The sequence below is a fragment of the Neocloeon triangulifer genome, unplaced genomic scaffold (assembly GCF_031216515.1).
Source record: "Neocloeon triangulifer isolate White Clay Creek 2 clone unplaced genomic scaffold, ASM3121651v1 ptg000003l, whole genome shotgun sequence".
NCBI lineage: Eukaryota > Metazoa > Arthropoda > Insecta > Ephemeroptera > Baetidae > Neocloeon > Neocloeon triangulifer.
In genome coordinates, this window is record NW_026775546.1 from 11,090,737 (window position 1) to 11,651,147 (window position 560,411).

The 560,411-nt window shown below is 36.0% G+C and overlaps 56 protein-coding genes, 1 long non-coding RNA gene and 2 other non-coding genes across 86 annotated transcripts in view; 29 read left to right on the top strand and 30 right to left on the bottom strand.

The window, feature by feature from the left end:
• Positions 1–6,118: 6,118 nt before the first annotated feature.
• Positions 6,119–18,380, top strand: LOC132192684 (protein-L-histidine N-pros-methyltransferase). The gene is made up of 5 exons (XM_059612765.1): positions 6,119–6,487; positions 14,441–14,634; positions 16,975–17,175; positions 17,388–17,569; positions 17,620–18,380. The coding sequence occupies exons 1-5, from the start codon at positions 6,281–6,283 to the stop codon at positions 17,820–17,822; spliced, it is 987 nt and encodes a 328-aa protein (XP_059468748.1). The 5' UTR covers positions 6,119–6,280; the 3' UTR covers positions 17,823–18,380.
• LOC132192683 (uncharacterized) lies at positions 18,138–21,709 on the bottom strand. 4 transcript variants are annotated; one of them, XM_059612763.1, is made up of 9 exons: positions 21,511–21,709; positions 20,813–21,093; positions 20,562–20,724; positions 20,247–20,499; positions 20,018–20,187; positions 19,891–19,966; positions 19,706–19,825; positions 19,549–19,648; positions 18,138–19,427 (listed from the first exon to the last, which is right to left on the bottom strand). In XM_059612763.1, the coding sequence occupies exons 2-9, from the start codon at positions 21,058–21,060 to the stop codon at positions 19,280–19,282; spliced, it is 1,278 nt and encodes a 425-aa protein (XP_059468746.1). In that variant the 5' UTR covers positions 21,061–21,093; positions 21,511–21,709; the 3' UTR covers positions 18,138–19,279. The 4 variants fall into 4 exon arrangements, with proteins under 4 accessions (XP_059468746.1, XP_059468747.1, XP_059468744.1 ...); XM_059612764.1 differs by having other exon boundaries at positions 18,138–19,409; positions 19,706–19,840; XM_059612761.1 differs by having other exon boundaries at positions 19,706–19,840.
• A 513-nt stretch (positions 21,710–22,222) lies between these two features.
• On the top strand, positions 22,223–24,663 carry LOC132192607 (V-type proton ATPase subunit S1-like). The gene is made up of 5 exons (XM_059612644.1): positions 22,223–22,477; positions 22,661–23,014; positions 23,067–23,351; positions 23,404–23,604; positions 23,694–24,663. Exons 1-5 carry the CDS (start codon positions 22,241–22,243, stop codon positions 23,898–23,900), a joined length of 1,284 nt encoding a protein of 427 aa, XP_059468627.1. The 5' UTR covers positions 22,223–22,240; the 3' UTR covers positions 23,901–24,663.
• Positions 24,641–27,812, bottom strand: LOC132192606 (heparanase-like). Its single transcript, XM_059612643.1, has 10 exons — positions 27,653–27,812; positions 27,319–27,529; positions 27,024–27,264; positions 26,768–26,973; positions 26,542–26,712; positions 26,256–26,484; positions 26,062–26,195; positions 25,797–25,999; positions 25,483–25,742; positions 24,641–25,429 (listed from the first exon to the last, which is right to left on the bottom strand). The coding sequence occupies exons 2-10, from the start codon at positions 27,521–27,523 to the stop codon at positions 25,261–25,263; spliced, it is 1,818 nt and encodes a 605-aa protein (XP_059468626.1). The 5' UTR covers positions 27,524–27,529; positions 27,653–27,812; the 3' UTR covers positions 24,641–25,260.
• Positions 27,813–28,746: 934 nt separating this feature from the next.
• Positions 28,747–194,934, top strand: LOC132205602 (protein O-linked-mannose beta-1,2-N-acetylglucosaminyltransferase 1-like). Of its 7 annotated transcripts, none has more exons than XM_059634751.1 (19): positions 28,747–28,888; positions 51,755–51,804; positions 78,968–79,007; positions 102,840–102,883; positions 129,453–129,499; positions 166,761–166,805; positions 174,410–174,467; positions 187,447–187,498; positions 189,523–189,728; positions 190,175–190,314; positions 190,756–190,935; positions 191,485–191,844; positions 192,413–192,729; positions 192,788–192,989; positions 193,197–193,387; positions 193,444–193,552; positions 193,602–193,673; positions 193,821–193,930; positions 193,985–194,934. In XM_059634751.1, the coding sequence occupies exons 9-19, from the start codon at positions 189,527–189,529 to the stop codon at positions 194,058–194,060; spliced, it is 1,959 nt and encodes a 652-aa protein (XP_059490734.1). In that variant the 5' UTR covers positions 28,747–28,888; positions 51,755–51,804; positions 78,968–79,007; positions 102,840–102,883; positions 129,453–129,499; positions 166,761–166,805; positions 174,410–174,467; positions 187,447–187,498; positions 189,523–189,526; the 3' UTR covers positions 194,061–194,934. The 7 variants fall into 7 exon arrangements, with proteins under 7 accessions (XP_059490734.1, XP_059490740.1, XP_059490737.1 ...); XM_059634752.1 differs by lacking the exon at positions 28,747–28,888 and adding an exon at positions 49,043–49,172; XM_059634757.1 differs by lacking the exon at positions 174,410–174,467.
• On the top strand, positions 90,592–93,740 carry LOC132192653 (zinc finger protein 11-like). The gene is made up of 3 exons (XM_059612710.1): positions 90,592–90,788; positions 90,904–91,034; positions 91,440–93,740. Exons 1-3 carry the CDS (start codon positions 90,613–90,615, stop codon positions 93,392–93,394), a joined length of 2,262 nt encoding a protein of 753 aa, XP_059468693.1. The 5' UTR covers positions 90,592–90,612; the 3' UTR covers positions 93,395–93,740.
• LOC132205921 (serine protease gd-like) lies at positions 114,368–115,960 on the bottom strand. Its single transcript, XM_059635309.1, has 7 exons — positions 115,826–115,960; positions 115,686–115,769; positions 115,438–115,635; positions 115,275–115,387; positions 115,042–115,218; positions 114,749–114,896; positions 114,368–114,696 (listed from the first exon to the last, which is right to left on the bottom strand). Exons 2-7 carry the CDS (start codon positions 115,762–115,764, stop codon positions 114,473–114,475), a joined length of 939 nt encoding a protein of 312 aa, XP_059491292.1. The 5' UTR covers positions 115,765–115,769; positions 115,826–115,960; the 3' UTR covers positions 114,368–114,472.
• On the top strand, positions 119,836–120,028 carry LOC132193284 (U2 spliceosomal RNA). The gene has a single exon (XR_009441433.1). It is a non-coding gene; the product is annotated as a U2 spliceosomal RNA (small nuclear RNA).
• Positions 194,935–195,004: 70 nt separating the features above from the next.
• On the bottom strand, positions 195,005–196,724 carry LOC132205606 (epimerase family protein SDR39U1). Its single transcript, XM_059634761.1, has 6 exons — positions 196,501–196,724; positions 196,305–196,411; positions 195,965–196,172; positions 195,756–195,897; positions 195,506–195,701; positions 195,005–195,453 (listed from the first exon to the last, which is right to left on the bottom strand). Exons 1-6 carry the CDS (start codon positions 196,520–196,522, stop codon positions 195,211–195,213), a joined length of 918 nt encoding a protein of 305 aa, XP_059490744.1. The 5' UTR covers positions 196,523–196,724; the 3' UTR covers positions 195,005–195,210.
• An 867-nt stretch (positions 196,725–197,591) lies between these two features.
• On the top strand, positions 197,592–199,427 carry LOC132192595 (uncharacterized). The gene is made up of 7 exons (XM_059612629.1): positions 197,592–197,810; positions 197,869–197,994; positions 198,048–198,433; positions 198,519–198,697; positions 198,752–198,929; positions 198,984–199,107; positions 199,166–199,427. Exons 4-7 carry the CDS (start codon positions 198,533–198,535, stop codon positions 199,371–199,373), a joined length of 675 nt encoding a protein of 224 aa, XP_059468612.1. The 5' UTR covers positions 197,592–197,810; positions 197,869–197,994; positions 198,048–198,433; positions 198,519–198,532; the 3' UTR covers positions 199,374–199,427.
• A 967-nt stretch (positions 199,428–200,394) lies between these two features.
• Positions 200,395–203,143, top strand: LOC132205603 (asparagine synthetase [glutamine-hydrolyzing]). The gene is made up of 9 exons (XM_059634758.1): positions 200,395–200,678; positions 201,014–201,139; positions 201,199–201,436; positions 201,498–201,668; positions 201,723–201,898; positions 201,955–202,135; positions 202,297–202,504; positions 202,561–202,875; positions 202,928–203,143. The coding sequence occupies exons 1-9, from the start codon at positions 200,550–200,552 to the stop codon at positions 203,046–203,048; spliced, it is 1,665 nt and encodes a 554-aa protein (XP_059490741.1). The 5' UTR covers positions 200,395–200,549; the 3' UTR covers positions 203,049–203,143.
• On the bottom strand, positions 203,101–205,969 carry LOC132205604 (inositol polyphosphate 1-phosphatase). 2 transcript variants are annotated; one of them, XM_059634759.1, is made up of 7 exons: positions 205,591–205,969; positions 205,097–205,319; positions 204,696–204,818; positions 204,495–204,642; positions 204,081–204,249; positions 203,785–204,021; positions 203,101–203,580 (listed from the first exon to the last, which is right to left on the bottom strand). In XM_059634759.1, exons 2-7 carry the CDS (start codon positions 205,310–205,312, stop codon positions 203,352–203,354), a joined length of 1,122 nt encoding a protein of 373 aa, XP_059490742.1. In that variant the 5' UTR covers positions 205,313–205,319; positions 205,591–205,969; the 3' UTR covers positions 203,101–203,351. The 2 variants fall into 2 exon arrangements, with proteins under 2 accessions (XP_059490742.1, XP_059490743.1); XM_059634760.1 differs by having other exon boundaries at positions 205,543–205,969.
• Positions 205,970–209,587: 3,618 nt separating this feature from the next.
• LOC132205806 (E3 ubiquitin-protein ligase Zswim2-like) lies at positions 209,588–239,465 on the top strand. The gene is made up of 8 exons (XM_059635113.1): positions 209,588–209,869; positions 209,931–210,165; positions 210,220–210,352; positions 210,687–210,804; positions 223,962–224,131; positions 234,176–234,284; positions 238,743–238,904; positions 238,963–239,465. Exons 1-8 carry the CDS (start codon positions 209,588–209,590, stop codon positions 239,407–239,409), a joined length of 1,656 nt encoding a protein of 551 aa, XP_059491096.1. The 3' UTR covers positions 239,410–239,465.
• A 22,938-nt stretch (positions 239,466–262,403) lies between these two features.
• LOC132192956 (uncharacterized) lies at positions 262,404–269,266 on the bottom strand. Its single transcript, XM_059613208.1, has 2 exons — positions 268,824–269,266; positions 262,404–266,786 (listed from the first exon to the last, which is right to left on the bottom strand). The coding sequence occupies exons 1-2, from the start codon at positions 269,107–269,109 to the stop codon at positions 264,406–264,408; spliced, it is 2,667 nt and encodes an 888-aa protein (XP_059469191.1). The 5' UTR covers positions 269,110–269,266; the 3' UTR covers positions 262,404–264,405.
• Positions 269,267–271,609: 2,343 nt separating this feature from the next.
• On the bottom strand, positions 271,610–273,727 carry LOC132192727 (brachyurin-like). Its single transcript, XM_059612817.1, has 8 exons — positions 273,622–273,727; positions 273,449–273,575; positions 273,239–273,395; positions 273,029–273,186; positions 272,857–272,961; positions 272,508–272,650; positions 271,789–272,454; positions 271,610–271,734 (listed from the first exon to the last, which is right to left on the bottom strand). The coding sequence occupies exons 1-7, from the start codon at positions 273,697–273,699 to the stop codon at positions 272,287–272,289; spliced, it is 936 nt and encodes a 311-aa protein (XP_059468800.1). The 5' UTR covers positions 273,700–273,727; the 3' UTR covers positions 271,610–271,734; positions 271,789–272,286.
• Positions 273,728–292,383: 18,656 nt separating this feature from the next.
• On the top strand, positions 292,384–298,323 carry LOC132205570 (uncharacterized). Its single transcript, XM_059634679.1, has 2 exons — positions 292,384–292,892; positions 293,313–298,323. The coding sequence occupies exon 2, from the start codon at positions 293,339–293,341 to the stop codon at positions 297,617–297,619; it is 4,281 nt and encodes a 1,426-aa protein (XP_059490662.1). The 5' UTR covers positions 292,384–292,892; positions 293,313–293,338; the 3' UTR covers positions 297,620–298,323.
• Positions 297,751–298,603, bottom strand: LOC132205574 (uncharacterized). The gene is made up of 3 exons (XM_059634685.1): positions 298,410–298,603; positions 297,989–298,305; positions 297,751–297,933 (listed from the first exon to the last, which is right to left on the bottom strand). The coding sequence occupies exons 1-3, from the start codon at positions 298,480–298,482 to the stop codon at positions 297,757–297,759; spliced, it is 567 nt and encodes a 188-aa protein (XP_059490668.1). The 5' UTR covers positions 298,483–298,603; the 3' UTR covers positions 297,751–297,756.
• A 163-nt stretch (positions 298,604–298,766) lies between these two features.
• Positions 298,767–300,935, top strand: LOC132205572 (la-related protein 7-like). The gene is made up of 8 exons (XM_059634683.1): positions 298,767–299,128; positions 299,189–299,370; positions 299,483–299,647; positions 299,710–299,888; positions 299,943–300,117; positions 300,171–300,315; positions 300,373–300,652; positions 300,709–300,935. Exons 1-8 carry the CDS (start codon positions 298,957–298,959, stop codon positions 300,881–300,883), a joined length of 1,473 nt encoding a protein of 490 aa, XP_059490666.1. The 5' UTR covers positions 298,767–298,956; the 3' UTR covers positions 300,884–300,935.
• An 84-nt stretch (positions 300,936–301,019) lies between these two features.
• LOC132205573 (THUMP domain-containing protein 2-like) lies at positions 301,020–302,847 on the bottom strand. Its single transcript, XM_059634684.1, has 3 exons — positions 302,661–302,847; positions 302,155–302,425; positions 301,020–302,089 (listed from the first exon to the last, which is right to left on the bottom strand). Exons 1-3 carry the CDS (start codon positions 302,711–302,713, stop codon positions 301,256–301,258), a joined length of 1,158 nt encoding a protein of 385 aa, XP_059490667.1. The 5' UTR covers positions 302,714–302,847; the 3' UTR covers positions 301,020–301,255.
• A 168-nt stretch (positions 302,848–303,015) lies between these two features.
• LOC132205571 (NFX1-type zinc finger-containing protein 1-like) lies at positions 303,016–308,803 on the top strand. Of its 2 annotated transcripts, none has more exons than XM_059634681.1 (9): positions 303,016–303,036; positions 304,665–304,737; positions 304,882–305,442; positions 305,506–306,106; positions 306,632–306,715; positions 306,785–307,221; positions 307,285–307,583; positions 307,657–308,492; positions 308,556–308,803. In XM_059634681.1, exons 2-8 carry the CDS (start codon positions 304,735–304,737, stop codon positions 308,456–308,458), a joined length of 2,787 nt encoding a protein of 928 aa, XP_059490664.1. In that variant the 5' UTR covers positions 303,016–303,036; positions 304,665–304,734; the 3' UTR covers positions 308,459–308,492; positions 308,556–308,803. The 2 variants fall into 2 exon arrangements, with proteins under 2 accessions (XP_059490664.1, XP_059490663.1); XM_059634680.1 differs by having other exon boundaries at positions 303,035–303,172.
• A 1,098-nt stretch (positions 308,804–309,901) lies between these two features.
• LOC132205671 (NFX1-type zinc finger-containing protein 1-like) lies at positions 309,902–317,208 on the top strand. 3 transcript variants are annotated; one of them, XM_059634911.1, is made up of 10 exons: positions 309,902–310,047; positions 310,303–310,450; positions 312,234–312,314; positions 312,450–313,031; positions 313,091–313,694; positions 313,877–313,960; positions 314,018–314,457; positions 314,513–314,814; positions 314,874–315,729; positions 315,798–317,208. In XM_059634911.1, the coding sequence occupies exons 3-10, from the start codon at positions 312,312–312,314 to the stop codon at positions 315,906–315,908; spliced, it is 2,982 nt and encodes a 993-aa protein (XP_059490894.1). In that variant the 5' UTR covers positions 309,902–310,047; positions 310,303–310,450; positions 312,234–312,311; the 3' UTR covers positions 315,909–317,208. The 3 variants fall into 3 exon arrangements, with proteins under 3 accessions (XP_059490894.1, XP_059490896.1, XP_059490895.1); XM_059634913.1 differs by having other exon boundaries at positions 310,303–310,446; XM_059634912.1 differs by lacking the exon at positions 309,902–310,047 and adding an exon at positions 310,142–310,240.
• Positions 317,209–325,542: 8,334 nt separating this feature from the next.
• On the bottom strand, positions 325,543–329,552 carry LOC132192602 (uncharacterized). The gene is made up of 20 exons (XM_059612636.1): positions 329,446–329,552; positions 329,193–329,247; positions 328,940–329,124; positions 328,768–328,891; positions 328,119–328,714; positions 328,014–328,067; positions 327,926–327,959; positions 327,781–327,872; positions 327,621–327,723; positions 327,314–327,573; positions 327,220–327,264; positions 327,131–327,164; positions 327,011–327,075; positions 326,613–326,957; positions 326,493–326,558; positions 326,401–326,431; positions 326,281–326,345; positions 325,759–326,143; positions 325,636–325,705; positions 325,543–325,572 (listed from the first exon to the last, which is right to left on the bottom strand). Exons 1-18 carry the CDS (start codon positions 329,494–329,496, stop codon positions 325,781–325,783), a joined length of 2,568 nt encoding a protein of 855 aa, XP_059468619.1. The 5' UTR covers positions 329,497–329,552; the 3' UTR covers positions 325,543–325,572; positions 325,636–325,705; positions 325,759–325,780.
• A 929-nt stretch (positions 329,553–330,481) lies between these two features.
• On the top strand, positions 330,482–333,440 carry LOC132192458 (uncharacterized). Of its 3 annotated transcripts, none has more exons than XM_059612430.1 (5): positions 330,482–330,588; positions 331,031–331,099; positions 331,334–331,494; positions 331,558–331,945; positions 332,251–333,440. In XM_059612430.1, the coding sequence occupies exons 2-5, from the start codon at positions 331,062–331,064 to the stop codon at positions 333,248–333,250; spliced, it is 1,587 nt and encodes a 528-aa protein (XP_059468413.1). In that variant the 5' UTR covers positions 330,482–330,588; positions 331,031–331,061; the 3' UTR covers positions 333,251–333,440. The 3 variants fall into 3 exon arrangements, with proteins under 3 accessions (XP_059468413.1, XP_059468415.1, XP_059468414.1); XM_059612432.1 differs by having other exon boundaries at positions 331,337–331,494; XM_059612431.1 differs by lacking the exon at positions 330,482–330,588 and adding an exon at positions 330,717–330,780.
• A 1,546-nt stretch (positions 333,441–334,986) lies between these two features.
• Positions 334,987–336,443, bottom strand: LOC132205783 (uncharacterized). Its single transcript, XM_059635057.1, has 4 exons — positions 336,367–336,443; positions 336,017–336,101; positions 335,469–335,785; positions 334,987–335,413 (listed from the first exon to the last, which is right to left on the bottom strand). Exons 2-4 carry the CDS (start codon positions 336,096–336,098, stop codon positions 335,249–335,251), a joined length of 564 nt encoding a protein of 187 aa, XP_059491040.1. The 5' UTR covers positions 336,099–336,101; positions 336,367–336,443; the 3' UTR covers positions 334,987–335,248.
• Positions 336,444–337,589: 1,146 nt separating this feature from the next.
• Positions 337,590–340,483, top strand: LOC132205782 (uncharacterized). The gene is made up of 4 exons (XM_059635054.1): positions 337,590–337,741; positions 338,960–339,397; positions 339,481–339,667; positions 340,020–340,483. The coding sequence occupies exons 1-4, from the start codon at positions 337,595–337,597 to the stop codon at positions 340,358–340,360; spliced, it is 1,113 nt and encodes a 370-aa protein (XP_059491037.1). The 5' UTR covers positions 337,590–337,594; the 3' UTR covers positions 340,361–340,483.
• Positions 340,484–343,729: 3,246 nt separating this feature from the next.
• LOC132192988 (trithorax group protein osa-like) lies at positions 343,730–348,685 on the top strand. The gene is made up of 4 exons (XM_059613248.1): positions 343,730–343,905; positions 345,525–347,637; positions 347,789–347,963; positions 348,063–348,685. Exons 1-4 carry the CDS (start codon positions 343,894–343,896, stop codon positions 348,466–348,468), a joined length of 2,706 nt encoding a protein of 901 aa, XP_059469231.1. The 5' UTR covers positions 343,730–343,893; the 3' UTR covers positions 348,469–348,685.
• Positions 348,686–348,862: 177 nt separating this feature from the next.
• On the top strand, positions 348,863–350,141 carry LOC132192485 (uncharacterized). Its single transcript, XM_059612468.1, has 3 exons — positions 348,863–349,018; positions 349,087–349,323; positions 349,786–350,141. The coding sequence occupies exons 1-3, from the start codon at positions 348,961–348,963 to the stop codon at positions 349,995–349,997; spliced, it is 507 nt and encodes a 168-aa protein (XP_059468451.1). The 5' UTR covers positions 348,863–348,960; the 3' UTR covers positions 349,998–350,141.
• An 85-nt stretch (positions 350,142–350,226) lies between these two features.
• LOC132192484 (glutathione S-transferase-like) lies at positions 350,227–351,460 on the bottom strand. Its single transcript, XM_059612467.1, has 4 exons — positions 351,267–351,460; positions 350,879–351,046; positions 350,662–350,810; positions 350,227–350,612 (listed from the first exon to the last, which is right to left on the bottom strand). Exons 1-4 carry the CDS (start codon positions 351,397–351,399, stop codon positions 350,445–350,447), a joined length of 618 nt encoding a protein of 205 aa, XP_059468450.1. The 5' UTR covers positions 351,400–351,460; the 3' UTR covers positions 350,227–350,444.
• Positions 351,461–352,568: 1,108 nt separating this feature from the next.
• Positions 352,569–353,687, bottom strand: LOC132192838 (glutathione S-transferase-like). The gene is made up of 4 exons (XM_059613011.1): positions 353,549–353,687; positions 353,094–353,261; positions 352,874–353,031; positions 352,569–352,819 (listed from the first exon to the last, which is right to left on the bottom strand). The coding sequence occupies exons 1-4, from the start codon at positions 353,676–353,678 to the stop codon at positions 352,652–352,654; spliced, it is 624 nt and encodes a 207-aa protein (XP_059468994.1). The 5' UTR covers positions 353,679–353,687; the 3' UTR covers positions 352,569–352,651.
• A 1,023-nt stretch (positions 353,688–354,710) lies between these two features.
• On the bottom strand, positions 354,711–355,987 carry LOC132192650 (glutathione S-transferase-like). The gene is made up of 4 exons (XM_059612705.1): positions 355,839–355,987; positions 355,480–355,647; positions 355,244–355,401; positions 354,711–355,188 (listed from the first exon to the last, which is right to left on the bottom strand). The coding sequence occupies exons 1-4, from the start codon at positions 355,969–355,971 to the stop codon at positions 355,021–355,023; spliced, it is 627 nt and encodes a 208-aa protein (XP_059468688.1). The 5' UTR covers positions 355,972–355,987; the 3' UTR covers positions 354,711–355,020.
• Positions 355,988–356,619: 632 nt separating this feature from the next.
• On the bottom strand, positions 356,620–359,437 carry LOC132205807 (glutathione S-transferase-like). Its single transcript, XM_059635114.1, has 8 exons — positions 359,223–359,437; positions 358,995–359,162; positions 358,799–358,938; positions 358,575–358,737; positions 357,684–357,848; positions 357,084–357,251; positions 356,883–357,022; positions 356,620–356,822 (listed from the first exon to the last, which is right to left on the bottom strand). The coding sequence occupies exons 1-8, from the start codon at positions 359,353–359,355 to the stop codon at positions 356,655–356,657; spliced, it is 1,245 nt and encodes a 414-aa protein (XP_059491097.1). The 5' UTR covers positions 359,356–359,437; the 3' UTR covers positions 356,620–356,654.
• A 613-nt stretch (positions 359,438–360,050) lies between these two features.
• LOC132192749 (twist-related protein 1) lies at positions 360,051–361,861 on the bottom strand. 3 transcript variants are annotated; one of them, XM_059612848.1, is made up of 4 exons: positions 361,543–361,861; positions 360,918–361,128; positions 360,406–360,614; positions 360,051–360,282 (listed from the first exon to the last, which is right to left on the bottom strand). In XM_059612848.1, the coding sequence occupies exons 1-4, from the start codon at positions 361,847–361,849 to the stop codon at positions 360,173–360,175; spliced, it is 837 nt and encodes a 278-aa protein (XP_059468831.1). In that variant the 5' UTR covers positions 361,850–361,861; the 3' UTR covers positions 360,051–360,172. The 3 variants fall into 3 exon arrangements, with proteins under 3 accessions (XP_059468831.1, XP_059468830.1, XP_059468829.1); XM_059612847.1 differs by having other exon boundaries at positions 360,879–361,128; XM_059612846.1 differs by having other exon boundaries at positions 360,406–360,617; positions 360,879–361,128.
• A 13,226-nt stretch (positions 361,862–375,087) lies between these two features.
• On the bottom strand, positions 375,088–378,238 carry LOC132192681 (urea transporter 2-like). Of its 3 annotated transcripts, none has more exons than XM_059612754.1 (9): positions 378,200–378,238; positions 377,378–377,506; positions 377,070–377,308; positions 376,897–377,016; positions 376,685–376,845; positions 376,251–376,485; positions 376,057–376,204; positions 375,818–376,002; positions 375,088–375,399 (listed from the first exon to the last, which is right to left on the bottom strand). In XM_059612754.1, exons 2-9 carry the CDS (start codon positions 377,409–377,411, stop codon positions 375,160–375,162), a joined length of 1,362 nt encoding a protein of 453 aa, XP_059468737.1. In that variant the 5' UTR covers positions 377,412–377,506; positions 378,200–378,238; the 3' UTR covers positions 375,088–375,159. The 3 variants fall into 3 exon arrangements, with proteins under 3 accessions (XP_059468737.1, XP_059468736.1, XP_059468735.1); XM_059612753.1 differs by lacking the exon at positions 378,200–378,238 and adding an exon at positions 378,121–378,183; XM_059612752.1 differs by lacking the exon at positions 378,200–378,238 and adding an exon at positions 378,121–378,180 and having other exon boundaries at positions 377,378–377,537.
• A 221-nt stretch (positions 378,239–378,459) lies between these two features.
• On the bottom strand, positions 378,460–384,259 carry LOC132192496 (urea transporter 1-like). Of its 2 annotated transcripts, none has more exons than XM_059612480.1 (8): positions 383,756–384,259; positions 382,018–382,244; positions 381,518–381,637; positions 381,304–381,458; positions 380,373–380,544; positions 379,671–379,818; positions 379,379–379,563; positions 378,460–379,090 (listed from the first exon to the last, which is right to left on the bottom strand). In XM_059612480.1, exons 1-8 carry the CDS (start codon positions 383,835–383,837, stop codon positions 378,902–378,904), a joined length of 1,278 nt encoding a protein of 425 aa, XP_059468463.1. In that variant the 5' UTR covers positions 383,838–384,259; the 3' UTR covers positions 378,460–378,901. The 2 variants fall into 2 exon arrangements, with proteins under 2 accessions (XP_059468463.1, XP_059468464.1); XM_059612481.1 differs by lacking the exon at positions 383,756–384,259 and adding an exon at positions 382,922–383,045.
• Positions 384,260–384,520: 261 nt separating this feature from the next.
• Positions 384,521–386,945, bottom strand: LOC132205942 (protein TFG-like). The gene is made up of 6 exons (XM_059635343.1): positions 386,743–386,945; positions 386,506–386,647; positions 385,913–386,260; positions 385,691–385,852; positions 385,460–385,619; positions 384,521–385,269 (listed from the first exon to the last, which is right to left on the bottom strand). The coding sequence occupies exons 1-6, from the start codon at positions 386,770–386,772 to the stop codon at positions 385,002–385,004; spliced, it is 1,110 nt and encodes a 369-aa protein (XP_059491326.1). The 5' UTR covers positions 386,773–386,945; the 3' UTR covers positions 384,521–385,001.
• A 289-nt stretch (positions 386,946–387,234) lies between these two features.
• On the top strand, positions 387,235–390,180 carry LOC132205805 (uncharacterized). Its single transcript, XM_059635112.1, has 5 exons — positions 387,235–387,372; positions 387,584–387,828; positions 387,884–388,094; positions 388,148–388,300; positions 388,904–390,180. The coding sequence occupies exons 1-5, from the start codon at positions 387,309–387,311 to the stop codon at positions 389,212–389,214; spliced, it is 984 nt and encodes a 327-aa protein (XP_059491095.1). The 5' UTR covers positions 387,235–387,308; the 3' UTR covers positions 389,215–390,180.
• A 242-nt stretch (positions 390,181–390,422) lies between these two features.
• On the top strand, positions 390,423–392,972 carry LOC132205598 (ubiquitin-conjugating enzyme E2-17 kDa-like). The gene is made up of 6 exons (XM_059634745.1): positions 390,423–390,582; positions 390,798–390,861; positions 390,959–390,990; positions 391,288–391,365; positions 391,420–391,525; positions 392,276–392,972. Exons 1-6 carry the CDS (start codon positions 390,559–390,561, stop codon positions 392,413–392,415), a joined length of 444 nt encoding a protein of 147 aa, XP_059490728.1. The 5' UTR covers positions 390,423–390,558; the 3' UTR covers positions 392,416–392,972.
• A 1,819-nt stretch (positions 392,973–394,791) lies between these two features.
• On the top strand, positions 394,792–396,320 carry LOC132205599 (uncharacterized). The gene is made up of 2 exons (XM_059634746.1): positions 394,792–395,102; positions 395,526–396,320. The coding sequence occupies exons 1-2, from the start codon at positions 395,100–395,102 to the stop codon at positions 395,847–395,849; spliced, it is 327 nt and encodes a 108-aa protein (XP_059490729.1). The 5' UTR covers positions 394,792–395,099; the 3' UTR covers positions 395,850–396,320.
• A 155-nt stretch (positions 396,321–396,475) lies between these two features.
• Positions 396,476–412,365, bottom strand: LOC132205597 (plastin-3). The gene is made up of 10 exons (XM_059634744.1): positions 412,143–412,365; positions 400,820–400,987; positions 400,293–400,555; positions 399,084–399,291; positions 398,505–398,979; positions 398,313–398,451; positions 398,098–398,237; positions 397,892–398,043; positions 397,739–397,840; positions 396,476–397,673 (listed from the first exon to the last, which is right to left on the bottom strand). Exons 1-10 carry the CDS (start codon positions 412,206–412,208, stop codon positions 397,500–397,502), a joined length of 1,887 nt encoding a protein of 628 aa, XP_059490727.1. The 5' UTR covers positions 412,209–412,365; the 3' UTR covers positions 396,476–397,499.
• LOC132193283 (U2 spliceosomal RNA) lies at positions 399,661–399,853 on the bottom strand. Its single transcript, XR_009441432.1, has one exon. It is a non-coding gene; the product is annotated as a U2 spliceosomal RNA (small nuclear RNA).
• A 185-nt stretch (positions 412,366–412,550) lies between the features above and the next one.
• On the top strand, positions 412,551–417,347 carry LOC132192629 (uncharacterized). Of its 4 annotated transcripts, none has more exons than XM_059612671.1 (25): positions 412,551–412,570; positions 413,404–413,488; positions 413,552–413,697; positions 413,820–413,959; positions 414,014–414,242; positions 414,300–414,338; positions 414,393–414,426; positions 414,486–414,550; positions 414,622–414,718; positions 414,832–415,073; positions 415,121–415,186; positions 415,243–415,288; positions 415,340–415,416; positions 415,469–415,565; positions 415,625–415,857; positions 415,919–415,997; positions 416,056–416,108; positions 416,161–416,196; positions 416,250–416,370; positions 416,421–416,530; positions 416,591–416,650; positions 416,715–416,748; positions 416,815–416,885; positions 416,966–417,062; positions 417,127–417,347. In XM_059612671.1, the coding sequence occupies exons 1-25, from the start codon at positions 412,568–412,570 to the stop codon at positions 417,345–417,347; spliced, it is 2,481 nt and encodes an 826-aa protein (XP_059468654.1). In that variant the 5' UTR covers positions 412,551–412,567. The 4 variants fall into 4 exon arrangements, with proteins under 4 accessions (XP_059468654.1, XP_059468653.1, XP_059468651.1 ...); XM_059612670.1 differs by having other exon boundaries at positions 412,567–412,570; positions 413,546–413,697; XM_059612668.1 differs by lacking the exon at positions 412,551–412,570 and adding an exon at positions 413,232–413,347 and having other exon boundaries at positions 413,546–413,697.
• Positions 417,348–419,975: 2,628 nt separating this feature from the next.
• On the bottom strand, positions 419,976–420,795 carry LOC132205817 (uncharacterized). Its single transcript, XM_059635127.1, has 7 exons — positions 420,770–420,795; positions 420,594–420,714; positions 420,440–420,546; positions 420,320–420,382; positions 420,234–420,267; positions 420,059–420,170; positions 419,976–419,982 (listed from the first exon to the last, which is right to left on the bottom strand). The coding sequence occupies exons 2-7, from the start codon at positions 420,634–420,636 to the stop codon at positions 419,976–419,978; spliced, it is 366 nt and encodes a 121-aa protein (XP_059491110.1). The 5' UTR covers positions 420,637–420,714; positions 420,770–420,795.
• A 1,045-nt stretch (positions 420,796–421,840) lies between these two features.
• LOC132205819 (uncharacterized) lies at positions 421,841–426,610 on the bottom strand. The gene is made up of 16 exons (XM_059635130.1): positions 426,475–426,610; positions 426,356–426,421; positions 426,256–426,304; positions 426,129–426,205; positions 425,973–426,072; positions 425,810–425,912; positions 425,639–425,762; positions 425,516–425,582; positions 425,371–425,456; positions 425,196–425,316; positions 425,034–425,140; positions 424,918–424,980; positions 424,833–424,866; positions 424,575–424,772; positions 424,299–424,520; positions 421,841–422,109 (listed from the first exon to the last, which is right to left on the bottom strand). The coding sequence occupies exons 1-16, from the start codon at positions 426,550–426,552 to the stop codon at positions 421,841–421,843; spliced, it is 1,764 nt and encodes a 587-aa protein (XP_059491113.1). The 5' UTR covers positions 426,553–426,610.
• A 2,462-nt stretch (positions 426,611–429,072) lies between these two features.
• Positions 429,073–432,786, bottom strand: LOC132192756 (uncharacterized). Its single transcript, XM_059612855.1, has 10 exons — positions 432,562–432,786; positions 432,150–432,357; positions 431,907–432,094; positions 431,731–431,847; positions 431,216–431,668; positions 431,064–431,159; positions 430,860–431,009; positions 430,435–430,799; positions 429,783–430,287; positions 429,073–429,677 (listed from the first exon to the last, which is right to left on the bottom strand). Exons 1-10 carry the CDS (start codon positions 432,688–432,690, stop codon positions 429,567–429,569), a joined length of 2,322 nt encoding a protein of 773 aa, XP_059468838.1. The 5' UTR covers positions 432,691–432,786; the 3' UTR covers positions 429,073–429,566.
• Positions 432,542–434,249, top strand: LOC132192757 (R3H domain-containing protein 4-like). Its single transcript, XM_059612856.1, has 7 exons — positions 432,542–432,663; positions 432,874–433,040; positions 433,099–433,243; positions 433,302–433,418; positions 433,476–433,667; positions 433,730–433,871; positions 433,935–434,249. The coding sequence occupies exons 2-7, from the start codon at positions 432,949–432,951 to the stop codon at positions 434,054–434,056; spliced, it is 810 nt and encodes a 269-aa protein (XP_059468839.1). The 5' UTR covers positions 432,542–432,663; positions 432,874–432,948; the 3' UTR covers positions 434,057–434,249.
• Positions 434,250–434,502: 253 nt separating this feature from the next.
• LOC132192577 (uncharacterized protein CG1161) lies at positions 434,503–435,492 on the bottom strand. The gene is made up of 3 exons (XM_059612601.1): positions 435,332–435,492; positions 434,976–435,203; positions 434,503–434,919 (listed from the first exon to the last, which is right to left on the bottom strand). The coding sequence occupies exons 1-3, from the start codon at positions 435,386–435,388 to the stop codon at positions 434,659–434,661; spliced, it is 546 nt and encodes a 181-aa protein (XP_059468584.1). The 5' UTR covers positions 435,389–435,492; the 3' UTR covers positions 434,503–434,658.
• A 9,850-nt stretch (positions 435,493–445,342) lies between these two features.
• Positions 445,343–447,465, top strand: LOC132192423 (PRA1 family protein 3). Its single transcript, XM_059612385.1, has 3 exons — positions 445,343–445,616; positions 445,720–446,017; positions 446,633–447,465. The coding sequence occupies exons 1-3, from the start codon at positions 445,524–445,526 to the stop codon at positions 446,755–446,757; spliced, it is 516 nt and encodes a 171-aa protein (XP_059468368.1). The 5' UTR covers positions 445,343–445,523; the 3' UTR covers positions 446,758–447,465.
• A 1,784-nt stretch (positions 447,466–449,249) lies between these two features.
• On the bottom strand, positions 449,250–451,442 carry LOC132192644 (V-type proton ATPase subunit e 2). The gene is made up of 4 exons (XM_059612698.1): positions 451,268–451,442; positions 450,268–450,315; positions 449,732–449,819; positions 449,250–449,614 (listed from the first exon to the last, which is right to left on the bottom strand). The coding sequence occupies exons 1-4, from the start codon at positions 451,363–451,365 to the stop codon at positions 449,591–449,593; spliced, it is 258 nt and encodes an 85-aa protein (XP_059468681.1). The 5' UTR covers positions 451,366–451,442; the 3' UTR covers positions 449,250–449,590.
• A 1,622-nt stretch (positions 451,443–453,064) lies between these two features.
• Positions 453,065–511,815, top strand: LOC132192875 (rhodopsin-like). 2 transcript variants are annotated; one of them, XM_059613062.1, is made up of 9 exons: positions 453,065–453,310; positions 472,278–472,487; positions 477,269–477,399; positions 479,949–480,094; positions 497,975–498,345; positions 500,227–500,584; positions 506,982–507,204; positions 507,626–507,814; positions 510,079–511,815. In XM_059613062.1, exons 2-9 carry the CDS (start codon positions 472,279–472,281, stop codon positions 510,129–510,131), a joined length of 1,680 nt encoding a protein of 559 aa, XP_059469045.1. In that variant the 5' UTR covers positions 453,065–453,310; position 472,278; the 3' UTR covers positions 510,132–511,815. The 2 variants fall into 2 exon arrangements, with proteins under 2 accessions (XP_059469045.1, XP_059469046.1); XM_059613063.1 differs by lacking the exon at positions 453,065–453,310 and adding an exon at positions 472,196–472,218.
• LOC132192873 (heparan-alpha-glucosaminide N-acetyltransferase-like) lies at positions 511,570–516,568 on the bottom strand. The gene is made up of 12 exons (XM_059613060.1): positions 516,392–516,568; positions 515,209–515,387; positions 515,036–515,151; positions 514,875–514,978; positions 514,657–514,784; positions 514,487–514,593; positions 514,056–514,342; positions 513,791–513,995; positions 512,951–513,114; positions 512,772–512,896; positions 512,529–512,712; positions 511,570–512,478 (listed from the first exon to the last, which is right to left on the bottom strand). The coding sequence occupies exons 2-12, from the start codon at positions 515,377–515,379 to the stop codon at positions 512,300–512,302; spliced, it is 1,770 nt and encodes a 589-aa protein (XP_059469043.1). The 5' UTR covers positions 515,380–515,387; positions 516,392–516,568; the 3' UTR covers positions 511,570–512,299.
• Positions 516,569–516,876: 308 nt separating this feature from the next.
• Positions 516,877–521,086, top strand: LOC132205803 (ileal sodium/bile acid cotransporter-like). Its single transcript, XM_059635109.1, has 7 exons — positions 516,877–517,060; positions 518,457–518,672; positions 519,099–519,444; positions 519,499–519,673; positions 519,730–519,992; positions 520,120–520,306; positions 520,363–521,086. The coding sequence occupies exons 2-7, from the start codon at positions 518,464–518,466 to the stop codon at positions 520,542–520,544; spliced, it is 1,362 nt and encodes a 453-aa protein (XP_059491092.1). The 5' UTR covers positions 516,877–517,060; positions 518,457–518,463; the 3' UTR covers positions 520,545–521,086.
• Positions 521,087–521,331: 245 nt separating this feature from the next.
• On the top strand, positions 521,332–531,367 carry LOC132192576 (glycoprotein 3-alpha-L-fucosyltransferase A). 3 transcript variants are annotated; one of them, XM_059612597.1, is made up of 8 exons: positions 521,332–521,587; positions 525,888–526,055; positions 526,334–526,411; positions 526,576–526,774; positions 527,377–527,636; positions 527,898–528,104; positions 528,846–529,081; positions 529,346–531,367. In XM_059612597.1, exons 2-8 carry the CDS (start codon positions 525,927–525,929, stop codon positions 529,722–529,724), a joined length of 1,488 nt encoding a protein of 495 aa, XP_059468580.1. In that variant the 5' UTR covers positions 521,332–521,587; positions 525,888–525,926; the 3' UTR covers positions 529,725–531,367. The 3 variants fall into 3 exon arrangements, with proteins under 3 accessions (XP_059468580.1, XP_059468582.1, XP_059468583.1); XM_059612599.1 differs by lacking the exon at positions 521,332–521,587 and adding an exon at positions 523,744–523,998; XM_059612600.1 differs by lacking the exon at positions 521,332–521,587 and adding an exon at positions 525,055–525,458.
• A 299-nt stretch (positions 531,368–531,666) lies between these two features.
• LOC132192575 (ecdysone 20-monooxygenase-like) lies at positions 531,667–539,537 on the bottom strand. The gene is made up of 11 exons (XM_059612596.1): positions 539,480–539,537; positions 535,262–535,378; positions 534,758–534,946; positions 534,383–534,581; positions 534,135–534,328; positions 533,057–533,252; positions 532,838–533,000; positions 532,616–532,782; positions 532,483–532,561; positions 532,123–532,341; positions 531,667–532,065 (listed from the first exon to the last, which is right to left on the bottom strand). Exons 2-11 carry the CDS (start codon positions 535,365–535,367, stop codon positions 531,958–531,960), a joined length of 1,620 nt encoding a protein of 539 aa, XP_059468579.1. The 5' UTR covers positions 535,368–535,378; positions 539,480–539,537; the 3' UTR covers positions 531,667–531,957.
• Positions 539,538–544,067: 4,530 nt separating this feature from the next.
• LOC132192853 (SWI/SNF-related matrix-associated actin-dependent regulator of chromatin subfamily A containing DEAD/H box 1 homolog) lies at positions 544,068–547,850 on the top strand. Its single transcript, XM_059613029.1, has 4 exons — positions 544,068–544,234; positions 544,375–545,735; positions 545,890–546,398; positions 546,484–547,850. The coding sequence occupies exons 2-4, from the start codon at positions 544,380–544,382 to the stop codon at positions 547,589–547,591; spliced, it is 2,973 nt and encodes a 990-aa protein (XP_059469012.1). The 5' UTR covers positions 544,068–544,234; positions 544,375–544,379; the 3' UTR covers positions 547,592–547,850.
• Positions 547,851–548,293: 443 nt separating this feature from the next.
• LOC132205676 (uncharacterized) lies at positions 548,294–552,588 on the top strand. The gene is made up of 8 exons (XM_059634919.1): positions 548,294–548,389; positions 548,454–548,708; positions 548,789–549,096; positions 549,151–549,370; positions 549,473–550,298; positions 550,352–550,713; positions 550,770–551,275; positions 551,724–552,588. Exons 2-8 carry the CDS (start codon positions 548,613–548,615, stop codon positions 552,472–552,474), a joined length of 3,069 nt encoding a protein of 1,022 aa, XP_059490902.1. The 5' UTR covers positions 548,294–548,389; positions 548,454–548,612; the 3' UTR covers positions 552,475–552,588.
• Positions 552,589–553,105: 517 nt separating this feature from the next.
• Positions 553,106–557,239, top strand: LOC132192563 (STAM-binding protein). The gene is made up of 14 exons (XM_059612573.1): positions 553,106–553,232; positions 553,425–553,553; positions 553,616–553,714; positions 553,778–553,937; positions 553,994–554,322; positions 554,381–554,567; positions 554,640–554,777; positions 554,831–554,943; positions 554,995–555,097; positions 555,157–555,939; positions 556,339–556,627; positions 556,686–556,892; positions 556,954–557,026; positions 557,116–557,239. The coding sequence occupies exons 2-10, from the start codon at positions 553,435–553,437 to the stop codon at positions 555,217–555,219; spliced, it is 1,311 nt and encodes a 436-aa protein (XP_059468556.1). The 5' UTR covers positions 553,106–553,232; positions 553,425–553,434; the 3' UTR covers positions 555,220–555,939; positions 556,339–556,627; positions 556,686–556,892; positions 556,954–557,026; positions 557,116–557,239.
• LOC132192565 (uncharacterized) lies at positions 554,296–555,530 on the bottom strand. The gene is made up of 3 exons (XR_009441344.1): positions 555,349–555,530; positions 554,837–555,274; positions 554,296–554,760 (listed from the first exon to the last, which is right to left on the bottom strand). It is a non-coding gene; the product is annotated as an uncharacterized LOC132192565 (long non-coding RNA).
• On the bottom strand, positions 557,027–558,383 carry LOC132192564 (CDGSH iron-sulfur domain-containing protein 2 homolog). The gene is made up of 4 exons (XM_059612574.1): positions 558,275–558,383; positions 558,018–558,112; positions 557,839–557,949; positions 557,027–557,598 (listed from the first exon to the last, which is right to left on the bottom strand). The coding sequence occupies exons 1-4, from the start codon at positions 558,369–558,371 to the stop codon at positions 557,515–557,517; spliced, it is 387 nt and encodes a 128-aa protein (XP_059468557.1). The 5' UTR covers positions 558,372–558,383; the 3' UTR covers positions 557,027–557,514.
• A 219-nt stretch (positions 558,384–558,602) lies between these two features.
• The window catches only part of LOC132192531 (PH and SEC7 domain-containing protein), a 14,678-nt gene continuing 12,869 nt past the window's right edge, over positions 558,603–560,411 (top strand). For both annotated transcript variants that reach the window (XM_059612530.1, XM_059612531.1), the window contains exon 1: positions 558,603–558,942. In XM_059612530.1, the coding sequence (XP_059468513.1) occupies positions 558,799–558,942 (144 nt within the window). In that variant the 5' untranslated portion in view covers positions 558,603–558,798. The remainder of the gene's footprint in view (positions 558,943–560,411) is intronic.

Consider the following 560,411-nt stretch of genomic DNA (forward strand, 5'->3'; position numbering starts at 1 on the left):
AAAGTAATTTAAAGCATAGAAAATTAAATTTACAATTTAACAAATTTTTTAAATCTTCAAAAATTAAACAATTCTTATTTTAAAACTAATTATTTATTAAATAATAATGATTTTTATAATTTTTAAAAGCAAAAAGTTTGAAATTTTTATGTTTAATTTTGAATTCATTGGTTATTGCTTTAGTTGAAATTACTAAAACCGGGATCTTTTTATGATTCATTATGCATTTTCAAAATTTGTGCTTAAAAAATCAGATTGCAATAAATTGATTTGCTATACAGTTTTGTTATTTTAAGAACATTGGGGGATCTGTTTGTAGAAGTTGACACTCGAGGAGATGATCATGGAAATGAATGAATCAGGCTTTTTCCTAGTTGCAGAATTGGTTTTTTTTTTAAACAAACTGGCTCTACCAGTTTAATTAAAAATGTGGTGTTAAAAAATATTGCTGATTTTTTGTATTTTTCTTGCTCATGAAATAGGGTTGCACACCGTGACATTAAAAGATAAAGCCAATCTATTAACATGATCAATGTTTGAAGCATCCCTCAAAGGTTTTCATTTGACTTAAACTTTAGAAAAGAGCCTGAATTTTTTTAAAATTGCGAAAATTTACTTTGAAAAAAATAATTTTGCGCAAATTGCATAATATAATTTTTATTTTGATACAAAAATACGAGTTTGCAATTCGTTTTTATTTTTTGGAAACCAATAATTCACCTCTCTTTTTGCTCATTAATTTTCTCACCGATTTCCAAAGTCATGCGCGCGTTAGATTACAATAATAAAAATCGCATCTGCGGCGAGATTAGCACCACTCCGAAATTCCGAGCCACGAAAGAAGAGAGCTGCCCTGGGTTTTTTCCGTTCGGCCACATATGCTTGCTTCGAGTAATGACGATAATACATAAGACGCGGTGCTGCAATATAAGAATATAATTGCTGTGTGCGGAGGAGGATGCGCGAAATAAAAAAGAAAAGACTCTCATTTTCAATAACGTCAACGGCGATCGGCAGCTCTCGGCTGGGAGCTTGTTTTCGTTTATCCCATTTGGTGTGTTATGACATTGCAAATAAATAATGATGAGTCTGCGTTCCCATAGGCTACCAACACAGGTATATGCAGAAGAAAAGAACACGTTCGAGGCTGTGCGGAGATACGAAGTGGAGAAAAAAAATCGAGATCTTGCGCTGCTAAATAATGAAATATTACCGTGGGTGTACAATGACCGTCATTTCCAAATGAGAATTGATTTTGTTGTCTTTTTGTGCCCGGCGCGTTGATTATCTTAGCGAGATAATTCCAGGTAAAAATTCTGGCCGTGGTGCGCGCGCGGATGTTGCTTTTGGATGAATTATTGCTGCGTCATTAGCCACGGCTTGGATTCTTTCTTGCCACTTCTCATTACTGCTAAATCAAGTAGCTCCGAGACGCGGGGCCTGTCTTTCTCGCGATCATCACTTGAATCACCTCTGGCTGCAGCGCGGCTCTCAGGAGCCCATTCAAAAAAGCGCCACAAATGCCCCGAGGCTCCCGTTCTGCAGCTCTGTGTGAGGCAAATGAGATTTGAGAATTCGAAAAACGGAGTGATGTCTTTTTTCCCAGGGATTCAGAATTGAGAAGAAGAAGAAGAAGAAAAATCCTTTTATTTTCTCTGATTCTCTAATACATAAATTGTACAGGTTCAAAAGGTAAAAAGATTTCTTTTAGTTTAAAAATTTCGCCCAAATTATCCAAAAGAAATCATGACAATTATATTACGTCGAGTCAATAAACTCTATTTGCAGCTAAAAAAATATGGATAAAAATCCTTCCCTATGAAAAAATGAAAAATCAGTTTAAATCATAAAATTAAACTAGGCTTGAAAGTCTTTTTTTTTAACTTTCCTGGATGGAACTTTAAAATTATTTTGTAGTTTTAGTTAAAAAACTTAACAGCCAGTACCAGGAATAAAATTGATTTGACTGGTTATTAAAGATTTTTTTTCAATGGTGAAATCCTGATCTTGATAAAAGTTTGATTTTTGAAATGCTATTAACAAATTTTGCCAAATTTATTGTACTTAGTTCCATTTAAATTTTCAAACAAATAAAAACATCTCTATTAAAAAGTATTTGCTGGAATTAAAGTCATTTTATGTGTTGTTTCTATCCTACACTATACGCTCCTCTAACAAATAGATTTAAAATTCCATCTAATAAAATAAAAAATTAAATAAATTGATTAAACATATATTATGAACATCAAATTATTATCTTCTTTCTGGCTCATAAAACGCGTTAATTATAATTAATTGAATTCATTTTTAAAATTATTATTCAACCTTCATTTATTCTTCTATCAAGTTATTTAATTTTATTTTATGCACAACGTATCAAGTTGTTATTTGATGCTGTTGTGGCAAGAAAATTACTGCTTAAAGCAACTGCGTAGATAATCGATTTTAAAACTTAATTTGTATCAACTTGTTTTAAAAGCACCGCACGATTAATTACTGCTGGAGAGTGACCTGATTCGATTTGAAGGTTTGAAAATCAGCAGCCCCGTTCCGCGATTATTATCCAAGCAATTACAAAGGCGACAGCATAACGGCGTTTTTCTTCTGCAAAATCACTCGAGCTGCCGGAGAGGAAGGCGTAAAATTAGCCGCTAATTTAAATTAATAATCGCCAACGGAGACGAGGAGCAAATGAGAGACGCTTCTCATTTTCCTCTCTTCATCTGCCGCCGCCGCCGCCGAAGTAATAATTTGAACTTTCATCAGCTACCGTGCTGCTCTCAATTTGACGAAGCCTCGCATCCGCACCTGATTAATAATTGTGTAAATTTTTTACTCGCCTCGCTGCGATAATAAGCATTAAATTATTTTTATTCTCCGCGCCGAAAAGCGGACGGCGGATTTTAATTAAAGGTGGAATTTTAAGTACAAAACGCGTACGGTGTGTTTATTTTTTTTCGCACCTGCCTTCGGCGGGTGTGCTAGGATATTGAGTATTGTTTCCCATAATCAACACCAGGAGCTATATACGCGCGTGATATTATTAATTTCGAAATTAATACACACACGCTTGAGCGGAGCACACACTTGTATAAAAAAAGTCATTAAGGAAAAGTAATTATCAGCAGGCAGCGAGCAAGGTTGAACTAATTGTGTGTTCTCCTGCCGCCTTCTCTCTTATTTTTTGTATCATTGTATGTGCTGCTTGAAGAAAAAAAAACACAGCTCCGGCGTTTTATATTATAGATGAGGCCGCGAGTTTCTCACTCAAAACGACCGATTCATCTAGTTGGGTGCGACCAGGACCTTTTATATCTCCAGAAAATAGAGCTGACCGCTTCATTCATAACTTTTCTCAAGCGGAACACAAAATCACAAACGCCCATCGAACAGAATCATTTGAAAATGATGGCATCTAAAAAAATTGTTGTATGCTTTATTTACATAAATTTAACATATTTAAATTTTAAAAGTTAAGATAAAATTATTTTGTTTTTATATGATTTTAATTATATAAATTAATAATTATTTTATTTATTTTAAAATATAATTTTATATAAAAAATATTTTAATAAATTTTTATTTTTTAAATGAAATATAAATAATTATAAATAATGTTAAATTTAAAATTAATTTAATCTATTATAAATAAATTTTGCTTTTGACATTAATTAAGGCATTATTTTGTTATCAATTAACAATATTTTGCTCCATCTGCAGTTTAACTTAATTAAAAACTAATCAGCAGTACGATACAGCACAATATGTCAGTGTCATTTTGATTGGAAATAAAAACTAAAATGAAAGAAAGTCTGGTTATTATGACAAGAAAAATTGCAATTTCATTTGATTATGTCGCTACATTTTTATTGCTTCTTTTTAAATAAATATCTTTTTAAAATGTCCCATCATAATTTATCCTCTGGTGAAATTGTGTCTTACTGTTCAAGAACAGTGCAGGGTGAACACCAAATATTCAGTCAAAATCAAGATTATCCTTTTTTTTAAATGCAAAATAATTATATGTTTAGTTTTGATTTTTTTAAATATTTTTCTTTTTTGGGTCAGGCCAAGGCAAAGTCTTTTCGGCCTGTGCCCTTTTTTAGTGGCGCAGAAGGCGTCACTCAATTTATTGTCTTTTTTATGAGATTAAGTTGCAAACAGTTAACATTATTTCATAAAATTGATTTATCATTGTAATTAAGTAATCAACGAAATCAATAAAAAATGAAATGCGTATTATGAGTATAAATAATGTGGCATTTATAAGCATGAGCAAATTTTGCTTTTAACATATCATACAGTTTCCGGGTTCTGCTGATGATGTCGGCGTTTTGGCAAACAACGCATGCTAATCAAATTCAAATTATCCCACAGGTGTTAATGCGGCGATTTCATGAATAATTTGTCAGCAATCAACAGCGAATTATAAAAGCGCATCCTCGGCCCGACGGTAGCGCAGCAGTCAATTCAAAAAATAACCAGAGAAGACAAACGTCACAACAAACTTCAAAAGAACTCGATTATCACCTCGGGCCATATGTTGCGCTGCAGCCGGCGGCGCTTTATCATTTATTATTTACTAATATTTGTTTTATTTATTATGCACGCAGGTAAATAGGCAAGTCAGAGAGTCGGGACGAGTCACTCAGACGCGAATTAAATTTACATGCCCCGGCGGAAAGAAAGGATGGCGTTAAAATAGAGAAAAATGCTTACCGCGCGCCGCGGCTCTAAAATAATAATGCGAAATTATGCCGAGTCAGCGTCATTAACGCTCTTGACTTTGTAGTCGCGCACTGTGTTTTAATATAACGCTTGTGTATGTACAAACTGCTGCCGCCGTGTTGGTTGGCTGAATTTATATACCTGTGCGCTGGGAAATCAACATCTGTTGCCGTCGCCTGCGTATTAATGTTCATTGTGTTTATGGCTGCATCGACTGGTGTTTGGAAATAAATTACTCATTTAAACGAAAGCTTCACCTGCGCACGACAAAAGCAAATTAAACGTAAATTCAATTAATGAAATTGAAAAAAATTTCAGCATAAACCATAATAGGAAATTTTTAATCCAAGAACACATTCTTAATTCAAAAGAAAAATAATTCCCAAAGAACTACTTTGAACCTTCAATAGTTGTGATCTGACGTGCTGAATTGCAATTTAACCCCTGAAGGTGCGAAGTAGTTCTTTGGTAATTAATTTTATTTTTGAATTAGAAACTTTTTAATTTAAATATTATTAAATTAATTTAAAATTGAATAAAAACTAGAATTTTCTTAACTTGTATTTTTGAACAGATAATTGAGAAATTTTTATCCTGATGAAAGGTAAGAAACAGAAATATATTTTATTTTATGAATTAGTTTATATTAAAATCATACTTACGTTGTTTTGCATTTTATTTGATTTTATTTTTAAGTTTTAGGGAAAAATACAGTTAGTGGTTCCAATGCCATAGAGTATGGTGGACACTTCACTCAAATTAAGGCCGTAATAATGCTGAGTGACATCAAGACAACAACTCGTGCCTCTTTATTTCTTCAAATGCTTTTGTGTACATAATTTGACATTATCTTGCATAAACATCAATGCCATTCAAACATTGCAATTATATTGTATGGAGTTATGGACAGAGTATTTTTTATCTGTTTTCCCTTTCAAGCGCAATTTTAATTTAATCAAATTAATGAATCAAGATATTAAACTCCGATTGTCTCTAATTTGAATTATAAAAACCAAAGGAACATTTTGAATTTAATAATATTGTTGTCCTTCGTTCAAAACGGTTCTCACCACTCTTGTTCTCAGATAAATTTATAAAGTTTCGTAGAAAAAAAATATTATATAAGTTTATATAAATTTCAAAAAGAGTTTGCTGCACAACCAGTGCGAGTCGAGCAGTTTTAATGCATACCGCTTTCGCGCCATTTTTCAAACCCTGTTTAATTTTATCGTGATTTACGCTGATTTTGTAAACATTTGAGGCTTTTTCAAAATTATTCTATGTTTGAAATTTGCTCCAAATACAAAACTGAAAATTTGAAAGGAATTCGCACATTAAATAAAAATTGACCATAATCATCGATCATCGAACATTACAAGGAAGGCGAGACCAGAAATCAAAACAAACACTTCGGAGACACTCGAAAAGTCGGCACACGAACGTTTCTCTAGCATTAGTTTTCGTTTCTTTATCTCTCTTGATTTGCAAGTACGTGCGAATCGGTGCCGGTCGCGACCTTTGACCTGGCGATTTGCACGATGCGTCGAATGGAATGCGGGCCGAAGCGTTTTCAGCCGCGGTCTCGGTCGGCTCGGCGCTGATTTTGATCGTCGTCTCTCTACTCGGTGCCAAAAACGACCTGCGAAAAATGGAGCCAGGGCCCGTAACTTCCTACCTGAGGCCCAGGGGTGCCCTGGCAAGAACCATGTACGACCGGATTGCCAACGACAAGGTTGTCGAAGAATTTGACAAGAGAAAGGTATGTTAAAATAACAAATTTAAAAAAACCCCTTATGTATACTTTCATACTAGGTCAACAATGCAATATGTACAATTGTTCTGGCCCTTCTTAATTAACAATCGTTAGCAAAAAGGTCTGATCCTTGTAAATTACTCTTATGTTTCTTAAAAAAAGTAGTCCGAGTTTAAAAAAAGCCTAAACTTTATAGTACAAAAAATAATCAAAAGTAATCTGGTTTAACTTGATGATACATATATTTAATTTTTTTTCAATTTTTTTATTTTTTATTATTAATTGTGGCTCAAAGCTGAAAATATAATGATCGCTTACATTAGCCATGTCTTGATTTAAATTTCTATTTTTTAAATAACTAGAATAATTTAAAAATGGTCAAAAATGGTAATATACAATTACTTTTTAATTAAATTGCTTTCTCATTATTCTTAATTGTTGTTATCATTTTCATTTAACATTAATTGAAAAAATTGAACCAACTATTTGATGAAAGTTTAAATTATTTAAAAGTGCCCATACATATAACAATATGTGAAAAACTATAGATTTTTATATAATTTTGGTTCCCAATATTATTAATGAGATTTATGATAAGTTAAATTACTTTTTCAGTGGTAAAGAGTTAGTTTAATATTTATTTAAATCAGAAAATTTAAATTAATACTGAGGGCATTATTAAATTATTTGTTTTAAATCAAATTTGGTGTTTAATATTTCCAATATCAAAAATTAATTCCAACAATATTTTAAACATAAATATTTTAAGCCAAATTAAAATTTACACGTTTTTCAGCTCAGAATAATTAAAATTGCGTTTAAAAAGTTTCATTTCCATTATAATTAATAATTCTTGCCTTTTTCCAAACTTATGCAGTTCTTTACATTTAATTTAAATATAATTGAGCTTAATAAATATAAATTATTTTTTAAATTTATACAAAAAAAAAATATTAAATTCAGCAATCCAATTTCGCAAACTTTAAACCCTTTTTCTTTATCTTGTAACCACTTTGAAAGAACCTTAAATGAATAAATTTCATTTAAAAAAATTAACGATTAGAAATTTTAATTCTTTCTGATTACTTTGGAACTTAAAAGTTCAAGATGAGTCGTATATAATTATTCGAAATGAGAAAATGAGCGTGGGAGGTGAAAAATTTCATTGGGCTCGGGGGCGAGCGAGAGCCAATTAAAACAATAGTCACACCCACGAGTGGCCGAGGCTCGTAAATAAAAGGGCGTAATTAATATTACAAGGCAGAGAGACTCTGGGTTTCGTGCATAAATTATAATTATCACACGTATGAGTGCGTTGGTTATTTATTTATTTATATTATTGTGGCGGGTCGCCCGAGGTGCGAATAATAATGCTTTTCTAATTTATTTGTCCGCGCGCGCGGCAAATGAGCCTTGCCAGGATTTATGGAAATTGATTGCGCGCGCCTCTCAACGAGCAAATAACACCGTGGGGATTTTTCTAATTAGCGATCGGCTAACGAGCAGCCTAATTAAAGTTAGGTGGGTCTCGCCACAAGCCACGCAGCACCTCAACAAAAAGTTATTTTCCGGCGCGCGCGTCATCGCATTTTTCCACCACGTAATTTACCGCGACTCTTTACACGCCTCTTGCCATGGCTTGATTACTTTTTTACACGATTGTTAATTTTTTTATTGTTTCACTAAGATGAGGAGCCAATTTTTTGAAATATTAATATAATTATCAATCAATTGATGATTTGTTTTTAGAGTAAACTAAATTGAAACTAATGCAAATATGTATAATTTAGATATTAATAGTAATCGATTGTTTGAAGTTCGTTTAAAACTTGTTTTATTTTCTTTTAAATTATATATAAAACCCCTTTGAAAAAGTTGTCTACACTAAAAAGTAATTTTTTAAATAACTTAAAAGCGATGAAAAGGTTAATTTTTTTTAATAAATTTCAACTTACAATTAGTATCAAAATGTTTTGAATTATAAAAAAATGGTTAGGCTCGACAATTTTTTTATCGTCTTATTAATCAAAGTAGGACTGAATTTGAAATTGAAATAATATTTTTTCAGTTTACGTAATAAAAAGGTTGAATAATTTTATTAATTATTTTTTTTAAAGAAATATAGATCGTGGAGATCTGTTAAAATAATTATAATTCGAAATAAGCTTTAAATAAACCTGCCTAAAGTGTGTTGTAAATTTTTTCTCTAATATATTTTGCAGTTTTTAGTGGAGTCATCGAATCATAATAATAATCTCAAGATGAAACTTTATCATTCAGAGAATACTTTTTTATGAATTGCGCTTATTTTTATTTTCAATTCAACAAATTACTTTTCTTCTAATTTCTTCAAAAGTTCTCAGATTGCTTCAATTGGTTACAAATTTCAATTTATAGGGGAAAAAAACGTTATCCCATTAAATACAAACCGTAAAAAAATCTGATGTCTTGCAATTGTCTCAAAATCATGATAATTGTTTTGTCATGAATAATTTTTACAATTTTTCCAACATATCTCAGCAGTTAAATTATAATTTTGTTTACAAAAAATTCCATAAGTCTTCTCTTTCTAATTAAATTTTCCAAAGCTTCAGAGAACAGATATGAAAGCGATGTTATTCAAATTGAGATTTGGCCGTCGAGTGTGGGAAGAGTGCAAATGCTTCAGTGCCACATTCTCGTTTCTATGAATTATTATTATGATCGAATTCGTGCATTTCGGAAACAGATTTGCGTCCGATCGAGCAGAAAAGTCTTGCCGCGGCACAATTTATCGTGCGCTGGCATGAGTCTATCATTACGAGGCGCCACTCAAACGATAATTAGCTCGTCCCGAGTGGTAATTATCATCTCGGCGAGAGCAAATAATGTGCTTAATAATAATGCAGCGTGCGCCCGCTCAAATTAGGACCCCTGGCCGACCGGCGACGACCTTTTTCTCCGACGCCGCCGCCTCAACTCTGCTGCAATAATTATTTCCCGATTCCGTGAAGCTCTTCCTCGCTCGATGATCAAGTTTCCGGATAATCCATTAGCGGATTAATCGGCGCGGATTTGGAAACGCCGCTTCGCCGAAATCGTTTGCGGAATTAAAACGCACACATGAAGTTTCGGATTCACCGAATGGAAGAAGGCAGGCGCCTTCTGTGAAACGTTTTTGCACCTACGCCATATTTTTCCTTCTCTAATCGGCCCTCGCGGCTCAAATTAAGACCGTTTGTGAAGAGATGTGGGCTTTTTTTATCAATTTCACTTACAATTAGTATTTCTTTTATTTACGTAAAATGAGAAATATGATTTACGTTAAAACCGTGAAATAAGAGTTAAATAGAGAAAAGGAAAGATAAAAACATCTTTAAACAAAAGAACTGCAAAATAATTTTAAAAGAATCCAGAAAGGTATAATTTAACTTACTACCGCGGACACTTGCTTTTTACTACCCTTGTGGGGAGAGGCGCTCGCGATAAGGGTGGTGTATCGTTCAAATATCGAATCTTTGGCGACGGTACAACCCCAAAGCTGCCCCAAGGAAAGAAATTGATTAGCAAATGTCACATTTGCCACGTGATTAATTTATGGATAATATTAAATTCAAATTAAATTATTCATTCCTTGCCAAGACAATAAAAGCAAATCATTAATTTTATGAAGTTGGAATCTTTAAAAAAATTCAATAAGTATTTTATTGAGACTTCGTTGACAGAATGAAGCAAATGACGATTTTGCTATTTTATTTAACAAACTTTGTCCAATTAATTTTCCAAAAATTATTTAGAGTAAATATAAATATTTCCAGCCTTAAACATTTGAATCGATTAATCCCAGACAATCTCATGTTTTTTTGACAACTTCCGCGGGTCGAGCTCCGAATCTCGGTCTGGTGAATAATTCAAACAGTTTTTCACCCTGATATTCCACATTAAAATAAATCACAGCGAAATAATAATTCCCATAAATTACCGGAAACGTAAAGCACGGCCATTAATTTTAATCAGAAAGCCGTAAAAGCCGCGGGGAAAAGCGAAGAAAAGTCAATAAAATAATCTGTCCTCATAGTCGTCGTAATTTTCGGCCGTGCATGTTGACAGACGCTGAGGGTATGTGGAGAGAGAATTAAAAATAAACAGGCCAACAATAAATGCATTATCACGTCCAATTCGTGCGGCGCTGTTTGTTTGTGCGCCGCGGATAATAATTTCTCTTATTTTTTCCTGCCCCGCTCGAATCGGAAACTAACGCCACCATAAAAAGTTCTCTCTCTTTCACACACACACATGGCAGTCGAATTCGGTGTAAGAAGAAGAAGAAGGCGCGCATACATTCTTTATTGATTTAGGGAGGTGGCTGGCTGGTTGTATTTTTTTGTCTGATATAGCGCCCCGTTCGCTTTCTCGCTCGCTCATCATCTCCTGGGATCTCGCACTTTTAAGTTTTTAAAAGCAAACTCAGCTCCAATTCCGATGTCGCGCCTCCACCGTCGTCGCTCGTTGCTGGGGGGCGACGCGCTGATTGAAAGAGACGCGCCTTTTATCACCCTACCAGCATCCCGAGCAACCCTCAATCAACCTGGCTCTACCACTGAATTTAAAATATATATAAAAAAAAATAGTCAAATAACGCAATTCAAGTTGAAGAAGTGTACTTGGGAGCAAACCTTGTCTAGAAACACAAAGAGGCATGGGATAATCTGGGGACAATTTTATTACAATTAACTTCAGGTGGTAGAAAAAGTTTCAACGCATTGAAATATTTTCAAGGTTTTGTTCTCAAATATTGATTTTCGATTATTTTATTCATCGACAGACAAATGCAATAAAATTTGTATATTTTGTTTACATAAAAATATTAATAAAAGATGAGTTTGAAATGGTTCAGATGTAGAGACGAATGTCTTAACCAGAGATTTTTAAAATAAATGAAATCTTTGAGTTTTTGTCAGCAAAAATAAATGATGCTTAAAATTTGCAAATTGTCTTAATGAAACCTGTTTGATTGTTCAATAGACTAACGCTTTTATACTTGAAATTTTCAATTACATCCATGATACCAATTTTGAGGTTGTTTACCTTTTCAATGCATAAAAATTAAATAAATTTTATGGAGAATTGAATTTGAAATACCTCTGAGAATTCACAAATGATTTACAATTATGAATTAAAAAAGCTGCAAATTATCATAGTAAATTGACAAATTTTTAATAAAATAAAAATTATTCAAAATCATTAAATTTAAAATGATTCTAAAAAATTTGGTGGATTTTTTTGGCTGGGAAAATACAAATTAAGTATCTAAAACATTGAAATTTAATCTTCCTAAAAAATTTTGTTATATAAATAAATAATTTTTGAGTATGTATAAAATTTTCAAAATAATAACGTTCCAATTGGTGTGTATTTTTGCAACGAATGTTTTTTTTTTAATTATTCCTTTTATTCATAACCAAATCTTATAAAAAATACAATGAAAATGAAAAATACATTTAAAATGAAAGGACCTTCATTAATTGCCTCCTTTCCCTTTCAAGGGGGAAAAGTTGACGATTCAGCACCAAAAGTGCGACTCCAATTGGTTCCCACAGTCGGACTAGGCAAAGAGAAACGCTGCCGCTTGCTTCTGACTCTCGGCGCGTCTGTTTTTACTCAGTTTAATTATCCACGAGGGCAGAACAATGGCCGATGGTGACGGTGCGCATTTTAAATATACCCGGTATTGGGGCTAAAAAATAACACACACACACTGTATCATTATTGTAGCAAGAAATAGTAATTAACTCACGTTTAGGCCAGAAAAAATAAACACACCTCGGCGCTCGGCGCAGAGAGCACCTTTGTGCTTAAAAATAACACGCTGCTGAATTTCCAGCTCCTCGGCTCGAATGCGCTTTTTTCGCCCCGGCTCTGATTATTATTGTTTGGGACCCTTTGATGCATCGGGCTAAGTGCTGATGTTCCTCGAATCGTGCAATTTCAGCTTAAGAATGTACATAGTGCAAAAAAAGTGTAAAACAATGTAAGCGAATTGTAAAAGTCAATTTTAAAGACCAAGCTAAAATCTATATTGAAACTGGAATTCTTGGAAGTGAAACACACAAAAGCAGATAATCTTTTTAATTCACCATTTGCGAAATCAAATAACATTGGTTCTTATGACAGCTTCATCTTAAAATGATTGAATCTTTTCAATCCTAAGAGTACAAAATGAAAAATAAAAAATATTGGCGTTGGAAAAATCAAAATTGGTTCAGCGTGGGGCTGTAGTCAGGCGATCAAAGATTTGTAAAGTAGGCAACCGAAGCCAATTTTTTGAGTTTTTACAAATCTTTGATCGCCTGACTACAGCCCCACGCTGAACCAATTTTGATTTTTCCAACGCCAATATTTTTTATTTTTCATTTTGTACAACATGTCTTAGGATTGAAAAGATTCAATCATTCTAAGATAAGGCTGCCATAAGAACCAATGGTATTCGATTTCGCAAATGGTGAATTTATTTTGGTATGCTTTTTTTAAAAAAAAATCTTAATTGCTCTGCGTTTATTTGGAAATTATTTCTATGGACAAAATTTTATATTATCTTATTTTATTTAGTCCACAAAATTAAAATAAATTTCATACTTTTATTAAATATTTTAACTTCAAGAATTTTGGAGAGAGAAAACACAAATCTCAATTTTGAGATGTTTTCAAATTAATTGATTCCCTTTGAAAAAAAATGAAAATTGTGAACAATATTTTCAATGGCCATCGTTTTGAAAACCTTGATAATGAGAGCCATAAAAATGTTAATCCATGCTTGTTTGAAAAAATAATTTATGGTAAATCTCCATATAGACCTCGCAAGAAAACATCTGTTTATACAAAATCGGCGCTGTTGATTGCTGCTGGCCGCACCCGCCCTGTGTGTATGAATTAATTCAAATGTAAAGTGGGCAATGCCGAGTAAAAATAATTGTTGAGATCGAAATCTCTGTGTCGATCCCCCGAAAAATCAAACATCCCGATCGAGAGAGGCGGCGAACGGCGGCCTCCTGTAATTAGATCGACCTTCAAGTGAGCCGAGACTGTCTGTGTCCACATTGTGATGCTGATGTGTAATTACTCATTAATATGTAATACACTATTAAATATTCGGGCCCCGCCGCTAATTATGCCTCAACGAGAGAGACGCGGAATTATCGATAATTGGGCCCAATTATAATTTTATGTATCTCATCTGGCTGCTGCTGCTGCGCCGTTTTAATATTAAATAATGCGCGAGGCGCGATTATTAAATTATAATTTTCCCCCGACTTTGCTCGAAAATAATATAATCCGGGCAGGGAATGCCCTTTGGGGCTCAGCCGTGGAGTATTGTGCCTTTTTTGTGCCACTTCCCTCCACCTTTGATCGCTTTTATCGGTTTTTATCCTCGTGCTGGAAATTCCTCGAACTTTGTAAAAATTTTCTCCATAAATGATTCATTTTCTTTTCCAAGGTATTTAAATCAAAGCCTTTATATTTATTGAGAAATGATTTTCCTAGGAATGCTAAGAATTATAATAGTTGTGTTAAAATAAAGATTGGAAATTTAACTGTCCTCCAAAATTTCTTTTCTTTACAATTTTCTATAATATTAATCAATTTTCTCACGAGCAAGTTGACCACCACTTGAAACCTTGGCGTTCGCACACTTTACCGGTCTTTTTTCTCTCCATCTCCTGTAATTCTTGATTATCATCTCTGTGTAATAACAACAAAACGCTGCTTCATTGGATTTAATTAATGGGAAAGGCAACATTTGTACGTGCATGTGTTGATTCTCCGCGCGTTTAGCAGCTTCGGAATCGATCATAATAAAAATTACCACGCATTCAGTCTTGGGGGCCCTTGTGTCAGGTGTGCGCGGCCTCTCCACAAGTACTCGACAATGATTTTAAGAGTGCAATCAATTTGATATATAAAATAATTTTCTTCTTTCAGTGGTACATTTGCAACCTGGAGATGATACAAGACGAAAAACTGAGACAGGCGTTTGTGCAGCTCGAGATGGACAAGGAGACGGAATTGTTTTTGGAGAGCAGTTCGGACAAGTCGGAACGAATCCTATTGCAAATGTGGCACACCTTGGTCAGCTCTCTTCTCAAATGGTTCCTTACCAGAACTTCCATTAATGGGTACGTTTAAAATTTATAACTTTCAATTAATTAAGTATCAATTGAATGTTATTAAATTATTGTACAATTTAAAAGGTGAAAAAGGAATTTTTGGAGCCAAATTCTAATTTCGGATAATCATTAAATTGAAATTTGATTTTACAAGTATGATTTTCTGTGAATTGAAGATAACCGCCATAATTATATAATAAAATTGTTAAAATTTATAAAATGCGTTAATTTTCAAGCAATAGCAAAAATTTTAAGATATTTTATGATTTTATATATTTATTAAGAAGGATGAAATGACAAAAGCTAAGTGGATTTATTTAAAAAAAAAAAGGTCAATCAGGAAATAATTTGTGCATCCTGGGAGCAAGTTTTGGTGAGAAAGTGAGGAAGAATCGCGTCGGCTCTCCTGAGAGTCCGAGCGCGCGCGCGGCCGTATCATTAATCACAGGTGTTTTTATGTAAATTGCATTCCGCTGGCCGAATTTGATTAACAAGCTGTTGTGTCATGACGAGCATAGAGAATCATTAATAATTTGGAATAATCACGCATCACGGCGTTCGAGTGCATTGTTGTTGCACAGCGAATAACGAGCAGCAGTGACTCTTCCAAAACTCTCTTCTTATCTCTCACTAGCTGCGCGACCAGAGCGAGAGGTTTCCAATCAATTATACACACAGAAATAAATATAATCGAACAACACAAACGGTCTGGAATGAGCAACCGCGTACTTTGTTAATTAACGCGAGAACTTCTTTTAATTAAAGAATGTGATGAATTCGCGGTCAGCTTTACTCAAACCACTAAAAATGCAACAGTAAAGAGTTTCCTTACAAATTAGACACCGTATTTATTCTTAGTTTTCGTAAATTACTCCTTAATTTATCAATTTTAATCTTTAAAATAATTTAAAATTCATTCAGAAAAGAAATAGATGTTAAAAAATAATATAAAGCAATTCGATATTATTTAAAACTCCATTCTTGCTTCTTTTCATTTGTTTTGTTTTCTTCTCGTATATTATCAATCATTTAATTATTATTTGTAGTTTTTCCAAATTTTGATGTAAATAAATATGTGAAAAACTAAAATTGATGAGAATGAAATGAGTTTTTTGATTTTTTGTCAATATTAACATAAGAAATTTTAAATTTTTATAAATGTTATGAATTTGGATATTTTTTTCTTATAATTTTTATTCGAGTATCTTTTTCTCGGCCAATCGATTCAAAAACATTAGAACTCGAAGGCAGTGCGATGCGGGAAGAGTCGCTGTTTTGATCCGTGATTTATTTTCCCACACCATTCGCGCTGCCCGTCACCGCGTGCATTGTGCTCCCCATTGTGCCAGCGGAATTTGCAAAAGAACAAAAAACGCGAGGTGCTGGCCGCGCGAAGCAAGAAAAGAAACCCATACTCTCGCACTCGCACACCGAATTTTTGGTGTAATGAATCGAGAATCCGAAGCACCACAAAAGAAAGAAGAGATTCGAAATTATGGCCGAAAGAAGAGAGACTGTTACTCGGCTGATTCGTTTCTTCTCGCCAGGTATTGTGCGCAAAGTTCATTTTCTCAGGTCGTGATTTGCCAAAGTTTTTAAATTGAGATTGGTGCTAACGGGGACCTTATTCAAACTAATCATCCACGTATTGAATGCTCCCGGAGTGATTTATTGACGGAATTGCGCACATTTTTACCTCGTTATACTTTTTTCGCAGTTTTTTCCATCTTCCCAGCCTCTCCGGTTCAGTTATTTGCGGCTTATCCGCTTTATCTGTGGCGCGTTTGGTGACAAACAGAGAAGGTCCTTTGTGGAGAGGCGCGAAAAGCGGCCGGTAAATTTTATTCCAACGTATAATGAATGACTCCCCCTTGTTGTTTAGCCCAAGATAATAAAAAAGCCCCTCGAAATAAAATTAAGGAGTGCCGCTAATAAGCGCAGATAAAAATTGATGTGAAAATTAAACAATCACCCGCAGCATTTGGGATGAAGCATGGATTTCGGCCGAAAGAAAAATGAGACTGAGGAAACCCTTGTTTGCCGAGCTTTTGTACAATGTATAAATACAATTATGAGTCATTCTCCTTCCTGCGCCCACGATTCTTTTTGAGTAAATAAAATGTCTAATGGAAGGTTGTTATTGGTTATAAATCTTTTCATAGTTACTGTCACTTTTCACTATGATTTTAAAATCGAAGAATTATTTATTTGTAAACTTGAGCTGAATTAATTTAAATAATAAAAATATTTAAATAGACACCGCTAAAATTTATATTTAAAAAAAATGTACTTAACTAATATGTATTGCAAATTTCAAATTTATCTAATTAATTAATTCATTTTTTCCAGATTGCTCTCTCGTGGCTCGATGTTTGTTTTTTCCGAGAGCCACTTTCGTCGGCTGCTTCCCCGCGTGCCGGGCGGCTGTCTGCTCGACCTGGGCGCAGGAGACGGTCTGATCACCAACGTGATGGCCCCAACCTTCAGCCAGGTGTTCGCCACCGAGGTGTCGCCCACCATGCGCTACACTCTTGCACAAAGAGGCTACAAGTAATCTAAACCTTATATTGTTTGAAACACACCTGTGCTTTTCAAAAACCTATGAATTAATTTATTCTCAACATTCCAACTAAATAAATTCATGAATTTCACTTATTCCTTATTTTTTTTTACTGAAATTATTAATTTTATTTACCCCAATTTCCTCTTCTGTAAAAATTAAGAACCTTAAAATCATTACTCATTTATTACTTACTTTGAAGGGTGCTCGAAATTGAAAACTGGTCATCTAGAGGACCTTTTGACGTGATCAGCTGCCTGAACTTACTTGATCGATGCAGCAAACCCTGGTCACTGCTGACTGAAATTCGCAACAGCCTTGTGCCTGATACGGGAAGACTGATTGTTGCACTAGTCCTTCCATTCCAACCATATGTAGAGGCAGGCAAGTATTTTTTTTTTTTAATTTTCTTCATTCAAATTATTCTTTTGCAGATTCTTGGGATCACTCTCCAGAGGAAAACCTGAACATTAAGGGAGAAACCTTTGAGGACCAAATAAACTCGACCGCCCAAGTACTGCAGTCCGCAGGATTCGAAATCGAGCGCTGGACCCGACTGCCGTACCTGTGCGAAGGAGACTTGGGTCAGTCCTACTATTGGCTGGACGATGTTGTCTTTGTCCTGAAACCAGTCTGACCCCCGCAGTGCTGCTACTTTGACGTATGAATACGTGATAACACAATATATTGTAAGCTCTACTAATTCCAGTCAAACGGATTTATATCATATCTTCCAGTTAAATTTAAAAATTAAATTTTTCTGCCTTTGGAATTTTCCAAAATATCGTGTTTCTCAAAGCTTTTGCTGAAATGTTGGAGTAGAGATAGTTATTGAAACTGCCATTGTTACTTGACCAATACTGACTCTCTATCACAAATTTTCTTCGTTCGTTGTTGTGATATACATATAATATTATTACGAGTGATGGGTGTCAATGTTAAAACTCCACACTTGTAGCATTTTGAACTCACAAAAGGTTTATTCAAACAATTGGTTGTGTACATACAAGATAACTTTAACAGTCTTGAAAATAATTCCGAATATCCTTAACCAAAATCTATAAAGTTTTGATTAAAACCATTTGTTATTGCGAGCTTTTCAAATAAAAATGGAAAAAAGGGAAATTAAGACTTGTACATTTTAGCTCCATTATACTGTTTTTTCATTTCTTGTACTGCAGCTGTTGAACTTTGTTATGTGTAGTGTGTAGTTGAAAACAAAAAAATGAATTTTCACAAAATAGGAAGTGTTAAATAAGCTGCCTGCAGCAGTTTAACAAGGGCATAATAATTCTAGAGGTAAGAGTTTAGTTTTAATTAGATGCCTTACTCTAGCTAAAATTTTTTGCTTTGAAGACTTTTAAATACCTGATTTAATTATGCCTGCTAAGTCAGAGTTCTAATGTGATAGTAAAATCGTCATCATTATGCCAATATCCTTTTCCATTTGTAGAAAACAGTCCATCTTCAAAGCATGCTTGATATCGCAGTCAAACTTTTCCTTTTGGCTTCTTGTCTACTTTCTTTTCATAATGCTAAATCTCTTTTCATATTGAACTCTAATCAACAAGAGAGAATAAAAAATTTCAATTATAAACATCAACACACTAGAAATTGATCACACTGAATTTGAATCACGAGAAAATTGGGGTTGGAGAAAACAAGTTGTTTTAAATGGTGGCAGTTCCTCTCTTTTTGTAAATTGAGCAAATTTTATCACCAAAATGCCATTTTTGGGTTAAATAAAAATTATAAAAGGGAATTTTCAAGTCAATACTGCTTAGAATGGAGCAGCTTTTTGATCGTTTTTTTTTTGTGCCTGTAGAGAGCTCGGTGACGTTTCCCCCAACCCTGACAAGAAAAATGACAAGAATCAGATTCTCGGCTGTAAATGCTAAATTTGAAGCCATCGATAATTATGATCCTTCTCACATTGAATTCACAGCAAAAATTACCAAAACCTTAGTAGCTAGTAATGCGTTAATTATTATTATGAATTGTTTTCATTCCTGTTAGCCAGCGGTAGTTTCTTTTCCTTTCCTCTTCTTCATGAGCAGAACTAGACTGGTAGTATCACAGCTCTCTCTCTCTCTCTTACTCGTACTTGCCCTTTGGTCGCACCAGGTGTTGCAGGTTTTCGGCCATCATGGGTGGGACCTGCATTGGGGTCATTCCTGGGTCAGAAGGGCCCCCTGTGGAGTTCTGTTTGCTCAGCACTCTCAAGCTACTTTTGGAGCCGGGCCTGCAATTTAGAATCTTTTAATTGTCAATTAAAATAGAAAAAATAGTGTTCAAATTTTTCATTTAAGGAAATTGAAATAAGATTTGATTTTTTTAAAGTGGTCTAAAGGAATTCAGTTCACCTATGCTTGTGCTCCTCCTCTTTCCAACTTGTTACTGTGATGTGCGGCGGGGGTAAGAACGACCTCAAGCTTTGGACTAGCTGGATTGTGTCAACCAGAGCTAAATTCAGTAAGTTAAATATTTTCTATTGAATTTATTTATTGCATAGAAATTTACTTTTTTGCAGAGACTCGGATTGTTTCCCGTACGGCTTGCACATGGACGGTCGAACACAAGTCTTCATCCTAGCCATGTTTTTCATTAGCTCGGAAAACGTTCTCACTATCTTTTCCTGCCCTGGCATTTCAAATTCTGTCAAAGTTAAAAGCGTCCAATTACTCAGATTTTCTTATATTTACTACCTTCAATCGGCATCGAAGTCCTCTTTTCGTTTCCATCCAGCAGCGGCCAGAGTCCATTGTGCAAAGATAAAAAGTCCTGCAGTTAAAAATTTCAAAAAATGTCCAATTTTAAATTCGAATTAATTACTTTAGCTTCAGTTAAGCCCTCTATGCTGTCCAAATTTGCCCTCAAGAGATCGGTCAGTCGCTCGGACTGCTCTGCCATTTGATTGTTCACAGATTGTTGATTGTTGTTCTGGTTCAGGTCTGCTACCACCTGCGTTGGGTACTGCACCTCTGCGTTGTAATCATGAGTGGCTGCGGTTAAAAAAAAAATGTATAATATTTTTTCAATTTAAAAATAATTATTACAAAACCTTTTGCTTTAGTGACTAGAAACTGCTTGTTGGGCTGCTGGAAGTGCTGCTTGTTGATTTCCATCTGCATCTTTTGGGCGTACTGCTCCATCGGCTGCTGACCCGCCGTCTTCATCTGCTCCAACTGCTTCCGATTCATATTGTCCATTTTGTAAAAGCGACAGGCAGGGTTGGGACAGTTTTGCACCACGTCGATTATGAACTCTTTGTCCATGCCAAAGTGTTCTCTGCCTACAGTGTAAGACTCCATGACCTGCAAAGGTATTTTTTATAATACAATTTTTTCATATTTTAAAATTTAAAAAATCTTTATACTGCTCGGATTGTGGCATCAATGCCAAGGTGCATGCCTTGAGGACCATTCATGTGCTTCAGCATGACTGCATTGGCATAATGTTCGAAGGGCAGAATTATTTTAAAATTGTCTCGCAACACAAGTCGAGCTTGACTGTCTAGGGTTATCCGACTGGTTAGCATTCTAAAAATAAATAAGTAGTATTTTTAGCAAAAATATTGCAATTAAAAAAAAAATGAATATTTTATATTCTTAAAAAATAAATTCTCACTGTAAATACGCAGCGCTGGGAACCAAAGAAGCGTCCTTGAGGTCGCTGAGGCACTGCAGAAGGTCGACGGCAGGGTTCCATGATTTGTTGTTCTGCAGGTAGAGTTGCAGAAGGCAGTACAGTTTTTCAGAGATGTATCCGGCCCCGTGGAATTGCTGCATATTCTGCAGCTCCTGCAGCATGCTCTTCACCATCACGCCCAGGTTTTTCATGCTCTTGTTGGAATCGCATTCGGCTGAGTTGTCCATTTTTATAGTGGCGTCAAAACCTTCGTCTTCAAACTATCTTGAAGAAAAAGTAATTATGTAAGAAAATGAGAGAAATGCAACCTGCATGATGCAGATGTTGAGCAAGTTGCCTACTTGCTTTTTTATTTTAAATTTTTACTAATTTTTTTTTTTTTAGATTTGAGATGTATTTTAAAAGTTCCAATTGAATTTAACTCAATAAAGGAGATTTATTGAAAATCTTAATGATAATTATTTTAAACCAAATTTTAAATATATTCACAAAGGAAAGAATAAAATGTTTTTTGTTCATAAAAGAAAATACTGTAGTCGGGCTGGAACCTGGAACGAATATGGAATTGTTGAACCAAGCTGAATTTGTACCAAAAATCAATTCCGGGCAAACGCCGGCAAATTTTGCAACTCAGCTCCTGCTCTTCTCTCGCCTCCGCATCGTTCCAAATTGAATACCTTTGCGCTCCTCTCTCGTGTGACTAATCCGCCATCAGGACCAGCATGGCAGGTTTATGTGTAGCTCAGGCCCTGCGGTCCCCACTCCCTGGGCCCGACGAACAAGGGCGGCTGCCAAATGTCAATAAATTTGGCTGGAGGACGAGAGATGCTGGCTGATTTTGACTTTCAGATGTTTTCTGTCTCGCACCGGCCCACTCGGTGCTCTGACGAGGGCGCACGCGCTCCATTTTGCACAAAACTGGCTGGTGCTCGCATGTGCCATATTCTTGGTGCCCATGAAACACGCCCTTTTGAAAACGGATACGGCTGCCTGGATAATTAAATAAATAAAATCAAAATTGTATTTCTTTTTAAAAATTGATTACATCTAGAAAAAAATTTTACTTTATAATTTTACATTTTTAATAGCATAATCAATTATCAATTTATTTTAATTTATTAAATTTTCTGTTGTAAAAGACAAGTTGATTAATTATATTGAATATTTATGGAATATGTGGAATTTGTTTTCCATATTTTCATTTTTAATCCCGACAACCCCGTATTAGGGATTAGGGCCACGTGCCAAACGCGATCAATAGGTTCCTCGTTCTCAGCAATTTTCGCGCCGTTTGCAGTCAAAAATCTCCGGTGTACGCTCGTGATTGGTCAGAATTGCATCGCAGAGTCACTTGATTGGTGACGTCACGTCACATGCTCCGACCCTGCCCACTTGCAGAAACCAACAATGGCCGCCCACGGGCAGATTTTCACCTCTTTACTCGTCATATTTTTGGGCACTTCTTTGATTCAGGCTGAAATCAGCCCGAATTTTGATGTGTCAAACGTCGAGGAGAGTGTTCCGGTGCTGCTGTGGCAGTCGCCGTCTCTCAAGGGCCAGGAAACGACTGTAAAAGAGTCCCCGAAAAAAGCGGCGGCCGGGCTCGAGAAGGTGGACGACGAGCTTTTTTCCACCTTGCTGAAGGTAAAAAATAATTTTACTGGACGTAAATAAAATTCTTCTTAAATTCAGCAAAAACTAAACATTCGTTAAATTTACAATCTTTCCTCGAATTCTTACTGATTTCTTAATTATTTTGTAATAAATATAAAAATAATTATCCAAACATCTGTTTGAAATTTAATTAATATTGTGTCAAATTTGCAGGAAATAATCACTGCCAAAGCCGGAAAGCCTCTGATTCTGCTGTTCCTCGAAGAGAATCTCAGCTCTGAAGACTTCCTCACAGACGAAGAGAAAGTTTTCCCTCATTTGCAGAAAATAATCAACAAGTCGAAGGACACCGTATATCTGCCATCTGTTGTCTCTCCAACCACAGCTTTGAAGGAACTGGACCAGAATGGATACACCTGGTTGCCTTACAACTCGGATGAACTGCCAGAGAGCGAGTCCATCATCCTGGTCATCAACCTGGACGACGCCCAGGAAGGCGAAAGCAGGCCTGAAATGCTCTCGAGACACGACCAGAAGATCAACACCATTTACAATAGTGCCCTGAAGGTGCTTTCCACGTCATTTAATTATGAAATTATAATAACTAAATTAATTTTAGGTGTTCAACAACGTTCTTGGAATTTACACTTCCCGCTATTCATCTTGGAATTCAGCCGAGGTTGCTCTTCATCGTGTTCGTCGACAGGCCGTGGTTCCCATTAAAGTCGGCAACGGCACAATTTTTACGGACAAAGACAAGAAGGTTGTTTTGCACATGAACAGCGCCCCAATCTTAATTATGAACAACAACAAGCCTATGCCACTCTCCGACGCCACCACAATTACGGTTGATGAAAAGGAAGACTTGCAAACTCTCAGCATTGTTTTCTCCACTCCGAGCAAAGTAATTGATTAAATTATTTTTTGATGAAAGAATTAATAAAATCAAATTCCAGGTAACTCTACGGTTACGCTTTCCAGAACTTTACAGAGGCTACTGGAATTTGGGTGAGGTGGAAGTAGAAAATGGAGCCACCCCCGTTGTCCTCTCACTGAAAAATAACATCACGGTTCCTAGGAATTTCTCTTACCACTGCAGCGCTTTCAATACGACATTCCGAGATGCAAATAATTCACTTATTTTCACTGATTTTCAGGTTAGCTTTAAATTTCTACACTTAATCAAAGCTAATATTTTTTCCAAATTAGAAAATATCAAAATTAATAATGAATTTTTAATCAACAGGTGGAGCCGTACAATTACCGAGTTGGCTTCAGTGACCCCTACGACTGCAGCTACTTCTTCACAATCCCCATTTTGTCTGGCCTGTTCTGCACAGGCTTCTTAGCGATTATCATGGCCTGGGGCCTGTCCATGATTCTGGACATAAAGACCAACGACAGGTATGATGATCCCAAGGGCAAGACCATCACCGTCACGGCCACCGATTAAATTCTAAAGTCGAGCTTCCAGATTAAATTTCAGCAGTCAATTGTATATACTTATCACCACAGATGTTGTTAAAGATCATGTAAATGAATGTGTAATCATGTACTGGAGTTGGTAATCCTCACTAACAATCTGTTACGAGATGTTGCTTTATAGACAGGAATCGTGAAAAACTGAAACGCACAAAATGTTCATGTTATGAAGAGCGGATTCTTGTCTTGAAAGGAGTATTATTAGAGAAATTGGGCAACTAGGAATCAGAATCTCCAATATGGGTCTTGAGCGAATTTGTATAATTGTCGATACTTCCCGTTGTAACATATCAAAGGATCTAAACCACAACTTCGATAATAATCATGTAAAGTGTTGAAATTTTTTAGTATTATTATAATGTTGAACGTGCTTATTCATAGGAGGTGAATGTATACTGTGGCGTTTTATTCCATTTATTTTGTGATATTTATGTGCATTCTGCCGAAATCTCATTTTTGAACAACAAAGTAATGGTGCATCAATCTAACAGATGATCTGTGTATAGGAAATTCCATATTATTTTTTTGATTGTAATTCAATATAATAATTGCTGTCAATTACTGATATTAATCATGAAGATCAATGGTAGCTCAATGTACTAGCCATGGAAAAATACGAACTAATATTTATGATTGAAACATGGGTGTACGTTCTTGTGTAACCAATCATTGTGTATAGAAGATGATTAATGTTGGAAAAAGTAACAAATAAAGCACAAATTGTTAGAACAGGACTTGACAAATTTTTATTTGGCAATAACTTTAAATCACATTTTATCAAAAATAATATAAAAAATCAAATAGGGATGCAGAAATTGTCAACAAGGTATTAAAATCAAGTTCATTAAAACAATGATACCAAATTAATATAAAACAAGAGGGAGCAATTATCATTTAATGACATTAGGGTGCGTCGAATGCTCTTGAATGCGGGTGACACTAAAATCTAATATGGGGGATAAAATGCATATAGCAATAAAATACAGCTCATTATTTTGCTTCGTTTCCTGCACCTTTTTGTAATCTCAATTGTCTTGTCTGAACTAATAATAAGGATAAAATAAATTCGACGTGGAGAATAGATCATCAGTCAATATCAAAACGCTAAAGAATCATTCAAAATCGCTTAAAAGTTCCTCCATTTCTTTTTGTCATAATGCGATCAGCTAAAATATTTAAGTCAGTCACTTGAAGCACATTTAGTTATAAAAGAAGTGCCTATCGAGTGACTTGTTATGTTTCTAAGTAATCAAGGAGCAAAAGATTCTGTGTGTTTATGCAGATTACAATAGGATAAGAATAGGATGTGAGTGCACAAGGAAAGGTATTCTCTACTGAGTATTTTGACAAGCAGGCACTTGAGCCCCATGCAGAACCCAAAATCCTATCGAGTGCTCCGGCATCGAGATCGGAGAGTTTAGGTCCATTGGCTGGGCGGTCAGCGGAGGAATGCGGTAGTTCGGCCCAATATCCAGCTTCTCACCATTTAACAAAACATATCTAAACAATGAAAACAAAATTATGAAGAAATTGAAAGTTGCTATAAATATTACTGAGATTGAAGGCCGCTTTCTCCTTGCAAGATATATCTGTCCACGCTGCTGACGTTGTGGGTGCCCTGGAGGGACAATTCGATGGCATCTGGGAGCAAATTGACTCCAAAGATGGTGACTGCGCCTAAGCCAGGGTGAAGGGCGGATGGCTCTGTGCAGTGACAGTAAATCCTCACTGGGCCTTTGAAGTCGTTGAGTAGGGTGACGCCAACAACTCCTGTTCCAACCAATTTTTTATGCAAAATGGAGACCCAGAAGTCCTGATACGAAATTAATTAAAAATAATGCCATATATCACAAAGTTGATTACTTACTGGATTTGGGATCAGAGCACCTTTGTGATCACCTTTGTGTTCGGTTCGAAGAAGTCCGTAATGTCCTCCATACAGACTCTGCCGAACAACCACATGTATGCCCTCACTGGCGGCCACTCCGAGTTTGTCCAGCCACAGGAAACTAGCCACGAACCTGTCAGATAACTCGGGTGCACCTCCACCAAAAGCTGAACCGGTTTCACCTTAAATTTTTACATAAAAGTTAGCCATTTAAATTTTCAATGACCAAAAAAAGCCTTCTTACCTAACCAAATTGGTGTGCCAAGTGCCATGCTCCGCACGGCATTGTTTACCAGGATGATTTGCTCGTAAAGTGTGTTGTACGTTTCTACATTAAGGAAATCCTGTAGGGTAGCTTCTCTCCCATTTAAGTTATACCTTGATTAGAAAAAGAAATTAGGTCAAAAGATCATTATTTTTTTAATTGATTTGTCTTACTGGTGCCAAGTGACAGCGTTAAGTCTCGGACCGGCAGTTCGAAGGAATTCCCTCAGGTAATCCAAGTCGGCCAATTTTGGTGGTCTCGGTCTCGTGATATCCGGGCCAACCAAAAGTGACTTTGCATATTTAGGGTAAGAGTTCAGCAAGTTCCGAAGATTTACATAATCATCTCCTAGCTGGGTCGCTTCAACCACTTCATCAAACTGGTGACGATAGGCATTGGGCTCTGCAAAAACTCTGGTTTAACATTCCAATTCAAAATATATTTGGTTTTCATTCAAACCATTGCCCAGCTGCCAGTTGAGTTTGAGATTCAGACCGTTTGCATATGCGAGCAACTCTTTTGCATTTGTGTCGTCCCAGACCTTTCCGTTTCTCAGAAGAGCGTTCAGATCAAAGATCATGTCCATGCCGGTTGTTTTGGCAAAGGTGTTAATCTCAAGAAATGCTTCACCTTTTGAATTAACCATATTAAAATCAAGTTGGATTGAATTATTGGATAAAAATACCAGACATGTTAAAGTAAGCATGGTTTTTGGTGCAAAGCTCGGCCTCGTAAGCGCACGGACCCCCGTCGATAGGTAGGGCTGGAGCATCGTCATTTTGCCCATTTTTCGGATGGTTTTCAACAAAGATCAGTCTGTCGGCAGCAGTGCCTCCAACGCGCAGATAACATGGTGACAGGGATGAGCCCAGCATTCGAGCCGCTTTTGATCTGAGAATTCTTATGTAAAATATTGATTTTTACAAAAATACTGCAAATACTTCATGTCAAATTTTTTAAAGTTTTTCCGAATCAGTGACGAGTCAAGAGCTACGCTGAGAAATCTCTCGTTGACCACGTTCACTAATCGATCTGTTTGGATGATGACGATTCGTTTGTGGTCATCCTTCGAGTATTGGGACAAAGCTGGCCAGAGACCTCCGAACACCAGCATCACCACATTCAAGCAGCAAAACGTTACTATGCAGTAACGGGCCCCCGTTTTCCAACAGGTTGACGGTTCTGAAAATTTGAAATTTTAGTAAACTGCTAATTTTTTTCAAAAAATCAATTAACCCTTGGGCACTGTGGTGACGTTGGTTTGGCGCATTTCGACGGGCGTGGTGCCCTCGACCAGCATACTCGCGTCTTCGGAATGTCCATCTTCGTTGTTCATTTGCGAACCGAGAATTAACGTTGATGAAGTCACTTCAATGTCAATGTCCACGTTGGACAGCACTTCTTCACTCGGAGCCTCTTCTAAAACCGCCGTCGACGACATTTTCGCCTGAAAAACAACCTGTCAAATATGTATTTTGCGACATTGAATCTGAAGTCGAAGAAGAAAGTTTCTTGGACGCTCCTTTTGCTTGATTTGTGTTTTGATTTATTAAATTTAAGATTTACTTACGCATTTGAAAATTGCTTAGCACGGATACTCTCTGAATTGTCGCTTTTTCGGGCGAAATTACTACATTTTGGCAAAATCTATAACCTCCGCCTGCTGCAGGTGCAGATGTTTTGCTTTAGCAGTTTAGCTTAGCTAAATCCTAAATCAGTTGTACCAACGACGCTGCCCCTTCCTAAAAAAATAGCATTGTCGGCAACTGAAGAAACAACTCTGATAATAACAATCAGAGAATTTGTATTATTAAGGACTCCTTATTGACGTAGTCAAATCAAGTCTTTACAACAATGATTGTTAAATTTTCCAATTATTGATAAAATATTTCCTATTGTTGAAAATACTTGATTTGACTATGTCAATAAGGAGGCCTTAAAGTTTTTAAAAAATTGGGTTTCTCATTTTTTTCTGATTATTTTATACATATTTTTTTTTTTATAAAATTTATAAACAAAATTTGAAGAAATTATTTAAAATTTTCAGTTTTAATAAATCTTCTTTTTAATTCACCATTTGCAAAATCGAATACCATTGGTTCTTATGGCAGCCTTATCTTAGAATGATTGATACTTTTCAATCCTAAGACATGTTGTACAAAATGAAAAATAAAAAATATTGGCGTTGGAAAAATCAAAATTGGTTCAGCGTGGGGCTGTAGTCAGGCGATCAAAGATTTGTAAAAACTCAAAAAATTGGCTTCGGTTGCCTACTTTACAAATCTTTGATCGCCTGACTACAGCCCCACGCTGAACCAATTTTGATTTTTCCAACGCCAATATTTTTTATTTTGCATTTTGTACAACATGTCTTAGGATTGAAAAGATTCAATCATTCTAAGATGAAGCTGTCATAAGAACCAATGTTATTTGATTTCGCAAATGGTGAATTTTGTATTATTTTAGTTAGAACAAGTTAAATTTTATAACACTATGCGTACAATCACAAAACTTCTTTGTCTCAACGTTACAACAACCATCTTCAGGTTTTCACCTTACATCACCTTCCTTTCGTTCTTTCCTTTCCTGCTGCCTGCCGGTACCATGCGGCAGTTCGGCAAACTAAAAAAAGGCTCGCCCTTGGAGTGGGGAGTGCATTCGGGAGTCGCATTGTGTTTGCCGGCAAAAGCAGTCTTACTCGAATTACGCGAGTGCTACGGCGTGTTTTCTTCTGTGTCTCTGTTTCTGCAGGTCGCAGGCCGCTTCCTAGAAGGTGATTCTCGTACCTGAGCGGCTCGTTCGAAGGGTGAGTATCTTATCCAGTCGTTGTTAAATTTTCCCAAGTGAAAAACGGCCCTTATAAGGGTAATTTTGGATTATCTGCTGGTGGAGGCGGGGATTCACCGGCGAGGCAGGTGGTTTTTATTATGACAACAAGAATGATGGGGGTGGGTTTATGACTAAGGGTGGATTTTCCACTTTTCACCGAGATTAGAACGGCAGATTTATTTAAAAAAAAAACTTATTTACTTTTCTTGGATATTATTCAGTTTCCAACGTTTCGTGAAAATTATAAAAAAAAAGATTTGATAGAGTTTTTATGGCTGTTATAATTTTATAAAATCCATATTTAAATATGCCATTAAATTTATGCATTGCAAAATATAAAAATTGTGTGATTTATCATTTTTGTACTATAAATTAAATAAATCAATTATTTTTTAAATTCAATATATGAATAAATATTATTGCACTAAAAATTGCATTCTGAAACAACCTACAGACAACCTTCTAAGGAAGTCACCCTTATCCAGTGCTGCCAACTGCTGGGCAATTCACAAATACACCCTTGATTTTAAGTTCTTCTGCCTCTTTTTAATCTATTATACTGATTCTTCTGCTGAATTTAAGAACTATAGCAATAATAAATCTATTATTTCATCATTTCCATAAAAAATAATAAATAATCATTAGTGATTGTTTTGCATGAAAAGCACACGTTTTAAATTAAAATGAAAGCATGACTTGTTTTCTGCATGCTGCTGTGTTTACATCATTACCTAAGCGGATTGTATATTGACCCGGCCCATTATTCAAATGAGATAATTCTGTATTTTCAATCGAGCGAATTCAAAATCGTGCGCTTTGTTTTCCGATTCGTTAAAATAAATAAATAAAACACCATCCTATAATGTGCGCGGCGTTGCGCAAACACGCAATGAAACAAAATTAATTGAAAATTCAAAGCTCTTTGAAACTGTTGTTTTTCTTTTATTCAAACGCAATACTCTTTTTAAATTAAATATTTTTTTTTTAACTCTAAATAAATCACTTCTGGATATTTTACACTAATTGTAAATACAAAATTTTTGAGTGAAAATTGGTGTAGAGAGAAAATTAAAAAGTGTAAGAGAAATCCGTGAAAATATCTCTCGGCCGCTTGACTCGCTCAGTCAATTTCTCACAAGACCCGATCCGGACAATAAAGCAATCAGCTGGATGTTTACTCTCCGTGCTCACACTTGAATAAGAGTTTGCCCTACATTTTTAAGTGCTAAATTCATTCACACGCGTTTGCTTCAAGGCGAAGGTTTAAGGTCGACAATTTATGATTTCCTGGAGCTTTGACTTGTCTGAATTTTGCCAAATTTATTCATAATTGCAGAAATACGAGAGACATAGAATGTAAATTTATTTAAAATTTGTTTTCTGAACCTATATGAAAGAAACAAGATAATAAAAATATTACACAATAAAATGTTGCAAAAGCTTTGTGCATTTAATTTTTTTTTAATTTAATTTTTTTCTCCAGCTAATAATTATCTTAAAAATTAAAATAAATTTTCTCCTTCCAAGTTTCGTTTAATTTCGAATAAATTGAGATAAACTAAATTTGCTCTATTCACATCACAAATTTATCATCTTTTGTTTCTTTACAATTGTACAGTACAAATTCAGGGTGGCATTTCAAATTAGCGTTGCTGCTTCTGGTATGAAAGATGAGGTCGGATTATATGCTGGCTTCTCTGTTTGAGGATAACAAATTCATCCCTTATTGCGCACGAGACGGCTTGTATTTCGTTTCCATCTGCAACGTCTTTTCTCTCAGGAGACAAATGGGATGCGCACCGGCGTCTTGTAAATTAATGATGTGGGACATGCACGAACAGCGGCGAAATGGGATAACACGAAGACGTATACATTCCTTTGAATTTCATTGCCATGAATTTCTTAAGAAAAGCTGCTCGTCATAATATTGTACAGCAATAAAATTACTAATTCGTATAAATATATTACAATTACATTAAATAATTATACAATTTTACTACAATTTAAAACTGAAAATATAGTTAATTAATTATTGATTGTATATGATTGTCTAATGAAATAATTACAAAAATATTCCATACCTATTAAAGGTTTTTTTCATAATTTTAATAAATTATTTCATTGTTTCTTAAACAGTTGTTCATTTCAGCAAAATCAGATTTTCAGTGAGTAGAATTTGATTACAAATATAAAATTTTTCATGTTTATAAATCGAAGCATAATTTTTCTGCTTATTTATTTAATCAAAACGTTCAATGAAAATTCAGCATTTTTTTCTGAATTCAGGATGTACCAAAGATGTAGAATTTATAACTGATCTCTGTTTTTGAATAATATTGTTAGTGGAAAACAATTGCGTACGCTTTACTGCACGACGCGCCGTTAAGCTGCATTCATAATTAATTTGGGTGGATCCGCTGACCGATCACGCTCGTTGCATCTGACGTCGCTGCTTTTTGTGCGGCCGCCGGCCGTGGTTGAGAGAACACGCTCAACGGCCATGCGAGGGTCAGACCACTGAAAATGAAATTTTACGCCCGCTCCAACTTGCTGACTCGGAAAGTTTGTGAACTTGCCGCGATTTTGTGCAAACAAGAGTCGAGAGCTAAGCGAGGATTGTAAGAAGAGAACTTTTTGCTCATCTTGATGTTTGCAGAGCATTAATAAATTTGACACTCATGAATTTTGCATCAGTCGAATGCGAGATGAGCCAGGAATGCGCACGTGCTCTTTGCGAGATTACCTCGGCGCACAGGGAACCCGATTTTTTCTCTCTGCTTGGAAAATATACACACCCAGTTATTTATAAAAATATGTATTTTATGCGCGCAATGTTTTGAGACGTGCCTCACGAAAAGTAAGCAGCCGAGGATGAATTACCACGGCTGTAGTTATATTTTCAAAGTTTGAGAGAGAGAGAGAGAGACGAGACAGACTCACAAACGTAAGGAGGCTCCTAGAAATTTAGGCAGTAAAGTGGATGAAACTTTTGTTATTCCAAAGTCGTAAAAAGTTTTAATTAAACCTTGGTTGTGACTTTCAAAATATTGAGAATGACTTGAAATCCATATGAACGTTATCATACAAACGTTTTTGGTTTAATTTTAAGCTTAAAAATTTTTCCTATATTTTGTAATTTCATTTTTATTATTTTTAACACAAGTCTGTTGATAAAGAGGTTTAAATAAACTCTAAATAACTGATTTTTACTTTAGTTTTAATGATTCGATTTTATTTTGCTGCTTAAATTGTACATTGAAAAGTTGTACACATTTTGTGTTTAATAAATTTCTATTTATTTAAAGTATTTAAATCTTTTTAAAAGATCAGTAAATTTTAATACATAAGTTGATTAAAATGTTAAATTTTTGAACTTTTTCACCACCTCATTTCAAACACTAAAAAATTATTTCTAATTCTAAACCTACGATTTTATTCTATATTTTTGAAACGGGAAATAAATGCGAGAGTTCAAATCCAATTTGCTCTGTGCACTCTTTCTCTTTTTCCTTTTGTATGCTCTTTTAAAAAAAGAGCAGGAAAGAAACGGGAGCAGCAGCGATTTGCGGCGCGAGCAGGCGATGAACAATTTTTCGCGCCCGCTGGGGCATGATGAATGCTCTTCTTTCCATCCAAATAATCGGGTGGGACGGACGGGTCACGCAGACACAACGGCGTGTTTTAATGAACATGTCAAATCGGCCAGTGCGAAATAAAGCGCCAGTGCAGCTCCACTGGCCTCATTAATCTCATCACGACCAAACATGGCCTTTTAATAACACAAATTAAATTAACTGTTATGAAATTAAAAATTGTTTTCAGAGACTTGTCTGCTTCTAAATAAACGAGATAATAATTATAAAGTTGCTGGGGATATCTTAAATATATTTTTTGGAATATCTAAAAAAAATTTAAACAATTTGAAAAGAAATTCTCTTTCAAAATAGCCAGTAAATCTGAAGTCAATTCATGATTTTACAAAAAAAAAGTCATGCAAATTCATTTAAAATATGAACGATATAAACTAAAAGTCACTTAAAGGTTATCTCAATCAATTCTCGCAAACCTCATTGTTATCAGAAACATTGAAAAAAATTGATTTTTTCACTATTGAATTTTCTCCGTTGCTGCGACAAAATGCTGTGACCAAGGCGACAGTCCAATTTAAATGCAAATTCCGCTCGGAATGGCAGAGCTGCCGCATTGCCCGAGATTAGTTATGACAGCAAATCACAGCGCACTCGGTAAACAATCGACGCAAACAGTCTTAAAAGGTATCCATTCGTCTGTCCGCTTGGCATGGCCCCGAGATGTTGATAGCCAAGGGAGAAAAGATTCGACGGCAAAATGCATTGACAGAGCAAATATTTGCGTTGCTCCTCCACACCGACGACCGAGCAAAAGAAAAGTTCCATCGCATATTCTTGCAGCTTTTTCCACTCTGCTATTTTTCTCCAAATTTTCTTACCTACTTTTCAATAACATTAAAATGTAATCGTGTGTTGTGTTCGTTCAGCTAATTAATAATTAGAAAATTATTGTTGTAATTTCTTTTTAGTGTTGTTTCTTCATCTGGTGCGGACTCGTTTCAAGAACTGGAATTGGCTTTTTTTTCAAATTTAATTTGTAAATGTAAAACAATAACCAGTTATTTTACCTGAATTTTTGTTTGAAATTTTCTTTGAACATAAATTTCACTTTGTCCTCGGTGCATTTGTTACTAACACACAAAAAATCGAGATAAAAATTTTTGCTGGTTCACCGCACCAAAGAATAATTGAATAATTATTAGAAATGAAAATAATTTCAAATGAAAGGAAGTAAATTGCATGAAAATTTATTTGATGCATTAACTGTATTATATATACATAGTGCCTTTTTTAAATTCAGTCAATGAAAAATCCGGAAAAATCAAAGACGCGGGATAACAATAAGCTATTCAAAAGTTTTAAATTCAATCCACCCCAACCGATTTTTTTTTTAAATTTTAACTTATTTGGACATACACAAATACTCAGTGCCTTCATCGCACGGAACCTCTGTAAATATAGTAGTCAATTTTTTGTTGTTGTCTGCCCGCAAAAGTTTGGCGCATCTGTATGTTTGAGGGTCAAAGTTCCACCGGTTTGTCCACTGAAATCTTTCAACAGGCTTGTTTGATGGGCACCATACGTACGACGGCTGACAGCCAATGTTGGTTGCGGATATGGCAAAGGCAGGTCCATACTTAGAAATACCTAGAGCTGCGGTAGATTTCTAACGTTAAAATACACACAATTTCAGATTAATATTATTATTTACCAGCGTCTGCTTTAACTAAACATTGGAGATCTTCAAATGTATCAAAATAAGCGAGGGTCATGTTCACTTCACAGCATTTTCGAATTGTATCTGGAACTATTGGATGCTAAGGAAACATTTCATTAAAACTCGTTTAATCAAGCAGATGCGAATCTACATAGAAACGAGAGAAAGCAAATCGTCGGCCACAGGCATTTAGCACGTATTGGAATTCATCAGGGGCTGCAAAAAATATTTAGTTGAATTAAAATGAAATTGCACATTACCGTTTCCAAGAGCGATTTGTGCCGCTGCAGATTTCTTGAATGTTATAATACATTTAGATTTTAAATTGCAGCATTTATTAATCCAAATAAATTATTTTACATCAACAGTGCAAACGTTGGTGCTAGTGAGAGTGCTGCAATTAGCTAGAAGGCACGACACCGGATTATTTTGCTTTAAAAATTTTTAATTGTAATATTTAGTTTTCTGTTGTTTTAAAATTTTAAAATTACTGTGGAATCTGAAGCGACGCTTTTGACAATTTTCGCCACCGTTTTCGGACTTTTTTGTGCTGAGCATTTAAAAAAGTTTGCCATTTGCTCGCAGCCTGTAAGTTTTGATGCAACCGTATTTTGTTTGCACGTGTCATAAGTATCAAAATTGCTAGTCAGTTCGTCGGCAGAGTCGATCGCACTCTCGATTAATTTGTAAAATTCATCGTCCATGAAGACTCCGTTTAAACTTATCTGCCAAAAAATATTTTCAATACTAATAAGAGAAACAAAATTTATAAAGAGAACAGACCAGTTTCAAACTTTCCCCCATACATTTGAAGTAGCACTTAAAGGTGAATTAGTTAAAATCTACATATAAAAAATATGATGATTCTGAATATCATACCTTCATGTTCTTAGTGTAATTCAAGTATAATATTACTCTGTCTATATCATCTGAAGAAAAGGTATCATGAAATTAAAGAAGTAAAACAAAATGACAATTACCATCCGAAACATTAAACAATTGTTTGCATTTTTCACTTTTCAACAGAGCTAAACTTTTGCCCCGTGTATCTTCAGCCTAGAAAAGTATTTCTTTAAATATATTCCACGTTTAAAATCGTTATTTAACCTCGCAAATAAAGGAAATTGATGAGCTGCAAGGGATGGCCTCAAAGTTGGGTGCCCTTGAAGAACTAAAAACAATGCTAATGCACGTGTCCACTTTTTTTGAAGGAGGATGTCCTTTTTTCCAGTTAATTTTTGAAGTTTCAACTGTTTCGTCAATTGCGCACCAAGAGTAATCCATTTTATATGGACAATCCAAGAAAACTCCAGATGTCCAATGGGGTCGGTACGAGCGTGGTTGATTCCTCAAAAATCCACTCAGACATTGCACATCCGAGGCAGATTTGATGGAAAGTAATTTAAATCCGATGACTTCGCACTGCTTTTTAGCTTCCCCCCATGTCAGAGTTTGCTATAATCGATTTTCATCCGCCACTAATAAATCAACCAGTATTTTAAATCATACAGTGAAGTTTTGAAGAGTGTGGCTGAAAACGTAAAATTTGCTGCAGTTCTGATGCCACCGCCCATAATTATAAGCGTCTGAAAAAATATTCAAAAATATAATAAAAAAAATACATTCATAATTTAAAATTTTACATTTCAAGGTGCCATTTTTGTCTTCGAATAAAGATTCCTAATGAAAAATGAAATTAATAATAATTTTTTTCTATCTTAAATTAGTTTGCATCTTTTGGTGATTCCACCGCACAATACTGAGTGAAACATGGTTTTGGAGTCAATGGGGCCTAAATTATTTCTCTTGATAAATTTGCTCTTGATAAAATCAGAAAATACTTTGCACGCCATTCTTTGTTTCATGCTGCAATTTTTCATGATCCATCGTTCAGAGAATGTTGTCTTTATGATTGCTTGATTTTGAGAAACTTGGAAGCCGACACAGTCCGCGATTCCATACAAAGAGACATTGTTCAACCCTTCAATTGTCAATGTAGTGAGGGGTTCATTTTGCTGAGAACACCACACAGGTCCAGGGTCGGCAAAATCAATTCTAGAACCGCCGGTCCAGTAAAAGTAAAAATATTTCCAATCTATGCCAGAGTTTTTGTTTTTAAAAGTAACAATGATTTGGAATGCTGCAATTTACTCATTAGAAGATTTTTCAGAGTGGCAAAGTCGTCTTTAGTGCTCAATGAAAGCGAATCCATACCTAGTTTTGCACACTCGATTAGATTCTCCCAAAAGGAAACCTGTTTTCTTTAAATAATGAGAAAAAGTGTATACAATTTTTTTATCTTTTCAAAAGAATTTTAACGTGGATTCAGAAACTGAGGTCGAGGTACACGTTGGAAAAGGCTAGCTGATGAGCTTTCAATAAGCGAAATCATGATCCTAGTCATGTTCAGGGTGTTGCCGCGTGTCTTAATTTTTGAGTTTTAATTGGAAATATTAATTATTTTAAAACAGAAATTGTAATCTGTTTTAAAAATTTTCAATTAAAAGTTGAAATTTGGACATTTTAATTCGTTTTCCGAGCATTAGTTTTCTCGCTCAGTTTCTGAATCCACATTAAAATTCTTTTGAAAATTTAATACAGAAACTGAAATACACTTAACAACGCAAACACGATACAACTCTACACTAAAATTTACAAAAAAACACACACTCATACTAACAAATTAACAATTTTTTATCAATTGCTTTTACCAGTTTCTTTCCAAAAAGAAAAGTCGAAACTGGCGAGTTTACCCACGAACCATATGTTTCTGGACCTAAAGATTTCTTTGACAATCATACACATGTATTTATTTCTTGAATTTACTCTGTAGATGACCTTTGCGATCAAATAAACTCGGCTAACAGACAAAATTTATTTATTTAATCATGATAATAATATTTTATTTCAAATTAAATACGTTTCGTTTTGTAATATTATTGGATGGGCATGTTGGCTCTTTGGTCTGCATTAAAATGAGTAAAAATAAATACTTATTTCTGAAAACTTATTATTTAACCTCGCAAATGAAGTTGAGAGTTGCGTCGCACTTGGTATAAATTAGCCCATTGCTGTTGACGCCGCCCAAGTTCATTTGAAAAGCGACACAATACCCAGTAGAGCCGACGTTTTGTGTTTTTAGCCAAGTTATGTCAGTAGAAAAGGACGATTTGCCGTTAAAACACCAAAAACTGCATTTCGAATCAATAAAACCGCTCGTCCAATAAGGTTCTCCGGATTGTCGCAAAGCGTCTGAAATAATGAATTTTTTATGGATGGAGAAGTAATTTTAAATAATCCTTGTAATGGTTTTTTAAGCAATTTTTCACTCCATGTTTTTTTCAATTAAGATAATTCAAACATTACAAACAATAAATAAAAATTAATGCTTTTAACTGTTAATTAAAAATAAATGCTATTTACTGTTAATTGTAGCGACGCATTTGTGCTCAAAGGCAGATCCAATGCTGAGCAATCGCATATTATGGGCACAACACATTTTCCGAGCTTCCAGTAGAGAAAGCTAGAAATATTTTTAAATGTTTTTATTTCAATTATTATATCTTGAGATTGAAAACTACTTTTTGATTGCTAATAAAATACTTTCTTCCGCATGTACTGTAAAAGGTTCCGTCGATGTAATCTGCAAATGATTCATAATTTATAATTGTTTATTTATACTTCCATGTCAAAACGAAACTCTGTCCATCTTGCATCTTCTTGAACTTATCATTCTGAAGAAAAGAATATTAGTGAAATGCCTTTTTGATTTTTTTTGCACACTCACGACCACCAAACATTCAAAAGTTTTGCATATTTCGCTGCACACAGGCTAATTAAAAATAATTTTAATTTTGAAGGTCAACGGAAAAAAACAACTCTACTTTGGTTGTGGTAGTGGGAGCGGTAGTAGTTGTAAGTTTAGTTGTTATTTTTGTTGTTGTGTGCGTGGTTGTTGAGGGTGCTGATGTTGAAATTATTTTAGGGGTTGCTGGCTTTGACGTTCCCTTTTGAGAGATTGTAGATGTAAGAACAATTCACCATTTGAGAAATCGAAAAACATTGGTTCTTATGGTAGCCTCATCTTAGAATGATTGAATCTTTTCAATCCTAAGATATGTTGTACTAGATGCAAAATAAAAAATATTGGCGTTGGAAAAATCAAAATTGGTTCAGCGTGGGGCTGTAGTAGGCGATCAAAGATTTGTATAAAAGCTCAAAAATTGGCTTCGGTTGCCTACTTTACAAATCTTTGATCGCCTGACTACAGCTCCACGCTGAACCATTTTCCAACACCAATATTTTTTATTTTGCATCTACTTCTAGTACAACATGTCTTAAGATTGAAAAGATTCAATCATTCTAAGATGAGGCTGCCATAAGATCCAATCCAGTTGACACTGAAGTTGCGGTCCCTGTATAATTACCACCGCTTGTGACACAGGCTAATTAAAAATAATTTTAATTTTGAAGGTCACAGGAAAACAATTATCTTACTTTGGTTGTGGTAGTGGGAGCGGTAGTAGTTGTAAGTTTGGTTGTTAATTTTGTTGTTGTGTGCGTGGTTGTTGAGGGTGCTGATGTTGAAATTATTTTAGGGGTTGCTGGCTTTGACGTTCCCTTTTGAGAGATTGTAGATGTAAGAACAATTGAAATTGGAGAATTTATTTTTCCAGTCGAAACTAAAGTTGAGGTCCCTGAAATTTGCACCGTTTTTGCCATAGGCTAATTAAAAATAATTTTAATTTTTAAGGTCATTTGAAAAGAAAAACATTATCTACTTTGGTTGTGGTAGTAGGAGCGGTAGTAGTTGTAAGTTTAGTTGTTAATTTTGTTGTTGTGTGCGAGGTAGTTGAGGTTGTTGAGGGTGCTGATGTTGAAATTATTTTAGGGGTTGATGGATTTGACGTTCCCTTTTGAGAGATTGTAGGTGTAAGAGCAATTGAAATTGGAGAATTTGTTTTTCCAGTTGAAACTGAAGTTGAGGTCCCTGAAATTAGCACCGTTTTTGACACAGGCTAATTAAAAATAATTTTAATTTTGAAGGTCACAGGAAAAAAATTATCTTACTTTGGTTGTGGTAGTGGGAGCGGTAGAAGTTGTAAGTTTAGTTGTTATTTTTGTTGTTGTTTGTGTGGTTGTTGAGGGTGCTGACGTTGAAATTATTTTAGGGGTTGCTGGATTTGACGTTCCCTTTTGAGAGATTGTAGATGTAAGAACAATTGAAATTGAAGGATTTGTTTTTCCAGTTGACACTGAAGATGAGGTCTCTGAAATTTGCACCGTTTTTGCCACAGTCTAATTAAAAAAAATTTTTTAATTTTGAAGGTCACTTGAAAAGAAAAACATATCTACTTTGGTTGTGGTAGTGGAAGCGGTATTAGTTGTAAGTTTAGTTGTTATTTTTGTTGTTGTTTGTGTGGTTGTTGAGGGTGCTGACGTTGAAATTATTTTAGGTGTTGCTGGATTTGACGTTTCCTTTTGAGAGATTGTAGATGTAAGAACAATTGAAATTGGAGAATTTGTTTTTCCAGTTGAAACTGAAGTTGAGGTCCCTGAAATTTGCACCGTTTTTGCCACAGGCTAATTAAAATTTTTTTTTTTATTTTGAAGGTCACTTTAAAAGAAAAACATATCTACTTTGGTTGTGGTAGTAGGAGCGGTAGTAGTTGTAAGTATAGTTGTTAATTTTGTTGTTGTGTGCGAGGTTGTTGAGGGTGCTGATGTTGAAATTATTTTCGAAGTTACTAGCTGTGGCGTTTCCTTTTGTGAGATTGTAGATGTAAGCACAGTTGAAATCATAGAATCCGTTTTTCCAGTCGACACTGAAGTTGCGGTCTCTGAAATTTCCATCGTTTTTGGTGTGGTTGTTGAATCCGCTAGAATAAATCCTTATGAATCAAAAAAAAAATTTGTTAACGCGAGGGTACTATTAATTGACACCGGCAAACTTTGGAAAACTTCTAGAGTGGTGTCTTGAGAAGTGACTGATACGCTAGCTTGATTTTGGGAGTTTAATTCTGTGTCCAGCTAAAAGAATATATTCGTTTTACTGAATTTATTTTGATTTCTTTGCTTACTGTGCTTTTTGAAACTTCAGTATTAGAGGAGTCTGGTGCTAAAATATAATTATATTTTATTGATTGGTATCAGATCACACAACTCACTAGGGGTGATTGAAATTATTGTTGGAATATCTTGCCCACTTGCTGGGACTGTAATTTGATTTATAGAGTTGTCCGGCTAAAAGTTTTTTTTTTAATATTTATAGCGATTTATAGTTTGTTGATTTTTTTATACTGTGCTTTCTATGCCTGAAACTTCAGTATATGAAGATTGTGGCGCTAAAATATTTAAATTTTTTATTGAATTTGTCTTAATATTCCAACGCACTAGGGATGTTTGGAAGTATTGTTGCAGAATTTCCTTGCAGCGCCGATTCTTTATCTGCCGGACTTGTTTGAGCAACGCCTATATAATCAAGTTTTCATTCTACATAAAAAAAATCTATTTTCAAATCTGCAATACAATTATACCATTTGTTTGCCATCGTTTTTTGGTAGAACTCTGCTTTGAGGAGCATAAATTTGTATCTTTAATACTTTATAATAATCTACTTGACCAATTTTTCGGCTCAACAAAGTGTCGTTCGAGTTAAAAAGCTTTGAGCCCTCAGTGCATTTATAATTGCCGCAACACCGAATGATAATTTTTCTGCTTGCAAGTTGTTCTGTGATGCCAATATTTAATTAATTACTTTCCAACGAGAATACAATGGGAAAATTCAATACTTAATTTTCGCTGGTCACGTGCGTTGACCAATGCATGCTAAAAAAATGAAGGGACAATATAAATGAATTCAATAATAGTAAATACAGGAAAATTAAACTACCTGCAAATTATACAGAAAAAAATGAAGTGCGACCAGAACAAAGAGCTTCATGGTGTTGTTTGCACGCTACAAAACTTTTTCCAAAAATCCCAGGCATTGTTTTGCCGGAACTGGAGATTTTGCTGACGTCATGAGTAAAAAACAGGACGTGATGGTTTTCGGCCGCCATACTAATTGCCAAATTTTATTTTTTATTTAACCCGAAATATTTAAAATTTTGATCTTTTAAAAATTGAGAAGAATGTAATATGATTCAATGCAAAAGCATAATATCTCTTTTGTAAGCGTTGCATTTGTGCTAAAGTTTAAGATCAAACTTATGTTTTTTTTTATCTATACCTCTAGGGAATGGTATCAGTGGTAGCAGTCAGGCCTGCAGCGAAAACTCAGGGGCCGATAACACGGAACGCAGATCTAAATATAAAAAATAAATTAATGAAGTGTTTGAACTATTTTTTCAATTTACTTTTACACCTTTCATACATAAAATTCATTGTTAAACGAATTAATTTTACCTGTTTGACAGGAATTGAATTGATTTTCTCAATAATTTTTAGTGGAAAGGAATTATTTGTAATATCTCAATGTAACATACAAATCACAATTTTTCATCAACATTCACAAAGTTTCTAAACAAAAAATTCGTGATGAAATTGATCAAAAATAAAAATATTTCTAGAGGAGTGAAGAGAAGAGCCCGCATTGATCTGCCAGTCTGCTGACCTTGCCCTTGCGAGGCATTTCTTTTCATTAGATCAATTATTGCTCTCGCCGGGAGCTCAGCTGGCCCACATTGAGCAACAACACTTAAAATATGAAAAGGGTTAAGGCAAGGAGATTTTATTACAATGAAATAGACCGCACCTTTCACGGAATTGCAACTCGCGCGACCTAATGGTACATTTTTACGCAAATTTCCGCCACATAAAGCACATTCGCTGGGGCCGGGGAAAGCGCGACTCGTTTTAACGAGTTTCAATATCGTGATTTACGGCTTCGATTTTATGGTTTCGGAATTACTTTTGCCGCCGCTGATCTCCGGCCTAGCAGATGAGACGACCAGATATTATTACTCCGGCGCTCAATAAAAGCCCTCGAGGCGCGCAAATTATTTCGCCCTTTATCTCTACGCCACATGGGAAAGCCACTTCAGGAGAGAAATGGCAAAGGTAAAAGTCTCTTTCTCTGATTCCTCTGAATTTAAAATTATAATCATTTTGCATTTTGGCTTTTTTAAATGTTTATTGATTAAAATATAAAAAATTGCGTGGTTTTAAAAGCATATATATAATATTTTTTAATATTTTCTTATTTTGTTTTTAAATTTTCTGTTGATCTCTTTTAAAATTTAGTGTTTATTTTTTAAGAACAGCTGTAGGTCAAATACATGATTTCCACATCAAAACCAATAATTTTTCACAGTTTTGTAAATTTGGTAATTACAAAATTATTTTTAAAAAGAAAATCTTAGAATTACAGCTTTAAAATTTGGTTGCTTTGTGGAAACCCCTTATTGTGCATTCTATAACTCGGGGGCAAACTCGTACAATAAAGTTATTCTCGTGTGCTCCTATTTGCGAGGCAGCACCTTTCTTTCTTTCCTTCTTTCGATCTTCCAATTATTCGGCATCCTGCTCTTTTCGCTCGCTTCATGCCCGTGCGCCAGTTTCGCCCGCTTTTTTACACCTTTCGCTGACGAGACGCGAAACAAACGCGAGATAAAACGAAAATCGCTCCCGGCTGTCTCTTCTCCTTCTCGCTTTTACTGCACTCGCCTTTAAATTATGTATAATGGTCGTTAAAGGGCGCGTCTTATTTATTTTTCAGCCAGCAGCTCTCAACGGATATTTATTTGTAAACCCTCTTTAGCCACAAGTCTCGCTGCCTGCGCTTTCCCAGCAAAATTCAATTCGCAAAAAGAAGAACCATTTATACTGCAAAGTGGAGTTCAGATCGAGCAACTTTTCCAGTCGAACTTATACTTTTTTAAGCACCAAAGCCACTAACACTTCTCTTTACAAGTGTTTTGCTGAAGAGAAAAGTTTTATTCAAACTTTTTCCACACTCTTTCTCCTATTTTTTCCAATGAAAAGTGAAAAAAAAATTAATTTAATCAAACACACTACAAAAAATGTGAAATATTAAATTAGTTTTTTGTTTGTTTGTTTCAAAAATAAGAAATTTAAAAACTCCCAATTGAATGGTGATATTTGATTGACTCATTTTATATTCAATCCTATTTTTAAATCCAGAGAATAAAAAGAGAAGCTTTTGACCAATTCCATATAATTTATTTGATCTCTGCCGGCTGCAAATAAGGGTCAGCAGTGTGTTCTTTTCCCGATTCATTGGACGCAGCAACAACTGCCGCGTATATCGTTCGCTTTTTTTATTTGTCGCTGAAACTGCGTCAATTTTCGCACATGCCGCCGCGTTTTTAATCTCGCGCGCTCGTCGTTTATATTAAATTCCTTGCACACAAGCGACTTTTTATTAAATTTATTCTCCACACTGGCGGTTGTGTGTGATACACTTTTGCAGTCGCGCAAAAACTGCAATTTTGAAAGCAACTCTCTGTGCACACGCCAAAGTCGTAATTTGTAAATTTCTTCCTGCCCTCCAAAGATGGTAATTTGGCATTTTTGCTCTCAGGTCTCGGGTGAACGAAAGAAAGTTCTACCGGTGACATACCGCTCGAATCATAAACTCCTTAACGACACGGAAGACCTGAAATTTATTTGCGAATGAGAAAAACTCACCTCCCAGATGAGCAAACAAAAATGATATTACATAGAACTTTTCTTTCGGCGTCGGTAGTAAAAACGTTCAACAAAACTTCTCCTTGTTGTGGCTTCAAAAGATGAAAAAAAAATGTGACAATACTGCTGCTGACACCAGGTGCAGCAGCTACCTTATTAACGTCAATCTAACGCTTCCACCAACTATTCAATATCTCTCTGGAGTGCAAACTTTGCAACTGGGGCACCTAGAATAACAAAGGAATATAATAATAAATAAAAAGGAATATCTTATGGTCTCCTTACCTCTACTAACAATAAGAAGGGATTATAAAAGATAATAATTATAAATTTGTAAATCATTTAATACATGTTTAAACGCGGGGGATAATTTCTCATTAGTATTTGAAGACGAGTTTAAGCAAATAATATTTTCCACAATCCTCTTTATTTATTTTTTTTTTTAATTTTACAGTATTTCAAAGAAAATTTTTAGATCATGGGACATTTTATGTACCGGAGATTTTTTGAGCATTTTTATAAAATTAAAAATTTGAATATAAAAAATAAGCGTTGGCAAAAATTGATTTAAAATTCAATATTTCAATAAGATTCAGTATCTTTAATTTAATTTTTCAATAATATTTTACATTGCAAAAGCCAAACGAGTTGCTCTCAATTTTAAAGCTGCAGGTCGACCCAGTTCATAAAACTCCGCAACCCCTGAGTGCAAAAGTAACATTATTATATGCGAGAGTCGATTGAAGCCGCGACCGCATTGTCGGGCACTGTGCAATCTGCAAAACAGGTATTTCAGCTCGCGTATGTAATTGATGATGTCTGTTCCTGGAAGACTTCTGCTTTTTGGGGCGTCCGTTCACGCGTGCTTTTAAAAATAAAGAAAGAGAGAGGTGGGTCTGTCAGGTGACATTAGCAAAGCAGAACCGATTGATGCCGCAGAGAGTGAATAATTAGGCCATATTAAGATATAAACAAGTTGGGTTAATCAAATGATAATTGATACGGTTTATCAGCTAATTGGAAAATGATAACTATTTATTCTGAATTGATTAAAAAATTGAAAAAAAAAACAAATATTAAAGTTGAATTTTTCTATGAAATTGAACTTTTTGTAGTTTTGTAGTAAAAATTATTTGAATTATTTAATACCATTTGATATGTACAATCAAAATTAAAAATTGGAAAATATTTGCACTGATTTTCACACAAAAACATTAACTTATTGTACAAAATTAAATAAAAAACACTTGATTGATTCTCTTGGATAATTGCGCATCAAATTCTCTTTCTCCATCGAGTGAAACAAGAAAGTAACCCAGGCATGTCATCGACTGGAAAAACTGGCAGCATTTTTTTTTTGTATTTATTTATACACTCAAGTGGAAAGAATCACTTTTGCGTTTATTGACGCGTGGCGTGACGAGTGCGTACCCACAGCAAACATCGCTTTGCGCCGCTGGCTGTTTCTTTGCAAGACACGAAAGACGCGTTTGCGTGTCATGTTTCAGCGACGCCTTCAATTAATTACAAGACCGAGCGCTCTTAATTATTTTTACTGCCTTTAGTTTTTTTATTTTATAATTTTACGTAACAAATTTCTCTAATAAAAATAGAGAATATAAGAACATAATTTTTCAACAGTTTGAAAAATTACTCTTTAGAACAAAAGAAGCGGATTTCGTGTATGAGAAGCAACTCAGTTTCTCTTTGAAATCTGAATCGTGGATCATTATTGCAGCTTTTTGGCATACGAGTCAGTTGAACATTTTGATAAATCCGGCTCACTGGCATCACATGACACGATGGATGTTTAATATACAATATAATCGCTTTCATAACATGATACAGGGCGTTGTGGGATCAGAAGCTGGGAACAAACTGATAAAGCTGGATCTGTTTATTTTCCTCGTTTTTGCTGCCATCGAAAGCATGATTTAGAAGGCAAAAAGCAAAAACTTCCAGCAAAGGATTGATATCTTAAGTTTTCCAATAATTCCTCTAAAATTATAAGTACTTATACTGATTATATTAAATTATTATTTTTTTTTTTACATTTTCTATTAAATTTATTGAAAATTTTTAGCTGTTATTTGTTCAAAGAAACTTCTGATTTTTTATCATGAGCTTTGTTACTGATTTTGTGGGAATTCGGTCTTGTTACTTTTGCTATCACGTGCACATACTCGGTGACCGCACGTCATAAATTTGCATATATACGGTTGGCGGCGAATTAAATCACAAACCCATCGTTCCGACTCGAAGCACCGCACAAAGAAACCGCAGGCGACGCGCAGCGAATACGTTTATAGGCGGTGCGCGGTGAGTACGTAATGCGCAAAGCAGACCCTCTCTTTGCACTTAATTATTACACCACAAGTCTCTGTGACGGTCAGCCCGCCCAGCACGCCCCGCTTTTGTGCCGCGCCAAAGCAGCACTCTGCGCGAAACGACCCTCTTTGCCGCCACCGAAGAGGCTCGCAAATTGAATCTTTGCAATATTCTATATACATGTTTGCGTGGACAGTTTGCAAATCTCTCATCGGCACAGTCGACGCACGCTAACTTGTAATTTGTATAGAAACTAAAGTTGTATTATTTTGTCAAATTGAATACAAACTATACCGATCAAATCAGAAACATCAAAAGGTATTAGAAAAAAATACAGTTGCTAAAAGAAAACCCAAATTAACAGCTGATTTTTTATTATTGCCCATACATTAAAGAAGCTAAAAAAAAAAAAATCAAATTTGAGCTCCGTTAAAAATTAATATTAAATGGAAAAAATAAAATAGCAGGGATACCAATAAATAAATAAATATGGGACTTACAACATAAACATGTCGAACTTGCGCAAATGAAAAACTCATTTTTGACCGCATCCTTTTTATTAAAACAGGAAAAATGCAAATAAAATAGTTTTTAAAATAAAAATTCACTGTTTAAATTCATCATTTATATTTCAGATGCCCAAATATAGTGGAAATGTTCTTTCTTGCAGGTACATGATTATTTTTAATTGCTTTCCGTGACCGTAAATAGACGCACGCACCTTTGGTATCTTTTCCAATCTTGCAAATGGAGATCTGCTTTTTTAATCTTTTGAGGCTTCATTTTTTTATTCAATCTATTTTTAACATTTGTCGCCATTCAAGCTCGCCTTTCCTCAATCCCTGTTCAAAATGCCTCTTGAAATTGAGTTTCTGCGGCGCGCACCAACTTTCCTCCTCATTCCGCCATTCGATTCGAGCAAATTGCATACTCGCGCCTTTCTATATAGGTAAGAAAAACGGGGCGCATGCATAATGTACCGCATTTGTATGGGCACACGAGCGCGCGCTTTGCTTTTAGTGCGCTGCAATCCAATTGAGACGCCGGCTGAAATATCCATCACCGAGCGAGAGTGGCGCTGGCACCGGTCCTCTCCGTATTATGAAAATAAAAATACAATTCCCGCCGTCCCGACAGAGTCCCGGCCGCTTTTATATGCACGTATTGGCTCTCAACTGCCTCTAGCTTTTGCACCAGACAGACTCTTTCTATCAACGCCCTCCAGTCAATATATAAATATCAAACCAAGTGTGTTGGAACTCACGCTGAAAAATCTGACTCGCAGTTTAAAAGTATTCAGATATTGAGAAATAAATTACAAAAGTAATTATAAATCTATAGTAAATTTTTTTTTAAATTGTAATTTTGAAAGAAAAATTCAAAAGTTATTTAGCGTTATTTTAATTTTGGAAGTGAGAATATCCCCATAATATTCCATTTTTCTTTGGCGAGAGGGTGCGTCATGCATCAAATCTAAATTTTGTACCCGCAGTAAAAGCTCCAGAAGTATCACCCATTCTTTACTTTTATTGTTTCAAAAGTGCGAGCGGTCCTCTGCCGTGTGTTGCAATCGAAAGACGCGCCCGGCATATTTATTCGCGCAAAAAGGTTTTTTCCTGTCCATTTGCAAAACGTGGCGGATGTCGGACTAAAGTGATGCCGCTTTTATGCGTCCTGCCGGTGCGAGCAAACAAAACAAAAACTTTTTGAGCCGCGTGCGTTTGGGCATTTTTGCGAATGTGGGCACATAAAAGTAGTGTGCATTTGTGTCCCTTTGGCTGGTACACTTTCCATTCAGCGCCCTTTATCCTCTTCAGCCATTAAAACAGATGGAAAGTGCTTTTAATGGAGCGTGTGCCGGCCGAATGGTCGCTACGTCGCTAATGCTGCTTTGAACTGCCGACTGAAAATTCGATGCTTTTCAATCATTCGCAAAAAGAGAATTAACATCCAGGAAAATGAACCGCAGGATTAATTTGATTGGAATTCTTGTATGTTGGAAATTGAAAAAAAGGTGTTCCTAGTATTTGTAACAACGTTTTTGAAATGCTAATTTGTGCCAAGTGAGTAAAATTGTTTGAGACAAAAAATATGGTGAGTATTTGAATGTGATCAGGAAAAAACTAAAGTTTATAAACAAATTTGAGCAGAAAACCTTTCAAATGCGTTTGTGGATGATGCAGTTTGTTCTTATTTTGGATTTTAATTTATAAATTAATAAAATGTATAATTTGAATAAATTTATTTCTCTCAAGGATTAAAAATTAATAAAATTTTGTAATTTAAATCATGTTTCAAAACTCTTCTCTCGGGAACAGGATATTTGATTAGTTTGAATTTCTTATGGGAAAATTACCCCTTAGAATTTTTTAAAATTTCAACATACCAAACCGTTGCCTATTATTAAAATTTTACTTCACCCAGTAAGATTCAAAGAAAATAATTTTAAGAGTTTAAATGTAAATTGTGCAATTTCCGTTTGGAATCCCTAAAAATATGTTGAATTCTAAATAATAAATTTTCCTCAATACAGTAAACTTTCGTCGCTCAAACAAGCTTAATTTTCGGTTCATACGATCCTTTTGTAAATTCAACTTTTCGTAACGAATTTGCAAAAAGTTGTGCAATTAGCAGAAAAAGTGTAAGACGAAAATAACGAGCAAGCGCGCAGATGGTTTGGCGAAAAATAAATTCCGAGCCAGCCTGTTGAAAAGTTTCAATGATCTTCCTTCCTCCACTTCCCTTATTCCAACGCACTTCACTCTCCGCTAGACTGACTGACTCGTCGAAAGGGAAGCGCGCAGACAGTATTTCGCCGAGATGGCACACAGAGCGATTCCACTCGAGCGTTCGTTCATTTTTTGTCAGTCAGCACTCGGCGCTCGCAAAAAGCAGCATTTTCATCGACGCGTCCGCACTGCTTCCTTCGATCCGATTTGTTTCTCTTCACCGGAATAAATCAAACCGGTAAACGGGTGAGGATAAATAATAATTTTTATTGTTGTGAGAGATGCGGATAGAAAAAAAATAGGCGAGAGAGTTTTCCACGTTCTCTAATCGACCTTGCATGACTAACGAGTTTTAGTAATTTATCTTCTCTCTCTCTCTCGGCTGCTTTTTGTTTCTCCCATTCCGAGAAGCTGAGCTCCTCTCGAGAGGGAATATAAATTTTTGAGCCGACCCACCATAAACAGATGTCTTTGAATAATCCTCTTTGTAGACGGAATGATATATATTCGAATTTTTATATATACATTTTTATAAACCTCCCTACAGCTATTCTTTTGAAAGGCTTTGCACGGAACCACTCATTTTTTTTATTTTCAAATGTAATTTCAAATAAATTTGTTTAGTTGAAACGCCAGCGGTGCCAAAGGTTAACTTTGATCAAGCCAAATATTTGTGGTTCAAATAGATAGACTGCTTTGGCCAGATTAATTAATGCGACATGACCGCAACCACGATGTGGACGCAATTAATTTGGTCACGCAGTTACGAAACGGCCGCAGAATTAATCTGGCTGATTGTGAGCAATGGGCAATAAAAGTTTTGATACAAAAGGAGGAGCTCTTGCCTGATTTCTTGATGTGCATGAGACAAATTCGGTGCTCGTTGCGAAATGTCGACCGAATCACGCGAAACTACCATCAAAAGTCACTGCTTTTTGTTTGCGTTTAGTTAGGTGGATCGTAATATGATTATTGGAAAAGAGAAATTGTTTATGATTATAGCCCCTTTAATGTGAATTCCCAAAATTGATTCTAGAAGCTCGAAATAATGAATTATAATGACCACGAAATTTTATGAATTTTGTTTATTAACAAAGGCATAATGGATTTTTTTAGTTAATCTGAACAAGCAAACTTAAAAAAAGTGTTTGTATCTAAAATCTAAAATGAAAAAAAAAATTCACATTTTTATAAGAATAAAAAATCCTCCTATTTGAGTTAAGTTTAAAATTTCTCATCCAAAATTAATAATTATCAATTTTGTGAATTTACCACAAGAATAAGGCTAGAATTTAATTTTAATGACTTTTGGCTTAAAATTTACAATTAATTGAATCAAAAAATCTTCAAAAAATTTCAGTGCAAAGCTAATTTCTTAATTATGCAACTCAGTTCCAATTTTAAAATGATAAATCTGGATAAATCAAATTATAAATAATTATATATATGCTTTTAGATATTGAGAGTTCAAGAAAGTTGACTAGTATTTTATTTTATTTTTTCGGATTTTTCGTATTGAAATTCGTGAAAAATAATTTAAAACAATCAAAGTTATGTTTCATTGTTGTGATGCACGAACCTTGTTTGGCCTGTCACTGTTGATAAGCCGATTTTTTTCAGCACATTCCTTGGAGCAGCGGCCAGCCCAGTGGGTGGAGGCGCGCACAGTAGGACTCTTGGGTCTGTACGGTAGACAGACCTGCGATACCCTACCCAGCCGGGTTCAAAACCCAACTGGGCTGGCCTTTTTCACATCTTTTCTTAGGTTCAATTGCATTCCAAATCACGTTTACTTGTTAAAAAACTTGCGTATTCAACTAAAAAAAATTAAATTGAATAAAATTACAAGAAATAAAATTATATTTTACGGGCACGCATTTTTCAGTACACGACCTTCAAGGGCTCGATATTGTTTGCATATTTTTTAATTATTATTGTTTTAATTTAACTGTATTTTCTTTACACAACCTGCAAATAATATGTAAAGTGATATGCCAGAATTTTATAATTTAAATAGGCGCCGAAAAGAATTTCTGAATTCGCCAACAAGGAACACAACAACTAGAGCAAATTGTGATTGTTGCTCTAAGTTATGTTTCATTGTTGTGATGCGCGAACCTTGTTTGGCCTGTCACTGTACATAAGCCGATTTTTTCAGCACATTCTTTGGTGCACCGGCCAGCCCAGTGGGTAATGAGCTTGCACGGTGGGACTCTCAGGCTGTAAGGTACCTACAGACCTGCGGGGCCACCAAGACGGGTTCAAATCCCCACTGGGCTGGTCTTTTTCACATCTTTTCTTAGCTTCAATTGCATTCCAAATCACGTTTACTTGTTAAAAAACTTGCGTATTTAATTTAAAAAAATTAAATTGAATAAAATTACAAGAAAAAAAATTAAATTTTTCGGGCACGCTTTTTCAGTACACGACCTTCAAGGGTTTGATATTGTTTGCATATTTTTTAATAATTATTGTTTAAATTAAACTGTGTTTTCTGTACACAACCTGCAAATTATATGTAAAGTGATTTGCCGGAATTTTATAATTTAAATAGGCGCCGAAAAGAATTTCTAATTTCGCTAACAAGGATCTCAAAGAATGAAGCAAAATTGTGATTGTTGCTCAAAAAACATTAAAATAATACAGAGTTTAAACTGTAACTGCTGCGCTAATTTTCACATCATTTCATGAATCACTTGCGCAGAATATTGGCGAACTTTGAACTTTGCACTTTCCCGGTTCGTACGTTATTTTCCGCTTATTTTTTCCTCGCTCGTAATCTCCTTCTCCACGTTCATTTTTTAAAATCCGCTTTTCTTTTGTTCCAGACGACGGTCGTCTCCACAGACGTTTCGATCCCTTTGACTACTTGTGAGCGGTAAGTACTTTGATGCTGCGAGTCTGGCAAGAGCAGTCGAAAGGACTCTCTGCAATTTGAAGAGACGTTCTTATTTGAATTGCGCCATAATTTGTGCTCGTCAACTATGACCGAAAGCATCTGCCGGACGGTGCGATTTGCACACACACACTGCCATTCGTCAACTCTAATTTGAATATGACCGACCGCAACACATGTGTGCAGAGCTGTGAATTAATCTCGATTTATTCTCGCCTACACAGAGCGGGCTGGCGGTTGCTTGTTTGCGAATTAATCAATCAGCTGCAGGACGTTTGCTGCACTGATTGCGGCCGCTTAATTTTCACGCGTCCTATTTGAAAAACGGATTTAGCACTTGGAACGAAGTTGAACAAGTAAATTGAAATTATCGTAATTGTTTATCAAAACAAGAGAACACAAACACTAAACTGTTTGACAATGTATAAATTTAAAGTGAAATTTAATTTTAAAAAATATCAGAAGAGCTCATGAGCTTTAAAATGATAGAACAGTGGAGAATTAAAAAAATAAAAATATTTATATGAAGACGTGGATAAAATATTGAATAAATTAACAGAAGAAACAAATTTTTTTAATTTTTTATATTCTAAGGCAAAAGATAAAATAAAAAGCAGAGTTAAAAAATTTAAAAGATTTTACTTGTTAAAATTTGATTTTTAGAACAAAAAAATAAAATTTAAAAGTGATAAAAGTTTGAAAAATTTAGTTTACTTTTGAAAGATTATTTTTTATATTTAAAAAAAAAAAAATTATTTCAAAACGAGTAATTAAAATGATAACGGTTCATATCAATTCACTGACAGTGAGCAATATCCGTACAAAACCGCAATCCATATCCCTTTCGTATATCTAAACAGACCGCTCTGTCACTTGATGTGTAACAATCGGTGGCGTGCGTACACAACCTGACTGACTGGGTTTTAATTGAAGTTTGCTTATCTCGGTGTTCGCCGTCATGCGTATCGCCTGGCAAGACTTTTTGTTACATTTTTTTTGTGCCTCCCATTTTGCACGCAGCGCACATTTCCATGTAAATTGATTCCGAGCACACTTTATACATATCTCGCGGCAATCTATTTCACTTCAGTCGGATTCAAAACGGCTCGCATGATGAATTCTTTCTCTTTCTCCTTCCGTCGGCTTTCAGGGCGGTAATGGTGCAGGTGCATGATAGCCTATCAATCACGGCGCTTTTCCTCGACGTACTTTGCCGCGGTTATGGATCCATTATCCGTGCCATTCTGCAAAAGAAGAGAATATATATTTTAAATGCGCAAAAAACGTTTCCATTCCAATATTAATGATTTGCCGCAGAACAAAAATTCACAGGGAATGTATTTTTAGCAGCTATTTTTTTAAACACGGAAACGTTTCAGGAAAAATTTATGTTTTAAAACTGAAACATATTTTTAGTAAATTTATTCTGAATATTAATGATCATTAAAGGTCAGCGTCTAATGAGCCTTTCGGGGATAATCCAACGGAGCTTTTTCTCAGGGCGTGTCGCACGTAATGGACAGGCCCGCTAAAAAGGCTTAGCAGGGCGCATTTCGCCTCATTTCCAGCAGGTAGGGATGTTCCTCCCTCCCGGAGCGAAATTTCGTGTGCGGCGAACAAAAGGGGCCAATTGAGGTGGGCTAATGAGCCGACCGCGCAGACCAAAGGGTTAATCACTGCCGGGGGTGAAACCGAGCGAGCAACTGAACGCCGCCGCCGCCACTTGTCTCTCGAGGACGCCGCGGCCGCCGAGTATGAATGAGCGAGATTCTGTTTTACTTGCGCTCTAATTGGCTTTCAACATTCAAGGGATGCTAAAAATTTAGCTAAAAAGGTGGGGAAATCGTGATACGTCTAATTTTTCTTCAGAGTACGGCGAATGTGTCAGATTTGTAAATATTTTGTAAATAAATACTTTGGCTTTGTTTGGGCATAAATTAAGAGCTTTTCAAGCCAAATCTTGCATAAAAGTTACTATTGTCACACTGATAACTATAAAAAAAAATACAGAAATAAGGTAAAATTTTTGTTTAATAATTGGAGTTTGCCAAAAAACAAATATAATATTATTTTTTCAGAAGAAGAAAAATATAAATTGTGGTTCACTATACAAAAATTTTGAATTTAAATCTTAAATTTGATGTTGTAAAACGTGATTTCATCCGATTTATAATTTATGTTGAATAATATTAAATAAAAATATATTAAATTTATAGAAACAAAATTCAGCGTTATGGTAAATTTTGTGGTTGAGTGACGAAATTTAATAGAAATTTTATATTTATTCAATATCCATTTTTAACTGTACACTTCTATTTTAATGAAATTAAAATAAATATTTAAAAATTTCTTGAAGGTCGTCGTTAAAGATAAAAAGCAACAAGGTATGTCAGTTATGAAAAGAAGCAAGAACCAAAATTCAATTAATTCCGTCGAGTGATTTAACCATCGTGAATAAGAAATTATCTTGTTTTATGTTGAACCAATACAAGTGAATTCTATCGAAAATGAGATACACCCGCTATATCTTGAGATTTAGCTTTGGAATTTTCTGATTTTTCATTACGTTTGGGCAAGTCTTTCTATTTCTTTTTCGTATCTGCTGTTAAGATCTGTTTAATGCGCAACAGTCTAAAAGTCTTGCTCTTCCAATTGTGAGATGGAAATGAAAAAGAAAATTGCGCAGCGAATCAGAGCGAAATGATCTTGGTGGCCCCGCGGCACAAAAGAACGAAGAAGGAAAAGCGGCAGAACATGTCACCGGCGGCGGAAGCGGAGAGAAAAACGTGCTGAAAGAGACGTCTTCGGACACCAATTCGCTGGTGGAAAAGTTCTCTTCTTGCCCATTCATTTCGTGCAAATTTACGAGGGTTTCGCTGCGAAAGCCAGCCGGCTCATCGGTCACTCGCCGCCGCATTTCTCTCTCTCTTTTTGCTTCACGTGTAATTGAATAAAAGTTGAATCCAGCAGGGTCCATCAGCGCAGCGCTGCCCGCAGGCTCTCTCTCTCCAAACCGCACAGCTGTCACAGCAGAACGCCGGCAATTTTTTGGGGTTTTGCCAGCCAAGCCGGCAGGCAGTTCTTTTCCGGGGAACACGTATTTATATAGGAGGAGCAGAGCGAGCCGCCTGTTGGTCCCAAGATGCGCCTCGGGCGTCGGAAAAAGGGTTGGCTGATTTTTGGCTGAAAACGTTGTCACGACCTTTCAGCTGGATTTGAGCGGTGGAAAAGTGAAGAGCGAATTTGATTAAGAGCAAAAAATCACGGTTATATTTCCCGAGGGAGGGAAAAAGGCCGGTATAGAATTTCCGATTGCTTTGAAATTTTAGAATTTTTTCCTGGTTATTTATAATAAGAAGGAAGAAAAGCGCAGGGAAAAAGAGCGCAGGAAAATCAGTAATAAAGGAAAATTTGTTAATGAAAATTAATGGCAAATTCCAAAATATTAAATAGTTTAATTCACATTTTGACTGGTTTCTAGCGTGTCATGTTTCAATTACCTCCAATTATATAAAAAATGTTCCGTGACAATTACTTTCAATCAGTATATTTTAAAAATTTCACGGTTCTTGTAACTCTTTGCATTTTAAATATTTAATACATACTGAAATTAAAGATGCATTATTAATTAATACTTTCCTGAATTAAGTTAATTTTTTAACAGGTCTAGTTTCTCGGTTTTTTAAATAAATTGAATAATTGAATTATATTTTTAGGTCATTTTTTATATTTTTTGTGTGTTTTAAAATATTTAAAATTAAAAAAAAATATATAATTTAACAAAACCAGTTTTATCCAGTGTGATGCGAACCATAACAAGTTCATTTCATATTAATGGCCAGACTAATTTGCAGCAGAGATTTGATTATCGAAATGAGACTGCAAAAATTGCTCTTGCTGAGTTTTATTTATTTTCTTTTTCTTGATGTGGCAGCTGAAAGAGACAAATTAAGGGAATTAGCGACGCTCTCCGCAAACGGAATTAATCAATTCCGAAATCCTTTAAGAGCAACACACAGATAATTACCAAATTAATTGACCAACAGCAGGGAGCCCCTCCCAAAGCTGTCTTTTCCCACGCAGGATCCGTCCGTGTCGCTCAACAAAGGAGGAAAATAAATCAGTCTTTCTCTGCTGCTGCTGATGGAGCATTCCACACGAAAACCGCAGCTTTCGGACCCTCACTTCGCATCAACTGCCGGGATCTCATTTGAATCATCAAACGCGCATTCGGCTAAAGCCGGGGGAATAATCCACTGGCGCGGGTGCTAAATCACAAAAGCACTCGGAAATAAAAATTGCGCAGTTTTACAACACGGGGCTCGTTCGGTTTTCATGCATAATAAACCAGCATCAGTGAATCTTTTTTATTTCTCCCCGGTGAGCCGGTTTAGAATAACTTGTGGATACTTTCACAATATTAAAACGTGAATTATTAAGAGGCAGCACACGTGGAAAATTCCGCGAATTTTATCGCTCCGTTTTTCAGTTCTGGGTTATTTTGATGCAAAAAATTGATTGATAAAAAAAAAAATGGGACGCGATCGGTTGCTCCTTATTGAAGAGCTGGGAAATATGTCTGACAGTCCCAGTCATGCACGTGGTTGGCAAACCGCACAATTCGAGGACCCTTGTGCGGTGCTCTGCTCATGCCGGGCGAACCAGCCGGCTTTTTCCATTTGGTTTAATTGTGTTTCAGGCCGGCCAGTCGCGATGGTCTGGCATTTTCCGAGAGCGCTTTTTCTGAAAGATAAATTTGGGAATTGTGGGCTGTAAAGCAAACAAGCAGTAGCAGAATTTGTACTAATTTAAGAGCTATGCTAAAACAGAGAAAGCAAAACCAAGAAATATTTTATTTTGTTTCCTTATTTTAATTCTTGTTATTTTTTTAATCAAAATACAGAATACAATTATTGTTATTCAATGGAAAATTTTACGAACGAAATTTATTTTCAATTAAATTTAATTTTCTAACAAACCATGTTTTTTTTGTAGAATTGTAATCTGATGCAAATTATATTGATTTTAATATTTATGAAATTAATTAAACAGTCCATTTTTAAATTAAAGTTAATTGACCTTAAATATATAATTATGTAAAAAAAAAGTTTCCAAACCATTCATACTATAATTTGGCGTTAATTTTTCCAATTTAATTTTTGTGATAAAAAATATAAAGAAACTCCAACAATGACGATTTATCAACAATTGAAATATCCCTTGTTGTTAACTGAGTGGAAAATGACAAATGGATGCAAGTGGTTGTGCAGGGCGTTAGCTGCAATTTGTGTGGAGCAGATGATGATGATGATTACATACATCTGCCTCGAAAAATTTCCTCCGCCCTCTGCTCCGAGTTAGCTGCTCCAAGCCAGCTCCAAATAAGTAAACTTGAATTGACCTTGCCTGGGTGGACACTTCTTCTTCTCGTACCTCGCCGGCTGTGCAGAGTACATTATTATGTATTTTTTTTATACATAATATGCGCAAGTTACGTGAATTTATACACCAACCTACGCGCCAAGCGTGGATTTATTTATTATTCGCGGCAGACGCAACACTCTCGATCTCTTTGCCGAGGTTGTTGCTCTCCTTGCCGGAGCTCCTCGCCAGCCCTATCGGCGGCAACGACGGCGAGAGTGTTCTTCAAGTTCGCATTTGCAAAAGAGCAAGATCGGAGAAGAGAGGCGCAAAAAATTAATTTTGAATATCAAACCTCTTAAATTGTTTTTTTAATTTAAATATGTGATAAAAATCTTATAAATAATATTATATAAATAAGCCGTAATTCATGAGCTGTGTAATCATTTTGACAAGTATTAGAACAAAAATCAATAATAAAATTATTTTTTCTACAGATACAAAATTTTTCATAAAAAAATATTTTAAGTTTCTTTTTTACTCAAAACAATTTTGTAATATTAATTTAATTTTATTTTTCTAGAAAATAATAATATTAAAATAATTTTTTAAATAGAGTCCTAATTAAATTCTAATATTGTGAGATTAATTTAATTTTAAAAATTATATTAGACCGAATTTTAATTTCTGCGAAATCTTCAAAATCTAAAGCATTATTGGACGTATAGAATATTATGTTTGAAAAAATTTTACCAAATAAACAAAAATAAAAATATAACCCAGTTTTTGAGCCTTTCTAAACATTCCAGTTTGTATTCCGCTCCACCATCTGCAGAAACACACGAACAGAATCACTGGTTGCGCAACTCCGCTGAATAATAACTTTGATAATTCTTGCTTTGCGCACTCTCAGGAATGAATATGAGGAAAATACAAGCAGTGCATTTATTGTTCGCCGAAGCAATCGTGACGGAATGCCGGGCTGAATAAGTGGCATCGGCAATATCAGACAGACTGTTGCCAATTTTTCGTGCTCTCAAGCAAAAAATGGTGACAATCATTGTTGGAAATCGGTGTGGGACGAATCGTTTCAAAAATTAGGTATGAAGGTATAAATTTGACAAATACAGAATACTATTTTTAGTGACTTTCAGAAACACAGTTTCATTATACGAAAATAAACTTGTAAATTTAAATAATAAATTTTTATTTGAAAGTTCATTGTCAACCTGAATTACAACGTTTTCCACAGAGAAGAAGACGATATTTTTTTAATTTTCAAATTGGGTACAACCGCGTGTCGACCTCATTCCACCAAGGGTGCACCGCACTAGGGTCACCCCAAACGGCACCGAACATTATACCGAGTTTGGCCAGTTTCAATTTGCATCTGCAATAGGCGTGGCCGCAACCCTCGTTCTCTACATGCACATCTACAGTTTGCGGGCAAATTAAAGAGCAGGACCTCTCTGGCCGACAATTGTGAGTGTCTGCATTTCATACGCAAAACGGCACACGCATATACCTCTGCTGGTAATTAACTAACGCGACGCTTTGTTCTTTGTTTGCCCTGCGCGACCCTCGGTTCAAGTGACATTTGCATAATTTATCAGAAAGTTTAACCTCTCTGGCTCTGCCAAGTTTTCAAGTTGGCTTGCAACAGCTTTTTTAAGAGAACGTATTTTTCTTTTAATTAAACCTTTTAAGATAAATTAACCCATCATAACTTCAACTAGGCATTCATCAAAGAACGGTTTATTATTTTTAATTGAAAAAATATCTTAATATAATATTAAATCTTAAATCCTTGCATTTAAACTTGTGTTTATTTATATCATTTGTTTAAAATTAATATAATGTTTTTTTTTAAATAAATGCAAATGAATGAGAAAATCAAATGAGATTATATAAAATAGTCAGCATTTAAAACTAAATCATTCAAATTATTCCATCATATTTTTTTGAATGATTTTATCTGAAATTTTGAATTTTTATAAACCGCTGCGGTAAAATTTGTAGATTTTTTATTACAAAAATCTAATTTAGTATTTATGAATGGGACGAAAAACCAAGAGAGATTTAACTACAATGGGAAAAAATAATTATTTGGTTATGTGTAATCAAATTATTATAAATTTTTTTTTTCATTGTAGTTAAATCTCTTTATTGGAATAATTAGTAAAGTATTCAAATTTGAATTAATAATATGCAATTAATTTATAAGAAATACAAAAAATGTAATAATTTTATAATTTTTTTTTATGAAAAGGAACGAAAACTAGATGAACTTTCCGGTGGAATGAGCTCGCGATTTAATGCATGTTTTCATTGTACATTTGAACACTCCATTGTGTGTTTGAAGTGAACTGTACTTTTGTACGTATTCACCGCATCACTTTTCGCTCTCATCGTTTGAATTTATTCACTAACCTACAAATTGTGATGCAGTGGTTGCGGTGCAAACGTTTGACCTGCTGGGAACAAACGATGATGGAAAATCATACACAGATGCTGGAGCGAGTTTTCCCATGGCGGGTCGCTTCCAACTGACGGACCATTCAGCGGCCCCAACAACAAACAGACTCTGTATTTTACCATAATTCCCATTGTTTTTCGTCGCTCTCTCGCCTTATTTGCATGTTGTTGTTGCGAGGGAATCGCGAACATGCAGCGCCCATAAATAATGCATCAATTTGTAAGCACGTGGTGTTTACACGCGCAGCAGACTATGATGTAATGATAATTATTATTCACCCAGTCTCGCTGCTCTTTCTTGTTATCAACGACCAGACAATTATGTTGCGCGCCGTCTGTCTGCGTTTGATGCCAAGTTGGGCCGCGGCGCACTTGCCATTCCCAACAGGCGCCCCTCGTCAAAAAGGGTTACTGATTTGGCGCAGGTGTTCAAAAGGAATTAAATAAGTGGGATAAAAGGAGTTTCGCCATTTTTATGGAACAAATATTGTCATTTTTGATGTAAGTTTTAAATGCAGAAATATTCAATTGTTATAATGTGTTAGCTAAGCTTTCAGAATCCGTCAAGAAAGATTTTTTAAATTTTCAATATTGTTAAAATTCTAAGTGTTCAATTATAAATTAATATGAAATGAAAATCATGGAATTTCAGTGCTTAACGTGATTATTTTATTGCGCGGGTCTAAATACAGCCCATAGATATTCGTGCACGATTACTGCCTTTGCAATATCACAGTCCACCTCTCGAAAAGCGTATCCTGAGGTGGACTTGGTAGTAGCATTGTATTGGAAAATTAGGTTCACGCAAATGTTCTTGCCCGTCAAGTTAGTGGTCGGTGGTGACCACGGCAGGAGGGTTTTGTTGAAGGGTTTTGAGAATTTTTGCGAGCAGAAGGAGAGTTCGTATGTCATGTTAGGTGCATTTCTGCACGTTGGTTTATAGCCAGAGATCCAAACACCGCTCTTTGCCATTAATTGCTTTGCTGGAAATTTTTAATTTAATGATACGTTGAAGCCTGCAGAAGTTATTAATACTTGTCAGTCCTTCCTCAAGGACGCACTTGATTTCGTCAATGCCTTTTGGCTCCCACATGCGAATATCAGGTTTGAAAATTACAAGAGATGGATAGAAGTAAAAATCTGAATCGTCCTTTAATTTAACATTAATTTTGTATTAAATGTTCTAAATTTTAAATTTTTACTCCGTCCGTCAAACCAATGTTGTATCTTTTTCCACATATTGATACGATTTTTGGCATCGCTGTATACGAAAAATTAAATTTAAATATATTTATATAATGCTTTACAACAAAATGAGGTGCCGAAAAATATTTTCCTTGTGGACCTTTTATCATGTATGATAGTTAATTTGTACTTACAATTAGTAGTGAATGTTCTTACGAATTGCAACTAACAAAAAATTAAGAATCAGTTTAAAAAATTCAAAACAAATTTGATCGCTATAACCTTCGCAGTTTCAACTGCTGGAAATCGAGGACACTTGGAGCAGTTTTTGGCCTTTTCATGGAATTTCAAAAGCGTTACACATACAAAAATTTTCCTTTACTGACTTATTAATTATGCATTGAATAATAAAAAACGCACCACAACTTGGCCGTCGGTGGGGTTGAACTGGCACTTTATTGGCTTGATTTCGTCCAACAAGCCCAGGCAATCAGAAATGCAAGAAGCTGTGTAAGTATGCAGCGGTGATTGGCGAGCATTGCACTCAGTTTTAACCATCATAATTGGAACTGCTCTCAACTGCTCAGGATATCCCTTTAAACGAAATTAAAGAAATTTCAAATTTTCACTTACAGCCATGCTTAAGGTAAAAGGCAAGACGAGCGTTGTGCTGATTTTGAGATTCATTATTGTGTAAATATCATCCAGTGGGGACCAAAATGCTGAAAGTTTGTTAGAGGGACTGTATTTTTTTTTTGGAAATATGCCATTTTATGGTCATTTAGAGCGGATGCTGCGAGCTGCTGCACTTGACGCAGATCATTTTCCACGTACCAAAAATTTACAAAATAAAAACCATAAATGTCTATCAAACTTTATAATCCCCATTTTTAAAGAATATCCTTATTTCTTGCCAATACATAATGACAATGATTAATGTTAATTAGTATCATTCCTCTTCTTACTAATAATGATGCGCGTCGTCTGTCTGCGTTCGACGCAAAGTTGGGCCACGCACACTTATTGTTCCCAAATCTCTTCCAAAGGTTCCAGGTTTTACTGATTTGGCGCAGGTGTTGCGAAAGGAGTGAAATAGTTTTAATATAATAAGTAGTATTATTTTTGTTCAAAAAATATTGTCATGATTTTGATGGTACTTAATTAACATTTTTTATTCTTAATTATAATTTTATAGAAAAGCAAGCATTACCACTGTTTTTTATGATTTATGACATATTTTAGTGCCATAGATTAATTTTAAGACAATGATTTTAGTTGCATTGGAAAGTTTATTGGGTTCAACCATGGGCAACTTTGCCCCATACACAACTCATCCAGACATAAGTGAAAACAAAATAATTACTGTTTCAGTGTAGATTTAAGCTGAAATTCTCTTTCAGACAAAAATTAGCTGTTTAATTATTCCATAATCTATAGAAAACAATTTTCTGGATCCTCAAAACTAACAAATGGAGTGATTAGTTTCATTCGGTGAGCTCTAGTACGACTCAGCATTTTAAAATCATAGTGCATTGTTTTCACTAACTCAAATATTCTAAACTATTTTTATACAAAATTATGTGCGTTTGCAGTAAGATTTTTAAATTTCTTTTGTACGTAATTTTTGAAATTTTACATTTTCTACAAAACGAGGAAAGATTCCGTCCAATTTTTAATAGTTTAAATATATATTATTAAGTGATTCTGTAGAACTTCAAATTTACAAATTAGAATTAATGACAAATTTTATAAAACAATATCACAATAATCAAAATCGGGCTAAATTGAACTTTTTATTACTTTACATCTCCAAATTTTTTGATAATTTTAAGTACATCTTAAACTTGAATGACAATTTTATTATAATTAGAATTTTATGTTTAAAAGCAAACTCTTGAGGTGGATTTCATGAAAATTGAAACTGGGCTCCTGGTTTTGTACTCTAGCAGGTCGTCTATTGGGGTCAGTTAAAATTATATCCTTTTGTCTTTTTATTATTCTCTTAGCAAAGATTTGATTTTTAAAATTTGATGCTTTTTATTAAAATAAATGATCGACGAAAAATCATTAAATCTCTTATTTCTTAATTAATATGAAATTTTATTGCATGGGCTTGCCAAGGATTGGCCTTAGCTGTTCGACCACGATGACTGCCTTTGCAATATCACAGTCCACCTCTCGAAAAGCGTATTCTGAGGTAGACTTGGTTGAAGCATTGAATTGGAAAATTAGGTTCACGCAAATATTCTTGCCTATCAAGTTAGTGGTCGGTGGTGACCACGGCAGGAGGGTTTTGTTGAAGGGTTTTGAGAATTTTTGCGAGCAGAAGGAGAGTTCGTACGTCATGTTAGGTGCATTTCTGCAAGCTGGTTTGTAGCCAGAGATCCAAACACCGCTCTTTGCCATTAATTGCTTTGCTGCGGAGTTTAAATTAGTGATACGTGGAAGCATGTGGAAGTTTTTAGTACTTGTCAGTCCTTCCTCAAGGACGCACTTGATTTCTTCAGTGCTCTTTGGTTCCCACATGCGTATATCAGGCTTGTAAATTACAAGAGATGGATAGAAGAAAAAAATCATTTCGTCCTTTTATTTTCTATATTAATTTTAAATTAAATGCTGAAAACTGAACTTTTTACTCCGTCTGACAACCCAAAGTTGAATAATTTTCCACAGATTGGAAGTACTTTTGGCACCGCTGTATACAAAATTAAATCTCAACATTTTGCTATAAAATAACAATGATGTGTCATAAGCTTATTCTCCTTTAAAAATCCGTCTTTTGAATAATTAATCTCTTAATAATGAATGATAGTTTATCTGTATACTTACTGCTAGTAGAAAACGACCTTATGAACTGCATCTATATTCAAAGTATATTATTCTATGGAAACAAAATTCAAATCCAAATTTAATCTACTACCTTTGGAGTGGCAACTGTTGGAAATCGAGGACACTTGGAACAGTTTTTGGCCTTTTCATAGAATTTTCAAAAGATTTAAATAACATTTTTCTTTTAACAATTTAATCTGAATTGAAAAACGAACAACAATTTGGCCGTCGATGGGATCAAACTGGCATTTAATTGGGCTGATTTCGTCCAACAAGCCCAGGCAATCAGAAATACAAGCAGATGTGTAAGAATGCAGCGGTGATTGGCGAGCACTGCACTCTGTTTTAACCATCATAATTGGAACTGCTCTCAACTGCTGATAATAAATATACCGTTAAATGAAATTCAAACAATATTAATTTATGCTGACGATAAGAGGCAAGATGAGCGTTGTGCTGAGTTTCATTGTGTAGATAAAATAATCTTGTATTATTTTTTGCTCTCAATGGTAGCGCCAAACAGAATTTTCCTAGTGGTGACCGAATTTCCGACAGTGCGTCAGAGGACCACTATTTCAGTTTTTAAATAATTGTATGTTGTGGTCAAGTATAACGGATACTGCGAGCTGCGCGTGACGCAGATCCTGTCTCGTTTCCAAATAATTTGAAAATACACATTTTTTAAGAGCACCAAAAATTCTCATTATTTGTAATAAATTTTAGTGAAAATTTACCAGTCTATAGTTTCTAAGTGGTAGGCGTCATGCTCGTGATCAGGAGGACATCAGGGTTGATTCTCCTCAGAAACCAATTGGCTCTATGCTTGAGTCCATCTAAAAAAAATAATATATTGTCTTCCTCCGGCACCTCTCTCGGGTTTGTGCCTTTTCCTGCAAGGTTAAAGCCGAATGGCAGTAGAATTAAATTTATTAACTTTAGCATCTGGAAAAATTGCAAAATAATAAGCACATGACTGAAAGTTTACCCCCCCCCCCCCCCCCCCACATCTCTGGTTTATAGAAAAAAATAAGGTTCCTCTACTTTCAAAAATTATAACAGGAAAAAATCCCCGAGAAATTTAACCAATTGCCCAATTAAAAAATCAAAACGGAAGGTTAAATTAAATCATATATTTTTCATGATGTTTACGATCTCACCAGACAATAAAACTTGTCTACTGAAATAGTTGAAGAAGCCTCACTCAACTCGCCCCAAATCACCACTATTGTTCCTGCGATGGAACAAACGTCAGCATTAAGGCCATCTGTTGTTATTACTGCTCTCTGTACGTTATGTAGTGCAGAATAATTTGAGCCTTCATTGTGCATTCCCAGAAGCGAGTCATTGCTCGTCTCCTCTGAATATCGTGCAATTTGTGCGCGACCATGATTAAGTAAGTACGTCTCTCGCGCTCCGGGCGTTTGTTTGCTCAGCTCTAATCTGACCAACTTTGCAATGCAGAAATCGTGTTTGTTATCGGACAGCTCGGGAAATTGCACTCTGACTGCACGAACGACAAATGGCAATGCAAGCAGCAAAGCAATTGTGAATTTGCAATGCTCATCCGCAACCGACGGGTTTCAAACAATTGCAATTCCACAGTTAACTTTGCGAGTTTGCATGATCGAAATATAATGAAGTTTAATTATTTAAATTTTAGAAATTATCAGAATACGCTATTCTTATTTACAAGTAAAAATTTAAAAAAGTTTATTATAAAAATTTATTATGCTGAAAAACCACGTACATAATTAAAAACAAATCAAAAACTAAAATTACAAAATAAAATTTAATATTTTTCGGTACACCACCTTCAAGGGCTCGATATTGTTTGCATATTTTTTTTAACTATTATTGTTTTAATTTAACTGTATTTTCTTTACACAACCTGCAAATAATATGTAAAGTGATTTCCCTGAATTTTATAATTTAAATAGGCGCCGAAAAGAATTTCTGAATTCGCCAACAAGGAACACAACAACTAGAGCAAATTGTGATTGTTGCTCTAAGTTATGTTTCATTGTTGTGATGCGCGAACCTTGTTTGGCCTGTCACCGTAGATAAGCCGATTTTTTGGGCACATTCTTTGGTGCACCGGCCAGCCCAGTGGGTAATGAGCTTGCACGGTGGGACTCTCAGGCTGTAAGGTACCTACAGACCTGCGGGGCCACCAAGACGGGTTCAAATCCCCACTGGGCTGGTCTTTTTCACATCTTTTCTTAGCTTCAATTGCATTCCAAATCACGTTTACTTGTTAAAAAACTTGCGTATTTAATTATAAAAAATTAAATTGAATAAAATTACAAGAAACAAAATTATATTTTTCGGGCACGCTTTTTCAGTACACGACCTTCAAGGGTTCGATATTGTTTGCATATTTTTTAATAATTATTGTTTTAATTAATCTGTGTTTTCTGTACACAACCTGCGAATAATATGGAAAGCGATTTGCCGGAATTATTATTTAAATAGCCACCGAAAAGAATTTATAAATTCGCCAACAAGGATCTCAAAGTGGAGCAAAATTGTGATTGTTGCTCAAACAACAATCAAAGTAATGTTTCATTGTTGTGATGCGCGAACCTTGTTTGGCCTGTCAATGTTGATAAGCCGATTTTTTTCAGCACATTCTTTGGAGCAGCGGCCAGCCCAGTGGGTGGAGGCGCGCACAGTAGGACTCTTGGGTCTGTACGGTAGACAGACCTGCGATACCCTACCCAGCCGGGTTCAAAACCCAACTGGGCTGGCCTTTTTCACATCTTTTCTTAGGTTCAATTGCATTCCAAATCACGTTTACTTGTTAAAAAAAACGCGTATTTAATTAAAAAAAATTAAATTGAATAAAATTACAAGAAATAAAATTATATTTTACGGGCACGCTTTTTCAGTACACGACCTTCAAGGGCTCGATATTGTTTGCATATTTTTTAATTATTATTGTTTTAATTTAACTGTATTTTCTTTACACAACCTGCAAATAATATGTAAAGTGATATGCCAGAATTTTATAATTTAAATAGGCGCCGAAAAGAATTTCTGAATTCGCCAACAAGGAACACAACAACTAGAGCAAATTGTGATTGTTGCTCTAAGTTATGTTTCATTGTTGTGATGCGCGAACCTTGTTTGGCCTGTCACCGTAGATAAGCCGATTTTTTGGGCACATTCTTTGGTGCACCGGCCAGCCCAGTGGGTAATGAGCTTGCACGGTGGGACTCTCAGGCTGTAAGGTACCTACAGACCTGCGGGGCCACCAAGACGGGTTCAAATCCCCACTGGGCTGGTCTTTTTCACATCTTTTTTAGTTTCAATTGCATTCTAAATTTCAATTTGGAAAACCCTTTTGCATACGCATTTTTTTAAATTTATTTTGTTGATAAAATAGGCGAGAGTTCAAAGAGAAACTCTTTGCTCTGAATGGAGTCAAAGTAAAGTTGAAAGGTTGCAGTGGGCAAATATAAATGGAAACAAGGAAAACAAGACCTTTCCAAACACAAGCGGATTATTAATGTCGACACAATATTTGCCGAAATATACGTGCTACGGCGGACGATCTCTCGCTCTGCACGCTTGTTTATTTCGCGAGTTATTTGCTCTCCGGCCATGCGGGCGGAATTTCGCAGCAGCTCTCTGGCCGGGTATGTGTTGTGTTGTACAAAGAGTTGGAAATGCCGCCGCGGCTTTGCTCCCTCCTTACGCTAGATCTGTGTGCGTTTATTTGATATCTCAGTCAGTCGCCATTACTGTTATTGCTGTTGTTGTGGGTCGCATTCTTTGTCTCTCTTTATTATTACACGCCGACGAACAATGAGGACCATTTGTCAGCCTCGACTTGCCTTGCATGACAAGGGTCGTTTCGACAAGATGCGAATTTTCGTCTCTCTTCCGCTGTATGAGCACTGAGAAGACGACGAAATGGGCGGCGACTTGGCACTCTTCCGTTGAGTAAGGTCGACAATTATTGTTGCTTGTGTTTGTTTGTAAACACAATCAGCGACTATGCCAGTGTAATTAATAATGTACAATTTACATATCCTCCAGCAGTTATTATTTTGGATAAAATATGCTTTTAGCTTATTTTAAATGGCAGTTTTGGATAATTTTAATCATTCAAGTACTTTAAAATGTTTTATTTAATCAAAATTGCTTGGATTTATAAATCATTTTTCCTGCAAAACCAATCATTTCAAATATCAATCAATTAAAAGTAAATATAAATTTCAAAGTAAACAACTAACTGATTGTGAAACTGATATATCCATTTGGAATATTACAAATACAACAGTTTTCGCAATTTTCCTATTCAAACAGCAACCCATTGAAGCATTACTTTTTTTTTAAATACCGCTCGAAATTGAAATTAGAATTGTGCCATTAAATCTATAATTATTTAAAACTACTTTCATTGTCCGTTAAATAATTAATCGCATTTTATATCAGACGCAGTTTCTCTATGTGCGCAGCAGCAGATATGCAAAACAAACTTTATCTTGCAAGTCTAAGAATCTAAAACTTTTGATGAGTTTAATTTTTTTCACAACGTTACAAGCCATCCAAGCCATCTACGGCGGAAGAAAATTTAAATTTTTTACACGATGGAAAAACTGATTTTGAAAAATATCTTCTTTGATTTTTTTACTGGTGTGTGTAAATTTAAATTTATTTAAAGTATTGTTGTATTATTATTGTATTATTATTGTTTATTTCTCTAATTGTTAAAGAATTTCCATAAAAGCATTTTAAATAATACTTTTGTTTGATTGCTGGATAAAATGGCACCAACACTGTAAATTTTAATTTTGCTAAAACTAATGAGATCAAAATAATGGGAGGGTGAAAAGGAATAGCCAGAATTGCAATCTGAGAAATTTGACCTCCCGAAATTCCGTTACTGATTTCAAATCAAACCAAAACAACACCGGAATCCAATCAGCAACGATGCAATTTTAATTACCGGTGCTCGTCGGCCATGTTTATTTGCTCCGAACGGAATTAACACAGTCGTTAGGATCGTGAGGGATGCAAATTGGGGTATAAATTAATTAAAATAACACACTCTGGAGCATCACGTTGTGAAAATGGACGCTGCATGTGTAATAAATAATCAGCGCAATGCCATATCCAAAGAGCGGCGCTAATTGATTATGCTCGGATGCGCACTCTCTCGGTACAGCTACATTTTGATAATTTGCTTAATTGCTGTTCCCTAATTGGCACCGGACTTGTCTCCGGGTCCAATTACACGTGACGGAATCAATCAAAACGGAGCTAGCCAAAATGAAGCTGGATTAAAACCGGCGTTTATATGAATTTCAATTATAACAATTATACGGAAGGCAATTAAGTTTAATTGCAGCCGCATATTTCAATTATAGCTTGTTTCAGAATGGATGGCGCGTGTGAGTTTTCCATGCGTCCCTTGGGAGGTCGCATCAATTGGAAATAATATAACGATGTTAATTTATTCCCAGCCATTCTTCGAGTAGAAAAGAAAAGAAGAGCCGCGGTAACTTTTTAACCCAATTATTATTCGTGTATGTAAAGGAGGAGCGCAACGGAATTTACTTTGAATATTAATCAGGTCGAGAGAAACGGACAAACTTTTCGGGACACTCGATGTATATAGAATGGAAAATTTCTTTTGCCCGTCCACAAGAAGTGAGAGAGAGTTACATCATGCCTACTTACTTACGCTCTCTTTGAAGGCGACCGCGCTTAATTTGATGAGAAAAGTGAAAAAAGGAGGAGCGGATGGACGGACGGCATTCCCGGGCTGCTGATCATTACTTATTCATCAGCCTGCTGGTCTTTAATCTCATCTCAAGTGCACATCATTCTTAGTTAGTTGAGTTTGGAAGGCGTAACCTGACGCTTTTAACTAATGGCTCCGCTAGATGTGACCGTTAATCGCTTTTTAATTGAGATAAAAATAGTTACAAAATTCATTTTTGTTTTTTGTAATTTGTTCAATAAACTTTAAACGAATTAAATTTTGAACATATTAGATAGATTGTATTTATGATAAATACCTAAAGAGTATTGATAAATTAAAATTTCAATAATGAAAACACCAAAAGTGTTAATTCACAGTAGATTTTCCAAGGTTACTCTAATTTAAAGAAGTTTCAAATGGTTTAAATTGCAAAAGTAAATAACCACATACCACAACTTTTGTCACTAATCCAATTATTTTAATTAACTATTATTAAACAATTAATTTAAAGATTTTATTTACTAAATTTGAAATTTATCAAGAACAAGTTAATTACCTCTAAAATAATTATTGTTAAAAAATATAAATAAATTATATATAAAAATAAGTTCAATAAGATTTTTTTTTATATAAGAAGAATTCAAAACGGAGATAATTGTAAGATTTTTGTTATTGTTAGCTTTAAATAAATCAATAAATATCTGTCTTATAGGTTGGAAACATTTGAAATTTTATACAAAAAATAAATATCTGGCATGCATAATGGGGCACAAAAAGCTCACTTTATACAAAAAGCTGCTGCAAAAAGTGTGCTTCCATTCAGCAATTTAAGCGAAGCACAATAATTGCCGGCTAATTGGCGCCGCGCAATTCGCCTAATGGAACAAACGCACCGGAATAATAGCTCGGCCGCATGCATCGCCGACATCAAGTTTTCGTGTTTTGCATGTGCAGCCCATAAAGTTTTATTGCACGTCCGTTTTACATATTGAGATACATTCATGGGCGCCCATAGAAAAGCTCATTACTACGCGATGAAATTGCAATATAATTTTGAGAGAGAGGATGTGCTCAACGATACGCATCATCCCTCTCGCGCTGTTTATGCACCCGTAAACCTCGGGTTAAGCGTCTCTCGTGGGCATTAATTGCGTGTTTGCTCCCAAACCGCGCCGCCGATTAATCATCCACCAGCGCGAATTGGGCTTCGGCGATTCATCACTGGTTTGATGTCTGGAATTCCTCTGCACATAGAAGGGGCTGTTGTGCGTGGGTGCGTGGGTGAGGAAAGAGCTTTGGAAAAAAAACTGCATTTGGGATTAATGGCCTACAAAAAAGTTCCCATGCAAGAGAGCTTTGCTATGTAAAAAAAAATCATATATATAGTTAAATGGCCTTAATTTGTAAACACTCATATTTAGCTAAATTTTACATGGTTAATTAAGCAAACAGTTTTTTGATAACCACCTGTTAATTAATTTCTAGTTTTTGCATTTATCCCAATTTTGAGTAAATTTAGTTAGGAATTTCTCGTGTTAAGAAAATTTAACATGCATATGCCTAATTTAATTTCAATGGTGCACGTTAATTTAAATTAAAAAATATTTTGAGATATAAAAAAAAAACAGAAGTAAAAGGATCTACTTAATATTGCATTATTTTTAAATTCATGTTAGTCAATTGCAATCAGTTTAAAATTAAAACTTTCTTATATTTATGCAAAAAATATTTATGCAAATTTAAAAACGCTAAAGTTTAAATCTATTAATCTGGTCAAAAAAATTAAATAGGTAGAAATTTCTTAATTTTTACAATTACCATTAACGTCATAACAGTAAGAAATTTTATACCGTCTTAGCCCAATAACCCTAACTGAGTAAGAGACCTGAATAACTCTAGTGAATCCAGTGAATCTGAAGTTGAATAATTACGGACAGTTATCTGTATTTGGGCTTCCTTCTGGTTTTTTTTTTATTTTGCATACATTTTGCATTATATAGTTGTAGAAATGTACATTTGGCAAATATATGAATAATGCAAATTAAATTTCAGAAGCTGTTAAATGCGAAATAATTTTTTTCTTCTGATTTCTTTTTTTCATGTTAGCTTCAATTCCACTGCTCTGTTGTAAACTTTTTCAACTAAATGAAAACTCTTATTTGAATAACCAATTCATACCATTGTTCGATTAGCTTTCGAGTTCAAATTTCAGCAGTTTTTGCTCTAGTACTACAAAAATTGCTCTGCTGGCAATTTCCAATCAAAGGCAGCTCAAACAACGCGACCTGCCATAATGGGCAAAGCACTCTAAAACACACCAAGTGCTCGTTTGCTTTTGCATGAATGTGTTACACACAATACGAATTCAACCGACTACCGTGCACGGTGCAGGGTGTGATTAAATTTAACTGCATCTATCTACCCAGTGTGTTTGCAGTGCAATCAATTATTAACTGATCGCCGCACGAAATGGCCGGCTGATGGAAACTGACGGTGTGCGATCGCAAATTGAAACTTTTATGTGTTCCCTTTTGCAAATGCCTCACTTGTTCTGCTCAGGGCTATTGGGCGTGCAAATGAACAAATTCTATCAGTCACATTACATTATGTCTCACTGAACTTTGATCCAACTGCAACTTTTTATTCAAATTAATTAGTGACACTGGAAATAAATCATTTATTCTGCAGGTATATTAAATAAAAACGTGCCTTAATTTGAGTTTTCTATTTATAGTGTTACAACAGATTAGCAAAACTTTGAATCAATTTTTGAGGGAATAATTAAAGACAAGTGATTTTATGTTAATGGAAGTATGAGAGAAATAACTAATTTAATATCATTCAAAATATAAAAATTCTCCAAACAAATCATGCTAATTAAATTTTTATGAAATTTTAGGGTTTAAATTTCCAGTTTTGAGCTCATTGTAAGGATGATAAAGTTTATGGGATTAAAATTCTTTCAATGAATACTCTTAAATAAATTTCTTTTAAGGAGTATATCGTGGAAGCAGATTGGTTAATTGAAATATCTGTGGAATTGTCTCTGTCCTCGTGCAGATATTTTTTTCCTTTTAGAATCAATCAAACTCGGTATTTGCGTATTGAAGAGCTTTCAAACGTGATTCGCTCCAACATCCCGAGAGGGCCGATCGCGTATGTAAATAAATGTATATCCGCGTGCAAACACGGTCTGGCACATACCGAGATTGGGTATTTGCAGAAATGTGACATTCGCTGCGCCCGCCCGCCCGCCGGCTTGCATAATTCAACTCATTGCGATGCATGCACAGTGACGGCATCAGCATGCAAACTGCCTCTCTCCGCTGTTAATGTTGCACATCTCATCTAAACCTAATTTGATGCACATGTGCACATTTCACAGTTCTCCTGCGCGATGTGTGATGTATGTGATCAAAACTTGGAGATCGCCGAGTCAGCCGGGGTGTGCACGCGAATGAATAAGTAGCTGCAAAGTGGATATTTATGGGCTGATGGGAAAAAGAAACGAACTAAGTTTGCAACAACTTTGAAACATTTCCATCTCAGTTGGTTCGAATTGCCTTGAATCGTATCTCATTTAGAAAAAAAAAATGGTAAAGGCATGAGTGGAATGGAAAGTTTTTGAATAATATTTATTTTTCATTATCAACCTGAACGATAAGAAAACTACAATGGAAAAGTATTGAATTCTAAGCAATTAGAATCTTTCAAAGCATGCAATTTAGATTTTTTAAATAAAAATTAAGAGAAAATAATAAAGATAAAAAATTTACTAATTACCGTTTTTATTTTAAATACAAATTTAACGTTATTATTAATATTTTTTAATGTCGCCTGATTTAGAAAAATAATTCTTTTATTTTCTTTTAGTTTTGAATATTACATTTGGGATTTTTCTCTCCTTTTGCGCTTTTTTAAAACTCAATTAATTTCATTGTATCTTTTTTTAGTTTTCTTCTTTCAAAATAACAATTATAATCTGTTATAATTCTCAATGTACTAGAACTTAAAATATATTATACAATTTTGAGCATTCTTCAAGCATTGCAAAATAATTTTGAAAGGTTCATTTCTCGCGCCAAATGCCAAATTGCACATAATTATTTGAAACGGCATTACCACACGTCGTCGTCCTTAGTCTTTAGTCAGACCACAAATTGCCGAAAAGCCGTCGATAATGGAGTAGGAAACGATGCTCAAATTACGCCAAATTCACATTCGGACGTGCTGACACTGCGAAAAAGGTTGTGACCGATTCCGCCGGACACACATCTGCTGCATTGAGTACGGATAGAGCACGCGTTTCGTTTTTTGCCTCGGGGAGTCTATTTTTGCGGTAATGCGTCTGTAATTCTAGCAGTATTGGTCGGTCAGGTACAAACGTAATGGGCTCGTAGACCCAGTGACTCTCTGCTCATGATCAGAATCACAAAATACAAAATACTTTTGCTATAGCTATCCGCTGGCCATGCCACGTTTGTCCAAAAAGTTCAGCCGTGCTTGAACCGAATTTTGTATTAGGTCTGAAATTGTGTGAGAAAGTAAAACAGTCATGTCTATAGAATGCGACGAAACCTAGAAATGAAAAAGAAAATATGCATTTTTAATGATTTGACTGCTTATGCTGGACAACTATTTATAAATTTGGCCTTATGAATAAATCTTCCAGAAATTGTTGAATGTCGTTATTTATTTTGATAAAAATTTAAATTATTGATATACATTGATATAGTTAGCAAATTTAATTTTCTTCATCATCAAGAAATTATTGCCTAAATAGTTTATACATTCAGAAATGAAGTGATAAAATTTTAAAATAATCCAGCAGAGAAATTTATTGATGATATAGCTCAATATTTCTTAAAACTTAAAAAACTTAATTTATCCCAAAATCGAGAGTCATATCAATTTTATTGTATTAAAGAGCCTTACATATTTTCACAGAATGAAAAAAAAAATTGATTTAAATTTTACCAGTTGGAGCCTTGATCTTTGAGCAAATTTATTTTTTACCAAAATCTTTATTTGGACGTGGCTTTTATTTTTCGAAATATTCTAAAAAAAAACGAACAGTTTTGAAATTTTAAAATTAAAATTTAAGGAATCGGAAGGGTCAAAGAGCAAATTTTAGTGGGATATATTTTTATTTTTATACAAGTTGCCAATTTTAATTAAATTTTCCGCTCTATTAAAACCGTCCTCCTCTCTTAATCTTCTCTTCTGATCAGAGGCGTCCAACCATTAGACTCTATTCATATATAAAATAGGTCTGCACTTGACTCTGTCGGTCGTGAGCATCATCAAGAATTGTGCTCTAGGGTGGTCTTTCTCTCTCTCTCTCTTCTTCGGAGTACTAGAGCGATTGAGGGTCATGCAATGCAGTCGTCGGCGGGTCAGATTGCATCACCAGCGGAGTTCCTAGATAGACTCGCGCGGTCCGTGTTGTTTGTGTGTCTGCGGCGCCGGCCAGAAAATAATACAGAGGAGGGATAGCGGAGCGGGAGAGCATCACAGGTGCAAGGCAGGGGCGTTTCTTCTTCGCCCCAGCCCGCCACCAACAGTCACCGTCAATCAGTCATTGTGCGGCGGCCGCGGTTGCTACACCGTCATTATACCCTGGCGCAATTCAGGTGCTTCGAAAGAAAGGTTCCGGGCGTGTGATCGGCAACACACCAAAGGTACTGTTCGTTGATTTTTTTTTTTAATTTTAATTTAAAGCTCTGAAAGTTTTACAGCTTAGGAAAGTTTGGTGAAATAAAATTTGGAATTTTAATTTGGTTTCATTTTTTGCAATTCATATTCGCGGAGATTTTAAAGCCATAATTAATAATATCATGAATAAATTTCTCTGCTAGATTATTTTAAAATTTTATCCCTAAATTTCTTAATGTATAAATTATTTAGGCAGTAATTTCCTGAAGATGAAGAAAATTTGCTTACTCCATCACAAATTACAATTTTTATCAAAACGAATAATGACATGCAACAATTTCTGGAAGATTTATTTTCTATTATTTTTTAAAATTTACTTTAAAAATTATTTTGCTTCTAATTTTAACAAATTTCAGCAAATAAATAACGAAATTTGTTGTTTTATAATTTTTATTTAAAAATTGAGTCAATTTTGCTATCAATTCCGTTTTCAATTGAATTTTGTTTTCATTTCATTTTGATACCTTTTTGCAACTTCAATAAATATTCCCTTTGATTCAGATCAAAGCTAAAACAAATATTATTACTCTGACATTTGATTTTCTTTGTTTTTCAATTAGATTTTTCATCAGCGTCCGCAGCATTTTTTTGCGATTTTTTTCTTATTTCAATGCTCTCGTCTGGAAACTAATTGAAAATAAATGAAACACCGCAGGCGTATTATAGATGAAAACGTGTGTTGCCTAGGAAAAAAGTGCACCACTAGCAAATACATAAAGCACCAATTGCAAGAAGTGTCGCCTTTGACACGGACAATATTAAATCGCAATGCAGACTGCATGGTCGGCGCAGCTGTCGCCGCAAGAGTGTTGGCCTAACTTGCTGGCGCTGCAGAATTTTAGCTTTTAGCATCAAATAATATGCAGATTTGAGAGCCTCCTATGTACACACATGGGTATAAAAATGCTGATGAATGAAGTTGCCTTTTCCCTTAATACTGAAATCAAAAAGTGGAAAAGTGCTGTGGTTTTTGTTTTGACAAATTGCGACTTTTTATACTTGAATAAACACACGAAAGAAGTCCAATCACGAGAAACACGCTCTTTTGACAAGCAGAAGTAATTTTTCATGAGAGAACGGGACAAATTTCGAGCACGCAATGAAACAAACTCACGAAATTGGCAGAGAAAAATAATGTCATTCGGTGTATGGAGACTTTATTCTTCGATCCCAAGAGTAATTTCATATCAAGCAAATTTCATTTTGCCTCGCAACTCTCTAAATCTTCTATAATTGGATCGGCCAAAATGTTTGGCAATATCGTCTGACTTGTTTGTTCTCCATTTTGATTGATTGAGACAATTGAGAGTGATTTGAAAATACATGAATAATTCTCATTCATATTCTTGAAGGGTAAAGGTTGAGTTATGTTTGATTACTTCAAATTTTACAATTTCACAATTTTAAATTAAGAATGTCAGGGGAGTGTTTCCTTTTTGGGATTAAAATTTTAATTTGTTATTTTCTTATTCCTCTTGTTATTTATTTTTCCTTGTTTACAATTGCAATTTACTATTAATAATAATAATATGAAATATTATTTCACAAAATTTTTTAACCTGTAGGATTTATTTAATTTAATATTTCATAAATTACTACCGTGATTTAAATTGTTTTTCAAGATAACACTTTCCTACACATACAATTTTGAATTTCTCCTGCTTGCGAGCTTCATTCAATTTTGATGAAGCAGCAGCAGGTCGAGTTTCACAATTACTGTCGCGTTGACATTGAAGATTCATGAGCAGGCTCACGAAAGTATTCAGGTGAAGACGAAAAGAAGAAGTGGATGCTTGTGTGTGCTGTTGAGGCCATAAACGCGGCAGTTGCATGTTTCTTTACGATTATTGCTTTCCTTTTCTCTCTTTCTCTGGCTCGCCACACATGGGTCTACCGCGAGAGAGCCGGTTCTTCTCTCTCTTTGTTAGACCCCGCGTCTGCCCACCAAGTGGGCGTTAATTTATATTTTTTTTCTCTCTCGCATACTCGTTTTGTTTTTCGAGATTGTGTGTATAATGTGCGTGGTGCGGTATCATACTTCAGCAGCCGACCTTGACTCTCTCGCACACAAACCGCCTCAATCACATCACCATGTGCTCCGTGGACCGAAAGGCAAAAAGACGGTGTGCGAGCGACAGACGACGAGTTTTTTTGCGCCGCTCTTGCCTACTTGTTGGCAAGGCGATGATTCACCCAAAAAGGAATGTTTATATCGACTTGCTCTTTTTTGCGAATATTTTTATGCGCAAATATTGACTCTGTCTGCGAATACCTGATGTTTGCTCAAGCAGCTTTGCGTTGGATGCTTTGATGGTGAAAAATATCCAGCAAAACATTTAAATTATTGCGAGAAAATTTACTATTTTTTATTTAATCTTTAATCAAAATACAGCAGAGATATTCACAAAACTTGGTTCCAAATGTTCAAGAATGTTTCAAACGATTGATTAAAATAAACCTGAACTCTTTGTTAGTTTGGAAATTATAAATAAGTGATTTTTTTTTTAAATCTATACAAAAACAAGGTCTATTGGATTTTATAAGGATTTTAATGAAGCTTAGAGATGAAAATGTTTAAATTTTTGAAAAAAAATCCAATGACTACTAAAATCTGTACAGAAAGTTTAAATTATTTACTTTTTTTACGATTTCACGATTGAGGGTTGATTCATGGTGATATGAATTTAAAGCCGACTTCAAATTCAAATCACCATTTAATTTTTTCATAATTGATGAAATTAAGATATTTTTATACCAAGAACTGCCAAAAATTTAATTCTAACTTTTTGATTAATTTTTCATCAAATTTTAATTAAAATGAGCTGGAGTTCTGTGGAAGTTATTATTTGCTCTTGATTCTTCCAGATTGAAAAGAGATTTTTGAAAACAAACAGCTGTCTGTTTCCGTTGTACTGTTCATGTCGTTCGTGCCGTGCACTGCCTATGTGTCCGTCCAGGAAGCCGTTAATTAAAGGAAAGCAACTCCGTTGGGATGAGGCCAACGTCTCCTATCGAAGCACCAACTTCATGCTTTTCGCACTCTTCTTGCAGCTTTTTGCCGAGCTCATAAAACGCCCGGCCGCGCAGCAGGTGCGATCATTAGTTTATAAATTGCGGCAGTGCATTAAATTTGGGCGTATGTTACACAAACATATCAAACGGAAGGCTGGGCAAACACGCGAAAATTGCGGGACATCGCCAACTGACGCGATTTTATACGAACGAAGGAAAGTAAGAAAGTGGCGTGAAAAGAATTAGAAATTGAGCTTTCAAATTGATCTGCAAAGCTAGAGAGTGAAATAATAATTTGACAGGCTGGGAAAATTGCACATATTTTTAATTAAATTTTATTTATTCTCTCAAGTGTTAAAATGAATATAGAATGCAATTCATTTGTTTCTCGTCGTTAATTATCCTCACTTAGCGCGTGCTCGAGCATTCCGCGAATCGCCTCTTCTCTTTTATAACGAGCAAAAAGGCGCGTGAAAAATTCCTTTCCCACGCGAGATGAAATTTTTTATATTTTCATCCCGGTCGCTCGCGGCTCGTTCAAAAATGAAGATTGCCCTATCTGCATTATCTTAATTAGGCGCAGTGATGCGAAGTTCGTCGGCTTTGTCTCGAGAGCTTGTCCTCGTCTATTATATCACGGGACGGATGAAATGTGTGCGATCGCCGATCCACCCGAGCATGCAGCAAAGGTCACACTCGTAAATCTTCTACGCCAAATTGCTTGAATTTAAAGGTCAATTATAATTCTCGCGGGGCGCCTGCGATGAACGGCGAATTTGTCCAGGCACGCCACTAATTAGCGATGATGTGAAAATTTCCAACTCGGAAATTAATTTTGCTTGGTGTTTGTTTCAGGAAAGCGATCTGAGGAAATTTTGACTACTTGTTCTAGCTGGTGAGTGTTTATTTTATTAAATTTAGTAAATAAGGTTTACAAAGCTGATCGGAAATTAAAATTATTTTCAAATTCAGCCAATAGTTGATGAGAGACTGAAATTAAAAACAAAAGAGTCTCGAAACCCAGACTTAATTTGCCCTATCAGGTTGCATATAATTATTGCAATCAGAGCTCAATTTTCTAACAATATATTTAGAGGACGCAAGTTTTTATCTATATTGGGAAACCATAACCAATGGTGTTCGTTTTCTATTCTTCAAGAATTTTTTGTAATTAATTTTTCTTCTATTTAAATCGTGAAAATCCATTTGAAAAAATTGAAGACTATAAAATTTGTTTAAAGGAAGTTGACTGACTAAAAATAATATGTAAAAATATCAAGTATTTGTCTTATTTTAACCGATTAAATTTTCTAAATTATACAGCACGAGGCACCAAATAATAGGCTTTTACATATTAATTACTAAATTGTCGGCGGCATTGATTTTAAAAAATCCAAGAAAGAAAGATAATTTAAAAATAAAAGACCAAAAATAAAATCAAATCAAAACAAACCTAAAACACACAAAAAAGACTCTTTTAGTCTCAAATGAATCAAAATGACTCAAAATGTCCTAATCCACTTAATTATATATTTTCAGAACATTTTTGAGCATAATAAAATCACTTATTTTAAAGTTTAGGAACGACGGTAAAAAATGGTCAAATTTTCAAAATATGTATTGTATAATATTTTAGGAAACCACCCTTATAACCAGAGTATAAAATTATGTAGCTCTGGGTCGACGTCAATTTTCAATGTTATGAAATTCGACCCACCGGTTTGATCTTTCCGAGGGTCTTGTATGTATTTTCGCCACTTATTTATCGGCGGTCCAGAACATACACAATGCACCGCCCTCCGCACCCAGCAGCCTTCTTTGTGCATCAAAGCAAGTGCTTCGTCCTCTCCATACATGCCGGATTCAAAACCCAACCCTTTCTTATCGTTTTTTCTTCCCGGGAAAAGAATAAAGGAGGAAAAGCTGGATCGCATGCACCGCCGGGGACGACAAAGTTGTAGCGCACTTCCTTCGAGTGCTGTTTGCTCTCGACTGCCTTTACAACTCTGACACGTGCATTTACGTCTCGTCTCGTGTATTTTGGCTTGTTCGGTGCCGTCAAATTGAATTTACATGTATACTTACTTACCTGTACTCGCAGCACGACAAAATTACTTGGGGAAAACGTGACGTACCTGCATTTATATTCAAGAGACTTTTAACGGCTGTTTGAACCTGTCTAAAAATATTCGGGCTTGGAAAATGTCAGCCTCCCACGCAATAAAAAAAAACACTTAAAATTTGCATATTAAGTAACTGTTCTTCTAATTACCTCGCAAATTTAGCACAAATGGCATAATGTGCATTTATTAGGTTTAAAATTAATAAAAACTACGCAATTCTTGTTTGGAGAAAATGAACACTAATAAGAATAATTATTATTGTTTTTTTATTTGTCTAAATTGATACATCACATTGTTTACATCAATTGTTGAAACAATTTATTTGGAACGAAAGGAATTGTTGGATAAAACGGTACCACCACTAGCAAGAATTTTGCTTAAACTAATTATTAAAAATGTTGATATACTTGTTTAATATTAAAGAGGATTTATATTGGTTTTAGCTAAATTGTTTCAAATTTTTATTGAAACCATAAATATGCAAAGGCAAACGAAAATAACCATTGAGCGAAATATTTTTCCAGCACAAATTTTCGTTATTTGCACGTTCACGCGTGAGATTGTTCAAGTGTTGCGGTTTGCAGCTCACTCGGCTGTTTGTCGACCGAATTTGGCAACATTTCGCGTATTTTCAACGCTGTGTATACATAAATGGAAATATTTATTCCACTCGAATTTTGCTGCGCGCACCAGACGCATGCTCTCGCTATTTTATTATGCAAATAAAATTATATTCCGCGGACGTGTCTTTGCTGCCAACCATATCCACACACACACTCGACAACCATCCGTCCGTTCTGCAGGGGTGCCTTCCAGCACACAAATGCAAAACATTCTACACGCTCCAAACAGACATGCCCGCGTTTCATTCTGCCACCGACTTTAGCACGCTCGTCCGAAACAAACGCGCACTTTGTTGGGTTTTTGCGCCCGGATGCTTTTTTACGGAGGAAACTATTCATCACAATAATAAAATTTAGTTTATATAATAAGCTGTTGTTTGGTGGCTTACAGATGTGAGGAGGTTTTTGCTACTAAAGGGAAGAGGACAAAGAAGTATTATTTAGCGATATAAAGCAGGATATTGTTTTGTATTTGAAACAATATCGACTCAAAAACCCGTTGAGGGAAAACCGAGTTTAAGTTCAAACGCGAAGTATTATTGCTAAAAAAAAATCAAAAAGTCCTGTCAATAACCATATTTTTTTCATCTGTTTTGAATTAAATATTTTTTTTTAAATAATTAGACGGAAAATATATTTGTTTAGGTCATGAAAGAAGCTTCAAACAATCTGAAATCAGTTCCTTGTTTTGAAGAATTAACTAATTTCGTGAAATTTTTTATTATTTACATTTGAAATTTCCAGCTATGGTCTGTGGATAAGTAAAAGCTGATTTTAATAATTATTTTTGAAAGTTTAAACTTCAATAATAACAAATTTTGTGAATCTATTCCGTCTGATTGTGAGTATTCAATTATGAATAATTATTTCTAATTGTAATAAATTTTACAGACATCATTATTATTATTAGATCACAAAAAAGAGCTTTGAATCGCTTAAATTTATATAAAATAATAATATATTCAAAGAAAATTCCAGCGGACCACAAATGAATTTTAAATTTAATAATAAATAAAAGAGGACTAATAATCAGATCAACTTTGTGGAATTTTTTTGACAATTTCCATAAGCCTGTTCTTTCAAAGTGGCATCGGCATTATTTTTGTATCTCCCCGCATTGGGGGGAAATTTGTATCAAACTTGTTATGCTCATGAGGGAGCATCAAAACGGCGTTCCGCCAAAACGCATTCAATATAAAACGTCGATTTCATGCGAGGAAACACTCAAAAAGACATTTTCCATTTTGCGACGGATTTATCAATCTGACATTATATGCACGAGGAACTTGCGCCGCCGGGCAAAAAACGAGAACGCTTTTAATTTCCCGCAAAATTTAATATCGCATCGCAAGCAGAAGAGGCGGAGAACGCAAAAGCTGATTTCGGTTGGAGATTATCGTTGATCGCGTTTCGATCAGCCGAGCCAGGAAAGGATCACATCTTTGCGGTGCGGGTAATTTCGGTAATATGACATTTGGAAATTAGGTTTGTGGAGAGAGTGAGTCGTGGCTGCGTCGGGCGTGAGTAACACGGAAGTGATCGATATTATTGAAAAAATACTCTAGAATTTATGAAAATTTGATGCAGCTTGAAAATTTATTTCCAACCTTTGAGGTGATTTAAAAAATCAAATGAATTTAAAACAAAATTTTATTTAAAAGCAACCTTATGATGGATTTTTTTCTTTTGCTTTTAAATTATTGAAGCTATAATTTTAGCCTGAATTATTAATATCTACCATAAAATTGGTTTAAATCATAATTATCTGCTTTAGAATTATTAATTTTCCATAAATTCAATCACCTCTAATGCAAACTCTCCCCATCAGCAAACAAACCGTGTCGGAAATTTACCGCAGCCAAAATTGCACAAGGCGGTGATTCAATTGTCCGTATATTAAACTGCGACCGAATCACCACAGCTCGCCGTAAAGCGTCGGTGTTTGCAAACAAGAAGCAGGCCGCGTTCAATATTTCGCCCGAATTTATCTGCGCAGCCCTTAATGGAGCGGCACAAAAGCAGGCGTCGGTCGCACACGGGGGCTGTTTGGTTTTGCCTATCGCACGTTTTGTGCCGCGTAAGTTCGGCACAAAAGCAGAGAGTCTCGACTATATTTTGAGCGCATTTTATCGCGCTAGAGCTAGAGCGAGGTAGGTAGGTGCAGCACCAGACCATGGTTTACTATTGTCGTCATTATCGGAGGATCAGTTGCTGCTGCATGTAGGGTTGCTGCAGATTCAGCATCCCCTTTGTGCGCAGTGGCGCAATATTCTCAGTGTCTTATCGAGTTGATTTACGTTAATGACCTGGCTGGCTCAAAGGTCTCGCCATAAATAGAAATATATCTGTTGACCAAAAGCTTTTTTCAGCAAAGAGAAATTTTTATAAGCGGCAACAAACTTTCAGATCGCGTTGCTAGGAAAGATTTCATGTAAAATCTCATATAAATAATTTTTTAATTGGTTCCAATTGTATTGAACCTCAAATTATTGAAATGGATTGGCATTTAATTGTAAATTCACTTATCAAATATTTTTTTCTAAAAAAAATATTTGTTCGTAACGATGATCAGCGTCAATATCAAAAACATATTATTACATATTAGCTGTTGAAAAAGGTTATATCATTTCCAAAAGTGCTTTTCGAGAAAAATTCTTTGCTTTCATCTTCAATTAAGTCGTCTGTCGAGCGGATAATTAGAATGTGCGCGCGCTGAACCTGGAAAGAGGACCTTCTTTATGCTTTCTGTGCTGCTCGAAACCGCACTCGGAGATCATTATTCCGGCTGTTCGAGAGGCACAAAGTGCTGGAACGGCCACCGGTGGGCCGTGAAAGATCAATTCAGCTTTGAACAGAGAGAGAAGAGCATCCGCCGAGCGCTCTTGAATTTCATTTCGCGCTCTATAAAACCCAAATCACTTCTGTAATTGATGGCCGCCCACACTCCAGTATTATTTCCCTCTTCGAATTAAAATCCGTAAAATCCAACGGATAAGTTCAAACAAAAACAGGCAGCCCACACAGGATTTCAATGAGATAATGGAAATCGTTGCCAATCGTTTTGTTTCATGAAAAAGTAGTTGAATTAATGTTAAAAAAAAAAAAATAAAAAATAAATAAAAAACTGAATAAGGACTGATCTGGAATAATAAAAGCTGAATTGCGAGGCTCAAATCAAAGACGAAAAAGCCTGTTTACTAAACATAATTTGAGCTGCAGTTTTTTGCCAGGAGTAAGAGCAAAAAAAGAACAAAGAAAGCGGCATTTGGAAGTATCAGGCAGTCATTTAAATGCAAGCTTTCAGCATCCAGAAAAAGAAAAGAAAAATGTCCAAAGAACTTGACTACTGTTATTTTTCTTGTGTTTATATTTTGTAATTGAAAATTTTGTTTGTGAAATTTCGCATGTAAAACTTTGTTTGTAAAACTCTCATCTTTTCTCTCAATTGTATTGAATTTGTATAATTTTGAATGTATGAATGATGTATCCCGTTATGGGCAGCAATTGCCTTTGTGATATATCAATAAACACAATTTGCAACTAAAATAAATTAAATTCAGTATTAACAAAAATTACATGAACGAAATTTATTTCTATACTTATATGGAGAAGCAAGGTACAAACATAAGATGATGAGCTCTTTTTAAAGATGGGTAAATCAAATTTGTTTTATTATCCATAGGATTTTTATCTGTTTTAAACTTCACTTACTTAGTCAAGGAGAAAGAAAATTGTAAATTTTAATTAAAAAAAATTTAGGGGAAATTTCCAGTTTTTCCTCTGGGTTCAATAATGGGGTTCGCTGATATTTTGGTGTCGTTCAACGTAAAAAGACCGGTTCAGTAAAGATTTTGAGTTTGATTTTTTTCTTCACTCTGTTTGTTCTTCAATATCTTGCAAAAACTTTGCTTATATGTCAAGAAAGAAATTGGCTTTACAAAGAAAGCTTTACTTCTTTGATATTTGATAGGATCAAAGCTTTACGAAAGCAGGAAAACTGTTTGCCTCAAATTCCCTGCACATGATGAGAATTGGGATGGATGAAAAATTTATCAATATATTTTTTACTTCTCCAAAAAAACATTTTCATTCTGCACAATCAGTTGAAAGTCAACAAAAAGTATTAAATTTGTTCTTGATGCTGGAAAAATTCAATGAATTTAATTTGAAATTGATGAATATTTTAAATTGACAAAATTATTCAAAGGAATATAGTTAAAAAATTTTATTTTGTCAATTAATTTGGGTGAGTTTATGTTGGGGCAAAGTTGCCCTTTGTCGAACCCAATAAACGTCTTTTGAAACTAATAAAATTTGTCATCATTAAGTTTTCTTCATTTTTTTTATTTTTTATTTTTTATAATTTACTCTTTAGGGTCAAAAGTACCCTGCCTCACAGTTGCATCATCCATCATGGTTTACTGTTATAATCCGCGAGAATTTGTAAATTTGCCTTGCGTATTAATGTAGCAGTTGAGGGCGAAAGCGCCAATAAGCCGCAACACCCGCTCGTAAATCAAGCAATCGCTGCTGTACACACACAAGTGCTCGAGGCCGCAAATTACACGTGCACCCAAGCTCTAGTCAGCTGCGGCCTGAAAAAATATCCGTAATTAATCGCATACGAGCCACATCATTAATTAATTTGCATGCGTGCCGTGCTGGAAAAAAGCAACAGCGAACGCGTGCGGGAGACAGTTTGTCCGTCAGTGCGCGCGAGATGATGAACACAAAACTGACACTGACTTATGGGCCTTTTAGCGCCTTTTTGTCCGGATTGAAATTTAGTGTGAGAAATCCCGGTTTAAATTTATGCGCACGAGAGGTTTGTGCGGCGCCTCCGATAGATTGATTGATTGGTTGCACGCTGGGTGACATGAAATATTGCCCTTTTCCATCACTTACATCTGAGTGAGGAAAGAAAAAAAATGTGAACAAAACGGGAACAAAATGTTGCTTTTTGAATGGTAAAATGAATAATTTTTTTTATATATATTTGATATTTTATCACTCATTATCAATGTTTTAATGATAATTAGAATAATATGAACGATATAAACAGAAAAAAAAAACACAAAAAATGCACCTTAATCGAGGAATTATGTAGGAAATTTTTAGAAATTCCTCATAAATATTACCAATGTTGTTCAAATTTTATTTATTTTCCCCTAAAAATGAATTTCAATCATTTATATAATTATTAACGATTTTTTTAAATATAAAACATTGGTATCTTTTATTAAATTTTAATTGTTTGAAAATATATAATTAACTCAAATTTATGTGTAATGTGGAGAGCTTGACAGAATGGGAAACTGAAAATTGTGAAATAAACTCAAAATTAAGCTGTTCAGAAGCGAATATGCATGATTGTGTCACTTTCGCTTCCCTAAACGAATTATTATCAAATAATCCAGTCACCGACGTGAACAAATTCGCTCGTCTGCTTCCATACCCAAACAAATTTGTTAAGTGACGGGAAGAGACACGAGCTAGCATCAGGTGTTGTCCCAGGCCACACGACCGGAATGGGAGCAACACAACCAGCAAAACAAACACGCCTGATGGATGGAGGGCTGGTTGACAGGTGAATTAGAATCGCATCAAAATCAGACTGCCGTGTTGCGGAGCGCTTCCGGCTGATTCAGTTGATCCGACCTTCCTTCCATGTGTACAACATAAACAAATGCTCAAAGCGCCTTTAACATTTAAAAAAAAAAAAATAGAAAATTTGAGCAATTATTTCAAATAGAGTAAAAAAATTTATTTATGAATCATAATGATTTGGTAATAAATATTTTACGGTGCAATTAAGCGTTTTGTTTTTTCTGGTTCTTCAGTACGGAAAATTTTATTTCATTTCATCGAGTGTCCACTTCTTCTCCAGATGAAGTATTTAATGGATTTCTTTCAGTTTTTCCCGTTGTTGAAAATTTCCATCAGATACTTTCATACTCGATTATATTTTGAAAGAGAGAAGATGAATGATTTAATTGGGTTTTAGAAACCTGACATTGCTTTCCTCGTAAAATGACTAATTGTATGGAAAAAAGCAGCATTTAAAAAAAAAATAGTCCACTCTAATTGTCCACTCCAACTAATTCCACTCCATGATAATTGATAAATTTGAGTCTCAACAAAAGTTCATTACTTTCCAAGCAAGAGCAATACTCGTTTTTTCTTCTTCTTGCCACTGCTAGTTTATTGGAAAACGCTTTTCCCAGCAGGAACAGAAAATTGACCGTTTCTTTTTCGGAGAGGGCTGCGAAATTGCCACTTTGCCGTTCACTTCTCGTCTAATCAGCTTTATCGCTGCCTCTTTATATTACATTGTGTGCTGATGGCCATCTATCGCAGAATGCCCTGAGGTGACTCTCAAGCCAGCTTCTCTCTGTATTACCTCAACGCACACATCTGTGCACTGGAAAATAACTCCTTTGTGTCTCCGGACAAGAGTAATTTCTCAAGCTCTGATCTGATTTGGAACGGGAGGATTTTCTTGAGAGGAGGTCGTCCATGTAAGTAAATCTATATTAACTTTAAACCTACGTGGGATTAAAGTTGTGCTACTTGTGTGGTAAGAGATTGAATTGAAGATGAAATTTCTTTGTACTATTAAAAGGAATGAAATTTAATAGAAAAAAATTTAAAACAATTTAATCAGATTTTACTTCTATTTGAAAAAATTCTGATTGTTAAAAATTATACTTCTTAAAATTGAATACTTAACAAATAAACTTGGAGAAAAGAATATTAAAAGCAAATTAAAAAATGATCAGAAATTTAATTGTAATACGAGAGACTGATTCTAATGAAAAAATGAATCAAATATATTTATATATTTATATTTATATATTTATATTTCAATTTGAATAAATTCTTTAGAAAATTAAATGAAATAGGAAATAGGAAAAACTATGGTATCTGAAAAGTTTCCCGTTTGGAAAAGTTAAGTTTTTTATTTTTTTTTTCTAAATTACATTACATTTTTTCTTGATTTTTTTATCTCTTTATTTCAAATTTTTTTGAACAACTTTTAAAAAGAAAAAAAAATCAATTTTGGCAAGCCGGGAAGTATTTATGAAAACTCCCCTTTCCAGAAAACAGTGCGTGTTGCCATTTCCGAGCGCAAACACGGACGCCTCATTACCCAAACTAATCTCCCGGTCGAGCAGTCCGGCGAAAAATGCACGCCCAAGTTTGTCCATATTTCACGCGGCTGCACCCCGACGCGTCAAAATCACGTGCGAAACGGGGCGGCGGCGCGAAAGGGCGGCGAACAAACAACCCCTTTCCTGCCCGCCAGCGTTTGGCGCTAATGATTGATGAGCAGCGGCCGAATTAACAAAACTATTCGGTCAGCCAGAAATGAAAGAGAAAAAAGACTGATGGATGGTCTCGTTATTATTGTTGCGACCTTTCCTCGTGGAAAAATGTAGAAGAACAACACTTTTCTTTCTTCCTGTGTGCGGTTTTTTTTATTGCCTCTAATGAATAAAAAACGCTTCGGACGAGATCGTTTGAAAATGAGGAAGAAAGAAAGCTTTTACGAGCCGAGTTCTTTTGTGTGTTTTATTCGTCGTCTCTTCGTCGCTGTTGCGGCTATAAATCACAAAGCAATAAATTCAGTACAGGCCGGCGGCGGGCGAGCCGAATGAGATAAATCACTTTGGAGTGGAATAAAAACAGAGAAAAGGCTGAGCACCGCCGGCTGACATAATTGCAGCAAGAAATGCAAAATATTGCGCGCGTGACACTTGGGAACGACGAGCTGCAACTGACGGGCAGACCGATTGTTATTTATTTCACTTCTTACTCCCCTCCGTTGCCAAAGAGAGGCACAAATTTAATCTGCAAATATATCAATTGATTATTATTATTATTAATTTTTTTTTCAAGTTAATGTAATGCTAGAAATAGTGTAGCATTGATTTTTAAAGTGATAATAAACCATGTTTTTTTTAAACAATTTCTTATAAATATGAAAAAATTTAAAGGTTCGTTTCAGATATAAATTTCCTAGCATTTATGACTGATTTTTTTAATATTTTTTTTTGTCAATGAAATAAACAATCATTCAAATTATTAATTCACAAAGAGTTTCCTTTTTTATATTAAATTAATATAGTTTTGATATAATTTCAATCATCCATATAAAATGGAAAAGTGAATATTAAAAATTTATTGCTACAAACAAAATTAATTTTTTTCTGAATATTAAACATTCACTTTTTTGTTTTATTTACTCTTTTTACTCTTTTAACGCGTTGCTCTTCATGAATTATTTGCTATTGCAAATGTAAAAATCTGTTCTGCAGACTTGGACCGATCTTTGGATTAGCCGCATGACAAGTTTTGAGGTCTGCAAACTTTGTCCTTTAAAACTAGTTCCAAACTCTTCCAGGCTTTGCACATTTCACCAACGGATTATATAAAATATGTAAAAAGCTTGTTTAAGTTTCGCAAAATACTTTTTATCCGTGTTTTACTTTCTGATCGAAATGTATACCACTTGCGAATTTTCCACTCCCACACAACATTGCGGGCATTGCTTCTTGATGCTCGCAATAAACAAGGGTTCGGAAACCGCTGAAGTTGGCGTGCGTGCCATTTGACGGGCAGTTTGCTTTTACAGCGCAAAAAGGTAAAAAAAAGCCGGGACGATTTGCAGCGACTTTACACGTCTTCGACTAATAAAACGCAGAGCTTTCATTCAACCTCAATGTCGATCTGTCTGATTGAAGCTCGGTAGGAATTCCAGTAGATTGGCACACCACGTATTTCTTCCGCTAACATTGACGTAAGATTATTTTACAACTGGAGATTTCGATTCCTTGCGGTTTGCTACCAAAAGGAAGAAAGTTAAAGAACGCTATGAATTTATACTTATTGTTAGTGTTTTTATTTTAGATTTTTCACGGCAAATTAGTTTAAATTGTTTAAAGAAAATAAGAAAAATGCATAATTTATTTTTTAGTAAAATTTAAAATTCTAGATAACATTTCAATAAACTTTAAATGGTATACAAAGAAAATAAAAAGTTACTTTTGTCTTGATTAATTCATTTTAAATTTAAATTTTTAACATCCAAATTATGGTGGGTTTTTTTATAAATATTAATTAAAAAAATTTCATGTTCATGCCACGAAAGAAAAAATACAACCTAATTTTAAAATTTCCCTCACACTCGAGGGGTTTTATGACACATTTTGCAAATTTCTGCGGTTGAATGTGAAAGTTGTTCTCCCCTTCCTTGTTGCGGATGCTGCCGCGTTTTGGTGTAATTTTCGCCCCCTCGCCCAAAGTACCGCCGCATATGCGCCCGTCGCATTAGAATATAAGCTGGCGAGGGACGCAAAACATCGAGGGGCACAGAAACAACCACTGTGCTTGGTGCATATTATAATATGATTATCTGTTGTTGTTTGGCGTGTTAAATGACAGGAACCAGTGCCCCATTACCAGCCAGGCACCATCAGCCGCTCCCACGCACTTTCAAAAACCCCCAAACAGCTGTGCACATTTTTTGTCCGTAATTTTTTCTCAGCATTTTTCTTTCCTCTTAATAATATGCATCGCCTATTATCCGTTTTGAATGGATCGGAATTCAGCGTGTGTTATCTCTTTGCTTCGTCGCCCCCTCTTCCAACAGATTTCGCCGGATGGGCCACATCTACAGATGTTCCCACATCCTCACAAGTCACTCTGAAAAGAGACGCCAACTCAGTTCAAATCAACAAGGACGCGTTGAAAGATGTGGCCCGAGTTGTGCCGACTTTGCGAGCGGCCAGCGGCCAACGGTGGATACCGAGGGGCCGAAGTGGACAAAAACAAGTTTGCAGAGTGGTGCCTGAATTTTTTGGGCACAACTTTGGCCGATGAAATTGAAGACGACGACATTTTCTGCTACTTTTGCGTTTGGGACGCTAGGTAATTACATATCCATGGCTATTATTTTTATGTTTTTTAAAATTTCTTACTAAAATTTATGAGGAATAGATTTTTGGCGCTTAATTGTATTTAAAGCATTTTCCACGCATTGCAGATTTTATCTTGGAGAGTTACAGAGCGAAATGTGCGTGGAAAACCGTACAAGAAGCTGCAATTTAAACTTGCGCTGGTGGCCAGATAAGGTTGCTGAAAAAAGTGTTCAAGTCCTGTTTGAAAGCTACACAGGTGAGGGACATTTCTTGCATGCCAAATTCCTGAATTGAATAGCAGTGGCTCATCTGGGTGGTTCGTCATATTTCAATTTCAGAATTAAATTTGTTGAAAAACTTCAACACTTAGGGATTGAATAAAAATCGGCACTTTAACTATATATTTTCATATTTTACATTGAAATATTGAGTCAAAACTAAAAAAGGAAATGGAAGTAAAATATTATATTAAACAGTTTTTCAAGGTGTTTACAAATTAATTTTCTGAAGCATGTAGGATAGGACATTATTTTCCTATAGATACAATGAACTACTTTCTTAACATGTATTTTAAATTCAATAAATCAAATATTCAGAGTTTTCTTTTAAGATTTCCATTTTATAGGATTAGGAAAGTAAAATTTTGTGTTATTTTTTACAGCTGGAAAAGTGCAGCAGTGTTGGGTTCCTTTGACAAAAGCGCTCCACAAACAGAAAACGGTTTTCTCTTCTGATGAAAAATCTCAACTAGAAGGCCCCACATTTCAATGTTGTTATTGCCTGAAAACTTTTAAATCAAAACCATGTTGGCGTTGGCACATAAAAAAGCAACATGCCGATATTGCAATTAGGTGTAATTATCATACGCTGTGCTGTTCTTATTTTAAAAGTGTAGAGGATAGGGACGCTCATTTAAGAATGGTACATTTAAAGCCAAAATTGTTGAAATTATTTGAATGCATATATTGCCCTATGAAGGACCTAAGATCAAAGAGAAATTTGCACAATCACGTTAGATCGAAACATTCTGATGTTTCTATCACGTGTCAAATGTGTCAAATGAATAATTGCTTATCTTATTTTAAAAGCCAGGCAGATTTGAAGTCGCATTTCGAGAAAATCCATCAACCACTTGAACGCAGAAAAAAGTTTAAATGTTCACTATGCAATTTTAAATGCTTAACGAAGTATGAACTTTCTCACCACAAGGCCAAAAAGCATAAAAAAGTAAACATAACTTCACATTGCCCAAAATGTCCAGCGAGCTTCTCAAGTGGAATCAACTTGAAGTACCATATATCTTCTGTACACAATTTTAGGACCTGTCCTGCTTGCGCTTCGCATATTTCGACCAGTCGATTTGTTGACCATTTGAAAATACGCGTGTGCAAGTATTGTAAAAGTGAATTTGACTGCCAAGGGTTGCACAGAAATCATAAACAGAAATGCAAACATTCAAAGAAATGCAGTACTTGTTTTAAAGCTTTTTATTCCTATTCTACTTTGAAGCGACATGTTCTCAATCATCATGTAGTTGAAAATAGAATTGTCAAAAACGAAAAACGGAGACCCAAGTGTAAATTTTGCTTCAAGTATTTTTTAAGCATTGGCTGTTTGAACAATCACCTTAGAACTATGCATGCTGTCGAAGGAATTTACAAATTTCAGTGTGCTCATTGCAGCAAAAAATTCGTATCAAAACAAAGCATGAAGATGCACTTCATAGTTGTGCACAGCCTGCTAGAAAAAAAACATGACTGTAACCATTGTGAAAGAAAATTTCATCTTCTCTACCAATTGAAAAAACATGCAAAGTCGCACTTAAGAATGGAATGTGAGATTTGTAAAATGGAAGTAAAACCAGGTAGCTTAATAGATCACATTAGGACTTGGCATGATAAAATATTGCACGAACTTGAGTGTGCGCATTGCAGCAAGAAATTTACTTGTAAAGGAGGTGTCGAGAGACACTTGGCAGTCGTGCACAACCTGATAGGAAAAAAACATGCCTGTAAGCAATGCAAAAAAAAATTTTATTTTCTCAACGAATTGAAAAGGCATGAGAGCTCGCACTCAATTGAAAGAGTGAAATGTAAAATTTGCGAAATTGAATTAAAAGAAAATTCTTTAAAATGGCACATTAGGTCCTTACATAACGTCAAAAAATTACACGTATTTGAGTGTGCGCATTGCAGCAAGAAATTTACTTGTAAAGGAAGTGTCGAGAGACACTTGGCAGCCGTGCACAACCTGATAGGAAAAAAACATTCCTGTAAGCAATGCAAAAAAAAATTTTATTTTCTCAACGAATTGAAAAGGCATGAGAGCTCGCACTCAATTGAAAGAGTGAAATGTAAAATTTGCGAAATTGAATTAAAAGAAATTTCTTTAAAATGGCACATTAGGTCCTTACATAACGTAAAAAAATTACACGTATTTGAGTGTGCGCATTGCAGCAAGAAATTTACTTATAAAGTAAGTGTCGAGAGACACTTAGCAGTCGTGCACAACCTGATGGAAAAAAATCATGCCTGTAGCCAATGCCAAAGAAAATTTTATTTTTGCTACGAATTGAAAAAACACACAACATCAAAACACTCAAATAAGAGTACGTAATGTGAAATATGTAAAAGGAAATGAAAGCAAAATCTTCAAAGAGGCACACATGCAGATACATGAATTAAATTCACTGAGTGAAGAAGCCGCAGAGAAACTTGAGAGCCAAAAATGATTCTCGAAGCATAATTTTGAAGGACATAAATTTACATATTTATCATTTTATATTCTAAAACTAAATAATACCTATTTCAGTATGCACAATTATTGTAAATATCTATGAAAAAATATTTTTCTATCTGCAGTCAACTTGTAAATAAATGTTTATAATTTCCGACTTCTGTAAAAGGTGCTGACTTTTTCTACCATGCCAACACAAAAATCCAACAATTCCACAAAATAGAACCATTTTAATATAATGCTTTTCATATAAAAAAAAAAAAAAAAAATATCTTGGAAATAAAAAAATTTTTTGTCGATTTCTGATGGAGAATTAATGTATTTTTTTGAGAATGAGTTTCAATAAAACAAATGTAAATATACGGTTTAAATTATTTGTTTCGATTTCCTTTAGACAAATTGAACCTATTAATGAAACTATTATTTTAGTATAATGTATAATTTTTTGATTGATAATGAACGTCAAACGTAGTGTCTTACTGTATTGTATACACACAGAATTGCAATATTTAATTTAAATTTAAATAAAGGTAAATATAAATAATAATTCCTAAATTAGGTCGGCGGGCTTAACTCTGAAGTTTTGGTGAAATGCGAGAGCTTTACGTTTAATTTGCAGCAGTCCAAAATTAATTTAGCGCAGCGCGTTCGTAAGTTGTATCCGCGCTCTCGGTTGGCATTTTATCGCAAAGTCGTAAACAAAGGTGAGGTTTTATGCGATGTTAAATATGGCCCGAGCCGCGCGCCGGCGCCCAAACTTTTAATTATAAACATCAACTACATCGCCGCTGCTTTGCATTTAACACGCGGCGCCGTGTTCATGCAGTCGCAGACATGCCCACATGCTCAGCGTATGAATTTGCTCTCGCGGATGAGGTACCAGCGGCGGCCTCGTCGGGATAATTCACCGCCGGTAGCCGAAATTTACATGCAAATGACTGTGTTCGAGCAAATTAAGGGCTGGTACTTTTACTGCGTTTTAATGAGAAGCTTTTGAGAGAGCAAGTTGTGTGCATCTTGTTTCAAAAATACAAATGAACAACGTAATTAAGAGTTTCTGTGTCCCTATAAAAGCTTCACAATTGAAACAAATCTTTTTTTAGAATGTTTATAAAATCAAATATTTCTTCCTCAATTTTTATTTGAAAATTCAAGCATTTTCACTTATAAAAGATTGAAACCGGGCGAACCTCGTTGCAAAGAAAAAAATGAAAAAATAAAGGACAACTGACCCCAAAGGCGACCTGCGGTCTGCTGGTACTTTAAAACCTAGGATTTCTTGTGTCCGACTAAAACTAAGTGGGAGGAATTAATAAAAAATTAAATTTGAAACGCAGAAAATTCTAGAGCAAGTGAGTCAGCCAATCAGCGCGCCAGGAGGCGGTGCGAGCGGCCTCGCTCGGGTATAAAACCCCGCAGCAGCCACCGTTCAGCATCAGTCTCTCGGACTTCTCCGAAAGGAGAGGACCGGCACTCAGGTTAGCTGATGAGGCCTGGATTGGCCGAAACAGCTGTCCTAACCAGTAGTGTGGCAGATTACTGTGTTTTTGCCAGAAAAGTCTTTGGGTTCATTGCCCTGGAAATTTCTGCCAAAATCACAGTATGAAGCTGTTGACTGACTCTTTTGCTTAATTAATTTCTGCAATTTTTGTTTATTAAAATTAAAATCTCCCATTTTATTTTTAATTTTTTATTAATTCCTCCCACTTAGTTTTAGTCGGACACAAGAAATCCTAGGTTTTAAAGTACCAGCAGACCGCAGGTCGCCTTTGGGGTCAGTTGTCCTTTATTTTTTCATTTTTTTCTTTGCAACGAGGTTCGCCCGGTTTCAATCTTTTATGAAATCCACCTCGAGTGTTACCATTCAATTTTCACTTATATTTTTGAATATTTTTTCTAATAGTTTGGTTTGATTCATCTCAATATGAGCAGAGACTGCTCAGTGATTGTGTTACGTCAATGAACTTAATTTATAACTTAAGTGATCTTAATATAAGTTAATGGACTAGCATAATTATCTTGTTTATAATTTATTGTTTAAAATTTGAGGATTGGAGTGGTTCGTTCCAGCCCCAGTCTGGTTCGTTCATTCTCACAGATATTGTAAGAGAAATTGTAAAAATTCCTTTCTGCACTGTATAATAAAACAAATTTTATCGGAAAAATGTGATCATTTATTTTATTTTTTTATATATTAGGAAAGTTAATTTTGAAAATTAATCCATTGGAAATTATTTCGTTCAAAATGTATTAAACTCTGTACACTAAATATTTTTATGACTTGATTTTCATTCTGAATATTATTTCTACTTGGGGTTTTTCTTTTTCTTTTTTCAAATTTTTTGCAGAAATATTTTAATCAAATTAAAAAACATGGTTATTTTTAAATTTCTTTGAGAAAAAATCCCTTTAAATAACCTGTTTCCTTTGAAAAAAAGTGTTCTTAATAATTTCTAGAAATTTTAAATTTGTAAAATAGCATTTTACATTAGTGTATTTATTTTATAATTCATATTTTTGCTTATTCCTCAAAATGAACTTCATTTAGGACTTTTATAACTTAAATTTGAGCCGAAATTTTCCGTTTAAGAAAAATACAGTCTGTAAGGTTTTGTGAAAAATATATTTTGAGGAAAATTTGCTAAATAAATATGCTTGAAAAATCATCATGAAAACTGTCTTTTTAAGTAATATAAAGAATAATTCTATGTACACTTAAAATAAAGCTTCTCAATTTAAAAAATGTTGGAAATCTGTATTTGAAGGAGTATTTTAATTATAAATTAGTTTTGTTATTGAAAATTTATTTAATAAAACGCATCTCATTCCCAAGTCAAAGAACTTTCTGTACATAGGTGGCTTGTAAACTGCAACCCTAATTAAATTTCACTCAACGCCAAAGTTCCGACTTGACGAACTATATAAGTCGGATCTTCGCCGATGCCACGTCTTGCCCCGGCAGATTGCCCTTTGACCCATCAAGCAATATATCAAGACGCGTCTCCTCGTGCCGTGATGCAACCCTTGATAGAATTTGCTTTGCACACCCCATTAGCCTATTAGTCGCAAGTTTGCCAAGGTGCTTGTTTGCCTCTGTTTTGCTCTCTACTTCAAAAGCTGCTCCTCTCTGTCCGTGTCCCATTCTAATACATAACTCGACCGGGAAATTAGCCCCGGGCAGAAATCAACTCAGCGGAAGCCACCTTTCGTTGTGTAATTACGGCCCCTGGGTATATTCGCAAAAGCGGTGCTCATCAAATTGCATTAGCACCGGATTTGTGCAGTGCTAAATTTCCTGCAAACTTGGCTAAATTGAAATGGATGGATGGTGGAATAATTATCACCAATTATTATGTCCAAGATTTCAATGAAAATATCAAAAGTATCTAAATTTAAATTGTTAATTCAAAATTAATTTATAAATCTCTCACCTGATTTTGCAAAAGTCTCTAGAGGATATTTTTATCATTCAAATGTAGAAACAGTTTTAAGTTCTAATTTATGACTGTAAAAAATTAAAAAAGAAATTAATATAATTTTTAATAATTTAATTTAATCATTTTTTTTCTTTTCCATCTTTGTGAATTCACACAGAGTTAAGTGCGAGCAATTTAACATGTTCAGCCGCAATTGTGTTGGAGCAGCCCGGATTTATTTCTCGAGCGCCGAGTTTGCATACAAAAGTAGCAGATTCCTCGCCATTCATACGCAAATAGAGCGGCAGGCTGTTTTATTTCGCACGTGACGTGCCTGCACAAATCCCGCTCCATTCAATTAAAAGCGCTGTAGCTATGCATTCTCCTTGCCGATCGCGTCTCGCTGCTGCAAAAAAGAAAAATATTGGGCAAACAATAAGCAAATCCTGCTCAAGGTAATCCATCGGAAGTCCCCACCTGTGTTCATAATACATTTTTTCCAGAACGGCAGAAAACAATTCCAGTTTTGAAGGTAAAAATTTCTGCAATTAATAGAATTTCAGTCTTTTGGTTTATTAAATGATTTCTTGTAAGAAGCAAGGCTGCGAGGATCACTGTCTTAAGTATTTTGGAAGTTTTGATCTTTTCTCCAGTGGGAATGTCTTTGTTTTTTCTTTAGCAATCTGACAACTTTTTCCCTCGTTGTTGACAATTTTTGTAACAATTTGGACTAATAAACAATAATAATGAATCCAAAATATTCAATTTTTCATTGAAATTCTGTATTGTTGTTCCTATGTTGATTTTTAGGATTGTCTCAAGTAATGCTTGCCTTTTTTAAAATTTTTTATCAACACTGACAACAGGTTTTTAGTATTAGCCGTTTAGCCACTAGTAAAATATAATCAAATACATCAATAATATTGTTCTTAAAATAAAAAAATTAAAGAATCCAAAATTATAATTCACAAAAAAGTGTTGCTTTTGAAATCAGTACTTCTTATTTCTTTTGCCAACTTATAATGTAATTCTTTAGAAAGTAAATTAAAATTTTCAAAAAAAATTGTATTTTTTATATATTTATTTTCAATTTTATTTTAAATGTTTACCTTGTCGCTCTTGTCTCAACTTCGTAAGTATATCACACACAATAAAACACAAAGTTAATCTGCAGGAAAGTGCGTCAAAATTCCTAACCAAGTTACAATTTCACACACATGCGTTCAAACCGAATTATGTTCTCTCTGGAAAGAAAATGAAATTACGCGGCAGCTTCGTCAGCAGCGACGCTGGCGGGCGGATTAATTTCGGAGCAGAAAATCGAGTGTGCAGCTCTTGGTTTTGCATAATAGAAGAAAATTTTAACATACACCCTGCTTCTCTGAACGGAGGCACTCGTTCGACTAATGCTCCTTTTATATTATGCACAATATTACGATTTTAAATGTATTCCGCCTGCGTGCAATTAGCAGCGTCTGGCTGCCGAATTAATGCGCGCCGCGTGTTTGCTTTTGCTCCTCTCGTTTTCCGCGCGATGTTGTGTATGGGAATGACAGGCGCCCATTAATACCAGTAATGCCGCTGACATAATATTTAGGCAGACGAGCGAGCAGAGAGGCAGGCAAATTTCATTAGCAAAAACACAACCGCGCCCTCTCGCACACTTGCTCGCTGCAGAATTTATAATTCTCAAAGAGGCTTCAAAGCAGGCGTGCACATCAAGGCCCGTCTGCGTTCGCCGCTTTCTGGCTCAGGTGCTGCTGCTGCAAAACACACACGCATGCATGCCGGAGAGTGAAAGACGAACCCTCAAGAAAGGCGCGTGTTTGTGTCGCGGCGGCCATGAATTTGTAATTAATGCGTGCCCTTTTTGTAGGGGAGCAGAACAGCGTTAAATTATTGTGCCAAGAGTTGCAGAGTTTTGAATTAAAAAACGTAACTTGACATCAAAGTAAACGATTTTGAGCCAAATCGAATAATTTTGTCAAAAACATTTATCTTATCGAATGACTCTTTTGGCCATAGCAAGAAAATAAGTTAAAAAAATCAACAAGATTCACCTCAATTGTGAAATTGTAGGTTACTGAAATGTTTGTAAAAATTTAATTTCCTCGATTTGCAGTTTATTAGACCTCGAATTGGGTTCAATTCAATTCAATTGGGTTGCAGATGGATAATAAAGTTTTTATTGTGCGTTTTAATTTTTAAACTTGTATGTCAATTTTTCGCCTTAAATAAATCATCCAGCTAGAGAAACAGTTTCAAATTAATATTATATCTCAAATTTAATACTTTTTATTTAACAATTTATATTTTGTTTTGATATGTTTAACTTTATACCAAAATACGAAACGCAGAAACACTGTCATCAATTATGAAACAATGCAACAGCGTTTCCAATTACGCTAAAATGCCATAATTTGATATTGCTAGAGCAATTTGAAATTTTTAAACGGGCAGAAGCAGAACTAATTTTGAATTTCTGGCTAAAATGAAACAAAAGAGAACGTTATGAGGCTCCAAATGAAACGTTTTGTTCGGTAAAATAAAATTATTCGTTTGTTGGTATAATGCTTACCCCAGGCAAGATCTGAAAATTGTGTGCGAGTACCATTAATTAATTATGGTTAATTTATTATTTCACGTTGTAGAGAGTGATTTTGGAATAACAAAAAACCAAGTAAATTTTTATCAGAAAAATTAAGTGAAGGAAAGAAAAAGTTTTTAGATCGTCATTGAATTTATTAATTTTACATCGCACTTTATCGTTCATGAAATTATTTTAACGTTTCCGTATTTCGCTTTTGTGGTAGGCAAATTGTTAAGCAGCGTCTGGCGGCGCAGCATAAATTTCAGGCTGATGTCTAATTGATATAAATTTTTCTTTAAAATTAATCACTTGTCCTGTATGATTTTTTTTTTAATTTTTGTAATTTTTCAAATTTATAATCGATAATCCTTTACCGTTGCCAGAATAGCAAATATCCTTAAGAAAATATCAAATTATCAATTTCCATAGATTAAAATCAATTCATCTCTTTGCTTCAAAAAGTAACCATTTTTTAGCTAAAAAAAATTGCAGCCTAGGAAAAAATTAATAATTATTTATTTGTTTTTAGAGCAAAACTTTTCCACGAGGTAAAATTTTAAACCATGAGATTTTACAGCAACAAAAGAGCTTTTGGAAGGAATTCCCATGCTGCCGGCCTAATAACTGCGCTCAAGCTTGACTCAAGTGAGGGCGGCTCTAGAATAGTTATTAACTGACACATTAGACTGCGAAGATGAGGGTATGAAAGTGCACGCACACATGAGCTAGTTGACTTTGTCTCGCAAAAGGCATGTCAAATGTCACACAGCTTAGTCTGCGTCGCGATGAAAGCCGAGAGAGCTGCTCCCTGTGCAAAACTTACGCCAGCTGTATGTATTTGCGCGCTTCTACTTTGTGAATGTGCGCTGAACTGTGCAAGTCACGATTTTTTTTTATAAGACATCAAAAGTGAATTTATAATCTCTAACATGCTATAACTTTAGTAGAAAAATAAAAGCATAATTAGTTACGATTTATAAGGGAAGATAGAAATGAAATTTGCAAGATTATTTTATAAATTTTTGAATTTAATTCAAAGAAATGAAATATTTTTTCATATTAAATTTATCTTAAAATCATTTTATTTTTGTTCGTTTAAATTATGATTAAACTCCTAAAAATATTTACGTTTTATTGAAAAGTAGCTCTGCTTCATCCACGCAACGGACAGTAAACGTTGCCATGTTTGTTTGTGATTGAAGCGCGAATGCAAAATTACGCCTGCTCTATGATGTGAGCCGTTTTGAATTCTAAGGGCTGTCTAGAGATGAATGTGTTCATATACGCCGCACAAGTAATTAGGAGCCCAGAGCCTTGAGGTAAAGGTTCAGAGCATCCTTTTGACATCGCAACTGACAAAGGCTATTTTGCTTGATTAAACTCCACACGTGGAATTTGATGTTGCAAGAATTCTGTTCAGGTTTCGACGAAGACGCGGAGGCGAATTATCAACGAGGGTGAAACATTAAATATCCGGTTCTATACTTTGAGAATAATCTGGATTACTTAATTTTAGCGAGGACTCATTTTTGGGATCGTTAGTTGCGTCAATTTCCTAATGAAATTTTTTATAAACCGTATTGAAAATTTAAAAATTGTAATAAAAACCTCCTATTAATACAAATATAATAATAAAAAAGTCTAAAACATTTTAATCAATCAAGTTTTTTTATTATCTCAACTAATTTAAATGTAGAAGTAATTAAAACGGTCAAAAAGACTACTTTTCCAGTTCAAGAACTTGCATCATGACAAAATAATTACAATCCCAACTCTGAATGATTTGGAGCGTATGATATTAAAGCTCGAGAACATTTTGTAGAACTGCTTTGTTTGCTGCTTTCGTTGTTCAACAAATGCATAATACTCGCAGCTCGTTCTTGCTTGGTGCATTCATCACGCAGAAAACGCACCGCAGTGCAGATTTCTAAAGAGCTTGCTTTTATAATTATTCCAGAGGAAACAAAAAACAGCCGCTCGCACCGCACGTTACATCTCTTTGGCGTGCATTCATTCGCTCGCATGAAATATGGACGTTGTGCAAAAAGGATGACGCTTGCAAAATGCTTCACTACTTAATCCGCCAACATGCTTTAATATCAGTTTATTACTTTTTTCTGCGAACTCGGCTGAAAACACTCGAGTTTTTTTTTACAGAAACACGAGAAATTTCGCTCTTCGGCCATTATTGAAATTGCTGCCCTGTGGATAATTTTGCCATGGAAACTTGTGTGGGTATATAACGCGCTGCGCTCTTCCGGCCAGAAGACTTCTGCTGATTGCTGTTGTTGGATATTGGATATCGGCCTTGCGCTTTTATCGCAGCTCCATTATACGGCTCAATTCCATCATCACTCCATTCATCATATTGGATGGGCCGTTCCAAGGCGTACAGTGGCGTGACCTGCCATACTATTTTTTCAAACGAATTAAGTGCTGAAGTGTTAACTATTCTGAAAATTAAATAATATTTTATTTAAATACATGAATATTTGAGCCCGGAATTTGGTTTCATGTTTCAAAGTGATTTTTATTAAATTTTAAAAAGTTTTAAATATTTTCATTTTTTTAATTTTTAAATAAATGATTTCCTCATTTATAACCATATATTAATTTAAATTGATAATGATAATCATAATTTCCTAATTTTATAATAAGTGTTAAATTTTTTTATCATTTATTTAATTTAATTTGATGTGTCTGTCCCCAGTTTACGAAAATGAAATTATCAACTTGAATTGAAAGGCTGGATTGAATATCTAATAATGAAAATAACAATTGATCACTTTTCTTTCTACATGCACAAAAAATTTCAAAGATTCATAAAACAAAAAATAAATTGTGGGATTTTACTTAAAAAAAGAATTATCTAGAAATCAGAGTTTAATATTCTTTTCTTTATAGAATAAAATTATAAGATTCAATTCAAATTTATCCGGTTATTTCAATAATGAGCTTATTTTCAATGTATAATCCTCATTCTGCCACTGTTTGTGGTTTAAGCATACAACCTATGTATATTCCTACTTACCCCCATATAAGACCATTACGCACACAACAAAGGCAGAATGAGGTCGGTAGAGCGATTCCTTCAGGAAAATACAGACACGACTTTGTTTCCGCGGGTAAACGCGTCTGCTGAGCGATTCGCTAATGCCGATCCCATTTCAAAAGAATGGGAAAAACGTTTTTCCGCACATCCTTCCAATAATTGACGTCAGATCACTGGATAGATTGCTTCTTCTGCAGGGCAAATATCGAGTGAAGAAAAAAGCCACTTCTGCAAATTAACCCAATGGGAATTTCCTTTGTGTTCCAGAATCGAGGCTGTCGAGGCAGAAAAAGGTCATTTGCAGCGGCAAGGTGAGTTTCGAGTTTTGCAATTTGCATGTTGAACTTTGGGCCGTTTGCATGGGTAAACGGCTTGGAAATAGTTGATATGCCATAGCGTATGTGCGACAATTTCAATAACAGCCCGGTTTAATGTAGCATATCGCTCACGGTGCGCGGATTTTGTTTCATTTCCCGCTCGCAAAATGAAATGATTTTCGCTTCCTCTTCGCGTCCAACGCGTCCCTTTTGTGAAATATTGTAACTCATGCCGACGTGACTAACGCCGGTTTATTACACGCGCTTTTCATAAACGTGTTTATTACGAAATTCTGCTTTGAATCGTATTTTATTAAACCCTCTCGGTTGCCTATTTTGTTCGTGATTTCAGGCTGTCTGGGTTTATTAAAATTAAAGGAAAATGTCTGAATATTAAATCTCATTGGATGATAAATTTAAAATTTTTAATTTTATTTTGTAATTGACATTTCAAATAAAATAATTTTGAAATTATTAGAGGCTGCTAAAAAATACTCCCTATCGATTTAAAAATTAATTTGTGCGACTAAAACCTTAAAAAATGAAATTAATTAAAGATTTTTTAAAAATTATTTTATAACAATATAATTGTAGTGCATTGATATTTTTGCGTGTTAAAAAAAATCCTCAGAAACTCCCATTTTAAACTTTAAAAGAAGAAAAAACCTTAAAAATTAATAAAGCTTAAAAACCAAGAAGAAATCTTTTATATCTTTTATCATTGATTTGTTTCTCTCTTAAATTTAAAATGAGTTAATTATTTCCCACTTAAGAAGGGCTTATAAAGCTTTAAATTAATTAATTCTCTGCGTAATCGGCTTTAAAAATCTCTTTTTCTTAATTCTTTTTTGTATCTAATTTTTGGTTGGGAATTGCAGTGTTGCGCACGGAAGCGCCACCCGTCTTCATTTCCCGGCGCAAATCCCATTTTCTCTTGTCGCGGATTACAAGGAGCGGCGGCTTTGTTTGCCTCGAGATGTGACACTCGGCACTTTTATATCCACTTTATTAGCTGCCAACGCCTGGCCCGAGCGTTGCGACAAGGCGCTAATAACCTAGCCGTGAGCGTGCCCAAATCTTGTTACTTGCCATCTTCCGGCTCAATTTGCCTTTGCAATTTTCCCTGAAAGAGCTTCTGGGCAATTTTTCCGCTCAACTTTTGAATCTTCCTCCGCGTTATTTATTTTTGAAGTTTTTTTTTTAGGAAAATGACGATTTTATTTTTTAAATATTTAATTTGGTCTGTGGGTGGCAATAATGGCGAGCTCTTTCCAACAAAACTCGGGCTTCTAGTGCGGTCTCTGGAGAAATTTATATTGCCTGGAAAGATCTATTCTTGCTCTGGCTTGTTTACCAACTGGGCTTTTCTTCGTGTACGGTATAGGAACCGAAATTGAGCGCGCGTTCCCAATAGAGACATTGCAGAGTCAATAAATTACGCGTTAAATTGCGTTTTCCGTGCTCAATTGGACGGTTTTATTTTGTTGAAAGTGCGCAGTGACGGGGTAAATTAGAGGGAAACGAATTAGTTTTAAATGCGGAAAGGGCAGCACCAACAATTTCTACCAAAAGTAAACTTTATTAAAAAAAATTTCAAAAGATTTGAAAATTTTAATGTTACAGAAAAGATCTATTAAGAATGTAGAGTAAGCAGAGTAGAAAACTCATTCATGGATTTATGTTACGTACTGGCAAAAATTAAAAATATCAAATAAAAAAAAAATTAAATTTAAAATATTATCAATTTTAATATCCAAGATATTTTTTATCTTCCAAGCCTTGGACACTTTGAAAGCTAATGATTTCGTCAATTTAATTTCAAACCTAATGTTTAACAATTTTCAAGATTCATATTTTTTATTTACATATTTAGTTAAATTTTATTTACTTAAAATTTCATCTTAGTTTATAATTAGTATAAAAATATCTTCCTGAAAGCAATTGCCAACAATTTAACAAAAGGAAGCAAAACCCTAAAAATAAATCGAGGAAAAACTTTTTTGGGCAGGTGTTTCCGATCGTAAAGTAACAAACACTCTAATTAATTAAGTGCGATCACAGTCGGCAGCCAATAAATCAGAGGAAGTAATGAAGAAGTAAATAAAACGCGAGAGCGGACGATTTATTGCTTGGGCCACAAATCACCGTTTTCGGCTGATTGAGCCGTCTCAATCACACCGCGTACATATGATGCTAATGCTGTGTCACCCGTGCGGCGCCGACGATGATTTATTGTGTGCCCCCGCTGCCGCCGCCACTGCTTTTAAATTTATTACTCCATATTTGCGGTGGATGGAAAAGAAAACTCTGACGCATCTTCCGTGCACTTTATCTTGCGCGTTTTAATCTTTGCCAGCAGTTTTTGGGGCTCGTGTCGCGCACCTGTGCCAAACTTCTCCCCTTGAATACACAATTTTTGTCTGCAAAACACCCGCATGATGTGCATTTGTTATTTTAATTATAAAAAAGATGTCTATCATTAAAAATGTGTTGAAATTTTTTTAATGAAAATGACTAAAGAAAATTAATTTGTAAAATGATATATTTTTTGGCATTGTTTTAGCTTTAAAATTAACTAACTCTACTAAAATTTAACTTTTTTTGCATTTTCTTGTGACATATTAATAAAAAATAAATTGTAATGTAATCTGTGAAATTAAAGTATTAAAATGTGAGCAAAAAAGTTAAGTTACCTCTTTTTTGTTAAATAAAATACAAAACTATGCCGCAGTTTTAAGGTTTCCTCCTATTTTCACTGGACCAATTCACTGCGACCACCCTGTTTCATTGCATGGACAAAAAAAATTGCGGTTTGTCCTAAGAGCGACAACATCTTTGCTCTCTCCAAATCGGTCTGGTGCTCATCGCATTTTTATGCTTCTCGAAAATGTCTGCCTCTTTTTTATTCTCAAACTTCCTCTGGAGGAAAATTGTCAAAAAATTTCCGAAATCACCAACCATCAGAATCCTCTTTTTGTGCGAACTCGCTGGAGCAAAATCTCTTTCAATTTAGCGCTGGAGGCGGCTGCTGTGCCGGTGCAAAACGAGCGCACAATGAGGCTCGGAACCCCTGTTTCTCGCGCAGTTCGCACTTTTAATTTGCAGACGGAATCATCGAGCCGCGGCCAGACGGCGCACATGCCAGTCGGAATAATGAGAGGCGCAGACGTTTTGCATTTTTCATGGCTTGAAAACATGCTCGGCGTTTTTTGCCGGGAAAAGTTCAACGCGCAATTAGGTTCTTCACACAAAGACAAAAACTGAAATTATTCTAGTGAAGTTTATGCGTAAATGTCAAAAGTTTTTTTCCTTTTTTTTCCAACTCGTAAACTCCACCGAACTTTTGTGGCAATTAAATTACAATTTTCCCGCACCAGGGAATTTTTACGTACGTGGTCAGCAACATTATCGCGTTTTCACCATTATGATTCGGACTCAAGTGCAGCATTAGGGTGAGAGGACGTGGTTTTTTACTGTTGGAAAACATGCGAATGACGCATTAGATCAGCGAGTTTATTCTCGAACCACAGCTTTCGTGCTAATTGATTTGGTTATTTACGATATTTTCGGAGCGATCGTGGCGTCGAAACAAAAGATATCAACCACTAAAATATTTTAGAAAATTACCTAAAAATTACTGAATAGGTCATAAACTAACTTAGTAATTGGAGCCTTGAAAGCTAAACTGATCCAGCTTTTCTTTCGTCTGATAATAAAGTATTAATATAATTATATAAAAATTTCATTTAATATTTTAAAAATATGACAAAACTAATAAATTTAAAAATAAAACTTTCTTAGTAACTTGCAAAGTTAGCTGCTTTGTATGATAAAGATAAGGTTTCGTATTTTTGTTATTATTTTAAAATAAATCATTTTTATAATTTTTTTATGTGTACATATATATATAGAAAATATCTCCAAGCTTTTGTTTGTATTGAAAATCTTGAGGCATCTCGTAAAATTTTACTGCGTGGTGTTCAAGTTTATCTTTATGTCTGTCTGCGTTTATGCGGAAAAAGAGGCGCAAATTAAACCATATCTGCGTCGTCTATCCGGAGCGAAAATGACGCCGGGGTTTTCGGTGTAGGGCCGAGATTCAGTCAAAGGAAAGCAGCCACGCGGTATAAATCTCGACGCAAGTGTGTGTATAATGGCGAATAAAAAAAGAACGGGCGGCGGCGGTGGGAGAGCGAAATCTGTCATAAACAGGCCTGCTTGAAGGATGAGCATAAAAGAGCTGGGCGACTGTAAATAAGGCCCTTTGGTGTATTACAATGCATGGAATACATTTGCCTGTGCATATCGATTGTCTTTTATGGGCCGCGTAATGTACCCGCCGCGGAGAACACACAAGAAGAGCATTTTCGCTTTTTGTCTTTTGTTCCTTTGATGCTCCTTTTTGCCAGTGCAAAAAAACTATCGTCATAAATTTCACCAAATTTGTACCAAATTGAATAGTCAGTCGGAGAATGTCTTGCTTGGTTTAAATTCGCTCCGAATTTCTTCTGTCTACATGGATCTTATTTAGCAAATTGTTATTTTCCAAAAATATAAAACTTAATTTTAGTTTCTAGAATTTTAATATTTTCATTTATATTTTGTTTAAAATAGAAAGTAAATTCTAAACTTGATGCAAATAATTATAAAAGTCTTGTTTTGAAGTGCCTTGTCTTCTTTGAAAATCAGTTTCATAGTAAATTTTAGAACAAATTAAGCAAAAATTTTATATAATATTCATATTATGTAATTTTATATAACTTTTATAGCGTTTTATAGGATGTGAATTGATTTGAATTTTGATTGGATTAACGTTTTTAGAGATTTTACGATTCACAAAGGTTTTTCTTAGGAATTTTTGTATGTGGTTCTGAATGTCAATAAATAGCTTTGTTAGCTTACGCGATTAATCAATATTAAAGCGGGATTTCAAAATGAAAACAATTGTCAGCCATATTGGCCACATTTTGCATGCAAATCTCGCGCTTTTGTCGCGGATTTTAGTAGCAAATTCATACCACAAACATTATTCCCTAACAAATTTAAATGCATGAATTTTGCTGGCTTTCCAATCCGAATGGCAAAGTGCACTCTGTGGCTATGTACGGAGGCGAATTTGCAAGCGGAAAGCGTCCTCCAATGTTTATCAGGCCGGATTTGCATGACTTGGGAACTTCTTGAGCTCATCCGCCTTACATGCACCGTTTGAGATGAACAGGAAAAGAAGCGTGCCGAGCATTCCTCGAACACGGAGAGGGAAAAGTCCATAAGTCACGGCACTTGAAACAACTTCTCTGTGGGCGGAAGCTTGCAGGAGAAATTTTCAAAATGATCCACTATCAGAGGGAAAAGTCAACGCTATATTCTGTCTTGTTGCTTTTTATATCAAAATACATCAAAATTTCTTTGACTGAAGTTAAATCTAAATAATTTAACAAAGTTAAAATTTCATAAGATCTTGAGCTCTGGAACTTTGATTATGTATTTATAAAATTAGGAATTCTATAACCACTTTATTTTTTATATTTTTCTTTAAAAAAAGTTAAATTATTAGTTTAAATAATTTAATATTTCAGAATCAATTAAAACAATCTATCTGTAGGGGCAATAAAAATTAATTCAAGTAATTGAATTATTATAAAATAGTAACTACATATTTTCTATTTACAGAATTACTTCATTAATGAGCTAATTAAACAATGAAAATTTTCTCTCATAAGGGCTCAAAAGACTAAACAACAGTCTCAATAAATGAACTTTTTCAGAATTTCTGGTTCGATTACAATTAAAAAAAAATAATAATAATAATTAGAAACAAAATAAAAATTTAAATAAATTTTCGTGTGCAATTCAAACTTGGAATGCAATTCATATAATTTATTATATAAAATTTAATTCATCGTTGTGCATTTGAGTTAGAGGCTTGTGTTTTCAAACAACCTGCAGAGCAGTTTATCCTGAGCCCGGAGGTTTTGCTCCACACGATTTTATAGCGGCCTGGGAAGCGGCGTCGGATGCTGGATGTGCCACGCCGCTTGACTTTTATGTCTGCAGCCGAGAAGGGTTAATTTCCATTGTGTGTTTCGGTGTGCGCTATTATTGTTTGTGCAGCAAGCGCCGGCCGCAGCCAGAGCAGACACACTATAAGTAAGGGTCCATTTGCACCCTTCGTGTTTTGTAATGGAAACATCCCGACGACCGTTCATTGCTCTTCTTTTTGGCCCCAACCGACGTTGGCGGAATTAATTCATACCCGATTGACCCTCGGCCAAAGTTCAGTATGCAAATGGACCAAAAGTCAGATACGCAAACAGTCCATTTGAAATAAAGTTGATTTATTTTGAAGATAATTAAGCGAAAATGGTGGTTTTACAATCAGAAAGTTCTCTCTCTCGCGGGGTCGGGAAATTTTGGGAAGTAATTTAATGTTGACTAATTCCAAAAGTTTGCTACTCCCAGACTTTCTCTGCTGCCGAAAATGCGCGCATACATATTATTTAATAAGAGGGATTATCTCTCGGCAGCTGCAAACTTCGCGAGTGAGTTTCCCTCGCATCCGTCGCTAGTTTTCCGCAAAACATTCGAATTAATAAGAAACACGCCCAGCGGCTGCTCAAAAGCAGATTAGGAGTAAATTAAGCTCTGGTGTGGCAGCGGGTGAGAAGAAGCCTTGGCGGAGCCACAATCCAAATTAATATTCTGCAACTACTGTTTGTCACTTGGGAAAGAAATTTTACAGAAAGACGATTTTTCACAGAAAACTTTGATTAAAAATTTCTCCACTTTTAGAAGTTTATGCAATCCTGCGGAGTTAAAGGGTTGCAAGGATTTGTGAGAATAACAAGCTTCGAAAGTTTCTCAAGCCCATTATTATTAACTTTTGAAGAAATTTTACCCTGGAAATATCTAAAGCTAAATTTACACTTCATTCCTTATTGTTAGTAGCAAATCTGGAAAAAAATCGAGATATTTAACTGAGTTTTCTGATCAAATTTAAGTTTGCTTTTATTAATTTAATAACATTTGATTTTAATTTAAAAGAAACCCTGTATGCATATTTGTAAACTTTTTTTTTTAATTAAATGCAATTTTTTCAACTTTCACCGCAACACCGAGTTAAAGCTTTTTCGCGTGAATGTTGACAAAAAAAATGCACATCTAGAACTTTTCGGAAGGAAGAATTCGCGCAATTTAATATCCTAAAATTAAAGTCTGCTGTTTTGTGTTTTGTCTGTCAGAAACATCAGTGCGCCAGTTTCCTGCTCGGCGCTCATCTCATCATCAAAAACAAGAGCTCGAAATATTTACATGCGCATCCAAGGGCGAGCTCGGCGAGCTCGCATAACGCAACATCGAGCCTGGAATTCGCCCTATACAAAGACCGCGCTCGCTCCCTCATTTTTCTCTGTTGATTGTGTGATAGAAGCGCCTCGTATCTGCAGGAATTCTAGCTGGAGCAGCCGCCTCACCTAAGAGGACACGCTTCTTATCTGCAGTGCATTTCCTTAAGGGAAGTTGGAAGGAACTGCATCTTGAGATGAGAGATAACAAGATGCATCCAAACCCTTTTTGTTTCATGCTGAGAAATAAGTTGAAGCCATCAAAACTTTTTCAATTAGGATTTCGTTGAAGAAAATGTTAGTCAGAAAATTTTTTTTCTTCATTTTCTGGTTAAGAAACATGGCCGAATAGGAATATGAAAATGGGAAATGTAATTTATCCAGAAAAAAATAAACACAGTAAAATGTTTTTTGTTTATCACAATATTATGAGCTTATTATTATTATCTATGATCTAAAAGTAATGTATATTTTTAAAAAAATTGATTTGTATATCTTTTATTATTCATTAATTTTTAATGTAGATAAATTTATTTGAATTTCAATAATTTAATTAAATATTATATTTTATATTATTTTATATGAAAGCATAAGTTAATATTTTTGGATAAAGAATATTATTTTATGTCTTAGAAATTTTGAACCAAAAATAAAAATTTACTTTTGAATTTTCATTAATTTTGAGCCCTTGTTTAATATGATTGATAATTTCAATTTTACAACTGAATCTTTTCCGTGATTGATTGAGAGGTTGATGATTATTCCTTAATATTGATACAAAATTTTTATATTGATCCTACCAAGATAGGAAATCATTTGGTCAAATTTGATTTAATGTCCTCTTCCTACTTTAATATCTCGGAGCAGATTTTTTTCTAGGGATTTGCTCCTTTTTTTAAAGAGTTTCCAGTCAGCAAAAATCACAATGCAGAGCAGCTTATCCCTCTCTCGTGAGGCAAATTCATATGGGCAAGCGGCCTTTTCTTTTGCCCTTCGCCGCCACTGCTGCTGGCTGGGTCGTCATTTTTTACGATTATCATTACGGCGTAACAAGAATTTAGTGCGTGTATTCTTATTACGACCCTTATTTGGCCATCAGCAGCACGATGCGCTGAGAATAAGCAGAAAATCCGCAAACTTTTCGGCTCTGCTTAATACCCAGTTTTTAAAAAAAATGCAAAAGAGCAAGAAACTGTGTATAATATTGTACACTAACTTTTGTTAGGGATTTCCTCGTAAAGCGTCTGCAACTTTTCCGTATGACTGATGAGCCAAAGTTCGAACCGCCCTAAAAAAATATTAAGCCGACAAGATTTTTGTATTCACTCCTGGCGGGAGTCCAGAAATAATAACTCTCTCCAAAGAAGAAGTGCTGATCATCCGAGGCAATGATCTCTAACCTATGATTTGAATAATAATCAATATTTGCTCTGCTCGTTGTTATATTGTATTATTTTTGAGCAGGCGCCGCCTGTCGCGGCAAATAAAGGCCTCGACAATTTGACGCCCATATTTCACTCTCTGGGACGGGAACACCTTTCAGAGAGTTATTTTATGTAAGTGAACAATGGGAGAGAGAGAGAGAAAAATTATATTCATCGTGATAGGTCCGGAAAGAAAGAAAATTGAGCGCAGAGACCCAAGCTAGAGAAAGAAACCATCAATCCCTTTTGGTTCTCTTGTGATTTTTATCTGGCTGGCGTTTGTTCAAGATTGGTTCAGATGGAGACGCATTGTGCCCAAAGTGAATAAAAGACCAGACAGACGATATATTTCTTGAGTTTTATCATCACGATTTTAATCAAAAAATGAATTATAATTTCGTATCTATGAATTGAAGTAAAAGTTAAATTCTTCTGTCGAAAACAAAATTTTTGGAAATTAAGAAAAAGAGAGAACTTACAATAAAATTAAAATCAATCATATAATTTTGCCATAACAAAATTTAAATCACAAATCTTTCCTCCTAAAACCCGCATTTTTTTCTATTTGGGCTAAAAGTCATAAAAATTTAATCAGACGAAATGATTCATCTGTAAATTCAGCTGGAATTTATGCTAACAAATCGTTAGCACTTCTGTTAAATTAAATTGTCGATTGAGAGCTTAACATGTGTATTACATTGTACTAATAGAGTAACGTCTGCTTCTCTCTGACAATGAAGACCACAGGGAAAACGCAATCTCCTGCCACTGCTCCGTGTAAATTGTAATGAGCGAGCAGCTAGGCTAATTTACTGCTGCACTACTTCCGTCTCGAAGCGTCGCGATAAGGCAGCTTTACAAATTCGCAGCCGCGCATTATTTCACCCCTTTCCCCGGGCAGGTGGTGCCGGACGACGAATCGCTGCAGCGCCACCGCTTTTTGTTGCCACCGGCGTCCTTTCCTAGCTCGAGCTTTCGGAAAGAATAATGGAAGACGAAATTATGAATGGGGCGCCACACAAAACATTTGTGTAGATTTGAGAGAACCGGGCGGGGTCTGCATTGCGGATGTTTCTCGCCTCCGACCTTTTAGCGCAATTGAATGAAATTTTCTCTTAAATTTTTTCCATACTTACAATTAGAGATAAGGTTTGATCTTAAATGATATTACAACAAATTTTTAGGAACAGTAATTGGGAATTAAAAGTCTTTATTTGAATTAAAATGCAAATCATAATTTTTACCTAACAATAATTTATTATTTTGAAAATCTGGAAACAAAAACATTGCGCCTCACAATTTCTACTACAGAAAATTTCGTAAAAGTTGTTATTCTTGAATAATGTCCTACTTGATAAATATGTAAAAATATGGGATTTTTTGTTAGGCGCCAAAAATTATTTAAAATAGAGATTTTTTTATTTAATTGGCATGAGGCGGTCATAGAAAAATTTCAAATCATTGATGTTTAAATGTGGCAATGGACATAAATAATATCAACAGAGTTAAATAATTTATCAGTTCATTTGTGGCTAATTATTCAATATGTGATTAAATTATTTTTGCCCGTTAAAACTTCATTAATAATTTGACAACCACATTAAAGTGGCTGTCATTAAATTTTGCGGGAACAATCACAGAATTTATAGACTAACCCGTACATGACAAAACTGTAATACAATATAATCCACAAATGAAGCAAGTTTTGATCAGATTGTGTAATGCGGTCGCCGCAGGGATTGCTATTAATATAAATTATATTCGTTGCTAAAATCATCTCTGCAGTGGGAATATTCAGGAATATTGTGATGTATGCAACTTCTGCGCGTGTGTTTGTTGTGGGAAGCTGAGCTCGCACGCAAAATGTATGACGGATTAAACATGCACGCGTTGTCACATTTTGTACATCACGCCGGTGCTGACAGCTGCGTTTTTTTGCCTGCTCTGTAATTCGCGCCTCTGCCAGAAGGCTCTCTTTTCCATTTTCAGCGCCGTGCATACATAATGCATGGAAATGCAAACGTGGAATCAGCCCTGGGAGGCGAACCTGGCGAGCGGCGTGTCATCGTCTGTCTGTTTTTGCTAACTCAATTACGAAGCGGCGGCGGCGGCGAGAACGAGGCGTTTTGTGCGTCGCCGGCTGACACAAAGCCCCACCGGATTAGCCAGGCCAGCGGAGAGTGCAAATCTTGTTGCTTTTTGAATACGAAAATAAACACTGAAAATTAGATACACAGGCCATCTGCCTCGACTGACAAGTGAGCTAGGAATGGGCTATTTTCAGTCATTTACAATCATAGAATATTTCTAAATTTTGATTTTTTTTGCAGTTTCTTTTTAAACAGACATTATTGGATCCGTTGAAAATAATTTTGCTTTTTTTTCAGCGGTATTATTTATATTGTTTATTCTTCAAAAATCAAGAAAGAAAGGAAAAGGAAATGCAAAACGTGAAGAAATTAAATCTCAAAAATAATTATCGAATTAAAAAAAATCAATCTGATAAAAATCAAAAATTTTATAATAAAATTCGCAATAAAAAATGCTCACTTCTTCACATGATGCAAATATTCAAACTAGGAGTTCATTGGAGTTTTGAATATTTTTACCGAGAATGTCGACCATGAACTTTGCCTTATTTCAGAATTATTAAGAAAATTAAGTAATAAAACCTTCTGTGAAGTAGAGATAGGTCGTGAAAGAAAAAATTCTGATTGGATTGGTTTCAGGGTTAAATTAACCTGAAAATTATTCAATTTTTCAATTCTTTTTTATACTTTTAAACATCATAATTTCCAAATTTCCCCTAAACAAAAAAATTATGACCGAGAAATATCAGGGACATTTTCAATGATCCAATCAATGTAGTGATCTAAATCGGTCACCAATGGGCGTCTGGTTTGGACACAAACGTTCTCCTTCTTGGCGTCAAACCTTTTGTCATTTTCCAAAAGTCCGTTAATTAAAACTCCCCTAAGATATTTCCGTCCGTTCTTATTGATGACAAATCCGGCACCATCATCATAGGCACAGCCTTCGGGGTCTGTACAACAAAATTTTATAGCAATCTAACTTGTTTGAAGTGGAAAGTGAACCTTTTGTATGGGCGATGCAGAAATTTTCAGTCGGTTGGAATTTGTTTTTAAAGTATTCTTCGCAATCAGCCGAGGAAGTAACTCGCAGGTGGTTTTGCTTCAATTCGTCAATTTGAGTTCCGTTTGCATCAGTGCTCCAACCAACCACCTGAAATGTAAAAAAGAAATTGACATTTATGATGTTTATTAGTTAAAAATTATTATTTTGCCAATTTTGCATAAAAATTTAATTTTTTCAATAATATGAAAATAAAATTAATTGTTTTAATGTTTTAAATAAAAACCAAGTTCACCTCTCCAGTGACGTTGAGTATTTTTTCTGTGTCAAAATCGTCACTCCACAAACATGCAGGTTTCACATCTTCTGTGATTTGGATGGCAGATTCGTTGAAAATGAGCAAGGCAAGATTGTCACCAAACACTAGAAGAGACGAATGATTGTATGACGGGTGGACCACTGTTGAAATTGGCTGTTTAATTATTTAAAAATTAGTCTTATAAAATTTAATTGAAATGGCAGAGAAACCTTGATTGTCTGTCTTGCAACCTCCAGAGGTTTGTTGACATTGTAGGCGCCAAGGGTCACTTGGAACTGGTCCGGGGTCAGTCGCCTATTCCCAGCATACAAGCAGTGTCCGGCTTGAAAATTAAATTAATTTTTAAATAATTAGTTTTTAAACCACTCTTACAAGTCAGAATGGCCCTTTTCGAAATCAAAGTTCCTCCACAAGGAGCCTTTTTCAGATACTTGGACCGGAAGTTTGTGAAAACTATATTTGCATGGTAAGGGTTGTGGCCTGGGGTGGCATCGGTATTTTTAATTGAATTTCGGCGGCTCGGAGCGGTCACTTGTCCGCAGCTAGGAAAACTAAATCCACCTGGAAAGTCTGTAATTTTTTATTAAATATTTTGTAATTATATTAGAAGCTTTTTTCACCAAAATTCTTTCTCGGCTCGCCAAAAGCACACAAAATCTGAGTGATGCAAATTATTCCAACAAATTTTAGTGCCAACATTTTGCCTGAAAAAACTGAAATTGAAAATACAAGAAAAAAATTAAAAATTTTCATTCCTCACTCTTTAGTTTGAAGATCCCTCTTTGTTGAGTCGCAGTTGTTGACTGACGAAGAGTTTGATTCAAGTCCAAATGATAACTATTTACTTTCAACGTTTTCCTCAAACCTTGACCTCCACGATAACCCTTGCAAATTTTATGTCATCTGTTAACTCTTTTTACTCATTTCTGAAAAAAACAGGAATTATCTTAAATTTAGTAAAAGAAAAAATAAGCAAATTTTTACGCAATTAATTCAATAATATTGGCGTGACATTTTTCTCAATGATTGACAATCAATTTAAATTTGCAAAGATGATTTTTTACTTGAGAAAATACGCCCTTTCTAACGCAGAGAAAAACTGCTTGATTAATCGACCAAGTCTTCTTCTCGAATCTTCAAGAGAGAAAATAACAAATTGAGCCGAGGCGGACGTTTAAGTAACAGGGCTAAATGCAAAAGTTGGCCGCTCCAATTTCTGTGATTTATGCCGTCGAAGTCAAGCGAGTTCATTACCCATTCTTGTGCGACCGAATTCGCCCGTCTGACCTGTCGTGAACCATGAATGCGGAATAATTTATTACTGATATCAAAGGGCGACTTTTTTCATTCGCCTCCGCGTCGGGGACTTTTGTGCCGCCATATCTATCGGGTATCAATAAACGTCAATCGCCGGCTGGGCAATAATATGCATTGTCCCCTTGCAATAAATTGCAGCGTTATTGCATCTTTGATGTGGAATTTTATTATTTTGCTCAGACCGTTATTTGCAGGAAGTGAGCAGTTTTTTTGTTTGTTTTGTTTTGCGTGACAAATGAAATTCAGCAAGTTTAAATTAAACGAGATTAAAAGCAAATAATGTTTCATTCAATTTGCGCGCCGAGCGAGATAAATCAGTTTTTCCGGACTGCACTCAGCAGATTAAAGCTCCGCCGCGACGCCGGTTTAATCCAATTCGCCGCTGGAAACCGAGAGAGAGAGAGAACTCGCCGAAAAATGCGTGTGTGCGCCGTTGTGTTTTGCACAAAAGCGCCAGAAATTTGATATACCAACCAACAGAGTCGCGCTGGCTGTGTTGATTTGATGAGATTGCAGGCGCTTTGGATTCGAGCAACTTTTCGTCGCCGGCGCGATGAGTTGGCACAAAAGAAGAATCGCGCACCTACTTCCAAAATCCAAATCAGCGCGGAGGAAATTTGATGCTGACTCTGGAGCTCAAAAACTCTTCGTTATAAATTTCTTTTCACTTTGGGCGAAAAAGAAGCTTTTCTTGCTGCATAAAATCAAATATTATTTCCCTGATTTAAAAAAAAATTTCATTTAATAGAATGAAATTTTTTAATTTGACAAACTGCTATTATTGGTAATTAGAAAAAATTAAATAATGAAAAGTGACATAATTATGCATTTATAAAATTTAAAAATTGCACATTGTTTTCAAATCTTCTTCAATGTAAGATGCTATTTTACTTTTAATTTAAACGCCAGAAAAAAAAGATTTTTGCTTATAAAATATTTTTCAATTTTAAAATAAATTATTTCAAAGGAAGTTTTAACCTTTTTCAATTGACTCATTTTTATTTTTTTCTCTTTTACTTGCTCTCATATCGAACTACGACGCAGCAAGAAATTGTCGACCTTATATAATACTTTTTGTAATGGCTAGGGTCGGCTTGAGAATGAGGGGTTGATTGCAAGTATTGGCGCTCTTGATGGCCGCCCTTACGGAAGTGGCCGCATCTGTTGGTTTCTGATTGCCCGCAGACCACAATCACACCCCCGCCCGTTCGCCCTCCGCATTTGTATGTATATTGCATGTCCAAAATCGCATTGTGAGCCGATCGCCGTGTTTCTTAGTTTGTGCCGGCCCGGAAGGAACAGCCCGGGGAGAAAAAGTCTTTGTGGCTGCCGAGGCGAAACACCGAGTTGGCGAGGCGGAGCACGCCGAGTTACATTCCGCCAAAGGATTCCTCCGCGAGCCATCGAGAAACCCTAATTTCTGCTCGCCGACTTTTCGTTGCGTGCTCGGGGAATCGATGAGAGCAGAGAACTTTTGTGATGCACCACGTTTTTAAAGGGTGCTCGCCAAAGTTCAGAATTTATATCCTCTTTTCACTCCTTTTGCACCGTTCGGAACTACTTTTATCGACTTTCATTATCTTGTTTCTACTTTTAAACTGAACTGAAATTTATTTACCTACTTCGAGTGAAACTTTGAATTGTATTATTAAAATTTTTTATTAATTTATTTATACCACTGTTTTGCTTTTTTAAATAAAAATTCGATATTAATTTTTCAAGTTTTTTGCAGCTTCACTTTTGATTTTCATCACATCATTATACGCTAATTCCATTAATTATTGTAGTATTCCGACATGAGTACTTCTTTGTATACTTTCTTCACTTTTTGTAGTTTTGAATTGTTGATACAACACATCCAAGAACGTTTTGGAATCAAAATTATACTGAGCAACAAGATAAATTAAAATGAAATTCAATCCTTATAATGAATTGTATGCGTAGCTTTCATTTCATATCAACTTTTATCAGTTCTTATTTATCAGTATTAAATTTAAAAGCTTGCTAATATGATTTCAAGAACCAAATTTTAATTACTATAAATCTGCTAAATTTATTTAAAACATATATTAAACAAATTGATATAATATTAATTAAAAATTATTTCTCAAAAATATATGCGTAGGTTTATTTTAATAATCATGAAAACATTTTAAATCCATCAATTAAAAAGAGTGCTATTCTGTGGCTCCATTCCATTGTCGCATTAAAAATGAAAAGCGAATTTTGCTCGGCGTGTTAATCCATTTGGCCCGTTTATGTTTTATTCAACCCTCTGTTCTCTCTTTTTCTTTTTTCCCTGCCTGGGACTAATTTTCTGGCACTTTAAATTAACTTCGTTTTGCAGTAAACTTGATCGTTCCTTTTTTCAAAAATTGGAGCACAAATTAGTAAAAATTACATGAGAGACTGTTTGTGTTTGATGAGAAAATCCTGGCTGCATCATCAATTGGACTAATTGAGGGCAAAATGAAAGACCTACTTAGACACCGCTTGAATATTCAATATTTTGCCAACTGCGCTCTTTTTCCGCTGCTAACGAGTTATCACAACTCTTGTTCAACTCGAGCAATTAAACGGCCTTTCATGAAAGTTGCCTGATGATGGCGAGATTGCGCTCTGTTCTTCCCTGCATTTTCTCTTGGAAGAAAAGTCGACGGTAATGGTATTGCTCGTACATGCGCGGGCATAAAAAAAAATAACGTGTGTCGTTCCTTGATGGTTTTCTGCATATAGGCCTGGTCTAACGCAGGCAAATCTCGTGGGTGCGCATATACGGAGCACACTCGTTTCAGTTTTTCACGACCGATGAAAAATTCATGATTCACAAGCTCGAAAATTTCCCCAACCAGCGAATTGCTGCGAAATTTTTAAAATGTTGAAAGGTTCGAGCTGACATCTTATCTAATTTATTAAAGTTCAAGTAATTTTAAATTATTGAAGAACAAAATATTAGCAAGACAATAATAATAATTTTGAAGACCACAATAATTAAATTAAATTAAAAATTTGTCTAGGTTACACAAACAAGGTAATTTTTGAATCAATCAACTTAATAACAAATTTATAATTTAGTTTTCTTTCATTTATTGATGCAAGGATGAAAATAATAAATGAATTTCGAGCTGAATGCGGCAAGAAAGTTACTAAAATACAATTCCAATGCAGAGCGAACGTGTGCGCTCGGACAGAGCTTCCCGCCTCTCCGATAGATGGCTTTCCGAAAGGGCAAATTTTCTTGAATGATAATCTGTAAAGTTAACTAGTTCAATCATAATTGTTTAAAACAAATTAGAATTCAATAAAATGAAAGAATAAAAATCTTTAAATTAAGGCGTTAATCACTGAGCTGCGTCAATTAGGGCGTTTACTATGATTGAAATGAAAGCGGTGCCTCGATGCTTCACACTCATGGCCATTCAGGCCGGGCTCGCGCGTCTCTCAACATTGAGTATCGCTTCTCGGCCTTTTGGCTAAGATCAAAGTGTAGTATCTGTTCTTATCAGCTTAATATCTGATACGACCGGCATTGCCGGTCCAGAATATTAAACTGATTTTTGGAAATTGTCGGGATGCTAGGAGCTTGCTCCACTCCTGATACGGGTTGGCCTGGTATTGCAGTACCGCCAGGATCGGCCCACAGAATCTAATTAATAACAGCCCTGGTCCCCCTCTCTCAATCAATATCAACAATTTAAATCCTTATTTGCAATTATCTGACATAATTATCTTGAAACATTTGAAGTAAATTTGAGTGTTGAAACTGGAAAGTTAATTTTTGTTTATAAAATGAAAATCTAGAAAATTAATTCTAAAAATTGCCATTCTGCTCTATTGTTTCTATGAAATGTTTCTATGAAATGTTTTGTATGCAAACGTTTTCCATATTATTCAAAAATATGTTTTAAAAATAAATTAAATGAGCATAAAGTTGTTATTAAAGATATTTACCTTAAAATTGAAATTTTTTTGCAGTTATTTTTACAATAAATTATAAAATTCATTCACCACCAAAATTTACGAAAATTAATGTATTCAGTTTTCAGTTTTGCATAATATGTAAAAGAGATGCACCATTTAGCACTTGTGTCTCTGAATGAGGAAGCAAAGAAATAACACAGCACTCAAGCAGTGAGAGTCACATCTTTCTCACTTGATATGCATTTTGCGCGAGAGGGAAGCTGCGGAGGAAAAGAAATTCGGCGGTCATCATTCCTCCCGAAAATAAGGCGCGACACGTGGCGGCGCTCGCTTCCCTTGTGAAAAATTGCCGTTCGGCGGCGCCAAATTGAGTCGAGGGGGAGCGACGTGGGCGCCGGAGGTAAACAGGCGCCCTGAGAGATAGATAAATAGTCTTTTAAAGGACGTCTGCGAGTAAATGGCCCTATGACCCATTACCCTCGCATGCCATTTATCTCGCGAACGACGCGAACCGCACACTTTCTTTTTCCCGAAGAGAGATGCAAACAAATTTCGTTCCGAATCGAAAGAGGCGGGCGGACACGGCGGTTTGCTTCGATATTGCCTTCCCGAAAATTGGCCGCGCCGAGCTTCCATGCTGTGAAAGTTATTTATGGTAAGTTTATGCTCGCGATTGAGAATAGAGGGAGGTTGCACAAATGGGCCTATTGAGAAAATCTCAAACAGTGCATTTCTAAGCTTCAGGATTTGGGCTCAAAATTGAAATAATTTTTTATTGAAAAATTATTAACAAAAAGAAAGAAAAAATACATTGAAAACATCCCACTTTTAGCCATAAGTGATGGAAGGTTAATTTTTTACAAAGCATGTTTATTTCAAACACTTTGATTTTGTTATCAATTTATTATTTTTATAATTCATAAAATTTTAGATGAGTAATATGGTAATTTTTTATAATTCAGTGTAATTTGAAACTAAAATTAAATTAAACTATAGATTATTAATATTTTAACCTTCATAAACGTTGTAAATGCCGATTTCTTCTCTCAGATAATTTTTAACCCAGAAAACGTTATTCACCAATTCATATATCGACAATTTAACTATGGGTGGAGAGATAATTTTACAAATTTATTTGCAAGAAAAAATAAATTGTTTAATTTAATCGACCAACCAAATGTATTGATTACTGATACTATTTTAAATTTCAAAAAACATCTGAGCAACTGAATTAACATTCCTGTTAGAACTTAATTGTATAAATTTTTAAATTGAAATTTCATTAGAAGGGTGTAAGCTTTCTCGAATTGTCCCTCTTTCAATAAATCGCATATAAAGAATTTCAATATTTTTTCATTCTCCCAAAAAGTTTACTAAACCGTATAAAATTTTTTCAATGATCATTACTGTGCTTTAATTATCACTATTTGAACTGTTTGGAGAAAGAAATAAAATGGATTGAATCAAAATATAGTCAACTGAGTCCTAAAACCCTAAAACATTCCATCGCCAATTAAATTGTTTTGGCCCATTTCACTCGAGACGGTTCGAACTAAATAATTCCGTGCGCCAAAACTTTGCCAGTTTGCATTCAAAGCAATTCTATTAGCCCCAGGGTTAATTAGTGCAGGTAGGCGTTCGGCTGGCAGAGTGTGTATGTGTGTGCGCTCCATTAGCGCGTAGTGTTTTGTCTAATATGGGGCTCTACACTGTACTCGGAACGCACACTGCATGTTCCCTATTGTTCTGCTTTCTTATTGGATTACCCGGCCGACGCACCGTGTAGGACGTTCGCGAACACGAGCCGAGCGGGTTAATTACAATTCCTGCCGAGCCAGACGCTGAAATGGAAAATATCCTCGTGGAAAAAAAAAATGGTCGAAGTTGCGGTAGTAAAGCCAATGGCATTTCGTTTCACGCACGATTGGCTTCACGTCAGTTTGCAGCTTTGTTTGCCTGGAAATTCAAACCTTGCTCGGAGTTTGCGGTGCCATGCCCAGAAGTTCTAATTAGAGTAAGGATAGAAATACACCATTAATTAACGCGCCGTCTATCAGCCACGAGAAGAACCTTCTCCATTACTTCAAGTATTTCTGTAACAAAACATTTAGAAAGAGCATCCAAATAAACTTTTCCGAATATTGCTTTAAGAAGCTGCTAAAGAAAATGCAAAATATACACATTTTTTTCCAATAAGTTAATTAGTTTTTATAATAAAGTGAGGGCATGAAACAGAAAAAAATAGAAAGTTTTAAAAGAATTCCAAATAATAGTAATAACGTAAATTTGTTCTATTTCCATATCACTTTTGTTTAAGTAAATTTACAATTATGGTGCGAATTGTGAACTGTGTTAAAATTATGAAGAAGGTTGTGATTGTTGTGAAATATAATAATTAAAGTTTTAAGACATTTTCACTTGTGAATTAGGCACTGGAGCATGTAATTTTTAAAAAAGCAGTTAGTTTTCTAAACAAAAAAATTGCATTTCAATAAAGATGAAGCCATTTTCATTGTTTAAAATTTTTAACTACAATATCTTTGATAACTGTGATAATTTTTGAAAATTCTCCGCCAGTTTTACCACTAATTAGAGAAAGGATGGAAATACATCATTAATTAGCGTGCCCTCTATCAGTCTTAATGATGTTCTCCATTGTTACGTCAAGTATTTCGAACAAAAAAATAATGACAAGAAAAATCTCCAACATAATTATGCCCTCTGCTCAATTAAAAATTGCACAAATCCGCTCGCAAAAAAGTTTTTAGTTTCTGGAGGACCTGAAATTCTCCGTCAATTTTCCCGTTTCAGAAAATTGGTGAATTTTCACATGAATTTCCGTCAAAGTGGGTGAAAAAACTGACAAATAATCCTACCCTCTACATAGACTACCGCATGTGTAATGTAGCCAATCATCCGAGAAGGGTCCTGAACATAAAAAAGGCGCGCCGGGCTAATCTGCGTCAGTGGGTGCTGATGCTACGGGATTCGCCCGGTCCTATAGCTGCTGACCACGCGGGCCTAGTGGAAAAAATGACGTGTTCAGCATTAGCACACATGCGGGAAAAATTTCATCAAGGGTCCCTCACGAGCATTTCAATCTGCCGCTACATCTTCGGCTCGGCTCCGTTTTTCCAATTAAATGAGGATTTGCCTTCTGAGAGCGAAAAATCTGCTCGTCTCTCTGTCTGTGCAAAATTAAAACGGCAGATTTTTTCGCGATAGTGAAGAAGCAGATCGAGTCTGTAAGGGAGAGGAAGAAAGAAAAGTGGAGAGGAAGTAATAAATTCTTATTGTTCGCTATTTCGCACTCCACCAGAACCCAATCAGATTGACTTGGCTGATGGCAAATAAAGCGGGATTCGCTTTTGCGGCACCAGGGTCTTTTTTATCATTCGCTCTCCAAATTACGAGAGGAACGAGAGAGGCGAAGAGACATAAAACTCTAGATGAAAGATATATATTCTCACTAACTTTGTCCGATTCAAAATCACTCCAGCGGGAAAGGATCTTCCATTTCTGCAATGCTAGAATTTTTTCTTGACCTAGATTCTTATAATATTTATTGAATCAATATAATATAAATGAAATTATAAGTTGAGTTTGTTTTAAAAAATTTTTAATTTATACTAAAATTAAAATCAATCTTACAAAAATGTGTGCTTCATTAGAACCTTTATTTTGCATTATATTTAAATGACTCTATATTAATTAATACTTTGTTTGTTAATTTAATATAATAAAATTTAATTTAAACGACTTTTTATTAATTTTGTGTATTATTTTATTCTTCTAATATTTGAACAGTATTTTTAAGCGGAAATTGTAGATTTAATTTTTAAAACAGATTTCAAAATTCAACTACTTTAAAAAATAAAATATTATTAGTTTCCAATCAACAGTAGTTATGTCCCTAAATAAACTGAAATGCTACTTGACTTTTGTGCAATTTTATGAATATACATTAAATATTGATTAAATATTAAAAGTTTAATTCCAAAATATCTAATTGCTAGAATTTTAATGGAATTACAAAATTAATGGGGGCAAAATATAAATTAAACATTACAGAAGTACCTAAAAATTATAATTAAATAACTAATTGAAAGATTTTTGGTCTTCTCATAATTATAATTAATAATATCCCGTTTACATTGAACCGTATTTTTCTCAAATCATCCTCATTAACAGCAGGAAGCTGTCGTCATAAGTGAGTCAAGCACACCATTTATCACAATACTTATTCTCATTTTTGATTATGCTTTTATTTACAAATATATCAAGCAAAAGCGGTTCCGTTTAAATTCAGCACAATCTTGGAAAAATCTCGATGATAAATGAAGTCGTGCCGACGTTTTCGAGAGAAACAGCTCGAGGGTGATGAATGGCTCTTGCTTAGCGCGCTGCTCACCCGCCGGTGCGAAAAAGTAGCACTTGCCGAAATTAAAGCCAACAGCAGCGTAATGACATTCGCGCGTGGAATCTGCGCTTGGAAAAACGCCATCCATCACACTGCACTGCAGAGCGGAGAGGGATTTCATTACCCTGCGCTTCTTCTTCTTTTGTCGCGCGTAAAAATTTAAACACGCGGCGTTAAAGTGAAAATTACACGCGCCATTTACCCTTTCTCTCTCCTGCGTCATTCCCTCTTTCTCTTGCGCACCCCGATGAAAAATTCAACTGCTCTTATCATATGAACAAGAGAAGTATAGTGTGTGTGGAGCCGGTTGCATATGAGCAGGCGCGATTTGCCCACGGCCAGGCTTATCACTTGACACTCGGCACACATCATTCACGCTCGGTGCGAAAAGGCCCTTCAACAGCTTATTGCCAGCACTTTGGCGCGCCGGAATCCTTTTTACTCTTGGTTATTCTTGCTCGCGCGCGCAGATAAGGAACAAAAAGCGGCTAGACGCGTCAAGTCAATCTCGCTGCAGACACCGGAGAACTCGGCGACAAGGAACTTTGGCTTATTTGATTTGCTTCGGTTTTTTCTTGCTCGCTCCTATTGAGAGTGAAAGTGGTTGCCGACCTTTGATGCTCCTGACAAAGAGAGTTTTATTGTAAAAGAATACAGAAAATGGAAAAATGAAAAATATTCTATTTTGAAATCTAACCAGAAAAATTGAACTTGATTACAAGTTACTTTCTTTTAATATTTTCTTGCAAAAATACTTTTACGTTGTTCTGTAGAAAAGAAGTTAATCATTTGAGGAAAAATTAATGAAAAGCAAAGATTTTCTCTTTTTATAATAAAAAAACGACACCAACTTTGAGCAAGAACAGAAAAAGTAGTACAAATTTAAGATGCTTCATTGAATTTTCTGTTCAAATAGAGCCTTTAAATTTAACCATTCTCGTTTCTTTTATTTGAAATTTTTAATTTTATCAAATAAATAAACAAATCTTTTCTGAATATTTTTTAAATTTTTTATTTTTCAATGAGGACCGACATTAATTAAATAGAACCTTTGAATTCTTAAAGAAAAAATAAATAAATAAAAAATGATTACAAATACCCAACGATGACAAGGCCAGTTCTTCACTTTGACTACTTTTATCCTTCTGATTTTCAAGCAATATCTGGAGTAGAATTGTTATTGATTCCAAAAATTTTGTTTCTATTTAGTCATTTTAACTAAATTTGAAATTTTCATGAATAGAATTCCACTTTGAATTCGAATATTCATTTTTGTACCTATAGCTTTTTTATAGCTCCTCTGCTTTCATTCTTCTGCTTCCACTCTAAATTGATCATTATTAAAATGTTTGTTTTTGAGCTCGGCTTTAATAAAAGTTTCTGCCTTTTTGTTGCCGAAAGAGAGATACACCATCTGCTTTTTCGGCGCGCACATTAATTAATTAGAGAACGAGGTGTGTGTAACGAAAAGCAAACAAGCTCGCGGGAGAAAAGAGTCTCGGCAGCGAATAATTAGTCTGCGGTGCGAAAGTATCTGGTGCTCGGTCGCGCCATAATCCTTCCAGTTGAAATCCCAATCTGTCTGCTCACTTCCAAATTGGATATCCCGCGCGCACACCTCGAGGGCGAGGGTTTTGCCGCGTCAACGCGAAACAAAGACGCTGACGGAAAAACCAATTACGCGCATATTAATTAATTTCATACCTTGGCTCCCGCCGCGCTTCATTTATTCGCCCTCATAAAAAAGGAGCTAGAAATTCTGATTCCGCGTTTGTTTAAGTTCGAGGGGCAATTTTCTTTGAGCGATGCCTTTCGAGGCGAAATTGCCGAAATAAAAGGGCGGCGGCGAAAGCGAGAAATTATCACCTCGTTACTTCGGCCTGCTGCGGCCGTATCGTGAAACGTTATGGCCGCTGTAGAAAGCTGGACATTAACGCGGTGGGCGTATCAAACACACACCCTCCAGCACGGTAGCGCAAAAGTGGTGAATTTTATCTTCTGACTATGCTGGATGGGGCCGCAGGGGTTGGCCAAGAGAGAGCGCGCTGAAGGATAACTGGACAGCAAGAAATGGAAAAAAGTAGCTGCTGAGCTCTCTATCTCTTTGTTGAAACAATAATAAAAATAAAATATGCAAATACTAACGAGCCCTTGAAGGTCGTGTACCGAAAAAGCGTGCCCGAAAAACATAATTTTATTTCTTGTAATTTTATTCAAATTAATTTTTTATAATTAAATACGCAAGTTTTTTAACAAGTAAACGTGATTTGGAATGCAATTGAACCTAAGAAAAGATGTGAAAAAGGCCAGCCCAGTTGGGTTTTGAACCCGGCTGGGTAGGGTATCGCAGGTCTGTCTACCGTACAGACCCAAGAGTCCTACTGTGCGCGCCTCCACCCACTGGGCTGGCCGCTGCTCCAAAGAATGTGCTGAAAAAAATCGGCTTATCAACAGTGACAGGCCAAACAAGGTTCGCGCATCACAACAATGAAACATTACTTTGATTGTTGTTTGAGCAACTTTTGCTTCATTTGTTGAGATCCTTGTTGGCGAATTTAGAAATTCTTTTTGGTGGCTATTTAAATAATAATTCCGGCAAATCGCTTTACATGTAATTTGCAGGTTGTGTAAAGAAAATACGCTTAAATTAAAACAATAATAATTCAAAAATATGCAAAAAAATATCGAGCCCTTGAAAGTCGTGTACTGAAAAAGCGTGCCCGAAAAATATAATTTTGTTTCTTGTAATTTTATTCAATTTAATTTTTTTTAATTAAATACGCAAGTTTTTTAACAAGTAAACGTGATTTGGAATGCAATTGAACCTAAGAAAAGATGTGAAAAAGGCCAGCCCAGTTGGGTTTTGAACCCGGCTGGGTAGGGTATCGCAGGTCTGTCTACCGTACAGACCCAAGAGTCCTACTGTGCGCGCCTCCACCCACTGGGCTGGCCGCTGCTCCAAAGAATGTGCTGAAAAAAATCGGCTTATCAACATTGACAGGCCAAACAAGGTTCGCGCATCACAACAATGAAACATTACTTTGATTGTTGTTTGAGCAACAATCACAATTTTGCTCCACTTTGAGATCCTTGTTGGCGAATTTATAAATTCTTTTCGGTGGCTATTTAAATAATAATTCCGGCAAATCACTTTACATATAATTTGCAGGTTGTGTAAAGAAAACACAGTTTAATTAAAATAATAATTATTAAAAAAATATGCAAACAATATCGAGCCCTTGAAGGTCGTGTACCGAAAAAGCGTGCCCGTAAAATATAATTTTATTTCTTGTAATTTTATTCAATTTAATTTTTTTAGTTGAATACGCAAGTTTTTTAACAAGTAAACGTGATTTGGAATGCAATTGAACCTAAGAAAAGATGTGAAAAAGGCCAGCCCAGTTGGGTTTTGAACCCGGCTGGGTAGGGTATCGCAGGTCTGTCTACCGTACAGACCCAAGAGTCCTACTGTGCGCGCCTCCACCCACTGGGCTGGCCGCTGCTCCAAAGAATGTGCCCAAAAAATCGGCTTATCAACAGTGACAGGCCAAACAAGGTTCGCGCATCACAACAATGAAACATTACTTCGATTGTTGTTTGAGCAACAATAACAATTTTGCTCCATTTTGAGATCCTTGTTGGCGAATTTAGAAATTCTTTTCGTCGGCTATTTAAATTATAATTCCGGCAAATCGATTTACAGTAGCTGCTGAGAGCAAAAATTTAAAATTTATATGTACCTCAGCTTTACAACTTTTCCGATGAGAAGAGTCAAATTATTAAGTGACTTGTTAAAAAGTAAGGAGCTCAAAATCTGAATTTAAAAATTTCGTGATTGGAGTTTTATAATTTGAATTATACACATTTTTTGTGTATCTTTTAACAATTATTAAATTCAAAGGGATTAATTAATTTGTGTGAATATCTAATGATATCACTTTTTTTCAAATTTTTGTAACTGATTTTCTCTTGGTTAACTCTTATTTATTTATTTTTTAACCTACATTTCGAAATCAATTTGATCAACGGAATGAAAGAATTAGGCAATATTTCACTTAAAGAGAAAAATGAGTTAATGGGCCTGTTTAAACCTTCCATCAGGTTAATCAAACACATTTGAAAGGCAGACGTGTATATATTGCTGTTTCTTTATGTGATCATTAATTGGGGAAAATTATGAATAAAGAAAAAAAAATCATTTCTGGTACCCTCTTAACCAACTGATCGAAAGCATAAACAGCAGCCGTTTCTTCGTTCAACCCCATTCCGAACAGTCTCAATTCACACATTTCCGTTTTTGCTTTAACGGAGCCAACATAAATTAATAACAGAGGCGCCTTGGCGACGACAAGAAAAGGGCTTATAGGTAATTGCAAACACACGTCTCCAGACGGCAACACGAGAAACGTATTTTCCGGCGCAGTCACTTTTTGCAGCCTCTTGTCATCGTTCGTTTGCTCGTCGCTTAATATTAAACGCCAGCCAGCGCGCCTTGCTGACGTATCAGCAGCTTCTTGCGTCCAAATTAAATTAATGCGCGGATCACGACCCGCCCGTTGACAATGTCTCTCCTCGTTTGATCGCTCTTGGCAATCGAAAGCACGTCCTTGAGTGCCTCCGAAGAGAGGATCAAAGATAATATGCGCCATAAGACCGCCCGTTTTCGTTTGCAATTCAAAGCCTAACTGCGCTCAAATTGTATTTTCACCGAAATATGATTTTGTTCCAGGTCGAATTCCTCAAAAAACGGAAGGAGGAGGAGGACAGTCTACAAAAGTGAGTACCAAGAATTTGCTTTCAGAATTATTAATTTATTATGAATTTGATTGTGAGCAAAAATTTTCCCCTTTACGAACTTTTGTATTCTTTGCTGGAAATCATATTTGGGCAGATCTTTGTAACAAAAGATTTGTCTGGCAAGAAGAAGGAATTAATTCGGTGGTTTCGGTTTCGCCCACTTTGAAAAATAAGTTTTTCTCAAACTTTCATAGAATCCTGTCTTTTAGCAATTTATAATGCATATAATTTAGTTACAAAAATTAATTTTTTAGTTTTTTCTCATTCGCTTCAAAATTCATTGATGGATCTTGCATTTTTTTTCAGTCGCATTCAGAACATGAGAGACTAAAATGCTGAATATAACTGTTTTTTGTTTCATTCACAATTTGTTCCAACTTTATTTTTTCACATTTTTTAAATTTCTTGCAAATTTCAAATTATTCATTTGATTTTCTACTTATGTCAAAATAGTTCCTAGGGAAAAAAATTAAAGCAATAGAATTAAGCGCTATTTATTTTTCTAGAAAGATATTTTAAATTTCAAACTAAATTAATTTTGAAATCCGTGCTGTCATAAATATTTAAAAACTATTATAAAAATCCTCATAATTGATTTAAAATTTAAAATCACAAAAAAAACTAGCTTCCTTTAGCAAAAATTTCACGTTGGGACATTTTCAACTAAAATTTTGATCTGAAGAAATTCCTTTTTTCTGAGAAAATTGAATGTTTGTCTATAAATATTCAATATCAGATGCTTCCGTCGTAATTTTTGAATTTCCTAAAATAATTGACGATTTTTTATTTCAAAACATCAATTGAGGGCAAGTATATGTTTGTACAATTTTGGCAGAGAACATTGTCCATCTAGGAAAATGACACACTCGACCCGTTTTGCGGTGCTAAAGTCTGTACACGCGTTAAATCATCCCGCGCCTGATTTATAGTTTCCATTCTGCTCCATTTTATGGGTTCATTTGTGCGCGCACCACAACAAGTCTATCTCTCTGACGTTCTCGGCCGCTTGTTCACACAAGGAAATAAAAAATATAATAAAAATTACACCTCCCCTGTAAAAAGAAAAACTCTTTTTGCCGTAAAGAGGAAAATTTCCTTTTCAGTAAAAAAAACCACTCTTTTTTCCGTCACGTTCCAAACATCCTCTTTTTTCACAAATTCTTGCTTCTGCCATCAGTCAGCGTGTCGAATTTTGAGCCTTTAATTTCCCACAGCAGCAAATCCTCCCAACACCTTGCGCTCTTCTCACTACGCGCGGTGATGGAAAAGCAATATAAATTCTTGCTTGCTCGTCGACGCCCGCCCGCCCGCAATGACAGCACAATAGCAACACTCACTCTTTTCCACTTCTTCTTCTCTGCGGAGAGCGAATTTTCAGCCCGAGTGCGTGGCTGCCCGAGCGATCCGCCGATCGTCGAGAGGCAGATTAATCATCTTCCGACTCTCTTTTCCCCGTTTTCGGTGCCGCCTCTCTGAATACTGAATGAAATGAGGTGCATCCTCGGCGTGTTTTTCCTTCGGCAGACAGACACTCTCTTTCTCCCGAGGGTGGAATTGAAGTGAATCGTCCTTGGAATTTCCATTTATGGGTCTAATCAATCACCCTCTCAAATCCTCTGAATGGAGATGGTTGCAGTTGAAAAAATGTATTGTGTACTTTTTGATTCATAATCTACGTTGATATTAGTAGCATCAAATATTATGATAAAAAAAAGTCAAATCGATGCATTTTTATTGAATTTACTGCTTTTTATAATAAATAAAAATTAAATAGTTCTGGTTTATTAACTATAAAAATGGCTTAGAAATAATTAATTCTATTTAGTTCATGTTAAAAAATAAATCAAATCAATTTGAAAAATAGCTTAATTTGTAATTAATTGAATAAAGTGAGGGTTTTAAAAATATTATTTTGCATTCCTGGCTGTTTTCTTAATTAAAACAACATTTTAAAGAAAGCACAAGTTGTTAATTTGAATTAACTTTATTATTATTTTATTATAAACTCTTTTCTCAATATATCAGATTGCAAAGAGGCTGGAGGAACTTTTATTTTAATATTTAACAAAAGCTTTTAATCTTTTAATCCATGTGAAGTTTTAATTGAACTTTAGCGAAATGTGATTTTACACCCTGAAATTTTCATGAACTTTGAGAGGTTGAGAAGTAAAAATCAACGCTTTCTGCGTTCTCTTAGATTTTTTTACATTATTAAACAATGTAATTTTATTACTTTTTAAAACTAAAACGTGATAGTTGTAAAAAAATCTATCTTGGGCATCTAAACAATATTTTTATGGCATTGTGCGGAATATTGAAAATATCCGCACGGCATCCGCATTTCCGGGATCCATCTTTGTCAAAATGCAAATGCTGGTCGGGAACGGGATTTGCGGCAGCAGAAGGTCCCGCATGCATAATAGAGTGCGCGTAATGCAACACGATAGCCCACGCAATCGATAGAAATACGACCTGGCGAAGCAAAGAGGCTCGCTCGTGTGAAAAACGGCGCTCGCCCGAAAATTTTCCCACCACTCGGTGCGAATTTATGATTTTCCATCGCGACGGTCGGGAATAAAAATTTGTCTCTGCGGTCGTTGTTGGTGTGGTGAAGGGGCCGCTGCCGGACAAATAAATCAGGCGACTCCTCGCCCGAGCGCAAATTGATCGCTCCAACCGATCTTTCGGCGCCCGGAAATAAATTTGCCTGTAAACTGCGCGTTCTGAATAAATATTTGCACCGATATATCTTTTATTTGTGAGCTCTTCCCACGCCTCTAAAAGCACGCTCTTGAAATAAATAAGTCAGATTTAACCAATTTAATGAGGGTATTCTTGATCAATTGAAAATTAGTGAATATTACCAAGCTCATTTATAACCACTCTAAAAGGATTAAAACTGACGGAGGTGAAGTCTTGATTTAAACTTGGTGTTTCAATAAACCCGTAAGTAAATATTAATGAAGGCAAGCAGGAAAGCTATGCTGTAATTTCCGAAAATTCTGGTTCTTTGAGAGGCTGGGAAAATAGCTTCTCAATAAACTCTCAAATAATAATCAGATTATTTGAGAGGAAAAACAAGCTTTTAATGCGATTTTATTTCCAAAGACATAAATAAATATAATGGAGATTTTTAATTTCAGATGATGAGTTTCCAGCTCCCTAGAACTAAAAAAAACCTTTTTTTCGTGTAAGTTGTCGCGAGCATTACACTTACAATAAACAATTTGAACGTAGAAACTCTACCTTTCAAGCAAAGCGCCTGCGAAACTCTTGATATGCAACCTGCTGTGCAGCCGAGACGAAACTGTTGCATACTCTGTCACCTCAAGTCGTGAAAAAAATGAACTAAAAATTACTTGCGAACAAAAAGTAAAACGTTCAATTTCTTTGAACATTGAATGCAAAGTTCTTGTTTCCCACAATAGTTTCTTTTGAATCGAATTAAAATTTTCATGTTATGGAAATGTTTTATTATAAGATTAAAATTCAGGTAATTTTACGTGGTTGATTTAATAAAATAAAGAAATAGTTGTTATTTAAAAATCGCCTTGCTTGTAGTGGACATTATCTGGAAATCGATTTTGCGACCACTCTTGCCGCAATTAAGACCCTCCAACCCTTAAGAGCTCCTGTAGAATACATGTGCGTCGCAAACAGCGAACTGATTAGCAATTCCCAACTAGCCGAAACTTTCAAACTTGAATCTTCATTGCAAGTCATGCCTGGAATTACATTTGCCGGACATTCTGTTCCCATTAAAAATACATCAGCGATGAATGGGGCCAAAATCCTCCTTCAACAAGGATAAAAACTACAAAATTTAATCAATCGGATTTAATACTTTTTTATTATACTTGCAAATCTAGATAAGTTTTGTTTATAAAACTGCCAGTATTCAATATTTACTTTCCTTTCTTTAAGTGGTAAAATAAATTTGCTATAAAAATTAAAAAATATGCAGCAACAAAACATATTTTCTATTCAGGCCATGAAAAGTGTGATAAAATTTCAATTAATTAAATATCTCTTTGTTGAAACAATAATAAAATAAAATATGCAAATAATAACAAGCCCATGAAGATCATGTACTGAAAAAGCGTGCCCGAAAAATATAATTTTATTTCTTGTAATTTTATTCAATTTAATTTTTTTTAATTCAATAAGCAAGTTTTTTAACAAGTAAACGTGATTTGGAATGCAATTGAACCTAAGAAAAGATGTGAAAAAGGCCAGCCCAGTTGGGTTTTGAACCCGGCTGGGTAGGGTATCGCAGGTCTGTCTACCGTACAGACCCAAGAGTCCTACTGTGCGCGCCTCAACCCACTGGGCTGGCCGCTGCTCCAAAGAATGTGCCCAAAAAATCGGCTTATCAACAGTGACAGGCCAAACAAGGTTTGCGCATCACAACAATGAAACATTACTTTGATTGTTGCTTGAACAACAATCACAATTTTTCTTGATTCGTTGAGATCCCTGTTGACGAATTTATAAATTCTTTTTGGTGGCTATTTAAATAATAATTCCGGCAAATCGCTTTACATATAATTTGCAGGTTGTGTAAAGAAAACACAGTTTAATTAAAACAATAATTATTAAAAAAATATGCAAACAATATCGAGCCCTTGAAGGTCGTGTACTGAAAAAGCGTGCCCGAAAAATATTATTTTATTTCTTGTAATTTCATTCAATTTAATTTTTTATAATTAAATACATAAGTTTTTTAACAAGTAAACGTGATTTGGAATGCAATTGAAGCTAAGAAAAGATGTGAAAAAGACCAGCCCAGTGGGGATTTGAACCCGTCTTGGTGGCCCCGCAGGTCTGTAGGTACCTTACAGCCTGAGAGTCCCACCGTGCAAGCTCATTACCCACTGGGCTGGCCGGTGCACCAAAGAATGTGCTGAAAAAATCGGCTTATCTACAGTGACAGGCCAAACAAGGTTCGCGCATCACAACAATGAAACATAACTTTGATTGTTGTTTGAACAACAACCACAATTTGCTCTGATTGTTGGGTCAAATTTAGATATTTAATTTAAATTTTTTTCGGCGGTGATTTAAAATTTAATTCCAGCAAATCGCTTTAGTTATATTAATTGCTGGTTGTGCGCAGAAAACACTGTTAAATTAATCAATAATAATAATGATAAAATATGCAAATAATAATGAATCCTTGAAGATGTCTGAAAAAGCGTGCCCGGAAAATATTATTTTATTTTGCAATTTTATTAAATTTTATTTTTTTTTTAATTCAATACACAAGTTTTTTAACAAGTAAATGTGATTTGGAATTCAATTGAACCTAAAAAAAGATGTGAAAAAGACCAGCCCAAGGAGGTTTTGAACCAGAAAGTAAAAAGTGTACTGTTAAATTTAACTAGAAATTTTTTTTACAAAAAAAGAATGAATGTTTCCTTGAGTGATTTTTCTAGCCAGACATAAAAGACCGTCCGACCTGATGCAGCCATCATTTCATTACAGCGAAATACATAGAATCACTTTCCGGTCGATGGCAAGGGACGCACATAATATTTACGTCATGGTCTAGAAATGACGCCCACTTGTGTACGCGCATCTTTCATCATTTTTCAATCATCCCTATGCTTTGAAAGACATCTTCTTTTTTATTTTCCTGATATGTTATTTCTCTCAGAGGAACTGCCCGAGGCGAAAAGACGCTTCCGCTCGCTCTTTCTCAAAAGAGAAAAAAGAGGCTTGGAGGGCTATTCATAAACGGACAGATAAAGTGACCACTTTTAAAAATTCATGCTCGCGCGAGATGTGAATGGCGGACACTTGAGGCTGGCACGCATTTCCTATGCAAGGTGCACAAAAAGAAGAGGGCCTGCGCGCTGAGATTAAAGTGCAGATAGTTTGACCAAAGGCCGGCCACTCTCTTCTAATATTGAAGCCCTTTCTGTACATACTGTGAGCTGCTGGGCACACAAGAAGAAGAAGAAGCAGGAGGAGGAGGTTCGCTGGGCTGCGGTGGAAAATATTGAAATAGCTCTACTTTCCAACGGTCAGTTGAGAAGAAAGTTTTTGAGCTACAAAATGCTGTGCTTTGTTTTGGCTTTTGTTGCGAGCCTTTGATGGAAGTTTCTTTTGACCACTCGGCTGGAGTTTGACGTCACCAGAAGAAAATTAAATTCACTCTAAAGCGAATAAAACCAAACAGAAATTCCATGACAAATTTTTGAAAGACGCACAAGGTTGCATGATAAAAATGACAAATTTTCAATCAATCACTGGTTTTGGGTTTATATCATTAAAAATTAATCAGGTTCTAGAGAACAGTAAAGTTGGTAAATTATTATCTCTTAATTCGCTTATGATTTTCAAAAAAATTCGGAAGCTTCCTCAGGAAATTAAAAAAAATTTCAAACATTATAATTTATAAAATTTCGATTTGAGCGAAAAAATAGAACAGTATTGAATAATACATTTTTGTATTTATATTTGATTAAAATACTAAGACTAAGTTGAATTTGATTATACCTCAAACTCCTCTGAAATTTCAAATTTTGTTAATTTATTTTTTTACATTTTTATTGTAATTAAATGAAGATTTTATGCGCTTTTATGACATACCCCTTCAAAAGTTAATTTTCACCTGTCACGAGCATAATACAGAATTAAATGAAAAATAAAAAGAATATCATTTGGAGCAAGTGGTAGCTTAAGCGGGTAATTTGCGCGTCACAAAAGGGGTCCATTCATCTCACGAGTCTCACCGGCCCTCTGGAGAGTTTCTCGGTTGCTGACCCTCTCGCGCTCTCCTGCCGCTTTTTGCAGGTTCCTCTAATTTATATCAAGGCATTATAAATCTTGGCCTGAACACACAAGAAAACCCACTTGGCTGCACAAGAGCGGCATTCCGGCGCGCTGCTGCCGGGCCGTGGAAAAAATATTACATTATGTCACCCGTCGCGGGACAAGAAGCTCCTGCTTCGGCAAAGTTTTGCACGCACAAATTGCGCCCATATATTATTCCGAAATTAAAAACTTGCAGCGCGGAAAAGCAGTTTCGTCCTCTGAGCTTATTACGGCCCGAGAGTGATATTTTATATCGCGCTACACCCGGCGTGTGTAATTCCAAAGTAAATTTATGAATGCTGCGCTCCGCGAAAAGGTCTCGTTTTTTTAATCTTAATCCAGCTAGTTTGAAAATGAGTCGGACAAAGAAAGACAGCAGCGATGTTTACTCTGCCATTAAAAAGCTGGCGTTTTCCCAGTCTCGACGGATGTTAATTGAGTGGTGCTTCTTTACGCTCGGATTAATTGCACCTTTCTTTTCTCTCTCTCGCCGGAAAGGACAGAATGTTTCACTTAGCGTCATGAACACGAGCATGTTTCCACCACAGTTGATCCTTTTTGCGTTTTAACATTTCCAACGTGAAAAGAAGCTTATGAGTGAGTCATTTATCTATAATATGTGTTTACCAGAACGAGCTTGAAATAAGGTCAACTCGTCGTAACGAGCTTCCTTTTTCTCAAGTTTCTTAGAAATTTCCAAGTAATAAAAAAATAAAACACGTGAGATATTAAAAGAAAAATGTGGAGTATTCAGAATAAGCACCGGATTGCAGGTTGAAGACGAGCATTAAGAAAAAAAAAATTAATAAAAAAATAAGTTTTATTTCTATTTTTAGTACTTCATGCGTAAATTGTTGCTATTTTTATTTTATTTCAATGTTTTTGATAAAATTTGAATTTTAGTGATGGTTGAATTATTCATTAAAACAAATTCAAGATAATCAAATTTTTAATGAAAAAAATAGCAATGTTTTGTATTTTTCCTAGTTTCAAGTAAAAAATATTTCAATAATTTTGCAAAAGCTTCAGCTTATATATTGAAAGTTCATTCCCAGCATTACAGGCAATCTAATCAATTGATCTCACCTTTACAAATTGACTAGATATAATTTCTTTAAAAAAACTTTTGTCAGCAGTTCTTTATGTGGGGCCAAGCTTGCGAAACTTTCTTTGCACTGTCCACTAATTGAGTGTCACTCTCTGCGACACCGGCCGACGGAGCGCGACGGGCTCATCGGAATCTCATTTCGTCGCCTTCGGAAACTTTCACTTTTTGTTTGTGCTGCGAGTTGTTCATTTCCAGGCGCCGAAGTTACGGTGCGATGTTGCAGAACAAAACCTCATCATCATCGCATCCGCGCCGCCCCGATACACAGCCCTTGTTTCCCCTCGAATGGGCAAAAATTCCGCCCTCTCCGCCGGAATCATTTTCCGCCTCAAGTGCTGCTGTGCCGGATTAGCCGAGGCGGCGCGTGTCTTGCCGGACCACGATTTGGATACACATTTGCACGTAGTCCCACGGATTAGAGCGTGCGTGGTCCTCCAGGCTGGAGGAGGTCGTGCAAATACCAGGGAAATAAGGAGGAGAAGGGTTTCGGAATTGAATTTGAGCGAGCAAGGGGCTCAAGTTATTCCGGGGGTGCTATTATCAGGATGGAGAAGCTGCAATAATCTGGATGCAAAATCCGAAATCCCTTTTTTATACCAACAGTGAGGAGCCAAACGCACACAAAAGAGTTTTAAAGCTTTACTATTCTGTGATAGAATCGTTCAAGGTAATTATTATAATGAAAATATGTTTTGAAGAAATTTAAATCTGAGGTTTTTAATACCAGCAGAGGTTTTTCTTCTCTGTGAAACAAGAAAAGACTAAAAAAACCGAACGAGGGTAATAGAATTTTAATTCAAACACCACTGGTGAAAGAACTTAATAATCAAGTTTTAACTTTATCTAAAATCTCATTTTATTATTTATTTGTTATTTTTTTTTAGAACGGAATAACTCTATTCTATACGGTTTATTAAAGATATTTATTCATTTTATGATACAAGTCCAGCCAAGCTCGAAAGCTTATCGGCTGGTGCTCACGCTAACTGACGAGCAATTTGCTCGCCAGCTATACAACTAGCAAAATATGCACAGAATTATTACAAACAAGTGTGTCATAAGCTAATTCATGGACAAGTACAATTTTTTTATTTTCAATTTCACTTCCGTCTTGGTTTGTAAATTTTTTAATTCCAGTGGCAATAAATTCCACAACCGTGGCAAAATGAACTGAGACGTTCGATCAAAATATTTGTTCTTACTCATCGGTTCTATTACAGGATTTTGTCGTAACATTCTTGTGTTATGCGAATGGGTATACGGTACACCATGGTCCGAATCAAAATATTTTACACATAACAAGTTTATTTCAAAAATTTTATCAACCGGTTGAGGGAAGACTTTTCTACAAAACAATGTAAACAAAAAAAAACTTGGAAAATCCCCCAAAAGTAGGCTTAAATTTCTATACACCAAAAAGCAAAATAATTTTGCAAACAAGCACTCCGTTCTTTATTGTTGTTTATTCTTCACAAATCAAGTCAAATGAGCAAAAATTCATATTTTGTTTTTGAAAATGATATCCAGAATGTTTTAGTACTTGTTTACAAACTTATTTTGCTTTCAGGTGAATAGAAATTTAAGCCGGCTTTTCTCTAATTGGGGTTTTGAGTTGTATATTCTGTTTTGTTGAATTGTCTACTCTCAACCCTTTAAACCATAATTATTCTATTCTATAAATGACTCAAAGAAGCCATTCAGAATAAGCCACATTTAAATTCCTTGTTCAATGTTATAATATGAGTCATATGAATCATTCCTTGAGCATAAAACTCTTGTACAAAATTGCTTTTGAACAGAAATTTTTAAAAATTTATATAGTATAAAAATGAAGGTTTAATAAAAATTAGGAAAAAAGGCCGGCAAAAAATTAACTCGAACCATTATTGATCGATAAAAGCGAGTCTTACATAATTTTACACCTCCTGTTTTTCAAATTATCAATTTTGAATCTAGTTATTTTTGTTTTTACGTAAATTTTTTAAAAAACTTTTGTTTCTATCGAACTATTTCGGAGCTAACATGAGGAGCAGCTGGAAAGAAAATCGATTGATTGGCTGCGGCTTCGTCTCTGCCATGAACGTGTGTTTTCCAGTACGTCTGTTTGTGTAGCCGCTTTTTGTCCTCTCGGCGCACGTATCTGATCAGCCAGCGCCGGAATTGGGCTCCGGCAACGCGCACCAGAGGAGCGAGAAACAAAGGCGCGCGGCCGGAGGTGAATTTACACCTCCCGCCGGCAAAGTCAACAAATTTCGCAGCCAGAGACCGTGACAGGTGTTGCCTTTTTGCGCCGCTCTCCGTTCCTAGCCGAGGAATACAAAAAAGCCGGTAATCGCCGTCTGCCGATCTAATTTCTGCTCTCGTTCCGCCGAAAAGGAAACTAAAGAGGGAAAATAAAAATCAACTTGTGAGGAGACGATGTAAAAAGAAGAAGGGTTTTTCTTCCCTTTAACAAAAATGTTCAGCGCCAAAGCGAGAATTCTTCCGCCTTCTTTGACTGTTCTTCTATTATTTAAAGACAGACAGAAATCGCTTTCGACAAATTTCTCGCTGTTGTTCCTTTTCGTCTTTCTTTCTTTCTTTCTTTTTTTGTACAAGAACGTCGTCTTGAGACAAAAGTATAAAGTCGTGCTGCACGACGGTCCAGGGACTTAGTGCACCTCCTCGTGGGATTTGTAATGGCAGCTTCAGAGAAATAACTCTTGTAAAGCGGGTGTTACAAGTGAAGGAAGAGAGAGAAACGCCGCACACGCTGCCGCTGATGGGCCGGAATTGAGAGACAGGCCCAATTTTCTCTCATCTCTTCAGCTGACGACGTGAAATGAGCTATTTTCCCCTTCAATTCCATCAACCAGCTTCCAAACAATCACTGTTGCTCTTTTTTTTTGTCAGTAAAATGTAAAATTTTACTGCTTTCTTATTAAAGAAAGTGTGGATAAAAAAAATCGATTGCTGCCGTAAATAGAGGGATTTATGCGAAGAGCGTGAGATGCTTTTGATTGTGGGCGTTTTAAATCTCGCCTCCCTCGATGAATTATTCATCCATCGTTGGCAGCCGCGCTTTTTGCTTTTCTCCTCCCCGAATAAGCTCTTTTCAAATTCAGCGAATTCCTTTGGTGATGATCATAAATAATTTTGGTGAAAATTGATTAATTTTACTCATTCAGAGTTAATTTGATAGCTACAAAATATTTTATTTGGTAATAAATTGAAGGGGACAATTTCAATATTTGAGCTAAATTTTTAAAGCAAAAAAACTAGAATTTAGAAATTATTTATGAAACAAAATTCGTTACTACCCTTATCAATTTTAGAGTTTTGCTAGAAACTATAGTCTGGAAAATAATATTTGAAAAATTTTTATAGAGGGCTCAACGGAATGCTAAAAATCCTAACCAAAAGAAAATTAAATCCAATACAATGTAAAATTCAACAGTGGAAATTAGACTAGATGCTCTGTTAGAGCTTGCAAACGTTAAATATTAGGTCATCTTAAGTTCTTGTATTGATTTATTTTCAATTCAAAAAATGCCTTTCCTTTGCAAATTGTCATCATTAATATTTTGCTCGAATTAACATCAGCAGGAGATTTTGTGTCCCTTAAAAACTGAGTCTGATGAGGTAGAGGCAAATGAGGGATAAAAAATGTTGTTTTTGTTATGGCTGGATGTTGGTTATGTTGGATGGAATGGGGAGAAGGATGTTTGCTGTACATTAAATTGGAATGCAGGCATGTTGGCAATTTGAATTACAACAAAAAACTCGATATTCTTTTCACCGACTTAATTTTTTTTAATTACATATTCTGCTTACCATCAGCAATATCCAGCAGTTTTTATTTTACAAGCTAGAATTTTTTTAATTTAGTTGGAATTCTGTTCAGCAAAATTCCACATGCGTTTAGTGGCTGTTGTGCGAGTGCGCGTTCCACGTAAATTGTTATGTTGAGTAATTCTTTTTCTAATCAATTAATCAATATATGGTTTCGCAAAGAATTGGAATTGCAATTCTGGAAATTTTACTTCTTATTCCTACTGACAGGATGCATTAAAATTTTAAAAAATACAATAAAACCAATCCCAAATTTCCTGTAGCTGTACAAAAAAATCAAGGAGTTCAGTTTAAAACTATTTTGTAAATAAAAGAAAATTATCTCTTAAGATAAAAATCTGTTCTTTTTTTATCACGGAATTGGGCAAAGAACTATTTTATTTCAAAAGTAAAAAATGAGGGCAGAAAAGCTCTAGGAAAAAGTTGACTATATTCTAAATCTTGGAGGAAAATGTAAAAAAAAATTAAAACGTTTTTCTCCTTCTATCTCATTCTCTTCTCCCTTCTCCCCAGAGATGAAACAGAGTCGTGCCTTTGAAGAAAAGAGAGAAGGTGATAAATAATGCACCAACAAATAAACATCCCCGGTGCACAATGGAACCAATTAATTCCGACTGTGTTTTCGTTCCATCCACTCTGACAGGATCCCTCTCATTACGGCCTTTGATGTAGTCGGCGCTTGGAAAGAACACGGGTAAAGAGATAATTAAGCAGCTCGGCAGATGTGCGCGCGCGATTTTTGGGTTTGTTCCCTCGCAGGGTGGCACCTGATGCGACGAGCCTCCCCTGTTGTTTTCGCCCTCGGCTGCAAACATCCCCAGCTGCGGATTTGCCGTTGTAATTTCGTCTGCTCAAAAATGTATGTGCGCCGAGCAGAGCTGCGGATTAAACGGTTATTTTGGGCGCTGCTGCAAATTCAAAAGAGTGGAGTTAAAATAGAAAGCTTCCAGAAAAGGAAAATATGCTTCAAAAAAGAAAGCTTTTTAAAAGATAAACAAAAATTATCTCAAAATCATTTTTATAAAATTTAGTTTGATCGTTGGTCCTTCTGTTTTTATTTCAGCAGGAAGAATAAATAATTAAAAAAGAGCAATGTTGTTTAACAATTTTTCTCAATTTTCTATGAAATAGAAAATTTTTTTAAGCTGATAAAATCGCTAAAATTCTTATGTAATTAAGATTGTGAGGAAATTGATAAGTTTTTTGAACGGCAAAGTTTTGAGGACGAAGAATATTATGAAACAATTTATCGAATCAGTTCACGATTTAAATAAGCTTTCCTTTCCATTTCCTTGGAATTGCTCTGAATCACTTAATGAGGGATTGAAAAATCTTTTAAACTGCAAATTCGGTAAATTCAACACTAAGGTAAATAAAAAAATTTAGGCTAGACTTTGGCTAGAAAATCTTGTTTACGTTATAAATAAGGCAAGATATGATGTGGAAAAACCACATGGCTCCCGAATCCATGCAGTACTATCATCCGGCCAGTATAAATCAGCGGCGGTAATAGAGCTGCATTATCTGTAGCACGGCATTTGCAAGGTAAAATAGTGTCTACCGCGATCTATCTCCATTACACGCGCCGCCTCTCTCTGATAATAAAGTCACCGGCGTATGTAAATTTATCAGCCGCGAATATTTCATTGTTTATAATAGCCTTTGTTTGTTATATAATTTATTTATTGCCGCGTCTCGACGTTATCGCGTCTAATTTATGTCTCGGTCATTTTTCGAAGCAGCGCCAGTGTATATTTTCAGATGTATTCATAAATTGCTTCAAATCATTCTTATTTACTGAAGTTTTTTGTATTTACTTTACTTGATCATCTGCAATGATTTATGTTTTAAATTAAATTAAATGAAGTAGACTTAAATGTAAAATTAGACAGAAATTTTTAAAGCCAAAAAGTGTTTCTCGCACAGTTTCAGTAAATCCACGTAAAAACCTCTCAGAAATTTATGATTGATTAAAGATGGATCCACGGAAAATCCTTCATTTCATTAGACTTGCTTTTTGTAAAAATTTTTTTTTATTACCTGGAAAATAAGGTGAATTGCTACAAGAAATGTGTAAAATAATTATTAACCAAAAGTTCTCTTGAAAAACAAATAACTGATAAATATAAAATAATTATGAAAAAAGTCTGACAAACATTTTTATTTCTTTTAGAAAAATTATCAATCCTATTTGATTAGAATTTTCAATGCAAGTTAGTAAGTCTTTATTCAGGCCATAATTATTATTATTTTTAGCTGCATTTTTTTTTAACTTTTCAAATTGAATCTGTCCCTAAATGCCCCCTTTCCCGTCCTTTCTTTCGGTTGCTTTTTGACGATGGCAATTTTCAGAATTGGAAATGAAAAGATTCGCGTCGAATGGAAAGATTGGCGCGTCGTCTCATTTGGGTCGGCTGCTTTTGTTATCGCCGGGTGCGAAAAGACTACGGCACAGGAAATTGCCTGCTGCTTTCTTAGTAAGTCGCGCGTATTCGAATGAAAGAAAAAAGGACGTTCGCGCGCAATTCCCTTAATTAAATCTGCGCTCGCTGCGACGGCTGGCCAGACTTTTTATCTTAATTAGAAACGAATTGAAGAGCAGATTTTAATCACCCTGGCTCGCGTGGAGTTTCGCCCAGTGTGAGTTTCGTATGAATTCGGGATAGCAGGCGAGAGGTGGGTTTTAATGAGGCTTCGCGTAATTTGGCCACTAAAGTGAGGTTTTGCATGAATAAACTCAGCGTGTGGCACATTTTTAGCCACTTTGTTGGAAAATGAACGAATTTAATTCCCGAATGAGTTCGTTAAGTTAAATTATATATTAAAAAAAATATAAATAAATATGTTTATAAATCTAATAAATATTTTTCCAATTTTCCAATTTTAATCTAATGAAATTTTTGAAATCAATTGACGGTGAACGGTGAACTCCAAGATTGAAGATATTCCTCTGTCTAATTACAGTTGAGCAAGGCATGATTTGATAATTATATTTTTTTTAAATTCAAAATTGTTGTATTTGGAAGGATTTAAATTTCAAGTTTGCATTAAAGCTTACGTTCTTAGTTTTAAATTTATTATATAAGAAAAATATTTAAAACAAAATTCAAATATAATATTTAAAATTTAAAAAAATATTATTTTGAAAATGAGTTATAAAATATAAGTAAATTAAATTATCATTTTAAAACTTGTAACTTCATTTTATTATTATTTGTTTTTCGATAACCTTTTTTCTGGACGAGGATAACTTCAAATTTACCTGCCACTTGAGCGTTCCTGTTGCAGCAAAATACTCCCCTATTATATAATTATGTTTTGAAGCTGCGTCCGTCTCTCGCTGAATGCAATTGACAGTGGTAGATCGTGTGCACCTTACTGGTTGGTCAGCTGCAACAGACAATTTCAATTAGCGCTGCTGATTATACTCTGGACTAGTGCGCTACATACAGTAAACCGGCTTAATGAATGTGCGCTTGCTGGATTACCTACAGGAGCTTTTTCAAACCAAGACTTGATCCAGCTGCATTATATCTGCACGGGATGAACAATATTATAGAGATAAAATAATCACAAAATCGAAACTAATGAATCTGCATTAGTTTTCATCCTGCCAAGGCATTTAAAAAAATTTTTGCCGTATTATTAAAATAGTAATTATCATTTCTGTCAGTTACATCTTGAGTTTTAGCATTTTAGCAGAAAAATGAAAATGAAAATCTTCTCCAACCAGGTTTGAAACTATCTGAAAATTTTTTTTTATGGTTCTCTTATCATTTTCTAATTAATTAAATTTGCATATCTGCTAATCTTAAATTAATTAAATATTTAATTTAAGTGTCAATATGTTTTATACAAAATGTTGAAAACTTCAACGGAGTTTAGTTTAAAAGTTATTCTAACTGTATTGATACTGCAATCTCTCATTCTTTAAGGAGTTTATTTCTCAAAAGTTGTTTTATGAACTTTGTACAAAACTAACAGGCATTTTCTTAAATGAAAAAAGTTCATAGAACACAAGAATGATTGGAAGACACAGGAAAAAGTGCTCACGAGTCCACTTGAACTTTTATATTCTCGCTCTCGGGGGGCGGAAACCTCGCGGCAAAAGTGTTCGACTGCAACTCTGCGTGTTTTGTTTCCGCAGAAAGGCCGGCGGTATATTTCATTAAGGTCACTTCATCATCAAACTTCTTCCTGGTCGGAGCAACTTTTCCTCACAAAATGAATTTCCTTTCCCCTCTGAAATAATAGCGGCGCACTCTGCAGAAGTTGCAGGGAAAGTTCACAATTCGACAAGCTCCGTCCGCGCCTTTGATTCTAAAACAAGGGGAGGCGCGTTAATTAACCAAATGGCTTCCAGAGTTCGTCAAACTCTTTGCAAAATTGGCCACGCGATTTTAGACCCGGGGTGATAAAATTAAAGTGCCGTATGGAGAAAAACATAACAGTATAAGCGGCGAGTCATTTTCATTTTTAGTCTGCCTTTGAATCTGGTGCGGCGCCAAAAATAAATTTATGTACCAGAGCGAGAGAGGTGGCTGCCGGCGCACATAAAAGAGTGAGTGAGTGCGTTTGATGCCAACTATTCAATTTTTCATCTGGCGCGAGGCGATGCCATTTGAGAACGATCGATTCCCACCTTGCTTGGCACACGACTCGGGATGAAAAAAAAATCCTTTAAAAAATCAAGCTTTTCTCACCAAGGGCCACAGGTTTATGGAGCTCCCAGTAAGAAATTGCTCCATGGGGAAAAATAGGAGTTGGAAATAATGGAACTATTTTTTTCCGAATTCCTTTCATTGTTTTAAATTATTTAGGTAATTATAGCCCAAATTTCCATGTGGAGAAAATCAATTCACAAGATTTCTAACTTTATTTAACTCTGCAAGTGTGCAGACGTGTCGAAAGTAATGAATGAAACTTAAGAATTCCTGGCACATTACGTTTGTATTCAAATTCATTAGCTTCAAACCAAATGTATCTAGCCTTTGATGTTCCTAATATTGGCCAAATTTAAGCTTTAAGCTGACTTCTTGCCTTCAATTGCTGTTTTTGAAATCAAATTGCAAAACGGCAAAGTTCAATTTCATCTCAAATGAATTTACTTTTCTTTTCAAACCTAAGGTAAGCTCAAGTTATTATTTATTTTATTTTTTGCTCTGGAAACTTTTTTGTCCCAAAATAATTTCAGTCTTACATTAGTATGGAGGAATTTCTGAAATTTTTAGTAACAAAATCCTAGAAATCAATGTACGTAAGCATTCATTTATCATTTTTTTAATTTTATCTCATAAAAGTCAATTTTTTAAACCCCCGCACATTTCAACAAATGGGGATTATTTAATCGCATTTTATTTTATATCTTTCCCAATCGAGAACGTAAAAAAAGAGACATAAAAGCCCTCTGATGATTGTGGGAGAGCAGCTGCAAAAAGCGAGTTAAGCCTTCAATTTTTAATCAACCCGTTGGAATCCCGGAGAGGAAAAGCACGGAAAATAATACCCCGGCGTTCACCGCTGGGAGTTGAATTGCGTTCGGTGCGAATTTTAGCACGCTCGCAATCAGGCGGCGAGAGAAAGATGGTCGTTATCCTCACGCCCATGCAACAACGATATTCGATTTCGAATCATGCCTCGCTGCCGAAATTAATCCCCGGGATCTAATCCCGCCTTCGCGCACGTGCTTTTCATACGCGCACATGAATGGCACCAGACTAAACACTTTCATCAACAGCCCCGCAGAGAGACAACACATGACCGACAACAAACACGCATAACCGAATATCACGCTCTGAAATGCACGGCATTCCCATTTCTCGCTCTCCGATGTTTAAATAGCCGTGCCAGGAGATTGATTGTGGCGCTATTAATATACGCACAGGCACGTGTGCGAGACACTCCAGGATTTTTAGGGAGGCTCATGATCTAGATGGAGGCATAAAAATTCTTTCAAAACATTCCAGAGGTGTTGGAATCAAAAGAAAATGTCGTCTTAAATTTCCATTTCCAAGCAGATTAATTTAATCCATCCGTATTTTACTCCTTCAATTGTTTTCTCGTGAAAATTTTGTTACATAAAAATTATGTCAAAATGATTGAAAAAAATGTGTATGGTGTATTTGAAAAGTAAAAATTGATTTAAAGTTTTTATTAAGACATTTAAATATTTAATTAAATCAAGGTATGCTCACTCAGGCTTGTTGCACTCAGGGTTTGAATCAGTGGTGGGGGAAAAACAAATGACTAGCGCTCCCCATTGCCTATGTACCACAAAAAGCCATCATGTTTAAGTGGAGTACGATATTTGAAAATTTAATTATTTGATCTTTTAATATTATAATTTTTAAATAATAATAATTTAATAATAATAAATAATAATAATAATATCTTTTGATTAATGTGAATTTTTTCTTTTTAAGATAATTTTCCTCTCTATTATGTAAATTGATAATTTTATTTGAATGTATGTATAATGTACCTGGGCAGTAATTGCCTTCTGATACAATCAGTAAAGACACTTTGCAACTAAATAATTTTAATTTTTGTAAAAATTCTTTGGGGAAACTCGTTTTTAAATTATTCTATTTAATTCAAAAATAATAATCTTTTATTGCAAAATATATAACGAACCAATCAATTGCTGATTAATTCCCTTTGTCTCTGCAAAGACCAATTCCACTAATTAACAATCAATCTCGTCACTTGTGACGTATCTGCACCGGCCGGTCGTTCCCACCCCCAGCGCTAATCATATGCGCCTGCGATATTTTTCAATAAAATACCGCTCTGCTGGCGTTGCCCGGCGCCATTAATTTCGCCGGCTCCAGATTTCCACTTTGCTGTTAATTAACGCCGTGATTGATGGTCGAGGGCTCTCGCGCAGACCGCTGGCGGCTGCGATGACAAAGTCACTCTCACATGATTTATTGAAATCGGCGCGTGCTTTTTGCGACAATGTTCCAACTAACATTTACTCGATCCGGCACGAATGCTGGGTTCGATGCGATGATTGGAAGTGAAGGGTTGCTGTGTCGCTTAAATAATCATATCGGATTGGGAAAAATGCAATTAATAGCTCAAACAAAATTGATAATGATGACGACTGGATTAATCAATCGCGCTAATTGATGTGGTAGCCATTAAATATCACATTTAGTGAACAATGCAGGTGGGAATTAAATCCTTTCATGTTCTGTTTATTTGAAATAACATTAATTCTGACAATGAATCTTTAAAAATTGAATTATTTTGATTAAAATATGTTTGTGATAATTCAATTGATAATTTGAAAAAAATATTAATATTAGAAAAACATTTTATTGTTTTTTTTTTCCTTTTTTTGAGGTTTTTATAATTAAATTCCTGGACTTATCAGACTTTTTATGGGCTCTTTACGTTTTGAGTGTTTTTACCTGAAAAATTTCTTAATTTTGGCCATTTTAATATAAAATTTTAACCTTCAGTCATTTTTATTAAAATGACAAACTTTTCACCAGTCTACATAATTATAAAATTTAAAACTTCGTGTTACGTGTTTTTAAAGTGCCATTAGCAAACTCCATCAAGCTCTCCGCACCTGTGTCAAAATCGACATTATTTCAAAATCTCTCAAATTCGAATTGACGCAGATCGATCGCGCCCAGCCATCCGTAACAGCGTCGCTGCTCCACACATTGTTGGACGACCAGACGCATTCATGTCATGCAGGGGCCATGTTGTATGCAACCTGCATTGCGTGTATGTTCCACCCTATTATTCTGTCGACGGCACAAACTCGGGAGCGGCCTTTGTTTCCCGAGACTTGAACCGGCGCGGGTTGCGTAACTCGCACAAGTTGCAGGTAGAAGAGCATTTCGTTGTCTTCCCTCGTCAGCGAACAAGCAGGTCTTGTTCCGCCAACTTTCACAATGGCACCACCCGGCCATTACGCGTCTCGAACAGGGGATGCTTTTCTGGGCAAAAATAATTTCCCTCCCCGAATTCTCGCAGCATAGAGATGAAGCGCCAGTCAATTAAGCGAGTACATTTGCATATTCTACGCTTAGTTTTGACTCCCGAGACGCAGTCAACCGAAAGTTTGGATTGATTGGTTGTCGCGTGTGAACTGTGAAATGGCATTAGAGAAAGTGGATTCGATGAAGGGCGACGCACTTGACGGTGCGAATCGAGGTCTAATTTAGCTAATTGAAACTGGAATCGAAAGTTATACTTGGCTTGAGCAGCTCAAGAGTGTTAAATGGGAGGAGAAATATGAATAATTTTCACGATTTTGAAAGTTTAATTTAAAACTTTAGAATTAATATAATTATTAATTTACAAATTCTATATTCATTTCAATATATTTTAATAGATTTTTTTTAATCATGGAACTGTTTCTAAAAACTTTAGCATCATCAGCATGAAATTTGTGTGACATTATTTACGTTGGTTTTTTTTTAAGCTTCAAGCTACGTATCCATTTATAGTACACAATATTACACAGAGAAAAATTGTGATCATTTTCAAATAGCCAACATTGTATATATTTTAAAAACAAAGTTATTTGGCTCACTTTTTTATTTACCAAACATACAGACGGGTTAATTTAGAGAAAGCCCACGCAGTCTCTGTAAAAGGCTCGTTTGAAAAAACCCTTTTATTTCCGTTACTGGCGAATAAAATGCTTGCTTTGATCAATCAATTGCAGAGCAAACAAAGGTGTATAGAAATTTATGAGCAATTTCAAACCAATTTTTCTTTTCGGAAAATAAAAGTGATCTGATTCAACAAACCATGCTAAAATTAAATCATGTGGCAAAAGAGTGGCCATATTGTCTATTATAGTGGAAAGTGCACTCCACTGTGCCGATAAGTCCCACGTGTCCATTAATGCTCTGTTTTTTCTTCCTTTTTTACATTTAAAGCGTGACACAGCCAGCTCTAAAATTAGGCCCGCACGTGAGCTTACGAAAAAAGGAGGGTATCGATTGCCTTCAGTCATCAAAAAGTGCATTAGGGAGGGCGGTGGAAACATAGCAAGAGTGTTACTTTTTCCAACTCGCTAGGTAAACAGCGGCTGTAAAAAGGGGAGCGGAAAACTCGGCCGTATATTAATCAATCGCAAACTTTTACTACGTCGGATGAGAGCGGAAAATAATTAAACTTTGCGGTACGATACGGTGTTGGGATAATGAATGCACCGACGAGTCTCTCTCACAGACGCGGTGAGAGCAAAATAAACATCTCGTTGAATGCGAAAAACGACTCATTTTGTATTTTGCAATTTGCGGATATTGACTTCAAGCAATCACTTTTAATTGACTCGGTGCTCTGGTTCGGCTTTTTCCAAGAAGAAGAAGAAGTCAAATCCCTGCTGAACAACGAGAGTTTTTTTTCCTACTCGAAGCCACAAAGGCGGCGTGACCCGTGTTTAATTAGATTTGCCGATCGGCGCACTCGACGGAAAAGTCCCTTGTGAGCCCGTCCGCCGTTCCTGTTCAATAAGCCCCGCTTTTCCTCAACGTGTGTGTGTTCTCGGATCTCAACCAGTGAGGCGGATGCCCACGTGCACAACAATAGAGGAACAATTGCCCATGGGCGGAAATTTATTAAAAACCACGCTTTATTGCATAATAATATTTGCGTTGCTTCAAAAGGAAAAGCAGCTTTGGATTTGGGCTTTGGGGAAATCTTGTCAGGTTTTCCTCATGCTTTTGAATTTTCGAATGGATTTAAAATTCAAAGTGTTTATTATTAACAATGAGAGATAATTCCAATAAAATATTAAATTACATACTTACTTTGTATTCTGACAAGAGATTTATTCTATAAGTTGAATTAATTAATTTTATTAAAAAAAATCTTTAATGATCTTTCTTTAAAATTGAGCTTTTTGAATCTATGAAATCTAATGAATCACAATTCGAGCTGAAATTATTTGATTTCTTTGTTGTGTCAAATATTTCGCGAATTTTTTATCTAAAGAGTTTTTAAATTATCTCTTTTTAAAAATACGGGATAGTAATACATTCATTTTCCCTTTTTTCCTCATTAACCCTTCATTTCTTTTAGATTAGATCTAGATCAAATGTTGTGATTGCAGCTGGTGTTTGTAAGTGGACCCAATGGACCAAGCACAGACATTAAATTTGTGCGTGTTACTTTGAAATTTCGATTCAGAGTATATAATTTGTGAAAGGAAACGCCATCGAAACGAGGGGGCGGCGTCGGCACGCAGCCACGCACGTTTCGGATTTCGGAGATTTAATAACAATTTGTCTTGCTTCCCATTAGCGGCGAGAGTCATTTGTCTCCGAATGTCGCCGTTAACTGCGAACACCAGACATTAATTTATTGGCTTTATTAATTATTTCTATAGGCGAATGGGTAAATTATATGACTTTCCCGCAGAGCCCTGATTTATTATTTTTGGATATTACAGTTTTTGAGAAGAAAGTTTGATTTTAATTTGTAATGGAACCTCCTCCTGGGCTCCTTCTAATTGCCTTGCACTTGGAAAGCGGCGCACGTTCTCGGATAAAAGGCATTTTAATCAGCCGCAATATCAAGCGTGCGGCTTAGCAATAATCGTTCGCCTTCTATGAAAATGCACTTAAGTTGGCCAGAGAGCACCGGTCCATACTCGGTTCAATGGCTAAATTTTTAAATGCAAGACTACACAATTGTATAAATTTAACTTTAATTTAATATATAAAGAAGGCTTCAATTTAATTTAAATTAAAAGTAGTAATACTGATTGTGAAATCCATGCAAGTTCTATTAAAAGTAATTTAAGAAAGTCAGTCAATTTTATCAAATCTAGCAAAAAAGTTCACTTTTTCAACAATTTAATTTAATCATTGATATTGTGAAAAATAATGTTAAATAATAATTTAAATAATGTTATTTTAATTAACAAAAAATCTATAATATATTTGAACAGAATTTGATCCACTTGATAGCAAAATTTAGTAACCAAACTATGTTTTCTTTTGGTTTAAGCATCTTGCGGAGTATCAGCTGGTTCAATTATGAGGAGTTCGAACGGCCGCGTTAACACAATTCCCGAAAAGTTGTTTCAATTTCCGCTCTCACGCTCCTCTTGAGACTTGCTTGTAATTAAATTCCACCAAACAAACGCCCCCGCAGCTAATTTTGGTGCGAACGAGATGGAAGGAAAGCGGCAATCACTTTATCGCCTTGAGTGAGAGGCAGAAAAGAAGTTTGTTGCCCTTCCATTTTAGCCCCAACTTGGAACTAGAGTTGCGACCTCCTTTCCAGCAAAAGTGGGAGCATGTGAATGAAAATGGTAATTATTTTCTTTTATGGCAAATTTGAAAAATTGTACAGTAAGTTTTTTGCTGGAGTTCTTTATGAAGCTTAAAATTAAATTAGTCTTTTAACTTTAAAATTTCATGCAATTATGCAATTATTAATTTATTTTTCTCTCGCTGTCATTTTTATAAAAACTAAAAACGTTAAAAACAAAGATTTTGAATTTGGTTGAATTCTTCCTTTTTAAGGTTTCCTCTTGACGTGAGCGCGGTAATTACATTTATTTTGCGGAAGAAGGCCGCAAGGAAAAAAGATGGATCGATGTGAGAAATAAAATTAATGCAGCCGCAGAGTGTCAAAACGAATTTCGCTCGGTCTTTTCTGCGCGGCCGCAACAATGAAGCCTTATACAATAATAAAATACACCCGCAGTCTCTTTTGCTTTCTTCTCCGCGAGTCGGCCGGGGTGAGAGAAAAGGGCGAAAGAATAATAGCTTACGTTTTTCCATCCGATGAAAGCTTAATTAAATAACCGACGCGAAGGCAACGGAACTTTTTTTTCTTTTCCGTGTCAGCCTGCTTATTCAAATTTATTCAAAATATTGCGCGCGGGATGCTGGCCGCTGATAAAGAAGAATAATAATGCCATCACGAAGCCTCACCAACAACGGCCTTAAATTAAATGGACACGAAAAAGAACCGTTGTTTATTATAGTATACGAGGCCCATTTTTTCTGCTTTCCATATTTGGATAAATTTATTATATTCATCCAAGGAAAACTAAAAAAAATTTCTGATGCCTGCTCTGGCTTAATGAGCACCGATAGTATTTGGAGGAAAATTATCGTAGCTACTGAATAATGCGCATATTTTGTAGAAAATAAACAAAATTCATCGAATTATAAACATTTCCCATTTTTTCTGCATATATTTTATATTGATGTATAAAATAACAGATTCAACAGATTCTGGTTCATTTCAATTTCTTCAAATTCATTATAAAAAGACAAAATATTAGACTCTTTTCTTTGCAAAATTGGCCTTATGTTGGATTATTATCATTATCAGATAAATAAAGACAAAAAATTCGTTTTGGATCTTTTTAATTCGCTCCAAATTTATTTCAATTCATAAATTGTTACTTTAAAATTTTTTTAAATTTTTTTCAAACTTCTGAAGTTTTAAATAACTTCTCATTATAAGAGACTTTGTTAATTTTTTGATTACATCAAATTTTTTAATTGAAAATTGAGCCTGTAAAGTCGTTTTACATAAAAAGTTATGCTATTATTACCTAATAATTTTCTTTATTTGCCAAAATATTAAAAAATTGTTCTAAAAAACTTGCTTTGTAAAAAATCCTATATAATTTATTTTTTTATTTATCTTAAATTATTTAATAATTACCAAACAATGCATCTTTGGAGGATTAAAAATTATTAATCACCCAGTCGACATTTAGAAACGCATTGTACAGTTTTCAAAGGAAACCTATTTTATCATGCTAGGCTAAAAAAACTGCTCGAGGCGGCGCACCTCTCACGTCAGATACACTGTTTTGTTTGTTGTTCGCTCGGGTCGCGTGGAAAACAATGGGGCGTGGCACTAATTAGCGACGTATACACCATTGGAAATGCCACCCTTTCTTTGCGCCCAAAGGGCACGAAAAATAATGTATAGAGCGCGACACACGCTGCTATCTAATTACTCGCTGCGGGGGCATTAAAAGTTTAACAGTTGACATCAGTGTGCGCGCACATGCATAAAAGCATTCGCCGTTTTTGCCCCGTCGAGTGAGCAAACACTGCAAAACGAACGAGACACACAATGCAAGTGAACATGAAAAAAGCACCGTTTTAATCATTCATCGCGGAGTCGCGTCCGGCGGCGGCCCTCGCACGGGATTCGGAATTTCAGTGAAAAACTCTTTGTGCATTCATCATGGAAATTTACACAAGTCTTAAGCTTGCCACAAAATCATCAGAGGTATTAAAATTTTGAGTAATGAAATTATTAATATAGTTGTTTATTTGTCTCATTTTTCAGCACATTGTCTGCATTCACATTTTTGAACAAGCAATTATTGGTTGGACAAAAAGCAAGAATTTTTCTAAAACTTCGGTGATAAAATAGACCAAATTTACTGCATTGAGACTCGGTTGACTTAATTTTTGTTCTAGTCATTAATTTATTTTACTTTGAACAATAAAATTTACAAATTTAAAAAACTAGCAAAATTAGAAGTAACCCAGTTTAAGTTCGTGTTTTTTGATCTGCGACTAAAATTGTTCAAATCATCGTCAAATTATATATTTAACTTTTTCCAATTTTATTCTACTTTCCACTACATATCTATTTTATTTCAAAATCTAACCATCCCTAAATAAAATTATTGGAGTTGACTGAAAAAAACCCCACAACGTTCAGAAAGTGCATTATTTATTTTAAAATTGAATCTTTCATTGTTATTGAAGCAAAAAAGCTATTTGAATGCTATCAAAAAACCCGTGTTGTGTCCTTTTGTAAACTAAATGCCCGTCGCTATAATCTCATGTAATCAATCACAGCAGCGAATCCAATTCCGCATGAGACGCAATATTTGTTGACATCGCAACGAATTATACAAAAGTTCATTTTGAATGGCTCGCGTGGAATTACGAGCTGCCTCCGACGGGAAAAAGAACGATCAAATTTCCAGTCGCTCTATATTAAGAGCCGGCACGGAAAGTGGAGCGGAAAGCACGACGACGTCTGATAATAGCAATCTGGGGAAATCCGCATAAATCTTACACGACGAAAAGGGCCAAATTTTTCCAGCACGCGACGCGGATTTCCACGGCGCATCCGTCTCAAGACCCAATAGCATGTTTACACAATTCATGCGCCACAGCTCTGCGTGGAATAATTTCGGCAAATACACAACCGCGGGCTTGGAAATCTAATCAGCCCAAATATTATGTGGAATGACTAAGCCGAAGGCTATAAAATCAATTTTGAGGCAATAACAAAAAATTTCTGAACTAATAATTTGAAATTAAAAGAATCCATTGAACTCTGTTAAAATTACTGAATCAATGAATCCTATAAATTAATTCTCTTTTTTCCAAAGAAATTCTAAGCAAAAAATAAATTTTAAAATTCTTGCATTAAAAGTTAACTTTTTCGGAGTGGCATTTATAAATCAATCATTTTTTTCCAAGTTCTTTTTCATATTTCTGTGATTTCATATTTTATACTAAGAAAACTGAAATTAATTAATTTTATTATTTTAATTTAATATATTTGAAGTCATGAAATGAAATTATATTTCCAATCTGTGAAATAAATATTTAACCGATTATAATCCACCGACCTTTGTTCTGATTCATTGTGCGGGTCACTGTGCAACAATGGCTCACGTTCGGGCCATTCATCACACGCAGGGCTTTGTTGTTCTTTCGGACTAATAGAGGCGCGCGCGGTGTTTGCGTGCAAGTCGAAAATGAACCCGGGTTGTAGTTTCGCGATTTATGCCCTCCGGTGGCATAAATAAACACGACAATTACACCCATAATTCGCAGTTTGCTTGCTTGTCTCGCCGCTAATAATAGCCTGCGAGCGCTCTCGGTTGACGACTGGCTGTCGGCTTGAGGAATTGCCAGCAACGTGATTGCGCTAATTTGAGCTCGCGCCTCTCACTCTTGCACCAATTAGCCTTTTAGCGAAGTGAGCAGAATCATTTTAAAGACCCTTCGTGAGTGGATTTCGCGAAATCCTGGTTGGATCAAAGCACTTTAGTCAAACCAGTAATCCAATCGGAAGTTGGAGGCAGAGAAGAGCGCGTTTGCCTGGCAAATTGGAAACGGTATCGCTTTAATGGTCAGAGCAAACAGCAACTCTAAAAACGGACCCGGCCGGCTTAGTGAGTTTGTTGGCTTTCCAACGCGTGTTGTTTCTAATGACTAGGGCAAATAGCCGCATGCAAATGGCCAGTTGTCTGCACCGACAACGCAAGTAAATTTTATGATACTATTTTTATTTGCAATTTCGTTTTACGGATTATTGTTTTCTGAAAGGGTTTGATTTTTTTTCGGCAAAAACATTTGAATTTGATCATTTGAGTGAAGATTTTAAGTTTAATTTATGATGGACTTTTCAAAATTTGCTGAGCAGTGATATAAAATTTCAACAAGCTCTTTAATATCAATTCAATAAATTCCTGCATTAAATTATTTGAATTCTGGATATAAGTTCCTTATTTGCCCCTTTTGAACAGTCCTGAAATATTTTAGCAGTTTTGAATGAAACAAATAAACAAATGTTGATAACTTCACATGACTTTTAATGTACTTTAAAAAAATAAAATTGGCCATTTTAATACATTTTCACCTTTTTTCAGAATCTTTGACTACTTTTAAAATTTTCAACCCTTTAATTGCTCGTTGTTAATGTATTCCTCTGCAGAATTTCTCATTAAGAAACGCGTCCTACAACCGTTTCTTCATTGCAGGGCGTCAAGGAGGTCATTTGATTAACATTTAAATTAAAAAAGCGGCGGCAGCCACTCGAGGCGGTCCTGTCTGGAATTCCGTCCGAAACACGAGCAATTTCCATCCTCGAGCAATTCCATCAGCACACACTCCCCTTGATTAACTCTGCATAGACTTTTCGCGCGTGTTCCTCCACGGAATTAATTCTGCAGCATCGCGAAAGCGGCTGGATCGGGGTGCCGTTTGCCAGCGCATTAGCCAGCCAAACTGTTGATTTAGCCGAGCACACTTTTCGCCTACACGCCGCAACTTTCTTTTTTTTTGCGCACTTAGCAGTAAATGGTTGCGGGAACGACGCCAGCCAGAGTTGGTGGGAAATTTTCCAACGCAGACCCAATAAGGGTACGTACATGAGAAGCAGTTTTTCGCCGACTGAAAAACTTGCTCCGATCCGGAAAACTTTTGTGTGGCAAAGAAAAAATGGAAAGAGTATTATATGAAGCAGTTTTTCCTGATAATAGAATTATGCCATTAATGTAATAAAAAATATCATATTGCAGAAGAAAAGGCAAAATTTACTTTCAATCAATTATGGAAGTTATTTCATTAAACTGAGAGACATTTACTTTGACTTTATGTATTCATATTTTGACCTTAAATAATTGTTTAATATTATTTGATTTGATCAATTGTTACTTCTGATGCTCATCCCTGTCGTTCTAGCATTTTCCAGACTAACTAGCAATTTTAAAAACGTTAGAATTCATGGCTCAAATTAGCCATTTCATAAAAATATTTTCTTCCCGCAAATTAAAACTTATTTCTGTTTATTCGCTCTACGTTGAGATTGAAACAACTGGAAAAAAAATTTCAAAAATGTTCTGCCTTTCACTCCGACTTGAAAAAAGTCACCACAAGAAGTGTTAGCGTCTCTTGCTGTCGTTTTATGATATATTTAAATATTTCAACGCCTCAGATGAACGATGAGAGCAGGGTTGCCGCACTTTATAGAATTGCTCAGAAATTCTCATCGTAAAAGCCAACCAAGAAGGAGTAAATAAAATGAACCACCACCGGGCGAATCGGAAGACTGGATGCAGAATAAAAAGCATGCAAATAAAATTTTTCCCGTGTGGATGGCCTTTATATTTCCCTCGTTCACTCACAGCTGGGTATGGAAATGTCTCGCCGATAAAAAGATGGCGCGCAAACGTTATCTGCCATTACGCGAAACTGCATTTATAGTAAAAAATAAGCAAATGTATGTTTTGCAAACGATAAATTCTAAATTGTCTCTAGCATTTTAATAGGCAATCCGCCCGACCTGTTTGTAGCGCGGATTGCATACCCGACGCTCTTCAGGGGCCAAACCGTGTCCACTGATTCGAACAATAATAATTGATACAATACATGCTATGCTCACATCAGCGTGGGTTGTGATTTGTGAGTGACGCGTTCTGCCCATCATATTGATCCGCATCACTTTTACTTTTGACGTTGATAATTGAAATTTAATTTCAAAAGGAAGATTTTGATCACAAAATCATTACGTAGCAGAATTTTAAAATATTTAATAAAAAAGTAATGAATCAAGTGTTTTTAATTTTTTTTATAATAAATTATATTTAATGATATTATACTATATTTTTTGCAGTAAAACTTTAATTTTAAAGAAAGTTTTAACGCAAAATTTGATGCTAGAAAGTGTTATGTAAACTCATCATAATTATTTAAATTTTGAATCAATAATAAAATTTCAATCACCTCAAATTGGATTCAATTATAATTAAAATTACTTAAAAACTTCTGGTGTGATGAAAATGTTACAAAAAAATATTAATTGATTTATTGATCAAACGCCATCGGCGTGCAAAGACTTAAAAAAATTAAATGAATTTATTCAACCTCTGTTTTAATTTTATATTTTCTAAGCCCCTAAAACCTTAAAAACGTCCCTTTTTGTAATCGAAACAATAAAAGTCCTTCCCTGAGCGATTATTCGAGTCAAGAGGTCACAAATTCCAAACACTCGACCAAGCGTAATGAATGCCATCTTGAAGCAATTTCGCTGCAAATCGGCCTAATCGACACGCAGCGAGCCTCTGTTTCAAGGGCGCGTCTCGCTCGGCTAATTGGCGAGAAGGGTCGCGCGTATGTTTGTGTATTCTCAACATGCTGCAAGGGTTGTTGCGGCGTAATGTGTGCGTGTGTGTGTGCACCGGCGACGAGGGGCGCAGCCGAGAGGGTGTGTAGTGGGTATATTTTGAGCCGAGTGCGCCTGCCTTGCCCGCGAGCCGAGCCAGTTCGCCGGTGGGCGCCGCTCCAGACACCGTCAGTGTCCTGCGAGCGCGCGAGCCGACAACAACTACCCCCTCAACTCTGCAGACTTACTTGTGAACGTGCTTGTTTGGGAGTTCAGTTTTGCTTTAAAGAGAGGTTCAGTCCGAGTCTCCTTCTTACAAAGGTAGGCCTTCATTATATGAAATTGAATCAAAGGTACATTTCAACCGCATTTTTACAAAACATGCCAAATTTCAATTTTTTTTCCAATATTTCGGGAAATTCTAAAAAGGTTATAAATTAATTTTATTTTCTTTTGCCAAAACTGCTCCTTTTATCGCTGTTCATTTTCGCCCTTTTAAATAAGGGAGATAAATTTAAATTGTTCCCATTTTTTTTTAAATTTAGCTTGTTCAACAATCAACCTTTAAAACCAGTAATCCCTACAATAATAAACAGAGCGTTTGGTGATGTGTTAATTAATTCAGTAGAGCTTGTGGTTAATTTCACTGCCACCGCTGACAGTTGTTGACACTTTTAAAGGTCAAACGTTTATATTCTCTTGGGAGATTAACCCTGCTATATTTGATGTACTTTGAAAGCAAATGAAAATGAATTCCAGAGTCTACACACAATCAAATTTATAACTTAGGTTTTGGTGGCTCTAGATTTACTTTATTTGAATTTATAAAACTTGAATTAAGTTCTATTGAGAGAAAACAGAGTAAAAAAGTAATTGTTAAATCTTGCGTGCACTTCTACTACATAGAAATGCGAAAATATCATAAAAATCAGCTTATTATCTGTTCACATTCATATCTTTTCCTTGAAAACAATAATCAGTTTTTTCCAACTCATAAACTTTTTTGTAAATCATTGGGTCTATTCTAAATGGCTTCAGTTTTCCTGAGAAGCCGATTCCCGCAAGGTTTGCAAGATTTTGCTCCACTTTTCCGGTTAATAAGGAAAGGATTTAGTTGCCTTTCGACTTGGCCTGTCTTGTAAATTAACGACCTATTCACGTTTCTGATTGTGAGAGATGAATGCCTACTAGAAGGCGTGGGTTTTGCCTCTAACGCGCCTTCAGTCTTGGCGAGCTCCCCAGCGGGCAACAATCGAACTTTGCATATATCGAGTGATTTTCCCTAGAACAGGTTAATGGAAGTTTCAAGTTAGATTAATAAGTTTGTTTCGAATCTAATAAAAAAATATTCTAATATGTATGAGAAGAATATATTTTATAAAAAAAATGTATTAATTTTTTATAAAATTTATGTGAAAAACAATCTTATTTTTTTCTTCAAACCAGGCAGGTTTCATTATGGAATAAAAAGTCTTAAAAATTAGTGTTTCAGCTCCTCTAATTTGCAAGGGCACATTTGGGAACCATGAATTTGTCGCTACGACTTGCAGTTTTTGCCACCGTAGCATCTAGTTTAATCCAAAACAATGGCCCGGCAAAAAACAATTCAGGGCCAAATTGCATGCAGGGTTGCTAATTAAGACGAATCGCCAGGGGCGCCAGATAGGCCCGTGCATTTTCATTGCGAAACACAATCAGGACCGGTAGAGGGGAATTGCACACGTTTCCACGAATCGTTGGCAGAAACAAAAGGCGTGTGTGCATACCAAGTTAAATGTGCTCGTTAATCAACTCGGGCAAAAGTGAGTCGTTGAATTATGCAGTGGTCGAGAGTGAGTGTTATTTTTTCGCTGGGGAAAAATTGGACGCTGTCACAAAAATGAGAGGCTTTCAACCTGATGGTTTCTGTGAAACTTTTAAAACCAGGCCAACAGGTCTCCTTTTGGTTTCAGCTTAGTTTTGAGTTTTTAAAGATCTTTCACTGCAGAAGCGATAAAAAAATTTATGAATGCTGCATCTTAAAAAGATAGATTTTTTGAGGAAATTGCTTTATTAAAGTTTGCGAGGATCCATTTTTAGCATGATAGATGGATGAGACGATTATTTGGTTAAATATATTTTGTGCTTAAAAATGGAAATTTTGGGAACAGTGTAATTTAAATTGTGTTATTTTGGGTAAAAATTAAAATTTTTCATAACTAATTTATCTACTTAAAAAAATGACATTAATTTTTAAAGATCCAAAAACTCTTGAAAATTTCATTTGAACATGAAATCTGAATCAAATGAAATTTAGTTTACGATGTTTATTTGAGTTAATGAAAATAAGTTAGAGAAACGTTTGCATAATATTAATTAATTTGAAGGCTTTTCCTTGTTTCTACTTTTGATATTTGAAGTGTTTTGCTAGTTTAATTGCTTGTTTAGAATATTTTATAAAAACCCTCCAAAAGAATTATTTATTCAAATATATGGGAAAAACAAGGAAATCCGGCTTAAATTTCTTAAAAAAGTCACGTTTCGGAAAAACAAATTTGCTTTCAATAGCAATAAAAAAAGTCAAGGGGCTCATTGTTCGTATTGCATTTTTTATACTTGGTACTAAAGTTGAAGTGATGTGTTTTCCCAATTATTCTAAAAAAGGCAAACCTTTCTTTATTTCTGCCAATTAAAATAAATATCTTTAGCGTTTGTTACTGTCAATCAAGGTCTATTTTACTCTCTACCATTATTATTATATTATGCTCCGTGTAATGAAACAGTTGCAAGTTGAAAAGCAAAGGGGGGAACAAACAAATAAACAAACAGGGCACCTGCATGGCTGTCAGTGCGCCCACAATCTACGAGTCCTCCCGTCCGCCTGCAAAGAGAAATGTGAATAATAATCTGTTTATCTGTTTTGGAGCAGTTGTTGTTTCTCGTTGGCTGGTTGCTGCGGCTGACTTTTAATTGCATCACGTGTCTGTGCGCAGCGGTCGAAGCACGTTCCCATTATGAACGGGGAAAGAACGGAGGAATTATCCTACGTGTTCCGGAAATGGCGTGACACCGCGTTTAGATGGATTTCACAGATCTGGCTGCGGCCGAGCGTGCACCATGCTTTTGCACCGCGTGACGTGATTTAATTAAATTTGGACACGTCTTCAAACTGAAACGGAAAACAAGGGGTGTGTGTGTATCGTCCCGCCCTTGTCGGAATTCACTTAGCGATGTATGGCTGTCAAAAACAAAGCAGCTCGAGTGTTTCGTCACGATTGCAAAATCACCAAGGCTGAGTGAGTGGAAAAGAGTCCAAACAAGTTTTCCAGCAGGCGTAGAGTTGGATATAATTAAAGCAAAGTGGCTGGAACAAACTTAAATTGCTTTGAACTTTTAAAGTGAGGTTGGAAACTTTCAGAAAATTTCATAGTTCAGATACTTTTGAAGTTCATGAAGGTAATTTTTGAGATAGATAAATAAAAACAAAATTTTTATTTTAAAAATACTAAAACCGCTTGCATTGTCAATATGATCTAATTTCAAATTCAAGTTTTTTAATCTCTTAAATGGATTAACTGCTACTATAAGGCTTGAAATTTTTAAAATTTTAGTTAGATTTTGACAAGTATAAATTTATTTACATTTATCCTAATTAATATGACTTGTATTTACTTGAAGAACGAGAAACAAACAGCGTGAAAAGTGCAGACGCAAAGAGCAGAAGGCAAACAGACGCATTCCCACGCCGAGAAAAGCAAACCTCTCCTTGTGCCTGTGCGTGCGAATAGAAATATCTCCGCGAGCGTAATAAAGTAATTCGTGGAGGATTTGGAATATTTGCGCAGGCAAAGGAAAGGAGAGTCGAGGCATCGCACCCTTTGCTCTTGGTGAGAGCAAAGAGAAAGAAAGGCCTGCTTTTCGTCTCTTCTCAACGCATACAAAAGGGCACGGTCGGTTTTCTTACAAAATGTTGTTGGCAAGAAGCACATTGTAGCCAAAAACTTGTTCAAGAGTTTTTGGGCAAGACGCAACTTTACCAAAACTTCCTTGAACAAGAATCGCCAGGATTTGGCCAGGATTCACCAGTGCTGCCACCTATGAATGAGAACAATTTAAAATGAATTCAATTCAATCCAATATAATATCTAATATCTATTAATTGACCTCAAATCAATTAAGGTTTTTATATTTTGAACTTTTTTAGTTTCTGGGTTTATTTAAATTTTGTCTCGGCCATAACCTATTTGACGAGGCAAAATGGAGACAGTGCTGCCACCTACAAATGAAATCAATTATTTTTTTATCATAATTATCATCATAAAATGATTTATAACTTGCGTGGTATTGTAACCCCTTGTTGATATTAATAAAATTAATTTTAATTATTAAAAATTACATCTATACAATTATAACAGTTTGTTTTTGGTTCTAAATTCATCTTGTCAAAATTTTCTTCTTGCCGACAACATAAATAAATGTGTTTCTTGGGCACACCTTTCACCCTTTCGGAGAAAGAGATATGCGGGCGTAAAATAGAGAGACACGCACACGACACGCTGCAGATCATCTTTACGACGCGGAAACATGAAACTGGCCCACTCGAGAGTCACGCACACGCAGCCTCACCTGCCGATGCCTGTCTCATTAAGAGTTTTACGCTTGCTTTTGTGCAACCGCTGCTGCTGATGGCGCCTCGGAATTAAGCATTCCTCCGAGTCTTATCCAACTATTTAATTACGGACAGTCAGGGAAGCAAGCTGACGAGCGGGTGGAATTAATCCGATGCTAGTTTCCCTCCCCTCGGCTCTGCATGCCTCTCTTGAAATTTATCTCTTAATTTTAAAACAGCTCCTCGTCTTGAGCACCCAACGTAGCGAAGCGGCACTTTTGACAGCGGGGAGTCTTTGCAGACAAATTATGTGCTTCAAAAGGGTCAGCTTAATTTAATACACGAGACTCAAAAGAATTTTCAATTCCAAAGATAACTTTCTTTAAAAATTCTCGGAATTTTGATTAAAGTTTAATAAATGACACAGAAATGTGAAAAAAAATTACTTTCCGTTTATCTAACACTTCTTAAATAATAAAGGAGTTTATAGAATTTCAAAATCTTTCTGTTAAAGATCATTTTAATTAAACATGTGAGAAAACAACTGTAATTTTTCTTAAAATTCAAAAACTAAAATAATCTCACAATTGAGTAATAATATTTATCAATATAATCTGCATCATTTATGAATTTCTGCAAAAAGTAAAAAAGAATTAAATTAACAACTAATTGCAATAAAAAACGGATACTTTTTTAAAGTTGCTTCAGAAAAAATATAAATGTATTTTAGGGAAAGAAAATTAATATTAACTTCCACATCGCTCATACATTTTAATTCAGGCTCTGCAACCATTATTGTTCTTTATCTGAGGAAGTCCAATAATTCTAATGGCCACACCAACAACGAGGGAAATTTTGAAAGGCCAGATACTTTCGCCAACTCATTGTGAAATAATCGCCCAAGCCCATCTCTCTCTGGCCACACTTCTTCTTTTCGCAACAACCCCAAACGATCTCCCCTCCAACAATGAACCGAATCAGTGCAAAAGCAGCCGAGTGAATCGCGGGTCGAGTGCAGAGCAAAGGGCGGCTTCTTCTTTCTCATTGTGCTGTGTTTTCTAAACAGAGGCCAGGAGTTTTGATTATATCGACGCCACAGGGGTCTTTCTCTTGCCCTGGCGCTTATTTACTCGCAAAGCGCCGCCGCTGCTCTTGATTAATTCGGCCGAAAGGAGTTTTCCAGGCAAAGTGGATGTAAAAGGACACTTTCACAGCAGTTGATTTTGAGACTCGCTCTCAGGCGGGAATTGAACCGAAAAGAGCCTGTCGGGCTTCACCGCCCTTCCTGTCCTTCATCAGGCTTCACTCGAAAAGATTTCAACAAAATTTACTTCTAAGCAGAAGAGAGGAAGTAATGTAAAGTAATATCTTCTTTTGCACTCAAAAAAACCGAGGAAAGTTGGAGAAAATAAAATAAGAACAACAAAATTCCACTTTAATCAGAATTTTATTAAAAACGATCAAAATTTTTTTTATCTGAACTTTGAACATTTTCCTACACAGTCTTCCAACTTTTAGTGTCCATGAATAATATTATGAGATCCAACTTAGCCATTGCTATACGGTGCTCCTGCAAAAATCATGTCCGCAATCAATCAAAAACTTTTTAATGGCGAAGCTTAAAATGTAGTTCCGCCCGTCTCTGTGTCTCTCGTAATTTGAATAAATTAATATTAACTACGGTGGTGTGGCGAGCATGTGAAAATTGCCGTCGAAAAACTTCTGCGACCAACGTTACTTTTTTGCATTAAAAAGTTGGTTCGTTGCACCCGCAGCTGCACGAACTGCTAACTAGAAAAGCTCGGCAAAATGGAGCAAACTGCAATTACCAGCCGAGCTAATCACGCCCCGATTATTTAATGTGCAAGACTCAAATGCATGCATGTCAAAAGCTCGGTTCATGTAGAGCAAAAAGTAGCATATATTAATTTTCAAACGTCGGAAGCAGGCGATTTGTAAATCAAAAGAGTTGATTTAAAAGCAATTCTATATCCATTGGCAACGAGTGCAAAAATCGCTTTGCAGAATTGAGTCATGAAATGGGAATGAGCTCTTCTCTCTAATTTCTTTCATTAAATGCCCTTTCTTAAATTTAATCAAAGTATAATATAATTTATTAAACAATTTTTAAAAACTATTTTACCTATCAACAGCAATTTAGTTTTTTAAACTCAACTTATTTTCCAAGTAAATCAATTTAATGGATTTTTTTACTTTTGTCAACCAAAACCTGTCACAAAATAAGCCCCTTGAGGCTCATTACTTATTGAAAAAGGGCAGGTCGGCACACATTTTATTTATTTTGATCAACAAAGGCGTTCAGCACAAGTCCAATTACGATGAAATTAATTTATGTGAATAGATGGTCTGCCCCGTGGGCGAGTCGTCGTCGCTCTTTCTTCCTTTCGAACGCATTCGCTGACACGGCTGCTTTGCACAGCAGAAGGACGGTTATTTTTGGCGGACTGTCTTCTTTCTTTCTTTCAACGTTGCGTGTTGCTTCACATTGACGAATGAATGGAACTGCTCTGAAAAGCGACGAGACGTAACAGTATTACGTGACAACTCGCCAACGATAAGTTTTGAGAATGAAGCAACTTTATTTAAAATAACAGTTGAAAATTCCAAATTTTTTTAATTTTGCAACCCTTAGCTGAAGAATTTTAAAGCGAGAAATTAGAAATTTACAAAAAGATTTTTCCATTCATCAGTCTAGACTATCTAAAAGAAAAATTGATAAAATTTATTTCAAGAAATTAATTTTTTTGTGGCCTTACATAAAAATATTCGTCTCGATTGTGGGAATAACTGTTGTTATTTGTTCCAGAAATGCGATGATTTTCTTTCAAAGTCAACCAAATTTTCTTGTGAAAATTTTCAAATTGTCAGGGATAATGTCAATATGGGTCTATAAATTTATTTAGAAGTGACCCTTTTTTGTTCTTTTTAAAACTTTTTAAATGGAAACGAATTTTTATTGTAATTCGTGAAAAAGACTATAATTTCCTCTTTTTATATTGTTGCAGGTGAGGGTCTGAAAAATTCCGAGGTGATCATTTTACTGGCAACTGGTGAGTGTCCAAAATGTGCAAAATTCGTCCAGCCGTGAGAGTATATTGGCGTCACGTTTTTAATTTCATTCAAACGGGGCCGAATCGCAATGCAGGCGTGTAATTTCCTGGCTGCGGAGTTCATTTTTTACCAGTCGAAAATTTATATCTACGCGTGTGCGCAGAGGGCGAAAAAACGGTGCTAAATAAAACGGTTTAAATGCTAAATACGTGAGGAGCGGACAAAGTTTTTCGGCCGCTCTTTTAATAACGCCTCGTGCGTTTTTAATTTTATATATATTCCGGCGGGCCGCGTCGGCGACGCGCCTCGGCCGCCGCGTTTTTCTCATTAAAGCAATAATTTCGAGCTGGAGGACATGATTTGTGAGTTTCGCGCGTTTTCCGCTTTTCTCGGGGAGTAATGAAGCGCAGGAATTATTTCCGCGCAATTAGGCTGCTTTTTTGCCAGCTCTCGACGTGATCGAGCAGTGTGATTAAACAAAGGAAAACACAATGACACTTTTAATCATTTTCTCCCAAGCAACGTTAATTAGCTGCTCCAACAGTCCTTTGAGAATATCCTACTCCATCCTATTATTTGTGGAAGAAGCAAATCATTTAAATTAGGACCTGTTAATTTAGGCTGAAATTAACAAAAGGAAACTTAAAACAATGATCGCCTGGATAGAATTGAAAGGAAAATTATAGTAAAATTGGAGCTTTTTATATCTTATATATACATGACTTAATTTAATGTAAAATTTTGATGTTAGAACAAACATATTTTCACCTAAATTAATTAAATATGATACATTGAGATAGTTAGGATGGAGATGAATTTAAAGTCGACATTTACTTGATGGGTGTGTGCAAGGCAGCTAGGAAACGACTCGAAAACTAATTGAGAATAACAAATTTTAAATCAGTTCTATTTTGAATAAAAAAACGACAGATTTTCTTCAAACAGATAGAACTTTAAAAAAATATTTGAAAATAAATTTTAAGGTTCATTGAAAAATCCTCTAAATTTTTTGATAATTTATTGAAAAATCAAGAGACCGTATAAAAAATATCATTAATTCAAATAAAGACAAAAAATTTCATTAGAATCAATTTACTAAATTTCTTTCTTCTAATTATTCTAGTCATTAGTTATTATTTCGCGTGCTATCAAGAAACATCCCCTCGTTGAATCAACTGACTTAGCAGCGACTGATTGTTGAACTTTGAATCCAAAGTCTCATCACGGACAAACTTAATTAACTTTGCCAATCCTCTAAATATTCGAATGGAACTTTTCTCTCAGTCAGCATAGATTCGAGATTTCCAAAGGGGTGAAAATGCGCCTGACCGAGAAAACGATCTCCCAGTCTTTCCAATCCAAATTCGATTTTGCTCTCACCCATGTCAAGTCAGAGGGGGTATTAAATCTGAGCTGCCGCGACTCGAGCTGATCGTCGTCAAAGTCTCATTGTGCAATCAAAAATTATTGAGGCGCACGTAACGATTCAAATTATTGAGCTCTCAACAGGAAAATTACGTTTAGTCGACGACAGCCTTCTTCGTCTCTTCTCCGAGCTCAAAATGAACTTTGCTTTTTACAGCTGACGCAAAGATAAAGTGCTGGAGCGTCCTTTCTCCGGCAGGGAGCACATTGGACAAGAGATAAGCGCACGATTAACATTCCTCGCAGTTCTTTCTGCCAGTTGGCTTTAATAGGTAATCTTAACGATTTTGCTCAGGAGAGTGCGAACCGTTGATTTCGTCTCATTAAAAATTCTCTTTCTCCTCCCAAAAGTAAAGTCAGCCGAGGGCGCGCGTGAAACGCGCAAAACTTCAGCTTCGTTGGCCAAACTGAAAGTAAAATCGTTGAAAAGACGGCAAAAATCACAATAAAAGAGCTAAATCTGCCAACTGCGTAATTTCTCTCGTGATCATTTAAAAGTTGATTTGTCGAAGAGTTCTGGGGTGTATAAAATTATTTAAATATTGACAAAAATTAAATGAAATTTTTTTTCCATTCATTTCTTATTCAAAATTTCCCTCGTCTCTCTCGCGGCGCCACAAAAAGCGAAAACATTCTCTGTTGTTTACCGAAATTAGAAATCACCTTGTTTGCTCGCAAAAAAAGCGGCTTTCACATGCGTGCAAAAAAAAATCAACTCGATGGTGGTGTTTGCCTTTGGGGAATCAAAAACACACACTGCAAAGCCAGAGCAAATAGAATGGGAACATTTTCCCTCACTTGTCCGAAATCAGATGTTGCAAAAAAAGAAACAGATTCACAGGTATATAGCATTTTTGTTAGTTTTTTCGCACTTTGGAAAAAAGTGGAAATCGATGGTTGGTGGTTGGTTTCGTAACGAGATACTCGCTTTTTTGCTTATTACACAAAGGGTCTCTCTCTTTTTCTCTTTCGGCTCCCAGAGGTCTTCCTTCCTTTGATCTCGCTCTCGTTTCCGTGCTTTTTAACTCGCTTCCACGCAGCTATAATTTCATTTCATTTGCATCACAATGACTGCAAAACCCAAGGCAGTGTTGCCGAATGACGCAGTCAAATGAGAAACAATACCCATTTCAAGCATCAAGTATCTTTCACTATAAAAATAAAAAACCGGCGTCAAATGTCAAAGGGCGCGTATTGAAAGTAGTAGAAATACTTTTGAATTTCTGCTATAAAAAATAAATCGTTTGGAATGGCAGTTTGTGCGTTTCGTATATTTTTTACAACTTTGGCATGAAGCAGCATGGATGATGGAAAAGTTCTTTATAAATTTAACACTGATTGTGAGAACAAACCAATCAATTGAGACTTAGTCGACTTTTATTTGCAAAAGCAGGCACAAAATTAACTTTTTGTGCTTTTTTCAAGCCAATTATTAAATAAATACCTTATTTAGTTCATTCTTCATTCATTAGATATTGCATCGCAAAAACTTTACAACTGTACCAAAAAGGACAGAGTACTTAGAATATATTTAATTGGAAAACAAAATTGTGAAGGAAATTTTTTTTAGCACTACTTTATCCATTTATAAGGGAAATTCAATTGCCCCTGGTTATGAAGCTGAATTTTCCAGCATAATTTAATGCGTCTGCTTCAATGAGTCTTGATTTTTAATAAGCGCAAGCACCAGCCACCGATAAAATTAATGCCTCTCTGGCTTCGCAAAAAACGTCGCCTTGCAAATTACTTGCGATTAAATGACGGCTCCAGAGCAAACATAATTAAACTGGTGGAGCGAGAATAATAACGACAAGTACACAGTGCAATTAGCCGCGTGACTGCCATAAGCATTCAGCGATTTTATTTACCAGCAGCCTGCGTTCTCTTCCGTCTGCCGCTTAATTAAAAATGTCGTGAAAGAAAAACAGCCGAGTCGAGAAAATTTGATTTCGTCTCTCGGCTTTTTATTGTCCATAAATCAATCGGAGCAAGGAAGTGAGTGAGTCTCGCGGGGGGTGGCGTCAAAAGGGGCTGCGTTTCCTTTCGAGCCAGTTTGCTGACTGCTGCTGAAAAATGACTTGTTGCCCGAGTTATAAAATATGAAGTGGTTATATTTGATGTGAAAGCGCTTTTCACGCCGCCAATAATCAATAAAAGCTGACTCCGCCGAACCAACCTTTGAGAGATAATTGACAGATTGCGTGGGCGAAAAAGCAGACATCAGCGCGTGTGTCAAACGGATTTGTCCGCATTATTAATTCAAAGTAATGCAGTGAAATAATTGGGGCAAAATTTAATTTCATCACTTTCTGAAAATGGAATATATTGCAATGTATGGTTGTTTTGTAGGTGAGTTTTCTGAACATGATTTTATTATCTCTTTGCAGAAATAAAATTTAAGATCTCAATTTCTACGGCTTAATTAAAAGTTAATAATGCAGAATAATTTTCATATAAACAAAACATTTTGAAACTGCAGTAATATGTAATAAAGCTAATTATATTTTATATAATTTTACATTTAAAACGGAATTATTATATATTATTTATATTTTATTTTACGATTTAATTTCTAAAGAATGCAAATGTAAGAAAATAATTACTTTACTATACACTGATTAAAAACCATTACATTATTATTGGAGGAAAAAATTATATATATTGTGAAGTAAATAAAAAGAATCTAACTTTTGAGTGTAAAATTAAAATCGTATAAGTCTGATGGTCTGATCAAAATTAGTGATATTTAAATTGAAATATAAAATTAAAAAGTAAAATGCATTATAGTATGAATTTAAATTATTGCACAGCTCTTTTACAATAAGATTATTTCCAGTGATCTCACGTCACTCCAGAGGCGCATTTCCTTTGGCATCCCTTTAAGCCCTCATTTTGACGTAACAGCCCCCTAGGTGACGAGTGGTGCAGGAGATCGTGAGCGTATTCCAAATGATCTTCATTTAAGTGGAATTTTCAATTTAAATTTAAACGCGACTTGCCATTATGCAGCGCATTAGAGGCCTCTTCATCTCGTTTATGGCCTGGAGCGGGGAAAGGGACGCATTTTTAGTTAGGTCTTGCATTCGGATGGATGCGGCCCAACCCCATAAAACAGCCGCTCGAGTGCTTGTACGTGTTCATGTTTCACGCGAATCACCGTCGTCAAATTTTCCAGGAGCCCCTCTCGGTTTTAATGGCTTTTTAGACAGTAGCCGGTGAGCTCAAAACGTTGCTTTTACACGATATTTTTTACTAGGGCGGCAATAAAAGAGGCCAAAAATACACCAAATTTAATTTAAATTGAATAAATTCCTAGTATTTTTTTATGGCTTATTTTTAGTATTTTTCCCTTCAAGACTTAATAGCCTTTGTCGCTCATTTTTTTATGGAAATAACGCAAAAATTTTAAAAAGTGACTTATTTCATATCAAATTTATTATCAATCGCTTTCTCACAATAATCTCTAATCTATTACTTTTGAAACAAAGTGAAAATTTGGCTAAATCAGTTTATTCCTATGGCAACTGGGGGCGCTATTGGGCCGAATATCAGCAACCACAGCGCCGCCAGCGCCGTTCACATAAACTAAGCTGATTGAAAGACCATTGGAATTTCTTATGCTTTTGTTCCAAAGTTCACAAATTAATTTTGTGAGAAATGTGATAACCAATTCTGGTGCTCAGGTAGAAAATTTTCTTTTGTTCTTAGCCAATATTATTTAAAATTTGACGTTCTCGCAGACTAAAATTTAATTATATTCAAGTTTTCATTTCTCTGCTGCGATGAATAGAAATCCTCGTTATTGATTTTATAATTAAATGTACTCTTGTATTAAAAGTGTGAGAAACCATTTAATTCTGGTGGGTTATTTGCACACGTTAGAACCTGGGAAATCGATAAACTGGTCTCACACAACTCGCCACGCAACACAGGTTCTCGATATAATTGAATTTGGTCGGCAAGAGAGGCGAGCGACATTAAAAATATGGCCGGCATATCCGGCGAGTGATGGGATCCGCGGGCACAACTTTCTGGCTGGGACAAAGAGCAGCCCCGTGTATAGTAATAATAAATACACACCCGCTTGCGCGCGTGAATCGAATTGTGCGCTCACACGCGAGCGAATTTCAACGGGCGGATATTAACTGATATTAATAAACTGGGGAGCTTTTTGCAATACGGAGAGAAATAATAGGTCGTTTGAGAGGATTTCCCATAGGAATTTGAATCGTTTGGTGCGAATGCAAATACTTTATGCATTAATAGCATGGCTGAGATTTTGTTACATTGGAATGTTTTAAATAGTAATTGAGAGCTTTAATTTAAAATTATAAATTAAGAAAGTCAATGAGAGATTTTGTTTTTCCTACTTATTTGTAACTCCGGAAAAGAAATCATGAATTACTGAGTGAAAAGAAATTTGGAACCCACCTAATTTTAAATTATTACTAACTACATATTTATTAATTTAAATGTTCAATATTAAATTTTAATAATTATATGTTATTATTATAAAATTCCAGAACTAATTTAATCTTATTTCATTAACTTTTATGCCCTTTAATTACATTTTTTGACTTAAAAATAAAATATTTTTACTTGATATATAATATTGATACTAAAATTGGTTCCAAATGATCATGTATTAATTTCTTCTCTTGCTGCCGTAATTAAATTGGCGCTTTCGCACCCTGTGGGTATTGCGAGAACCCTGCCTGGGAGATAATTCCGTTTTTTGTAACCCATTAACCAATTGGCGGCCGAGAGGAGCGACTCTCTGATGTTTTATTGGGCCGATTGCAATCTTGGCGGACCACTTTATTTCTTGCGTGTCCTTTCCCGAATAGGAAATTAAACGCGGCGGCTAACAAATGTGCACGGCCGGCTGCTATCTGCACACTTCATCGCGCGCGGCTCGCAATTAATGGAATTCGCCGGCCGGCTCGTCGCTGTGTTGTGTGCCCATGTACTTGACGAGCACATTATGTACCAAGAGGATTACCCTCAGCACGTAAATGGGCACCGCATATTGATTTCAAAGTTAATCCGCCGGCAAGAGAGAGCTGCTTTATGTACCTTTGCAATGTCCCCACCCAGTTAGAATAATGATAAATTTCCGATGTGAAATCAATTTTGTTTCTTTTTTACCTCTCTGATGTTATTAATATCCTGATGTTAGTATTTGATTGAAATAGAGACGGATCCTGAGCAAAACTGGTATGTAAAGCCGTTTATTTATTATTTAGAAACATTAAAATTAAATATTTAACAAGGATAAAGTAAATTAGTAAATTTTACTCTAGATAAAATTGTTTTAAATTTCTTTTTCATTCATTTCATATTTTCCAACCTTTCCATCTTTTTTGATTTGCTCAAAGAACGTTAAATTATGCAAATCAATCAAAATTTGCTTAATTTTATTTGTAAAACATTGATGTGTATTTTCACAATTTTTGTTTGACTAGAGTTGCGGATTTTACAAAATATTTTATTTTTAGCCAAACGAGCCAATAAATAAAGCGTAAACAAAACACGGCGTACGTAATACGTCCGATTTATCTCTGGCATAACGATTGAGTAATAATTCATTCGCGCACGCACATATGCTCGGAATTTAGTTCAAATCGATACGTTGGCACCACGAGCATCACAAATTCATAAAAAAAGCGTGCATATAGTGGTGTGGGAATTCGCGCTGATTTGAAATAATAATTTTGAATGCGCGCCGCTCTCGGTTGTAAAGCCTTTCATTACGGCAGTGGCTCTTTCGCGTCATTACTGTGATTATGCACGGGTTGCCGGTGGCAAATTCGTATATGTACGAGTTCATTTGCGTCGGAAAATCAGCATAAATAAATATGCATTTCATTCGATATGCCGTAATATGTATGGTTTGAATGGAGCTTGTCAAGCGGGGAGCAAACCGCAATTTTTCGCAGCCGAAATTTTCCATTCAAAATGATAAAAACCAAAATGATTTATCGTCGCTGAAGGCCTAAAGAATGAATTTAATTAAAAAAAAAAAATAATTCCAAAGTGACGTTTAATAAATTTTAAAAATAGAGTTTCAGAACAGAACGAGTTTTATAATATTCTATTTTTGTTTTTTTTTTTTGTTTTTGAGGAAGTGACGAAATTACCGTGGAAAATAAGGCAGTGTCGTTTCCTGTGTTTTCAGAGCGAGTGTAATGCGACGTCGGGCGCGGCTCTTTCCAGCAACACAACTGTAACCGACGGTAAGTGTCCTCTTTTGTGTGGTACATGCATGCACTTTGCACACTCGTCGTGTAAACACACAATTGTGAAACTCGGGGGAAAAGAGGTCGAGAAAAATAATACTCCGGCAACAACGCAGAGTCATTATTTTGACACGTGCATTCATTATTGTGGCTACCCATTGTCTTATTTCACATTGTTTTGAAGAAAAAAAAATTAAAAGTGAAATTCATGACTTTTCAATTTTAATATGTAACAATTTACTGAGATTTATTATAAAATGTGATTTATAAAAAAAAAATTTTGTTCGAGTTAAAAAATATAAAAAAAGGTAGATTTTCAATGCGATCTAATTCTCATTGAAATTATATTCTCTGATGATTGTTATAAAAGTAGACTCTAATGTACATACTTCGGTATTCAATTAGCTTTTGTGCAGTTTCTGATGCAGTTTTGTTCTCATGGTCGGTTCTCTTTAATTATGTGTCAAAGAGAACCAAAGGCCGTCGCCCTGCTTATCCTACTTTATTGTTTCCACCAGTGGATGAGCAGCTAATATTGATACGGATTCCCATAGTCTGCCTTTCAGAAATGAAGCCGTCGTTGCAAAATTACGCAACTCGTCGACCTCTTTCATCTATAATCAGATACTTTGACACAGAAAACTCCATTTTCCTCCATCCCATTATACTTTGGAAAACGAAAGACATTTGCCTCGAATATTTCTCCAGATTGATTTTTTTATCCACTCTCAGATAAAAACAATCTCTGTGGAAAAAAAATGGATTTCGCCGAAGCACACACATCAAAAACTGCTATTCCAAATACGCACAATAACAGCCGGGGCGAGACCGAATGTTTGCTTTCTCCAGACTCCATCGGGGAAAAATCCTCGCAGACAAGACCGCCGCAGCCTCGAGTGCGAATAAATGTAATTTCCTCTTTCTCTCTTTCGCTCGCAAGCACTCTCTGGAAACGTGCAGGCCATGGAGCCTCATGAAAAATGCAAAATTTTATCATCGGCTGACGGTCGTCAATAATGCAAAACGCAGCCCCCGATTGGCTGCCCGCCGGCTCCTGATCAAATATGCAGCCCGGTCAGGCGGCAGCGGCTCTGTGACAATAAGCTGGCAGCCTCTCGCTAATATTTGATTGCGTTTCAATGTGCAGGGCACGATTGCTCCTTTTGTAAAACACTTGTCGCACCGGAAGGCGTTTCAAGTTAAAGGGAACTGAATTGGAGCTCCGGAAATTCAGGAGTGAAGAGGCAAAATTAATATTATGTATAAACTGGATAAATAATATTAATTATTTTACATTTCTTAGAATTTTTTTACTAAACAAAACATTCAAATCAATTGTTATTTGCTGGATTATATATCAATGTAGCTACTTACAATTAGTATACTCCCGTAGATAATAAAAATTTAAAACTAATCCTTTTAAAATTTTGAAGATAAATATTAAAAAAACAAATTTACATGTATTTAAAATTTAAATAAAGTTGAATTCAATGAAGGAAAAAATAGAAGAAAATTGAATTATACTAATATGATGTCAAAAATTGCCGGAGAGAAAAATAGTGGACTGATATTTTCAACTGAAACAAAAGACTAAAAGATCTATTTAACATTCGAGCTGCTCGGCGCCAACTGCCAGTGAATTATTTATTCCGCCCGGTGGTTATGTGTGTATAATTGCATTCATAAATTCAAACTTGCCGATAAAGCGCGCCATTTCCATATTCGCTCATGAGAAAGCGGCGCGCCGAGAACTAATTAAATCGGCGAACAAATCTAGCGAACCCGCACATCCACCTCATAAATTATCCACGGCTGAAATGAAGTTGTTCGTAACATGAAAAAGAGCCGCCAGTTGAATGGAAGAGTTTTCGGTGGAAAGTTCAAGAGGTGAGAAATATTGATGAGGAAAGACGCAATCTGCGAGAAGTTCCGACAAAAATTTTACAGGACCAAAATTTCAAAACTTTTTTTTAACTATTCAATTTGGGAAAAAGCTTTCATCGTTTTTTTTTCAACTTCTGGAGGAAGTGCTGAATTTTGCAAAACGCTCGTGGCAATTTTCTCCAGCAGAGATAGTGGGTCGCCGTGGCCAAGAGAAAGAAAGAAAGAAAGATGATTGGCCGTTGCAAAATTTAACGACGGTCCGCATGCGACTTATACGACGACGGCCGTAAAGCGCGCCAAGAAAAGTGTCGGCTGGCGGCTGATGAGCCATAATGGCGGCTTAGCATGTGCGTTTTTACCCCCTGCACAACAATGACATTTGCAGCGCGGAATTTACAACCTATACTAAAAGTGGAATGCGACTCGGAGAATTTTGCGGCGGAAACGTGCATTTGTGGCGCATCTCGGGGATTTGAATTATGAACCGGCCGCTTCCAAATTGCTGGAAATTTCAAAAGTTGGAAGGATGTTGGCTCAAAAATGGGGTGTTTAAAAAATACGGTTTTAATTCAAATAAAAAATTATACCAAATATCTGAAAAAAAATTATATTATGTTGAGATCTTTTAGATTTTATGAGCATAAAAATTTGTTATGGCATAGTCAAATCCTAACAACAACTGAACCCAATATTTTTGCGATTATTTGTGGTTCTGACCCCATTGTTGAAAAGACTTGTTTCGACTTTGTCTATGAGGAGTCCTTAAAATAGCATTTTAATCGTTCTTATGGTGACAAAAATGATACAAGAACAATGAATTACATTGTTGAATACTAATACCATAAAATTTCAGTGTTCTGAAGGAGGAATTTTATAAAAAATCTATTTTAAGAACTCCTTTTTGGCACGGACAAAGAAGCCTATTTTCTACAATTTCTAATAATTTCCAAAAATGCCTCCAGACGTGCAGGTTGCCTAGCTACAAAAATTGCAGGCGTGACAAGAAAATTATTATTAGACGTTCAGCTATGATAAGGCATTTTGCAGTGTTGCAAAGGTTGCATAAATTTAAAAACTTTCTGAGTATTTTTGTAAATTTCTTAAATTAAAAATTTGATGTCATTTGAAAGGTATTTTTAATGGACATGATTAAAATAATTACTGAAATAATGTATTTAATCTAGAAATATTTTAATTTATTCTATTAATTCAATGCGTTGCATATTTTTTTTAAAGTATTAATTCATATTTTATTAATTATTAGGGCTGCTTGTTTACAACTATTTACGGTGCAAGTCAGATGGTCAGTGTTTTCTTTCTAAACACATTAAAATTAATTTCCTTTTATCTTGTATGCAGCGAAGCGATAATGCAGCCGACTAACTAAAACGCAACCGACCATAATGTGGCTCGCGAGTAATGAATTCTGAAGGCTGGAACGTGTTTGTGTGTGTATATAAGTGCAAAGAGTCATAAAGTGAATTAAAGTGAGCATTTGTGCGGAAGAGAAATGCATTAGAAGCAGCTCGAGAGGAGCTGGAAAGAGATGCAGCTCACTTGGCGCGATCTTCTCTCTCAAGAGTGAGGGATAATAAAAAACGTCTGCTCTAATTTTAGGCGAGGAATATAAACTCTTCCTTGGACGGCTTTTCAATTTACGACTTCCCTATGCTCACGGAACAAACCTACGCGAATCAAAGTTTCTTTTGATAAAGCGAAGAAAACAATGAGAACGTTTCAGCGCAGTTTTATTTCCGGCGTGGTACCGGAAGTCATTTCGAGAGGACCGCCTGCCTAATTCCCTCGCGGATATGAGAATGGCCCGGAAGAGTTGAGAAAAGAAATTCCGACAGGTCTCTGAGCGCGCGAGATGAGAAAATTGAAAGGAGCAAGTGCCGGCAAATTGGGTCGCTTTTCTCTTTTTCTCTCGAGCACACGCAGGCAGGCAGACAACTTGTTCGCAGGCACTTGGGAATCCAGAGTCGCCCGCCGTGTCAACTTTGCGCTCCGACGGCGAGAAATGTACTCGACTCTTGAGTACTCACTCACAATTTGAAAACAAACATTGTTAAATTGTTAGACCGTCACTCAAAGCAATGTTTGCTTTGATAAAAGCCTGCTAATTCGTATATCTTAAATTTTTTATAATAAACAAAAAATAACAATATCCATGAAAATTATAATATAATTTAGGAAGATTTTGACTAGTTTTTAGATAAAAAATTTCAAAATGAAGGGCTAAATTAAATAATTTTTACTATATTAAGTTGAAACATTTTTTATGAAATTATTAAATTTTTTTTGCTATTTTTCTGAGTTTCGCATTTAAAAACCTTCGTAAAATCTGGTAAAATCAGCTTCTATTATATTTTCTGTAGTGAGACATTGAAAAATAACTCTTTAAAACATCATTAAAACATCAGAAAACTTCCCCTTTTAGCATTTTTCAACATTTTTCATTGTTTCTTGAAGATAGTTTACCTGTCTTGGCTGAGGCTATTACTATATTATTAGCCGATCGTAATTTAAATACTTTTATTTTGATCCTGCAGCAACAAATATTTTTATTCACAAAAAAAAATAATCATATAAAATGAAACTTGCTAAAATATTCTAGCCAAGTTGTTATTTACTTAATTTAGTTGAATTTTTCAGATTTTAAAACCTTGTTAAATTTCATTAATTAAAATAATAAGAACATTATAATAAATTTTCATGAATGTGTACTTAAAATATTCAAAAATTCATAATCACGGCAATTTTAAAGCTTAATATATATTATGTTTCACATTGCCAAAGAATTAAATGAAAACTTATATAATTGGGTTATTTTTTAATTGTTCTCTGTTTAGCATCAATATAAATACACAGATTTTATTATATTTATAACAAATATTTTTTGTATAAAAATAGCTCTCTGGGATAGCGTTTTGGACTTCTCTCAATTTCAGTATTATACTTTTCATCCATCTATTGATGAATCTCCAGAGAATCGGATCTAAAGAAAGACCAATTATCTTCGTTGCTATGTGAACCCAATCGGAAAGGAGTATATGGAAGGGTTGAATTAAGGCGGCGAGAGAAATCGTATTTTTCAGCCATCAATCAGTGCTGACGCGTCGGGCGGATCGAATGCGCAAAGAGGCGAGAAAAAGCCATTTACGGCGAGAGAAAGTCTCTCTCTCCGCAGAATATAATCGCGTTAAAAGTTTTGGCCGCGTTTTAATCGGGCGCGCGCGAATTCAGCCCATTATCCAATATAATGACTCGGTCGCCGATATGAAGAGCGGCTGATCCGAGGGAGCGACTAATCAGACGACGAGCGCTTAATTCGCGCCGCGGCTCTCTTGTTAAATTATGTCAAAAAACAAAGTTTTAATTGCTCCTCGGTGGCTGAGCAACTTTTCATAAACGAGCGCGCTTTATTTTCTCACCCTCGCGTTTTTTTTTAACTCCGGGAAATTTCTTTTTAAATTCAGCTCGCTCGCGACAGTGGTAAACTAGGGCCGGCTCGTGGTAATTGTCGGTTCTGACGCCCAGCAAATTGCTGTTTTACGTTTCTCCTCTCTTATGAGGGATGCGGCACGTGTGTCTCTTTAAAGAGCCAATTTGCAGAAGTAAGGAAGAAGTTGTCTTTAAAGATCTTAAAGTAATTTTCTTTCCTTGATGGGTTTTCTGAAAACAGATTCACATAATTTCCATCCAGTTATTAGTCTATATTCGTTTTAAAACAATCTAAATACCAATTTATTTTTTACAAAATTTATTTTGAATTTTAACATTTGAATTGGTCTTTAACATTTTTTATATATAAATATTGAAATTTATTAAATTAACCTTTGTCAGAATCGAGATTACACTAAATTCTCGCCCTTACCTGCATAATTATCAGACACATTTCAAGGCAAAAGCATTTTTTGAATTTTGGAAAGAAATTTTAAATTATTGAAATTCTGAAGTTTATCTATTTAGTTTTTCAATTCGAACTTTTAAGAAAGTTTTTATGAAATTTTGAGCAAATTTGATCAGGCTAATTTAAAATGATAAAAATAAATTTGCCAAGGAAACTTTTCCGAGCCTTCCTCCCTAGGCTGCACACATGATAATGTTTGACTTTTGATCAAACTCTTGGTTCTGAGGAAAAAATGTTATAGCAATCAAGCTGTCAAAATTTTCGAGTAACACGTTTCCATCAGAGCGATCAAACAACGCCCGGGAGCTGCAGAATGAATAATTGAGTACGGCGAGGTGCCTGAACACCCAGAATAATTACACTTCGACAGCGGCGAGAGGTGAGTAGTAGTGAAGTCAGCACAACAAATTTAGCGACCGGCGGCTGACGAGGTTCGAACAGCTCATTCACTCTCGAACAAGCAAACAAACACAGAAACTAACCAACAGGCCTGAAATTTAGTGCTAGACAGAATGCGTGGCAGGCCGAGGGACAAAACACTTCCCAGGCGTTTACCGGAATATTGTGTCTATTTTGGGTCTGGGAACTTGAGCAGTTAAGCGTTTTGAAATTGCTCTGCTTTAAATAAACCAGAGTGAAAAGGGGTCGGAGAAAATTCGTTGCAGAAACGCTTTTATGGAAGTGATTCTTTCTTTCCTCTCCAGAGAGGGCTCTTTCTTAATTAACCGCCTAAGCCGGCAAACACACGCGAAGGAACGTGGATAAGTGACTTCTTTCGGAGGGAAACTGATCTCTTAATCTGCCCCAAGAAAATAAGACCGGATTTCGTTCCGGCGCGGCTAATGGGGTCGTCTCGTGTTAGTCTGCCCTGCTGATCAGGGCGTGAGCGGTCCATTACTTTTGTTCTGTAATAGGTGTCATTTGTCATTGGGTGGCCTTTGACACTCGGCCTGACACAGGACATATATTTTCTTGAATCATTAACCAGGAAGTGAAATCTAGGGCGATTATTGAATTTGATTTCAGGGAAGTTTTTTTAAAATATATAAATTAAAAATTTTCATTTTGGATATGGTCAAAATAATTTTTTCCGAGTGACCAAATTCTAAAGTAAAGTAACAAAAATCTTAATATTTTTTGTTACTCACTTATTATTTCAGATTTTGAATAAGCGAATTCTAAAACTGGAAGTATTAATTGCTTTTAAATTGATTATATTTCATAAATTAACACATTTTTTAATTCAATTATTTAAAGGCTTTAAGAGCTAAAGCACAATAATTCATTTAGTTAATTGCAATAAGATAAAAAAAATTGATAAGAGATAGATTGGACGGACTTGAAATAAATTGGTACGCTATGAAACCTTCATTCTAAATTTCAAAGTTATTCCAAAGTTTTGACTTTTGCACGAAAATTTCACCTAAATAACTTTCCAACCTGGAAAATACAAACCCTTGAAAGCAACAAAGCTCCAGAAACAAAAAGTCATAGAAACTTTGAAGAGAGGAAAGTTTCACGAAAACACGGCGGGCATTTAAAAATGGAGAAAAGCTCGCCTTTGAATAATTCCATCTCAAGCGCCAAGGAATGAAAAGAGCTGCTTGAAAGTTGGAAAAATAACAGCGCCAAAAATGGCCTCACCGCTCTCCACCCTAATATTAATAATAATTATACAACTTTCTTAGCCGCACCGGCGTAATGGCTCTCGTCTTTTATGCTCCATAAGTCTGCTAGTTAATATTCCGAGTGAATGTGCGGTTTAATAAAAAGACCCTTTTATTGTTAAGCGGCGAGGAAATTATTACACCGTTGTCACCGCAAGATGTTTTCACCCGAGTTTGTCCGCGAGCAAATTATGTTGCGACGAATCCTCCAAGTTATTGCCACCCCGAGCACTGCTTGCAAAACATCTCATCGTCGTAAATTCTGGTTGTGTTGGGGAGAGGCTTTGGAGAAATTCCCAAATTAAATGAGTTTAAAAAGCTAAAGATTTTCCAGAGATAGGAACTTCTCTTGGAATTTATTTTCGAGGAAGGCAATCTGCATAAGTGGAAAAAGACATTTCTCGGAAAAGGAGGTCGACCGAGTGTAAAACACGAACGTTAACGATATGCCAGAGAGGCTTCTAGCGTTTTTAATTTTCATAAAAACTAATTTATAGCGTGGCGACGAGCACAAGAAAAGAAGTGTCGTGAGAAGTAGACTGTATAGAAATGAGCATCCTTCCTTATTTTCGTAGCGCTTAAATATTTATAACGAGATAAAATTAATAGAATTCTGATATAAACACGTCTCCTCATCGCGGCGTGTGACGTTTTAAGCGCTTTTTACGCGCGAGAAGAAGTTTTTCCCTCGAGGCTTTTATCGTCACTTTTGTTTTTTCCAAGAGGCTGTCTCATAAATTAAGCCGGGACGTCACAACTTCCGAGATTGGCTTTGCATTAAAATAAAGAAGCTGCTTAAAAAGGAAAAGAAAAAATTCATATTGAATAATATTAAGTGAAATCTAAAATGGAAAAAAGATTGATGGATAATATTGATATTTACATTAAAGATTTTATTTCAAAGAACCAGAAATAAATTTTCTTTTGCAAATAATAAATTCCGATTTCTTTCAAATTGAATTGCAGTTTAATTTGGAAAAAAAATTAAAAACATTTCAAATTATCCACTATATCTAATAAATATAATAGTCTAATTGTATAATTATTACAGGAAGAATCGCGGCCAAAACCAAGTAACAATAATTTATTAGAACGCAAAATTATTAATAGCAACGAATTCATGTGTTGATGAGAGCCTTACGATAAAATTTCTTTATTTTAGCTGCCATTCTTCTTTTAATTAAGGTTGTGTGAAAGTTCATTTAATTAGTAAAAAAAAAACAGGAAAATTTTAGAGATTTCAGCACGTATACCTGTTTTGAATCCAAGTTTTTCTTGTAAATTTCTGTAAAAATATTGAACAATACAATATTGTTGATCAATCATTGCTAAAACAATCTAATTTAGGAAGAAATCTTCTGCCACAGTTAATCTTAAAAATTTTATTAATAGTTACTATTATTTAAATAAAATTTTTGTTGCAATTTTCATCTTTGGATTTGAAATGAAACCATTATTTCAAAAGTAAAAAATATAAAGACTAATAATAATCAGAGATTTCTTTCATCTCTATTTTCTACTATCTTTCTTTTAAGGAGCTTTCCATTAAAAAAATCTTTGCAAAAGCAGGCTCGGCTGTGAGATGAATGAGATGATGCATGGAGCAGGCACTTGAAAAGCAACTCCAGTTTTACGCCAATCTTAACTGACAGGTGCGAGCCGGGAAATTTTCCCACGACTCCTTTTACATTTTCCCAAGTCAGTAAAAAAGTTCTCCGTCGACAGAAGCAATCTGGTCTCTTTCTCTGTCGACACATTTTCTCCAAACAAGGCGCTAATGCCCCTCGTCTCGTGGTGATAAAATTCGCGCGCGCAGAGAGACAAGAGTTCGACGCGGCGAGGAATTTATGGCCGTTGCAATCTGGGCGTCGATTCATCCGGGGCTGCTGCTTTTTTACACCACCCTTTTCCTTTTTCGCGGGACGTGACGGGAATGCAGGGGAGAGCACCTTCCTTTCCGGCGAGATGTAATCCCGGGGCGCTCCTCATGATACATGGCCGCCGTCGTAAAAATAAAATTTTCCCGTCCACGGCCGCTCGTCCTTGTAAATTTGATATCTCTGTCACACCTATCGGGGGTGGCTCTGCCAAAGGAACTGCGTGATAGGGGTGGAAATATGTGAAAATTGGAAAAGAATGGGGTATGAAAACAAGAGATTGCCGAGTATTTTCCTCCTCAATTTTTGCTAGAAATTTTTTTTGTGTAAAAAACTAGGCATGTACTATGATTTTTTGTACTGATTTTAACATAAATTTTAACAGGCACTATTATCAGTTTAGTTTTAAAAATAGTAATCGATCCTGAAGATTCTCATAAAGAGTTTGGGTTTATTTAATTAAAATTTGATAACTGATGAAATAAATAGCAAAGAAAATATGATTCTATATTAAATTTGTTGGTGAAAACCAAATCTAGAAAATATTTTTTTTTTTTAAAGAGGGGTTGTAACAATAAATTTATTTGGAATTAGTGCACAAAGCCCTAAAATCCTTGTCATAAAAAAGGAAATCTGTAAAAATACCATTTTTCTGGAGAGCAGGTTTGGGGCTTATCTAGTCGTATTTCCGCAAGGTGGACATTCGATTCGCCTTCTGGGATTTTTTTTGCCGGCTGCTGTTGCTTCGAATTTTTCCTGGTATCGCCTCTGCAGCGCCAACCCTATTATTTGCTGTGTAAAATACGCGCCGACGCCAATTTTGGTATTCGGAGCACGTGGCCGCACGCGTTGCGCGATAATGCACGCTGATTTAGGAAAAATGTAAGCAAAGCCAATAAAGTACGATCGTGCGCCTTGGAAATCGCATGCACGCGGAAACCCAAAGCCCAAGAAGTGCACGTTCGAACATTCATATGTAAAAAAGGCAAAAAAGCAGAGGTCGAGTAGCGAACAAAGAAGAGCCTCTCAAAAAATAATAATAATCAAGGCTGTTTTAAAATTCTCTCGTCCTTAATTCTTTTAAGGACTTAATATGAAATAAAAATAATAGTCCTTTTGACATACACTAAAATTGAATTAAAACAATGTTAATATTCTAGGAATATTTCGTAATATTCAAAACAAGACGATATCAATCTTGTTTGAAACTAACTAAATCTTCATGTCTGGTGAAAGGCAAAGCAACTGCACAATCCTGGTAAGCTCATTTTCTCAGCGATATAATAGCGGTCCCTATTCCCTTCTGGAGCCGAGTTGGCGAAATGAAATTAGCGCATTCGCGCGCGCATCCATCGTGCAAGTTTCGCGGCAAATCCCTCGCCTAATTCAACGCAACTAGTTGTCGAGAGAGAGAAAGCAGGGATGCCCACCTTGGACCGCAAAGTCTTAGGGTCGTTCGTCGGGAGGGACGATCAGGGATCGAGTTTGAGCCCCCGGGGGAGGCCAAGAGCAAGCAAATCCCCATACAGGTGTTCTGGGAGGAGGATTTGAAAGCAGCAGCTTGACTTATGGAACGACCGCAGCGTGCACGGAAATTTATTAATTTGACGGCGGAGCTGGTGGCGGCGGCGGCGAACTCCTTTGTGCTGCAGCAGCACGCTCTGCGGTTTGTCCCGAGACGCCAGAGCGAAATTCAATTTTAGCCGCCCGTGCATCTTCTGCCAACAAAAGTCTGCACCGCACAATCTCCCTTTTTCAGCGAACAACAATTTGAAAATATGTGTGGAGAGAATGCAACAGAAATTGGCAAAAAATAATATATATTAGCTCATCAAATAATTTTAATTAAAATTGATTTATATTTTAATTATTTTTTATTTTATTTTGCCTTTTTGCGAACAGATGGATTAGCAGATGCTAGTTAAGAAAATATGGAAATATATTGTTACAAGGTTAAATATCATATTAAAACTTGGATATGAATTAATATTTGATCACAAATTTTTATTTCTAGCGTATTCTTGCTGCTTAATTAATAATAAAATTGTTTCTGTTATTCTCACTTACGATGTATGATAGCAGAGCATTAAATTCAAAGTAGGTTGTTTCTATGTTCAAATTTCGCTGAAATCTTTTAGGACTTATTTTATTATCAATTGGAGTATAATTTGAATTATTCAAGCATCAATTTTGACGCTTTAAAATGATTCACTTGCAATAATTTTTATTTCAATATGACGATTTTTATGATCTTTTTGTCACATTCAAACACAGTTCACAATCAGAAATTAAAAATGATCCAAATAATCAAATTGAAATTTAGGTGTCTTGATTTAAATTCTGCTTTCATTGTCGTTTTTCTTTAATAGTTTATTATTTTGAAAATAAAACAAATTCCGGAACTGTATCGTGACTCGGAAAACCAACCAAGTTAACGCCGAATCAAAATTGAAACAATTTGAATCAACCCTCTTGATCATGAAATTCCGCTATAAATATTTAAATTACTTTGAAAATAAATTTCATAATTTGAATTTTATACAAAACTACTGAGGTCAAACCATTCATGGCAGCGCTCGCATTTAATAGTTCATTTAAAAAATAGTTAATTTGCTCTAGGCCAAATTTAATTAATGGGAATGACATACAAAATAGCATCCATTCTATTTTCAAGGTAAATTAGTTTTTGTTTGGAGTTTGGACTTTTATTTTGTTTCCCCACAAAACAAGAAGGGCGTGCTGAAAAAATTCAAAATATTGACAATTAATTAAAGCCCAGAGGCGATGACTGATAATTAAATTTAACCCTGTGAAATTCTACTTTCTCTATTAATTATATTTTAAAATATATTTTAAAGAATCAGTCCAAAAAATATCATCACAACCAATATTTTGTGTTATATTTTCCTCGGTTGTCTTTTACTGAAGGATTTTCTGTTCAAAATAAATTGCGATTTTGAACCTTTGACGTCAGAATGTATACCGGCCTGCTTCATTTCTGTCTGACCACACTTGCACGTACACAAAGCAAATCCGAGATGAGTTTCAATTTTGCATGTACAAGGAACGGCTCGAGGGCGAGAAAAACAGGCCTTCTGAATGAATGCAGGGGCGATCGGGGTCATCCGAGGAAGCCTTTTTCTTGCCCGCAGCGTCACTTCTTAATCAACGACGCCGTGAAACCAAAGCCCTGTGTACAGAAATGTGGATTTGTTTTGCTGTAATCACGGTCTGCCGCGCGCGCACCGACTTCAAACGGCTTCCCTCTGACCTGTGTGTTGTTTCGCAGTTTTACCTGCTCCGGCTTTCTCCCTTTGCTCTGGCCAAAGCAAACAAACCTGCTTCCTCCCTCTGCCAAAACGCACGGGCCGAAATCCGATCCGCTAGATAATCTGTCGGCTTTTCCTTCCACCGAAAGAGACTCGGTCAGAAACCAAAAAAACCGAATCCCTGCAGGCGGATTAATGTGGCTTTATAAACTGGTAAAATAATAACTCTGTTGTTGTTTTTGGAGGAGCGCGATTGCAAATTGGATTAATTCCGGAGGATGGTTCATGTTAAAAGTTGTTTTGAAAACAGAATGTAATCATCGTCACAACAACAAAAAACTGATTCGAGAAATAATTTGATTCCAGAGGTGACATTGATGGAGTTCTTGATGGAAGAGTAACGGACTTCATAACTCAGGTGAGAATTGAATTATATAAATATGAGTAATGCCGATTTATATTTTATTTGAAAAAATAAAACTTTTTAAAATCAAATTCATCAAGAAATTATGTGTAGTGGGCAGTAAAATAAGCATATTTATGATAAATTTAATATTAAAATGTTCACGGAAAAAAATCAAAAGAAGACTCCATAATGAAATTTTTAAATTTATCAAAAATGGTTCCCAAACAATTTTGACTTTTTTAGTGGGACTTTTTTAATTTTTAATTATTTTATTATCACTTTAAACAACTTAAAAGACGGTAATGAGCTTTTTTTTCGTTATTTTAATTTTTTCCCATAACCAAATACTTTCTAAATATAAACGTTTAAGAAATTATATAAAAGCCATTAGTTTTTTCTTTGTACTGTCTTGTTTATTTCATAATTTTTTCTCTACTCGAAGATTTCCCAGGATTTTTAAATTATATTGAAACTTGTTTTTCTGTGGAATGGAAAGCTTTAAAATATTCACATTTAAAAAAAAAGTGGATAGCAATATGAGCAGAGATTTCAATGTGCTACACAAATAACCTTCATTACTTGCAACAAAAAGCATATTTAAGCCGCAACAGTGATTTCAAAAAGGAAGGAATTATGCCACTCTCTGCCCACTCTGACCTATTTTCAAAGAGCTGCAATTCGGAAAAAAATGAATGATGCTGTTCCATTTGAGGATATAACGAACCACTTATAAAATGTAAAATGAGAGACTATTTTATCTCTGTGGAGTGCCAGGAGGCAGACGGACATATTCGATTCAACGAAATTCGCAACGAATTCTTTTTTCAAAAAGTTCCATTCACATAATCCCATTTCAAAAAGATATTCATTCAAAGTGCTGTCTGGCAATGAAAGCTCACAAAAAGGGGAGAGAGAGGAAAGGCGAAATTCGCAGTCATCGCCAGGCAACGCGGCAGCGGCGGCGATAAAAATGAAAAATTCACGTTCATGGGGTTCCTCTTTCAAAATCATTTTTATTATATTATTTAAGACTTGATTAACGGAGCACAATAATTTTCATTGTTATTAGGGCGCGGTGATTGATGGGCAAAGTCGGGTTTCAAGAGAGCGCCCTCTAAAAATTCTGCTGCTCACAAAGAGTTGAATTTTTTTACTCTCCCGGCTCTGCAATCGAGCTGCCTTTTTATTCGCAGGCTCGAATCAATGCTCGCTCGACGTACGAGTACTTCTTGCTTCCGAAAGGGAGTTTTTAACGAGGCGCGGCCGCAATGAATGGCCTCTTGAGTTGCGAGTGAGCGAGCGTTTCAAACTAACTATTCGTCGGGTTGAAGCAGCCGCAGATGAAAAAGTGTACTCGGGCAAATATTCGGTCAGTTTGGTAAATACGGTTGAAAAACAAATATAGAGACTGGAGTGCTTGGCATTGCTTAACACCGACCGCTTCAAAGGGAATTTCTGTTGGATTTTGTTTAAGAAATACTGAAGAAATACTAAAAGTCAAGTTTTTATTTTATCTAATTGTAAATTCTGTGTTTATTTGAGCGATATTTAAACATTCATCCTCTAGACTAGAAGGTCAATAATAAATTTAAAAATTATAATTTATTTATATTTAATATAGATTTCAATAGTTTAATAATAACAATTGTTGTATTATGTCAAGATGGGATAAAAATTTAACAACTAATATGTTATTTTTTTTAGAGTTTTCTCAGTTTTCATTGAAACAACAAAATCCTATGAAATTATTAATTTTATATCATGTTGGAATTTCCACTTAACCAAGACAACTTTGCCATATTAGGATTTTTTAATTAAAAAAACAAATAATAATAATACTAATTTTACCAAAAAATCTCATAAAGAAACGTAATTTTTATTGATTGAAATGCACTTTTATAATAGAAATCATAAAAAAGGTTACTTCATAAATTAAAATAAAAAATAGATGCAAACTATTTGTCACCAAGTCAATGATTCAAGCATTAAATTCCTGTAATTTAATTTTGAGATAAAATTAAACCTTTTATTTGCAGAAAAATGGATGGTTGGCGAAATGGCGGCTCCAAAAAGGGCCACTACAGCCCGCAAATTTTGATTTCTCGCCCAATCGGCCGCCGACGATGGCTGACCAAGGTGTTCAAGTCCATCCTGGTTGTGGTGCTACTGGTCACCATCTGCATCAACGTCATGTTCATCATGGACACGGCAGGCAGATTGAAAGAAGAGGCGCTGCTCACAGGTAAGATTAACACAGAATGAAAATATTTAAAATTTATTCACCCTACCTTGAACTTGGGATAATTTTCAGAAAAACGTATATTATAAAAATAAAATAATAATAAATCTACAAGTCAAATATGCATTTTAAAATTTAAAATTTATTGCTTAAAAGATTTTTATAAAATTTGAAAACGAAGCGTTTTATTTTTTTTTCTTTTAAGTAACAATTTGTGACATTTTCATGGCTTTACTTTTGAAGTTCTGGAATGGGAGATAAACTCAGCCAAGCACAAAATTGACTAGAAAGACCAAGTCCGTCGCCTGCGAAACCCAGGTTTATGCAACGCGCCGGACAGGCACGTCAGCCGAGAAGTCTATTCCTGCGGCGCACGAATTTCCTGTCCTTTTTCTGCTTGTCTCGCCATTTCTGCAGAGAGTAAACTCTGCGAAAACTTTTGATTGCAGGTGCCAGCGGCAGTGACGCGGCGGTGGACGCTGACAGCAGGCGAAACAACTTCCGTCTGCAGGAAAGCCAACCCAAAGCTTTAGCCATCGAAGTTCTCTCGAGTCAGTCCAAAGTTTCAGTCACCGTCGACGGCGCCACAGTAAGCAAAATAATTTTTTGCATGCAGTTTACAATTAGCTTTAAGTAATGTAGATCAATCATAAAAGTTTAAAAACTTAATGGGTTCAAATTTGTTTCCTGTTATTAAAACTTTGCAATTTTTATAGCCACTACAGACAAATTTAATTTTGGCTGCCAAAATTGGAAATTAAAAAATAAATCCTGGTCCTGGACTTCTCATAAGACGCACATAATTTGCTTTGTCTCAATAACTATTATAGAGAAAATTTTGAGGAATGAGTTGGATAATTTTTTACATTAGTTTTTTGCCACATTTAAAAAAAATATTTTAACAAAATAAATTAAATTCTTGTTCTGTAAGGCTGTTAATTTTATTTGAAAAGAAATTTTAGTGATTTGTCTATCAAATGAAAATTTTTCACTGAAGTATTTTTTTTTAAGTAAATTGTGCAAATTTCAGATTCTGGAGGACGGCGAGGAGCACAAGGGTCGCGGGATTCACGTTCTAGTTTTGAACCAGGCCTCGGGAAGTGTGATGGCGCAGCGCACTTTTGACACATACTCGCCGCACGAGGACGAAGCAATGTCCCTTTTTCTGAACATGGTCTCAGACGGGCGGATCATCATTTTCGCTATCAAGGTGAGTTCTAGTTTAAGGATCGGTTCTGATTCCAAAAACGTCAGAAGATCAGTTTTATTTTGGTTTGTTTTGACTTGTAGGGATCCAAAAAGCTTCGAATTAGAAGAAGCAAGGTTCTGCACAAAAAGGTGACAGAAATATCACATTTTTCATGGCGAAATAAAAGCTCGATGTTGCAAATAGCTTAATTTTTGTCAGGCTGGTAGTCTATGAATTCAATTTATATTTAGTTTGGGGACTTCAAATTTTTAGTAAAAACAATTATTAGTTTTAATTTTTATCTATGCTCAAAAATAAAATTATAGATTTATTTTTTATTTAATCCAGGTGTTTATTTTAATTTTTATAAAATTTACAATTTTAAATAATTTAACATTTAATTCTATCAACTAATTTAATTTATTTTAATTACCAGCTTGAACAATTTTCTATATTTCCAGCTAATTTAGGCAAAAATTTATGCTGCTGTGCGTCGCTTTAATTGTGTTCACGGCGTCCACTGAATTATTAATCATTGTCAAGTGGTTCATATTCAAAATTGATTTTCAGGACGAGGGGACGTTCCAAATGAAGCCGCCGGCGCGCGACCTGCTGAAGCGGCTGGGGTCGCGCCGCTCGCAGGTCATCGGCTGGCGCGACATGTGGGCCATGGTGAGCAAGAAGGGCGGCAAAATGTTCGGCGAGTCGTACAGCAAGAGCACCGAGTTCAACACGTGGGGCGCGCCGGTGGTGCTGAGGGTGGAGGTGCCGCTGGTGCCCGTCGAGGAGAGCGAGTGCGACTGGCCGGAAACGGACGAGAACCGGAGGCGCCGCCAGTTCTGCAGCCGCATCGAGGGCTACGGCTCCGTCTGCAGCTGTGCAGATCCTGCCCCACTCATCTTCAACCCCGCTCCTTTACCTCGTAGCCAGGTGAATGCCTGAATTTTTCTGTTCTTTAATTAATTCTAATTAATTTTTGAAGGGAAAATTTAAGAAAAATTCAAGTTTTTCTATTATATTTTCAGTTTCCTAAGTTTTAGGAAAGGTACAAAAAATGTGTTTATTTGAACCTTTTATTTTTTACATTTTAGTATTTTATATTTTATCAGAAAGATAAATTTCATTGATTTCAAATGGAGACCATTGAACGACCCAAAATGAAACTCCATCATATTTTAAATTAAAAAATGGATAAAAGCAAGTAAAATTGGTCCTTCTCGGCCGCTTCTGATTTTGATTAAAAGTACCAAATTTTACTATCGCTGTTTTAAATAATTATTTTCAACATTGACTTTTATTTTAATTTTTTTTTACAAAAGTAGGCATACATTGCAAAAGTCTGGTAAATCCTAAAAAATAATACAAAAAATTCTAAATTTACCCTTAAAACTTTTTACTAATATTGTAAGATAAAATTATTTCTATTGATTTCCTGAATCAAATTTTATATCTCTCATTTATTTTATTTAAAACATTAATGGAAATTCGTATCCCTCAGGTGAATGATGTGCCTGTGGCGATCATCGCAAGCAACAGACCCCACTACCTGTACCGCATGCTGCGAAGTTTGCTGTCAGCCCACGGCGCCAATGCCGACATGATCACCGTCTTCATCGACGGCTACTTTGAGGAGCCCCTCGAGGTGACGAAACTGTTCGGCCTGAGGGGAATCCAGCACACGCCGATCGGCATCAAGAACGCGCGCATCTCTCAACACTACAAGGCCTCCCTGACGGCCACTTTTAATATTTTCCCCGACACTCAATACGCCATCATCATCGAGGAGGACTTGGATGTGGCCCCCGACTTTTTCAGGTAAAGATTTTGAGATAAATTCATTTTTTTTTCTATTTGTAAACGAAAAATTTTGCAGCTTTTTCAGCCAGACAAAGCGGCTGCTGGAGGAGGACGACAGCATCTACTGCATATCGGCCTGGAATGACCAGGGCTACGAACACACTAGTGAGGACCCGAGTCAACTCTACAGGGTGGAGACCATGCCTGGACTGGGGTGGATTCTCAAAAGGTCGCTGTACAAAGAAGAACTGGAGCCTAAATGGCCTACTCCGGAAAAGGTAAAATTTTAACATACATTATTTATATTTCTCTACATCTGCCGAATGTAGAGATTTATCACTACATCGGCTCAATGTAGAGATATCTCACATTAAGTGTGCAATTTTTTCTTTCATTTAAAAAAGAATTTAATCATTAATAAAATTTTGTAAAATATATAAATTATTGGCTTGATTAAATTTTCTTACAATTTCATTTTTTTCCAGATGTGGGACTGGGACATGTGGATGCGTTTGCCGGAAGTGAGGAAAGGTCGAGAGTGCATTGTCCCTGACATTTCCCGAACGTATCACTTTGGTGCTTCTGGACTGAACATGAACTCCTACTTCCAGGATGTTTACTTCAAAAAGCACTCATTGAACACCGTCCCCTACGTTGAGATGCGTGATATTGACAGGTGTGTTGTACTTCACAAGATTGAGACTTCAATGTTTAAATAAAAATATTTTTCAGTATGAAGAAAGAAAACTACGAAGAGCTGGTGATTGGTATGATAAAAAGAGCTACAGTCCTGGATCATAGCAAGTCGCCTTGCGAGGAGAATTTTATTCCGGAGAAAAGGGTAATTTTTGGTGGTAGAAATTATTCCTAAATAAAATCATTTTTAATAGGGAGGAGTTTTTGTTATGTATATTAAAATGGAGGAGCCAAAGGATTTCGGAACCTGGAAGCAAGTGGCCAAGGTAATGACAGACTTCAAAGCTTTCAAAACATTTTTTGTTTTAATCGGAAATTTGCTTAAAGTTTTCTTGTAAAATCATATTATTTTCAAAAGTTCCTAGTAAAAGAGGAAAAATTAAATTGTATATGAAAATAATTATATTTTTCAGTGTTTCAAAATCTGGGACTTGGACGCAAGAGGTTACCACAAGAGTATGTGGCGAATGCACGCCAAAGGCAGCGAGTTGCTAGTCATTGGAGTTCCTAACTCTGATTATTCGTAAGTATTCATCTTAAATTCCGACCTTAAATATAATTTTTGTTAAAATTTAAGAAAATACAAGCCTTCTAATGTGACGCCCATCTTTCTTGAGCGGCCGAAGGAGAAGCTCAAGAACATCATTAGATAGCAAGAGATGTAAAAAGTGCCACGAGAATAATCGTTAATTCTGTGATCTCCACGAGTTAGCGCCCCAGCTTGAAAACTCCTCCTTTCACAACTCGACTGAATTAAAACAAAATTGCAGCAAACCGTTGAGAGGAAAATTTAAAACAACACTGCTAATATAGAGATGTTATAAGTGCTGGACACAAAATGTGTGTTTATAAACAAAGTTCAACTCGCTGCCGAGTGCCTGCATGAGCTTAATCTTCAGCACCTTTGAATGTTGCTCATTGTGAAAATTAATAATTGTAGAGCGCGCGGGAAATGCCGACAATAATTGACTTCAGAGAGTGAATAGTGAACATTCAGAGAAGCTGCATATCAGTGTCAATAGCAAAAAAATAAAATGAGTGTGCAAGGTGAAGAAGAAAATTATATAATTTTTAAATGTTGAAAAAAAATCCAAAATTCAACTTTTGCCTGGATGTCTTGGCATTATTGAATTTGATTGATTAATTATTCAATGTGATATTAATTGAGCATTCTAAAAGGGCATTTATAATAAAAATTATGTAGATATATAGATGTGCAAATGAATGTTGGAGCGCTGAAGAGAGATGTTGATTTGAAATCTGTGATCTTGCCTGGATCAATTACACTGCAACTGTAGATTTTCTATTAAGGCGATTGAAGGAGATAAGTTAAGAGTTTAAGCTACTCTAGTGAATGTGTTGAAACCAAAAATTAATATTGTTCATTGTTAAGTAAATTTCACTAAAAAAATCCGACTCATTGAAAAAAAATAAAAAAAAATTAAATGATTTCACGGTCTGTAACTTCAAATGGCCAGTTTCCTGTCAATGAATCTGATTAAATAAAGATCAAAAGGTATTACAAAAATCGATGACTTTAAATCTAAAAAAAAATATATATGACAATTTGGACAATTTATATAAATCTCAACCACTGCTGATTTTAGATTTAGTACAAATTCTACATTTTTATTTACAATAATTACATTTGTCAAAATTTAACTATCATATCCTTTGATACAAATAAATATCTCTGGCAGGGGTAGTATCTTCTTGTTAAACAGATTGAGATTTAAACGAACTTAATTTTTGCTAAAAAACAATTAGATTAGATTTCTTAATTTGACAAATGCAAAAATTTGACTACAAGGACTCCTCAACTGCCAAAACATTTGCTAACTGATGGCAAGCTGATTTAATCTCTGGGAAATTGTAGCTGAAACCATATTCAAGAGCTCGCTTCGGAACCACGTGCTGACCTTTCGTCATGATCATTGCTCTCTCCGAGCCGAAAGCAAAATTCAGCACAAACTCTGGCACTGGAAGGAACCAAGGTCTCCACATGGCCTGGCCGAATGCTTTGCTGAACTCGCCATTAGTGCAGATCTAGAAAAAATTTTATTTACCTAGATTCATAATTTGAGTTATTTTATTTTACCTTTGGTGCGACTCCGTTTAATACTCCCGAGACCTTCTTGTTCTCGATGGCAAACAAAAACATTCTGGTAATGTCCTGGACGTGGATCCAAGAAAGGAATTGTTTGCCGCTGCCGACAGGGCCTCCCACGCCCAAGTAGAAGGGCAAGTACAACTGCTGCACCATTCCGCCCAGACGGCCCAAAACGACCCCAGATCTAAATAAGTTTTCTTAATAAATTATGGGGAAAAATTACAAAGAATTTTTTCACCTAATTGTGACTTGTCTGACTCCTGGACTGGAACTCAACTTTGCAGCCGCTTCCCAGTCTGTGCAGAGTTTGGAGAGGTAATCGAAATCACCCCCTTTGCTGCTTTCGTCGTAAACTTCAGTCTCACTTGGTTTGTAATAGCCTGAAAAATAATAAAAAAGCATAAATTTAAATTAAAAAGTGCAATTTTGTTACAGAAAACTATTTACCAACGCCCGAGACTGTGATGAAGACTTCAGGCTTGGTCGGTGCTCTGTCGATGGCCTCGGCCAGCCACTGGGTTGTGTTGATTCTGCTCGAGTACACATTTTGCTTGAATCCCTCGGTCCAGCGGTGCTTTGGATCAAGAATATTTTGTCCTGCCAGATTAATCACAGCCTTGCATCTGTCTGGAATGCCAGTCTTCTGCAGTTCAATCTAGAAATTAACGCAGATTTAATTAAGATAAAGTAAAAATTCTCCTTTCAAAATTTTAAATTACACTTTACCAAAATTAGCTTACATTTTATTAAAAAAAAAATGTTAGATCGGAGGGGAAAAAATACCAACCCAAGACATTCGGTTTGGTCCTGGCATTCTTGAAACCGTGATAATGTTGTAGCCATTTCTCCTCAGGAGATTTCCGAGGGCCGTTCCGACAAAACCAGAGCCACCTCCTAAGAAAGTGAGACAAATATATTAATAATTACACGAATTCAAAATTAAAACTATAATTTAATTTGTGTTGTTATGTAACTTCACTCACCAAGAACTACGGTGCCGGTCATTTTTTAACGAATTGAGATCGATTTTCGATTTAAGCTCTTGTCTGAAGTCTTTTCAAAAGCCAAAGATCTCGTGGAATTCACTTACGAGTGTCGTTCGCCTAAATTTTTATAAATAGCTTTCTTTTGACAAAAACAGCACAACTAAATAATGAGCAGCAGCGCAAAAACAGTGCCGTTTTGCCGTTTCAATGTTTTTGTTTTGATAATCAGCTGGCTTGAATGGCTCCAAAATGTAAAGTGGGTAGTAAACAAAGGAGTCCAGCAGGTGACTTATACACTGTGTGAAAAAAGAGAGAATTACAGCAATTTAACCAAAATTAGTAAGTCTATTAGCATCATAAACGCAATGTTAAACTAATTTTATCATTTTGAACCTCTTGATAGATGGAGGAATTTAATTTTCTTATTCTCTTTATCAAACACTCCAAAAGTGGGGAAGAGTTTAAAAAATGCGCGAAAATCATGTGCACAAGATACGCTGCTTGTATTCACCTTTCTCATAGGTTTTTGGCTATTTTAGTTCGTTAAAAAAATAGTTTTAAAAAAATGCATGCTTTTGAAGTTTCGAATGATCTAAATTCGCTTTCAAAACTGGTTTTTCTTGAGCAGGTTACCCGGAATTAATTATAATGTATGCGTAAAAACTAAAAAGTAATATAGGATATGACGTTTAAATTAAAGCATTGTCAAATCAAGTATTTATTTACAACAACAGGAGCCATTTTTTGAGTCAAAATTTAAATTTTTACTACCATTGCTGCAAAGACTTGATTTGACTTTGTCGATGAGAAGTCCCAATGTGCATTCTGCATATATATTGTCTTTATTGAAAACTCAATTGAGAACAACTTTCAACTTACATCTTAGAAGGTTAAAATTAAGATTAACAATTTATTTTATCAGTTTGCGCGACAGGCATATACATATTTAAATTATATTGTGTGGCAGCTTATCTCTTTTTCATGATTATAATATGTGGTTTTTCACCAATGCATATGTTAAAAATTCTTATCAATTGCTATGAAAATTTTTTAGATATGAATGGCTCTTATAAGAACTGCTCTCTGTACTTTATTCCTACTTCAAATAGAGAAGAGGCTTCATGTAAAAATTTTGTGTGCTTCCTGGTGTAAAAAATCTTTAAATCATATAAAAAAAAAAAATGTGCGCTATTTGTGCACTTTTCGCGCCTTCGCTCGACACGCAGCGATTGGAAAAATTCATGGACTGTTTTTGGAAACTAAAGCACAGAGGACCGCACGCGTTCCGGGTTGAGCAACTGGGCAAAGTATACTAAAATTGCCCCTATTTCAGGCGATTTAATTAATTATTTTCTTCTTGCCAAGACTGGAGTTTTGGGTCACCACCGGCTTGAGGTTGGGACTCACTTGAACGAGGAAATCATGCAGCCACTGCACTACAAAAATAAATACCGTCTCATTTGCAATGGTGACATTTACAACTGGAAAGATGTAAAAATTAAATTTACAAAAATTAAAATAATTTAATAAAGAAAATCCATCAGCTTGAGGTTTACAACCCGCAAACAATCAAGTGCGACGCCCAAGTGATTTTTCCTCTGTACGAAAAATATCAGGACAACCTGGTCGAGTTCGCCGCGTCTTTGGACGGCGTTTTTGCATTTTGCCTCGTCGATTTGGAACGGAAGAGGATTGTGTTGTGCAGAGACGTGAAAGGCGTGAGACCTTTGCACACCCTGACAGGCCCTTTCGGCTTTCTGGCGGTCAGCTCTGAAGCACAAGCACTGCAACCTTTGCAGGTCAAGGGAGAAAATTTGAAACTGCACGAATTCATACCGGGGTCTGTTGAGGAGTTTGCCCTGCAGAGTGCAGAGTAATGGAGGTGCTATTCATGTCAACAGTCAATACTACGATAGCCGAGTTTCTCAGAGTATAAATATTTACAAATAAATTTGTATTTCAAATTATTATCAACAACATAAGATTAAAAACAATATAAAAGGTAAAATTTTCAGTTTTTAGTGAAAAAATGACCAAAGATGTCACTTCTTTGGATATTCTCATTGAGATGAGGAATGCAGTTGGAAAAATGACTAAGTTAGAAGCAAAGAAAATGGCTTGTCTTGTAAATGAAACAGCTTCGTCCTGGTTGTTGGCTGCTATTTTGTCACAAATACACAACGGCGCATTAAAGGTATCTTAAATATTTTTTTAATTATATAAAGCAATAATTTTTTTTTGCTTGCAGGTCTATTACTTTGGGGATGACATTCATTATTCCCACGCTACTCAAAATTATTCAAAAATCTTATGCACCGAAAATTGGGAAGTTTTAGATGTAGAAAGTCTTCTAGCCAAAAACAAGGCATTGTTGCTGAGTCAAATGAGAGAAATGATGCTTCAAACTCATGCATCTGAATATACAAGTATAATTAGATGATTATTTTATTTTCAAATTAATTTGAATGCATGGCCACCAGAAATGCTTGAGGTCACAAAGTATATTTCTGAAGCAAATCCAGATGTGGCTATTTTAATTTACGGCTGCCACGATTCCACACGATTGGAAATACAGGAACTGGATTACACATCTTCAGCATATGGGTAAAAAAAGGGGTTAAAGTAGGGCAATAATTAAATTTGACTTTCCGCACATCATCAGATTGGAAGTTCGGCTGCCTTTTATGGACGTGCGCATTTTTCAAATGATCAAGCGGAAAACTGAACCAAAATATGGAAATACTATGTCTACAGAGGAATTATTTACGGAGCTGCTTGAGAATTTTGAGGCAAAGCATGACGATTCTGATTGTGGTGCTCTTCCAGCAGCCAACACACTACATGATCAATCGGCCTACACAACAGATTAATAAGTTATAATTTATAATAATCAATAAAGCTTTGAATTTAAAATAAAAATCTAAAAATATCATTAATTTTAGCTTTTTTGCTCTACTGCACAATTTTTTTATATTGGCCAAACATTGTGAAGAATAATCATCGAGATGAAATTTTGATTCCAAATTTTAGATTTTATGAATTTCAAAGACATTAAGAATTATAAATTAGAAAAAATAATTTGTTCAGGGAATCACTGCCGTATTTGATGGTCAAATAAGTTGTATGTTATTATTCCTTGCGGCGCACTTTATTTTTGGAGTACGCGTTCTCTGTTTGAACATGTAAAATTTTACTAGAAATGGGTTTTTCGAGAGCGAGTCTTTTAATGATTGAGAAATGAAAACACTAAACGGAAATAGGTGGGGGCAAGGCCAGACAGGCGACGATAGTTTAATAAAATAGTGTTTTTCACTTTTGTTCTGGGTGATTCTGGAGCTGGTCAATTATCGCTATGTTTTGTTGTTAGTTCGACAGATTCCTAGCCATGGGCCCTTCATGGGTATTTGATTTTGTAATACGTTTAAAACTTGACCCTACAGCATACAACTTTTTATTATTGTATTTAATTTTTTTCCATTATTCATAAATGCATTTGTTTATTATAATTTTTAAATAAAGTCTCAATATTTTTTTTTATAATAATTTTGTGAGTACTAAATTGTATAATATCAAATTAACTGTGAATGTAATTAAGTAGGAATCCATAAATCCGAGTTTTCTGTTTTAATTCTTCTAGTAAACATTTTTTTCTAGAAAATTGGATTTGAAATTTACAAAATTGTGTACATAGCAGGCGGATTCAGAAGAGCGGAAACACTCCTCTGCTATGGGGTGCTGATATGATGTTATCAGCGATGCCGTCGCGCACATGCTCTGGATGCATGTCCGTTTTATTGTCCAGCGCCGAGAGCGAATTCAGCGAACCGAGCTGAAAATTTATTATTATAATTGAAAAATTGTCCACGCGCAACTTTGTTCGCATCCACCACGCAGAGCCACCAACGGTCTGATGAAACGTTGCGTCATAAAAACTCGCTCTCTGTATAAAAGCCGGTTTCATAGAACGAACGGTAACACTTTTAGGTGCTCCACGCCGCAGGGAGGAACTTAATATTATAGTCAACCGAGCGTCCCTGATTAATAAAATGTGCGGCATTTGGGCGGTTTTCGGCGCTTTGGTGGACGTGGACACCACAAAACACCACGAAACGTCGGCCAAGATCACACACCGAGGTCCGGACGCGTGGAGAACTGAATGTGACAACAGGATGAAGGTGTGTAAAAATTACAAAAATTAAATAATAAAATAAAAACATAAATTTACAAAATTTTTATTGAAAATTCTATAGAATATATTAATTTTAAATTAATAGCTTTGAACGTTTAAATAATTTTTAATAAAATAATGTAAATTGAACTATGAGATCAATAAATATTTTTTTTAAATGTTATATTATACAAAATACATAAATTGTTTAATTTTTAATTAAAAAATGTTACATTGTGTTACATTAACTTTTGTCTGCTGAAAAATTCATTTTAATAAGTTTTCAAAAATTAACTATAATTAATAAACAATAAATTAAGAATACATCTGAAAATGTTCTAGAATGGCTGCTTTAGTTTCCACCGTTTGTCAATTAATGACGGTCTTTGCGGAATGCAGCCGATGAAAAGAAACATCAACCCTCATTTGACCCTCCTGTGCAACGGTGAAATTTACAACTGCAAGAGGGTAATTTTTATTATTTTGCAAATTCAAAAATTCTTCTTCACTCTGATCAAAAATTCCAGTTGCGCGATGAGTTCAACTTCACCTACGAGAGCAAGTGCGACGTGGAGTGCATTTTGCACCTTTACACAAAACTGGGCGCCAAACAAGCGGCCAGCATGCTTGACGGCGTCTTTGCCTTCTGCCTGGTGGATGCTCTGAACAGACGTGTCCTGATCGCCAGAGACCCTTTCGGCGTCCGACCCTTATTCAAACTGACCGGACCTGGCGGCGTCCTCGGCGTCTGCTCCGAAGCAAAGGGCGAGTTTGAAATGAAAAATAAAAACTTTCCGTGAAAATATAACTCATTTAAAAAATATAGGTTTGATTAAACTGATGGAGGGACACGACGACTGGAAAATGGACCCTTTTCCGCCAGGTTGTTTCGAGGAGTACGAACTGAACCCTGAAGGTGGGGCAACTTTTCTGAGACAGCAGAGGTTTTATAGCATTGGCGACAAGCCTCATTACAAATTGGCTATTCAAGAAAAAGGTTACAAATTTCTTGATTATTTTTTCAAAAATAAAAATATAATACTTTTGATAGATTACGCCGATGACATTTACACAAACATTAGGTCATTGCTGACCACTGCGGTGGAAAAACGCCTCATGTCTGACAGGAGGATAGGGTGTCTCTTGTCCGGTGGTCTTGACTCCAGTCTTGTTGCTGCCCTGCTCGTTAAATTGGCCAAAGATGCTGGAGTCCAATACAAAGTTCAAGTATATAATTTTTAAATTTTTTTGATTAAGAATTTTTTCAAATTGCACTTTTGCAGACATTTTCCATTGGCATGGGAGAGGAGAGCCCCGATCTCGTAGCAGCCCGCAGAGTGGCTGCTCACATAGGCAGCGAGCACCACGAGGTGGTTTTTACTGAAGAGGATGTCCGGTCAGTGCTGGATTCGGTTCTGTACCACCTTGAAATAGCGGACATCACAACACTTCGCGCCTCAATCCGTGAGCAGAAAATTTTAGATAAATTTTTATTAAATTAAAATTAAATGCAATGATTTAAAAAAGTAAATAATTTCTTTTAACTTAATGGCTTAAATTAAAAAACTCTCAATTTTTGGGGAAAGAAGTTGTAAATAATTTAATTTTTTAAATAAAAAAAACAGCTATGTTCCTGCTGTCAAAATATATCAAGGAAAAAACGGATTCCACCGTTATCTTCAGTGGGGAAGGGGCAGATGAAGTGGCTCAGGGATACATTTACTTCCGAGACGCCCCTTCAGCTGAAGAGGCGCACCAGGAGAGTCTCAGGTTGCTGAACGAGCTGTACATCTACGACGTTCTGCGTAGTGATCGAGCCACTTCAGCTCACAGGTTGGAAACTTCAAAAAGTACAAAATTTAATATTAAATTGACAATATCAAAATAAGTTTGGAGGTCCGAGTGCCCTTCTTGGACCACCAGTTTACCAGCTACTATCTGAGTTTGCCGAAAGAGCTTCGACAGCCGCAGAAGGGCGTTGAAAAGTTCATCCTGAGGAAGGCCTTCGACGGCGACCTGCTGCCCCATGACATTTTGTGGCGACACAAAGAAGCTTTCAGCGACGGCGTCGCTTCCAAGAAAAAACCCCTTTTCAAAATACTCCAAGAGTCAGTCGAGGCACTCGTTAATGACGAACAGGTGCAAGAAGCCTCGAAACGCTTCCCTCATTGCACCCCCAAGACCAAAGAAGCCTTCTATTACAGGCAAGAAGCATTAATTTCCTTTCACCAGCAATCAATTCAATTTAATTTACAGGCAAGTGTTTGACAAAAATTTCCCCGGTCAAGACCACTGGCTGCCCTACTTCTGGATGCCTCGGTGGAGCGATGCTACCGACCCGTCAGCTCAATTCATCAGCCACTATGCTGCGGAATAGTTTTTAAATTCACCCCAATTTTGTACTATTTGATTGAAAAGTTTGGTGCTGGTCAAGATAAAATAAATTTATTGCACAGCAACTCACAGAAAGCGTTTTTTTATCTCAGATAAAGTCCGGAAAATAACGAAAATAACTAGCATTTTAATAACAGGAAGAGTTGTTGTCAGCGTCTTTTAAAAGTTTCGTACTTTTCTCTTATTTGGCCGTCCCGAGGTAAAAATATCAACGATATTCACATATTTCATTTCAGCGTTAATTACGATAAAACTATATATCAGACAAGATTTGGGATAGAGATTCTCAAAGGCAGGATAGAAGTCTGAGGAGATTCGTCTGGTTTGCATAAGCAATCAGACCCTCTTCATTGCACCAGCCCTTACGGCCCTGCTGGTGGTAACGTACACCGTACTTGTCCTCGAAATTGCCCTTGAACGCCATCACTGAGGGCAGTTTCTCCACAACCTCGCAGTATCTGATCACTCCTCCGCCCAAGCTTTTCAAAATTGCGTGGGGTGCGCACGAATCCCATCTAAAAAGATAAAATTTTTTAAATTTTTTCATCCAAAAGCTTCAGTCCAAAATGATCATTTTGTCATTAAAAATTTATGCTTTATTATTTCAACCAAACTTTTATCGAAAAAAAATTAAAATGGACTAATCTGTTTTAAGTTTTCTTTCAGTGATAAATTATTATTTCTGTGCTTTCAAATTGGAAATTATTCTCAATTCTGACCTGTAAGTAGACCCTCTTGACAACACATAAACATCAGCCGAACCCTGAGCTATGCACAGCTGTTTGTATCCAGCGCCGGCTGCTTCGACTAGTTCAAAATGTTTCCCAAGACTTTCCTTGAGAGATTCTGTTTCACTCCCGCTGAGGAGGGCCACGTTCGTCGGTGACGGGTGTTCTCCGAATGAGTTTCGCACGGCACCCTCACAGCTCACACCCCAGAAATAAGTACCTCTCCAGCTAAACGTACAAAAGTTTATTACAAATGGGGCCACTTAATGAATTGATCGTCAAGGTACTTTTCAGCCTCTTCTTGGAAGAAGGGTTGGTTGACCACACCGATCATGGGTTCGCCGGTTTTTCTGTTGTAGGCGCCAATGAGGACCGTTGCACAGCGCAATCCACTTGTGAAAATTCCGTGGGAATTGGGTGAACACTCGGCTCCTTGGATGTACTCGGCCGTAGAATCTGAAAAATTAGAAAATTAATAGAATTTTCAATTAAAAAAAAAATATATATTTTCTTAATTATAATTATTTTTTTTAACAAAATACAATGATTATTCAATTTATTCAAAATTGCATAAATCATAAAAGAAGTCAAGTTCACAATCAAATAATGATTTGAACTTGAAATTAATTGAAAAGCATATTTTAAATGAGATAAATTGAGGTCATTGGGTTTATTTAGATGACAAATCTTTATCTTTATACCAATTGGATCAATCCAGATTCCAATGGTGTCCATCGGCAGCAAATTGTTTGTATCGTTAAGTTCATTAGGAATATCAGATTCAACCGTCACGTCTCTGTGGACTTCGAGGGCCAAAAGGTCGGCCGCACTTTTATCACCATCCAAAACCTATTGAGAAAATTTCAATTTCCTTCCAAAAACAATCATTTGAAAAAACCAACTTTGCACAACAACTCGGCAGTGTCCTCTTGCGTGATCATCACTTTGACTTCGATGGTCTCACCAAGCGTGTTGGTGAACAAATTGGACTCCTCGCCTTGGATGAAGCCTATCAACTCTGGGAACTGAAACACATTCCAATTGACATCTATTTTGCAAATTTAATTTCTTTTTATCGCTGTTCAAATAGGAAAATGTTTGTTTTGAGCTTTATAAGCAGCAGCAAAACATCTGGGTCAGTGTGGCAAATGCTTGGCCGGGATTCTGCGTGCATAAAATATTATTGAGCGCCTTTGCAGATCCGAGTATGCAACCGGCGTGACAACTGGGTCATGCTGGGTGCATAAATTTCAGAGGAAATTTGAACTTTTCAAATAAATTGATTTTAAAACAATTATTTCACCTTTGTTCCGAGCTCGTTTTTCACAGTCTCCTGAATGAGGACGTCGGCCAGTGTTTTGAAATCGTGGACAAAACGCTGATTCTTGTCCTCGTTGCTCTTCTCCTGGACGAGCAGCCTGAAGAGCTGAGCTTCTCTCCTGCAAGCCCGGGCGATGTTCGCAGCCTTCTCGGACACATTTATGATGGCCTGCAGGAAGCTCTTCATATTGGCCAACATTCTGAAGCTGCAATTTTAAATTTGCATCAATAATCATTTCCAGAGAGAATGAAAAAATAAAATAAAAACAAAAAAATTATTACAAAAAATACAATATTAATTTGCAAATAAATAAATTTGCAAAAATACTTAATAAATTTATATCGTTGCAAATTAAAGGATGTTTTTTTAAGGAATAATTTAAAATCTGGCCAACGTCCGGGTCAAAGCAAAAATATTTTTTGTCACACCTGTAACAATTAAAAACTGATTTTGAAGTGGCCAAGCGGGTTGCCTACCTCTCAGTCAGAGGAGCATTCCGGTCGGGGCGACAGTCCAGAAGAGAGTGAATGGAAGACCTCGCGGAGGGCGCGGGCGAGCTGCTGCGGCTTCCTCTAATGCGGCCTCAATCCTTTGTTTACTTTTGCGTCATCTCAGCCTTGAACCCTTCGGTGTTTCGCGGCTATTTCGGGACTCAGTGCATCGCACCCGGAACCCAAATTTGGCTCCGCCGCCCGCGTTTTTTCGCCGCTGAAAAAGCGCCGCGTCGGACGTCTCGCGAGCGAGGCCGCCGGACCCTGCCTGCGTGCGGGGTATAAATAGAGGGATCTTTCTTCGTCTTATTGTCCGCGGACCGTCCTGTTTTTTACTCTTTTTTCGCCCCTTTGTTTTGATTTGCGCCGACCTTCTCTCCCTACCGACGGCCGAGCGAAACACTCGTCGGAGGCGCGATTCGCGACTCCAACAGTAGATGGCCGCCGGCTATTGATTGCGACCTTCCTTAATCTCCTCACTTTCGCTCTCACTTGCTTATTATTCCTTCCTTTCTTCAGAATCGCAAAATCTCCCAAGAGATTGCTCAATTTGAATATTAAAAATTTTAAAATGAAACTCCTTTTCAAACAAAAGAGATCTTGTCTTATTAAAAATGTGGTTAAAATTTTTTATTTAAAAATATTGGAGAGCGTAAATAATTCATCACCTAGGTGACAAAGTAAATAAATAAAACTGGCGTCCTACAAATTTATAATTCACGTTTAATTTACAAATAGACTGTTTTTACTGTGCTTCACAAAAGAGTAAGTTAGAACTTTTACATAAATTTTCATCCTTTTCATATAAAAATAGCAAATAATTATTATTATTTTAATCAAACTGAATTGAATATTATCAAGTTATGATGAATATAATAACAAAAGTGTTATTTTCACAACAATCTCTGGCGGCAAGAAATATAATATAAAATATTAGTAACATTTATTATTATTTTTCAAACAAAGTAGTTTCCACACAATATTATTTTATTTTACATTATAAATTAGATTATATTATTAAGTTTTTTAATTATTTATTTCATTTTTATGAATGGTATAAACTAAAGTGAAACAGAAAAATCACAATACAATATCTTGAGATAAAGACAGAATGTTTTTTATGACTGCACAAAGTAAATTATAAATTTTTCAAAGAGGGCCTATGATTATAAAATATTGTAAAATCAACTTAATTCCATGAAGAATTCGCCTTCCAGATATTTAAAAATTAGCATGAAAATTTAGAAAATTGGTAAATGTAAGAAAAATAATATCATCTTTACCTTCTCAGTTCCAATCATAAATCGATTTTAGTAACTCAATGCATTGTATTATAATTGGAAATTATTTTATAAAGAAGGAATACACCGGAATACACAAATATCTCAGCAATCTATTTATGCTAAACTGTAAAAAAAATTTATAAATATATTATTATCCAAAACTAAAAAAAGAAAAACATTGACGTATCTTACACTATAATGGATATTTTAACGATGTATCAATATTCAAGATCTAAAAATTATTTCAATTGTAATTGAGTCTGAAGAAAACTTTTACCAGAACATATTAATGTTCTCTTTTTTTTATATAAATTCAATAAAAATATGCAAAATTCAATATAGTCAAGGTCCAACCAGGCTATCATCCTAGTATGGTTTCATTTTACATAAACTTATTCAAGCACATTTTTTGCAACAACCATAATAAAGGCTTCTTTAAATTCTCAGACATAAATTAAATTTACGCTGTTATACTTTTTAATTAAACCAAATTTAAGGTAAACATTCTTTTTTTAAATTATATTATTTCAGAGTTTATTTTTTATTTGAATAAGAAAATTCAAATTGATTAATTTATTAAAATTTTTATTTCCATTTTGTGTCTCGTGTCAGTTATTGATGTCTGTTACAATGAAGAATTTAAAATAAGAATGAATCAGAAAAAATTAAATTGAAAAAAATATGAACCAGAATAATAATTTAAACAAAAAAAGTTTAATATTTTAAATTTCGGAAAATTTTTGACTCGAACATGACCTGCAAGGAAAACGAATGCAGTGAAAACACGTAATTGCTTGGATATGTGTTTGGCTGCGGCGGACGTAGACGTGTGTGATTCTCGTCGGCGAGGTCACGAGGGGCCACCCGACTGACATTGGCATATACGCAACACACACTGCAGCGGGCGAGCACTCGCACAAGACCAAAGGTCTCTAGATTGAATTTCCAAGCCGAAACCGAAACAGGGCCATAAAACACAGGCTATAAAACCTGGTGACTTCAGAAATTGGGAAATATCTCTCGTGTGTGTGTGCGGCGGCTCCTTCTTTTTTTTCTTATTTCCAGAGATAGCATGTGTTCAAAATAAGAGATCTCCTCGTTCTTTCTTTCTTTTTATTTTTTTTTTCGCCACGGCTGCCCCTCTCCAATATATATCCAGCACGGGATAATACATATAGAAGACGAAGCCACCCCTTTTTTGCAATCTCTTTATGTGGCACCCCCCTTCAGCGCCTTTCAATCACCAGGCCGACGCTCTCCATCATACAAATATGGACGGTGTGTGCACCTTTTTCATTTGATATCATCTCACGCCCCGCGTATTATATTGATGCTGCCGCTGCTGCATCGGCGTAATATCGTGCGTTTTATATTATATCCGGACACCTTGAAGCCGAAACCTCCTCTGGTCCACGCGGCACTGCTTATGCAGCGCGCGAGTGCATGCGTTGAATCTGAAATGAAACCTCTTTTGAGAAAATCGGGAATACGTTTTTCGTTTTTTATTTGAAAAGGTTAATATCTCTATTTATTACAAATAAAAAGAAAATTAAATTATATTTAAAATAAGACAAGATTTTTTTTTAATCAAAATGGTGTTTATGACAGTAAATATGAATAGAATTGAGAATAAGTAAATGAGAATATTGTTCAATTTAAAAAAAAAACTGTTAATTGTTATAATTGTTAATTGTTAAGAAACTTATGGAAATTGAATTATATCGATCGATTGAAATTGAGAAATTTTTACTTATTTGACGTTGCTTTTCGAAAAATTACAATAAAATGCGCTTGAATCAAGGAATTGTGTATTTGGAATGTTAAACCAATTAATTTTATTATACTTTTATTCTGGGTTTGTCTATTTTATAGCTATTTAAATTTTACATTATATCAGTTGTTGTGATTTAAGTATTTGTTGCTATAATTCCAGTTTATTATGTGCCATCATTCCATTATATATTATGATAAAGATTGGAAATTTAAAAAGACAAAAAAAATTAAATTAAAATAAATAATAAAATATCACTCCATTTGTATGTTTTAGCATGAAATTTTTTTTATTATTGGAAGCTATTTTTTTTTATCCAAAATAGCTTTTTCCTCTCATGCATAGAGCAACGATCAAGATACATTTTTTGTTTTTTTTTGCTAAAAAATTTGCGAGAAATATTTGACGGAGTTTCCTCCTTTGTGTCCTTCACTTTCCTTTCCCGCGAATATTGTCTCCCTACGCTGAAGCGAAATGATTTCGCGCGCGGACCATTAAAGTAACATTAGATGCCTCCCACCTCTTTATATATCTGTTGATAATCAGCGGCGCTTATTGAGATGCACCTTTCGAGTTCTCTGATGTCTTATCCACCTGGAATGCGAAGAGCGTTTCCTGGTCACTTCCTTCCTTGTGCACGGCCTTTGATCGGCCAACCGCAGCTCCATTTTCCCTGTTGCTGCTCGCTGGCCCGCGAATTATTTTGTTGATCGAATGATGAGGCACGTGTGTGCTTTTTGCCTGGATATTATATTTTCCATACAAAGTTGATTCTCAGAATGAGAATGAATTAAATATAAACGCGGTTTCCTTCAAACAAAAACCTGATGATGAGAGATTTGTGTTAATAAAAAAAACTCTTTCATTCAAAGTTTAACAATTTAATTAATTTCTTTCACAATCTAATTTTTTTTTTCTTTTTAGAAAAATGTCTCGAGAGTGTCCGTGGCGGTCTCAGTGTCCGGAAATCGTCCGATGCCGCCAGCTGCAGGCCCTGTACGGTCCGACCCTGTTTCTAGTGCGCCGACCAGGACCTCTGAGTCTCGTCCTGAGAGCGACCGCCGCAGCCAAGCCGATCAAAGTCCACCTGTCCGGTCGACACTTTTGCTCTTGCCGAACCTTTATCTCGGAAAAAGAGCTCTGCGTCCACCTGTGCTGGGCCATTCTCAGACTTTTCCGTCTCTCGCCGACAAATCCTCTCTCTTTCCAAGTAATTATTTTGTCCCAAAGAGGATTAATTGTGTCATTATACACTTGATATATGTTTCCAGCTCGGAATGGTTGAAAGAGAAACTTCGACGATTTTGAAGACGGCAGTGCCTATGACTGGACTTGCCTCGCGAGCTTTGATTTTTAATCAACTCCCGTCACCCAGCGAGATTAGCCGAATTTTGCCCAATCTGGAACCGGAAAAAAGCAAATTGCCCTCTGTTGAGCCTCGACCTCTGACCCAGCAGGACGCCTGTCCCATCTGCCTAGAGCCTCTTTTGCAAAAGCCACAGCCAGGTAAGTTTATGAAAAAATAGAAAATATTTTCATTTTATAGAGGGAAAATTTTAGTAACTCACTGCAGATATAGTTGTGGAAACCATGTACATATCAGATGCATGAAAATTTGGATCAAACACAATTGCCAGGATGAAGAAATAGGCCTCAAAATCAAAGTGCCTTCAATCAAATGCCCCGTCTGCAGGTTAGTCTTTTTTATAAACAAAAATTTAAAGGGAAATAATAAATGACAAATTATTTTAAATGAAGATAGAATGAATGATAGAAAAATGCATTTTTTTTAATAATTAAAAAGATAATGAAAGAATTTCCTTTTAAAACAGGATTAAATTTAATTTAAAGCCCAATTATTAATTTGGCTAATTTTTAACTAAAAAATTGTAGTTTTTATATGATTTTCCAAAATTATTTACTAATTTATTGAAGAATTAACAACTGGAAGGAAAAAACCATAAAATAATTTAACAATATCAATTAATTAATTATTGAAATAAACCACTGAACTTTTAACTTAACAGGGGTGTTTTCAACTACGAGTCGGAAATGAAGTTGGAATTCCAGAACGCCCCAAAAACCAAGGCGCCGCCGCTGCCCCCACTGCTTCCGGCTGCCGCCCCCGGGGACCACAAGCAACAGGTTAGTCCGATTTAAATATTGAATTCGAAAATCGGTGACCCCATTCGGCTTTGACACATTTGTCGAGTTGGGTCGAAAGGGATGATCGGGTGAAAGGGTGTGACCCCGGCGGGAATTTTGACTTTACTTGCATGTATGGCGGTCAAAGGGCAGAGAGGTTGTGATATATCGCCTAGCGAGGGTGTATTTGTGTTTTTCCGCGGCGCCCAGTCAGATACACGCGCGGATAAAAAGAGCGGAAAATATAATAATGCGCGCGTGTGATGTATTGCGCGCTGCACCCGCCGCAGCGGCAACCTGTTGTTCGCCCTCGTGCGGCCGATTGAAAAATTGCTCTCTAACGACTCCGCTATACACCGCGACCGCTTTTATTATTTGTTGCTTTTTATCGTGCCGGACAACGGCAGTGAGTGGGTGAGTGATGGGCGCCAAGTTGAACGCAATTCCGTTTTGCTCTCCCATCTGCGTGGACCAAAACTAAAACGATTGTTGGCAGGAGCAAAAATAATTTATGCTAGCTTGTGAGATGAAAAAAAAAAAACAGAACAAATAAGTCGTTTTTATTTTTGAATTTTCCAAGAATTTTTTTTATTATGATTAAACATCATTTCAATTTTTAATAAAGAGATATTTCCTTATCAAAATGAATTATTTGAGTCTCTTTGCTAGAAATATTTAAATTGATTCAAAAGGAAAGGGCAATCGGTCAGTAATGCAAAAGCAGGCAGCAATCGGCGGACACGAAAATTCCAAAAATTCCATTCTCTTTGGCCCTTTGGGCACCAGGAATGGCTCAACTAAGGAATGCACTCCAATTTAGCCATGCGATGCAAACAGGAATGCAATTTCTTATTTCATATTTGCTGTCGGCGTTTGCAAATTTACTGAAACGCCAATTTTCTGCCTAAAGATTGCCCTGAACGCAAGATCATTCAGCAAATAGAAAAAAATTGTGATCTTGTAAACAGTATGTAATATTTTCACAATTACTCCCACATATATTGGCCTTTCTTTAGTTGAATCAAGATTTAAAAATTTAGATTATTTTCAAATAATACAAAAATTAAAAATTAAATTAGGGCTTCACTCGGATATGTTTATTAAGGTATGATTAATTTTTTTTTAACAATTGAAATTAGAGCAGCATAAAATTTGTTATATTTATTCCATTTATTAATTTCTTACGTCATGTAATTGTTCTTTTTTTCAGTTGCAAAATTTTATTTTAAAAAAAGAATAGAAATTGTATTTATTGCAAAAAAAGAGCATCATAAAAATAAATGATTCATAATAATTTGACGTTTATTTGTTGTTTGGGTGTAAGAAGAATTATACAAACAAAAATTCCAGTCCATTTAATCTTTAATATTTTATTTTTGGTTGCTAGATAAACAATTTAAAACTACAACTGTTTCTAGCGGGTTTTAAAAAAAGGAGGTGAAAGTGAAATTTTGTGGGTTTTTACAATTCCGAATTAATAATATCAAATTCCAGGCTTTGATTAAACCTCTTGATTTTCTAATTACAATAATAATCCATAAAAAACTTTGATAAGATTTTCCTGAAATACCTCCTCGCACCCTTGCAGTCAAATATCTCGGCCGGTCCCCAGCGATCAGTGGCAAGGCAATCGCATAACTGGCAAGTTGCATCAGCGTCAGAAGTGGCGAGTGCGCGTCTCGCCAGTAAGCCAGGTGGAAAAGAAAAGAGGCATTTCCATATTGGCGATAGTCGAGTCGACTCCTGCGGAACAGCTTCATTTCCATGCGAGCCAGCCGAATACATCCATCCCGCATTTTTGCATGCTGCAAATCAAGTTGATTTAAGGCCGGGAATCGATTTCCCATCTGCTAGAAACGAAAGCAAGCAAGCAGGGAGAGAGAGAGCGCGCGTGGGGCCAGCTAGAGCGAAAGTTATTTGAAATAGGCAGCCGGCAGAGCAGGCAGGCCGGGCGGGTTGCATGGGTGGTTTTATGTGAGCAGGGGCTGATTCAGTTGGCTGCTCTCGGCACTTCGTCTTGCCGATATCTCGTGGCCCGTGTGTTGGACAGCGATAGAGAGAATTTCGGCCCCGCTCCGTACCACTTGCCTGCTGCTGCAGTGAATTTGGCCGGCTCAAAGATAAATACATGCAGTGCTGCCGTCCGTCCGTCCAATGCTATGCTTTCGCTTTCCTCTCGACTTTCTGTCGGGATATCGGCCAACACTGACGCTAAGCGCCGGAATTTTCGACGCTTTATTGAGCTCTTAGTTGGGAGTCAATTAAATAAATAAACCGATTGGAGTGGAGATAATGTAATAGGATAGAATTTGAAAATAAAACCAGAAAAAATATAATTTTTAAAGCTGTTTCATTAGATTGATTCAGATCACGTCTTGAAAACGAGGAAGATATAATAATTTTTAACTTAAAAAAAACTTTTTTACAGCGTAATTTTAAAATTTTGAAAATAAAATTGGCAAAAATTTGTGAATCATAAGTTGTGGGAAAAATGAAAAATGTAACTTGGAATTCTGATATTGAGCGGATTTTCAACTCTTAATAAAAAATCTCAAGTCATTGATTAAGAAATTAATTTTTCTACTTAAGGCTTTAATTGGGAAACATAAAATTAGCTTTGTTTTCAATTTTGATATCCTGTTTAAAGTTGGCACAAAATTCATTCTCATTATCAGAGCATAAATATTTGTTCTTGCTCAGTACATGAGAATTTTAGTTGAATTTCTCTTTGATGATTAAAACTCAAAGGGATAAACTTCACGTAACGACGCAAAAGTGCTATATGTGAAAATTACAAAATCATAAAATCATGAATATTACTTACTTTATATTAAGTTTCACTTTCAATTGGAGGAAAATAAAGGAGAGTGGATTAATTAATTAATTTATTAACTTTTGTAGGTATTAAATTTTTACACTTGTTAAGCTGATTCAATAATTTTTCAAGAATAAGTTTCTGTAAACTTAAGTTTTAGATATTTTTTTTAACAGGGAAATCAAATTACCTGATTTAATCTTACAATTAGAGTCAATTTGGAGAATATTCACAATTTTTACCATCATAAGAACAAATCAGTTTATTTAACCACGTTTAGAACAGTCTTTTGCGTTTAAATTTTATTTTTAATTTTTTGTCTTATTAATTCAAGAGTGGAGCTCTTAATCATTTCGGGACGACAATGCGATCATCCGTCAGCTTCTGCGCCGAACTAAATTATTCCGCTAGCGTCCGGCATCATTCTGGTGGCCGTGTGGTCGCTTCTGCTGCTGGTCGGTTTTACTTAATCAAATCAGCAATCACCAGCGCGAAACTCCTTATGTACCACGCGCAAAACTAGCCTCGACAATATCTCTGCGCGCGGAAGAGGCGAGCGCTTGCTTGTCGGCTTGTTATCCAGGCGAAATTGCTTTGTTAAAAATTCAAATTCCCTGGGCATAATAATCACGGGCTGTCTCTCCACTCTCACTCTCTGCCTCCTACATAGAACGTGTGCGGCGTTTTATCTTGTGCGGCCAGCGCACGGCCAAGTATTTTACAACATTAGTTTTGGCCGGCTACTCTAATAATTCAGCTCTCTCCGCTTCTTGTCAGCCTCTCTCGCGCGCTCTCTCCCCTGCTGCCTCCGCCAGCCAGCTCTTCTGCATACGAGCTGCTAAGTAAATAGAGTATGGTCCTAGAGTTGGCCAACTGCTCCTCCTCGAGCCACCCACTCCGTTAGAGGTCCTTTCGTCCCCGAAATTACTTGCCATAGAGAGGGAGGAAAGAAGACTTGGTTCATTTTGAGAAGGATGAAACAAAAAAAGCCAAATTTATCATGACAATAATTAGAATTTTAAATTCTAAAATATGATTGCAATGATAAACAAAAATATTTCAGAAATTAACATAATTAAAATAAATTATTTTAATCCTTAAATAACTATTGTTATTTATTTAACTTATTTTTTTAAGCATATTTTTATTATCCTCTCATAGCTTTTATCCCTCTTGTATTTTTTGTAGGACCTAATACATACATGAAATTAAAACCTAGCTCAAGATATAAAATTGCCAATTAGGTTCATGCTTGTTAGACCAGAATTCAAACGGCGTGCTGCGTTGAAATAATATTCATAATTCAAAAACAAAACAAAATTATGTTCGCTGATTTACAAATTATAAAAGAAATTGTCTACTGTGCTGTAAAAAATCTGCAAAGTGATTAAATTAAAATTTGCGGAAAATATCGGATCATGGCACTTTTCCACGAACCGGAAGAAAAGCGCACCGCGCTGAAAATAAATTAACGAATCTGGACTTCGGGGAAAACAAGATGTAAAATTCTTCTGAGCGCGTCCTCTAGAATTAACCCTGTGTGTCCATCGTGCAGTGCGCGGTGATGTGGTTGCCTAGGCAACTGCCAGATGGATGTAAGGCGCGCATTATTATATGGCCAGGGGTTTGTTCAAGTCAGGTTACTTCTTTTTTAACAGGGGGCGAGAGCCTAGGTATATACGTATGTATGTACAACGGGCGCACCTATATAAAGTTGCAAATTTGCTCAGCCGTGGAGCTCGGAAGATGGACACATGCATATAAGGGCGAGAGCTGCGCTGCATTCTTGACGGGTCAGAGAGAAAACTAACTCGTCCGGTGGACGGCGTGCGAATCAATAAAGTGTACGTACGCAACGTACAGCACCGCCGGGAGAGATTACAATTCACAATTTGCGCCCCGAGATGCTGTTTGGCCGCCGCAAACGCCCACCCCCGCCGCCCCGCACCCCTGCCGCTGCTGCCCACCCCTTTGATGCTCTTTCTCCGCGCGCACCGGCCATGGTCAGCAGGGGGACTAACTTGCTTTCGCTCTCTCTCTTGAATTAAAACGCCGCAGTGTGTGCCAAGTGCGGGGAATTAATTTCTGGTCTTATGTTTTCCACGTGCACAGCTCACATTTAAAGCGTGTGCAAGCGAGTGAATTTGATGATGAGCAGCCCCTGCTTGGAGATTAAATTGCACAAAAAAAGAAATTTTAAAAACGAGCCTTATGCATTTTTATAGCTGACATTCTTGCTTTTATGAAATAACTTCTTAGGAAATATTGTCCGAATTAATAAGTTTTAAACTATTATACACTACAACAAGGATCAAAGGTTAAAAGTTTATAATAATCCAACTTGTTAAATTTTAATCCTCTTACACAAATTCTTATTACTTAAAAAAAAATTATTAGTCCCTTCAAATTAAATAACATCTGCAGTTTCAAAATTGAATTATGTCAGTTCTGTTTGTGTTGAAAAATGTGATATATTTGTTCAACGTTTTTTGTTGGTTTAATTATGGAAATTTCAATACGCAACAAAATGCAAAAATTTTCTTCACAAATAGTCTACTTTGAGGTTATTATTTATTGAAGGAAAAAATCTGTCAGGTTCTAGTTATACTCAATCATTTATTAGTGAACTTTACACGCAGAGGGTGCTACAATGCTGATGAAGCCATAAGTTAATTATTACACACTATTTAGCCTATTCTATTTGCACGCTACAGCATTTAACTCCGACATCAAAAGACCGTGTGAATTACACCTGCACAAAACGTGTATAATTTCTCATAAGCGGTGCGTGCGCCGACTATTGACGAACTTCAAACGGTTTGATCGCTGTGATCAGGGCAAACATCACGGAAATCATGCCGGTGATCTGAAGAGAAAAGCTGCATTTATATTTTGTTATTGAGAAAAAACTCAAAAACATTACCTTTTTAAAGTTTTCGTAATGAACGTTCAGAGGGAGAATCGAGCTGTCGCAAGTCAAAAAGAAATCAATGCTGGTCCTGGCCTCTATAACTTGCATACTCTGATAATCAGGGTGACTACTTTCAATTGGCGGTTCTTCCAACGGTGCAATTGCTATTCTGTATTGCAGCATTCGATTGGCATAAATATTCTAAAGGAATAACAAAATATCAGAAAATTCAGTTAATTTTATTTTCAAAGCACTTACTTGCTCAAAAATAATTGATCCGTAATTGCAGAATAATAAAATGGTAACTAAGTTTTGGACTATTTGCGACATCAGAAACATCGCCGTGATGGGTGTCAATGCCTGGTTAGAGAAAAATTTTTACTTTAAATTTTAGATTCTGGAGGGAATGTTTGACTTTTGTACTTTTGAAACAATGTGGGCGATGATGCTGCTGGCCACCAAAAGAAATTGAATGCACGCCGCAAAGAAGATTGGTGTACAGAAAACCATCATTTTGCTCGTCAAACTGAAAAAAATAAATAGTAAATAAATATTTTGTCCTTTAAATTTGTTATTTATCTCACCTCAAAATGTAGCAGTGAATTTCCTTCACATATTTTATATCGTAGATCGTGCAATTGAAGTCGCTGGGCCAATATTCTGCCATCAATTCAAGTCTTGTCCGCAAATGCAAATTTTTCACGGCGTCTTTGAAATGCGCCATCAGGACGACAGAATACTCCAGGAAAAATATTGAGAGAATGTGATATAAAATATTAGCAGAAATCATTATGAACAAGACCGTCATGTGAGCGGTATTCAGCAGAATTGACAAGACTTTGCCAGAAGTGTTATAAACTTGGTCTGCTCTCAGATTTTGCTTAAACAAGTCATCCTTGTCTGGTGCATTGTTGTGAATATCTCTTGTCAGCACTTGCACCACAAAGGCAAAGATGTACACGACCAAAATTTTCAAAGAATATCGCCAAACTCTGGAAGGGATTTAATTTAAAAAAAAAAAATAAATATAAGGAGATAATATATAATAAGCGAATATTGGACTTACCCGGACAGATCTTTTTTCAGTGACTTGTTAAATTTTCGAATTTCTGTTGGAGAGAAATGCATCAAGTCCTGTAAATCGCATTGGTGAATGACAAAGGACATGGTAACCCAGAGCGCTAGAGCCAAATTGATAGTTGGGAAAATATTGTTTGCCAGAAATTCGCCTCTTTTCAGTTGGAGAAAGGAGAGCAATACAATAACGGTGAAAGCTATGAGAATTGCCAAAAGTGAGGCCCATCTGAGCTTTCTGCCAATCGGTCCTAACATTGCGCAGATTTTCAAAATAACTCGTCCGCACCCAACAAAGTGGATTGGTGCTTTAGGAGAACTTGTTTGTAAAGCGTCCATGACTGAATTGACAGTTGGTTGATTGTGTCCTCTTTTATGATGAAATATTCGTGAAAGATCCGCACGCGATATGTAATTATTTTTGACCCCTTGGATGTTATTTATAATTAAAAGCAGCGCACATGCCTACAGAATATCCGTGCTTAAGGAAATTGCGAATTATAGTTTAATATGAGAGACATTTTCATGTTTAATCCGATTTATGTATTTAATTTATTAAATATTTTCTTAAAGTTTGTGCTGGGATCACATTGGGAAGGCCAGGATGAGGGTAGAGGTTTAATACAAAAATTAAGTCATCATGTAATTTTCTGAATTAATTGAATATTTATTTTAATATGAAATCAGTCTGCATAATAAACTGTTATTTCCAGTAACGAGAATAAAAAATAAAAAAAAACAACTATTAATAAAATTTTCAGCAATAATTATTATAATCAACCAAAGCCATACACTTAGGAGCTCTATCAAACATGGTTGAAGTTATTAAAAACAGATATTTTTGCTTCTATATTTGTTTTAAGATTTATTTTTACTCACCCAAACAATTAAAAATGCCAGCAACAGAAATAAATTTTATTTGCAATTTCACCATCACACCATGCTATTTGAGTTTTAATTTTAAATTTTTTTTACTCTTTTTGAATAGCAAAAAAATTGATATTTTTAAGATGTTTCAAAAACACTGCTCTACACTAATGGTAATGATAACAGAAACACAGACGCACACTAATAATAATTTGGTTAAAATTGTTAATTTACAACTAACTTTGATTATTTTTCAGTATTTTTCCAACTCCTCTCACATAATAAATGTACTTAAACCTTTGCTTTCAAAAACTCTTGGAAATAATTTTTCATGCACAAACGGAGAATTAGTCCGAATCAGATTTGCGGCTCGTCTATGGAAAATTAGCAAAACCGAGTTCATATTTCGGGCAGTGGGAAATCATAATGGCCAGAGAGGTTTCGGGCAGGTAAAGAGGTGGGTCGGCGGCGGTGCCCCAACTCGGTGGGCCAAAGGGTAACCACGAAAGAGCGCTCGAGTACTACGCACGAGCCACGGGGGCTCCATACTGTAGTAATGGTTATGTATGATGAGAGAGAGAGACGACGACGGGTCGCTGTAATCCTTTTCTCCAACGCGCCGCGCACTCTCTCTCTCTCTTTTTCGCCGTTCGTTGCTCCATTCCATTCATGAATGAATGAAAAGAAGCCCGAGGGGCACCGGGTCTCTCTCTCGCGCACACACACACACACCACACGGCCGACCGACCCTTCTCGGCTCTGATACACACCCACCCACTTCGTTTTGACGCGATCATGACAGGTTGATCGGTTTCGCGCGAAAATTGGCCCACAGCCCCATCAGATTGACTTTGACAGGAGCTGCGAACTGATTTTTACAGCCAAAATATCCGATTAATTATGTTCAAAAACGGCCAATTTTCCGCAATCACTGCAATTATCAGAGTCATACAAAATTCAACTTAAATCCTCAGTAATTATGCAAATTTTTCATCTGTGGCAAAGTGATGAAAGTAAAGATTAACACTTTGAACTTAAGTAATCATTTCCGAGTAAATTAAAAGATTTCTTCAAACTTTTCCAGACTTTGCCGATTTGCTACGGATTTTGTTAAAAAAAACTCTAAAATTATTTTATTCAAATTTCTATATTTTTTTTTTATAAAAAATTTAATATTAAAATTAATAATAAGTTTCCTAAATTTATGAAATATAGTTTTTTTAAACTTATTTTACAAAAAAAGTCAAATCTTTTTTTCCTACGGATTTTGTAAAAAAAAAAAATTATTCAAAATTCTATATTTTTTTTATAAAAAATTTAATATTAAAATGAATAATAAGTTTCCTAAATTTATGATTTAACTTATTTTACGAAAAAAAAGTTAAACCTTTTTTTAAAGCTCGCGCTCGTGCTGCACCGATTTGCGGCGCCGATTTGCGGCGCCGATTTGCGGGGCCGATTTGCGGCGCCGATTTGCGGCGCCGATTGCGGGGCCGATTTGCGGGGCCGATTTGCGGGGCCGATTTGCGGGGCCGATTTGCGGGGCCGATTTGCGGCGCCGATTGCGGCGCCGATTTGCTACGAATTTTGTAAAAAAAAAAAATTTTTTTATTCAAAATTCTATATTTTTTATATAAAAAATTTAATATTAAAATGAATAATAATTTTCCTAAATTTATGAAATATAGTTTTTTTAAACTTATTTTACGAAAAAAAAGTTAAATCTTTTTTTTAAAGCTCGCGCTCGTGCTGCACCGATTTGCGGCGCCGATTTGCGGCGCCGATTGCGGGGCCGATTTGCGGCGCCGATTGCGGCACCGATTTGCTACGGATTTTGTAAAAAAAAAAAAAAAAAATTTATTCAAAATTCTATTTTTTTTATAAAAAATTTAATATTAAAATGAATAATAATTTTTCTAAATTTATGAAATATTTGGTTTTTTTAAACTTATTTTACGAAAAAAAAGTTAAATCTTTTTTTTAAAGCTCGCGCTCGTGCTGCACCGATTTGCGGCGCCGATTGCGGGGCCGATTTGCGGGGCCGATTTGCGGGGCCGATTTGCGGCGCCGATTGCGGCGCCGATTTGCTACGGATTTTGTAAAAAAAAAAAATTTTTATTCGAAATTCTATATTTTTTTATAAAAAATTTAATATTTAAATGAATAATAAGTTTCCTAAATTTATGAAATATAGTTTTTTTAAACTTATTTTACGAAAAAAAAGTTAAATCTTTTTTTTAAAGCTCGCGCTCGTGCGGCACCGATTTGCGGCGCCGATTTGCGGCGCCGATTGCGGGGCCGATTTGCGGGGCCGATTTGCGGCGCCGATTGCGGCACCGATTTGCTACGGATTTTGTAAAAAAAAAATTTTTTTATTCAAAATTCTAAATTTTTTTTATAAAAAATTTAATATTAAAATGAATAATAATTTTCCTAAATTTATGAAATATAGTTTTTTTAAACTTATTTTACGAAAAAGTTAAATCTATTTTTTAAAGCTCGCGCTCGTGCTGCACCGATTTGCGGCGCCGATTTGCGGCGCCGATTGCGGGGCCGATTTGCGGCGCCGATTGCGGCACCGATTTGCTACGGATTTTGTAAAAAAAAAAAAAAAAAATTTATTCAAAATTCTATTTTTTTTATAAAAAATTTAATATTAAAATGAATAATAATTTTCCTAAATTTATGAAATATAGTTTTTTTAAACTTATTTTACGAAAAAAAGTTAAATCTTTTTTTTAAAGCTCGCGCTCGTGCTGCACCGATTTGCGGCGCCGATTTGCGGCGCCGATTGCGGGGCCAATTTGCGGGGCCGATTTGCGGCGCCGATTGCGGCACCGATTTGCGGCGCCGGTTTGCGGCGCCGATTTGCTACGGATTTTGGAAAAAAAAAAAAATATTCGAAATTCCATATTTTTTCTTTATAAAAAATTTAATATTTAAATGAATAATAAGTTTCCTAAATTTATGAAATATAGTTTTTTTAAACTTATTTTAAGAAAAAAAAGTTAAATATTTTTTTTAAAGCTCGCGCTCGCGCTGCACCGATTTGCGGCGCCGATTTGCGGCACCGATTGCGGGGCCGATTTGCGGCGCCGATTGCGGCACCGATTTGCGGCGCCGATTGCGGCACCGATTTGCTACGGATTTTGTAAAAAAAAAAAATTTTTATTTAAAATTCTATTTTTTTTATAAAAAATTTAATATTAAAATGAATAATAATTTTCCTAAATTTATGAAATATAGTTTTTTTAAGCTTATTTTACGAAAAAAAGTTAAATCTTTTTTTTAAAGCTCGCGCTCGTGCTGCACCGATTTGCGGCGCCGATTTGCGGCGCCGATTGCGGGGCCAATTTGCGGGGCTGATTTGCGGCGCCGATTGCGGCGCCGATTTCGGCGCCGATTGCGGCGCCGATTGCGGCACCGATTTGCGGCGCCGATTGCGGCACCGATTTGCTACGGATTTTGTAAAAAAAAAATTTTTTTATTCAAAATTCTATATTTTTTTTATAAAAAATATAATATTAAAATGAATAATAATTTTCCTAAATTTATGAAATATAGTTTTTTTAAACTTATTTTACGAAAAAAAGTTAAATCTTTTTTTTAAAGCTCGCGCTCGTGCTGCACCGATTTGCGGCGCCGATTTGCGGCGCCGATTGCGGGGCCAATTTGCGGCGCCGATTGCGGCACCGATTTGCGGCGCCGATTGCGGCACCGATTTGCTACGGATTTTGTAAAAAAAAAAAATTTTTTATTCAAAATTCAATTTTTTTTATAAAAAATTTAATATTAAAATGAATAATAATTTTCCTAAATTTATGAAATATAGTTTTTTCAAACTTATTTTACAAAAAAAAAAGTTCAATCTTTGTTTTAAAGCTCGCGCTCGTGCTGCACCGATTTGCGGCGCCGGTTTGCGGCGCCGATTGCGGGGCCGATTTGCGGGGCCGATTGCGGGGCCGGTTTTCGGCGCCGATGGCGACGCCGATTGCGGCGCCGATTGCGACGCCGATTGCGGCGCCGATATCGGCGCCGATTTGCTACGGATTTTGTAAAAAAAAATAATGTATTCAAAATTCTATTTTTGTTTATAAAAAATTTAATATAAAAATGAATAATCAGTTTCCTAAATTTATGAAATATAGTTTTTTAACTTATTTTACAAAAAAAATTAATTCTTTTTTAACGCTCGCGCTGCACCGATTTGCGGCGCCGATTTGTTACGGATTTTGTTAAAAAAAACTCAAAACTTAATTTATTCAAATTTCTATATTTTTTTTTATAAAAAATTTGATATTAAAATGAATAATATCGACTTAAATTTGTTATAAGGGTTTTTTTAAACTTATTTTCAGAATAATTATTTAAATCTTTTTTTTTAAAGCCCGCGCTCGTGCTGCACCGATTTGCGGCGCCGATTTGCGGCGCCGATTACGGCGCCGATTTGCGGTGCCGATTTGCTACGGATTTTGTTAAAAAAAAACTCAAAAATTTTTACATTCAAATTTCTATATTTTTTTATAACAAATTTAATATTTAAAATTAATAATAAGTTTCCAAAATATATGAAATATAGTTTTTTCAAACTTTTTTTACGAAAAAAAATATTTTTGCAAATCATTTATAAAAACTAAATTTTAAATATGTTTTAAAAATTGTACATTGACCCTGCGTATAAAAAAGCTAAACGTGTCGGACAGTTAAATAATTTTTTAATCAAATCTGTGAACTGAAATGAGTTTTTCAGATTTCATTAAGTAAATTATTTAATATATTAGCATTTTCATATTTTTTGTTCCTATTTATGGACTCTTTTTACTAAAAAAAATCTACGAAACCAGAATTTTCATTTTTTAAATTAACAAGAAAAAAGAAAAAAAAATAATTAAACAGCAAATATCAGCTTAAATTTTTTCCCGTATAAGTATCCGGAAAAATATCCAAATGAAGATTTTATGGATTTTTAATCTATTGAACAAAACAAGTATAGAAGGAAGTTTTTTAACATTGGAAATACCAATTTTTTACATAAACTTTATTCAAGGATTAACAGATGTTACAAATTAAATTAGTTCCACTATTTTAGGCAAAAAATAGCATTGGAATTTTATTAATAATCTGCTTACATTCCGTGGAGAAATCAGCAAAAAATTGCACAATATTTTCTTCCAAAAAAGGTTGAATGTATTGAAAAAATGCTACCTAAAAAAAGTCGAGCCGGTTGCATACCCTACGATTATAAGGCGCTCAGCCAAAGTCTGTTCATAATGCGTCGACCATCAGTTTTCTGATTGAACTGCCTGGAAAATAGCAGCAAACATTTACATGTGCATACTTTGGCTCGGCCGCAGACGAGGAAAGTTGATCCATTGACAAAGTTTCCGAAGCGAATTTTGCAACGACCGCTCGCTCGCACGTGCCTGGCCTCGGTGTGTCCGGCCAGCAGCTATAGCCAGTCATTTTTACAGTTTCGGCCGTGTTTTGCAGGGCGACGACGGGGTGATGGCGTTATTAGATTCCCTGCTGGCGAGTCAACACAATCAAGAGGTGCGAAACGAAAGGTCGTCGTCGGAGGGCATCACAAATTCGGAGGCGACGGCCAGCAGCAGCACCTCCACTGTCGCCACAGCCTGCCGAATACGTGAAATCATCACACCGTAAGTGCATGACGAGAATTCTCGTCTTCTTTATTTGTTAAGGTTCATTTAAACAAAAATAATTCAATTCAACTACTGGTAAATGATTTAAATGATTTATGGAGCGATAATAATATTTTCAATTTTTCTATTTTGTATGATTTATGCGTGATCATTGATCATTCAAATTAAAATTGAATTACAATGATCTAATTGTAAGTTGAAGACTAAAAAAAGTCAACAGAATTTAATGCAGTTAAAAAATGAAGTTTTTTATTGTGATTTTTTTAATTTTCAATTAAATTGATTAATTAAAATTAAAACTGATTGAAATAATAGAGGTAATTTTTTGGCCACCATAATGTGTGTGGTTTTAAGAGATTGACACGTGGGTCAGGGCACGGGTGGAGTATCAGAAATCGATGTAAACAATTCGGATTTATGGGGCCGAGGTTAATTGCTCTAGCACGAATTTCTGGCCGAGTTTGCAAAAGCGGAAATTACTCTTTTTGTGGAAAGTTGAGGCCAATCAAACGGGCAGACATGCAAAGCAATCTCGAGTAGCTCTCATGACGCGTGCAACGAGAGAGGGAGGTGTCATTTTTTATTACACCTTTGGCATGCGGATTCCGTTCAGGGAAAATAAAAACTAAAATAATTTCCTTATCTGCTCAAAATTTGCTAATTACAAGAAGAGAATTAAAACTTTCTTATCTGTACAAAAACTTCCAAAGGAAAAACTTTGCAGAAATTTACATTTTTATTTTCTTTTTTGATGAGCCTTGCACCGCCGCACTTTGGCCAGATAGCAAAATCGGCATCACCTGCTTTTCACACATTTAACGACACGCCGAATGGCAGCAGGTCAGCCAAGGCCGTGCGAGCCCGCGTGAGCACCATTGTGTGGTGAACACCCCCGGCTCGTTTCTGATGCGAACCCTCAACAATCGATACCTCGCCACTTCATTGTTGCGTGATAAAAAGTGGGCGATTCATTTGTGATGAGGATAAAGTGTTGGGGCGGGGAAAGGGCGAATTCATTTTCATGTTTGTAATGCCTCGTGGCACATTAAAAGTGTGCCAAAGCGCAGCTCAAAACTTGCGCCGGTCTTTTATTCCCGTGATATTTCAGCGAAGCAGCTCGGTTAGTGTTGGAAAACGGCAGTCTTGTTCTTTTGTTGTGCACAACGAGGCGTTCAAATTTTGATCCACACAGGACAAGTCACACTGGCAAATTTGCACAAACAACAAAGGAAAGATCAATCAGGTAATTTTGGGTGAAAGCTTCCTAGATCCATTATCATTTGTAACAAGCAATTTTTCGACATAAAATCCAATTAAACCACAAATAAGGATAACGTAATATTTTGAAACGTTTCCCTTTATTTCATATTCTAGAATTCAAATATCAAGGCGATTAGTTTGGCTGGTGCAGGCTGCACTCTTCTTATATAATAGAAATTTTGGTTAAACCATCATGCTTAAGTTTCAAAAACAGTCAAGTAAAATCAAATCTCAGTGATTAATTCTAGTAATTCAATAGTCATTAATCACATTTTGCTTGCATAAAATTTAGGAGAAGTTTCTAATAAGTGGTGTTAATGTTTACCATTTTTGAACTATTTTTCCACATCTACATTGTACAACTATTTTTCAACATATATGCCGAGTACATTCGGCTGGTGTTGAAAAATAGTTCTTCAATCGGCTGATGTTGAAAAATGGTTTTACATTTTTTGGTTGATGTAGGAACATAGACTTTATATTAACTTCTCAATATTAATATATTAATTAACATATTTTTATTGTTTTGCCTCTTACTCAGTGAAATTGCCAAATCTGCCAAATCATATAGCTTTATTAATTTATTAAAAAAATATTCTTATAATACTTAAAATTGAGTATTGAAAATACGTTTGATTTATATTAAAATAAATTTTTATTCTTTTGCTTTCAATTTAAAAAAAAAACGTCAATCTAAAGAGGACAATAATTTCTTAATGGAATTCCATTCTTACAATTGATGATATTAGAATAATGTTTTACTTCAATTTTGGAACAATTTTTTCCATTTAAAATACATTGCAAAACCTTCAAATAATCATTTTCTTCATCTTATAAACCACTCACAAACGTGTTTAAAAGATAAAAAACCTTTGAACACTTGCAATGAGTGTTTAATTTACATCTATTATACACTCTGATTTAAAATTTACCAACCGAAAATCGACCTTACTCTCGGCGGCGATTTGGGCCATGCTTTTGATCGAGCCAGAGTCGCTTTTTTACTCTCTTTCTTCTTTTGAGGCGGGCGCGCGAGGCGTGATTTTTTTGCATTCAGCTGATGTGTTTGTGGTTGGTTATGTTTATGCGAGCGGCCGTGGATATTGTGTGTGCGCGGGCTGGAAACACCGCCTGCATAAAGGTACAAAACGAACCAAGCTCCGAGCGCAGGCCATCGAGAGAGCTCTCAGGCATATCACGTAGCCGGCCGTGCTCCGGAATATCCACACACACGAAATCAGCTACATGATATATTAGCATAATAAAAAGTGCGAGAGCCAAAAACCACCCCGGCAGCCAGCGCAGCACCCCAGTTTGCTCTCTCGCGCGGGGTGCAAAGTATCTGTGCCCGTCTTGCAGTCCAACCAGACTTTCATACACATTATTTTTAAGCTCGGCGGTATTTATTTATCGGCCATAAATCAGGGCGCTTTCTTGCCTTTTAGAATTAATACGCTGCTGCTTATTGTGTGCGGCACCCAGCAGCTGATCTATATATAAGGCTCTATATGTAAACATAAATATGGACCACCACGTAGAATATAATCGCAGATGCATCACATAATCCTAAAATTCAAACGTTATATTTTATTATATTAATTTAATTTAACCGGTTTTTACATCCAATTTCTCTTCTAAATTCATATTATAATTATTTGTTTGAACAATTTTTTTCTTTCATTTTTGTGCTTTTTATTGAGCAATTTTTATTAAAATTGGCATTGCAAAGTTACTAAATAAAATGCAAATACTTAAATATTTATTGAAGACTGAATGCATGTTCAAGTGTGATATTCCTTATTGGGTGATTTAGAAACAACGTCACTTTGCAGCATTATTAATTAATTAAGAAAAGGTCACGACTTGAACTGAAATTATTGTAATAACACACCAAAGGAGGCGTAGCTTTCAACACGCATCTCGCTCGGGGTTTATATAAGAAAACCCCCTCGATAGCAAATTGTCCATTCTCACGGTGCAATGGCTCCGATCGAGTTCTTGGGTCCGGTCTTGTGGATGCTCGCGTTCTGCACTTTCTGGTATTGGGACAAGTACGATTCGATCGGCTCATTGCTCTACTATTACTACCAAACGCTGGTGCAAGCCTTCGCTGTCATATTCTGGACCATGGCCATCTTTGTAGTGGTCTTTCGATTTGATGAAGTCGGGCCTTTCCTTGTGAAAGGTCCGATCATATTTGGCATTTGCGTCATGTACATTCTCAACTCGCTGGTCCTGTTCAAAAATGCGACGCGATTGCAACGGGTTTTGGAAACGCCGGCGCCATACACCCCATTGCAGCTCGACTGGCACTTCCGCAAGTACGAGAGAAGAGCAAAAAATCATCTTATCGTTTTTGGTGAGAATTTCATAAATTAAACCAGTATATTATTATTATTGTTTATAATAAAATTAATTCAATGTAATTTCAGCATGCGTTACATTAATGGTGGCGTCACTAAGCTTTGTCATGATAAATTTTCTGATACCGAAGAATGATCCAATCGTTGATGCTTCAGACAGATTTGTGGAGAAATTCACCAAATTGATGCCAATTGGATTTTTGTCTATTGTTTGGAAATTAGGCTGGCCACTGGTGCCCGTTTGCATTTTGGCACTCTACACAACAAATTTCTCGACCTTTATATATTTGACGCAGCACCTGCTGGCCTGGCTTGGCCACATGAAGTACGCAGTACAGCACATCCACATAAGGACACGGAGACACGTGGCACGCCAACATTGGCCCAGTGACACAGAGCAAGCAGCTAATAAAAAATTTTATTATTAAATCGATATATTTTAATGATCTTCATTTTCTAGATTTTTGACGTGAAATACATAGTTGAGACTCACAATTACATTATCAAGTAAATTCTGCCTTCTTATTTTAGTAAAAAAAAACTAACTATTAATTTTGGATTTGAAATTAGAAAGAAATAAATTTTGGGGAGATATTTTAAAAAAGCTTTGAAACAGCGTTTTCTAACATTTTGATTCTTCTAGAAAGTATTTTATTCCTTACAAATGAACCTGAATTCTGTTACAAAAATACACCTTTTTAATATATATTTTAACATAGGCTTGCGGAAGACATTTCGACCTTTGCAAGCTTTTACGTTTTCTCCAACTTCATCCTGTGCATGCTTGCCACGTCAAATCTTCAGGCCAAAGTGATCAATTACGTATGTGTTTTTTATTTTCATTTCGTGCTCCTTAATTTTTCAATAATTCACAGAACGCCGACATCAAAGTCTTGCCAGCTATTATTATTTTTGGAGGTTATATTTTGATGCAATGCATTTTAAGTTATTATGGGTCGCTAGTGATTGACAAGGTATTATAACAAAATCAAAATTTTATCTCACTCAATCTGTGTTTTAGAATGTGCAAGTCTTACGTGCGATTCAATACGAGTTGATGATGCCAAAGCACCCAAGGGAGAAAAAACATCCGGACTGGAAAAGTATGAGTGTCGTCGCCGCTCGAGCTAATATTGGACTTGACTTGAATCTAAAGTTCCTCATTTTCAACTTCAAGCTTAGTACGTCATCTTTAAAACGGGTAATTTTATATCAAAATAACATAGCAGTATTTTTAGTGGTCCTATTTGTTTGTTTCAGGTTTTTGGTTTGGGATTTTTGGTTTTTGAATTGATCAAAATAATATTTCCATTTAACAAAAAATAGTCATAATACAAAAATTGAAGATAAGTTTTAATTAAATTTAAATTGAATTATTTATAATTTAAAATTACTCAGCCTTTCAAAACTTTTTCTTAACGCATTACATATTTTAAAAACCCCTTTTAATGTAAGCAAAGGTTCATCAACTTATTCAAGCATGTGTTGCAATCGAGATGCACACAGTTGTTTTTGCAAAATTAATGTAATGAATCAATATCAACTTATAATTAGTTTCACCTGATCAGTTGATCACGCGACGTATCTCATACAAAGAGCTAGTCCACCAGAAAAGCACCCTCATTTTGCAAAAATGATTGCTCCGATCGAGTACATGGGACCCAGCATGTGGATCCTGGCTTTTGCCACCTTCTGGTATGTGGACGACTACGACTCGATAGGAAATATTCTCTACCGCTACTATCAACTGATTGTGCACTTCTTTGCTTGGCTTTTCTTGGGCATGATCATATTCATCGGGACGACTCGATTTTCTGAAACCGAACCGCTATTTTCGGAGGATTTTGACTCGATTTCTTTGCGTTTAATTTCCATCCAGATTTTTCTAAACATCTACAAAAACGCCAAATCACTTGTAACAAAATTAAAAACCGCTTCTCACTATGAAACTCAGCTTGGATGTCACTTTAAGAAATTTGAAAGAAAAGCAATCAGCGCCACAATAATATACAGTGAGCTTATTCTAAAAGCGTAATGGATTATTAATTAAATCGATTTTTTTTTCAGTTTGCACCATTTTAGCTTGGAGTAGTTTCAAGAACCTTCAACCCAAGGATATTAATAATTATAATAAGTTCATCAACGTAATGATCGAGCTAGGCCAATCAGAAGTTCCATCAGAGATTTTACGTTTTGTTTGGAAGCTGGGGTGGCTGCTCTGGCCAATTACCAGTAATTTCCTTGAGGTCACCATCTTCACTGTGATCATATTTTTGGTGCACCATTTGCTAGCCTGGTTGAGCCACTTAAAATACGCCGTGGAGCATATTCATATTCGAAGCAGACAAAACGTTGCACGCCATTACTGGTCTAGTGACTTTCAATTGGTATTATTTAGAAATATTTTTTTTTATTTTTATTAATTAAATATTTATTTTTGACAAACTAATATATAGCAGGTCTTTGACGTTAAGTACATTGTAGAGACGCACAAGTTTATTGTTGGATTTGCGGATAGTATTGCAGAATTTTCGTCACCTTTCATCATATGGACCTACGTCAGGAGCATTATTCTCATTTCTAACGATCTTTCAGCCCTTTTCTCAAAGGTTTAGTAGAAAAAGATTTTATTTAGCTCGTCAGTCAGGTTAGTTGAATTAACTTTTGACTTAGGCATTATATGTGGCCGATTGCTTTAAGTTAAAGGCTAAGTCAACTTTCCTTGTTACCCTCGGCCAAATTAGGCTTTTGGATCGCTTTTGGATGTTTGAAAAACTAATATTTTCAGAGGTCACACCCAACAAATATTTTTTCCAATTTCCACATGTCATCCCTGGGCTATTTGCTAGGCCTGTACCTTTGCAGCTACTATGGAAGCCAGATTACAAGCCAGGTTGGTTAAATTTTAAAACCAACTGTGTTTTAATATGTCAAATATTTCAGTACAAATTGCTGACGGAAATAATTCAATGCAAAATCTTGGAGCCGAGACCTTTGAACGAAAAAAACCACCCAGTCTGGAAAAGCGTTGAGGCTTTTGCAGCAAGGGCTGATTTTGGTCTATTTCTGAAGTTCGGTTATTGCAAACTCAGTCTAGAAAATTTAAAACAGGTATAAGCATGATTTCAACTAAAAATATTAACTACAGAAATACATTATTTTTCAGATTTTAGGCATTGGCACTGTCACGATTGGGATTATTAGATACACTTTTCTCCCTTCACGCACCAAAGAGTAAAAAAAGAAGAGAATCTGGAAATTTAGAATTAAGCTTTGATGGAAATATGAAAACACTACTAATAAAATTTATGTATTAATCGCTTTTTTAATTTTTAATGTTAGAAAAATATATATAAAATATTTAACTGAATTCAGTTGAACATAATAATTATTGAAACCGAAATCCTCGTTGCAAGAGGGAAATTTTTCTATTGCAAAAAGAGGAATCTGGTTTCAATTCTTCAATCCAGCTTGAGTTTTCGCTTTCAATAACAATTATTAATTGTTAAGAATTTCATTTTCTATTTCTTAATTTATAATTCGGCAATAGATATTTCAGGTTATAATACTTAATTCCAGCTTGAATCATTTTTACAGGATAACAAACGATATATTATATCAAGCTGAAAGATATATGTATTATTTTAGTAAATATAATAATCAATTATGTAAGAAAATACAAACGGCCAATTTTCGTGTAATGTTGAAAGACCTGCCCCTCATCCATGTGATCTTGGCACGTACTTTAAAATTAAAAAAAAAAATCAAAATAAAATACGCAAGAAAAGAACAAATTGCGTTGAATATTGTCTTTTATATGAATGTGGGGCTCAATGCAATAATGAATTTTTGATTGCATTGTTGATAGCCAAACAAAAGCGGTACACTATTGCTGATTGGCACACAAACAATGAAAATTGATTTCATTGTTGCAATTCTAAATTTCTTTGAGAACGATAAATACGCTGTCTGTATAGGTGTCGGCATTTTCGCTGCATTTAATTATAATATCGTCCAAGGGGTTAAAAATAATTACATATCGCGTGCGGATCTTTCACGAATATATCACCATAAAAGAGGACACAATCAACCAACTCTGTCACTTCAGTCATGGACGCTTTACAAACAAGTTCTCCTAAAGCACCCATTCACTTTGTAGGGTGCGGACGAGTTATTTTGAAAATCTGCGCAATATTGGGACCGATTGGCAAAAAGTTCAAATGGGCCTCACTTTTGTCAACTGCCATAGCTTTCACCGTTATTGTTCTCCTCTCCTTTCTCCAACTGAAAAGAGGCGAATTTTTGTCGAAGCATATTTTCACGACTTTCGGATTTGCTCTAGCAATTTGGGTCACCCTATCATTCATCATTCACCTAAGCGATTTGCAGGACTTGATGCGTTTCTCTCCAACAGAAATTCGAAAATTTAACAACTCACTGAAAAACGAGCTGTCCGGGTAAGACGAATATTTTTTTTTTTTTTTTTTTTTTAATTAAATTAGTTGAATCTCTTTTAGGGTTTGGCGATATTCTTTGAAAATTGTGGTCGTGTACATTTTCACCTTTGTCGTGCAAATGCTGACAAGAAATATTCACATAAATGCACCAGACAAAGACTTGTTCAACCAAAGTCTGAGAACAAATGAAGTTTTTAGCAATTCTGCAAAAGTCTGGTCAATCCTGCTGAAAATCAGTTATTTAACTGTCTTGTTGATAATGATATCTGCTAATATTTTTTATCACATTCTCTCAATATTTTTCCTGGAGTATTCTGTCGTCCTGATGGCGCATTTCAAAGACGCCGTGAAAAATTTGCATGTACGGACGAGACTTGAATTAATGGCAGAATATTGGCCCAGCGACTTCAATTGCACGATCTACGATATAAAATATGTGAAGGAAATCCATTGCTACATTTTGAGGTGAATTTGAAATAATGAATTAAATTTGAAGGGGTAAATATTTAATTTCTTTCAGCTTGACAAGCAAAATGATGGTTTTCTGTACACCAATTTTCTTTGCGGCGTGCCTAAGATTTCTTATGGTGGCCAGCAGCATCATCGTTCACATTGTTTCAAAAGTAGAAGTCCCTTCGATTATAATAATTTTTGTAAACAAAAATTATTTCCATATAGGCATTGACGCCCATCACGGCGCTGTTTCTGATTTCGGAGATCGTTCAAAACTTGGTTACCATTTTATTATTCTGCAATTACGGATCAATTATTTTTGAGCAAGTAAGTACTTTGAAATAAAATAAACTGAATTTTCTGATATTTTGTTATTCCTTTAGAACATTTATGCCAATCGAATGCTGCAATACAGAATAGCAATTGCACCGTTGGAAGAACCGCCAATCGAAAGTAGTCACCCTGATTATCAGAGTATGCAAGTTATAGAAGCCAGGACAAGTATTGATTTCTTTTTTACTTGCGACAGCTAGATTCTGCCACTGAACGTTCACAACGAAAACTTTAAAAAGGTAATGTTTTTGAGTTTTTTTCTCAATAACTTAAAATATGAAAGCACTTTTTCTCCTCAGATTACAGGCATGATTTCCGTGATGTTTGCCCTGATCACAGCGATCAAACCGTTTGAAGTTCGTCAATAGTCGCACGCACCGCTTATGAGAAATTATACACGTTTTGTGCACGTGTAATTCACACGGTCTTTTGACGTCGGAGTTAAATGCTCTTGCGTGCAGTTAACATATAGATAGGCTAAATAGTGTGTAATAATTAACTTATGGCTTCATCAGAATTGTAGCACCCTCTGCGTGTAAAGTTCACTAATAAATGATTGAGTATAACTATCACCTATGTGACAGATTTTTTCCGTCAATAATGAATAACCTCAAAATTGACTTTGTTATACGAGATGAAATTTTAGTAACGAAATAATAATTGTTGGTCAGTCGCTTCTATTTTTTAACGGAAACAAGAAAATTAAATAAACTTTTATAAGGTACTGAAGTTTTTTTTAACATTTAATGATAAAATTTTAAGATTAAGGATAATAGACGTACAGTAAAAAAAATATTTTATCCCTGCATTTTATGCAAAAAAAAAAAAAAAAACAACAACAACGCCGGTTTGTGGAAAAATCTATTCCTCGCGATCCGTTCGTTGAATGAACCAAAAAAAAAGAACTGTAAATAAAAAATTAACAAGACAATTTTTTGTTTCTTTCAGAGTTGATTATTATATTAAAAATTAAAATTTAAAGATAATATTAATTTGTAAGATCTTTTTATATTCAAAATGTAGATAAATTTTTGCATTCACAACAATTCACGATCACAATCAATATTTTTTAAATTCGGTTTAATTAAATTTTAGTATGTTTTTATGCGTGTGACATGTCTGGTCAAAGCATATGTTGCAAACACAAATATTTGAAACGTTTGTTGATTTTGCAGGGTGGCTGTCAGCGTGTTAGTGCGGGCGCTGCCCGAGTGGAAAATACCTCCGCGACACCGACTGCTGTCCCCAGGGCACCAGTGTTGCCTCTGCCTTCGCCACTACGAGGTGAGATTTTTTACTTTTACTTTTTCTATGCATTGGATAATTTTTTTCCGAATTGTTTTTGAACGTTTGATGAGGAACAGGCGTGAATTCAGCCTTTGCTTTGTTGCCAGGCCAAATCAAAACATCCCCCTGAAAAATTCTCCCACACGGCGTGCAGGTGTTTGAAAAGTCAGCCGGGCGGGGTGGAAGAGTGCAAGCAAGCTAAGGGGATGCAGCTCTCATTGTGTTGCAGCAGCAGGGGCGTCAGCGTGGCGTGGGAGCAGAGCGACGCTCGCGAAACACATACGAGCATAAATCTATCCCGAGCATCTATCTATCTAGCCAGAATATCACACAAAGAGGCGCACAAAAAATAAATACTCTTTTGGCGGGGGCAGTGAGAAATGCGTCGTCAATAGAAGTAATTTATTATTCAAACTTCAAACGGACCATAATAATATTCAATTTTCAACATAAATTATTTTTTATTACAAAAAAGTAACTTATTTTAAAATTATTAGTGACATTCATTATTTTTAGCTGTAAATCTACGTAATCAACAATTATACTGTATTTGCCTCTTTAACACTTCATTTATTTGAAACTAAAACTATTTTCAAATTTGATTTTAGATGATTTTGTTAAATGCGGTTAAATGTAAATAATATATATATTAAAAAAAATTCGAAACAAAGTTATTTTATTGATTATGTACAAGCATAAAATTTTTCACTGCCCCTCACTCAGCAATAGATAAACGCACATAGAGCACACATTTGCTCAAACCCTTTGACTGAGCGAGCCACAAAGAGTTGATCCGCATCACAAAGCCCATGCGCTGCATGAGAATTTTTTATGCGCGGCCAAATATTAGGCCAAGGCGGATCTAATTACTGGAATAACAGCAGAAATAGCATGCGGCACATTTCGTATGCTCTGTGTGGCGGCGATGGAAAAAATCCAGAGCCGAAACAGCAGCAGCTGTGTTTTAGGCTGTGCAAATGTGCAATGAGTGAGTCGCTCCCTTCTCAAGTGCCTAATGAGCCGCTTCAGCCGTTTTGAGCTACCAGACGAGTTCTCAACTTTTGTACCCCATTATTTGCTCATTAGGCGCTGATAAATTTTCTTTTTGATTATTTTTAATGTTCGATATATTCTTTAACGGCAATAATTTTTGTAGTTCACATCTTCTGCACTGAAAATTGACAAGAATTAAATTTACAGAAATTTATAAATCATGAATTTCAAACCAAAAATCCAGCTTGTGCTTCATATTAAATATTTCAAATATTTAATTAATCAACTTCATTTTTTTAATAAAAAAGTAGAATTAAAACAATGCATCATTACATTTTTAGGGTCGTGTTCTCTGTGTTCTCTGACGATGAAACAAAATGTAATTATACATTCAAGTTACAACTTTAAATCACATATAGGTTTTTTATAGGAAATATTTATTATATCATAATTTTTGGAATTATTTTTCCTCTTTGGAATATAAAGTGTATATGGGTTGATTAAATTTTTTTAATAAGCAAGGCAAGCAAGCCACTTTTTATCCATGCTATTTTTTATAATAGCAACTTTATGTTGATTGAGCAATTTTAAGTGAAAATTTCAGCTCTTAAATATGTTTTTTATAAAAAGTAAGACGAGATTTTTAGACAAAAAATTGCAAGTCCGGTTTCCCAAGTCTCGAAACGAAATCTAATATACCTCGTGGAATTCCTCAGCGTGCCGAGCGCACTTTCAATCAAGATAGCTGAAATTTTTGCCTCACGTCCTCGCAATAATTAAATATAAATGTACGAAGCAATTCTGATGCAAACGGGGTGCGTGAGAGAGCTGGTGCGCCGCCCCGAAGTGCGAGAAATGTCTAATGGCCACGCATACTTTGAATAATTAAATGAGCGGAGCAGGGAGAGCCTTTTGACAAAATGCTTTACATGTGTTGCGATTACCTTTGCTCCGGCGGAACAATAACATCTCCGCCGCCGCCGCGTGCATAACGAGCTGCAGAGACCCAGCCAGAGCAAGTCATCTTTTTATCGCGGCCTCTGATCAGCTCACGTACGTTGTGTGTAATTTAAACTGGCCCACGTGAGATGCATGCGCACATGCCCCGTATATAGCAGCACACATGATTTCGGGCTCCGCAGAAAAGCTGCAACGACAAAAAGTCGTCCCGGCGGCCGCTCCATAAGGGCAAAAAAGAAACAGGGCGGCGAACGCGGGATCATCATTTTCCTTTGGTGCGATATACGCCTTGGAAAAATGCAGGATAAAAGCAGCAAATTTTTGGACAAAGAAAATTTTACACTTGTAGCTGAAAATTGATTCATATTGCTAAACAAAAGACAAAAAAAAAATACGATTTTTCGATTTTTAATTAATTTTTGATTTGTATTGATTTACGCATGCGAAGTACCATTATTTTAGTAGTTTTTTTTTGTAAAATACTAATTAATTATTGATCTAGATGATTATACAAAGAATGCAAATAAATAAATTCCCTTATTAAAAAATTTTGATGTTTATTTTTTTTAATTTTACAGAAGTTTAAATTAATTTGATTAATTTGGCTGATTTTAAAGAATTAATTTAAATAATAAATGTCACCTAATGTAGCACCTGTTTGGGAATTTCAGCTATTTCCAATCAGTCTAACTCACTTGTAGAAATTTTAAATTTTATTGAATTATAAAATTTAAATTTTCTTGCTTACCGATGATGTTGATCAAAATCAAGGATGGACGCGATGGACGCGACTGATTTTGGTAGTTCTACAAATTAATTATTACCCTAATTAACATATCAATTTGTTTCATATATTGTTTTATCTTAATAATTAATAATTAATAATTAATTAATTAACACACTGAATAATCACTTTTCTATCAAATTCTAAACATTTACTGTAATTTTTTTTCTCTAAAAACAACAAAAATTGCTAGCATATTTTGCCCATGCTTGAATCATTGCAAATTTTCTCTAAACAAAAGGTTTATTGCTTCATTATATAGACCTCTCGTCGTAAAGGATTTTTGTTAATTTTCTTAATTCCGAGAACAATCCGAGAGAAAAATTACCAAGCGATGGTTGGCCGCGGTCGGTGGTTCGTATATATAATCAACGCAGGCAGCGAGACGGACGCGCGTTTTAAACAATCACCCCGCGGCTATGGAACACGAAATTGCTTTTGTGAAAAATTAAATTTTTCTCCCCGCGCGATGTGGCTGTCATTCAAAATAAGTGGCCGACGCGTATCGTTTAATTTACCTCTCGCGACTACTCCGCCCCGTTTGTAATTTACCTCTTTTCTTTGGCGAAACAAAGGCCGCGCGTCTCTCGCGACGCACGATAATTGGAATATTGCTGAGCGCAACGTAATTAAAAACAAATAAAACTGCGCCCGCTTTTGCCTCTTGACACTTTAATGAGTTGAAAAATATCGGCGGCTGGATTATTTTGCTTTTGGTTGGCGCGCGGGACGCCGCGAAAAACCACACACAGTGAGATAAGTATAAAGTGCTCTGCATGCGTCCTTGGCGCGGTTCAAGGAAAGGTCTTAATTCCGCACTGGACCACATACGCAGCAGAGCAGAACTAAATTAAATATTTAGTTCATTCTTTCCTTTCTTTGCATTAAAGAATAGTCATTTGAAATGATTTCAATTCAAGCTTAAAAAATTTAATGTGTTCAGATAGAAAAAAAGATGAGTTATTATTTTTCCATCAATTCTTGTAAAATACATACTATTAACTACTTTGGATTCAAATTTAATATACAGAATGAACCCTTCATTATATGCCATAAACGGCAGATTGTTTTAGAATTTTAAATAGAAAAATTAAATTATCCCAGAGTTTTGTTTAAAAAAAAAAGGGAAAATCTAGGGAATATGCGAAATTTTTCATAATTTTCTGTCACTGACTCTCAACAGTGTACTTTTGTTACATTTTATGTAAATTTATAATTCATTAATTTAATAAATGAAATCAAAAAATCTTTTACAACTTGAAATATAAAGCAAAAAATTGACAAAATGGATTAAGGAAGACATATTTGTTAAAAAATCTCTCAATTCCTAATTTTAATGCGGCACATTTCCTCAGTTTTTTTAAAATAAATTTACTTATGCAACTGAAATGCACGGGAGTTGTGCGGGTCAACATAGCCTTCAGGCGTTTTATCTCTCTTATGCATGTATCGCGTTGATTTTCCCCCAAAACCCGAAGTTATTTTGACTTCGTTTTTTTCCCTAAAAATCATCGGTCACTAATCATAATTTAAATTTGAGAATCCCAGTAAAGAAAGAGTTGCTGAATGAAAATGAAATTAAATTAAAATCAACTTAAACACAGATTATGAACATAAATTGCAATGAAGATGAAATTCATAATTTTCTTTTGTAAATTTTGCATGGGGAAGTTAAGAGGTATGCAATTTAAATTTTTAATCCTTTCATTTGCGAGCAGACTGGCGAAACGGTGAGCGGTTTGCAGTGTGGCCACGAATTCCACGCAGAGTGCCTCTCTCCGTGGCTGCAACGAAATTCCTCTCGGTCGAGAGGGGCTCGCTGTCCCATTGACCACGCAGACCTCACGCCCTGGCTCACAGAGAGACTAATTGCGATGCAAGTTGATCTGATGATCCTCAAATTATATCATTTTTTACTATTTTCATTCCACTAGGCAGAGAACGGCCTCCAGAGAGCCGCCCCCGGCTGGCAAGGCCGGCGGCCGCAAGCACGAGGGTGGTCTCACCCTTCGGAGTTCGCGCCTCACCCTGATAAACCGACTGCACCAACACCCCCACTCCTGCGGACACTTGCCGACACCGCCTCCGTCCACGTGTCCGTCGCCTCCGCCGCCCCCGGCCCCTTCGAGCGAAAACAGCCGCCCCTCAAGCGGAGGCCGTCGGGTGCGTCTGGCCGCACAACAGTCGGAGGCCGTTTTGCACCTGGTTTCGCTGAGTTTGCCGAAAAGCGCTGAGGCCACGACCGGAGGCGGCTGGGCCGGGGGCGGCAACACGTCGCGGAGGCGGCTGAATGAGAGAGGAGGACATCGACATTGCTGGACACGGGAAGAGACGCCGCGACTTGAAATCAATTGCACGAAAATCAGTTTGAAAGTTAAAACCTAAATTAATTAAAAATATCGTTTGAAAAATTTTTATAAAAAAATCAAATTAAAAGTGAAAAAAATTAGATTAAATAGTTTTGCAGCAAAATTTTCCTGATTATTCTCCCTAAAATATTTTGCAGCAGAAATAAATTTAAATATAGTTTTATTTCTTGAACCTTCAATTTTTAATTATTCAAAAATAGTTTCACTTAAATATTTCTGTTAAAAATTAAATTGGTTCCAAAATAATTATAATATTTATTGAAAAAAGTTCAAACATCAGTTGAAATCTAGCAAAACTATATTTGAATTATATCTTTAAGAAATTTTTGTTCTTAATCATGGAGTGCCTAAATATGCACAAATATTGAGGCCCATATGACCCATGACCATTTTTTATAATAATAGCTTTCAGTAAGGCAAGCTTTTGATGGTTTAATTAAAAGCATGCATATGAATTAACGTCTTTTAAAAAATTCCCTTGTGCTGGTTATATGATTTTTTTTCTAAGTAATTTTTGCTTGAATTCTATAGTCCAGCAATTAAATGCGAGTGAATTTTCTTCCACTTTTGAAGCACGCGTGGTGCACACAAGAGAATTTATTTCTTCCTCATTAAGACCAATTTGGGTGTCCCATATACTCACAAGACATCCTCCCTACAGCACTCTTGACACAATCGCAGCCACACACAATAAACACGCACATGTGCCACACAATGATTTAAGAGTGACGAATTTAATTTTGGTTCATCATCATATAATGAGTGATCATTTTATTATCAGATTGAAAGTTGGGCCTATTATCTTTAAATTCAGTAAATGCTCGTATCCTGTGACGCAATCCAGACCGCGACTCTGCCGCTGAATCGAAGAGTTTCATCTTATTAGAGAGCATGGGGCACGCATTTCACAGACGGGGCTCAATTGGAAAATTTCTGCCATGAACGGGTAAGTCGTAGTTTATAAGAAATAGAGATGATGCTTCATGCGCCACACACTACGCAAAAATTGAGGCTTCACAAAAGAGATTTCAACTATCGGAGTTCTGCTTGTACAATTTGATAAATTGTTGATTGCATGCATTGATATTCAAATTTAGGTTTTTATGGGAGTAGGTATTAGGTTAAAAATTATTTTAGAATTAATTATTATTTGCGAAAACGTGTCAAAGCATTTTTCATTTTATTGTATTACAGAAATTTTGCAAAAAAATTTTATCAATTACTTAAAAAAATAAATACAAGTGCATCGAAATTAGCAATTTTTTTTAACTGAACAGTTGATTCTATATCTAAATTATTTTTAAGAAAAAAAATTTGTTTAAGTAGCAACCTTAACTGGAAGGTGCGAATAAGAAATTAGCATTAATTAATAAATTCACTAGAAAGAAGTCATGAAATTTCTAATTTCTTTCTCTTTTTATTTGAAAAAACCTTTTCTTACTTGGAATTTCAGAGCATCACAGCTTTAAAGCTGATTCATTCTCATCGCTTAGTTAGCAATAAAAAACATTCCATTGAGTATGATTCATTCTTTTTACTCTCCTGCAGGAATTTCCACATCAATCATTACGAAGGAGGAAAACATAAAAAAAAACGGAAAGCGAATAAATTCCTTATGAAAAAAACGCTAAAATTTGATTACACAATCTAAATTATTTTATGTGAAATTTTTTTGCTCTCGGATTATATTTTTAGCAATGACCTAAGAGCACGCGCAAATTACTCTTTCGCTGCCGGCAACATTCGCACATTCATTCGCACGTGGTGAGAAAAGTTCACGTTCTCGTGTAACGTCCATTATATAATCATCAGGCTGGATTGAGAGTGCGGAATTGCAGGACAAGACGTTGTGTGTAGGAATGGCGTGCGGTGATTAGTGATTATGAGCGAGAGAGATGCTGAGGGGACCGCGCGCGATCATTTTGGATCTGAAGAAGGAAGACGCCGAGCATGGCAGGATATTATACAACAAAGGCGCAGGCAGATTAGACCAAGAGAGATGATCGAGCTGCGACTTGAGCTCAAGGCCCGAGGGGTGGAAATTGGGCGTAATTACCCTGCGCTGCCGGCAATGCATGAGCACTGCATTATTATTATGTAATACGCACCGCCGATATTAAGGGACGAGAGACGCTCGTTTGCCATAAACGCCAAATTTAAACCTCTTGTAATGGATTAATTATATTCAAGTGTAATTGTATCAAAGGAAAGAGAAGCATCAATTAAGCAGGTACTCGTCGGATTAATTAATTTTCACATCTCATGAGAAAATCTTAAATTACGGCAGACATTGGTTGCTTGAAATCGCTTTCAATTTTATTTTTATAAAATTTATAAATCGACGCTTTATAGAGTGAAATAAATTTATACAAATTTCCTTTTCTAAATTTATGACTTATTTTTTATGTATTTTTATTTTATTTTTTTAATTGTATACTCTGTGATAAAAAAGTGCTGATAATGGAAATTTTAAGTTACCGTTTCAAGATTTCAAGGTGACGCCGATAAGGAAAAGGAAAAATACATAAGTGTTTCCCTGTAGTATAAAAGATCCACAATTTATGCAGCCCACAAAACTAAACTATTCAAAAAGTTAAATGGCAAAATGACTACATAAAGTCTATCAAGACAATAAAAAGAGAGAAAAAATAGTTATTAAATACAGAAAACATTTTATGAATCAGTGAAAATCTGGCCAATGGCATAATCTTTAACATACTGCAATTTTATTCGATATGATTTTCACCTTTTATTATTCGCATTCAGCAAAACATAAAGATTGCACAGATTTTCAAATAATTTAACCGTACCGAATAAATTAAATTTAATATTACAAGTATAAAAATTAGACTTAATTTATAGGGAGCGAGTTTAAATTAATGAGTTCCTTATTTTGGGTTTTTTAATTTGTTGCCTAACTCTATAGCTTTTTATTTTTTATTAGGGATGAAAATCGGTTACTTGAAGCTTGGTGATGTTCCCTGTAAAAAGTGAAATGAAGAATTTGAAATCAATCGTTGTGAAAAAGAGCAAAGTATTAACAAAGAATCTTGTGGAGACGCTTTTGTTGTGTCTTTTTGAATGCAATTATCAGATTAAATCAGAATGTCCCCTTTCTGCTTTTTTTTCTTCTCACTTTGAGTATCAAATGACCCAGAAATTATCAGTAATGGCATCAGCTAGGACAGTTGAGATTTTTTAACTCTCTCTCCGTCGTTGCATCTCTCTCGCTATTATTTTCCAGCCCTCCACAAAATAATAGCCTGAGCGATGCATCAAAGCAGAGGGGTTATCTGTCTCTCTTCTTCTTGTTTTTTTCCCTCCGCGTTGCCAGCTTGATTGGCCCCTCCAAGGTCGTTGGTTCATTTCCTTCCCCTGCACTTCTTTATACACACCACCTTATAATAGGTAATGTTATAGTACGCGCGACGTGTTTTTTCATAGGTTGGCAACACTTATGCTCCCATGTAAAAGTATCACGTCGCGCGCTCTATACTGGTTTTACGTCGCGCATACAATAATGGTTTTACGTCGCGCGTTCAATACTGGTGGCGGTGAAATTGTTAAGGAAACCGATTATTCCATCGATACCTCGGCAACATGTATAGCACGCGCGACGCAATTCTTTTCCTACAATCTTAATTAAGGGGACTGCTAGGAAGAATAGGGGCCCTTGGGATGGGTTCAGAATGGGGCAAGACGACCTGTGGAGGGCCGTTATAGCAGGCGCGACGTATCACTATGGGACGCGCGACGGTCGAAAAGCGAACTTCGGAGGGCGCCTTTTAACCATCGTCAGAGGCGCGACGCACGGTTATAGTACGCGCGACGCACGATTATAGGAGGCGCGACACGCGCGGCAAATTAATTGAAAGGTGTTGCACGCGGCCGGAGTTGTGGGCGCCCCACAAACCGGCAACTCGGAGTTGGGCAACCTCGAAGATTATTTTTTGAAAAGCCGCGAGCGAGGGGTGGAGGCGCAGCGAGGTCGAGGACGTGGGGAAGGCCGTGCGGAGGGCGAGGACAAAAGGGCGGCTTTGTTCATGAGGGGGCTCCGCAGGAGCCCCCTCACGAACCCCGCCCTTTTGTCCCGCCCGGAGCCGGCCTTCACCACGTTCTCGGGCGAGCGCGCCTCCAGCCCGAAGCTCGCAAACCCACAACGGAGTTGCTTTCAAAAGGAATTGTCTGCAAAAAGGGCTTAGATAGCAAAAAGTGTGGTGCCCACAACTCCCTTTGCAGAAAACGCACCTTTTGTGGGCAACTCCGTTGTGGGTTTGCGAGCTTCGGGCTGGAGGCGCGCTCGCCCGAGAACGTGGTGAAGGCCGGCTCCGGGCGGGACAAAAGGGCGGGGTTCGTGAGGGGGCTCCTGCGGAGCCCCCTCATGAACACAGCCGCCCTTTTGTCCTCGCCCTCCGCACGGCCTTCCCCACGTCCTCGACCTCGCTGCGCCTCCACCCCTCGCTCGCGGCTTTTCAAAAAATAATCTTCGAGGTTGCCCAACTCCGAGTTGCTGGTTTGTGGGGCGCCCACAACTCCGGCCGCGTGCAACACCTTTTAATTAATTTGCCGTGCGTCGCGTCGCGCGTACTATAATCGTGCGTCGCGCGTACTATAATCGTGCGTCGCGCGTACTATAATCGTGCGTCGCGCGTACTATAATCGTGCGTCGCGCGTACTATAATCGTGCGTCGCGCGTACTATAATCGTGCATCGCGCGTACTATAATCGTGCATGGCGCCTCAGACGGTGGTGAAATGCGCCCTCATGCGTCGCGCGTACTATAACCGTGCGTCGCGCGTACTATAACCGTGCGTCGCGCGTACTATAAGCATACGTCGCGCGTCCTATAACCATGCGTCGCGCCTCTGACGATGGTGAAAAGCGCCCTCCGGAGTTCGCTTTTCGACCGTCGCGCGTCCCATAGTGATACGTCGCGCCTGCTATAACGGCCCTCCACAGGTCGTCTTGCCCCATTCTGAACCCATCCCAAGGGCCCCTATTCTTCCTAGCAGTCCCCTTAATTAAGATTGTAGGAAAAGAATTGCGTCGCGCGTGCTATATATGTTGCCGAGGTTTTCTTAACAATTTTACCGCCACCAGTATTGAGCGCGCGACGTAAAACCATTATTGTATGCGCGACGTAAAACCACTATTAAACGCGCGACGTAATGCAAGTGATGCCAACTGAAATCAGGGATTTTGGGAAACACGTCGCGCGTACTATAACATTACCTTATAATAAATAAATGCCCGGCTCCTCTTCTTCTGCTCTTTCGCAGAGGCAGCCCCTCGGCAGCTTTATTGCTAAGCTCTTCCTTACATCGCCATGACCTCTCTCAATAAACTTGGGCCCAACTCGTGTAAATCAAAAAGCAGCGAGAGACGTACGCGCTCTAGAATTTTTTGGCAGAGAAAGGGGTTGAAACAAAAGTTTTTCCCAGAGTGACGTGGAACATTTTTTTATTTATTATTTTGGCACTTCCGCCTTCACAAACGTAAAGTTTTTATTTCATTTTTGTGGTGTTTTTATAAAAGGCAGGAGATTGGATGTCACTTTTATTTGATCGCGTAACGAAAGAGATAAAAGCGCCGGAATGGTATATGTATGTGTACGTTGGGGTAGGTCGAAGTTCCCTCTTTTTCGTTGCGAAAACACAAATATTGGCTTTGACAGACTTCAAATATTTTGAAGCGACAACCAAGGCTGACAGAATTGTCATATAATCTGTGACGCTGAAAAGCCATCATCCTAACGAAAATAATTAAACACTGCGCAGTAAAAGCATTATTTTGTTAGATACCAAAAATTGTAAGAAGAAATAAATCCAAATTAAAATAAAACTCCAATCTCCATGACTCTTTTTTAAGAATTTTTACGGAGAAAAAATTAATTTATATTTTTTTCAATAGCAGATATTTTTAAATAGGATTGAATAAGAAATTTTAATAAAAGCTATGATTTTCCTAATGATTAAATAAATTAACTTCAAATAAATCCAAAATCAATAGGAAAAAGCGAAATTCCATTGTTTGATCCAATGATTCAACCCTTGATTGCAATGAAATTATATCTGTTCTTAATTCTCTAATATTACAGTGATTTTTTTTTCAAACAGTGGCAGTAATTTAGTAGCAGGTTATACACCTTATACTAGCATAATGGTCATCGCAGGAGGTGTTACCAGGCCTTCAGCGCATTTGTAAACGGCCTTATTATGGTCTCACACTTGCAGCTGCTTATTGTGTATGTAAATTCGACGCGGCTCTTCTTTCAATTTTATGGTGTGATCGCCCGGGATGTTGTGCCCAGCAGCGGTGCCTCTTGATAACTCTATTATGGACTTCTGTGGAAACTTTTTACTGCTCTAAAGTAAACTTTTTCACCTAATCTTTTGTTAAAAAAATGTGTTCTTTCTCTTCCTGTTTCCGTGTCTTTTTCCAGTAAAAGACTCTCTCCCATGGAATGAGTCAGCGGAGGAACTTCATAATTCTGGAGAACTGGCACATTGTTATAAACATTCTCACCCCCAAATTCCCTAAAGCATTTGGTGGAAAAGGCAGACAAAGGGAAAATTATATGCACCCAAACGCTTTTGCCATGTTTGGATAGATGCGTGAGAGAGAAAAAAAGCAGACGGAATTGTGACCATGTCCGCGGCTTCCTGAATTGATGCGTTTGAAGTCCGGGTTGTAAATTTCCATGCTGTCTGTCAACAGCCCAGCACAAAATTAAACGGAAATGTGGTAGTCAAGCATGACAAATGCAAGGTTTTGGCAGTGTTCCTGTCAAAATAAGAAAAATAAACATAAAAGTAAACTTGAGTAAACTTTTAAGAACTGAATTTATTCACTTTGTTCTTATATCCTTGCTCTTGATAATATATTTAAGATAAATTTAATTTAATTTCTATTATTTTTATGACTGTCCTAATTTTCAAAGTATATTATAAACTAGCAAAAAATAATACTCAATTACTAATAATGAGGTGCTAGTTAAATAAAATCCAAGAATAATTGATAAAAAAATCGCATTGAATTAAAAACAATAAATTTGCAATTAATGTTGATTGGCAAATTAAACGATTGAGAACAATGAGTGTAATTTGTGGGGCGTTGATCTGCTGCTTAATTCAATATTTCACAACAATGGGCAGCCTTGTCTCTCTCTCTCTCTGAATGAAAAGGACTTGCAACTTGGGTCACATTTTGGCTTGAGGTATAACAAAGACTGGGCGGATATAAAGAAGCCGAGAATAAGAAAAGGGCCCTGCTGCTGTTGAACAAGATCCACAACAAGCTGCTGGTCTCTTTTCTAAATAGGCGTGAGAAAGGCGGCCCTTGCGACAGGTCATGGTTTCGATTCTCGTGCTGAGCATTTTTGTGCGCCCTGGGCCGCTCATACCAGCCGTCGTGATATTTTAATACTCTCTCTCTCACTGGGTATATCAAAAGGGTCAAGTGGACGAGATCCCATTCACGCAGAGGCCTAATCACAAAACCGGCAGCTCTTATACACACACACACATTTTTATAAACCGCGTGTATATACCTGGCAATCATCAAAAAGAGCACACACAAAAAATCGGATTTCGGCCGCAGCATTTTTCTTTTCACTCTCCTCCGGGTTTGGCACGCGCCTCTGGACCCTTTTTTGGCCGACGCGACCCTGCTGGAAGGATCTCGCGCCGCCACTCTTACCGGTTTGTTACCTTTTTCCTTTCTTCGGCCACAAAGGAAGAATTATCCGCCCATTTGCCACGCGCTTTTCAATCTACTCAAATCTCCGAAGAAGAGATAAATTGCTTTAATTGTTTTTCTATCACATAAAATATATTAATTCTGAATATTATTTTGTAAAAATTACTTTTAAATTTAACACCCTGAGGAATTCGGAGTGTGTGAAAAAATTCTTTGACAACTGCGGTCGCGGCATTTTAATTCCTTTATGGTTTTATCTCCGAACCGCGTGTTAATAAGCAAACAAGCCAGATTAGGAGCGTCAAAAGCGTCGACAAAAAACGTCCGCGTTCTGGACCACGAAAGAGAGCCGCGGAGAATTAATTGATGATAGAATTTTGCGTCCACCTGTACTGTTGCACGGCTTTGCTGCTGACGGAGCGCGTCGATTTTCCTTTCTTTCAGCGGCGGCGTCTCGGCTCCACTGACCTATTGGCCATTGTTGCTCAGTTGCTCACCTCCAAAAAATCTTGTTAGACAAAGAAATAAATTCCAATTAAAAAAAAATTGGAACCTCAGGAAGAAATTTAAAATAAATTAAAAAAAATACTAAAATTTTGCAAGAAATTTTCTTTTAATTAGAAAATGAGGAACTGGGTTTTTCTGTATTAACTTTTTTTCGTTAAAATTCATTTGCGAACATGAAGCATTAAATTCAATTTAAATAAACAATCCATAGTAGTTTATTGTTTGTATATCGTTTTGATTTTGAAAAACTTCGTTAGTTAAATTTTTGAAAAGACTGTGCACGGTAAATTGATTTCATATTTTCATTAAACACCTTTCAGTTAATTGATTTTATATTCCGTATCGAGTGTACTGTTTTTTTCTGCTCAAAAACAATTTAGTTGTTTTTACATAATTAATTTAATTTATTTACCGAGCCAAATTGATATTTTCCGTTTTTCCCAAAAATAAACAGTTTAGTTAATTGCAGTTGATTGTTTTTGTTTTGAAAAAAAAATGCCCACTTGTTTTTATTATTCAGCTAAAATCAAAGCTTCGTGTTTTTGGTTTTGGGCAGCAATTTGTGCTTCCATGAACGACGAACGGCACAATTCGCGCCACCTTTCAAGAAAAAATTTATCGCAGCTCATTATGCAAAAGCGCGCGACACGTTGATTTAGAACCGCCGAAAGATCCTTTGCCGTACAACACAAGCGCGGTGTGTGATCCTGCAACACCAGGAAGTGATTACTCTCCGAGTGGAATAACTCGAGCTCAAGGATAATTCAAGCACCTTTAACTCTGCTGGCGCGAGATATAAAAAAAGAAAAGAAGACCAAATCGCGTTTAGCGCACGCTATTAAAAGTGTGTGTACCGAATAGACCAGGATAGAAGCGGGCGAAGGAGAGAAAGAAACAGGTTTTGTGAGGCCCAGGGTACAGGCATTGTCAAGGCCAGAGAGCCCAAAGATATTTTGTTCCTATCATCATCAAGAGACGCCAGAGAGCAATAAGTTAGGCGAGGTGAAAAGGGGAGGAAAAATCACCTCGCGCTTGCATCACGCTCGCTCGTCAGGGCGCATCTCGAGAGAGTCAAAACGCCGACCTGGCGCAACCCTCGCCAGCTTCCCTCCCTCCCTCCTCTCTCGAATATAGCGGTACTTTTTTATCGGCTTGAGAATCTGCCTTTATCACTGCGGCGTGATTAATTTTTGGATTTACAAAGGGGATGCAACTTGACGGTCGAAAAAATTCCTTGTGGAGAGAAATGAAAATAATTCTGTACTGAATTGAATTTTCAAGAAACTTTTTAATTTTTGTTAAGCTAATTTATGAACAGAAAAACTAAATAATTAAAAAAAAAATAGCAAAAAGGTAAACTCTTTATAAATGAAAATTTTGAAAAATTCAATTTTATACCAGTTTGCAATTATTTCTTGAATACCTTCTCAATTGTAAATTTTGAAGGAGACTTTTCTTGAAAGATTTTCTGCAGACATTGCATTATTATAAAAAAATTTAACCACGACGTCCGCGATTGCGCGCAAATTTGCGCCGCGCCAGAGCCTTATTGCGAAACGATCGTCTCTTTAATGATGGATTACAGAGGGACACGAGTGCAGTCAAATTACACACACGACCAGCAGAGTATACACAACATGAGTTGTTTTACCTTGAGACTGAGAAGCGATTATTCCGGCGAGTGAGTGTGTATGTGCGCGCCTGACTGCGAAAGCCAATTGAAATGTAATTGCAAATAACATATTGGAATTTATTCTCAGCGCCATTTTAATAAAAAAAATCGCATTTCCTGATATTTTTTTAAAAGCTGCAGCTGCTTTATTCAATTATTTTTGTTCAAAATCTTCATATAAAAAAATTTGTGTATAAAAGTTAAGGCCTTTCGCCCTATTACAGAAAATCTTCTCACACTCAAAATGCTGTTTTAATTTGTGGGCCAAACATCATGCAACATGACGTGAGATGCTTTGATCAACTTTTTGAATTGTCAATCAAATCTTGCATGATGCGTGGAGCGAAAACAACAGCCACTCCTTAAAATCATTATAAATTTTAAATTTTCCTCCTCAGGCGAAAGGTCAATTAAGGGCAGACACAAAACTAGTTAGCCATTTTTTTGCAAAAAATTATCCTGCATAAAATTCATATATTTATAAAGAATTTTTTCCTATTTGGTAAATTTTAATTAGAACTCATTTCAGGAATCCAATTGAAATTTTTTAAGATAAACAAACTTAAGAACTATTAGGTCCATTTGGTTTTGCTCTCTCTTGTGATTCTTTTCTCCTCTCAACTTCAGCACTGCCGGGCTGTTTTTCTTTCCCGCGCGCCTCTGTTTCCACGTTCATCATCTCCCTGCGCCTGAATCAAGGTCGGAAATATCCCGCGGGCATTTATTTTCCACCCCTTGTGCACCTCGGCGCATCCAGCGAGAGAGATGCAGCCGAGCAAGCCTAGCTCAATCTATCTATTATCCCGACCCTGAGAGAGTGTGTAATATATTACGAACTCGTCTCTCGTGTTTCCTCCTGGACGCAGGAGATTTTTTATTCACTTTAACTACCAACGCGCCTATTAAATTTGTGAGAGACGACTCGACAGAAAAATAATAACATTAAAAGTGTGGATGAAGAGCGCCGGGTTCGTCTCCGGTACTTTTCCAAAGGGAAGTGCAGAAATTTATGTAATTTTTAATCAAATTTTATTTTAATTTTTAATAGTTTTGAAAAATTAGGAGGATGATTCAGCAATTATTTAGCCTATCGAGAAAACACTTTTTCCATCTGGGAGTTGTAGATTTAAATTAAAAGAGACCCATTTAAGGTATGCCCGCAGGTGTCTTTCACTGCCCCGCTCATTTCAATGTTATTTAGATAAAAGGAGCGTGTTCTCTCTGATTGGATTTGGTGTGTATTAATAAAAGTATTAAGACGGGAGAGAGATGAGTGCCGCGCGATCAGACCGACTGGCGATCAGGCCGGCCGATAAAAATCCATGCTTTGAATGCGCGTAAAAACGTTGGTTGATAGATCAGACCAAGAGAGTGTGAACTGCCAGAGCAGGGAAAAATCATTAAATTTGCTCGAGGCGCGAGGTCAGTTAGTGCGGTAGCACTTCATGATTGAAATCCCGCCCAATTCTATAAGTTACAAAAGTCTTTTGAAAAATAAAGCTTTTGTAATTTAAAAATTCATAAGTAGAAAATTGTCATATTTCAAATTGTTTCCACTACCAATTCTGATTTCCAAGCAAAAATTGTATTTCATGTTAGAAAATTTGAAGTTAATTTTCAAATTTATATTTTTAAATTAACAAATTTAGGCTTTAAGAAAGCCAACAACAAATTCACTAGCTCTTATATTGAGATTATAAAAAAAAAATTCGATCTTTTTAGTAAAGATCAAATGCTCACCAAATAATTAAATTTAAAGGAGAAAAACAAATAATTCAATAATTAAAATTGATAAAAAAAACTAATTATAAAACAGATTAAAAAACCATAAACTTAATAATGCTGAGAAACAAATTTATTATTATGCTAATCTATGTAATATTTCCTAAGCATTGTTAAAGTTTATTTAAGACACTGCCGCGAATATTCTATTTATATACACTTGCGGTACAGAGCGGAGAACAAGTTTTATATGTAGTGGAATAATAAAGAGGATGCGGCGGTATGTGCGTTGTGTATAATTTCAGCACCCTATAAAACGCTCATAAATCACATAGTTTCGCCGAAAATAATCACAGCCGAGCATTATATTTATGGGCCTTGCTCGAGAAAATAGTAATCCTAATAATTTCATATACAGCCCCAGAGAAAATATGATTTCATACCCTGACCTGTCCCTAGGATCACTTTCTTGTTCGGGCGTAAGCCGATGATGCAGCAAATAAATGTGAAAAAGGGCACCATTACACACATTTGTATCAGAGACGGCGCATTTTCGTCTCTTTGTGTATTGGATAAAAAAAATGACACGCGGCCCAGCGAGTCGATGAAAAAGCAGCCGAATAAAATAGGACGGCGTTTATTATATTAAGCCATATCTGCCGGTGTTGTGATATCTTTCTGCTGAGTGTGTGAAGTGTCTTTTATTTGTGCGCGCTCTCCGAGTGCCCAGCGGGGATGCCCTGCCTCCTTTTGTATTATTATTGTGGCATTATTCCCGCAATATCACGACCCCGCCGAGCAGCAAGTGAAAAATAAATATATTATATACAAAGGTAGAAAAATGCAATAACGCGGAGGGCAGTAAATTATATAAAATGTACAGACCTGCGACCGCCACTTTTATAATGTTTTAGATATTTACCCTCCTCAAAATTAAATTGCATAATAATAACTGCAGGGCTTTAAAAAATGTTAAAATCAATTAATCCTGCTGTAGTTTTGAAAAAAAAATTAAGCAGCATTGAAAATCGTCTTATTTACAATCTTTTTCGAAGAGTATTAATTCAAAAAATCCTGAATTGCATAAAATAAATATGACGAAAAAAGGCATTGAAGCCATATCAAAGTTTTGACTCTACAGTTTAACAATGCGATTAACAACCATTTCTTTAGTTATTTTTTATAATGAAATAGGAATTTAAATTGACGATATTTTTTTTCCTTATTTTCTTCGATCATTCAAAATCTATAGCCAAACCAAGTTTATTAATTTTTTCACAATTTGTTTTCAACAAAATTATATTTAATTTTACTCTTCAAAAGGTTTTTAACAATTCCAGAACCTGAAACCTGACGATCAATTAATTAATGAGTTGAAAAATATTCTTTTGGAAAAACGCATTTTGCGTTCAATTCACCGTTTTTTTTTTATATTGGTTAATTAATTAGTTTTGTTCTTAAATCTCTAAATTTAAATTGCTTACAGTATTCAATCGAGGAAATTTATTCAAATAAGTATGCAACCCTCTCCGGATTAGACAAATTGCTGCGCCGCTCGCGGGCGGGGGGAGCTGCGCTGCTGGCGACTTTTGACATCGTCCACATAAAATAATAATCATCATAATAAGGCTGCAGCGGGGGTGAAAGGAGGACCAAAAACACATCCAGCGGCACGCGGCGAGTCGGAGAGAGAGATATTTCGAGGGCATCAAGGGGGTGCGAATTTGTATGCAGGCTGCATTGTGGTAGCAGAGGTAGGTGGATGGCTCGCTGGGCGTGGGAGGAGGGGGAGGCATGTGAGAGTGCGAGTGCGTATGTAAAGGGGGCGAGTGAGTGTGTAAGGGGCTGCAGCTCTCCTGGTGGTATAAGTTAAAGGAGCATGTAGGGGCAGTCTTTATCGATCAGTAGCCAAAGCAGCCCCTGTGAGATCGACCAGCGGCCAGCAAAAGCACCAGCACCACACTCAGCATCTCTCTCTCTCTCTCTCTCTCTCTCTCTCTCTCTCTCTCTCTCTCTCTCTCTCTCTCTCTCTCTCTCTCTCTCTCTCTCTCTCTCTCTCTCTCTCTCTCTCTCTCTCTCTCTCTCTCTCTCTCTCTCTCTCTCTCTCTCTCTCTCTCTCTCTCCTCTCAGGCTCTCTCTCTCTCTCTAGCGCTCTCTGCATGCTTGGTCCGCCAAACACACATACATACTAGCCGGCCGGCCAGGCCGGCAGCATCTCCAAAAACCACCCCCTACACGCACACAAGAAGTACTCGCGCCCGCACGAAAACGGGCGCCTGCCAAATGAGATGGCCAGGGCTGGCTCTCTCTCTTCTCTCTCTCGCGCACACACACACACTCTCTCTCTCTCCTCGCTCCGCTGGTGCTGCTTGCCAGAGTGGACACAATAAGGCTGCCCTGCCTGCTAGAATCTGCTCCGCTGGCAAATTGTCTTTCTCCGCACGATGCTGCTGCTGCAAACTGCCCCTCTGCTCGATTTCAACCCCCGCGCTCTAAAATCGCCAGCGCCCACCGCCTTGCAACGTCCAGTTCAAATTGATTTTCAGTTTCGACGCACTTTTTCGAGAAAGTTTGTGCGCAAAAAAAATATGCTGGGGTTGCTTTGCGTGCTGATAATTATTGTTTTAAATTATCTCGGACCATTAATTTTTGTAACTCTTCCATGCATTTCTAAATTAAAAATTTTAATTGTAGTTTTCAATTTTCTTCAAAATTATGGACTTTTGGTAATTTGGTTTATTTTAATGCAGTTGCGGTAGGAAATGTGCAAGTTCATGCAAATAAATTACCGGACATGGTTATAAAGCGAACAATTTAAAACATTTTAATTAAGCATAGAGATCACTTATAATCACCACAATCCTGATAAAAACTTAATAAAAATAAAACTTCGGAGCACACCATAGAAAATAAATAATTGTAAATACCAGGAAAAATGTTGAATCAATTTATTTGTGTAAAAATTAATGTTAAAAAAAGGCTCAAATCAATTATCATGAACAGAAATAATCTTAACTAGAACTATTATTTTCTTGTACTTATAGCTTATAAACTTAATTTAAAATTTAACACGATTGACTGATGAAAGCAGCTAAATTTAAAAGTTGTTACAGTGATCTTCTCAAACTTTTGAGAATACCAAGAGTAATGCAAACTCCACTTGCAGCGCAGCAACGGCTTGGCGTTTATACCAATTGTTCAAAACACAAGGCAATCTTCGCATGACGCTCAATTGGCGCACGCACGCTCGTCGCGCCAAGTCTTTTCAATTTCAGGTGAATCGCACAATATACGTTTTAATTAGCATGATGGAGTTTTTCAAGACGCATTAAAAAACAAGAGCATAAGGGAACAGACTATAGTCTTATGAAAAAAAAATGCACATTAAAAGGTATACTGCTTATATTGTGCCTTATTTTCAAACTGCGTCATATAACAGCAGCGCTATTAGTAAAAAATTCTGCACAAGCTCTCATCGCTTCAAATGGGGACAAATTTTTTAAGTAATTAACGAAATCCAAAATTCGATTAACTTCCCTCTGGATATGCATATTTCTGCATGTTTTATAAAATATATTAATTAAAGGTTTGAATTGAAAATATTGCCTCAATTACAATTTTTTAAATAATTCAACAATTGATTTTATTTTTATTTTTTGAATAATGACATTTTCTCAAAATTTAAAACTCGGTGCCAGAAGAATATTTTCACAACTAATCTAGACAATTACTTTCCGTGATGTATATTCTTTAATAAGGAATATAAATTATTATTTAGATCGCCAATTTCAAGCAAATTGTACTTAAATTTGACAGATTTTCCTTCATTGCAACGCTCAAAGCTTTACGCCGAGACGCAAAGTTCATATTTCGCGTTTGTGACTTACGCCGGCACGCAATTTGCGCCAAGGGCTAAGTGTGCGAGACCGGATGAAAAAAATAAAGATGCCCGCTGGTGGTGCGCGCGGCACAAAAAAGAGTGAAATAATCAAACATAGCCACCCTCAAGCAGCAAGTGGGGCGCAAGTGGAGGAGGAAAAAGAAGAAGAAGCAGAGCGTCGGGGCAATAAAATAGAAAGTTATATTGCTCTTATAAGGGCAATGTCACAACAATATAAAAGAGGCCGACACACACACACACATATGGCAAAGAGGAGCAGCCTTGACTGCATGTGTGTGTGTTTTACTTTTGGACCAACACGCCACGAAACAACACGGCCAGCAGGAGCGAGTGGGAAATTCCACGGGAAAAAAAGAGCAGCACGTGTGTAAAATTCTCTCTGTTTGGGAGAATAAGAGAATGGGGTGCGTTTTTCCGCCCTAAAATATGAAAAATAGCAGGCAGACTCAAAAGACTCGAGCAATAAAATGTGTAAACTGCAGAAGCAGCCATGAAGGTCAGAAATAACAAAAACATTGAATTATTTATTCACGTCATATCCCATTTCAAAATTACACGAGCAAATATTTTAAAAAAAAAATGCTCTAGGATAAATAAGAATATTTTTTTTTCTGTCGGACCAAAAGAATCTCTGCGGCTCCAACAGCAATCTCTGTGGTCGGTGCGCCTCGAAATAAAAATTTCTTAATTTTAAATTTATGGAATAAATTATTTAAAGGACAGCCAGGCGCGTTATTTTCTCATCTCCCCCTGCTATCTTTTAATGAAATAAAATTGCATCCCTCGCCGACTGACTCTCTCATTCTCTCTGGTCGGCGGGCATTTTAATAGAGCCCGAACTTTATAGTTGCAGCCGTCAGGAGGAAAAAACATCGCCCGCAGGTATGAAGAGAAAAAAAATCTCATCACAGGTCCAGCTCAGGGTGGAGAAGCCACGAGATTAAAGTCGGCTCCCGCCTGCCACGCATCCCTCTATAGTTTCATCAGCATCTATAATTTCAGAACCAACGAGAGCAACTAAAAAGAAAAGCGTCTGCATTTTTAAGCATGTCCTACAAATAAAATTTCCTACATTAAATTTTATACTTCGATATAGAAGTTTCAGATTTCTATCAGTTTCCGTAAAAATAAACTTTAATTGAAATTTTTAGTTCCAAGAATATAAAAATTGTTAATATTGATTATAAAACTTAAAATTTAATTTGCCATAAACCCTTTATTTTCATAAAATTAAATTATTTATAATTTAATTAACCATTTTACATTTATTATTGCTTAAGCCTCTGGCTTAGAAAAAAAATAATTTTAGGTGTGCAGCACCTTTCCAGCGTCTCTTGTATGAAAAATGCATATATTTCCTCAGTAATAAGCAAAAATAAATTATGCAAGGGAATCTTCTTGCCGTGCCTCGTTTGGGGATGCAATCGCGAGTGCAACACACGCAAGCATCAACAACCCTAGGCTCACATCAAGTCGAGAGATGCATCCAGAATTTCGACTTTATATATTTTTGTTTGGCCACGCGAAGATAACAAAGCCGGCGGAAAGAAATCAACCCCCCTCAGCAGGTACATGTGGAAGGTATGCGCGCTGCACGAGGAAAAAAAAATAAGCGAGATGTGGCGGCGAGAAGTGGCGCGGCTTTTATGGCAGCAGCAGCCAAGATAAGGAGGAGTCGGCTGGGGAGTGAAATAATAAAGAGTCTCCTTCATTATTGATGATATGTGACTGTGCAAAAATAGCTGGCGCGGAGGGCGACTTTTCCTCTTTTTACTTTTCTTGCATTCCAACTAGACACACACACGCAAACGTACGGGTGCACCGAGTAATAATCGCAAGTGGCACCGGCGACAAGAGCAGCGCACTTAACTAATTGCCTCGGACTGCCAGCAAAGACGCATTGGAGCAAATTTTGCCTCGAGTCGCTTGGTTGGTGCCGCTTTCATGAGTTGGGAAAAAAGCTGAAAGAGATTGAAGGCTTCGACGACAGCATTATTTGCGCAAATTTGCAAACAAGAGGATTTTTGATTGTTTTGGTTTGATAGCAGAAAATAAACTTTTATTTACTTGCTAATTATAAATAAATATGAAAGAGAAAAGGTATGAGCTCTTTTATTTTAAAAAGTTTGTCAACATATTTTTATGATGCGTGAATTAGAAAATCTGTAGTGGGCATTTTGTTTTCCTGCTTTTTTATTTACCACCAGAAAATGGAAATCTTTGAGAGGAATCTTATTTATATTAGCCAGCAGGAAATACAAAATTCACCTGTATTTACTTTCAAATTAAAAACATAAATATGCATGAAAGAAGGAAGCTCTTTTTTCTAGAAAATTTTGTGGACATAATTTTCTGTCAAATTGTGTAAAAAAAACCTCACAAATATTATATTATTTATTAAAGAATCATATGAACATACAATTTTCTCATTCACTGATGCGCAAATTAGAAAATCTTGTTTACTTTCCACGTTTTATACTTTGCACGCGGCAAAAAATAAATATACGCCTTTTTTTCAAATTTAAAGGGAAAATTATGCTTTGAACACAGAACCAAGAAAAAATATGATAAATAATTAATGACCCACTAGAAAATCAGCATTTCAGGTAAAAATCAAGCCACGAAAGTTCAATAAAAAAATTAAAACGTATTCGAAATAGCGCGTGGCTTCATAAATCATGTGAATTAAATATTAGATATTATAACTCATCTCTCTGTAAGTGAGAAATTTAAATTTGCACCTGATTTTGTACTTAACTGATCATTTTGCCCCAATGTCTCTGTTGTTGTAAGTAATCCATAAATCATGCCGTTCAGTCGTTGGTCAGGATTAGCAGGAGAGAGAGCAAAAGGGGCCGACAATAATAAACCTAACGCCCGACACAATGGATGGCATTGCTGAGAAATTTATGCACCAACAAAGTTGTAAATTGTCGCTCAAACGTGTGATGTTCTCAAAATACATCCAAGTTGAATTCAGTCACGCACAATTTTTTTTACAATTTCACGTATAAATGGAAGCTTAAGAATAATTTTGATTTTTCCATAAAAATGCGTTGAAATAAAGGTTCAATGCCATTGGCGGAGCGAATATTTTTTCAATGAGGATAACAAAGCCCATTTTCTTCACTCCATCAATTAATAATTTTTCATATCGGGTTTTCCATTTCGTTTTTAAAAGATTGGAAAACCGTCGAATTGGTCAAAACAGTGGCTGGCGCAACTCTCAAAGTTTCAATGCAAAGGTAAACACAACAAAAAAACTGGTGGCTGTTTTGAATTGGCAGCAGAACTCTCGAATTTGTATCCAGAACAGGCAAGGTGCTTTGTTTGTAGGACACAAAGGGCTGCTCGCAGAAACGAGAGCAATTCCACGCACGGCGGCAACAAAAGCAGCGTGCGTGCATTTCGTCAGCAAAGTCCGACTCTCCACTCACATGTACACGTCAATTCGTTAAAGGAAAATGACAAATGATATATATTCGGCCGATGAGCAGCGAGGGGGTTGTAAATAATTTCGGCCTATTCTCACAGAAATTATATTATTGCAGTTGTGCGCCCGAGTGTATTTTTAGACCAAGAGGAGAAGCTTTTTCTTTTGTAAAAAGCTCTTTCACTGCAGAGCATGAAGATATGGAGAAAAGGGTTGAAAGGAATTGGGGAAGGAAACTTTTGTCATGAGAAACGCATTTGGATGGAAAATCTGTTTCCAAGGCATTTCCGCTTTAGAATACTTATATAGTAGGTTGGTGACCTTTCGTTCAACCTCCGGTCATTCATCCTTGAAATTAATTTTTTTTCTATTTAGGAAAATTTTAATTCAAAATCTCAATTATTTATTTGAAAAACATTTTTTAAATTATTGTTCATAAGAAAATGACAAAAAACGAATCTAATTAAAAAAAAAAAATGAAAATCTTGCAAATTTTACTAAAAATATTGAAGCAGGTTACAAAATCCAAAATAGAATTTCTACAAATGATTATGGATAAATAAAGGATGAAACTTTTACAAAAACAACAGAAGCAGTCAATTAATTTTAATTAATTAATAAGATAATTATAATTTCACTGCAATTCAGTTTGGAGTTTCAAAATAACTAACGAGCCAAATGAGTTACTTTCCAAAGAAAAAATCACAAACAAACCGTACAAAAAGTTGTGGCTAGTCCATCGAATATTCAACTAGAGTTTTATATATATTCTGTATGGCAATAATAATAATCCGGCGCAACACAGCAGGCAGAATAAAGAAAAGCGCCACTTGTTGCTCAATTTTTGCCGCCCTCTTTCCGCGCATTTAATGGATCCCGAGCCCGCAGCGCCGACGAACCAATAAACATAAAAATAATCAGCGCTGCTCTCGCACACCATCGTCTTATTTCTTGCGAATTAACTCTTTCTCGGTCGGGGTTGTTCCCACAAGGTTTCGTCCTACGCAGCCGGCCTCTTAAAGAGTCTCACCTCATTAAACTTTCAGCTTTTGCGGAGTTGCAGAGAAAGAGGCGCTGTTTGTGTGAAAGAGAATAATTCCTTATTTTTTATGAAAATTCCTTTCTTGTTTTGATCCTTTCAGAGTGACCAGTGCAGAAGAGGGAAAATTCGGCGCCGGCCGTCTGTGGGAACCTCTTGAGATAATCCTATACCTGGAGGTTTCAAAACAAGGGACAAGAAAAGGAGAAAAATAGCCACCCAGGACACGTCGCCAAAAGTTGCACTTTCCCAGGCGCGGGTGCATTATTTTCCGCCAGACTTAATCCCGCAGCAGACATTGTTGTTGTCAAAAGAGTAGACGCGAGATTTACACGTCGCGGCCGAAACAGATAAAAATAGGGACCCCTCGCTGTGCCGAGATATTTTTTTGTTCGGATGAGAATGTGGCGCCAGCGCAGCAGCCACGCTGCTCGCAACACAAAGTGCACCCCCACGCTAGATATTTATTTTACACAGAAAAATGTACAAAAAAAGAAGAAGCAACGAAACCATGACCACACCTAAGCTTGAGCTGATAGAGCAGCATCGCTGCCACGCCGATTTCTTTCTTTTCTATACACGGCTTATATGTATTTTTTCTTGCCCCTTCTTCCCAACAGAGCGATTGTGTGAGTGAGTTTCAGGAGAGCGAGCATTTTTTGCCTTTTCATCACATTTTTCTGTTGCGTCTTTCTGCCAACAATTTTTTACCTATCATGCGCGCAAGGGGTTGAAGAGGATCGCAAATGTGGCAGCTGGAGAGAAACATGAATTGCGAAAGTGGTAGATTCTTAATAAAAAAAACCAAGATCAAATGTATGGGAAAAGAGTACAAAATATTAAATTTAAACAATTTTCCTCCAAATTTTCCCTTTTTTAACTGCTTGTTTTATATTTTAAAAGGAATTATTTTTCTGTGACAAATGTAGATACGATCTCATGTTAAAAAAATTAAGGAAGATACTTTAAAATTGAATTTAATAAATGGAAATTTTTCATGAAAGTAACAAAAAATCAAATCAATTGCAATTTTGAATTTAATTTAGCTTTTTTGTCATTTAAGGATTTCTTATTGGCATCAATAATATTAAATTATTGGAAAAATGGAAATTTTAACCACCGTTGTTGTTAAAGCCTTGCATTGACACTTTTAATAAGAAATCCTTATTTGCCACATATCTGATTAAATAAGCATAAATATATCATCTATCCAGTCTCCAAATCACTCCAGATCTGCTCCAGATAATAATAATTTGATACCAAAAAAATTTAAAAATAAAATTTTGCATAAAGACTGATTGAAATTTTACAAAAAAAAATTCATGGAAATAAAAAAAAATTTAATAGACAAATTTAATTTTTATTTTGTTCACAATGTTAATTATTTACCGAAAAAGAAATCGTGGTAGCAATAAAATATTGTTTCAGAATTATTCTTTAGCATTTTTATTTTAATTTTTTTAGAAGAATATTCTTGAACGCAAACCTCGACTCTTCGTTTGAAACGCACGGCCGCTTCCCAATTTGATACAAAGTAATGAGCAAGCACGGAAGGGGATGATTCGGCTGCTCATTCATTGTGCGCGCAAAGCCTTTGGTACAGATGTAAGGTTGTTTATTTCCCACGATGCAGGCCCGCAGATGACAAACACATTCTCCTACGAGCACAGCCATCCCCGCTTTATTATATATTGACGTGCGCGTTTCTTTTCGCGCGGCAACGAGGTGCAGCGACGATATAATAAAAATAATAATGCCCTCACTTTACCCCATTTGCTGCACATGTCGTTTGCGATGCTGGAAAAAAAAGAGTTCCTTCTTTTGAGAGCGAAAGAGGGAGCTTTTCGATTTTCTCCATTTAGGCCGAAAGGAGCGTTGCGAATCAACTGCGTCCATCAAAAGTCAACATCGAGCAGCTCAAATGAAAATATCTCCCTTGCTGGCTGGTCCAGATTAAAAAAGATAATTGGATCCATTCAGCCGCGTTTATTCAAGTCAAATATAATTTATAAGCGTTAAAGCTTTTCTCTGATGCTAATTTTAATTGACAATATTATACATTATCACAAAATTCAATAAAATAAATTTAAATATCTCGTGTTAATTTTTTTTTTTTGAAAATTGAAACAATTTTGATAAACCAAAGATCATTCATGATTTCTTCTGATTTTTCATAAAATAAATACAAAATGAGTAATTAAAAAGAAATTATAAATAGGAAAAAAATCAAATATTTATTCAAGTTCACTTTCACTCTATTATTGATGCTGGAACTCCTTTTCCATTTACCGCACTAAAAATTCGCTATTTCATGCTAATTTATTTACAATTTTAAAATTATTAGCAATAAACAAAATAATCCTTTGACTTATTCATTAAATATAAAGTTAATTTCGCAAAAAGCAGAAATCCCATAGCTCGCTCGAAAAATCTCATCTTCTTCTTTCGTGGTGACTCTGCCGTCCACAAATTTTTGTGCCTAGTCGTGCTGTTGCTTGATTATTGCTGATTAGTCGCAGCGTTTATACATGCCGTGTACGCAACATCCCAAAATAATTTATTCACGACACTTAAAATGCCCGAGTGTTAATTTTCCTCTCTCTCGTTCGCTCGCCATTCGCTCTCTCGCATGCCACGCGGAGATCCTTTTTTTTATTTTCGCGCGCCGGCTGCTGAGAGAGATGCTGGCCCGATGATAGCCTTGTTATTTCGCCGAGTTGATGACTCGCCATAATAAAAGACATCACGCATTCGCGTCCGAGCAAATAAAAATTTCATGGTCAAATATTCGCGCTTGTTCGTCTAATCTCACACCTTCTTTTCTAAGCGCAAATTTTTCTTCCTCCTCTCTCATCAACTATGCAAAATTCTTTCCTTTCAGTTTGAGCCAGGATTTTTACTTTTTATGCTAATGATTTGAACCTAAACTGGTTCCAAAATTAGCCTGGCCACTTCAATTAATGAATAATTAATAAATTTTTCTCTTAAAATAATTTCAAGGATTTTTGTTGTTAAAGCAAATTCACAATTAATTCTTATTCTCTTTTTATTTACTTCATTCGTCCATAAAAAAATCAGCATCATACATAATGAGTCATTTTTTCCATCGGTCAACTTAGGGCAAATACTGTGTACACTTGAGTCAATAACGCATCATAATTTAAAACACCTGAGAGAAACGTCGTTTTCAAATAAGCAAAAGTATTGGTTAGAAATATTACAACAATTATACACAATTTTAGAAGAAAAAAAACTGATACACAAGATATGAGGGCGAAAATTACAACAATTTCGTTAATTTTGTTTTGTAGTTCTACAACCCTTTGAGTCCGGATTCTCAGCCACTCTCTGCACAAAAACTATCCACGCAAACAGATTTTTCTGGAAAAAGGGGCGATCTTAACCGCGTTTTGTTTAAATTTATTGCTTATACTTTTGTCGTCTTCAAATTTTGAACTCCTATTTTTAATGTCTTGTGTGAATTTGTGTGTGAAATGTATTGAGTGTTTTTTTAAGCATACAAGGGAGAGGTAGTAGATTTCTCTTAATATCGTTACAGTATTTTGAGTTTTTCATTTGTCATATAAATACAAGTGTTGTTTTAAATTTTTGTTCTTGAGTTTTATGTGTGTAATATTCGTTTTGTACACTCCTTTTCAGCTGACAGAGGAGCTTAATTTTTTGCGCGAGGAACTTGTCATTTCTCAGAATGGAAAAAAGGAATCCAGCGCCTTGCCAGAAATTCACTTGTAAGCTCCCCATGCACGTTAACCAGCATTAACACGTAATAACGACATGATTCACGCCTTACTCGTTAAGTATATATCCTCGTTAAATGCTCTTCAACATTATTTACAGCAAAGATTAATTCAATTATTAATTAATAACGTATTCGCGCCACTCGGCAACACACATTCAAGGTTCACCACAAGCACACATTCACTCTTTTCCTTGCACTCAAAAAATTTGCGTAAGATCTTTAATTGGCAGCACTAAGCCCGGTTTTCTGCAAAAATTAGTCAATGGAAAATTCTGTACATAGGACATCCCTGAATAATTTTTGACGGTGAAAATTTAGCGCCCATTACAATTTTCGTTGCTTCCACTTTTTTTTTTAAATAGCAGGAATGATAAAAAAATCACAAACAGGAAAGGACAACCCCAATTTGTATTATGTGTTACCGCGTGAGGTAGTGCTTTGTCGGTGATTATGTAGTTTTTAAATAATTAAAATGCGCACGATTGCTCTCAATATTAATTATGTGTTGTTTGTTTAATATGATATACATGGGGGAATGTAACAGGATTAAAAATTGCTCATCTCGTTCTAACTATTGATATGCAACAAAATCATTGATATATCATATATTCAGTCTTCAATTAATCAAAATAATCCAGTTGAGTGAAACCAGTTTGGGGATATGTAGGAGTTTCGAGACAAATTATTTATATACTAGAGATATTTTGAATACCGGTATAATTTTTTAACAAGGAATGGGCGATTTTTGTCAGGGTTTGAGCTTGCGTTGTATTTTTAAATTCGACAGATGATGATGACAATTTTTCTTCTGAAGCTGCCATTATTTTGATAGGTTTTTTTTAAAGTCAATCGCGACTGTAAAAGTGCCAAAAAATACACGATTTTAGTAAACGGGTCTCCATTAAATGGCAATCATTAGCACTATGGGAAAATGCGTGTAAGTGTTTGTGTGATTGAAATCAATTGCAGAACTAGGTACTGGCGCGCTCAGAAGTAAAAAAGGAAATACTCTAAAAAAAAATAAAATAAAAGCGAGTTCAAGGAGATCTTCGCTCATATACAAAAACAAAATTCGTAATAAACCGGAGTTTAAAACAAAAATTAGCAATTATTAGTTCAAATATAGTCTGGGCATTTTGTTAAATTTAAAAATAGGAATGAAAATCTGTGAAAATTATCAATTGAATTGGCACCATCGAATTCTCATTTGTCCAATTTTGGCAACAGTTTGGCGACTGCGCGCGCTAATTATGTACAAACTGGAAATTGCGGGACACTTCTCAGAAGACGTGGCCGACGACCTTGGGCTTCTTGCCGCGGCGGCTGTCCCCGTAACGCTGGTGGGTGGCGCAGTGCTTCAGCATGTGGTCCTTGCGGATGAAGCCCTTGCCGCACGTCTCGCAGGTGTACGGCTTCTCGCCGGTGTGCAGACAAAGATGGCGGCGCAGGTCCGTCTTGTGGTTGAACTGCTTCGGACAGATCTCGCACTTGTACGGCTTCTCGCCGGCGTGCTTGTTCAGGTGCTCCTGGTACAGACACTCGGAGGTGAAGCGCTTGCCGCACTTGTTGCACTTGAACGGTTTGTCCCCGGCGTGGAAACTCTTGTTGTGCTGCGTCAGGTAGCACGCCTTGTTGAACTCCTTGTCGCAGTCCAGGCATTTGTGGACGCCGCCGTAGCTGGACGCCGGCGGCCTGCCGCGGCCTCGGCCGCGCCCCCTCCCCCGGGTGGTGCCGTTCATCAGGCGTTTCTTGATGTCGGCGTCGTCCACTGTGGAGGTCGGCACCACCGGGCGAGGGGAGGGCGTGCTGCGAGTCATGGGTGACGACATTTGACGGTCGCCGCCCGAGTCGAGGCTGCTCTCGGAAAACTGAGACCGAATGGAGGGCACCTCCTGGTGGTGGTAGTGCATGGACGACCACATGTCGGCCATGGCCTGCGGCGACGTGCGGGGCTGCACGAACTCGTACGAGTAGTGGTGGAACTGAGCAAAGCTGGGCAGCGGCGCCGGAGGATGGTGTCGCTCGGTCAACTGGGTGTAGGTGGGTGCATGGTCGCCGGTGTAAAAGTCCGAGTCGTAGTTCGGGTACATCCTAGTAGTACTGGTAGGCGCTGTAAGTGGCGCCACCACCATACTGCTGGCCGTACTTGGCGGCTGGGGGTTGTGCAGGACTGGCATCAAGCCACCCAGGGTTGGGTGGTGAGGGGAAGGCGCCTCCGGGCGTCCTCCGAGGGGCGGCAGCGGCCCATTGCTGCTTGGCGGGAGGAGATGGTTGGTAAAAGTTACCGAATTGTTGTTGCTGGTAGTACTGTTGCTGCTGTTGCTGGGTGTAAAACTGTTGTTGTTGTTGCTGCTGGGATGGGGCTGGGGTCGGTTGTTGTTGCTGTTGTTGCTGCTGCTGGGGGATGGTGGCGGAACTTGCAGGCCTCCAGGAGTTGAAAGCTCCAACGCCGCCAACGTTAGAGACTCCGAGAGACCTGCCTCCCTGTTTGGGGGACTGCTTGCGTTCGACTGAGGGTGGAGAGGGGGCAGCATGGTGGGGGTGTTGTCGTCGCTCCTCGACGACGACTCTTCGCCTAGACTCGGAACCGGGGAGGCCGTGTTACCTGTCGAGTTGGAGTCGTTGGTGGTGTGGTGCGTGGGCGGCAGCGAGCGGTGCACGAGGCCCTCCTTCAGGGGGTCAGGCGCCCCCTGCTTGACGGCGTTCTTGTGCAGGGTGGTGTTGTAGTGCCGCTTCAGATGGCCGCTGCTGGTGAACCACTTGTTGCACGCCGGACAGTTGTACGTCTTCGGACGGCGCGCCTCGTTCGACTTCCACGACTGGTTGCCCCCCGACGGGGGCGTCTGGACCCCGCCCCCGCTCGGAGGCGGTGGTTGTTGGTGCGGCAACGGCTGCGTCTGCGGCCCCATGGCCATGGCGGGGGGCTGCTGGTGCAGGTACTGCGGTGGGGGCGGCACCATGCCCATCATCTCCGGTGGGGGCGGAGGGCCCGGGTGGTAGCCCATCATCGGAGGCTGCATCTGGTGGTGGGGGTGGGCGTACTCGGGCATGTCGATGCCGTTCAGCCTGGCCTTGGCGCGGGGCTCCATGTAGCCCATCATGGGGTCGGGCTGGAACTCGCGCTTCATCCGCCGCTTGTCCGCCTCCAGTTGTTGCTGGTAAATGTGGACCTTGTGCGAGTCGAGGTCCAGAATTTCGGCAGAGGCCTCCTCCTTGGGCCTCGGGGGCGGCGGGGTGGCCGTGTGCTCGAAGAACTGCTCCTCGAGTGAGGCGGAGGAGCTCGGCGACGAGTGTTCTTCGCCCGGCGGCGCCTGCGGAGGCGGCTGGGGTGGCTGCTGGTGTTGCAGGGTTGGACACTTGTGCACCATCATGGCGGCCATGGTGGAGGCGGTGTAGCCACAAGCCCAGCACGTGCCTCCGTTCATCATTTCAGGGGCGTGCTGCTGCTGCAGGCTGGTGTTGTTGTAAGGCATGTAGCGCGGCATGCCCCCGCCCGAGGGGGTGTTGGCGCGCATCGGGCCTCCGCCGTTGGTGTACTCGGTGGCGAAGGGCGTCGATGACGTCGGCTGCTCTTCCACGAAGTAGCCGTTGGTGCTGTGACCTGGCGATCGCATGACGTCGGTCGTTGAGGTCGGCACTGCTTGCATAGATGCTGGAGAACCTGCAACAGAAAGCGGAAATAAAAATTTAGAAAACAATTATATCAATTTTAGAATAAAGATTTTTGTAGTAAATCGGAGTCAAGCATGAAATTTATAAGAAATTTTTATGACGATTTAATTTATTGCACGAGAAATTGTGAAATACTGAATAAAATACTTAAATTTTGATAAATAGAGGCCAAAGAATATTATTCAAGTTTAAGATACACATTATTCACAAAATATCGTAAAATTTTTGGCTCATTTTTAAAACCTAAATCTATCCAAAAAGGAAAATATTTTTGTATCTTATTAAATTCAAAAACTAGGCATTCATAGTGGAACTTCGTAGTCCCCCAAAAAAATTAAATTTACTGCCAAGCTATTTTTTTATTCATGTTAAATATACTTTTTTAGTGTAGTTGATTTTTAAAATATTTTTTAACTCAAAAAAAGGTAAAATGCAATAATTTAATTCAGAATCAATAATTATTAAATTCTGTTATTATTTCTTATTGGTAAGCATAATTATTTAAAGATCCCTAGTCTCAAATTGAAAGAAATTTTTAATAACAATTTATTGCTCGAAAAATTGATATTTTAAAAAATTAATTGCACAAACAAAGTATATTTGTTAACAAGAATAAAAGTAACGTGACAGTCAAATTAAATATTTTTGATGGACTGCAAATTTCCACTATCAGTGCCAAGTTTTTTAATTTAATAAGAATCAAAAATGTTTCGCTACATGAATAGATTTTGTTTCCAAAATGAGTTACGAAAAGTATGGAGCTGAACGATAAAAGTAGCGACGTGCATCACAATTTATACAAATAATAAATAAGATGATTATCATAGAAATGAGCGATGAAAATAAATGCAAAGTTCCTCGAGAAGAGCAAACAAAAATTGTGAGAGCACTTCAAAAATATGAGGCTTTAATGTTGGTTAAAAATAATACGTCAAAAATGTACATAAAGGGAGTTCAGAGCACTGGGAGAGAGAGCGATTACTAAATTCCGAGACAGATCCCAGCGCAACAAATTCTGGTGCTTATTTTCATTTAGAGAAGGCAGTGATTCCGTAAATTAAAACAAGAGTAAAATATTAAAAAAAAAAAAAAAAAAAAAAAAAAAAGGATGAACGAAGCCAAATTTGTTACAAATTAAAAAAAAAAACTTAGTAAATTTTCCTGGTCAGAAATTTTTCATCCCCAATATTATGCAATCATTGATGAAGAAAAATGAAAATAGATCTGTTTTCATTTAAGCGAGACAAAAAGAATAAATAATTTCCTATCTCCGTGTTTAAATTGAAATTTGGCGTTTCGTCGATGGGTTGTTTGTTTATTGTTTTCAATAGAGCAATAATTTTTTCTATGAAAAAATAACCGACTCTTATTTACTAATCATGGAAAGGGAAAATTCAATTAAAATACCAAGAACCGTGAAGTTCTTCTTTTGTTTTAAGCAAATTTTAATCGACTGTAAGTATTAGAGAGCCAAGAGACACCTTCTCATAGTAATTTTCAATCTTTTAAAGAAAAATTCTTGATAAGTTTCCAGCTAGGGATTTATTCTCATTAATTATCGTAAGAGGGAAATTTTAAACTGGATTTATGTGTGGACTTGATTTCAGATGATGAAACTCCATTATTAATGATTTTTAAGGGAACAATTTAAAAAAAATGGTTAATTTCCTACAAATTTATCAAATAATCGATAAATGAAAAAGTTAGGCCTCAGAGGAACTTGCAAAATTTACATTACACTCATGGGGAAAAAAGATTGATTTTTTCTGTGATAATTAGTGGTTGAGAAACTAAAAGAAAAATTAGTTAAAAAAAAATTATATCGTTTAAACTGACTTTTTATGCAATTAAACAAAATTTAACAAATAAGAACTGATAAAAATAAACATTTTGATTCAATAAAATTAATTTTTTTTCAATCATTTTTTCACGTTTAACTTGATTATAGAATAAAAAACATTATTTAATTAAAAAATTTATCTTCCATGTCGGGAAATAAAATGTATGGAAAAATCTGGATTCTTACCTCCAGAAGGTGGCGTGTATCTGGTTAGGGGCGAGGCGTGCTGCTCGTCGGCGCCACTTCGGTGCCGGCCCTTGGCGTGTTCGACGATGCTGTTGTTGTTGTGCTCATCGTGAGGCGGTTGTTGCTGGACCTGCTGCTGGAGGTGGTGTTGGGCCGGCGGGGGCGGCTGCTGCGCCCATTTGCTCAGCAGGTTGTCCTTGTGGTAGTGCAGGTGGACGTCCAGCGAGGTGGACGACTCGAAGTAGAGGCCGCAGTCCCGGCAGTGGTGCACCGCACTCGACGCCATGTCACGTGCGCCGCAGCTCCTGCCCTGGCCAGGAGCCTCCGCCGCCGAGCATGCTTCGTCTCACTCTGTGACCTTTCTTTCTGTCTGTCTGTCTTTCTTTCAGAGGCCAAACACGTGACGAGGTGCAGAGTCGCGTCTCTCGTTGCTGCACCCTAGGCCCGACCGAGAGCCACTGAAGCCGCGGCTGCTGGCGAGCGCCGGCCTGGTCCGTCGCTCCTCCTCTAGCCAAGAAAAAAGCACCAACCAGTGGTGCGCCCCCGGAATACACACACGCACGCACTCGCCTCTCCCGCTCCAGCCTCGTGGAGGACCACCGGCCGGCCGAGCCGCGTTCTCTTTCCATCTGAAACCCAACTAAGGGGGTTTCGACCCCCGAATTGATTGTGACAGAAATTTAAAAAAAAAATATCAGAAAATATTTCGAACCAAATATTTTAATAGAAAAGACGAGACAATTTTTACTCAAGTTTGATTTTAAGATAATGAGACGAAATTAGAAAATATTAATAATAAATAAATATATTTATTTTAATTAAGATTCTATTCTGGCCAGGAGAAATAAAAAAGTCGATAAGTTCCTTTTCATTGACAAATAATCACTTAAAACTTCCAACAATTCAAGCATTTAACAAAATTTTGCATTCATTGTTGTTTTTTAAAACTCTGATTAATTAAATTTAAGTCAGACTTCTTGAAAAATCTAATAAAAAAAGGCAATGAGGCCTGAAATTTAAATTTTCTTCTTTGAATTTTGTTTGGTTTTTAGCAAGAATAGAATTTAACACTTTAAATTTAATAATCACCTGAAATTAGCTTCTTTTTTTTGCAAAATCCATAGCCTTAAGCTAATTATTATTATTATTATTTTAATTTCTTGAAAAATTTTTAAAAATTAAAATTTGCATTGTGTTTGATCTACAACAAATTTTTCTTCTTTCTAAAGCTTCGTGCTGTTTATTCCAAACTTGCAGATTGAAATCTCGCATCTTTTCTCTTGGAACATCGTCAGTTTGCAATTCCAACGGAGAGAGATAGATAAGGAAAAGTGATTTGGCTGCAAGCCGTTGGCCAGCTTTGTAGCCGCGCGCGGTGATGTTTAAAAGACATTAGGCGCATGAGTAATGGCACAGAGTTCACCTTCAGGTTAGAAAAAGAGCGAAATTAAAACTAATGCCGGAGCACGAGTGAAGCGCAGATAATAATATAAACATAAAACGCAATTTTTCAAAGAGGAGAAACGCGCGCGCTTTGCTCTCTGTTGTTTGCGAGACAAGAATAGGAGCCGGTCGCGCGAAATTATCATCTATCTCTTGTGCAAAAGATGCTGGTCCATCGAAAGTCATTGAGGAGCTTCAAGGTTAATTATACCACTAGCAAAATTCGCTTTTAATTGGCCACCAAAACACGCACTTTTCAAATGAGCAAAACTTGCAAGTTTTTGCATGATGACGAGTTATAGACGTTAAGGGAAAAGTGCTTAATGTTAAATATCAAATAATAGTTGAATATTTTTTTAATTTACATTTTTAACCAAAAAAATGACCGTTTGGAAAGAGTTAAAGCAAATTTACTCCTTAAGATGGTTTATTTAATAAAAAAATTGAAATTGGAATAAGAAATTTAAGTTTTGTTTAATCAAACCATGAAAATAAAGATTTTGCCATAAATGCAATATTCTGTATTGTTTTTTTTAGCCTCATTTTTTTCCACTTCCCCATATTGAAATTAATTGGAAGCTGAAGCGGAAATTCCAGCCCGCCTATAGTTGAGCAACGTTACAACATAAGGCATCAGCACCTCTCTCTTTTCTGCAGGTCCAAGAAAAGGACACAATGCTGATGAACGCCAAAATTTATATTATATAAAATTTAATGCCTGTGTTTTAATATGGGAAAGCATGTAATTCGGCCAGAGGTTCCTCGGCTGCTTCTCTTTACATTAATAAAAAGTAGCGAACGCGCCCGTCCAGAATAACAACAGCCCACGCCGATTATTATAGGCGCATAATCGTGATGGGTTCCAGGAAAAGTTTGATCTGAAGAAATAGCCAGAATTGTTTGCGATTTCGGCACAGCCGCACACACAAGCGCAACATTTGACGGGTATATACGTTTCTCTCCCTTGTGCCATTTTAATTTAATTTAGATGAAATCTGCAATAGTTCGAGGGCCATCTGTAAATTTAAATATATATCAAGCACCCCTGTGTTTAAAGAAAATCTTATTCATGCTGTGAGCAGAATTTTTTAATTGAGATTATAATCGATAAAAACTCTTTTTTTTAAAGTAAAACAAAATAAGGCTTTTATTATTTATGCAACGGCATTAAATAACTTATAAATCATAATTCATTTAATTCATTTTTTAATATTTATTACATTTTAATAATTAGATAATTTGGCAATTTCATTATTCAAAATTATAGTTTATGGCGATAAATAATGCAAATTTAAATTTAATTTAGTCTTTTAAATTTATTTCAAATTGTAACTCTTGTACACTGTTTATACTTTTTATTATTGTGGTGTCACCTGCATTTAAAAGGGTCAGTGGCATGTCCCGCTTTTTTCTTCACTACACTTTTCTTTTCATCTGCTCCCATTCATGAATCCGGTCGGCGGGTCCACTATAAAGCCCTACTTAAAACGGTCCACTGCCAAAAGTAAAATGCATAATATACCTGAACAACCCGGTTGAACCCACCACGTGTCGGGTCCCTTTTCACCCAGCACAGACCGTCCGCTCGCTCGCTCGGACCTGCTCTTTTCTCTTGCATTCGATCTTTTTGTGTCTCCGCGAAGAAAAAAGGAGCTAGGCGCGTGCCCACCCTGCAAGGGTCACAATGAGACCCCGACCGGAAAAATCATCGTAAAAATCGATGACAATGTAATCCCATAACGGCAACTTTTGTGACGAAAATCCCTCGTGGTGGACCTTTGTCATCAAAGACACGCACAATATTTGGCCGTCTCCAAACAGTCTGGCTTGACCCTTTCACGAGTGAAGAACAGTGCATCAGAATAAAGCAAAAATATCAATAATTTGATTAATTAATAAAAATAATAGAAAAATATTCTGAAAAAAATTGTAGATATTTCTGATACAGATTTTTGTTAACAGAATTTTGAGGAGAAGAAAACATTTGAGACTGACGCCGATTTTTAATGTAATAAAAAAATCAAATTTCTATTCCAGTGTTGGTTATGATCCAGCTTCTGTAACTGGCCACTTTGGTAATAACTTCTGGCTGGCGCGCCTCGCAACCCAAAGTAGATCCGAATGAGATGATTCCCACTTGGAACATCACGTTGTTCTCTTTCACACTGATGGGACCACCACTGTCCCCCTGTGATAAATCAAAATGATAAATTTCATAGCCTTTGAAGTTTTTGCGGAAACCTGGCAGGTGGATCCTCCATTGATTCCGATGGCGCAAATTTTAGACGAAGCATTAAAACTTGCTCGGCCGTAAGTTAATATGCAGTCCATGCCATTCAGCACTCTCAAATTGCTTGTCTTCAAAATACTAACTATTGATTCAGCTGCAATTTTATATTATCAAAATCATTAATTATTTTAATTTTATTTATTTATTTATTAAACCCATTTGGGTACGACTTTTGATATAGAATATTCATTCACAAATAAAAATTTATGTGATTTTGTGAATGAACTTTTAAATTAAAAAAGTTATATCCAGATCAGATTCAGATAGGTTAATAAATAAATAAATAAATAAAATTAATACATCTGTCGGAATCCTTTCCCCAGCCGGTCGCGATGATTTGCATTCCTTTTTGCAACAGTCTGTTTGTCTGGGACATTGTGGCGATTGCTGTTTTCTTAACAGCCGCTTTATAAAATCAAAATTTAAGTCAACAAAATTAAAATTAAATATAATTATCAGTATTTTAATTTACAAGTAAATTTCACAGTTTTTGGCAGGTATAGAATGCCAATGTCATTGTTCAGCTCTTTTGGGTCGTATTTCTCGTGATAAATGGCATCTTCGGTGAAAATGTGATCTTCACCTTTCTCACGATTGAGAGCCCCCAAACGCACCTCAAATTTTGAGAATCTTCAAAAATTTCACATTAGTATATAATATCATTTAAATTAAAAACACAGACGGTTCAATGCAATGGGCAGCTGTTAGAACGTGGTATTCAGTTATGAGTGATCCGCCGCAAAAGTTTTCTGAGTCCATCACAATCGCGACCTGGCTGGGAAATTCCTTCGCTTTTGCTTTCCGGCCGTTGATGATGAACGCAGAAATGGACGCTTTGCCTGTCGAAACCAAAATAATTTTTTTTTAATTTCCCCGAAATTTAAACTATCACTTGTTCGGTTTGGTTTGGGCTCCTCGTACTTTTTCAAAACCGGCTTCGAGGCACGGACCCAGTTCTTGACCTGAACAAATTTGTTAGCACCCCCGGCAGCATCATTATTTTCAGCAGCGATCACATTCTTCAAAGAAGAGATTAAGAATGAATTTTAAAAAATTTGAGCAAACCTGCACAAAAATTCCTGCCAACAGCAAAAGAGCCGACCAACCCTTCATGGCAGAAAAATAGAACTGTGCGCAGGACATCCGATCGTCCCAATAGCGTCATTCTTTTCCGACCTTGCCTCATTTCCTGCGCTGCAGCGGTCGAAGGCCTCAAATGATCGTAAAAAAAATTTTTAGAATTGCCCAATTTTTGAAATGTATTAAAATTTTATTTTGAATGTGCGCAATAATGATTTTTCAAATTCTAAATTTTCACCTAATTTTCATATTTTGGAGCTAAAATTTCCAACATGAAATTCTTTGGAATTTTATCGTCTCCCCTGTGCACAGGAAGCGTTTCTGATGTACTTTTAACCGCTTGTAACTGTTTATGTGTTTGTGCACAGAGTTTTGAAGAAGGCTATTAAATAATGTCTCTTAAAACGTGCTTTTGAGGAATCCCTGCTGTGGGCCATTGGCACAGGAAATTGACTCACTGTCTCCAAGTTTCAATTTTTATCCATTAACTTCAAAGTTTATTTTAATTATTAATTAAAAAAACGATTTATTTGAGAGGGCAGAATTAAATTTAATAAATATAGCGGTGACCTCGGAATATAATTTTCCATCTCATGAATTATGGCCAAACTAAATTATCCACCCTGGCAGATGGAATTGTTATTTTTTTTCTCTTTTGCCAGTGGAAAACGCTCACTAGAGAGAGAGCGAGGCTAATAGCCGGAGCGAGAGACGCCGCCACAGCTTACATTCTTTCTGGGAAAAAATCTGGGGAGAGGGTAGTGAAATATCATCACATGCATTACACAGGGGAGAATTTAAGAAGGGAGGATTCCCTCCCAGCAACAATTTGGAAGGAAAAAAACGCATCCACCTTGTGAGAGCGCCGCTGAGATACTACACCTAATAATAGAGGCCAGTGATACCGCGGCAGCATGATGACGCCAATTCTCGGAATTTTGATCATTTTTCACAACCGGCTATTAGAGAGAGACAGAGAACTGGCCGCGCAACACAAATAGCGATACACACGACGACGCATTATGTTTCCGCAGCGTGGGACACACAAAGAACAATAAAGGGATCGCCAATTAAATTTTTCCAATCTAGGCAGTGAAGAGGGCCATTTACCTTGGTGATCAATTGATGTGCCATATTAAATGATGGAAATTGTTTTAGTTGTATTTGTTTTCAACAAACATTTACTCAAATACCATGCAAAATTTTATTTTCCTAGAATAAACAAATCTACACGGAAAGTTTGAAAATAAAATTAATAAAAAAGATCAGGGGGAAAGAAATAAAAATTGTATTTGCAGAAACTTTTTTTTATGAAAGCATTTGACCTAAAATTAACTGAAATAATTTCTTTATTTTATGATTTTTAGTTCAAACCAAAAGGATTTAATATTCAGTTTAAAAAAATCTTTGAGCATTCACATTGATCCCATGGCCTCCTGTCTCCAGTCATTATTTTTTCATAATTTTATTTTTCTACTAAAAAAAGGTAAAACAAAAAAGTGGTATCAAAATATAAATTAATTGAACAAATTATTTAAAAAAAAAGATGTTTTCAGCTAACTTATAAAAGGCAATTTAAAGATGAGGACAAAGGATTTCCACAAAAGTGGTGATAATTCCGCGGCATTTAGGTGTAATGGGCAGAGTGGACACGTCGAAAAAGCAGTAAAAAGCAAAAATAGGAGCGGCCGCAAATCAAAAATAAATATACGAGTGTGCCCGCGGCGGCGGCGGGCGCGTTGGCTCATAACAACATTTTTTTGTGGCGACGTTGCAGCAACAGAAACCTACCTCAACATTTTCGGTGCGGCGCGAAGGAGAGGAAAAAGCGCGCTTCGGGGGTGGACGGGGGGTTGGTGGGTGAGGCGGCATTGCCAGATCTGAGAAAACTCGGGGGCGAGTGAGAGATGAAGAGGGACGACGGGGCAGGTAGAAGAAGAAGAAGGAAAAAACAGGGTCAATGATCCCCGCAGTGCATCCATCTCTTCTCGACCACCGCCCCCACCACCCCGATCATCCCCTTTTTTCCATCTGACTCGGCGCGCGGCTGATGAATGCCGCCAGAATTATCCTCGGATTACACCGGCAAATAAAAAAGCAACAGGCAAACATCAATCTTGGCCGGCACACAAACACAACCCCCTGACCTCCCTACCGCCGGACTGAAACCCCGTTTTGGGAATTTGCTCCGCCAATCAACTCAAAGTGACCAATGTTTTGATGTAGAATCTCTTATTTGCACCAAAGGCGATAAGGAAACTTCTTCATTGTCCCTGCTGAGTAGAGAATAGAAAATAAATTTTTTACATTCTAATTTTTTTAATTTGTTGTTATAATTTTGGTTCTTACAATGTACAAATCCTCAAAAATATTTACATAATTTGATTTATTTTTTTATTGCATGAGTTAATTTAAGACTCTTAAAAATAATAAGCAAGAGTATTGAAGGAATGAAAATATCTTAAATTAGAAAAGAAACTCTTGCTTACTTAAAAGTTTAAGACCGTTTTTATAATATAATAAAAAATAATAAAAAATCCAACATTTTTTTTAAATAATTCTTTACATGATTATCTTTAAAATTTTTTGCCAACTTAAAAACTACAATCTTACTTCAGGTATCAAAATTTAGGACAATTATCACTTTTTTTCACTATACCTTTAGATATTTTTTCACCTGATATTAAATTAATTATTTTTTATAGTTTTAATATGCTCTCAATATCGCATAAATGCAAATAAAGCAACAAATACTAATCCTTAAGACCTATTGCTATAATTAGACTTTCAACATTCTGATGAATGAAAATTGTTTTCAATGGAAAATTTCTTTATGAATCTGTCAATTAATTCTCTCCGATTAACTTTTCGCCTGTAATTTAGCCCTCATGTTGGCCGGGTGGTCTATTATATAAGCTAGCCTCAGTCTTGCAGATGCACCCGATTAGAATTTCGATTGGACCGACGCAGCGTCTTTTAATTAGGGGGTGCACAACACTTAGTTAGCCGCAGCGGCACAACCCCGCCTTGATTAATTACGCGTTTGTGTGCTGGTGAGGCCGAAATAGCCAGTGTGTGGTGCGCTTCTGCCTGTGCTGGAGAGCACAGATAAATTTATGATGCAAGAAAATGTTCTGGGACGGTGGCGTGGCATCGATTGGAATTGTTAATTCCAGTGCCACTGAAGCAGAAGAGGAATCGCTGTTTGACTGTAATTTATAGTTCAGGGGGAGAGAATAGCATCCATTTATTTATTACAAAACAGGCTATACAGATACATATGCGCGCCGGCCGGGTTAGTTAGTTTGTAGCGTCGGACCATACCTTGCTTGAGACGAGCCAGAGGGGAGAGAAATAATGTTTCCAGATTCAAGGTGAAAAAGCAGCGAGTCGACCAATTTTATCTTTCTCTAGCAGCAACACTGCAGCGCTGAATAAACTCTTATGGGAGGAAGGGGCTGAGGGAAAAACAAACAACACCAAAGGTTGGAAAGAGGAAATTGAAAAAATCGGTCCAGCGGGAACAGTTATTTGCGTGAAGCTTGAGATAGCCTAGTTTTTTTAGGCGTGATTTCTTAAAAAAAAAAAAAAAATTTTATTTGATGTTTGAACGTTTTCCTGATATTTATTTAGCAAAAAATATAATTTATTTTAAAAATGATATTTTTATTTTTAAAGATCATCCTGTTGAATTGAAAATTGACACTCTTTAAGGGATGAAGGGTGGTTTGAAATTTTCATTTGCAGTTTTGATGACAGTTTTAAGAAATTATTTTCTTTTCTAATTCATGATTACAAGTTATCAAGTACTGGGATAATATACTGGAAACGAAAAGTTCTTATTAATTATTTAAATTAATTCTATAAGATAATAAACTAAATAAAAAAAATATGCAGGGCCAGATTTGAAAACAAATTAATTCCAAAATCAAGCATAATCCCCTACTTTTTGATATATAATAGTTTTTCCCTTCGTCCGCTTGGCTTTTTGGTCAACCAAGTCTCTTTTTGCTTTTTGGCTCTGGCGACGCAAAACCAAGCGAAAGTGACCACACCGTGTCTCTCTCCGCCATACAGCACCACTGCTGGGCGGTAATTTGATATCATCAGCAGCCAAGTGTCAGTCACTTTATCTAACGCCTCGTGTGCGCCGCACATGTGTATGTGTGCTGCTGTTTAATAGGGCTATCTATTTTTTTATTGCGGCACTTTGTCATACTTCAAGTGGTGTCATAATAGCGAGACAGTGCCTATTATTTTCCGACACCGCGCTGCCGCACATCAAACAGAAGAGTGCGCGCTGCGATTTTCCCAAAGCAGTTTCGTTCGCGGCTTTGTCTGCGGCACGGGGTGCATTTGCATGCGTGCAATCTGATATAATAATGTATATATGCGCGAACTTTAGAGCGGAGAGAGGTGACATTGAAGTCGCGCCCGAAATGTCATCCACGTGGTGACCTTAAAGTGTTCACCTACGCATTTTATATGAAGCTGCTCAAAAATAGCGCTCATATATTCTCATTTGAAATTTGGTTTTATAGAATTTGAAGTTTTATAATAAAACGATTAAAATGTAACTTACAACAATATACATTGATTTGAATAAAAAATTAATTAAAAAATGTTTAAATAAAGGCCTGATAATTAAGAATCATTGCAAATAAACACGAATCACTGATCACCATTAAAAATGACTATAAATTTGAAAATTAGCAGCTACTCTTGAATTTCATATATTATACTATTATATGACTTTGATCTCCAATGTTTATATTAAAAATTGACAAAAAAAATTCAATTTATTTCCAAACTAAACAATTATATTGTTCTTTTTTTTTGGATGTGAGCTTTTCCATTATAGAAAAGAAATAATTTGTAAAATAATAATAATTTAATAATTTAATTTTTCATCCAATAAAACATCTCCATCTTGCATTATGTGCAACAAAATTTAATTCTTTCTCTAATATAATAATAATAAAACTATGGCTTCGTCTTTCAAAATTACTAATCCTTCATATCATAAATAAAATCTATTTTTTTATTTTTTGCAGATTCTACTCTCGGAATTATTTATTAATATAAGGCTAAATCGTTTTATCCGTTCCTCTGTTTTTTTTTATATATAAAAAATGCGGCTTTACGCAGAAAAAGCTTTTGCGAGCAAACAGCTTGAGCGAAGTTCCCAAACACGCGTTGCCGAAAGTGCAAGTAGGCCTTTCGAGTGCTTTGGACTGTGCAGGGCGAGTATAAGTAAGAGTGTAATTTCAGCTGCTGCATCTCGGCTCTCGGCCAGCAGCTCGCCCGCTCCTCTGCTCTCTCTCTCTCTCTCTCTTGTCCAAAATTGCGCATCCCTCTTTCTCCTCTGCTCGCAGCAGCGGCGGCGGCGGTGGCGCGGCCAGGAATTTTAATATTCTCCATCTCTCTTGCTCTGCATCTCGCCCGTTTTTATTCATGCCGATGTGAAAGGTTATCAAAAGGCAAATAGCCTTTCCCCCAATATGTAATATAGGCGCGCATATGCTGGCCGCGCGCGCTCCGAGCGCTCGTCGTCGTTTTTTGGTGCAAAGATGATGGAAAGGAGTAGCACAAGATAGAGGGAGAAAGTGATCGATGCTGGTTGCCTAGCAAAAAGGAGAGAGAGAACGCGTGCGAGAGAGAGAGCCGGTAATGTATGTAGAGGTGGACAGCAGCAGCAGCACTGCCCAACCAACCTACCACAGGAACGGACTGTACACATTTTGTAGTGATGAAAACTGATTCGAGAGAAAAACATCTAGTTATGTTTGAAATATATTCTTAATTCCACCAATAAGGCAGGGAATTGGATCTGGAAAATCGAATTCAAAATTCATTTGCTAATACAAGAGAAGGGGAATTATACAAGATAAATTTTTAAACAATAGTTTGCTGCTAAAAATTTGCCTGATCAATTTTGCTTACTACTGAATAATCTCCTTAAAATGAGAAACAAAACTTTGTTAGGAGAAAAGGGAGGCTTCATTGCTCTTTTTGACCAACCGAAACCAATAATGAAGCAATTTTAACTCAAAAATGAGCAACAATAAAATAGTTTTGGCTTTTTAAACGAAAAAAAAGTATTTTATCAGCCTATCCTATATTTAAATAAATTTGATACATTTTTTTCTGTATAAAAGTCCACTCTCAAGTGCTCTCAATATAACTCGGCATGAAAAAGTGATGATTATTTATAAGTATAGATTTGAAAATATATGCAATGGATTAAACAATTAGCACCCTAAAATGTCAATTTTTTATAGATGAGGGAGGGAAAAGCTATCATAGTTATATCAAATTGACTACAATGACAATTAATAATAATTGAAAGTACTCAAAAATTACTGAGGTTGTGTGAGGATTTTTATTATTTTTTTCAATTCCATTAAATTTATTCATTCTCACGCAAGAAATGTAAAAAGTAATTAAAGAAATGGAATTTTGAAATATTTATGAACAGTTTAATAATTACAGAAATTTTTTACAGCCAAAAGCTTAATTTTTCCTTAACCTTTGACAAAACAATCAGTGTAAATTTTGCAAGGCTCTATCCGTACCTGAGCTAACCCCCTAACACCCCTTCAGTGAAGAAGATGTGCCTCGCCGCTGTATTAAAGCATACATACATACATGGGGCTGCACGGACCTCCTTCACTCTCTCTCTCTCTCTCTCGCTCTCTCTCACTATATATACCAAAACTATTGATTTTCTGCAAAGATGGTGATCTGCAAGACTAGCCTCTCGCGCTGGCCACTATCCAAAATAGCATCAGCGCGCGCGATGGACAAGCGGCAACCCTCCTCCATCCCCTGAATATTCATAATGTAAGATAATTACGCCGGGCCGTGCGGCGCGCTGCACCGCCCGCACCCCGCACCCACCCCCTCGGCTGTCACTGCAATCTGTGCGCGGGCCAAGGTGAACAACTTATCATTTCGCACTTTCCAAATTTCGAGCGCGCGCTAAAAAAGGCGGCGTGCAGCGACCCCTGAGAGCTTATACTGGCCGCCCGACTCGCGCCAACACGCACAGAACCTTTTTTCACCCGAGTCGAGTTGGTGGTTGGCCAGAGGGTGAAAGATGTTGTGGCCACTTGGCGCACCGTTTTTGGCCACAAAGTGCTGCTGCGCTGCCGGGATATTTTCTGCAAACCGAAACGGACAACCTCCATTGACACCGAAAAAGTGCGGCCGGCTTTTGGCCGCACGCTCTATGACGCCCAATTATTTTGTAGACCAAATTTTAACCAAGTCAAACAAGAGCGAGTCAAGAGCTTCATAAATTTGTAGTATTTAATTATTATTTTGTAGAGTTGAGAAGTTTTAATTAATTTAATCACATATTTTTCTTCAAGAATGAAAATTAAAACTTTTGTCGGATTTTTTTTTTAAATTGGTCTAAGATATGTTTTGAAAGTTTAAAGAGTCAATAATTTATAATTTTTTTTACAAATTTATGCTCTGGCTATTCGAATTTCAATATCAACTTTTTATAAGGCTCAACTCTGGCTTAATTTTTAGCTTCAATTTTTAATAGCATAAAAGTTGTTACTTATTTTTTTTTTTTTTTTTTTTTTTTTTTTTATTATTGCCACAGTTAAAATTTGAAATTTATCAAAAACAAACAATTCAAAAACACATGCAATTAAGTTCTAAAGAATTCTTAAACTATTACACCAAATTATTTAATTACATGCAGGTACCAAAATTTCCATTTTCAGACATTTAAACTCGTTTGCTATCATTTAATTAACCCTCTTTAATATTTTTTATTTTAGAGAGAAACTTAAATGCAGAAAGATTTTCCAAATAACATTCTATTTTTATGAAGATTTAATTCATTTTTTAACTTTTGACTTCAGTATAGAGGGAAAACCTAAAATTTGTTTTAAAATGATTAAGAAAAAAAATCAAATTAAGAGGTCGAAAGCTGAAGTCAAATTATTACATAAGATCAAAACTTTTTACTTTACGACCGCCGTCCTAAATTCAGGAAGTGACCTTTGGAAGAAATTATCATGGCTCCTTGTTATGTAAAATTTACATGCCATTTTACAAGATACATTTTTTTATAGATTAGAAATGTTCTACAGGAATTTTAAAAAATACCCTCAATGTACAATAAAAATATTGATTTTAATATCATGATTAAACTAATATTTACCAGAAATCCAACCCACAGGTAAAGCTCTGAAATTTTGAAAAGTTTGGCTTCTCTATTTTAATTTAAGGGAAAAAATTTACGAAAATGTATATTCGAGCAAACCTCCTTATCATTGTGTGCATATTAATAAATGATGCAAAAAGCATAGTCCTGCTCGCTGCACGCCTGTGGTGGACTGAAAATATTAGCCAAAAACAGGAGAGTGCGCTTGTGAATAATTCATCCCCTTCTCTCTCTCTCTCGAGCTAGCCCTAGCTCTGCGCTCCCGAATTTGCGTTCCTTTGCGCCCGTTTTATTTTTTCCCCGCGCACATATAGGTGAATTTGGACTGCCGTTGCAAGAAGCATATTAGAGAAGAGCGGCTCCTCTCCTTTCGGTGGTACATTTTTCGGCAAAGTGATGTTTATAAGTCATGATGTCTTGCTGCCGACGAGAGCAAACGCAAGGCATAAACAGCAGCAAGCAAGAGTACTGACGCAAACTCGGAATTACAAAAGACACCGGCGGTAAAAGATGCTGCGCCGTCGTACACTTTCCCCCTTCACGTGTTTGCCACACCAGATCTTTTACTTGACGTTGAAAAGTATTTGATCTATCTGCAAAATAAAAAAGAAAAAAACAGAAAATGAAGCTACGAAATGAATATAAAAAATTGAGCAAAATTTAAAATAAAATTGCAATCTAAATTAAAATAGAAATTTAAGTAAATTTGAAATATTTCAAATCAAAGAGGTATTCTCTGATTTTTCCACATTCTGTGAAAATCAGATATGCTAAATTAATTTAATTGTAATCTATAATATAAAATTATTTTCTGGTTGAAATTTTGAAGTATTTTTGAAATGGCATCCATTTCCTGTTACCGAAATTAGTTTTTTAATTAAGAAAGTAAAACATCTTGAGCCTTTATCGAATGTTAGAGTTGTCAACAATAAAACCAATTTTTACGAAGAAATATAGTAAAATTCCTATTCAATGAAAAAAAAAATCAGGAGAAAAAAAAATAATATCTTATGCCCCTTTAGAATTTTGTCCCTTCAAATCTGGAGTCGTTTTTCTCGTCTCTGGCGCGTCGTGCCTGCGAGGGAGCGGCAGCAGCAATTCACTTATCACCGTAATACTTTTTGCCGGACTCTAATATCATGCGAGCGCCAACACTGCTGCCGCGTGCATAAATGCGCGAGCAGGGAGGGACTGCTGCTGGTGTTCGGCTGATAAATTCAAATCTTGTGTGCCTGATGCGAAAGGGTTTAACTTTCTCGGAGGCAGCTAGGGGGATTGATGCTGCATGGCGGCGGAGAGGAGAGACCATCATCCATCACCGCTGCCGCTGGTCCGTCCGTTTCGGCGATCGACCGACCGACCCGCCAACCGGCAGATGAACACGCTGCTGCACGCACGTTTTACATAAAGTACATTTTGCGTGCAGAAACGATGCCCATCTTACACTTCCACGTCTCTCTTAACGTCTTCATGCATGAGCGAAGAAAGTCAAAAATATCATTTTGCATCGTAATTGCGAACTTTTTTAGAATTTTGCAATTTTAAAGTAAAAATAAAAAACCAACCTGAAAATTACACACAAAAAAAAATGAAACTGAAAAAGGATTTTTAGATGTTAAAAGTATATGATATTAATTATTATGACAGAATGATTTTTATATTAGCTAATAAAATTCCAAGAATGAGGAAGCACGATATTTTGTATTTAGTAACAATTTTGAAAAAAAGTCACCTTAATTGGAATATGAAGATTTTTGTGTAAATCATTGACCGATAGATATTTCAATATATATTTATAACAACAATGTTCATTCTTCTCAAAGCCTGATAATTATTTTAATTTAAATATATTTTTAGGAAATCTTTAATGTATTTAATCAAAAAATAAATTCAACAGCGTAAAGCATGATTGAGAATTTAAAAAAATTACTGTTTTTAATTATTTTAATTCATCTTATGTTTTTACAATTATTTTAAAAATGAAGTTTAAACTCCAGAAGTGTTCTTTGAATTCCTTTCATTGATAAATTTACAGGTGAAGTGGAATTGCATCAAGGTGTACTATTGAGTCTTTGTATATCACGCAAGCCGGTTCGCATTGTGTGTCCAGAATCAAATGACCTGAGGTCGCGCAAGTGCGTAAAAACCAGTTGTGGTCTGTACGGGGTTGCAAAGGGGTGGCCCCCGGAAGTTTTTCTTTCTTTTTTGCCGGAGGTTCGTCTCTCTTTAACGTTGACCAAGGCCCACATCCATATTATATAGAAGGGAAAAAAACAAGGAACACGTGGTCAACACGCGAGAGATTTTTTTGAGCCAACGCGCAGATTTTATGATCCATTCGCGCCCCTCTTTGCCTCGCGCGCGAGTAACAGTTTGGCCGGCAGTAAAAATAATTTCGCCCGCCGTGAATTACGGCCCGTCGGTATAATATGAAATTACACAAAATTTTTATTCGCCGAGCGGCGGAATGATAATTCGCAGAATAATAAAATGTACAAGTAGAAGTCTTTTCTCAGGGTATATATTTGTATGCAGGCGAGGAAATGGCGACGCTTTAATTTTAATGACTTGTTTAAGTGGAGGCGAGGCCACGCGGTAATAAATATGAGCAGGCCGAAATAATTGCCAGTCTGATTCTCTGAATTTGAGTTCCGAGTTCAATTTCCAATTACACCTCAAAATTCAAAAATTTTTTCATTAAGTATAATCGTCCAAAGATGATTGCAAATTGATTTGAAATTCTAAGTGCATGCGGAGACTAAAAAATTTTAAATAAATCTAATTATCTCAAGAAAATTAATTTATTCCGCTTTGTCAACATTTTATATTTATACTCTTCATCTATCTGATGATGATTGTTTAATTAAATTTTTATTTTTTCACACGATTTATTCTTATTTCATGCATGAAAGCATAAGACATTTTAAATTTATTTTCTTTAAAAAATACGCAAATTTTTATGTTTTTATTTGTATAAAAAAGACAAACCTTTGCAAGTCAATCTCTATATACAATTCTGCAGAGCATGGAGTTGGTTTTAAATAACAGTTTAATTACAGTTGATCGTTCTGGTTTGTTTGGAGTACAATAAATTAATTGCATTGGAATCATTTATGATGCAAAACATATGGTAATGTTATAGTACGCGCGACGTGTTTTTTCATAAGTTGGCAACACTTGTGCTCCCATGTAAAAGTATCACGTCGCGCGTTCGATAGTGGTTTTACGTCGCGCATACAATAATGGTTTTACGTCGCGCGTTCAATACTGGTGGCGGTGAAATTGCCGTGCGCACCCTTATAGCAGGCGCGACGTATCACTATGGGACACGCGACGGTCGAAAAGCGAACTCCGTAGGGCGCTTTTCACCATCGTCAGAGGCGCGACGCATGGTTATAGGACGCGCGACGCATGCTTATAGTACGCGCGACGCATGCTTATAGTACGCGCGACGCACGGCAAATTAATTATTATAAAAGGTGTTGCACGCGGCCGGAGTTGTGGGCACCCCACGAACCGGCAACTCGGAGGTGGGCAACCCCCAAGATTAATTTTTGCAGAAGCCGCGAGCGAGGGGTGGAGGCGCAGCGAGGTCGAGGACGTGGGGAAGGCCGTGCGGAGGGCGAGGACAAAAGGGCGGCCGTGTTCATGAGGGGGCTCCGCAGGAGCCCCCTCATCTTGGGGGTTGCCCACCTCCGAGTTGCCGGTTCGTGGGGCGCCCACAACTCCGGCCGCGTGCAACACCTTTTATAATAATGTCAATTTTTTGTTTGTTCGTCCGCGGCTCTTTTTGCAGCAAAATAAGAGGAAACGACAATCTTCTTAACAAGATTTGAAAGTGAGATGAATGTGTACGAAATGAGCTGAAATTAAGTTGGCAAAACTAATCATGCCCCGATTCTGCGAACTCATTCGTCCTGGCTGCGAGTTTTTTTCAGAGAGCTATCCGGTGTTTGCGCACTTTGGCCGCTTCCTGATGCTGCTCCGCTCGTTTCGGCTTTGCTCTTTCTCTCTCTGAAAACGCGCTGCTTGCTGCTGGTCACTTGATATTCTGCGGAGCATCATTTCTGTTGTTGTCTCATCTCATCTTTCCTGGCATCAGTATTTGAGGCAGGGGGGTTGTTTTTGGTTTGCTTCACTACGCAGGGGATGAGGAATGAATAAAGAAGCGAGCAAGCAAGGGTTGCTCGCTTGGCGCTGCGGACGAGAGCAGAGCGAACGGTCCGACAGAATTTGAGCGCGCTGCTCACACAAACACACTCGACGAACTCTCGCCGAGTTACCTATGGTTTGAAGAAACATGCTCGAACATCAATTAATATGAGAATGTTCCAGTCGCAGAATCTATTAATTAGTTTAATTAGTTGAGTTCAAGATCAAGTATGTGTGATTCCGTTGTCTTTAATTTTATAGTGAAATTTAATTTATTATTTTTTCTGATTTTTTCCAAAAGAAAAAGAAATTACTCTTTCTAAAACTCTATGCAGGAAATATAAGAAGATTTCTAAATATGCTAAAAGTAAATTATAAAAGTTCTACTCATTAGTTTCTGTTTGATGAAGTTTTTTAATATTCACGAGCAAAGAAAATTACAGGATCAATGCGTTACATTAACCATGATAAAGTATTGTTATAATAGGGAAAAATGGAGGATAATAATTTTTTTCCACAAAGACTTAAAATAAATACCCACCAAAAGAAAAGTGGATGTTTTGTTTGAACTTATTGCAAGAAATTCCTCATTAAAATATGAAATACAATTTTATTAACAGCAGCAGTTGTCATTTGTTTCATGTTATTAACCCAGGTTCTTCATTTCAAAATCAATAATTTAAATTTCATTTCTCTAATTATTATTGTTAGTGGGATTAGGGATTCATTTTTTTATTTGCTTTTATGTGCATTTCTATTATATAGAATTGAAAGAAGACCTTGTAAAAATCTTCAACTTCTAGTATAAATCTTTTCTTTAAATGACCGGAACTAACGGTTTGTCTGGTTCTGGGAAAATACCAAGTTGGCCTTGTTAGTACAATTGAGAGGTTTTGTCAAATTTTCACGAGCATCCGGGGGCGCGCCGCCGGAGAAAGGAGTCTTTTCCATATGGTCCGCACATGTAAGGAAGGTGACACGGCCTCAGTCAGATCAATAGAGCTCTGTACTGGACCTTAACAAGAATGCAGGGCGAATTTACACACATTTATATACATATATAAATGTATATAGGGACGGAGCACATATACGTGGGCACATATATGTACAAAGTGAGCGCGCGCGAGAGAGCGTCACACGACGACAAAGTATTTGCATTTCAGGCGCCCCTCCTGCGAAAGCGCCGGCCGCACCAACAACTCGCTCGGCCCAGAACAAATAGCGCGGGGGTGAGAGCGGAGAATGTGTTTATGTACCCATCTACCATGGAGAAAGAGAAAGAGAGAGAGAGCGAGTGCAAGAGTGGTAGTTGGAACTGAATTACTCGCAGCCCCGAAATCGCCTTGAATTCCACTAGCTGGCCGAGTGTCCGTCAAAGTGTGCTGCAACAAAGCTGAATTAACTGAGCCGAAAAATGTTGGGTTGGCGTGTCTGACTGAAATTTCAACTATTTTGCGAAATCACGTGCAAGCAAAGATCAAAAGAGCAGGGGTGGGTTGAGTTCGTTTAGAAAATTTAACAATTTTTGTTTAAATTTAAAATTCAAATTATTTGTGATAAAACCAATTTTGAAAGTTATTAATGAAAATTATTACGAAAGAAAATCAGTTTAGATTTAAATTTTTTCATCCTATCTGATCTTTTCGTCAAAGTTTATTGACTATAAAGTATTAATAATTACATAATTTCAGTGTAGACACAAATTCCAGAAAATTCAATATTATTGGAAATTATTGAAAAAAAATTATCAAGGATAATTGAATAAACAAACTCACTTGATTTAATTTTGAAAATTTCTGATCTCAAAAACCATTTATCAATTAATTTATCTTGCCCTTTGAACAAGATAGGTTCAAACTTTTTATATTTTAAATAATATTTTCATTTTCATTTTTCTGTGGGAACTCGATCATATAAAATGCTCCAAATCAACGAAGTCACTTTTGTGATGAGCTCTTTGATGATTTCGTCAGTCATCTCCAATTTCAAGAGGGTTTAATAGCAGCGCTAGCTGCTCTCCCTTTGTTTATGTGCCTCTCTGTAGAAGAGAGAAGATCAGGGAGAGAAAAGTCCTGTCAGCGGGCTGGGCTAATTAAGCAGCACACCGCCGAATGGGAAAATCATTCCACCGACTAAAAAAGCAGCGAACGTTGAATATGGTTATATAGTATATCATACAATGCATCTCTCTCTCAGACCAGCAGATGAAAGAAAGCTGCACTCCCCTTCTAATGTTGATGCACCATGCGTGCATTGCAAGCTCGATTTTTTTTCACCCTTGCTTGCTCTTCGACATTTTTTTTTCTTTCTATTACGAAGGGAGGAAGAAGGAGGAAAGCATGCATCTTTTGAATCTGCACGTAAGAATAATAATCGTAACGACACACACCTAACGGCCAAAACGCCAGGGAGAGATGCTGTTTTATTGCATAACGATGCTCTCCGCCGCTGCTGCTCGATTATTATATATTTTTGTTCGTTTTCACCCTTCTAGACTTATGCACGAGACGCTGCTCGTGTACATTTACGGACGTAGTTTACAAGCAAATTTATGGGCTGGTGGGTTATATATTTTACGACATGCAGATTGGGACCACTTTGGATGAGAGGAGTGACTCCATAACACTTTAATTTTTTATGTGAAAATTCATCATGAATTAATTAAGAGAATATTTTAACAAAAATGTTCCAAAATTTCAAATTTGAGTTCAGGCGGAACTTTTAGTCATGGAATACGGTGGAAAAAGTCTAGATTTAAAATTTTTACAATAAAAATTCTTTAAGTTAGTTAGTTATTACGAAAATAAGTCTTTTAAGCGAGACATCTTATTTTACTTTAAACAGAAATTAAAATAATACAGGGTATTATTTTTCATGCATTTTATGTTTAAAATCTAAAATGTACGATTAGGTTGATTAGTTAAAAAAAAGGAATTAATTTAAATTTCAATATTTATTTCTCTCAATAAAAGAAAAAAGTATTTTTATTGATTTATTTTTAATTTGCTTACATTATAAAAATAGAGAATAAAATAATACAAAAAAAAATTAGAAAACAGCTTAAAATGAGTAAAAACAGTTCAATTTTTTGCTAATTACATGGGGAAATAAGAAAAAATAAATCAAGTGTCTTTTAAAATTATTACAACTGCAATCATTTAACAATGATTCCCAATAATTGAAACTGGTGGACCACAGAGAAGTCTTAGAGTGGAGGCAGTATATGTTGCAAAAGAGCATGACGTTTCTCTTATTCTAAACACTGCCGGAGAAGGTCAGAAGAGCTCTGTTACTTATTCATTTGCCACTTCGTGTCTGCGCTCTTTGCCCGGCAGTTTATTTTTTTCTTCAGAATTAATAATTTAGGAGTGCTGCAGTGGATGATGATTTGAGTGAGCACCATCGCAAACAAACGCGCTCGACTTGCTGCCGTACGTAGCAAACGCACGCATATAAATAAACAAAACAGAAACACACACGAGGAAAAACTTTTGGACTGAATTTTGGCAAAACGAAATCTTCTAAAAGGGTTTGGTTTTAAAACTTTTATGCACTGCGGGTATTCTAAAATAATCAGAATTTTAAATGAAATGGTCAATTTAACACGTCTGAAGATACTACAAAGATATTTTTATTATCGAGTTTTTTTACTTAAATATAATTTAAATTTTGAACAAAATTAGTTCAGCGCCTTACAAACTAGTTAGAAATATAGATTTGTGAATAGCAATTTTTATATTATTTTAACATTTCAATTTGTAATTTTGTAACAAAATGCTATACAATTTAAATTATAAAATTATGACGAACAGGATTACTTTTTCTATTTAAGATAGATTCGCCACATAATTATTTTATTTAAAAATTATTAAAATAGAAATCCCGCTAGATGAAAAAAATTTTGATCCCAGATTTTCACATAAATTAAGAAACACTTATTTGCTAAATTACACCTGATCATCAAGCACTCAGTTCGGAGAGTGGACGCTCATGGGTCTGATATATTCTGGGAAGCGTGCGTAATTACTGCGCGAGCGATGTGCGCTCCTCTCACATTAAAATTATCTTCTCTGCGCGCGGCCGTTGAATGAGTAGCGAGTGCAGAGAAAAAAATTAAAAAGCGCTTATTTCGCCATGAAAGTTATGGGCATTCATAAATTATGCGGCGGTGTGTCTGCATTTTAATAGCGTGTTATTAGCCGCGCGTCCGTCGTATCACTCGCTCGCTCGCTGTCCTCGCCGGACAAACTTCTTAATATATTTTCGCTGGAAAGTGGATATATTTTCATTATTTGTTTCGCGCGAATTTTGCGTTCTCTCCGTAATGAGCCGGCGGCAGGGCGGCCTTTCAAACTCCGCCGGGAAATTTATGTGCATGATTTTAAATTTCAATCTGGTGCTCTTGAAAAATGCTCTTTTACGATTTGCAAAAAAAAAACTTAAAAACTTGACACTCGCAAATTGATGACCTGCACAAGAGGAAATTTTTCTTTCTCCGAATTTCTCTAGAAAATTGCGGTTTATTGTTATAAAAAGAGTTGTATGCAGAAAAAAGTGTCTTGATATATAATCAAAAAATTTCCTTGTTCATTCTTAATAATCTTTGATAGGAAACAGTTCACAGAAATCCAATGAGGAAACTTTTCTAAAGCATATCATTTTGTGCATGAAGCATCTGTCCCATGATTTTCTGACGAAAATTTTTACTTGGTTTTTCCTTCAAAATTTTGAGTCTCATTCACACCTGGATTTCCTTGGGATTTCAATTTGTCACATCATCTTCACTTAAAAAATATAGAAAATACTAACATAGTATATGTGAATATCCCCATATTTCTTTATTTGAAATTTATATTATGAAATAATACAATTCCTTCCCAAATAAATCATTTTTTTACCCCTTTTTGTTGGAATAAATTAGGGATATATAAATTAATTATTTTTTATCGGTATTTAATAAAATATACATATTTTGTTTTTTAAATAAATGCTTTTGATATTATTAGTTTTAAAATTTGCTTCAGGCGCTTGTCAAAAGTAATTCGTCGGGAGTGAGAATGCGCGATTGAGGGTGAATTAAAATCACGCTGCGATGATAAGCACTTGGCGGCTCCACTTCCTTTCTTTCCCTTTCGCTTTGCCACCTCCGGCGTAAAAATTTCATTGCTGGTGGTTTGCGCGGCTTTTTCTTTATGCCGAGTAAACAAGCCTCTAAAGCTATTCTCCGAGGGATGTTTTTCGGGCCATAACATTTCTCTTCCCGCCGCCCTTTCTCTCTCTCTCTCTCTTGAACAGCCCTTTCTCTCGCCAAACTCGCGCGCCGCCGAAATATGTAACACTTGCATGAAAGGCCCCCAGTGGGTGTTTCCGACGCAAAATCATCATAATCAATGAGCACTTATTTTCTCCCTTTGATTCCGCACCTACTTCTTTTCTTTTGTTATTTATTGTTATGAATATAAGAATGGTTGCACTGAACAGAAATCAGTCCGGAGGGCGTGCCGTACAAAATTATAATCAAGAGCTTAATCACAGGCCAATATTAATTGAAAGGGAGTCGAATTGAAAGAATTATTGTAAGACTCGTAAAAAAAAACCTCGCAAGGGGGCCTCTTATACTATTTAAAGACCCTCGGGCAGGAGAAAATTTTATCAGAAATTATTTAGAATAGAAATTTTTCTTAACATAATAAATTTTAGAATTACATTTCAAATTATTTCCTTTCTTTTGTCTACCTTATCGTTTTCCGCGTAGCTTTATATCGCTGCAAAAAAAAGACGCGAGCGCAGGAAAAGCGCATAGTTGGATTAGGTGAAAGAGAGAGGAAAGCCGCGCCGAGCAGCAATAAATAAATACGAACAAGAGCCGGAGGCAGGAAAGTTTGTTGAGATAATAAATGTCAAGTTACAGAAAAACGCGTACGTGCGGATTTTTAAGTTTGCATTTTATGAATCGCATTTGCATTTAAATTACCTGGCGCAACGCACCGGTGGCCATTTCTCCCGAAAGGCGCGCCTTCTAAATAAACACCTACTTTGCACCCTCCTTTGCCTTATTTTTGTCCTGTAGCGGAAACATTCTCAGAAAATTGCTTCTATTCTTGAATTTCTAAAATTTAATAATAAAAAAACTTAATTTTTTATTAATCATTGTCTCCCAACAATAACTTAGGAATTATTTTCTCTTCATTTTGGACTGACAATCAACAAAATATTTTTATTAATTTAAAATGTCAAAAATTTACATGTAATAAATTGCTTTACCTTGTAAAAAAATTATGTGGTCACTGTGGTCAGTCCTGGGACAAAGCACGTTATAGAGAAATGGTACCGCTCGTTCCCTCTGTCGAAGAATTCTCGAACTGGCTCAACTTGCAGGTCAGAAAGGCTAGGCCGCGCAGATCGCAGATTACTTTATTTAGTGGTCTTCGTGGACTAGGTATACCGTTCCTATTATTATGTAAGTTAATTAAAAATATTAATCACTTAATCAGTAATTTTTCTTAATTATAAGTTAATCTTGCTGAATTTTTAACTGATTTTAAATCATAAGAATACCTGATATGAATATGTATAAATTTATTTGAAGTACATAAAATATAATTAAGAAAATAAAATACACATTGTTGCACATTTTTATCAATTAATATTTGTTATAAAAAATAGTTTGCTTAATCTTTATCAATTTGAGCTAATTCTTGTTAAGAAATATTAAATTGGTGTCTGATGGGAGTGGAGGGGCGAGATAAAAAGCACCAAGGATGATGTCATTGAAAGCCCCACTCTCGTGCTAAAAAATCATATGTTTTCCGGTGCACCACTGTCAATATTATGGTGGAGCACTGTACGAGGAAAGTCACCGTCTACACGTTACAACAGTGACAACAAAGACACAGGCAGAAACTACATTTTGCTGCTGGTAAGTTTTAATGAATTAATGACAATGCCAATAATTGATGTATTTATAGAGCAGACTATTATTTTACAATTGAAATAAGATTGGTGACAAAATAACATTCGTTCTTGGTCTGCAAAAAGGCGTTGACCTTAATGGATTGGACTTCAAAACGGGGTTTTCTCACTAGTGTTTTAAGTTTTATTGAATATTATTTTCTTTTAAAAAGCTATCCCTCATAATTAAATGTTGGAACGTTAAACAGAACATAATTAACTATTACAAAACCGATTCCTGAACAAAAGTCAGAAAGACAAATAATTAAATTGAATCAAAACTTAATATTACATTCTCTTATTACCTATTTTCTCTTTAAATTTTTTTTATATTATTTTTTTTAATTGAAAAAAATTTTATCAATTTTTTTTTTCTTTTTCTTTACAGAGGCTGAAAAAATTTGACACCTATTAATGAAAGAAACAGCCCAAATGACGACAAAGATTGACTCACTGAAGGTAGACGATAAAATTAAGTATCTCTTTGACTACGTCAATGATGAACAAGTGTTGGAAATTGTCAAAGAAGCTCAAAATGCAATTACCAGCAATATTTACAGACCAGACGAAGAATTTCCAAGTCCTGATTTCTTCCAAGAATTTGCTGGTATCGTTTACAAGAAGAAAGAACAAAATGAAAAAGACTGGCTCTTGCTCCTTTCCGCTGAGGGCAAAGTTGTATTTAAATTACTCGAAGGATTTTACGCTCAGCTTTATTTTAACAAAGAAAAGAGACAACTTTTGCTGGCCATCAGAGGAAGCAAAACGGTCGGGAATTGGTTCAGGACAGATATTGGAAATGTCCTGCTGAAGTACGATGGTGGCGAAATAAACTCGGCTTTCACCTTTAGCGAAAGGGTGCGAAAACTGGTCGCCGAATTCAAGTCACCTGTCCAGCTTTTCATTACCGGCCACTCGTTGGGCGGATACTTGGCCCAAATGACCACATACACGATCAGACATTTGCGAATAAATAATAATATTGTGTGCAAAAATTCAGAGTCTGAAAATTTGATATACCCGCACACGGTAGTTTTTGACTCGCCACCTTGTTTCGACCGAATCAAGAAAATCGCCCAAGAAAATCCCGTTACAATAAAATCACTTTGGTTGGACATAACAAATTTTGTGGTAGATGGAAATTTGATTAATTCATTTTCCAAACTCGGTCCTCACCTCGGAATGGTTATTTCTTTGAAAGACAGCAACCAACTTGCATCTCCTTCTCTCTGGTCGTTGATTAAAAATGTAGGCTTGCATGGAATTGCAAATTTTAACGATATTAAAGGCAAGGAAATGAGTCAGTTGATTGACATTTCCCGTGCCAAAGCTGTGAACTTTGACTCTAAACTTCTGCCCTGGTTTGCCTTTGATGAAAGAGAAATTGAAAGCATAAAAACGGTTCCTTTTTTAACCTTGACTGATCGGAAATCATTCGACGAACTTCCAAAATTCAATTTTGAAAACGGGAACATTAGAATGGAATCTTCAAATGCGTGTGAATTTATTCCGCGGCTTAGAAGTTTTTTGTTGCGCCACAGAGAAAAATTTCAAACTGCGGTTGCCGAGGTGCAAAATCACTTTGACTCTCTGATGAAAGAGGCTTGGAAATTGTTGTATGAAGAAGTGGAAAATATCGACTTCAAATTAAATTCTGATTTTGTAACACAAATTGGGGGACGTCATATTCTCGGCTTGAAAAGAATGGAGGAGAAAATGATTCTGGCCAAGCTGATGCACAATTCAATTGAAAAGCTGTATTTCATCAATCAAGATAAATTTTTGAAGATTGAACATCACCAAAGAGACAACTGGCTACGATCTTTCAACGGTATATTAGTGATAATTTTGGAAGAAAAGGAGGAAATAGTGCCATTTGAAAGCTACAATGCAAAAGTGGTGCTCATTGGTGGCACCGCGGGTGAGGCTGAAGACGCAATTTCTATCAAGAAAATTACTTGTGAAAATCTTGACGAAAGAAGTCAGCATTCTTTACTAACGCGAAAAATTGACTTTTTTGGCAATCAGATTGAAATATCAAAAGTGTATGATTACCTCATAAATGACCTATCGCTGGCAGACGCGCTGAAATTTCCGCACGGAGGAAATACAAATTCAAATTGGGAAACTGAGTTTTATATTGAACAAGACATTTCAAATATATTGGAAACTTATCCTAAAATCGACCAATTTGCTAAAAATTGCATCCTAGAATGCGAAAAGGGCGCCTTTCTTGTTTCCTCAAACGCCGGTATGGGAAAATCAACGTATTTGCGAATGCTCAGGAAGTGCTTGCAAAAAACTCTTCCTGACCATTGGATTGTCAGGCTGGAGCTCAACACGTGTCACAATGAGTTTTACGAGATAAAAAAGGGAAAATCAAAATTGGAAACTGCAAGAGAGGCATTGGAAATTTTGGCGAAAAAAATTGAGCCGACTGATTTAATACGACATGAGGTGTTGCAAGTGAAGCTCGCTTCGAAAAGGGCATTCATCCTGCTGGACGCTTTTGATGAAGTGTGCCCTTACTACAGAGAGGAAGCAAAGAAATTTTTAAATATGATTCACTCAGCCGGGATGATAATGATCGTGACAACAAGACCTCAAGAAGAGCAGGAAATTCTCGACTGCCTTTTAAATAAAAATGATTGGAGTGTTTTCAAATTGGAATTTCTCTCAGAGGAAAAGCAAGTTGAATATTTGGTGGAGTACTGGAGCCATATTTATGAAAGAAATTTAAATAAAGATGACTTGAATGGTACAAATTTTATTGTTCCACGACAAAATCGGAATTTCAAAACGGAGGCTGAAAGTATTTTGGAAAAATTAAGGCGGAAATTTACTTCAAAAGAAGATCTATGGGGTATACCGTTGCAGCTGAGGATGGTGGCTGAGGCTTTTCCCGACGGAAAGCTGACCGAGGCCTTTGAGAGGCATTCAGACCTGTTTAGTATTTTCATTGAACAGAGAATTGCACTAGCCCTGAGGGAAAAGTTCAAATACGATTTGACTCAGGCAAAACAGCGAGGCGATTTGGACGAAAAGGAGCGAAAAATTAGATTAATTTTATACAAACTGGCCATCGCAAGCATCTTCGAAGAGGGTCGGTGCTCCAAAGTTGACGAATCGGAGGCCAGTGAAATGAACACCTTGGGACTGGCAACTGTCACGCAATCCTTGAGTGGTTACGAAGTTGCATTTCTGCATCGCACGTTTGCGGAATATTTGTGTGCCGAGAGTTTTGTTTTTAAAATATATGACGTTCCCGGTGCTGAGCGCTTGACAGTGTCCAACAAAAACTGGGAGGAAGTTATGCTGGGAGGAAACTTTTTAGCGATAAGGCGCTTCATGAACACGATAATAGCCCACTCATCTCTCACGTCTTCAAAAAAACCTAAATTATTATTATCCGGACAAAAACTCATGGCAAACTGTCAATTTCTGTTGTCGGATTTAGTAGAGGCAGATCAACTTCATCTGCTCACAATGTTGTTCGAATTAAAAATGCCGTTCGACCTGAATAACTCCCATCGATACAACCCTTTACTAAATTTGCTCAATGTTCATAAACTTTTTGGAAAAGTGAACAACTCGCAATACGACGACTTTCCTCTCTATTGGGCGATAAGATTAGCAAGCGCTGAGCTAATAAACTACCTAGTTAATAAGGGCGCAGAAATAAAAAACGTAGATTGCACCTCGAAGCAACACCCTGTCCTGCATTGGGCGGCAAAGAAAGGGGTGAATAAACTCATTATTGACAACTTTGACCACATGGGAAAAATGATAAACACGCCGGATTTTAATAGAAGGTTGCCAATACATTACGCTGTTATGGAGGAGAATTTGGAGCTAATCCGTTTTTTAATATACAAAGGATCCGACTGCAATATTGTTGGCTTTGACCGAAAGTCACCCCTCGTGCTGGCCATTGAAACAGGAAATCTGGAGTCGGTGAAACTCATTTGCGAAACCAGTGGCATCCAACTAAATGTGAAAGGGCACAGAACCTTCACTCCTGTACAAACTGCAATTTACTCTAGTAATATGGAAATTTTTTCCTATCTGCTCACTTTGGTTCCTAAACTGAATTTAGAAGTGAAAAGTAATCACGGCACCGCACTTGATTTCGCGGTGGAACGAGGCGAAGAAGAAATGGTCCACATTCTGCACGAAAAAGGCGCAGACCCAAAATCGTGTTTGCACGCGGCAGCTAAAATGGGTCGTGATAAACTAATAAATTATTTTCTCCAAGAAATTCAGTTACCCGTCGATGGTGTTGACGAACTGGGTCGGACGCCACTTTATTTGGCAGTGGAAAACGGTAACATAGACGTTGTAAGGATTTTGATGGAAAATAATGCGAATCCCAACGCCGAATTGTCCTATTACATGACACCTTTGCAATTAGCCGTGTCGTGTGCGGCGCCCAAGTTCGAAATAGTTCGATTGCTAGTCAGCTCGGACAGGCGCGATTTTGATATTCAAGATGAACAAGGGATGACTGCGTTGCACTTGGCTTGCATGGGAGGTCACGCGGACATAATGGGTCTGCTTATCTCACAGGGGGCTGATCCTGACGCGAGGGACAAGTTGGGAAACAGTGCACTTCAGTTGGCGGAAAGTTGTGGGCATCACGATGCGATAAAAATGATTCAAGGTGTTTTGAATGTGCATAGAAATCGCCTATTTTGAGACATTGATGATCTATGTAAATATTTTTATATTTTTTTAAATTAATTTATTTTTTATTTTGTATATATATTAAAATTTAAAATAAAATGACTTTAAATAAAAAAATTATTTGCTTTTTAATTTATATCGCTGAAAATTTAATCCAAAACATTTTTAAGCTCAAACTTATTTTCTAAATTATTTAAAAACCACAAAATTTCTTCACTGAATTCCACTTTGTCCCTCTCCTTGATTGATTTACGCACCTTCTCCAATTTTTCAAAGTCCGCATCAATTGTTTTATCCAACTCATGTGGCCTTTGATTTTCAATAACCTAGATTATTATTCCATTTTCAAATAAAATTTTTGTTATATTTAAATAAACTCACTTTTAGATTAAAAGAATGCACTTTGTGCACGTGCTTGCAAATGGGATGTTTGTCCGGACAGTCGCAATTGTACAAATGGCAGCAGATAAAGCAAGATCTGCAGTAGCCCTCGTTCACATTGTAAATGTCGTCCACGCCCCAAAAGGCGCAGGACGCGTTGTGACCTTCCACCAGGGCTTCGTCCTCCTCGATGGCCCTCTCGACAGCGAAAACTGGCCCGCCGTCATCAGTCGAGGCCACCAACCACTCGCCACGGGACACCTGAATGACTTGTTCGTCGGTCAGGGTTAAACTTCTGAGGTGCCGCAGTTCAACGCCTAATAATAAAATTTATTAAATTCGAGTCTCCAAAAAAAGAGAGCAAAAACTATTATTTAAAGAGTTTCAAATGAATACAATTTTATAAAAATCTAATGATTACCAGAAGTGTCTTTATCCCAATTTCTGAACTTCGGACGCTTCCTTGGGTACAAATATTCCTTTCCGTGGAACATTTTTTGGATTTTTTGCTTATTTAAACTTCAATTTTTAATATTTTAATCCGAAAACAACAGCACTTATTTGAAAGTCCAGATTTTGGAGCTGGCTAATACTTTAGCTCCTCTTTGACTTGGTAAAGCGTCTGACTCTGACGTCATAAAAGTAAATAAATATAATGATAATCTCGTTCGGTGGCTGCTCTCATTGGAAAAAAAATCTTCCTCGCGCGCTTCTTGGCTGAACAAATTCTAACGCATGCGCCCTAGCTTTGTTTTGATTCCATATGCAAGTCGCAAAACAGGCGCGGGACGCCGGTAAAAAGATATTCAGGATTTTTCCTACATCTTACAAACGAAAATAATTTTAAAATTTAAATTTGTTTCGTTTTTTGCAATTCGAGCCTACGCAGAAATATTTGGTGCGTGAAAGAAGCGGATATAAGAAAGAAAGGAGGATCAATCAAAAGGGCTGTACTCACCACCAGAACCATGTCCGATCAGGCTGTTGCGGACAAATCTCTGCAGGCTGAGGATGATAAAGCTGCTGCAGAGAAGAAGGAGGATTTGCTCCGGAAGATCCTCGACGTCCTCGAGTTCTACTTCAGCGACATCAATTTGTCCCGGAACAAGTTCCTTGCACACAAAGTCCTTGAGGATCCCTGTAAAAAAATAAGATTTTTTTTTTAATACATGACAATAATTTTTGTTTTTATTTTGTTAGATGTGCCCATCACTCTACTGATGTCCTTTCACAAGCTGAAGGAGTTGACTGACAATGAGGATATGCTCATTGAGGCCATCAAGCTGTCGAAAATGCTCCACATTACTGAAGACTCCAAAAAGGTCTTTCGAACGACTGAAATTCAACCCGTGGATCAAATTGAGGAGCACGTTATTTATGTTGTGAGCTATTTTTATTGAAAAATAAGAAAATTTATAAGTTCTAATTAATTTTTATTTGATATGAAAATTGTACTCAAAAATTAATTATTATTAAAAGAGATTTAATTATCAGGAGAATGTTCCCGAAAATAAGGACCACGAGTGGCTCAGGCAGATTTTCTCAACGTATGGACAAGTCTTTTATGTGTCTCTTCCAGTCTTCAGAAAAAGTCGCCAAAACAAGGGTTTTGCTTTCGTAGAGTTTGCGTCGGAAAAAGATGCTTTAAAAGCATACCAGGTTATTCTCTAAATTGGTTAATTTTCTCTAAATTGTTTGAAATTCTATTGCCGTATTTTTAGGCTTTTCAAAGCTCGAATCAGCTTATTCCGACCAGCATGCCTCCTGAAGAGTTGTTGAGCATAAAAACTTTTGATGAGCCAGATTCGGAGGTTGCAACTGAAGTAGATCGGAAGACATTAGTCAACTCTGTTGTGGAAACTAGAGAGTTGGCTCAACTAGGGATGAAAGTCATGCTAAAGTATGATTTTATAATAAGCTAATTTATTTCAAAATTTAATTTTTAATTTTGCAGAGGTGACTGGCGTCGACTGAGAAACAGGTTTCTGAACAAACTGCACACGAAGAACAAACAAACAAAAGAGAAGTCCGATGAAAAGGAGGTCGAGTCAGTCGAGTGCAATTATAAAGAAGGATTAGTGCTGAAGCTGGAGAAGGCAAAGCACGAAGGAAACTTGGAGGAATACTTGGTGGGAAATTTTCAAATTAAGATCATCTTTGTAATAATAACCTTTCTTTTCAGATGGGCATTAGAATGCGGCCAAAAGGCGGAGTGGTTTACGTTAATAATAGGAAAAATAGTGATTTTGTTTTCATCCGTTTTGCCACTGCTGAGCAAGCGGGAAATTTTCTCAGCCAGGATCTTCCTCATATCACTTTAATTGAAGGTAATGAACTTAATTTTTTTTTTAAATAGAACCTTAAGTGACGTCTTGTTTAAATAGGAAAAGAAGAAGCTAAATATTGGGAAATGGTTGCCAAGATTGTTGCAGCCAAAAAGAATAGACAGTTGGAACAGAAAGTAGAGCGCAAAAGAGAGAAAAGGAGAGCTCGAAATAAAGGCAGGGCTGGGACGAGTTTTGAAGAGGGCGAAGATTGTGCAGAGGAGCCTACATTTGAGTCGCTGCTGGAACAGAGACACACCAGTGAGCAAGAGAAAATATCCATTGATCTAAATTTGCGCAGTAAAAGGAAGAAGAAGAGAGACAGAAAGACGGGCCAAAGGTATTATTATTTAATTTTTAAATCCCAGTAAATGTTAATTGATCTTTGTATTTAAGAACCCCTGCAAACAAGCACATATTTTTTGAAGATGATGGAGCTGTTGAAGAAGATTTGAACACAGGCACTGATCCGCAAGGAGTTAAACGTGTGGCTGATATTTCTACAAATGGCGAAGAAGAGCCAGTATTGAAAAAACCTCTCATCGAAAGTGAAAAAGTTTCCGAAATCTAAATTTATTTCAATAATAAAGTTTTTCCAATAAATTAAACAAATCTTATGGGTTATTATGTTTAATTTATAAATTTCCTGCTTTGTTTAGTTCAAAAGAAAATAATTTAATTATAAGATTTTTCTGAAGGCACCCACATTTGGGACTGATCTCTGCCGAAATTGTATAATAATCAAACAATCATTTTTTTTTTTTTTAAATAAAAAATCGTTAAATCCAGACAATAATTACAATGATTTTGGGAACTAGTAATCTTCAAACTGGACTTCAGAGAGTGCAAATTTAGTTGATGAGTTTAAGAATGCTTAACGCAGCGTAAATCTTATTTACATCTTACTACCTAAATGAAGTTTAAAAAAAAATTAGGCATTAGGTCAGTCTTGGTCGATTTTAATACTCTTTTTAAAAACATAGATCACTGCTTGCAGTACTCCCAACATCACCTCAAAAGTGGTTATTAAATTTAGTCCTATACTTTGAGCACATTCAGTAATTAAGTCTCTTTCACTTTTTGAAAATAGAAAAATGGCTTTGCCTTGGTATTTTAAAACTCGAAACGTTTCCTTCAAAACACTCGGAACCAAAGTCGTCACATTATCTTTGTTAAATTTGAGTCCAAAAGGCAGGTCACAAACTATATGGTCAATAAACTCTGGCTTGAAAGGAAGATTTGCTCCGTCTGCCAACAAGAGCAAAGCTCCGGGGACTCTTTTGGCAATATTTACTTGAGCAGGGTCGCAGTCGGTGCCGATCCGCACAACCTCAGAGCTTAAAACTGAGGGAATGCTCCCCTTTCCACACATAGGGTCCAGGACGATGGAGCCTTTGACAATGTTATCCTTGAAAAATTCTGCAGATTCAGAGTTTATTGTGAGACACATTGCCATAGCACTGGCTGTTGTGCTGCGAAGTCCGTAGTCCTTTCCACCGGACGCTTGACTGGTCGACGTCAGAGCCACACCAACAGTGAGGAAGGAATCTGTAATCTTGAGGTCGATGGACATTTCAGCACCTCTAGTTACAAAATCCATTGACTTGGTCATGCGCTTCAGTCTTCTGCACAAGCAACTTGCAATTCTCTCTGGCTTGAAGATTTTCCTCATTTTTCCTGTTGATTTAATATTCAGTCTGGCCGTGACCTTCTCTGTCATTTTTGGGTTGGAACCCTTCAGGATGATCCAGATTTCAAAAATTTTGTCCCAGTCAATCTGGCAGAAAACATAATAATTGAATAATTATTTAAAAAATATAAATTCCTGTATTGAAATTAAACCTTCTCTGTTAGAATTTTTTGCAGTTGCAGAATGCCTGCAGGAGCAGGTATGTCCGGATCAATAGTTTGTTTATCGTGGTAGGCCATGACCAACGTCCTTTCAGCCGTCTTCAAAATAAGCTCTTTGTGTCCAAGTGTTGATGGCACGGAAAAGAAAATACTTCCTTCGATCCGTTTCAAAATTCTTACGTCATTCATCTGAGCCAGCTCTGCCAAAACAAATGGGTGCATTCCTCTGCCTAAAGTGCAGTAAAGGCTCATTAAATCGCCCCTGAAAATTAATTATTTTTTAAGTTTTCAAATTACATTCATAAAATAGACACCAAAACTTAAATAATATTAATTATGTTTAATTATGTACATTATCTTTTATATTTCATCATCAAAAAATTTTCCCAAATATTCATCACTCATTTTTTTCCAATTTTAAGTATTTTCTAATTTTATTTTTAAAATAATATGTATTGTACATTGTAAAGGTAAAATTATTATAATAAGTTACTTACGTGTCGGGTTGGGTTAAAGGACTTTTACTTTCAGACTCATTGTCAGAGTCCATTGTAAAAAATAATATTCTGAAGTTTAACTGAAGTTTTATTGAAAATTGTTCAATCTTATTGTTAGCTCTGTTTACATTGGATTTTGTTTTGGTTTACATTTTCTCGCTGGCATGGCAACATGGGTAATTGGCAACACCGACTCACCCGCAGAGCTACCAACGAACTCAACAAAGCGCTTCAGCAGCCCCCACCACAGCAATATACTGCATGCCTTGCCTTGCCTGCTTGCCTGCAATTCACAATACATACAAGAAGTAAAGTGAAATGAATCAGCGCCAGCGCGATCCAACAAGATCTGTCGCTCTGCAAGTCTGCAAAATGTGTAAGGCGCAAGCAGAGAACAGTCATTAGTTCCATCATAACAGGCACTGACTGAACTGCGAGACGGACAAATTCTGTGTTTCGGCAGTCGCGGCTGCAGGCAGACCTGATTTTTTATGAATGTTCCGAATCAAATGGTGTGTATATATTATTAATTTTATTAATTTTATGTATCTTAGTAATTAGTATTAACGTACGCAAAAAGAAATATTTAACTCTAATGAGCTAATATTATGTATTACCCACATTTTGAAGCGATGTTTGATGTTTGCGAAACGGAAAATTTTACACGACGCATATTTTATGTAATAAGCCAGGGTTAATCCAATTATCTCGTCACCCTCGTCATGTTGTTTCCAATGCTCCATCTCAACATTTTTCATGGAGAATTTTTATAAATAACTATTTCATCATTGACTGGAGATTTATTCGAGAAAATAGTGTTTTGCAGAGTAATATTATTTATGTAATACTCTTGCTTACATAATTATCCACGTGTGTATGCCTAAAAGCAAATAATTTGGAGATCCAGCAGTTTTTGTATTTTCAATAATCACAGAATAAACCCCTCTCCACCGAAAATTCATGAATTTTCATGAAATAAATTGGACTATAATAATTAATGGATTTATGCTAATATATGTATAATTTTATATGTTAGAGAAATGGATGGCATTAAATTTATTTGGTATTATAATAAATTTTTTTTTAATATAATACTATGCCATAATATAATCTGTCTCATCTGTATATACATACATATTATATATTTAATTTACAATTATTTAGCGTTTGTTTGTTCATATCTAAGGCAATATCCGGCAACATCTGTTTGATAAGAATTTGGGGACCACAATATCAATATTAAGCTATAATTTATTATATATTTAAATTTTTATTTAATATACAGCACTTCTTGAAGAACGGCAACAACACCAAGGACGAGGCAATTGTAAAATTGGGAACAAGGAAAAGCCCGTTTTTGTTTCAATAAATTAAGATATAAATACACAATATATTCATGAGAATTAAGACTATTAAATCGAGGATCAATTAAAAAATCTTATTTTTTTACATACTTTAATATTTTATTAAAATGAAGTTAACTTCAGTAAAAACAAAGATAACTCAATATTAATATTCTTCCGAGTCCAATAGATTCAGCGCTATATAGTGCTATATTTTTTAAGCATTTTTTAAAAAGATATTATATTTTTAAATACATAGTCTGTGTTTTTGTTTACATCAAATATAAAATAACTTAAGTTTTGTAATTTATTGGTTTTTTTTTGAAGTTGAAGCCTTGCACTATATATACCTGAAACCTCAAAAACTATTTTTTTTCTTATTTGATTGATGCAATTGGCATTCAAGGAGATGATCATAGATGTGAAGAAAACGGGCTTTTTTGTAGTTGAAAAATTGTTTTGTTTTAATAACAAAATACATAGTTTTGATCACAATCTGCGACCCTATTTCATGAGCAAGAAAAAATGTGTTGATTATTTTGCCCATGAAATTAGGGTCACAGATCGTGTTTCTTCAAGAAGCACAAAGACCGTTATCTTCACTACCCTATATATGTCTCATAAGTTTTATTTAGTTTCTTTAAAATCTTTTTATTTTCAGAGAAGAATTTGCCGCTGTATAAAGTGAACAGTTCTAAACAAGGCCTGGAGAGGTTGGATAAATCAAAATTATGGTGAGTTTTGGTGATTTTTATTGTTGTGTATTTATATTTTGCATCAAGAAATGCAATACTTTTTTAAAACACAATTTCACTGGTTTTACGCTATCACCAGCTTTTTTCTTGCTTTCAATATATAATCATTATTTTGTCCAACAGGCGCCAACGAGGAACTTCAGAACTGTGAGTGTTTATCCAACCCCACAGGAAGTGTTAAACACTAATATGACGGATGAGGTCAAACCAAATATCATCCATGGACCTTACAAAAGCTTGGACCATTATCTAGAAATCCAATTCTGGCTCTTGAGAGAAGATGCCGTATTGCCGCTGAGAAAGGGGGTAGAAGAAATCATAAAAGCCAGGGAAAGCAAAATTAAATATTATTGGGGTTCATCATCGTGTTTAACATTCTATGGAAGGGTGAAGTTTTTGAGACCCACCAATCGAGAAGAAAGCCAGAGCAAAATTGCCACCCTGTGCTATGTCCCTGATGAAGGTGGCCTTCCAGACAACTTGGACCTCTCCAAAAGGTTCATGTTTGGGTCCTTGCTCGGATTCTCCTGCAACTCCTTTGAAACTCTGCTGTTTGCCACTGTCAGCAATTGCAACTCCAAGTCTAAAATGCAGGTCAAGTTCTGTGAAGAGTATGGAGAAAATCTCTATGAAAATGATTACATGATGATCGAGAGTGAAGCCTTTTTTGAGCCATACTATCATGTAAGTTTTTTGTTTTGTTAAAAAATAAAGGGGGATTTATAAAAATTTTATTGTAATTTAAAGGTGCTCAAAGCTTTGCAAATCATCACGGATGATTTTCCCTTTCAAGATTATTTCATTGATGTAGAACAGGAGGATTTCTTGCCTCAGTATTTGACGAAAAATGGAAACCGAAAGCCTATTACTGTGAAAGGAGTGCAAAAAAATTACCAATTTGACGTTTTGGACGACGGCGCCTGGCCTTCAGCAGAAGAGCTTGGCCTCAATGATTCCCAGCATTTGGCTCTCAGAGAAGCCCTAACAAATGAGCTGACTGTAATCCATGGTCCACCAGGAACAGGAAAAACATTTCTTGCTCTGAAAATTGTGGAAATACTGACACAAAACAAGCTGGCCATGAACAGGAAAACTCCGATTTTGGTTATTAGCAACACAAATTGGGCCCTTGATCAGCTTCTTGTAGGAGCACTTAAAATCACTGACAAACTAGTGCGCGTTGGAGGTCAATCAAAGCGTCAAGAGCTGGAGGATTACAACATTAATAAATTGAAAGGACCAAGGCACCAGCGCCTCGAAGAACTTGCTCATCAGGACGTAATTGGTCTCACAACTTGTGGTGCAGCCAAGATGAGATCGGAGCTGAATGAGCTTGGTTGTGAAGTTGGTGAGCAAGTTGTATTATAATATTGATAAATCTTGAAACGATTTTTATTTTTAATAATGCGTAATTATGTAAAAAAAATAATTAAAATATTAGGCAACAGGATCCTAAAGTAGGTCTATCAATAATTAATTATATTGGAGCTGTAAAATTATTTAAGACAAGACAAAGTGTAACATAAATCAGTCTTATCACTTTTAGATATATAGAGTATTTATTGAACACAACTAGAACTAGATGTACAACGGCGGGGTGTCTAAAGCTAATTTTGTCTTCCTAAAATTAGTTTTACAATTAGGCATGTTTTGATAAATTTTAAGTACAAAGTTAGCTAATTTTGATTTTTGCAGCCTCTCTTAGGCTTAGTTTTTGTTCATTACATTCTAGAATATGATATTGTGAACATTTATTACCGCAGTGCTTGCATTCACAATCTATTATCGCTTGAGAGTGGAAATTGTTATTCTTACAAAATAAGTTAGTGGTACCCGTGACAGGCGAATCTAAATCTTATCACTTTTGTTACAGTGATTGTTGAAGAAGCTGCTGATGTTTTTGAAGCTCACGTGATTGCATGCTTGTCCAATAATTGTCAGCATCTCATTATGATTGGTAAGTTAGACGTTAGTGCTTAATGTATATATTGAATGGAATTTTTGAAATGGATTTTTTTTATAAAAGGGGACCACAAGCAGCTCAAGCCACATGTCAGTCATTCAACTATGAGCAGTTCAACATTAAATTTAGATGTTTCTCTTTTTGAGAGAATGGTGCTAAACAGGAAGAAACAGTATTGCTTTCTTGATGTGCAGTATAGGTTGCCTCCTGAAATGACAAAGCTGATCTCACCTTTGTTTTATGAAAACCTGAAAGATGACAAAAGTGTCATGCAAAAGCCTGAAATAAAAGTCTTGACTAAAAGAGTGTCATTTGTGACACACGAGTTTCCAGAACAATATAAAACTGATAAGTACAAAAATATTCTGGGGATTAAGAATGACCATGAGGTGGAATATGTGATTGCACTATGCAACTACTTGTTGATGAAAAATGATTATGAACCAAAGGAGATTACGATTTTAACACCTTACACAGAACAGGTGCAAGCAATAAAAAAGGTGAGTGCATTTTGAATTAAAATATATATTTTGCTTTATTTTTATAGCAATAATGGTCTGCAGGTTATTAGAAATAGCAGCAAATATGTGAAGGGATTGGCGAGGGTCAAAGTTACGACAGTGGATAACTTTCAAGGAGGCGAATGTGGCATTATAATATTGTCATTAGTGAGAAGCAACATCAAAGAAGAAATTGGCTTTTTGAACGAAGAGAGCAGAGTCATTGCAGCGTTGACCAAAGCCAGGAATGCTCTCATCATGATTGGGAACATGGACACCCTCACATCTAGGAGCTTGTATTGGAAATGTATCAAAAACTCTCTTTTAGAACAGAGTGCACTGGGCCAGTCACTGCTGCTAAGGTTTGCCATTTTCTTAATTAATTCAACTGTCTCTTATTATTTCTCAATATAATATATTATTCTATTATTTAAGATGTGTGGAGCACCCAGATAATCAGGTTGCACTGCAAAATCCTGAAGATTTTGATTCAATTTGTCCGGAAGGAGACTGCCACAGACTGTGCATGAGACCCATGGAATGTGGCCACATTTGCAAGGCCCTCTACCGTCCAAATTGCGACCACTCCAGTTATACCTGCCAAGAGCCTTGCTTCAAGCTGTGTGATGCTGGCCTTCACAAGTCTAGTATGGCATGCTATGAGTGTGTTTCAAACTGCCAGGAATGTGAGAAACGCAAGGATTTTAATAGCCAAAATCAGTTTTTTGCCCGTGAAATGTGCAAGATCATTACACCCGTCACAAAGACTTTAGCTGACTGGAACGATTCAGATGAATGGGGAATTTTTGGAGAAAAGGAAAGATATAAAAGTCAGTGTGGTGGTCTGCAGAACTGCGGACACATTTGCAAAGCCATTCCTCACTCTGGCGATGAAGACCATAGTGCTTACTACTCTTGCCGCGAACCCTGTCGCAAGTTTTGCAAGTCGGGCCTGCATGGATGTATTTTGAAATGTTTTGAGTGGTGTGACTCCTACTGCGAAGAAAAGGTTGAAGTGACCTTCTCTTGTAGAAAACACAAAGGAACAATTGCCTGTGGAAAAAGGAGTTCACTTGGAAACATTGTTGCTTGCCCTGTTATCGTCCAGAAGGTTTTCCCTGGATGCTCCCACTCTGCTGAAGTGGCCTGTGAGCAGAAAGTTTGCCCAAAGCAATGTGGTTGGCTGCTGCAGTGTGTTAACGAGTGCATGATGAAATGCAACCTTCAACAATCTTGAACAGATTTGTTGGTATTTCCTTTGTCACGAGAAGGTAAAATGATCTGCCAGTAAATGTGTGTTTTGCATAAATGTATTTTTCTTTATTTATTTTTAGGTTCAAGCAAACTAAAGGGTCATGTGACACCGTGTTGTCAAATTATGCTATCAGGATGCAACAAGTTAATGAAATGCAACGATTGCAGCAAAATTAAAGTATTATATCTTGAGCTATATATTTTCAAATTAAGGAAGATATGTGTAGAACGTTGTTCCTTGCTATTTTGAGTTATTTTAGATCTGTGCATGAATGATCGATGTGTGTTCTGCCCCATATGTTTGAATAAAATCTTAATTTCAATTAATTTTTTGGTGATTCCTTTTTTTTCAAAATTTTTCTGTCATGAAACACATCCATATATTAAACCGTTGCTGCTTGTACTGCTTCTCTTTCATTGATGTATATTACACTGACTGATTATTATGAAGAGGCTGATGGCTGATTAAAGTTAATACTCATACTTTTTTGATCAGAGGCTAAAGTGTGTAGCCAATTTGCACTGCTCGTTATGAGGTGCTCGTAGGTAGGCTTAACAAGGTATAAAAGAGAAAATGAATTTTTTTTGTCTAATTCTTGAACAAAAAAATTACTGTCACCGTAATTGATTTATTTAATTTGCTTGGAATCTGATTAAAATAAAAATTTGATACTCAAAAAATTTTGATACCAAATTAATTGTCGTTTAGTTGTGACTGTATAGAATACATGTTATATGTATATCAATAAGTATTATTCAGGCGTTTCTTAATAAAATTTTTATATTCATTCTGATATAAACGCCGCTTTACTTTTCCAACCGTTGAGTTTTAAGGTAAATGGGTAAATTAATTAAACACATGTATAAAAAATAACTTTGAAAGATTGAAACCGGGCGAACCTCGTTGCAAAGAAAAAATGAAAAAGTTTTAGTTGGACACAAGAAACCCTAGGATTTAAAGTACCAGCAGACCGCAGGTCGCCTTTGGGGTCAGTTGTCCTTTATATTTTTTCTTTGCAACGAGGTTCGCCCGGTTTCAATCTTTCATGAAATCCACCTCGAGTGTTACCATTCAATTTAAAAAATAACTTTATTTGGATAAAAAAAGCTAGGGACTCCTCTATTGAATTTTGTTAAATTTTTTTCATAAAAATATTTAGCAAAAAGTAACGCACGAACTCTTTGTATTTTATTATTTTTTAAGAACTTTAGCTATAATTATGTTTACTATAATTGATCATACAAACAAAAAATGTTGGAGCCGCGGTTAGAAAAAGGTAAAATATTTTAGGCTGTTTAAAAAAATATATATTAAAAAAACGGCGTTGAAAAAATTAAAAACATGTTAATATGTGTAATGTTTTATTCAAGTGCAAAACCAACAAAAAGGCAGTATGACTAGAGTGATGAGAGGCGCTGCTGGCAACATTGCCCCGACTCATTAGCCTGGGCCGGGTCCATTATTAACCTAACCAAGTCTAAACAAACTGATCTGCAAGCCAGAGGCAAACGTTCCGAGGCCTTCGACAAACGAGCTAGTAAGGGATACCGGGAATAAGCTACACTTTTCAGGTAGTCATACATGATTTAATGGTAATATTTTTAATTTTTTTAATTAGTTAAAAAAAGCCTTTGCATTTTCAATCGCATTGGTGCTCTCTAAAAAGATATGTGTGTGGCGCGTGCTCACCATAGATTGTTGGTGTGCTGCTTTCCCACACCAGCTCACCAGCAGCACCAGCTTGCGAGTTTACATACATATAGTGTACATACTACATAATATACATTGATATTCACTTACTAACTAGTCTATTACTAACTCCGCAGTCGGCACATCCCCAGAGCTGCTGTTGCTCAGCCGTGCGAATTTGTCAGCGACGCGAACGGAGCAACTCCGACAAAAGAATATCAACACAGCATAAATTATTGCTGCAGTCTGATTTACACACTTTAGCTTCCCAAAATCGATCGGTATGTAAGTATTATTTTTATCCAAGTTTGTTTTCAATAAACACGTAAGAAAGATCTGTTTCGAGAAGGGAGCTCGCTACATTGGTTATTCCCCACAATTTAACCGGCGCCGTTGGCAAACAATAATTGTACCCGCGATTCATTTTAATCTAGTCGACCATATCCTCCGTCTCGAAGTTTTTTCCGATTTTTTCAATCATGTGTAAACTTAATGGCAGGACATTTATTTGTGAGAGTAAGTTTAATGTTTTGCACGCAGTAATGAAATACATTTTTAAGCAAAATTTATAGGAGAGGCAATAAATTTAATTAATGGCCCTTTCAATAATTTCATGCAGATTTCCGCTAAAAATGAAGAAACTCAAAACGCATCAAGTGTCGTTCCGAAACTTAATGTCGATAATTTCTTAAATATATGGCTTTTTAATTTTATACTTGTATTTGCTTTTTGCAATTTAGTGAGCCCCACAAACTGGATTATTCAAATCGCTTTCGACTTATTTCAAAGTTAACTTTGTACATGTATGTGAATATGAAGTGTGCTTAGCGCTAAATGATGACCTTCAGGCGCGAATTTGTCATAACATAATCTCCAGTCAGTGCGAGTCGCTGAATGATCTTTAGAAAAAAAGAAAAGTTGTTTTTGTAATGTGTTCGCACACTAATTCAATGCAGCGCGACGATTCGTTTTTGCCTCTTATAAAAACAATTCATGATACATCATAATTATGTTTTGCTAAACAATGTTTGTCATTTTCCATATTGATTTTTATTATATACTTTCTGGAACAGCTTTGCCATCTTCTCGAATTCATATCTTTAAAAAAAAAAATCGTGCCAGTATATAGCATTAACAATTTTATGCTATTAAATTATTCACAAAGGAATTATTATTTTTATAGCTTGAATTTGGCTTCTCAACACGTTCTTTACATATTATGCGAGTCGATATGCGAGTCGGAGGAAAAAATTTATTTAACGAGGAAAATGCATGAAAGAGATTCCTTGTCTATGACAGACTGTGAAAGACAAGTCGCTCCTCATAATCAGCACAATTCTCTGCTCCCTGTTGGCTGTTTGTGAAAACTCAAAGCCTGCGCATATACATTAAATTTTTTAACAATCCTTAAAAATCTTAAAATGCATAGTCATGAATAATCGAGAATGTATGTGTACAATCAGTATTTCAATATTGTAATTTATTTCAGACTGATACTAGTTCAAAGAGAAAGGTGGTATAAATAATTATAAAATAACTTTTACTGTATAAACTTCAGTCGTACTTACTCATAATTCATGAAAATGGGGAACGAAAATCTATTCATAATACATATTTTCGTGAAATGAAGTGAACTCCAATTCAATCATAGCTCATTTTTTGAATATATTCTTTTAAGTCCTCAAATAACTAATCGCTTAAAGTGGATCAAATGGAAGAAATTCAATGGAGCTAGCTAGGTTTTTCCCCAAATTATATATTTTTTTAAATCCATACTTCGCATATGAACTTTAATTGATTTCTGTGGCAAGATAAAAATGCAATAAGCGATAAGCAATCTCTAGAAGTACTTGATAAAAAAGCCGCAACAAAGCGAAGAGGATTTGTAAATTATTGTGCAAAATTTTCAGCAGGGGGAGCAAAAAAAACTATTGAATAATTTAAGTATTTTCGTTCAGAGAAAATAATTCTGAAAGAATTTTAGTTAGTGAGAAAATTTAAGAAAAAATAATTAAGCCTGGTAAACATCCTGGAACTGGGAACTATTATTATTATTTTTGTTTTTCAGAGAAGGATTTGGCGCTTTACAAGTAAACAATTAAGTTCTTAACGTGCACTTGGCCCGGAGGTTGGATTGTTCAAAATTATGGTGTGTTTTTTTGCTTTATACTATTAATGTATTTATATTTGCATGAATAAATGCGACATTTTTACGCAAAATAATCTTTTCTGGTTTTGGGTCCAGCTTTTTCTTGCTTCCAATAATCATTATTTTGTCGAACAGGCGCCAACGAGGAACTTCAGAACTGTGAGTGTTTATCCAACCCCACAGGAAGTGTTAGACACCAATATGACGGATGAGGTTCAACCAAATATCATCGATGGACCTTACAAAAGCTTGGACCATTATCTAGAAACCCAATTCTGGCTCTTGAGAGAAGATGCCGTGTTGCCCCTGAGGAAAGGATTAGCGGAAATAAAAATATTATGCTGTGAAAGAGGAAATTTTGAGACCGATTCATCCGCCTGTTTAAAATTCTATGAAAGGGTGAAATTTTTGAGACCCACTAATCAGGAAGAAGGCCAGAGCAAAATTGCCACACTGTGCTTTGAACCAGATAAAAAAGGGCGTCGTTCTCTAGGCAATTTTGAGCACTCCAAAATGTTCATGTTCGGATCGTTGCTCTGTTTCTCCCGTAACTCCTTCAAAACTCTGCTGTTTGCCACTGTCAGCTACAGAGATCCAAAGTGTTCCTCCAAGTCTAAAATCCAGGTCAAGTTCTGTGAGGATTATGAAGACGAGAATATCTACTCGAGTGATTACATGATGTTCGAGAGTGAAGCTTATTTTGAGCCATACTACCACGTAAGCTATTTAATGACGAAGTTTACTTTATATAGAGATTAATTAATTTAAATTCAAAGGTGCTGACAGCTTTGCAAAATATTACTGATGATTTCCCCTTTCAAGAATACTTCATTCGCGTAGAACAGGAGGATTACTTGCCTCAGTATTTGCGAGAAAATGAAAAAAATCCAAAGCCAATAACTGTGAAGGGAGTGCAGAAAAATTACCAATTTGACGTTTTGGACGAAAGCGCTTGGCCTTCAGCAGAAGAGCTTGGCCTCGATGATTCCCAGTATACGGCACTCGGGGATGCACTAACAAATGAGCTGGCTGTCATCCATGGTCCACCGGGAACAGGAAAAACATTTCTTGCTCTGAAAATTGTGGAAATACTGACACAAAACAAGCTGGCCATGAACAGGAAAACTCCGATTTTGGTTATTAGCAACACAAATTGTGCCCTTGATCAGCTCCTTGTAGGAGCACTTGAAATCACTGGCAAACTAGTGCGCATTGGAGGACAATCAAGACGTCAAGAGTTGGAGTATTTCAACTTTAATAAATTGAAAGGATCAAGGTACCAGCGCCTCCAACAACTTGCTCATCAGGACGTAATTGGTCTCACAACTACTGGTGCAGCCAAGATGAGATTGGAGCTTAATGAGCTTGGTTGTGAAGTTGGTGAGCAATTTTTTTGATTATAAATAATCTCACGCGAAACCAAATTTTTGTCAAATTCCTGGTATTGGTTTATTTCAACGCAAGGAATAAATTCATTTCAATACATATTTTAATAATGTTGAAATTCCAAATAATGTTAAAAATGGCACTTATTTTTTTTTTTTTTCAAATTAATATTTCAGTGATTGTTGAAGAAGCTGCTTCTGTTTTTGAAGCTCATGTGATTGCCTGCTTGTCTAATAATTGTCAGCATCTAATAATGATTGGTAAGTGCATTTTTTATAAAGAAAAGGTGCAAGTTTGATAAAAATTTTCAATGAAAGGTGACCACAAGCAGCTCCGGCCACAAGTCAGTAATTCAACTCTAAGCAGTTTGAATTTGGAAACATCGCTTTTTGAGCGAATGGTGCTGAACAGGAAGGAGCAGTATAGCACTCTTGATGTGCAGTACAGGATGCCCCCTGAAATGACAAAGCTGATCTCGCCATTATTCTACGAAAACCTGAAAGATGACAAAAGTGTCATGCAAAAGCCCGAATTAAAAGTCTTGACTAAAAGAGTGTCCTTCATTACACACGAGTTTCCAGAATATCCTGAACATCGTCAAGTAAGAAAGAACGAGAAAAACCCTGGAAAGAAGAATGATCATGAGGTGGAGTATGCAATTGCACTGAGCAACTATTTGTTGATGAAGAATGGTTATGAACCAAGTGAAATTACAATTTTGGCAGTTTACAATGAGCAGGTTCAAGCAATGAAAAAGGTAAATGCATATGTATATATCATGCTTTGCTTAAATTTACAGCAATTGTTTACAGGCCATCAGAAATGGTAAAGCAAAGTACGTGAAGGGATTGGCGGAGGTCAAAGTTGCGACAGTGGATGACTTTCAAGGAGGCGAATGTAGCATTATAATTTTGTCATTAGTGAGAAGCAACAGCAAAGGAGAAATCGGCTTTTTGAACGAAGAGAGCAGAGTGATTGCAGCATTGTCGAAAGCCAGGGACGCTCTTGTCATGATTGGGAATATGAGCACCCTCTCATCTAAAAGCTCGTATTGGAAACGCATCAAAAACTCTCTTGAAGAGCAGGGTGCCCTGGGCCGGTCCCTGCTTCTAAGGTCTGTCTATTTTTTTTTTTTCTAAATTCATTCAGTTTCTAAAAATTTTATTTTTTTAGATGTGTGGAGCACCCAGATAATCAGGTTGCACTGCAAAATCCTGAAGATTTTGATTCAATTTGTCCTGAAGGAGACTGCCACAGACTGTGCATGAAACCCATGGAATGTGGCCACAGATGCAAATCCCTCTACAGTCCTTATTGTGACCACTCCAGTTATACCTGCCAAGAGCCTTGCTTCAAGCTGTGTGATGCTGGCCTTCACGAGTCTCGTATGGCGTGCTATGAGCGTGCTTCTAACTGCCAAGAAGTGAGAGAAATAACACTTCACTGTGGGAGACACGAGAAAACTGTAATTTGTGGCCAAAGTCACTTAGTTGCTCATGAAATATGCACCGAGACGATCATTAAGACGTTTTCCGGCTGCCACCATCCAGCAGTTAAGGGAATTTGTGGCAAAAAGGAAAAATGCAAAAGTCAGTGTGGTGGTCTTCAGCACTGCGGACACATTTGCAAAGCCGTTTGTCACCCTGGAGAAGACCATAGTGACCACAATGACCGATGCCTTGAACCTTGTCGCAAGTTGTGCGCTTCTGGCCTGCATCGATGTACTCTAAAATGTTATGAAAGGTGTGCCTCTCGCTGCCAAGAAAAGGTGAAAGTGACCTACTCTTGTGGAAAACACGAAGGAACAATTGACTGCGGACAAAGGCGTTCACTTGGAAATAGAGTTGCCTGTCCTGTTGTCATCGAGAAGGTTTTTCCTGGCTGCTTCCACTCAGCTGAAGTGGCCTGCGAGCAGAAAGTTTGCCCAAGGCATTGTGATCGACTGCTGCAGTGTGGACACGTGTGCAAGATGAATTGCCACATCTACAATCTTGAACAGATTCATCGGTATTCTATTTGCCACGAGAGGGTATAATAATTTTCGCCAAGTAAACATATGAGAGTAAATCTATAGATTTTTTTCTATTTTTTTTTCAGGTTCGAGCAAATGGGTCTTGTGGGCACCCTATTGTAAAATTGTGCCATCAGGATGCAAAGACGATGAAATGCAATGATTGCAGCAATAAGAGGGGATGCATCATATCTTGAGCTTGTGTTATAGACTGAAGACATTAAGTTCCTTCTGCAATTTAAGATCTGTGCAAGAATGGCTGATATAATTCTGACACAAATATTTAAATGGCAACTTATTATTGCTAGTCAGGCAATTGAGTAGTAATATTTAATATACATTGCAGTCAGCTAGAAGCTTGCCTTGTTTGATCAGATAATATTCTGTTTCTATTCAATATTTTGCTTTCATCAATTTTTTTTCAGATTTTTCTGTCAAGAAATTTCCTATTTCCTATTGGTGTGGAATAATTATTTTAGTCCTCTCTTAATTTGTTTGTTTTGACTGTGGCTGTGTCATCGGAGAACTTCATTGTTTTTTTTTATTATTATTATTCAATTAATTTTCGGCTTACAATTAAATTCATTTTTTAAGGGCTTTCTTTTTAATTATTATTTTTTAATTTCTGGCAATTGTTTTAAGTTGAATTCTTACAAATAAATCTTGCATTTATTTTAAATTTAAAGTAGCTTTAAATTTACAAATAATTATTATAAATTCAATTGGAATTAGCTTGTACAATTCATGGGATTCCAATTCACTTCAAGGGAATTTATAAAGGCATTTTAGAATTCAACTGCAGATTCACAGAACTTTCTAGATGCATCTAGAAAGTTCTCAATGTAAATCAAATGGGTGGGTGGGTTTTGCACGACCCTCCCAGGGCTGCTACCCGCGCTATAAAAGGCGCTCCGTCCGCTGGCTCGATGCAGAAGGCTGACAGACCTCAGAGAAATCCGAGGACACCTGGACTTCCAGTGCAGTTTCGGACACCCGTCCGAACCCTTCGCACTCGTCCGAGCCGTCCCAAGGCCCCGACCGCTGTCTCGTCCCGACGCTGTCTCGTCCGAGGACAGCCGGAAGGCCGACCGCGTCCCGAGCCCCTCGAGCGGCACGCCTGTGTCCATCGTACTGTCCGGGGTGTGGCCGAGCCGTCCGAAGCCGTACGGAGCAGTTTTGCCAGCTCCTTCCTGTCCGAGGAATCGGGCGCCGACGTGGCACGCCGCCAGCGAGCGCTCGGACGAAGGCGTCCGAACGTCCGCCGCCAGAGACCCGCACGCCGTGGGCCCCGGCCGCGCCGAGAGCCGCCGCCGACCTGCAGGGAGCCGTCCGGGTTCCCAGCAAGGACGTTTCCAGGGCAGCCTGCCGGCCTACCCAGGGAACACCGCTCCCATTTGTTGATTTTTAAGTGACACTATACGGACAATTTCGAGCCAGTGAATTTACCCTATCCAGCCAGAATTGTTGTGAATACAATAAAGCCCGTGTGTAAGCCAACTTACATTGTTTTAAACAATTACAAATTAATCATAATAATTTACACAATAGAAATTACTGAACAATTACCCATTAATAATTTATTAAGCAATTAAATAATCAGTCAGTATAATCATATGCAAACCCCTTACTTGCAACTTCTTATTATCATTTTGGTTTGCAATAAACTAAATTTGTAATACCAATTGGCGATCCTGGCACTCCTGGGGATTATACTGACAAACACAATAAACAAATTACAATTTACACAATTTTTACAATTTTATTTTGTTAAAATACAATGGCAGACAAAGAACAACTGTCTCCTTTATTTTTAAATCAAATTCATTTTGGACCCCTGGCTGCTGAGCAGACAACAACGGGGTGTGACCCTGGAGGGTGTGACCCTGGAAAGACTCTACAGCTGTACAAGTCGGACGACAACGACCCAATTGCACAAATTTCCCTCCCACTTCAACAACAACAAACACTTCTTTCTTGCCAATACCAGCAGTACACTCAGGTGGATGTCCTGCACCCTCAGGAGCACCTCCTCCCCTTGGACGGCGCATCACAGGTTGGCCAACTGCTGCCTGAACACCCAGTGTCCCACATCAATCACGACGAGGCGCCAAAACCAGACGTACTCACAGAGGGACCTGAAAGGAAAACTGGTCAGCAAATATTTTATGACAGATTATACAAACAAACAGAAAACAGGGCAACATCACTACACACTACACAATTGTCCAACCAGACACAAAATGGGCAATATTTTCAACCCAAGTTGGACTTGACATTAATCCCTGTATTCTCTGGAGACAAAATATTGCTGGAGGATTTTCTTATCAGCATTGCTGGATTTTTCACCTACCAACAACTGCAGCCAAAAGATGTGTGGTGGTTGTTACTTTTCCGCACTTCTGGACGAGCAAGGGAGTTTGTTAAGCATCTTGACGAGGCCACCATCAGCAACTTCTCCTCACTCCAGAAGGTTTTTCAAGACGAATTTGAGCCGCCAGTAAGCACCCTGCAATTGCACAGAAAATTTGTAAAAGCCTGTCAGCTTGAGGGGGAAAGTTCAGAGGAATTTTACCTACGATTGAGAGGGCTGGCAGACAAATTGTGGCACCAGGAGCAACTAATTGTTGGATTAAGTTTAAAACAAAACTTTGAGGTCAGAGAAGAGGAGTTTCTGCGCATTTTCATCCGTGGCCTACGAGTCGACTTTTATTGGCAGGTGTACATCCGGCAGCCAAAATCAATTCTTGAGGCACGCAAAATCGCCATTCTCGTTGAAGAAACTGCCAAACACATTAAAGATAGATTAAATGAAGACTTCCAGCAGGAAAATAGGCAAACTCACCAACACTGTTTCCCTCAACAACAAAATTTTCCTCCACTTGCTGCCTTCAGAAGCCACCCTCAAATGAACCAACGCTGGCCAGGGCCATTTCCCGCTGCTTCGAGTCCGCAATACTCATCGGCAGTTCCTCCACTCTCCAGTCCGTTTTCCTCCCAACAATGGCTGCCAGCCATTCCACCTGGTGCAGTGCTTCCACCATTTCCGTCAAATTTCCATGAACAGACAGAATCAAGTTCATCCAAAGCACCTTCTAACCTGAGGGGGAACGAAGAAAATGTGAATGAAAATAGTGCAACTTTTTCAGAAAATTTATTTACCAGCAACTCCACCTCTCACCCTCCATGTCCATTCTCACCTCCGTCAAACCAAAAGGATATTGTCCATACCCACCGACCATCCGCCAGCAACGACCACGTCCCTTCTGCGACTCGTAAAGAGAAACGTCGACGGAAAAGACGGTTCAAGCGACGACAACAAAGGGCTTCTAAAGCGAGCTTGCCGTGTCGCACAGTGTCCAATCAGGTTTACGAAGACAAAATTTCTGCAAATGAAGAGAAAATCTTGAGTGCATTGAGCCGGTTAATACAGCCAAAACTTACCCCACCTGCCGACCACATCGCCCAGCATGCATTTACTCGCCGACGGCACCGCCGACAACGCAGACAACCGACAGATAAGGCCGAATTTGCCATTAAAACTCCCACACAAAAAACCACAACGAGTGCGGCAAATAAACAACGTGGGCCAGCTGTTATCTGTGGCGGCCAAAAAGTCAATGAACTTTTCACAAGAGGGGGAAGAAAAATCAGCAGGAGAGAGATGAGAGTGGCGCCACAACCAAGTTCGCCATCAAGCCAGGAGAGGGAGAAGGAAAAATCAGCGCACAAAGGACTAAGACCTCGCCCTCGCCGCATGCGAACAACAACAACAACAACAAGGCCGGATTCACGCGTGATTATGGTGCCCACGACGTTTTTCCTTGAGGACAGCGCCAGCTCAGGATCTGGACAGTCTACGTGCAGTACGTCGTCCTGGCAATCGTCCTGGAGATCATCCAGTCACAGCTGACCACAGCCGCCAGTCAAAAGAGGGGGATTTGGTGTGGAATAATTATTTTAGTCCTCTCTTAATTTGTTTGTTTTGACTGTGGCTGTGTCATCGGAGAACTTCATTGTTTTTTTTTATTATTATTATTCAATTAATTTTCGGCTTACAATTAAATTCATTTTTTAAGGGCTTTCTTTTTAATTATTATTTTTTAATTTCTGGCAATTGTTTTAAGTTGAATTCTTACAAATAAATCTTGCATTTATTTTAAATTTAAAGTAGCTTTAAATTTACAAATAATTATTATAAATTCAATTGGAATTAGCTTGTACAATTCATGGGATTCCAATTCACTTCAAGGGAATTTATAAAGGCATTTTAGAATTCAACTGCAGATTCACAGAACTTTCTAGATGCATCTAGAAAGTTCTCAATGTAAATCAAATGGGTGGGTGGGTTTTGCACGACCCTCCCAGGGCTGCTACCCGCGCTATAAAAGGCGCTCCGTCCGCTGGCTCGATGCAGAAGGCTGACAGACCTCAGAGAAATCCGAGGACACCTGGACTTCCAGTGCAGTTTCGGACACCCGTCCGAACCCTTCGCACTCGTCCGAGCCGTCCCAAGGCCCCGACCGCTGTCTCGTCCCGACGCTGTCTCGTCCGAGGACAGCCGGAAGGCCGACCGCGTCCCGAGCCCCTCGAGCGGCACGCCTGTGTCCATCGTACTGTCCGGGGTGTGGCCGAGCCGTCCGAAGCCGTACGGAGCAGTTTTGCCAGCTCCTTCCTGTCCGAGGAATCGGGCGCCGACGTGGCACGCCGCCAGCGAGCGCTCGGACGAAGGCGTCCGAACGTCCGCCGCCAGAGACCCGCACGCCGTGGGCCCCGGCCGCGCCGAGAGCCGCCGCCGACCTGCAGGGAGCCGTCCGGGTTCCCAGCAAGGACGTTTCCAGGGCAGCCTGCCGGCCTACCCAGGGAACACCGCTCCCATTTGTTGATTTTTAAGTGACACTATACGGACAATTTCGAGCCAGTGAATTTACCCTATCCAGCCAGAATTGTTGTGAATACAATAAAGCCCGTGTGTAAGCCAACTTACATTGTTTTAAACAATTACAAATTAATCATAATAATTTACACAATAGAAATTACTGAACAATTACCCATTAATAATTTATTAAGCAATTAAATAATCAGTCAGTATAATCATATGCAAACCCCTTACTTGCAACTTCTTATTATCATTTTGGTTTGCAATAAACTAAATTTGTAATACCACTATCCATAAATTATCCTAGTTATCAATCTGACTGTACAGATTTTTCTGCACAAATAAACATGATGATAAAAAAAAATGCTACAGTTGTACTTCTTTAATATCTGGCTAATTATTATGAGGCTTGTTATAGATAATTTTTTTTTATCTTCTGGCCAGAGTCACAGTTGGGTATTACAGCTAATTCACACAACATATGAGGGGTGCAGTAGGCTAAACGTGAAAAAGAGAAAAGCTAAGAAAATTAATTTTGCGTTTCTCTTTATAGCTGAATAATGGCTTCAGAATTTATTGCATTTGCTTGGACTCTGAGAGTAATAATTTAATACTTTAAATTGTTAAATTATTTATTAAGAAGCTTCTGATAACATATTATTTGGTTGTTTAGTGTCAAACCTATAGAACGCAGATATTATCAAAATAATATTATGGCCTTTTCAATAAATATTTAATAATTCCTCTGAAAAAAGGTTATCAAAAGGCTAAAGGTTAAGTTTTGGGATTAACGCATCTTTGTTAATAAAATTTTCGGCAAATTCATGGATTTCAACAAGAAAAGATTAATAAACATGCGTTGCATTTATAGTTTTACAAAAAAAAATTGTCTTAAAATGAAAATAATATTCAATTCAACAATAACTATAAGTAGCATGAATTTTTGTTTTTCAACGCGGATTTTGGAAGATCCAATTTTTTGTTTATATTGCTTAAAAATTTTCTACGGTTTTAAATTTGGTGCAACGACGTTTGCAAAAACAACAGTATATAAAATGTATAAGGAAAGCAGCAAAACAAATCTAGCACGCGCGTGCAACTCAAACAGAAAAACATCACTTTGAATGAAGAAAGTCGGCGTTGTAAATGAATAAAAACAATTTTTTACAACAAGGGAAAGCCTGACTTTCTTCATTTCCAAAATAAAAGATCATGTAACATTTCTGTATAGATTGCAGTATAGATTGTGTACCTAGGTCGATAGATAAATAAAATTTGTGAATCAATTTTGTTTGATGATTCATAATATGGGGAGACGCAAAATGTTTAATTGGCGGCACAGAGGCTTAAATCAATCGCCATGCAATTATGATAGTGGACAAAATAAACCTGAGCCAGGGTAGACTTTTGAATTGATTTTTCTCATATGTCATTTCTCACAGTGGAATAATGTACAAAAATGGTTTTCCTTAAATCAATTGAAACCTCCCACCTTCAATAAGATGAAAATTAATAAAACCTCTTGCCGTGGAGCAGATCTGATTTTTTCACGAGGCGCCATCAGGGCTCAACATTCAATTGTAAGTATGCACACTCTAGTAGCGAAACCATTTTGATTTATGTTACTTCCTTTCTTTCAAAAGTGACATAGAATCATATGATATAGTATATCACTGTTTTGATGAAATAATTTTGCAACTGGAAGATGAGATCGAATGAAAATATTGATGCAGGAAAACTATGATTTAAAAGTTGTACTGGGAAACTTCCTGCCGTTTGACGACTAGTTGGCATCACCCTGACGTTTCCTGACTTTTGGCTGACATTTTTTTAACACTGTGAAGAATATAACAGCAGGTGTATTCAAGCGTGGGAAATATTTCTATTAATCATTGCTTAGATGAATTTAAATTTTATAAACCAAAAAGCTCTCTCTCTCTCTCTACATCCACCCTTGCTGCATGTATATCAAGAGTGTCAAATGATATAATACATCAGTATTACAAAAGTTTCATTATTTTGTGTTAAAAAAGATAATCAATAACTTGAAATTTCTCATTTCATGATCTTAATTCATACTGTAAAAAGAAAATAATTTAATTTACTGCTAATTTTTTTAGCTTATATGAGTGTGTTAGTTTGCCCTTGCCTTTTATCATCAACAACATCAAGAGAGACGCTGCCGACGCGGTGAACCCACAAGTTATGCAATTTTTATCAATACAATTTTTTTATAATTTAGATAAATATCCATTTTAGCACACGTTACTAATGCATGAGCTGTAAGTAAATTTCTTTTGTAGAAACTTAGCTTCATATTTTGAAAAATATGGATACTTGCATATCAACATGAATTTGCAAAATTGAAATATTTTACAGCCAAATTTTTTAAGCTTGTTAATTTTAGTTTTTTAACGCAAAAAAAATCGGCCTCTATATTTAATACCTGCCCACCTTAATGAGTTCAATTCGTACGCCACGTTTGCTGATTTGGAAATTTGGCAAAACTGACAAAATTAAAAAATTCCAAATTTTTTTCCTTTCGAGTGCTTAAGAAGAACTGTTAAATGTTTCTTTCTTAAAACACTGGCACCTTTTCTTTCATCTCATTGAACAAAAATCTTTCTAATAGAATCATATTAGCAATGTCTCATGAAAACAAATCAACGATTACACTTTATGAATTTCGTTAAGATTTCGCTGCGTTAAAAAAGGATTTAAAATTTTTTTATCAATTGTTTGATGAGATTGCAAATTGATACTAATTATTTTTTTGTTACATTATGGATTGTTATTTATTTGGCCTCATCTTCATTAGCATAAATTTGAATCAAGACTAACCATTTCAAAAGCGTGTGTACGTTGAGTGTCGACTTGTTTTGCAGAGAATCCTGATGATGAGGAGAGATGGGAGATGAGACGAACTAATTGTAAGCGAGAGCTGCTGTGAGTTGTGACTCGTTTAGAGTTTAATAAATCAGAATTTCGCTTGTGCACATTTCGAAAGTTTCACCAAAAATAATGATCATACTTTTTCAGAATAACAGACGAACAGGGGTTTATTGCTGTAATGTGGATTTAATATTTGTTATAATATATGTTAGTCATAAAATTAGTAACACAGAAAATTTGTAATTTTGAGAAAATTTATTTTGCATGTAAAGAAAAAACAATCAAAACTTATCACCCTTTAATCCCTTTACAATGAAAAACTGTGTTCAATTAAATGGTACTTTTTTTAAATCTAAAATTTATATTGAGTTATTACCGGTGACCACGACCAGAGAGAAGAGGAAAAATTAAAATTAACAGAAGCGCTGCGTAACCTTTTTTTAATTTTATGGAACCTCCTACCATTTTTTTGTGAGCAGCACACAGATCCATTGCATTAAAACAACAAATTATTCTGCACTTCAGCGTAATCAACAAAAAAAATTGTTATTTTGATAGTCAAAATTTGCAATACAAGTTTTCAAAATTTTGATAAAACTTTAACGTGGTTGACATGTGAAGGTATTGAATGGGGATGCTAAAGGTCTGACTACTATTGATGAAGTTCCGTAAATGGCGATAACGCCAACAAGAGCGGAGTCTTGGCAAATGTAGCCTGGGTATGGCGGGGTGACGTTTGGAACTTCAACCACTGTGCCTGTATCGCACCAAACCTCGTGGGTTGCATTCAAGTACTTTGAAAATCCAATCACTGAATATGTCGCCGTTACTGCAAACGGATTAGCTCTTTTTATAAGGGATAACAATGTATTTTTAATTTAGAAATTACATCCGACGGCAACTGTAAGTTCACGCATTTCTGCCAAATTCTTGGGCCGCCACAGATCCATTCCAAGACTGCAGCAGTACTGGTAGGCATATTTAAAATCCTATTGGGAAAATAAGTTTCAAAATGGTGAAGCCGGAAAAGTCAGGGAGAAAATTTTAAAAGTTTCCTTAGGGAATTGGAAAGTACCAGAATTAAAATATGGTATGTTTTTTTCCCTGAAAAATATGAGTTGGAATGTTTGATTGAAAAATATTAGTTTTCCAATTCAATTCAATACAATTAGAAATTATTAATTTTTATCAAGTATGTTGTTGTGCCAAACATAACATCACTTTTTACTGACCACAGCTCCAGCTGTGTAGTTTGGATTGGCCCAAAATACATCTCGAAGGCTGGTTTTCAAATTTATTAATTTTCCAACGCCATCTTCACGCGACAAAAATAAAAAAAATTAATTTTTTTATTTAAATTTTAAGTTTGCAATTTTTTACTTTTCTTATTGGTCATGAGGTCAGTTTGACGAGCAGTCTGAACGCATTTTTTTTTTGAAATTTAAATAATAATTTAATAAGTTTGCCTCACATCAATGTCGCACGTGAGACCAACATTTAAACACTTTCGTCTTCGAACGGTGCATGGGACAGGAGGGTAGTACTGAAATAGTTTTTACACAAAAGATAAGGCCAATTAAGTTGCCACATACAATTGTTGTATTCAGCCTGTCGACGTCCATCATTGTGGACACCAAACTCCCGGAATTTTCGTAACCGCAGCTGAAAATGTCAGCCGCTGTGTCGCACTCGTTTTCACGGACTTCATAAAAAATTAACAATAGTGACAAATAAAAAAAAAAATTAAGACACACCAAGTTTTGTGCAAGTTTTGTAAGTTTGAAATCCACTTTGCATTTCTTCAATGTTGTTCTGCGTGACAGTTTCGATCAGGCGAATAGTGGGCACAGGTTTCACTGCATTGTTGAAGAACTTTTGATTTAAATTATAGAATTACAATTTCAGCAGCATTTTATCTTCTTTTATACATACTAATTTTTTCTGCTCACCAACACATTTTGTAAAGCACTAATTAAAAAAAGGATATTTGCCCTTAAAAATTACCAATTTTAATATTTTTTTATTTAATACTTTTATGTTTTGAGATGAAAAGCTAAAATTAGCTGGAAAACTAGGAATTTCTTTTTCATCACCTGATTAAAAAAAAATTATGAAGTTTAAAAAAAAGTCCACAGAAAAAATTTATAATTCTATACCAAAGGACGGGTTATGCATGGCTTCACACTCCTCAACAAGCGACGTCGGTGCTGTGCCTTGCTCCCGGACCTTTTTTCAGAAATTTATGCCCTTTTCAAATATTTCTATCCTTTTATTCTTACTTCGCAAACGTATTGCATCAAATCACCGCAATCGGTGGTGCCGTAAACAGTCGTGTTGACGCTCTCTGACGGAATCATATAAACGCAACCTCCGGCGGCCTTCGGACTTCCGCTTTCCCAGTTCACCTGCTCTTGTCTGAACGGAAAGTCGTTCGAGCACCAATGGTACTTTCCAGGACACAGGGTGTCGGTGCCAGAAGTCCAGTATTTGAAGCCGAACGTTTTGTTGTATTCTTTTACATAAGATATAAATTGAATTTTTAGTAAAGGAAAAAAAATTGCCTGCTAAGCCTTCTACTAGGCACTGATGTTTGAAAATCGACTCAACGGAAACGACTGTCATTCCAATTTGACAACAATTATCGCGGGCATTTTTCCAGGAAACCTACGTCATTGAAAATAAATTTGATTTGATTTTGAATTTTTAACTTGGTTTTTAAAATGTTAAAGTTTCCAATGCTTATTCATCTTACCACTTATTGAAAAAAGGGGTAAATTTTATCAATTTTGATTTATTTATACCTTATCTTTTGAAAACAAGAAGTGTCTATTGCAGCCAGATGTCCAGATGCCATAATTATTAAAATCTGAAAAATTAGTAAATTTAATCACACAAAAAAATATATTTCATGTGTCACTGACTTATAAGATTATTGCCGCTGAAAAGCGTTGCCTATATAAATTTTTATTTTCGTGATACAAAAATATTATTTTCAATATTATTGCAAAATTACATTCCGAGTACATTTGCCGTTAGGACACTCGGGCTCATCGCACGGAAGGTCCATTTTAGGAGATCCCTATTTTTTAGTGCATTTTTATTTACTTTTAATAAAATTAGTTTTTAATAAAACCTGGCAAGCAAAAACGTAATTGTCAGTGCAATTTCTATCAGTCACTCCCAATCCAAGGGTAACATCTTTGGAAATCTGCATGTGCAAACACGACTGATTTCCTTTCAAATTGTCAGGCTGGCCTGGTGCCCAGCGAATTCCGCTTTTGATCACGGACGAGCCTGATCCGCACCACCGCCACTGTCCAAAGCACCCCCTTTGAGTGCCACCGGTCCAGTAGTTGAAGTTGTACTTCCAGTCGGTCGCGGTCAAATTGCTCAAGCATTTCTGCTCTTCTTCCGACTCGATTGCGACTGGCTGCATGCCTAAGCTACAGCACATGTCCCAGTTTTCATCCCAATTGAGCTGAATTTATGAATTAACAACTTTTTAATTTATTTTCAATTGTTTTTACACACCAATTTGTTGCCAAACAAGTATTTTTTCCCACAAGATTCATTCCAGTAACCATAGCTGGCGGCATCTTATAATGCAAAAAAAATTTAAAATTAAATAAAATAAATTTTTTTAAATTTTACTTTTTAATTTTCCGTCGGGTTCAAACACAGCAGGCTGAAATTTGTATTTAAAATAAAATCAGGGAGTATTTTTGTTTCAAATTTCATACGTTTGCTTTGCACTGCGTAGGGCAAGTTGATTGTTGACCTAATGGCTGTGATTTTGTTTTATAAATTGCGATGGAATATTTACATTTTTTTTACTTCGCAAATATACGGCATGGTTCCTAATTTGCAGTCCTCGTGAAAAAAGCCACGTGTGCCGTTTACAGTGGTGTTAAATGTAAAACCGAGGCATCTTTGTTGATTGGGATCTTTAACAGACGTTGAAGCCCAATGCTCAATATTTCTGAACTCATCGGGGAAAGATTGCGAAAAGTTTGAAGAGCACTGATAGTAGGTGCTTAGGTCAACCCCCTCATTTGAAATTGTCGTCCAATATTTAGTAGCCATCGTAATTACTTCTACATTAAAAAAAATTTAATTCAATATTATTTCAATTTTTATTTACTTGACGCAATCGAGAGCAGACAACTCTTTTCATCCAGAGTCTCCAAAGCTAGCAAAGCCATACCTCGACTCATGCAGGCTTTTGACGCCTGAAGAACATTGTACTGCAGGTGGAAAATAATATAATTAAACCCTTTTTATTTTTCCTAGCTATATCGTACTGGATTTTTTCCAAAAAAATACACCCTTCCGCAAGCAGGTATTAAAGTGCCAGGCGCCTTAGTTGTGGTTGTCGAAGTTTCATTTTTTGCCCCTTATTAATTTTTATGAAATAATGGATAATTAAATAATTCAATTCATGCTTACTTGCTACTTCGACAGCGTTCAAGTAACTTTCGTACTGTTATTGAAAAAAATAAATGGAGGTTTATTATAAAATATGTTTGGATTTCACATCAGTGTTGGCTTGGATGAAATTAGCGCACTTGATCAAATTTTGGGTCGCTGTCTAAATTTGCATTGAAGTGTATATAATTATACAAATCGTAATTAAAGTAACCGTATTGGTCAGGTTCATTCCAATGACCGGCAACACCTTCACGGTCGTATTGGTCATCCCTTGCGCTTGGGTTGTCTTAACAGTTGTTACTGTCCCTCCTTTCGAAACGGTCACTCCGGTTATTCCAGTACTTCCATTGATTCCACTCGCTAAAGGAACGACGGAGGTGGAGGAACCTGAACTATTATTTGAATTCGGAATAACTGATGAAGGGGCTCTGGTGCTCAAATTAGTTTGCAGGGCTGAAGGAAGTGATGTTTGCTGAACAACTTTCTGCTGGGATGTTGTTTGCTGGGAAATTTTCTGCTGAGAACTTAAACCCGGCCCATTAGTCGTGGCGAGATTTTTTGAGCCGTTTCCAAAAGATGGAAGACTTGGATTATTTAATCCATTCAAATCAGAGCCAACGATATTGGGGTCAGAGGTGCTTGTTTCGAACGAGCCGCCAGCACCGCCAATTGGCAAAGGAGCCAACGGGTCACTTGGATTGCTAGTTCCGGATGAACCAGCATCTCCAGAATTCAGCCCCATTGTGGCACCTGCAATTGGGTCAATACTTCCGTCGGAGTTTGCATTTTGCGACATTCCCTGGACATCTGATAAAATATTCATAAAACTTGTTGACTTTTCATAATCTGACGTATTTAACTTGTTTGGTCGGCAGCTATTGCGTCATTGCTGCTTGTGGTAAGAGAATTCCCTTGACCCTCATTTGAAATAATTTGTCCACCCCCAACAGCGGTATTTCCATTATTTTGGCCACTTTTCCCCACCTTGTGATCCGGTATTAGATAGATTAATTAACAAAGCAGAAGTCTTGCCTGGTCAATTTTGGAGTTTGAATTTCTATTGTACATTTCGGAACCAGATCCTAATTTTGACTTGTCCAGATTATTTTGCGAGTTTATTTGCGTTGAATTTCGCTTCCTCCCCTCACTGCACGAATATTTTCCACAGCATTTAACTATGTAACGCCTTGCGTTTTTTGTTTTCTCTGCCCGGGAACCTGCGAGAGTTATGCAATACGTCATTAAAATAAAATAAACTCTTTTTATAAAAAAATGCAATCATTACTTTTCATTCGATCCAGTTTTTCCACATTTTTTGATAGAGTTTCCACCATCAAGATCTAATTGAAAATCAATAAATTATCATTAAAATTAAGCATACCCAAAAGACTAACGTGGCAAATATGCTAACTTAAAACGTCATGCAATTTTAATATGGCGGCCAGGTTAGGCTTTTGCATTTTTCTCATAATATATTAGCATTTCTCGCGGTCTAATAAAGTAAAATGAGTATCTCTAAAAAAATTTACACCTCCCACCTTCAATAAGATGAAAATCAATAAAATCTTTGACGTCGAGGAGAACTGCATTTTTCGCGTGCTTCGTCATCCGATGTCAAGTCAACATTCAATTGCGAATACAGTCTATAACCTATGGCGAAACCATTTTGATTTACGCTACTTCCTTTGTGTCAAAATATGATATATGATATATCACCAGCTCTCGATGTTTTTATTAAATAATATTGCCAGCGGAAGGTGAGCGGAGCGAATGGAAATGTTGACGCAGTAAAACTTTAATTTAAAAATTTGTATCATAAAACTTCCCAAGCACTGGACGACTCGTTGGACGGCGTCACCCTGACGTTTCCTGACTTTTTGCTGACATTGTTTAACATTATGACGAAGATAACAGCAGGAGAGTAGAAAATGTGGGAAATATTTTATTGATCATTCCCCAGCCGAAGTATAATTTTATAAATTAAAAATCTTTCTACGTCCTCCCTTAATTGCTGTGAACCAAGAATACGTGACATGACATTATATGATAATTTGTAATAATTAAATAATATAATTTGTATTTTTGCATATACATTGTTGGCGAAAAATAAATTTAAAACTATAGATAATTAAAAATATGATGGCATTTGGCATATTTCATATTTATGCCCACAGTTAAAATTTTATACCCCTTGAAAATAGATAATTCACTGCCAGCTTTTGAAGAGTTTTTTATAAATTTATAAAGTGCATAGAGACAATTAAAATAATTGAAATTTAATGGAGAAGATGGAAGCTTAAAAAAATTTAATGACCAAATTTAATGGAAGTCGGAAGTCAGGAAGACTGCGTCAGAAATAGTTTGTTCAGTAATTTAAAATTAATTAAATTATAATTCAAGCCGCGTGTAAAGCCGACGCCATAATATATGAATCACTCGGCCAACAATGAATGAATCGTCTTCATTTTCGCGGCAGCCGTGGCAAAGCTGTACATTTGGGCCTATAATTGAGCCCTGAGGGTCTCCATAAAGACCACGTGGTTGCTTCCCGCACTTTTGCAGCTACAAAAGTTCACAATCGAGCAGCGAGCGCGACAGGCAACATCGCCTCTCCTTTGGACCAACTTTGGACTGCCTGAAAAACAGGCTGACGGATTTTCGCGCCACAGCAAATCATCTGGGTAATAACAACTTGTCTTTTTCTGGCTCTAATTCCACAATATTTGCACCAAGCAAGTGTTTCAAATTTGCATTCTCATTATATTAAAGTATAGGATATTTATCTTGAAGTATTGCTTAATTTTGAGCAGCAGAAGGACAAAAAATAAAGGTGTCCTGTCTTATTGTTTACATCACTGAGTAGGATGGAAAATGTTTGTTTATTTTGATTTTTTCAAACATAAATTGTTGAAATTATCGATGAATCATTATTTTTATATATTGAATTTATAAAATTTAAAAAAATTAGAAATAATTATCTTGATAATGATAATCTATAATAAAAAATAAATATTTTTTTGGTAAATTTCTAAACCTGCATGCTATTAAAATATCTGCTTGGCCAGTAACGTTTTTTTATTAATGAATTAATAAATTTTTTCTACTTTGTAAACGATTTTCTAGGTTCGACTGAAGCCAGAACGACGCAGCTGACATGGATGATGATTTTCTCTGCACAATCACAGCTTACCAGTATGCAAAATTATCAATTTTTTAATTCAAAAAGTAGAAAATTGGAATCACCAATATTTATTCATATTTTTGTTTTTAATTTTATGATATTTTGTAAACAAATAATACATGTTTTGCCAGTAATCCCTGTTTTAGATTTAATAAATGTTTTAATTTTTACATTTAAGCAATTTTCAAATCATGAATATAATTTTGAACACAAGAATTGACCCAAATTAATTGTTTATAATTTAGCAGAGAATCTTCTAAGGGCTCCTGGATGAGACACACCAGTGCAAAGAACTTCCCCACCCTGCAGGACATGTGCATCAGCAGGGTGGTGCATTCCTTCAAGTCTTACGAAACCAATCCAACTAACCCTGATGAGAAGAAAACAAACAGAATCAGCAGCCTACGTAAGCACTTATTATAATAATAAAAAAAAAATATGCTTAATGATCAAAATAATAATTCTCCAGCTTTGGTACTGAAAGAGAAGCTTCTCCGCCACCTCGACTCGGAGCACGAACTCATCAAAACCATAGACGAGAAGAAACTCGCCGGCGAATTGGCTGTCCTGCTCATCAACAAACAAACCACCTCCTTTGACTTCAGGGCGTGTGGTCTGAAGGATATGTCGGACATGACCTGGCTCCAGTTGTACGAACTGGAGGACAGAGTTTGGACAAAGCTGTACGAAGAGGCGCCCAATATGAAGAAAATCAGGTACAGGGTGATTCAACCGAAGCCTATCTACGCCCTCGCCAGCGTTCTTCAGATGAAAAATCTGGAGCACCTCGAATTCCCTCACATCCTCTTCGACAACATGAGGCTGGACATTGTAGCAGATAATTTGAAACAGCTCAGGTAATTAAAATAAGTTCAATTAAGGCTTAAAAAAATATTTTGTTACAAATGTGATCTTTTCGATAATTTTTTACAATTTTTAAAATAAATTAGAATTTTATGAAACTATTTTTAATTTTCTGAAGCATGATTTTTATATTTTTCAATTGATTTATTATGAAAATTATTGATGTTTAAATAAAATTTACTTTTCTTTCGACTTTTTGTTAATTTTTCTTCAATATTAAAAGCATCATTATTATAATGAGATGCAATAATAATTTGCCTTCTTTCCGAATGCATTAAAGAATGTTCAAAATTTTCAGGTACCTGAATGTTTGTTTGCTTCCACTCGATATGAACAACGAGGATTTCTTCGGCATCGAAAGTCTAACAAAACTGGAGCACCTTCAACATTTCATCTTTCACACCAGGCCCTACAGCTACGTCATGACGCAAATAATCATCATCCGGACCATGAAGGAGATGCCCCACCTGAGGACGGTCGGCTTGTTCCCTCAGCCGAAGAAACCTGACAGCGACATTCGAGCAAACCACGTTCTGTCCGGCTGCACCAAATTGAAAATCGAGCAGTTGGTATTGAAGGGAGGATTCGACTTTCCCGAAAACTGCGAAGTTCCCTGTGTCCGAACCGTCCTGATCGACGAACCGGAAATCTCCGACCCGGATCGCCTTCGTCGCTTCCCTGCCCTGGAGGAACTGTACCTGACCAGTGAGAAGGGAATAACTTTTGCCGAAGTTATGAAGTGCCTCGACATTGTGGGTTCAAAACTGACCAAACTCGAAGTAAACGTGAACCGCGACCTGTTTGACCTGAACCTGGTTCTGCTGACCTGTCCTCGCCTCAAGCACTTGTCCGCCCACGCCAGAGGTGGCTTCGACGTCCTCCGGCCTGTTACGAACAAAATGGTTCAAGGGAAGGACTTGGAATTGGAGTCGCTCACCCTTGAGCTGGTCAACGACGCATGGACGTCCAATGAACCGTCCGACCTGCAAACCAACCTGCTGCAGCAAATCGTCCAAGCACCCAACTTGAAAACCATCGTTTTTGAGGAAATTTACATCAAGGAAAAAGAGTGTGAATTTGTTAGCAATATGGTCAAAAGTGGAGAAATTTTCCAAAAACTTAGGTCCTTCAAGTACTCGACTGATTACCAAGGAATTTATCCCACTTGTTACTACACAATGTTCAGGACCATAGCTGCCTTTTGTCCAGTTTTGTTCGAAACGATTTGGGACGGAGCAACAATTTCTGACTTGCCCAGCAGGTGGGACAAAAACTTGTTTAACTACAAAAAGCACTAAGAATTTTCAACTGTTTGTGACCGCCACACTTTTATACTAAAATTTGATGAACTTAAATGCAGAATTATGTAATTTTTTACATTTCTTAAAACTCTTATTAAGAATATTTGTTTATAATTTAAAAAAAAAAACATCTCATTATATATATTTCAATAAAATTGACAGTTATTTCTTTAATTTTTACTGTTCAAATTAATTATGTGTGTAATTTTTAAAGCTTAGCTTGCCCCTAATCTTGATAAAAAAAAGGTATAGTGTTATTTTATTTAAATTGCTTTCAATGATCCATCCACATATTTATAACGAAAAGAAAATTTTTTCAAAATATAATTACTAGAAATGTAATTTAAAATTCTTATAATACATTAAATGATTCCAAATTTTTAATTATAAAAATTTGTGTTTTAACCATAAAGATAAAAGAAAACCATTTTTGTCGCAAAAATGTTAGGTGATTGACTTTTACAGCGATCGATTAATTAATTTTTAGAGGCAAACAAAAGCACATAAATCAGTTGTATTTTGTTCCTTCCCTTTTATTTATTTTTTTTAATTTTTACTAAAATGGAATTTTAATGTACAATAATTGTTAAAATTTAAAACTATTTCGTGGGATTTTTTCCCAAATCTTGTTGTAGAAATATGCAAGAAATTTTCACGTAGAATAAATTTTTCCAAAGAAGAACTTACCTTTTTAATGTTGTGCTGCTGAATGCTGATCTGATTCATTCGCCTTATTCTCTACTGCATTCTTTCTTGATGAAAAGCATCCAGGCGACGACAAGAAAAGATTCCATTTTATTCGACCTTGTGCCAAATTCCAGCAGTGCAATGTCAATGTCCACCCAATATTCTGTCACTTTCGCACATTTCTCGCGATCATAAATCCACGATTTAAAATTAATTGCGAATAAACACACGCGATGCACACACAATAAGTAAAAAAAACACGTGCACCCTGGATGGGTAAACAAAAACATACTGCGGCTGAAAAATGACTCATGTGCTGGATGATCAATGTTCAAGCGGCTGGAAGCGGGAGGGGGTTGTACTGACAATAAGAGTACTGATGGTGAAATCTTTACTTTTTCATCTGATACGGAATTTTCTAAGAGTATATAGTAATAGGAAGGAAATAAATCTGACGATTTTTTAATGAAAAAGATTATACATAATTATCTAAAAATATAGTTTTTTCCCTTATTGATGTCTCCTTTAATTTTGTTTAACTCTTACAATTAATCTTAAAGGAACTTTTTTTTCTTTTTATTTTTTGTATTTTTCTAAGCATTGATATAAAAATGATTCATACACATGCCATTGTATAAATCGTCAGAACAAATAGCGTGTTCTTGTTCTTTTTGCGTTAATCTGTTTGTTAATGGCATGCTTGATCATGTTTTGAATTGGATTTGGCACAGTATTTTTCAAATATTTTGTATTTTTGATACTAGTATTATGACCAATCAGAATATCAGATGATTGTATAGTCATGGCAAAGAGTACAATATATCGACAAGACATAAAGCTGATATATCTTCACAACTAAAAGTTAGCTTTATTTTTATCATTTTTACATTAATTTTTATACTGGATTGCAAAACATTATTAATTACAAAAATTTTTAATAAAAAATTATTGAAGAAGAATATTATAATTAAAAATTTATATGTATTGCAAAGTAGGTAGGATGTATCAACATAGTGATTATATAGATTGAAAATCATTCACAATGCTTTATATTCACATTATTCGTTTTAATTTTCAAAGTTGATATTTTTACATTTTTAAAAGTTGTCAATTCTTATTTTATAAAGATAAATTAAATTTTTTGTTTTAAATTACATACAAAAGCAGCAATGTAGTCTCGATAAGACTTATAGACTTATTTGTTATTCAAAAAGTTGCAATTATTAACTTTGTGTCAATCAATTAAGGCTTCAATACATTTGCGATTGATAGAGTCTATTAAATTACTTAAAAAGAAGCCAGATTTTTCTACTGAGCAAAGTACTTGTCCAAAATCATCTGATTAAATGCTTGAAGTTCGACGCAGAAATCTCCCTCGTCTGTGAGTCGGATTGAACTCCTCAGGGTCTTCAGGTCATTCAGTGCCGTCTCGATTGTCTTCTGCAAATCGTGTGGCTGCTGCTCTTTGACAGCCTGCAAATAATTTTTTTTTTTTTTTAATTAGAAATTTCAGTTTTCATTAATTTACCTTGTTGTTGAACATGTGCACCTTGTGGATGTGCTTGCAAATGGGGTGCTCGTCAGGACAGTCGCACTCGTAGAAGTGGCAACAGATTTCGCAGCTCCTGCAATAGCCCTCGTTGGCATAGAAGGTGTCCTCGTGGCCCCAGTACTCGCACCTGTAGTTGTGCTCCTCGATTTGATCGTCGTCATCTTCAATCAGCCTCTTCACAGTGTACACAGTTTGGTGGTTGGTGGCTGAAAGCACGTGCCATTCGTGCCTGGACACTTGCTTGATGTGCTCGTCCTTGAGCCATTTGCCTCGGCTATGCCGAATATCCAAAGCTGCAAAAACCAAATATGCGGAAAATGTGTAAAATCCTAAGAATTAAAAAAGCTTCAACAAAGGAATTTCACAAATTTTTAAAGGACTGGTTAGTAAAAAGTTTGCTTGGTAATTTTAGGGTTGCACTACATTTAGATTTAACTGATAAAGAAGATTAAATTTTCATCAAGGAACTTTCAAGAAGAATGCATTCTTGATCAATTAATTCAATGGGGGACAAATTTAATTACCAGTATCTTCCAGCGCATCGCAGAAGCTGTAACGCTTTCGAGACCTGCGTGGATGAATGAAGTCTTGGCCACGGTAAGACATGATCTGCAAAAATCACACATATTATTTTATAATTTTTTTATTTTAGCCAATAATTTTGCAAAGGGGTTCGGTTGGAATTAACTTGGAATTATTGCCAAGTATGTTATGTGTGGGTAGTCACATAATTAAAAAAAAAAGATTGCTTGTTAATGCCAGAATTAAAATAGTCAAAGTGATTATTATACTTAATTATTAGTCAAAATTTTTAGTAATTTAGTTTCAGAGGAAAGGCTAGCAAATTATAATTTTTTTAAAAGAACAATCTTACCGGCCACTGAGAATCGCAAGCGTATTACGTGCGTCTACTCAGATTCCTTTTTCTTCTCTATCTGATGTTTGCTTTGCCTGTGGGGTGAACATGATTAAAGAGCGCATGAGCGCAAAATCCATAACACCTACGTCTGTGGCTATAGGGTATAGAATAGAAACAAACAATGAGAAATTGATGGAAAAATGTATGCAACTCTCAAAGCTTAAAAGAAACGCAGGTTGCATAAATAATCATTAATCATTTTATTGAATTTATTCTTCTGTAAAATAAGCAATCAGCAAACAAGCATACCCAAGAACAGCAGCTTTGATGATTGCGTGAACAATTACTATGCATTAAAATTTAAGAATAAAAAATAGTAAAAGTGAACGCTTTTAAATTATGATTTATGATCTACATTTTTTTGTTGCAGAGATAAATATATCTCAAAGAATTACGAAAATTTAACATATAAAATCAATCATTTGTACACAAATGTGAGCAATATTATGCCAACAACTGTATTACTTTTTATTTTTATTTTGAGGAAAGCAATAATATGGGCAATCAACTGGTGACTGAATTTCTAATAAAAAAAAAATGTCACGGATTTTGATTTTTGTGGCAATAAAATTTTGACAAACTTCAAAACTTTATATAAAATTCAGCCTGATGTTCGTTGACTGGAACGATTCCGGCTTTACTCTGTTTAAAATTATTCAAACGTTGCACTTAAAATTTTCTGCTGGCCGAGTACGATGAGGTACAGAAACAAGAAACCGGTCTAAAACGCAATCATTCTTGGCGGCACGTCTGTCGGTCAATCGTGTGCCACTTCCGCAAAACTTGTGTTCCTTTTTGCTCTTCACTTAAATTTGTCAATTTATCCTTTATGCAAGTGGAGCGAATTTTAAACCGGATATTTTGTAATATTATTTAAATTTCAAGAAACTTTAAATACAAAACTCATAATAATCTTTTTTCTGGCATAATTTAATTTAAGATAAATTGACAAGTTTTCAAAGAATTAACCTGCGTCATTGAAAAAATCAAAATTTAGCGCACACAAAAAAGTAAATTTTTTATTAATCTTGGTCCTTTTCGGGCAATCTGAAGAGGCAGTTACAAATAACATTATTGATAAGAATAATTTTTAGAATGAATTTAACTTGTTGACTGGCTCACAATATATCAAACTAAAAAAGTAAGAGAGGAAAAGAAGGTCTAGTGACCTGATTTTGTTCGTATGCTCCTCCGCCTACCTCCTCTTCTTTCTTCCTCCTCGCCGCGGCCGTTTGTTGCGTTTAGTCGGTTTGGCAGTGACCTGCCGTGCTCTCAGGTGGTGCCAGGGTCCGACAAGATGACTCAGGTCGTAAGAAAACTCTGCCAAATGGTGAGTAACAATCTATCTTTCAAAAAAGGAAAATCAATAAAAAAATGTCATTGAATAGATAGTCGATTGGCGCTCGGTTCAATGCTCTCACTTTTTACTTAATTTATTGATACATTTTAATTTTTTTACCATCTAACACTGTTTAGTTATTGATCAGACAATTGAATTTTTTAATTTTTTTATTTTCTTTTTAAATATAAAGTGTAAAAAGTAATGTTCTTTAATTATATAGTTTTCAGTGCCTATCGCAAAATTAAATTTTTGAAGCTTCCAAATTTCATAAATTAAATTAAAAACCGTTATAAAATTTATTCCTCTTGTAAACCATTATTTATAATTTCAGTAAAAATTTTATTTGGGAGTTAACAATTTTTCAAATTTCGCTCCACGAGTCGGAATTGATGAATTATTTGAGACACTTAATTTTAAATATGAAGTATCAATCCGATCAAAAGCCAATGAACTTTTACCGTTGCTTCCCATTGTTTCTAAATTATGCACTGTTATAATTAATCTAATGAACAACGTGTCTCGAATGCAAACTAAATTTTTTATAGCAGTGCGTACGGAAAAATTGAATAAATAATTTCAAACACGTACAAGTATGAATTGCTACATACGGGAGGTGGTGATTGATAAGGAGGAAATAATAATTGAAAGTTAAAAGAGAAAACGGGTGACTTGAGAATAATCATTGTTCTCCGCTCATTTTTACTGCCGAAATTCGCAAAGAACTGTCAACTCTCCAAACCCATCAAATTAATGATCTTTTTTTTATGTATTCGCCTGATGATCTACTGCCCCAGTAAGCTACTAACCGATCAATGAAAGTCGTGCAAGCTCACCAATACATTTTAGTTTTTGCCTTTTAAATTGACTCGGACGACAAGAGAAAACACAATAGGCGTGTTTCATTTGAGTTGGCGACGGAACTAAAAAAATTTGGCAACCGTTTTTGGCACCCATTGTCATCCTCAAGAATATTTGATTATATATTGTAAAGTAAAACATTTTCTGAATTATTTTAAATGAAAGTAACCCCTTGCTTACTCAAAAAGAGAACAATTTTAAGAAAGATAATTAATAAAAAAAAATTATTTCCAAAAATTTAATGAATTTTTAATTGAAGCCTTTTTAAGCGCAAACTTGCTCATTATTAAGATTTTTTTAGCTTTATATTAATTGAAAAACATATAATTATAAAAAGATTTTTTTCAGTTTGTCCTCTTGGTTGTCGTGGCCTGCGTTGCTGCGGACGTCCCTCCGCCTAACTACAGGTACTACGGACCTCGAGGCCCTCCACCTTCGCACCTGAAGCGGCCCCTTCGTCTGCCGCCGCGACCTCCTCACGGTCCTCCCAAGTTCCGTCCGCTGCCCGTCCACCTCGGAAGAGCGCCTTCGGTGAACCGACCCTTCAAAGTAGCTCCTCCGTCTAGGCCAAAGGTGGCTCCTGTCAAGCAGTTCAGCCCGTCGCCGCCCGCCGGACCGGCCGCCCATTACGTGGCGCCGATTGTGACGAGCAACGAAGGCGCCATCCACACCATCCCGGCGCCCAATTTGGGACCAAACTCTGGCTACGTCTCCGCACCTCCAGCTCTGGTGTCCAGCGTGGCCACCCCAGTCGTGCCTCTCAACTCAGTCGACCATGGATATGAGGTTAAAAATTTACTAAATAAAAATGCATACAACAAGAAAAAAGATAAAATACAAAATAATACAAAAAAATTTTAATTTCAAAGGTTTTCGAAGATCCTTCGAAGAACAGTTTTGGTCTGCCCTACTACGCCCCGGACCCTGACCCAAGCAGACCTGCACCTCATGTGCCGGTGACCAGAGATCCCAATTCTCATCCCAGTGTCTCAAGGTCTCCGTTGGATCGTCTCATTCTGCAGCAATTCGAAGCCTCGGTGCCACATTCCATTAAAGGTTTTAATAAAGCAAAATTTAAATTTTATTGGAAAAATTATAATAAGTAGGTTAAAATTACTATGTTATAAATAGATTAAGACTTTTTTCAAAGATAGCTTGAATTTATTATATAGCCTGATATCATTTTCTCAGCATATGGAGCAAATTTTAGGCTTTTCGTTTAATTGTCTGCAAGAGTTGCTGCCATTTCTATACATTTTATATTTTCTCTCTCTTTACTTTATTTACGAAAAATAAACAATAATAATAATTTGTTTCAATTTCCAATTACTTCTAAAGAGCGAGAGTAAAAATATCTTTCAAAATAATCCATTTGAAAATTTATTTTATATACTCGAATTTTTTTCAGTGAGTCCTCCGCAGTCACAGATGGCCCAACTTCAGGCGGCGGTGCAAAACACAACCACTTTCTACGGCGACACGAACTCGCGATTCCTGCAGGCCTTCCAGGACCAGTACGAAAAGTACAAGGGCTTTGATCAAAGCGCCAGCAAATTGAAAAACGACATCGACTACGACAGCGGCGCCGAAGTCCGGTACTCCTTTGCACCGGCGCCGGCCTCTCACGATCAAGATGATGCCGCGTCCGAGTTCTACGACGACGAAACCGAGGAGCAGAAGAGCGACGAGATTTTGGAAGATTCTGATGCGGACTTTGGCGCGAGACTGAAATCGAAAAGGAATCATTAAATAAATATGTATAACTATGGTCGTGAATTGTGGACTGCGGAGTTTATTAGGTTGTAATAATTTATTTGGTGGTTGTTTATATGTATTGATAGTAATTTATCAACTTCAATAAAAGATAAACAAAAATAGAATATGTTGAGTATTTTAATTTATAAAAAAAAAAACATGAAAAATATCAAAATAACAGATTGTCTATTTTTGGAAAATGTAAACATAATTAAAGTCTTCATTTATTTTAAAGACTGATCAGTGTTAAGATTAAAAATTAACAGTTCGATTTAATTTATTTCTAGGTAAAAGAAGATAAAACGGTATTTTGATATTTAAAATTCAGTTTATACTGTACTATAAATTATATCATATAATATATTTATATTCATTAAAGAGGCAATTTTTTCCTCAAATTTCTAAAATAAGGATTTGCGATTTCTCTATTTATAACTCACGCAGCAGAAACTAACCCATATATAAAATTTGCATATTTTATTTATGCTAATAAGAACATTATTGGTAGCGACCAGGATGTTGAAAAAAGTTGTCGGAACAAACAACATGTTAGCCTGAGCAGTGAATCAAAGTACACACGTTGAGTTAATTTCACCGGCTGATACATTTATCGAAATGCGTTCACGCACGCGGCGATTGAATAAAGCATTTCTCTCACCGCAGCAGTGCCAAGTAGGATAAATTTATTTCCAGGACAATTAACAGCTGCCTCGCTTCCTGCGCATATAAACTTGTAAAAGCGTACATTATGAGAGTGACCGGCCACTTTTCACGTCGAATAAAATATTATAATTTCTCCGAAGTATGGCGAAGAATTTACTCGTTATCATCATAAATAACAAAGTGACGATTATTCACTGTTGTGCACATCCTAGATTTCCGAGCGTAACCGCGGCGCTTTCATTTATTTTGTACTCTCTTAAAATTGATGTATCAAATTGTGATACACTAATCATCTCTTGTAACTTTCTTCTTTTCGCGAAACGTCCAGGGAAAATCCTTATCAAAAAGCCTATTGCAGTACTTCCTTAAAAGTTGAATCACTTTTGCGCAGTTTTTTACTTCCTTTTGGGGCAAACCAAAATGAAACTTCAGTGACGCAAGGCCAAAACTGATACCACAGAGACATTGGAGGTTTCCTTTAAAAAATAACACACACAACAGTTGCCAAATAAACAGTCATTAATTGTAAATGCAGATTGGTGAAAAAGTCTCTTTAACTTTTTAATTAATTCCCATTAAAGATCAATATGGCAACGGACGGTTTCAAATTATGGCATTTTGTTGTAAACCTTAATGAGACAAAAGAAATTATTTTTCTTCTCCAAAGTTCATTTTATGAAATATAATTATGATTTTACTATTTTAAAACCTATTCAAATTTCTGGACTCCAAACGCATGTTTTGCAATATATCAATTTTCCATGGTCACTTTTTGAATAAATAAACTGCATTTTTGTACAGTATAAATAGATATTTAAGAAATAGAGGGACCTGTAATAATATAAAATCAGTGTCATCATTTTGTTAAAGGCAAAATATAACGGCCCTTACTTTGAATTTAATTACCATGGCATTTAAAAATATAAAAAAATTGGAATTCTTTGTCAACTTGATATTTAGAAGAAGAAAAATCGAATTCCTACAAACATGTTGTGTACCATTTCAAGTCTTTTTTTTATTTTTTTTTCACAGTTGGAATTTTGTTACTTTTAATTACAATTTAAAATTTTGACAAGGAATTCTACGTCATCTAAGCCAATTTTTTCTCAAACGGTTGCAGTAAAAAACCAATTAAGTTTTCCCCTCTTGAATATATTAAATATTTCTATCTATTTTTGAACTATTTGGGATGGCACATAATGTTACACAAAAATATAAAAACAGGTTTCTGATCTTTAAAGTATCTTTTCTGATCGAAGGAATCCAATGCAAATATTTACCCTCGAATCCTAAATTCCTACACTTTGAACGCGAGAATTGGTGCCGCTTGACCTCTCCCGCAAAGGTCAAACTCGCGCACCTCTCGATTGCCGCTCGGACCGCTGCTGCGTCTAATAAACTCTAAATTCGAACAAACTGATGCAGAGGAGAAATAATAGTTTAATAATCTCTACAAACTCTCTAATCCAGCCTACAAACAAGAGTGAGTGACCGGCAACGAGCATTAAAATAATTCGCTTTCAAAAAGCACCGCAATTTTCCCGATTGAATAAAGAGTCTTACTCATTTCTTGCTGACTTGCACCTCACAAAAGTCTATTGTGCGCAGTGCAATGTGGCACAATTCGGCAAAATGCATGACCAATTTTTTTTCTTATTTAAAAATAAAACGGCGCCTTAAGATTTTGCACCGAGAGGAAGATTTGTTTACTTTTTGGGCCAGGCTGTGCCGCGTCGATTATTGGCCATGCAATTAGCACGGCTGCGATAATAATAAGACGACCGCCGCGAGAACGGAACTCCAGCGAAAAGTTATGTGAGTGTCGCCCGCGGCTAAGAGATGCAATAATAAATAATAACAACACACAATACAAAAGAGACGCGACCCTGTTGCCGTGAATGGATCCATTCTGGGGCAGTGTTACGCCGAAGAAGACCATTTTATTTTAAAACCAAGCGATTTGAAAACAGAAGATTTTAAGATATTTTTTCTGAAATAAAAATATAGAAAATTTTTGAAAAATCAATGAATACATGTTGTGATTTGATTTTTTATAGATCTCTAAAACTTGCAAAGCTTAATAATTTATACACCTACAGAATTATGTTTTGCTAAAGTGCTGCATATTTTTTTTTATCCCGTATTTAAATTTGTTGTAGAGAATAAAATTGAAATTGAGAATCATTTGTAAATTTGTATTCAGATTTTCATTTCAATGTTAGTGATAAATAATAATAATTTTTTTTCCCAAGTCAATGCAGTTTTGAAAGCCAATTGTGCGCAAAATTTAATATCCAAAATTTCATCTTTTAACAATCAAGGAACTTTCTTAATTTATTGAAAGTACACGACGTTTAAATTCCGTGATTCTCTCAAGAAAGTGAACCAAGTCGGTGCTCGTGAATGAAATTTCGCGATTTTCCCATATTGATATATACGATCGGACCCACCTTGCATTTCTTACTCGCGTCCGGCGCTTCATCCACGACTAGAAACGAGAAAAAATGCGATTAAAATTCATCGCGGCCGGTTCTAGATGTACGCATAGTGAGGCGGCGATTTATTCATTATCAAGGCCAGGTCAGCTGGATGCGGCACCTGCTCGCCGCTACCTGCCAAGAGGAGCCCTTTCGTTAGTAGGCCAAGCCGCGCGCTGATATAACCGAACATTGCAGGCAAAGGTGGGGGCCCCTGACGAGAAGAAAGAAAGAAAGGCTTTCTCTACTCCTGCTTTATGGGAGATGTTGGTCTGAAAAGCAGCATCACTCACTCGCACACGCATTCAGTCTCGTATGCCGCGCAGGAACAGATAGGTGCTTCAAGATTTCACATTGACTGCATCTAGAGACACACACGCGAACACCATGATTATCAGGGTAAGCACACTTTTTTGTTTGTTAAATATTGTTTAATTTTAATAATACATAACATAAAAGTATAGTACTTTTTTATATTTAATTTACAGAAAATAAAGACTAAAATAAACATTTCTTTTTTAAATAAAATTTAAGAAAAATTGAATTTAATTAAGATGATAGTAAATTTATTGTTGAATTTTTCTTAAATTTTTTATGTTATTGAAACAAAATTTTTTTTTAATACGCTGTATTATTTTATGTATATAAAAATTTTCTCAAGATTCTCCGTTCGCTTCCGTTCCACATACATTTTGCGAGATCATTTTATACCGGAAAATAATGCGATCCTGCCTGCCTCTTTATGGATAGATCTAGTTTGACACTCATCTGTGAAGATATATGCCGAGAATCACCCGCGGCCAAAATTATACCCACTTTTTAATCAAACACGCTCATCCTCAACAAGAAACATGGTTGCTCTTCTCTCGCGTTTACGCAACATTAATCCAAGCTCCGTAATATAATGGTTTCGGTGGGAACCACACCAATATAAAGTTCCCGTTCGTTTTCGCTGCACAATGCGATTTCCTTAATTGATGACGAAGTTATGCTTCAATCATATGCCTAGACGTAAATTGCTCGGAGATTGAACGAAACAAAGGCGGTTTGTTCCATTATGCTCTATTTTAATCGGCAGTTCGTGTTACGCCGCTTTGTTTTTTTCCGGCTCCCGGGTCAAAGGCACCAACCGAGCGCGTCAATCTCATTCAGCTGCTGCTCTTTTTCTTTATATAGTTGCATGCATGATTCACTCATCACCTTTCTTACTCAAAACAACTGCTTCTACTCGCGGTTGCAGGTGAAACCGTTGTTTTGTGTGGAGAGTTCAATGAGCGAAAACAGAAGCAAAAAGGAAAGGATACTCGATCCTCTTTAACCTTAACGACTGACACAGAATTTTGAAAAAAAGCAGCTGTGGCACGACCGAGTGAATTCATTCTTTTAAAAATGATAATATTTTACTGAGTAGAGTGGTCACGAGCTTGCAATTATTTTCATTAGAAAATGAAAGGAGGGACAATAAAATGAGCAAAAATGATTTAAAAAAAGGTGCAGCAAATTCCTCCGGTAGGCTGGGAGCCGGCCAACGAACAGCTTATGACCTACAATTCGCGAGACGACTCTTGTAATTATTTAACAATTTTATCACACACGCACGCACACGCACATAGCGTTTAAAAGTAGATCGCGGCCTTGCAGTGTGACATTATTTTATTCTGCTCGTCGATTACAAGTTTATTGCCATTTTTTGCCGACTAACAGAGACGAATAAGGATATACAAGGAAGCCGATCGAGAGATGCAAAATGCCGCGCAAACTTCTTATTAAGCCGGCGAAAGCAGGCCAATCAACTCGAATGACCAGTCTCGCGAATGAACTTGACGCGAAAGTAAATATAAGGGAATGTAACAGGATCGAATAATAAAAACCTATTAAAAGGAATTTATAAAAAAGCAAATGGAATGCATCAGTGGTTTTTTTTTAATTATATACAGACATATTGTGTGCAGAGATGATTGTTGTTCAGAAAGCGTGGAAGTATAATTTATAACATGCGATTTATTTTCACTTTCCAGGTGTCGGCTTTGACAGCCCTGCTGCTGGTCGCAGCCGTTTCTTGCGACTCTGAAAACAACAGACAGCAAAAAATTCTGCGCCGGCCACCGTCTGACTCGACTCGCCCCGGATCTGGACCACCTGCATCTGGGCCTCGTTTTGGGCCACCCTCTGCTGCGCCAAAGAAACCAGCCTTTGCAAACCGACCCAAAGGAGCTCAAGGACCTCCGTCAAAGGGCCCTGAGGTCCAGTACGGCTTCACCCCAATTAGTGCTCCCGTCGGTCATGCTTCGGAAAGCGTGCCTGAAATTCAGCCTGCCGAGAGCAAGAGGCCTTTGATCATCAACGTCCAAAGCACCCCTAGCGCGTTTTCTTACCAAAACTCCAACCAAGAAGTGGTTCAGGGAAATTTCAAAGAGCGACCATCGTTCGCAGTTCAAAAACAAGAACAGCAGCCATCGTTTGCCGTGCAATCGCAAAAGCCTTCCGAGAGCTTCGGTTCATTTAGTTTTAACCAGCCCGTTGGCGCCAAAATTAATTTTGAACCTGAACAAACATCTTTTGGAAACAATAAATTCCCTTCTTTTGAAGGTTCAGTGATTTCGGCTGGTCCACCAAAAACCGAGAACTTCCCTTCTAAGCCAACGTTCGCTCCGACCGGTTTTCCTCCAAAGCCTGAGAGTCCTCAAAATGTCCCTTCTTTTTCAAAAGAGCCGCCATCAAATTTCCAAGGCTTTCCTCAAAAAGAGGTCCCTGTTCAAAAATTCCCCAAACACCCTCCTCAACAGGCTTCTTTCGGGAAAGTTCCTCCTAAGCACGAAAACCCTTCGTTCGCTCAGAAGCCCGTGAAAGAGCAGTTCAGTGGATTCCCTGCGCCTCCTCCTCCTCAGTTTTCCAACTCTGGCAAAAGAGTGGTTGGAGAGGTTCCTTTCAGGGCACAATCATTTGAGTCTAAGAGGGTCGTGCCCTTCCCTTCTCAGTCACCACCTCAGCACTCAGGACCAATTTTCCGTGGACCTCCTCCTCCCCCTCCTAAAAAAGTGGTGCACTCCAAGCCCGCACCTAGTTTTGAAATCCAGAAGGCCTCTGTAATTGGTCCTTTCAGCGGGCCGCCTGTCAGAAGCCAGAGACCGGTTCATCACGCACCTCAACCCCTTCCTCCCCCTCCTAAGCCAGTTTCTCAGCCACCCCAAGAAGGACCAAAACCTGCAGTTCCAAATTTCGTCCAGCAACAACCATCTTTAAAAAATCCAGAATTCGACAACTTCCCTCCTCCTAACTTTGGGCAGCATTTCCATCAGGATGTGAAGACCGTGGTAGCACCTGCCCAGCGCCTTCCTGCCGAATCTCCTCAATACGCTCAGGAAACGAACCCTCAGATCTTCAACCAGAACTACCCCACAATTCAGGTGCACCAACCCAAACCTCAGCAGCCGCCTCAGGTCCCTCAAATCCCCTCTCACATCCAGCTTCAACTTCCTTCTCAAATTCCGTCTCACCAGGCGCCACCAACGCACTTCCAGTTCCAGAACACTCAACCCCAGTTCCAGGCTCAGAATAATCAGCCACAGTTCCAATTTCAACAAACAAATCAACCCCAGTTCCAATTGCAGAACAGCCAGCCACAGTTCCAGTTGCAGAACAGCCAGCCGCAGTTCCATCTGCAGAACAGCCAACCTCAGTTCCAGCTCCAAAGCAATCAGCCCCAATTCCAACTTCCTGCTAACTTCGGCGCACAAGACTCTAAACTTCCCTTCTCCTTCTCGTCCGCCCCTGCCGCTTCGATCCCTCAGTTCAGTGCTCTTCCCCAAAGACTGAACTCTGCTGGCTTGGGACTTTCCGCGCCCGGAGTTGTTTCGCAGCTTGGCTTGCCCTCGGCCTTCTCTCAATACAACCCTAACTTCGCCGCTGCCGCTCAGCTCTACAAGGGAATCCTCCCCGTGCAACAGTACCCTGGTGCGGGCGCCTCTGCTTACCCTCTGGGTGCTGCTGGCGTCAATCCCTTCCTTAAAACCAGCGCCCTGCAGTCGTCCTACCCCATCAGGTCAAGCATCCCCTCGGCTGTGTCAACGCACTCTGTCTCTGGCGGCGTTCCCCAGTTCCAACCTCTTCCCAACAGTCTTAATTTCCCAGGTTTGAAAATTAATTGCACAATTTTAAAAAAGATTTAAAATTAAATTAAAATAATGCTCTAATGAATAATAACCTCGTGTCGAGTAATATTTTGTGAAAATTACTGAAATTTATAAATAAGAAATATATAAATAAAAATTTGCATTTGCAGATCAAGACGAAGATGAACAGGATCTTGCTGCGAGCCAGAAACACAAAAAATACGTCACTGCCCCTGGAAACAGTACCAGCAAGGCTAAGAAAACCACCCTTAAGGACATTCTAGCTGAAGACTGCACTGGCGCCGAGGACTTTGGTTACTGCGCCTCTCCTCCTCGCTACCCCACGTAAGATATTTTCTTTTTTTAATAATCCTGGCAAAAGAATTTTTTTTTAATTATTGTAATTTATTTGAAAATCTTATTTTGAATTTATTAAATTTTCAGTCAGCAAGTAAAGACCGTGATGAAGCAGTGCAAGGACGAGACCGATGGACTTTTCGAGCAGTCCTCCGGAGAACACAAAGTTTCCAAGAGGGACGTTGAACCCGCGGCGCAGTACGCCTGGACCACCGAGGCCTGCTCGTCAACCGTGGCCACCGTCGAGCCCGGCTACGCCCGCGACTCAAAGGGTCAGTGGCTGGTGGTGGTGCAGCAGGCGTCAAAGGGTCTGCACCAGCGGGTCGACGTGGACGTGTGCGCCAGCGAGGGCGGCGACTGCGGCTGCAAACAGTATTACGAGACCAAGAGCCTGGTCGCGTGGGACCCCGACCGCCCCAACGACTGCCCTTCGGTGCGCACATTCAAGTTCCCCAGCAAGTGCGACTGCCCCGCGCAAAACAAGAAGAAGTGATCTTGGTCGCGTCACAAGATTTATTGAACTTTAGACTGCCAAATTATTTGGATTTTAATTTTGTTCTGTACTCTGCTGCACAAAGAATGATTGAGGGTGCGTGAGAAATTTTCTTGAAAAATGTACTCAACGCGCTTGGTGTACAAAAAGCGCAAATTAATTTATTATAATTTGTATTTTTTTTTATTATTAAATAAAATATGGAATTTTTTAACTGCTTTATTTGATTATTTAAAATATTACAAATATTTGACTAGTTGGATTTTGTGAAAGTTTCAGTGTCAAATAATATTTACGAACTGCCCAAAACACATATTGTCATGACACATTATCACTGTGGTTTCCGTCGGCCTTTTCCTGCAAGACGCAGAGTTTATGAGTTTACTAAGAAATTTTCCACAATATCCGTCCACCTCTGCGCCTATATAAAGCACCACTCGCCACTTCCGCTACAGTCTCATTTCTCACCTTGTAACGAACAAACCATCAAAAATGACGAGTGTATTTTCCTCCACCGTTCTCGTTCTTTTACTTTTCGTAGCCCACAGAGGTAAACTATACTTTTTGTTGTTGAAATTTTTGTGTGAACATTTTTCGATTTTAATAAATCTCACGCAGGCAATACGTTGGACTGCTTCACCTGCAATTCTAATGACAACCCACACTGCCCGTACGAGGGCTTTGACGAGGGCAAGTACACAAAGAGCATGATGAACTGCAGCATGTCGACGCAAGAGACAATGAACTCTGTTCAAAAATTACTGTACCCTGGTTTCCATGAGGAAAGAGTGGCTCCGCTCGGCTCCAGCCCAATTGCAGACGAGAGATGCGTCAAGTTCACAGCCAGCAGTCCAAGTAGGTTTTTTTACTCTATATTTAGCTATAAAACACAGTAAATTTGTCTTTAATACAGTATTAATTAAAGATTAAAAGTGCTTTTTCACATCAAGTATAAAATTCAATTTCTGAGATCAACGCGCATTAAAAAATTACGTTATGAATTATTTCTCACAAATGTTCTCATATGTTACATTTTACGCGCCTATTAACGCAACACTAATTGCTTTTGGCATTCACAGCACCGCTCTCCATTTATGTTGTAACTAACTTGTCACTGTCATTCTACCGATAACAAAATGTGATAAGCGCTCATTCGCTTTTGTTTTTTCCAAGTAAAATGCAATGCAATTTTTAAATTTTATTCTTCCCTTTCATGCACTTTTTTAACTTTACGTTTTAACTGATTTTAAGATAATCCTCTTTAAAATTTCGTAATTATATATTTTTAAGCGTTATTAGTAATTCCTTCTATTCCAGACATTCAAAAGCAAGTGACTTTCCGAGGGTGTTTCTTCAACGGTCACTACTCTTGCAAGCACATTGAGGGGGTCTTGGGCGAAGCTGGGGCCAAGCTGGTGCAGTGCGACCTGTGCAAACACAAGCACTACTGCAACAGCTCTTACAACCTTCAATTTTCTCTGCTCTCCGTCCTTGGAGCCCTTGTTGTCCTTATGACGTGGAGTCATTGATACAAAAATATTGGTCTTTTTAAATTCAAAGACAAATTTTACTCAATTTAAGTTCAAACGACTGTATAATATACCAATATAACTCACATCGGTATCTTAAAAGCAAATGTCAATGCAATAAATATATATAGTGTTTTGATTTTATGTCACACATATTTTGTTTGTAAATTTTAGCACCTTTTATAATTGTAAATCTAATAATATTTTAATATAATTATGAATTAATTAATCAGAATTAAGAAAAATAATTAATTTTACTATTGCTGATATTTGTGATTATTATTATTATTATTTTTTTTATTAAAAGCCACTCTGCTGCGTCTTTATTATTAAATTCATTATTTAGATTAATTGAAAATAAAAAACCTCAATTAGCGGCTTGAGCACAAACTATTTAGTATTCATGCATAATTATGCTTTTAGTTTTTATTCCAAAATTCTTCTATATCAAAATCGAACTGGAGGACATTTGTCTAAGTACGCTCTGATCGCAGGCAGGTTGTCGATTTTTTCCTTCAGAGCATTCAGCCTGGGCTTGTTGACAAAAATATTTTCACCGGCTTTGTAATTTAAAGTATTGAAGTTCGCCGCCAAGTAAAAATCGGCATAAGAAAGCTAGAGGAGGAAATTTTAAAGTCGCTCAATTTCCATTGAAATTTCTCACTTGTCCTTTGAGAAAGTGTCCGTCATTTTTTTCCAGTTGGCTTTCAAGTTTATCAAGTAAATAGGCAGCTTTAGTCAAGTCGGATGCATGTCTGGCCATTACAGCTTCAGATTTTTCCTCTCTCTCCCAACCTCTGTCGTGATGGAAAGCTATTTTAATAAAAATTAAATATTAATAATTGGAAAAACAATAGAGTTTTAAGAAACACTGAAAATACCATAACCGACGTCTAAAATGGTTTGGAATGCAACATCACACCAATAAGCGTCCCACTCGTCCTTTCCTTCCAAGTTGAAACGCTTTGCCAAGAAGCGATAAATGGCGTGTGATTGGTAAAGAGTTTTGCCTTCAAACTCCAAAATAGGCACCTGGCCCAAAGGGAAATCTAAAATGGTGCGAACATTTTCAAACCTCTTTAATTTCATTTGAGTGAAATGTAATTTAAATAATATGCTATGGCCTTTCCTAAAAATCCAAAATATTTTCTTAAAAAATAAATTATCATAATTTTTATTTTATTTTATAATTTATTGCCTTTGAAGTATCAAGTATTTTTAAAGTAATTTGTTTTGCTATAAAAGATAGAAATCGAGTGCCATACATACTTTGCTTATTGTTGAAGAACTCCTCTCGCGAAAGTCTGCAATCTTCAAATTCAACCCCCGCATGGAGGAGCATGTAGCGTATCGGCTCGGCTCGGCCCGTGAAATTTAAATAGGTCAGCTTCGTCTTGGACATATTTTTGGTTTGTTTGAATCTCTGTGCCGAGAGTGTTTTTGGCCAGCTATTTATTCGTTTCTCCGCTACGCTCCACTATTGATAAGGTGGCGAATAAATTTTGCCTGTGCAAAAAAAAATTCCTGCATATTTAAACAGCCTAAAATAGATAAGATACGAAACCATGGTCTTTAACCTCTAGTGTCACGCAATGTTGACCTGAGACTAGAGCTAAGTACTTTTGAAAAGGTCGATGTCCGCTCTCAACCATATTCCGAATACATTTTTATATTAAATTTATATTTACTTACTGATGGCACCATTTGAGTATTTTTCAAAAAATGTATCATAACAGTTCATTTGAAGCATTCACATCCTTATAATTTTAAGAGCTGGTTAACGTCGTTGACTAGAAGTTACTACAACTCAAATGAAACCATCTGTGGTTGTCCGTCGGCTTGAAATTTGAGTTTCTGCAAATTAGTATAACAGGCAAATTTTAATGACCAAAGACGCAAATGCGTTGGTATTGTAAATTAAATTATGATTAAATTTAATTACTATATATTATTTATTTTTCTTTTCATCACCAAAAACTCTAATTTATTTTGAATATAATGGTCTGTGTTTGTAATGACGTCTATAAAATAGTAATGTTGCATCCTCAATCCAGTTTTACAATTTTTTTGTAAAAAAATAAGCGTTGGCCACATTAACAAAAATTACAATATGTTCTGTGTCCAATTCGGACAACTCTTCACGTTTTATTTTAAAAATACTAAAAAATAACCAAAAAAAATCAACCGCTTTGATTTGATTTGTCTTATGATAAAGCAAACCAATTTAAAGCATCAAAGTTAAAAAAATCTGTATTAACTTTTATTAACAATAAAATGTATATCGTAACATTTATAAATGCTTAATTTTTTAATACTTTTTATATAACTTATTAAGTCTAAAAAATTTTATTTAATATTTTATAAATTTACATTTCTAGTATGTTCGATAGCAATTAAAAAGCAGTGTTGATAACACAGACAAAGTTTTCTCATTTTTTGTATCGCATTATTGACAAAAAAAAATACGAATTTTAGAGTGTTAATAAATTATATGACACTACAACGTTGACAAAATTTGTGTATTTGAAAATAAACTCAATTTTGAGTGTCGCTCTTGTTATATTTCTTCAATTTAGGAATTTATTAATAATGAGAACTGCATTTCTGGACAGATTATAAATAATTGAAACGCTTTATTTCTTTTGATTAGAAAGTCAATAGGGCACAGCAGGACGTTTTTCCAAGTATGCTCGGATAGCAGGAAGGTTTTCAATTTTTTCCTTCAGAGCATTCAGCCTGGGCTTATTGGCAAAAATGTTTTCGCCTGCTTGGTAGTTCAAAATACTTATGGACCCCGCCAAATAAAAATCGGCATAGGAAAGCTAAAGAAAGAATTGTTTAAGGTCGCTCAATATAAAGTATTGAAGTCCCATTACTTTTCCTTTGAGAAAGTGTCCGTCATTTTTTTCCAATTGGCTTTCCAGTTTGTCAACGAAATAAGCAGCTTTAGCCAAGGCGGACGCATGTTCGGCAATCGCCCTTGCATCAGGCTTTTCTTTTTCCGTTTTCTCCCAACTTCTGTCGCGACGGAAAGCTATTAATTAAACAAAAAGTTAGAAATAATTTCCAATGGAGATTGAATAAACACATAAGTACCAGCACTTATGTCTATAACAGTCTCGAATGCAACATCACACCAATAAACCTCCCACTCGTCCTTTCCTTCCAAGTTGAAACGCTTCGCCAAGAAGCGACAAATTGACTTTGATTGGTAAAGAGTTTTGCCTTCAAACTCCAAAATAGGCAACTGGCCCAAAGGCAAGTCTGGAATAATAATACGGAATAACGGTGAAAAGTGCATACATTTTCAATCTTTTAAGTCTGCTGTCATTTGCTTGAAATGTTCAGAAACATGTGTATATATCGTAGTTAATAGCATAAAGCATTGATTCAAACTTCAGCATCATTTACAGTTAAAAAATTAATTGGAAAATTATAATATTGCACCAAATATTATTTAATTTGTCAGTGTTGTTTTTTTTATTTATTTATTTTTATTTTATGTTATAAATGCTGTCTGCTATAAAAGACAGAAATGTCGTGTCACACACCTTGCTTGCGCAACTCCTGCATTGACGAAATTCTATAATCTTCAAATTCAACCCCCGCGTAGGCGAGCATGTAGCGAATTGGCTCGGCTCGGCCCGTCACCCCAAAGTACGTCAGCTTCGTCTTGGACATATTGGTGGTTTGAATCACTGTGCCGTGCGTGGATTTTTTGGCCAGCTATTTATTCAGTTCACCACTATTGATAAGGCCATAGAAAGTGAATTTTGCCTGTTCGAAGAGTGAAATTCTGCATATTTAAAGAGCTTAAAATAGATAAGATACGTAACCGTGGTCCATAACCTTAAATGTCACCCAATGTTGACTAGAACTGTGAATTACTGAAAGGGTCGATGTCCGCTCTCGACCATATTCTTAATATTTTTAAGGACGTCAAAATAAGCTCTTAAAAATGTAAATTTAAGTTTGCTATCACTATCATTTTTAAATTAATTTTATTGTTACATACTGATGGCAGCATTTGAGTATATTTACCCAAAATGTATTTAAACAGTTGTAACATGTACTTATAATTTAAAAGTGCCAAATCTTGTTGACCAAAGGCGCAAATGAGTTGGTATTATAAATTAAAATTCACATAATTTAATTTAACGTACATATTTATTTTTCCCTTCATTACAACAAAACTCTAATTTGTTTTTGCATTATATACGTCTATGTATATAATAACTACAAAAATATTTATACTTTATATACTCAATCTTTAAAATTATTTGCGTGTCAAAAAATATTTTTCAGGCTACATTAACAAGGTGACATATACACAATTAAAAAGGAAATACTTTCAAATAACTACATAATTCAATCAACTTCAAATCGGTTCAAATCATTAACTTTGATTTTTTTTTTTTCCATAAATTGATGTTACAGGTAAAGTTTCACAATCAATTTCACACACATGTTTTATATTTTATATTAAAAAGTTTAGAGACCTTTGGTTTGTCTTGCGTTATATTACAAATTAAATGATATCAATTTTATTAAATAATAATATTGTGAAAATTTAAAATATGATATTAAAAAATTAACTAGTTTTCAAAAAATTATAAAATTTTTGATATTTAAAATATTTCCTTTCTTAAACTTATTTTAAATGTTTTACCAAGTTGTTAGAAGTTAGATAGCAATGAGGAAGCTGTGTTGAGATAACAGACTAAGATTTCCCAGTTTTTTTTTTTTTTTGCATTTAAAAACCAACAGAGAAACAAACAAATACCTAGAAACATTATTATTATATAATGCATCACATTTCATGTAATTCTTAGATCGCTTCATAATATTCTATGAGTAATTCAGCGTTAAGACAATATATTTTCATCAAAATAAACTTCAATATAAATATCGCAATTGTATTTATATTTTTAATTTAGCAATTTATTTAATTTATTAATGACAAGACCTGTGTTTGTGCACAAATTTTAAATTATTGGCCTCCTTATTTTTATTTATTAGAAAGTTAATATTTCACAGCAGGACGTTTTTCCAAGTATGCTCTGATAGCAGGAAGGTTTTCGATTTTTTCCTTCAGAGCATTCAGCCTGGGCTTGTTGGCAAAAATGTTTTCGCCAGCTTGGAAGTTCAAAATACTTATGGACCCCGCCAAATAAAAATCGGCATAGGAAAGCTAAAGAAAGATTTTTTTTTAAATCGCTCAATAAAAATTATTGAAATTCCATTACTTTTCCTTTGAGAAAGTGTCCATCATTTTTTTCCAATTGGCTTTCCAGTTTGTCAACGAAATAAGCAGCTTTAGCCAAAGCGGATGCGTGTTCGGCAATCGCCCCAGTTTCACTTTTCTCTTTTTCCGTTTTCTCCCAACCTCTGTCGCGACGAAAAGCTATTATAATAAAAAAATCAATTATTAATAAAATTTTATGAAATCATATTTTGAATAAACACAAAGAATGTAACGAACCTAAACCGACGTCCACAATTGTTTGGACGGCAACATCACACCAATAAGCGTCCCACTCGTCATTTCCTTCCAGATTGAAACGCTTCGCCAAGAAGCGATAAATGGCCTGTGATTGGTAAAGAGTTTTGCCCTCAAACTCCAAAACAGGCACCTCGCCCAAAGGCAAGTCTAAAATGGTAATAATTAAATTTATGCTTAAAAATTCAATCCTTTAATTCTACATTCTCTTGAGTGATCAAGTATGTCAATAGATAAAAAAATTAATTAACAGAATTGTAAGTGATATAAAATATTGCTTCAATTATCTTGTTCGTAATTTTTTCAATAATCAGTTTGCTATAAAAGAAAGAAAGTCATACCGTGCTTAATCTTGAGCAAATCCGCTCTATGAACTGTAACATCTTCAAAATCAACCCCCGCGTAGGCGAGCATGTAGCGAATTGGCTCGGCTCGGCCCGTCACCCCAAAGTACGTCAGCTTCGTCTTGGACATATCGGTGAGGTTTGAAACAATAATGTACCGAGAGTGTCTTTGGCCAGCTATTTATTCACATCTGCATTTTTGATAAGGCCTCCGAGGGCTCCTATCAAATAAATTTTGCCTGTTCAAAAAATAAATTCTGCATATTTAAGGAGCCTAAAATAGATAAGATACGCGACCATGGTCTATAACCTTAAATGTCACAAATGTTGACCTTGGATTAGAGCTGAGAATTAACGAAAGGGTCAAAGTCCGCACAAAAATATATTCTATTCTAGGCCGTTTTTTACTTTATTAAAATATTTTCTGTAAAGTATTAAATTATATTTATTCCAATATGCTAAAAAAAAAATGTATATTTAAAAAGTTTCAGCGTCTGATGAAGGTTTGAAGAACCGATTGTCGCGTTCTTACAAGAGCTGAAATCAATCTGTCTCTGTTTGCTCATCGGTTTGAATTATTTTATTTACTGCAAAAAGGGAGTATGCACATTTATATTGTTTTTATACTAAATAATTTAAAAAAATCATGTTTTCTATTTTATTAAATGCAATACACAATTATTTTTGAAAGAACGGATTTAATTATATCAATCATTATATTTTTATTCAAGTAAGGAATTTTTTGAAAATCACAATTATTTTATCAAGAACTAAAAGGATTTGACCTTTTATTAGTAAATTTCAATTAGAAAGTCAAAATGGTACAGAAGGACGTTTTTCCAAGTAAGCTCTGATAGCAGGGAGGGTGTCGATTTTTTCCTTCAACGCCTTCAACTTGGGCCTGTTGGCGAAAATGTATTCGTCGGCTCTGTAGTTGAATGTATTGTAAATCGCCGCAAAGTAAAAATCTGCCCACGAAAGCTGCAATTTTTAAATAATCTTATTAAATCACATATTTATTTCTTTAAATATATATCTTACTTGTCCTTTGAGAAAGTGTCCGTCGTTTTTCGCCAGTTGATTTTCAAGCTTTTCCGTCAGATAAGCAATTTTGGTCATGGCGGCTGCTTTCTTTACACTTTTTGCTTCGGCATTGTCTTCAGACGCAAACGGGATCATTGCTTTTCATAAATATAAATAAAACGGAATTAACAAAATAATAAAAAGATTTATACTTTATACCCATTCCGACGTCTGCGATTGTGTCGACTGCAACGTCACACCAAAGGGCGTCCCACTCGTCCTTCCCGGCCAAGTTGAAACGCTTCGCCAAGAAGCGACAAATGGCCTTTGATTGGTAAAGAGTTTTGCCTTCAAACTCCAAAACAGGAACCTGCCCAAGAGGGTATTCTGAGAAATTTAATAAAGAGCAGTTATTAAAAGAAAAAGCAGTCGCAAATAAATTTTAATATAAATTGAATCAATTACAAAAAAATAGCCATTTATAATGAATCTGAAAAAATGAGAGAATTTTAGTCAATTTGAGAATTTTCATGGCTTTACAAATATGGACCTATTTTGGATTTAGACGGTTTTACAAAGCATTTGTAGTAGTGAAAGTGTTTTTCTTTATAACCATAAACTTCAATTGCTATCCTTTAAAAAAATTGATTCTTCGTCATTCTTCAGCGAAAATATTAATTTTTTCCATAAAGGTCAATTAATGCGTTGATTAAAGAAATACTATTTAACTAATAATCTGCTCTGCTTCATTACTAGAATTTTCAATTTTTTCCAAAAGTTTTTTATAATTTTTTAAACAAACAACCAAACGATGCTTACTTTCCTTCAAGGTGGCAAATTCTTCCCTGGTAATTCGCAAATCTTCAAAATCAACTCCCGCATATGTGAGCAGGTAGCGAATTCCCTCGCCCAGGCCGGTCAGCCCAAAGTACGTCAGCTTCGTCTCGGGCATTTTATTATTTTCTTCGGCGCTCGGTTCGATTCACTGTGCAGCAGGTGCCACTTTTAGCAGCTATTTAGGGAGCTTTTCGTTAGTGATAAGAGCCGCTGACTGATAATGGTGTGCCTATTAAAAGAGACTAAAAATGATAAGATCCAAACCCACACGTTGGATGCACCACTCCTCATAAATGTAATTTTGGAACGGGAGGTTTAGCAATGACGTGATCGTCAGTGGCCTCGACTTTAACCTTGGAAGGCATGACAAATTTTATTTTTATTTTCTTAACTCAACTTTTTGACGAACAAAGGAAGAGGATATAACAATGTTATAGGAGCGAGGTTTAGTCACGCGCACTTTTTGCACTAGCGCGTCATTATCTTACAATTAATAACGTCATTAATTATTAAAAGTTAAATTCCTGTAGAGTCGAATAAATCCGCACGCAATTGATAACAAATAATGAAGTAAGCAAATATGATTGTGATTTTGCTGGTATAATTTGCACTTTGGTCAGATTCTTTCGGCGTTTATATACCTCAAGTGTCAAACCGTAGGTTAATGGAGATGAAAGAAAAGTGAAGTGTGGGCTCTTGAATTCGCTCTTCAGAACAAATAACGCACCGAAAAAGGACACCAGTGTTTGCGCATTCTGCTATTTGCATATTTTACATTGAATAAGACTAACTGATTTTTGCTTGTAGTTATGTCAAAATTTAATGGTTGCAATTTCCATTTACAGGCTTTTTTTATAACGTAAAGTTAATAAAGCCCAGGCGGACGCTTCTCAATATACGCCCGAACTGCCGGCAGGGATTCTACCTTCGACTTCAACGCCTTCAGAAGAGGTTTGTCGGCGAACAAATCCCATTCGCCGCACCGGTAGACGAACGCGGAATAAACCCCGGCAAAGTAAAAATCGGCAAAAGTAAGCTGAAAAAATGAAACAATTAATGAAAAATTGAGAAATAAGTCCACATTTAAAATATCTAACTTGGCCCTTGACGAAGTGTCCGTTATTTTTCTTCAACTGGCTTTCGAGTTTGTCAATCAAATAGTTTATTTTTCCCATGGCGGCTTCGCGCTTCTGTTTTTTCACTTCTTCATCCTTCTCCGTGGCGAATGGCAGCATTGCTGAAAAAATTACATAATTAAAATTATTTAAAATTAAGCATTTGTTTTAATTAAACCAATGCCGATGTCGTTGATTGTGTCAATTGCGATATCGCAATTCAAAGCGTCCCATTCGTCTTTGCCCACCAGGTCGAACCGTTTGGCCAGAAATCGGCAAATCGCGACAGTCTGATAGATCGTCTGTCCCTCAATTGAAAGGACAGGAACTTGACCGAGTGGGAATTCTGATAAAAAAAATCATAATTAAATATAAAAATAGTTTAAATGAATAAATTCGTATATACCTTCTTTTCGGGCGTGAAACTCCTCAAAAGTCATTCGCTCATCTTCAAAAACCACTCCGCCGTAGGACAGGAGGAACCTGATGGGCTCGCCTCGGCCCGTTAGTCCAAAATACGTCAGCTTGGTTGGAGCCATCGTGAGTAATGAGTAAGCAGGAATGGCCAAAAGCTTTATATAATATCTAGAAACGTCGAGGAAAGTCTCTGAAGTGTTTATTCCGACAGGCGCCGTGACACGCCATTTATAAAACGTGGCAGAAATATAAATTATAGAAGTGATAAGCAACTTTTTACCAAATAACTATTAAATTCACTTACGACTGCACCTTATTTTTAAACTTTACTTTCAAGTTAAATTAGGATATATTAAAAAAGTAAAATAGAAAAAACTTTTAAAACTGAATTGTTGTATGAATTTAACTAAAAATAGTTTTTTTCTATTTACTGCAAATATTAAATTTTATTTATAAATTTAAATAGATTGATTGAATACTAATTTGCATTTCAGCTAATTATTATTTTTATCAAAAATTAAAATATGTATTTGTGGAATAGGAAAAGAATAGAACCCAATTTTTTAATTTAATAAATTACAGCAGTAGTTGATTTTTTAATTATTAAAGAAATACATAATTCATATTCATTGTTTTTGGGCCCCAATGAATTTTACTGTGTTGCAGCTTTTAATCTAATTGATTTTATCTCCATCTTTCAATTACGCTTACAATTAGTAAAAAAGATTAATCAATAAATAATAATATTTCAAAAGTTAATATTTTTAAATAAGAAATAAAATTAATAAGGAAAAATTATTGCTCTTTTGAAATAACGATTCGTTTTTTATTCACGCCACATTTTTCACAACCACATCAAAAACAACAAGGACTAGTATTGAATCTATCACAGTTTTCCTTAATATCCACCACATCCATGGGGAAAATTGCGGTAATATTTTAACCGCTCATGTTGTCGGCAGTCAATGTCAGATTGGTCAAAACGCCCCTGCGGCCGGGATTGACACCCAGATTCTCCCAGTTGATCCAGGAAAGTCGTGCGGTGAGATCTAATTTAAAATCAAAATAAGGAAATTTTGAAATTTGTATTAATTTTTGATTGGTTTTTACAACTCATTGGAATTATTAAAGTGGAAAATAAATATGTAAAAATTAAAAATTCCTGAACTCACCGCTTGTATTCCACTCTGCCCGCTCCGGTTTGATTTCACCACGGAGGCACTTCTCCACGTAGGTCAGCGGGTCGTAGTCGGTGAGCAGGACCTCCCTGAGCAGGGCGATGTAGGCGATGGCCAGACGCAGGGTGTCGATTTTGGACAGACGCTTTTCGTAGGGGAAAGTAGGGACGTGGACTCGAAGTTCATCAAAGGCAGAGTTGATGCTGCTGGACCCGCAAAAGGAAATTCATTAGAACTCAAAAATCTCCTACAATTAGCTTCAAAATGAAAAAGCAAAATTGTTCAAAAGTTGCGTGCATGAAATAATTTAAAATTGATACAAAGAGAAAGAGGGAATTTTTTTTATATAAAAAGTAAACAATCCCAAGATTTAATTTTTTAGAAATTTACGAAACCGGCCTCTGGCATGGATTTTGCGTGCACCCCCTCCCTGAATCTTTGGTCTATACCCCGGCCGTAAATCTCACATCTTTACGGTATCCTTGGGGCCGAGGGTAGGTGCCGACCTCAGCATTCTTTTCCTTTCCCTGATGTTGGCTGCGTGGCGCTGCACTCGGTACGGACTGCCGCCTCCAGGGCCGCCGCCTCCGCTGGAACACGCACCCTGCTGGTGGTAGTAACTGCTGCTGGAGCCGGCCGCTGAGGACGCGCCGAGGTTCATCCCTCCGGAGGGCACGTCATCCCCATTTCCAACCAAAAGGGCCTCTCCTTGCTCATCTTAATAAAAAAAGAAAAAAATCAAATCAATCAATTTTTTCTAAAAAAAAAAGGTTGCATTTTATATTTAATTTTTAAGTTTCTAGATTTTTTCAAATTCTTCTTTTAATATATTCTAAATTTTGGGTACAGATCTTTGCCATTCTGGTTAAAAATATGAAATTACACAATATCGTTTTGTATTTTTATTTTATTTATATTTTACTACTTTTAAGGTACAATAAAATGAGGGATTTCTCCTTAAAAAAAAATATAAACTAAAACTGACAAAATTTATAATTATATCTGCTCTTATTTTTCCAGAAATTTAATTAAATGATATTAATAAAACCACTAAAATATATACATTACTTTTTAATAAAGATTTAACAAAAAAGTTCACTAAATTTATAAAAATTCAATAATTTTTCTTACCTGCCAGCGAGAGGTAGTGCTGCATGGAGGAGCGTCCGGCGTAGGCGCAGGAGGGCAAGTCGTCTTCGTCCCCCTGACCCTCGTACAGGCCCCCATAGTTCTGCATCTTGAAAGAGTTGCTGCTGCTGTCCGCCTGCATCCTTGTCGATTGCATTTCGCTCTGTCCCCGGGGACCGACGGGGGTGCTTTTATAGGAGATGCCCTCGGCCAATGCTGCGAGAGCTCTCATCCGAGGGCAGAGGCCACCCCCGTTGCTCGTCGCAAATACACGCCCCGAATCGATTTCCCGAGACAATTTTCCCAGCATGGCTGCTTCATTTACTTCGCCCGCAGAGCTTATTTAATTTTAATAGAAATTAATTTATTGATTATGGAGCTAAATATTGAAAATGCATTGCGAATTTTTGATTTCAGGTAAAATTTAAGGCAAAAGCAATTTCGTTAAAGTTGAAGTCTCTCTGAAAATTATTTCTATTTAAATAAATTAAAACCAAATATAACATGACACATGACTTATTTGGAATTTATGTTTAATCTCAATAATAATTCATATAAAAATTTAAATAAAATTTACTAGTTCTTAAAATTCTTAAGATTCTTGAAAGAAAATAATTCAAGTTCGCCGAATTTTATATAGTAAGCACAAGAAAAATCTTGATTTATAAAATCATGGATTAAGCATAAATAATGGAAATTTCAAGGCTGATGAGCTTCCTCAGAATAAGTGCTGCTTTTTAAACCCAGATAACAATCACGGAGCTCAAGAAGTAATCAAATTGTTGTCTTTAATTGTTGTGACGCGTAAATTTTGGTCTTACAATGTAATACAATAATGCTTTAATCAATGATAAGTTAATCGTATAAAACTGAATTTTTACAGTGCGGTATTGCAGAAAATTGGATACCTCAGTTTGAATTATTTACGCATTTAATACCAATTTTTTAATTAATATAGATATTAAAGCGAATGAAATTCATAAAAAATCATCCAAATTTAACTAAAAAAAATAATTAAAAACGGCTATAAAATATATCATAAAAATTAAAATTAATGAATTTTAAAGAAAATCAATAAAAATATAATCTTGATTAATGTTTAAATTTTTTTAGTTTAAACTTATTTTATAGCATTTTGTTTTCTTAAAATATTTTAAAATCACAACTCTGCCTGAAATTATGTAGCTCGTATTTCTGATTATTTTTATTATAGCGTGAATAATTTCCGATTTGCCGATGTATACCGCGGAAGCAAACCACTCGAGAGTATTTACAAACAGGGCGATAGCCGTGAAATCTTAATTTGCACTCGTCTCGCATTGTGTGTTGCCGGCGGCGTGCGAGGGGACGGCGCGTGCCACCAGTCGTCGCTTCCACCCCCGGGAGTGAGCGGCGGCGGCGGTCGCCTGTCTGTCGAGAGCAGCCCCTTTGGCCCTTGTAAATGGTTTGTGTAACAACAATCAATCAGCAGCAGCCGAGTTGGAAATCGGTGGCCGGATAATCGTTTTTGAAAAATCAGCCGTGACATTTATAAGAGAGGTGACCATCAGGGAGGAATATTTATAAAAAAAACCAGCAACCTCCAATAGGTGAGTTTTTAGTAATTACAATTGAATTAATCCATTCACTTTTAAATTTTAAAATTTACGAATTTTATCTGCAATGAAAGATAAAAAAACCTACATAATTTCAACTAATTGTAATTTATAATATTTTTAAATTTAATATTTTTTAATGATTGAATCACTTCAATTATGAAATCTTTGAAAATTTTACCATGCAAGTGAGAATTTTGATTTATTTTGTACTTTTTTTTATCTGGTCAAATATTCCCACACTCGTATTCTTCCTTACTCGGAACCACACACAAATATGTACGAATGCAGACCAACAAATAAATCGGAACTAATTTGCATAACCGCACACAATTGATTTAGAGGGGGTGATGGGATCGCGGAACAAAAGAGTTTTTCTCTCTCTCGCTACACCACGTTGAAGGACCACCGCGCGTTGCACGTTTATTTAATCCGCCGATGGACCGGGGCAGTTTTCCATATGTGTGGTGGGGTGGCAAACAAGCATTCGCGACCCAAGGCGGGTTTGAATTTTAATCGTGGGACCTGACCTGGCTAATTATAAATTCATCACTGCTGTGCGCCAACACCCTCTTCATATAGATGCTAATGTGGCTTATTTTGCGGCGCCTTTGTCAGTGAAAAAAGAGAGCGTTGTCAACACCAATGTCAACAGTTCGAAACTGATTTTCTATATGACGGGGGTGGGAAAACTCTAGGCAATATACGTTTTGGAATTGAGATACCTTTTTTTATTAAATATACTTGAAAGTTTAAAAAACGACACAGTGAACACGACATAAGTTTGATGAAGAATTCAATGATAAAAATTTTGTTTCATTAATAAAGTTGTAAGTATTTTGCTCCAAAGAGAGAAGTATTAGAAGTAAACACTCATTTCCTCACTGAAGATTTTTTTTATTTAAAAGGCAATCTGCTCTAATCGGTCACGCGAACATACATTTCACCAAATAATTATGCGAATTGAATGATTTTGATTTGAAACAAAAAAATATTTATTACCAAATTTTTTCCTCTCTTTACTCTTCCTTTGCCTCTTTGATTGGCATTTTTTGCCTCACAAGGTACCAACCCTTTGTAATTCTGACCCCCTGCCTTCTCGCAATAGCCTGGAGCTCGCTCTTCTCATCGAATTTGTCATTCAAAAGGCGGCCGAACCATTTTTTGATCAAAAACTCCACTACCAATATCAGAACCCCAACGAACAAAGCTCCTCCTAAAACTGCAAAGGGCAGAATTACATTCGCCATGCCGAATTGCTCCAGGGTTGTTTCCTTCGGGCAGGGTTCTTCGAAGAAAAGGCCCATCCACGCGGAACGGATCCGAGCCAATCGCCCACTTGCCTGCATTGAAATCAATCTAAAACAAAAAAATAATTGATTTTTTTTATCTAGTATGTGATTAAAAAATATAAACTGACTCCTGGTTTATGGCTGATTTGTAAGGGGATGATTTTGAGACCATCAGTTGGGCTGGCGCATGCAGAATATTCGTCGGCACAAGGGTGGTTTTGCAGTTGAGCGGTGGTTTGTTGATGAGCGGAAGGATTCGTTCCTTTGCGCCGAGAAACGTGGACAGCGTCCAAGGGTTAGAAACTTCAATCACAGCGTCCGATGGCGTCGCAATTACTCTGGGGTGCGGCTTCCGATCGCGTAATTCTTTCCAAGCACCCTTTTCCGCAGTCTAAATACACACATATTTTTATTTTATAAAAATAAATTAAATAATTTTAATTTATATCACCTGAATCAATTTTTGTATTGCTGAACCGGGCAAGTAGAGGGCTGTGTATGACGATTCAATCATGCTCTCGAGCGAATCAAACGGTGGCTCCAAAGTTCCAACGGTCAGTTTGGAAATCAGGGCGGCCGAAAAGGCCTGTGAAACTACCACTCCGAATAAAAAAGTCGCCCAGAGGATGATCCTCCCCGCATAACCCAGAGGGGCAAAGTCGGGCCCTATTTTAATAAATTTTATATTTATTTTTAAAATATTTAATAATTATAATTTAATAGTACCTTGGGCAAAGAGTGACCCGTAAATGATCATGATGGACTCTTTTATTTGGAAAATAGGCGTCCCTTCCTCTTCAAATCCATAGTAGCGGCCCACTACGTAGGCAAAAGTTATCAGGCCAACGGCCAAAGTTAAAACCAGGGCCGTCGCGCGCCAGAGGAGAAGTTGGAATGGTTTGATAAATTGGTCTATGGTGGACGTGGCAGAAACTCGAGGCAGGAGAAATCGATAGCTGAAATTTAGATTTTAAAATATAAAAAATTTAATTATTATTTATTTAAAGTTTTAAGTGATTAATACTTTAATAACTTTCGTTATTAAAGTGAAGAACTGTCAAAATGATGAAAAATTTTTTACTGAAGGTCTGTAACTGAAGCTGTAAATTCTGCTTCGTCGAAATCGGTTAAAGTAATCACAAATGGCGAGAGTATCACGTCAGCGCGACCTGATTTTAACTCTTCGACTGCCCGATGGAATAAACCGATCTGTGGATCGACCCTCGAGGGAATGTAGTAGGTAGTGCTGAAATATCTCTAAATTAATTTTCGCGTCTATAACAATTTATTTGAAATTCATACGTAAAATTAAGGATTTTTTGCAAGTCTTTCCAAACGTCGATCATCCAACCAGTGACCATCGAGTCACTTACCGCCATGTTGGCGGTCAAATTGTCTGCAAAAATGAACGGATGATCCTGTAAAAAATTCAGTTTACTTAATGCAAAAATGTATATTTAATGAATACGTCAAAAACTGCGACACTTAATTTCTTGCCAGACAAATTAATTGTCGGTTTGTCGGCGAGTTCTGCGGGGATGGCTTTGCCCGGTCCTTCCCACACAGAAGTTGTCTCCTTGTGTTCATAGCCCGTCCACCTGAACAAATTCGCAGTACCAGCCTTTTGAACGATCGCAGTGATTAGTTCCGTGTCAGGATGAAGACCCATGTCGGTGGTCAGTGAGCGCTGCGGGTAAGCGTTTCGCAAATGGATCCACGACACCGAATCGCTCGAAGTCCCACCAGCCTCTGCCGCCTTAAAAAAAATAATTAGATTTTTTTCTCTATTGGAAATATCCATTTTGATATTTGCCAATCGAACAAAACCGGAGGTAGCATCATTCGGGGTTAGAAACAAGATGCAAGTGACCGGTGGCTGGTTGGGTTCGGTCAATCGAAGTCCTTCGACGGCTTTTGCGTTGGGGATGCGAATGAAACTGGACGACATGCCGACCCGGGACAACTTTTGGAAAAGATCCATCGCCAAGTTGAACATGTAGTTTTCTAAATGCCCATAAATTTGTTAACAAGTTTCAATTAAAAATATAATTAGTAAATAATATTATTATTAACTGGACGAAAAGGAAAAAAGAATTGTTTTATCCAATTGAATTCGCTTCAAAATTTAATTTCAACAAAGGATATTATGCAAAATATGTTATTCAAAATTATGGCAGTTTTTAAAAAGGTTTTTTTTTATTGTTATATCATTTTTAGCAAATTATATTTTGCCTTCGTTTATCAACTGTAAGAATTAAGACTGATTTATTTATTTCATTATAAGAAACTTCAATAAAATATTCTAAAAATTTACTTTTCAATTCAAATGATCGTCAAGAATTTTACAATGCCATCAAAAATGAAATTATCTTATCCTTAATTTCATTTCACTTCAAAATTTTAAGAAAAAATCTTACAGTTAGAAAAGAATTTTCACTCAATTGTGGAAATTAAAAAGTAAAATGTTTACCCTTTCCTTTGAAAGGATGGTAGACAATGACAACCCTTCGTAGGCTCCATTGAGAGTGATACGTCAGGATGAATTCCGTGGCGTAGTTCCAAATATTTTCATTGAACTCGTCTTGCGTTGCGCCAGCAGCAAAGTAAATTGAAATCGCAAAAAGCAAAAAACAAGTAATTCCTCTCGGCATTACTGCTGCACTCACGTCAGACACTCAAACTGAACTGAATAACCCGATCGTGTCATATTTATCAAATAGTAATTTGAGTATAATTATAGAACAACAAAAAAAAAGTGAAATATATAGGAAGGGCAATCGTGTTGATTACGGCGAAAAGTTTTAATCAATAGTGCTTTCCTGGCTTTATGAAGAAAAAAAACTAGCACTTCGCTCCAACTTTATATACAATTATTGCAATGGAATTGTGTAAATCAATTTTACCTACTCACGGTGGTCATTATAAATTAATTTAGAACATAAATAACGATCAACCACACACTTATCTAAATTATTATGCGCACTTCTATACGTCATTCACATTCCCGTCCAGTCAAATACAAAAAATACAAAAACAACTGTAAATCAAATTAAGAAAGAATTTTTTTTTAATAATTTTGAAATAATTAAACAATAATGGTGTTTTTGTATTTTAGAATGAAAGTCAGGAAAATTATATAAAATTTAAAACATAACTTTTTATATCATGTTTTAATAGGCATGTTGCTTTGCACGATTTTCCATCCTTTCGTGAGTCTGACTCCTCGTCTCCTTGCAATAGCCTGGAGTTCACTTCTGTCGTCAAATTTGTCATTCAGAAGGCGACCGAACCACTTTTTGATGAAATATTCGACCAACATTAGCACAAGTCCGACCAAAACGCTTCCAAGGAGAATGGCAAAAGGGAGAATGACGTTGCCCATGCTGAATTGTGCAAGGGTAGTTTCCTTAGGGCAGGGCTCTTCAAAATAAAGGTCCATCCACGAGGATCGGATCCGAGCCAACCGCCCACTTGCCTTCATCGAAATCAGCCTGAAATTCAAATTCAACAATAAAATTTTGCAATTAAAAATAATAAATAAAGACTTACTGCTGGTCCAGAGCTGTTTTGTAAGGGGATGATTGCGAGAGCATCAGTTGGGCTGGGGCCTTTAAAATGTTGGTCGGAAGAAGGGTGGTTTTGCAGTCAAAGGGTGCTTTATTCATGACGGGCAGAATTCGCTCCCGGGACTCGAGAAATGCGGACAGCGTCCATGCGTTGGAAACTTGGCCTACAGCATCCGCAACACTAGTCATTACTTTTGGATAGGGTTTCCGCTCGCGCAATTCTTTCCAAGCACCCTTCTCGGCGGTCTGTAAAATATAAAATGATTAACAATTTACATCTCAAAGATTACGAAATTTTCTTATAACGAAACCCAAAATTCATGCTTCACAAAATTGGATAGAGACACGCGAATTTTCTATTAAAAGACGTGAAGTCATTATATAGTGAATTATTTTGATTTTTTACGGCTGTAAAAAATTGTCATTAGCATTCTGATCATTAAAAAAGATAAATCTTATAAAAAAATATATAGTTTCTAAAATATTTGGAACTCCACACGATAGAATTGATCTCTCTTGCTTTTTTTAAGTTGACTAATATTTCTCCACACAATGAGAAGATATTTCAGATCGGAACTGTTTCAGAAATGAAAATCTGCATTACAATTTTATAATTTTGCAATCATCAATAAGACATTAAAAATTGTGACAACCTCGCTGCAAAGAAACTGAAACAAGAAAATGTAACTTTAAAAAATTACGGTATTTTGACCAACTAAATCTCTGAATGAGAAATTCATAAAAAAATTTTAATAAAATTGCTGGGATTATTAAATTTTAAAATAGCAGAAATTAATTAATTGAGGTCAGTTTCAACTTATTTTTTTTCCATGCAATGAGGTTTTGCCAGTTTTCAATCTGTATTATTTTGTACAAAATATGCATCTCTTATGTAAAATAGTGGTTTTTTTGTTATTTCTTGCCGTTACAAGCCGCTGAATGGTCGAGCCTGGTAGGAATAGCGTGGTGTAGTCAGTATTAAGCATGCCCTCCAGGGAATCAAATGGAGGGGCCAGAGTTCCCAAAGTCAGTTTTGAAATCAGGGCTGCCGAGTAAGCCTGCGAAACAATTAGGCCAAACACAAACGACGACCATAAAATGATCCTCGCTGAATAGCCGTTCGGGGTAAATTCTGGAGCTAAAAATTAATTTGTATTTTTGCAACAATTACAAAATTGCCAAACATTGCGTGAAAAGTGCTCCGTAGATTATCATTATGGACTCTTTGAGCTGAAAAATCGGCATCCCTTCCAGCTCGAAACCGTAATAGCGGCCCAAAATGTAGGCAAATGTCATGAAAGTGACGGCGAAGGTTAAAACAACGGCTGTGGAACGCCAGAGAAATAATTGGAATGGCTCGATGAACTGATCAATAGACGAAGCGGCTGAAACTCGAGGCAGTAGGAACCGAAACCTAGTAAAATTAATTAAATTTAAGTTTAAAGCTTTTGCAAAAAAAATTACTTCAAGTCCGTAACGGCAGCTGAAAATTCCGCCTCGTCAATATCACTCAATGTGACCACAAATGGCAAGAGGATCACATCGGCGCGGCCGTATTTTAATTCTTCTACTGCCCGCTTGAACAAACCGATTGTGGGATCAACCCTTGCGGGTATATAGAACGTAGAACTGGAAAGAAATTATCATTATTTTAGATCGTATTTTTTCAACTTCCCATTACGTGAAGTTTAAAGCTTTTTGAAGATCTCTCCAAATGTCGAGCATCCAGCCGGAGATCATGGAATTATTTATCACTGTGTTCGAAGTAAGTTTTTCTGCATATACAAAAGGCGGGTCCTGCTTATAAACGAATGAAATAAATTATTATTTCCTCAACAGAACTCTCCAGCAATGACTTTTACTCTTGAATTTGAAGGAAGACAAAATTTCTTCTTGACATTCAGGAAATGTGATCGAAAAAATTATTTACTTTATTTAAGTTTCACTTTTTCTTACAAAAAGAGTTTTAGAATAATGTTTGGTTATCACTAAATTTTACCAAGCTAGGCAAGTTAATACTTCTTACGGTAAAACTAACTAAGTATGACACTTATTTCCGGGAAACACCCTTGCAAGTGCCAAATTATTGTATCGCGGTTTTGATTAAACTTTTACTATTAAAATAAAATTATTGCTAGAGAGGCCATTTTAACAATTATTTTTACGTGAAAAATGGCAACGCTCAATTTCAACCCCGAAAGGTTGACGGTCGGTTTTTCCGCAAGCTCTGCGGGGAGTTGGGCGCCCCTGCCAGCCCAAATGGTGTTCTTTTCCAAGTGTTGCGAACCAGTCCATCTGAATAAATTCGCTGTGCCACTTGATTGTATCACAGCCGTAATTAGATTGGTGTTTGGTTGGAGTCCCGTGTCTTGGGTCAAGAACCTTTGGGTGCTGCCGCTGCGTAGGTGGATCCAAAAAATCGAGTCTCTCGACAATCCACCAGATTCGGCCGCCTGATTAAAAATTATTTTATTATTATTGTTGTTTGTTTGTCACATCACATTGTCTACACACAATTGTTGAAAACATTTATTTGATAAAATAAAAATTATATTAAATTATTTTTATAAAATTCAAATATCTTACGGCTTTGACGAAACTGGAAGTTTCGGCATTTGGGGTCAGAAGCAAAATGCAAGCGATGGGAGGCTGACGAGGTTCAGTCAAACGCAGCCCTTGCACTGCTTTTGGGCTGGGTATGCGAATGAAACTTGACGAGACGCCCACTTTAGATAGTCTCTTGAAAAGGTTCATTGCCATCTCAAACATGTAGTTTTCTAAAAATTATTTGAAAGAAAATATTGATTAATAATAAATTCTCTAAAAAAGAAGAAATTCATTATTTCCTAATATATCAAAATTTAATGTTAAATAAATTAATATAAACTAAAAAATCTCATCGAGGAAAAGCTTAACTTTATAATTTTAAACATTTAACTATAAACTATGGATTCCTTGTAAAAATTATCCAACCTTTTCCTTTGTAAGGATGGTAAATAATGACCACCCTCCGCAAAGTCCACTGGGAATGGTACTGAACAATGAATTCCGTCGCGTGATTCCACAAATCTTCATCAAATTCGTCTCCGGACGCCCAGCCAGCAAAAATCATTACGATAAAGAGTCCAAGCGTCCTCACCTTCACCGTGCTCATATTTCAGGCCCACATGAAACACTGACTGCAGTGTAAACAGTGCATAACGTTTACCGTATTAAAAAAAAGAAAAACATTGATTATGTCTGGAAAAAGACGGTGTGACTGCGTGGAAAAGTAGCTGCATTGATTTTGTCTGGCTGGTGTTGTGAAAAAATATTTGTTGCGTGTAGACTATAAATATGCGCCATAGACGCTATCCGGGTTGATGATATTCTGAAAAAGCTTTTTTGCTTTTATTTGAGGACTATAAAAGCATTTAAAAGTGTAAAACGTCCAAACAAAAATTAAAAAATAAGGCTACGTAGAAAATTCCGTTGAAATTTATTCTATGGAAATGAAAACTTCGAAAATAGAAAAATGTAACATTTTTTTCATCAAAGCTTCCTGACAATCAGTAATTTGAGTAATTATTAATTTCTATAGCGTCGATGTTTTTCGTTTTTAAAATAAAAGTTATTTAGTTACTTTAGTATTTTTATCACCAAATAAATATCATACAACGTAAATAAAGTTTTTGACTCTTTATTTTCTATAAATCACACCATGGGATATTGAAAAATTATTTTTCATAATTTTCATTGGTATCATTTGATTGTCAACTTTATAAAAATTGTGACAAGTTTCTCCAATTCTTAAAAACTTACGCAGATGAAACATAAATCAATGGAAATTTAAAACAATTCAAATTCATTTATTGAAAAGCCCTTCACTTTTGTTTGCTCTGCAATTGGCGAGCGCGTGCCTCTCATTGCATATTGGCGGGCCATGGAGTGTTACTCTGTTTGCCAGGGAACATGTGTTCATTGTCCGATGATGTGAGAGCTTTCGTGAGAACGCGAGTGCGGTTTCGGGGGCGCCCACTGACGTGGAAAATCACCTTTCCGCCTCATTAAGCACGGACCGCGCGCGCGTGTCTTCATTTGCGACCGCGGCGCTTTCGATCAGATTAAAATTGAATGAATTTGAAAAGAGCCGTTTGTTGAATTTGACAGCAAGAAAAGAGTTTCTGCGTAGCACAGATTCGGCCGACTGATTGGATTTGCAGTTGCGTTTGATTTGAAACGTGGAAAAAAGCAAATGAATTCAAAACCGTGGGAATCGAGCTATTAAAAATTTGACATTTAAACAACAATTGATGTTAAAATTTTCTAGTCTTTGCAGAAAAAAGTTTTTTCAAATATTTGTAGTTAAGAATTAAACTTTGCAGATTGTTCATTATATAGTTCATTATTTGTGTTCTCAAAAGAAATTAATAGGGACTCAGTTGCAATTGCTATAATTGATATTTAATATTTATCATTGTTAACTTTCCTTTTGCTCTTGTAATATTATTAATTATTGAAACTGGCAGAAAATGAACAAAATGAAAACGAAAGTTGCCTAAATTAATTACAATATTATCTTAAATAATATTATAATCACGTCAAGAATTTAAAATAATCTTTTTTTAAACAAATTATTTATTTAAAAATTGAAATAAATAGAAGAATAAAATAAATCTATTTTTATTGTATTATGTAATTAATTTAACAATGTTTTTCTCAAAACATTTTAAACTACATTTATGAGGCTTGCTTTTATACAAAATTTATCATTCAATTCACTCTTATTTAAAGTAAATAAAATTTCCACGCGCCTCTTCCGTGAGAAAATGTTTGTCCCGTGTAATTTCAAGTGTATTTTGAACAATGGTCTGCTTTTGTAGCTTTTTGATGTCATAAATAACTGGCGTCCTCAGTAAGTGGCCGGATCATCAGCTGCTGGTAACCACTCATTACACGACAAATTATACGCCGAAGACACATGCACGTCGCTTCTCTGCACCAAACTGCAAAAACGCTGCACCCCCCATGTAATAGGGGGTGCACGGCGTGTGTGTATTATTTATTGGCGGCGGCGTCACTTTCAGCAGCGAACAATCGCCGCTTCTGACAAATAAGCCATTTATGCGACGGAAAATGTTTCACACCTCATTATCGGCTGCGTGAATTATGAGTCGTGCGCACGTTCACGTTGCAATAGACCACGCTAATTTACATGTTTTATTCAATATGACTCGAATTTTGTTTTACAGTAAACAAGAAATAATACAGCATAACGATATCCATAATCCATAATACATTTCTCTGAAATCTATTAAATTTTTTCGTAACATTTAGCAAAATAAAACAATATTATATATTTCAAAAAAGTTAATGTAAATTTTTTAGCTAATTTACTGAATTATTTACAAAACAAAGAAAAAAGGTAAAATTTATTTTAATTTTATATATAAACATTTTTCAAAGTTTTTTTTAAATCTTTTTCTTTTCATTAATCAGTTTTTATTGTTTTAATCATTGGTTAATTTTGCATGTTTTATTGTCTGTCTTCAATTTCTTCGCTTGATTTCATCGCTTATTTTTTCTCGAATTTAAAAATTGATCGGGTTAAAAGTTGGAGGATCCCTTGATATATTTAATAAAAATCAAAATTAGCTTTTGGCCCTGTGATTTACGCTTTGAATAGACTATATGGCTCGATCGGCCGCAGGCAGTGAAACCGTCAAGTCTGGTTTTGATCTCTCTCCCTCGGACCCTTTGAATCTGTTCGGCCGCGTGCCGGTCCACGTGGCGCCGAATCGCAAACTGCAACTTGCCACTCACTCTTCACGGACACGTGCTGGCCGAGGCGAAAAGTGCTTTGCATTTAATTCAACGAGCGCGGCTAATCAAATTCCTCTTTGACAAAATTACAAGACTTATAAAAAATTAGCAAAAATTGAAAAATTCCATTTAATTTTGTTGTTTCATTGTTGTTTACAAAATAAAAAGATCCAGTTTCTTTAAAATTGAGAATTTTACGGATTGATTTTCATTTATTTCATAAACAGCTTTGCTGTATGTGTTTTACTCCCTGGTTTTATGGCTCCTTTTTCCTTTTTTTGGTCTGGCCTCTTCTTGAGAGGAAAATCAATTCCACTGCAAGGTCTGCGAATGGCATTTTAGCAAAGCGGTGGAGCAAAAGAGAGAGGTTGGGCCTAGGGGCTGTCACTTGCAGATCCACCCTCCGTTATTACGAGCGCAGAGCGCGCGTTTTCTCTCTGCTACATCGTGGTATAATTTAACTGTACAAAGCCCAGATTCGGCCAAAACACAGTTAATAAATTTTATTTAAAAAGTTGATTTTAGAGTTCAATCATGTATAGTTCTCCGATCCTTGTTTTAAGCAAAAATTTTGTGAAAATATTTAATCAAAGCATTGCTTGAACCGCTTTAATACCTAGAAAAAAGCTTTAAAATTAAATGGAAGAGCTGCTTTAACACTAAATTTCTCAAAACGCAAGCTGAGCATCTTGCTCTGCTGTTATTTTGCGCCGATCCTTGTTTAAGGAAAAATTGTGAAAATAATCAAAGCATAGCTAGAATAACCGCCTTAATATCTATTCAAACAGCTAAATGCCCAAATAGTTGTATGTATTTTTTTTTTATCAATTTCAATTTTCAATCCCTAATTATTTTTATCAGTTTCCAGCAATAAACTGTTTTACAAAATTTCAATAAACTTGCTTCGTACAAAAATATCTTCCATTTGCGAACTCGGCAATATTTCGATCAATAATTTGCACAACTTGTGCTAGGGGCCGTCCTTCTGCTCTTCTGTTTGAAAGCCCTCTTGCTATTGGTGGTGTTAAAACTCATAGCTGGGAAAAGCCTGAATCCCGGAAAATTTGTATAGGCATGGTTTCTGGCAAAAGAAATTTTTTTCAAAAAAATTGTCCCTCATAAATTTACATCAAAAACAACGAACAAATTAATAATATTTTTTCAAGTTTATTGTATTGTTTCTAAAAAAAAAAAATTATTTCATCTTGCAAATTTGGATCTGCCTGCGTAGTTTAGACAATTTGTGGTTCAAAATTAAAATAATCATCTGCTTCTCTTTGCTTGTGTGGTTTATCAAGATATAATACGATTTATTTACCTTTCAAAGGGTAAGACACAAGAAAATAAATAAATAATACAGTTTTCTCAAAGGGACGGTGTGCGTCTCCAGCGCGAATCGGTGAGGGTGCTCGAGTGCGCCGACTGCTGCGACAGGGACACGAGCGACAGGGAGGCCATCGGCGCAGAAAGGGTGACGGCGCTTTCCTTCCACTGCGCAATGTGGTGCTCAGGGAAGGTTAGCACGGCCGGACGCGGTGGGCCTCGGACGCCCAAAACGGACAGGCAGACTACGACGAATGGCAGCGAAAAGTACGGAAGAGAAATCTGGAATTATTATTATTGCAAAATTTACATTAGAAATGCGAAATGAATTTATTACAAAATTTAGTTGAGTGCATAAGAAATTGGAACTTAGAGAGACATTCATAGAGAACTGAAGAAAAACAGGCTTTGACAGCGTTTAAAATATTTTATATTTAATAAAAAATAAGCTTTGTGTACCAGTTTCAGTCACGGTCTGCAGACCTATTTTATTAAAAGAAAAAATCAAAGAAATAATAAAGTGTTTTTTTTTCTTCAATTAAGCTGAATTTTTCTTACTCATGAAATATGGTTATAGACCGAAAGACCGTGACTAAATCTGGTGTAGATTTTTTTTTTTAATTTAACAAGGACAAAACCTGTTTTTCTCTACAAAAATTACTGTCGCAATATGTAAAAAACGAATTGAAAAAAATATTACATCGTTGAAAGCCCAGCCGAAAGCGATTTGGACGAGGAGGGTGGCCAAGACCGCCACTAGGTTTATCAGTATGGAAGTAGTGCAAGGCACTAGGAAGAACATGACAGCACACGCCGTCAGCACACCATTGTAGCCCATCAGGCCGTTGTAAGCAAACTCCAGTAAAGATGAGCTCAAATGAGCGGCTTCAATTAAAATGTTGTTGAAAATTTATTAGAAATTTTTAAAAATTATTTTACCAACAAAAGTTGAAAAAAGTGAGCCCAAAAAAGCGGTCAAAGTTAGAAGTGGAGAAAAAATTAACATTCCGACAATGATGAGCGCCGAGCAGGTGATGTCATTTATGGCCGCCACTTGGCCCATTCCTAAAAGACTGCCCTGCAAAAGCTTTCTGAGAGAGTTTAATTTTCCTCTAGAGGAAATTTTCCTATACCAAGCTGTAGTCAATGTCATCATATGATTCGATGTCGACCGACGTGTGATTGAGGAGTGCGGCGCTTTCGTTTAGATTTCGATCCCCTTGGTGACCTTCGTGACCAGGGAGCTCGTTGATGAAGGTCAGGGTCAGGGTGGCTACAACGGCGGTCAGGTTGAAGGGCAACGAGAGGCAGGGCACGGGAGGTGACGCCGAGCCAAGGAGACTGCCCAGACCGTTTGTCAAAATAACCCTGGAAGATTTCATTTTTGGTTAAAATGAATAAATCTCATTTTGCTCTTTACTGAAAAAAAACGTGAAATTTTTTATCCAATGCGTTTTTAGTTTCACATAACAATTTTTGAGTAAATATAAAATAAATATGTTTCATAAAATTTTTCACAATTATTTTCAATTTATGATCAAACGAGTTTTATAGTTTTCTTTTTTACGTAAATGCGGCGCCAACGCAAATGGTGATCCAAGTGACCGCTTCCACGTCCTCGATTTTCTCTTCACTATTTAAAACAATAGCTTTCATCACCACTCCAAAGAGGATAGCGTTGAAACCAGCTCCGCCGCAGGTCAAACCTTCCCGAGGGTGATTTGTTGCCTTTTTCAATTGTGAAGTTTTAAATAAAAAAAAAATAAAAATAAAACATACAAGGGCAAAAATGATGCTTATCGTTGAAGACAAAATTCCTGCTAGTCCCAAAATTGGCGAGGAAATAAGCATTCCGATGAAAACTATCAATCCCGTAATGGGGTTGTTACAAAATACCACCTATTTATAGAGAAAATCATTAATTTTTTGCGTCGCTTTTAATTTAATTTAACCTGGCCAAAGTTCCTCCCAGAGACGTCGAGAAAGAAAAGAACAAGCAGAATGATTCGCACCGCGACAGACTGTGTTCTCTCCAAGTGCGTCTCTAACCATCTGAGGGTGAAGGGTGAGTGTCCGCACAACCCCAGAATCGAAGCCCACCCCTTGCGGCCCTTCTGCATTTTTGACCCAGTCTCCCCTCCTGCGCCGCCCCCTGTGCTACCCTCCAAAGTATGAGATTGACTAGGTGTGGCTAATAATTTAATCAAATGTTTTTATAATAATACAAAATGAATTAAAATCTCTGATGAAAAAAACTTACTGCTTCTACTAAACAGCTCCATGAAAACCTGCATTTCGCAAGCTTCCTTTTCTCCGTCGTCGCTCAATGGTATATTATTCCAATCGTCCAGCGCGCTAGAGCATCCTGCCAGCTCGAGTCGCTCAAGAACTTTGAAATGGACAGTTTTCCTCTACGCGAGCTGGAAAATTAAAAACAGCCGGGAATAACGAAAATAACGAAACCCCGAAAATAGAAAGAAGCTTGACACGTGTTAAATTTCTAGCGTCGAGATAATGGCGCATTTCTGGGTTAAAAGTGACCACCAACGGCGGGGCTAGAGATTTGTTCCGAGGTCGCACCTTTGAGCAATACTAGCTTTGACAGATTTATCGTTACATCAAAAGACGGTGATAAAACAGTTTGCAGTAAAAAATCAGCGTTCAAATTATTCATTATTTTTAATTTTCATCAATATTTTTTTCATTCCTCTCTTGGATATATTAATTTGCTTTGGTTTTATTTATTTGGGCAGAAAATTTTCAATTATTTCTAATTTTTTTTTATTCAAACAAACATGTAAAAAAATAAAATTCCCAAGAAAATATTGCCTTTAATAATTACATATAAAATTTTACTAATTAAATTTTTCCCTGGAAGAAACTAAATTTCAATAAATAATAAAATCTTATTTCACAATATATCACATTTAATTTGCTATATTTTTCAGAGAAAGATTTAGAGTCCAAGCTATTTTATTTTGGAAATTAAAATTGAATATAAACCTGTTGGTTGCCGGAAAATTACTCTTCCACTTATCAGCCCTTCTCTCTCCGAATCAAAATCACAACTACTTTTACACACCTACATAGTAAAACTTAATTGCCGTGCGGATGCTGCGACCCACAGATTTTCGCTCCACTCTCTGATAAAGACAATAAACAATTTTCCAACGACGTGCGGGGCTCAAGTGCTTAAGTTTTTGCTCCCTGTCGCGACAGCCGCCTCCACACACTTTCCTAGCCTTTTATTGCCCGCTTGTGTTTGACTTCGAAAGCCCGAGCCCACACGCGGTGTGTTTTCATGCAGACAAAAGAAAATGAAACAGCTTAGGCATGTTATGGTACAAGAAAATACTCCGTTTATTGGTTTTGTACTCAAAAAATTTGTGATGCAGAGACTAAAATTTAAAATACATGCACTTGTAAAAATTAATTATAAAATAATCCGGTGACAAATGAGTCGGTGTAATTTTTTTTTTAATAAACCTAATACGATTTTGGCATTTATACTAAAATTTTTTGGTCCATACAACGAACATCCAAACAGTCAAGAACACACCAGCATAATTAAGTACTCTGTACATGTATTCAACTTGGTTCTAGAATCTCTCTTGAGCCCAAACCACTGAGATTTGTAATGAAAACTCCCAAGAGTGGCTGGGCTGGAAATCTTGTACTACTGGCAATATAGCTTATATACTCCTAAAACATGATTGTGTATTGTTGCTTCAAGTCTCCTCATTTTACAATTTATCTAGAAAAATGGATTTTTAATTTTTTTTTCTTATGGATGGGTGTTGGTGTCGGTGGACTGGACGCTCTCACGGCGCGCGTCCTGCAGCCACTTGGCGCGGTGCTGTTCCGGGAAGGTCAAGGGCGCCATCGAGCGAGGAAGGGCCTCCTTCTCAGCAGTCATGCCCAACACGATGAGAGACGCGCCCACAAAAGGCAGGGTCAGCACAGGCAGAGCAGTCTGTTTGATAAAAAAAAAAATAAAAAAAATAAAATAAAATTATAACATTCAACAATAATTTCTTTAATTGCGACTTATTTTTACTTCATTCGTTTTAAAATTATCATTCCGTTGCTATAAAATTCAAATTTCCATATTTTTGGTTCATATTACATTTGAAAAGTAAAAATTTCAATTTTAAAGGAAAAGTGACATGTTTAATACAATTACTCTGATTGTTATTTCCAAAATTGAATTAGAATAAATAAATTACTTGTAAATAAGAAAAAAATCCAGAAATTAACTTACGTCAGCAAATGCCCATCCCAGGGCAACCTGGACGATGACGGTGAGGGCGGCATTCAGGAAGGCAACCAGGAAGCTGCGCCAGGTGGGAACGTAGAAGAAGCAGACGGCGCACGAGGCCAAGAATGCATTGTAGCCAAGGATGCCGTTGTACGCAGCATTCCACAGGTTGGCACTCACGGCAGCACCTTAACACAAAATGATAAAGTAAATTTTTGCTACATTGAGTGTCAACTTTAAAATGATGAAAACTGTTTCCTTTTTTTTTTAATTTTATAAAATCAGTTTTCCTTACCAAGGAAGGTTCCAACAAGTGATCCAAAGAACCCAGCCAGGGCGAGAACGGGCGAGCAGATCAGCATTCCAAAGAGCACTAGTCCGGAGCAGTACAGGTCCTGCACGGCAAATACTTGTCCGGCGCCCAAGAAGCTACCCTCGACAAGCTGCACAAAAATTGTCAAATTAGAGCATAATCTTCAATAAATTTTAATAATTTTCCAATAAAATTAATCAACAGAGAAAGGACGACAAGAAGCAAGATTTGCACAAAGCCATGATGAAAAGATCATGCAGTTATTAGTAACAATAATTAAAATTAAAATAGGGTTTAATTTTATTTATATAAAAACAAAAACTACTGGAAGCTACTTTGACTTCAACCACATAAAATATTGCTAGTAGCTCTTCTGTTCGGAAGAGAATTAGTTACGTGGCTAATGTGGCACAGGGTGTCGCAATCGCCGGAGCCCCAACCGCCTGTCCAGCCGCCACCGAAGACGCCCTGAGCCCAACACAGAAGTAAGCAGCACAAACAGAAGGCCAATTTTACCATTTTAGTTTTTGCATTTTGAAAGCTTAATTCCACAAAATCACAAGAGAAAAACGACAAAATATAAAGGAAATAATTAGTTTCATTTAAGATCATGAGTTTAAAAGACCAAATCCAAAGAAAATGAATTACTCAAACCGGATGAACAAAAACAAGGCGGACACTTACATGCATCCAGTCGAAATCGGGATTTGGAACCCTGGTTGGTTGTTGAGCCTGGTGGTGCACCCTGAGGACGACGACAGCAAAGAGGGCGACCAGGTTGAAGGGCAGCGTGAACAGAGGGATTGCTGGTTTCAGAGAGGAGAGACTGTTTGCCACAGAAACTGTGATGACCACCCTGCAAGATAAAGATAAATAATTGCTTAAAATAAGAAATCTTATTAATCTTAAGGATTTTTTACAGCGCTCATTGCCATGCAGTTGTGTTTTTTTTATTGTTCTTTTATTTTGAACACCAGATTTTTGTAGACTTCAAATAATTTATTTTGTTTTCCAATTAGATATGCAGAACATAGAGCAGAATGGAGAATAAATAAATAAATTAGCAGAAAAACAAATAACTAAAAATTACAAAGAACATGACGGTAAAAAATGTCCCTTGCCCTGGCGAAATTTAATTGGGTGAGAAAATCTTTAATGATATTTAAATCCTTATTTTACTAATCAATAACTTTCTATAAAAAACCTTATTCTAATAATTATTAATCGATTATTTATGAGTAATATTTTCCCTTCTGAAATAAAATGCAGAATATTTATAATTATTTTGACAAAAAAAAACAACAGGAAACACACTGTTTTCATCAAAGGTATGCCACCTGCAACTCTGCAATGCGTCGCGGGTTGCATACTTTGCTTATCGCTGCCGGCCCTAGTTAGAAAAAACGGTATGACCACAGGAGAGATTTATGACCAGTTTAAACTACACTGAATTGCATATCTGAGCTTTGAAAAATTTTGAAAGTCACCATCCAATAATTTATGGCATTATTTATCTAAGACAGCTCAGCATGCGTTATGGATATAACAAAAAACAAGTCCATAAAAATCATTGCTATCTGCAAAAAACAACTTTCCACCGCTTCTGCAAACTTACGTGAAAATTGAGCCAAGGACAACGCAAATCCAGACCGTTAGAGGTTCAGCCCATGGGTTGGGGCCGAGAGCCAAAGCGGGTAGGACGGCACCAAACAAAGCTGCGTTGTAACAGCAAAGACCGGCACGGATTGAGCCTCGAGGTTGTTGCATCAGCTGCGAATAAATTTTTTTAAATTATGAATATATTTAAAGATAAGCTAGAGTGAAATTACCAGGGAGAAGAAGATGCCGACGGTGGAGGCGACGAAACCGCAAAGGGCGACCAGTGGGTCTCCGACAGCTAATCCGGCCAGGATAAGAAAGCCGGAAATAGGGTTGTTGGCAAAACACACCTAGAATCATAAATAAATGTAACGCACATATTTTAAAATGAAGTTTTAATTAAATATATATATTTTATTAAAAAGTATTTAACCTAAAAAAAATAATCAATTCAATAATTTTTTTAAAACAATTAAAAAAATCTATATAGTGAAAAAGGATATTATAGAGGAAGGGGTCGTATTGTATTTTTTTTGCAAATTTTTTATGCTACGAATTAATGAATTCCATTGTTTTCATCAACAGGATGTGCTTTTAAAGCAAACGTTATTCCAATAATTACTTTTGGCTTTATGTTTTTAACAGGTAGGGGAGGGTTGTTTATAATTTTACATATTCTCATTAAAGAAACGCGATTTAAATTTTTACAAGCAAGGTGTGTCAAACGCACCTGTCCGAAGTTCCTTCCGGTGACGTCGAGGAAGTGCATCAGGTAGTAGAAGGCGCGCTTGACCCTCGTCTTGGACTCGTCAATCGCGTGGTCCAGCTTGTCAGTAATGAGGGGTGCATCGCCGCACAACGAGAGCCACTTGAAGCTGCCCAGCACCCCGACCACCCCCTTGGTGGTGCCTGAGGTCTCCTTCTTCGTGGGCTCCTCGCCGGACAGTGGCACGGTGGCTGCTCAAAAACATATAAAAAAATTATTTTTTTAAATCATCGGAAAAAATAATTTAATTATCTTTCTATTTCATTGGTTAAATTTTTTTGAATTTTATAAATCATTGTTTCATTTTTGAAAAAAAATTAGATTTAGACTGAAAGTAATTTTTGATTGCTGTGATCAAAAATGATAATAAACAGTTTTAAATAAATATATGTTGCTGTTTACAATTATTTTATTTTTGAGTTCAAATAAATTAAGCGGGCCATATTATGCCTTGTCTTTGTCAAAATATTGATTTTTCTTCCCCCGTCCATCATTAACGACAAGAAACGTCTCAATTACGGCAAATTTTCAAGGTAAATCTAGTTTGAAGAACTTCACAAAATTCATTGTACTTCATTAAAAAGAAGAAAAAAAGTGAACATCTTTGTCTGGTATATTTTTAGAACATATTTAAAGGGCGCCAAAAAGACGCTACCCCAGCCGCCTAGCGTCAACAAACCTCTACAACAAACAAGCAGCAACAGCGAGCGGAAAGTAGGGGAGCGGGGGTTGAAAGATCCTAAACGCAGCGAACGCTCCGAGCAGCGTCCCAAATATTACTTTTTTCCCGTCGCTCGATCAAACGTTTTCTGACTCGGACCTTTGGCGAAATTTGCACCCCCGAGAAGGAAATTTCAACTCGACTCACCCTCGTCCTTTTTCTCCTCGGTAGAGCCCATTTCGGCCGAAATTCGACTGCTTTTGCTTGCAACGAAAAACGAGAGAAGCAAAACAGACCGAAATCAACGCTCCCTATGTGCTTTATAACAACCAACGGCTCCCCTGGCCGAAAGAGCACGCTAACCTCCCCCAGAATACTTCCTCCCCCTCCGAGGGCGAGCCGAGTGGAGCGCGGGGTGCAGCTGGACGAGTGAAAACTGTGAAAAGGAAAAACCGCCACTAGCCGACTAGCTTATATTTTAATTCAGCGAAACAATTTTGATAAAATAATTTTTCAATTAAGTACTCGCTCAGCTTTTGAAAATAATGCATTAATCGAGTATTTCAATTAAATTCAAATAAAAATCAATAAAAAATAAATAACTAATTTCAATTATGAAGATTTGAAACAAAAAACTTAATTTTTTTTATTAAAGTGGGTTCATTTGAAAAATATTTTTTTTTTTAAGTTGATCATAAACACAATTTTTTAAAAATGTTTTGAAGATCAGAATTTATTAATGCTTTTGCAATGGTGGAATTCCATCTATATAACCTGAAACCCGCATCATCAAACTGGTATATATTTTTTTTTATCAATTTGCATATCACGCGACAAGTAATTGGACTGGTCTTGCGAAACCCGTGTCGTTTTAAACCTCTTTAAACTGGCGTGCCAAAATTAAATGCCACCCGTTGCTCGAGTATACCAGCAAGTGCAATTTATTTGTAATTCAAGGAGCGCGACGGCCGCCGCGAAAGCAACTTTTGTAACGGTCGTCCCGGTTGCATAAGTGCCGCGATTTGGCCCCTAAAGTCTCACCTTCCTCCGTGGCCGGTGTCTCCATCTCGATGTTGATCTCTGGCTGCTTTTCCGCCTCCTCTTTTTTCGGCGAGTCGCTCATTCTCTTTTCCGGGAAAGTGTGATGCGGCCACAAGTTGTCTCACTCGCACTCTGCGAAATAACCTATGTCGGTCGGTTTCTCTCGTTTATTTTTCACGCCGCAGAATGTGCATCGAGGGGTGGGGGCGCGCTTTTCTCTCTCTCGCCTGCTGGTTTTACGGCCGCACCGCGGGATTCCTCGCGCTTGCTGAGTTGCTGGTACATACAATAATAATAAATAATATGGTCCTGGAGCCTTTGTCCTGTTTCTCCAAGCACACCCTCGCTGTTCGCGTCGCTCGCTGGATTATTACAAACGCGACCTATTTACACCATTATTACTAAACTCTTGTACTGTCTTTTTTTACGCAAAACACCTCAACACAAATAACTTATATTATGCCAATGTTCTAAGAGCAACATTAACTTGTTGGGTGGTATTATTGTGCTAGTTAATGCCTCTGTAATGAAGATTTTTGCTCAAACACAGGAATAAAAATATCTAATCTAATCTGTTTTGCTCATTTTCTTCTCAATTAATTTTATTGATAAAATATTAAATAGTTGAGTGGATCTTAAATGAACCATAATTGAGCAAGAAGCAAGTTTTAGAAGAGGCGAGTATTTAAAAAATAATAATGGCAAAACAAAAAATGTAAAAAATTGCAAATGAAAATAAATCTTTTCTAATGATTACATTTTAAGTTTTTCTTTCAAAACAACATACTTTTATTGCTCATATTTATTTATAACATTAAATTTATTACATTATTTATCATAAAGGCTGGGACTTTAAAGTGAATAAAAATAAAAACTGAAATCAAAAGCACGCATTGAAAATTCAAAATTGACTTGAAGCTGAGTTGAAACTAGAATTTTTTCTAAATGATAAAATTACTTTATATCTTTGGATGAACTCAACTCAAATAGTGTGCATAATAGGAAAGTTTGACCGGACTGAAATCAATCTTGAAAAGGCCAAAATATTATTTTTTTTTTAATAAAATCATTATAGATTTGTAGTACAGACTTGCTCTGAAGGCATGGAGAGGTTATAATTGTACAAATAATAATTGATACAAGGAGAGTCAGGATTGAAAATTTATCCTGTCAAATACTCTAGCATGCATAAATTTATTTAAGCTGTTTATCTTTGAAATGGCACGCGTAGCAGAAATCTAGTTGCTTACGAAAAGCGTTGCGGAGGAGCGTAAGGATTTGGCTGCGGAGCTTTGCTGTAGGGATTGCCGGCCGCTGGGCCTTGGCCAGCGCTCGGAGGCGGAGGATACATGACGCCACGAGGAGGAGGACCACCTGCTGGAGGAGCACCAGGAGCAGCAGGGGCGCCCTGAGGAGGATAATCCATGTAGCCGCCAGGGAGGCTGGGACGAGGGACGGTCGCCCCGTAGGGAGCACCTGGCTGCTGAGGAGCAGGCGGCTGCTGGCCTGGATAGCTGAAATTATGTAAAACACAATTAAACTAGAAACTCTTTATTTACGAGCTTATCAGATAAAATTTTATACTCGTTTTAAAACAATTAATGTTTTTAATTATAAGAAAGATATTTTTAGATTTAGGTTTGCAATGCACATTATTATTACAAAAAATCAATCTGATTTTGAAAAGTTGATAATTTAATTTACCCTTGCTGTGGAGAGTATAGCGATGGTGCCTGTGGTTGCGGCATGGGAGCAGGAGAACCCTGAGCTGGAGGAACTCCAAATCGGGGAGGCTGCCCCGCAGAGGAGACTGGAGGATTTTGGAAACGCTGTTGCTGAGGCCATTGCATGTACGGTGGATAGCCTGAAGAAAAAAAACCAAAATTTTATTACAATTATCCAACACGTGCGGATGTTTTTTTAGTAAAAACTTACCTGAAGGCATTTGCGGAGCTGACGAGTGAGGTGGCTGCTGAGGTTGAGGCTGGGCTGGAGGATAATGAGCTGCCGGTGCATCAGGGGCTGAGTAGGGCACAGGGTAGCCAGTTTGACTTGTTGGAGGAGCTACCGGAGCATCTGGAGTTGGCCCCGACCGTTCTGCGAATTCAAAATAAAATAATTTATATAAAATCAATGAAGCAAATTTTAAATACAAACCTTCTTCAGGTGGGGGAGGAGCGGAGTTTTGCTGCTCCTGCAGAGGATCAAACTCTTTAGGAGCCTTGGGGACATCTTCAGGTACCTCCTCGAAAGGCGCAGGAATGCTTGTATCGCCCTGAACAGGTGACCCGCCACTGGTGCCCAGGTCGGCCAAGGAGTCGAGCAGAACGTTGATCCTATCCCTGAGAGCCTGGAGTTCTTTCCGAACACCCTCGACCTTTGGCCCTCCCGGTCCAGGAAGGTTAGTGCTTTTGCCAGGAACCAAAAGGGTCAACTTGAGGGTGCGGCTGTACTGTATGGCAAAGGCAAGGTCGGAACTATCGAAGATTGTGATCAAATCACCATCTGCAAAAAGAGGAGGAAAAATTATTCAGCGCCTAGCTTAGCTCATTTTTTGGGCTTCCTTATTCAGAGTGATTAGGTTACATGGAAATAATACAAAGAATTAGAAAACACGAGGGCCGTTTGAAAAAAAAATTGATGTCATTAATATTTTGTGGAAAAAAAGGAAGCTACTGTCTGATGTGGGGCGATGAACCAAGCGGAGCTTGAACTCGATGCATAGCATAAATAATTTTTTTACTACCCACCCTCGTCCTTATATTTGATGGTGATGTCATCAGTGTTGTCGAGCTGGCCTCTGAAGACGCGCTGCATCATCAGCACCAGCTCATCATACGTAATAGCGTCGTTGTGGATTGGAATCCGGCGAATGTCATCATTCAACTGCGCCTGCAAAAATAAATTAAAAAAATTAAAATTAAATAGAAAATTGATAGAAATGCAGAGGTCTTCAATTTATGTAAAATGTTTACAAGAATCCGTACCTTTATGATCAGTTTTCCTGACAAATCCATGGTATTAGCGCTATTTACTACTGTGATAATTTAAATGCGGAAACTGATTTGTTTAAATCTGGCAGAAATGTAGTGAAAATCCGGTCGAGAACGATAGAAGAGCAATAATTTGGAAACAACAAAAACACACGTTCATCTACTCGGAACAATGACCGGTCTACTCAACTCTTAGTACCGGTGCTGCCGTCAGAGTGCAGCACTAAATTACCGGATTAAGTGAAGGAGTAAAGGCAAAATTAATTAAATGAAGATTACAACTCACACAATTAAAAAAAAATATCTATAGTATATTTTAAAATACAGAATTAGTTTTAAAGTAGAAATATTTCCAAGTTATTGATTGGCCACTTTTGTTTCAATTACACATTACAACAGAGTGCGCTCATTTTTTCCTCTCGCGCCAGCTGCAAACGGCGGCGCTGCCGTCGCATTCTCCATTTGTTATTGGTTGCAAGAGGCGGCAACACCGCAGCACCACCGCAGGTCGCGAACAAAACATTTAACAGTGCGTTGCTGGATGGAGAGTCCCGATAAAAATGAGATTTCTGTACTTAATCTTCGCTTTACTGGGCGCAAATCACGCGAACGCAGTTCTTGAGTGTAAGTAGACACTTTTCCACTCATAAACAGTGCGAAAACGACACCGGAAACGGGCACAGTTCGCTGGTTAATTTCGCATTCAATTCAGGTCTCGCGCAAAGCGGATGACATCACAACACACTCATACATAGACTCTCATAATTCTCAACATTACTCACATCATGCGTACATACGCAGACAATTAATTTATGGCCTCATATAATTTTTGCAGACACGCTGATTAGTCAAAAAATATGCGACCCTCTGGCGAAAAAGAGAACCATCAAGCTCGGGAACAGCGACCGATCGGCGCTACATGTGACGGACGGTCGGCTCTTCAACTCCTGGACGGGCTCTTCAGCCTTTGACTGCGTGTTTGAGATCCAGGCCATTTACAAAGATGAGCTGGCCGTCGTCATCCAGAATCTCAGCCTGCGCCGGGACCCCATCACCAACGAATGCATCGACTACGTGCAGGTTGGTCAAGAATTTAATTATCCAATTTTTTTGATAAACCTTTTTGTTTTTACAGTTTAGAAAGGAGGACAAGACTTACTCGGACAAGTACTGCGGCGAAATGAACGCCCGCAAGTCTACAATGGTCACGACTGACGACGAACGAATCTTAGAAAGCTCTTATTTGCACTTTAAGGACGATTTGACCGTGATGATCCACATAGAGAAAAGACCTCTGGAGCCCGGAGAGAAACTGGATGTTGACATCGTTTTCACCTCTTTCAAAAGTGATTTGCAAATTTGATTAGTTTGGTTGTCAATTAATTTTATTCGTTTCCAGTGTGCTCTGAAAAGGTTGAAAACTATGCTCCATGTGGAATGACAAAAATGTGCATTTGGGAAGGACATTTCTTTGATGGCCGACTGAACTGTCCCTACTATGGGTGCTTAGATGAAAAGTTCTGCTGGGATGAAAATGCAAAACCAAAATATCGTAAGTTTTAATAGGGAAAATTTTATTAAAAATAATTTGAGGAGTTTTTGCCACAAATGTACACGACTTAATATTATGTCTGACAATTTATCAATGCATGATTGTGTTCTTACCTTTTTATTAAACTGTCAAATTTTTCCCCAGATAATATTATCTCTTACCTTGCTTCCTGTTTTGTTTTTTTGAGACAGTCTTCACAGGCACTGGACTCTCCACCCTGTCTAAGACTATCGCCTCTTCATTTAATTTTCTAAGACTTAAAAAATAAAATATTTGTTTTACAGTCAATCCAGTTGCGCACAATGTTTTAATACAAAAAAATAGTGTGTTTATTTTTAATAGTTCGGGCTCAAATTGCGGCTGCATCTCTTTTAATGTAGGACGATTTGGCAAACACCTGCTAGTTCTGATACCCTTCAATTTTTTTTCATTGCGGGAAGGACAAGATATCATCAATACTAAACTTTTTTGTTTTAATATCTAGAATTTTTTCTGTTGAACATAAATTCATATTTTTTTTTTTAAACAATTGATCATAACTTTCGCTTTATATTCCTGCTCAATCATTTTGCTCAGATTTTTAACCTTTGTTGATTTTTCCAGATATCAACTCCGAGCTTAATCTCATGTTCATCTTTGTGACGGCTGCCATTTTGGTTGTCCTTGTTGTTTGGATGTACCTCAAGTGCCGGGCGTCTTTCCTTGACGAAAGCATCCCTCCGGAGGCAAGATGCGCCACGCCATGTGCTACCGCTCCACCCCTGGAAGACCCGAAAGACGCTCCTCCTTCATACGACAGTTTGTTCCCTGACCCAGCAGACCGGCCAGAACAGGGTGCCGAAGCCGCACTTTTGATGCAGGCCACCGTCTTGAACGAGACCGCCGGGCCTAATTCAGCTCAACGGCCTACTTAAGCAACTACTCACAATATTATGCAGTCACTTAATTTAAGCTTCTGATCTGGACTGGCCTTAGAATCTTAATTTTTTTTAGAAAATTTATCTTTAACAAGTGGTTGGATCTCAAGCATTAGTATTTTTCTGAAAAGTTACGCTTGGATTGGTTTCATAAACAGTCTTCCACGGATAAATCAGGCGTGTCAAATGTAGGCAGACCAGCGGTTTTAAATACTTTTATGATCCGATATGTTTTTTTATAATTAAATTTTTCTCTATCCAGTCTGCAGAAATTATTTCTTTATTGAAGACTGAGAGGTGTTTTGTGTTTCAAGACTTTCTTTGCCTTTTCCTACTTAACTTTCAAAGTCTCTTCCAAAGTATTAAATGAAATTAACCTCTCAATAGAACTTGCCAGAAGTTCTGCAAAAGTTGTAAATAGTTTAAGTTACCTATTTGAAAATCTGAAGAAGTGTTTATGTGAAGCTGTGCCTTGTTGATGAGCAGACACACGTTTTAAGAAGTGGCCGAGAAAGGAAAATTTAGATGTTTGCAATCTCAAATTGAAACAAAAACCTGTGTACTTAATATTCTGATTTCATGCAGCAGGATTTCTCAAAATAATGCCGATTATTTAGGTTTATTGCGGTTGTTCTTGTCATTGATTGCATCTCATTCCACCACATGCAACAAATCTGGGCCATATTATACATGTGTGTTATTATGTAATTTTTACTTAATCGTCACATTTCTTAAGAACAGAAGTAAGCAAAGGAAGATCTGATTTTGTGAAATAATGTAATAATTTCTTGATCTTTAATTCTTTAATCAGTCTACTGCAGCTCAGAAACTTTGAGATTTGTGAGCTCTGTGATTCTTTTTATTTTGATTATTATATTATAATGGCAAACGACACAAATCATAGAAATATGTATAATGTAATTCTTAAAATTATAATAAAACGTTATCAAATTTCAAAATGTATCAATATTTTATTAATTTAAATAATTTATCAAACAACATTAATAAATTCAGGACATTTATTTATTTAGAAGGCCTGAAATTAAATTTTGTATAAAAATTCATTTATTTCGCAAAAATATTATATTTTTTGCTCAGATCAGTCTAGTAATCCGATATCGACATCGGCTATCCATTCAAGCATTGCCATCTGTCGAGCAAAAAGCGAAGTCTTTGAAAAAGTCCCGCTAAGCTCCGCCCCCTGATAAAATTTTCACTCGTTTCACGTCAAGCGCATTGTTAAAGTCCATGTACGGTAGAGGCAGCCATTTTCACACATGTTTTTCGCTTTTTCTGGCTTGAAAATCAACTAGGAAGACTACAGATTTGCACTTGAGGTCAATGGCTTTAAAGAGAATTAACAAGGTGAGTTTTTAGCGCATAAATCCGCCTCCAAGGTGCCCGAAAGAACGGCCTTCGAGCCCTTTGATTTTGGGCCCCTCGGCACACCAGCAACTTGACGTTTTGGGTCAAGATCAAAACTCTATTTCCGTCGGTTCTCGCCTTGCAGACCGATTTCGAAATCCGAGCCACGTGTACCTTTGATTTTCAGGTCTTAATTAACGGTAATTTTTTTGCAGGAACTCCACGATTTGGGCCGCGATCCCCCAGCACAATGCTCGGCTGGGCCCGTTGGAGATGACCGTGAGTCACCCCCTCCTGGAATATGCTGTGCTCGAAACGCGTCGCATATTTCCAATTTTTGCGTTCGAAATACTAAAAAATTCTGTTCATTTTGCAGTTTTCCATTGGCAGGCTACTATCATGGGGCCCGTAAGTTTTATAATTACGCATTCTGCGCATTCAAGGATTTTCTATCTATATCTGAATTTATATAACGACATAACCCAATAAAGAGAGTTCTTGCGTTGTCATCCAAGCACATACTAACATAATTATTTTACAGTCATTTATGCAGGGAAAGTTTCAAAAAAAATTTTATAATAATTCAAGCACTGATTAGAAATTGCTAGAATTTAAAGAGGATGCTTACAGAATAAATTATCAAAGAGAAAAATTATCAGCGACGAAAAGTTTCGTCACCTATATTTGTAATAACAAATTTTTCAGCCTGACAGTCCATATCAGCAGGGTGTGTTTTTCCTCACCATTCATTTCCCAACAGACTATCCTTTCAAGCCACCGAAGGTAAAATGCAATTTGAATCTGGAAATTTTGTATATTTATTTAATGATTGCATAGGTGGCCTTCACTACGAGAATCTACCATCCAAATATCAATAGCAATGGCAGCATCTGTCTTGATATCCTCAGATCTCAGTGGTCTCCTGCTCTGACCATTTCCAAAGGTAAAATTAAAGTGTCAAAGTTCAGTCTTTGATGTAATTAAAGGAAAATTAAAGCATCTTTTGGTGCCTTAATCTTGAAAAATGAGAGAAAAGTTCAAAAAGTTTTAATTTTCAAAATTATTTCAACTTCATTACCGATCCGAAAAATTTACCCATTTATTTAATGCAATTTGGATAACTTAATATTCCTCACCTCATTCTTTGTAATTGTGCTTCACTGTGTCAAGAGACTGGCCTAAAAGCTTAAGGGTATCATTAGCAAAAATACTGAAATGTGTTAAAAATTAAGCCCATAGGCTGAATTCGTTTTCAATTTAATTGCGTCCTAAATGTCATTTTTATTATTTAGAAGTTTCCAGGGCAGAAATATAACTTTAAAAACTTCCACGAAATTATAAGTATTGATTAAATTAAAATTATATAATTACTTTTTATCTTTCCCCTTTTTCAATTCTTATTTGATAACCTCAATAAACAAATTATATTTTTAAATTCCATTTTAAGATTTCTCAATTGTCAATTGTAACAAAATAAAAAAAGCAGTCATTATCTAATCCCGATCGAAAATAGAGACACAACTTGACCTTACTTTTAACTTGCAAAAGACGAACAGGAGTAACTTACCAACAATAATCTGATAATCCTGATATCACGGATTAGAATTTCGATAAGTTTTTCTCCCATTGAAATAAATTCTTAAAGCAAATCATAAGTGAATTCAATATAATTTTTAAAATTTTCCAATTGCAGTTCTTCTGTCAATCTGCTCACTGCTGTGTGATCCAAATCCAGACGACCCACTGGTTCCTGAGATTGCTCGTATCTATAAGACGGACCGCGAGAAGTACAATGAGCTGGCCAAGGAGTGGACTCGAAAATATGCAATGTGATTGACTCATTTCCCCACTTTGTTGAATCATCAATCTTTCATCTTGTCTGCTCGTGTGTATGATTGTTTAATCCTCTCTTCTCCTAAAATCAAACAAGCCCAATGAAAAAATTATTCAATGATTCCTTCTGCTAGGGAAGCAGCATGAATTTAATTTCCGGTTAGACTCGCTACTAGTCAAGTCTGCTCGGTATTGCTTCAATCTAAATTCATTCCTTCCAACTCTTAAAAGTCGGGAGTTTTTTGTTTTAATAACCTCCAAGCCAAGCACCAGTTGGTTGGTTTTGGCAAAAACATTTTATTGTCCTATCCATATGCAAATTTTTCTTAAATAAAAGCTGGATGAACTCGTCTATGATGATTTATCATGAAAAATATATGACTATACAGTCCCATTTCATTTATATCTAAAGAACAACTTGGATGGAGAATTTCCCACAGGTATGATGCAAAATAATGTTTTCAGAAAACGAGGAAATTTTTGTAAATAAATATGTAATTGTTTAGATTTTTTTAGAGCATAGAATAAACGAAGTTCTTATCTGTATGTAAATCAAAGGGGTTTAATTTTGAAATAAATTTATTAAAGTTTGGTTGAGAGAAAGAAAAACTAGAAAATAATTAAATCAGTTAATAAAAATGACTCATCCATCCAGTCAGGTGATTCATTTGAATGTGGTGGTGAAGTCGTTTTGTATTTGGACACAAGGCTTGTGTTTTGTGAAGGAAAACTGTGACTCATTCAAAAGGGTCCTAGCAGCAAATAATTTTTCTAACCTCAACTGAAAAATTTGAAGTGCATCGCACTTTTAATTGTATTGATATAGTATTTAATTTTATGCTTTCACCTGTAGGCTTAAGAAAGTTTTAATATTTTAGGCTCGTTTCTATTTTCATATCAATGTGGGGCAAGTGTGGTGCCCCGTGCAAATGTTAGTGGAATTTGATGAAAATTGATTTAGGGAGTAGAGAAAACCATTATGAGGTTGATTAAAAAAGAGCTTTGAGAAAAAATTATTCCTGCTTAATCGTTTTGCTCCGAAGTTCGATCTGAAAGTTGGAAATCTCCTAATATCCCTGTTCTTTCAACTTCAAAGTTGACAACTTTTGATTTCTTTGCTGCAATAAATTTTTCTTTGCACATTTCCAAAAAGGTAGATTGCTCTTGTCAGGATCATAGAAGTTCATAGCCCTTATTAAAATTTTCCTTGTGCATGAATGAGAATTTTGAGTCCATACCACATTTAAAAACTTATCTTTTGCTTTATGGTTGAGTAAAGACGTGAAAATACAAAATGTAAATGCAATAAGAGCTTTTGAAAAATTGAAAAACTTGCATTTTTTTTTTATCAAGGAGAAATTTTCATATTTCAATAAAGTACAATATTTTGGCTGCACGTCATGTTTTGCAAAGGGCACAGGTCTATTTATTGACAAAAATTCAGCCTTTGTTAACTGGTTCAGAATAACAGTGTTTCGTTAATTGAAAAGATCAAATGGCTCAAATATTTTAGCACGTATGCATGCCACATTATTATTTTGATGCAGCGCAGTGCAGTTGAAAAACCTTAGGCAAGGCCCATTGACAAAAATGACGTCATGGCATCGATTCCCACTCTCCAAAAAACCACACCGTCGTTCGTAATTTGTTGCGAATTGTGCCACGAATTTGTGGTCAGACAGACAAAATAAGTTTTTTTTTATTTGTGTCATCACTTGCCCTGTTCTTAGAATTTTTGCCAATATTTGAGGAAGTGAACTTCCGATTGACACACTGATTTTTTTTAATTATAAACCCATATAAATAGTGCCCTTTTATGGCCTCACAAATTTGTCTACATTTTTTTAACCTTTTTCAGCCTCTAGCAGGATAGTCGTCTAGAATTAAATTACTCTTTCACACTCTTTCATAACAATAATTTGATAAAGGGGAAAGCTCTGAAATTTTTGTACACCAAACTCGGCGATAATTTATTAAAAACATGCAACAGGAAAAACTGGGAAAAAACAAAAGGTTACTTGTTTTCAATTTCAAATTATTATCGGGCACAGATATAATACAACCTTCACCTTTTTCATACGGAAAAAGTGAGCTTTTTCACTGAATTGTCCCAAACAACCTGCATTGGAGGAGAAAAGTGTCACAAATCAACTGCGCGCAATAATAATAAAAAAAACTCCGTGTTTGCCCTTGGATTGTCGGTGCAGCGGTCTGGGATTACCCCGAACGTGCTTATGGGAGTTGAAGAGTGAACGCAACTCTCATCCTTCCTCCCATTGAAAAGCCTCAATAAATAATTTCCGACGCACGCATTTTGAACTCGTAAATCCAGGCGTTGCGCTTTTCCCACCCACATTTACATACCACTTGAATTGTTTTATTTATTTTAGTGGTTTTTTCCTGGGAGGCTTGTCATGTTCTGGCTGCTAATTGGGTTTTACGTCACAACGTAGATGGTGATGGATTTTTTTCCCGATGCACACAGTCAAAAAGTAGAAGGGACGAGCGCCGGGTGCGATAAAGGAATTATATAAATATCCGACGCGGCGCGAGAGCAGCATTCATTCCAGTTTAGCTTGTGGTGAACTTAAGACCAAAAACTTCTCTCTTCACAAAAAGATAAAGTTTGTACTTTGTTTGAGCTGTATTTCATCTGAGGTTTCCTTCGCCTAGTCAGTCACAAAATGGTAAGAAAATTTTTAATTATTTTCAATTCAATGAAGTATTACAACAATATTTATAAAATGATCAAAAATGCATTTTTATTGCATTTAATTTTTTTATATCAAATAGTGAGAAAATTTTAAATTATTTTAAATTAAATGAAGTATTACAACGAAATTTATAAAATAATAAAAAATGCATTTATATTGCATTTAATTTTTTTTATCAAATTTAATTTTGTATTCATTTTTTATTTTCTAGAATGATCAATCATAAAATAATTTTATTATTATTTATTTTGGTTTCTTTTCCATTTAATGGTATCAAAAGATTTAACAATAGTTTTCATTTATTTAAAACTATTATCTAATTATACACTAAATTTCAAAAATTTGATTTTAATCTTGAACTATTTGATCAATTCATTTTTCTCCTTTTTTTAACAGATGTCCAGGGTAGTCATTGTTCTGTCCGTCTGCCTGGCGCTCGCCACCTTGAGTGCAGCCCAGAGGCCCTTTTACGCCCCTAATCCGTGGTTCGATAAGTACGGACCCCAGCAGGAACAAACCAGCACAACCACCACCTCAAGTGGTTCCACGTCTAACACGTCCAACACTGTCGACCCGTTGGGAGACCGTTTCCTTGTCCCCGTTGAGAATAACGTCAGCTTCAGATACTACAACAATGTTCCCATCGAAGGCCCAGGCACACCCTGCGTTGGATGCGTCTACAGGCTGACAAGGAATGGATTCGTGATGGTCCGACTGTGAGAGGAGAATAATTATTATTTTATAGATTTGAAGAGGAAAAGATCTCTTTATTTTGTCTACAAGAGCCGAAATAAAATACATTTATTTTAAAATAATTGCACAAAACTTTATTGCATTTTCACAAAACAAAATTATACACGTCTCAGTTACAAAAAAAATTATATATATAAAAAATACGTACTTTAAATAAGGAATTTAAGCCACAATGGCACTGGAACATTTTGGGGAAAATCCTTTGCTGGGTCATTTTTCAAGTCGCCTTGTTTCACATTGTAATAAAAGATACGAGGTCAGGTTAATAACAATAAGTACAATTCGTGCAGGAAACGGCCTTGCGCTTTACGCCCAAACAGAGCGCCAGCAGGAAACAGTTGTGGTCTTTGTACTCCTGTTTTTCAGATGTTTTGTAAAATATATAAATTTTTGTTGTTCCAGTTTAGCTCCAAAGCAAAAGTACAATAAAAATGAAGTTTTGTTATTTACAGAATAAGTAATGACTTTTTAATTTTAATAAAAATAAATAATGAATTCTAATATCCAGCAGCTGTTGCGAGCAGTGGACTTGACAGAAGACCAAGAAAGTTTCCGAAACCAGATATACTAATTTATGAAGACAACTTTCCATCTAGAATATTTGATGAGACAAGAAATGAATGATCACTTTATTAGTTTAGTTACTCATATATTAGCCAATTAATAAAAAATTTATCCTAGCGATTTTAGTAAATATTCACATGCTCATTCCCAGTTACAGCCTCGATTACAAAAGAATCATTCATGACAAAAGGATGGCTTTTCCACTATAATTTAAGTGAGCAATAAAATGCTTCAACTTACTTGATTTCCAAAGCCCACTGGAGGCACCAGTCCCTGACACTACTGCCCATCCTATACATATTTGACACATTCGAATGTATCAATTCTATTGCTCGATGATTATGTGTATGAAATGTCTACAGATATTCCACAATTAAATCATTCACAATACTAGTACAACCTCAAGACTTAAATTTGTTTTGGTCATTGTGAAACTTTTTAGCTTTTCTACTCTCAGCCTAGTAGAAATCACGCAGCAAGAGGAAGCAGACCTTTAAAAACAGGACACTTCATTGCATTGAACATTTTACAAAATTTCTCTGCATAAACGGTATTTTACAGCTTAGGCTACAAAATTGGCATATCAAAAGCACCTTCAAAATCGTTGGTATGAAAATACTTGCGAGCAAAACCGGAATGGAATTATGGAGATTCCACATGGAGAAGAAAATCACAATTTTTCTAAATTCAATTTAAATCATTAATCGTAATTAAATTTTGTGCCTTTTAAATGCTTTTTTGCAGTTCCCAAATTTGGTTTTCTTGTGTATTTGACACAAAGTTTAGTATTTTAATATAGCTAATGATCGGCAAATCGGAAAATGCGAAGCAGTGTGGAAAGTTCCAAATGTCTAGTTAAAACCACTTGGGGATTGTTTCAAAATTATCCATAAAATTACACGCTATATTCTTACTGAATAAAAATACTCTGGCACTAAATGTAGTATTTTTGCTTTGTAAATGGAAAAAATTCTGACTAAGCAGTTTTCATCAAAATTATTATACACATACTATTCTTAAGTGCAGGGTAACTTTAGGGTTGAATTTATTTGGTTACTGCGGCTTGACGCTGTCCATGTTAGGAATGTAGTCGGTGGCCATCAAGCAGGCGAACACGGTCATCACCATCTTTGGCTTCACCTCAGTAATGTCTTCAGGCAGGGCGTAAACTCTGGCACCCAGTTTTCGTGCCATTGAAATGGCATATTTAGCATTGCCATGCTTTTCCTAAGTTGAGGGAACAAAATTTAATTAATTTCCAAATAAATAAAAAGAACCTTTGAAATAATTACTTCGTCAGTGGCACCGTCCTTGACCAGGTCGTAATTGATTATTCCTGGCTTGAGGGAGTCGATTACATCCAGAACAACTCGGGCATCAGCAATACTCGAATCCTTATTTTAAAATTAGTTTCATCTTTTCTAAAAAAATTGCATTCATCATACTTGGAAACTCTTTATCGAGCTTGTCTTTCCGGAATTGTTGAGTTTGTTGTTGACCCACGTTACAATCTCCTTCTCCACCATAGGATTTCCTGTGTTGGCCAACTGAGTCAGGACAGACAAAGTGTATGCACGCATCAATTGCCAGATAAGGGCTAAAAGATTAAAAAGTTCAAAATATGGTTAAAAAACCGCTTTTTGAAATCTACCAAGTGTGAGAGTGGCGTTTCCGTCATTCAAATCTTGACCAGCAATTCCCACGAGAGAGAATTTCAATTGCTTTCCGAGCTCCACAGCATAATTGCAGTTCTCCAGTTTTTCCATGAACTTCCTCAATTTGGAGAATTTTCTGCAAACGAAAATAAAATTATAGATGAAAATTTTTAGCAAGCATTTAAATTTAAATATTCATGGTTTTTATTACCTGTGCACTCTGTTCCAGTTGACGATTCCTGGTTTGATGATGTCATACAGTTGGAAAATAATGAGGCCGTCAGCCAGATCCGAGTACAACCAATTCACGTACGGGGCAACACCCATTGAGTTCATCCAGTTTCGGTACGCTGAAGAGAATAATAGTTTAGAAGAGCAATTGAGACCACTCATAAACTTTTACTTTTTTCCTCCCTCGTCTCTTCAATGGTTTCCAGTCCTTCGATTTCACCCTCGGGCTTGTCTAGGGCCGGATGGTTGTTGAACAAATTGGCCACGAAAGCCAAGTTTAGTTTGTAAACTCCGTTGACGACGTCGCTGGGCGTCACGAAACTCCTGCAGCCTAACTTGGCCGCTTGCTGGAGCATAATTTCAGCCCTGGAGGTCAGGTTGGGCTCCATCAGGGCTTCCATGGACACTCCAGAATCTCCCGGGGCGATCGACTTCAGCAGGTAAGTGTAAACCTCCGAATCAGAAATGTCGCTCTGGAAGTTGTTGCAGCGGCGGTTGGTGCCGGACCTCTCCAGGTGGTGGTTCACCCAGCGGAGGAGAATGGCCTCCGGCGACAACTTCATCAAGTCCTCGATCTTTTCTCCGTCGGCAAGCAGACCTGTAAGGCCTGGACAGTGCTCCAGGGTGATTTGGTTGAACAGTCCTATCTGTAAATAAAATATTTCAATAAAATTTATTTCAAAATCTTAATAAAATCAAATTAGATTATTTCCAACACTTTTGCAAAATGTCAAAAAATTGTTTCAATTACCCTGATGATTTGCCATAGCAAGCCAAGGACGAGGTGAGGTTTTCCTTTTGACAGGTCGTGGGCATCAATGTTGATGATGTTGCAGCCAATTGACTGGGACGAGGTCAAAGCGAGGGTCAAGTTCTCATGTTTCGTGTACAAGGTGAGGTTTTTCTTATTAATGGCGCGCTCGTCAATCGTGTCTGGGCAGGAGTGGTTGATAATTTTGCTGAAAAATAAATAATTGAATAAATATATTAAAAATAATATAGTTAAATTCTGTAAATTATATTGGAGCAAATAAAACTGGGAAAGGAAAATGATAAAATAATGTTATTGAATTGACGGAATAATAATAGAATAATATTTTTAAAAAAACACTGCATTATCATCGTTTTACAATTCTACTGTTTCACCTGTAGGCAATGGCTTAGTATTTTTCAATTATTAAAATAAGTTAGTATAAGAGAATAATTATTGCTCTCCTTGTTATAGCTCTTGAACAATTGGATAGATTTAATTCTAACCAATTTTGATCTCTTCAACTGCAAACTGGGGTCTGCATTCAAAATTAAGGGGAAGGGCTATTATTGATTAGATTCTGTGGGCCGATCCTGGCGGTACTGCAATACCAGGCCAACCCGTGTCAGGAGTGGAGCAAGCTCCTAGCATCCCGACAAATTCCAAAAATCAGTTTAATATTCTGGACCGGCAATGCCGGTCGTATCAGATATTAAGCTGATAAGAACAGATACTACACTTTGATCTTAGCCAAAAGGCCGAGAAGCGATACTCAATGTTGAGAGACGCGCGAGCCCGGCCTGAATGGCCATGAGTGTGAAACATCGAGGCACCGGTTTCGTTTCAATCATAGTAAACGCCCTAATTCACGCAGTTCAGTGATTAACGCCTTAAATTAAAGATATTAAACATTTACTTTTATTGAATTTAAAATAATGTATAATAAAGTATTGGATATATGAAAAAAATATCAAAAACATGAAATAAATATTTGTGTTTTGCGGACGCCAACTACCGGAGAGTCGTTGAAGCTTGTTCCGAATGGGCGGTCTCCGAGCTATCATATCAGCCTTTCCACTTTGCTCAGAGCATTGATAGTTTTTTAAATAAATATTTTTCTTCAAAGTTTTTTTTAAGAAAAAAATAGTAAATTATTGAAGATGATCCTTTTTTTGCCGTTAATGTTAATTTAAATAAATTGTTTCTTACCACAAAAGAATTCCATCTTTGACTTTGTCGTACAGCAGTTTCCCCTCAGCATCAATGGGCAGGAGGTGTCTCAGGTCAGGGTCATGACCCAGGTTAGAGTTAATCCAGCCAGAGAAGGCGAGTTGCTCCTCGAGGCGCACTGAGTGGGTTGTGCCCTCGCTTGAGGCTGTCGACATACCTCCCAGCGTTTCCAAGTTCTCCTTCTTGGACACAACCTGCTTGAAGCTTGTGGCCACATCTTTCGATTTTAAGTCCTTACAAAGCTGGAAAACAAAATTTTAATTTGCATCTCTCAGTTTTTTTCTTCTTTTTTTTCAACATATTTTTATATTTTTTTTTGCACACCAAATTTAACTACGGCACATTTCAAATTTCTTTCTAAAAAAATATTTCATAAACAAAATGATAAAATTCATTATTAATGAAAAAAATCGCAACTTCAATTTTTTAATTTGTTTAAATCTACATAACCAACATCTTAATTATACTTTTTTAATATTTTGTTTATTTAATTTAATATGTCTTACGTTTTCAAATTCTTCAAAGTTCAGCCGGCCTCTGTGCTGTGTTTGGTGCTTGTTGTCGTACTCCTCGATCATCTGCCGGACGCGCCACCCGGGAATTTTGAAGCCGCAATTGTCCAGGGCGTCTTTCAGCTCGGAAAGATCTATCGTTCCGTCACCATTCTTGTCGATCTGCAACAAAGTTCACGTTCCATTGAGCACTCAGTGAGTAAACTTCTGACCGCAATTAACGCTGCAATTTCTCAATGAAACCGTACCACATCAATCAATTAAGAATAAGGCGCTTGTAAAAAATATTTATATAAAATTAAGGTCGGCGTTATCTTGCCAAGGGTCGTTGGCTACTGCAGTTTCAATAAAAAGGGGCGTGAAAATGATTTAATAGTGTGATCCGTCGTCTCTCTCTCTTTTTTATATCAGTAACATGAAGTAAGAAGTGTTGCTGTCACCATAGATAAGATGAAAAATTGGTCTTTTTAACTGTCTATAGAGCTATCGTCGATTCTCATCTCAATTACAACTTGGAGGAAATTAATATATTTTTTCAAATCTTCTGGTAAAATTTTACAAAAAAAAAAATGTTTTTGTAGAATTTTGATTGAAAGTTTTTCAATGAAATTTATAATTTTTACTTTCATTCATAAAATTTAAACTTAAATATCTTTTTCTAAATGTTGAGCTTAGTTTGTTGATTTTTTTTTCAAAATTAATTTAAAAACTAAATGAAAAATTAAATTGATTGAACAAAAGCCACTAAATAAAGATTTATTTTGTCCCTTTAAATTAATTCTTGAGTGAAGAAGCGTCACGCTGAGAGGTTTGATTAGCAATTTCACTCTCTCTTGCATGCTTTTTGCTGCTTTGCACTTGATTAGTGGCCGACCAAAATTTCCAATCGCTCCGTCTTTCTTCTGTTCGGCCATCCATACCCTTTTCGTAGGCCGTACACCTTTCTTTCTTTCTTTAATCCGCATTGTGTGAAGTTTCCCATAAGCAAAAGCGAGATACAAAACGGCCCATCGTGTAGAGCTGGGAAATTATTTTCACACGGCGTGCAGCCGCTTTTTAATCATTTCGTATGCACCGACCGAGCTCGCTCTCGTCGACGAGAACAGCACAGCACGCGTGTATATAATTTTGGTTTCTTTTTTCAAAATCGCACGCAGAGGATGAGAGAAAGAATTTCACGGAGAGGGAGCAGCGAACGCCGCGGCGCTTTATTAGATCGCATTATCGCGCCTTTAATTAGTACGAGGTCTGTTAGCGAGCGCTTAAAAACTGCAAAGGAATTGTTTTAATTTTTTTTTCGAGACAAAAAATAAATTATTAAAAGAACCGAATTAAATGATTCATAAACAAAAATGTTTGTGTTTTATTTCATGCTATTAATATTCCTGCTTTTATTTAAAAATAGCCAAGATTTCCCCCAGAAAATTCTATAAAAGGTTATAAGTAAAAACAAGCTTGCAATATTCCTTGGATGTTAATTTAAAAAAAGTGGTCGGATGTGGGATAACAAAATTATAACATTGATTATATGCAGGAAAAAAAAGGATAAAATTTCAAGAATAAATCAATTTAATCCCAATTTCAGTTTCTGAAAGAAAAAAACTGGTCAAATAAGCAATTAAAAAGAAATTTAAGAAAAGAACTAAGTAAGCTGACATGGGCGCATTTAATTTTTAAAAACAATAGGTCTAGAGTCTATAATTTAATTTAAATTCTAACCATTTTTTCATAAATTGATCCTCTGACGTCAAGAGAAACCAATTTAATAATATCCAAATTCATCATTTGATTCATAAATCGACAATTTGCAGAGAGAAAACGCCAAGCAGAATAGGCTACATTTTTTCTGATTGAGAACGTAAAATGTGGTTTCAGAGGCACTACTTCCCGGCGCCCTTAAGCGAGCTGTTTTTGTTTGATTAAATATCAGGGACTTGGAATAAATAGCAGTCTTATCTGCACACACGACACAGGAAGAGGCAGTGGCTTTTCCAACAAGCTCGCTGCCAGAAAAAACATCCTCGACGGCGCATTTTATATAAAGTGTTGTATTTATTTTTATCAGCACTTAATGCATTCATTGTCTCTGGAAAGATCGACTGACACTCAAGGGCGTGTCACATTCGCGCGGGGCGAGTGCGAATTAATCGATTTGCAAAAGGCGAGAGGAAAAGGAAACGGATTTTTATCTAAGCTGGCTAATCTCTAGGCGGTCCGAAAATTTAAAGAAGGGCTCGGCGGTCTAGTCGTGCACAGTTTTGTCAAATATTTGCACAAGAAATTCACAATCAGTACGACTAGAAATTTTTGTCTAAACGGTATACTTGGAAAAAATGGTTGTTTATCTCAGGTATGTCGCATAAAAGAGTCAGATTCTGAGAATGTCGAGTTATTCGCAATTGCATGCGTCACGTCGTTTGTCTTCATTATTACGTCAAAGCTCTGGCAGACTAATCAAATAAGGCGCAGCGATTGAAAGGCTTGTTCGCAAATTTAAATTCATAACGTGATTTGCAGAAACGGAGAATGAAAGCGAGCATGGGCTCTTGAATTAGATTGTGAGAAAAGTATTGGCTCAACTTTTACGATGAGACTGAAATTTCTCTCGCTGTGAAAATATATATATTTTTTTAAACTAATTTCCATGCATTTTTTTTTACATTTTGACTGATTCATTTTAAATTTGCTATTTAAATGAACCTGTTCAGGACAAAAAAATGTACTGTGGCTATATTTACATTTAAATGGAAACACATTTTCACCCCCACTTGCGCTATTCCAATTAAGGCTCATATTTGGCTCTCCTGCGAAGAATCCGAGCCGCTTCCAAACATGTTTTATTTTCTATCATGAGCAACAGATATACAAGGAAGACCCCCAGGGCGCGTTATTAAATGCTCACAAGCCGAAAAACCAGAGAAAACACGGTCCGTTTTGGACGCGCACATCCTAATTATTATTCCACTGGGAATAAATTACGAGGCGATCCCAATTCGGTGTGACTCAACCGTCGAGTCCAGTCACTCTATTTGGAGAGATCACTTTTTAGTAGAGGTAAATACAGGTGCGTTTTATTAATTCTGTCTGTTGTTCGTTAAACATCGGGTGATGTCATTTGCACACAACAATGAGAAAATTGCCCGCCACTGACAGTTAATTATGTCGGTCATGATCATTTAAAATGAATCATATATTATAAAGTTGCCTATATTTAATTAAATCGATTAAAAAAAAGTGCTGAAAATTAAGATAATAAAAAATTATAAATTAAAAATACCTCATATTAGAAGAAAAAAATGTTCAAATGTCTCTATACATGACATTGTGCCATTTTAAGTTTTGTTTTGGATTAGCCAAGAGACAGTAATAATTGTTTACAAGTTGTAAAATTATACAAAACACTCAAATAAAACAACATCCACTTTAATCGCCCTTGAACTCTAATGTTCAAAAGTTTTTAGTAAATTCTGCATGCTAAACTTGCAATAGTGTTGTCGAATTTTCTTTTCACAAAAAATTTACAATTTTATTAAAAATCAATTTTGCACTAACTCTTAACAGATTGTAAAATTTAAATATAGTCTTTTCAAATTTTCTTTTTTAAGAAAAAAAACTCAAAAACTCAAATTAATAACAGACGTGCCAGTTAATTTAATTTCAGTTATACAATTAAACCAGTACCATTGTAATTATTATTTAAATTCAATTCAATTGCGGTTTTTCAAGTTACTGCTCGAAAGCATTTCCCCTCACGCAAAGAAAGCCGTCGAAATTCAGCTCATTAACGGCAATTACGAGAAATATGCGCGCGCAATTAGTCAAAACGCGCGGAGAAAATAATGCCGGCCACTGTGAAAAATAAGGAAGTCGGCGAAAATTTCCTCGCAACTATATATTTTCTCACCTGTGATCTACTTTCAAAGAAAGAAGCAAGAAGGAAACCAAATTGTTCAATTTCCGGCACAACCGGCGTTTCCCCGAATCGACAGGTGCTTTCGAAAATCAAGTGCTGCTGGTCATGCAGTCAGGGAACCCCTGTCTTGAAAGGTCTCAACCTGTGAGTGAAAATTTATGCGTGCGTGCAGCATGACGTCACGCGAGGCCGAGCCCACTGAACACATAAAAAGCTGATTCATTCATTTTCGCAAACGCAGCCGATCGTTCCACGCGAGCATTGCGTTGTGAGAATTACCGGTCTTTTACAGGATAAAGGGTTGGTCGGAGCAACGAGATGAATCATCTTTCTACTAATGATGCATCTACACTGATTAATTGGCAACAACAAGCGACACGTGATTGTGATTTTCTTATTAAAATTAATCATCATAATTCTGCTGTGGGTAAACATTCAAAGATTACTCTTACAATGAGATGGGTTCATGGTTTAAAGTTCAACAAAAATCAGCTGCAAAAGCAATTTTTAATTACACTTTGAAAAGCATTTTCTATTATGATTTATTTTTAATGGCATAGAAAAGTAGCTTTTTCCTGATTTTCTAAGAAGAAAATTAATGTATTTATCGTGATTCCTAACAATAAGTGAAATAAAAACAATTTATTGAATTATTAAATATTTTAGAATATAATTCTCTAAAATTAAAAGTTACAATTTTTAACAGTTTAAAAAAATCATAAGTTTTATTTCAATTATTTTGCCCGTTTCTTAATATGAAAAAACTTGGAAAATATTAACTAATTTGATTTCCATACCTTTAAGAGTTTTTTATTAAAAAAATATTTATTTTAATTGATAACATTGGACATGTTCCCTTTAGAAGAACCCAATCTGAAGACCTTTCTATTGCCTCTGTTCAAATATCTGAACTGCCGATTTTTAATTTCTATCAAAATTTAAATGATTGAGTAAATCTCGGCAGTTTTAATTAACTTTCAAATACATTTCAATTCATTGCATACATTTAATAGTTGACTTGTTGCAAAACAAATTATTTTATTTTCAGGCCACCGTTGCAAATGGCAAAAGTAAACACTAACCTGATTGAACTAATGTGTATTTAACAAACACGCAGACAAAGCGTTTCGTGCAACTCGTCCTTTCGCCCATTGTTCGCAATTTGTGCAGCCCTTTCGTAACGCGCATGCGAACGCATACTAATCACATATACGTGAAAAAGGAAGACGACGATGGTTTGCTCAACTTGAATGCAACTACAGTAAACACTAGAAGTGCGAAAAGAACATCTGTTGCTCGTCTTCAAGCAATGTGGAAGAGAAAAAGTCGTAAATTTATTTTTCCTCAGCTTATAAGAAAAAAAATGAGAAACAAATCTTGTTTGCCTTCAGCGGTGGAGAAATATTTTGCGTTCATCACGCATGCAAATGAGCTGAGTGTTTGTAATGAGACAAAATTAACCTGCTTAAGAACAGTTTGCGTGCGTTTTTCAGATCTTCTTTGTAATTGGTCGGCTTTGCTGTTCAACGTCAATATAAATTATCAGCTGCAGTCTGTCGTTGAATGTTTTGGCCGTAAAAGGATTAATTGAATCAACCAACATAAGCACAGGTAGCGTTGCTTGCGCGAGCTGCGGGATTAGAGACATAAGGTATGCGTTTTAATGTTGCTGGAGAAGAATCTCAAGGGGCTTTTGATTGTCAGGTATGCCGCCGGAATAATTCTCACCAAGAGGTACACAGTCATCTTTTCTAATTGAATAAAGCGCAAAGCGCAAAGCAATCCACTATTGCAATGATTTGTTTGTTTTTTTTTTTACATAAAAAATTAAAATTATTATTATTTTCTTAAAATTTTATTTGTAAAATTTATTTGTTTACTTCCATTGGTATTTTATTTATTCTTTTCAATGGAATTAATATTTATGAATTTTAAATGTGTTATAAAATTAACTTTATAAAATTTGTGTTCATTCCCCATTTTTTTATATGTTGTTGTGACTCGCGGCTTGGCTCAAAGTGGGTTGAATGCCACACTTATTCTTGATAGGACTGGCGCGGGCTTCCTTATCATTATATGGCCACTATGTGTGCATGTTATTTATCTAAAAAATTACGTCACCGGCGCAGACAGCGGGCTTGAATTGCACCCATCAGGGCACCACCGGCGGTGGCGCCTTGCCAGCTGAAAACCGTCGGCGGCTTCGTGCGATTTTGTCTTCACTATTAATTTAAGAATTTTTAAAAATCGTCAGCAGATTGACCGCTTCCGCAATTTAAAGAACTTGAAAATAAAATTTGGTACTTTTCGTTTATCAAACTTCCTCCTTAGAGGTGACGACGATTGAATTATCTTGAAGTTTTGAGATTTGACGTATGCGGTGGTCTAAAAGGAAAGTTGATGAATAATCAAAATTAAGACTAAAACATTGTGGTGATAAATATACTTGTTAACTTTGGATAAGTTTTTTCTCTGAACTGATAATTATTCTGGTTTGGAGAAAATAATAACTTTTTTAACATTGTACAAAGTATAAAATTAATAAATTAAAGCTGATATTTTTTTAGATTGCATTGCATCTTCCGAACCAAATTTGAAGAAGAATCCAGTATTTTATGTAAAAATGTAAATTTTAAAATTCAGTAATTTAATACTAGAAGTCTTGTTTGATATAATTATTAATTTAATTCATTCTTTACAGCAAAAAAATTTGGAATCAAAATAATAAAATGAGCTACAGTTTTTTAGAGAACAGTGCTAAAAAAAATAAATCATCTTTGAAGATCATTCAAAGACCATGTTTGTATTTTTCTATTTTTTAATTTTGAGCAATTGGAAATAATCAACCATTCTCTAATTTTTTATAGAAAGTAGTGCATTAAAATTTGTAATATTTATAGAGCCATTCTATTTACTTTCGTTTTGCACGTGGAGACCTGTCTAAATAATAATTCAATGTTTGCTCTGCGTGCACTTGGCTCGACGAGACGATTTCAATTTCACTCTGCCTGACCTTAAAAAGTAAGTGCATTATTCGTTGTCGTCGTCGCGACGACACCGCTTTTTACCCGCTTTTATTTATTTATGTATTCAGCCGAGAGAAGTGCACAACATAAATTTCAAGCTTCTTTTCACCGCTTCTCGAAAAATTTCCCTTTCTCCGAAACGATCCACGCGATAATCTCTTTATTGCGATCATTGTTCTGCCCGTTTGCGCTTTATTGCTCACGGTGAATTTGGTATCCACTGAACTTTGACTCAAAAGCAATTTCAAGCGGCGATAAACAGCTCCCCGTATAAATTTATCAAATCAGTCGAAACAATGAAACCTACAATTTGTTGTTTTAAAAATAATTAGCAGATTGAAATATAATTTACAATTGAAACGAATTTTGAAAAATTATTTGATGATGTTCATGAAATACAAAGAGTTGACATATTTTTTCTTGAAAAAAAATCATAGAATTCATTTTGAAAATTATTTAAATTTTTATTGATAAAATATTTTTATTTTTATATAAAAACCGGTGGGACCATTTTTCCAATGACTAACCAATAAGATAGAACAAATAACTTCAAAAAATATTTTCTTTTCTTATAATTGTATGATTGTTGCCACAACTAACCAAAGGACAGAAAGCACAGGAGCAAATTCATTGAGCAAAACGTCGATCGTGTCTGCGGTTTTGCTTCGATACACGCCGCAATTATCACACGGACGACAACGCCGCGTGGAATTCCGCGAAGATAACAAGCTGATCGCGGCCAATTATCTTATTTTTTTTTTCTTTAGAAAATATAATGACATTCAAGCGAACTACATAAGAGTGGTCCAGCTAGCAGTGGTAAGACTCGGTGCCATATCACGCGAGAGGCGGATGGAAAAAGAAAGGTCAGTGACTGGCTCAAAGGATCGAGAGCTGCTGCTGCATTCTCTCGTTTTCTCTCCTCTCCCGCCGAGAGCCAAAAACACCCACACCGAACCGACCAACGGACCGATCGGCGGTTGGAAAATAACACTGAGGTGCTCGACTGCCGGTCAACAACTACTACAAGCTTTCTTTTGACTTAAAAAATCTAGAACTTTCCTGAGGATTGAAAAAAAAGTTGAAATTAAAAAAAAAATCCATTTACTGAAAAATAAGGAATTTTTATTGCTGTGATATCTACTTTAGTGAATTTAAAGTTATTTAATATAAATATAAGGATAAATGGGTATTTTATATTTATTTAATTTAAACTACAGTTTCTAGCCATCCTTTTTCTCACGTTTGTAAGTACAAAACGTTCATCAATTTAAGTAAATTCGTGACCCTCTATTTATCAAAACTGTTAATTGTTTATCATTTGAAGATTAAGTGTTTTTGTATTAATTATTTTTCTAGATCCTGAAGACCAGAAATAGGCAAAATTAATTATACCTGACCATTCGTTCAGTGCTTATAAAAATAGCAATTAAGCAAAACCAGTTTCTTTAAATTGTAGAATTTTTTTGGAATAATATTAATTAAAAATTCCATCACGCATGTTCATATTTTGTCCGTTTCAATTAGCGCCCCTATCTTTGTATGTATTCCAAAAACATTAAATTAAGTAGGCCGCTCCAAAAACGTTTCAGGGTATCGCCAAATTTTGAATTTTATTTTGAATTTAATTTTTATACAGCCCACTTTGTAAGCTCAAAATTGAGGTTTATCAAAGCATCGACTGGTAACAAATTTCATTTGATTTGCCAAAATTAAATGAGTTATCATTTGAAATTAAAGTTCAAAATATAAAATTTGTATTACATTAGAAGTTCTCTTTTGAAAGATCTTTTGCACCTAAAATTAAATTTCCAGTATATTGCAAAATTATATACATTTTCAATAGAATATTATTGTAATGTAAAGCTTAATTTGCCCTACTTTTTAAAAGAGAAGCACTGATAAAAAATTTAGCTTTTGCTTACTGCTAGAACTTTCAACCAGTTTTTTTTTCTAATTACTTTAAAAAACACACAAATTGTCCAAAGATGGGCGTTAAAGTATCAAACACTGCGTAACGGTCAAATATAAGACCTAGAAAAAAGTTGATCTGCCGGTTGTTTGGGCAAAGACGGGTCCCGTGGCCGACTAGGATTCTACATTTTCTATCCTTAATATCTCAAGCGACATTCATGAATGGCCCCACCTCAACTCTCGACACAATGGCCAATGAAAATATATATTTTTTTTAAAGTGGAACTTGAAGAAGAGATGCATCTCTCTCGTTTTGTGTTTCGAGCCTTTATAAATATGAAAAATTTAGATTTAATTTTCTATACGAGATCCATTTCTCGTCGTGAGCCGAGAGTGATTTTATCGCTGCTTTTTTTATTTCAATTCTATTCGTCTCGAACCAGGTCAAACAGATTTGTTTCACAGACAAACACCAACATCCCCGCAAAGCAGAGTCTTTCGCCAACATGGAGCCGCACACTTGACGATAAATATTATTGTATGCTTGTGCTTGGATTACATTTTCATAGAAAAATGTGGGAAAAACATAAATATTAATTATGAATTTATAATTATATGTCTAATCAGCAAAATAAAAAATGAAGGAATTTCTTATTCATGATTTTAAAGACAAACTGCGACGAGAGCAGGAAATAAGATATTAGATATTATTTAACCCAACTCGTAAGAATTCCATAAAATTTATTCATAATTGAACTTAATTTTTTCGCACAAATTTTGAAGAAATTGGCCAAAATTAGCAGAAAAAAAATTAGAGATTTTGTGTGTGTCTCGATTTAAAACTGGATTTGTCAGAGTTTCCTTTTCAAATTTTTTAATAGAATATTAAATAAGGACAAAACCGTAATAAAAATTGAATTTATTTTCAAAGATTTTTTTAACCAATAGAATTTTGGGAAACTCTCTAATTCTATTTATTATTTACTTTTCATGACTCAATTTTTACCATGTTGAGCTAATTGTGAAAAATATTTTTTTTAAATTTTATAAATATATTGTTTATTATAATTTTTTTAAATGATTTTGCAGTGCATAATTTTTTATTTTATTTAATAATTTAAATTTAAAAAACATTTATTTTGAAATAAATTAATTTTTTAAATGTTTTTATTTTCAAATATTACAAATTATATTCTTTAAAAAAAAATTATGGTAAATCAAAAATGTAAATAAATACAGTTAATAATTTTATACTTATAACTTTTTGCCCTTTTCAAAAAAATTATATCACTTATTTAAAAAATTAAGACCAGTACTTTTGATTTTGATCTCGTTGTGTCTGAAGTCTTGATATAAATACATTTATTTTATTGTTTCTTTCCTTTTCTCTTGTTCTTAAGGCGACTCTCGTGTGTGTGTGTGAGAACGTCAAGAATGGGGTTCAGGTCACGATTTTCCACTCGCGAGGACGCAGAAAACAAGAGAACTCGCTCGACGGCCATAAATCTGGCCGAGCGGCCAATTAATCACGACAAAGAGCGGCCGCAATATTATTCGAATGGGTATGAAACGAGTGCCCTAATAAAAATTTCTCACAACCATGGCCTTTGAACTGCGACTGAGAAGTCAATATTGAATTGAATAATATGGAAGCCTGAACGTTAAAGAAATAATTAAATTTTTTAATTGAAAAAAATAATGACATTCAAAATTTTTTTGAATAATTTAGAATAATTTTTATATTATTTGTTATTTGAAAGAAAAAAAAATGAAAATCGTCCTAATTATAATTGGCCTATATCTTTGAACCTGGGAAGGCAAATTTTATTGATTTATTTTTTAAATATTTTTAATTGTCTTTTCTTACCTTTGAATTCAAAAGCCTCAGATCCAAATAATTTGTTCCAATATTATTTTTTTAAATTCAATTTACATTCACATTTTGTTACTTTCATGTTCAACAAAAATAGCTTATCGATAATTCTGGATTAACGAGGAAAAAGAATAATCTTTTCTGAGAATTTCCCACTCTAAAATAAAAATGTCCACAAATTTCACACAACACGAACAACGAAAATTGAATTTAAATTATCGGTTGCACTGGTGTAATTATTGTAATCATCTTGCAATAACGAAAAAGGCGCCCACGCTCTGACATGACATTTTTTGCAAAATCATCAACCGGCTTTTCGCAACATCACCAAATTCGCCTAATCAATTCTCAATTTTCCGGCTAAATAAATCATCAAATAAAACGCTTTGAAAATTCAACAAATTTGCAAATTTTGAGACGTTTTTTTCTTGAATATTGTTTTGCTTTTTGTCTCAACTGCGGGGAAAGTTTTGCTTTTGTCATGGGAACAAGATAAGGGCCTGTCAGCGTAAGGTGGGCGTGGGCCGCACCCGGCTGCCCACGCACCACCCGGCCAACGGCCACTCGACGGAGGCCGGCGGCCGCACCCACCTGGTCAAAGTGTTCGCGCATCTCGACGCGCTCGTCGGCCGAAAAGCCCGTCTTCTCTGACGCCATGGTTGCTCCTTCTTCGGCTCTTTTCAACTCAAACTGAAGCGAATCGGGTTGTCCACGAAGGAATGCAGCACTCGCGACGACCAAGCTGGACTGACTGACTGACGTTCTTCTCGCTTTTTGTCCCGTGCGTGCCTTCAACTTCAAGCCGCTCTTGAGTGAAGGAAAAAAAATGACTCGTCGTCAGCTGGCGCCAGGGCGCACGCGCCGAGACCTTGACGGCCCTCGTTGTCCCGTCGGCCGCTCGAGGGCAGCACGTCAGCCGATTTCAGGCAACTGGCTGTGCATGCATGTCGTGCGGGAAGTATCTATGGATGAATTCAGGAGGCTTGCAATAAAAAAAATCGAATAGTTAGTTAATTATGGTGAGTTACTTAGCCAATTAATTTTTATAACCTTTAATCATTAAGAAATAAATAGTTCATTGTTAAAACTGTTCAAAGTTAGGTTATTTTAATTAAATTCAAATCCAAACTGGTGAAAAAGTATTTGATTTTTTAATAGTTCAATTTTTTAAAATCATTTTGACAATGGAGTTTTGATAATTTTGTCAATATTGAACCAAACGTGGACCTTTTTTTAATTAATTTAATTTTATTTATTTATGAATTTTTATCTGGGACTTTTTTTTAGCTAAAATATGACGTTAATATCTTACTTTGGAACACTTTTGGTTAAAAATTAATTATTACTATAGCTAAACTCGATCGCCTGATGTAAACATTCTGAGAAAAAAATTTGTATTGCTCCTTTTTTTCTTGATGAATATTAAATGAAATGGCAGATTATTCTTTTTAATTTTATATAATTTTAACAATAAAATATTCAAAAGTTTGGAACACTTAATGCTATCTTGCTATGAAAATTTACGAAGTCATTTGAGTCACTTTATCATTTTCAAAGGTAGTTTCGTTATTTATATGCGTTCCGTACTTGTTTGTGAATTGCATCAGTCTATCACGTGAATTCACAAAAAAATCAATCATGGAATTCCCTTCAAATTAGCAATTGAAATATTGAACACGAGTCGCACACGCGCCAGTACCTCACAGAGTTACGTAGCAGTCAATGACAAACTTTTCCCAAATATGCGACATAAATCGATTTTTATTTTAATCATAGCCATTACTCTAGTGTTTATGGTAATTATTTCAATTCAGTTAATTAGTTAATAAATTTTGTTAATGTTTTTCAACAGATTTTGAGCATTGACGAAGCAGAGGGAAAAAAGATTCAAAGGACGGGCCGAAAACATTCTGCTAACAGACGCATCATTCCTGCAGGTAGTTTTTGTTTTAATTTAAAATATTGCACTGCTTCTTTGATTACTTGACGCAAAGTTCCAGTGTCTAGAGCAAAGAAGAGCAGAAGATTAAGTGTAGTGAAGTGCTGCGGAACGTTTTCATGCACAAATGGACATAAATCTACGGCAAAGGGTTCCTCAAAAACTAAAGCAAACGAAACAATAATAACAGATGGAGACGTCGTCGAAGTGAGTAAAATATTATTTTGGCAAGAAAAGAAAATATTAATTATAAAGTATATCGAAACTCGAAGCTGTTTCAGAATTATTTAGATCAGAAATTTTATTTTTTTAAATTAAAATTAAATTAGAATGAAGCAGTGGAAAACCCAAACCCGGAAGTGACTGACAAGCCAGCACTCGAATCAAATGCAGAAGAATCAAGCACGGCAGCTGAAACCGCGGCACCGCAGCCAGGAGCGGAAACCTCAGAGATGCCAGCGGCGACAGAGTATGAATAAACAAATAAATTTTATTTTTTTTATCACCTTTTTTATAAACACAGAGCTACGCCTGAAGTTTCGTCTGATGGTAATGGAGTGGCTGAGGCGACCACAGAGCAGGAAACGAGTGGAAGTACGATTGGAAGCACTATTGTAAATACGGTTGGAAGTGAGGTGGCGACATCAACAACAACACCAACGACTGAAAAAGCGAGTTCCTTGTCAGACGCCATGTCCAGCACCTCAACATCAAAAATTTTGACTACTACAACCACTGCAACAACGGTTGAAGTAATAAGAAGCAAAAATAAGAAGAAAAAAATTTGATTTTTTTTTTATTCAATTTAGGAAAACCCGCCGATATGCAACACTTCCTTCCAAAGAGATGTAACTATTAGTTCAATAACAAAACAAAACACCTATAAAAATTTAATTTTATAGCCTGCTGCTTTTGGGAACGCGGGAACAGTGAATGGTTATTGATTAATTCAGAAATTAATTATTGTTATTTAACTTAAATCTTATTATTTTTAGAACCAGAAAAGTACGGGTTTTGGGAGCAGGCGTGTGACCAACAGTTTGTTTTTGGAAAATCTCTTGTATAATTTCGTTGTTGCTTAATCTAATTATAATGATCTTAATAAACTTTAAAAAAAAAATACAAATAAAGGTGACTTGGGAGGAAAATTTCATTAGGTGCTACAAAATAGGAATGGAACCGTTGACACTAGAAAGTATTGCTAAACAAGAATGCTTCACTCAGTTGGGTGAGTAGTTTTGCATTCTGCACCTTTCATGAAATTTAAAAAAAAAAACAATTAAAAAATTATACATAACAATTTTTAATCTTAAATTTTATAATATTTACAATGACGATCAGCTTCAGTGTGGAAATATGGCTCAAACTATTGGACCGCCGGATACAGCAAAGGTGCAGATTTTTCATGGTGTGCTAAAAACGGTTCGGTTTTGGTGGATAAGGCAAAAGTTCCGTGGGCCTCTGCCCAACCAGACAACGCTAACGGTGGCGAATTCTGTCTCAGTTTGAGTGTAGTGAAAGCGAACGCTTCGTTGCAAGTCTCTGACCAAAGCTGCTCCTCTTTATATCTATTTGCATGCCAGGTTTTTTCGACAAATATTTAAAATTCAAAAATAATATTTATATTCAGGGCACGCCAACTCCAGCTCCTGCGTGCTCGGCGCCTGTTTGTCCAAATTTTACTTGCACCAAAAATGTATAAATTGCATTATTTGTTATAAATTGCTATTTTTAGTGAAATTAAATTTTCAGCCCTCTCTTTACACAAGTGATTCAAATTCAAAGCAATATTTAGCTGGTAATTATAATTTAATCTTTAAGAGACGTAAATGTATAAAATTAATAATAGATCCATCTTATCACGGAATTTGGTTCAATAACAAGGGGCGAAAATATCTTTTCAGCTACGCAAATAATACTCGGACTGTAATATGAAAATAAATCCGATGATGAATATAATTTAATTTTAATTTTTAAGTACCTTGGAGCAATTCAGGCTTGTTGTGCAATTGGAATGAATCTGCTCAGTCTGGAATACGACTACAAATACCAATCGATACTCGCGGCTGTCAAAAGTGGAAAAATTTAAAATGTAAAAAGGAAGAAAAAATTTAAGAGATTTCAATGCCTGCAGATAAAATGGTTACGCCAGACACTTTTTGGACCTCGGGCACAAATCGCGGTTGCCAGTCTACCTTTGGTTACTGCACAGCGAAGCGTTTAGTACGGAAAGAGGCAATCTGGGCAAGGGGTGAACCAAATAATTACGGAGGCGTTGAAAACAGCATAGGAGTTGTTTTAAACACCTTCAACGGTGCCCAGCTGAAAGATTTGAACGAAAACACCACGTTTAGGTTCATTTGCGAGGTCAGCGAAAAACTTCTTCGTTTGTTAAATTGATTTCTTACGTATTTCTTTAAAAAAAAAGGTTCGAGAATCTGCAAATGCTACCTCTGGGGGAGGTCCTATTCGAGATGAATGCTCGTCTGCTTATAACGTTACTCAAAGTATAAATTATTTCAATATTTTAAACTTAACTCATCAAGAAGCGCAAAATATTCGCAGACGAAATTGATAATTTGTTATCTAATACAAGCAACTTTGATATTAGAATTAAGGTGAATAATTAATTAATTAATTAGAGCAATAAAATTACTGTTTTTTAAATAGTGCTTCTTAAGGTGTCTAGGGGACAACGCTGGCTTGGTTTGATATCAATATATAAAAAACCTAAAAATTTATGTCAAATATTTGTCCAGATGGTTAATGGCAAATTTGTTGAAAATGATGTTCTGGTCATTCTGGAGAATATGGCGGCTGGAAACACAAACGAGTTGCAAAAAAACATGAACATTATGGACGAGTGCTCGAATTCTACAGGTGACTCTCGTTGTCATTGAAAAGTTTGATGGTTCGAATTGGAATTCCAGCCGGAATGGACGAGTGCGACAAAGCGGCACAAATGATCAAGTGCAGCAACGATAAAGCGCCAGACGTGTTGAACGGCGTCATCGCGGCCGTGGACAATTCGACCCCAGTCGTATTAAAACAATTAAAATATTTTTTTTATTCCAAGGAAAATGAAATTTTAAAATTTCAGGTCAAGTCCGAAAACTTCCCGCAGGCACAATGTCCCGACCCAAACAGTTGCGCCGTTAATGTAAAATTTATTTCGTTTTCCTGAAATCAAAGTCAAGCATTTAAATTAATAATACTTCCACCAGACTAATTTACAGCAACAATACCAGAATTGCACGAGTGAGAAAATTTAATAAATTTATTCAGAAAAAATTCCTCAAATTCCTCATTGGAATTATTCAACAGCTAATGCTTCCATTACCAATGGATATGTTCGATTTCTCTGTGGTAAAAAATACCTCAACTACGGTGTATTTGTGAGTTAAAATATCATCCATCCAAATGAAAAAAAAATTAGATTATTAAAAAAACATTTTATATAAATCAATTTTTGCAGGTTAATTTTACTGAAGCATTTAGAATTTGCTGCATTTATGGACTAAAATTGGCATCTATTGATAGTGTGGATGAACTGAATTGTCTTTCGCAACTAAGTATAAATACCTATACAAAGGAAAATTTAAATTAATTCTTTTATTTCTGTTCAAAATATGTTAGGCACTCCTGTTTCTGTGACGTCGTCTTGGGTGGCCGCGAGCAAGATCGGCAGCCCTTTCAACCCGCGCTGGTGCACTTCAAACGTGCAGTTTACTTTTGAAGGCTACGCAGCTGTATATGATGCACCTGATCCCGCTAAGGAAGCTTATGCAATAATTCCTACCAGTAAGAACATCCAGTCTTTTAATCTGAGCATGAACCGATATGCACTTTGTGTATGAAACTGATAATAAAAATTTGGATATAAGTTTGATTGAAATTTCAATCCACATAAAGTTTTTTTTTATTTTAATTTTAAAGCTCTGCTTGATTTAGAAGCATTTAAAACTGCACAATAATTATTGCTGTTGGTTGTGCGGAAAAGGAAGTAGCAACAACATGGTCGCTGATTTATGTGCAACAATCAGCCTTCAAAAGAAAAATGTGTTGGAGTGTTTTCCTAGAATTTATTTGACGCAAAGCGACGGGCAAAAAAATGCTGCCTCATTAAAATAGCACGTGTTTTGCAGAACGGAAAATAGTCATTTGAACAGTTTTCCAACTTCAAAGAATACTCTTATGTTGTTGACTGATTGTTTGGAGTATTTTCTTAAGGAGAAAAATGTAAGAAACAACAATGAAAAATAGCCGAAGAACATGAAAACATTCAACAATGTTCAAAATTTCATTCTCATTGTTGGAGATCCTCAAAAACATAAAAGTTAGTCAGCTCAAAAGCAAAATGTTTTCTCAAAGATGTCTTTTGCTGATGTCGTTTTTGACGGTCACGGTTTTGGTCTTACGCTTGGTGCCGACGGTTCAATCCGCAGCCGTCGCAGCCGTGATCAAAAGTTGCGACCCTCAGAGCCCCGATTCGGAAAAGCCGCACTGCAGATTACGCCAAATTTGCACCACTGGAGACGAGGTCACGAGTCAGTCTGTAGGAGCTGAATAAAAATTCATGAATTAATTATTTTTTTAAATAAAAGACTCGTCTCTGAGCAGTCTGGAGAAATCGGCCGTCGTCCACGTGGCTAACAAATTACGTGACCTGGTGGCCAGCGGCCAAGCTAAACACCAGCCTCCGGCCAAAAATATGAACCAGATTGTTAATTTTTGTTTTCTATTTATAAACAATATTTAAACAATTTTTTTTAAGGTTTGGAGCGATGGGGTGGCTGATTTGGTCATAAAAGTGTTCATTCAGCAGTGCATGAGCCCTAAAATGGACCTGTACAACCAAAACCTTGTTTGGGACAGTAATTATATTTGAGATTTGATTTATTAATAAATTTAATTGACAATCCTGGTTTCAGAGCACTTTGAACTTGGCAAGATCGAGTTCGACGAGAACATTGAGCACCAGGAAACGTTGCCTGTTGAAAATTTTCTCGTCAAAACGCTGTTTGCGCCTGTGATTTGCGCTGGCCGATTCGAACGGAGCGAAGAAGACGCAGCAATTAAAGACGACTACGCTCAGGTATTAATTGTATTTTTAAATTATAAATAATTAAAGATAAATATTTATGGGTTTTCAGCTTGTGCTGGCTAAAAATACTTTTATCGGCTGCAGTCGAATTCATATTAAACCTACTACGAGGAATAGCGCTCAAGAAACGCATCTTGTTTGCTTCTTTGGACCAGGGTAGATTTTAAAAATAAAAAATCCAATTATTTCTATCACTATTTAAATATTATTTCCAGAGCCTCTGTGGATTTTGAAAAGGTGGCCAAGTAAGTTTAATTTTCATATTAATTAACATTTGCTTATTTTTTAAACTTTTTTATTTTAATGATTTATTTAGAAAATCAGGAGTGTTTTCTACACAACTTGTGATTAGAAGTCTGATTGCAAGCAATGCAAACTCGGCGAGACCAGACCCGTACGAAGTTGGCACGCCAACCTGCAAAGAGCCCTCCAAGGTCTACCCATCGCTGTGCTCCTCACCGGAAGACAAAATTTCGGATCCCTGCAAAGATGAAAATTTTCTTTCTTCCTTCCCTGGATTGTGCCAAGAATCAACTTTTCTAGAAATTTGTGGTGCACGTTTCTTTTTATTGTTACATTTTTGGGGAAATTTATTTCCGTCTTTAGCCAAAAACGATGAAGAGGTCGGTGGTTTCCAACAATGGACCTACGTCGCCGCGGCTGGTGCGGCCGGAGGAGTTGCAACTACAGCCGGTGGAGCTGCCTGGTACTTCTGGGAGGAAATTGAAGATTTGGTTTCGGATTTGCTTTTCTGATGCAAGTTAAAATATGCATTTGATGTTTCATTGTTAAAGTGCTGAAAAAATCTGAAAATTTTAACGCCCATATATTGATGTAAAGAATTAAATTGATTAAAATATTTAAAATATCAAGTTCTAAAAACTGGCTTTTTAAAATATCTCTTTTTTATTATGAACGGAGCTAAAATTAAAGCGTTTTATTTGGTTTTATTTAATTTTATTTCATCTTAGTATGTTTTTGCTGTTGTAAATAAACAAATTTCTCTCAAAATTTGGTATCCAATTAATTTTTATTAGTTTTAAGGAAGAATTATGTTATAAGTTCCAAATGCATTTTTATCCAACTGATTCACAGGCAATGTAATTAGTGTAGGAATTTCCCAAATTTCCTGCTTTTATTGGAGCAAAAGTACTATGGTTATAGAAATTCATCATGATTAAATAATTCAATGGATCAGTGTTGTTGGCTAAATACGCCACAAGTACAGGATCAAGTGGTTTATTTGAATAACACCACTTGGGTTTGTCAATAGCTCCAAGCCTAGAAGCAGCTACCGGAAAGTACAAGTCTGGTCCGCCGAAAGCTGTTTTTTGTGTGATTTAATTTAAATATCGGACAAAATTTAAAACCAATTTACTTATTATTCCCTGTGAAACACATTTGAATTTTTCGAGTGTGTCCACAGTTATTAGACGCATTCCATATGCGCAACACTTCTCGTACAATGCAGGGGCTGTCCACAATGAAGGCGTTGTATAGATCAGAAAAAACTTCTTTCCGCACATAGTTGTGACCTTCCCGGCATCGGCTAAAAAGTTAAAGTTGTTTGAATAGTCTAAAATGAAAATGAAAAACTTGTAAAAATATTTAAAAAAAATGTTTGTTTTTAATTAAATACTTAATACTGCATCCATGGCCCGTTTCCTGTAGTCCTAAATTGTTTCCTATGAATAATTTTGTTTTAATTTCTTCAATTTTTAATACCAGTGCTATGCATTTGAAAGTCGGACACACAGCCTCTTTTGGAGGCAAAATCGGCGGAGCTTGCTGAAATGGAATGTAATTTATTTTCAAAGAAATCACTATGAAGAGGTTAAAAATCACTGCGATTGAGCTCTCCAAAGAAGATGTAAGGCTTTGCACTACTGCTGGTGAATTGTCCTTGCCGCATTTTATCATTCTAGATATTTTATCGCACTCATCCATCCCTCCTAAAATTCATTTAATCATTTTTCACAGTTATTTTAATTTAGCCTACTGGTTAGATTGGAGCAATAGTTTAAAGTTGAGTACATGTCCATAAGTCTATCAATATCGCCGGCAGCCAGAACATTGAATTGCGCAAAAATTTTCTCCTCCAAAAGCTTACCATTGACAAACTGGATATTACAGTAAAATAAATTACTTTGCATCAAGATAAAAATTATATCTAACCAGATTAGCCCCCTCGCCAAAACATTTCAAAAAGCACTTTTGAGTCGGAGTGAATTGAGAGGAGTTATACATTGCACCGATTTCGTCTGTCAAATTTAGGGAATGGAATGGTGAAAAAAAATAATTAAAAATAAATTCACTTTCAGATATATTGAATGCAAGGCTGCATTCTTTCTTCACAACTTCTATGCCGTTCTTTAGCCTTCCCTTTAAAATAAATAAAAATTTCAAATTCGACCTTTTTGCAGGAATAAATTACTTCGCAAATGTATCGGAATTTTTTATCACAGTTTTCGTCTCGGAGCAAAGCTACTCCCGATTTTATCTCGAGAACAAGGCAGTTCTCAATTCCATTCGCATTGTCAGGCTGATTTTCCTTCCAACTTTGATTATTAATTTTTATATCTGCGGAATGTTAAATTATTCACCGCGATTCCTCACGAGCCAGTCGATTTGTTGAACAGTATCCAAAATAATCTTCGCATCCAGCGTCAGTGCCTGAGGTCCAAAAAACTGATGTTTCGCCACTTCCTTATTTTATTAATTTTTGTTTGTTTATATCATAAAAATGTTTTAAAAATAAATAATACCCTGCTTGAAAACACTGCCCACTATGTCGTAAGTCATGCTCTGGTAGAGACTCAATAGTTTAAGCCCAATCGCACAACACGCACTCATAGAATCCTGAAACTATGTATTAAGAAATAAATTTACATCCGAATAAAAAACTAAAATATTACGCTGCGTGTATCATTTGGGAAACTGAAAAGGAACGTTTTTGAGTCGGTTTCACCCCAAAGTCCGTGAATTTTTGGGTCTGTAGATTAAATAAATTGAGTGGAATATATTACAATATTAAAATTTACACTCCAAATACGTTGATATTCCGTCTGGAAGCGTCTTAAAAAATTGGGGCTTCATTTGGATTTAAAGAAAATTAGTTGAAAAAGGTAAAATAAAAAAATTAAAAATATGAAGCTACATTTTTAGTGCACGCAATCGCAGGACAGGTTGGTGACTCACACGCCGGTTTTGGAGTTGGGGGACCCTGCGAAGAGAATTTAACTAAATTTAGCCCCTTAAAAAATCTAGGTAGGCAACCTGGCAGGCAAGAGCACTCAACGCGCCGCAGTGCCTGTCTTCAAGAAGGGCTTTGCTCCACTCTGTATAAATGACCATCTGGGCGCAGTTTTCCGTCCCGTTGACGTTGTCCGGTTGTGCACCTGCCCATAGTTCTTTGGATACGTTTTTGTCAGTCGAGCACCATCGGAATGAAGTGTTGCTGGAATCAGTTCGGATTCCCGAGGTCCAGTAACGCGAATTGTACTTCCATGACAAACCTAAATTTTTAAATATTTAACGATTTCTACACACACTAAAATTTTTGTCGCCACCGTTTATGAATGTATTAAAACACGTCGCCTTTTCCAATGTTTCCAGCGCGAGCGGCTGCATTCCTAATTCGCAACACCTTTTCATGTTTTGTTCCCAATTAACCTTTAATCGCGTGAAATAATTAGCAAATTAAATTATTTATTTAAAATAAAGCGTCTCACCAAAATTTTGCCGAAAAGGAATATTTCACCACACGCACTTTCCCAGAAACCATGATCCTCCGGTTCATTCAAGGATATATTATCCGATTTGAAAAACGATTTCTAGAAATTTCAAAATGTTCGATGAGAAAAATATTAATTTTTTTTTTTATTTAAAATATAAAGCATAAAACCTGTTTAGAGCAGTTTGAAGGACAGCCAGGAATAACCTAATTTTGAATTAATTAAGCTGATTTTTGGTTAAAAATATAATCAAACTTTTGGCCGAGCTGTCGTTGGTTGAGGGGGTTTCGTTAAATTAGCAGTGGTTTCGTTTTGCCTTTTGACTGTCACTGTGACGACGAGCCACTTTGACTTAGTTGTCGTATTATTTGCACTAGTGATAGGTTTAGCAGTGCTTTGAGAACTCGTGGTTAGAGGTGATGTATAGTTAACAAATTGGGTCGTATTTAGGGTATTCAAAGAAGGGTTCGAGGTAGAACCGGTAGAAGTGATTGCAGCGAATGTTGACGATTGCGTCGATTGCAAATTCGGCGAAGTTGTGGAACTAGTTGGATAAATCATTGAAATAATCGAACTGAGGGATGACGTAAAAATATTTTGTGTAGTTTCGGGTATTGCAGTTGTTCCCTCAATTGGAGTCTCAGTTGAAAAACTGGAACTTATCGTAGTAGGAATCTGCTGATGTTTTTTTTTTTACACTTTTTTATTGAGGGTAATGTTGATGTGTCTTACTGTTTTTTTCGTTATTAAGCTGGTCACCGCCAAGGAAAGACTTTCTTTGCTTCCGCTTTTTTGCTCCAAATTCTCTGTAGTTAGCGTTGTAGTTTCTTCATAAGTAGTCGCGTCAGTTTGAGATTTTACAGTCATAGTTTCCAAATCATTATTAGGTCTCTTGTGGATTTTGAAATTTTTATATACACAAATTAATTGCAATTTATTTTTTTCTCACTAATGACTCATCAAGTTTAGTCACTGCAAACTCAGAATGAGAAGATAAAACCATTGGGAACGTGATTGTCGATTGCGCCGAATAAGACATAATTATTTTTGAGAAACTTGTTGTATTTTTTTCTTTCCTAGGCATATTCAAGCAAGATTGGTGGCCACAACATTTGACGATTTGATTTCTACTCTTTTGCAATGCAGCTGCTTCGAAATTTTTTATTTTAATTTGTGTGCTTCTGTCGTTTTGTAATAGTTTTCAAATACCTGCATTATTAAAACGTGACGTTTTCTTTTTCTTTCCATCAACGATTTGCAAGGTCTAGTAAATTAATGTAGGGAGAGATCAAGTTCAAATACGCGAAGGTTTCTTACCAACAATAAAATCAAAAGTAATGTTGCCACCTCAAATCGCATTGTGCGTCTGATATGATAAATGACAATTTGTGTTGTGAAATGTTCAACGATCTCATTTTTTGAGCGTCAGAAAAAATTCACATGAAATAGTTTTGTTTGTTTAGCGGGGTTGAAGGAAATATCGCGCAAACTTGTTTTACAGCCAATGGTGGCAAATAATAAAATAGACACAATAGCAATTCTGGGAAACGCACATACCTCTGGTATATTGCGTTTCACAATATAACATAAATCATAGAATTTTGTAAAACTTATTGCAATTAAAAATATAATAGAAAATTTTTATCTTTTCTCCAAATTTAGTTGCCAAATAAAAATTAATTAAATTTCATCCACATGTATCATTTCAGTGTTATTGCTACAGTTTTTTGCCTGTTCATATTTTTCATCCTACTATCGCTGTTATAAAACGTATTTTCATTTTTACCAGAAAATTTTAACTAAAGAAGTGGGAAAAAATAAAAAATCATCTTTTATTGTTTGATACCTTTAATATTTCTGATTGGACAAATTGCTCAAAATCTGATTCACGTGTAATTTTGATAAGTTTTGAAAAAAAAATTTTTCAGTATTATAGCAAAAACAAAAAGCATTTTAATCCACTGATTCACAAGCAATGTTATTAGAATAGGGATGCCCTGCTATAATTGGAGCAAAAGTACTATGGTTATAGAAATTCATCATGATTAAATAATTCAATGGATCAGTGTTGTTGGCTAAATACGCCACAAGTACAGGATCAAGTGGTTTATTTGAATAACACCACTTAGGTTTGTCAATAGCTCCAAGCCTAGAAGCAGCCACAGGAAAGTACACGTCTGGTCCACCGAAAGCTGTGTTTTTTTTTGTGGTTTAATTTCAATCAGACAAATAATTTAAAAATTTACTTATTATTCCCTGTGAAACGCATTGGAATTTTTCGAGTGTTTCCACGGTCATTAGGCGCATTCCATATGCGCAACACTTCTCATACAATGCAGGGACGGTCCACAATTCAGGCGTTGTGTAGATCATAAAAAACTTCTTCCCGCACATAAATGTGACCTTCCCAGAATCGCCTAATAACTTAAAGTTGTTGGAATAGTCTACAATGAAAATGAATTTATTTTTAAACATTTTAAATACTTGTTTCTAAAAATAAATACTTAATACTGCATCTATGGCCTGTTTCCTGTAGTCCTAAATATTTTACTATTAATCATTTTTTTTTAATTGTTCAATTTTTAATACCATTGTTACGCATTTGAAAGTCGGACACACAGCCTCTGTTGGAGGCAGAATCAGTGGTGCTGGCTGAATTTGAATATATTTTAAAACAATCACTATATAGGGATAAAAAAAGCTACGGCAATCGAATTCTCCAAAGAAGAAATCAGGCTTTGCACTACGTCTGGTGAATTGTCTCTGCCGCATTTGATCATTCTGGATATTTTATCGCACTCATCCATCCCTCCTGAAATTAAAATTTACTTTTTGTGCCATATTTTTTATTATTTAATTAAATCTACTGGTTAGATTGGAGCAGTAGTTTAAAGTTGAGTACATGTCCATTAGTCGATCAATATCGCCGGCAGCCAGAACATTGAATTGCGCAAAAATTTTCTCCTCCAAAAGCCGACCATTTACAAACTACAAATTGCATAAAAAATTGCTCAAATCAATAGAAATCAATCAATATCTAACCAGATCTGCCCCCTCGCCGAAACATTTCAAAAAGCACTTCTCTGATGGAGTGAACATAGAGAAGTTATACATTACGTCAATTTCATCTGTCAAATTTAGGGAACGCAATGAAGAAACTATATAACAATTAATTTATTTCATGCACTATCTGAAATATTGAACGTAAGAGCGCATTCTTTCTTCACAATTTCCATGCCGTTCTTTAGTCTTCCCTTGAGAATGAGTCAAAATTGAGAAAAGCGAAATTTTATTTAAAAGAATAAAGTACTTCGCAAATGTAGCGAAATTTTTTATCGCAGTTTTCGTCTTGAAGCAAAGCCACTCCCGATTTTATCTCAAGAGCAAGGCAGTTTTCACTGCCATTCGCGTTGTCTGGCTGATTTTCCTTCCAACTTTGATAATTTATTTTTTATTTCCGACTTAAAAATTTTCTTTTCACCGCGATTCCTCACGAGCCAGTCGATTTGTCGAACAGTAGCCGAAATAATCTTCACAACCAGCGTCAGTGCCCGAGGTCCAAAAAACTGATGTATCGCCACTTCCTTAATTTAATATTACATTTTTATTTTGTAAAATATAAATATATTAAAAATAAATATTACCCTGCTTGAAAACACTGCCCACAATGTCGTAAGTCATGCTCTGGTAGAGACTCAATAGTTTAAGCCCAATCGCACAACACGCACTCATAGAATCTTGAAACTATAAGGAAATAAATTTTCGAAATTCTCATTTCGCCAAACGAAATCAAATAATACGTTGCGAGTATCATTTGGGAAACTAAATAAGAACGCCCTCGAGTCGGTTTCACCCCATATTCCATGAATTTTTGGGTCTGAAGAACAAGGAAATTTTAAAGGAACAAAATTAAACAATAAATTTTACACTCCAAATACGTTGAGATTCCGTCTGGAAGCATCTTGAAAAACTGGGGCTTTTATGTTTTCCAAGTTAATAATATGGGAAAAATATAATTATCTGATACTTTTTTGGTGCACGCAATCGTCGGACAGGTTGGTGACTCACACGGCGGTTTTGGAGTTGGCGGACCCTGCGAAGAGAATTTAACTAAATTTAGCCCCTTAAAAAATCTAGGTAGGCAACCTGGCAGGCAAGAGCACTCAACGCGCCGCAGTGCCTGTCTTCAAGAAGGGCTTTGCTCCACTCTGTATAAATGACCATCTGGGCGCAGTTTTCCGTCCCGTTGACGTTGTCCGGTTGTGCACCTGCCCAAAGTTCTTTGGATACGTTTTTGTCAGTCGAGCACCATCGGAATGAAGTGTTGCTGGAATCAGTTCGGATTCCCGAGGTCCAGTAACGCGAATTGTACTTCCATGACAAACCTAAATTTTTAAATATTTTACGATTTCTACACACACTAAAATTTTTGTCGCCACCGTTTATGAATGTATTAAAACACGTCGCCTTTTCCAATGTTTCCAGCGCGAGCGGCTGCATTCCTAATTCGCAACACCTTTTCATGTTTTGTTCCCAATTAACCTTTAATCGCGTGAAATAATTGGCAAATTAAATTATTTATTTAAACAAAAGTGTTTCACCAAAATTTTGCCGAAAAGGAATATTTCACCACACGCACTTTCCCAGAAACCATGATCCTCCGGTTCATTCAAGGATATATTATCCGATTTGAAAAACGATTTCTAGAAATTTCAAAATATTTGATGAGAAAAATATTAATTTTTTATTTAAAGTATAAAGCATAAAACCTGTTTAGAGCAGTTTGAAGGACAGCCAGGAATAACCTAATTTTGAATTAATTAAGCTGATTTTTGGTTAAAAATAAAATCACACTTTCGGCCGAGCTGTCGTTGGTTGAGGGGGTTTCGTTAAATTAGCAGTGGTTTCGTTTTGCCTTTTGACTGTCACTGTGACGACGAGCCACTTTGACTTAGTTGTCGTAGTATTTGCACTAGTGATAGGTTTAGCAGTGCTTTGAGAACTTGTGTACGTGTTTAGAGGTGATGTATAGTTAACAAATTGGGTCGTATTTAGGGTATTCAAAGAAGGGTTCGAGGTAGAACCGGTAGAAGTGATTGTTGAGAAAGTTGACGATTGCGTCAATTGCGAAGTTGCTGAACTCATCGAACTGAGGTATGACGTAATAATATTTTGGGTAGTTTCGGGTATTGCAGTTGTTCCCTCAATTGAAGTCTCAGTTGAAAAACTGAAACTCAATGTTGGAATCTGCCAATGTATTTTTTATTATTTTTTTGGTGTGCGTGATAAAATTTGACGTTTCTTACTGTTTTGGTATCAAGTGAACTGGGCTTCGTTTCACTTTTTGTATTCATAATAGTTAACGCAATAGTAGCATCAGCTTGAGAATTCAATGTAGTTTCCAGATCTCCAGCAGTTCTCTTAAATATTGAATATTAATGTTAAAATTACAGAAAATAATTCAATTTATTTTCATCACTAATGGCTCATTATATGTTGTCTCTGCAAATTCAGAAGGAGAAGTTGAAACCATATAAACCGTGCTTGTCGTTTGAGTCGATAGCAATTTGAGATTTGTGGAAATTGTTTTATTTTTTCCCTTCCTATGCGCATTTGAGCAAGATTGGTGGCCACAACATTTCACGATTTGATTTCTGTTCGTTTGCAATGCGGCTACATTAAAATTTCAGCATATGAATTTTTTCTTGCGTAATAATTTCTTTGTCAATTACCCGCATTATTAATGCGCGAAGTTTTCTTTTTCTTTCCATCGACAATAATCAGTGTCTATTAAATTATTATCAGAGACATGAGATCAATTACAATTACGTGGAAGTTCCTTACCAGCAATAAAATCAAGAGGACTGTTGTCACCTTAAATCGCATTGTGCATGTGAAAAATATCAATTTTTGTTGCAAAATATTCATCGATCTCGTTTTTTGAATATGCAGCGTCAGAAAAATTCAAGTGAAATAGGTATTGTTTGTTTAGTGGTGGTGAAGGAAGTTTCATGCAAGGTTATTTCATACCAATGGTGGCAAATTACAAAAAGGCACAATAGTGATTCTAGGAAACGCACCCGACAAATACGTTGTTTTGGAATACATCATGGATTTTTGAAGTCTATTAAAATTTTAAAAAGTACTTATAAAATTTTACAATTAATTATCAAATAATTAATTATTCGCTTTCCAGATGTATTTATTTGTGTTTTTTTGCTTTTGACGAGCTGGATGCTTTGACGGTTGCATACCCAATCAATTCTGCAGGCGCGCAAGAAAAAGATTTTTAAATTTAAATTATGTTTCACGGCTGCCTTTGGAAATGTACAGTTTTTGAACTTCACCTTCATCACAGACAATATTGGGCGATTTTCAACTTTATAAATTGTTTATATTTTTAAGCTTTTTAAGGGTTATGAAATATGGATAAAAATTAAAAAAATTCCAGTGCCAAGCATGTTTATTTTTGGGATAATGGAAACATCATTTTAAAATTGGACCGGCCATCAAATTAAAACTCTTGATCAACAAGATGAAGAAGAACAAAATTTGAGAATTTGCTAGACTTAAATCACAATAGCTAAACAAAGTATATTTGAAATTAATGAGCACCAATCTTATGAAAATTCTTACAATTACAATTTTCAGCAAAGGTGCAAAGAGATTACCGTTTTTTTCTTACACTGTTCGCATATATTATTTTCATACATAGAGCTATATTTGGAACACCGATAATTGCTAATATTTGTATTTACATCATAGTTAGAGAGAATATTGATTCTTATATTTCGGTGCTTGCTTTTTTATATTATAGCTAACATCAAAAGCAATGTACCATCTAAATTCAAGCGTAATAAATGTCACTAAAATACCTTTAATGATTCAGGTAAAGCTGCATTTTCAGAAATATTTGGCGCATAACAAAAATAAAATACATCTTTAAAAATAAAAGATAGAAGTATAATAAATAATGTTGGTTCATTGCATTCAGATTAGAAAGAAATTTGAGATTCTGGAATGATGAATTTGTTACTTTTGAGATTCACAACTCACTTGTGCAGAAAAAATTTAAGACTAGCCAAAACTGATACACAAACTACCAGTTCAAGAAATTGCACAATTATGTCATTTGAGCTCAACTCGCAGACAAAATAAAGACTGGCATTAAAAGATATTGATCCCAACCAAGCAAGAGACTAGTGGGGGGAAATAAATGCAGCAGATAGTCTTCAACTTTAGCCGAAATTGATCAGTGGGTTCCAGGAGGAGATCAGCTGCACACTGGCCTCCTCACACCTCTGCAGAAGCAAGTCGGAAACAAAGTTCGTAGAGGGAACAGGCAAGACCTATGTAAAATAATATTTACTTTATAATGTGAAACATTTTGAAGGGTTTATGTTTAAATAAGTTAATATTTGATTACAATAAATTAACTAGTTATGGAATGTTACCTGAGGAAGTTTTGCCCACGCAGCTTCCATCTGTTGGAAAAATTCAGCTCGATTGGCGGCGCAGTCAAAGTACAAAATCCAATCGCCTCCGTTCTCCTTGGCTTCGGTGCACTCAAACTCGAGGGTGCACCAGGTAGAGTCGGCCGCCCTGATGGCCGTCACGTGGATCAACTGAGTGCAGAAAACTGGGTCGGGAGAGTTGCGGTCCAGACGGTAGACTAACAAGTGGCCGCTGCTGAGCACCAGACCGCACAACTGAAGCTTGGCCTGCTGCACGGCATGTTGGCCGCAGGCCGCCTGGAGCAGGGCTTGTAGCCACTCCGAGACCTCGTATTCGTCAGCTGCGGCCAGCTGGAGAGGAAGAGAGCTGCGGCCACATTGAATTTCAAAGGTGTGCGGCCGCTCTGGCAATTGCACTCGGCCACAGGCAACACAACGCGCAACTCCAACAACCAACTGCGGCTCGTGGTCCAGTTCATCTCCAAATACCCAAAGCTCGCAATCCCTGTGAAGAAAATAATATTAAATAATTTATTCATCAATTCACTAATTATTTATTTCAAATTGAAACTGAACTTTCAAATTATATGATTACAATTAAATTTTAATTACTATTACTTTACTAGGATTAAACTTATAAAATTATATTCACCTTAAGACCAAATATGATGGTTGCCAAGGTCCATCATTTCCAATCCTGATCATCAGCAGCCCCTCCTTAACAGCCTCAGCTGCGCCATTATGACGACTGGCATCTTGAACATGCACAACCTGATGCCAAAGCAGCTGTTCTCCTTTCAGAGACGGCACAATTTTGGTCAGACTACGCTGCAGGGCCTTCATCTCCGGCAACGTCAGCTGCTTCCAAGCTGCAGGAAGCAACCGCAACTTCCTCATGGCCAACTCGATGGAGCTGATGATGGCTGCTGGAGTTGAGTCGGGACAGTCGGATAGCGAGATCAAGTATTTGTCTTTGGATTTGCTGGAAAACAGCACTGTTTGTCCCTCTGGGCCAAACTGTAAATACAATTTTAAAATTTTATTTTGAGACAAATGCTCTTCCAATTTAAAAAGTACCAGGATTGCTTCCAGCTGTTCGTAGCTGCACGAAAACTTTGGTTTTATCTTAGAGTCTGAGTGGCAGACAGCGTAAAGGCCCAGATTGGTTAGGATTATGAGCAGTGGTGAAATTCCTGGTTGTAGAATAGGACCGTATCCTTTAAAAACCTAACAAAATAGTCTTTTCAATACCAAATCTATACAAATTTCACACTTATTTACCTTTGAGATACTTTCATTGGTCTTTTCAAAAACGTCTTTCCTTAAAATCTCTAACAGCCGCTCATCAAGGTACATGTCATTTTTATCCTCTACTTGCTGAAATTAAAGTAGGTTTGAATACCAAGCTTTTTAAGCTTTTCGCCTCCTCTCACCAATTTCTGCATCTTCTGCATTTCCCTTGAAATTTGCAGCTCCGTCTCACGACACGCCTCTTTGTCGACAACAGCCTTTGGATAGTACAACCGTAGATTCACCTGCTTCTTCTTTCCCAGTGCTGCCTTTTTCAAAAACAACTTTCTTCGTTGCTTGATTAACTCCAGTTTCCCTTGAAGGCTTTGCAGTTCATTGATGGTCGGTGGTTCATCCCCTTCGAAAACAACCTGGTCATCGTAGGGGAGACTAAGTGTGCTGGAAGTGATGGAACTTTCCATGCACCAGCTGTGACGCTTGCTAAAGAACTCTTTCTTCAGCTCTTCGTTGAAAGAAACTCGCTTCAAGTGCCTTTGTGGATCTCGCCTCGGTGAACGCAGGACAACTTTTTCCATGTCCATAGAAATTACTTTGTTGATCCGGTTGTCCTCAATTTCATTCAAAGTAGAACTTTCCTATAATTTCAAAACAAAATATTTAGTAAAATTTAAAAAAAAACTTCCCTAAATCAATTTACATCTCTATCTCCAAGGCTGTCCATTATTTCACTGAGGTCACTATCAGCAGTTGCAATCCCTGAATCCTCTGGTGATGGTAGAGAATCCTCAGAGCTCTTCACTGACTCAAAAGATTGCTATGGAAGGTTAAATGAAAATTACTTATTTGAATTTTTATTATCTTGATTTTACACACCAAGGCAATATCAAACGAAAAATCTTGGATGCTGGCTAAAAGGCCGACAAGTAGATCTCGCTGTTGCTCATCTCTCAAAAGTGCAAATTTGTAGAAGTGCTTGCTCACTAAATTGCCCTCCCTAGCAAAGGCTCTCAAGTAACTTTCGAGTGAGCCTTCGTTGAGTGAATGATACAGCCAAGCAGAGCCTAGAAAATTATATAATAAGATTTAAGCGGAAAAGTTAAAATAAATTATTATTACTTTTATCCAGAGTGGCTCTTCTTCGTGAGCAAGTTCGTTCTAATAATTTGACGTTGTCAGTGTGAGTGAAGTGCCGAACATACGGCCAGTAGCCTGCCGAGGGACGTCGAAGGCCATGTCGAAGGGCAACGTCCAGCCGATGACACAAGTCCTGCACAACCCACAGTTCCGAGCGGATCTTCTCTTTGGTCAAACCATACTGCAGCAGCTGCGGAAAAAATAAAAAGTTCAATCCGAGCGAAAACAAGGAAAGTCTTTGCGTGCCAAAATTTCTAAATGTTAATTTATTACGTATAAATTAAAGGACAATGAATCTATAGTGATTGGTCAAAGGGCACATCTATGAGTCATTGCCTTGGTCATTGCGGAATCACGAATCACCATAGGAGGTCAATCATGCATATTTACGCACCAGTTTGATGGACCTGCCGATGTCCTCTAAAATCTGATCGCCTACATGACTTTCCTCCAAGTTTTTACGCTCATCCTTCAAAAGTGATTTTTCCTTGCTTGTGTAGGTTTGCTTGAGCGCTTTCAACATCTATAAACGATCCAAAGTAAAGTTTTTTGCCCCTCAATACAAATTAATCGGGGCGAGCGCCATGATGTTTTTCTGCTTCGATCCATCTGGTTGAGGGGGGCGTGTCCCGAAGAAATAAGCTTTTGTTTTGATGATTTGGTCGAGAAAACAAAAGTGAAAGGACCAAAATAAAACATGTTTTAGTTTTTCTTCAAAAACTGCATCCACTGTAAGACCACTGGCAGGTTACTCGTTGGCCAAAAAACCGCAGAAGATAAAATGGGGGTCATTGACCGGAAAATTCCTGAAAAAAATAATGACCAGCCGGGCAATGTTGACAACCAGCCGACGACCTCGGATGATGAACTCAGGTTATTATTTACAAAACATCAGAAATTGTAAATGTTTTTATCTATAAATTTGTCGCAGCATCCCAGAGACCGTGTCCTCGCAGGCGTCCACGTTGAGGGCGCAGCCAGCATCACGTCCGAGTCCGACAAAAAAGCCCCAACTTCTGGTGCTCACCCACCCTGGCAAGCACTCTGGAAAACGAAGGATGAGACATTTTAGAGATGGAATGTTTCAAAATTGTCCATCCAGAAATTTTTCAAAGCATTTTTCATACTTTTTTAGTGGAGGATTTGATGCGTTGGAACGAAAAAGACGAATACGAAATGACCATTTACGATTTTATGAGCAACAGACCCTCACCCTTTGCAATTTTGTTGCAAGATGACAACCTTTTGAAGGTTCATTATACCTTCTTTAGAATATATGCAATTTAATCATTAATACTTTTTATTTAGGCTTGGTGGGAATTTATCCACCAGACAAACCAAGACATCTTTTTGAAGAAGAGCTCCAGCGTCCTGTCTTTGAAAGATCAAAACGCGAATGATGCTGCAGCAGGCGAAACAAAACGGCTGCCCATGCCCTCAGAATACAAAAGGATTGAGCGACATCTGAAGGAGGTGCTTCAGAGGAAATCAACTGACCCTGTAATTTTGCAATCAAGTTTAATTTTAAGGCAATTTTATTTATATTTCTAATTTGTTAAAAGGCTATGGTGTTTGAAATTGAGGACCTGCTCATCAAGTTTTTTGCTGAAACGCCCAAAGAAGTCTTGCGCATTAAAAAGCTGACAAAGTATGAATCGTTTATAAATCAGGCTGTTTGCCAGTATCATGGCCTAGATGCTGAAGGTGTGTATTTTAGAAAAAATCAATTTACATAAAGGATTTCAATATTTTTGTTATCTCTTTAAGTGGACGAAACCAATGTCAAGAAGAGGAAAGACTTGGTTGTGACACTCGACGGTGATGAATACACGCAACCCAACACTGCCCTCGGGACATACATTGAGCAGCGTCAAAAGTACTTCATGTGAATATTTTTACTATGCTTTTTCTTATTTAACCCCAAGAAGTTCAAAGTTCATTAAGTTTTTGTAGATTTTTAATGTAATAACAGAAGTAGGTATGTGAATTACCTAGTTTTGAAAATTTTTAAAAACAAAATTTACTCATCTTTTAACAGAAGTCGTCTAATAAAATTGGTGTGTGTTCATCTTGTTCATGAGATATATCTACTATTTTATTTCTTTTTCAAGTCCCATTAGTTCATAGATGCATCATTATCAGTTTTTGTGTTATCATTTAATTTTAACTTCATTCATTTTTGGTAACAAATTATTTTCAAAATCATAGATTTGTATTATATTGCCAGTTAAGGTATTTTGTGTGTAAAAGATGAAAATTTGAATGAAGTTTTTGATAGTAAAATTATAAACCAAATAAATCCTAGTCTGTGAGAAATGTAGCAAAATAGAATACATTTTTTTAAGGTATATTATAATATTTACTTTATTCTGGAGAACACATATCACTGAAAACATTAATCAATTAATAAATTCTGTCACTAAACAATCTTAATATTATGAGACAAGAATGTTGAATCTGAATTTTGCACTCATTTAGTTTGAGGCTCCATTCAGTTAAGCATAGTATGCCGATCGTAAATATTCCTCCTTTGCTCGCGCACTTGCCTTTTCCACTTGTCCTGTTGGTGTCCTACTCTATCCAGGACACCGCCTTGCTGCTGGGTGGTCGTCATCTGGTGACTCTCGTCTTCATTCACGTGCTCCTGATAAGTCTTGCCTGTTCGACCACTGATCAGTGGTTCGAGGCAGACGAGGAACAACATGTACACGACGAGAAGTGAGACTGCCCATAAAACAATTATCACCACAACCTGAAATTATGTAAAAATAAAAATACCAAAAATATATGTATTAATTGATTTCAAACCTTAATAGTTGTAGTGTTTCGACTCTCGTATTTGCATTCGCATCGAGGACAGAATTCTTGCTCTTTGCCTTTGATTAGGTCGCCCACTTTTGCCAGGACGACAGAGTCGCAGTTGCATTTATTTGGCGGAACGTTGCCTATGTAGTATTTTCTGTTGGAATCAGTCGATGCATTTACCACCGAAGGGTTAGGGCAAATGCATTTGCATCTAGCGTCCTCGTATTGTCCCTATTCAGACGAAAATTCATAAGTAAATAAATGATAACAACATGAGTTAAAAAATAGGAAAACAGTTTCAGTTTAAATTTTAGCCTCTTCTTGTTCTGTTACAGCTAAAAATTATCAATTATCATTACCTTTACGCAAGGGTACGCTGCTAACAGCAGAAGGGCCACTCCTAGTAACTTATTCATGCCGAAAATAAAATAATTTCGGCAAAATTAGAAGAAATTCATCCCTACTGCGTCTGGCCTTCTTTTTTGACAGGTCGGTCAGGTGACGACAGTTTAGCCAAGACAATAAAATAACACCGGTGTGAAGTTGGCCACTTTTTATAGCCACTCGAAAGAACTTGGCCACTTTTCACAGCCAAACACAAAAAGCAATGTTGCCAACCTAAATGTGATTTTGTAACCTTTTTCCGCTTTAATCAATGCAATTCCCCGGAGTCGCATTATTTCTAATTATTGCTACATAAGGCTGATAGGGCAGCTAAAGGGCAAGTTAAAAATTATTTGTAAAGAAAATACATTACATAAGTAAATATAGTAAATATATTAACAAATTAGAGCAATAAAATTAGTATTCAATTACACTGTTAGCAAAAAAGATGTTTGGCGCGTTTAATCTTGCATTTGAAATAACATCTGCACGTCGACGATAAAAAGCTTTACATAAATGGATGAAATAACTGGTAAGAAAATGAAAGTTTTTGTATTTTAAAATAAACTACAAAAGAAGGATTTACAATGGTTTCTAGTTTTCTAAAAGTGAATAAGTCCTAAAAGGGGACATTTGGGGAAGGCCGCGCGCCTTGCATGATGGATAGTGGTATAATACACTAAAGGCTTATTGATAATAGAGTGTGCAATTTTCTAAAAATTCAGGAACAGAGACGGTAAAATTTAATTTGAACAGACAACTTCAAAAAATTATTATAGATGTATTTTAAAGTATGGACAAGTCCTGAAGTGAAATTGAGTAAGGGTTCATCAATGTCCTTTTGCACAAAGGTTACTATAAGGGTGTAATCCTTCTTTCCTGAAAGATTTAGCCCATTGTACCGTTAAGTTGTATTTAAAAAAAATTAAAAGTAATTTTTTTTATAGATTTTCGGGCTATTTTAAAAGTGGCTGAGTCCTGGTGGGGATTTGGAGGGGAGTTCATCAATGCACTTTTGCACAGGGGTTGCTAAGGGTGTAATCATTCTTTCCTGAAAGATTAAGCCCAATCTACCGTTTAGTTATATTTAAAAAAAAATTAAAAGCAATTTTTTTAAAGATTTTCGGGGTATTTTAAAAGTGGCTGAGTTCTGGTGGGGATTTGGAGAGGAGTTCATCAATGCCCTTTTGCACAGGGGTTGCTAAGGGTGTAATCCTACTTTCCAGAAATATTTAGCCCAATCTACCCTTTAGTTAAATTTAAAAAAAATTAAAAGTAATTTTTTTAAAGATTTTCGGTGTATTTTAAAAGTGGCTGAGTCCTGGTGGGGATTTGGAGGGGAGTTCATCAATGCCCTTTTGCACAGGGGTTGCTAAGGGTGTAATCCTTCTTTCCAGAAATATTTAGCCCAATCTACCGTCTAGTTAAATTTAAAAAAAATTAAAATTAAGTTTTTTATAGATTTTCGGGGTATTTTAAAAGTGGCTGAGTCCTGGTGGGGATTTGGAGGGGAGTTCATCAATGCCCTTTTGTACAGGGGTTGCTACGGGTGTAATCTTTCTTTCCTGAAAGATTTAGCCCAATCTACCGTTTAGTTAAATTTAAAAAAAAATTAAAAGTAATTTTTTTAAAGATTTTCGGGGTATTTTAAAAGTGGCTGAGTCCTGGTGGGGATTTGGAGGGGAGTTCATCAATGCCCTTTTGCACAGGCGTATCTAAGGATGTAATCCTTCTTTCCAGAAATATTTAGCCCAATCTACCGTCTAGTTAAATTTAAAAAAAATTAAAATTAAGTTTTTTATAGATTTTCGGGGTATTTTAAAAGTGGCTGAGTCCTGGTGGGGATTTGGAGGGGAGTTCATCAATGCCCTTTTGCACAGGGGTTGCTAAGGGTGTAATCCTTCTTTCCTGAAAGATTTAGCCCAATCTACCGTCTAGTTAAATTTAAAAAAAATTAAAAGTAATTTTTTTAAAGATTTTCGGTGTATTTTAAAAGTGGCTGAGTCCTGGTGGGGATTTGGAGGGGAGTTCATCAATGCCCTTTTGCACAGGGGTTGCTAAGGGTGTAATCCTTCTTTCCAGAAATATTTAGCCCAATCTACCGTCTAGTTAAATTTAAAAAAAATTAAAAGTAATTTTTTATAGATTTTCGGGGTATTTTAAAAGTGGCTGAGTCCTGGAAGGGATTTGGAGAGGAGTTCATCAATGCCCTTTTGCAAAGGGGTTGCTAAGGGTGTAATCCTTCTTTCCTGAAATATTTAGCCCAATCTACCGTCTAGTTAAATTTAAAAAAAATTAAAATTAAGTTTTTTATAGATTTTCGGGGTATTTTAAAAGTGGCTGAGTCCTGTTGGGGATTTGGAGGGGAGTTCATCAATGCCCTTTTGCACAGGGGTTGCTAAGGGTGTAATCCTTCTTTCCTGAAAGATTTAGCCCAATCTACCGTCTAGTTAAATTTAAAAAAAATTAAAAGTAATTTTTTTAAAGATTTTCGGTGTATTTTAAAAGTGGCTGAGTCCTGGTGGGGATTTGGAGGGGAGTTCATCAATGCCCTTTTGCACAGGGGTTGCTAAGGGTGTAATCCTTCTTTCCAGAAATATTTAGCCCAATCTACCGTCTAGTTAAATTTAAAAAAAATTAAAAGTAATTTTTTTATAGATTTTCGGGGTATTTTAAAAGTGGCTGAGTCCTGGTGGGGATTTGGAGGGGAGTTCATCAATGCCCTTTTGCACAGGGGTTGCTAAGGGTGTAATCCTTCTTTCCTGAAAGATTTAGCCCAATCTACCGTCTAGTTAAATTTAAAAAAAATTAAAAGTAATTTTTTTAAAGATTTTCGGTGTATTTTAAAAGTGGCTGAGTCCTGGTGGGGATTTGGAGGGGAGTTCATCAATGCCCTTTTGCACAGGGGTTGCTAAGGGTGTAATCCTTCTTTCCAGAAATATTTAGCCCAATCTACCGTCTAGTTAAATTTAAAAAAAATTAAAAGTAATTTTTTTATAGATTTTCGGGGTATTTTAAAAGTGGCTGAGTCCTGGAAGGGATTTGGAGAGGAGTTCATCAATGCCCTTTTGCAAAGGGGTTGCTAAGGGTGTAATCCTTCTTTCCTGAAATATTTAGCCCAATCTACCGTCTAGTTAAATTTAAAAAAAATTACAAGTAATTTTTTTTCAAGATTTTCAGGGTATTTTAAAAGTGGCTGAGTCCTGGAAGGGATTTGGAGGGGAGTTCATCAATGCCCTTTTGCACAGGGGTTGCTACGGGTGTAATCCTTCTTTCCTGAAAGATTTAGCCCAATCTACCGTCTAGTTAAATTTAAAAAAAAATTAAAAGTAATTTTTTTAAAGATTTTCGGGGTATTTTAAAAGTGGCTGAGTTCTGGTGGGGATTTGGAGGGGAGTTCATCAATGCACTTTTGCACAGGGGTTGCTAAGGGTGTAATCATTCTTTCCTGAAAGATTTAGCCCAATCTACCGTCTAGTTAAATTTAAAAAAAAATTAAAAGTAATTTTTTTAAAGATTTTCGGGGTATTTTAAAAGTGGCTGAGTTCTGGTGGGGATTTGGAGGGGAGTTCATCAATGCACTTTTGCACAGGGGTTGCTAAGGGTGTAATCATTCTTTCCTGAAAGATTAAGCCCAATCTACCGTTTAGTTATATTTAAAAAAAAATTAAAAGTAAGTTTTTTATAGATTTTCGGGGTATTTTAAAAGTGGCTGAGTCCTGGTGGGGATTTGGAGAGGAGTTCATCAATGCCCTTTTGTACAGGGGTTGCTACGGGTGTAATCCTTCTTTCCTGAAAGATTTAGCCCAATCTACCGTTTAGTTAAATTTAAAAAAAATTAAAATTAATTTTTTTATAGATTTTCGGGGTATTTTAAAAGTGGCCGAGTCCTGGTGGGGATTTGGAGGGGAGTTCATCAATGCCCTTTTGCACAGGCGTTGCTAAGGGTGTAATCCTTCTTTCCAGAAACATTTAGCCCAATCTACCGTCTAGTTGATAAAAAAAAAAAAATCAAGTTATTTATATTAATGCTTTACAGACCGAAATAGGAAGTGCATCGAAAATTGGTACTTTACTCGGCAAGCTGAATTAATTGGTGAGGTCAAATTTGACCTAACCTTTTTTTTTCTTTCATAAAATGAGTGTCAAAAAGTCTATTTTATTCTTACCGGAATAAAATTTAAACAACATAATCGTGGTTTTCGCCCAATTTGAGGCTAAAAAAACTCCCGTTTAATAAGCCAAAAACTTTAAAAGTTTTTAAATTAACATTGAAATCGCAAGAGAAATTTTTCGTTCGTGGTTGTGGTTATTTTTCAGTAACAATGCGTTGCAGCAAAGGATGCCCATAGCACCAACAAAACTTCTACAGCTGAACTTTATTCTCCCGCTGAGAAAACTCAAATATCTACAACCGTTCAATTTGTCAGAAAATTTAAAATTTATCGTTGAATTTGGGGCCACCCTGTAATATGGAGATTTAGAGTTCATTTAGGTTTTTGTATTGTCATGCTACAAACAATAAAAGAGTTGCAATAAAAATAATCAATATTATTATTATTTCATTATTTCTAACATAAATTTATGTATACTATTTGAGTATCAGGTGGAATGAAAATGAAAAATAAATGTAATCTTAACATTTTATTCAACGGCTCAATCTCCACTTTCGCCACCGTACTTGAATTAAATAATCCTGCGCCTAGCTGAAGTGAAATCATTTTTAAGTGCTTTTCAAATAAAATGATCAAATAAAAATCAAAATAATTTAACGGAATTAGATTTGATGTGTAAAATATTTCGAGAGAAGTGAGAAGTGCCTGCACGCACAATATACTGCTCGCTGGCAAACACACACTTCGCACTTTTATCAAATGAGCGCGAACACACTTATCGAATGAAAATGATGAATTGTCGAGCACACAATAAAAACAATAAAAAGGAAGGGCAGGGTTTTTGGGGGTTGGAAATAAATATAATCCAATTGAAGTCCCAATATACCTTATATTGTGACAAGTAAAACAATTAAATTCGGAAACACTTTTGCTTCAAAATTGGCCTATTGAGTTTTATTAACAAGTAATGGTTTTGAGATGAGACACCCCAATTTTGATGAAATTTCCCCAGTTGCCATTAATGGTGTACAACTACCAAACTACTATTAATGGTGTAGCCTACTACCCAATGGTACCCTAGAACGGCCATTAATTTTTTGCCTAATTTTCCTTGTTTAATTTTTGCCATTTAAACTCCATGCCATTTGAATTTCATTGGAGAGATCTAAAGTACGCAAAATATATACACAGCGACAGAGGACGCGTGCGCTTTTGTTTCCTACTTTTTTATCATTTTTAACATGCGTTTGAATGGGAAATCTAAATTTTTAATTAAATTTACTGACATTCTTACATTACTTTAAAAAAATTATAAACTGAAAACTCTAGTTGTAAAAGCTATTTTGATCACATTTATGTTAGGGTAAAGAGTTTTAAAGGGTGAAAAATGAAAAAAAAAAATAATAATAATATTTGCAAATACATGGCGTCGCTTAAATTGGGACCTTTTTTAAAGAAACTATATAAAAAAAATCAAATTGTTTGGGGTGAAATAAATTTTAACCACTTGGTGCATACAGATATATTTTTTTTTCAATTTTCTAAAAAAGTGTAGGTTTAATGTTTAACGCGGCGGCCGAGTCCTTTTTGAAATCGGGCGTTTTAGCATACATCTGCAGGTTGTGAACCTTTTATTCTCTTTTTTCCAATTTACAATTTTTTTACAGAAGAATAAATAAAACATAATAATAATAATTGAATTAGTATTTATCTTATTGCATTTAAATTTTAAAAGTCTTAATGGTAGAAATAGGCAATTTTGAAATTTATTTATTATTTAAAACGAAAGCAATAAGAAATAATATAATAAGCAAAGTATAGTTATGTAATGCAAGAGCGCAGAGCGCGATTGTACAATACTTGAGCGAAACAAACAAATATAATGAAGCAGGAAAAAATCTTGTTTTGAAAAGGGTACACATTTGTAAATGGACCAATGAATCAAGCCTCAAGGCCTATAACTGTAACAATAATTGGCGGCGAGTGCAAATGCACTTATAATTATTACTTTTTACTAAACACCTTTTACGTGGAATTACGTTCCGAGACCCAAGATACTGAGACAAAACCAGTGTATAAAAGTTACAAAATTCTGGATGTGATAATAAAAAATGAGTCGCCGTTAATTGTCCTAAAATCATTTGTCCTAAAACTGAATTTGTCATATGTCCTAAAATCAAAGGTCCTAAAATAAATTGTCCTAAATTTTTCATTTCATTTGTCCTAAAAATAAGTGTCCTAAAAATTTGAAAATCTTATAAGGGTTTATTGCTGGAAAAATTCAATCTATGCTCTGCAAAAAAAAGGCAAAGGAGAGATAAATTGGATAGTTTGTTAACAGGGAGAAAATGCCAATAAATATGTGATTCATAAAATTAAAAAAAAAAATTTAGAACCAATAAACTTGAATAAAATTAAAATCCTTGGGATTTAAAATTATTGTTTCTATCCATAATTTTTATTTTATCTTTCTGAATAATCAATTGTTGGCCAAACCAATGAACTGTGAATGAATGTGATCTTAATTTTTTTGTTCATTTTTAGTTTTTTCAACATTCAAAAATTTTCATTTTCTACTTCAAAACAATTTTGCTGAATATGAGAAATAAATTAAAAGGTGATTCCTTATAACGCTTTTTTTTTAATCCGGCTACATTGCAATCTTATATTAAAAAGAAGACCGAAAATAGTGTGTGGGCTTATTCACTGACAATAAGTCACGTGCAGCGCCAAAAGTAGCAGTTTGCATCCAGGTTTTAGGACAAATAAATTTTCGGACAAATGCATTTAGGAGAAATGAAAAACAGTTTTACGTACAAAAATTTGAGGGCGAAAAGTTCCCAAAATTAATACATTTTAAAACCACCCCAAACTTTCCTCATCGTTTTGTGCTGTATAAAAGGATACGGACAGATTGGGATGGTTTTAAAATGTAATATTTTGGGAAATTTTCCCCCTCAATTAATATTTTTTATTATCACAACAGGTATTTTTCTAACTATTTTACACTGGTTTTGTCTCAGTATCTCGCGTCCCGGAACGTAATTTCACCGTAAAAGTACTAATTTAAATTATTTCCCGTTCCGAGTGGTTTCTTTGTGGTTTTTAATTCTCAAGCACATGCACTTCTTTCTCTCTTCTCGGCACCGCGCACTCGACACTTCTCACAGGCAGAATAAAATTTTGACAACAAATAAATTTAATAAAATTAATGTGTATGTGTTTTTGTGTGTTAAAGGGACAGGATTAATTATGAAAGAAATATTCAGTTTTAAACAATAATTCCAAATCAAAATTCCGAAATATTGTCATATAACTATGGTTTTATACTTAAAAAAGTGAAGATCAGATGATCATGAATTGAAAAATTAAGTGGAAAATTGATGAACTCCCCTCCAAATCCCCACCAGGACTCAGCCACTTAAACAACACACCGAAAAAATTAAAAAATTACTTTTAATTTTTTTTTAAATTTAACTAAACGGTAGATTGGGCTAAATCTTTCAGGAAAGAAGGATTACACCCTTAGCAACCCCTGTGCAAAAGGGCATTGATGAACTCCCCTCCAAATCCCCACCAGGACTCAGCCACTTTTAAAATACCCCGAAAATCTTTAAAAAATTACTTTTAATTTTTTTTTAAATATAACTAAACTGTAGATTGGGCTAAATATTTCTGGAAAGATGGATTACACCCTTAGCAACCCCTGTGCAAAAGGGCATTGATGAACTCCCCTCCAAATCCCCACCAGGACTCAGCCACTTTTAAAATACCCCGAAAATCTTTAAAAAAATTACTTTTAATTTTTTTTTAAATTTAACTAGACGGTAGATTGGGCTAAATCTTTCAGGAAAGAAGGATTACACCCTTAGCAACCCCTGTGCAAAAGGGCATTGATGAACTCCCCTCCAAATCCCCACCAGGACTCAGCCACTTTATAATACCCCAAAAATCTTTAAAAAAATTACTTGTAATTTTTTTTTAAATATAACTAAACGGTAGATTGGGCTAAATCTTTCAGGAAAGAAGGATTACACCCTTAGAAACCCCTGTGCAAAAGGGCATTGATGAACTCCCCTCCAAATCCCCACCAGGACTCAGCCACTTTTAAAATACCCTGAAAATCTTTAAAAAAATTACTTTTAATTTTTTTTAAATTTAACTAGACGGTAGATTGGGCTAAATCTTTCTGGAAAGAAGGATTACACCCTTAGCAACCCCTGTGCAGAAGGGCATTGATGAACTCCCCTCCAAATCCCCACCAGGACTCAGCCACTTTTAAAATACCCTGAAAATCTTTAAAAAAATTACTTTTAATTTTTTTTTAAATTTAACTAGACGGTAGATTGGGCTAAATCTTTCAGGAAAGAAGGATTACACCCTTAGCAACCCCTGTGCAAAAGGGCATTGATGAACTCCCCTCCAAATCCCCACCAGGACTCAGCCACTTTATAATACCCCAAAAATCTTTAAAAAAATTACTTGTAATTTTTTTTTAAATATAACTAAACGGTAGATTGGGCTAAATCTTTCAGGAAAGAAGGATTACACCCGTAGCAACCCCTGTGCAAAAGGGCATTGATGAACTCCCCTCCAAATCCCCACCAGGACTCAGCCACTTTTAAAATACTCCGAAAATCTATAATAAAATTACTTTTAATTTTTTTTAAATTTAACTAAACGGTAGATTGGGCTAAATCTTTCAGGAAAGTAGGATTACACCCTTAGCAACCCCTGTGCAAAAGGGCATTGATGAACTCCCCTCCAAATCCCCACCAGGACTCAGCCACTTTTAAAATACCCCGAAAATCTATAAAAAAATTACTTTTAATTTTTTTTTAAATATAACTAGACGGTAGATTGGGCTAAATCTTTCAGGAAAGAAGGATTACACCCGTAGCAACCCCTGTGCAAAAGGGCATTGATGAACTCCCCTCCAAATCCCCACCAGGACTCAGCCACTTTTAAAATACCCCGAAAATCTTTAAAAAAATTACTTGTAATTTTTTTTAAATTTAACTAAACGGTAGATTGGGCTAAATCTTTCAGGAAAGAAGGATTACACCCGTAGCAGCCCCTGTACAAAAGGGGCATTGATGAAATTCCCCTTCCCCAAACCTCCACCATTACTCACCAACTGAAATAAAATACTCGATCGGCGATATTTAACTTAGTTTAAATTTTAGTTTATATATCTCGCGGCGTTATATGTTGTTTAATTTTTAATAAAAGTAATTTTTATTTTCCCCCTAGCATCTCTCTTGTAATAAGTTTAGTACCATTTCCATTTAATTGTTAACCCTCCATCTTAAAACCATCCAACGAAATTGCAGAGCAGCTATATTCTTCAAAAAAACCCTGATAGGAATGTTTAAAAAATATTTCGTCGCCAGGGTTCAACTTTATTTGCATTTTTAAAAGATATAATTATTAATAATATATTTTTTAAAGGAACAAATTGGTATTTAACCTGCTTGTCTTTCCCACAATGGCTTATAACTTGGATGAATTTATTTCTTCTTGACTTTGTTAATTGCAATAACTGCCACAAAAATTAATAAAATTTCCGAACATTTCCATTATGTTGGCAACACTGATCAATATATATCTGCCGAGCACTCCCGAGTGGCCAACTTCTTTTGAGTGGCTAACTCGAGTGGCCAAGTTCTCAGAGCTAAAATAACAAGTTTTATCAGTATCAAAATTTGTAAGGATAAACTAAGACTTTTGACTGAGAATAATTCTTTCAAAAATTAAAATTTTTTTATTGTAAAATTTAAGATTAATAAGCGTAAAATAATTAATTTGGTTCTTAGAATAAATTGTTTTAGCTCTTTAAGGTTGGCCATAGCCAACGACGAGTTAAAACAAGACCACGCCTACTTCGTGTGCTTAACATTCTTCGCTACATAATTTGCCAGGGGATTATAGTGTGGACGTTTATTTTCGTCGATTACCGCATCCTCTCTGCATTAATTAGCTCAGACACTCTCACAGCTCGTCTTCATAGTGTTAAAATTTGACTGATCTGACGACAAAATCCAGCATCGAAATGAACAAAAAATCTGCAAGCGATGCCAACCAATTTAACATTTTACCATTGCGGTCGCTGGACGACTTCATTCTTGGCTCTGCCCGGTTTCAGGTACATATAGGAATGAGTATTTAATTCCTTTCATAATTATGTAACTTGTGTAAATTTCATAATATTCAGATTTACTGATTTTTAAAGATTTTTCTTCTTGCAGGTGCCAGACTTCAAAGATCTGGACAAGTGGGCACGCCGCATGCAGAGCAATCTTCTCTACTACCAAACCAACTACTTTGCCGTCTTCAGCGTCATCTTCCTTCTGCTCTGCTACATTGACCCTTTGAGGGTGCTGATGGGCTCCACCCTCATCGTGGTCACTTTGCTTAGTGCAGCTCGTCTGGCCACGGAGGCGTCGGCACCAGGCGTCGGCATTACCGTCTTTTTGGCGGGCCTCTGCCTTTATTATTATTCATCGCTGGCGTACGCTCTCCTCTCTCTGCTTGTTCCCTTGCAAGGTTAGTGCAATAATTATAATACTTCCTTTTTCCTTTTTTAGAATTATGTCTCATTGTTTGTAATCACTATCATAAATTGAAAGTTAAAGCTCGGGGGAAAATTGAAACCGTACATATTTCATTTTAATTCATTCTTCACTCCTTTGTCTCAAATGGTCTATGAAATAATTCAAGCTGGTCAATTGAGACAAATTTTTTTTAAAAATTTAAGGGTTTTATAAAATTAAATTCATTGCAGTAAAAATTCTAGTTTACTGTAATAAACTACAGTCATGCGATTAAATTGTATGAATTTAAACTTATAGTTATTTGGCTTAAGCAGTATTTAAAAGCATTCAAATTTTCAATTTCGGCGAGCATCATTTTGAAATCTTTGCGTGACGGCTAGATTTATTTTAAACATTCAAATCTTTGATTTAATTTGCACTCTGTGCCTTCACAGAAATAAAAGTACTTGGAGAGAAAATTTTGAAACATATTAGAATTGTACAACTCCAATGCAAGCTGAAATTTTGAATGAAAACATTTTCTCATCTATCATTAATTTTGTTTTTCTTTGAATACGTGTACCATAAATCGCCACCAATTAATACTTCGTACGTGTTTGCATTTCAGTAATTTTTGTTCACGCCTCTCTCCGATTGCGGAATATTAAAAACAAGTTGACGAACGTTGTGCTGCCTCTCGATAACACACCAATGGCCTTTATTATTCAGCGTTTCGGCTTGCAAGTGGAATAAGCTACTGCATCTAGACTTAATTTATTCTTCCCGTTGATACTCCTAATTGAAGCAACTTAAACCAGAAAGAAGTGGAAGGCCCGTTGTTGTCTCTCTAAAAAAAAATAGCAAAAGCGTGCGTTTTTTCTGCTAATTTTGGATAATTTTATCATTTTGTGGCTTAAGAGTCAACTCCAACAAGTGGTATATTTGCCAAATACTTAAAGTGCATTGTAAGAAAAGCATATATTCAAATTACCTTCCACTTTTTATGTACATTTCCTGCTACTTTGAAGTGATTTTTTTTAATAAAATAAAATAATATTAACTTTTGCATTGTCCATTATGTTTCATGAAGTTAATTCGGAATTATTTTAATGTTTTGTTTTAATTTTTGAATCAATAACTTTAGCTAAAGTTCCATGTAATTAGACCTGAAAAATATGTGATTTTTTATACAGATTGTTTATCCTAACACATATTTACTAACTTCTTTAATTTAAATCAGTATTCAAGGCGACCTATGACTTAAATTACAAATACTCATTGCAATAAAACTTCAAAAAATAATGCAACTATGCTAAATAATAATCTGATTCTATTTTTTTAAATTGCTGCGCTTTTAGTTTCAGAAATTTGTTTATTGGGTTCAAAAACTTTTTACTGTAATCAAAGGTAAATCAAATTTGCAATAAATTGAGTTAGAACCTTGAACGGAAATTGTGTAAATTGTGAAAGAGGATTTATTCCACTTTGAGCATCCTTTCTACTAACAATAAGCAAAAACTTTCATCAAATCTCGTTTGAAAGGCAGAAATTTCCAGTTGGCTACATTTGATCAAACACCCACTTTTTTAATGATCCTTTCATCTCTCTCACCATCAACGAAGTATAAATTGTCTGTTGAGTGCCGACCCAGATTCACGCGCTTCAATCTATTTGTAATTTGCTATACTAGCTATTGAAACGGTTGCAATAATTAATACTATTACACCTGCAAAATTTTATTCTTTAGTCTGCTTTTCAATATAATTATTTCCAGAGCCAAATTGAGCTAAATGCAAAAGAGGCATAAAATTTCTAATTTAAATTGGTTTCTATTCTAAGAATTTGAGGTTTTCAGAAAAAAAATGCAGTTTAGGTCGAAATATATTAAAATTACTTTTAACCCAATATTTAACAAAATAGATAGTTCTAAAATCTAAAATTTTTATTTGGGAAAGTATTTAGTTGCAAATAATGTATTATTGATGTATCAAAGAGGCAATCGCTGCCCATACCATTGATCATAAATTCAAATTAATTACATTTATTCTGTATAAGATAAGAAAATTACAGATCTTTACCATATTGATACTTCAAAATACTTTACCTTAGCTTAATTTAATCCCGTGGGAACAAAAATCCAGAAAAATCCACCATTTCACCCTACACAGATGAAATTTGACCTTTTCATTCCAGAATTTTCTTTCCATTTGCTAAGTGATGCTGCGTCATTTAGTGGCTTTTACCGAAAATGGTGTTGATGTCACCACTGGCCCTTTTGCACTAATGACTAATTACGGTGGTCTATTATTCTGCCCATCTCAGTCGCATATATTAATTACAGTGGAGAGGATGTAAATCTTGCCTCCCATCCCGACGACGCCGCCTCAAGGTGCGTTGATGACCCAAGTGCAACACAAGCCCTCGAAGCCCTCCATTAGTGCCTGTGGTCCGAATGCATTATTTGCCAGCGGGCAAAGCAGCTCTCTGGAAAGCCGATATGTCCAGATGTCGGCTGAGCGCAGTATTATCTTCACGTGCACATGTATTTGATTCCGAGTGACAATGAATCTCATTGTTACAATGAGAACAAGCGTGAAACCTGCGGTTTGTATAAAAGCTCCCCACTTTGAGCAGAGACAACGCAGCCGAAACAAAGAGCTCAATCTCGCGTTTCAGTGTGATTGTCTCGGTGTGCACTTTCTGGATTCGCTTCGTACCTAGTCACGTGCAGATGTAACGGTCGATTGGATTTAATAAGCAGGACTTTTGCATTTAAATATATAGAGACTCTCTGACTCTCTCTAACTTCAAAATTAACGAAGCTAAATAATATAAATTGACAAACCGCAAGTCACTTTTTGTGGAAACGCAGGTACGTCTGAATCCATTCATTTTTCTTCCAAGATACAGTTTTGAATAATCGCGTGATAATGAAATTGCTATATGAAAATCACACAATTTAAAATTTATAAAAATTGAAACTAAAATTAAAAATATTATTGCCACATATGATAAATTTTTTGGTGCATCCGTGCTAAACTTCCCCCTGCTAATAGTTAAAATAAGATAAAAATTATGATGCAAATAGCAACATTAACTGATAATTTTTCTGAATTTTAATAAGTTTCTTAAATATTTATTAATCCAAGACATGAACTTTCATCTTAATTTTTCCCAAAAATAAAAATAAATAAAAATGTTATTTTCTAAAAAGTTTTAAAATGATATATGCATATTTGTTGGAATAAACCTGTTTATTCATAACATTGTTGGGTTATACCGTCATGGTTATGAGGGAAATTTAACTTCAGCATTTATAATATTCTATTAACTAAACTAAATACATAGATGAACCCTATAAAACCACAGCTCACGTGGCTCATAAACCGAAATGCATTCTTCAGCTGATCTCCTTTATTTTTCGATAAAATATAATACACAATGTACACGATGATGTGGTTTATATAACAACACTGCGCGTATCGCATCTCTGCAGCCTCAGAGAGCTCAAAAGTAATCATCCAAATACTCGGAAAAATTAACCCGATACATATTTAACATCCTCTCCGAATTGCACTGCACCGGCCTAAAACCGTTCCAGTGGATTTCCCTGAAACAAACAAGCACACACGTTCATTTTTTTTATCCTTACACTTTTTGTCTCGCTCACGTGTCCCCGGAGGGCGCGGAACGGAATAAAGAATGGAAGAGATATAAAAATTTGTACCCATTGTTGTGCGATGAGGAGCAGCGTCCTATTGGACAGCCTGGGACCAATCAGCGGATTCATCTGGGCCATGTAGCAGCAGAGCCAGCTGCAAAGAGAGTTGGACTTATTTCCCAAGATGGAGTTGTTTTTATAATTGCGCACGCAAAAGTTAGAAATTATTAACAAGGGAAGCTTGGTGAGAAATATAAGATTGTATTTTTCTATAAGAGAAAACTTTTCTCTCTCATTATTTCCCAGAATTTTAACAATCTAGAATTATATCTGGGGAAAGTGCAATTGCGAGCAGACTTCAATCGTGATTAGTGTCATCAATATGATTGAGAATCGCGTCGAGGATAAATTAATTTTGTCCTAATGATGCATCAAAAATGATTGAGTGATTCCAAACTGAGCTCTAGGAATTTTATTTGATTATTTTTTAATCAACAGACAATAATAATGTTTTATTGGAAATTGATTGTACGTCCGTGATTTACCGTGAGTGGATGAGATTATATTCAATTAAGCTCACGCCAAGGTTGCTTTATACTCACAAAAGCCAGCACACCGCTCCCGTTATCATCAGCACCACTTGCATCAATCTGAAAGACAAGCAAGTCGCCCGGTTTAGTACGTGATATGCAACGTGCAAGACGCGTATGATCGGCAAAATGCCTAACAACAACGTTTAAAAAAAGTGGTGATTTTAATTTAAAAACAGCGATGGGTTTTAAATTCAAATTACCATGAATCAACCCTCGATCGTGAAATTTTTTAAAAAAAATTAAAAAGATTTTCCAAAAAAAGCATCATACTGTTTTCGAGATGAAAATAGGCTCTAACTTCCTTATTTCTTCCATGTGAATTACATGAATTACCATCATTATCAGGGTAAAATTAAATTAGCAAAGCCTCTGCAATTTTGTTAGAATTTTCCTTGCAGCAAAGCTCAAAGAAAGAATGTAAAAAGAGATCAAATTGATACTACACGTTTTCAATATCTTAAAAAAAATCACGTTGAACGTTGAATTGAATTTGACTTAGCGGATTTTCCTCGTGTAGTTTTTTTAGTTGTTTATTGTTTCTCAGGAACAAACAATAGCAGGAAAGCAGATAATTGTTTTCCTATGAAACAATATCCAACTAAAAAACCAGTCTCGAGTGGAAAAGCTTTCATAGAAATACAATTCACCATGAACCAATCACGAAATTCTTCCACAAAATTCAAAAAATTTAATGGAATTCAAATTGATGATTTTTAAATAATTATACGGTGCATTTTTAAAACATTGTTTGAAAAGTATAATACATAAATTGATCAACTTGAAACAAACAAAAAGTGTCAAATTTTTTTAAATGCTTAAAAAAATTACCAATAAAGGTTTTTTTAAATAAATAAATGATTGATTGATTATTTTTATGCAAAATTTTCGTTACCATTCACAAAGAATAATTGATTTTTCACTGTCATTTAGTTCTATTTCAAAGGGTAAGTTGGCGAATTCCGTGTAAAACAACAGCACGGAAATTTGCGTTTGGTCTTATTTCTCTTACCTCTGGTTAGGTCCGTTGGGTACCATGCGAGGCAGGAAAATACCGACACCACCCCACACTACGGTGAAGAAGAAAATCGGAAAGATTGAAGCTCCCATTGTTATGCGAAACTTGCTGAAATTCGACCGAAATCGCGGACGGGGCTGCGGCTCGATATTTTGCTCGGGCGCGTCTCACTCTTCACTTGTTTAAAATCGATCCACCCCGGGCGCCGTCGTAAGGGTGCGCAGTACCCTTGCTTTTTGACTGCTGGATGGGCGCGGCAGTTTTTAATTCCGCGGTCGTCAAGGAAATTGTGTGAAAATTTGCTTTCCGTAGTCCCATTTGAAAAATTCTGATTAATGAACTTTCAACATACATCTGAAAAATTTCTTACACAATTTTGCGTATACAGACATGATTGTTACTTTCTAATTTATTTTAAAAAAAATATAAAAATCTAGATTTTTACCCTTTGGAAATTAAATCTTTTACTTGTAAATGAGGACAGTGCTGAAATTAATAATTTATGAAATGCTTTCATGCGCGGCGTTAATAATGCAAAACTCTGATGTGAAAGTTCTTTTGCAATAAGGATGCAAACAAAAGTTGGCCTTCTTGGTAACTTTTGAAATAATCGAAGGAGAAAAATTGCCATGGAAAAGACGAGATCAAAGTTTCTGCTCAAGAAATGCTTATTGAAAAGTCCAATACACCATCTTTCGGTTGGCTGCGAGCTGCGACGCAGTTCATATCAAACTTCAGAGATGAGAGAATAGCGAAAAGAATATTTCTTGGGCGCTCGTCCTTCCTGCCTTTGCCTTTTGAATGCAAATAAAGCGCTTATTGTTCTCTTACCAATGTGAGATTCTTGAGTTGAAAATTGATATTGGATACCCATCAGTGAGCTCGAAGTTTGAATCTTGACGTCCTACAAATCTAAATAGAACCTCATTCTAGATTCTCCCTTTACTATTAATTTCATACACTTTCTATGGCTCCAGAAACTTTCTTATGAACACTTCAGAGTATTCACGCAGTGAAATAAAAACATAAATAGATCATGCTTTTGCTTTTCATACCGTTCTAGATTCAAGCTTTTTAAAAATTCAAATATTATAATGGGTAATGGAATTGAACCTTCACGTTTACTAGATGCATTTCAGGTTTATTGTGATAAATATTGCAGAAATAAATATTAATTTTTTCATAAAGTCAATTATCATTTTCAATCAACTTTTTTAATTTGTGATCACTTCATAAACTTATTTTAATGGGGTCAACATAAATTTAGATTGTATTTCCAACTCTCATTTTAATTTTCACCCATAAAATCACAGTATAAAAGTAATTAAAGAATTCACTTGTTTTAACTGTTTCAAGATTTTTCCCTATATATTTAACCAAATTTATTAAAGAAAGCATCTAAGCAAATTTTCAAACAAATAATTCAATTCCTCATTATTGGGAATGTCTACAGAAAGAGAAATGAGAGTCAGAATGTGCTAGAGATTCAATTGGATTATAATTAATGATGAATTATATTTTAATATTTTGAAAGAAATACCTGTTTTATTTAATATTTTAATTTCTGAATTAAACTGGTTTCTAGATTTTAAGCATTATATTATTGACACTTTTTAAATTGCGAGATTGTTCATTAACTTGAATGTTAGATTGAATGTATTTTAGACACTGAAGCTTATTTTTAACACACAATTTTTCGCTAGAAATGTTGAGTTTGTACTGTGCCCGTCGAAAGTAAAATCAACAAAGCACCTGATTGCTGTGACATAACCGTTTTCGACCTTCTTCTAGGTGACACATTTTATAATACATAGTTTCATCTCCCCATTTGCTTGCAGGCGAAGCATGCATGCGCCGCGTGGGACGGACTTGAATCTCCTCCCTGGGGCGTGCGCCCTGCCCGTGGATGCTGCGAGCGCGGCCGCCGTCGCTGCACTCGCAGGTCAGTAACAGATGAACGCCGGTCGCAATCAGCTCACTAGTGAGGCTCCCTGGCCGCCGACCTGTCTACATCACCGAAGGTGGCCCTCAATTCAGGCAAGCGAAATTTTTTGCTACATTATTTAAGAGGGATTTTATTTTATTTCAAAGAAGGGCGCTGTTAAATTTTTCGACATTGTCAAACAAAAAAGTGAATTTTCGTGTGCCAAAAATTTACATCTTGTACGCGTGCTGGTGACTCTGGTGACAATAGGCCGGGTTTACTCTCTTGAAAGTATAAGTGGAAAAGTTTGTTGACCCTAAAGGCTCCACACCCCAACTGCTGCTTGGGACTCTTGGTGAGAATCATGAAGTACTTCGCCTTCGGTTTCGCAATTTTCGCCTCAAATTATGCGTCTTTAGGGGAATTTCCTTTTGTATAGAATGTACCAAGCGTCTGGAATATTTCCACACAAACACGAAGCCATTAAACCAGTGAATGAGCCAATCGAGTTTCTTAAGAACGAATTCAACGTAATTAGCAGAGAGCAAATTGAGTGAGCGAAACGAATTTTACAACAAAAGTTCTCAAAAGGAAACGTTCAAGTGCGTTTGATACATTCAAATTCTTCCTCAGGATTTTTGCTCATTTCTTGAAAGCGTCTCAAATTAATATAGCAATCAAACAAAGAACGCTTCAAATTAAATTTCAAAATATTTATTGAAAAAAACTGACGTGACAAATATTTAAACACAATAGAAGTTCAAAGAAATTGTTGTAATTTTCAGCCACTAAACGAAATAAAATAAATGTATACCCAATATTCGTGATGTCTGCAAGTTAGCAAGTTATTTATTGCGTTTACTTTTTTGTTGAGCACTGTTCGAATCATGCCAGAGAGCCAATTTCGAGCGCTCGAGCAATGTAATTTTCACGATATCGTTATTTTTGTAATCATATATATAACTAAATCTAACAAAACACGCCGGTCGGTCGATTTTCTTTATCTTGCCCATTACACGCGCATTCTGCTGAGCCAGTAATAATTCCCACTCGCCCATTATAAAATAACACAGATTGTTAATACAATTTTGCACAATCACAGAATTATGAGAAAGCCAACTGCAACTAACTTTCTCAGAAGATACTCTTGATTTTTTGTACAATTTATTGCTGATCTTTATCAAAGCAATTAATTTAGTTCCTAATTAAATTTATATAACAAAACGTGCTTTAAAATTTAAATATAATTCATTATTTGCTATTGAAGTGTTTTGAAGTTTTCATTGTTATTTTAAACTTAATTTCTTTTCTATTTGTCCACCTTTTTATTCCGAAAACCCACAACTTCAAAAGCTTCTTAGCATATTTGATATAATTTACTCCGGCGCAAGAAGTTTTGATTTTCTTGTTTTTTTTTTTCGTTTGGAAATTTCAAATTACGCTGGAGCTTATAAATCCAGCTAATTAGCTCATTTCTAATATCCTGGCAAATATCACGTTCCAGAATACTATGTACACCATTTTCTTCATACCTATTGTTAAATGAATTATCAGATAACGATTCTCGGAAGCAGACGGAAAAAATGAACCAAAACACCATTTTTCGCGCACCTTTTCCCCTGCTAAATGCCGAGAGCTGGGTGAATTTAATTTGTAAACACAATGTGAAGCACGTCCAATTCTAAATTGCGCCTCATTGTTGCCACGAGCAAACCCTCGTTTTCATATTATTTGTCACCAAATTGAATATTTTGCTCGTCTGAGCGGACATATGCCCTGTCTGTCACGATTAATTAATATTAAATTCTGGTCGCTCTCGTTTCATTTGCGCCACTTTCAACATAACTTTGTCGCGTGTTAAATTCGATTCGCCATCTGTGCAGGTGACACAAAACCACTCGCGCGCGATATTAATCTCCCACGTTGGAAATAATTTCAACATGGAGAGTGTCCAATTCCGCAAATTCTTTTGACATCTATACGTTCATTATGCCAATTAAAAAAAATCCAAATTTGAATTTTTTAGCCACTGCCACTGGCTTTTATATTGAAAAATGTGAAAGCAACAACGTCTCGCCAGAATAAAAATGAAAAATATAACAAAGCAAATCTTCTGCCTCAGCAATCTCTAGATTATTTATTAGTTTATCAATTTTTAATGTACACAAATTTCTATTAGTAACCCTAAAATAATGTTGAGGCTTAATTTATTTCATTGAGTTATAGCTTAAATTAATAACATATAATTATTATTTGTTTATTTTAAAATTCGACTATTTGAAAACTTATTAGTTTTGGATAATTCAAGATAATGAACCAAATTTCAACCATTTTGAATATTTATTACAGGCAAAAAAAATGTTGGAAAACTTTATTTAGCTGATTGATCTTTCTCAAGACTAGCGACCCTCAAATTCCTGTTATAATTAATTTTGTTTATGTTGGCTTCGTAATTTTAGGATAATTGCTTTTGATCTCTTTTAATAAATATCGTTTCCGTTGAAACATCTCTGTTGATATAAATAGCATCAATTAACCAATTTTCTAAATTCTGACGCTCTACGTTTTGATATCGATAATTAGAATACCGAAGTGTTTGCAGGGCGTTGTGCAATGCTGAGCAATTATCTAAATTTGCTCACCCATCCATCCGATAAATTGACGATTTGTAATTCTGCTTAATTACGGGAAAGTTGCCCATTCTGGACTACGCAAGAAGCTTTAGGCGCGATGCGCTGCATTAATTAAAAGCCGATTCCACTTTCTGTGTACATTGCATTAGGTATTCAAGGCCAGTAATTCGTGTTCCAAATAATAATTTGCAGCACACACTTCTCTCTCACTCAATCCCTAATGGACCGTCAATGAAAAGCTGTTCAAACCTATAATCTATTGTGCGTGCGTTTGTTAAAATTTTCGCAATCGCAGGATTAGCGATTTATTCAAATAATGCCTTCAGTATTTCTACCCCCGCATTATTTCCCTTTCATCTCTTTTATATGAGTACAAGGAAAAGGAAAGAGGAGTTTTATTATTTGCTAGATCGAATATTGTCAAACCCAATTTTGATATTCCGCTTGTCTTTTTCCTGGTTTTTTTTTTAATTAATTTGAGAACATGGAAGAAACAGACTTTATTAAAGGTAGGAATTTGGCCTAAACGAGATATAACCATTCCAAATTATCGATGAATTTTGTGAAGCTCGTCTGGATCAAAGTGGCCCTGTTATTGCGTTCTCAATTTTGCAGCATTGAAAATTCCAAGAGTAAAAGTGGCTCTCTATAAATGAGATTTTTATAGCAAAAAGAAAGGGGAAAACACAATAACATCCGTTCTTGATCATAATTGTATTTATTTTGAATAATTTAAATTAAAAGATAAAGATTAATGAGTGTTTCAGCGTGACATTGGAAATTGGAAGGTGTATTTGATGCGCAAATTCAATTGTTAATTTAATTTTATAAGTTTTCCCATCGTAAAAAATTAGAATTCTCTTGAGGAAGAGCAGAGAAAATCAATCTAACTTTATTCAAAAGCTATATAGAATCTGAAATTTATTTTCACTGCACTTCACGTCCTGAAATTTACATGTCATCATTATTCACTTCCATTTGAAAATTAACAAATCAAATTTATCGAATGTTGTCAGCGAAGTATCGATTAATGTCATATAAATTCAATTTTCACCATCCCAAATAAAAAATAATAATTTAAGAAGCGTCTTCATGCCATCTTATTTCTATAATTGAACAGCTAAATTGGATTTTATTAATTAACTATAAAGTTTCAAACTAATAACTTTCAACTTTCAAAGTACAGGGAAACTTCCTGGTTTTGCTTAATATTTACACAAATATTATAGAACCCACTGTTGAAATGTATTTTACTTGAAATCAAAACCTGTTGATCTGAATTGCTGTAAAAGGTATGCGAATGATTTTTATTAACATTTTTCATTTATATACGGCAAAATTAAGAACAAATGTTAGTTGAAAAACATTCATTTAGCTTTAAAAAAGTTATTTAAATAAAAATTTCTTATCTTTGTAATATTTTTGGAAAAAATCTCATTTCATAGCGCTTCATGTGCGAGGCTTGTTGCTCCTTCCTTACCACAGTGAGAGGGATGAACAATGGGTTGCGGCATTTCTCGCTTTCCACAATCGGACGTTGTTGGGGGAGAACAGATGAGGGAGACGAAGTAGGAAACTTGTCGACGCGTGCATTTTCGCTCAACTCGCTGTCCCGCTGCTTTTCGCGGATCTCAGCAAGTCGCACGCAATTTGGATAAGACGCAGTCCATTGTCTGTCTGCCAACCCGCGGCACACAGGAATTTCCTTGGAAGAATTCGCGCTGGTTTTAAAAGAGCGTCGGCGATTATGCCGCTGGCACTCGGAACAAGAGAATTGTTCACGAATAAATTGCTGCCGCTTTTCGTCTTTGCGCGGATTTGCCAAATTCTCGGCACGCTTGCCGATTTTTTTTATACCCTCAAATCTTCAAGAATTTTCACTGCGGTCGTAAATATATGATATAGTATATCCTGTTTTAGTCCTTCACGGTCCGTATCTTTTTCTGCAACCCAAGCGAAAGAGAGGATTTTTCTGTAGCTCCACTCGCAATTTTTCTACGCAGTTTTTACGATCTGCGTGATGATGGCCGACAACGTCCAAAGGCACTCAATGAAAACATGCGTCAATCTGATTATTGCGGTTGTACTTTATGTATTTTCTGGCATTGGCAATCTTCATTTTTCTTCAAATGCTCATTTTTCCCCAAAGTAAAAAGGGGGTAAAAAGTTCACTGGCGTTGACGATCTACAGACTGCGGTGGATGGTGGAGGAGTTAAAACTTATTATAAGAACATGTTATTATTGGTTTTTATTTGCCCACATTTTTTTTGCGACTTTTTGCATTAAATTAACTTAGTAATTATTTGTCAATAAGATTTAATAACTGGCATTTAAAGTTTAACTGAAGTTTCTCAAGAAATAATTTTAACTATCATTTTCATCTACTCATAAAAATTTATTCTTCATACGACAATATTCTTTTAAATGCGCTTTAATTGTTAAAAAATTAAGATTGTGCCTAAAGGAGACAATGAATAATTTACTTTCAAATAGCCGCAGCACGAGTAGTGCAAATTTTGATTTTTTTTAATTTTATATAATAAGTTATTACATTAATAAATGTTTTAACCTGAGAATTTAACTTTCAAAAACTTCTCGCTTACGAATATTTTAATAGTTTCGTTCCTCTTTAGTGGACAACTTTATGAATAATAGAAAATACTCTAAATTGCTTATTGTTGGAGTGGAGCCAAGATCGGCCATTGATAAATAAATAAGCTTGCCTGGTGTTGACCTTTATCACACTCTCAATAATTTGAACACGCACTATCGCGATACTTTTCAACTTTTTTCTTGGCAAACAGCGCCGGCGTGTAATTAAGCTTTTGGCCGCTGGATTCGTTATTTCGCACAATCGTGCGTGACGTGTGACACAAAAGCTCAGCCGTGAGCTCGCAGGTACAATATGAATTATTTCTGCTCGTTGCGCCTTTTGTGCGAAATGTGCACGTGCATGTTTTGCCATAAATGACACGCACAAGCACGACGCCCCCAATTTATTGTTGCCGGCGAAAAAAAATAGCACGAGAGAAAATTTTGTGACAAAGTGGAATACCCTGGAGGATTGTTCGCCTTGGAAGAAGAGTCTTTCAATATTTATGTCGTTTGTTTCTTTTGCTTCCCACAAATTTGATCAGAGACTAAATTATTTATTGCCAGGACAATATAAAAAGTTTGTGATTGATGCAAAACAGTTTCTTGCTTGCAAGTAAGAAATTTGATATATGTAATTCTCAGAAGAGCGTGCTAAGTTATAGACAAAATATCTGCCAAAAATGTGAAAAAGGGACGTTCTTAAACGGTAAAAGTTCCTTAATAACAAAAAGTTAAAAATTAATATGCTATTTAATAGCTTAAAATTGCTCTTAAAAGTAATTTTTTAATAAACATGGAAAAATCAAGAAAAAATTGTTACAGAAGATATTTCAAGTGATTTTTTCTTTCATCAAAAATTTAATATTGAAGCTTTTTTCTTTTCCTTTTCTACTCTTTTTTTTACTTTTTTATAAGAAAGGAGATTAAATATCTTTTTATTACCCAGAGTCCAAAATGGATCTAATTTTGGACAAAAATCGACAGAACTTCCAGCGCAAAATCAATGTCCACCAATTGTTTCCTTTTGCAATTGGATAACTCAGTGTTAAAAGAATAGTTCGTAATATGGTTGAGACAACTTTTAATTAATTCCGGATCAAATCTTTCAATTATCTTGGAAATTTTCCCTGATTGGCCTCCTTTGTAGAATAAAAGCTGCTAATTGGATTCCCGCGCGTCTTTCAATTACAAAATTAGCAGCTTTTAATCTGATTTGGTGGCTTATTTCTTTTTGTCTGTGAGTGGGAACAAACAAATGCTGCCAGGTTTGCGCTTTTGCCATCGACGCTGGTTCAAGTTTCGTTCAGAAGGAGAGGCTTGATTGCTCTTTGCGTGGTAGTCGTGGGACTAATTATCAATGGATCAAAGTAAACTTTATAGCACACCGCGCTCCTCCAAAGTTAGCTTCCTTTCCTCATTTGAACTTTGCAATTAGCAAACAATGAGAAGAGCCCAAAATCTGCGGTGAAAACATGAGGCGCGAAGTAGAGCAAACTGGTGCGTGTATTAATTTTTTACATTGGGGCAAAAATAATTATCAAGGTTAAAAATTATCTAGGCCGTGAATTGACGACCGTAAAATTGCATTTACAAATAAATATTTGATGTAAAAAGAAATCGACCTGAAACACGAATTTCAAAAGCAATAATTTCCAATAACATTCAATGATTAATATCATTTTTGCTTTTAATAAATTGAAATAAAATACAGTTGCAAGGCTACTTTATTAATCAAACAACCTGCCTCATTCATACAAAATAAAAATGTATGGTGAAACAGAAAGTAAATCCCAAACATGATAGCAAATCCATGAAATTATAATATGATGCGTCCGAAGGTATAAACACGAATGCAATCAAACTGCGGAATGTATTCAGTGAGAAAAAATAATTTTTACTCCAGAGTGGATTCAGCTACGAACCCCTCGGGCAAAAGAGTGCACAGAAGCCCAAGCAATGCATTGAAATTTGCTCAGATTGATGCCGCAAATGCATGCACACCGACAAACTTGAATATAAACATTATAAACTAGGTTAACATTTTCTATGATAGGAAAGCATGAATAAATAAAAGCATGAGTAAAAATACAAAAATAACAATACTTCTCGCTTGGCAGATTCAATATGCAGCAAAGATATTTTGAATCGGAGCGGAAAAAGCTAGAGAGTCTGGCAGATTGTTGCTTTGGGTAAAAAAAGAATTATTTTATAGTGAAAAATTAAAAAAAATTATTTTTTAAATTATTTGCTTGATAAAAAACTTTTAGTTAAAAAAACTTATTTATTATTTAATGTGAGGTCAGAAGTACAAAGAAAGGTAAAACCAGTTTTACTCTCACAAATTTTCTTCATTTTTTTACTTTCGTCGTTTTTTTTTTTAGATTTTTTTAAGGTTCTAGACTAGCAATGTGATTACTTGTAAAATTATAAGCATCATTTTGATAGATTTCAACTACATTTTTTTTTAATTAATTTTTAATTTTAAATCGATATAATCGTTGTTTATCCTTGCTCTTCAAAATTTTATTTTTAAATTTGGTGAGTTCATAGTACTTAGCGTGGACACAAGGAATCTTGTTGTTAAAGTGACATTTTATTTTTTCAAAAATTTTACATCAAATCCACATTGAATGTATGTAATTTTAATTCCAGCCATCTGCAAAGAAAGAAAATGCATGAAAGAAATTTCCATTTAAAAATTATTCTGAAATTGTTTTTGATTCCTTGCAAGCATTTAAAATTTCCTGAAGTTGACAGCACTGCTTCGCGGCGTTTTTCCCGTAACATAATTTAATTGCGTTAGGTTTGTTTTTCGAGAGAGTGACTTGCTCTTTGTTGTTTACAAGGCAAAACCGGCAGTGCTTTTTTGCTCCACGCTCTGCAGAATGCATAAAAAGGACTTGGCAGGTTTCTGAGTAGTTTTTGCGTGACCCTTGCAAATTGATAATGTCCAGAATTAGCCACTCTTGAAGAGTCCGGCCTCCGCAAGCCACCTTTTTGTTCATCAACACTTTGGAATACTAATTTTCTCACTCCAGTCGTGCGCAAATCTAGTTTTTTTTTTAAGCAGACGGACCCTCTAGGTCAAGTCTTTCTTTTGTAGAAATTGTACTGGTCTTTCTTTGAAAGAAAAAAAGAGACGCTCTTTTACTGCTCACACAACGTAATTTGGCAATTTTCTGCTCTACCACTTTTCGGCCACCTTCTCATTAACACAAGATTTTCGTTGAAGTGCTTGAAATATGATTTGTACTTTGGATAATAGAAAATAAAATTTTAAAATACCGATCAGTAAAAGAAAATAAAAGGAGCAGAAATACTGGAATGCAAAAATTTAAAAATTAATTAAATTTATATACTTTTAAAATAAATAAAATAATATCAATGTCCCATACCAATTATAACAAGGGATCTACCATTGTACATACAAAAACCAATGAAAATTTCCAATTCTGAAGCTTTGTATGATAAAGGATATTTTAAGCGTGATGAAAGTCTTTTGTTAACTCTATGAAATTGCGTGATACATTGTAGCCAAATTGTATAAAAATTAAAAATTATACTATTTTCAATAATTTAATTAATATATTTTATTATAAAATTAATATTTTCGTTTAATATTAATTCATTGGAGTCTTTTAAATAGTTTAAATTAATCATTAATATACCACAGTGGCCTCAAAGCCTTTAAATTTATTTGCCTCTTATTGGAAAGGCAATATAAAAGTATTTTTTCGATTTTTGTCCTTGATTTATATACATTGGAATTAGCAACACTACACTTCCTATACAAATATCCATTATTGAATTAGTTATTTAAATTAGTAATGCAGGTTTAAATGAACCAAAACTAAAAAGTTGTGGTTTTGGTTTGCAGATAAATCGTTTTTTATAAGAGATGATTTTGAATATTTTCATCATTTCACCTCAAATTATCCAGTAAACTAATTGAATTCGAATTTATCAATGATGATATAATTTATACTACAATGAAATATCTAGAAAAAAAATTTGAAAAAAGGATTTTTTCATAAAAAGACTCTTAATCAGATGTTTTAATTTTGGATGAACACCATTTCAAGCTAATATAAGAGTCTTACAGAAAAGATAGCTTTCAAGGTTCTAATTGCCCAAGTGGAAAAGTTGAAAGTGTGCAAAATTAACCGCCGCGTTAGAGCTCGTCGTCGCTTTCTGCCATGCATAACACGCAATTCCCCATCTAGTTGCTTTCTAGGTCAATATCATGCTTTCAAAGTCGAGGCTTTTTGCATTTTACAACGGCAAAAAATTCATTTGAATTGCACAAAGTAAAAAAGTGCAGTTGGACTAGAGGTGCTCATGCAACAATCGCAGCCAATGTGAGATTTTCATTTTCCAAGTTGGCTTTTCAAGGATTTACAGGACTTTGTTCTCCTTTGAAACACGTAATGAACTTTCATATAAAACCTCAATGTTCCTCTTCGCTGTCGTCTCTCCTTTGTTTGAACTCATTCGACTGTTTTTGCGTCGCTGTTTCCTGCGTGGAAGATGCCCACTTTTCGTTTCGTTTTGCTTTTGTTCATTTCATCAGAAGGCAGAAATTAATTCAAAATGTAAATTCTTGTATTTTGGGTGCAATATTCGCTTTGTTCCTTTTCTTTCATCAGTTTTTAATGAAACGAAATTAGGATCATAATTTAAATATCATGAGATCTTCATCACATAAAAAGAAACTAATTCAGCCGTAAACTTTTCTCAACGTCAAGCTCGGATAATTACTTTTCATTCTGCCCACTGCACCGCACGCAGTTATTGCGGACAAGGCGGTTAATGAAAAATATCTCTCGAACGTAATTTTCACATTCCGTAGTTGCGTAGTTCGCACGAGGCGCTGAAATTAATTTCGCAGAACGGGTGTACAGCGGACACTGCAAAAAAGATTATATTCGCATGTGAAATTGAGTCCGTCACGGCTATAGATGCACCTACGGAGCAAATGTAATTTTTTTATGAAAATCTGGATTAAAAAGGCTAGAAAGTAGTGAAAGAAAGCTTTTACTGAAACGTTTTTGGATGAAATTTTGGTTTTCACCAAAATATTTATTGTTTTGAAATAATCAAACTCTAAATTATAATTCTTCAAACTCAATCTGATTAATTTTATGACACCACATTATATGTATTTGAGCTTATTGTTTTATCTCTTTTGGTGTCAAATTACAGAAGACTGAAGATTATTAAATATAATTTAAAAAACTTTAAATGTGAGCTGCCATAATTTATTTCCTGTATGCAATGAGAATATAAAAATTTAAATAAATGTAATTTTAATCTAACAGAAAGGAACAGAAAGTAACACTCCCCTGACATTCTCAATTTAGAATGAATAAATATTTTAGTAAAAATTCTGTTAAAAAATGATTTCCTTGTAAAAGTTGAAATTTAAAAACTTAAATGAAATCAGCAAAACATTTTATGAACCTTAATTGTGAGCATATCTTTTTTTGTGGCCAAGACTATCCAGAAAAGGCTTTCTTCGGTTTGGTAAATTTTTTTGAGGTGCTGCTTTTATTTTTGCTATTCACCAACTCTCCTGTTTTTATATAGAAATCTTTCTTCTTGCTGCCTCACTGCGTATTTAAGGATACATTTTGTTTGTTGACGTTTTCGCCACATTTGTACGGTTCGAGGTGATGCCGAAGCAATTTTTTGCTTGTATAAATAACATGCTGCACTAACAGAAAATGGAAATTGCTTCGTACAAAATAAAATTTGTCACAGAATCGCCAAAATGGAATTCAGTTAACACAAAAAAGAGCGTTTTTGTAGATTCTATATTTTTTATTTTAAACGAGGGCCCGGCCGGTTCCAATTTTCATGAATCATCTCAATTTAGAACTTTTCATCGAAAAGCTGTTAAAAGAGGATGCGTTTTTTTTAGCAAGCATAAAATATATTACGACTAAAAAAGTAAAAAGTAATCTTTATCTTTTTCCACATTTTGTCGGCTAGTATTATTTTTGTGTGAGATGTTTTAGGTTTTTTTTTACCATGGCACTTTTATTTTGTGACAGCCTTTTTTGCAGAAAGTATGTCACTTGCAGTTGATAAGATTGCAATATTGCCCTGGGCTCACACACTTGCTGCTTTCCCTGCAACCCGGCCATATGTTGCCGAAGCCATCGATTTTTTGTAGCTTTCATTCATTTCACCTTTTTTATCTGTTTCCGTACCATAAATCAAATTTCATTTGATTTCATTGAAAAGGCAGGGAAGTAGCTTTGTCACTTCTTTACAAATTCAGCTAGTTCAAAATCAATTATCTTTTAAGTTTGAAGTGAAGTTGGCAATCATTAATGTTGGCTAATCAGCCGTCATTGGCTTTTCGTTCTTAAATATTATGAAGCCTAGTGAACTGTGAACCGTTCGACTTGCGCCTTGTGCTCGTTCGCAAGTGCTATCACATCAAAGGACCAATCTTGGAGAGCCTGCGAACACAAATACCCAGCAAATTTAACCTGGAGTGAAGTACCGGGATATAATTCTTTAGAGAAAATAAATCAGTTTTTCGGGAAATCGGATCAGAAGTAATGAGAAAAAGATTGGATTTTTTTCTCACAGACACGAAAAGGTCGCAAAATATAATATCAAAGAAAATGAAGAGCAAAAAAATATGGGTCAAAAACAAAAATGAATATTCTAATCAAGGAATATCAAATAGTGTTCCCATCTGATCAAAACGATTTGAGCTTACAGATAATAATTTAAAAAATTTGAAAGATTTAATTGTATTGTAACTAATGTCTGTGAAATTCTCTCAATTGTGAAATTTCACTGTATTCTATGATTTGTTCTATTTTTTCAAAACAAGGAAAGGGATATTTTTTTAAATTATAATAATTTTAATGAAGGACTTTCCTAGTGCAGACAATTTTTTCGATGAAAATTTATAAGATAAATTTTCAGAGGGTAATGATGGATCTAAATTTTTTATGAAAATTTCACAGAAAATGTTGCTTTACAAGTTTGATTGAAATCCACTTATAATAAACATATCAATGTGCCTCCGCACTGGTATTTTTATTCATATAAAAAATTCATTATTATTAATTTTCAGCGCCAAATTCCACTCTGTGACAAATGAGGGCACGTAATTTGCAATAGCACGAAATTAATTTCAGGGCCGAACACTGGTTGGCCTGAGGTTAGTCGCCCGGCCGACAATGTGAACAAAGTTAGCAGGCGTGAATGAGCTTTTCAGTTGATTGGTAGAACGATTTTGGTGTGCTGCAGGCAGTGGAATTGCCACCAGATTATTGTTGAACGCAACAATAGAGCCGGCGGTCCATGAATTATTCAAATTTTGCGCGTGACTATTATTCGTTGATCTGCGATTTGTATGGATTTTGTATAATTTTGGTCGTTTGTGCGGGAAAAATATACGCGGTTAACCGTTTAAAGCCATTCAAAACTTTCACATACAATAACAATAAGAGACAGAAAATGGATATTTGGAAACAAAGAAGCAACAGTTTTGCAGTTATTTATAATTGATTGCTACAAAGGCACAGGAAAAATTGAAAATTCATATGTTCCAATATTTAATCAGCAAGTCAAGGTGCGGCGGGCAAAGGGCAAAGAGAAATTTGGCATTACCTTTTTCCCTCCGCATGGAATGGAATTCATAATTATTTGTTTGTAATATGAAATAGCTGTCCATCATGAATGTGATAATTACAAATTTCACCCGATATAGAACTAGCCTCAAAGGACACCTCTCAAATTTCCAGTTCAATATTATATCTTAATTAACTTTTGTTTCATAATTATCTCTTGCGTTGGTACTCGGAAAACAAATGGAGCGATGAATGTTAAGTTAATAATTGTAAAAGGTACATTAGCAATTTTAATTTTATCATCTAAAACATTGAAAATAAAAAGTAATCTGCGGTTTTCTAAGTCAATTTTGATTGCAAAGTTGAATTCAATAACTCACTATATGATATTTATAAATATTTTTCTTTTAAATTAATATTTGACTTGGTTAAAATCTGCCTGTTAATTTTGTGATGATATTCAAAAATTAAAAAGTCCCCAACATGTAGGGTTTGTAGGGTTAAATCGGGGTGTTTCATCTCAATAACATTACTTGTAAGTTACTATCTCAGCCCGTGATAACAGAATGTAATTCTCTTTTGATAAAAGAGTAGAGGTTTTAAATCCTCTGGGTCAATTTGCGTCACTGCGTGATCCCACTTTTATTACAGAAGCAATTTATTTTCCCGGAAAATCCTCTTTCTTGAAACTATTATTTGCTCCAAACCTGCTCAACACATGGCACCGGCTCTTGATTAAACTCACGTCAGAGCTCATTATAAATTATCCGGCGAACTGAAAACTAAATTATTTTGCCACCCAAAAGCATGGTTTTGGCAACGAGTCTATTCATATAGAAAGCGGAAAACACGCTACTCCCAAGAAGATGTTTTCCTGTTCGATTTTTTTTTTACAAATCTGAAATCCCACGAGCTGGATTGAAAACTGTTTGTTTCCACATATATATTTTTTTACACGAACTTTTTGTGCAACAAAATAAATCCCATCGACCAGCACTCTAATCCAGGATGCTGCAAACGGACACACGGTGGGGCCATTTAATCTTGCCTTTGTGAATAATGCATAAGACGTGCCTTTGACGCTGAAATTGTATAAAAGAAGCAGAATTGAGAAACCATCGAGAGAAAGATGGGAAAGTAAGCGGGGTTCGCATGACCTGTCGATGAATCTGATTTTGGCCACTTGGCTTTTGGCTTGTGATTTTCTCTGCATATTGACTAAAAATCTTTCACATTTCACATTAAATTCAAACACATATTCACTAAAATTTTATAATTAAAGTGAATGAAAGTAGATTAAAGAGTTTAATATCTTGGAAACGCCTAAAATCGTTTTTACACTCCATTTTCAGAGCACCTAATGAACCAAACTAATTAACACATAACCAGCATGATCTTATTGCATCGATAATTTCCTTGCAGAGAATTCTGAAAAAAAAAAAACTGATAAATTGTTCTCTTACTTAGCTGATGAGGCCCTGATTACTTGAAAAAAGGATCATAATTATTCTTGATTAAAAAAATAATTTAAGTCTATAGGAAGGCTATTCCAGATTAGGGGTTTATTCTATGAAGTTACATTAATAAAAAAGATAATTAAATATTGAATGAAATAACTGATAATGATAAAATGTGAAGGTAATTAAATAGAGTATGAATATGATAAAGGAGGCTTTTAAGTCAACAAGAAGATTTAATTTTTTTAATTAGCATTTACTTCAAAATTACTTTCGTACGTAAAAATAAGTATTATTTTTTTGGCATACAAATGCCATGCAAATCTTTAAATCCCTAAATAACAAAAGAAAAAAAATTGGATTGGATGAATTTGATAACATTCTTTTCTACGGCGATATTTCACATTGGTTTTTTTATTGTGTGGATGTGCAAAATTGCTTTACACACGTACAATTTTCCAATGTTGAAGCTGAGAGTTAATTCAAGGCCTCTCCTCTGTTCCGAGGGGAACTTTTTTAATCATGCAACACCCCTTTTTTATGTAGTGTAATTAGTATGTACGACTGTCTGCTTTTCGAAAATATTACAAAAATTTAAAATAAAAATGGTAGTTTGCAGATTAAAATAGATAATGAAAATTTAGTTTTTACTTATTATTGGTGTTAAGCAGAAAATATGAAAATTATTTATTTACTTCGACTTCAATTTGAATTGTTTTTCGCACATCAAGAGGAACTCATTTGCTTTATTTATGATGGAACCCGTAAGGGTTGTTTGCTTGAAAGACAAGTTAATTATTTGAAATCCCTTTGAGCCTCCTAATTAATTAGCTTTTCCGGCTGAGCCATGTTGATTTACTCTGTTATCTTTTCAATGTAAACTTGTTGAATTTGATTGAAAGCGCCAACGAGATGATGCGTCATAAGTATGTATCTATTTGGTGGCTTGTCGAAGCGAAATCCGGGGTTGACAGCGAGTCGCCCGAGGCAGCCCCGCAAATAACGAAGTAAATCAACAGCGGCAAGGAGCTCAGTAATTGAGAAAGGCACGGTCTCTTCTTCTGCCCTTCCCGTCAGCAGCTCGGGCTGGACAAGAAACGTTGCAATTGATCACTTATTCTCCGAACGCAAGGCGAATCCCTGGAAGTTTTATATTTGAAAAGTCTCAACTCTCCGATAGATATTGAGCGAAATGTAATAATTTTCCTTTCTTTTTGTACGATATTGGGGCAGAGGCGTTTCGCTATTTTCTTGGTTTTTTATTTTCTTAGGAAATGTTGCAAGTGGAAATTGCGACTTAATTGCTGTAATTATTATTTTATTTTGTACTTTCTTATTCTTCAAATTGCAGAAAACCAAGAAGAGTTGAGATTTTCTTAATTTGTAGTATTATTTTATTATTTATGAATCTTTCAGAATTCTTACAAATTAATAATAAGTTTTGCAATATTTTTTTATTTTTAAATTCCTAATGGCTGGTGCATTCTGTTTGCCTTGCACCTTTGTGAGGATCAATTTTTCTACAAAGACGCAGCAAAACGTTGCATTTATGAGTCATTCCGTGCTATTAAACAAGACATTAAAAAAGTACACAACAATTGAAAATAAATATCTTTTAAAGTAAAAACTTTTATAATTTAATTTTTATCAAAAATTCGATGAAAAGTATTGCATCTTTTGAGCGATTTTACTAACAATAACTATTCAAAATTTAATTATATTTTATGGATTTTCTTTTTTAGAATTATTTCACGATTAAAGGTTGATTCAGCTGAGAAAGCTCATGAATTATGGGTGCAGCTCGCAGCCGAAAAATAGGGCAGGGAGCAGGATTTTTTTCTAGAAAAAAAAACAGAAAACAATTAAACAGCTAATAAACCCTTAAAGGAAAAGCTAAATTAAATTTCAGAAACCACGCCTTTTCTTATTTGAAGACCTCGGTTCAACAATCCAGATTTTCTAATGACGTCCTGCGATTTGAATGTAATCTTTACAGGTTGAGTTTGACAAAATTGATCAAAATGTTTTTCACATTTCAGTCTTAAAATTTAAGCATCCGAAAACTGACAGTTCCTTCACAGACTGATATCAAAATACTGCTGCAGTCTGCACTACGTGATATGAAAAACGACAATTATTGCCACAATAATGTAGTGTAATTCATATTAATTCAAGTCACAGCTTTTAAACCAACTTTACCAAATATCTGAGGCGGTCTTTAGCAAACCATTACAGTGAACATCAATCTGGAAGAGAAGGAAAAAAAGCAGATCCGTGCTTTTAATGTTGAGCCAAGGCCTTGAAATAAAAAATTCGCGTCCCCAACAAATCAATAACAGTCCGTATTCAATGTAAGTCTTGAAGCGAAACAAAAAAACATGTAGTTCTCTTTACTCAAAGTGGAGAGTCAACCGTGATCGCAATGTCAGAAGTCTATCACGTTCTCGCTTCTTTGGTGCGCGAAAGTCGATAAGTTGGCTCCTCTAGACGAGCGACTTTTCGTCTATAGTTTTAGTTTCTTTTCTGATGTGGCGTCAAAGTTGCTTGGCACCTCCTTTTGCAAAAGAAGCGATAAATTCTGCCGATTGATGGATGCATAGTCGATCATTTACTTTACTTTCCTGTTTAGAGTTTACAGAACACGTGTTGAGGTGCACAATTTCCCGTCGTTGCCCCCTATCGTAGCTAACCGCAGACCCACCTGATGCTGCTGCTGCTAAATTGAATTTGAACTTAACGCACGTTGACCACATATGAGAGTTTGTTAGGGGGGATGAATGGAAACCATGGAAACTGGATTTATGAGGTCATATTTTGATTGCTGCAACCTTCAACCTTTCCCTCTCATTAAATGGAAATCCTCAATTTAAATTTGGAAGAAGTAAAACTGTAAGGAATATTAGTGAAATATAATTTTTTTACTTGGGTTAATAAAAATAATTAATAATATTAACAAACTCTAAATAATGTTTTTTTCTGCATAAACAGTGAAATTTTGAGCACAATTTATTGGGCCAGTTTTGAGTAGTAGACCTTGAAAAGGCTAAGTATTTTTTTTAATAACCTGTGAACTATAATAAATTAAAAAATTTTATTTTATTTAAGCGATTTAAGCATTAAAACGTCGGATTATTTTGGATTATTTGCTTCAAATTTAAATTTCATTTCTTATATACAAAGCAAATAAAGCAGATTTAAATTGTAAAATGAAGTTGGTATGTTTTATATTTATTTTCTGATTGTCGATGCAACATATTTTTTTTATCATGCAAAAATTTTATTTTATTTTTCGCAAGAATTAAAATTTATCCTTATGTACCTGTTACTGTGCAACAGCCGGATATGTACGATTGATCATTCTAAAAGCAAAAACTTGTTACATCTTCGCATCAGGCTCTCTTCAGCACAAAACCTCTTTTCCTATAATTATGGGGGAAACTTTCTTTCCGTCTTGGAAATCTAGATGAACTTCAGCGGGGTGGAAAAAAAGACGTTATATAAATTCATTTCAAAGAAACTTCAAGAAACTCGATGTTGCTTTGAAAGGAATCGGAAATCGCAATTCGCCGAGAGTCGGTTGCTTCCCCAGCGCGGCACTCCTGTTTTCTCAAGTGTACGCTCGGTTGCATAACTGCTGATTAATCAAAAAAATCAAGATGCCGAATTTCTTCCGCCTCTAGATTCTCTTGTTTGCAATCAGCGCTGAAGAATTCGACGCAAAAAAATCAAACTGGGATGAAGCGTTCCGATATCTTTTTCTCTCTCCCTCTCTATACAAAGAAACAAGAGGAAATTCAATATTATATTTTTTTATAAACACAAATTTACACCATCCACTCGAACATCGATCGCTTGAATAAACTTTCTTTCTTTCTTTGGAACATTTCAAATAAATTTGTCTTTGCTTTCTCTTGATGAGGATCGAGCTGTTTTGTGTGAGTTTGCTTGCGAAATTTCAGAAATTTGTATCGCCATCATGTACATGATATAAACCTCACCCAGCTCCTTTTTGCAATTCGGTGCTTGTCAGAATAAAAAAATGAACGAAGTATTCAAAACTTTTAGCATGTACAAAAGGGAGGATGTTTCCTCATCCCTTTCAACTTTTCCCTTCCTCCAAGCTTTTGCGAAAAAGTTTTTATTGTTTGACACAACTTTTTTCATCGTCGAAAAGATGTGATAAAGCTCTCTTTATTGAAGAACGCGTGCGTTACATTGGTAAACTTTGACGTCGATTTTTTTTTTATCTCAATGTGGTCGCAGAAGTGTCATTGTGAACGTAGCCCACTAAAAGGCGCTTAATTCAGTTACGCTCTCATAAAAAGTTTTTCTTCTTGACGGAATAGAAGCCTTTCAAAAAAATTCTCTTTTACTAATTAAGTCTTTGATCGCGGTTTTGAGCCTTTCTTTCATTTTTGAAAAAAGACATTTAAATTTTTGGAATATTTAAAAAGGGCTAAAAACCAAGCCCTTAGCATTTAATATTAATTTAAACGTTTTTATAAAATTGATTTACATCAAAAAATTGAATCCAAAAGTTTCCTTTTTAAAATTTTTGGGAATAATGAGTGAGATTCATTTCAGAAGCCTAAGTTGATTAAGCTGTGCCTTATAGCAAAAAGCATGCTAGGAGGTGAAAGCAAAACTACCAAGATTGTTAAATTAATGTGTGGTAGTCTCTGAAGTAATCATTTGAAATTGCCATGACCGGTAAGCTTGCCACTTGTAATTACTTTGACGGTAAAAGTCAGATGTATGATGGATGATTCATCACTAATTAGAGTGATTTTTGCCCACAGGATGAATGAGGAGGTTTCAACCAGCTGGCCGAGCAACGCGAGCGGCGGCGGCGAGCACAACGATCCGGCCGAGTCGCTGCCTTCGCTCGAGCACTGGCTCAAGTACCAATCGCCGAGGCCCGAAATCCATTACGCCATGGGCACGATGCTGGTTCTGATTGGGACCACTGGTGCTCTGGGGAACTCGCTCGTGCTCTTCGTCTTCACCAGGTAATTGCCAGTATAATTGAAACCCACCCCCGATGGTCCTGTTGCTGCGGTCGATTTGCTGCTTGATCGGGCATAAAATAACTTGTGCCATTTGCTGCCACCAGTTGACAGAGCCAACTTCAGTGACTGTTTATTGGTAAAATTAATTAATACTAGTACAAAGTTCCCTTTAAAATTTAGGAAAGAGAATAAATTTACATTAAATTATTAAATTTATAAATTAGAAATCAACTTAAGTGAAACCAGTACCTTGTTTAAGATATAAACAAAAATTAATACATTTTTTAAGTTTTACTTTTCTACGTTAACTGGACAAGTTTAAAAAATATGAAAATATTTCAGAGAAACCAATATTCTGGAAATTTTCTAAGCGTTCCAAACGTTTAACACAAAATATTTTTGTTAATTTTCAAGAAAACTGAAATGGAACGACCGGATTTAACCGCTTTGCAGAAATTTTAAATTGGAGAATGTAAATTAAATAACCAAATTAAAACTGAGCTGTGATAATTAGCAACAAATATTTTGCAGTAACATGAGTCTTGCTCTAGAAACATTCTCAATAAATCTAATTCTTGCAACAAAGCAATTTCTTTTGTGACTGACAGTGACAGAATACGATTTATCGCTAAAGTGTTGAAAAATTCCAAAGTTATTTCTAAAAATAATTCGCATGATTGATATAATTATGAATAGCTTCCATTTTTTCAATGCGCGGATTGACCTTTCCTGCCCTCATTTTTTTTCATCGGATCAAAACTGAGTTTCTTATTGGCCTGTGCCCTTTATTGAACTTGGCAAAAGGCAAGCTCCAATCTTTTATTTTTTTACTCGTTTTTTTTTAACTAATATTTTTGTTGTTGTTGGCTATTTTTTGAAGTGTTGCTATAATTTCTGCCTTGTTTGCTTTTTGTTGGCATTTTGAGCGCATAATTATTTATTAAATCTCTGTCAAAAAATCTGCAAATCACAGAAAAAAATGAGTGTGCGAGCGGGAAAGAGCTGCTAGCCTAATGAGCAATTAAAAAGAAGGATAATTTTGTCAATGGAAAGGATTACGGCAAACAACGCTTCATCAGTCTGCGAGCGGCAAGGGAACGCGAGTCACCAACTTTAAATGGCTTTTTGTCGAGCGGAAAGCGAGTTCTTTTTATGACCTCTTTTCACCGAACGGCACCGAGAGACAAAAAATACAACTCATTATTTTCTTGCAGCCGTGCAATGACGCACAGTGTGACTTTGCAGTAATTACGGGCCCCTTTTTAATATTTTGTTAAATTTTCTCCTCTCAATAAGACGGATTTTGCACCAAAGGAGAAAACTTCTCATTTTAGATCCGAGTTAAAACTTTCAGAGTACAGAGAGTAGAACAGTTTTTTGTCTGTGGGTGGATTTATCCTTTACAAAACCAAAAAGGACCAGTAAAATATAAAACTTTTAAACCCTTGTAAAATGCTAAATCGGAGCCCACGCTGCTTTTAGACCTTTATTGTCGCCGTTCCAACCAACGCTTGCACGACTAGATCCTTTATTTCATTTGAGAGTTGTATTTTAGATTGATCGCTTTTATATTGATTTTGTCATAAAAAAATTTATCAAAAGGGTTCAATGTGAATCACTTAAGCAGATCTATAAACCAAATTCAATCAAAAGTTCCACTTCAGCAGATGCTTTTCCTGTTTTTGTAACTGAAAACATTTCTCTATGTAAATATTCGCACAATAGAAGCAAGTTTTCCGAAAATCTCTGTGTCTAAATATAGCCGTAAGCAAACAGCGAGTGTTATGTATTTTTGTCTCTCCAAGCTTCCAGTTTTGATTGCGTAATACATTCTCAAGGAATATTTTTCCTTTTTCTTTTCGCAAATCATTAATCCTTATTATTTCCTTTTTTGTCACTACACAATTTTTTCTGGTAAGAAAAAATACCTTATTTTGCACCCAAGAAAATAATTGAACAGAAGGAAATAATGGCAGGTTGAACGGCACTTGATGAGTGGCATGGGCTTGACGGAAATTGAAGTAGTTGTTAATTTTGGCCCAATTAGCTTTTTGCGATGCTTTTTTACGATGATAAAACAAAATTAATTAATAAGTAGGTTTTCTGTTATGTTCCGTCTGATACTTAACAAATTTCCAATAGAATTCAAATGTCAAGTTTTTGAAATAACAAAAATTAATCCAGCAAATGGGGGCACAAAATCTTGGTCGTCCTGGGGGTACCAAGGGTAGAATAATTCACACACTGAGTTTAAAAATCTGGATGCTCCAAACATTTTCCCTGTCAATAGTCCTCATGTTGAATGCAACATTCTATCCTGGGAGGATTCGTGTTGAATAAAGTTATCATATTTTTTTGAAAAGTTTTACATTAATTCAGATTACACCGCATATAATTTGAAAACTCCTCCCTTCATGCGGTGAAAACCATACCCGTAGCTAATTTGGAAAGGCACTCACGTAGAACATCCGACCAGATGAAACGCGGATGGTTAATTTTTGGACCGAAACGAGCCATGCACACGTCAATCGATCGCGTTACGCCAAAATTCCAGAATCGGAAGCGTTATTTTAGGTGCAGGTGGCTGTTATATTTGGCCAAATATTGTGGGCTGATGACGTGCAAAACTTGTGGTTTCGTTTCGTAACTTGCATAGTTGGTCGTTATTGCTGTGTAAAGGCAATTCCTAGGCCGGAGGGGTTTAAAATGTAAACATTCAAACTTATTTGCTCAACAAATGAAGAGAGCCGCTGCGTACATCTTTTCAGCTTTCAGGGATTTTCACCCAGTCGCGTGCTGGCCGAAAGGGTTAATTCTGCAGAGAGATCCACAATTCCCGCTTGGGCTAATCCCTTCAAATTATTTATTTTGTTCAGCTAAATGCATAAACCTTTCCACTCGTGTTGCGTGTGGACTCGAAAATATAAATTAATTAGGGTAGCGCCGGCCATACCCAAAGGGTTTACATAATGAAAAAAAATATCAACTTCTCGCTTCAGGATGAAACTTTTTTTTAAAACAATGAGAAAAAAAGGATGATAAATTCATATGTGAAAACTGTCATACCTATGATTACAGCTATGGCCCTAGATTAAAAATATTATTTTTATGGTTGCGTATTTTCTAACGTTAAATTTTTATTTATTTAATTAAAAATTTCAGTGTTAACATTTTTGCAACTGCCACTTTAGTTCTCGCTCACAGGCAAAATTTAAGTGAGATCACAATTTAAATTTAAAAAAAATGTCTTGTTGCACAATATAAATCTTATGCAAGTAATTAAGCGAAATTAAAATTATTTATTTGGTATTATGTTTGTACAGAATTACAGAGCTTTGCTTTGTATTTCATGGAAATTCAATTTCCTTCAAAGCTGAAAGTCACACAATAATGTGATTACCTAGAAATATCAGACAGGAGCTTGTTCAATTTCCCCTTGCCTGCTTTATAATTAAAAAAATGAATTCCAACTTTTATAATGAGAATGTGCATGACAAGTGAATGTTTGCAACAAACCTTTTAAATTTAATCACAAATAATAAATGAGTTTTTTACAATTCCTGGAATTATATTTGATAAAAAAGCAGGATATTGTAATAAAGGGAAAATTTGTTAAGTGAAATTTTCAAACTGATTAAAAAGCGTTTACAATGACATAATTATTTTGAAATATATTAATATGAAGCAGCCTGTTGAAAAGAAAAAAAATCTGCATATAACAATGTGCAAATTAAAAACGTGCCACTCAGACCGGCACAAAAGAGAACATCCAATAGCCCGCATTGTTTCTTTGGCCATACGCAGTTGGTTGCTACCCACTTTTTCGGCCACAAACAGTTTGCCGGAACATCAATTACAATTCCAAACTGTCAGAAGATAAACCTCACAGCATTCAGCAAATTTCTGGTCCGGCTAGTTTTGGCTTGTTTTTAGCCGAAACGCGATTAATTTATTATTCAAGATGATTTACAACCGCAGTATTGTGTCAAAATATTAAAATCGTTTTAAAAGCATTATAAATTATGGACGGTGTGAATTATTGAGGATTGGGTAAAATACATTAATTTGCTTTATGTAAAAACCACTAAAAAGAGGTGAAAACTGCAATGATCAGGAAAAATATAAAAATAAAATTACACGTTCCCAAATGTTTTAAAATGAGTAATAATTTACGTCTTTCCATTTATAAATATTGGAATATTTAAATAACTGTAATTTTTTTTATCTCGATATCAACGTCAAACATAGAGTTTTTAATTAATGCTAAAATTTCCATGGAAGTGTGATTTATCTTTTATAACTTTTCGCCAATATTGCATGACGTATAGACGATGGTATTGGTTATAAATGGGGTGGCTTTCGCCTACTTTGGTCGCCAGATTTAATAAAATTTCACTCGAACTGAATTAAAAATAGCGTGCTCTGCATACAGCGATCACAAGATTGCATTGAAATGAAAACGCATTAGGCCGCACAAATGAATCCCATTATAAAAAGTATTCAAAGCAGACAAATCTTACGCACCCGTAATTCTTCCGCAAAAGCAAACTTACTCGATTTAGAACTGCTCTAGTTCCTATCCTCGTTTTCTTTTGCGGCCAAGCGGCTATAACAAGTTTTACCTTCAAACATGCATATCCGAGAATGAAAAAACCCCGACAATCTTCAAAATAGAAAATGCACTCGGCAGATGAAAATATTATTAGATGCAGTGTTGTGGGCGAGATTATAATCCTCGAAATGGAACGTAATCCAATCACGTTGATCTACTCTTGTTGTAGATTTCGAAGGCTGCGAGGCCCGGCGAGCTCCTTCATTGTCAACCTCGCCATCGCCGACCTGTGCAACTCGCTTCTCCACTCGATGGCAGCCGCGTCCTCATTCAAAGGCAAATGGAGCTTCGGTCGCACAGGTATGTTATCTGTTAATCCACTAAAAAAACTGGCAAATGAATGGAATGAGCGTTTGAGATCCGTGGTAAAATGAAATGGGCTTTTCCAATTTGTCCTTCTTTAAAAAAATCTATTTTTGCACTTATGCATAAAAAACAACTTTCATCAATTAATCATTTTTCTTAAGAAGGTTTCAGTTTCAGAAGATTTTTGTTATGTTTCACTGAAAAGGGACTCGATAAAACAAAGAGTATAATAATAAATCAAATCATGCAAATAATAAAGTATTTAAATTTTGAATCAATTTTAAACAAAAATATTTGCATTTTACTACAGACACAAGCTCTACCAAATTCAATGTCAACAATCTAGCTTATTGAATATACAGCGAAATAATTTGGTTGTAAATTTACAGTTTTGTTAAGCAAACAGAATAGCAAACACATCAACACGGATACAAAAGGCGTGATGTAATTTGATCCATAAAGCAGTTATTTGTGTGTTTTGCAAATAAATAAATATTTTGTGATGAACAGGCAGCAGTGAAGACATAATAGTCCTCAGGCTTGTATCTCCCAATACAAAGCAAACTTCCTAAAAAAATTTGTTGAAGAATTCATTCGCCATTGAGGGTTAATGCATGTTGATAAAAAGCTGCATTACCTTGAGGCTGTGTCAGTTGTTTATTGTTTAACAGGAAAAACATGCGCAATACATAATTGTTTCATATTAATCATAAAAAAAACTCACAAAATCTATTGAAATTCGGTTTCCGTTTTATTTTTGCCAATTATTTTTTACAGTTAAAATATTTAAATATTTTCCGCTAATGTCCTCCTGTTTAAAATATATGAAAATTCAATTACACGAAAAAAATCAGAGCCCCGAAGTAGCACCAGAAAATTATGGTAATAATTTTTAATCCATCTATGTTTTAAAAAATCAATATTATGGGGTAAAAATTGATTTTGATTTTTTTTGTACGCACTTTGGAACGAGAACATGTGATTTCTGCTTTACTTTCATTTGAACAAAAGTTATTTTGCGTTTCAACTGATTCAGGTTTCAACAGGTGGCTTTATAAGTGTGTTACGATTTTAGCAAATGCCCTTTGTAAACCACATTTAAAAATGTTGTTCAATCCTTTATTATATGAAAGGATATGTAGTGAAACTTTTTTTCAACAATCACTCGTGTTAATGCATATAATCTATTTCACATGACAGCCTGACTTTCATAATTTTATAAAAATAAACAGTCGACGACGTCAGAAATTCAGAAAAAAAAGAGATCACGTTGTCGAGTGTTCGACGTGGTCACCATCCATTCTTTCTAATTCAATGCTGCCCGCATTCAATTTCTTTTTCTATTTCTTTGCATAAAAGAACCATTTCTTTTCAGAATAACATAATTCTCGGTGAGCTTATTGGAAAAGAGCAAAAGAAAAGAGGCTTTGTGCGCTGCGAAAAAAGAGCGCACGAGAATCCGACTTTGTTGCTCCAGCTGCCAACGAAGGACGGATCGCGTTTCCTCCCTTTTCTCCTTTTTTATGGCACCCTTTTTCTACTAATATGTGAGCGCTTTTTGCGGAACACGACTGTGCAAAAAAGAGTCCGTAACTCGTGCATTTTTCTAAACTTTCCATGAATCTATAGTCTCGTTTTTTATTTATTATTTTACTGCCAAGAAGGTATGTTGGAAATTTTTGCTCGGATTATGGTTGTTGTGAATTTATGGCCAGCCCTCTGAAGAATGGACAAGCGACGAAACGACTAAAGAGAAGCCGTAAAAGTCCTCTGCTGCGATAATTTATTGTCCATCCTTGAATATAGCAAGTACGTGCTGAAAGTGAGATAAAAGCTTTGAGTTGGAGGAGCGTGAAGCCCAAAAATTCACGTGATTTTATTTCATCCTCTCTTTGTTTGCATGTAACTCCAACTCACTTTTAGCCCAAAGAGAAACTTGTTTAATAATAAAGTTTGGTCTAAACTATTATTAATTAAACGGGAGCGCCTTTGTTCGGTGCTGAGAGTAAAATTCGACTGTTTTTCATCCCGTTTATTATCAATATCGATCGGCCGCAGATAATGCCAGGAACATTATTTTCAAAAGAGCTAGGATGAGGAAGAGTGGCCTTTTTCAACCGGGGAAAGACCATTGGCTAGTCATTTCAGCGCATTCGTTTTATTTCGGGAGGCCATTTTATATAGAGGAGAGAAACCTTAATGCTTTTATTCCGAGTGCGTTAGCAAAAACGTTTTGTCCGCTTATTTTCCAGAGTATTCAGGTTGATAAGTTTCCATAACCTTTTATGCAGCCCACAGATTTTCACTGAATAGACGCAAAAATAAAATATGTATTGGTCAACAAAAATACATACATAAAAAAAAAATAAACAATAGATTTTAGGCTTTTCAGCTTTTGTTGCAAAATAATTTTAATGTCAAAACAATAGGCGGTTTGCTGATGAACGTTGGAAATGATCATAAGTTTGATGCTACTATTTTCACTCAGATTTGAAATTGTGTGCATTAATTAATAATTCCTGAAATAAAATTTTCTGTTCCAGGTTGTGTCATTTACGCGTTCGGCGTGGGCTATTTTGGACTTCTTTCAATAGTCACGTTGGCCGCCATCGCAATTGAGCGTTACATGGTCATCACAGCAAAACCCTTTTCCGGAAATTGGAAAATCACACAGTACGGCGCCCGCAAGGTAGGCAAAATCATGAAAAATGACGTTTTTTTCCCTTCTTTTATTGGCGATTGTCAGCTCGGGGGGGCACGTGCCTGAGGCAAGGCAGAGCTTTTTGTCTCTCTGGTGAAATTTCCCAAGCAGAGATGAGAGAGACAATATGTCTCCTCGACGAGCAGCTCAATCCCTTGGTGAAAGCAAACGCCCCGACGTTCCGGCATGTACGCTCCAATTGTTCTCTCTCAAAATGGAACACAGAGAGAAACTGTGTTAGCGAGTGAAGTGAGTTTCGGGTGCTCGCGCAATGCTCTCTTTGAAAGGAAATCAAATTGAGGAATTTACATCAACTTATCAAACAGCAGGTTATTGGAAATTGTATCAAACAATTTAGAAACAACAAGGAGATTTAATTTAGCAATTAAAGCGCCTTTCCAGTGTTGGGTTTTTAATTTTAACTCAAAAATTCAAAAGTAGAAAAATATTCATGACTAATGTAGAAATCGCGATGAAAAAACATCACTTCTAACAAAGGGTTGTAACGGAAAGTCAGCAAAGAATTTGAAGGAAAATCAAACTAATTTTAAGCCCAAAATATAGCTTTTTGTTTCCAGTTCTTGAACTCTCTTCTTTCTTGCGCCAAAGAGCTTCAATGAAAACACTTTCTTTAAGTTTTAATAAGAGCCATTAATTGAAAGTAAAATAACAAATGACGGTGAAGTATATAAGTGCCTTTAATTGAAAATGAAGGAGCTGTTAAAGTGGTGCATTTTCCAGCATCAATATTAATATCTCTCGTGGCTTCTCGCGTGCTTATATAAGAAACTTTCATTTATGAGACATCAAAGAGTTGCTAAAATCAATATTCAGCAATACGCGCCCCAGTGCTTTACCTTTCTAACTTCAATCGCATTGTTACAAAGAAAGTGAAGAAACCGCGTAATAAAACCTTCACTTAAGAAGGCTATTGATTTTTTCAAACATCCTTAAGGAAAAAAGACCGAGATTTAAAAAGGAATGGTCATATTTCAACAAGTTGAAATTGGATAAAAAAAATTAAACAACCTCATTTAGTAAAATAATATAGATTGCGATCGGTATACGAAATGTGTATTTTGTATTTCTCTCGCAATGACTTTTAATTAAACTTAAATTTAATTAAAACTTGCTACAAATCCACAGAGTTTTGAAGTTTCTGCCTATATAAAACCTTAACTTTTAGCAATTATTGGTGATTTCTAAGTATTTGCAAAAGTTTGAGGAGAGTGAAAGAATATTGCATGCATCAGTAAATTAAATTTCTTAGTAATTGAAATAAATTAATTTATAATTTACAGCCAAACTTGCAGAGCAGCCGTGCATTGATGTGTAACGAAATCAGTCAAAACGCGTAAAGGCCGTGTCTACCGTGCAATATTTTAATTAAAGCGTTGCCGCGCTTGACATGTTTTGATAACAAAAGCAAGCGTCGCACTACTCAAAAAGGCTTTTGTCCCCCCTGCAACCTCCAATGCAAACCAAAATTAACAACGCGGCGCTCTGTATCAATTAACAACCATGGCAGAGCAGAATGTTCCAAAAACAAGCGGACATGTCACTCCACAGATTGATTTTCTTTTCGTTTTTCAAAAAGGACGACGTGTTCTTCTGCAGAGTGTGTCTTTCGTACTCATTTCCGCCACAGGACCCACTTGCCTTCACCATCAGATAACAAAATAACAACAACAGGAAGGGGAATTCGAGCCGTTGTATTCGCATAATTTTTTCCTACTTATCAATTTTTGAAAAAAAAGTTCCCTTCAGCGATACCTTTTTCAATTTACTCCCTGCTCCGTGCGTACGCGCTTGACAAACGCCTGCAGATATCAGAGTATGCAGCCCGCTATACATATCTGTCGAGCAATTAGCCTGCACTGCTTCAAGCATCATGATGGCATTTTCCTCGCCTGTCCTATTTTCTACTCGGAAAAGCAGCTAGTGAGGATTTTAATGAAATTTTGTGGCAGCACTTGATCTTTCTTGATAAAAAAGTTTTCTTTTGCAATTCATATAAAATTTACATTTATAAATCAATACAAAAAAATTAAGTTCAGTGGTTTATTTTGAAATTAAAGTTGCAAGAGTTTCAGACTGTTAAAAATATAATCAAAATCTCTTCATTTCTAAGCCTTAGCAAAACAAATCCACCATTCAATTAATCCTTTTGACGAAACCAATAAATAGAATGAGGAAAAGAAGTAACTGAAAAGGATATTTATTAATTGGGTTTGTTTTTTACCAGGACTTAGAATTTCAATTATTGATTATTATTTTTTTCAATAATATACATTTTAAATTGATAAGCACCACTTTTCCAATTGAAGGTCTGCAATTTAGCCGACTGCCTGACATTTCAAAATCAATTAATTCCATAATATTAAAGTGGTTTCAACTTTTTTTTAGATCCTGCCAATGTAATGTAAAAAAAAGAAAAAAAAATGTTCACAAAGTAATTGTAAGTAATTAATGATGCTAAATATGCATCTTGATTCAAATGTTTAAAAAGCTATTATTTTTTTCCAATATTCGCGCATCAAAATAACTTTGGTATGATATGTTTTATTATTTTTTAGAATATAAATTTATAAATATGCATATATTTGAAGAAAAACTACTCTGCTTTGGGAAAATAAATTCAAATGGCGCAAATATTCAATTATTTATGTCCTGCGCTAAAATTCCATGAATTTTTCACAGCCAGATATGAATTTCAGAGTTTAAAAACTTTGAAATTACTTAAAATTTATTCAATCGATAAATTGTCTCTTTGGTTTAAAAATTATAACCAACATTTAAGAAAAATCCCGCTTATGCCTACGTAAAAGCAAATTAAAAAATAATATGAAATAATAAAGCACGTAATATATTCGATATTAAATAAAAAAATCCATACTTGATATGAATTTCTGCAAGTGCGGCAAGCTCTCCAAAGAAACTCATACAAGTAATTCGGCGCAGCATTTCACGCAGGAAACCGAACCGTTTATCTTCAGATCCATTTTCGTCGCTCCAAATGTATAATGGAGTGCTTCCTTGGCAGTTGATAAGTGAACCTAGACCTCCTCACGTTCCGCTCCTTGTTCGTGCGATCCCTAATTCAGAGGTTGGAAACTTCTATCACTCTCACACATTCGCAGTCATCGCAGTTGAGCGTTTGCATAAAATTGGATGAGGAGCCAAGTTGCTCCAACAAATTGAAAATTCCCAAGCACGACGATCGAAACATTCTGAATAATAGATTTCGACCGGCAGGGCCAATCAGCGTGATTAAACGGCGCCGTCTGAATGCCAAGTTCATGCCTGCGGGCGGCATAAGTTGTGAATATCAATTCATCATTGGGAAAGTATAATTTTCTCTTGGCCAGGTTTGTCTGCCGACCTCGGCTGCGCAGACAAATGAAATTGCAGACCGGATATATGCAAAAGCAGTCGACCGCGGCTTTTGGCAAGAGATAACTTTTCTTCACTCTCATGCACAGAGTAGTGAATTGAAAACCGTTGTTGGCTGCGCTGCGGCCAGACAGAAATCCTTGGCTGCTCTTCCACGCCACGCCTTGTTAGCGATGAATTTCCTTTTATTTTATTCAACTCTTGTTCGCTATTTATTTAAGTCAGAGATACACAAACATTGCTTTAGTGTCTGTAGCAATGGATAAAGGTCTCACTGGATTAACTGCAAAACTTTTGGAGCTGTCGAGAATCATAATAACCAGTCAGAATTTAAGTTTATTATCTTGAAACTATTTATTATATTAATTCATTTTCAGAAACTTCTTTAACAAATTTTTCCTTAGATCAACTTAATTCAGTCAAAATGTGGCCTTTATTATGAAAATCAAATTTTTCATCCACCTATGTGAATAAAAAGTCATTACAAAATTAATTAATTTATTGCCAAATTAAAGATTTGGTCTTTTAAAAAATTCTTATATTCAAATTATATTTTTATTTGAGTAATATAACCAATAATAATTTTCCAAAATTACCATTTTAAAACCACACCAGTCTGTCCGTATATATGTTTTCGCCTTCAAATAATATTTTTTATTGTCACATCAGGAATTTTCTAACTTTTTTACACCGGTTTTGTCTCAAATATCTCGTCGCGTTTTGGGTGGTTTCTTTGGTTTTTAAATTCTCAAGAAAAAAGAAACACAGTTTCATAGATGTTTGAGTGAGATTTTGTATTTTGATAATTTTGCCTAATAATTTAAAAATTATACACAACAAAAAAGTATTAATTCAGGGAAATTTTCCTCAAATTTCATGCCGGAAATCCAAAAATTTATTTATAGAACTCTGTTTGGACAAATTCTGTAGCTGCAGAATTTAAATTGGAATAACAATTTAAACGCGCACCCCAAACCCCAAATTTACCCTCAGCAGCATCACATGCGTCCCAATTGGTGGACAGGTCATTTGTTTAAAAACGAGCCGTCTGTCAACTGCTGGATTGGGCATGTGCAGGCCGAATTTATTTTCACTCTCCGTTGGGCTTGATTAGCCACAGGGAAAAACAAATTACGCCTCTCGCTTCCCAGCTCGTGCCCATCCATTTGATCTTTGACGTCGTTATATCCACCGAGGTTTGATTGCTCGTCGTTAATTTTGCACCAGTGCAAAAATTGGCTCGTCTCTTTTCACTTTGTAATTTGTGGCGCAACCACACTCATGCGGAAATTCGACCGCACATGGCTCTAAAATGTCCTCCACTTGTGAATTTCGAAATTAGCAAAACGTATTTGCGTATCTCGTGTCCCTTTACAGTAGAACGCGTGCTTTTGATTTGTTCTGTGCACGGCGGAAAGTTCAGTGTTCCACCTGTTTTGAAGTCATGAGTGACAAGCGAGGGCTGTATTTGTGGAGGCAGAACACGCTTTAAAGTAAATACCTGCAAACATTTCACTTTGTTTGGCAGAGGAGGGTGGTAATTTAGAATAAAAATAATGCAGTTTTTCTCAGTAGCAGCAATTTGTCCCGAAATTTCAGTAAAATCCTCATTTAAATCATTTTCATTTTGATTAGTTCCAAGTAAAAACAGATTCCATACACAGAAATCCATGCAGGAAATAGTGATTTCAATTTTAACTTTATAATTTGATTTCAAATATCTGCTAAACATTAATAAAAAAAATTTCCCCATGAATTATTTTAACTAAAAACTTTTTGCCAAATAAGCCAATTGTGTTTTTAAATACGCTCCAAAAACAAATGTTGAAACAAAACAATTTTAAAATTTTATTATTTTAATTTGGAATTTAGGAATAGTAGAAACTTCATTAGTATTGAAAATACCCTGGAGAGAGAAATTTTTTGTGCAGCAATATTTCACGAAAAGCCTCTGTTTCAATAATTACTGCATAAAAATTGTCTGAAAGTAAAAAATTTAATTTTTCATTTTCACATTTCATTCTTTTTTTTTATAATAGTTACAATATAGAAAATTTCTCTTTGCGAACTTTAACCAGAATATCAAATTAACGCAGATTTGCCCTAGGGATGGAAAAAGTCGGGCACCCGACGCTTTTTGAGCGACATTGTGCCAAAACGCTGGAGGGCGCCGTTAAAATTCTCATTCATTCTCTGCCGCTACTCCGGCCGTACAAAACAAACGCACGTTGATTCGCTACTTGTGCTGGAAAACTCAGTTCAAAGAAGCGGGATATCAAAACCCACCTCTGTTTGAAAAAGCTAAATTATTCACGAAATTTGCTCCCGCGTATTACGATGGAAAAATACTCGCGTCGATAGCTGCGGCCGGAACTTCTTACAACGAACAGAGGAAAAATGGGCTCAGAATTGCAAATGAGTAATAAACTGAGCGTTTTTCCCGCCCTGGAGGCAGTTTGCTCCGTGGATTTTTGCGAGTGACCCAAAAATGATTTTCCGCTGCAGCTAAAGTCAGGAAATTTCATAGCCAGCTAGAAGCGCGCACTTTCCATTGTCAAGTACCACTTTATTTTATATGTGAATGCGTTGAAAATATTCAACAACTGAGTACAAAAATTTTATAAACGCGTACAGTTGTCTGTAACGGCATGGAAATTTTTTCCAACAATCTCATCTCAAATTCCTTTTGATAAAGCTCCACTGCAGAATGAACAAAAATTATATGAATTTCATTGAAATTAAAATACCTAAAAGTACGCTAAACATATGAGACTAATCCGAGCAGGAAGCAAGCGTGCTCTGTGTTTTGTAAACATGATTTACTAGTTTTTGCCGGAAATAGCGCAAAAAACTCATTTTAAAAAGATTCACCTTTCGTTATGTGTCACGTTAATTCAACGTAATTGAAAACTATTTATTTTCTTGGTTTAAAAATTTCAATGAAACGCATTGCATAATGAACACAACAGCAACCCACTTCATGAATAAATTTTATAAAATTTGAATTCTGAAAATCTTCCTGACTCATTATATTTGTGTGAGAGTATTTTGCTTTTTAGAATTTGACTCACAAAAAAAGGAATCGCAAAACACGTCATTAATTGATCCTTTATATTTCAAAACGATTATCATAAAAGGTAAGGCCTACAGTCTTTAGAAATTACATTATTTTCACCTAATATTATTGTCATTTTAACAGACAGATTGTAGTGGGGAAAAAATTACCTTCTCCCCAATCGGTGCAAATCTGCGCGGAGATCAATTTTTGAATAGAAGGATCTCAATAGCATGTGCTAGAAAGTTGAGGTTGTTGAATGAGGCTTTGCTTTCAGGCATCAGACCTCATTGACATTATATATAGCGTTGCAAATAATTTTAGGTCGATTTCTCCTGGGGCTCAAATTCCCTTAGGTTATCTTCCAGCTCATACGGAATGAAAAAGTAATCCAAGAAAAAAAATTAACATACTTATATTCATCAATAACAAAATTTTTTTTTATAAAATAAAGTTTTGTGTAACAATGAGTGATGCTTTTTTAAGGCAATTTCATGGCTTACATTTTTTTTAACTTTGCCACAAATTTAAAATTTCTGTATTTAAAATTTTCCTGAAATCTATTGATTTTACTCAATATTCTTGCAAACAATTTATAGAAATCTCACTAAATAACGAGCAAACAACGTTCGTGCATCTTCAGAACTGACTGGTCAACTTTACCATTGAAAGCCGAAAGCACCCTCATTAAAAAGTTTTCTATTTGAGATTACTCAGTTGAATGAGGGCCTATTTCCCATGGACCTTACTATGAAACTTTTGAGCTTGCGCTGCAAAATGATACTATAATAATAAATCATTTCCCTTTGCTTTTTATTGATTTTGACAAGCTTCCCACCTTATAAAATTGGCCCTTTGTGCGCACTCTTTGTTTTCGTTAGCTTCACCAGTCTATAGAGCGGGAGAGACAAAATTTAATTTTGTTCTGTGCTTGCCCGCAAAAAAGTGACAGAGCGCGCCATATATGGTTAATTGGAAACTCCAGTTTTCCGTTTATATACGGGCAAAGATAAACACACAGCATGTAAAATTATATAAAAGATAAATCATGATATAACGACCAACTGGGCTTTTCCTCGTTAAGTTTAATTTAGAATAACAAATCATTATCAACAAGGAAAATGCAAAATTTCCTTGTTTGACAATGAGAAACAATATATATTTCAAAATTTTAATAAAAATTACATATTTAAAAAAAAAAATTAATAACAGTGCTAAACAGTTTCATCAATAAAAAAATCACAATTAAAAAATAAAAATTTTCAAACAAAAATTCTTTCTAACCATCCAAAAATATAAAGAAGTTGATCGTTAAATAAAACAATGCAACCCCAATTCATGAGCCCTTTTCTCGTCGGAAGACAAAACGATATGGTTCCGCTCCGCAACAACAACTACAAGAATGTCAATTTGAGCAAAAAATCTATAATACCGGTATTGTAAAATGCTAATCAATTGTGACAAAAAATTCAATCTATCTTTATTTTCCCAACTCTTATTGGATGAATTCTCTGGTGGTTGCTTTAAAATCCTTGATATTTAGGGTTTCAGTTTAATCTTTTATTTTCTGGTATTCTTTCTATGGATAGTGTTGATGTTAAAATAAATTAAAAATGGAAATAATAATAGTAATAATGTTAGGGAGGAAAAGAAATCAAACTGAAAAAAAGACTATAAGTGATAATAAATAAATTAAATTTTGCCTTTTCTTACAACTTAAATTAAAATAAAAAAAAGTCTGCTTTGCAACTCATTCAATTTCTTTATAATTCGTCGTGTTTTTAGTAAAATTTCCCTTGCTTTTCTGAAAGCTATTCTATTAATTGCCTTTAAAAAAATGTAAACGGAGAATGGTTTTGTATGTAAGAAACAAGAGACAAAACAATCTCTTCCAGCCTGTGCACACTCTCGGAGTGAGATGTTGTGTAATCCTCAATACTTTTCCTTTTGTTTCGTCAGGTTTTGTTTTGCGATGGCATCGGCAAACCGACTGACCCACGTACCATTCAACTTCAGCCGAGACCTAATGAAGCTGCAGGGCGGTCCGGGAGCAAAAAAGAGGAGCGATCGCGATTGTGCACACGCAGCGGTACACACTTGACCCGCCACAGCAACTCGACCGAGGGAAAAAGCCAATATTTTGGCTTCGTTTCGCAACAAGGAAGAGACCGTATTTGTTTGACGCGTTCAAATTTCGACCACAATTGTACCCATTGTCAGACCGTCGTCAATCAACCCCCTTTTCTTCCCTCACGCACTATCAGCAATCAAATCAGCCAATTTTTGTCCTTTTCGAGTGCCTCCGTTGGCATCTTAAGTGGTGAGGAGTGGACTGAATTTTTATATGTAGGTCACAACATTTACGAAAATCTCCTGTCAAGTTGTTCGGGAACCGTTATTTAAAATTTAATTTAATCTGTTCAAATAAAAATTATATTTAATTACAGTAGATTTTAATTATTTTTAATTAATGGAAATAAAAATCTGGCCCAGTTTAACTCCTGTTTGCTCGGGGCGTCCTTAGCTTAATAATTTTAAAGATTTGCCTTTTCAATCAGTTTATCTCTTTTACCAGAGTCATGTAAATTTGTTCAGAAATTTCCTCATTACTCTGTATTTTAAAAAGACTGCAGATATTTATTTTTATCATTATACGCAAGGAGAATTTATACGTCCCAGTGTAAACAACTGCTTTAAATATTTAGACACGCTAATTTGCGGATCTTGTTTGTATAATCGACCGTCAGTTACTTTGCGGCTTGAGCGGCGGTACAGTCAGTTTGAAAATTTGTTTAATGTTCTTTGAATCCGTCCATAAATTTTACTCCAAATATTTGAAGGATCGTAAAGGGTGGTGTTAAAATTTTTACCAAAATTTGGCTTCATTAGTTTGCAGGAAATTATTAATTTTAAATAAGGAGTTTTTTTGTTAAAAAAAAAAAAAATTAAAAAAAAAGATGAATAATTTTTATTGTTAACTTTTCTCTACATTAGAATTGGTTTTTACATGAAAACTTTAAGGAGACCTTGTAAGTTAAATTGAATTTTTTGGAAAATGAAGATTGTTTCCTACGGGATTTAAAAAAAAAGTTCATAAAATTTGCCTCACCAAGGCCTGACTGAAATTTTATCAAACCAAGTTCATATCACCCCAATAAAGTTGCAGTAAACTTTTCGTTAAATAACGAAATAATAATACTGTTTATGCTAATATTTATTTATTTGATTTATCTTTAATTGAAAATTGAAATTTGTGCATAAATATTGATTATTCTGATAAAAAAAATATACAGATTGTGAATTTTGTTCCCGATTATTCCATCCCTGGGAGGTTTAATCACTAGCGATTGCACTGGGAAATTTAATTGTACATTCCAATCACAACATTCCACCCACCGCCATCGCCGAGTTGGAGAACAAGCGCCATGATGAATACAAGATTCCTCATTTGTAATATTCGTGTCCTTGTCTCGAAAATTGAAACGCGCCATTATTCATTTTGAACCAAACGTCAGACACGCTTATTCATCGCCGATTAACTTGAAGGCAAGAAAGGATCTCCAGCATTTCCCAGGGCGATACCTTTCATCAGCTCAGATGGAGATAAGTGGGCGCAGGTTGGGACGAGTTATACGCGTGGTGACAACCGTGGTGCGTTTTGCGACAGTGGCAATAAGGAAAATGGACTGCCGTACAAACTGATACAAACTATACGGGCAACGAAATTCTGTCTTTTTGTCTTCAGGGAAATGCAAGTAATCAAATGTGTCGAGGGAATTCAAACGACGACAACAAAAATCGCCAGGAGAAAATGTAGCGTTCGAAGTAAGGAAGAACTTGTCATATATAATAAAATTGTAAATCGTATGGGAAACAAAAATATTGAACTTCGTCTAAAACTCTAAAATAAAATTATATTTTTCTAATTCAAATTTGTTACTATTTCGTAATCAATTCGTAGTATTTGAACTTTGAAGGACAAAAGATGTATGGAAAATGTCGCAAGATAGTTTTACGCTTCTACCTTTTCGTTCGGGTTAGTGATTTGGGGATGTTCGGAGCAGACTTGTTGTTTTTGAGACATTTTTATTTAGCGACGACGGGAGAGCGGTTCTCCTTCAAAAGATCACGACCTCATCAAAAAAGCTTAACTTTTTCCGAACCATTAGGCTGCGTGACTGCGGTTATTTATGTATATTGGAAGAACTTCTCATCTTGTCTGCAGAGAACCAATTTCAGTAGCGAGAGGAAAAAGTTGAGTGCAGTGCGAGCTCAGCAGTTGAATTGACAAGCGAGTAGGCGACGAACCGATGGTCTTTTTGCAGTGCGACATTCACTTTGGTTGTGTAACTCGTAATTCGATTTGTCGACGTGTCGCTTCCCACACGAGCTTCGAATTAGGCGCGCCGAGCAAAAACTGCACCCAGACATATCTGATTTGTTTGCAAAAGGACAGGTGCGATTTGTATGCGTAATTTTATTGTTAGCGTAAAAAATGAGAAGCGCTAGAATGAGGTCGTATAAGCAGCCACACTATTCGTCAGCTGTCTAATCAAAACGCAGGCGTGGTATTTTTCTTCATATCAGGAGGAAACAGACGAGCTCGTGCGAAACTTTAAAGAGTGCAATTCCTGCACTCAAGATATTTTAATTTTTCCTTAAAATTATAGACAGCTCATTTATTTTCAAAGAAGTCTTCAATAGTATTTTTTTTCCTTAAAAAGAAATCAACCAATTTATAAATAAATAAAAAATCAATTACTTGAAGATTAAAGATTCTAAACTTTTATCATTTAAGAAATCCATGATATTTTTAGTTTCCGCGAATTTTCACGCACATCTTAAATTAGAATAGTCACGTAAATTTGTTTAATTTTAAAATTTCTACGGGTAACCTCTGCCCAAATAAATCAATCGTACATTCAATTTTGATGGTTGAAAAATCTACAGTTTTTATAATAGTATTTATAATAACAAGGCTGTCGCAAACTGACTGAATGATTTTCTTTTAAGGTGCTGGCATCAACTTTTCAACGAAATTTTCTGCTCCTGCTGAACATAAAAAATACCGCGTTCGTCGATTTTTAATTAGCTTCCCTCACGAAAATCTCTGGAGACTGCTTGCACGACTGTTAATTAGAGTTGAGAGAGAATAAAATAACCTCACTGGCATTTTAATTTTGCACGTTTTGTGCAGACTCTTGTTAAAAGTAAGTTTTTACTCGCACCGCCTGGTTCCGAGTTTTATTTTCGCAGTAAAAGCAGCTGGCTCGGTTTATTGCATATTTTATTAGCATTACATCAAGATAGCAAAAGCAGACCGTGTGATTTTCGCGAACAATCGCCCACTTTTTCGATTGCGATTAAAGCTTGGTTATGGTCGCGTGGGCTCAGAAATAAAATACACAACAACAAAAGCAGCCACTTTTAATTAGACATTCCCATTACAAACAGACTCGCTTGTATTTTTCCCTTCTACAAAGGTCGATATGAATAATTAGGAGCCGGTTTTGCGATGGCGTTCATTTAGTCACAAAAAAGATGATAACGAAATAAAAAAATTATTCCTAGTACAGTAAATTTTTAGTAGTGTTTCCGTAGGGATCGGGAAAAATAGGTGATGATATTTATCACCTTTTTGTAAATGAATTAAAATTTTATAATTTAAAGACAAATTAATATCAATATTGTCAAAATTGAGAGAAAAATCACCTGAATTTTGCCTACAAAGCCCGCTTTTCCTTAAGCTTAAGACTCCTTATTGTGATAAAATCTGAAAGAAAATAATATTGGAAAACTGAAAGAAACAAAATACGCTTTCGCTTTTGCCAATTTTCTTTTTTTAAATAAAATGAGCAAAATCGAGATACCAGCAACGCAATTCCACGTACGCATTCACAGACAAAATAACAACCTTTAGAAAAAAACTGCCTCAGGCCGTAATAACAAAAACATATATTATCGCTGCTATCTACAAACGTATCAGACAAGAAATTTAAAAAAAAAATCCCTCCTGGTTATATTTTTCATCCTCATACGCGCATACGTGCCTCTGAACAAAACTATCGGCAACATTATTTTTGCCTCGGACTTCGCCTGTCAGACTGAAATAGAAAAAGAAAACCCTCGCTCTCTCTTTTATACGTCACGGGTGTGCGCGGTCTGTACCAAATTGACAAGAGAAAAAGACTGAAGCGCCGCATTTCATCTAGGAGCATGTATGTGGGTTTGCTACTTGCATGCTAATTCACGTCTTTGTGCCGTTTTTCTAGCATGCAAACCATTTTCGCATAAAACTTCAGTACGGCTGCTGAATAAAAGTTCATTTGCATTGCAAAGAATTAGAGGTACTCGCATTTTTACTTATTTTTTTCAGCAGTCTATGAAAAAAGTGACATGAAATTTTTCAAGAACATTTCCGCTGAAATTCTATTGAACGCAACAATCATGCACGGCTCCCTCCGTCTGCAAACGATATATTGATTTGGTGCGTAAAATATAGAAAGAAGTTGTATTTGATCTTTCTGCAGCACCGGAATTCATAAGAAACTTATTAGTTTGCAGATTTACAATGTACCTCAATCTTATTTTCAAAATGATTAAAGGGAATAAAATTCCTCTATAAATTCCAATAGCAATCAAACTTCTCATGTTTTGTTATAAATTAAAGAATATTTAATATAATTGTGACTTAATTCATTGTTCAGATTTTCATAATTCAATTTTTAGGGTCAAAAGTCAATCCTACGAAAATTTTAGAATTTAGTTGAATTTTTCAGATATTCTGAGCAAAAATGTCTATAAAAAGTTTTTTCTTCAAATTTTGAAAGAAGGAGAATAAGAGTAAAGATATTAAATCACAATTATTTGTTCCAAAATTTAAAACAGCGCTGATTTTCAAGAAGTCAATGGCTCTCATTCAAATTCACGCTTTATTTTCTTTCATAAGATATTTCCTTCAAATCTATAACAATTTGTTCTAACTCTTATTGTTAAACAACATAAAATTAAAAAATTTTAATTCCTTGATCGTTTGGCAACTTTTGGAGCAAATAGAAATAATTAATAATCAAAATGCCAGGGCTATTATCATAATTTAACTTTTTTCTTGATATAGATATGTTTTTTAATTTTTTTTATTTTTTATTATTATTTAAAAGAACGTCTATTTGAATAAATTATTAAATTAATTTTCCACAGTGACTTTCTGCATAAGTGAAATGTTTCACTCTAGAAGAACTGAAATTTTGAGGGTAAATTATGTGGAAATGTATCAAGAACAGGCCGTGCTCACTTGTACAAAGTCCTTTCCAAGCGGCTTCACGGCCCACTCTCAAGATATCTTTCTGCTTGTGTACAGAATAAACGGCCGTCAAGAGTCGCGAACATTCAAAGAATTAGTACAGAGCGTTATTTTATTCCATCCTAGTCAGACACTTATGCAATCTCTCAAGCTGAGTCGGCGGACACCCGCCGCGCCAGTTTTGCTGCGCCAGGCATAACTTTCCTTCTTTTCCTCTCTCTTTGTAAAACGGAATTATACACTGGGTAAGAGCTATAGAGGAATAAAGCAGGGTGGAAGAAAAAGGTTCCAGAAGTGTTTACACAAAAATCACGGTGTAGCGGAAGAAACCTTTTTGTGCCATTGTTAGAATACTCAGAATTTTCTAACAATTCGGGTCTCTTTTTTATTTTTATTTATAGAAATTTAGTAAAAAGTGCCTTCCTTTATGCTGTAACAAATAATTATGCAGCAACTCGCATTCAGCACAATTACAAATCCATTAAGATAATTAGTAGCTCAGCTAGCATTTTAACATTAAAATTGCATAATCTTATTATTAGAGAACAATGGTTGTATTTGTATTACAAAATTTAATTGACATATAATGAAGCTATTATAAAATTCCCTTGATTATTTGCGCCGTTGACTGAAGCGCGCTTTGCAAACAAGTTAAATCGATTTTATTCCAGTAAATATAAAATGAGTCGATATATTTTTTGTCCATAGGCAGCACTTAGGATGAGAATAGCCTTCATGTGTCTAATTTTATTAATTAATTAATTAATTATAACTTCAAAAAGGATAAAAAGGTTGTCCAATTGTAAAATGTAAAATAATATAGGGAAAGTCAATATTATAGTTATTATATTAGTTTTGAATCAATTGATGCTTATTTATTTTTCTCTCTCTTCATCATGCACCTTTTCAAGAATTTCATCTCCGCTATATTCGCTTCTCCCTCGTAGACCTTTCTAGGGAAACAAATAATTACACAACCATTCACTGCGCATATCCATTAAATCTCGGCAGAGAGCAACTTGAATTTCGTCTTGTGTGCGGTCGACGACGATTCTCGCAGCTCAAGTCGAGAGTTTCCTGCATCCCATTACACCGGGGAAGGTGTTATTATTATATTTGTTTTAAGCACTCCTCTGCTCTTAATTGCCACCAGACGCGCTCGCGAGCGAAACACGAGACAACCCCTTTAATCCGACAGGAACTAACGAAGACGGCATTGTCTCCCGGCCGCCGCCTTTGCTGCTAATTATCCGACTACTCTAGACAATTTCTTGCTAGTGTAGCGCAATTTTAATTATCTTCTTCTACCCCCCTCCCGCTTTAAGTGAAATTCATGCTTTTTGTCGGCAGAAAATGAATTTTGCCATCCAGTATTTTCTCTTTGTTGGGCTCACGTCAAGCTCTTTTGCGCAATGAACAACGAAATTTTAAATCTCTCGTCGCAAATGAGCATTTCACAATTCTATTATTTCCGTGAAACTGCTGTTTATTGAATCTGCTAATTTATTTCAACATTTAATTCAATGATAATATGTTATGGTTTGAAACAATAGTTTGAATTTTGAATATTCATTTGCTTGACAAACAGACGAAATATTAATTTATGATTAATTTTTTTTTAATTTCTGTGTGATTTTAATTAAGCTAAACGCAACGGAAAATAATTTAAATTAGTCGTACATATTTTGGTTCCTTGTCGAGTACTCGGTTGGAAAACAGTCACGTCAATTAATTATAAATATTTTTTCTGTACAATCCAGAACAGTAAAATATATTATACTAAATCAATTAAACAAATAAGTTTTAGTTATTAGTTTTAATTAACAGCTACTTTTCATACTGTCCGAATGTGTAAGATTAAATAATAAATTTTTTTTAAATAAGATTTAAAAATCAGTTACGTCCTAAATTTTTAGAACAGTTAAAAATATTCTTAATTTCATTTTACATTAAAATATCGAGAATCGCTTGCAAAATAGTTTTGCTATTTAAAATTTATATAAGTTAAAGTCTTCTTCAATACAATTTAAGTCTACAGGCCTTACAGTTAAAACAGACACAATTTTTTTTTATCACACTGCAAAAAGTCAGTTTGACTGGCGCACATTTTGTTATCCTCCTTTTTCCTACAAATTTAGGCAGAATAATTAATAACTCTGCGTTAAACAATAATTTCACGCATGTGCTCGTATTTCTACATCTTCCGTTGGGAAATTTGCCAAGAGCAAATTCATTTCTTGCAAAACTCATCAGAGCGGCACGTTTGTCTCAATCCTTGGCGCTTATTGCTATGCAGAGCAATGTATGAACTATTATTTGTCTCAAAGTTTCATTTCAATGTAGCTTTGAGTATAATTGTCTCTCACAATCAGTATGTTCGACAACGGATATTTGTTGCTTCAATTCAAAGATAATATCGCTTTTATATTAATTGTATTTAACATTTGTTATTCTCAATGTATCTGAATGAAGAGTAGATAAATAAATGCATATATATGATTATTTTAACTCTAATAATATCTTGAAAAGCGTTTATTGAATTGATTCATTTTGTGTGACTTGCGTCAAAGGTGATTCAGTAGAAATATCATTTTACTACACAATGATAAGAAATTTGATTGGAATGATTTTTTTTAAATTAGTATAGCATCTTATGGGAATTTTGAGAAGGATTTTTTTTACTTCAAATAGCTATGCCCCTTGCCTGAATAAAAAATTTATAAAAATTTTCGTATTTTAGGGAGGTTCGTATTACCATAATTCAGTTGAAAAAATGAAATGAAAATAATGTTAGCTAGAATTGAATATTGGCATTGGGCTTATGGGAAACATTTTATTAACTTTTATCGCCGTGTATAAACTCCGCAATCACCTCTCTCAGATTTTTTTAAACAAATTTTTGAATGATGGATTAAATATGTCTTAAAGTTAGGATGCTTGATCAGATATTGCCTTTTCGCACTCAAAATATGCTTGAATACATTGAGAGTGTCAAAAGTTGAAAAGCAAGTTTTTTCATTTAAGTTTGTAGGCCATGTTGCTTGGAATATTGATCGACCGCTCTGTGTAGCTTTATCGCAAAGACTTGTCGGCTCCAAGTCCGACCGCACCTTTGCCGGTACAAGATCGTGGTTGAAAGTTGCGGACAATCGAACGAGCTATCCGCAGACTGTACCAGGCTTAGGCTTACACATGCAAAACAGGGCTTATAATTTGCCCTTAGGGACATGTTAATGTACACCACACGCATGTATACCCTAATTTTGATTTCCTTTGAAGGTTCCCTGGATCTACGACAAATCCCCCTGGAGAGCATCTTTGTGAAAAGGGCCCACTGAGTTCTGGGAAAAAAGAAACATTTTTCTAAGTCTGTTACAATAAGTTTCATCACTACCTTTGTTATGGAATAAAAAGTTTCATAAGTGCCTTCCAGGATTAAATAATTTTACAGTACAATCTTTCCTGTTTAGGGGAAGTTTGAAAGCTCATTAAATTTGACCTTTTAATTTCACGTATATAAAAAGTTCACTTTATTATCTTCCAAACATGTTGTTCTTCTTGATTGGAGGTACTTAAAGTTGTGAAACATTTTTCGGCGAATTTTCAGTTTATTATTATTTAAACAAAGTCACGCTCGTTCCCGTTTGAGAAAACTCTTAATATTCAAAAATCGCTGGAACCTTTTGTCTTTTATAATTTGCAAGAAATTTGCACTATTGACTAATTTAATTATTATCCTAAAGCAGAGAAAACATTAAAAATACTCGGAATCAGAAATAGTTAAGGAAAAGTCTTGGCATAGGCAAGGAATAAATGAATCAAATGAATGAAAGAAAAAAAAATGAATAAATCGGCTCGGAATGAAAATTTTTTTATTTGAAATGTCTCATAATGTATTCAAAATCTCTAAACGGCCTTTTTTCAATAAAAATTTAGAAAATAATAAACACATTTTGAACCAGAAATACACAATTTTTAAAGATCCATGATCAAAATGCACATTAAATGAATAAAACAAAAATCTATGACTCTTTTCCACCAATATAATGACGATTATTACAAAAAACGGTGAATTTCCCAAATTAATTATTAAATAGGATTGTTGATGGTGTTGCAGGTGTGCGTGGTGGTGTGGCTGTACTGCCTATTAATGTCGGTGCCGCCGCTGTTCGGCTGGTCGAGCTACGTGACCGAAGGTTTCCAGACGTCCTGCTCGTGGGACTACCTGACTCGGACGCCGTCCAACCGCGCCTACTACGTCTACCTGTTGACGCTGGGCTTCGTGTTGCCGGTCGGGGTGATCGCCTATTGCTACACCTTCATCCTGGCGGCCATTTACCAGCACGGCAAGGAGATGGACGCGGTGAAAAGGGTGCACGAGAGCAGCGGCTATTATCGCGGCGGCAAAACAAAGGCGAGCTTCACGGCCAGCAACTCGCAGCACGCGACCAGCACTTCGAGCAGACACGCCAGCGCCGCGCACAACAGGTGAGTCTGTGTTTCTTTGCACGCCTCCCACAGCAGGTGCGAATCTACCCGGCTGTGACACATAATTGAGCCGACACAGAGAAACTTTTGCTTCAAAGGCGCGACCCACGCACAACTTCATTTGCCAGGGTGTTCGACTGCGAAATTACTCGCGCTTAATTATTCCGCGAGCACCATTGACAAAGGCTAAACAGGAGCAGGAAAAGTTTTCAACTTCAAACTTTTTCCGAATTCAAGCTTACTGGCTCAATGTCATTTGTATGCTTCGAAACACCTTCGAAACAAGGGGATTTATATTTTCATGTAATTCTATTAAATTAAAATTTGTTTATATTTTAGAGGAAATTTCTTTTATTCCTCAGTTGCATATTTTTTTTTATTTTTTTTTTTTTTAATATTGTCACTTTTTGATGAGAAAAAATCTTGGCCTTTTTTGCTAAACATTTTAACGTGTTGGTATGTTGCATTCTTATAAATAAATAATTATTTTTAACTTATATTTCTAAACAAACTAAATATTTTTGTATTAAGCTCGGCGCTGAAAAAAATTCTTTCATCCCTTCTCAAAATTGTGGCTGAAAATTTTCACTCATTAAATAATTCCCCAATTCTAATAAAGTCTTTGTAATATTTAAAAAAACTAAGAAGATATTAATTCGTCTGCCGTCAATGCTACTTTGAAAACGATTGTATTAAACTTTTCAATAGTGACCCTGACCCCCGACCATACATGTAGAAGCACGTTCTGCATTATAATACTATGAGACTGAATGATTGATTTTATTATTTCCCTTTTTTAATTGAATTGTATGAAAATTTCCGAAAATCCGATTTTTTACTAATCTTTTATTTATTTATAAATATTTAATAAAGCATGTCCATTTTTGCATGAAATCGTTAAATTTAACGTTATTTAAATAAAATTTCAACAAATCAACTGCCTCCAAGCAAAATTCATCATATAGAAAGGATCTGAAAAAATCTATGTTTGTATTTTATACCAGTTTTTACCAAACATTCATATCCAGACAGCTCCACATTATTTCAGTTGCTTTGCACACATCATCAATTATTCGCTTGTCGGCGTTTTTGTTTATTTCAGAAACATTCACATCCCGCGCCTTTCAGCAATATTTCCGTTTTGCCTTTTGATTGGTGACGCAAAAATTGTCGCCTGCTCCAAACTATGTGCAAACGCGCTACTGAATGCACAGAAAAAAAATTTGTCACAGTGGCCAACTGACAATTATTTTGTGCCGACTAGCGAGCAACGCTATTGTGTGTTTTTACAAGAGGAAAAAAATGACCTCTCACGTCATTATTTACAGTACAAATTATTAACTGTATTTCTGATGAAATAGGGGGCATTGTAAACATTTTCTTTTCATTATGATGGTTAATTAAATAGTAGTAAATTGAGAGATATTAATTATTTCATAAAATATTGAATTTCTAGCAATCATTAAATGTCAACAGAGAGCAGGAAGTAGTTTTTAGGGCTTGAATTGTCCAATTAAGGTAAACAATAAAACAAATTACAATGCAATTAGATTAGCTTTCATCATAAGCAAATGTTTTTATGCAAAATTGCAATTTATTAAATTGAATAAATAAATTTTTACAGTTCCTCTGCCTTTCCTGATATATTTTCTTATTTTTAATCTGTAATTTTTCTTTAGTTTTTATTAAATGTATTTTTGATTCATTTTTATTTAGAAAAATGATAAGGAATGCGTTTAATGGAATTTTCCCCAAAATATTCCATAATTAATAAAATTTACTACATATTTATTATTAAAATAACGAAATGAGTCAGGTCTTTATTTTATTTTTCCCAGTCGCGAAAAACTTCAATCTAAATTTGATTTATTATTTTTTCAGCACTTTCAAAACGGCCGAGATAATTTTGCGGCTGGTGGTGTGTTTCCTGATCTCGTGGACGCCATACTCGATCGTCAGCTGCATCGGCCAGTTTGGCAACTTGTCGCTCGTCACCCCGTGGTCGGTCACCATGTCCGCCCTGTTCGCCAAGGCGTCAGTCGTCTACAACCCCATCATCTACGGCCTCTCGCACCCGCACTTCCGCTCCTCCATCAAGACGTACCTGAGCTCGTTCAACGCGGCGCCTTCCAACAACACGGCCATGCTGCGGCCAAACTCGCCCACCGCAGCGCCGACGGCCGCCGTCACTCTCAGGGTGGGCAACGTGGCCACCTCCGCGGTGGCCCATCGGAGCCAGGTAAGAATTTTTCACTCTTCTAAACCGCGTATGCTTTTAGTTTTAGAATGTCTTTTCATAGAAAGTTAAATCGAGGATCACAATTAGATTAATTATTTTTTCAAATCAAATTCCTTTAACCTCAAAATGCTACTTTTTGAGCTTAAATTTGAGTTGAAAGAAAGCAGTGTTTATGCTAAATGTCTCAAAAAAGTCATTATTTGTTAGTTTGCAAGTGATTTTTTTTTAATTTTATAAAAGAAAGTTTAAGATGCTTTTATTTTATTTTTAATATAAAATTTTTTAGCTCTAGGGACTACAATTTTTAATTTTGTTTCTTTGTTTTTAGAAAGAAATATTGGCTTTTCTTCGGACGAAATTTCTTGAAATTTCTGAAGTACTTTTTATATAGAAGCAGAAATTTAAATTTCATTGCGATGTGACTCCTTATTGTTTTTTTTTTCGATAAACTAAAATTCACTCTAAAGTTTTCTATCAAATCAAATACTGATCAGACTTTCAAGCTAGATTTGTAAACATTAACTTTTAATTTTGAATTTTGTGCCACAAATATAAAACCATCATTTAAAATCTGCACAGAATTGCAAAATCCACTTCTGCGTCAGCAAACTGCGCGAATTCATTAAATGCAACAAGCATGTTATATTTATATTGCATTTTTTTTAGTATGCGGTGCAGTTTTTTATTCACCCATTCTTATGCAAAGTGAGGAGAATCTGCCATTCGAGCTCTATCGATCGAGATAATCCACACCTGACGGCAAAGCTGCTGACAATGAGCGCTGAAACGCACTGATCTTTTACAAAGAAGAGAATCGCTCATCATTGCTGGCAGCAAATGTAACACTTCTTGTGATAATGCCCTGATTTGCCAGGACGAGCGGCGGCGCGAGTCTCTGAGCTCAAGCTTTTCACTTTTCTCGCTCCGACGTTAATCGCCTCGCAGCGCGGAATCTGCTTTGACCCGTTTTCAGAGCGTGAAAATCGAAATTCGCGCACCTGGTTGCAATTAGCACCGTCGAGGACCATCCCTTGGCCAATTAATTTCGGAGCGTGTGCGTTTCACCCCGCGTCAAAAGCTGCCGTTTTTCAAGTGCAGCTGGAGGGAAAAACACGCGACTAGGCCCCGCCTCTTTTGCACCTCCTTACAAAACAATTTCATCAGGGCTATCCATTTCATAAAAAATGAAGTTCATCCAGAAAATTGAAATCGAGCTTTACGGATTATAAAAAATATTATTTTATTAAAGATGCAATCAATTTGGTTTATGAGGCATAAAAATTTCTGCGCCTAAGTAAGAAAAGAGCGAAAGACTCTGAACATTATTAATCAGTTACCTTACTTAATCCATCCCTTATGCGCAAGGTTCTTTTTATGACTCTCATAATTAAAGACAGATTTATTTTTATTAATTGTCAAAATTAATTGAGCAATCAGTGGTGATGACAATGAAAAATTGGTAGGAGAAAAAAAACAGTATCAAATTAAAATAAGAAAATCTACCGCTGAAATAAGCAATGACAAATTTATTGATTCCTCATAATTTCATACACTTTTGAAACGGGGCAACATTGGCTCTCAAATTTTTGTTCTAAAAGATAAAGTTTCATAAAAAAAAATCAAATAGTTTAAGCGAGCCTTTGCATCTAATTTATTACACTTAAAACCAAAGTATTTAAATTTATAATATAGAATGCAATCCTTTTTTCACAAAGCCCAGCCCAAAAATTGCTTATAATCTGAAATTTTTACTAGAAAAACAAAAGACAAACTTATGAATTCATGGAACTTTTGACGAATTTCAAATTGTGAAGAGCCCTCCTTGTTTCGCCTCCAGGCTTGGCACGGTAATGAACGCAATTTGCGAAAAGAGACCCGCGCGTCCTGCTTTTCATCTCTCAGGCGTCGCGGCTTTGCTAGACGCACGCTTCTTAAGGTGCTTTCCTTGCCGTTGAGTGTGTTTGTTTATTTGTCCCCTTGGTCGAGGAAAAAACTTTTGTCTTTCTCCGTCAAGAAAATGCGCACATACAAGGTATGGTCGCCTCCAGTGCGAAAAAATGCCGCTTCGTCGCACTCGGAGGGTCGTCACCGGTGTGAATAATTCAGAGAACCAAAAATGAGAAAAACGCGGCTATGCACGCGCGCCTAAAAGGAAAATGAATTTATTCATTAGAGCGAACAAATCGGATGAGAGAATCTTTCATAGAGATTCAGAGGTCACGGCCAGATATCCAATTTCGTAGAGGCTTGTAAACGTCAGGAAAAGACAGAGAGGTGAAAGCTCAACACTGGTCAAGAGCCCAATCTAGACAAGTGGTGCTCAAAGTAACCGCTCTTAACATTTCTTTGTAGTGCCCGTGCAGATAAACTTCTGAACCTTTTCACCAAATAACTGCAAAGAGAGATAAACAGAAGTTGAAAAAAATTTCAAAGTAAAGTAAGCTTAATTTTTGCAGGTAAATTAAATTCATATTTCATATTGAGTTTACCAACAATTTTAATTTTTGCAGAATAACCTATTCATTGAAGGCTTTGGATAAAATAAAACTAATTGTAAGCGGTGGGCTGGGCAAATGTTCCTTATTCAATTCATCACTGACATTTATGGTTAAACTTTTATGACATACACGCGTGATGATATCTTATAAAATTTTAATCTATGGATCACTATGGATATTTTTTGTATGCCACAATTTTATAATGAGAAATGATATTAATTAGAAGAATTAAAATTTTTGAAAATTAAAATTGGAAACTATTTTAAAAGAATATTTTTTTTGCTCACAATATTTCACGTGAAAATGAGTTCAAATATCAACAAATCAACTTTTAAATGTCCACAATTAAATTGTGAAAATAAATTTCAGCGGAATTTTTAGCTCAAAATTTACATTGAGCTTACGATAAACGCGTTCCATACTAATCCTCTTCATAAACTGCCGCAACTCTTGAAAGGGTGTGTGTGTTTGTTTCATCCAAAATGTTGAAAGCACACAATTATAGTTGCAAATTTTGTGTTTATTGATCCATCACAAAGTCAACTGCTTGCATCATTATTACATTCAAAATTACATGCTTATCCTGGTATCTAAAGCAGAACAAAATAATTAATTTATCTGTTTGCTACTAATTATTTCAGCTTTAACAAAATCTGTTTCTGTAAGCTCCTGCAACTTTTCTAAATAGGCAACCTGCTTGTCAGATATGTACGTATAGGTTGCATACTTCACTCAATGATAGGCGCTTTGCTTTTGTGAACATTATGATTTTTAAATTGTTGGAAATCCACACTTCTGATAAAATCCTCATATTAAAAATTCAGTGTCACTGCCTATTAATAATGTAAAAGTATAAGAAAATATTAATTTCTTTCAGCAAAACACATAAGATAATTATTATTTTATTATTATTATTTCCAATACATAATTGGAACCAAGATAAAAAAAAATGAAAGGGAGATAAAAATTTCCAAAGCTTGTATCTTTGATTTAAACATAAAAGCAAACAACCGCATACAACTAAAAACGGACGGATTTTATTAGTCTAATATTTTGCATATTATTTTACATAATTTCATTTTTCAATTACACTTTATTGCTTTCTGTAACACAATAACTATGCATTTATTTTCAACAGAGAACCCAATTAAATAATGATTTCTTTAATATTACAAAATGTAAAATTTAAATTTTAGCTAAAAACGATTAAAGGATGAAAATTTTGAAATTTTGAAAATCGGCATAAACGCTAAATTATTGACTCTTTTTTATATTTTTTCTTTTTTCCAACATTTCCAGCTGATCAGCACCAAATCTAGGACATGCAAAATATTCACTTTAAAGCTTATTTTCACTAGCAGCTGTCGTTGCAGTAATTACACTGGATGTGGCAAAAAGCACGGCACACAAGAGTGAGATGCAGATTTTGCGGAAGATTTAGATTACATGCAAGCTGTTGACAGAAACACGTACATTGCTGCTAATGGAAGTAGAGCCTGTGCGGTGAAAAGAGCCGCAGACAGACTGACTGATGAGCGAACGGCTCTCAAACTACGCGTTGATGTTGATTTCTCGGTAGAGCTTCGTCCCTCTTTCCTTTTCACTTCACTGCGGGTATGCATTATAGTGTTTCTAAACATACCCCTTGCAGAGCTCCATTTATTTAATGCGGCGTTCTGCGCAGGGAAATTATTATGGCTCGATTCGGCGAAACCGACTCCGATGGAAAATCTGAAAGCGGGAACATCGCAATTATTTTATCGAGCCGCACCAAACGAACAGAGGCCGATTATTTTTCCCGCACAACCCAAAATTATTGTTTGTGCTTGTGTAGAATCGCTTCAATTTTCTGCTGCTCAAAAACAAGCACTGTTTCGTGTACCAGCAAAGCCATTGTTGGTTGAGCCGGCTGAAATAACGCAGATAATAAAATAAATTTACATGAACTGCTTGGCATTTAATGCCTGGTTAATACCCTTGCGGGGGAATTTCAACAGCAACGCTATCACATGTATTAAATAAGAATAAACTGAATAATGAAGGTTGAAAATTTTACTCATCGAAGATTTTAATACCAAGTTCATAATCTTTACCTAAAGTTTGAACGGTTCTTAGATAATAATTTTATAACATATCAGAGAATTAAATTGAGTAATATATTATTTATTTTTAAATATACTAAAAAAAAGTTATTATAATGCAAACTACTGTAAAGTAAAGTTCTAATGGTCCAAAATTATGGTTCTTTTATATTAATAATTAATAATTACATGAAAAAAAATAATATTGGTAAAATTATTATGATATTAAAATAATTTGAATTTCATTTTTATCGTTTGGAATTTTGTTACACAAAAATAGTGAAAAAATGTTCTTTAAATGTTTTACATGTAAAAAATATTATGCAGAGACGAAATGGAACGGTTCGAATCTTGTCAGTTCTTTTTTTTTAAATATTCGAGACTAAAAATCTTTTCTTTAAATTCATTAGAGCTGAACAAGGTAACTATTTCAATCATTTTTGAGATTATTAAATTCCATTTATAATTTGATTAAGATATTAATTTTTCTTTTTTACTACAATAGTATTGCAAAATTCATTACAAATTTTAAGAAAATGGCTATGATGAAAACTGGTGCCTTAATAAATTTAGGGGAAAAATAAAATTAAAGCAATTATTCTCTATTTCATTTTACTTGTAAAGTGAATTGAAAAAGTCGCTAGCTAAAAAGACTCAAATAGAGAGACCTGCATGTCTCATACATAAAGTTTTTTATTTCCTTTTTTATTCTTCTCCCAATAAAAATTTCTACCATCTGCGTTCTTCTATTTGGAAACCCTTTATCATAGAGGCTCTATGTATGACTTTGCTTGAACTCATAAAGCTGTTTCATATCATCTGCATTTGGATCTAGATTCAATTCGTGGTAACTTTCCCAATGTCTCTTTTCTCTCCCAAGCGAGTTTTTATATGTCAAGTTTTTCTTTTTACATTCTGATTCTGATTAAATAAATATAAATAGTAAAATATTCTAGACACGCAATTCCATTTCGTTTTTGAGTGCCGATAAAATTGTATATTTGTCAATAAAAATTTAATATCGCGAACGAAATTGGTGGTAAAAAGAAAACACAATAGCTTCTCTGTCTGTTGAAGCACAATCGTTATTTTTTTTATAGCGTTGTATATATTTTTTCGATTCTCAGTCAAATTCTTTTTTTTCTATCTCATTAAAAACGAGCCCTTTCAATAATAATATTAGTAGCGAGTTTTGTTTCAACGTGTCATGTTTCCTCCCCACGGACTCGAGATCTGTCTCCCAAAATGATAAATTTCCAACGTCCACAAATAGCACGGCTGGCGGCGATTGTTTGTCAGCGCTGAGCAAACGGAAATAAACTACATTAACCTTAACAGACCATCAACAGTTGTTGATTGTTGTTCCTCGTTCTCCGAATTGTTTTCCCTGATGATATTTTTGCAGGAAATGCTTTTATTTACCAATTTGATCAATTTTGTGGATATTTTTTTTTAAATTCATTCAATAAAACGTTGATTTTTTTATAGATTTTATAATAATTTTTGTCTGATTGCAATGTTTACAAATTTTCAAAAGAAAAGCTAATTTTGTATTAAATCAACGTGAAACAACAATTGATAATGAATAAATTTCTTCTTATAAGAAGAAAATAAATTTAAAATGGCAAGGTAGCATGGATGAAATTCCATATCCATCAGTTTTTTTTTAATTAGAAAAGCGAGAAAAGCAATAAAAATTAAAAATCAGAGATTAGTATATTTTGTTTATTAGAAATATTTGAGCTTAGTCAGAGATTTTGATGTAATTTCTTCACATGCTGCTTATTATTTAAAAAATTCTCATTTTGCGAATTGCAGATTTCCGTGACGAGATTTTCAAACCACCAAAGTAGACACATGCAGCTTCGGTACAGCGGCAGCAGCGTCTCAGGGACCAGAGATTTTGTCAGCGACCCCGGCGACCCTCTTGAGCTGCAAAATTACCGCTTTGTCAACAACCGGATCCAACAGCAGCAGGTGCACAACCAGCCACACCTCACCCTCCACCATGTCACCCTTCATTGGCAGAACAACGATGCAGGTTCGCAGACTTTAATTTAATTTATTAAATAAGAAATAAATAGAAGAAAAATTTAATATTTTATTGCAATATTTCAAATTTGTTATATTATTATCAATTTTTTTCATTTGATAAATATTATTGTTTCTGCATAAAATTGGTTGATTGAAAAAGTATTCATGATAATTATCTAGTGACAATCTGATAGATGTTAAACAAAAAAATCTTTTTACAATACACTCTAACAAAAATCGCATGTTTTTCAGTTTCAATTTTAAGCATCAATTTAAAATTAAAATTTATCCTTTAATTTCTTGACTGGAAATAACCTTCATATGCATTTCTCGTCCTATTTATTTAAAATATTGTTTTTTTTTACTATAAATTAAAACATAATATAGCTTTTTCCATAAATTGTAATTGTTTAATCTTGGTCACGTAGATGCCGTGTCATCCGAGTCGGACGAAAACGAGCAGAGTTCAGGGGTTGTTTGCAGCTCGGGTCCGTCTTCTCGATATCCACCCCCAAGAGCCATCTGCGTGGTTTACGAGGGTGGTAGCGTCTGCTGCCATGTGACCAAGGCGAGTTGCTCGTCGTCGTTGGGACAGTTGCCGAAATCGGGCAGAAAAGGTATGTTTCATTAAATATACACGGCGCCTCACTATTTTACCATTTGTTGGGCAAACAAACTCAGTAGCACGTTCAAACGACAAAGTTATAGGCCCAGCATTAGCACCACAAATACAAACACCAAACGCGTTAATGCACGGTCCCTTTGCTAACAAAACACACTTTGCTTTCACTAGATAAATCGGATAAATCTTCATCCTTGAATGGTGAAATTGAATTTACTGAAATCTAGTATCAAAGACACAGTACTTTTTTTTACAATTTTACTCAAACTCTTGATTTTTTTTTAACGTAAATATTGATATTTCAAATATGAAAGATAGAAACCACTCTTTTTAATTTTGTGGGAAGGAAACTCTTTCTTTGACCTTCAAAGTTTTTTTTTTCAGATTTATTATTTTTCTTTGCTACTATATTGGACAGTTTTTGGTATAAATTTCAATAAATCTAGCTTCAAGGAAATTTTGTATGAAGAAGGAAAATAGCTTAGAATTTATGAACGTAGCATGTCCTCTTTGAAAATCAGATCCGCCTGAGGTGGATCGCGGCCGCCGGAGGTGGATCGCGGCCGCCCGAGGTGGATCGCGGCCGCCAGAGGTGGTCTCGACCGCCCGAGGTGGATCGCGGCCGCCGGAGGTGGATCGCGGCCGCCGGAGGTGGATCGCGGCCGCCGGAGGTGGATCGCGGCCGCCGGAGGTGGATCGCGGCCGCCGGAGGTGGATCGCGGCCGCCCGAGGTGGATCGCGGCCGCCCGAGGTGGATCGCGGCCGCCGGAGGTGGATCGCGGCCGCCGGAGGTGGATCGCGGCCGCCGGAGGTGGATCGCGGCCGCCCGAGGTGGATCGCGGCCGCCCGAGGTGTTCTCGACCGCCCGAGGTGGATCGCGGCCGCCAGAGGTGGTCTCGACCGCCCGAGGTGGATCGCGGCCGCCAGAGGTGGTCTCGACCGCCCGAGGTGGATCGCGGCCGCCCGAGGTGGATCGCGGCCGCCGGAGGTGGATCGCGGCCGCCGGAGGTGGATCGCGGCCGCCGGAGGTGGATCGCGGCCGCCGGAGGTGGATCGCGGCCGCCGGAGGTGGATCGCGGCCGCCGGAGGTGGATCGCGGCCGCCCGAGGTGGATCGCGGCCGCCGGAGGTGGATCGCGGCCGCCGGAGGTGGATCGCGGCCGCCGGAGGTGGATCGCGGCCGCCGGAGGTGGATCGCGGCCGCCGGAGGTGGATCGCGGCCGCCGGAGGTGGATCGCGGCCGCCCGAGGTGTTCTCGACCGCCCGAGGTGGTCTCGGCCGCCGGAGGTGGATCGCGGCCGCCGGAGGTGGATCGCGGCCGCCCGAGGTGGATCGCGGCCGCCCGAGGTGTTCTCGACCGCCCGAGGTGGTCTCGACCGCCCGAGGCGGATCGCGGCCGCCGGAGGTGGATCGCGGCCGTCCGAGGTGGATCGCGGCCGCCGGAGGTGGATCGCGGCCGCCGGAGGTGGATCGCGGCCGCCGGAGGTGGATCGCGGCCGCCCGAGGTGGATCGCGGCCGCCCGAGGTGGATCGCGGCCGCCCGAGGTGGATCGCGGCCGCCCGAGGTGGATCGCGGCCGCCGGAGGTGGATCGCGGCCGCCGGAGGTGGATCGCGGCCGCCCGAGTTGGATCGCGGCCGCCCGAGGTGGTCTCGACCGACCTCGAGTACGACCTGCATCGGTCTCGTTTTTGACAAGGCCGGGTAGTTCAAAATACTCAGGGGTGCGAACTACCTGACTATGCCTGTTTTTTTTTGTTTTTTTTTTTACCGTCTGATGGCAAAGGATGCAAAGTGCAAACTTTCATTATTAACTCTTTGCCCCTGCGAACCCTATTTGCAAATATCAAAGCTGACAATGAGTGTTCTCTGACGCTCTTTGGCAAGTTTGCCAAGTGAGACCCGCAGTAAGTTGTGCGAATATTGACACACCGCGTTCTCTGCTCACTGAAATTCCCGGGAGTGGCAGAATAGACGATAGTAGTTGGGATTCAAGATTCAAAACGTCGCAGGTCAATATGGACATGCTCAAAATAATGAGAGAGTCTGCTCGGTTGTTAATCAAATAAAGTTGATGAGCGCCCAGCGTACTCATTGGTAATAATGTATCATTTGATTTTTGGATTGAATTCAATCCGAAGGGACGTTTGTACGCGCAATGAGAAATAAATTAATAATTCATTCCTCATTTTAAATTAGCTCTACATGGTGTTTTTGCTAGCTGGAGATATTTGGTATTCATAAATTCCCTTTTGATTTCAGGGAAAACCTGCGAGAGAGGTGTTTTTGACGAGGGCATCGAAGAACCCACTTGAGCTCGGAGAGGATCGGAGCGACAGGAATCTGAATCTCAATGTTGATCTCGTAGCTTTAGCTCCGAAATGATAACATAGAAGTAATGAAAACAATTACGTTTGATGTTTGATATAAATTTCGAGGAAAGAAAGAATTCTAAATTGAGCATTTCAACCATCTGAGACGACATTTTTGAAAGTTAAAAAGTTTATTCTGTGTACAAATGGATGATATTCGTACAATGAAAGATTTTACCAGGCTAAATTATACGTATAAGACTGATTTGAGAAATAATAAATATTTAATTTTTTTTTTTAATTTTTACAGCGACCGCAGTAATCCATATTTTGATTCCAAATTTATTCTGAAAATCTTTGAAGCTTTTTCAAAATATAAATTAACTATCCTATCATATAATAATTTTTACAAATAATGAAGTTTTTTGTATTTGTTTCAAGTGAAAATCCAATTGCAATTTCAAATTTGTTTAATTAGACTTCAATTAATTTTAAAGATAAAAAAAACGCACAAAAAGAAGATAGAAAGGTGTTTGTCGAACCTAAAGCGACTGAAATAATTTAAAACGCACAACATTCAATGGTGATGTGTGCAGACAGGCTTTAAATAAATTACTGAATCATAGGTTTCAACATCATTATTCATTTTCATATAAAAGTTGTATCAAACTTTTCCCATAATGTCTGTGTAAGCTCAGTCATGTGTAGATGTGTGTTTCATCTTCCTTTTGCCGATGTTGCAGTTGCAATTTTTACATTTTTTGTTTTATAGGAGAGACTCTAGTCTGTTAAGCAGAGATAACATTTAATTTAATGAAAATCGTCAGTTCCCATGTTCAAATTAAGCAAATTGACTTGAAGAAATAAATTGGCTTTAATTGTAATAAAGAAAAGATGAGACCTGGTCTTCACTCAAAGGTTGTGCAGCCGATTCAGCCGAGATTGTGAGTTTAGTGCATATTTTATTGTACTTTTGTGGTGATTATTTAAAACAACGCTTCTATGCAGTTCTATATTATGTACCACAATAACTGACAATTTTTCAATGTTAAAATAATGATGTGTTATATTCGATTACACAAGTAAATTTGTGGAAAAATATAAATGTATTTTTGGCATTTGTGGTTAGAGAATTCAAAGATGTGCCTAAAAAATAACACACGTTTTGGACAGAGTGTATAAATAATTGTGAAAGAGTTGTTGAAATTCAGTATATTTGAAATTTTAATAGAAAATAAAAGCTGATTTTTTTAAACGCTATAGTAAATGTGCTGGAACTAAGAAAGTTCAAAATCCAAGGAAAACGCAGGGTATATTCAAAATTATCTGTCCTAAATATAAATGGACAAACAAATTTAATTGGACAAAAAAATGTACCACAAAAGTATTTTTATTGGTAATTAACATGGATAGATATGAGAGGTGTGTAAACTTCAATCAATTTAATAAAATGGGTTGATTGTAATTATGCTCATTTCATTTAATTTTTTAACTTGTATCTTAGTTATCAATTATGATGATCTAAAAAATAATGAGTTACTGTGAAAACAAATCCTCTGCCTGCTCTATTTTGAACCAGATTTTTGTCTATAAAATTTTAACAAATGCATGAAGTTTAAAAAAAGAAATCACCTTCTCTAAGACTAAATAAATGTTATGAGAAAAGTAGATAAATTTTTATGGTTCATGAGGGGTTACAATAGATTTTGCTATTATTTATTATGAAAATAAATAAAAATTCTCGAAGATGTGAAATTCAATCTTTTAATTACGTAATCCCAAAAGGGGGGGGGGGAAACAATGTGTCAGAAAATGTCAATATTTCATCAAGTCATTAATAACTTAATATTATATTTTTAAGCACATTAAATTATTTTATTACCATGTGATAGAATGAAAAGAATTATTTTACCTTCTTTTTAGGCGGAAGGCTTTTGCAGCGTTTATTATAAACATTAATACATTAAATATTTTGGCCAAAAATTGGCCACAAATTTAATCAGTCATTGAGCCTTTTCTAACTATATTTGGCTTGCCTAACAAAACAAAAAGATAAAATATCATAGTGTAATATCATAATATGACAATTGCTCTCAGTTATCAGTGTAAAATATTGAAAGTGTAAATATCCCTAAGGGAAGCTTTGTGACTTTCGGAGCTTCCGCTCGAAATTATACTGTGAAGAAGAAATTCCTGCAAAACCAGATGTATGAGATGATTACCCAAAGAGAGACTGCCCAGGCGTCCATGAACAAGACCTCTGCGTGAGTATTTCCCAGAGGTTGCCATCGCCACGGCAGCATGTTACGGGTGAAGTCGTGCAAAGTGTAGATGAGCAGCGAATTCATCCCTGGAATGGTTTAAAATTATAAGTGCTTTGATAATTACATTGGCTCGTACCTGTAAAGTAAAATGGACTTGCAGACCAAAGGTGCTTGACATCGATAATTAAGTAAAGCAGGGAGAGAAAGAAGAAATCCAGACTGGAGCTGACGAGGACGAAGCTCAGTGAGAACAAATTCTTGTTAACTGGAATTAATCCAGATTCCTTTGAGAAATTGCACAGAAAGGCTCCTCCAAGACCCTGCAAGTTAATTTAAGTTCATTCTAAAAAAAAAAAAATATAAAATTTTCTTTTCTTACAACAATGGATCCCCAAACCATCCAACGAACAATTCTAGACCATGGGTTGGTGTAAGTCAGCATAATCCTGCCCGCTTGAACTCCCAATGATACAAGAAGGATTGCATTAAAGTGTCCAAGTAAACCTTAAAAAAAAAATATCAATGATCAAGAAAAATAAACAATTTCGAGAAACAGACCTTCAGGGTCATAAGGGATATCAGTGTAGTAAATTTTTTTTACAGTGGGGTGTTGGTAGATGTGGTTTGATCCAAAAATAATCCGATCAATGTATCCTGCTGCTCCGCCAGTACAGTTCTTGTAAATTCCGTGTTCTTGAATCCCGCCTGGCCCGAGGTAGCCTCTGTAAAATAGAATTTTAATCAAATTTTGTAGATCAAAATAAATTATACTTCAATTTAAAGAAAAGAAATATTATTGATTCTTACTACACAAATTTAAAAAGAAAAATTACACATAAAATTCAATTATTATAAGTTCCAAAAAAACTATCATCTTATCTTTTGTGTGCTGCAACAACAAGTAAGAACACACGGCACTTAAATTATCACACCTTTGTGATAGAATGTAGCTTTAATTATAATTAAATTGAATTTTATTTGTCATTTTTGCTTTTTTTATTATTATTATTGTTGTTTATTCTACTCAAGTCATACATGAAAAAAATTGATTTGGAAAAAATGAGCAGAAAGGGTATCACAACTAGCAGAGGTCTGCTAAAACGCCCGACATCAAAAAGAAATCGGCCACCGCGTGAACCCACACTATTTAAAAAAAAAGAACAATCACGACACTTTAAAATTGCTGCCACAAGTGTTGCTTGCAAAGGGAGGGAAAATTGCTGGTTGGACAGTCTTTGAGGGTCGGTGGCAGGTCATTCCAGGGCTTCACAACCCTGAAGGAAAAAGCGCGCTGGCCTTACAATTTTTCTGTAATGGAACAAATTTATGTGGCAAATTTTTAACCGGTAATCAAATGAAACTTTTTTTGGACAGAAAAATTTTGTCATTATGTCTTACGTCGGACAGCCAGGAACAGGAAGGGCAAAAGTGAGAGCTGTGTGGATTCCGACCAGAACCAAAACCACGACCCACTGAAGCCAAGAATCAGCCACATCCTGCAACCAAGCAAGTCTATGCGGCTGCTGGCAACTCTGCAGCTTCATTCGAAAAGCCTCAATCACAGACACAACAATGTAAGCCACACCGAGACGTTGCAAAACTCCTGCAAATACATTTTACATTTATTTCCTTAATTTTTTTTTATAATGAGCTTGATCTATACCTGGAATGCGGAAAGTGTTCAAGCTATTGTTGCCTTGGCTCGAGTTGAGTATCAGGCCTATCAGGATAAGTTTCAGTCCTCGGGTGACACTGGTGAGCGCCAGCTGCCTTCTGGTGACGCCACTCCGCAGCTGGGAGCGCATCGAAAGAGCCATGCTGAGGCCCATGATCCACATGAACGAGGGGAACAAAATATCAGCCACCGTCAGGCCGTTCCAAGTTGCATGCTCGAAGATTGGGTATTTGCCTCCTCCGTAGTTTACGAAAATCATAAGGGTTATGCAGATTCTAGAATAACATTTTAAAAGGTCAAATAAACAATAAATTTGAACATTATTTTGTAAATTATAGAAAACAATTTGATACATTTGCATACAAAGTTGTTATTTGTAAAAAAGATGATGAATTCTTACAAGATCAATTTTCACTCACCCCCGAAATGTGTCGAGTGACTTGACCCGAGATTTATGCTTCTGCACAGCATGCTGCAATTCCGTCCTGGCTGTTGTTTCGATGAATGCGCTTGGGCTTCCCAAATCCTTAAGAGATAAAAAAAATGCAATTAATTTTTGAAAACTTAATAAAAAATGTTAAAAAATTACATTTTCAAGTTCATTTGAGGAGTCGGCCTTTGCAACCAGCATCTGGTACCAATTTGTCTGAGAGAATTTTTGAAAGGCAAACCAAAAAATTTGCAAACCCAAGAGAACGACAAGAAGAATCAAAATTGCTGCAAATACAAAAATCCTAAAATTAATAAGGCTTGAAGGATTAAATTTTTTCAGTTTTAAAATCTATAAAAAGATTTAATTTTTCTGACCGAAAAGGGCATCGTCCGGCTCTTGGACTGTCACCAGTGAGTCACATTTGTCATCAGAACATTTAGTAGCAAAAACTCCCCTTTCTCCAAATGTCCCGGCATGCCTATCAATTCATTCTGGTTAGAAATATTTTCAGGGAAAAAATTCAACTGTGACAAACTTGTAAACCATCGACAATTCCGCGTTTCGAATTTCAAATATCACCGGCGAGGCAGATTTGACGAGGATAGGAACTGTTGTGTTGGGTGCAATGGTTGCCCACTCGATGAGATCGCACTGAAATTTAAATTAAATTATATAAGAATTGAATCTTAATATTTTTGGATCATTTACATTGACGCATTGCAAGGACTGGCCCAAAAAGTGAAGCGCATCTTGCGCCGTCGAACTAATGAAGAGGCACGCCTCACTGAAGTTGAGGTTTGCAATTGAGCTCAGGTTGCAGCGCTGCTCATTGACCTCGAAAATCCTCGGTGTTCGCTGCGTTAGAACTGCTGCATCCATTCTTAGCCCTGAGCAAAAAAGAGAAATTGAATTAATTTTAGCTAGGATTAGAATAAAAAGATTATAAGTGGAGAGCAAATGTTTACTTTTGGAGATAAGAGGAAATTGTATAAATGTGTCAAGTAGTTTGTTTTGATTGCAATCTCAGCCTACAAATTTTGATTGCTCTCAATAAAAAATTATGGAGATGCGTTCACAGACAGAAAGTAGACTTTTGCAACAAGGACTTTTGTCCAGGTCTTACTTTTTCATGTTCAATAGCATTTAAAAAAACTTTTGCTCACTTTTGCTTATACAAGACTTTTTGGGACTTTAAAATAAAATATAAAAAATTTAATGGTTAGTAAATTGGGTGGTGCCTTCTGTACCACCAATAAAGGGCACAGGCCGACAAGACTTTGTCTTGGCCTGACCCTAAAAAAAAAATAAATAAAATAAAAATAAAAATAAATAAATTGGGGGGAAGATAATCAATTTTGTCTGTTAAATAATAAAACCTCCAGTTTTTTCTTCTTTTAAATAACAATAATTATATCTCCCACTCAAGTGTAAATAAAGACTGTAACAATATATCAGCTCATGTAGTTTTACGCAATTTTTCTGTACATAAAAACTTAATAACATCAACACACAATACCGGACTCAAGGCCGAGGCAAAAATTTATTGAAAACGCGGCAAAACGCCATTTCAATCTTTTATCAATTTGAACATTTTTCTTTTGATCGCATCAAATCTCCGAAATTTAAGAAAAAAATGGAACACACATTTTAATTATTTCATGTATGAAATTAAAAAAAAAAATGAAATCGAACAAATTTCATGCAAATGCAACGAAGCACAAAATGTGTATTGCATGGTATTAAAAATTTATATTCATCGGTAGTTGTTGAACCAAATAATATTAACAAAACACTTTTTGGTATTCAAAGTGAATGATGAGGAAAAATGAAAAAAATATTTTGAAAAATGGCTTCGTCTCTGTGATTTATAAATTTTGTTTTATTCTCTCACCATTTACAGGACAAGCTTTGACGAATGTTTGCAGCAAAAGCCTGAAAAGAGGCGGAAGACTTCCAAAATCGCCTTCCAACTCGAATTCCAAAACTCCCTCGCGAAATTTGCTGCGAATCTTTCACGCTTTCCGCCTCCGAGCCACTTTGTCTATGAAATTATTTTGTTTTGATTGAAAAATTCTCTAACGATGATTCATCGTCTCATTTGCATAAATAATCGGTACTCAACAACTATTCAAAAACGCATTTTACTCAAAATTTCACTTTTTAAATTAAAAATAATCACTTGAATTGAAAATTTATAGCATATTTAGTAAGATTATTAAATTTAAATGGTAAAAAAGGAGATAAATTAAAAACAAGTATCAAAATGAATTTGAAAAACCGGTTTTGCAGACGATCGCAGCGCCATAACTGGCACGTTGTGACCGACGGAACTACAGAACCGTACGTCGGAGGTCAGGGTGGGGAGTGGAGCAAAGAGAAAAAATTCAGATTCACATCTGGCCAAAGGAAAGGAGGGCGACGTGCATTTCAGTCAGACGATCTAGGAAAAGCACCGAAAAATCTATTTTTTCGGACACGGGTGGACGGAAAATGAGGAAGTCGTGATCGGCAGCGCGTGCCGACAACTCGTAGGCGCCGAAAGAAGCATTCCAGGACCCACGTAAGGCCGATTTCAGTCAAAAGTGATTCATTTTTGTGTCCTGCAACTTTCTACTTTTGCGTGAGAGAGATCAGAAGAGAACGGAGAGTTTATTCAAAACATAATTAGGCGCACTCGACCTACTTGCTCTTTATTGTGCACTTTAAAATACCGTTCGTACCAAATTATTTAACCATTTTCAACGAAATTTCGCAACCCACCGCTAATTACGTAATTTTCCTCTTCGCCGAGTAATATTTAAAATTTAAAATTAAAGTATTCCTTTTTTGTTTGTTGAGTGAATGGTATATTATGTAATTTTCGTTTGAGTTTAATGATTACCTTTTATAGAATGATGCAATAAAATTCAGGGATCAATTCAAATTACTCCGGACATAGTAATTACAAATCGATAATTCGACATTCAATACACTTAATGGCATTACGAAACCCTGCGTGACTGTTTTACATAATAGTTTGGTGTTCCCAAAAATGTTTTTATTTTCATCACGTGAAAAAAAGAGAAGCGGAAATTTGATACCCCAAGGCAGGGAAAACAAGACAATCTTTGACCGCATGAGGAGGTGAAAGGAAATGCGGACAGATTAAAAAAAAAATGTATTTATCACTTCGGGTTGAAAACAGTCATTTTATTGGCCTTGATCTTTTCAATCTTCATTCCGGTCAAGCAGATCTTTTGCATTAGGTCACGGTTTATTATAATTATTCCCATGTTTGTTTTCACTTTTTTTCTTGTTTGTCCAGCCAGCGGTCGATCAAGGTGAATTTATTCAAGATATCGTTTTTCATTTTTCCGAAGAGAGATAGCAAGAAAAATTGATGAGGCAAAAAAGAAACGCGAAAGTTGCAAACAAAATAAATTTTGTAATCATTTGTGCTTATTGACGTCATGCATAAATTTTAGAGTTACATATTTTTTGGTAGAAAAGAAAAAATTTTAAGTTGCCACAAGATGGATTTTATTAGGTTTCATCTACTATTTTTTTTTTATTACAAAATTTTTTGTTCAAACTACGATATTTTATTTCATTTTTGACTATACATTTATTTCTTATTTGGTTAAAAAAAATTGAAAATCAATTTAGAAATTAAATTTTAAAATCGTACCTGAGTGTCCAGCGAACAAAACAATTTAATAGCTTTGTTTCATAAATTAGAAAAATACAAACAGATCATTATTATTATTTATTTATTTTTGTTATTTATTTACGTAAAAATTCTAGTTGTTTCTTTTTATTAGGTTACACTCCAATCCAAATGTTATTTTAATTATTATTGTAAACAAACACAAATATTGATGATCTAATCAGGCCAAACAAATCTAGATTTCGAGTTGTTTCTATTTCGTAACAATCTGTTTCTATATCACCTGCTAATGTACACATTTTCTCTACAGGACGAGGATGGCAGCGAGGGTGTCCGCTGTGGTTTTGGCGTTGCTGGCCTTGTGCAGCGCTGCGGCCTCGATGGAGGTCACCTTTAACCCGAGCAGCGTGAAGCAGCTGAAGGAACTTTCCAGCGCCATCATCACCGTCTGGGCAAACGAGTCGTTCTCCAATTTTTCCATTTACGCCAACTCGACCAACCCTGTAGTGGCTCAAGTTTCAACAGAGTGAGATTTAAAATAATTATAAAATTTAGCTCGTTGACCAATTTTTTGCAAGTTGCTTTTCCTTTTTGGGTTCTAAATAATTTTTAAAATATATGCTACTTTTTTTAATAAAGTATAAAAATTATATATATATAATATTAAAATATTGTTAAAAATACTTTAAATTTTTCTAAAGAATTAAATGGCAAGATACCCGAATTTCTTGAGTCCCTTTTTTTAATTTTGAACTTTTAATTAGATTACATAAAAACCAAATTTTCAAAAGATATTTAAATACCGTAGATAAAGCACAACTGAAAAAATAATTTCGTAAGTTATTGAATTTTAAATCTCTTTCAATATTTCATCCAAATTTATATTTTTAACAAAATTTTAAGTTCAGAGGAAATTGTTTGATAAAAATTTAATGTTAGTTCTCTTTTTCAGACCAATTGAGTTTTTGCCAACTTCAGAGAACTTCTCCAAGTTCAAGACCAACTTCAGCGTGTATGGCAATTTCCTAGGCTACAGCAAAGTCTTCCTTCAGGCCTACCCAATCGGTGTGAATTCCTCAAATGGAAATCCGATCGACGAAAGTGCCGAACTGCCTGTGTCAGTGATTCGGGTGAAAAGACTCGCAGACCAAATTTTCATCATCACGGTGCCCATCCTGGTTTCATTGATTTACATCAACTTTGGATGCGCCCTGAACTGGACCGTAGTAAAAAACACGCTCAAGAGACCTATCGGACCCGCCATCGGTTTCGTCTCTCAGTTTGTTTTCATGCCTTTGGTAAATATTCAACAAAAACGTCTTATTTTGTACTGACTTTTAAAAAAATTGCAGATTAGTTTTGGCTTAGCTCGGTATTTGTTCCCCAACCAGCCAGCTTTGCAACTTGGCCTCTTCTTTACCGGCTGCTCTCCTGGTGGGGGCGCCAGCAACATTTGGACGGTGGCTCTCAACGGCAACCTTGACCTCTCTATCACCATGACGGCTATAAGCACTTTTGCTAGTTTTGGTATTTAACTCTCAGCTTGGTTGAAAATATCCCAATTATCATTTTATTTCTCTTAGCTATGATTCCATTTTGGGTTTTCACCCTTGGGCATGTGATTTTTGAAGAGGCCAATCTTGGTGTTCCTTACAACAAAATCGCCACAATAGCGGTCGGCCTGCTGGTGCCCCTTATCATCGGAACTTTAATTCAGTTCCATCTGCCTAGGGTGTCGAAATTCCTGGTCAAAATTTTAAAACCGTTTGCCGTTTTCCTCATCATTTTTATTGTCGGCTTTGCCACAATTACCAACTTGCATCTTTTTTCCTTCATGGACTGGAGGGTGAGAAAAATTATAAATCTATAATCAAAACAGCAAGAATTTAATCTACAAAAATTCTTTAACTCAAATCATCTTTTGCCTTGCCTACCAATATAATTTTTTTTAAATTTGATTTTATTTATTCCAGGTATTTGTTGGAGGAATTTGCGTTCCTTGGCTTGGATACATTTTTGGTGCTTTGCTTGCTCGAATTTTGAGGCAGAGTGGCTACGACATAATCGCAATCTCGGTGGAGACTGGCGTCCAAAACACAGGCATTTCGATATACCTCCTCAAGTTTGCATTAGAGGCGCCGGAATCTGACATAGCACAAGGTGAGGATTTTAACCTTTAACAAGTCAAATTTAATCACTAAATTGCAAATTTTCAGTCTGTCCAGTGGCTGTTGCCCTGATGACGCCAATTCCACTGGCCATCCTGTCCTTAATCTTCAGAATATGGGACTGTAAGTCCGACAAACATCTCAAAGGCGCTGAAAAACTCTCAGATAACGAAGTGGAAACCCCTCCTGACAACAACAGCCGAAACACAGATCCGTCGTCGATATACTAACTGTTTTCAGAGAAGACCAATTTTTTTTACCACCTGAATGAAGTCGCAACTGAAGTATTAAATGTATCCTTAAAGTTGAATTCCGAGCTGCGCAATCTGATTGTTATTGCATCAAGGAATGCGCCTCGGAAATTGAAAATTTTGATGAGCTTTTTAAGAATTCTCTATTTTGTAACCAATGGAAAAGATTTTCACTAAGAGACTGATCCACTACAATTTTTAAGTTAAATATGAATTGCAAGGATGATTGCAGATTATACTCTTTTGTGGTACTTATGTGCGTGTCATACTGAGAATTCGTGAAATTCAGGTGCAAAACCGAAGCTGAATCTAGTGTCTATTTATTCGGTGTGGGGCTAAAGGGTCTGAAGAACAAGTTGCGGAGAATTAATTTTAAAAGCTAAAAAGTTGCCTCCGATTTTGACCCGCAAGTGCAACGAAAGCAAAATGTGACCAAGCAACTAACAGCAGCGTTTTGTTTAATGTTGTAATTCTTTATTAGAGAAAAATATAGTTTTAATAAATGTTTACTGTTGAACCGATCAGTGCCTTTTTTCTAATTATTTCTCAATCTTGCTGGCAAGTGCGTGAGAGGGTTAAATAATTGCACATGCAAAGCGTGCGCGCATAGTGGGAGAGAGCGCGTGTGATTCACCCCGCGTCGGAACAAAGGGAGTCTCACCCCCCGGCAGTGGACCACGGCAGACAGAGGGACGTCTTGGAAGCATTGCGAATAAAATTGAGTCAATAAAAGGGGCGCGTGCGCAGAGCAGCGGGCACGGCGCAAAGTGTCCGTCCGCGCTACCGGACGGGAGGGTCCTCCGCACTCTGCACTTCGTTCCGTCGCCATGCCGAGCGGCGTCCGGCCGCTGCCCTCGGCACCCCGGGGGCCCAACGGCCCCAGCGAGTGAACGTCGCTTTTTGATCGATTTTTGATCGCGCCCCGCGCCGAGTTTTTCTCCCGAGGAACCGCTCTGTTGTTTTCCAGGCCTGTCAGTGTGAGGGAGCAGAGAACGCGGGCGTTTCATCGATTTTGGAAATTGGTGAGTCGAGTTTTGCTCGTTCCAACTGCAATTCGTTCCGATCAAATTGAAACTGATTTTTGACTCAAATGCGGCTCCACATTATTACTCTGTGACTCTCAATTGTATTATATTTAGAGAAATTTGCAATTTGCATAAATCTGCAATTATTAAAATGATTCAGACGTGATTTTCAAACAATTAATTTAGCTAAAATTTTGCAATTTTAGACTTGAAATTAATTTAAACGGAATGTTGTATTGTTAAATCTGAACGTCAAATTTATTTGATCTAACATTTGAAAAATTAAATTGAGCAAATCTTTGATCATTTTTTTACAGAAATAAAAAAAGAATATAAATATTTCCGGCTTGCCAATCTTGCTAATTCTGATAAAGTTGTGAGCGAAAGTTCCGGCTTATTCATGGGTAATCCCTTAGGCCAGGAAAACTAATTTTTTTATCTATTATATTTAATTTTTTCGTGAAAGAATAATTTTGGTCACGGTTTAAAAACCACAATTTCCGCTTAAATTTTAGTCAAGTCCAAATTAAAAAATATGATAATACCACAAACAAAATGAGAGTAACTAGAATAAAAACACATAATGAAGAAATTTAAATTTTACTGAAAAAAAGAATGATTTCTGAAAAAGGAAGATAATTTTGTTCTTTTTTAGTTTTATAATATTTAACTCAATATCTCTCCAGAATTTCAACTAATTTTATCATTTTAAAATAAACCTTGATATTTTTTTTAGCACTAAATTTACATTTAAAGGTAAAAAATCATATACTTCAATATATTTTAATCATTGAAATATCATGACAATTTGCTTCATTACAAAATTAAGAATTCTGAAAATTCCAATTTTTCCTGTTTCTCTATTTTCTTGCACAATGGCAAATTTTTCAGCAAGCTTAGCACATAACAGACAGCCTCTCTCCTCCTGGTTTAAGATTACACAGAATAATATTTCAGACGCATATTGAAACTCAAAGCGAAAATGTATCGCATTCAGCAACAATCTCCTCATATTTGCGATATTGGCGAAATTCCGTGTGAGCTCAAATTTTAAACCAATTTGATGACGCAAACGAACTAATCTTTTACCTCCGTTGACACCAAATTCGCCAAATCCTACTGTAAACACCACATAATTACATTTTATCTCACCTGCACATTTTTTAAGTGGGCACCCATTCATATTTTGGTAGTGACATGCAAAGAGCAGGGCTCAAGCTGGAGCAATGCGGGTTCATTAAGGAAAGAATTAAACCTTTGTTTCCTGCAGCGAGAGTGAAATAATTGTATGAAAATATGGAGGCGCGCTTTAGTAATATGGATTATGGTAATTTGTAAATGTGCGTGGTTTTATTTGGCCACGGCTGCAGTTCTGTAGCGGGGGCCGCGCGTCCTTAATTACAAAATCAATCCGCGTGCCATAAATCACGCGCGCATTCTATCGCTCGTGAATCTTAGCCGCGACCGGAACACCGCAATATTATAGGAATGAGAATGAGATTGTTAAAGTGCGCGGCCATAAAGAGAAGAAATGAAAGGAACATTATGTCGGGAAAATCACTAATCAATGCTAGTTCAAAATTAACGTAAATTCAAGATTCATAGAAAAAAACTAATAAAGTACTAAATTGTAAAAAAAAGTAGTAAATTAACATTAACCAGGGGAATTTGAAAATTGGAGAAAGATTTTATTTAAATATAAAAATTTTAAATTTCTCAGATCAATGAAAATATGTTTAAAAATTATTCAATAAACTTAATTGATAACAAAAATTGCTTCTTAAATTTGAACATACATTATTATGCTACAATTATCTTAAATTTTCTCTTAATTTTGTGACCCAAAAATCCAAGCGCCAACGCATGATTTTAATTTGCTTTTCTTTTTATTAAAACATGTTACGCCTCTATGAATCCTGTTAATTAAGCCATGATTTTTTTTGTTTAATAAAATTTTCATTCTCTTTTTGTTCAATGTCAAATGAAAAATGAAATCGAATCTAGCTATTTACACCCCTCGCAACGCAGGCAAACACATAATAATATATTCGGTCACAATGGGCGTTGCGTTTTTGATCGGTATCGGTTTGGGAGTGCTTATTCACGCAAAGTGCGACACAGAACGATTTTTTTTATTATGTGTATTATTATTTTTCCCACTGTGTTGTGTGTCCGTGGGCACTTCCGTGCGCGCGTTGATGCGACCCTGTGTCTGCAATGCTTTTATATACGAAAAGCGGCGTTCCTATCAGTCAGCTGGTGACTCGCTGGTTGGATTTTTTTTTCTGAAACGTGTGTGCGTTCTGTGTGGTGGATTTCAGTCCACGCGGCGCTACAGGAATAATATTAACTTTTCTGTCAACATAATAAGAGGAAATTTTTTTGTTCACTTTATCTCATCAAAAAACGTGAGTCCACTACAAACATTTGCACGCTTTTTTAAACATACAAATGACATTTCATGCGTGTGCAAAGGTATGCTAAGTAAAATTTAAAACATCAAATATTATTTATTGCACAGAGTTTCATAAAAAGTGAAATAAATTTATCTCCGTTTTTAGTTATTAATTTTATTGTGATTGAGTCCCACACATTTTAAATATAGATATTTAATTTATAATAAAATACTATAATATTAAATAAAAATGCAAATTCTAATTTAATATTTTAAAAATTGATTTTTTTTTAATTAAAGTAACTTTTAAAATTATTATAAAAATAAAATTATTAGAAATGCTTAATAATTTTATTTAAAAAAATTATTTTTGTAATTATTTTATTCTGTCTTCAATAATTTTATGTAAAGACAGAAATTCCCCAAAACTCGTGGAAATGCCAAAAACGTGTACGTGGGTGTTGCCAGCAAAAGAGCGGTATCACATAATTATTGTGCTATTTGACAATGTGGGTGGAATATTCCCTGACGCAGTTACAGGATACACACTTGTGACCAGACAAAATAATAATATATAAATACATACAAAAATGTAACACCAAAGTACATAACAGTCCGTGGGCGTTATTATGACTCTCAGCGACGCGCTTGCAATTTCTGTTTAACATCACCAGAGACCAGAATGGTTATAAATGATACTGCAGACTGGTTACAAAAGCCAGTACAGTACAATAACTCATCTATTAATGTGGATGTAATTTTTTATTGACATTCTTGTCTGGTAAAAATATTAATGATTTTCTTATATTTTTCATTACAAAATCTGAATGCGAGTTTTTTTTGGCAGAGAATTTGCTTATTATTTTACAGTTATTAGTTCAAATTTCATTAGAAACTTCAAGAGAACTTTTTTCAGAGCACAAACTTTTATTTTTAAAATTCAAGATAGTAAATTTAAAAAATTGAGATTTTTTTAATTTCTAGCTGTTTTTCAAGCTGAGAAATCGTTTGTAAAACTAGAAATTTTGCAGGCTTCTCGGTCCTATTTTCCATTTTTTTTTATTTGCAGGGATTAAGTTCAAAGAGCGACGACACTTTGCTTCGCCGCCGATCTGGAATTCAAATGAGAGACGGAAAGTTTGCCGGTCGATCGCTTTTGCATGAGGATCTATTACGAAAGCGGCGATAACGAGTGGGGAAAAAATTCGGCTTGGTCAAAACGACAAACGTTGACCTTCCACTCGAAGCGCCTTTGCAGACACAAAAACACCGCGAAAGCACGTAGCAGAGATAGCACTTATACATACACACAGAAAACTCTCTTCGAAAGATCAATACGCCGCCGAACCCGCTGAGACTTCAATACATACATTTGGCGCTGGCTTTGCACAACCGCGAGCCATAGGAAGATTGAAAGAAAGAATCACGTTTTGTTCACCATACTTTGATAATACGGCGCGCACAGTGATAAAAGTAATGAGGAAAAAAGAAGCTCTCAAAGTATATGAATAGAGGGAGAAGCGGTTGTCAACAACAAAGAAATTGATTTTTTAGAGTTTTATTTTTAGACTCTCACCAGAAGTGAATAACCTTGAATCAGTTTTTGGGTCGAAATTAACTGTATTTTAGTTTAGTGAAATTTATTTCTTTTATTCAATAAGTTTAGAGTCGCATTGATAAATTGAATTTTATAAACTTGAACACTGCGAAATTGTATTATTTTTCATTTCATTTTAATAATAATTACTTGATCCTATTAAGACTAACATAACAATTATTGCTTTTAAATAATTTACTGCCACTTGTATTTATGTTTATAGTAAAAATTTTCCAAACTTGTTGTTAGACGAACTATTAAAAAATGAATAAATTTATTTTTATTTTATGTATTTTGGTTTTCAGATGCTTTTGCAGAGTGGAATGACTCATCGGTGGTGAAAGATGGCCCCTCGCCTGTCCCTGCGACGCTGCTTCCTCGCCCTCTTGGGTGTCACCTGCTTCCTCTTCTTGGTGCTCAACATCCACCAGAGGGAAATCTGGGCGCGTTCGCTGGCCGCCATCCAGCAACAGGTATTCACCAGTCTCCAATTCAACCTGGGCGATTCTGCCAAAACCTCCAACGGGACGCAGAACGCCAGTGTTGGTGTTGCTGAAACCAAAAGTCTAAACCGACCAAATGTAAAATTTACACAATTTCTCAGTGAAATAATTTTTTTAAGTGAATCAATTTTTATCCGCGATTTTAAGGTTTCCTTGAAGGTTTGTCCTCACTTAAAAAAAAACATAGATATTAAAATCCACTGAAAAAGATTACTGCACACATTTTTTCCTAAACAAATGTTTTCCAGGTCACTCCAAGCAGCGGCTCAGACCAGTCAAAAGACTCATCCTTTAAGACTTCTAATTCTGACAGTAATAAACTTCAGGTAGAAGTCTTCAACATTTTTTTTAGTCTCTTCCTTCTGCTTGCCATTTCCTTAATTAGAATATAAAAAAATATAAATAATTATTAAATAAAAACGTGTTAAGCATGAAAGATAATTTTTCTATTACTTTATTATTTTTTTAAATGTATTTTTTCCTACATCAGGGTCATCTGAAGCCGCACAGCCCCAACCAAATTTCTTGGCAAGACATGCGGTTGCGGCCGTGGTTCATGGCCGGTGGTGAAAGGCGGCCAGTGCCCGCACGCCGAGGCAAAGCTGGCCGCCGACTAGCGCATCTCTGGCCTGCCGAGGACCCTCAGTCAGACCGAATCGCCGACCAGCTCATGTTTGTTCCTCCTTTAGGTGAGAAAATTATTCACGTTCTATTATATTATAAAATATACTAAATATTTAGAAAAATAAATTGAATTTAAATATTAGAGTTTTGTAATATTGCAACTAACATAATATTTAAAAATTATATCAGGGAATTAAAAATTTTGTTATCTTACAAAGAAAATGATATTGCCATAGTTGTTTGTATGCAGAAAATTTTAAATATACAGAACATAATAAGTAATTGTAAAGAGACTCTAAGCTTTTTGAAGAGATCTGCACAAATGATGATTAATTGGTTTTAATTTGATACTAACTGTTGTAATTGGTTCAACGAGAATTGAGGACAAAAGCCAGAAAAATTTAATTTCTTCACTTGTTATACTTGCTTAAGTATAAACTGGAAAATAAAGAACCAATTGTAAATAATTTATATCTTTAAATTGGTAAATTATAATCAAGAGGTTTTTTTTTTAAATAATTACATATTTATTGTTTCTGCAAAAATTAAAAATTATAACAATGGTTCAGAATTTTTAAATGATATAATTGATTATTTAGCAGAAGCTTATTAAAAATTGTGCGAACTTTAAACTTAAATGATAAAATTATTCATTTTTTCTCTCCAGCGTTAGCCAACGAGAGTAGCACGCGGCGCAACCAGCTGGACTTGGTTCGCTCATCGCAGACGCTGAAGAGGATCGTCCTTTACAACGGACTGAGTTCGTGGAACGTGAAGCCTGGCAGGGACACCTTCCTGGCCAACAAGTGCCCGGTCGACACGTGCACCATCACCACCAATAAGGCGGAGGTCAACGAGGCCGAAGCCGTCCTCTTCAAAGACCACTTTCCGTCGACGGCCACCCCTTGGCGCCGACCTTCATACCAGGCAAGATTTTCCGTAAATTTTACAAAAATATGCATAGTTTAAAAAAATTTTATATTCTATAATAAGAATTTGAATACTCAAAACATTTGATTTAATTTCATCTATAAATTTTTTATTTAATTGTTATTACTTGCTTTTTTTCTCAAATATCATCTAAATTTTCTCAAAACTTTTTATATTTTTTAGGAAATTAGATTAGTTTGTTGGAATTGTTCTGTGATAAGAAATTAAATGTTATTAAAACCAAGTTTTGTTCTGTAGGCGTGGATTTTGTACTTCCTCGAGTGTCCTTATCACACGCAGCACATAAAGTTTGGCGACCTGTTCAACTGGACGGCCACTTACCGGCGGGACAGCGACCTCGTGGCGCCCTACGAACGCTGGACCTATTTTGATGACAAAGTCAAGCGGCAGCCGCTTGGCTCACCGGCTTCTTCGATAAACTACGCGGCCAACAAAACAAAACAGGTTCGAAAAAAATTATAAATCTGAGATAATTTTAGAACACAATGAGGCTCCGAAAGCCAACGGAAGTGGATGGTGAAATGAGTTTTCTGCAAGTCACATATGCACCTGCTTTGAATTAATGCAGAGAGGTGTATTGATTGATATAAAAAAAAAGAATGAGAGAGACGACACGACCATACAAAGGAAGCGGCAGCTTCCATTTCAATAAATCGACAAGTACCATCATCAGCCCCGCGACTTTTCTTTCTTCCGTCGATGGGGGAGAATTTGAGTGACGCTTGAGCGACGGCATGTTTTATGCAGAATTTTCTGGCGCGGCACGCACCAAGCGTGCAAATTAATCGATCAGACTTGCAAAATGCCGACCTTCTGGTGTTGTGAAATCCCTTTTAGTGTTGATTACCATTGCACAGATAAATATTGACAACTTCTTTATTTAAAAAATTATTCCTTGTCAAATGATTATTCTTCCAGCAATCAGGTCATTGAAATAATTCAAAATATTTTAAATGAAAATCTCTGAATTCAAAACCATCATTAGATTTTAAGATGTTTTTATTTAATATGTAGATAAAAATTTATGAAATTTTTTATTAATTCCTTGAAATTTGTATCAAATTAAAAAAATTTTGAATTAAGCATTGATCATCAATTTAGTCTCATTATATGCTAATAAATGTTTTAACCTTGGAGCACCAAACAATTGTAATTTTATCAATCCAATATTTTTATGCCGTGCAGGTTGCGTGGTTTGTTTCCAACTGCGGTGCTCGCAACAATCGCCTTCAGTACGCCCGAGAGCTGTCCAAATACATTTCCGTCGACGTGTACGGCGCGTGTGGCACCAAAAAGTGTCCTCGCACTACGGCTAACAAGTGCTTCGACATGCTCGACAAGGACTACAAGTTCTACTTGGCCTTTGAGAACTCAAACTGCAAGGACTACATCACTGAGAAGTTCTTTGTCAATGGACTTGGGTGAGATATTTATTGATTAATTTTTTTATTCTTCGATTCATAAAAGATAAATTCGATTAATTGTTCTTTATTGTGTACAAAGTAAAAATAAAAAAATTTAATTCTTGAAAGGCTTTTATAAATATAAATTCTGCAAACAAAAACGTATTCTAAAATATTAATAGCTTCAAAATTTAACTAATTCTAGCATTATTTAATAAAGTTCCATAATACTTAATTATCTTTTAAAAATAATTTTTGTATTTTTTAACTTTTTCTTTTCAGACACCAAGTGATTCCAATCGTGATGGGCGCCCGTCCCGAGGACTACGAGAAAAGCGCGCCGCTGAAATCGTACATTCACGTGGACGAGTTTGCGACTCCGCGCGAGCTGGCCGCCTATCTGCATCGGTTGGACGCGGACGACGACCTGTACAACGAGTACTTCCGGTGGAAGGGCACCGGCGAGTTTGTCAACACGTACTTCTTCTGCCGACTGTGCGCGCTGCTCAACGATCCGGAAATGCCGCGCAAGAATTACCGCGACGTCAACGAGTGGTGGCGCGGCCCTGGCACCTGCATCACTGGCTCGTGGCGCCAGCACCGACCGGCGCCCTCCGTCGCGCCCCAAATTCACACCCCAGTCTCCAACGACACCCTTTGAATCTCGCCGTAAAAACAAAATCTTTGAGCTCTTTAATTTTTTTTATTTACAAAAGAAAAATACGCAATTTTGTGTCTCCTGAAAGATTAATTTTTTTTAATTAGCAATTTTTTGTCTTTGAAGTTTTCGTTCATCCGTTTTTTTTTAATATTGCTACTTGTTTTTTTTTTTTTTTTATTATTATCAAAAAGAGCAAATTCCCCAAGCATTTACTTCATAACTTCAAGAAGTCCCATGCTTCTTACTACTAAAGGGTTAAAGGAGGGGCAGACACTTTTACGGCTTATTGACTCGGACTGAAATTAAGAGTTTCCGTGCGTGTGCTGAACGTTTTTCCAGAGCACACATCTTAAATTGTCTGCCTGTTGTTGTTGCTGCTGTCGATGCTGCCCAGAAAGCTCAAAATCCACATTCGATGAAATTTAAGGAGTCTGAGATGCGAATTTTTATCGTTAACTAGTTTTTAGGCAGTGAGAAAGAGTGCAAGAGTGAAATTCGCATTATAGTGGCGTAAAAACTAAACTAAATGTATAAATATTAAAAAAAAAAAAACTTTCTGAATCTGCCTCAATAGCTGTACGGTGCGCGCTTGATTTTTTTGTATAACATCGCCGAGTGATTTTATACTTTCTCTAGTCTTTGATTTTTACGCCCACTGTTCTGTGTTGCTTTGACTGCGTTTTTAGCACAAATATTTTGTGATTTTGTAACCAAAAAAGAAAACCGTATTCTGTGTGATAATTTCAACAAACGCACAACTTGAGCGCACCACTTATTAGCTGCTCGAGTTTTGCTGGCATTAAAAACTTACCAAAGTTTATGTATTTTTTTTTTATTTTTATTCAAATAACATTTTCAATTTTGCCAATTTTGGTTCGGAAAGAATTTCATTCCTGTTTAATATAAGCGATTTGCCGCCATTTCGGCTCACGTAGCTACGTCCTAGATTTCCATTTGCGATTTTCAGACTAAAGTATAGAAAATGAAAAGTGTATAAATAAACAAGGAAAAATATAGTTGAAAAAGGAACAGTTGCTTTTGGAAAAAAGAAACATTGTTGATTTTCCTGTAAAATTTATCAAGTCTTGTACTAAAATCAGGAAATTAATTATATAGCTTAAAAAAGAAAAAATCTGCATTCCATACACACATTCCTTATGTTAAAATACCTAGAAAAAAATGGCAGAGCAAAACAGCACAATGTCCTCTACTGCTGGTCAGTTTCCTAGATTTGAGAAGCAAAAAGTGTCCCCGATCGTTCCACAAAAGCTCCGATGGTTGTGATGTTATTTGTTTCCAATCAGTCTGTCAAAATGAACGAGATAATTCTCAATACACTTTCCAACCGCAGCAGTTTATTTATTTAAACTCAAGATACTCAAAAACGATCATCTTTTAATTGATGACAAATTCCCGTGTATTTTTTTTTTTATTTGCTTGATTCCACGTGATTATTGTTGAAATATGTGATATAATCCAGAAAACTAAGGAATGAGAGAAACACTGTCAGCAGCGATACGATTTGTGGCGAGTGGTGCGAATTGATGCTCCGTTTTTAAAGATATGGCCGCTCGCTTGAGAGTCTCTTCAGTGGAACTAAACTGTAAATTATGATTGGGACAATAAAAACTTTAATTATGAAATAGACACATCAGCAATAATTTTCTTTAAAAAATCCCTTTTTACACCTTTGATGATATGATAGCATTATACATTATTTCAAAAATAAACTAGCGCCTGCAAAGTTGGCTGTTCGCAACTTGCAATACAGGTCCATACGACCAGTTGCATAGCATTTGATGATTTTAGTAAATTCAAAGACTTCAGCTTTATCACCTATTTTTTACAGCAGAAATAAATAACAACGAAATTTTTTGGATAAAAAAGATTGACACAAATGGATATGCAATATGGAAAATGTTTGTTAAATAAACACAAATAATTTGTATCATTTTAAGGCAATATAATAAATTTATTTTCAAGTTTGTAAAATTATAAAAAATATGGCAAACCACAAACAATCTAAATTCTGCAAACACAACTGAATTTACTTTCACCTCACATACAACAATTCAGTTTTTAACATAAGGAAAATATTTTTTTTTAGATTTTCAAATCAACACGTTGTGTTCTTGACAATGCAGTTTTAAAAGTGGGAAAATCCTCTGATATGTTTAAATTTTAACCAAGTCAGGTAAAATACTATTGGACACTAAAAATAAAGGTAAAAATACTACGTCCTTTCTTTAAACTGAAGAGAAAATTGGCCAGTTGGGGCCAACAGGAACTTAAACTCGAGCTCCAGGTCTCGTTCGCACCTCAACTCGTAACGACGTATTACCTGTAAAAAAAGGAAAAAATTAAATACAATTTAAGTCACAAATTGATGGAAACTCACAGACGCCAAAACAATCTGCATCACCTGCTCGGCGAATTTCTTCCCCGGACACATTCTCCTCTGGAAGCCAAAGGGGCTGACCAGGAAGGGGTACTTTACATGGAGAGATGGATTTCTTTCGACCTCTGAGGCAATCCATCTCTCTGGAATGAACTCGTCAGGACGGACAAAGTTGGCTTCACTTCTGCAAGCCTCACTTGTGTGACTCAAAACGACAGACTATACACGAGTATAAATTATTATAATATCAGCAACAAGGTATGCAACCTGAAATATTTTCCTGCATTGACGGTTGCATACTTTCCAATTTGTAAAAACGAATAAATTTTTCAACATTTTTTATTTCAATTAAATACATACCCCTGCAGGAACGTGGTATCCACTCAGATTCAAGTCGATTTCAGTAATCCGAGCGACGCATGTGGCAGTAGGTAGGATCCTTAAATTCATTAAAAAATTCCACTTTTTCTTCAAATGTATTAAATTGACCAACCTGAAAGATTCTTGAATGCACGCTTTGAGATATTTTGCCGAGTGCAGAAACTTGGCAGTGATTTCCTCGTCAGGCTCAAGCTGGCTTTGTATCTCCTCGTAGATTTTGCTCTGCGCCTCGGGATTTTTGGCCATCAAGTACAACATCATTGTGATGCTGTTGCCAATCTGCGTATGAGGGGGTTTGAGTTACGAAATGAATTGAAATTTAAGGTCAACGGACAGTGTTCATTCCAGAGGCGATGAAGTCTATTATACCCGACTTCTTGTCTTTGTCATCGAGGTCGCTTCGTTTGAGGATTCCGAGAAGAATGTTTTGCACGTCGTCAAACTGGCAGCTTTCGCCCGCAGCCTCAATCACCGGCTCCAAATACTCGCAAATGAGCCTAAAATAAATTTTAATGTTAACAAGTAAAGCTTTTTATTCATAAACTCCACCTACTCATATAAATCGTGTTCCGCCTCTGAGAATTTCTTCCAGGTGCTTGTTGGGAAAAATTTCCACAAAGCAAGGCCATAGTAAGACTCGTTGACCATTTCAAAATGTACGTTTGTCAAGTCGGATAGTCGCTGGGCCCGCTGATTAACTTCCTCCTCAAGAAAACCAACTCGACACCCCAGGTTCATCAAACACGTACCTGTATTTTAAATTAATTAGTTATTTTACTCTCAAATTTATTAATATTCATTAACTGGTCGAAACAAGACATTTGATTCTAAAATAATACAAATTAAGTGACGGGACTTTATAATTATATAATAGGTTTTGCAATAATTTTGCTACAAAAAGCAGTTTGATTTTTTTATACTAAACAAAAGCGCAATGAATGCAAATAGGGGTCCTCGAACTTAACCTCTGCACCGCCCACTTGTCATGCAAATTTATGCAGCCGGTTGGTGCGTAACGGTGCCCACATTGGCCAGGTCATGTGTGGCAGCCGCTTATTGTTACGTAATTCAATGCGCACCCGGCTGCTGCTCGCCGTTTCAATTCATTAAACGGGGAGTCGTCGATCCATATCGTAACTACACTCGACATACAATACGCCGTTTCGAAATCGACGCTCTCAAACCTTACTTGCTTTGCTGAAATAATTAAATATTGCTCCATAAATATATAATTTCTAGACTGGTTAACAAAAATAGGTACTATTTACGCTTCAAATTAAAAATTTCCCCTGTAAACATTTTTTTAAATAAATTTTAAATTTTTAAAACTGAATATTGAAATAATGATAACCTAAAATAATAAGAATATTTTTATTTGAAAAATTTACGACACGCTGAAAATGATTTAAAAAAATTACAAGTAACTTGTTGAACAAATTAAAAAACTAATATATTTGTTGACTAGTCTAGTAATAGTAATTTCAATATCTTCTGATAATTATTAGAATTATTAAAACGTATTTTTAAGAGTTAAATTATGTTTTAGATGAATGAAAATTACACATTTGAACCGATTTTGCAAGTTTAAAGCCAAAACGGAAGTTAACAGCAACATTCAAAACAAAACTCACTTTCGAAACCCAGTTTCCTGTCCAGCTCGATGACATTTTCCACAAAACCGTTGTTTGGATTCCGCAACTTGGCTATGCACGCCAAAAAGTCCCGGGCCATGTTGTTCACTTCAGGAACAAAGCCTTGGACGACGCGGGTGTTGGTCAAGTCGTGGGTCAGCGCCGTGCGCAGGCGGTGCCATTTCTCACCTTGTCTTTGTAATAAATTAATAAAATCAGCGAATTTCTTCAAGAAAAAATAAACTAACTCGTTGATTAATCCTCCGTCGTTGTATCTTTCGGGAAAGCCGGTCCGGTAGAAAGCGGTTATGGATGTTGGTGGGCGAATGGGACTTTTCGTGGGTATTTTTATAATTTTTTCAATGTCCTGAGCTGTGCTGATGCTCAATACAGGGTAGTTCCACAAAGCTTCCTCTTTAATTATTGGGCCGTACTCTCTGAACATTGCTATGGACAGAGTTTTTGATGAAATAATATGAACGGCTTCACAACAATAAAACAACTTCAAGAGCCTCTATAGAAAATTAAAAGTTCTAATAAAAGTTTACAATTTGAAGAGGAAAGAATTTATAACAAGCACCGAAAATTTAAGTCTGGGATGAATAATAATTTTTTTAACTCACTTTTGTAAGCGTCATGAACCTTTGTTAGTGGGAATCGACCAAAAAATCGGTTGAAGATCCATCCAGTACCAAAGAAGGGCAGTGGAGTGGGGCCAGGTATGTCCTTCAATGAAGGGACTACTGGCCTTGGAGCCACTTCGGTGGCAAATAACGCTTCTTTTTGTTGCAGGGCAAACTTAATCTCAGCAGCTAAACAAGAGAGAGACAAAAATAAAATTTACACCTTATACAACATTCAGTCAAGATTTAATTAAATTTATTTTACTGTTTTATAAGTCACGATTATTAGATATTAGTCTAATTTTTTTTCACTATTATGTTTTGCCATAGAGAAAATATTCACAACAAAAATAAAAAGCAGCAGGTGTGCTCCGTATCTATTAGGCGAACTTTATTTTTGTATATGGCCTGGGGAACTTTAGTAATTCTCATAATAAACATATTTGCGAGGGTCAGATTGGCAGTTTCAAATCAGCATGCAGGACGAGGAGAGAATTAAGGCACCTGTTATAAGGCCCTGCAGCCAGACGAGAAGGTGTCGCCAGGTGAATTTGACTGGTTCCAACAGCGCTGCCAGCAGACCCGACATAAAAGCCACCACGAGACGCATTCTCGTCACTTCTGCAACATACATAACATTTTTTTTTTCGTAAATCCCTCTGCCAAAAGAAAAAAAAATACGCGGAAAAAAGATAAGCCCACGCGACAACCAACACACAAGAAGTGTCTTTTGCATAATTCGAGCAAGGTGGTGTCAAGGTGAAAGAAAATAATGATGCCGAAATCTTATCTGCAAATAGAAAGAGGACGCGCTTTGGTTATCTTGCGTATACGAGACGCGAGACAGTCTGGCTGATTTCAATTACACGCATTTTTGTGTACAAGCATATCCTTTTCGTGTGAAATTGCAAACTGTAAAATTAAGCGGAAAAATTTTCAAGGATGAACCGTAATTGCGTTTAAAAGCAAACGTCTGCTGCTAATTGTACTTGATATACTCACACTAAATTCTTCGACCCATTGAATTTTTAGCCGGAGAATCAATCAAAGTAGTGCATTGAGAGAAAAAACTCTCACGTCAGCCGTGCTGAATCGGCGCATCAAAAATAATATCGGCAGCGATTTGAAATGAAAAAATCCGACCTCAGATAAATTAAATTTGCACCCGATGGCGTTTGCTTGATAATGTGTATATAGCTGCTGAGAGGAACGTGGCGATTTTTTGATTGGCGAAATTTCCTCTCACAGAGAGCCGCGCAGCGAGCGCGAAAAAAAAACGCTAACGAAAGAGATCGAGGCCGCGCGGTGCTCCTGTTTTTCTTCGCTGTATAGAATACGAGAAGAGAACTCACTCACGTGCGCGCCGCAGAACCGCAAGGAGAAAATGATTATAAAAAATGAACGCGCCGCAAAGTCTAGCGAGTGATTTAACACTGAACGCTTATTAAAATATGAATCCACCGAGCCACAGCTGCGGCTCAACTGTAGATTCGGAAAGAAAATACGCACGGGCCAAACCACAACGCAAGTTTTATATAAAAAGTTTCTTAGATATTTAATAATAAATCTGCAATTTCATAATGCTTACTCTGAAATAAAAATATTTTCTTTTCTCTGTTTTGTTCTCGGAAGTTTTGGCAAATTCCTGCTAGTGGTGGTGCCGGTTTGTCCAACAATTCCTTTCTTTTCAAATAAATTGTTTTATAACGATTGAATGTAAACAATGTGATGTAACAATTTAACGACAAATACACAACACAAATAATATGGGTTAATTTACCGAAAACTGGAAAACCAGTTTCATGCAATTTTTTAAATTGTTATATAACAACTGTTGTATAACAATTAAGTTTTGTTGGGTAGACTACGCCTTGTTAATTACGCATTTAGCAAAAGTTAAGAATTAAAAGATCTTTAAATGTCAGCTTATTTCATTTTTAACAGCTCATGAATTAGGGTTGCAACCCGCAACCGAAACTAGTAGAGCAGGGATTTTCTGTACCATGCAGAAACAATAAAGTTGCTCTTCCCCACCGAGGAAGCCGGATTTTATTTCAACAAATATGACCACCTCGAGTGCCAAAAGGTTCCACAACAACAACTTCAAGAACCTATACAGAATCTTTTTAAGAGTCTTCACTTATCAGATCACCCTGCCCTAAACCCTAAATAAAATTACTACATTTCAGGACGTGCATCATGATTATCACAAGTAAATTTTCAACTAATTTATCCATCAATTTACTTCCCTTTAAGTCAAAATCTTTTGTCAATTTGAGAATATTTTGGAAAATTTGCAAGCAGTTCTAGTAAATAAAGTAAATTTAACTGAAAATACATGCAAACCAAACTCGGAAGAAAAGACAATTATATTCTAAGTTTCATTTATTTGAGTCTGGAACTTATTTAAAGATCAAAGCTTCTGTTAAACTGATTAATTTGTTAGCTCTTTTATCAATGAGTCGCAAAAATCGCTACTTGAATTTGGAACAAAATAAAAACTTTTAAAAATTGACAACCTTTTTTTTCGATAAAGCTTTAAAATTTTGAATTAATCGGAATTAATTTTAGGGATCTGCAATGGCTTTACAAAATGTTATGCTTTTATAAATTTTATGAAAATTTATTTTCAATTTAGTAAAAAAGATAGTTTTGAAATACTTTTTAGAATTGTTCTTTAAAAATTAATTTGCCTATGGCATTTCAAAAATTTGAAGATAAAATATGTAAAAAAAGATTTAATTTACAAATTAGCAATTATCTAGCACAAATCTGGCACAAATCAAATCAGCTAATTTATATAATCTGTTTGAATCTAATGTCAGTGATGTCTTTTCGTCTTGGGAAAAGCCTTTAAACTTTGGAATCGCTCCGGCGCACCCGCTAATGAAAACGCATTGGCAAAGTTAATTGGACGCACGCTATAACTGGACCTGAAATGGCTGAGATATGTGATCGAGTCGGCGTATTTTATCGTACAGCATAATATACCCGTTTGCTCAAGTCGGATTGAGAGTTGAACAGCGACTGCGACGGCGGAGTCAACGATCCCTGCCTGCGTTTCGAGCACTCAAAATGATATCACAATCAACGCCTATAAATGTATAGAAGAAGCTGCAGCCGACGTACGCGAGCCAACTCGCTCTTTAACTAAGTGAATCCAAGTGGTTCAGTTTCAAAATCACGAATCGACCGGAACCGCAAGATTGAGCAACGCGCGTAGGCGTCTTTTGCTCGGCAGACGCACAGCCCAAATATGAATACAAATTATCTCATTGAATAAAAAAGTCTGTATTAATTTATTATATTTAAAAAAAAGTTTTCTAACGCAACAGTGATAGAAAATTGAAAATAAAAACTGATATTCATAAAATTTGTTAACATATTTTTCATAAAATACACCTCAATTGCAGTCTTAGTTTTTATTCAATTTTATTTTATTTATTATTAATTATTATTGTGAAATTTAGAAAAAATACTCAATATTAAATTATTATCGTTTTCAACGCTCAGTAAAATGGAATGTAATTTATAAATGATTTAATGTTTAATGTGACACCAAATCACTGAATTTAAAAACTTGTCGCTTTAATTCTTGCAGATCTAAAATTGATATCATGAAAACTGCGCTTGCTAATGAAAAAACCTGTTGTTCGTTGCGAAAGGTCGCGTCCTTATGCAAGAGCTGCAGCGCACTTCTCGATTAAATGCATTTTTAAGTGCGGTTTCAATGCAAGGTATGCATTGCAGTTCAATCGAGGCTGTACTACAATAATTTTATCCTAAATGGGCAATTTTCCTTTCCCGTGGTTAGGTGAAGAATAATAAAAGTGATAAAACTCAACCGAATAGCCAAGTTGGATCTCTTCTTCAAATATTTATGGTGTGGCGGACGCGCCGGAATGCATTTTTAACTCTTTATTATTACATATATGCATCGGACTGCGCCACAGAGACGTGTTTTCAAAAGGATAAAGTGGCATGCCTAGATACTAATAAATAGTAATAGTACATATTCTCAACAAATTTTGAGATTCACATCGTAAAACTTAAAAAATGAAGAGAAATTTTTCAATATTTTAATTTTTGTTTACGCATAAATTTATACAAGTTGCTATTTTTCCCATAGTTAAAATATGTTTCAAAATTTTGAGCTTTCTTTTATAAATGTTACTTTGTTATAAAAGTCTGCAAAGTAAAATAAAAAAGGTAATGTTAGTTTTTTTTTTAAATTGGTGAAAGAATTACAAAACTGCTTTAAATATACAAAATTAAATGTTTCCTATGAGACGAGTTCTGCAGTTATGAGATAAACTTGACCCCAGCTTTAAATTTTCGTCTGAAATATATTGAGTCACTGAAAATTTCATGAAAAAGGTATAATAGTTTAGTTTTATATTTCAAAAGGGAAATTAATTAACGAATTGTTATAATTGTAATTTAGAGTAAGATCTGCCCCTGTTTGCTGCATTCCCTTTAAAATTACGCCTTGTGTGTACGTTTTCCCGTCAGGGCGCAGGCAACTTTGTTGCTGCACGGATGTTCAAGAAGGACACGAATGTGAGACGAATGAGAGAAAAATCACCCGCGCCTCTCTCGACGCTCACTTTCCAGTTTTAAAAGAGTGAATCGATTTCATATACCAGGTCCGGTAATTGCGCCTTCGGTCTGCTTCGGTCTATGCCCGAGATAGAAAAGTAGGCGTATATTAAGGTGTTTTACCTTGAAAAAATAAAGAGTCGCGGGAGATCAAATGGAGAGCGACGGAGGAATTGATCTCTCTCCGTATATGAAGTTGTACAGCATAAAACGGTTCAAAAGTAGGGCTATAAAACTCCTACAGAAAGATAAAAAAAATTGAGATTATAGAAAAAAAGAAATTGTACAATAAGCCGATTTACAATTTTCCCAACATTTGTTACTAATTAGTCATTATCGAAATGCGCCGTGTGTTTTTATTCTGACGTCAGTGACGAAATTAACAAACGAGAAGAGCTTGCGGTCAGATCCGTACGTCGCACTGCGCACAAGATGCTGTGGCAATTTATGAGGCGATTTCAGTCGAGCTACGAAAATAATTCATGCTTATTGTCTATAAGCCCTTAAGACCTTTCTTTTTCGCGGGACATATGTTCACAATCAGCACATTAATTGCTTATCTTATCAGGTCCATCTTTTACTTTTTATTTATTGGTAATTTTCTAATGTGATGATGAGATAATGAGGGTGTCAAATTAATGTATATCGTTGCAGTATGGGTGTTAATAAGTTAAGGACATTAAAAAAATTAAGTATTACTTTTACTTTCAAAACTGATTTTAATATTATCACGCTGCATAAACTTACTTGTTTTACACTGAACGCAGCTGAACGCGATACACGATATTCATCAAATAAGTTTAAAAAAATGTCAACAGCCTTTAGAATGTGGTAATTTATGAATATTATTAATTTATCAATAAATAAAATTATTAATTTTGGAAATCCACTCAATTTGGATGCCTTAAAAAAAATAAAAAGCAGATAAGAAATTATATATATTTTTTTAAGTCAAAGATTATATTATTTTATCAATTTATTATAACAAATTTAATTTTTTGGTTTCTTTTTATCTCAAGAGTACCAATTTTGGCCAACTGACGGTTGATTTTTTCATAATTTATTAATTTTTTTAGTTTTTTTTTGTTCCTCTTGTTTGAGCACGTGCTTGGCCATTAAACTCTTTTTCTCATCCGTCTCTTCTCTCTCTCTCTCACGATCTTGGTCGCCGGCTATCAATAAGACGTGTACACCGCGCGCGCGAGCATAAAAATACACACATGCATTTGAGCTCCGCGGTCTCGTCAGATTAGACATATGTGACTTGCAATTTTCGCCTTCCCTTGCAAACAATGGTCTGCGACGCAAATCTCACAAAGCAAATTCAGAGCAGCTTCGGCGGCTGCGAAAGAGAATCGATATAGCAAGAGAGAGAGAGACTGACGAAGCTATAAAGAAGAAAATAAGAAATAAACCCCTCGGGAGCAGTTGTTGCGAAAAATTGATTGGCACCTCGATTGATGGCCTGAGAGCAGAAAAAATGAACTGAAGCGACGGACGCCCCACCTCATTCTTTTGAATAAATGATTATGGCATATATGTTGGAATAATATTATTTTGAGAACAAGAGCAGCAGACAACAAAAATGGTTTTTTGCATAATATCCCATTGCGCTTAAAAATTGGAAGTGGTTTTGAGATATCTGAAAATTGTTTCAAATTTGATGCAATAGCATTATACTCTTGTACTATATATTTTAGTTAGTAAAAAGTAATTGGAATAATTGTAAAAAATAATAACCAATACATGTCCGAAGAAATAATCAGCTGTGGCGTTTATTCGATTGAATTATTTATAAAAAAAATTGACTGAATTTCCGAAATCTTAAGATCATTTTTGGATTTATTCAATTTAAGGTTTTTACCAAGAGGGAAAGATAAACTTGCAGGTAGCTGCGGTTCAAAGCAGTTTTTATTTTAAATATTTTCATTCCCTATTAATGAGTCTCGTAAATGAACTTTGGGGACAATAACTTAAATAATACTTTTTATCATTATATTTTAAGAAAAGTTGTATATTATGCACTCAAAAATAATTTTGTGAGCAGAAAGGTGAGAAGAATTCTTATTTCTTTCCTTTCATCTTAAAGATCTGGACTATTCCTTGCTACATGTAAATCTTCAAGACTGGTTTTAGAACTGTTCAAACCACTCACAATTTACAAATTGTAAAATTCTTAAAGTGAGCGTGGCTCGTATGATGGATGGTTCGTTTAGAAAGTGGAGATCATTTTAATTTTTAAAAGAGCCTTTATAACTTCTGAATACACAATATATACGAAACGCTTTCATTTCACGTTCAATGCTCTGTGCAAAGGAAAATCAAACTTAGCAAATCCAGGTAAGCTTTGAACAAACACTGGAAAGACTTTGCGCAAACAATTCTCGCCGCCGCCAAAGTTGGAAAACAAAGCCATATTTTTTAAATTAATCTGTCCTATTTCACATATCTTAAAAAATAATGTGCTCCTGCTCTTATCACAAATTAAATAAAAATATTCACCTTTTCCACATTAAACTGCTCACGTTCCGCGTTAATAATAATTGTTAAAACGTGTGCATGCCTGTCTCTTTGTAAAGGGAAGGAGAGAAAAAACCGAAGGTGCATAAAAGCAGTCGAAGGTCCTGCTGCACATTTATATAATATATATACGTGCGGTCCGGGTGTGCTTGAGAAGGTTGTTTACGCGCCGAGTGCGCATCTCTGCTCTCAGGTAATCAGTTCCGCAAGGTCAATGAGGGGGTGACAGACCGTATTCATTGCTCAACAATAGACGGGGCTTCTTTTTCCCCACGAAAATGCATACCTGTGAGTCATAAACAAGTTTTCCAGCAGAGAGATGCACCGCGCCGACTGCACGTACGAAACGTCTTGTTCTTGTTCGCCGCCGCCGAATCAAAGAAAGCAGAGTCGGTGCCAGAATAAAAGAGGCTGCACTTCCGGCGGAAGGTGATTTGCCACAAGTCGGAAAGGGTCGGAAGTCGGATCGAATTACACCAAAATGTAATATTAATATACGTTTGCAACGCAGGTCACTCGCTGGCCGATCTGCTCCTGAACGAGAGCAGAGGCAGAATGAGTGCCGCGTGTTCGTGTTTTGTATTATTATCATGTGTGCCCCTCCTAGGCCGCGGCCGGCCGGCCGGCGAGCGCGGCGCATCCGACGCGATTTTCGTTCTTCCATTCTCTCCGCTCTCTTTAGCACAGATTTTGGTCACTCTCTTGATTTAATTTTATTGGAACTAAAATTTTTATGAATTATTGTTATTGTTGTTTATTTGAACAAATTGTTACATCACATTGTTTACATATTGTTTGGAAGGAAGCATTTTTTTTTTTTATTAATTAAATTAATTTTTTTGACAAATACATCAAGCGTTTTCAGCGAGATGCGCAGGCTGATTTAATATGCATAAGATCTGGAAAAGTTACAAAATCAGCCTGAAAATATTGCATCATACCTCGATATGTATTTAATTACATTTTACTGTGGCGATAAGTCATTCGCGAGATGAATTAATTCTTTATCCCATTTGTCGTTAGAATGATTTTTACAGGCGTTAGGCCCTGAATTAAAATTTTATTTTATAATATAAAATTTATTATGAGCAGCACCCGCAGCCAAACATTTAGAGCAGATCGATTTAATTGTTTTTCTGTGCCTCAAAACCAGCAGAATTATATCAATGCTATCAATGGACTAGTAATAAGTAATAATTTATTATCCCGACCTTTCATGTAATTTTTTTTAATATTAATTCTACTAGAATAATTATTGCCTGTTTTATTTATTAAATAAGAACTCTTAATTTTTGCAGTAGGTTTAAAAAAATTATTATTGGTTGTGATTTCCAAGCAAAGTGTGACGATGGATTTAATAAAAACGTGAGCTTATTTTAGTTTTATGTCTATTCAAAGAAATGAAGCAGGAAATATTACAGATATTATATATGGTGAAGACAGAAAAGACTGGACTGGTTTGGCCGCAGCAGGTGAATTCGGTGGCTCTGGACTTTTGGAAATGATCAGAAGCAAGCGTATATCAAGAAATTCCGCAAGAACTGAAACTCCTCTATTCTAATTCACAAATTGACTAGAGTAGATTAAATAATCATAATAATAATTAAAAATTCGTTTTTTTTTAGTTGCAAATTTAACAACAAACAAATTTAAGTTTTATAACATATAGTTCTTTTGTTTAAATTTTTCGAAAATATGTAAAAAAAGAATAATCCTGTTTAGATAGAGAGAGTTACATTATTGTTTTTATTTAATTTTCTTTCATTGCTTATTCTGTTGATCGAGATAAAATGCATGGTTTACTAAATAGGAATAATTTAATTTCAACGTGCTTTGAGTTTCCTTTGAACCTTGTTCAAATTGGAATTTATGGTATTTATCGTATTTATATTTAAAAAATTCTATAAAATATGTCCACAAAAAAAGTGAAAAAAGTTGAAAGTGAAAGTAAATATTTTGTTTAGCGAAATTTTTCTGAAAATATTTAGGGGCTATTCGATGCCAAAAGTTAGAACCCAGTAGAATAATCGCATTAGCGAACTTACCATGGAATATTAATGATATTAATATCACTAACTAATTCATGACTGTGTTTTCTTTCATATGGCCACGTGTTAAGTTTGCTGATATTTTAAATTAAACTTGGCGCGCTTTCATGATACGCGGATTAATTGGCGCGCATGCCCTGTCACTCCCATCCAACATCTCAACTCGCGCTTTTGACTTTGATTTCTCCAAAAAACAACACAAGAAGGCCGCATTGTCGGCTCTCTGCGAACTTTAATTAGGAGAATTTCCTCTAAAATCGGATCAAACGCGACTCCAGCATTGCAAATTCAATCGGATTCGTTGTCTGAGGTAAATTTTACTCCATTTTCATTTCATATTTATCGAGCTGCTCCACATAACTTGCCTTGAGCTGTCGGAGAAACGGCGACCTCGAGCAACAATCGTAAAGTGAGACGGACGATAATAATTTTGACTTCCTGGAATTTCAGGTAGAATGGAACCGAAGACGACGGTGAACTTGAACGGGAAGCCTGTTATCATTACCGGCTTTCTGAAGAAGTTTGAGCACAAACCGGGCCAAAAGGTGATCATCATCGATCGGGCAACGGGCATGAAGCGAATGCTGGAAAATGGAGCTGCAAAGAAGGACGGCGAACCGTCGGAAAAGAAGGACAAAACAGACTGCGACGAGGCCGAAAACTCCGGGGCCAAATCTGACACACCAGCAGACCAGACCAGCGCCGAGATAAACATTCTTTTCCTTCACAGTATGAACCCACTTCTGGATAAGATGGAAGTGCAGGATGCACTTGCGAGGTGCGAATGGAATGCTGTGAAAGCTGGCAGAATTCTCAAATCGATGAACGAGGAGCGGAAGGAAAAGAGGGAGCAGGAGAGAAAGCAAAATGAAAAGGAGGAACTGGAAGTTTTGGACGAGCCGCAGTCTCCGGAGTCTCCCGAGCCAAAGAAATACAGGAGAATTAGCACAACCCCTCAGGTTAAAACGAAAGAGGAGTATCGGAGGAATGAGGAGCTGTTTGCTAAAATGTGCACCAAATTTCCACTGAGAGACCGAATGTTCATTCAGCAGTGCTTAGTCCAGGCCAATTGGCTTGAAGAATTGGCGGCCACGCTGATCAGAGCCGGTCCGAAAAACGCCCGTCCCGTGCCTCTGTCCGACACCGAGAAGGAGCTTGTCCGGAAACAGCAAGAGATTGATGCCGAGGAGAAGAAAAGGCGAGAGGCGGAGATTGCCCTGAAAAAGCAGCAGCAGCAGGCGTCGGTCAAAATGAAGCCGTTGACCCCGTCCGAGATCAACAAAGCCATCAACGCCTCGTTCAAAAATATCACCTCTCAGAAATGCTCGCCCGAAGAAGAGGACGACGAGACTGAGCCTGACTACAGAGGCGACTTCAAGAAACGCACCCTGGACATGCTCAAGACAATCACCTTGGCAGAATTGGCCACTCTGCCTGGTTTTTCTAAGAAGAAGGCCGAAACGGTCATTCGAACAAAGCCTTACGAGATGTGGGGCGACATCAGAGGCAAGCTGGAGCGTCCGGTGGCCAACTCGTTAATCAAGTGTGCGGAAGAAATGTTTCGCGTTCGGGACGATGTGACCGAATTGATGCAGCAGTGCACCAGACTGTCCAAGCAGATGGCTGGAAAGGTGCGGCAAATCGTTTCGTCGAACGCCTCTGATCTGGCGGAGCAACCAAATACTCTAGGAGGGACTGATCTCAAGCTGGCGCCGTACCAACTGGTTGGATTAAACTGGCTCATTTTACTGCACAAACATGGAATAAATGGAATACTTGCAGATGAAATGGGTCTAGGAAAAACTATTCAGGTACTTATTAAATTTTTTCTATTCCAAGTTGTTAAAATAAATATTATTATTTCACGATTCGTTATTTATTTAATACAGATTAAGATTTAATATTAAAATTTCTTCTAAAATATCTTGTTAAATATGAATTAATTTTGTGAACTTTTTTATTCAGGTGATTGCATTCCTTGCCTACCTCAAAGAGCAAGAGTTGAAAAAAGGCGCCCATGCTATAGTCGTCCCAGCGTCCACCTTCGAAAACTGGTCCAACGAGCTGGCTCGCTGGTGCCCCAATTTGAACGTGATCAATTACTCAGGAAGCCAAGAAGAGCGGAAGCATTTTCGTCTCTGGTGGAAAAATGACAAGAACAAAGAGGAGGTTGACACCTACGACATAATCCTCACCACCTACAACCAGATCGGCAGCAACAAGCTGGACAGGGCCTTTTACCGCAACATCAACTTGCACTATATAATTTATGATGAAGCACACATGCTGAAAAACATGGCCACCCAGAGATATGCTGCATTAATGCAGATTCAGGCTGAGAGGAGGATTCTGCTGACGGGAACGCCTCTGCAGAACAATTTGATAGAACTGATGTCGTTGCTCATATTTGTGATGCCCCAAATGCTTGGAGAAAGGCAGGAGGAACTCACGACGCTATTTAAAATGGCGAACAGGTTGGTCATTAATTCAAACAGACAATTCCATAAATTAACTTTTTTTACGTTTTTTCCAAAATTAATTTTCTTACTTTAATTTCAGACCCGATGGCTGTAACGAATTTGAAAAGCAAAAAATACAACAAGCCAAGAAGATAATGGAGCCCTTTGTCTTGCGCCGTCTGAAGAAGGATGTTCTGAAAGACCTGCCTTCGAAGACAAACCACGTGGTCAACATTGACCTTACTTCCCATCAGAAAGACCTCTACAAAAACCTTGTGATGGAATTCTTTTCTAATGCCACCAAAGATGACACCCCACCTCCATCGGAAGTTCAATCTGAGAATGGAGACGACCTTGAGCAGCAAGAAGTTGAAGAGCCCGAACCTGATATTGCAAACACACAAGAGAGCAGCACCCTGGGTGGCAGCATGAGTGTGATGATGCTGATGAGAAGAGCGGCCAACCACCCTGCACTCCTACGGCACCACTACGATGACCGTCTTGTAAAGAAAATGGCCAAAAAGCTGTTAAAAGACAAAACCTACAAGGAAAACCGAGAGGAATCCATTCGTCTGGACTTGATGGAAATGTCCGACCACCAAATTCACCAATTGTGCCGCAACCACCCCTGTATTGAAAAAGACGTCCTGTCCGAGCAACAAATTCTAGAGTCGGGTAAATTCAACGAGTTGGACAAACTTCTCCCTGAACTGCAGAAAGGTGGCCATCGAGTGCTCATGTTCAGCCAGTTTACGCAAATGATGGACATACTAGAAGATTACTTAAACATTCGTGGCCTCAGGTACTTTCGACTCGACGGACAAACGCCGGTTGCTGAACGTCAGGGGATGGTGGACGAGTTCAACAGCGATGAGTCGATTTTCATCTTCATGCTTTCGACCAGGGCTGGTGGTTTAGGAATAAATTTGACAGCTGCAGACACCGTCATTATCCACGACATAGATCTCAACCCTTACAACGACAAGCAGGCGGAGGACAGATGCCATCGAGTTGGACAAACCAGGCCGGTCACCATTTATAAAATGGTGGCCAAGAACACCATCGAAGATGCAATGTACATGGTAGCGCAGAACAAACTTACTCTTGAACAAGAGATTTCTGGTGGATCTTCTGGAGGAAAGCAGAATGAAAAGAAACTGTACCACCTACTCAAGGAAGCACTCATGGCTTCGGGCGAGACGTCGTAGCAGCATTGAAAATGTGATTTGTGGGCTCTCTCTCCGGTAAAAGATTTTATTTCGTACCCATTGAAAATTGTTTCCTTTACTGAATATAAAATGATGTGCACTAATGATTAATGTGATAGGTATATTGTGCTGCGGAAAGAGCATCCAGATTATAAATGAGTACTCTTTTATGTAATAACCCAATGTCATAATTCCATAAATTATAATTCACTTAATAATATAATTTGTCCAGTGAGTTTCCAAAATAAATGGTCGAATATCAATTTTTTGAAAAAATTAATGAAATTTTATTATTCTTTTGCATTGACTTTTTATGCACAAAAATAATAAACTTCTGCGGAGTTTTCACATCATTTCACATGCTGCAGATAAAAAAGTGCAATTAAAAAAAAACACTTCATAATACAGCCTTATTGGCCAATACAATTTAAGTAATATTTTTTCTTTTTATTAAAAAAGCAGCGTTTTAATTTATAATAAAACATAATTTATGTTATGCAGTATTATTGATAAATTTCTTTTTAAGAAATAAATTGAAAATTAATTTATTTTCCTTCTTCGATTTGGCTTTGAATTTTGACAGCCAAGATCATGGGGATAGGGGATAGACCACAGACAAACAGTCGGTGAGGTAGACTGACCCGCACGTTATTACGATGTATAGTGCCTAGTGCGCATGCGTTAGCGAAAATACAAAAACAAAACAAACGAGATTTAAAGCAGCACGCCACAGCACGCAGTCAGACGCAGTGAAATAAATTTAAAATTTTAACAAACTCAACAACAACTGGTGTTGAGGTGATTGATCAAAGCAGAATCAAATCATGTTCCGTGTCGTGTGTTCATTTCGTTAATTTTATAGTTACACGGATTCTAACTGTCGAAGCAGTAAGCAGTGGTCATAAGAAGAGGCAACTCCGTGCCGGCAACACAAAACTTTGCTTGAAATTTCCGAAATTTCTTCCCTCAGGACCATCAGATTCAAAGTAAATTTTTTAAATATTATACATGATTGAAAAATATGGCAAAGAAGAGCTCTTCCCCAAATATGAGGGAATTTGAGGGCACGGCAAAAGATTTTTTTGAATCGCAGGGCTTCACACTCAATACACTAAAGGTATGTATGTGTTTTTATTATAAAATGATTTTCTTGGTTAAAATTTTAAAGTATTTATTTTAATCTTGTTATTCTTTAAGTTTCTCAATATCAATGAAGGCAAAACTCAAAATGCTAAAAAGCCTGGCAGTAGCCAGCCTGGCCGGCCAAGTCGTGCCCCTCAACAACCTGGAGCTGGAGTAGCAGCACCCAAATCTGGTGATGGTGATGGACAACAATACATGCCTGTGTCTAGAATGCCATGGATCCCTGCCAAAGTTGGCAAAATAAAGATGCAGGATTCATTTTTCTTCAAAGAAATGATGATTGCCAGGAAGGACAAAGGCACACTTGGCTTGCAGCTGCATTGGCTGTTGAACCAGACATTCCCTTACTATTTGCCCAAAAGGTCATTTTAAAAATAAACCATTTTTATAACTTAAAATCTTTTATATTGAAACAGGTATCACCAGATGGACTGCAAAGCTTTGCAACAATGCTCGCCAAATGGTCGATACTGGGCAAACGCTTCGTACTACATGCATTGCACTCAAGCTTACGGTGGAATGTACATGCTTGCTATTGATGATGTGCTTCGATCTGAAGATCCATTTTTCAAAAAAGGCGAGGAAGTTACTGTGCGCCCGTTCATGATCCCTGAATGGAAGAAGAAAACATTTGAAGTAAGAATTTTGTAATGCGGCAGGTTCAAATTTTTAATTTTTAATTTAGTAATTTTAATTTTTCATGGAAATGAACTAAAATTATCTCTTACAATTTTTTAGGGAAGGCTGGATCTGTGCGAGTCGTCTGATGAAATCCTCTTTGACCCTTGGCTGATTCTGCAACTGCCCTACAGCAGCAGGCTCTTGCAACAGTGGTATGTTGCTTTCCTGGCTGAAGTGTTACGTTTCCAGAGGGAAGTTGCCGATTTTCACTTCATGACAGTGCCAAAAGAACTGGAGCCAGTTGCGTTCAAGCTTGGGCAGCTAAATAATGAGTTGACCAGACATGCTGTTTCTGTGTGCAGAAAACTAAGCATGGTCATTAATCAGTGTGAGCCAACTGGACAAATTGCCTTCTTTCTCCAAGGCAGCCTTGGCAAAGTAAAAAGCTACTTTTCTGTAACCCTGGCAATGTTGAGGTTTATCACTAGTGACGAATGCAAAAAGCTGATGAAAGCTTTAAAGCAGATGGCCTGGAATGGCAGAAGCTCCACTGAAAATCGGTACGAAACTTTTAAAGAAAACCTTCGGCATGGTGACCTGTATCACTTCATGAGTCTTGGAGATGTTCCTCATCCATTTGCTTACAAATACTGGAAAAAGAGCTCTTTGGGAATCCCAAAATTTGAAGACCTGGATGCTGATGTATCTATAGAAATGGAAAAGGAACATATTGAGCTGCAGTATGAAGTGGAAATCTGGAAGAGCATCAGAGCCATCAACCCAAATGACGTGCTTAAGTTTGTGGAGGAGAAGGTCATCAAGGCTGGAAAGTTGACGGGCGCAAGTCAAGAGGCAATGATTAGGGAGCTGAGGAATAAATCTGTACCTGATGATGATTATAAACTGATGGGACACTGCTACTTGATGTACCACCACTTTCTTGGTATTTTGTTTTACTCATTCCTCTTCCAAGTACATAAATTTTTATTTTTGCAGCAACAAGCAGCAAGGAGGAAGGTTTGCGAAACGCCGATTTTGGTGTGATCTACCAGCTAAACACTTTGTTTGGGGATTTGCACCTGGCTGTAGCTCAGGCTGCCCTAGTTGAGATTACAGAGCTTGTCATCAACTCCAAAGGGAAAATCAAAGTCTTCAAAATTTTTGAACCAGACAACAGTGTCCCTACCCTGTCAATAAAGCAGATGTTACGCACATTGGAAAACGTTAGTCAGGACAAAAGCTGGGAGTTTGATAAGTTGCTCAAAGGCCTGCAAAATGAGTGTGCCAGGCTCAAAGCTAAGCCTGGTGATTACCCAAATCTGGAATATGGAAATGATAGAATTGTGCAAATCTTGGAGGTATTTTAAAATTGCTGCTTTAGTTTTGGTAAAGTTAAAATATATTTGATTCCCAGGCCAGAATCAAGAAAATTTTGTTGGAGATGATTGAAGGTCCTATGGGACAATTCGCCGGCCCTATTCGTCTTTATGGAGAGATGTCAGCTGTCCAGTACATTCTGCCTTGCTTTGTGGCTTCGTTCCTCGACATGGACGCTGATCCTTCAGTTTCTGTGGCATCTAAGAGACAGTACCTTGACTTCGTTCATCAAATGATCAAGACCTATGAGACGTGCAAATACTATGAGTGCCACAAAAAACATAACCACTTTGTCAACCGAACAACCAGACTTCTTGATACTTATGGCCAATTCACTGTCATTTCCCGAGTTAATGTGGACCTCGATAAAGCAATGTCGGGAGTTCTCAACTTGATGCCACGAAGAATCAATTATCTCCTTAAAGAAAAGTTCCTTTTCGTTCTGCTTTCCACAGTCATGCGGCAATGTGACCATGATACAGAGTACGACATCAAGTTCTCCTCATTCTCTTGGCCCTTGCAGTTTTACCATTTGATGTGCAGGTAATTTGAGTAATTTTAATTTTTTTTTTTTTTTTTTTTAAGTTTTAATACAAAAATGACACAATAAAATATAATGTGTCATTTTCCCTCATTCTCATGAAGTGAGTGTCACCTTGGTGCTTATCTGTTTATTTATATAATCTTTTATTATTAATCAGTACTGCGGAATAATACGTATTATTTGTATAACTGAAATTAATTTGAATTATTTCAATCACTTATCTTTTAAAAAAGCAAACAATTTTAAATAATAACTTTTTGCTAAGTTTATTCACAGAGTATTTTCACTTTTCAAAATATTGGTGGATATTCGTCTTAGTATGTAAATATCGTAAATATCAGCCATTATGGTTATATGCAGTTGTATGAAAAGAAATGTATGTTTCTTCAATGCCGTATAGCCCGTCACATGAATCGTAACAAACATGTATTCCTTTTTGTGTTTTAGGATGCTTTCTGCTGTGGAAGCTGTCGATCCAGAAGCCTATAACTCTGTTGACCTGTCCATTGGTCACTGCTACAAAGCCTTCTTGTTTGCATCAATGGTTGAAGACTTGGGAGTTACACATCCAGTAGTCGAAATGATCGATCCCATGTTGAAAGAAGCTGGCTACCGGTGGAACAGCAAGTTTCGTGGAGAACCAGTGGTGTTGCGAGCTTTTGAGAACACAACCATGGAGCAGCTGCTCGGAATCATCTTGTACACATATTTGAGAAATCTAGACTTGATTGCTACACCCATAAAACCTAAGCAGTTTGAATTTGTTCAGCGCTTCACTCCAGACCCTGTTCAGGTTGCCTTCTTTAACGTGATGGAGGGGAAGTTGTGGGAGCTCAAGCTGATGGTGTCCAAATGGCTGAGTGCCAAAAATGGAGAGCTAAATCTTTCCATGATCACTTTCAAGGAGGCCAAGGCTCGAGAGAACTGCTATAAAAACGTGTTGAGCACCCTGACTCCGGACGGAAAGGTGCAAATGAAGAAGCCAGGGCAGATCAACTTCTGTCCAATTCAGCACTGTCGTTGGTGTGGACAGGCTGAGGGTGTGAAGAATTTCATTCTGTGTGATATGTGCTTGGATACCCCGGAGTACCCAGACAAAAATTTCTTCTGCTCGATGGATTGCTCGAATGCCATGCAAGAGCAGCACAAAGATGAGCATGAAGAGTTTCTCCTGAAAAGGCTTACCTTGAGCTTTTGAATTTCTTACCACATTTAAAGTTAATTTTCATATTAAAGCTATTCAAATGCTCAGCATAATGAAATTAAAAGTATTATCGAACTGTATACAAAACAAACAGACTGAAATTTGTATTTTATTATTTCTTCATCACAATCAACATAAGTACAATATTAATATTTTTTAATAATTGTTTTATTTTTAGTAGTTCATAAAATTAACGGAATGAAATGCTTTCTTTGGAAATAAGGTAATTTCAGTTTCAGGGCTTCCGAATATTTGCATAAAATAATACGACCAATATTTATTAGTTAAAATCAAGAAGCATAAAATGTTATTACTTACTATTTTATACTTCTTGGTTAAAATTACAAAAATACAGTTGTTGCAAGATAGGAAGAAAAAATTATTTTATATTTTTATAATTATTCAGAATTATTTTAGACACAAAAAGAGAAAATTGCTTAAGTGTGGAACAATAGCTCTTTCTCTCTTATGTCATGTAATTAATTAATATCGAGATCGCCAAAACACTTTTGCGGACAACTAAAGAGTGCATAGTGCATCCTAGATCGCCACAATGAGGATTTCGCGCTCAAATCCTTTGTGCTTTGACGGCAAGGCTCTGGACGATACTAGCGCCACTGGTTCAGTGAACTTCCGTTAGTAAACAAAATCCACCTGTGCCGAAAAACGTTCCACCTAAAGTCCCCATTTTATTGGTCAACTTGCGGTCTGATTCAGGAAAATAAAACTGATTTTCTATGCAGCTTCAATAGGTGAGACAGATTTCCTTGAATTGAGGGATAAAAGACCAAAAAAATAAAGCTTTATCGCCATTTTTAGCAAAAGGAGTTGTGTGTGTCTCGCAGGTTAAACCCTTTTCATGGGTGTGTTGTTAAAAAATTCCTATGTATTTTTCTCGATTTAACATTGTTTAGAATATGTTTTGATTCAAAATTACTGATTAGGCTGAAAACAATGGACAGAGTGCACAATCCTCCCACATCCAACCCTTCAATGGAGCCGAATCTGAGGCTGAAGTGCTTGACTCAGCTCGGTGACAGTATAGAAATAGATGCTACCATTCCAGCAAGAAGGTATAAAATTTTGTCTTCAATGAGCTTTTTGTATTTAATTAATATAATTTTACCTTATTTAGGTACTTCCGATCAGGACTGGAAATGATTAGAATGGCAAACTGCTACAGCGAGGAAGGCAACTTCGAAAGCGCTTTCATTATTTATATGAAATTCATTGTGTTAGTAGTAACTTTCCTTATTAAAATGATTTGTGGCATTATTTCTTTTGGATTTGTTTTCAGGCTCTTCCTTGAAAAGATTAGGAATCACCCTGACTTGAGTTCTGTCAGCGCAGTCGACAGGGAAGTTAATAAGCAAAAGTTGAAAGAAGTTTTGCCCGTAGCTGAAAAAATCAAGTCTAAGCTACTCACAAGGTTTACGGAAGAGCATGAACAATACAAAGTAATAACAGTAGTTAAAAGTTAAATTACTAATAAATAGAAAAATGGAAATTTTAGAGAGAGGCTGAACAAAGGAGGTTTTTGGAAGAAAAGGCAAGAAGGGAGGAGATTGCCAGGCAAGAAAAGGAACTGGCAGACAAGCTGTCAGCGCTGGAGTTAAAAGGCGCCACCAACTACCACAAACAACCACCTTACACAGCTAAACAAGATTCTGACTTCATTGTTCCGATTTCTCCCAGCGACATTTCTTACCCCAAAGATCCTGATTTGCTGGATGAAGAAGAGCAATATTCGACTGAAGATTATGATAAGATCTCGCCTGTGACTCAAAAATATCCAGTCCCAGACAGATCCCTGAAGCCTTCAAAGCTTGAAATCCCAACTAGGTAAAGTGTACTTAATAATAATATTGATCAATTTGAGAATAATTCTAATTTATTTTAGCTCCATATTGAAGCCAAACATAGACAGGTCAACAAAACCTCTGTCTCTCCTTAGTCCCTCTCTACACAATCAGCTAGGACTTCGAAAAGTCATCATCCCTTCGAAGCTACTATCACAGTTCATGAGTCTGGCACAGAAAAACACCGACCAGAACATCGAGACCTGTGGAATTCTTGCTGGAAGCTTGGTTTGTATAAAATAAATACTTTTTTCTTTTTATGATTAGCTATCTAAATACTTTCTCTCTGTTTCCTTTTAGAACAAAAACCAACTCCAGATAACACACCTTTTGGTTCCAAAGCAAAACGGCACTCCTGATTCTTGCACGACTATGAGTGAAGAGGAGATCTTTGATTTCCAAGACCAACATGACCTTATAACTTTTGGATGGATCCATGTAATACAAATTTTCTCTTAATGTTTTTTATGCTCAAATTCATTATTTTTTAGACTCACCCGAGTCAAACTTCGTTCTTGTCAAGCGTGGATTTGCACACGCACTGCTCTTACCAAAGAATGATGCCGGAAGCAATTGCTATTGTTTGTGCCCCCAGATATAAAGAGTAAGGAGTTATGACTTTTTTTAATATATCATTCATATTTCCTTCTTCCAGAACTGGGATTTACATGTTGACAACTAGTTACGGACTAGATTTCATTGCAAATTGCAGAAGCACTGGATTCCACCCGCATCCTTCGGAACCTCCCCTATTCACTGTAAAATTAATCATATTTTTAATGATGAATTGATCTAAATGATATGTTTTTATCTTCAGACTGCTGAGCACGCCATGTTTGATGAACTTGCACCCATCAACGTAGTTGATCTAAGGCGATGATTTGATTGAGTGAATCGTGAGGTTTGACCAAAATGTACTACTTGTTCATTGCTACCTAAAATAAGATGAGAAGTGAGAAAGTGTGCAAGCAATGCCAATTTATGATAAGGCATATAACACATTGTGTACATTAATGAAACGATATTAAAGGCCTTCTTGCTTGTGATGCTTTAAAAGTGAGCAAATTAGTTGCTTTGCAGTTAAAAGTATTTATCCAATCCTCAGTGTGCCCAGCACGACTTTATGACTGTTGGAACTTATTTGAAGTAAAAATAAAACAATCCGACTGCTATCGCAGTGAATGATTTTGAGTCACTAGCATTAATAATCCACCTTGGACGCCATGCGCAAAAACAGTATCTTATCTAATCAACCTGTTCAAGTTGGGAAACTTGCAGTCTTCATCAACGGCAATTAAGTTACAGAGTGGTCTTGAAAAGTGGTGTAATTTGCTTGTATTTGCTTTATTGTTCGGTTTAAGATCCAGTTCTAATTTTACAAATATTTGCCCTCTTTTGATTATCACAAGTGGAGTGGCAGTTTGTATTAAGACAGCACTTTGCTGCAGGGTAGATAACTCTATTTACTCTTCCATCTCTATCTGTGCTGAGCAATTGTGGTCAATCAAAAGAAGTAGTCACCTTTTGAACACAATAATGAGGACAATTTTGATCTCGTTCACACTGTGCTCTGCGATATTTATTCACCTTCTGCAGCCAGGTAACAATAATTTACTCTGTAAAAGCTACTTTAACTAATTGTTTAGTTAAATTATAATTTGGAATTTTTAACTCGTTGATTTCCTGCTAAACAGGAAAACAATAATTAAATTGATATGGTATGATGTTTTTATCAGTTTTTTTTTCAAAATTAAATTGATCTTTTTCTTCAATGGGCTGGGAGCAGGGAAGATCCGTGTTTTGCTGGTAATTTTCTATTTTTAATTTTTAACCGCAAAATAACCAACAGGGAAATTGACCATAGTCTGTCCTAGTCAAAATGGTGCGATGTGCTGGGAGGTTATGTGCATGACCTCCTGTAGCACTTGCATATTAAATTAATATTTCTATTAACTATAATTTTTTTTTTTATTGAAGTTAGTAATGCATTTTTGTTAAGGACGATGCGCCCAGATACCCTCATCAGAATCGACTTTTTCTCCAACTCCATCAGTCCTTCCATCCTCATCTTCACATGGAGAAAATCAAACTAATGTCCCGCCTAGTCCGACTCCAACTGCAGTGACCCCTTCCTCCATTAGACCACCAGAAAATGCAACTGTATCATCTGCCTTGCCGTCTCCCACAGCCAAAATTGAGATGGTCGGATTTGACAATGAAGAGGCAAGCGAAAGTCCTCGCATTACTATGACAGATCCAACAATAGAAACGACTGCTGCGAATAACTTGTATGACGCAAAAATAACAATCAACTTTCTTGCTTACAATGGCAATATCAAATTACAGCACTTCTGATGCAGTGACAGAGTCAACAAAGGAGCAACTCATTCCCGACGAAGACCTGACCCTGAGCTTCATTTCAACATCGTCACACATCAACACAGCCACGGCCTTCTTCCCTGAAGCAAAATCTGCAGTAATCATAACTGGTTCTTTCCTAATTGTAGCAATTGTGGCTTACGGAGGGCTGATAATTTGGAAAAAAGTTTTGGAGTAAGTTTTATAATTCTATTGTTTAATTTCAAGTGAAATATTCTAACAATTTTCAATACAGGAGGAGATACGGAAACCGTGAGTTGCTGGTTAACGAGGAATTTTACGATGTGAACGGACTGAAATACTTTGAGGTTGGTTAACTTTTTCTGAGTAACAATTTATTTTTTTAACAGCATTTGATACATTAAACAATAATGTTTCTACTCCTGTCTTGTTACAGTTGTGATGGAAAAGTCATCGTTACCTCGACTTAATCACTAATGCACCAAAAATTTTGTAAATCTTTAACTTATACGAACCAATCAAATAAACTTGAAACTGTGAAACAAAATCCTTCACCTCTTTAACAAAGAAATACTACTACTGCGGGGGAAAGTATGAAAAGTGAGCAATTTACTACAGCACTGGAAAAATATTGCTTCTATTTGGCAAAACTGCCTGAAAAAAATTGCAATGGCCAATGATGCATTTTTAAATTTAATAAGAGAGGCGCACTTTTGTACAACGGAAGTGGGGGGAAAATGCTGTGCTCTGCTGACTTGCTAAATGTTGCACAACCAACTCTTTCTCTGCGGCTCTAAAGGTTAGAAAAGGTGTCTCAAACGCCGCAAGGAAGTTACTACTTATGCTTCACAATGAGAGGACCAACGTTGTCTCCAAGTTCCTTATTCATTGCCCCGTGGCTACCATCACAGTAGGGGAACTGCAAAAAATATTTTTTTATTAAATGCCAATTAATTTTTTTTCAGTTAAAAGAAGCATGAATGTATTATTAAATTAGATATGCTTTTCTTATTTCCAGGATAGATTTCAAAAAATCACTTTATACCATGTATTTAAAGAAAAATATTTTTCTACTTCTCAAGGAGTAAGCAACAGGCGTGACATTATGTAACGCCGTGAACTTGAGCCTTTTTTGCAAACGTCATAATATTGTTATTACCTTCTTGCTTCTCCAGCACCGGCAAAAGGCGGCCTTCTCATTAATATCCTCAATATCGACACTGTCCACCACTTTTGCGGAGTCTTTCTTAATGCCTGGGTTTACTTTACCCTAATGCGAATAAAAAATAATAAAAATTGATTTGAATAAATTCCAATGTTTATCATTTTTGAACTAACCTGACAGCGACCCTTTGGGCAAAAAGCTCTGTAGGACATGTAGCCGAGACCACCGACGGCAGCACCGAAAGGAACGAGTCGGAGCCAATCTTTGACTGCAATAAAATTTATAAGAGCATGATTAGAGGCAAATCAACCAAGCCTGGTACTTGGCAAAAAAACGTGAAAGGCCAACATTTGGTACACAAATTTGGCTGAGATTTAGCCTACAGTCTGGTAAATTTAGCGTTAATAGATAGTTTATGGTCTAAACTCACATCCCAGGCGGAACCATCCTCCGATTGATTCTGGAATCGGCAAATTCGACAAATAATTCGGCAAGCTAACTTTTACAAGGTGTGAGATGGGCTCCATTTTTGATGAGTACTGCTGCCAACCTAATAAAATTCACGTACGCTGTGTTTATTTTACTTGAGGCAATGTTTACTATTTTATTTCCAGAAATTTAGTTTTAAGAACAAATTTAAAAAACTTTAAATTTTTAAACAAAATTATAGAAGGAAATCATAAGTTAATTTTTTTTAATCAGCTACTAATTTAATGATGCTTCATGATTCTGTTGGCAGCATTGGAGTTAAAGGTTAACCATCGAGCCAGTTGGTGTTCGGACTCTCGTCGATCGTAATCCCGCGAGGATTTCTGCCGAATTTCGGCCCAATTTGGCGGTGTGCGTGCAAACTTGGCCGGCCGAACCACGTTCAACGTTCGGCACGTTCGCGGACTGGGCGCCACTCGCGCGCCGACCATTCAAGTCAAGGTGACTCGATGTGAGTGAGCAAAAATGGACGAGGGTGTGCGGATTGTTTCGCTCCGCCGTAGTGATTCTTTTGGATTAGGATTTTCCATCCTCGGCGGTGCCGGCTCGGAACTGCCCCCGATCATCTACGACATCATTGAGGATTCACCAGCGGCCGAAAGTGGACAGGTGAAAGAAAGAAATTTCCAAATTTTGGTCTGTTTTGAACGGGACCTCGGTCTTGTTAGAGAGAAGGAAAGAAAGAAAAACAGAAAGGCCTTGATAAAAATGCGAATAAACAACAAGGCTGCGTCTGCCGCCCTTTCATTCGGCGCGTTCTCTCTTTTGCACTTGGACAGTTCGCACCGAATTAGTCACGTTTTTTGCCGAGAGAGAAAGAAAGAAAAAAAAAAGGATGCTGCATCTTCCGTTCTCCGCCGCGTTTCGGGGGCTGCCTCTCTCCGCAGCAAAAGTGACAGCTAATGAAAATAGAGCGCGAACACTGCACTTATTTTTAGGTCTGTCGTTATAGGAAATTTTGATGATTGCTTATTCCAATTTAATCTCGTACACGTTTAATTTTGATTGAATTTTAGATGGGAAACGGACCTGCTTTCAGTTTAGAAATTTTATGCAAATTTGAAGGGTTTAATGCCTGAAACGAATTTCTCTTTAAAATGGAAAGCCTTTTGGTGATCGGAATTGCAAATCGACTTCTCATGCCACCATTCACACCGCAAAAGTAATTCTTCGAAGGCACAGGCGACTTTTGTATCTTCAAAAATATAACAGCAAAAATTTATAATTCAGTGCTGTTTTTTACAATTTCACATCAATAAAATTTCAAAAGAATTGTAATTATGTATGTAAAAAAATATATTGTTCTCTGAAGCTATCATTTGCAAATTAATTAAATTTGGAAACCAAAAGAATCATTAATCTCATTTTTTTTTATCGACTGAGAAGAATAAAAAATAATAAACTTATCAGAAGAAGACTTTCAAAATTCCCTTGCTCTTTAGTACAAATTTATTGTGAATATTTTCGCGTTTTTGCATAAGTCTTTTTATATTTATATTTTTGTCTGTTTTTTTTTTACTCTGTCTGACGTTGCACCAGCCGATTGTATAAAATTAGCCGTGTTGCTCAACGGAAAAAATTGTGCCGAAGAAGACAGGAAATGAGATGCGGAGGCGGTGGAGGATCCCTCTCGCGTGCTTGTCGGCGGCGGCACATAATATTTAATAAAGCAAGCGGCGTTCCCACTTTAAAATGCACGAAACTAAATAGAGGCGCGCACTTTTACAGCTCTTACTTAACTAGCCAAAGCCATCAACATTGATAACGCCGCCAAAACGCAATTTAGTGACGTGGGGAGCGGTGGATTCCTGCACGTAACTTTTGTTTGCTCTCACAAAATTCCAATAATTCATTAGCATTTTTCTGTATTGAAGTTGATTGTTCGTTCAACACTAGATTTGACATTTTCTTTCAAAATCTTTATTTAGCAGGGAAAAAATTCCGCTAAGACGAAACGAACACAGACGGGGGAATAAGTAATTTAATATTGTTATTATGGTTATTATTATTATTTTTAATTATTTTTCAGATTTTCAACCAATATATTCATTTTTTTATTGGAAAGCATGATTTTAATT

Coding starts and splice junctions, on each gene's coding strand:
- LOC132205782 (XM_059635054.1), top strand. CDS start 337,595: ATGCTCCTCCGCCTACCTCCTCTTCTTTCTTCCTCCTCGCCGCGGCCG. Junction 337,742..338,959: donor TAAGAAAACTCTGCCAAATG/GTGAGTAACAAT, acceptor GATTTTTTTCAG/TTTGTCCTCTTGGTTGTCGT. Junction 339,668..340,019: donor GGTGCCACATTCCATTAAAG/GTTTTAATAAAG, acceptor AATTTTTTTCAG/TGAGTCCTCCGCAGTCACAG.
- LOC132205571 (XM_059634681.1), top strand. Junction 305,443..305,505: donor TTTTTGAGCCATACTATCAT/GTAAGTTTTTTG, acceptor TGTAATTTAAAG/GTGCTCAAAGCTTTGCAAAT. Junction 306,107..306,631: donor TGAGCTTGGTTGTGAAGTTG/GTGAGCAAGTTG, acceptor CTTTTGTTACAG/TGATTGTTGAAGAAGCTGCT.
- LOC132205597 (XM_059634744.1), bottom strand. CDS start 412,208: ATGGCGTCAGAGAAGACGGGCTTTTCGGCCGACGAGCGCGTCGAGATG. Junction 398,452..398,504: donor AGAGACGAGGGAGGAAAAAA/GTAAAAGTTTAT, acceptor TATTCTCTTCAG/CGTACCGAAACTGGATGAAC. Junction 398,044..398,097: donor AAACGCCACTCTCACACTTG/GTAGATTTCAAA, acceptor TTAATCTTTTAG/CCCTTATCTGGCAATTGATG.
- LOC132192577 (XM_059612601.1), bottom strand. CDS start 435,388: ATGAATAAGTTACTAGGAGTGGCCCTTCTGCTGTTAGCAGCGTACCCT. Junction 435,204..435,331: donor CAGCGTACCCTTGCGTAAAG/GTAATGATAATT, acceptor TCGTCTGAATAG/GGACAATACGAGGACGCTAG. Junction 434,920..434,975: donor GAAACACTACAACTATTAAG/GTTTGAAATCAA, acceptor ACATAATTTCAG/GTTGTGGTGATAATTGTTTT.
- LOC132192956 (XM_059613208.1), bottom strand. CDS start 269,109: ATGGCGTCGAGTGCGGTGCACCACTGCCGGGACTGCGGCCTCTACTTC. Junction 266,787..268,823: donor ATACACGCCACCTTCTGGAG/GTAAGAATCCAG, acceptor TTTCTGTTGCAG/GTTCTCCAGCATCTATGCAA.
- LOC132192607 (XM_059612644.1), top strand. CDS start 22,241: ATGGCCGCCCACGGGCAGATTTTCACCTCTTTACTCGTCATATTTTTG. Junction 23,015..23,066: donor TTTACAATAGTGCCCTGAAG/GTGCTTTCCACG, acceptor AATTAATTTTAG/GTGTTCAACAACGTTCTTGG. Junction 23,605..23,693: donor TTATTTTCACTGATTTTCAG/GTTAGCTTTAAA, acceptor TTTAATCAACAG/GTGGAGCCGTACAATTACCG.
- LOC132192681 (XM_059612754.1), bottom strand. CDS start 377,411: ATGCAGGTTTTCATGGAGCTGTTTAGTAGAAGCA. Junction 377,309..377,377: donor GGAGCTGTTTAGTAGAAGCA/GTAAGTTTTTTT, acceptor TTAAATTATTAG/CCACACCTAGTCAATCTCAT. Junction 377,017..377,069: donor CTGGGAGGAACTTTGGCCAG/GTTAAATTAAAT, acceptor CTCTATAAATAG/GTGGTATTTTGTAACAACCC.
- LOC132205803 (XM_059635109.1), top strand. CDS start 518,464: ATGGCAGCGAGGGTGTCCGCTGTGGTTTTGGCGTTGCTGGCCTTGTGC. Junction 518,673..519,098: donor GTGGCTCAAGTTTCAACAGA/GTGAGATTTAAA, acceptor TCTCTTTTTCAG/ACCAATTGAGTTTTTGCCAA. Junction 519,445..519,498: donor AGTTTGTTTTCATGCCTTTG/GTAAATATTCAA, acceptor AAAAAATTGCAG/ATTAGTTTTGGCTTAGCTCG.
- LOC132192564 (XM_059612574.1), bottom strand. CDS start 558,371: ATGGAGCCCATCTCACACCTTGTAAAAGTTAGCTTGCCGAATTATTTG. Junction 558,113..558,274: donor AGGATGGTTCCGCCTGGGAT/GTGAGTTTAGAC, acceptor ATTTTATTGCAG/TCAAAGATTGGCTCCGACTC. Junction 557,599..557,838: donor GGTGCTGGAGAAGCAAGAAG/GTAATAACAATA, acceptor TATTTTTTGCAG/TTCCCCTACTGTGATGGTAG.
- LOC132192988 (XM_059613248.1), top strand. Junction 347,638..347,788: donor CAACAGTCTTAATTTCCCAG/GTTTGAAAATTA, acceptor TTGCATTTGCAG/ATCAAGACGAAGATGAACAG. Junction 347,964..348,062: donor TCTCCTCCTCGCTACCCCAC/GTAAGATATTTT, acceptor TTAAATTTTCAG/TCAGCAAGTAAAGACCGTGA.
- LOC132192749 (XM_059612846.1), bottom strand. CDS start 361,849: ATGCTGGGAAAATTGTCTCGGGAAATCGATTCGGGGCGTGTATTTGCG. Junction 361,129..361,542: donor GCACTACCTCTCGCTGGCAG/GTAAGAAAAATT, acceptor TTTTTTATTAAG/ATGAGCAAGGAGAGGCCCTT. Junction 360,618..360,878: donor CCCAAGGATACCGTAAAGAT/GTGAGATTTACG, acceptor TTGCGGGTCCAG/CAGCATCAACTCTGCCTTTG.
- LOC132192484 (XM_059612467.1), bottom strand. CDS start 351,399: ATGTCCAAGACGAAGCTGACCTATTTAAATTTCACGGGCCGAGCCGAG. Junction 351,047..351,266: donor GTTCTTCAACAATAAGCAAA/GTATGTATGGCA, acceptor GCACCATTTTAG/ATTTCCCTTTGGGCCAGGTG. Junction 350,811..350,878: donor CATTTTAGACGTCGGTTATG/GTATTTTCAGTG, acceptor TTATTAAAATAG/CTTTCCATCACGACAGAGGT.
- LOC132192684 (XM_059612765.1), top strand. CDS start 6,281: ATGCGGGCCGAAGCGTTTTCAGCCGCGGTCTCGGTCGGCTCGGCGCTG. Junction 6,488..14,440: donor AAGAATTTGACAAGAGAAAG/GTATGTTAAAAT, acceptor TTCTTCTTTCAG/TGGTACATTTGCAACCTGGA. Junction 14,635..16,974: donor ACCAGAACTTCCATTAATGG/GTACGTTTAAAA, acceptor CATTTTTTCCAG/ATTGCTCTCTCGTGGCTCGA.
- LOC132205606 (XM_059634761.1), bottom strand. CDS start 196,522: ATGACCGGCACCGTAGTTCTTG. Junction 196,173..196,304: donor GACCAAACCGAATGTCTTGG/GTTGGTATTTTT, acceptor GTTAATTTCTAG/ATTGAACTGCAGAAGACTGG. Junction 195,898..195,964: donor CATCACAGTCTCGGGCGTTG/GTAAATAGTTTT, acceptor ATTATTTTTCAG/GCTATTACAAACCAAGTGAG.
- LOC132192485 (XM_059612468.1), top strand. CDS start 348,961: ATGACGAGTGTATTTTCCTCCACCGTTCTCGTTCTTTTACTTTTCGTA. Junction 349,019..349,086: donor ACTTTTCGTAGCCCACAGAG/GTAAACTATACT, acceptor AATCTCACGCAG/GCAATACGTTGGACTGCTTC. Junction 349,324..349,785: donor GTTCACAGCCAGCAGTCCAA/GTAGGTTTTTTT, acceptor CTTCTATTCCAG/ACATTCAAAAGCAAGTGACT.
- LOC132205806 (XM_059635113.1), top strand. CDS start 209,588: ATGTCTCGAGAGTGTCCGTGGCGGTCTCAGTGTCCGGAAATCGTCCGA. Junction 210,353..210,686: donor ATCAAATGCCCCGTCTGCAG/GTTAGTCTTTTT, acceptor TTAACTTAACAG/GGGTGTTTTCAACTACGAGT. Junction 210,805..223,961: donor CCGGGGACCACAAGCAACAG/GTTAGTCCGATT, acceptor CGTGTTTTGCAG/GGCGACGACGGGGTGATGGC.
- LOC132205604 (XM_059634759.1), bottom strand. CDS start 205,312: ATGTTGGCCAATATGAAGAGCTTCCTGCAGGCCATCATAAATGTGTCC. Junction 204,643..204,695: donor CTGCCGAGTTGTTGTGCAAA/GTTGGTTTTTTC, acceptor TTTTCTCAATAG/GTTTTGGATGGTGATAAAAG. Junction 204,250..204,494: donor AATCTGGATTGATCCAATTG/GTATAAAGATAA, acceptor CTAATTTTTCAG/ATTCTACGGCCGAGTACATC.
- LOC132205817 (XM_059635127.1), bottom strand. CDS start 420,636: ATGGACATGTACTCAACTTTAAACTATTGCTCCAATCTAACCA. Junction 420,547..420,593: donor CTATTGCTCCAATCTAACCA/GTAGGCTAAATT, acceptor AATGAATTTTAG/GAGGGATGGATGAGTGCGAT. Junction 420,268..420,319: donor CTTTCAAATGCATAGCACTG/GTATTAAAAATT, acceptor GAAACAATTTAG/GACTACAGGAAACGGGCCAT.
- LOC132192629 (XM_059612668.1), top strand. CDS start 413,294: ATGCGACATAAATCGATTTTTATTTTAATCATAGCCATTACTCTAGTG. Junction 413,489..413,545: donor CAGACGCATCATTCCTGCAG/GTAGTTTTTGTT, acceptor CTTGACGCAAAG/TTCCAGTGTCTAGAGCAAAG. Junction 415,074..415,120: donor TATATCTATTTGCATGCCAG/GTTTTTTCGACA, acceptor ATTTATATTCAG/GGCACGCCAACTCCAGCTCC.
- LOC132192873 (XM_059613060.1), bottom strand. CDS start 515,379: ATGGATGCAGCAGTTCTAACGCAGCGAACACCGAGGATTTTCGAGGTC. Junction 514,979..515,035: donor GAATTGTCGATGGTTTACAA/GTTTGTCACAGT, acceptor ATGAATTGATAG/GCATGCCGGGACATTTGGAG. Junction 514,594..514,656: donor CCTCAAATGAACTTGAAAAT/GTAATTTTTTAA, acceptor TTATCTCTTAAG/GATTTGGGAAGCCCAAGCGC.
- LOC132205805 (XM_059635112.1), top strand. CDS start 387,309: ATGAGATTTCTGTACTTAATCTTCGCTTTACTGGGCGCAAATCACGCG. Junction 387,373..387,583: donor CGCGAACGCAGTTCTTGAGT/GTAAGTAGACAC, acceptor TAATTTTTGCAG/ACACGCTGATTAGTCAAAAA. Junction 387,829..387,883: donor AATGCATCGACTACGTGCAG/GTTGGTCAAGAA, acceptor TTGTTTTTACAG/TTTAGAAAGGAGGACAAGAC.
- LOC132192576 (XM_059612597.1), top strand. CDS start 525,927: ATGGCCCCTCGCCTGTCCCTGCGACGCTGCTTCCTCGCCCTCTTGGGT. Junction 526,412..526,575: donor CTGACAGTAATAAACTTCAG/GTAGAAGTCTTC, acceptor TTCCTACATCAG/GGTCATCTGAAGCCGCACAG. Junction 528,105..528,845: donor CGGCCAACAAAACAAAACAG/GTTCGAAAAAAA, acceptor TATGCCGTGCAG/GTTGCGTGGTTTGTTTCCAA.
- LOC132205602 (XM_059634751.1), top strand. CDS start 189,527: ATGGATGGTTGGCGAAATGGCGGCTCCAAAAAGGGCCACTACAGCCCG. Junction 190,936..191,484: donor TCATCATTTTCGCTATCAAG/GTGAGTTCTAGT, acceptor ATTGATTTTCAG/GACGAGGGGACGTTCCAAAT. Junction 191,845..192,412: donor CTCCTTTACCTCGTAGCCAG/GTGAATGCCTGA, acceptor CGTATCCCTCAG/GTGAATGATGTGCCTGTGGC.
- LOC132192757 (XM_059612856.1), top strand. CDS start 432,949: ATGGGGGTCATTGACCGGAAAATTCCTGAAAAAAATAATGACCAGCCG. Junction 433,041..433,098: donor ACCTCGGATGATGAACTCAG/GTTATTATTTAC, acceptor AATTTGTCGCAG/CATCCCAGAGACCGTGTCCT. Junction 433,872..433,934: donor TCATGGCCTAGATGCTGAAG/GTGTGTATTTTA, acceptor TATCTCTTTAAG/TGGACGAAACCAATGTCAAG.
- LOC132205942 (XM_059635343.1), bottom strand. CDS start 386,772: ATGGATTTGTCAGGAAAACTGATCATAAAG. Junction 386,648..386,742: donor CAGGAAAACTGATCATAAAG/GTACGGATTCTT, acceptor TTATTTTTGCAG/GCGCAGTTGAATGATGACAT. Junction 386,261..386,505: donor CATCAAATATAAGGACGAGG/GTGGGTAGTAAA, acceptor CTCTTTTTGCAG/ATGGTGATTTGATCACAATC.
- LOC132205676 (XM_059634919.1), top strand. CDS start 548,613: ATGGCAAAGAAGAGCTCTTCCCCAAATATGAGGGAATTTGAGGGCACG. Junction 549,097..549,150: donor CCTTACTATTTGCCCAAAAG/GTCATTTTAAAA, acceptor ATATTGAAACAG/GTATCACCAGATGGACTGCA. Junction 550,714..550,769: donor GAATTGTGCAAATCTTGGAG/GTATTTTAAAAT, acceptor TTTGATTCCCAG/GCCAGAATCAAGAAAATTTT.
- LOC132205572 (XM_059634683.1), top strand. CDS start 298,957: ATGTCCGATCAGGCTGTTGCGGACAAATCTCTGCAGGCTGAGGATGAT. Junction 299,371..299,482: donor AGGAGCACGTTATTTATGTT/GTGAGCTATTTT, acceptor TTTAATTATCAG/GAGAATGTTCCCGAAAATAA. Junction 300,653..300,708: donor GACAGAAAGACGGGCCAAAG/GTATTATTATTT, acceptor TTTGTATTTAAG/AACCCCTGCAAACAAGCACA.
- LOC132205598 (XM_059634745.1), top strand. CDS start 390,559: ATGGCTTTAAAGAGAATTAACAAG. Junction 390,991..391,287: donor AGGCTACTATCATGGGGCCC/GTAAGTTTTATA, acceptor CAAATTTTTCAG/CCTGACAGTCCATATCAGCA. Junction 391,366..391,419: donor ATCCTTTCAAGCCACCGAAG/GTAAAATGCAAT, acceptor ATGATTGCATAG/GTGGCCTTCACTACGAGAAT.
- LOC132205819 (XM_059635130.1), bottom strand. CDS start 426,552: ATGGTCATTTATACAGAGTGGAGCAAAGCCCTTCTTGAAGACAGGCAC. Junction 425,583..425,638: donor AATTTCGCTACATTTGCGAA/GTACTTTATTCT, acceptor CTCATTCTCAAG/GGAAGACTAAAGAACGGCAT. Junction 424,521..424,574: donor CGTTTCACAGGGAATAATAA/GTAAATTTTTAA, acceptor AAAAAAACACAG/CTTTCGGTGGACCAGACGTG.
- LOC132205671 (XM_059634911.1), top strand. Junction 314,458..314,512: donor AGGTTCAAGCAATGAAAAAG/GTAAATGCATAT, acceptor AATTGTTTACAG/GCCATCAGAAATGGTAAAGC. Junction 314,815..314,873: donor GGCCGGTCCCTGCTTCTAAG/GTCTGTCTATTT, acceptor TTATTTTTTTAG/ATGTGTGGAGCACCCAGATA.
- LOC132205921 (XM_059635309.1), bottom strand. CDS start 115,764: ATGTTGGCACTAAAATTTGTTGGAATAATTTGCATCACTCAGATTTTG. Junction 115,388..115,437: donor GAAAAGGGCCATTCTGACTT/GTAAGAGTGGTT, acceptor TTAATTTTCAAG/CCGGACACTGCTTGTATGCT. Junction 115,219..115,274: donor TTGCAAGACAGACAATCAAG/GTTTCTCTGCCA, acceptor ATAATTAAACAG/CCAATTTCAACAGTGGTCCA.
- LOC132192727 (XM_059612817.1), bottom strand. CDS start 273,699: ATGTCCTGCGCACAGTTCTATTTTTCTGCCATGAAGGGTTGGTCGGCT. Junction 273,187..273,238: donor GCTGCCCATTGCATTGAACC/GTCTGTGTTTTT, acceptor AAATTTTTGAAG/ATTCTCAAAATTTGAGGTGC. Junction 272,651..272,856: donor GGGAAAGGATTCCGACAGAT/GTATTAATTTTA, acceptor ATAAAATTGCAG/CTGAATCAATAGTTAGTATT.
- LOC132205783 (XM_059635057.1), bottom strand. CDS start 336,098: ATGTCTTACCGTGGCCAAGACTTCATTCATCCACGCAGGTCTCGAAAG. Junction 335,786..336,016: donor CGATGCGCTGGAAGATACTG/GTAATTAAATTT, acceptor TGGTTTTTGCAG/CTTTGGATATTCGGCATAGC. Junction 335,414..335,468: donor TGCACATGTTCAACAACAAG/GTAAATTAATGA, acceptor AATTATTTGCAG/GCTGTCAAAGAGCAGCAGCC.
- LOC132192650 (XM_059612705.1), bottom strand. CDS start 355,971: ATGTCCAAGACGAAGCTGACGTACTTTGGGGTGACGGGCCGAGCCGAG. Junction 355,648..355,838: donor TTTGCTCAAGATTAAGCACG/GTATGACTTTCT, acceptor TTACCATTTTAG/ACTTGCCTTTGGGCGAGGTG. Junction 355,402..355,479: donor AATTGTGGACGTCGGTTTAG/GTTCGTTACATT, acceptor TTATTATAATAG/CTTTTCGTCGCGACAGAGGT.
- LOC132192575 (XM_059612596.1), bottom strand. CDS start 535,367: ATGCGTCTCGTGGTGGCTTTTATGTCGGGTCTGCTGGCAGCGCTGTTG. Junction 533,001..533,056: donor GCGGAACACGATTTATATGA/GTAGGTGGAGTT, acceptor AATTTATTTTAG/GCTCATTTGCGAGTATTTGG. Junction 532,342..532,482: donor GATACCACGTTCCTGCAGGG/GTATGTATTTAA, acceptor ACTCGTGTATAG/TCTGTCGTTTTGAGTCACAC.
- LOC132192563 (XM_059612573.1), top strand. CDS start 553,435: ATGGACAGAGTGCACAATCCTCCCACATCCAACCCTTCAATGGAGCCG. Junction 554,568..554,639: donor GAATTCTTGCTGGAAGCTTG/GTTTGTATAAAA, acceptor GTTTCCTTTTAG/AACAAAAACCAACTCCAGAT. Junction 554,944..554,994: donor TGTGCCCCCAGATATAAAGA/GTAAGGAGTTAT, acceptor TCCTTCTTCCAG/AACTGGGATTTACATGTTGA.
- LOC132192838 (XM_059613011.1), bottom strand. CDS start 353,678: ATGTCCAAGACGAAGCTGACGTACTTTGGGGTGACGGGCCGAGCCGAG. Junction 353,032..353,093: donor TGTTATAGACATAAGTGCTG/GTACTTATGTGT, acceptor TTTAATTAATAG/CTTTCCGTCGCGACAGAAGT. Junction 352,820..352,873: donor GACACTTTCTCAAAGGAAAA/GTAATGGGACTT, acceptor TTCTTTCTTTAG/CTTTCCTATGCCGATTTTTA.
- LOC132192683 (XM_059612761.1), bottom strand. CDS start 21,060: ATGGACAACTCAGCCGAATGCGATTCCAACAAGAGCATGAAAAACCTG. Junction 20,725..20,812: donor CCCAGCGCTGCGTATTTACA/GTGAGAATTTAT, acceptor ATTTATTTTTAG/AATGCTAACCAGTCGGATAA. Junction 20,188..20,246: donor TCTAGTCACTAAAGCAAAAG/GTTTTGTAATAA, acceptor TTTTAACCGCAG/CCACTCATGATTACAACGCA.
- LOC132192644 (XM_059612698.1), bottom strand. CDS start 451,365: ATGGGAGCTTCAATCTTTCCGATTTTCTTCTTCACCGTAGTGTGGGGT. Junction 450,316..451,267: donor CCCAACGGACCTAACCAGAG/GTAAGAGAAATA, acceptor CTTGTCTTTCAG/ATTGATGCAAGTGGTGCTGA. Junction 449,615..449,731: donor TCCTCATCGCACAACAATGG/GTACAAATTTTT, acceptor TGTTTGTTTCAG/GGAAATCCACTGGAACGGTT.
- LOC132192606 (XM_059612643.1), bottom strand. CDS start 27,523: ATGTCGTCGACGGCGGTTTTAGAAGAGGCTCCGAGTGAAGAAGTGCTG. Junction 26,196..26,255: donor AACGCTGTCACTTGGCACCA/GTAAGACAAATC, acceptor TTTCTAATCAAG/GTATAACTTAAATGGGAGAG. Junction 26,000..26,061: donor TGGCACACCAATTTGGTTAG/GTAAGAAGGCTT, acceptor TAAAAATTTAAG/GTGAAACCGGTTCAGCTTTT.
- LOC132192602 (XM_059612636.1), bottom strand. CDS start 329,496: ATGCAGTTCTCCTCGACGTCAAAGATTTTATTGATTTTCATCTTATTG. Junction 329,125..329,192: donor AAAACTGGATCGAATGAAAA/GTAATGATTGCA, acceptor TAACTCTCGCAG/GTTCCCGGGCAGAGAAAACA. Junction 326,144..326,280: donor TCTTGTTTTCAAAAGATAAG/GTATAAATAAAT, acceptor TCAATGACGTAG/GTTTCCTGGAAAAATGCCCG.
- LOC132192756 (XM_059612855.1), bottom strand. CDS start 432,690: ATGTTGAAAGCGCTCAAGCAAACCTACACAAGCAAGGAAAAATCACTT. Junction 432,358..432,561: donor TCGGCAGGTCCATCAAACTG/GTGCGTAAATAT, acceptor TTTTTTCCGCAG/CTGCTGCAGTATGGTTTGAC. Junction 431,669..431,730: donor ACAGCCTTGGAGATAGAGAT/GTAAATTGATTT, acceptor TTGAAATTATAG/GAAAGTTCTACTTTGAATGA.
- LOC132192653 (XM_059612710.1), top strand. CDS start 90,613: ATGTGGCCCGAGTTGTGCCGACTTTGCGAGCGGCCAGCGGCCAACGGT. Junction 90,789..90,903: donor TTTTGCGTTTGGGACGCTAG/GTAATTACATAT, acceptor CACGCATTGCAG/ATTTTATCTTGGAGAGTTAC. Junction 91,035..91,439: donor CCTGTTTGAAAGCTACACAG/GTGAGGGACATT, acceptor TATTTTTTACAG/CTGGAAAAGTGCAGCAGTGT.
- LOC132205573 (XM_059634684.1), bottom strand. CDS start 302,713: ATGGACTCTGACAATGAGTCTGAAAGTAAAAGTCCTTTAACCCAACCC. Junction 302,426..302,660: donor CCTTTAACCCAACCCGACAC/GTAAGTAACTTA, acceptor ATTAATTTTCAG/GGGCGATTTAATGAGCCTTT. Junction 302,090..302,154: donor AAAAAATTCTAACAGAGAAG/GTTTAATTTCAA, acceptor GTTTTCTGCCAG/ATTGACTGGGACAAAATTTT.
- LOC132205570 (XM_059634679.1), top strand. CDS start 293,339: ATGAAAGAAACAGCCCAAATGACGACAAAGATTGACTCACTGAAGGTA.
- LOC132192595 (XM_059612629.1), top strand. CDS start 198,533: ATGACCAAAGATGTCACTTCTTTGGATATTCTCATTGAGATGAGGAAT. Junction 198,698..198,751: donor TACACAACGGCGCATTAAAG/GTATCTTAAATA, acceptor TTTTGCTTGCAG/GTCTATTACTTTGGGGATGA. Junction 198,930..198,983: donor TCATGCATCTGAATATACAA/GTATAATTAGAT, acceptor CATGGCCACCAG/AAATGCTTGAGGTCACAAAG.
- LOC132205603 (XM_059634758.1), top strand. CDS start 200,550: ATGTGCGGCATTTGGGCGGTTTTCGGCGCTTTGGTGGACGTGGACACC. Junction 200,679..201,013: donor AATGTGACAACAGGATGAAG/GTGTGTAAAAAT, acceptor AAAATGTTCTAG/AATGGCTGCTTTAGTTTCCA. Junction 202,876..202,927: donor AAAGAAGCCTTCTATTACAG/GCAAGAAGCATT, acceptor TTTAATTTACAG/GCAAGTGTTTGACAAAAATT.
- LOC132205807 (XM_059635114.1), bottom strand. CDS start 359,355: ATGGCTCCAACCAAGCTGACGTATTTTGGACTAACGGGCCGAGGCGAG. Junction 359,163..359,222: donor GTTTCACGCCCGAAAAGAAG/GTATATACGAAT, acceptor TTTTTTTATCAG/AATTCCCACTCGGTCAAGTT. Junction 358,738..358,798: donor GACACTTCGTCAAGGGCCAA/GTTAGATATTTT, acceptor TCATTTTTTCAG/CTTACTTTTGCCGATTTTTA.
- LOC132192875 (XM_059613062.1), top strand. CDS start 472,279: ATGAATGAGGAGGTTTCAACCAGCTGGCCGAGCAACGCGAGCGGCGGC. Junction 498,346..500,226: donor GCCAGCGCCGCGCACAACAG/GTGAGTCTGTGT, acceptor TTATTTTTTCAG/CACTTTCAAAACGGCCGAGA. Junction 500,585..506,981: donor CGGTGGCCCATCGGAGCCAG/GTAAGAATTTTT, acceptor TGCGAATTGCAG/ATTTCCGTGACGAGATTTTC.
- LOC132192423 (XM_059612385.1), top strand. CDS start 445,524: ATGAACAAAAAATCTGCAAGCGATGCCAACCAATTTAACATTTTACCA. Junction 445,617..445,719: donor TTGGCTCTGCCCGGTTTCAG/GTACATATAGGA, acceptor TTCTTCTTGCAG/GTGCCAGACTTCAAAGATCT. Junction 446,018..446,632: donor TCTGCTTGTTCCCTTGCAAG/GTTAGTGCAATA, acceptor TTTGCATTTCAG/TAATTTTTGTTCACGCCTCT.
- LOC132205574 (XM_059634685.1), bottom strand. CDS start 298,482: ATGTTCCACGGAAAGGAATATTTGTACCCAAGGAAGCGTCCGAAGTTC. Junction 298,306..298,409: donor TTGGGATAAAGACACTTCTG/GTAATCATTAGA, acceptor TTTTATTATTAG/GCGTTGAACTGCGGCACCTC. Junction 297,934..297,988: donor TGCATTCTTTTAATCTAAAA/GTGAGTTTATTT, acceptor ATAATAATCTAG/GTTATTGAAAATCAAAGGCC.
- LOC132192458 (XM_059612430.1), top strand. CDS start 331,062: ATGGATGATGATTTTCTCTGCACAATCACAGCTTACCA. Junction 331,100..331,333: donor TGCACAATCACAGCTTACCA/GTATGCAAAATT, acceptor TTTATAATTTAG/CAGAGAATCTTCTAAGGGCT. Junction 331,946..332,250: donor GATAATTTGAAACAGCTCAG/GTAATTAAAATA, acceptor CAAAATTTTCAG/GTACCTGAATGTTTGTTTGC.
- LOC132192496 (XM_059612480.1), bottom strand. CDS start 383,837: ATGAGCGACTCGCCGAAAAAAGAGGAGGCGGAAAAGCAGCCAGAGATC. Junction 382,245..383,755: donor GACACCGGCCACGGAGGAAG/GTGAGACTTTAG, acceptor GTTTTTGAGCAG/CCACCGTGCCACTGTCCGGC. Junction 380,545..381,303: donor GTCCTTGGCTCAATTTTCAC/GTAAGTTTGCAG, acceptor TTTATCTTGCAG/GGTGGTCATCACAGTTTCTG.
- LOC132192853 (XM_059613029.1), top strand. CDS start 544,380: ATGGAACCGAAGACGACGGTGAACTTGAACGGGAAGCCTGTTATCATT. Junction 545,736..545,889: donor GTCTAGGAAAAACTATTCAG/GTACTTATTAAA, acceptor TTTTTTATTCAG/GTGATTGCATTCCTTGCCTA. Junction 546,399..546,483: donor CTATTTAAAATGGCGAACAG/GTTGGTCATTAA, acceptor CTTTAATTTCAG/ACCCGATGGCTGTAACGAAT.